At 46.6% G+C, this 406,439-nt stretch overlaps 11 protein-coding genes across 14 annotated transcripts; 6 read left to right on the top strand and 5 right to left on the bottom strand.

The window, feature by feature from the left end:
* Nucleotides 1-15,364: 15,364 nt before the first annotated feature.
* Nucleotides 15,365-17,887, top strand: LOC120840275 (endothelin-converting enzyme 1-like). Its single transcript, XM_040210709.1, has one exon. It carries the CDS (start codon nucleotides 15,365-15,367, stop codon nucleotides 17,885-17,887), a length of 2,523 nt encoding a protein of 840 aa, XP_040066643.1.
* A 12,487-nt stretch (nucleotides 17,888-30,374) lies between these two features.
* Nucleotides 30,375-51,069, bottom strand: LOC8032080 (DNA/RNA-binding protein KIN17). The gene is made up of 9 exons (XM_029986845.3): nucleotides 50,627-51,069; nucleotides 49,804-49,898; nucleotides 49,380-49,423; nucleotides 47,404-47,569; nucleotides 43,787-43,986; nucleotides 42,945-42,999; nucleotides 39,685-39,868; nucleotides 35,213-35,281; nucleotides 30,375-31,059 (listed from the first exon to the last, which is right to left on the bottom strand). The coding sequence occupies exons 1-9, from the start codon at nucleotides 50,738-50,740 to the stop codon at nucleotides 30,787-30,789; spliced, it is 1,200 nt and encodes a 399-aa protein (XP_029842705.2). The 5' UTR covers nucleotides 50,741-51,069; the 3' UTR covers nucleotides 30,375-30,786.
* Nucleotides 51,070-51,298: 229 nt separating this feature from the next.
* Nucleotides 51,299-54,223, top strand: LOC8032079 (DDB1- and CUL4-associated factor 12). The gene has a single exon (XM_002408558.4). It carries the CDS (start codon nucleotides 51,446-51,448, stop codon nucleotides 52,808-52,810), a length of 1,365 nt encoding a protein of 454 aa, XP_002408602.1. The 5' UTR covers nucleotides 51,299-51,445; the 3' UTR covers nucleotides 52,811-54,223.
* A 3,586-nt stretch (nucleotides 54,224-57,809) lies between these two features.
* Nucleotides 57,810-155,522, bottom strand: LOC8032085 (HEAT repeat-containing protein 1). The gene is made up of 42 exons (XM_029986846.4): nucleotides 155,407-155,522; nucleotides 155,048-155,246; nucleotides 150,999-151,215; nucleotides 148,734-148,875; nucleotides 146,034-146,135; nucleotides 140,715-140,966; nucleotides 139,415-139,500; nucleotides 137,793-138,017; nucleotides 137,137-137,253; nucleotides 131,894-132,116; nucleotides 130,578-130,670; nucleotides 130,371-130,456; nucleotides 129,692-129,885; nucleotides 127,860-127,966; nucleotides 123,776-124,061; nucleotides 120,922-121,070; nucleotides 114,424-114,622; nucleotides 111,605-111,773; nucleotides 111,017-111,155; nucleotides 105,647-105,892; nucleotides 104,526-104,651; nucleotides 101,639-101,736; nucleotides 100,857-101,000; nucleotides 97,718-97,910; nucleotides 95,337-95,465; nucleotides 94,790-95,017; nucleotides 90,824-90,944; nucleotides 86,810-86,946; nucleotides 84,566-84,742; nucleotides 80,812-80,952; nucleotides 79,073-79,261; nucleotides 75,645-75,814; nucleotides 71,474-71,573; nucleotides 70,813-70,968; nucleotides 68,940-69,074; nucleotides 68,315-68,419; nucleotides 67,104-67,180; nucleotides 64,993-65,090; nucleotides 63,805-63,950; nucleotides 61,783-61,938; nucleotides 59,883-59,991; nucleotides 57,810-57,935 (listed from the first exon to the last, which is right to left on the bottom strand). The coding sequence occupies exons 2-42, from the start codon at nucleotides 155,190-155,192 to the stop codon at nucleotides 57,847-57,849; spliced, it is 6,201 nt and encodes a 2,066-aa protein (XP_029842706.2). The 5' UTR covers nucleotides 155,193-155,246; nucleotides 155,407-155,522; the 3' UTR covers nucleotides 57,810-57,846.
* Nucleotides 155,523-155,975: 453 nt separating this feature from the next.
* LOC115326101 (zinc finger protein 678) lies at nucleotides 155,976-165,198 on the top strand. Its single transcript, XM_029986848.4, has 2 exons — nucleotides 155,976-156,306; nucleotides 162,945-165,198. Exons 1-2 carry the CDS (start codon nucleotides 156,264-156,266, stop codon nucleotides 164,369-164,371), a joined length of 1,470 nt encoding a protein of 489 aa, XP_029842708.2. The 5' UTR covers nucleotides 155,976-156,263; the 3' UTR covers nucleotides 164,372-165,198.
* A 3,951-nt stretch (nucleotides 165,199-169,149) lies between these two features.
* Nucleotides 169,150-184,767, bottom strand: LOC8032075 (COP9 signalosome complex subunit 5). Its single transcript, XM_029986849.4, has 5 exons — nucleotides 184,496-184,767; nucleotides 180,127-180,490; nucleotides 173,152-173,217; nucleotides 171,984-172,181; nucleotides 169,150-169,533 (listed from the first exon to the last, which is right to left on the bottom strand). The coding sequence occupies exons 1-5, from the start codon at nucleotides 184,627-184,629 to the stop codon at nucleotides 169,288-169,290; spliced, it is 1,008 nt and encodes a 335-aa protein (XP_029842709.1). The 5' UTR covers nucleotides 184,630-184,767; the 3' UTR covers nucleotides 169,150-169,287.
* A 144-nt stretch (nucleotides 184,768-184,911) lies between these two features.
* On the top strand, nucleotides 184,912-191,219 carry LOC8032083 (cytochrome c oxidase subunit 5B, mitochondrial). The gene is made up of 4 exons (XM_002408553.4): nucleotides 184,912-185,062; nucleotides 186,202-186,275; nucleotides 187,765-187,864; nucleotides 190,929-191,219. Exons 1-4 carry the CDS (start codon nucleotides 184,975-184,977, stop codon nucleotides 191,033-191,035), a joined length of 369 nt encoding a protein of 122 aa, XP_002408597.2. The 5' UTR covers nucleotides 184,912-184,974; the 3' UTR covers nucleotides 191,036-191,219.
* An 811-nt stretch (nucleotides 191,220-192,030) lies between these two features.
* On the top strand, nucleotides 192,031-265,210 carry LOC8032073 (brefeldin A-inhibited guanine nucleotide-exchange protein 1). Of its 2 annotated transcripts, none has more exons than XM_029981170.4 (27): nucleotides 192,031-192,338; nucleotides 195,745-195,781; nucleotides 197,136-197,379; nucleotides 199,714-200,054; nucleotides 203,631-204,029; nucleotides 209,464-209,776; nucleotides 214,164-214,499; nucleotides 215,079-215,321; nucleotides 218,113-218,147; nucleotides 223,100-223,270; nucleotides 225,501-225,585; nucleotides 226,739-226,898; nucleotides 228,152-228,303; nucleotides 229,116-229,244; nucleotides 230,653-230,980; nucleotides 233,555-233,721; nucleotides 237,106-237,459; nucleotides 241,628-241,789; nucleotides 243,985-244,205; nucleotides 244,620-244,773; nucleotides 247,808-247,940; nucleotides 250,358-250,496; nucleotides 252,921-253,000; nucleotides 253,517-253,650; nucleotides 256,418-256,717; nucleotides 259,250-259,468; nucleotides 264,325-265,210. In XM_029981170.4, the coding sequence occupies exons 1-27, from the start codon at nucleotides 192,215-192,217 to the stop codon at nucleotides 264,457-264,459; spliced, it is 5,295 nt and encodes a 1,764-aa protein (XP_029837030.2). In that variant the 5' UTR covers nucleotides 192,031-192,214; the 3' UTR covers nucleotides 264,460-265,210. The 2 variants fall into 2 exon arrangements, with proteins under 2 accessions (XP_029837030.2, XP_029837029.2); XM_029981169.4 differs by having other exon boundaries at nucleotides 247,805-247,940.
* A 1,306-nt stretch (nucleotides 265,211-266,516) lies between these two features.
* On the top strand, nucleotides 266,517-302,875 carry LOC8032086 (uridine-cytidine kinase-like 1). Of its 3 annotated transcripts, none has more exons than XM_042287091.1 (9): nucleotides 266,517-266,897; nucleotides 272,157-272,466; nucleotides 277,916-278,158; nucleotides 281,884-282,073; nucleotides 284,291-284,352; nucleotides 288,764-288,997; nucleotides 290,527-290,721; nucleotides 300,371-300,602; nucleotides 301,373-302,875. In XM_042287091.1, exons 1-9 carry the CDS (start codon nucleotides 266,752-266,754, stop codon nucleotides 301,420-301,422), a joined length of 1,662 nt encoding a protein of 553 aa, XP_042143025.1. In that variant the 5' UTR covers nucleotides 266,517-266,751; the 3' UTR covers nucleotides 301,423-302,875. The 3 variants fall into 3 exon arrangements, with proteins under 3 accessions (XP_042143025.1, XP_029837028.2, XP_029837027.2); XM_029981168.3 differs by lacking the exon at nucleotides 266,517-266,897 and adding an exon at nucleotides 267,417-267,870; XM_029981167.4 differs by lacking the exon at nucleotides 266,517-266,897 and adding an exon at nucleotides 267,579-268,188.
* Nucleotides 302,876-330,682: 27,807 nt separating this feature from the next.
* On the bottom strand, nucleotides 330,683-331,393 carry LOC120840274. Its single transcript, XM_040210708.1, has one exon. It carries the CDS (start codon nucleotides 331,391-331,393, stop codon nucleotides 330,683-330,685), a length of 711 nt encoding a protein of 236 aa, XP_040066642.1.
* Nucleotides 331,394-354,550: 23,157 nt separating this feature from the next.
* Nucleotides 354,551-390,014, bottom strand: LOC115328890 (thiopurine S-methyltransferase). The gene is made up of 8 exons (XM_040210733.3): nucleotides 389,914-390,014; nucleotides 380,998-381,090; nucleotides 377,919-378,048; nucleotides 371,051-371,103; nucleotides 359,086-359,160; nucleotides 358,309-358,394; nucleotides 357,773-357,817; nucleotides 354,551-354,658 (listed from the first exon to the last, which is right to left on the bottom strand). The coding sequence occupies exons 1-8, from the start codon at nucleotides 390,012-390,014 to the stop codon at nucleotides 354,552-354,554; spliced, it is 690 nt and encodes a 229-aa protein (XP_040066667.1). The 3' UTR covers nucleotide 354,551.
* Between the last annotated feature and the right edge of the window lie 16,425 nt (nucleotides 390,015-406,439).

Below are 406,439 nucleotides of genomic sequence, written 5' to 3'. Positions count from 1 at the left end.
ACCTCGCCCATTTCCGGAGCTGGGGTACCCTGCCGATTGTCTGAAGGGTGTCCCACCCCAAACGGAGCGGCCGTCGATGTTGAATGTAGGCCTAAGGTAGAAAGCCGGTAGACGGATGGGTGAACTGCCCTTTTGCGGGATATTTCTTGATATTGAAGTCATCATAGCTACTAAAGAGTAATAAAACGCTTCCGAGACATTGTGTAACACAAATTAAGAAGAATGGGTGTGATACATACATTTCTTTGCGTCTTAAGAGCCTGTTTATTAACGAATGTTTACACACGTCAACCTCTTTATTTTGGTAGCATTTGCATTTTATTTTAATATACGTCCTAAAAATATACGCCCTCACAATGCGCCAGGCAGACCACATATAAATTCTAGATGCAGTGTTATGTACTTTTATTCTAATAGCCCGGTAAAAACCCGTGATAATTTGCAGTGTGCCTTCTATTTACAAAATGAACGCCGCTCCATGTTAACATAATCCCTTAAGGTTGACCCCATGACGTCATCCTCCGCGAAGCCCCTCCCTCTCACATATCCTCGCCCAACTACAGCGCCATACCGTGCGTTGAAACGATGCTAAAATCCTTAAAAAACGGTGAAATCGATGAAAATTTAGCAAGCTTCAATGCGACTAATTTTTGCAAAAGTGGCCCGTATATTTATAAATGTAACGTTTGCTTTATAAGTGGTAACAGTTACAAAAGGCAATAAATACGCTTCCCGGCACTCTAAGAAGTCACATTTACAGCAAGGTGGCGCCATCTCTGTAGCAACGGGCAAACGATAATGCAGCTTACTGTTGCAGCCGTAGCATGGCGCCACCATCAACAAAACTAGATTGACGCGCATTTCCAATTTGCCCAAAAATGTTCTAAAGCTACGGTTGGTCAAAGCCGTCTTTGAGTACTGATCTCTTCGAACATTTTGTTCGTAGGCAGTTTGTCATGACTTTCCAGAGACAGGTCAGAAGAAATAAAAGTTGAGCGAGGGTGTTTTTCAATGCACGATGAGCCAGAAGTTTCTCCAAGTAACGACGACAGAAGTACCCTGCCAAACGAGCCTATTAGCTCGAATGCTTCATCGCCGCTTCCAAACCGTGGGTCGGTTGGGAAGTATAGATTTCTGACATCAACTTGAGCGATAAACTTTGGCCATACTTTGGCACTCGGCGTCAATGTGCATGGATAAAGTTAAATGTATCTTAATCCCACGGACCCAACGGGGAGACATTATGTGCGGCAGCGTGTTTAGAGCTGCACTTGGTGTTTATTCATAAGCTTTTCGACACACCACCGCCTCGCCTCCCTCCTTGGATGGAGGAAAGTATAACCCATGGCACACGTGTGTTGCGCGTCTCGGCCACTGGGGAGCAGGACCGCGGGCGCAGAGGTTCGCCCGGTAAGAAACCGAAACTTAGAAACGCGCCCGAATTGAGCGTTCTTACGGAATGCCGCAAGATGCTGTCCCTGCCTTGTATCTTTCTAAGAGAGGTTGATTTGGTGGTTTAAAATGATGCTTAGCAAGTTTCTCAGCGGAACCATATGTTTATGTTCACTAATAAAAATGGAAGACGTTTACAAATCTCCGTAATGTGAAATTAGAGCGCAGCTCTTGAGGTATTTTGATTTTGCGATATACCGTGCTACACAATTCGAGAAACAAATATATGGATGGTTTCATCTACTCAGGTACGGATTTGGGGTCGAATTTCTAATTTTGACGAAAAAAAATGTTTTGGGGGGAATATTTTTGTGACAGGGAGTGCAAACCGCAAGTTCGGGAGAATTTTAGTTCTCGAGTTACGGGATTTTAAGCAGCCGAGGCGCAAACTAACCTTTCTCTCACCTGTCGGAGGTGTGATGTTTCACGATCCTTTCTACTTGTTGGATATAGCATGTCGGAGTTCACGCGCGTAAGAAAAAGACGTCGAGGTTGTTCACGCGCGGTGAGACTCTCGCGGGCTTGTGCATGGCTTGGCATGGCGGACTGGTTGGTGTTCTTTTTGTACATACGTTGCTGATTTAAGTGTAAGATAAACCCTTTTGTCTTGCTAGTCCACAGCGACAATGTCTCTTTCATTCTGCAGCCCGCAGAATAAAACGTGGTGTCAGAAGTGAGCCAGCCTGGTGATGATGTATCCTCCCGGTAACCTGCGAACGTCCAAGGTCAGCAATGGCAACGTCTCAAGCTGGAGTTCCTGATTCGTCACATGCTGACAGCGCCGATACACCCGGCCACAGCCAAGCTTCAGGTCCGCAGCTGGAATACAAAACGCCCGTGACCATGACGTCGTTCCAGGTTACGCCGCCGGAGCCGTTTGCCTTCGCGAATCCCAATGATTGGCCTACGTGGAAGAAACGATTTCTTCGCTACCACACGGCATCGGGACTGAGCGACAGGCCAGAAGCCAGCCAAGTCGACACACTAGTTTACCTGATGGGTACACAGGCTGAAGAGGTGTTCAACACGTTCAAGCTCAGCGATGCTGAACAGAAGAAGTTCGATCTAGTCCTGAGCAAGTTCGACGCCTACTTCATTCCCCGTCGGAACATTATCTTTGAAAGGGCACGTTTCAACACACGAATTCAGCAGGACGGTGAGTCCGTCGAAGATTTCGTTACGGCTTTACATGCTCTGGCAGAGACCTGCAACTACGGAGTCCTTCGAGAGGAGCTAATCCGAGATAGGCTCGTTGTTGGCCTCAAAGACAGGAAAGTTTCCAAAAAACTGCAGCTCGATGCGGATCCAAGATATACGAAAGCATTGACTGTGGCGCGCCAACACGAGGCCGTCCATCTGCAACAAGCAGTAATGCACAAGGAGCCATTAAGCGAAGTCACAATAGACAACGTGCGGACCGGAAAACATCGACCGTCCTCACGGAAGACCCTCGCAAAAAGCCCCGCTGGTGCATTGAGCCCTCTACCGTCAACGACTGCAAAGGTCCCAAAAGGCAAGAACCAGACAAGCTCTTGCGGCTGGTGTGGTCTCGAACGACATTCAAAGAATGCATGTCCGGCAAAAGACGCTACTTGCAGACAGTGCTCAAAGAAAGGACATTTCGCCACAGTCTGTCGGTCTGCGCCAGCTGTACGCAGCGTTCAAGAGCAAGAACCAGGCTTCCTGGGTCTCACAAGCCACGGAAGGTCTTCAAACTGGGACGTCACCATAGGCGTGCGCACAGGGGGGGGGGGGGGGGGGGGGGGGGCAGGGGGGGGGGGGGGGGCGGCCGCCCCCTCTAATCATCAAGAGGGGGGGGGGGGGCGCAAAATTGGTCCGACTCGAGGCGCGACGCCGCCGGCGGTATTGGGCAGGAGATCGAACTATAGGGGGCGCTCTGACCCGTTTGTTTTCCCCACGCTTGGTGTTTACTCAACACAAGGCCTGTGCACATGCCGACAGGCCTTATGGGCATGGCCATGTCATCTTCTACAATAGAGCGCGGGGCACAGTTTAATAAAAAAAATACTAACAATCGACGAAGCGACGTTAAGTGCCGGATCTATCCTGAGAGAATGCGAGCTTGACCCACTTCGGCTTTTGTGCTGAGCTCGGACCGCGCTTGCTGCATTGTTCATGCAGGCCGAGTAGAAACAAAAGAGCCCCTCCTCTCCTTCGCCGGAGAACACGAACTCCAGCCGAACGCTTGCGCCACGTTCGGTTATGTCGGCCGAACGCTGCGTCATTGTATTTGTTGTCCCCATCCGTGTAGTTGTTAGGTTAACCGCTTGGGGCGTCACGGTCTGTCCTCCTCCCCAATAGGCCTCCTGCGCTGAAGCTTTGAACAAACTGTAGCCCCCTCATTTTTGGTAGTACAAGCTCACCTGATTGAGCATAGCACTACTTATGGCACGTTGGCCGAGCTTTTTCAATTCTACGTGGTGCTAAAGAACGAAAAAACACCTTTGGACGCCAGAAATCGGCCAAACTCAACGTTGCAAGAGAATCGAAAGTGCCAAATTCATGACACCACCGCTAAGGCACGCGTCTCTTATCTCTGGGTGGTGACGTCACAACACCTGTGCCACGACGCTTTAATTTTTTTTTTCTTCTTTTTGATGTCCACTTTGGAACGCGTGAAACGGCATCTCTTGGCTCACGCTCTCAACATCTTAGCTTTGACGGCGTTCGAATTTTTGTTCTGTCTTTGTATTTTCATCGTGATCTCGCGCTCCGCACCAGAGCAGGCACGCTTCTGCATGCGTGACAGTTTGAGACGCTAAAATTTGTACTACCCAAAACAAGTCCTAACAAGTCCCATACGCAACACCCTCTGGGTAGCGCAGGAGGCCACCGACGCCAAAGTTTCCTCCCTCTAGTGCGCGCAATAAAAAAAAAACAGCCATAAAAATACGCCGCGACGCAGTCAGTCATCGAACAGTTCGCGACAAAATCGCGTAGAATTTTGCTTTAGACTTTTCACGACTGGTGAAAAGTACTATATCGCCCACGTGCTACACATTTTTAGTAATCTAGTCATAAAATACTTTTACCACCACATAACATAACCATTAGTTTGTATAATGTTTGTTGAGCATGACATAACGCGTGCGTGTTATCTTGTTGTTTCTATTACATGTTTCTATCAAGCGCCAGAAAGTAAGATTATCAACTGTACATTTGGATGCTCAGAAGAAAAAAAAATGGCATGTAATGGCGTTTATCTTCAATAATTACTAAATATTGTAACTTGCTGTTTCTGGTATTTTTAATCTGCGGTATATTTTCGTGCTTTTAAGCGTTGCTATTACGTTGTGTATTGGGTGGCGTTTTTCGTCCTCTGTATGAACGTTGCAGATGGGTGCACCTACACATGGCTTTCGCCATGTGTAGGTGCACCCATGCGTTTGCCCTGTATGCATACTATATTTTACATAGCAGAGTCACGTTGAGGCAATATTTTTAAATACTCTGTGCTGTGTAAGATGGCATATGTGTCGTATCTTTCTCTGGTTTAGATAGAATGAAAACTCTTTGTATGCGCGTTGTGTCCCTGACGCCTCAGCTGCGCAGGGACTGCCTTTCTTTGCGGACGTTTCACAAGAAAGTGAAACCTACTGCTTAATAATATTTTGTATATGTTACAATTCAATATTGTTGAAATAAACATTTCATAACCATATCTCGTCTCAGCACTACAATATAAGCGTAAGGATACCAGTGGGAGTGCGTTGATAGAAAGGGGGGGGGGGGGGGGGGGGACGGGACGGCGGGGGCGCTTTGGGGAAACCTCGCCCCCCCCCCCCCCCCCTAATGAAAAATCCTGTGCACGCCTACGGACGTCACAGTGGTCGTCCATAACAAGGAAGTTGTATTCAAAGCCGACACAGGAGCGGATGAAACAGTGCTTCCAGAGGGCCTTTTCCGCCATCTGTTCGAAGGTGTACAGCTCCAGCCAGCAAAACGGCCCCTCGACGGCCCCAACGGTAAGCCACTTATCGTTGTCGGCACGGCCCAGATGCACATGACTTTCAACGGACGAACAAGCATTGAAGAAGTTTATGTACTTCAGAGCCTGAAGTCACCACTTCTAGGCAAGCCTGCCATCGAGAAGCTTGATGTTCTAACTGAACTCGCTGCACGCATCGGCGTTATCGGAAAAGGAAACGTCGAATCCGAGTACCCTGACCTCTTCCAAGGTCTAGGAACCTTGAAAGATGAATACGACGTCAAGCTACAGCCAGAAGCTAAGCCTTTTGCGCTGACGTCTCCTTGGAGGGTACCCCTGCCGTTGTACGAGAAAACAAAGCAGGAACTTCGACGCATGCAGAACGAAGGAGTGATATCACCAGTAACGGAGCCAACATCTTGGTGCGCGCCAGTGGTAGTTGTGCCAAAATCATCTGGGGCACTCCGCATTTGCGTGGACTTCACAGAACTAAACAGGTACATACTGCGAGAATGGCATCCAATACCGGCCGTGGAACACACTCTGGGTATGCTACAAGGTGCAAAAATGTTCTCCAAGATAGACGCAAATTCTGGGTTCTGGCAAATCCCAATCAGCGAAAACAGCAAGCTCCTGACTACGTTCATCACGCCATTCGGACGCTTCTGTTTTAACCGTTTGCCGTTTGGCATCTCTTCCGCCTCCGAACACTTCCAGCGACGCATGGCTCAGATCCTGGAAGGTCTGGATGGAGTCGTCTGCCATATGGATGATGTACTCATCTGGGGGTCGACAAGACAGCAGCACGACCAACGACTACGACAAGTGATGGATCGTCTCAGAGCAGCCGGAGTTACCCTGAACAAGGACAAATGCGAGTTCAGCAAGCGCAGCATATCGTTTTTGGGGCACATCCTTGAAAACGACGAGGTGCGGCCCGACAGGGAAAAACTTCGTGCTATTGCCGAGATGCCCCACCCTTCCTCTAAAAAGGGGCTGAGGCGCGTGATGGGGATGGCAACATATCTAGCAAGATTTGTGCCCAACATGGCCGAAGTGTTGCGGCCATTGTCGTCAATGATGTCGTCGAAGCAGAACTTCGTCTGGGAAAGTCCCCAAGAAGAAGCCTTCGAAAAGTGGAAGGCTCTCCTGTCATCGGATCCTGTACTCGGCATCTACGACCCCAACAAACAGACAGTTCTCACAGCTGACGCGTCGTCGTACGGAATTGGTGCCGTCCTGAGACAAAAGCAGGAAAACGGACTCTTCAAGGTCGTCGCGTATGCATCCAGAGTCCTTACCGACACCGAGCGCCGCTACGCGCAAATTGAAAAGGAAGGCCTCGCCCAAGTTTGGGCATGTGAAAAGTTCCGAGATTTCCTGATTGGGAGAAGTTTCCAACTCGAAACTGACCACAAACCCCTGGTTTCAATTTTCGGATCCAAAACACTCGACGACTTAACGCCACAACTCCAGAGGATACGAATGCGTCTCATGAGATACACCTATACCATTTCCTACGTTCCAGGAAAGGATCTCACCGCGGCTGACGCCCTGTCTATAGGTCTCTAGTTCAACGGCCTGGAACGACCGAGCTCGCCGAGGAGATCAAAGGCTTCGTAGACCACGTGACGTCATCTCTGCCGGTGACTCCGCCAAGCCTTAAGCAAATCTCTGCTGAGCAGAAAGTGGACAAGGAATGCCAACGTATCAGCAAATTTTGTGCGATTGGATGGCCAAGTCGCCGAGATATAGGAGCCGACCTTAAAGACTATTGGATTCACAGATCCGACATTGCTATGGGCGGAGACGTCCTGATGTGCGGAACCAGGATCCTCATTCCTCAAAGATTCCGAAAGTCAGTCCTCGTCCAACTTCATGAAGGACATTTTGGCATAGAAAAGTGCCGAGCAAAGAGCCAGAAGTTCTGTATGGTGGCCCAACATCGACGCAGACGTGGAAAATCTTGTAAAAAAGTGCCACATCTGCCTAAAACACAGCCGAAACAGACAAATTCCACTGAAGCCAATGGAGTTCCCTGAAAGACCATGGCAACAGGTAGGAATGGACCTCTTTTACCTCAGTGGTCAGTGGTGGCTGATAGTGGTTGACTACTACTCGCGTTACCCGGAGCTAGTCCGCCTGAGCAGCCTTACCGGAGCCGCGGTAGTCAACCACTGCAAGTCTCTTTTCGCCAGACATGGCATTCCGGAAGTGGTTATCTCAGATAACGGACCACAGTTTTCTAAGACATGCCATTCTGAATTTGCGAAGTTTGCGCAAGAGTATAACTTCCCATGTGACCTCGAGTCCGCACTACCCTCAGAGCAACGGGCTCGCCGAAGTGGCGGTAAAAATAATAAAAGGGTCCTTAGACAAATCAAAAGATCCCCACGAGACACTGCTTGCATATAGGACAAGCCCCCTCAAGAACGGGTACAGCCCCTCCGAACTCTTGATGGGGAGGAAGCTTCGTACGACTCTCCCAGTGGCCTCCGAGAGTCTTCGTCCTCATACTCTCGACGAGAAACAGCTGAGGCTATTCGAGAGAGAAAGTCGTCGAAAACAGAAGCAAGACTTCGATCGGCGTCACGGTGTCCGGGACCTGTCCCCACTAGACGATGGTACAGACGTCTGGCTGGTAGACCTCCAGCGCCAAGGCGTCGTCAGTGGTCAGGCCGATAAGCCCAGATCCTACTGGGTAGAAACTGAGAGAGAGTCCGTACGCCGTAACCGCACTCACTTAGTACCGCTTCCGGAGCTGTCTTCGCCTGCTATGGATGACAGTGGAGACACATCTACAAGCACTAAAGTCCCTACGTCGTGTTACGACCCAACACACGAGCACACTAGGAGTGGGAGGTGCATAATTCCTCCGAAACGTTTTCAGCCATCGTGAAGAGAGCTTTGGAGCAATTCTTGTGTGCAGAGCTGTGAACTCGCGGAACTCAAGAAAGACTTGTAGAACTGTATACAGTCCAGCTATGTTCCCTCTATTCTAAGAAAGGGGGATGTTGGATATAGCATGTCGGAGTTCACGCGCGTAAGAAAAAGACGTCGAGGTTGTTCACGCGCGGTGAGACTCTCGCGGGCTTGTGCATGGCTTGGCATCGCGGACTGGTTGGTGTTCTTTTTGTACATACGTTGCTGATTTAAGTGTAAGATAAACCCTTTTGTCTTGCTAGTCCACAGCGACTATGACTCTTTCATTCTGCGCCCCGCAGAATAAAACACTACTTCTTGCCTTTTTTTTTTTTTTTTTTTTTTTTTAGTAGCGCAATGTAAGTTTTTTTCGGCCACTCTCAGAATAAGGATTATTTATGGTCAATAATTTTATTGTGATTATTTATCTTCACTTTTGTTTTAAATATTGTCAAAGTGTGTCCCTTTAACAATATTTGTCAAAGTTTGACCAGCTCTTCCGTGCGACCTATTTGAGATATCGTAACATATTTAGTATTTTCGGAAAGCTAAGAGTATACTATTTCTATTGATAACAAATTTAATGTTGTGTGTAAAAAAAGAAAGGGCAGTGTATTCTCGTAAAGCAAGGACTATTTTAAAACATTTGCAAATTGGAGGTCGATTTTCTGAAACCATCCACCCTTTTATTTGGCTGGTTGTTTTTCTATAGCTAGCTATTGCAGCGCTTTATAAGGTAATATAAATATGTAATATTTTATTTCTATGGCAGCTATAACAGCTTGAAGTCTGATTTTGTTTGACTGTTTTGTCAGTAAATCAACTTATTCGCAAAAATACACGAATTAAAAATTGGCGCCTCTTATTTTTTTAGTAGATACCTGTGAATACACTTATTCTCTGATAAATAATTTTAACGCGATTATTTCTATAAAATATAGATTAGAAAATTCGCCAATATGACGTTTTTGTATGATATTTGTCAAAGTTTACCAGCTCTTCCGTGTGACCTATATGAGGTGTCTTAACATATTTAGTATTTTCAGAAAGCTTACATTATACTCCTCCTAATGAAAGCAAACCTGATATCATGTGTAAAAGAGAAAGGCGAGTATTTTTCGTAAAGCAAGGACTATTTTAGAAAGTTTGTGAATTGGAGGTCGATTTTTTAAAAAGCCTACCTTTCATTTGGCTAATTGTTTTTCTCTAGCTACATATTGCAGTGCTTTGTAAAGTAAAATAAACAGTATATGTAATATTTTGTTTGTATGGCGGCTATAGAAGCTTACATTTTGGTTTTTGTTCACTTGTCGCCCAGTAATACAAGTGATTCACAAGAATACCTAACTCATAATTAACGCCTCTCAAGTTTTTAGTAACTACCTTTAAATTCGTTTAATGAAAGAAGATGCAAACGGCGAGTTATGCTAATAAAGCGTCTAGGTCATAACATTCCTAATGTTTTTTTTTATTTGTCAAACCGCCTTTCTGCAACGATATTTGACGAAGTTCAGCAAGCTGTTCTGTGTGACCTAATTAACATATTTTTATGATCTTTATATCACCGTAAAGTTCCAATTAAGCTCTTCCTTTCAAGTATAATTTGAATATTTTGCGGTAAGTATATAATGCGCTACATTTGCCCGAAAAACGAATAGTTAGAAACACTTGCAAGTTTGAAGTCGATTTTCTATAAAAAGAACACCTTTTATTTCTTCCATTCTTTATTCACAGTTGGGAAATATAGTAGTCTGTCAGGACCTACCAACAGAAATTGTAATATATTGTTTGTATGGCCGTTATTAGGACTCGAATCTCGTGCTATGAGAGTTTTGAACGGGACTTCGCATAGACGCTCAGCTGAGCAGAATTTTGACCCATGTTAGGTTTTCTGTTTAATGTTAGTACTTACCTCAATATCTGAGTCTAAAAGCCAGTGAAGCAACAATATTTCTCATAACAATATTTATTTACTTGGCACTGGGGTGATTTGCAACGTGTGTGAGCTTCGCCCTATGTATTGGCGGAGAAGATAAGTAACATTTAGACGCTCGGACAAACTTAAGTCAATAGGAAAAAAAAGTTTACGCAACCCGGCATGAATCACTGAAAATAGAAATGAAACCTAAACATATGACACACACATTTGAATTGAAGCCTTACACGCTACGAAATGATCGCTATTTTACGAAAGAGTCCGTATGTGCCCAAAATAATCCGTGCTTCCTAAGCGTCAGATACTAAATTGTACATATGTATATGCACTGCATATCTGTTTGACATAAGAAAAGATGACAATTACATATCAAGTTCGGTATTTCAAACTCAAAGCCGAAAGCAAAAGGCCCCAGAGGAATTCTTTAACGATCTGCATTCTTCTGTATTGGGAGTAATTTACACCGACGCCGCGAGGAACGAGGACGGAACCACGGCCTCAGCACTCAGCTGGCACCGGCGAATCAAAAAGCAAATACCTGCTCAATAATAGCAGCACAAAAACTGTTGAACTATTGGCCGTACACTGGGCCCTCGTATAGTGCAATCCGGCCGCACACATGTACATCTACACAGACTCCAGCGAAGCAGTCAAGGCGTGCAGAGGGACAGACTGTAGGAATAAGATTGCAAAAGACATCAAACATACAGCTAAGATCCTTCGCCTAAATGGACGCAGTTTGCACATCGCATGGATCCCAGGACATCAGAGAATTTCGGGAAACAAGGAGGCCCACGAGACCGCGCAGATTGAGCTTAAAGCATCCCACGCCGCATCAGGTCACGAGGGCTCCCCCGTCACAACCCAACAAGAAGATCTGGACCTCGATTAAATGAAAGAGGCAAGAACAGCTCGGAAACAAGCATCACTGCTGCCCGAAGAGGCTTCCCTTTTCCATGCAATTACTCAAGGTGGGGGAGGGCATGCATTCGACGCATCGCCACCAACACAGCCCTAACACCTGTGCTGAGAAGGAAGTTTTATAGGTCACACGAAGAAGACGACCCTGGTCCCGACTTTAACTGCAAGACTTGCAAAACCCCGGCTACTTGTAAACATCTAATATGGGACTGCGAAGCAAACAAACAACTAAGACAAGACGCACTCCTCAGCATTCCGGAAGACGCACGACCTCAAACATACGAAGAGTGGGTAACCCCCCTGAAAGAAAACGCAAACAGGATCAAGATCCTGAACTCTTTACTCACCTACCTTAAAGGGATACTGAACCGAAATTTTGAGCTCACTAAACAAGGCCGGGCGGATAGGCGGGAAGCTGCAAGACCAAAAAATATCACTCATACGGCGATATATCTAACGCATCGCGGTATTTTTTTGGAAAAGAAGTGCGCGATTGAACCCGGCCGACGAGGCCGACGAGACAAGGCACGTCACGATTCCCATTCCCTCTCCTCCTCGCTACGTCCCGTCAAGCTGGTGAACCGAAGCGAGGAGGACAGAGGCGAGGCCGCTCCTCCTCATTCTCAAATTCTCCCGGAGGACAGTTACGTCAAAGAACTCGCTTGATCGCGCCCTTCTTTTCCAAAAGTACGGCCACCCGTTTGAGATATCGATGTACGAGTGATGTTTTGGGGTTCGTAACGTCCCGTTCAACACTTCTGCAGCCTTACTTTGCGAAATCCAAATTTCGGTTCAGTATCCCTTTAAGGCAGTGAACTTCACACACCTCATCTAACCCTCCCTTTCCTCCTCACACCCTTCGTCTCTTCCTAATCATCCCGTCACACCAGATGACTTCAGTCAAGAGGTGTGGCGGACCCCAATCATTTTAATAAACGTTTTCTGACCTGATCCGTATTGGGAGGGAGTAAGCGCTGGGTGCCCGCACTTGTGGATACAAACTTCTAAGTAACTTTTTTTAAGTGCACTACTCCAAATTTCATTAATGTTTATGGTTTGATATTGAGGTAATTTCTAACGATAAATAGAAAGCCTTACATAGGCAAAAATTCTACTTAGCTCGCCCATATATATGTACCCATATATATGTACAAATATACATCACTCTCCTCCCATACTGGTTCTGTACACTCCTCCTCTTCCTCCTCCGTACCATTATGGTGCCTGGAACGCGTCTCCGACTGGTGTGTTTACCGCGGCCAAAAAAGTGGTCCCTCGATTTCCGCCTGATGAGGTCATAAAAGTGTCATGCTGTCGCCGGTCGCGACCCTGGCGGCGTCTCAACAGTTGTGGTACATATGGCAGACGCCTGTTCTGCTGCAGGTCGCTCTCCACTGTGACAGTTCACGGAAGCTTCAGCAGCCGGAAGTTGGACGCCTGGGACGCCGTGACGACAGCGACACTCGCGTTCGCTCGTGCTTTTCGCCAGCATTTCTGCGGCCAACCGCCAGGATCGTGACATGCAACAGCATGACACTCCGGCTTCTTTGACGTCATTTGTTGCCACATTGGGACCACTTTTGATGTATGTGCGGGATAGGACGCTAAACACACCAGTCGAAGACGCGATCCAGGCACCATAGTACCATTCTCCTCCGTAGTCAACATCTCCGTTACCTGTGATATGTTCCTACCCTGACTGCTCCGTATATCTAGTCACATAAATTATTTTAGCAAATTAACCAGCCTCACCGAGCAGGCGCACGGATAATCCTGGAGGGTCTATCCCCGTCTCTTCCGACATCTTGGGACTACTGCCCCGCCATCTATGGGACGTTGGAGTTGCGAATAGGAGACGAGCGCGACCAAAAACGTCGCAGATGACCGGCCTTCCACGAGTGACCAAACGCTTTCTATGACGTAATCTTGGTCGTGACGTAACAAATAGGATTCTAGGAACCATTAGAGGGCGCCACCAAAGCATCTCGTCACCAAGACTCCGTTCACCCGTGAGCTGCGGTGGGAGCTACGTGCCTGTTCCATCACCTGACCCGACTCTGCCCTGCGCCTGGGTATGGGCGGGAGCGTGACCACATGGCGAAAGAGTAATGTATGACCGGTCCAACGAGGACGTAGCTTCCACCGCAGACTCGGGAACCAATTAAGTACAAATGACACGTATTTTTGAAAAGGGTCTATTCCTTTTCCACCATCTCGTTGCCGCCTTTCTTTTCTTCGTTGCACTGAAACAAAATCCCAACCCTTGAATATACAGATTCCCATTGCTTTAATATCATAAAATTCAAGTGAAACGCACGCGCTTCGACCACAGATGAAAGATGGCAAAAACCCTCCATTTTGCTGATTCGGAATGGCATCGATGCGTTTCCAACAGTGACCGTGGGTAGTCAAGTTTGCAAGATTTATAAAAAAAAAAAAAAAAAAAAAAAACCTAGGGTCGGGACTAGCACAAAGCGTCATCTCTTGTTGCTCTCGTCTATGGATGCTTAGAAGAAAGGAGGGGAAAACGTTACAACTGCAGGCCCCGCTCGCAGATGCGGGGAGTTCAGGGGCACTCCGTCCCTTCCTGTATATGGCACGTACGCCGAGTACCCAGCAGACTGTGATATTCCACGCCAGGCACATCGCCCGAGTCAAGGTCAGGGACAGCATTCCAAATTAAGGACGTAGACCCATAGCCTCCTCTATACTCACAAAGCCTAGCAGTTCGACGACGGAGCAATAGAGTGCCCCGTCGCAAATTTGGAGCGCGAGGATCTGATAGCATGCATTTCTGTTAATCAGCGCACAGCTTTTGCAGCGGCGAGGACCGAAGCATGATTTTCAAACCCGGCGAGAAACGAAGCCGTAGCGCGAGGAACGCGAGGAGCACGAGCGGACATTCCATCGCTTGGGAGAAGTGTGTTTCAGCGTCTCGCCGCAGCGGGGCGCCAGTTACATGACTCTCCTATCCGTTGTCTGTCGCTCTACCTTTTCACTTTCGGCGGCCGCGGTAGACCGTACTGACTGGCTCAGTCATGCATCATCTTTGTCGTCTTTTTTATTTACCATTGCGGTGGCGCCTTCGCGTGTATACTTCGTTTCAGCTTCGATCCAGACGCAGCCGATGCTACAAGCGCGAGCATGTGGCCCAGAACAGTGCTTGCACTGCACGAGCGCGCGTGCTTGGCAGGGATGCCGAAAGCCCGGAGCTCGCGCTTGTAGCTTTGGCTGCGTCTGGACCGAAGCTGAAACAAAGTATAGTTTACAGCGCCAGATATCAGACATGCTGATAGGTGGCAGGAATTTCGCTTATGGCCTCATGGACCTGTATTGACCCCAGGATCACGAGGCTCTGCAGAGCGAACTCCTTTTCCAAGCTTCACACTCGGATTCTGGTCCCTAAAAATTTCAGACAGTACTTTGGTACTTTCTAAAAAAATAGTCATACGTAGGATATGTTTTTGGGTCCATAAATATCAGTGCATTGGTTGACGTACCGCGAGACCCATACCGCAACTTACGGCGTCGATGCTTATTGCATATATATGATAACCGCATTCGGTATTTTTGTCCCCTTCTTGCCCCTCGTGTTTCCAGCGTTTCACGAAGTAGTTCGGTAGTGCCCTCTCCCACCTCTTGCCAATACCTTGCAAGCGCGACTGTGCAATAAAAACACGAAAAAGAAGACAACGAAAGTACAGCCGATGCCATGCGGCACGTGACACACGCGTTTTTATCAGCAGTTCCACCGGCCAGTACTTTCTAAGCTGCGACACACTGACCTTCATGGGCTCGAGAGGACCTTCGAATGCTGCATAAAAGAACTGGTACTCCACAATAAGCCAATCAGCTGCCATCACAGTGACATCTAGAAACCTCATCTGCTTCTCGAATCGACGCTGTTCCCCAGCACTCCCCCTCCCGACGTGAACGATCTGGCCGCGAACAACGATTTCTGGCGCAGCGTCTTTCCACGGACCAAGACGGCGTCCCAAAGCGTCAGCGATCACCAACAGGAAGCCCGAAAGCACAGCGACAGTTCACTAGAGCCAGGAAGGTTCTCCTACTTGGACTTACTAAGCAGAACGGGTTCGTATACGTCACGGAATCCAATGGGTCGGAAGCCGAAGCCAAAAGGCTTTTCCTACCAAGGACCTCCGGCAAACACTCCAGGGATCAATATGGAATGGACGCAAGGAGAAGAGAAAGCTTCCAAGGGGGCACCTGACCGCGAGATCACCAAAGTAGAAACTGGGAAGTACAAGGAAAACCCCGAAGACGTCGCAGACCATGAAGACGATAGAGAGGAAGAGGAAGAAGCACCACCCCGCCCACGACGTCGTCGACGCAGAGGTCGCGGCACTACCACTGCCGGGCAGTGGACGTGGGTTCAGGACAGCACGGCTGTCCCGACCTGCGTCGTTCTCTGCGTGACCGTGATCATAGCTTCCATCGTGGTCATAATGGTGACGCAAACCAACTCAACTCGCCAGACAAAACAAAAGACAATGCCCTCGACGGAGGCCCAGGCAGCCCAGTTTCAAACCGAGGTCACGTCGTCTGTGAAACCCCAGGCCAGGATGGAATGGGAGCCCGCTCCGCCATATGACGAAACAGGCCTCGGAATAACGGACTATCAGGAGCCGCAGTTGGATAACCCAACCCGAAGCGTCTTCCAGTGTAGCACGGAAGCTTGTCGCTGGCAACGCAGCCTCGTCGACGACAAGCTCAACCTGACGGTAGACCCCTGCAAGGACTTCTATGCTTACGTATGCTCCGCAGCTTGGGACTCCAACGGGGCCCTCCCCTACAAGGCTGCCGGGCAGACTTACATCATAGGGGAGGTTTTGAAGTTCATCGGGGAACACGGGCACAGTGTCCCGGCGGCTTGGACAAACCGGTCCAGTCTGAACTTCCTCGACCATTCCAGCATATTTCTGCTCAGATGCCTCGACAATAGCTCGAGTGTTCAAGGCCTCATGCAGTGGGACGGAATCCGAGGTCTCCTCCGCGAGGTCGGGCTGGACGGATGGCCGTACGTCGACCGACCAACACCGCCGTTTCACCTGGACGACGTCTTGAAGTTGGTGGACCGTCGGCTCGCTATTTTTGCCTTTATGCGGGTGTTCCTTCGAAAGACCATAGAGGACGGCGTCTACGTTCCTCACCTAGACTCCCCGAATAACTTCCTGCTCGTACGATATGAGCTCTTGAAAAATCCCCAAAGTTTACCCTACAAGGAGGTTATCAGGAAGGTTCTCACGCTGTGGAAATCGCTGCGAAAAGGCAATGCCCTCGCGCACGACGTGATTCGCCTGGAAGAAGAATTCTTTAACGCCTCCCAGCCCTTCAGAAAGCCAGTCTGGCGTAGGAACATGGTTGTCCCAATCCAGAAGCTGCCCAGGCTGCCTCGACTACACCTGGACGCTTACCTATTACACCTGAGACGAGACTCTAAGGAAGTGGTCATCCTCAACCCACCCTACATCGCCAAACTCTCTACACTACTTCAAAAATCTGATCCACGGACCTTACTAAACCTGCTGGGTGTATGGGTGGTGGTTTTGACATCTCCATTTTTACCACAGCCTTACCTTCCTCGTGAGTTGCTCAACATGAGTCATCCAAACCATAAATCTCATCTGGACCCTATGGCGCAGAGTTGTTTCCACCTGATAGGGAGACTGTTCCCGCACGGCGTCAGGTGGATGCTTCGGAGAATCCTGACAAGGACAGCCAATCCTGATCGCCAGTGGGAAACCATGACAACAGCTGTGGTCTCTGCGTTAGCCAACTCTTTAAAGGAAGGAACTTCTTGGATGGAGAAGTTCGAGGCAGCCGCCGTTGCTACTCGGCTAAGGTCACTGCGAGTAAGTTACCTTGCAGGCAGAGAGCCACTAGAACAGGTATCCTCTTACTATCCCGTAACAGACGTTACCTTCCAGACCTCCACTTCTCTGAAGTACTACACCGATCTTTTAGAACGCACTCTACAGAAATACTGGGAATCTGAAGAAGGCTCCGACTTGGACGCTCGCTATAGCGAATCTTTTCTAACTTCCGACCAGGACAGCGACTGGGAACGCTCTCCAGAATCCCCGAGCAATATATACCTCGCGTCGAGCAGTTTGGCCTCCGCTTCTCTCGTGACCCGGTCTGCAGTGCCTTCTGCGCTCATCCCACTCATAGCTGGTGATCTCGCAAGGGCGCTTTTTCTGTCTTCTCTGGAGGAGGCCAATTGGACGGCAGTGACTCAGGACCGATTTCGGGAACTCGAAGTCTGTCTTCTGGAGCGCTACAAGAAGGGACGTCATCATAACACAAGGGACTTCCTTATGGTCGCACTGTCGGACAACGCAGTGCTCAAGCCGCTCGCCATAGCGTTCAAAGACGTCGGTTATGGCGCGCAATTTGTTCCCGGTAATCGGGGAGCGAATCTGACGCTATGGAGGCTGTTCTTCGCCAACTTCGCGGCTGGGTTCTGCGTGCCTGGCGAGAGAGCGCACCATGAAGAAGACAGGCTGAAGTGGAGGATTAGTTTGCCTGCCAGGTCACGCGTTAATACGGCCCTGTTAAATTCGCCGGAGTTTCGGCACGCCTTCAAGTGTCCGGAACGAGTCATGGCGTCGCAGTGTTCCGTGTGGGGTAGCAGAGGTGCTGCGAAGGTCGCCGAGATCGGCGCCATCAAATTACGATCGCTGTGAATTAGTCTGGAACGTTTCACAATAAAATTAGTATGTATTCCTATCGGAATAAACGTTTCTTTCTAGGCTTCTAAAAGCTTTAGACAATTATGTGCACCTCGTCTCCATATGGTCTTGTTCGTCGTCGTTACGAATTACTGATCTCTACACTTCGTTTCAGCTTAAAGGCCGACCTACAGAATTGTCTTCTGCCGGGCAGAAAACCAGTTCCAAGTTTCTTTTTCTCCAATTCCCTCTTGCACTCTTCTCTCCTCTTTCAACAGAAGCGCGTCTCTGAGCTACTCCCCCCAGAAAGGAGGAGCGTCTCCCTCTTTCTTGAATGAGAAGGAGGAATTGAGGGAGAGTTTCCTCCTTTCTGCTGACACATCAAAATCATTTTTTTTATTATTATTATCAGAAACGATTGAAAACGATGCCGGGACATAACCCTCAAAATTTGAAACTTGGGAATTCAGTATTTGTGAAATAAAAAAACCATCCCAATGCCGAATTTGAAGTTCCCGCGCGATCCCCGCCAGTGGAGTGACGTCAAATTTTGCGGTCTCCTGAGAGTCGACATTCTCTCGGACCTCCGCTCCACGCTACAACAGTGTTGCCAACCGTAGGGTAATTACCCTACTTGTAGGGTATTTTAGGCATTTTGGTACATTGTAGGGTTGTAGGGCCGTCCGGCCATTTCCCTGCCAAAAGTAGGGTATTTTCAGACGTTGCTTCTTCAAGGGCAAGCATAATACAAAAAATTAAGAAAAAGCTGATGTGCAAGCTTTGCATAACTTTACAACGCGTGTGCTGCCACACCACGACATCATGCAAAACGAAAGTATCCAAGTTACAAGACGTGCTAACAGAGTGCACCACACGAAAAGCTGGAGTAAAGTCCCTCGATGTTTTTTCTGGAGAGTTTTGGAAAGCTGGAGCAAGTGGGAGGGGAGGCGGGAGGAGGAGTAGTTGCGCATATGGAGTTTGGAGCCAGAAGAGGTATCTTCCCAGTGGAAATGTTCCCGCCAATTTTTTTTCTGATGACTCTGGTCCATCCGGCGGCCTTCGTTACACCTGCGAAACACGTGGCACCGCGGGCGGAACCAGGCCGAGCCCACCAGAACCGGCAGCCACCTGTTCAACTGGACTTTTCTAGGCGCTGGCGTGCGGTGCGCATGCTGCAAATAACCATAGCGGGAACTACCACTCGTGCTGGGAGCTTTTTTTTTTTTGTTATGGCGCATTGCGATTAACTCTCCTTACCACGCCCATAGAGCGCTGATCACGGATGATCGACGAGTACGGAAACCGATTTCAAACTCCCGCGGAGCTTCCTGGCACGTTGTGCAGTCGGTAGGGAGTTTGAAGACTGTCAACCGACTGCGCAAGTAGTTGGGACTGGAGGCGTTCACTTGAGTGAACGACGTTTTAGCGAACAAAGTCGAAACCATCGCGTTTCATCGAATGACACTTTAGCGAATACGAAAGAGCCGCCGGTTTCCTATCCTCCCCCGGTGTAATAGCCTAGTTTGTCGAAATATTACCTTAGTTTGACGAATCCCTAGGCGGCTCACCCAAAGAATAAGCTAATATACCGTTCCGATTAGCTTCCTTGTGTAATGAGCCGCCTTGTCTGTCGCCGCGAATGCTGGTCCCACGCAGCCCAGTTTTAAATTTGATGTCAAATCAGCTAAACATGTTGGTTGGGGATGTCTGTGCGCTCGGAGCAACACTGTTGTGCTGATGCTACACAGCGCGCATGCAAGCATGGTGTTCTAAAATAACCCAGGTATGCGCGTGCATGCGTACCCTGTCGTTTTGTACCGTATTAATACTACCCTATATCAGCATAATCCATTCAACAGCATTATTTGAACACAGACTTGCCTCGTAGGGTAGAATGTAGGGTAATAAGAAATATTCGTAGGGTAACATAGGGTTTTCTGGACGCTGGCGTGGGGTATTTTCAAAAAATAGGTTGGCAACACTGCGCTACAAAGCAAAGCGCCATTGCCACCGCGACCCGAAGCGCCGGCCGGACCGGGGAAAAAACGATATCTTCCCCCGACTCACCGATTATCCTCTGCTCGAGCGCCGCCAAGTTTTCCGAGGGAGGATTCAAATAAAGGAAACGACATCACACCGAACTTTGATTTTTGGTATTTCAAAAAGAGAGGCGGGAATGCGTTCGCAATTGCGTTAAAAAACATGGTTTACGATTGCCGTTATGAAATGTTATAGAAGTCTCCTAAAATTTCTGATTCTTGACGTCACCCATCAAAAGAAGCAAGGAGGTGAGCAGTCTTGGGTTGCCAAAGGCATGGTAGCGCTTTTTTGGACGAGGACAAAAGAAAGAAAGACAAGACAGACACGAGCGCTGACTGCAACTATTTAATCAACATGGAAATGAGGCATATATACACGCTTCGATCCTATCAATCAACCAACCCCAGGCCTAGCCGCCACTTGCATGAACTGCACCTCCTTATCGAAAAGATCGATAGATGCAACGCTGACACACCCCAGCCCTGCCCTTTTTATCTCGTCCGCTTCAATAATCTCCCTAACAGTTCTATTTTTATGTTTACATACATACATACATACAAACATAAAAATAGAACTGTTAGGGAGATTATTGAAGCGGACGAGATAAAAAGGGCAGGGCTGGGGTGTGTCAGCGTTGCATCTATCGATCTTTTCGATAAGAAGGTGCAGTTCATGCAAGTGGCGGCTAGGCCTGGGGTTGGTTGATTGATAGGATCGAAGCGGGTATATATGCCTCATTTCCATGTTGATTAAATAGTTGCAGTCAGCGCTCGTGTCTGTCTTGTCTTTCTTTCTTTTGTCCTCGTCCAAAAAAGCGCTACCATGCCTTTGGCAACCCAAGACCAATACCAACTAGCCCAGCATACAGCATTGATGAGGTGAGCAGCGGGGGAGAAAAGCGCCGAAAATAAAAAGGCGCGCGCGGAAAATTTTTTTTTTTTTTCGCGATGCGTTTTTTCCTTTTTTTTTTGCGTGTCTATGACTACAAGTTGCATCGTTTTAGACAATAAAAAAATACGACCTTTGGGGTGTCAGTGTCCCTCTAAGCACAGACCACGGTGAAAGATACACCCTTTAGGAGAGGACACGGCGGGGCTGAAGCCGCTGAACGCGCGGCGCGAGAAATCAGATAGTGTTCGTTCGACGGGCATCCGAAAGGCTGCATTATTCTGCGGCCACCGTGCCCGCGGATGACAGTGGTCTTTCTGCACGAGCGACAACCTCGCTGGAGCTCTCGCGCGTGTGGAGCATGAGGCAGCACGAGCCGACTTTACCGTGCCCACGGGTCGACGAGTCATCTGCCGGCGCCGCTTGAAACCATAGTGAAAGAAAGAGAGATAGTGAAAACCGAACTTTATCTGCACTGCGCGAGGAGCGCGCTGTCCTCACGGGAAGAGTATTTATTATCTTACACCGTGGCTCAGACGCTGCCGATGTTACGCGCGATCATGTGGCCCTGAATAATGCTTGCATAGCACGAGAGCGCATGCTTGGCAGAAACTTTGAAAGACCGGAGCTCGCTCTTGTAACATCGGTTGTGGCTATAGTAGAGATCAGTGCTACAAATATAGTTCGCGAAAAAACCTCAATTATTTTGTGCTACGTTGTCAAGGCTAGCGTAGCACTATATATACCAGTAACCAGACTAGGGTGTCTCAACGTCCCTCTGTTTAGGGTAATGCCATTGTTTGTAGTACCCGATGCCGACAGAACGTGCTCTCGAGAGAAATAGAAATAACCGGTAACAGAATACCGCTGTAGAAATGTCGACATTTTTCGTTGAACTCACTCACAGCCAGCTCAAAGGGAACCGTTAAAAACTCACTCACCCTCACGGCCGCACTCACCTTCAAAGTCCTTATTCACGAACTCACGCCCCTCACCGAACTCACGCTCCTCATTGAACTCATCGGACTCGCTCACTCACCGAACTCACTCACTCGCTCGAAGTAGTTCTCGCCCTCACCGTAGTCGCGGCGCTGGCGCTCGTGTTGCGCGCGGGTTGCGCGGCTTTTACAACCCCGCCACGGTCGCCGCCGTCTTCCACCGCTCTCAGCTCTGGCGCCACCGCCACACCGCCAAGTCAGAGCCGTGTATTGTCGACGAGATGTTTTGGTGGCGCCGCCTCGTGGCGCTCTCCTCTGACGCAGTTGGTAGGATGCGAGCAGATGACGCGCTATGTCAAAGCACGGAGTAGCTGTGTTAGTTCGCATCTATGCCAATTAAAAACGGTTTATTTATTAAACAAACGCGTAAAACGTTTTTGTGAGTGATTTTTCTAACGAATATTAGCGCCTCGAAGTTGCTTTTTATATATATATATATATATAAACCTAAAATGTTGAAAAACAAGCCTGGAGCTTCACATTACAGCTTGCGCGGCGTGTGTCGGGGCTATTCACAGCACCCCTGGTTCTTGTTTTTTCGGATCTGTGGAGGCTGCGGTAGAAAAAAAGGTTTGCATTAGCCAGAGTAAATGACGTTCTGTCTTCTAGCTGTGCACGCGCGCACAATTGTGTTTCAAAGCGCCGCACACTTGCTTTAGTTACATTCAGCTTGCTTATATTGACACTTCTATCCAAGTGTGACTCGACAGTTGCTGCCGAGCAAATGCTCGTTAGCAACTGACGCTTTGCTCCTCCCGCATCGAATATGAGCAAAGTTCGTAACATCACAACATCGTAACATCACAAATATATAAAAAAGATTTTTTTATAAATTCCTAAATCGTCGGTCTTGGTCCGGCAAATTCAGGAGAGACATTAATTTGTTCTATCCTATATTTACTAAAAATTGTTTACAAATGAAAAAAAAGCTCGCTGAAAAGCGCCTTATGCATTATACGCATTAGGGTCCGCATAAATTAAACATATAAGCGGTAGTAATTCATAGCAGGTGTGTACCTCATTTTTCGGGACGCTAAAGTATCACCGACTTACTAGATCTAAGACTTCGATTGCGAGGGTGTCTCGCACGCTTCGCGTCGCCCGGTGAATAGCAGGGATTAAATTAAAATGACTCCGGAAGCCAGCACCGCTTCTTCCTACTATACTCGGCGACAACTTTTCTTGGCAATGCAGTGGAAGGTACGTCACGCGTTCCCTCTCCCATTTCTAGTGTACGCAGGCTCTCCTCCTCTCCCCGGAAATGGGGGAGGAGGAAAGCCTGCGTACTTTCAAAATGGGAGAGGGGACGCGGGACGTACCTTCCACTGCATTGCCAAGAAAAGTTGTCACCGAGTATAGTTATTTTGGGGAAATATTTGTTTACTGGAGTAAAGATCCCCTCCCTGAGGGTCGGGTTGTTTTGTCCCGGTCCTTACTAGAAGTTCGAGGTCATGGCCGGGCGATCGTAGACTGCCGCGCTGGGTTGTCGCTTCGCTGCTCGTTCGTAGTGGCGGAGCCTCGAGGAAAGACGCTCAAAGTCGAGAGCAACGATGGATAAAAAGTAATATATTAAAACGACGGCAGCCAAACTTGGTAACAACTTACAAGACTGTTCGCTCCCGGCAGTAGTAAGACGAAAAACGCGCCTCGGTACAAAGTGCCCACCGCGCACGGTGAGGCTCAAAGTAACTGCTTGTCACTCGGGATAAAGCTACACGGACCGGCGGAATGAAGCGTATCTCAAGTTTAGCCCGACCGCACAGGCACAGAAAAAGAACAAACTGCTTGACCTCACGCTCTTGACGCCGCTTCAATAGCGAGTTTTAGTAGACCGTGTTTCCCCCTCCGCTAAGCCCCTCCGCTACCCGGAACTCTACAGCCAAGGCCATGGGAGCGCAGGCGCAGTGGCGGTTTCGTCGTAGCGGAGGCTTAGCGGAGGGGGACACGGTCTACTAAAACTCCCTATAGGCTTCATCAGCCCGTAGCGTTGGCTGCGCTCGGAATTAAGGTAAATAAAGCAAAGCAAATATTCAGATCTTAGGGTTTTACAAGCTAAACCAACAAAACTCACCTAACACGCCCCAACAAAAAAGAAAAAAAAAGAAAAAAGAAAAGAAAGACGGGTTTATTTTGACAAACTATAGATCTTTTGACGTGCTACCGAGATCTCAGATTGGCCTCCGTCAGATTGCGGGCACCTTGGCCGGTATTTAAACCCAACAAATATGTATTTTTGGGGCAGCGTGTTAGCTCAGATACTGAGACATTTTAATGTTTTGTCCCTTAAGAGCCACCGAGGTGGTTTCTGAAACAAAGTATAGTCGAACCATTCCCACAAGCATAGTTTGATTGCGAAAATGATTTTATGGCGTCCATCAGGCGCATGTGTACCGACGCACAGTGAAACGCGCGCAAAATCAGCTGTGGTGAACCCGCAGCCTCGCACTTGTTGTTCTGAAATCTCTGGCTCGTTCACTGCGGGCATCTAAGCATCTGACACCCTGACATCTCGCGCTTTTTTCTGTCTTTCACGTGGCGTTCCAAGCCGCACACGACGGCAAATGCACATCAAGCTACTTTTGAACACCTGTCACTTTCTGCATTTTATATTAAATGGGTCATGAAACAAATTTCGGGCTGGGATAAATTATCTTAAATTGGGACTTCACTAATCGCACATCGTTTAGTTGGCCAAAAGAAAGAGGGCAGAAAGTCAAATCCAGCTTTTCGCTACGAAAATTTGAAAATATAGCGGATTATTTTGTACCTTCTTTCCTTCGAAAGCTCTCCGCCTTTTCACTATGATACATCCGCCGTTCCCAAAGCACGTCAGCGGTGCCAACCTGACGTCAGCTGAGCAGCTCACACATTAGACACGAGAACTGCGTCACCCGGACGTATGCGCTCGTCAACAACCAATCCGTCGACGAATATTTGGATTCGCATTCCTGGCCAATGAGTGCCCTGAAGGAACTTATCGTCACTGGCGAATGACAATAAGTTCTATGGTGTGCGTAAAAAGCACGGTGGAAGCTAGGAGTCATCGCACCGGTGTCGAAGAATGTCACGACGACGTGATTTCACAAATCGCATTTGAGTTGAGGAATAAACCTAAGGAGGAAGAAGTAGGAAAATCGTTTCATGACCCCTTTAACAAACTGCAATTTGCCGTTACTGAATGGGAAAACTTTGAGGTCTAATAACCTTCTTAACGTGTAATATATCAATATGAAAGTTCTGAAAATGTAATATCGAAGGATGCTTAGTAATTTAATGTCTCGTAATTTTGATTAGTTGACGTGATTCTGTTTTTATAGCACCGTAAAATAATACCATTTTAAACATTATTTTTATTTTAAAATAAGCCTTATCTGTACAGTTCCCTAATTACTTTTTATTTCATTATATACAACAGAACGCTCACGTAAAATATCGTGAACGATGGGACGTGATAATCCGAGAAATAATATATTTTTTATATTAGAAATTGTGCTCTATTAAAAACTGAATAACCAAATAAAAACAAAAAGTTATCGTAATATTGAGACATTAAATTATCGTTGAAGAACAGTTTTTTAATTTGACATTAACTTTATAATTGTAGGATACATAAAAAGAAGGTTAGAAACCGTAAAAAAAAAGCGCCAAAACGTCAAGCACGGTTGGGCTGCACCTTAAAGGGGTTCGGAAACAAAAATTCAAATATTCAAATTTCGTTCGGAAATGAGTCAAGCATGACGGATAATAACCGTGAATGATAATCACACGTTTGTATTTTGAAAGATTGGCTATATTTTTCGTTCCAAACGGTGCGCTCGAGCAAGCGCTCGAAGATAAGCGAACGGAGAGCGCGATGCGTCATGGGATATCCGGTGCAAAGAAAAACAGAAAGAAAAGATTTCCCGGGTTCGTGGAGTAGCAAGGCAGGCGTGGTTATGAGCTTTGCCCTTGGTGGCGTTGTCAGCGTTGTGGTGGTGTCAATAGCGTCAGCGCGTTACAACCGAGCCGTTCGAAGTACCCGTGGGGTGACGAGCGTGTGGCTGGCCCAAGGAGCACGTAGCTTCCACAACTCTCAGCTTAGGGCTGAACGGGGTGGGAAAAGCAACTTTTGTTGTTTTGAGAGACGGGCTAATCTTCTAGGGGGAGAATGGCCGTTCCGGTTGCACGAACGAGGGTCCGAGAAACAGGAAAGTCCTTCCTTTCCGTCTTCTTGGATCGATTGGTACAATGCGCGACTTGTGAGTTGAGGAGGAAAGCTAAGAGGGAAGATGTTGAAGTGCCAAAGAGCGGCGCTGCTCCGAGGAATCTGCTACGTCACGACTACGTAGCAAATTCCACAACGTTGCTAGACTACTTCTCAAATAGGCTCCGCAAGCATCCATTAGGTGCACATTGAAAGGTCGTTTATTTAGCTTTAAAATTAGTTTTCTTGTGCCTTTCAACGGAAAACTGGTGTTTTTGAGGTTAGGGTGCAACATGCAACACATTCAAGCTATAAAATGAGCGCTGAAATTTCGTTTCCCTACCCCTTTAAAGGGGCGATGCAACAATTTTTGTACATTGCGCAAATACTGCTTAGAACGGATCCCTGACGCCAATGACCTATGAACCACGCGTTCGTTTTTCACCCCACGCAATAGAAGTCCCGGAAAAAAATTATAGAAAAACGAGCATCGTTCACTTCCTCAACTCGCAGCCAGAACAAGCGGCCACGTGATCTGGAGCCGATTATATGCCGCCAATGTTGATCACAGCCACGCGCCGGGGTTGTCAAAGCACAGGACACGCGCTGAGTTCCAGACATTGTTATGGCTCGGCTATCGTCGTCGTTGCAGCGATTGGACACGGGCGACTACCCGAATGCTTCTCGAGCTAGTAATTATCACGAGCCCAAATCGAGTGTCCACGCAATGCTCGGGTCCAGTCTATGAACCGCATTCAAATATCGTCATATGGGTGTACTGCGATCCCCACGTTACGTCATCAAATTTTGCCAAAGAGATTGAATGAAAATGATCACTTTTGTCCTTGAAATTACAGCGCAACAAAAAGGAGTTTCTTGGTCAGTGGCGTTGCGTGCGAGTATCCTTGAGTCTCACAATTGCCAGTAAGCTCGTGTAAAGTGAAAAACATTCCAATTGAATATCGTTGCACCGCCCCTTTAAACTTTGCATGCATTGGCCCGATGTTTATGGACGAGAGGGCGCTGCGGTAAAATGCTCCAATGCGTACTATATATTAACGTTCCACACCACACATTTTCTTTCTGACATGGACCATTGACTTAAGCGGTGGAGATCTGTTCCCACGCTTCTAGCGGATCCAAGCTGATCCGCTAGAAGAACCACTGGCTCTGCATTTCGCCGATCATAAAGCAGTAATAATCAAGTCAAAACGCAACCCGGAACTGAGCACTACCTATGAGCAATAAAAAAAAAAATCAGCACCATCAGCACTACCTATGAAAAAAATCAGTATCATCAGCACCACCAGAGCTTCGCCCCAATCAACATCATTCACCACGTAGAGATGCAGTCATCTTTTTTTTTTTATTGTTTGAAAGGATTGAAAACCATGCATGGACATTACCCTCAAAATTCGAAACTTGGGAATTTAGTATTTGTGAAGTAAAAAAACAATTTCCAAATGCCGAATTTGAAGTTCCCGCGCAATCCTCGCCAGTGGAGTGCTTGTGCTGCTGTTAGTAGAGAGGGACGCCCTTCCGTTGTGTGCGACGTCAAACATCGCACCCCGTTTGTCGCCTGTGTAAGCGGGGTCGTGTACCAGATCCCCCTGTCCTGCGGCAGGGTGTATATTGGTCAAACCGGGCGTTGTGTAAACGTGAGGGCAAGGGAACATTCCCTTTCTTTGCGCTCCTCGCCCTCAGGAAACCTAGCGGTTCATTGTGACAGGTGTGGTTGCACGCCGTCGTTTCGTGACATAAAGATTTTGTCTCGTCACAAAAACAAAACTGCGAGGGAGATAGACGAAGCGTTTTTTATCGTGTCTATCGGAGCCGACACGTGTGTGAGCGCTCCTTCGGTTGCCCTTGCAAATGACAATGTGGATTTTGTAAGAAAGTGTGGCAGGTTCGTGTGGCGGAGCGTGGGCGTGGGTGATGCCGCATGTTATTGGTTTGATTTGTTTGTTCTCTCCCCTTCCTTCTTTCTGTGTTTATTTCTCTTTCTTCAGAGCAATAAACTTTCAGTTGTAAGTCAGCACCTTGTCTGTGTGTTTCTTCGACCTCGTCCTACGTCCTTTTTGCGCTGTTCCCTCCAAACAGTATGTACCACCAACTAGCCCAACTACATGCCTTGCTTAAAGGGATACTACAACGAAATTTCGGCACTCATTTTTTGGTCTATATGTGTTCGAAGGAGCAGTATCACATCGAACATACCAATATCTCGTTAAAAAAGTTTCGAAAAGGAATTTTAAAACGAATTAAACGATTAGCAAAGAGCACCTGGTTGATGTCGCTAACGCCTCGTTTGTAATGCTCATCTAGGAACCTTGACAGCTAGTGACGGAGGTTGTCTCGCCTCCGGCCACGACGAAAGAAAAGGGTAAGGAGGAACTCCCCTCTTCCCGAGAATGCCTTTTGTGTGTCACAGAAGATGCTATTGTCCCCCTACAAGATTATAGAAGATTGACCCGTCACTCAAAATTCGTACAAAAGCAGCCACTTCGGTGGCTGGAACGACTAGGCCATCCTCTCGACGTCAGCCTCGCCGTAGCTTTGCTCGTCCTGAGACGACCTACGTCACGATTCCGTTGGATGTCACGTGGTCTCCGCTGGGCCTTCTCCGAGCGCTTGCCAGAGTGGGCCGTTTATAACGAAAAATACAGCCACCAGGCTCAAATACAAACGTGCGATTGTCTTTTACGGATATTGTGGATCATATTCAACCTATTTTTGAACACGACGGGAATATTTCAAATTTTGTTGAAGTATCCCTTTAATGAACTTTCTTTTTTGTTGCTTCACTTTTCTATGCTTTTTTTTTTATGAATCTCATTTCTTGTTTTCTTATTATTTTTGCATTTTGTCGCTTATGCTGTGTGGAGGTCCCGGCCAAGTACACGTGTAAGCTAGGCGTTGTTTGCGGTCTTCGCCAACTATGCTCTACTGTATTTAGCGGCTCTTGGATGCTCCATTTCGTAAGCTCCCATTTGCCGCGATTTTCGGTATTAACAGAGACGCCAGGAAATTAAAACTAGAGCTTAATTTAACATATTTTTGTATATCAAATTATTGATATATCAAACTATTTTACAATCCCCTTTGAATTCAATATATCTGGGTTCGACTGTATTATGCACTTTGAACTGAATATTCTGTAACAACATTCTGTGGATTATTTTTTTTAGGGTTACTCTTTTGCCTCGAAGTGCACTTAGACATTGTTATGTGGCACGAAAGGGTGAGCCACCATAGAGGCCAATAAGGCCATAATGCGGTAGTAGACCCAGTGGCGTCACTAGGGTCAGCGGCCCCACCCAGGGCGGCCGCGGTCCCCTACCTTGCTTTTCACTTCCCAGCTGCACCCCTCCCCCCAGTAACACCACTGAGTAGACCAAACCTGATGTATTGAATATTCTATAGTAAGCAGGCTATCTTGTCTTGATGTTCTGATGGTAGTAGTAGCGTGCATGCCGATGTCCTTGACTTCTGTGGTTAAAATCTCCTTGGATGGAAGGCGCAATGAACAGATGAATGCCAAATCTTTTGTCATGCCCAGGCGGACACCACCCGGAAGATTAATCATCTCGCTCATTCAGACCACGTATGAAACGCGAGTTCACATGAGCTAGCTAGGTGCAAGTAGAAATGCGTTTACATTCGTAGCAAGAGTGTTGGCTTATGTATTACATCTGCATAGTAATTTTTTTGCCTTATTCTTTGTGCTGGATGTATAGAAATCTGTGTACCCAAAAAATGAAATGTGTGCACAGTTGAAGGGGAATACACACTTAAAAAAAAAAAACCTGAAAAAAATAATGTATTTTTTAAAGTCCAGTTGTGATACATGTGGCAAAAAAATTAATTTCAGGCAAAAAAAAAACATTTTAGAGCAATATTTACGGTGCGAGACGCGATTTAGTCGGCAGTTACCTCTTTTCCATTCATTTTCTTTCTTGGCATTTCGGGAGCGTGGAAGAGAGGTGGATCGGCTTTGCCTTCACGACCGAGATGGTCACTTCGGAATGGACCCCGACGTCGTGGACTTCGCGTGCAGAATTTCAAATAAATCCTTCGCCGTCAATATTGCTTTGAAATTTTTTTTTTTTTCGCGTAGCATTTATTTTTTGACACGCGTATCCCAACCAGACTAAACATTTTTTTTTTCTTTTCAGGGGCCTTTTAATGCTTTGTTTATTTTCTCCTTTTCAATACTCTATTCTTTTACCCTCCATCCCTTACTGTTTGATTTTTGACCTTTCAAAAATGAGAGGGAAAACGACTATCAGCCTTGCAGAATGTCCTGTTCGTACATCTGCCTTTAATGTCCCACCCCCCCCTCCCCCCCCCCCCCCCCCCAAAAAAAAAAAAGACGCTGAAAGACACTTTTTGAATGCCTTATCACAATGATATATATTTACATATTATGGCCAATTTCCAGGCAATCTGGTGAACCGTCCATAGAAGGTATTCACTGGATGGCATATCTGAGTGCACTGTTCACTAAACATGCTCATAACAAGCTCACACTCTTAGTTCCCAAGATCGGCAATCTCAATGGTGCGCAATGCACATTGCAAAAGCTTTGTGAACGCTCGCCATCGGAACTCAGCTATGGCCGCCAGTGAATACCCCCTGCAGATCCATTCATTTGCTTTTACAGCAGAGTCCAAGCTCTCAAACCAAATGAACCAGCGTCGGTGAACCGAAACTTCCACCGACAGCATCACTTGTCTCTTCCCCTATTCCGAGCGTCTAGAGGCGGTCAAATGTGCCGCACCAGCACCGGACAGCGGTTGTTCCTGTCACGAGGGCACGTGGAGCTTCGAGAAGTCTTCGTAGGCAACACGTTCCAGCACGCGTCCGCTGATGGGTCCCGCGTCCACCCTGAGCTTGGCGCAGAACCCTCGCTGGTCCACCTCCAGGAGCAGGGCCTCCTCGCCCCGGTAGGCACCGTTCACCACCTTCACCCGGCGACCCAGGTTGGGGATGACCGTCTCCAGGTGGGTCTGGTCCACCTTCAGGACGTCTCCGGAGTCCAGCATCCGTACCACTCCGACGTAGCGCTCCTGAACATCCTGCAAACGCAAAACGTCCGGTGACCGTCTTCCACACTGCCCGTCGTTTGCGAGTGAAGACTGGTTCTTGCATTTGCGTTTTATTGAGTGCGTCAAGGGCACTTCTAACCGCTTACAATGAAAGTGCACACTGCCACACTAGCGCCGTCTATTGGAACGCTCTGGATCATTACTAGGGCTCCGCGTTTTCGGTAAATACCGATAAAAACCAATAATTTACTCCCGAACCTGTTTGATCGGAATCAGAGAAAACCAAAAAACGCCAACTGGAGTTTTGCTTCACTAAAAAAAACGCAAGCTTTGCCGGAAAAAAATCTTCCAACTTCAATTTTATTTTGTGTTTACTTCGAACGCAGCCACATTGGACTGTCTGCAAGGCTACTTCCCACTTTGCAAGCCAGACCCCGTATCCCTCTCTTATTAATACCAGGACGTTTTCCAAGTATTATGGGCACGAGCATGTTTTCTGGAGATTGAATAATTCCATGCCCTTGTCTCCTTTTTCTTTATTGTAAGTTCAATAAGCACCCATATCTTGTCCGACGTCTGAAAATTGACACCGAAAAACGCAGAACCTGTTGAAAAGAGCAAACTGCCGTAAGAATGCACACGAATTCAAAGAAAAATAAACCCCGGAAACAGGGAACCTCTTTTTGACAACATCATAATCGCAAAAAATGTTCCAGAAGCCGGGACTCATCATAAAAAAAAAAAACTACACTGACTTGACATAACACAAAATAACAATCTATTTGAATGTTTCATCTCCCAGATGGTTGGAGCTACAAGCCGATGAATCACTCCGGATGCGCCATGATTCTAGGTACCTTCGTGGACCCAACCCTTGCTCGCGCACCAAGGTCGATGCATTCCCGAAGTAAAAACTGTGACCCGCTGTCCAACAATGGTCAACTAGGTCAGTCTTTGCCCTAGTGGTATGTCTGGCTTTCGCATACAAAACCGTTATTAGGCCGATCTATGAAAATGCATCCACGGTCTGGGATCCTCGGCACTGGCAGCATGTGTAATCTTTTCAGATTTTATGCGAACCATGTTGGTTACGGGAGTTAAATCAACAGTAAATTTACAGCCACTGGTAAACGAAAGGGAGTGTCAGCAGGTGGAGTTGTTTTTCCAGATTTATAATACTCTAACATCTCGAGAGATGCCCCACCCCTATTTTTAGCTCTGGCGGTATATAAGCGAACATTCCTAACTGGGAAGTACATGTTTTATTGCCCCTTGCCGCAATAATAAGTTTGACAAAAAAAAAAGAGAAAGATCTAAAAAGTGTTTTTTAAACTTTTTCTGATTGTACACCGAAAGTTAGCCCACTCCTTATTTTTTTGTCCGATTTGCTCTCTATTTCAGGGATATTATGGTAACCTCTTCAAAATAGATGGTTCAAAATATATAAAACCAAGAACATTCCACTTTCAGCGTTTGCACGATTCAAAGATAGTGCCACCTATTAATGCCAGAATAAATGCTTCGAAACAGTTTTCCTTTGTGCGTGCAATTGGATTGTGGGATACCGTATTTACTCGCATAATTAACACAAGTTTTTTCCTGAAAACTGAGGCTATTTCTGGGGCGGGATGCGACAATCACGCAGAGTAATTTCTATTGCTCACATAATTTTTTTTTGAATTTCTTTATGTTACGTTTTGTATTTTTGTCTTTTTGTGCCAGCTATGTATCTGTACTTTCATATTGTAAACCCATTTTGCTAAAATCCCTGCTAGGGGATTGCAGTATTGATAAATAAATAAATAATTAATACACTTATTTTCCAGAAAACTACATATGTATTTACTTGCATAATGAACACATTTTATCTTCCTGAAAATTTTACACATATTTGGTGGGTGGGTTCATTACGTGGGGTAGTATTTTTGCATGTACACACTTTGCATAAATGTCATTTTAGGCACCCATACGACACGGCAGGGTACTGTGGCACGTCTCCACTGACAGATGCGCACACATTGCCAGTCGTGGGCGCACCAAAGTAACCATGCTCCATAAATTGCGAACCTTCTTTAGGGCGCTTTTGGTGTGCCTTCTGCCGAAGGAAAAGCGCCCTACGAAGCTCTCAGCACGAAAAGCGATGAGACTGTTCTTGGGCCTAACCACTTTCACGATTTCTGTCCGAAAGCGGACCACAGACGATGGCGTGTTTGTTGACATCAATGCATCCTATGGCCGAAGCGTGTACGGGGCTGGGCAATTTCTCGACCTCAGCTTCGTTAGGTGTGCGCGACGCTCGGTTCCACAGTTGATCGCTTCCGAAACTATGGACTTGCAGCCATTATGAAAGCAACTTGGCTTGACTTGACTTGGCCTAGCTGCTTGGCGGCAAAAGAAAATTGGCTTGGTGGCTGGCTAAGTTGGACGCAGTTCGACTCACTGAGCCGAAGATTGAAGGTGTATTCATTACGCCAGGGAAAAAAAGTCTAAATATTGATGCCTGTTGCGGGGTGTGTGCTCATTATGCAAGTGCATTCAGTACGCGAGTAAATACGGTAAACTTCCAAGTGAAATTGTGAATATTGATTCCTTTTCCCTTTAAGCAAACACCTTAGACGTGGTTTTTGAGTGCTACAGTTGTGTACTTGCAGCGCTTTTGACGTTTTTATCTACTGTGTTCTACATTGAATTGTAAAAAGAGACTGTCTTTAGTATGAAGTGATATTGCCTTGTCTGAAGTTATGAACACTGTTTGGATGTGTGTGGTAAAAAAAGAGTGCGTGCCTTGTTCTAAATTTTAAGAGAAAACTTTTTTTGTATCAGCCACTTTTTTTTTAGCACTAAAAAGGCTGGCAGTATTGATCTATAAAAAAAATAAAACTAAAAGAAACCTTTAGTCTATAATTGGCATTGACTTATCTGCGCTACGTTGTTGAGGCTGGTGCAGCATCTGCAGTGCCGCAGCCCTGTGCTGCTGCGAGCATGTGGCTTCGTCTTGCGTCTCCTTCGCACGCGCTTGCACAAGAAGCATTGATGGCGTTCGACCATGGGGAAAGCTACGCTAGCCTCCACGACATAGCCCAAAATAGCCGACGCCGAGCGTAGGCAGAAGGCTTTGCAGTCTTTGCGAGATAAAATCGATGCGTTATCTATGAGAAATGATCACTTATTAACACTGCGAGAAGTATTCCATGCCCACGGTAAAAGGAAGATGCGTAACGAAATGCGGAAATGTACGAGGATTAGTAATGTTCCGGGGCTACTCTATAGATGGTGCCAGTGAATTCCAGTGTTGCGGAATGACCAACCCCGTTTCAATCCAGGTACATTCCAGGGAATTAAGAGCGTCCGATAATTCCGGTCCTTTTCACTCCTAGCTAAGGAGACATTGGGCCCGACACCACTTCTGGAATGGCTGAAGCGTTCCATTCCATTTCTGTAATTCCTAGACATAAAAAAATGGCTCTTGGCGGCTACGTCGTGTTGCCGACAAAAACAGCAAAACGCTGACATTATCAAATGCATACCCAACTGCAAAAAATATGCAGAACCCATCCCCAAATTGCCAAATATACTAAATCCGAGAGGCGGCCGCACCAAGCGTATCTCCTCCACTATGAACAGCGTGTTTGCCTGATTAGGATTTAAATATGTCTAGTTCGTGCGTAGCGCAAGAAGAAGCTATCTTGCTGCTAGCTTTAAATACCTGCAAAACGGCTAGTATGCTGTGGAAGCGAATTTCCATGCATTGCGGCAAGAACGCAGAACCACTGACAAAGCGCAATTGCTACAGTGCAATCGCAATGCAAATGCATGGTCTAAGAGACACTTTGACCAATCACGGGTGTTGCACCAGCATGCGGTATGCCCTAGCTGAAGATCGACATAGCACGACATAGACCATTCCATTCCCACTCCATTCGCCCTCGGTGCCGCTGCTGCTTAATTCCTATTCCATTCAGTGGTCGTAGATGCACAGGACAATTCCAAAATCATTCCAACTCCAGAGTGGCAACTCCATCCGCCACACTGAATTCCCTCGCAGTAAGCGGTCACGACGCACTAGGTCACAAGCAAACACAAATCTGTGAGCTAGCCTCGAGTGGAATGTTATGTGATCGAAGGAATCGGTGCCAACGGCGACTCCTTCGATCTCGAACGTTGGGGAAAGGCCTGAACTTACCTGGACCACTCCCTTCTTCTTGTAGTACTTGTCCCCCAGCTTTTTAGCCATCACCTTGACCACAATGCCCTGCGAACCGGAAAAAACAGCACAGAATCAGACTAACTAAGCTGCTCAATCCAGGTACTAAATGAGTTGGAGAGATTTTAACGAGCAAGCCCGAATCCACTGTTACGAAATCCTATTTAAATTTGGATAGTATAATATTCATTTTGTGTTGTCTTTTCTGCAACTTTAAAGCACGATGAGCTTACGTTCCGCTCGTAGTGGACAGTCGCAAGCATCGATTTCAACTGGTGCCCCTTGCGTGCAAGCGCATGCAGTATGCATGGGAGGGTAGCTTCAGAAAGCTTGCAATCACACATGCTTTCTTTGAGAAGCAAAATCATGAAAGGGGCCAATGACCTGCATGCAAAAGTGCATCATTGGTCAACCGTCTTTGGTTATGACCAGGATTTCATGTTTTTAGAGTTTATTTCTTGTGAAATTCGGAGGGTGTTTTTCCGAGTTTATTTTTTGCTGAAAGTTCGGGATTTATTGGACTTCATTTCTGTTAGATTTCCAATTGTTTGAAATTAAGAGTTTAATTTTACTTTGTTCCCAATTCTTTCAAAATTCAGTATAGTTCGATATTTTAAAGGAAACTAAAGCGGCCTTTTCTCAAGACCCTATGCTTTTATAAAATTCAGATATAAAGCACCATCATTTTAGCTTTCTGTTTTGCCACTGTGACCTCAATCTTCCGAGTTTTTTGGATAAATCAGATTTTAAGCAAATTTTACCACTGAGTGTTTGTCGGATTTATCCGAAAACATAGAACTCTGGTTACGACTGAAGGGTGAGTATCTTAAATTTAAAGGAAGTTCTAGAAAAATAAAACGACCATCTATATTCAAATAAATACAGCAAGTCCATTCATACTTCAAACCATATACATGGCACTCCCAATGAACAATGCTCTAAGTAAATGGCAATAAGGTACGAAAATGTTGCACAAAAAAAAACTGCCTGAGTGCGTATCGCTGGCTTCGTGTAAGCACTTCAGATCAACTGTCCATCAAGGTGAAACATCAAAACGTAAAGTCATAGAAATGACTTTGCGGTCATAAGTTGGCCGCGGGCCGAAACGTCTCTTCCACACTCGTTTAAATTTGCCCTTCTGCTTTTTCTTGCTGGACTGGAGGCACCATACAGCTTGAAAAACAACATATTGCAAAAAATGTGACTTTGAGTTTTACAATGTTTTATTATTTTTAAATATTTATATTTGATGTATGAAAATAATTAGAGCCAGTCATGATTGTGAAATTAGTCAAATACACCTTTGAAGACTTTAAGGCAACCCAGAACGGCGTGAATCTGAGCCATTTTTCTCTGCGTGGTTCTTCAAGTTGTGATGTCAACTGCCATCACATCTACCGTATGTTGACCAGTGGGCCTAGCCGTCTCCTCTCCATTGCAGTCCTTTGTAGCTTCGATTTCTCACGGAAATTTATTAACAGAATATTATTTTATGCACTGCGAAAGAGTATAGCTACACATCTATGGGAACATTCAAATGCATTTTTCTTTTTTGTAATTTTGAAGCATCTTCACACTTTGTGCACAAAACTTTCTCTCCTTAATATTGTCCTATCACAATCAAATTTGGCATGCATATACTTTAGAATATGTAGAATGCAACTATCTAAGTTTGGTTAGAACGTATATTTTCATATTTCTGAAAGTTTTAGCAATGTTTGTTAGCCCCTTGAAATGGCGTTTTTGCCATTAGTAGGCTTTTTTAAGTGTTGTCGCCATTATGTTACATTTTGAAGGGTTTATTGGACTGAGCCATCAGCAGTTACACACAAAACATGCGTTCAATCAGCCAGCTTGGCATTCAACAAGATAGAGATCATCTAAACATAGAAGAAGAAACTTAGCACGAGACCCAAAGTTGCCAGACCATATCAGCCATGGCTCACGTCTGTGCAAGAGCATGGTTTTTTCTGCATGAACATTGCATCAAGAACCGAAAAAAAACAAGCTATATCAAATCTAGTGCCATATTTGTGAAGAGAGAAATAAGCACCATAAACTGTGAAAATTTCATTTCGACATCGTAAATAAAAAGATTGAGGTACACCTAAGCACTTCTTACGAGTTGTGAATGCGAAAGCATGTACATCAATCTTGCTTACGCGTGTTGCTGCGCTGACTGACGCTGACTAGAGTTCCTGTATAGGCTCCCTACGGGAGCCAGAGTTGCGCGTTCATCCCCGTAGTGCTGGCTTCCCTGCACGGCATATTGATCTTGCTCCTCACATTACTGAATTCGGCAAATAGCGGTGCCGCGCATTCGCGGCTTGCGGCGAGCTCATAAGCAGGGGAACGTACGCTGGGGCGTGTGCAATGTCTGCTTTCCTGCACGGCACTTGATCCGGCTCCTCACATAATTGCACATCAGCGAATAGTGGCGCGGCGGCACGTAGAAAACAGAAGTGCAACTCTGGTTCCTGTAGGGAGCCTATACAGGAACTCTAGCGCTGAAGGACACGCAGCGCCATGAGGTGGCCGGTTGTTGAAACTGACGTGCAGCGTCAGTTTCAACGACCGGCCACCCTATGGTGCTGCGTGTCCGGCAAATGGAAGCCTGGTCGACGCGCGCTAGCCAATGGGATTGCAGTGGTCTCAAAGGTGCTGTTGGCTGTGGATGCATGCTAGCCAATGGGATCGAAGCCATGTAAAAGAGCCGTTTGGCGTGGTTTCAAAGCTGATGTTGTCGGCTCGCTCCATGAGACAGCTTACCCTGGTGCATGTCCCTTTAACATTTTATTTTTGTTTTTGTTTGAGTTTCTCCCATAGAAAGCAAAACCATTCGAGAGCGGTTGAGCACACTTTAAATTTTGCAGGCATGAGAAAGTGTGCCACATTTTACGGGCACTCATTGCGAGATTTCGTCAAAAGCAAAAAAGATGATCTTCGTGACGATGTCAATTATGTCCCTCCTTCTGATGACGAGGAGACATCCACCGTCGAGTGTAGTGATGCTAGCAACGAAGATGAAGTTAATGCACATGACAGTAGCCTCCACTCTGGAGAATGCTTTGGAAACTATTGCACACTGATGAAGTTTTGCTAGAAGACCGCAAAAAAGCAGGAGCACCGCAAAAATCAATCCTTTATGTTCTTTTCGTATGCAGGTGCAATTTTTCTTTCCACCAACACCAATTCCAGCAAAATAATTTCAGACCGGAACGGAATGCGAGGTCGACCCACCTCAAAACATGGCACCGCTGCTCTCTACCGTAAATAAACAAAATTCACAAGGTCTCTTATGTCATCCCCAAGACGACCTGAAGGCGAAAGCCCAAGTGCCGATCCCAGTGATAACGAACCACCGAAGACGGTGCACTCTTTGATGATGCACATTTGGCGCCGTTGATCTCACGGCGTGTCGCACGCCTGCTCTTCACTGCTGCCCAAGCGAGAGTGTCATTCGTCCTGCTGGGTTTGCGCCACGCTTGCACCTCCGCCGATTTTGTCACAAATAACGCCATCTCGTGGTCCCGTGGTGAACCATGGGTTTTGGTACCTTTCGCGTCGCCGACGTGTTTTCATACTTTTCGTGTTGTCAATGTGTTTTTGCTCAAGGACTTTGAAGGTCGACTGAACGATGACACATATAAGGCTTTCGCCTTAAGATGGCCAGTCGAGCACAACGTTTCACGTGGTGTGACGAACAAGCACCCTGCATGACAGATCGTACAGAGGCACGTATGCCGGCACAATGCTCGTCGTTCGTAAGAAAGAACTTTCGTTCGAAGCTGCAGGAATTCGCATACCGCCGCCGATTCGCCGTTTCTTACGTGGTCCACCAACAACCCGAGTCCAGCCTGGTTCTTTCACGGGAGCGGGATTCCGCCCCCCGTTTATTGGTACAATAAAACACAACACTACAAAACACTTAATCTAAACTATAAATACCCGCGACATTACACAAATATTCACAAACGCCCATAAAGTTAGAGTTAAACACAAAGAGAGCCCCCAGGCCTCGTGTCCCGCGATTACCCTAGATCCGGTCGCACACACTTGCCTGTTTTCGGTGCCTTCCTGGAGTACTAAGAGACTTTTGCCTCCCAGCCCCCGACTATATCGATCGATGGGCGAGGCGGTTTTTCCTTGCCCGGATTGGGGCGCCTGCAGCACCATCCAGTGTCTAGGAGAGAAAGCGGCACTTCGGGAGCCGAATTCGAAATCCCAATCAACCCCGAGGCGACACGACCATGTGATTGTGTCTGAGGTGAAGCAACTGCATAGCCGCCTTGCGGCCAAGATGGCAGAGTGGTTTGATGGGCGCCCTCATGAATGCACGGGACACCATAACGCCGAGTTCTACGCAAGCGCAAACAAGTAAACGCTCGTTCGAATAAAGATGCCAGCGAAGGAAAGCACGCATGGCAGCGGAGGTAAACGCGGCGCCTCACCTCCGTGACCCAGTAGGGTTTGCGGTTCAGCTTTTCCCGTTTCGTCTCCTGCTCCTGCATGATCTCGTCCAGGGCCGACTTCTTGGCCTGTTTCTTTGGCCGCACCTCGCACTCGCTCGGCGCCGCCTTGTGCTTGTCAGCCTTGGCGGTCATCTCCAGCGGATTCGACCTGGGCTGCCCCTCCCTACAACCAGAAGGGAATGTAAACCAATCTTCGACGAACACCAAACGACAATTTGCGTTGCATGTACATTTAGTCGGCCCACGAGGGTGTCTGGTGTCTACGCTTAGACGAGAAATTGAGCCAGTGCTGTCCCACCGCCAGCATGGGGTCTTTGAAGGGGCACCGACACGCCAGAGTCAAGTTTTTTACAGCGGAGCTGTTAAGGGCTAGGTTCCCCAGGATTGTGTCCGGTATGTCAACACAAACCTACCTGGACAGCTACCGCCATCTATAGGCGACGGCGGCAAGCACACAACCAGTCTGGTTTCCGCCGTCGCTCGTAGATAGCAGCAACCTTTCCAGCTATCACAGAAGAATTGATAGTTAGCGCGTTGGTGGGAATTCATCGTAGAAAACAGCGCAAAAAACAGACAACGAAGAAGAAGCACACAAAACGAGCGCAGCGCTCGTCATGTTTGTTTCTTCGTTCTCGTCTGTTTTGCACGCTGTTTCCTACGCTCTTATCAGTTTCGGTTTGGACTCACGATAGGTCGGCCGCGCGCGGCTGTGGAAGGAGTGGCAACGTACGCAGCAGCGCAAATGAGTCCGCAACAGTCACAAAGCCGCTGTCGCCTCGACTTCCACTGCGTCCAGCGCTTCAGATTCCCTTGCCAAAGAGCACATCGCTTGCCTGGAAAGCCACCGCCGAGAACAGAACCAGCGATGTAAAGAACGCCGGCGGGCCAATGCCACGGACGACGATCGTGCCACGGAGGCCAAGCGCAAGCGCGAGGCCCGGCGATGAATGCACTCCACGCTGGCTGAACAGTTCCCATGTGCAACGGTGAGGTTCCGGAGGGAGTTCATGAAGAAACCGTTTGGCGTCATATGCGCCGGACTCTGGTTCGCCGGAGACATATCCACGATCGGCGGCGTGTCAGACAAGAAGCAGCGGGAATCGGGCGCGTGCGCGTTGCGGCAGTGTGTCGAGTACAGCTCCGCTGGTCTTCCTTCTTCACGAGAGTGGAAAGGCTGAACGTTTTTTGTTGTCTAAAATGATGCAAGTTGTAGTCATAGACACAAAAAAAAAAAATACTGCAATGCGAAAAAAAAAATTAACTACATGCACGCGCACTTTTAATTTTAACCGCCTCCTCGCTTTTGATTTGTGACGTCAAATATCATGAAATTTAAAAGCTTTGTAAGCGACATTTCTATAACAATTAATAACGGCATTCATAAAACATGTTTTTTAACGAAATCGCGAACGCACTACGGCCCTCTTTTAAATACCAAAAATTGGAGTCTGAAGGGATGTTGCCTCCTGGCTTTTTATCCTCGCTCTGAAAACATGGCAGCGCTCTACGGATATAGCAGAGCATGGTCGGTGAGCTGGGGAATCGGACGAAATTGTGTTTTTCAGGTGCCCGACGACCTCTCAGACTTCGAAAAGGAAACTGTCAAACGGCCAAAACAACTGGGTTTCGTGTCTGTGTACCGTAGTTTCGGTTGTGACTCCGCCGGGGCAGCCTTTCACGCAGAACCAGCTTGAAGTGGCCCCTCAAAGCCGGTCAAAAAAGTCCACTGTACATTCTTTTCCATCTCACACCGTTTTAAAGAATTTGAGATCGCTGAAAGGGCCCTAAAAGAACTAAAAGAAAAGAAAGGCTGTTCGCGGGACGCTGGCGAACGTGACACTTAGGGCGGTTCGGAGGCGTTGGAAAACCTCGACTTACAGGACGCCTCAATATTTGACTTCACTGCACTGGCACGGATCGCGCGGGAACTTCAAATTCGGCATTCGAAATTGTTTTTTTACTTAAAAAAAAACTGAATTCCCAAGTTTCGAAGTTTGAGGATAATGTCCGGGAATAATTTTCAATCGTTTCGGATAATAATAAAAAAAATATGACTTTGACGTGTCAGTGCCCCTTTAACGTGCACCATGCCGTAGAGACATTTGCCCGCACGCTGGTAGGATGCTTGTCCAGGTTGAAACGGGTGGGGCTGGAGATCAAACCTGAAATTTCTGGGTTCTGCAGTGCGGGTTTTTGCTCCACGTAATCCGAGTCACGAATTTATATTGTCCATAGCAAAAGACAACAAACAATTGAGCAGTTCATCCGCACTATAGTTACAGCAAGAGCTGCGACACGTCACGGCAAAGTCGTTAGGCGTCGGCGTCGCGTTCATGCACACGCGTGAACCAAAGCGTTCAGAACAAAATAGAGATCTGGCCATTTTGTTCCGACCGCTTTTGTTAATTTTTTTTGTTCTGCAGCACGTGAAAGTGCCTCTCTCGGTACGAGCTCCAGGCATTGAGAATGCTACAATGGCATTTTGTAATCGGCTATATTTTTTTTTCCAGAGAGCGCGTGCAGGGGCCATTGGGTGCTACAAATTTTGTTCTTAACAATTTTGTTCCATTTTTGTCCCGGAGAGCACGAAAGCACATCTTCCGGCTCGAGCTGCTGGTGTTATCAGTGCTACAACAGCATTTTGTTATCGGCTATTCTTTTTTTTTTTTTCTTTTTTTGCAGAGAGCACATGCAGTGGGATATACTTTACTACAAATAAAGCAAGACATTAAGTTGTGGCGTAGCTCTGTGGTAATGCCTCTGCTTTGTATGCGGCGGACCTAGGTTTGATTCCTGTGAGCAGTGAGCAATCGCTTTTCAACGATTTGGCAACATCGATAACGGACACTCTACGCCAACTACGTCAACAACGGGCGTCGTTTCCAGTGGCGGGAAGAGCCCGTAACAACTATAGCTGTGAAAACTAAAACGCTGAAACCATTTCAAAGCTACTGAAAAGTGCAAGAAGACGGGGAGAAAAAAAAGACAAACAGTACGAACGGACACAGGTTTTCAGCTGATAAAGTCAACTGTAAGTTATCACATATCAGTGGCGTTTGAGTCTTTTCTTCATCCCGGTCGTTTTGCACTTTCTAATACCTTTGACATCATGAACCAACTAGCTGAATGAAAAGATTTAAGTCGAAACCATGTAGCTTCCTAATGTAACACGGTCGCTCGGGTCAAACAAAGACAGGCAAGAAAGGGTTGTCAAGCAGCGTACTGTCTGACATACTCACTTTTTTGTTGAGTCTTCTGGCTGCTTGGAAGACGACGGTGCAAGCTTGAACACGACTGGAAGAAGAGAACGAGCGATTAGAGCAACATAGCTGAGCACCTTGACCTAGCGAGTCGAGTTTTCTTCAAGACTGATCTGACCTCGGCGTAACGCCACATACAGGCATGTATCCAGCGGTCCCCCCCCCCCCCCCCCCCCCCCCAAATCAAAATCCTGGCTCCGTGCCTGGCTACGTAGTGACGATTCGAACGCATGAGACGATTTGTTTGGGGCTTCGAGGAGCAGTACGGTCATCACAGGGGCTAACAAGAAGTTTTGCAAGGAGGACTTTCAAATTTGCAAGACTTGCTGCTAGAAAAAAAGAGTACAAAATTTATATTTTGGATTTCTTTACTTTTATTACTTTGGAAGGCACATTGAACTAAAATAAAAGCTTTTGTGTTGGCTACACAACGTTTGACATTACATTTTGTTTCCTCGTGCTATTTAATAAATATCTTGTTTCATGACCGCGGCACTTGTATCTTTTCAAACATCAATAGCTAATAATTTCTATTACTGAACCCTCTGGCAGAGACCACTACGCATCAATCGTTTCTCTGTGCAATGCATATTTTTCGCAGGAACAATTTGGCTCAAGATTCGAGAAATGCCCCGTATAATAAAACTGTATTGCTGTTTTTTTTTATTTTTTAAGGTCGTCTTTGAGCGGTCAGCGCGTGGCGTCCCATCTGTGCCAGGCTCTGGCCCGCGTCAGGTGACACAGACCGTTCAGCACAATGGCCTCGATATCCAGGAGGTATTATAAGCCGGCTCGACAAAGGCAGGAAAGAGGAACCTCACCCTTCTCCTCTTCGTCTTCCCTCCTGAACTCCGCCAAGTTGGCGTCGGCGGTCGAGGGAGGCTCCGCTGTGCGCTGCCGGTCCCGCTCTATCTGCTTGTCGATGAACCGGGCCAAGCGGTCCTGATCGTCCAGGTCCAGCTTCTCCTTCTTGGCAAGGGCCTCCTGCTTCTTGATTGTCTCTGGGTCACGGTCTATGTACCTGTTGTTGCGAGGAAGACGTTACAACGGCATTAGGAATGTCGAGGGCACCCGAACGTGACTGTTTCGACTGGCGGCCCGACAGAGACGTGTCGACAAAGGGTGCCAGATGCGAGTCGTGTTCGCTTCGGTGCCGTAAGGTAGGCTTTAACATTACCCGCAATGTCTTGGCGTGACAGCATCATGTGATCATGTCACACTTGGTGGCACCATGGCACGATGTGACACTGTTGAGGCTTTATATGTCCGCGAGTCGAGAAGAATTCGCTTTTCGTAAGTCAGACGTTTCGACTGGTGGTTCCCCAAGTTGTTAACTGTTGGTTTTTCTTTTTAATCGAAATGTATTGGAACGAGTGTATTGATATGTGCATTTTGTGTGAAGCTTCCTTGTGTTGTGTAACCTCCACTTCTACCTTGGTCCTGTGTAGGACCGGTAGTATTTCTAATAAATAAATAAATAAATAAAACCCTATAATGTGCCCTTCAGTGGCATTCTTACCGAGTCTGAAAAAGAAAGAGCATGAAGTGGTTCTATCAATGCTATCTATAGGACTTCTTTTTTTGATTCGACATAGCCACAAGTTTTTTGTCTTTTTCTACTCATATTTGCACAATTTCCAGGTTCAGCGTTTAAATTTGGCAGAATTTTTAAAGATCATTAGTTTAAACCTCTTTTCTTCTAGAGAGCCGCTTATTGGCTATTTTGATGTTTCATAATCAGTGTTGGGTAAAGTACACCTCATAATACTTGAAGCAAAGTACTAAAGTAAATTAGGTTATGTACTTCAAGTAAAGTAGTGAGTACACCGGGTGCAATGTACTTGAAGTAAGGTAATATAAACACGATGTACTTTCAAAGTAAAGTACAAGTATATTTTAAGGGGGGACATAAGCCTAAATTAAAAAATTTTTAGAATATTTTTTTGCAGTTTTTGGTTTTAGAAATTAATTATATGCCCTTACACTAAATTTGATAACCATACGCCCAATAGTTACGTTGATATAAAATATTTTCAACAGATTGTGAGGCAGTAGCGAAGTAAAGGAGTTCAATGTTTGGATGCATTTTTCTCAGTTCCACTTTCTGCTGCAAATTTCATACGAAGGAATCTTTTGTTCGAAGGTGAAAGTATTCTGATACCACAAACAACATGTTTCTGAACTGAAATTTACTGGAGAATCGGGCTATCTACTTTATTTTGTTTTAAGTTAAAGTCCTCAGTGATAAAACAATAAGATTTTCAAAAATTGACGTAGGACAGATATGAATCTCATATTTTGAGGTAATCACTCTTCCTGAAATATTTACATTTGAGTTATTAAAACTAAATAGCCCAAAGTCCCATAACCCCCACTTCATATTCAAGCAGTCAAAATGGCGCTTAATAGCTTCATTTGCATATCAGATTTCTTAACGAAGAGTGACACACCAACTTATGCAGGTATGTAAATTTTCCCTAGAAAGCTGAAAGTTTCCACAGTACACCTACGTCTGAAGTTTAATCTCCATTGAAAATTTCATTGTGATCACTTGAGTAGTTCAGAAGTTCGACCTCTAGCCAGTGCCCCTCCTTAACACAATCTTTCACAAAAGAGAGAGAGCATGATGTCAGCCCTGTAGCTTCTGCAAGCAATCCTCTCATGGACGAGTGTCCTCACCTAATATTTTTAACCTCCTTAACTGCGCTGACCGAGCGAGAAGTAGCAAGAGTTAAAATGGCTGCGGAAAAGCCGCCCCCAGTACAAGCAGAACAATGCGTCGTCTGCTTGCGTTTCCGGCAAGTGCGAACGGTCGCTCCCAGGATTTCTTCAGAGTTGACAAAGCATCATTTAGTGATACAAATTTAACAAGGCCGAATTTGGGGAATGTGCTTTAAAGTCAGGTGTTGCACTTCCTTAAGAAGGTATTAGAAAAAATACTTTAAGTAAAGCAGAAGTACATACTCAAAGAATCTCAAGCATCTCAAGTAAAGTGCAAGTTATTCGAACCTCCTTGAAGTAGTACTTTAAAGGGCTACTCCACCGATTTTTTCATTGTCTCCGATTTGCTTGAAATTTTGCTAAACTAACCAACAAACATCGCAAAAATAGTATCCCAAATATTAGGTCAAAATATTGTTTTTTCGCGAAGTTATTGAATTTACAGTTTTGGTCCTCACCGTGTTTTTCAAGCTCGAAGTCTCTACTGGCAACAATGAAAAAGTGACGTCAGTGGAAGGCAGGGGTTCACTCTTTGGGCTGTAGATTTTGTTTTAAACTGATTCGAAGCAGTTTCATAGTGTCAAATGAATGCTTGGGAAGCTCGCTGTAGTACCCGCGCTCCAGCACGGAACAAATGATTGGCATATTCTATTTTTTGGCTGCTTGCTCGACTGGCAAGCCTGCCTGCCACTGACGTCACGGCCCTCAAAAGCGCGCATATATTTGAATGTTGGTTTTTGCATCATTTTCATTTGCCGATTTCGCAATAACTATTATGAATTTCGCGATTCTAAATAGCATACCGGAGAGAGTAAAGGCCGGGGAGTCAGAAAATATAGTTAGTTGAGGTAGCTCAAAAAATCGGTGGAGTACCCCTTTAAGTACAATGTACTAAAGCAGTGGTTCTCAACCATCGATGTTTCGCTGACCCCTTGTGGATCGGCGGAGATGGTGGAGGACCCCGTTCGTGGTGAGGGGAGGGGAAATGTATACGTTAAATACAATAAATATTGATTAAATGGATATAACTAAAAGCTAGTGTGAAGTAGATCTCTCTTATTGACATACACATGAGAAAACTCGCCCGAAAACAAACATTTCTTCTCGGCCTGAGAAAAGACAACTTTTATCGCCAGGTTCGGCTGATGATGCAGCGCTTTGCGGACCCCTAGAATGCCTTTGCGAACCACAAAGGGTTCGCGGAGCCCCATTTGAAAATCCCTGTACTTCCCGACACTGATCGTAATTAGCAGCATGATAACTAGTTCCTTAAATTAAAATATTTTCGTCCATTCCTACGAAATCATGTTTTCCTCGCGATACAGAAAGAGCTGAACGCATTTTGCGTTAATGTTGTCGTGGACAGAAATGAATCGACAAGCGTAAAACTACAAAAAAAGGTTGAATCGGCGATCTTGTGCCAGAAACAAAAGAAAGAATGAACGTCGAGAAAGCAGCAGAGAGCGTCGAAGACAGCAGCAGCAAGCGTCGGGATGTCGGCGTGATAGCTGGCGAGAGCAAGAGCGTGCCGTTGTTCTAGTGCCAGTGACTAAGCGAGGCCACGCTGGGCTCCTTATCTATTACACTCGGTGCAAGAGTAAACACAAATCTTCTAGAAGTATAGAGAAGCGTTCCTTCTCAGCCGTGCACGCAAAAACTAAGGGACGGCGCTCGTCACTTCCCCAACCCCAAGATCCCTCGCGGACGCGCGACTCACGTGATGAACCAGCCCTTCTCGGTCTCGTCCACGGTGCAGTGGCCCTCTCGGCCGAGCCACTTGACGAACGACGTCAGCGTCAGCCACCTGGTGGCGTTCATGTGCAGGTGAAGCTTGTCCGCAATGTACTCCTGGTACACCTGGTTAGCATGCACGCGCTTGGTACCTGCAATCGAAATCGGGACAACGGTCCGGTTGAGTCGAAAAACAAACCAGCGTCTTCAAACAGAGCATTTGCTGTTCTGTCCCGCTTGTGCGTCAAAAGCGGTTCCCAAGTGGATGCAAATTGGGCCGTGGGAACTAGCACGTCGTGCCGTTATATGTGCGATCCCAGCAGTCGGTCGTAGAAATACTGCCGAAAAAAGGCGAGCAAAGACGCGAGGGTCGCTGTCGTCGCGAACTCCCGTCTCACGTCTGCTTTCATTTCCGTCGACCGTCCGGCTGCAAAGCGACCTACGGCAGAATGGGCGTCTGACATTCTGAACTTTGCCGCCGCGCCACCACCGGGGTCTTGGGGAGGAACGGCGTAACACTTTTACGACGTCGTCAGGAGGAAATCGAAGAACCACTTTCGAGGGTGCGCCAAATGCACCAGTTGGAGACGCGCTCCACGCACCGTATCGCTACGGCGGAGTCCTTGCGATAGGGCTCTGGAGGGCTGGAAACACGTATCATTTACTGTTTTGTCCTTTGATTTGCGGAGTACCGTGATGCTGCCCCGAGTTGCTTATTAAAGACTGGTTCACACGTGCGCGACATACTACTTCCAAAAATTTCTGCGTGTAGAACTGCGCGCATTGCATCATGTGACCTGGTTAGCTGCAAGGAGGAGTGGCACGGTTTCGGTCTCGATCACCCTGTTGATGGGGTAGTATGACTCGGCACCACATAAAAATAAAGTCGGCGCTCGCTCACGTAGCACTCATTCGTCTTCGCGAGAGCCCCTCTAAAAACACAAACCTCTGGCGGCCTGAAGGGCCTGCCTAGGCTTCCTGAAGGGCCTGTCGAGGAGGAGTACGACCTGCCCCGTCAGATACCTTTTTGGTGCCCTCCAGTCTAGAGCGCAGCACAACCCTCCCGTCTCATGGATAATTTAAAAAGCCTAAGACAGCGAGAAGACGATAGAAAGGGACGACTGGCACGGTATACTTCTTGCTTCCCGTGCTGTCGTCGTCCCGTGTTTACTTGCGCACAAACTCTGGCACGTCAAGAGCCCAGAAAAAACGTGCCCTGCCATTCCACCCGCAATTAAGGAAGGGTAGCACATTCAGAAATGCTAGCACTGTATTCGGTCGTGATGGGGCGTCGTAAAGTGAGGTTGGCAGATCAAAACCGAAATTTAGTAGCCAACCGGTACCCAAGATGCTTCACATAGCATCTGGCCACTAGGATCGCTTTCATTCTGGATGAAATCCACAAAGCGTGATTGAATGCGCGGCGATCGCTTGTGATTACATATGACGAATGGACGCACTGGCTCAACCTATGGGGCAGCCCCGGAACTACCTCCCATCTGTGTATATTTTAAGCACCATTCTTTCACCAAGTGCTTGAAATGGCTCCGACAATGTTCTCAACAAATATTTCTTGTAGGTGGTGAGTAGATTTGATCTCCGAAATGCTGCAAAACCTTCTGCTTAGTTATACAGTTATACGCAGCCCATCACACTGAAACGCAAATGTATGAACGAGCTTTAATGGTCATCTGGTAGTAGGCTGACATGTGACGAAAATGGAAGAAATCAAGGAACCTGTGGCAAGATAAGAAAGAAAGCCGAACATAACTGCACAAAGTAACTCGTACCGCAATATTTAGTTGACGAGTGCGTTTAGTGGAAGGACAAGAGCAACTTTGTGTCAAAGGCTCCGACAAACGGGAACACTCAAATGGTAGGCGATTTTTCTACAAAGAAAGAGTGCGGAGATTATCGCAAAGAGATTCAGCGACATGCACCAGCAGACAAGAGAGCACTCACCGAATCTTCTCTTCAGCAGCTCGAGGAAGGTCTGAGCAAACTCACTGAAAAAAAAAAAGAGTAACGCATTACTTTGAGCTAGAAACACAAACAGTTGTATGGGGAGACCACAAACTTTCTGGCATCATCGAAAAAGGCCAATTAACATCCACTTCTAACCAAATTCGCAGAATCAAATTAAACCCAAAGGCAGCAGTATTTTTATACCTGCTACACAATGGGAAGGCAAAATATAGCCATTCTGAAGTTTGCATACAAATCCTGAGAACGCACACACCAGAAGGCATGCACCATGATAATTTTAAGGCACTCTTTTCATCCATACCACAAAACTAACAGGCACCCCATTTTAGAAATATTAACCATGCTTAAATAATTTAATGAACAAAAATAATTTCTAAACAACTGGAAGGGTATGACTCACTTTGAGAAGCTGCCAAGGTACCTCCCTGGGCACTCGGCAAACAGCAGCAGCTGACGCTGATGGGACTCCGACATGGTGTGACACTTGAAGCCATTCTGCACAGAAATCGAAGAAAAGAAAGTATTACATTTAACCCTAGCATTACGTTTGACCGTCAAGATTGGACGAAGAAGCACTCTGGTGTTCTGCATACGGAAAGCATGTCAGCTTTCTGTTAACATACGTTATTGGCGAGGTTCTACGGTAGATCCTGGCGTGTTTACGCTGTTTGGTGTAAATATAAAGTTTCCCACTGTATTTTTGTGGGGAATCGCAGTTTCTCTAGTAGAGTTTCGCCGCTCAATTTAGGGGGGAAATTTTGACGTCCTATGAGACGATGTCACTTGACACTGATATCGTGTAAAGCGTTTCCTCGCCAAATTCTGCGGGGGAATTGCGACGTCACATGACGTGACGTGGCAAACTATGACATCCCTAGCTGTGTCAGGTGAAATCATGTCACTTCAAATCCCAATTTCCCCCACAGAATTTGGCGGGGATATACTGTGACGTCACATGACAATGTAATCTTTTCGCGTTCACCAAATTTTTAACGGTAGTGGAGAATGATTTTGCGTATTCTGTGCGCAGCAGTGTGTGAAGTGCCTAGGCTGTCACCTCCGTTTATCCGTGAAACATGGCGGGGAACCGCACGCCGCACAAAAACCGCGAAACCTCGCCAAAATAAAAAAAAGGGCCTTTCTTCGGATTCTTTTATTCTAGCCTAATTAGGAAATGGCTATCATAACACCAGGAAATAAGGAGAAAAAACGGGAACCTTTACCTCATCTCTGCATTGCTTCTGACACATCTGGCAGTACCAGCGTAGTTTCTGGAGTCCCTTAGACTTGATCCGGTTTGCGATGCCCTTCGGGCTGAACGGGTCGTGTTTGGGCATACTGGAGCCTTTAATCTAATTGAAGATCAGTTGAAATTCATCGGGTAAAGGACGAATTTTGGCTCAGATGCGATGCTGGGGCGAATGCGACCAAGTTGGGCACTCACGCTAGGACCACTTTCACAGGGTGGTTGGTGGCACAGCTAACCGTTAGAGACGACGATCAACTGTTTCTACAGCTTGGTCAGAGCAGCACTGAGGTACGACGAATTGAAAGCTACGTAAATAAGAAAACTCGGAAAAAAAGAGCTGTTCTTAGCTCCGCCGCCGATAGAGAGAACCCGCTAGATCCATGGAGAATTGGCTGGATTGAATAGCATTGGCTAAGCTTCTGTCGATTTCGAAAACTACTTCGAGTCGGAAACGATAAAAGTAGTCAATCAAATTACACCCTCAAAATACAAATTGAGCCGACGTTATCAATTAATGACATACTATGATTAAGCATATATTTTCCCCATATACGGGTTGTTACGGAGTGAATAAAAGTCTAGATTTTTAAACATCAGTGAGCAACATTTCTAGGTACGTTCACTGGTGCCCCCTGGACTGCTTCAACAAAAGCCGACCATCGCCGTGCATCATCATGGCCGTCTCCTGTCCAGCTGCCTACCTCGGCAAGCTAAAAGTAGATTAAGCGTACTGTAGTCAACATCACCCCTCGCAAAACAGCTGCGCTGCAGCACAAGCGTCCCTACGAGCATTATGGCACACGTGAGGAAACTGTGTATCAGTGGCTTCCGGACGGACGACGAGGAATCGTCCCTAGACGCCGTGTGCAGTAGTAGGACGCCCTGGCCCGAACTCGTCGCCGAGTCTCGGACGCGCCTTCTGAACGACCCGAAGCGGCTCGAACACTTCATCAACCGAGAGTTCCGCTTCGCCAAGCGCACCTCCAAGAACTTCGCGGACTACACCAACAGCCGCGAGCTGGGCCTGGAGCACCTACAGCGACTACGCGTCAACCAGACCTACGGCATTCGTCACCTCCTCCAGAACGGACTGTACCGCCAGCACGAAATCGACCTGGGCCGCCTCAACAAGGTCTTCTGTTCGTCGTGGTTGTCCGACCGGCAGGTCGTGTTCGGCACCAAGTGCAACAAACTCATGGTGCTCGACGTGGGCAACGGCAAGCTTTATCAGATCCCGAGCCTCCACAGCTCAAAGGTCAGTCCGCCGCCCGAAAACCCGTGCGGCATCCACGCTCTCCAGATCAATCCGTCGAGGACGCTTCTCGCTACGGGTGCCCTGTACTCGAACGACACGGCCGTGTACCGCCTGCCCACGCTCGACCCCGTCTGCGTGGGTGAAGGAGCCCACAACGACTGGATCTTCGATCTAGCCTGGCTCGACGACGAGTTCTACGTGACCGGCTCTCGAGACACGACTCTAGCCCTCTGGAGGGCTCGCGAACCGCGCGGCCCGGCGTCCGATTCGGACGACCTCACCCCCAGCTACGGGCACACGAAACCCCTAGTCGTGCGCGGCTGCAAGAACGCAGACAAGGTGCGCGCCCTGCTCTACAGCCAGCGGTACTGCGAAGTGGTGGCGCTGTCGCTCAACGCCGTCGTGCACCAGTGGGACGTGAACACGTTCCGCTGGAAGGCGTCCCACAAGCTGCCCTACTGCCAGGAGAACGTCTGCCTGGCTCAGCAGCCCCAGCGCAATGTGTATGCGGTCGGATCCAAGTCGTACATCACGTTTCTGGACTCTGGCACCTTCCGACAGACGCAGAAGGTGCCGTCCAAGTTCATCGGCTGCAGCATCCGGTCGCTGAGCTTCTCCAACGACCTGCTGACCATCGGCACGGGCATCGGGGTGGTGTTGTTCTTCGACCTGAGGGCCTCCAAGTACCTCGAGGAGTCGGCGGGGCACCGCAAGTACAGCACGCTCAAGGCGAGCAACGGCTGGGTGCATGCGGACGACCTGTACCGCGAGGTCTTCTGGAACACCGAGTACCGTCCGGCCATCTACACGCACTGCTACGACTCGTCCGGACTGCAGTTGTTTGCAGCAGGTGGTCCGCTCCCCGCCAGCCTCCGCGGAAACTATGCTGGACTTTGGCACTGACCACAGTCCTTGCTGACTCTAGCAAACTTTAGTGATGCGTAAGTTAGCTGAGCCTAAGCTAAGCCAAGTTTAAGCTAATCTGTGCCTAAACTAAGCTGGACTTAGGCTGAGCTCAAGCTAAGCTAAACGGAGTCTAAGCCGAGTTTAAGTTAAGCCAAGCCTAAACTAAGCTGAACTTAAGCTAAGCTAAGCCTAAGCTAAGCCAAGTTTAAGCTAATCTATGCCTAAGCTAAGCTGGACTTAAGCTAAGCTGAATCAAATTAAACCCAGGCTGAACTAAACAGTCTAAGCTAAGCCGAGTTTAGGTTAAGCCAAGCCTAAACTAAGCTGAACTTAAGCTATGCTGAGCCTAAGTTAAGCCATGTTTAAGCTAATTTGTGCCTAACCTAAGCTGGACTTAAGCTGAGCCTAAGCTAAGCCCAGCCGAGTTTAAGCTAAGGGAGCTTCTCTTGGTCTTGCACCTAGAACAACTTGATGCAAATTCAGTGCTGCTGGGACTAGGCAACAGATGTGGCAGTGGTCATGTAACACCGAACTGCGACCACTGAGGCGACATTTGGAACGCGGGACAGACTGACTTCGGAAGGCCCTTCACTGAAGTTGGGAGCCTCCGTACACAGAACCGGCGGGCGACATTTTTGACCCATACCGTGTCTGGACAAAAAGACAGAAAGTTGCGTTTGCAAGCTTGGATGCAACCGTGCGTGCCGACAGTTGTGCTAGATTGTAGAAACCAGGTATGAAACTGTCCAGCGGACGTGCGCAGATCATAGGTGGTTTGCTTGGTTTTGCGACGTGTTTATTGGTGCTCCGTTTTTGCCGGACTCCAATCGTGGTTCAGAGCGGATGCGAAGATGAATAGTGCTTGATTGTCGTGAAAATCTGAATCGCATAGAAGCATCTCGATTATAGTATACCACATTTGAGGATCTTTATAGTGCTGCAGAGGTGAGGGGGGGGGGGGGGGAATGCAGCAGCGTCATGGGACGCAGCAGCCTTTTCTGTTCAGAAATTGCTAATGTACGGTCGTTGCCACAGTTGTGAAATTTTTTACCCTCGAAGAAATGCGATCCTGTTGCGCTTTGCCGACCTAACTTATTTGCCGAAATAACTGTGCTCTATCGAACGGTGTTGAACGTTACTTGCAGACCTTAAACTTCTAGCATCGTTACCATTAACCCCATAACCACCATTGACCCTTTAAAAGAAAAAAAAACGAGTTTGGTTGCATGTTTAGAAACACCATTTTTATGTTGCGATAGTTGCCTACCGCGACCGCTAGAATCTCATTTTAAAAGGCTAATTTTTTTCCTTCCATTTCTGCGCGTTGGACCGCTCGAGCGTGGCACCGGGACAGAAGTGTCTTGTGTGAGGTGACAATAGAATTAAAACTTTGCCGGTTCCCGGCTTGAACTTTGAGTCTTATCTGTGGGTGTAGACCATGGCTCCTCAAACCAGGTTCCCAGGAACTCGAGTTCCCCAAAGTACCTCAGAGTTACCAAATTTCATCTACAGTTGCTGTCCCAAAGTAAGCATCTTTCAAATTTAGGCATCATTTCAGCAGATCCAAGTTGCCCATTCAAGCATAACTACGAGCCAGACACTCCCCAGTGTGTGCATTATTGTTTACAACAGGGGTCTCAAACACGCGGCCCGCAAGCATCACGCACTTGCGAGCCCCATTCCCATGCCTTGCGCCCTACACTCGTTGTGAATAATACATTCATATCATTAATTCATATCTGCTTGGAGAGGTGCTCTGCTTCTACAATGTATTCACACATTTTGTTATTTTAGGGCCGACTATTGCGCTAAAAATTTGTCTCGCTTGGCACTTTCTCACAGATCAACTGGAATGACAATATTGCCACTAGGCTACAAGCGCGAGCTCTTTACTCAATTTCATTCAATTACCTTAAAGGGAAGCTCCGGTCAAAAACGAAACCAAAATAAATGACCGGAATTGCTTCAGTGGCACAAAATATGATGACAGCCAAAATGTTACGCCAAAATGAAGCCGTATATTCCACTAAAACCGATTCTGAAGATGCAACCTGCTGCTCTTTAGTAGGTGGCAAGCAGGTTAGCTTTTGATCAAGGAACACCGGTACACTAAGTCACATTGCGGTGGAACTGCGGTTGATTGGTTGCACCGCGTACCGCAGCACCCTTGCGATGTCACATTGCAGCCATACAGCTGATGATCAGTGTTACCATCCCTCTAGCAGATAGTTTTGTTTTGGCCATAGACACCCGAAACCAAACTTTTAGCCTTAATATTTATAAAACTACACACAAGTATAGAAAAAAAATCTTGTAATTCAGGGACACTGCTTTAGCTGAAAACAGTCGTAATCCCAAATTAAAAAAAAAATAGTTGCCCTTTAAAAGCATCTTGAGGGAAGTGCTACATAAGGACGCAGTTTGACTGCGAGAAAACTCTCAGCAGCAGGAATTGCCAAAACACAGAGCTATGAGCTCAGGCTTCTAGATATCTTTGAAATCAAAGTATTCTCTTATAATGATGCTATAAAAATTGCCAGGAAAGCAAAAACTGTTGTATGAAGAGACATCTTTTTCCATTCCTCGTGAGCCTAGTGAATTGTGCGACAGGACAACAGGGGACTTCCACGCATTCTATTGAAAAATGCCAGCACATTGGCATTTTAAATCTTGTCACATCAGGTGTGGGCAAAAGGTGGTTGTATAAGCAAATCAAAGGTAAAGATGTCACTGGCAAGACAAAGAGTTTGCAAAAAGCAGAGAGCATGAGGTCCCTTCTTTAGAAAACCTTTGAGGTGTTTCTGGGAGAGCCTGCTGCTTTTCAGTGGCTGTGTTCCAAAATTCAGCCATCTTACTTGAGGGTAAGGGTTTTGTACCTTGGCAATCTACAACCTACCCGCGTCCAGCATTTTTCAATCTGTGTTGTCCTGCGACATGACCCGCCGGAAAAACTCGCATCTATTTGGGCAAGATTTGTAACACGGTCAGTGTGAAACACCATTGCCATTTTTTTCCATGTTGGCCCTCGACCTTTGGGTGGATGGGCTATCTGGCCCCCACACTCAAATGAGTTTGAGACCCCTGGTTTACAAGGTCTGCAAGCTTCAGCAAAGCTTTAATGAATCAGCACCTAGGGTTCCTCAGTCGTCAATCAACAGAGATGGGGGCATTCCTTAGTTCCAGAAAGTTTGAGCACCCCTGGTTCCCAATAATTGCCTTGTGTGATTCCAATCTTTGTCCAATGGACTGTACAATACATTCTGAACATGTGCAGTAGCTCACTTCTGCAGAATCGGCATCTTGTGCCTGAGTGATGAGCGGTGGGAAAGTGCATAGGAGGCACGCAGTATTAAAGGCGACATCCACAAGCTACAGTAATCCCTCGTTATAACAAAGTCAACGGTAATTCAATAAAAGCGCTAGAGCCCCAAAAAAATAACAGTGCCAGCGAGGTGGACAGGAACACTGCGAAATATTCTGACTGTATGGTTAATCAAACAAGCCTGGTTATTAACATCTTGCGGCAGCTTCACAGAGTAAAGAAATAATTAGTTGGAGTTTGGCGATAATTTTATTCAGGCATCAGTTCTCCTCAAACTGCTTCAGGCATCGCAAGAACACCGTCACCGCCACTGCACTCCACTTTGTTTCGAAGCAGCCGTGGGGTGCTTCGCATCTCTACAGTGTTCGGCGTTTCCCGAGGTGCCTTTCCGACGTTGCTTCACGTTTCCCCTGGCCGCACGCAAGGTCGATCCCAGCATCCGTGGCAGGAGCAACAACGGGAAGGTCCGCATCGACAAGTGCGAACAAATTAAAGTTATCCTAGGTGGCTTTGTCAACATGTTTTCACACAATCCTTTAGTGACCGTTGCAGCTCTGGGAATCGTGCCCCAGCTCGGCAAGCATGCTCGCCAGAGAAAATCCGACGTACGCAAAGCAGTTTGCAATCTTTCACCTTCAGGTCGCGGAGGCGCTTTATCTTGCATGGAAGTTTTTCGAGCCCGTCCAATATGCCTTGCTTGTTCTGCAAAATGGTGGACAGTGTCGAACAGCCGATGCCAGAATGTCGAATTCTTCGGTGATTTCGGACTTGGGCCGGCCATTTTCCTCAACGTCGCAGATCTAAGCGACTTTCAGTAAACACTCCCGATCTCCCATAAGACGCACGTGTGCGTGTAGTATGCCGCAGGCACGCACGTCGGGGGCTCCCAAAGGGATAATCTCCTCCGGACTTCATCGCTCCGTTGACCCGATTCGAAGAGGAGTCGGGCAGCGTTGGCTGCGGGTGCCGTGAGTAGCGTCGGAACATAAACGCTGCTCCCTGCCCGCGTCCCCGTGTTGGCGCATCGGCATCGGAAGCGGCGCTCTGCGCACGCTGCCCTGCGTCACCCGTTTACTCCGTTCTCTTGTTTGCCGTTTGCCTCGGAGGAGACAAGGAGGGAACACAAGGGTCTCCGTGCACCTCCGTGTAGGCTTGCATGCTTCCGGCACCGCGGCCTTTGTAATAAGCGGAGTCGGCCGCCGATACACTTAAAATAATCTGGTTAAAAATGTGTGAATTTCAGTCGGGACCATGCTGAACTTCAATAAAAGCGACAATTCGAAGCAATTTCGCGATTTCATTGTAACGAGGGATTACCATATTTCCTCGAGTAATAGCCACACTGTTTATGAAGAAAACCTGAGGATTCACTTTTCCGCGGAGCATGCGGCTTACCAATCACCACGATCGGCAGCATGATTCCAGCGGTTTACAAGACAGAGATAACGTCTTCGCGCGAAAATACCATCTGTGAAGATTTCATTTGTATGGAGAATCGTGTTCTCGATCTGGTTATTTGCTATGTTATTTATGCGCAACGTGATGATTGGCTGTATATGTGCTCTGCGGGAAAGCAGACGCAAGGGCCTTGTTCATAAATGGTGCGGCTATTACTCGAGTAAATGTGGAACTGTAAAGTGCTCAGTTTCAATGTCTACAAAAAAAGGGCAGAAAAAACAGTCTCACTTCCACCATTTAATGGACCTCCAAATCAAAAGTACTTCATCAGGGGTTCCCCCAGGATTTGTTCCACTTCTAAGATGACCTCCTGGCACAACTGTTCCACCTCCGTGCTCTCGTCTGCAAGAAAAAAGAAAACGGGCGTTCCATCAGAGACGATCCGCTGCGTCAGCTGCTGTTCCTAGCATGCTGACATAAAGCTACGTAACATTCTACCGTAAAATACCGGGAGGGCAGCCACTCAAAACTGAGAGGTAATCGGGGAAAAATCCGGGATGGGCGCTTGTCCGGTAATCAATTTTACATGTAAAGTACTGTGCATATTTTCTCATATCTTACCCATTTGGGAATAGACACTTAGTGTGGAATAGGCATATGCACAGTATTCTACGATAGGCTCAAATAACTAAAAGAATGTGCAATTTGAAAAATTAGAAAAAAAAAAAAAACATTATTTGTCTAGACAACTGATGTATCCAATGTTAAGGAAGGACATAAAACTAAATTTCAAATTTGTTTTAAAAAACTAATTTTTCAAATTTGAGGTTTTCGGTTTTAGAAACTAATTATACACCTTTACACTAAATTTGGTAACCATAAGCCAAATAGTTACGTTGATAGAAAATATTTTCAACACATTGTGAGGCAGTAACAAACTAAAGGAGTTCAATGTATGAATGCATTTTTCTCAGTTCCACATTCATACAAAGGAATCTTGTCTTCAAAGGTAAAAGTATCCTATTACAACAATCAAGATGTTTCTGAACTGAAACTTACTGGGGAATTGGGCTATCTACTTCTTTTTTTTTTTAACTTTAACTCCTCACTGACAAAAAAATAAGTTTATTTGCGTCAATGGCAGGGTGCGCCCTCTCCTCGCAGCTCTGACCTTGAATGTCTCGTGTTATTGGCGCGCTGATGGACATGCAGCGCCATGAGGTGGCGGTCGTTGAAACTGGCGCGCAGCGGCCAATGGGAGCCTCATCGACGCGCGTCAGCCAATAAGTCAGGAGCCGAAATTTATCAGCTTTACTCCACTGCTTTGGGATCGGGGAAACTAAGTGTCGTTTGGTTAGGATGTTTGCATGGTTTCATAGCTGGGAGGTGGCTTCACTTGGAGAAAGGATTTAAGGTGCCGTCTGGCACGGCTTCAAAGCTGATGATGTTGGCTCGCTCCATGGGACAGTTAATGCTCTCGCATCAAAACTAGATAGCCCAAAGTCCCACATCCCCCACTTTATGTTCAAGCAGTCAAAATGGTGCTTCATAGCTTCATTTGCATACCATAGATTTCTTAATGACGTGCAGCACATCTTATGCAAGTATGTAAACTTGTCCTAGAGAGCTGAAAGTTTGCACAATACACCTGCGTCTGATGTTAAATCTCCCCTGCAAATTTAATTCTGATCACTCAAGTAGTTGAGAAGCTCACTAGCCAGTGTCCACCCTTTTAAGAAAAGATTATTTTAAAAAATGTTCAGCCTTTCCACTCTGTGAAGAAGGAAGAGCAGCGGAGCTGTAGCTTCTGTTCTTGGCAGTGGCTTTCCAGGCAAGTGATCTGCTCTTCTTTCGCAAGGGACTCTGAAGCACTCGATGCAGTGGAACTTTAGGCGATAGCGGCTTCGCGGCGGTTGCGGAAACATTCGCGCTGCTACGCACGCCACCGCTCGTTCCGCTTCCTCTCATCATCCTCCGAATAGAGTTCCTGTATAGGCTCCCTATGGGAGCCAGAGCTGCGCATCTGTTTTTCACGTGCCGCCGCGCCACTATTCGCCGAGATCCGATCACACGAGGAGCCAGATCAAATGCTGCGCAGGAAAGCAGACGTCGCACGCGCCCCGGCGTGCGACGTCTGCTTTCAAGGAGCGCGCCGCGCACCTCGAATGCGCGGCGCTGCTACTCGCCAAATTCAGTCATGTGAAGAGCTGGATCAGCATGCCGTGCAGGAAAGACGGCGCTACGGGGATGAACGCACAACTCTGGCCCTTAACAGCTCTGTAAAATTACAGGACGACGCTCAAGACTGCTTAAATGTAGGAAGACAAAAGCATTCCGAGGAATTCTCACCTTCCATGAGCTCGGCCAGGAAAGGGACGGCCTCCGGAAGCAACACCAGGTAGTCGTCTCCCAGTTTGCGGACGGCCTCGCGGAATGCCAGCAGCGTGACATGCCTCACCTGTAACCGCAGTCACACGCAACAACACGTCTTACGAGGTAACCTCAAGTTTCTCGCTGTTGTGGACCAAACCAACTACTGTAATATCCCGAGACAGCCCACCTAAAATCGAAAGCAAATCGACTAAAAAAAAAAAGAAGTAAGCTAACTTTCGACGTGCGATGAAAAAAGTTGAAAAGTGCTAGTTTTAGATTCTGTGAGCTGTGAAACTTGTGATCGCAGAGAGGAGCGATCAACCGAATTCGACCGTCGTTCCCAGTCGGCAATGTTCGCTTATCTGCCGCTGTGCCTAACTAACACCACTTCTGCCAAGGCTGCCATTGGCCATGGCCCTGCCATGGCTAGAAATAAGCTATCTTTCGGTGCTTCGAAGAAACTAGCAAATCATGCCAAAATTATGGGTGGGTTATCTTTTGGGGCGGGGCACCTCTTGGTATAAAACGACACTAGCCTGGTAGCTCAGTTCTTTGGGCCAAAATTTAATTTTAGTCTGGGATGTTTTATGCTCTCGCAAAGCCCGAAAAAGACTGCCAGGGTTGGGCTGTGCTCCTGGTTGTTCGGTCTTTGTGCGGCAACTTTGGACCTCAAGTTGCCGAACAAATGCCAGATCTAGCTTTCACTGCTTGTTCTTCGGTTTGTGCGTGGCATCTTTGGTTCGAGTCTGGCACTTCGGCAGTTTTTTTTGGCAAGCCAGAGAAAAGCCATAAACGCCAGACAAAGGCACTCCGGAACTAAATGACGCACTGGAACAAAAACATAATCACCAAGCTACGCATATAGGATAGCCAAGCTTGTGTCAAGTTAGGCTTTTTCTTTGGCGTGCCAGCTAAGTATACACTAGAAGTCGACGCCCGCGAGATGAGATTAACGCCGAACTCTCCGAAAAGACTGACGAGCACGATTGAATCCTCAAAACAGGTTCCCCGTCACTGGGGGCCTCTCGTTTTTGTCAGCGACTTTCAGCAAGCAAGTTTGACAAAATGCATTGAAACTTAGTATTTGACTCCAACAAAACTGGCATTTAAAGGCATCTATTTTACGTCAACAACATGTAAAACAATGTCAATAAAAAGGTGTAAAAAAGTAACCAGGGATTTGCAAAAAGAAATTGCGGGAAAGGCATTATACAGTAAGCATGAGATCAGGGTCTGCATTCATATCAACATCTGCGGTCATTTACGCGAGACATACGAAATAAGGCATAACACACGCCGAATAGTTGCCGACGCAACTTTCAATGTCGTTTCACAGCGGTAGATGAAAACACTATTCGACGTACATCCATTAGTGCATTTCTGTGGACTTCCCCAGAAGAAATGTCCCGGCAAATCTCTCGCGAGACTCGTATTTTCGGATATTGTACCAGTGAGGCTGGGATTCAAGGTGCTTCTTGTATCCCAGCCACAATCACGCCGCTCCTACATCATAAAAAGACACAGTACTCGCTTTAGACAGAACGACGGAAGTATCTGCAGACGTATCTCGAGCACATTCGGAGTGCATCTGCTTCATGCACATGTGCGCTTCAAACATGTCTACTTCGAGTGGTACACTCAGTGTCAGGAGATCGTTACGGTATCATTTCACTCAGTCGTGAGTCGCTCCGGCAAGTCCGACGCTGGAAAGCGCTTCTCGCACGTTTGGTCGGGCGCGTTGACCAAACCCAGCGTCGACCGTCAACGCTGGATTCTATGCGCACCGCCGTGGTCGAAGTGTCGTTGCCCTAAGTGCAGCTCGTTTAGCGACTGGGTACCCCAAAGCCGCGAGAGGAGTGCGCAGTACCAGTAGTACCTTCGTGGAAGAGTGCCTCATCTGGCAGAGCAGCTTCTGGTGCCACTCCTTGCGAGACGAGTCATCGCAGCCGGCCGCGAAATATGCCAAGCACGGCACCAGCGTCTCCTCGGCGCGCTCCCTGCAGACCTCCTCTCCGCCGAGGACGTTCTCGAGCTGCAAGGGTCGCGACAGATCAAATATTAACCCGCGATCGGAACACACTTAAAAGATGGACTACTCTCATTTGAGACAGCTGCTAGTGCATGCAAAAAGCAGTGTCAAACAGACCCTTAAAAAAATCTGAGCAATCTAGCGGCAGTCTTGAGAGCGGGCGGCGATGGGAGAACGAGACAACGTAACTTCGAGTGCCCTCGACCTTGTGAACCGAAGGCGACGTACGAGGACCGACTTGCTAAAATCAACTGGCCCCGTTTTTCGCCCCACACTTTTGAAGACGTTTGCTTTTCTTGGTGCGCAGAAGCTGCATAGTGCTGCCGTCAGAGCGTCGGACTTGGCTCTGAACAGGGTGTAGAGGCAGACTTTCAAAAGTGGTCTATTAAAGCGTGCAGTTTCTTGTCGAGAGGGCAAATGTAAAGGCTGGTTCACACATTCGCAGTTGAGTCTGGCCAACTGCATCGCACCTGCTTGCGACTGCTTACGACAGGATTAAAGCTCCGCAATAAAATTCTCGATGCACGTCCCTTATAAGCACCCAATGACCGCTGTTGCGCAAATGCACCATACAAGTGTCACGAGCGAGTGCTGCGTCGCCATTTCCTTCAGACGGTTGCACGGCGCTACTCGTGAGGCAAACGCGTCCGAGGGCTTTAGACGACACGACACGGTGGTGCCTTCTGTCGGGTGGCCTTGCCTACTTCTGGTTTGTAAATATTTTCTAATTCTTTTGCCATGTTGAAATAATTCTGAAAACGTTATAAATTGACACCTTCTCATAGACAGTGCATATATTTGATGTTGCAAATACTGCGTTGTGTTCCTGACTGCTCTCGTGTGCACGTTGGGGACGAACCAACACAGTCAAAGGACGTAACGATACACATTTACTTTAGAACGAAACCAACTAAAACGGGACAACGACCTTTCGCGAATGTCAGCTAGCAGGAGATCCTGAAACGTTTGTGCCGGTGTCGTATTGGTGGGTGCATCGAACAAGCTACAATGTGGTGTGTTCAATGTTGAAGACAGAAGAGATGGTGCAACCAAATTCGTTCTTAGCTGAAAATGTTCTCAACATCGAACACGCTACAACTGCAATACCTGCTGCCTGGTTTGGGAAATGTATGCAGACCGGAAGTAGGCCTGAGCTATCCAACAGTTGGAAGCAGAGTGTCATCCAGTTATGAGCAGTCACAAGCAACTGCCATGCAACGTGATTTGCAACATGGTCGCGTAATGCAAATATTAAGGGAATTTCCAACCTTGCGTCGTTGCTATCTTTGTATATTTTGCCGTGGTGCCGGCTTGGTACATTTTGTTTCGTTTAATCGTAAAAGAGAGCGCAAAAATGTCGGAGAACTTGAGTCATAGCTGCCCGATGACCTTGCACTGACGGTGATTGTGAAACACGGCCAGAACACTGTGCGGTTCCTACGGAACATTTCACGAAAGGGGCACAACATTGTTTTCCTTTCAGTAATTGCATTTACGTGTGCGGACACTGAACACATAGCATGCCTTCTGGCAAATAACATAGACAAACAAAACAAAGGCCTGCAATCATACATCTAAATAACAACTCGTATCTTCCCTGTTTATTCGAGCAAATGGTCTTTGCTCGAGGTCATTGCTGGAGTGGCTATACTGAAAAATAATAACATGTAAAAAAAAACAAAAACAACCAATATTTAAACAAAGAAAAAAAAAAAAAGCAAGAGTTGATTTTATTGGTTATGAACCAGGAAAATAAAAATTTCAATTATTTATGCGAGCAATATTAAGGTCATCTGCCAGCACGTACGCACCACCATTTCTGCCGGCGGATGTCACCCAGAGCCAATCCAAAGCCAAATGGCTTCGTACCTGGTCTATGAGGGGCTTGAGGAAGACGGCCGACCTCTCGCGGATCAGGAAGCCCTGTCCTCCATGCTTGAAGCAGTTGGTCAGCGTGCCCAAGAGGTGCTTGAGAAGCTGGCAGCACTTGGACTCATCCTCAAAGAACGTCTCCTCTGAAGAATGCAGCAAACGCGCAATTGTAGGTACGACCTCTAGGTGTCCCGCCGCTGGCGTGTGTAGATTGTTTGATAGTCCAGCCTTGCTAAGGCGTGTTCGAGGTTACCAGACTATCTTTTGAAGCGTGGCTGCTTGCAAACTTGTAAAGAAAGTAAAAAAAAAGAAGAAAAAAGAAAAAGCATTTCTGAGCTATTCTAGGCAATCCAGGGACTACTTATTTATCGATTTACACGTAACACAATACTAACATAGGTAAGGTGTTACACAATGGAAGTGCTTCCTATCGGGCTTCGTGAGGACAACAAAAAATGTCGTTACCGATGGCTGTCGTGTGGCCACTCGTTGGCACCAGGACCTTGTCAAACTAACTCGTTCTTAACTGTTCCAAGAAAGAGCTATCATCTGCCAAGACCTCATAAAATTTGGTTTGTACAAGTTGGTTTGTACAGGCGACACATTGCAGGGATTTCAACCTCTCGAGCCATCGTCGCCGCTACGGAAAAACCATTGTCTCCGCTATTGGGACGAGGCCATAGTCAAGTTTTCCAGTCGGCCGCGCAGCAAAGAGAGAGAAGAGAGGGGAGCCCCAGCATCCCGCCACTAAAGACGCGACAAAAGGAGTCTTTTGTGTTGTCTGCTTCAAACACTTGTTTTCAAACGTTACTCGCGTTATGCGAAATTCCACTTTGGCAGTAACCAGTTACTACGTGTAATGTTGGATGCTTTTAGAAACTTCCACTGCGCTTACCCACTTACTTCACGGAGCACTGGTGGCGGTCGTCGGCGGGATTCGCAATGCCAGCCACGATGGCTACGAGAATTACCCACGGCGCACCTCCATCCCTAGGTATGAGACGGCACTACTCCACCCGCACAGCGCGACCGTGCTACGGCTATTGCTTTCGTTTTGTTTTTTTAACCACGAAAAGACATACCCATTTGGCATCACTCTGCTACACAGCATCGGCAGTGGGGTGCCTTATCGCGGGCAGGCACTGCAAAGTCTACTGCACAGAAACGCATAAAAAGACAGCAAACCTGTCTTAGAGCTGTTGGTCTCGGCCAGGACATCGGCTGCGTGTTTTGTGAAGACGCTCGCAAACAGAACGAAGAGGCTCTTGAGGGTCTCCGACAGCCTGGAACCAAAACACATGTGTCATTCTCAACCCCAGTACTAATCACTCAGGATCTAAGCTGATTACGCGGAAACAGTGCGGCACTGCGAAAACAATGTTCGCCTATAAGTGGATAAGGGCAAGAGGGACCATCATCAAAAAGCAAAACGGCGTGCAAACGAACGAAGACAGAGAATAAGGAACTAAGCAAGGACAAGCGACGACTCTTTACTGAGGATTTAATAAAAAAAACTTTCAGCCTTTTCACTCTGGTGAAGAAGGAAGACCAGCGAAGCTGTACTATGGTGGGAATGAAGTAATGGCCGGCTGCAAGCTGGCAAGCCAAAGTGGAAAGGCTCGATAGGTTGTCGCTCATAGATGGCGGCAGCTGTCCAGAGTCCCGTGTCCTCATTTGTTCGCTGACGGACATGATCCCAGGGAAACTAGCCCTTAACAGCTCCGCAGTAAAATCATACAAGTAACAACAACCGTCGAGCCCGATTATGTCAAACCCGGGCATTTAGATATAGTGTCTATTTCAGACAATCAAAACATCCCCTTGAAAATGCCATCTCAAAATATAGGCACCTCGTGTGTCTGTATGGAACTTCACCAGCAGCGCAGTTCGATACATTGAACTGCGCACCCCACTCCTGGTAGGGAGGCTTTCCCCAAAAATTGTCGTCGCAGCACGGTTTGCGCGTGCCGAGGATAAATAACTGGCCATGTACAGCGAAAGGCGCAAAGAGGCAGAAGAGAAAAAATGATACACTGCCGCGACTCCTCAGCTGTCAAATGAAAAAACCGAGAAACGTCGCTGGCTAGTTGAACGTGGCGACAACGGTTGTGCATTCACACTTTGGATGCCTCGTTTGTCTTTGTATACCTTTTTCTTTAGCAGTTTTTGCTTTGCTGTTTTTTCTTTTGGCTGTCAATTTAGCCTTTTTTATTTTTACGGGCGAAGCTCCTTAGGGTCTAGCCTTGTCCGTCCGTCCGGCATTCGTGCTCACATAAAAAGAAAAAATGTTTGTGCAGTCGACAGGATTCGAACCTGTGCGGGGAGACCCCAATGGATTTCTAGTCTATCGCCTTAACCACTCGGCCACGACTGCGAGACGAGTAGGGAACTCTGAGATGTGGTATTAACTCAAGAGCTGGAGATGTCATGGATGAAACGTCGCATGTAGCCGCTCAACGTCTATACAGGAGAGGATGCTGCGGTCAAGTGCGTATATAATCGCATTAAACTTTGCATGCATTGGCTCAACGTTTATGGACGAGAAGGTGCTGCATGCTCAACTGCGTATATAACCACGATCCATACCACACATTCTCTTTCTGACGTGGACAGAACGGTAGAGATGCGTTCCCACGGCTTCTAGCGGATCCAAGCTGATCCGCTAGAAGAACCACTGGCCCTGCATTTCACAGACCATAAAGCAGTAATAATAAAGTCGAAACGCAACCCGGAACTCAGCACTACCTATGAGCAATAAAAAAAAAATCAGCACCATCAGCACTACCTATGAACAACAAAATCAGTATCATCAGCACCACCAGAGCTTCGCCCCAATCAACATCATTCACCACATGGAGATACGGTCATTTTTTGGTGTTGTTCACTAGACTTTTTCCTATAAATAAAGTTTTTTTTTCTTGCACATCCGCTCTTGCGTTTTTTTTTTTACTTTTTTTTTTATTTTCGCATTTTGTTGTTTGTGTAGCTAAGGTCACGGCCACGCGTGTGGCGGCGCCCGCGGTTCACACGCCTCGACACTCCATTTACCCCTAAGCTGAGAGTGTGGGGGAAGCTACGCGCTTGTCGGACCAATGACCCGTCTCCCTCTCGTCACCTGACTTGCACTCTGTGCATGGGTGTGGGCTGGGACATAATCGTGTGGCAAAAGACGGGCATGAGATTGGCCCAGCGAGCTTGGACCTTTCCACCTCGCCGCCGGGTTAGGGGCAAACGAAGTGTAGTAGCTCCCTCGCCATAATCGTGACTATGAGTGGAGTTGACTGCATTACTATTACCTTTCGGTGAGGTGGTAGAACGTCAGTACCCTGTCCTTGAGCCGATCGTCTTCTGGAACCGTGACCCAGTTGAAGATCTGCAAAGTCAGCGGAAGGGTCCTTCAGTCTGATTTCACGCACACTGGATCATCTTTGTCAGGTTTGCATTGTTAGTCAGCATTCCCATACAACACGAGTTCTCAAACTGCATACCTAGGATGGATGCTTGGGCGAGTTGGATATACATGTTGCAGGAGAAGCGCTAAAGTAGACTCGCTCACCCTCAGATTCACACTCACACTCACACCAGAAAAACGGTCACTCACGTCGCGCTGACTTTCAACTCAAATTGTATTTTCGTCTTCTTTCGTTTTTCTTTTACCCGTATCAAATGTCATCTCACTTCGTTCTCTTCTTTACAAAACCATTAGCAAATGTCTATCGCACATTACCTTCGAGAATCTAGATATAACAATTCTTTTTCCGTAAAAAGGAGTGACACCTGTGTTAGTAGTCCATCCATAACGCTTACGGAAAAAGAATTGTTATATCTAGATTCTCAAAGGTAATGTGCGATAGACATTGCTAATGGTTTTGTAAAGAAGAGAACGAAGTGAGATGACATTTGATACGGGTAAAAGAAAAACGAAAGAAGACGAAAATACAATTTGACTTGAAAGTCAGCGCGACGTGAGTGACCGTTTTTCTGGTGTGAGTGTGAATGTGAGGGTGAGCGAGTCTACTTTAGCGCTTCTCCTGCAACATGCATACCTGGGAATCCGGGGGTTTCCCAGAGTACCCTCAGGTGTTCCACGAGTTCCCAAATTTCCTCCAAAGTCACTCCCAAAAGCAAAGCACATCTTTCTTTTTCCAACTTGAACATTTTCTGAAGGTTTGAGAAACCCACTGATGCATAACTATGAGTAAATCACTCCACAGCATCTGAATCAGTTTTGAAAACCTGTAGGCTTCTGCACTGCTTTATTGCATCAGTGCCGAGATTGGGTTCCCCAGCCGTCAATCGAGAGCAATGGGGTTTCTCGAGATCAAAAGGCAAGGGAACCCAGGCCCTCTAAAGTAATGCCGTAGCTTTTCTTCCAAACGAAACTCAGACACCGCCTTCGCCAACAATAAATAAATTTGGCCGCCAAGGTTGCCAACTTCACTTCGCCTTCTAGTCTTCACGTGTTCATTATGAAACAAACAAATGAATAACTGGACGGAGCACTTACTCTGTAGAAGAATGGACGGAAGGTGACTTCAGAGAGCTTGAACGAAAGCGAGGTCACGACGCCCACGACATTGTCCTCAACCGCGTCCACGTCTTCCGCTGGCAACTGAAAACAAACGAAACAAAAGAACTTAACACCTTAAACGACAGACGCCGCACACTTGATAGTAAAAATTAACCCGAAGTAAACATTTATGTACTCTCTGTGAGCCAACTCGCTAACCAAAGGATCCTCGCGACGCGGAGAACACGTATGTGACACCTGTGCTTCTTCGTGTTGAAATTTCAACCGGTAGGCTCTCTAAAACTCCAGATGGTTACACCGCACATCTTTTCCTGTATGGTGAAAGTTTGTTGTAGTCACTTTATGTTACTATGAACCCCATTAACACAAATACTCAGCTATATGAACAAAATGTTACAAGGTGAACTGGATAATGTGCACATTTTTGTCTCATAATTACGAACGACTCACATCATGGATGTTTTTTTTTTGGTAGAATGGACGTGTTCAAATTAACCAGATGTGACTGTATGGCGAGTTGGTTAGTATGTATCCTCCAATGAGCAGAACACAATCTCCCGAGAGAGAAGGTACTCTCTCGCAAATGCCATTTTGATTTTACCTCTGTATGAGTCATCCTGTAGCTGAGGAGTTTGATCACCAATTCCTGCAGCTGCGGTAGGTGCCCCTTGAGGTCCGACTTCTCCACTGAAGAGATCAGATGGTTCAGGATGGTCATCAGGTGCCCCACTGCAACCTTGCAATAAAAAAAAAAACCGAAAACGTTAATACAGTCAAACCTCGACGTAACAAACTTCTACGTAACGAAACTCTCGATGTAACGAAGTACATAACCTTTTCTAACCGCAAGTGTATGCACGCCATGTATTTTTGACCTCTATGTAACGAAGTCCCGTTTGCTGAAATTTCTAGTTTTACGGACCATTCGGCACAGACTTCTGGGTCTCAAAGGAGATTTTGGGAAGCACATGCGCTGAAACGGGCCCCCAATAAAATGCAAAGGGTGAAATGGGCCGAATCTGACGAGTGGAGTGCACAGAACGGCCACTGAAGGACACTAGAGCCGCCGCCGTTTCTCTCGTCGGCTTCGTTCGCACTGCGTAGTTCTTTTCGAGGCCTAACTGAAAGCGTGCATTTCTCGTTGCCCTGGGCGATGGAGCCTTGAAGGCGATGAAGCCACCCCTCACAACGTCGACCTCGACGACTTTCTATACGCCGACTCTGCTGTCATATGCGACGGAGGAGCTGACCGACGAGGCAATAGCTAACGATGTTCGTGGGAACTCGCAAGACGGGGACGACATCAAGCCCGAGGAGCAAGACACCTGCGATGTGCCCAGTAACCGTGAAGTGGTGGACGCAATCAATGTCTTGAGGCGGTTCGCAAGCACGCAGCAAGACGAAGACGCGATGCAGGCCATCTGGCTATGCGAACATTGTGTGATGCCAATAATAATGCCAAGAGTGTTCCAGAAAAAGGTGACATACTACTTTCAACCGAAATAAAGACGTCCTCGGTGAGTTCTGTGCACCCGAGAAACATTTGTGAAAACCTTCTTTAGCATTAGCCCCGAATTTCTATGTAGCAAAATTTCAATGTAACGAAGTAAATTCCGAATTTTAGAGACTTCGTTACATCGAGATTTGACTGTAGTATTAAAAAAGTTAGGATATGTTTTCTGGAAATGCTGCTTCAAAAGGGAGAACTGTCGCTGAACGCTAGCGCAGTGTGCACATCTGTTGCCCATCATGCAGAGTGAAGATGTAGAGCTTGTCGGAAGCACGCATCATCTGCTTAGTGAGGCTCGAGGCAGCACGGTAACCAAACTATCCTAAAACACCCAACACGCGCTTGCGTTCCAATAGGCATTCATTCTTTACTTTTGAAACGTTTCGTGTCGAGCACTTGCCCCAGCACACTCCCGAGTCCCCCCGAGCAAAGCCGGACATTCTTTTGTAAGAGCCGCTTCCTCAAGATGACAGTGCAAAGCGGTGAAGCTTGATGCAAGGGCGCCGGTACAAAGTATGTTTGACAAGACCGTTGTGGCTGCTTTCAAGATGAGGTTCTGCCAGACCCCTATACTGCTCCTATACCGCTCATGGGACAAAAAAGACCTACACTAGCATGTAGCCTCCTGGTTTTCTGCTCTTGTGCCTAACAAATGCACATCCTAACTTTTTTTGTGAATATCTACAAATTTTGCACGAGCGCTGCTTGCTCAATATTTTGCGACAATTTGCTTAACAACAATGAGCTCAAAGAGTAAATAATCATTCTGAAACCTTTCTCAGTATTTGAAGTCTCGAACAACATGATAACCGCCCTACCTGGCTAAATTAATATTCAGCTCCCACCAAGTCCAGAGGCGGCTTCACACCACGGCACGCATGTAGCGCGGCGAAACTGCCTTCTCCTCGACCAAGCACGGACGTGCGAAGTAGCAAAGAGAATCTTGTGCTGCGGGAAAACTCACGGTGTTGTCCAAGGACGCAAATGAGTCCTCTATGGTGGGAACCAGGACGCGAAGTGGGACGTTTTGTCCCAGGTGCGCAGACACGGCGTCCAGACGCTGCCTGATGGCTGCCGCGTGAGTGCCGCCGTCGACGATGTTGGCGTACAACGAACAAACCTAAGAGAAAGAACACCGTCTTTCTTTGAACTGTTCTACGAAGAAACAGGACTCATTACAAATATTTGGACAAGATGAAATAAATACATGTGAGAATCTAAGGACTGGTGCACGGTACAGTCCTGAATAAATAACATTGCATACAACGTTCAAACACCGCCATGCTAAAGTTATGAAACTTACGATAGTGCCAAAGGGTAACCAATTAAGCTACTACTCACTTGCTCCGAATAAAGTCGGCAGTGAAGGTATGAAGGTAACGCAACTAAATTTTGGAAAGATTTACAGGTTAGGTCTCTAATGAATCAATTCGTCTTGCACTTGATTCTATCATACATAGTCCTTTCCAAGCACTCTATTGCTAAAAGTGTCCTTCAGTCATTGGTGAGCACAAACGTGCCGATCCAGAAAAACAAAATAAATTTCGTCGCTAGTCAAGAAAAAGCACATCTTAACCATCTAACAAGCTTTACGCAAACGGTAGTTGGCCATGCCATAGACAAACCTCGACAATGATGACCGTCAAGTAGGCACTCAGGAACGGTGACAGACTCTCAACAAGACGGTGAAGCGCAGTCACCACAGCCAGGGTCACAAGCTCTGGCCTGTTCACGGGTATCGAAGGACGAAAACACAAAAAACAGCATGTGAATGGCACCACCACAGGAACTGCATCCATACACCAGCAGTAAAGAACACCACTCAAAAATATCAACTAAACTGCAAGTTTTTTAAAAATTTGTTTCGCGGGCTTACACAGTAGGGGGAGAGATAATGGTGTGGCGCCCGACAAAGACTCTGCCCCCCTAAAGCTCAGCAGCTAAAGATAGTTACATAAGAAAAAGTCCACAAAACATGACACAATTTTTAAAAAAAGTCGAAGAACGGGAAACAAACAACAGAACATTCACTAGGTAAAAACACTATAAACTTCAGTAAATGTTAACCGTGCAAAAACTAAGAACCAAACAAAAAGAACTAGAACACAATCTTTGACTTGCAAGCAACAGCATATTCAGGTGACATAACAATGAAAATATATTTCTTTGAAATTGGCTAGGTATTTATACGGACCATGTTCTTGGTGCAATACACTATCCAGACGAAAATGCAATTTCACTGCCAACCAGGAACCTTCTGCAAGCCTTTTTAAAAGTAGGAAACTCTTTATCAAATTTAATGTTTAGATCTGTTCTACTATTCAGAGTTTTAGTTGTTTCAAAACTTCACGTTTGTCGGCCATAGTTGGTTCTTATTGCCGGCATCCTTCGCTTTGGGTTTTCAATCGAATATGCACTCGGGCTGTCTCTTGGTGTGGTGTGAAGTCTGTTTTTATGTATCCACTCTAAAAGTCTGAAGTAATCTACTTGGTCTGCCTTAAGTGTTTTACATTTGGTGAAGAGTAGCTGTGTCCTTGAATTTCTGGTATCTCCTTTATAATTTTAACATTTTCGTAGAAGTTTTTTTTTCTAAGGATAAGTTGATAGTCGAAAGCCTGTCTTGTCTGTTTGTCTTCAATGTCCCTCTTTCCTTGTCGTAAATAAGTTTATTATAGTTCACCATTGTCATTGTTCCCCAAAACATAATTAATTATGGAGTAAAATATGGGAGAATACGTTTGTTTTAACAAGGTAGGTATAAAATTTTATGTTTTATAAATGCTTCATCACCCAAGAAAAATCAGCTTTTAGTTTGTTTACATGACAACCAGGGGCTCCGGAAGTCAATTCTGATCAGGGGTGCGGGGGTCAAGGCTCAGATCCTTGCAGTGCAGATCCCCCCCAACTTTGAAGATCGTACGTGCGGAAAAACCGAAATGGAGGAAGCGACCTTTGTTTAGCCGAAATCTTTTCGGAGTAACAAAAAGAGGTCTTCAAAATCTCTAGCACGCAAGAGCGTTTCCGTGACCTCTTCTGTCACACCGAACAAAAGTACGAAAATGATTGACGGATGGCAGAAATGCTTTTCGCATCTACTATACCCGTTTTCACCTCAAGAACCATAGTAAAAAAAAGTTTGGCTTCTCGCAGAACATTACTAATTTTCCCCTTTATATAGTGAATCAAGATATGTGTAAGTGCATTTTAGATCAGATATATGTTATCTTATCAAGACGTACACGTTTCAAACCCCAAAAGTATCGCTTCTTCCTCTGACAAGCAAATATTGTATGAACTACAGTCGAGACCGGTTATAACGAAGTCGGTTATAACGAAATGGCGGCTACAGCGAAGCGATCACAATTTCCCATTCCCTTTTGCACTTCGTTATAAACGAAGTCGGTTATATCGATATAGCGGATATAGCGAAGTGATTTCCGATTCCCGTTGACTTCGTTATAGCCGGTCTCGACAGTACTTCGCGCGGCGAATGAACAATCCGCAAAACGTCCTTTTTTCCTGAGGTGAAAACGAGTATAGACGTCGTGCAGAAACTTCAAGGGGCGCCGCCCATGCTAGGCCAGCTCTGAACCCTCTCCGGCCATTATGGGATCAGTGCGCTTAATTGGCACGGTATTGGCATGGCCGAGCTTGAAAGAGCCAAAGTCAAAGTCAAATTTGGGGGTTTTACGTGCCAAACCTATGACGGGCATCTGGCACGCCCCAGCGGAGGACTGAGGATTAATTTCGACCACCTGGGGATCTTTTGACGTGCAACCGAAAGCTCGGTTACACGGCGCCTTCTCCGCAATAAGCCTCCGTCATATTGCGGGCACCTCAGTCGGGATTCGAACCCGCCACCTGGGGAACCGTAAGCCGGCGCTCTCGCCTCGGAGCCACCGAGGCGGCTCTTGAAAGAGCCGATCTCAAGCAAAACTCGTCAAAGAGAGTGTGCAGTCCCTCCAAGGACATATGCTCCGGACTGCTGTTTGTCGAAGCGCTCTGCCAGAGACCAATCTCTCGCGGGCAAGAGGTTTTGCGTTTGGGGAGGCTTATCCAGAGCCGGAGGGAGGCCTCCTTCCCGCCATCCTTTCCGATGACAAGGAATGGTAGAAAGGTGCCTTTCCTAAGCTGTCCCCGTCCTGCTGTGAGTGATTAAGATGTGACCAATACGCGCGCCTCAAGGCTGGCTCAGAAGAAACTTTACTCCAGCACTTAACAAGGGTATCAGCTTTACTACCAATTCTTGTTCAGACAAAACGTCGCTGTCCTTTCTTATTCCGCTTCAAGCTTGGAAGGCGCTGTAGCATGTTGCTCTGACTACATTAAGGGAGGGTTGTGGGTCAGCCTTCAGAGTCGGTGGGGGGCATGACCCCTACGAAAAAAACATGAGGGGGGCCGACGCCCCCCCTGCCTCCCCGGTTCCGGAGCCCCTGATGACAACTCCATAAAAGATCTTCAGTAAACCATAAACCCCAAAATTTGTTCTACCACTAACTCCAACAAAGTGCCTTCAAATATTAATTTAATAAAACTGTAGTCTTGCTTATTTACTGGTTTGCTAGTTATATACTTAGTTTCAATTGTAGTGTTTAAATGCATACACTTGTAACCATTTTGATAATTTTGAAAGGTACTCATCATCTAACTTTTTTCTATGCACTTTTTCGGCGCGTCAGCCCTCTGTCATCTGCATACACTATTAGTTCAGAAGAACCTGATATTGCCGCAATGTCATTAAAATATACGAGGAGTAATAGAGGCCCCCAAATTAAGCCTTGAGAAACGCCTTGTCACGTTTTCACTTTATTAAATGAATGGCCATTTACAGACACATATTGATAACGATACAAAATTATCTTTTCGTTAGTCTTAGTGTAACTCTTTATACACTCAAGCTTTTTTAACAGAATGTTGTGTTGCACAAAATCAGATGCTTTTCTTAAGTCCAAAAATAAACCAAGAGTGAACGATTCATTTTCAATATTTCCAACAATCTCATTCTTGCTGTCAATTAGTGCTTGTTCCGCAGGCTTGTCTTAAAATAGTGTACACAACCAAACCCACTTACAAAAGAACCGCACGCAAGTAAACTGCAAAGAGCCTAAGAAGTTCCCTCAACTTTGCTCCTACAATGAAACTTCACCACAGAAAAACTTCACTTCAAAGGAAATATCCTTTGATATTTGATATAGCGTTACGGTTTGCAATGCTCGGTCGGAGGAAGTTTCGGGCTGTTTCCGATGCACTGCAAGCACAACATGCTTGTGGGCTCCTTGGGTTAATCAGAACGACCGACACAATCCTGAATTTATTCGGGACCCGGGACATTGTGGCACCAGCTTTGTGGTGGCTCCCAAACCACAAAGCTGAGCTTCGTCGTTGGGGAGTCACCTGCGCGCACCTACTGTAACCTGCTGCAGTAGGCTACCCCTAGTCATTAGGCCAGCTGCTAACGCCATTGTTCTCTTTGCAGCAACGAGCAGACGTTGAGCTGTGTTCCCGCACGGTCCGGGCTCCGATTTCCGCTGTGCCACTAGTTTTATCTAGCTAATTACCATTAATTATGCAGAATTACAATTAAGCAGAATTAACTACGACTAAGCATGGCTTCTATCTGCTTTCTCGCGTTGTAATTTACACTTTATGCTGCCTCGGCTCTCGTGCGATGGCCTCGGCTCTCGTGGGATGCACAAAATATAGCCCTTGAACATATTCTACGTTAAACCACCGAACCAGCTCTACTGTGCAAAGGCTCGCCCGCACGTGACAGAACCGTCCCCGTGGTGAACTCACCTGTCCCTGTCTTGGAGCACGTCGAGGAAGAGCGGTATGAGACGGCCGAAATGGACGATGGTGGCAGTGGGCATGCTGTGGCACAGCTCGGCGAGGCAGAGGAGGGCGCTGCTCCGCAGCACCGAGTTCAGGTCCTCCGCTCCCAGGAGCTCCACCACAACGTCATACACCTGGACACCCCAAAACACGAGAGGGAATAAATGCCGACTGTACGGGGCGAGTCTCGAAAAAAAAAGTTATGGCGTTTGTTTCGACGCAAAAGCAAACTGCGCAACGCCGAACATTCAATCTCGGCCCCACAGATAGCGCCAGTGGTCTGGACCAGGGGTCAGAGTTCTACGGGTGGACATTACCCGACTAAAAAGTTACGAGCGATTTACGGAAATTTTCGACGAGAAAAAAGGTGGCTGACGGAGCTCGCGATGGGGACGAATGGCGTCATCCACTAATAAATGGGGCCCACTTTCTTGTAGGGAATTCGCGAAAATCGCTTGTAGCTTTTGGGCGAGATAATGACAAGCTTTGAAACATTGGCATCTGGTCCAGACTGGTGGCGCTACATTTGGGGTGTTGACCGAGCGTTTGGTGATGCACAGTTTATTTGTGCGCCCTGCGTAAAAAGAACTCGACTTCTTTCTAGGCGACGTATTTAGAGAGAGCAGTTTTCAGGGGTTAAACTTTTAAATTAAATTTGTAGAGGAGCAACAAACTTGCCACCCTGTCAACACGTTCCTGTAACTTTGGTCCTCAAGAAGTCGAGTCTCCTGCGAAACGTAGGCGGATACTTTTGAGGCTTCCTGGAGGCTCCTTCCCTGGTGTCTCTATCAGCCTAGACTACATTTGTGTTTTGTTTCGATTTCTGCATAACAGAATATCATAAATAACTTATCGGAGCACGTCTCTGCACCCGCGATCCTGCTCCCAAGTAACCGAGACGCGCAACACACATGTGCAATACTTCCCTCCATCCTGCGAGAGGCGCGAGGCAGTGGCTTTGCCCCACGACCGCCGGGTAGCGGGACCACGGGTGCAAAGATATAAGAAACCGAAACCTAGAAACGCAACCAAAATGAGCGTTTTTTCAGAGCGCCGTAAATTATACTGCTATAGCCTTATAACTTTCTAAAACGAGTTGATTTAGTGGTTTTGGTGATGCTCAGCAAGTTTCTAATTAAAACCATGTCTATTTTCACTAATTAGAAAGGTAATGAACAAATTATAGTTAATTAGCCAACTAAATTACGATTAGCCACCTATATTATGTCCCCCTTGCCGCATAACACACCTGCACAAACCGCATAAGTGTGGCTTCCACGGGTCTTTTGAAATAAATCTGTACAGCTTAAAACAAAAAACACCCTGCATACCAAGTCCACAAACACGCAATTTTTTACATTAAGATATTTGTAGCTGGTTTATGACAAATCTATGGGATTTGTCACATTCCAGAAACTATGCGAGGACAGTAACGTTTTGTTTCTGCTTCCAACACTCGGCGTACAAAACGGAAACAGTCTACATGGTACAACCTGAACTTTAAGCTACGCCAACATACCTTCCTCCTGTCAAAAGCTGCAGCGAACCTTTCAGTACACCGACTAAAAGGGCACAAGTAGTACAATCCACAGAGGTCAGGCACAAGCTCGGTCACGCACATTAATGACAACTTTTGAACCGCTCAATCAATCGGCATTATAGTTGCAGGTGGTGTTTGTAGCCATACAGAAGGTGGGCATGCAAAGTTTCAGCCCTGTGAACCAATTTTTTGAGGTACTATACCCTCAGAACGAAATAAAGCATAAATTAGCATGGAACCTGCTCAATGAACCTATGGTTAAAAAATGGTGTTGATAACCACATATTTTTCTGATGTAATGCATGCTAGAATACCCATGTTGGCGGTTCATATAAAAAAAAAATTTAAAAATATATGCGATTTTCAAATAAAAACAATTTTATGAAAAAAAAAATTTTTCTTCTCATGTACCAAGTTTTGCAAATTACAATTTTTCATAATAAAGGAACATGAAAATGCAAAATCTAAGTTCATAGTAACCGGCTCCATAAAATTTCGGCATATAAGCCGCAAATATTAAGTATCTCAATAGTTTCATACTGAAAATATTGTTTTATTAAACTTAAATTTATGCCAAAAAAAGGAACGGAGAAAAACGCGTTCAAAGTGCTCGGACCTCTACCTTTTTTTTAGCACTGCTGGACTGAAAATAATTTATAAAAAAATACCTATGCAGTGTAAACAAATGAATCTTTCTGGGAATGCTCTCTAGATGTCGGTGGATGTAAAGCTGGCATTTTTCAAAATCAACCTTTTTGCAGAAATTTCTTTTTTCTGGGTAGTGTCCCCACTTTAAGCGAGATTGGACCCGCCTCAAATGGTCAACATTTCAGAACTTCTTTTGCCTTTTGTTGCTTGTTCAGCCTAAAGCTCGACATTACTTCAATAAAACAGAAACTCCGCCATCAAATTCACACGTGCAACAAAGAGCGGCGTAAGCGAAGCATAAAAACCTGGCTGCATGTTTGGTAATTGTGCCAAATGTGGTTGAATGCGATGGCTTTATAGAGCGGGCGATGCTCTTAGTTCAGGTGGTGCCTATTGCAAGGTTTTGCATGGAAACTCATTACGTCACATCACAGACATTACTGCAACGTTACTGGATTACCTCAGTAGTAAATCTCTCGCGGAGGGGGGAACCCTCCCCCCCCCCCTACTCACTCTCTACAGTCCGCATTCTGTCATATGAAGCGCCAGCTAGATTTTCGTCTCGAAACTGTGTGTTCCATAAAGTATGGTGAAACGTAAGCTAGATGCTGTGCTTTGAAACATATATATTTAATAAATATGCTGCAGTTATCATAGCAGCCACCCCCTCCATAGCAGCCACCCCCTCAAAGAGCTGGCGTGTCGAACGACGGGATGCTAGCTTTGGGGGGAGAGGGGGAAGTGCCTGTGCAAGCAGCACCTAGGGGGGGTAGTGCTTGTGCAAGCAGCACCTATGGGCAGTTCCATAACTGAGCTAGTCTAGTAATGTTCTCTGCGTGGTGCTACGTGCGCTTCCTTTCAGCGCCACCTGGATACAGAGCCTTTACTCTGAATTTTCTGGGTCACCAGGAGAGGGGAGGACGCTTTCCTGCCCTTTTCCACTCCTCTCCGAGCGCTTCCTCACACCACCTGCTTCTGCTCCTCCCGTTCCTGTGTGCTCGGTATGCAGATCTGTCAGTGGTGCACTTGGCTTCTACGCTGCTGTTCGGTGTTCGATCCCTAGCACTGGTTGCCGTTTTTCCAAGATCATTTTGCGGTTATGAACCGACCGACCTACACATTTTGTGCTTGTGCGGCACCCGAGGTTGGTTAGCCCTATAAAGCTACCGCTTTAAAATCAGAATGACAGGCAATTTGCAGAGACCTTGGCAAACTCGGCGTGGTGGTCTGGGCCCAGCATCCGAATGAGCAGCTTCAGCGACAGCAGGGCCGTCTGCCGGTTCAGTGCCACATCTTCAGCACTGGGTCCTCCGTCCGACGACTCTTCGGGCTGAATCCCTTTGCCCAGGGCCACGCGGCAAAGTGGACGTATCAGCTCCAAAAGTGCTGCCGTCTGCGTGGCACAACAGCACCAGACAACCCATGATGCACAAACGAAACATAGAGAAATACTGGCGAGACCGGTTATAACAAAGTCAACGGGAATCGGAAATCACTTTGCTATATCCGCTATTTCGTTATAACCCAGTTCGGTTATAACGAAGTGCAAAAGGGAATGGGAAATCATGATCGCTTTGCTGTAGCCGCTATTTCGTTATAACCGACTTTGTTATAAGCGGTCTCGACAGTACTCAAATGACAGTGGAGGATTCATTGGACACACGTTTCACGAAGAGGTTTCCCTTCTTCAAGTTCCTACTTCAATGCACTTAATCTTTCACTAATTGTCACCGTAACTTGGAAACTAGCAAACGCTACGGCCCCCTCGAACCAATTAGAGCGAAGGGAGTTGAGCACGTAACAGCCCTTACCGACGGTACATGGCTGAGGGCGTCATCCAAGCAGTTGGTGAGAAGCTTGAAGCCTGTCACTCAAAATTCGTACAAAAGCAGCTTTCCTCTCTCTCAATCACCCGTGGCTTCAAGAGCACTGCGGAAACTAGTGAGACGGAGTCGTGTGTCTCCTTCCAACGCGCCAACTGGCTCACTGGGACAAGAGTCTTTGCTTTTGCCAAGTTACGGGGAAGCAGAGCGGAGCTGTACTCCTTTCATCCCGAAGTTGACAGAGTGGTAGAAGCTACGTTTTTGCTAGATTGGCTGTGCATACATCTGCACATCTTTTGTCCTGCGATGACACTGCCGTCCATACCCGTGTGCAGAGTGGGACAAGGTGATGAAAGGGAGGTATAGTTAATTGGTCCGTTGAGCACAGCTCTTACAACACTGTAATCCTGGGGTTTAATGGAGTATATAGCAATAAAAAAATAGGTGGAAAAAGTATGCATGTTCACAAAAAAGAAGGGCCAAAAGAAAATTTTAGACAATGAAGAAACAATCGGATATGTAAAAGACCGCTAGAAATATATAAAAAAAAAACTCACTTACACAAGAGAAACTGTACTACAAAGGCTTTTGTGACAATGTGAAATATAGCTACACAAATGTCACTTGACAGAAAAAAAAAAAAGAATCTTAGCTAGAGTCATACACTTTACCTACTGCCCCTCTCCAAAGCGAAAAAATGAAAATAGCAAAATAGAGTTCATTTACGCCATAAATTCTGATAGAGACAGTTAAGATTTTTCTTGCAGGAAAATTGGAGCTGTATTATGATTTATCCATCAAATCATTCCACACAAAATTATGTTTCCGTAATCAGAAAAGCAGTGGACACTACCTCCTGCCTCGGCTTTCCGGGCATGTGACGCCATGTCTAGCATCGCCACGTCCTTCTTTTGCTTTCTTTTAACGCGAAATGTGTTTTATCAGCCGATTTCCATGAGGTTCTATGACGTTTGCCTATAACGGCCGGCTATAACAAGCCTCGCGGCCACGCATTCACCCGGGCTTCACGAAATGCCAAACACCTAGACAAAGAACGTTTCACGTTAAATTGAGAACGAGAGAGTGTGCAGGCACCGAAACTCGGAAGGAATTGGCTCACGTCGTCGGGTGTGAAGTACCGCTTGGCCGAGAGCTTGGCGTTGAGCATTTCCATGGCACTCCTCCGGATGGACGCCAGGTCGTGCTTCATCAGGGACCGCACCATCGAGACAAACTGGCCGCTCGGGAGGAGGCCGTTCACCTGAGGTGAAGCGGCAAAGCCCACATTGTAAATGTATGCATGTTAACTTGTTTCCCTCTACTGCCTAACAACATTATAAATCTTATTTTAAGTTTTCATATTCGCTACTTCACTCCATAAGTTTGCTGGCCCAAAGAGCAAAATAAATCAATTAATCTCCGTCACTCCCATTCGAAAAGTAGAATCATAGAGAGCAGATGCTGCATAAGATGCCGCAACTAAACTCACCTTGTAAGATTGTGCGAATATTCGAAAAGTAGTTTCGAGTTATACGTTATTCGAGATGAACTGCGATATTCATATTTTTTTAAGTGTTGATTGCGGTGGGGTAGCCCCATTACGTGTGCTTCTTAACGAGCAGCAGTGAAGTGCGGGGAAGCAACACCTGCCGACTCAACACTTCGAAGAGTATAAACATTGCAGTCGCGTGCTTAGGAGGAAAGTGCACATTTAAAGCGAGGTGGTGCAAGTGCACTTGGTGTGTTTAAAAAAAAACATACATTTTGTGAGTGTTGATATCTACACTACCTTAAAAATATCAAAATTAAACCGTGGATATTATGCAGGGATGTCCCCGGGATGTCCTGACAGTAATCTACTTACGATTGTCTTTTTTCTCTTTTCTCAAATTCGAGATTTAAGAAAGGATATAGACCTTTTCATCCTTCTCCGCATAGGCGCTGCCATCTTGGAATCACGTGAAGCGGCAGCCATTAGGTTGTTCCAACTTGCTGTTCCGCTCTTCCCTCCGCGCCTTGGCGGATGCGTTGTATTCGTGTTCTTCGACTCGTTTCACCACGGTTTCTTGTCTTACTTCGGAAACTGTATGTCCGATACACCTACTCGACGATTATAAGACATTACGAGGGTTTAAAGGTCCTTATGGCAAGTGAGGTTTGTTTACTAATAGCAGAGGAACATTCTTAGTAAGAAGGGCGTATATTTATATCGCGCATTTTGGATCGGAAGGAGCGCAAGGAGCCTATCTGTACTTCCTGAAAGTACCGTTCTTTGTATTCATAATATATTGAAAACAGGTTCAGTTGGTTATGTAAGGAAACTCGAGAAGCAGGTAGACAACGAATGTTTAACTTGTATTTGTATTTTATCTGACACTAGGAATAATGGTACGTCAACATCAGGCGATTTGTTTGTTCATAATATCACACCGACATGTGTATGAGGTCCTCAATATTTTTTTGCGACGTAAACATTGGGTTGGTCGGTTTACTTATGAAGTTTAAGAAATAGTATATCATGCTCGCTCCCATTTCGACAGTCATTTAAGTGATTTATTGATTATATTTAGATAACCAGTGACATCCACTTAATTTATTTTAACACAAAGGTTGGGACTTCCCGCGTAAGAAACTGCCACAGACACTTAACAGTAGCGAGTTTTAGAATAGCGTGCACAAAGAAATAACATTGTTTCTATTTGCAAGTCCAAAACGCGATTTGCGTTCAACGCATGCGCAATAATGACAACATTTTTTTTTTTTTTTGCGTTCGTTGTTGTAATTTTTTTTATAGTATCTAAAATCCGCAATATTTGATGCAAAAAAAACACCGTCTGCATACAATTATTTGAGTCCAGGATTGTCTATGGCGAATAAAAGTTTACTTTTTGTAGCTGGCGAGGCCGAAATTTACAAAGCGAATCTGTTCAAACAAATAAATATTTGTTCACACAGGTCCGTGAAGTGGTGCCTAGCGCTAAAATTCAGGCAAACTTTCCGAGGTACTTCTCCGCCTGCGCCCTTTAATTTTATTTGGCCAATTTTACGGAAGACAAATGCCACATTTAGTTTGATGGGCCTCACTTACATCAAATCTTGAGTAAGCAAATGTTCATATAAAATAATTTATTTTCTAGGCCAATATCGTGAAATACAGCTTATCAGTACTTTAGCATGGTTGATAATTTAAGAAATTTCTTACTCGGTCTGTCAAAACGTGCTCAAGTACTGAATTAAAAAAAAAAAGAAAAGAGGCCGAGGCGATACTACTTGTTTATATAAATTATCTGCGTCATTACACAAAATGTTTTAAGTCTGCGAAGTTAACTAAAGGTAGGGTGCCCACGAAAACTAAACAGTGAGAAGTAAACTCGCGAGTTCATCTGTTCTGGCCGATTCAGCACATTGCTAACCAAGTTGTCGATATGCTTAGTTACATTCACGTGTTAGTCTCCTCATTAGTTGTTCTTTCTGGAAGCTAGTGTCATCGGGTCCGGTCATAGACGATGGTAAACTTCCCTCTACATCAAGTCAGGCGTTTCTCAACCGACCATAATCAGATCATCAAAGGAGTCGGTAAAAGAAAACCCGCAATTAAGGCTAAAATACCTCAAAGTGGCTCAGTACCACCGTTTCATCGGTTTTGTGCTACAAGAAAAATAATCGTATCACAAAATTAAGCAAAAGCAGCGTAAAACAGCAACATAGCCGCGGTCATGTTGAAACCGAAACCAACCAAATTTAAGCGACCTAATGGCACCGAGCGCGTCAGCGCCCTCTATCCGGTGGTGAGGCTACTATTAAAATGAAAAGGTCTATATGCATATAGCGAGAGGATTTTTAAATCCTCTCGATTAGGTATGGCTGGGCATCTCTATAGGTTTAGTTGTACGTCAGTTGTATGTAAACTTGGCTTAGAAATGGAAAAGTGGAAGTTTAGGAACAACCTTCCAAGTTGAGCTGGGTTTTCATTTAGGCGCGGTGCAGCGGTGAAAGGCTCGGAGAAACACATTTTGATTAGAAATAATACTGCTAGAATTACTATTCGCTTTGAATTTGTTTTGTGTATAAGTAGCTTTACATGCCGAGTACGAATTAGGTGCTGTTCGTAAACCTTGAATAGCAGAAAAACATAACACTTCTTTCCTTTTTTTTACATAAATTGGAAGGTAGTCGCGATTAAACACTTGTTATTCAATCTGATCGAGGAGGAGCGCATTATTTAGCAGAAACTTCCTCGAGGCCTTGCAGGTAATTTCTGCAAGGCAGCAGATGCTGCAAAGGAGCGCGGCACTAAGAAAGCCGTGCAGTAATTTGGACCATTTGTGAACAGCTTGCATCTGGCCTGCAGTCAGTTCATAGGTGTACAAATGCTTCCACATGCTTGACTGTGGATAAACCATTGTGCAGAAATCCTTAGAACTTACCACATTATTGCGACAGAACAGTACCACAATCACCAAAAAACGTCACTTAAAAACTGTGGTGCTGATTTTCGGCTGCCATTTCATCGAGGTACACGAATTAGAAACTAAAAAAGAAATTATATCGTTGAAAAATGTAGTGGCATCCAGGGCAGTGGCCCACCGCAACCCCCTCCCCCCCCTCCCCCCCCCCCCCTAGAGAAGCCACTGTGCTCGAAAATTTTAAGGGTTCTCTTTTATGCTTAACCTACTGAAAAAAAAAAAAAAAAAAAGAAAAGAAAAGAAAAAAAAAGGAAGAAGATTAATTTTTCCTAGGCTACAGATTGTTATATCTCTCAGTACACAAAGAGATCGCCCGCAGACCTAACCGATTGTGACGCATGGCAATCGCGATGCATCGCAATCACGACACGGGAAGGTGAAGGCGCCGTCTGCGGACTACTCCGTCACCTTGTGGACGATGTCGTGTAGCCTGGCGAGCAGAGTCTGCCACGAGCGCAGGCAGGGAGAGCGTGAGTGGACGCTGGTCCAGCGTGACGTCTGCTGCACCGACTGCAGGCACGTCGACAAGCAGTCTCCGTACAGGGGCTCTGCGCTGCCATCGCCCTTGCGCTGCAGTTCTGCCACCTGTGGGCAGTGAAGAAAAAAGATTCCTGGTTGTGTACTGCAAATGAGCAGCGGAGACAGTTGAGGCGCTGTGTACTCTGCTGACCACAGACTACACACAATAACACTGTGCATGAGCATTTTCCTGCTAAAATTAGTGAAGAGGTTTTCTCGCTGAACTTAGCGAAGAGATTTTCCCGCTAAATTTAACGGAGAAGGTTTCCCACTAAAGCATTGTGACAGGGAAATACACAAAGCATTTCATCAGAAAATATAGCGGGGAGATTTCTCCACTAAAGGCAGCGAGAAATTTTCTTCACTAATCGTCACGGTGTCACATGACGTCATGTGACACCATGATCTGGTCATGTGACGTCTTGTTTGATGACACCATGATATGGTCATGTGACGTCATTTCATGACACCATGCATCACCATCATCTGAGGCCTTGTTTCATGACACTATGATGTGGTCACGTGACGTTTCATTTCATGACATCATGATGTGATGTGATGTCTTGTTTCATGACAACAGGACATTATGTGAACCATGATGTGGTCATATGACGTCTTGTTTCATGACCCCATGACATCACATGCCGACGACCCTGCAGAAAACACAACTGGGAATTTGCTGTGGAACTTTGCCGATGAGAGCTTTCTGTTTGACGAGAATAACGAGGCGTCTTGCTGCACTCCGTCGTTGACCCGTCAAATGGCGTGAATCAGTTACTCAACTGCGCGCATAACAATCATCACAAAATACTGCCGTGCGCAGGGTCGAGCAAGCAATGCTTGGTCACGGACTTCTAGAAGATTCACGTTTATTCTTACTCGGGACGTAACTTTTATCATTTCGTCCTTCTTTCTTGTTCTCTAAAGTGCCTGTTCATTCTCACCTCGAACGCGTGGCACTAGAACCTCTGGGCCGAATTTTCGAGATGGTGATGCACACTAGATAAGGAGCTGTGCAGAACCTTGTTGAGCCAGTCTTTTCAAGGGCAGGGCGAACACCTTTGTTGCTCATAACGTGGCCTAAGAACTTCAGTTCGCCGTAGACGAACTGGCTCTTCGTTACGCTTGATGGGCTGCACAAGTTTAAGATGATGCCTTTCGGACTGTGCGTGGCATCGGCAAATTTCCAGTATGTGATGGACACCATACTGGCAGGCATCAAACGGGAGAGCTGTCTCGTTTACCTCGATGGTGTCATGGTATTCTCAACCAACCTCGACGAGCCCTCGCGATGCCTCCAGGCCGTTCTTCAAGCAATCAGGACCGCCGGACTCACCCTCAAGCTGACAAAGTGCCGGTTTGCCTATGGCAAACTGAAGTTCCTAGGCCAAGTTGTGAAAGTGTTCGCCCTGACCCTGAGAAGACTGCCTTGAACAGGTACCACACGGCTCCTTATCTAGTGTGCATCGTGACGTTCGCGTTCGATACAAAAATAAACATCCGTTTCGTTCCGAGCGCTTTTGTTTTGTTCCATTTTGTTCCCAACGCCTTTGTTTCTCTTTTGTTCTGGAGCGCGTGAAAGCGCGTCTCCCGGCACAATGACAGTGCTACAACAACATTTTGTTATAGGCTATTTTTCTTCTTTTTTTTTTTTCTATAGAGTCCATGCAGTGGGCATTGGGTACAACAAAAACCCAAAGTTTAGAGCAGGTTATTAAAACTGTGGCGAAGTTCAGTGGTAACGCCTCCGCTTTGCACGCAGCGGGCCCAGGTGAAAATCCCGCCGACGGCAGGCAATCTTTTCTGAGGATTTGGCAACATCGTTGACAGACACCCTACATCGTCAACAACAACAGCTACAACTACGTTGACAAAGAACGTCATTTTCAGTGGTGGAAAAAGCCTAAACAGCTGTCGCTGTAAAATTGCAAGGTCAGGAAACCAACTTACATAGTGCACTTAACTGACAGGACGACGAAACAACTTGCACACCGCCTTTTCATCTGGCGCTCCGTTGCATATTCGTTTGACGCTGATCTAGCTCTAGGTTTCATCAAGGTCGAGAGTTAGACGGCGGAAACAATGTTGGATGGAAGCATTGTGCGTTACGCGCGGCGAGAAAGTTTTGCTCACCTGTCCGAGAAAGTTTGGAGACCCGAGCAGGTTGGCAACAAAGGTGACCACGGCCAGACGAAACTTCTGCAGCTCCTTGTCCGTGCGCCTTCGGACGTCGAACACCTCGGTGTGGCTCGGGTGCAGGTTCGGCTCGTCTGTTGGCAACACGGGGGACCCGAAAATGAGTCTGCCTCCACTCCCACGGGCAGCTTTAGCCTGTTGTAGCTTTCGGCGAAAGATTTCGTGTGTCGCACTGATCACAACACAGAATGAACTATCACCAGCGTTTTTCTCCTAAAATCTAAAGGCTCTTGTCAAAATCACGACCATATTTTCCGGACTATAGTCCGCAGACTACACATGCATAAATGTTGAAACTTCACGCTGTGCAAACAATCTACAGGCACGGGCTATACCGTAATATCCCGAGTCATCGCCCATCCCCGAGCCGTCGCCCACCCCATTTTTTGGGCCAATATAGATTTCCGAAAAAACACCGAATCATCGCCCACCCCTTCAAATACCCCAGCGCGGACTCTGCGATCCGCGAACACTCATCCTACCCGAATGACGCGGCCGCGGACCTTACAGTTGGAGGACGTCCGTGACAAAGTAAAACGAAGGAGGGAAAGACACTTGTTCTTGTTTACGCATTTCCTCCGTGAGCGACCCCAAAGTGGTCGTGTATCCGTGCGAAAAGAAAACGATGGAGATAACAAAATAAGAGTTTGTTAATGTAACCGCGGAGTGTTAGGTCAAAGTCTGTCTCCGCCGAAGTAAGGTCACCGCGAACCCGCTCCTTCTTCCCGCCCGTCGCGACCGCGGTTGTGCAATATTTTAGGCAAAGCCAACGCGTAAATAAAGCTTTGCTGGAACACCCTACACAGACGTTCGCAGAGCGTCCCAACTGTGCATTGATAGCCCGCGGTGCACGAATGCACGTATGTACGCACCAAACAAGAAAGTTGCGCAAGAGCTTGCAATTGACAAGGCGCCCGACTTGGCCCCACGCCAAAGTATTTGCCAACGCGACCGCCGGCTTTCCCGCTTTCCCAGCATTGCTCTTGTTCGCTTCTTTGGTTGGTTCGCCCGCTCGCTCGCTCGTTGCGCCTGGTCGGTTTTTCTATTTTCTCGTAAACTTTTCTTTTTTTAATAACTAGGAGAACATAGTGGTGACATTCTTTCACGGAACAAACGTTTGCGCTATATGCAGATCGGCGGTGTTTCTAGCGCGTATGCAAGCAACGCACTTCGCTATAGTAAAATATTCTTTCGTGAGCATTTTTTTTTAAAGTTTTGAGTTTGATGTATCTCTTGTGCATCAGCGCTAGATATGCAGAGAAAAATAGGCGGTTTTTTCCGCTTTTTTTCAAGTGTTTGTGCTCACCCACCGAGACATGGCCCACCCCACTTTTTTAATGAATTTCAGGCGGTAGGGGGGTGGGCGATGACTCGGGATATTACGGTACAAGGATTTGTACTTCCAAGATCGTTCATTATTTTGAGATGTGACAAGTTTTGTAGATGAGATTATGTTAATTATGATTTCTGTATAATACAACCTTATTTTTGCATTAATTAAGCATGCTATTTTTCAAGGTGTGCTATGTATGCAAATATTTTTTGTGCAGAGAGTGCACAAGGTGCAGACTCCGCACCTGGTGCGTCGAAGCACAGTCAGAGGCTAGTATTTATACACAAATACAAGTACAGAGGTTAAATGCGTCACGGCATGCTTTTAAGGGGCACTGACAGGGTATTTATGCTTGCCGAGGTTTCTAGTTGTATGTGACATATGAGAGCCCAACTACCCACAACAGAATTTGCGGCTCGAAATTCGGTTTCTTTCCGCACGAAGGCAGCCGATCAAGAACTGGCCAGTCTGAGTTGCGTTGGTCACTGAAGGCACACACTTAATATTAAAAATAGAAAAAAATATGAAACCCATGTTTTGTGGCTTCTAAAAAGCTGCAAATATGTTGAATGAAAAAAAAACAAAAAAGTTGCACAGGGAATTGAAAGCATTCTGTGTGTTCATTGCGTAATTCTCAACATGGCATCGTTTCGCTTATCGTGGGACTCGCGGGGATGGCGATGGCAGCAGACGACAGGCACGGAACCTCTACTTTAGAGCTATCGTTCGTGGTACCAGCGCATTGTCCTCCTATGAAAGAGAAATTTTGGACCAATCAAAAGAATTGGTATTCATCCCGTACGACACGCCGACCACCAAGCCGATTTGCACGAAGACGCACCGACCCGTCGCCCCCTTCTCGTGGCTGAAGACATTGCTGGTTCCACCCGTAATGAAGACATTGCTCGCTTTACTAGGTGCGAATGTGGCCAATGCGTGGTGCTACCCGACTTCGACCCGGGAGCACTTTTGCTGGAGGAAAATCGGCAGCCAATTTTCCAACTTACAGCTGACCAGCTGCATTATTTCTGACGAAAGAGTTTCTCCAGTAGCTCAGTGGAAAGATGTCCACTTCACAAGTGGCAGAACCAGGTTCGATCCCAAGTGTGGGCGTGCGTTTTTTTAAAACATTTTGCGTCATTTACATTTCTTTGTTTACAACTATCACTGAAAAAAACAGATGTAGTGGACAAAACGTAGCTGAACTAAATGGTATGCGATTTCCTTTTTTGGCACCTGCGAACTCAATGTAATCACTTTCCAAAAATTGCAAGGAGCATATAAATCGGGCAGTGTCCGCTTTCCGAGGTGCCCATAAATGTTCTACAGGAAATGCAGCCAGCCATTGGTCGTGATCTCGTTGATCTTTCGGAAGCATGTGCAGACTGCCACACAATGCCACTTTTTTCGGACGCAGGACATGTGAGGCAGCTCTTCACGCAACATCTCGAGGGTATTCCTTTCGGAGCTGATTGCGGAACTTTACCAAGGGCACTCACTACTCATCTCCAACTCTTGAATGTACCAAACAACTCATCCTGAAGTGCAGAACAGCAAGTGAAACAAACATAACAGCATAGAAATCGCACGGCAGACGGTTCTTCGTCACACGTCGTCTGCTGCGCGCAGAAAAAAAAAAAAGAGCACGGTCGGGTGTAGCCACATGACTTCCGCCACTCACTCTCTCCCTCTCCACTTCTTCAACCTCCGTTTGGAGGCTGTGGTTTCGGTTTCGAGCAGTTCCATTTTTTGACTTTATTAAAAATACACGTGACTCTGTTGCAAAATATTCATTGGGTAGTCTTCCCACACCATAATAAATCGCCTAACAAAAACACACACAAAAAAAAAAAAAACAATTAGGGGGATGTCAGTGTTTTTTTAACGCCCGATTAAATTAGCCGTCGACGACACAGACAAAGGAAAATGAGAAACGCCATGACGTTGAACTTTTGATGCCGCTTGATTGATTCCATTGGCTCATAGTGCCGGCTGCGCTCCGACTTGCAGTAAAACAAACTCTAGTCTGCCAGATAATACTCATTTGAGGAACCGACGTAATCGGTAAAATTTGGTGCTTGCCAATGCCCTGCCCGAGACGAACGCGGAAAAGCGCCGTTGTCACGTTTGCCCCAAGAGTGCCGCGCATTGGCATCGAGCGGCGCAGACACACCGCATGAGTGGGCTGCTTTTAGCACATGTTGGCATGTCAGTGCTTCACAGAACTAACCTCATTATGAAGGCAAGAAAGCAGTGCAGAAACCTACGGGCCTTGTTGGCAATAATGCAAACACTGGGGAGTATTCTCCTCATAGTTCAGTATCGATTGGTGGCTCGGATCTGATAAAGTAGTGCCTACGCTGCAAATGCAACTATGGAGATATGAAAAGTGTATTTAGGCTGTATCATATTCCCCCCTGTAATGGGCCTGTGGCAGACGGCATCCAAACTAAGTCAATTAATCGATCAAACACTCTACTTGGGGACGAGAACAGTCAAAAAAGTTTGGGATGCTCTGGTATCCCCTGGGTTCCTCGGAATCGAGTTTGGGAACCCATGCTCCAAAGCAACAACTGCAATCAAACCTCAGACAAAAAAAACAACAAAAACAGTCAAACCTTTTGAGGAAGGCAGTCCAGCAGCAAACTGAAGCAGACGGGTGCACGTCGAGACCTCAATGGCGACGTCGAACTGGGTGCAGAGTGCGAGCCCAAAGTCTAGGATGTGGGCTGCGGCCGACTGCGGAAGCGAGGGAACAAGACGTCGTCGTTGTCAACGTGCACAATGCAAAACTAGAACAAGGCCCTCTAAAAATTGGTTATAAGATTGTTTCTAGTAATTCAGGATCAGATTGCGACGGAACGCAAGGTTCCTAGTTTTGAAAACTAAAATGTGAGCAGCCGCACTCAATAGAGTGGTCTTCTCAAGCCAAGCTCTGGTAGGATTGATCAGTGTGCAAACGCAAAGCCAGCTGCCTTCGTTTCCACAGCACTCGTCGAACGCGTTAAGATGCGGAACGCAGGTGCCAGGCGTTTGCCTTTCGCATTCGAACGCGTTTGACGAGGGCACTGGAGACAAAGGCAGACGAGGACGTCAGAACTCGGCGTTCTGATGTCCTTGTGCGCTCTCGTCTTGTCCTCTCCCTCAGTTTTTGCCCGCATAGCTCGCTCTGCAATACTGTCATAAATTTTAACTCAACAGCTACTAATAAAAACATACCAGAAAATTAGTTTTTTTTTCATCTTTTATTTTTCTAAACTGACAAAATTCTCCCCGACACCCTTCACCACTCAAGAAGTTAGCAAGACATAGACGAGATGAAAATATTTTAGCACAATAATAAGAGTTCCAAGTTTTACAGCCTCCTGAAGTTAGAATTTAACAAATTCTGATGCTGAAGGCCTTTCTGATAACTTGACATCTACAAAATTTTAACAGCGCAAACTTCCCAAGGGTATGCATTTGACAGGCTCGAAAATTTTCGACTTCCAAAATGAATGTTTTTCGACAAAATTCCACACAAGACATCTGATTTTTCAGATATTGTTAATTTAAGAGACTGCAGTCCCTAAGATTCAGTTTTCTGATGTTTGAACCCAACAATCCCTAGAGCTCTAAAAACTTTCAAAGAGCCTAAAATTTCAAAGGGTTCACGTTCGAGACTTTCACGCTCGATAAAGGGTGAACCCCTTTTCAAGATTCACGTTGGAGGTGCTCGGAAGATTACAACTTCCAAACTGGATGGTTGCTTTCTCATTTCTTTTAACAGCAAGCTGGTTTGGAAGTTTAGAACTTTCAAACCTAACAATAGCTTTCTCAACACCAAAACAAGCTTTCTAGCTTGTGCGAAAATGTGAATCCCTACTCACACCAAAAATCAGACTGCACAAAAAAACATAAAACCCATTTTATTCCTTGTACTGAAGGAATAGTTTATTTCATTCACCTCGCCTGCATCAAAAAATGCATAAATATAACACAAACAGCACCATTACTGGACCATTAGGAATACATTGCTAAGACTATGGATGCACAGCTGACTTAGAAAAATGTAAACTAATAGCCAGGAGGGGTCATCAGCTCACGAAAAAAATTTTTGAGGCAGAAAAAAATAGTGTTTCACGCACAGCACTGTGTCAGTACCCCTTCCCTAATGTTATCTGGGAAGAAGTATTTAGCGAGACATCTTTTAGCAAGGATTCTATTTGTATGTACCGTAAAATCCCGTAAGAATGCCCACCCATAATGAAAAAATAAATGGTGAGAAACAGGGGGTGGGCTATCTTTAGGAATGTGACAGAACAGCTTTACAAAAAATTGGTGACAAACATAGGGGCACCCGCTACAGACCGTGTGGCACGGGAACTGATACCGCTGACTCCAAACACGGCGAATTCGCGTTTCACAATGCAATAGACACGCGAGAATTCGCTATGAACTTTTGCATCACGGGAAAGGATATCACAAGTTGATGACACGGGAGATTCGCGTTTCACGGTGCGAAGGACCCGCGGGAGCCCCATTGCAAACTTTCATCTCGCGGGGACAGATACTGCAGATTGCGGTTGCCCCAGATTTAAGTTTCACGGAGCAATAAACACGCAGGAACCCACCACAAAGTTGCCTGTCACAAGAACCAATATCGCATGCGCCGGTAGCAGACAACAACGCAGGAATCCGCTACAAACTCGCATGTCACAAAAATGGATACCGCGGATGCAGCAGATTCGCATTTCACGATGCAATATACATGCAGGAACAACTCGCGTGTTACGGGAGCTGACGTCGAGCGCAAAGATCGCAGGGAGAAATGCGGGAACCCGCAACGAACCCGCTACGAACCCGCTTGTCAGACATACCGACACCGCAGATCGCACGGTTAAGGCAATTCTTGTGGGATGTCGCATTAAAGGACACATGCAAAGGAAAAAAAACCTTTTTTTTTTTAACAGCTTAGATGGAAAATGGATGTCATAAAACGATTTTACAATGAAGAAAATAAATTTTTATTTTAGAGTTATATTTACGGCGCTACACAAATTTGTAGCTGGCGCCCGCGGGCACTGCGGAAAAGTGGCCCTTATTTATCGCGCGACAGGTGTTTATTTATCACGTGGTGCTTGCGCTCTTTCGGAAGCTTCCTATGGCCTCTAAAAGTAACTTATTCATCTTTGTTTGAAGTATACTAACAAGAAACTAAGATTAATAAGTAACTTTTAGAGCCCAAAAGAAGCTCCTGAAAAAGCGCAAGCAGACGTGATAGACCTGTGCGCCGGTCAGATGACGGCGGCGGCGCCCCAAAGCAGACGAACTTGTGCGGGGGCGGCGTGGAGAAGTGCGTTGAAGCGGTGTCGCACAATGCTCGGTGTGCGGCGGCGGCGTGACTTTGCGGCAGCAGCAACGCAGCACGGCGGCACACAGGCCTACCACGTGACTAGCGGCGGCTCCCGCGGGCGCCGACTACAAATTCGTTTTGCGCCGTAAATATAGCTCTACATTTTTTTTCTTCGCTGTAAATTCGTTTCATAATAATCTTTTTCCATCTAGCCTGTTTAAAAAAAAAAAAGTTCTTTTTCCTTTGCATGTGTCCTTTAAAAAAAATGGGATGGGCGATTTCTCAGGAGAGGGCGTCCTTAGGGTATTTTACAGTATGTATCTGTATTTGTATGTATGGATCTATTTACTGAATGAATGGATATATTTACTGATCTAGCTCACGCACCAGTTCGAGCTAAGTAGATGTAAAGAAAAAAGAAGTAATGAATTATAATCCGAGTTGTAAATCAGCGCTCTAATCGACTATCGTGTCTCCCTTTCTGTCCCTCATCTTTTACACACTATTCTTATACGGCGTGAATCAGCAACTCGCCCAAGCCTCTATATTAACAAGTTCCAAACAGGACGTTTTTCAAAACAAAATTTTGCGCGACACGTTTGACTTGCCTGGAAATTCCAAGAAACCTGTCACAGCCAGTTGCCACATCCATAGCAGCAAAAACAATTGCCTCGCATGGACATTCTGTCAAATGCAACGCAGCACTGGCTATCGAAATTTAGAGGAGATATTCCCCGCTAAGTTTAGCATGGAAATTCTGGTGTCACGCCACGTGACACTGTGACGTCGTGTATCACAATGACGCCACATGACACTGTGGCACCACCGACACACAGTATCGCATGACAGTGCCGTGTCATGCGATACTGTGATGTCACATGACACTGTTACGTCACATGATACCGTGACATTGCACCACCTGGCGTTGGGGGACACAGTGACGTCGAGTGATATCATGACTTCACATACGCCGTGGCATTGCGTGACACTGTTGTCACATGGCACCATGACACCACACAAAGCTACGATGTCCCACCACACTGTGATGTTACGTGACAATGCGACGGCATGTGTCACCGTAAAATCGCGATGTCACGTGATAAGGTGATGTCCCCTGTATCATCAAATCACGATGTCACCCGACATGTGACTTTACGATGTTATGCGGTGCGACCAATACCAAGAGGAAGGAAGGCCTGTCGAGGGTTTTCATATAAAGTCTATCCCTTTAAAAATGACCGAGACTCACCTGAGAAGAGGCGTCTTCGGCGCCCGCAGTGAGCGGCGCCTTCTCCACGTGGTGTCCCGCCATCTGTGCCGCCAGGATCCACAGGTGGTCCGCGGCACCCAAGGTGGAGGCCAGCTTGGCGAACAGCGGCAAACGACGGTGCTCCGGGATGTCTCCAAAGGCGTCCACGAACACCCTCGTTACCGAGGCCACCGCCTCATCTGATGCCGTTGCCTCTCGCCCGCACGCCTGCACCGTCGATCGAAGCGTTTGTTTACGGCCGTATTCCCGTAGGCTCACCAATAGAGACCAACATTTCTACTACCAAAACATTGCAAAATTAAATTCAGTAGTTTTATGAGCCAAACCACATAAAATGTGGTTTGAGGGCCCCAGTGTGGCTCAGGGGATTGGAGGCCAAGCGTGTTTACGCTGGGCCACCAATCCCCAATAAAGGAGGAAAGATGGGAACAAAGAACAAAACGAGGAAAGAACTCCAGAAAAGCGCCAGCACTTTCACCGTGCCCTTGAAAACTCCGTCAAAGTGTGCAGCAAAGGCTTCCCTTACCTGAAGCAAAGCGGGTACCACGGTCTCTACGGTCTGCATCACCACTTGGAAGCTGTAGTTGTCGTCCTGACGAAGCAGGTTCATGCCCATGAAGGTGAACACCGACGTCACATGGTGAAGCACATCATCCTGTGCATTGAGAAGCACCGGCCCAAAATGTTAGATCGATAAAGGTGTGCACAGATACCGTATTTTTGCGCGTATTAACCGCATCAAAACTTTTAAAAAATCCTGGGCAAAGTAGGGGTGCGGGTAATACGCGAATCTGGACGAGAGTGTGGCTTCACGGCAGTATGCGCCAAGCCGCATGGTCGGTAGGGACGTAACTTCCCCAGAATCCCTCTTAGCCGTTGCTTCCTAGGTACTTTCCCCCATCTTTCCTTAGTTTATCTTCTTTTTTGGAGTTTCCATCTTTGCATTGTCTGCGCGCCAAAACGCTACGCTGGCCGCGCACCCACGAAGAGAGGACGAAGCTATTTGTAAGCGTCAAACGTCAATCTTGCCATCTTGGTCGTCCCGTTCCATTTGACATGAGCTGTGCTCGGCGGCAGTCCTTTACGGGAGAGCAGAAACTGAAAATAATCAGCGTTGCCGAAGAGATCGGGAACCGTGCAGCAAGCCGAAAGTATGATGTCGACAAATCCTGTACACGCGAGTGGAAAGCAAAGAAGCAGAATCTACAAAGTGCAAGCCGTGATTGCAGGTCCTTCCAAGGGTCCCAAGACTGGAGCCTACCCCCAGATCGAAGCCAAGCTGGCGGAGTTCATGGAGGAGAAAAGAGGCCGCAGCCACACCGTATCAAAAGAGATGGCCCAGATCGAATCTCTGAGGCTGGCAAGAGAAGACGGCATACCCCGCGACCAGATTTGTACTAGCCGCGGGTGGTTTCACCGATTCATGAAACGTCAAGGATTTTCCATCCGGAGGCGGCCGACCTTATGCCAACGACTCATTGCATTCCTACAAGGAGTGCTCTCTGGGACAATGAAGGTGCTTCAACTGATAGCTGCAGTGACTGCAGCGATGAGTGATGTTCCAATAAAGGTACTGTTTTTGGTGACTTTGACATTGCTTTCCGTGGGTAATTATGCGGGTAATACGCGGGGTCTTCTTTTTCTTTTTCTACCAGTTGTAAGTTGGCGGTGCGGGTTATATGCAGGGGCGGGTAATACGCGCGAAAATACGGTACATGTGCGTGCGGGAGAAAGAAAAACGGCTGTCAAAATTGGGTGCTTGTCAACTTTATGTCATTTCGTAAAAATATTTTCGAGAAAAACTCGCACTGACACGTTAGTCCGAGTAAAAGATCAGTAGCTGTAAGAATTGGAAGGATGAAATTTGTACCCTAGACTGTCTTTGACATCGCGTGATCTCGAAAATAACTCTCTTGACCCTAACCTAAATGTGACTGATGACCAGCTATACATTGCCAAGGTTCAACTCAAAAAGTGTGATCTTCTCGCGACCTTGGACGACTTATTTTGTTTCACCTTGAACTTGGCAAAAAGGACCCCAAGCCGATCGGAGCAATGGAGGCAAAGCATGAGACAACTTTTACTAAAGGTAGAGGGACAAGATCATAACTCAAACAGTTGGAGAAGTGGGGAAAAAAGAAACTCCCCTCTTATTCTCCCTTGTGTCCCAGGTGTCACTTTTGTCCCCCTCAAAGATTAGCTTGTTACTCAAAATTCATACAAAAGCAGCTTTCTTCTCTTTCCCACCAGTGGCTTCAACAGCACTGTGTGAATCTAGTGAGATAGAGTAAAGTAACATGCTTCCCTCCAATGCACTGACTGGCTCACTGGCACTGTAGCCTTCACTGTCTGCCAAGTTACGACGAGACGAAGTATAGAACACTGTGTGACCTGGACTGGTGCAACCCATTTGACCTACATTTGACCTTGAAGGACTCAATCAGTTTGACCTTGACTACCCAGTCCTTTTGAAACTGCCAAGATTGGACCAATGCGGTTACTCAAGCTTGATTGACTGACCAGCGTAGCAGACCACAATATGACCTTGACTGGCTCAACTGGCTTGAGCCAGTCTAGGTGACCTACACAAACTCAGTCAGTTTGATCTTTGCTTGACCCTAACCACCCAGTATTTTTGATACTACCAATATTGGGCCAATGCAGTTACCCCATCTTAATTGAGTTAACAGACCACAATATGACCTGAACTGGCTTGACCTACAGGTGACCTACACAAATTCAGTCAGCTTGACCTTTGCTTGACCTTGACCACCCAGTCCTTTTGGTACCACCAAGATTGAACTAACACAGTCATGGCATATTATCCCAGACAAAGAGGTGGAGAGTTGGCACCATCAGGCACAAGTGGACAACATGACAAGAGATCTCTGCCAAATGCGGACTCACAGGAAACTCCCTGGCAGAGAGATTGAGCAGGGACAGGACCAGCTGGTGCGTCTGCGCGTTCTGGGACACCCTGAGACACTTGACCAGAGACGCCAGCTCCTTGCGCGGAGCACTCAGCGAATGGGCGCGGAGGCTGGTAAGCACACACTGACGTAGGTACTCGGCGCTGGGCGAACTTCCCAGCTCGAGGCTCCTGTTTGTCATGGCAAAGGAAAAAAAAAAAAAAAAACACAGGTTGAAATTCATGTTTGAAGTTCTGGTTAAGGTATGTTTCAATAAATCAAAACGCAGTCGTCTCTTGTTAACATGGGTAACTCCACTGACCCCAAAAATCGTCTATAATGTGAGTTGTCCATAATAAAGGCCCATTCACACACTTGCAACCGAGTAAGACCGAGAGAAACCAGACCGGTTTTTAAGCCTCTGGCAATCTCTTAGGACCAGCTCCGCTGCAGCGCATCCGGTCCTAAGAAGTCGCAAAAGGCTTAAAAACTCGCCTTGTCTTTCAATCTTACTCGGTCGCAAGAATGTGAACGACGCTTAAAGGGGCCCTGCAATCATATTTAAGCGTCTACCTTTTATGCGGTTTCCACGTCTCTTGGGGTTCGGGCAAGCCAGCGGGCACGGAAAGAGTAGCTAAATATCAGTGCGCCATATTTTAACCGGATGACACGGAAACCTCCTCCACCGACGAGGGCGACCCACGGTACCGAAAGCGCGCAAAATGTGACGTCTTTGGTCCTGGGCTTACTACTGGTCAGAGCCACTAAAAACTTCTTTTTGGTCGAAATACAAAATATAAGTGGCGCGAACCGTTTCAATTATTTATAAAAGTAGTTTTTGTTCACTATTATAGATGAAAAAAGAAAGAAATGCATTTTATAAAGTACGGAAACAAGAAATGACCCGTCGACATACCCGCCGCCAAGCGGTGGAAAAGCCGGCGCATACTTGAAAGGAGTAGTGGAATACGGCGCCGACACGGAAAAATCCCGGATGTACGCGGTGGCGCTGCAGTCGTATGGACAGGAAGATCCGACCGGCTCCGAGCGTTCCGATTCGGCGAGAGGCTTTGTCTTGCGGTTTGGCCGTTTCGCAGTATGGCAGCGCGAAGTGGCTCCCATTCTGAACTGATCTTTACCCCGTGTTTGCTGTCGTTTGTGGCCAATGAAGTGTCATGCCGAATTAGTGTTTAGTCGCGCAGCAAACGCAATGAAAGCTGCTTTGGCTGCCTGCTGCATACAGCCTATCCAGAAAATGCTTTAGTGGCGCCCTCTGGCGCCGTCGACACAGAGTGCGGCCGCCGTGAGCGCTCGACGAGCTCACTATTCCTCCTCTAGTTCACGGCCACTCAAGCCAGGACCTATGATGTCATGAAGGAGGTTATTTTTTGCTTGTTTTTGTAATTCTAAATTGCCTATAACTATTGAAATAAAGCGAATTTCGCGAAAAGAAAAGTTTCACTAAGTGCGCTCAGGTTCGGTGCAAATTAAAAAGCAGTAAAAAGTCCTTGCAGGGCCCCTTTAAGACAATAATTATACAAGATTGGTCATGCTGACAAAGACTGGTAAACACAGAATGTGTAATAGGCCTTCCAAGAAAGATGAGAAGGGCATCTGAACAGCACCACCTGCCGAAGATTTGCTCTCAATTCTGACGCACGCCGCGAGATGGCACAGCATAACAGAAAAGGCTGCGAAGAACGTGACCGCGCCACTCCAATGGGTTCCCTTCTGCGTGCCAGCAGCCGCCAACCCTGGGTAGCTCAGTCGGCAAAGCGCTTGGCTTTGCCTTTGTGTGTGGTTCCCTATAGGTGTAATGCTTTACAGTGGCAGTCTTTCATTACAGCCGGCTGCTACAACCAAATGTTACAGCAATGCACGAAAATTGACAGATAAAACATATTCCATGTCAAAAGATCCGCAGCCTTTCACCACAGTGTGCGAACAAGTGACAGCAACAGCTGTAATTGCACATAGTAACACTCTTTTATGCATGTCCACTCTTTATTTACTCAATCACAAACAACACAATCTTGTGGTCACTGAAGTATGTAGGAAAGGGAACAAACTGCAAAGATAAGTCAGCATCCTTGCCTAAGACTAAAAAGACAGGTACTGCTACGAGTGGTGGGTTGCTTCCCATCTGACAGTATGTGAAAAACCCAGTTCTACAGTGGGGAATGAGTAGCAGCGTCCCCAACCATAGAAGAAAAAGCCACCTGGCAAGAGCCAAGTGCGTATGCTTTGCCCAATGTCAGGGGGCACTGTTACAGAGCTGAATGCGAAACTAAGTTTTCTGCCTGGAAAACGTCGACACCGCGAATGCAGGTGGGAAGTTACCATAACAGCTATACAGTCGCCGACAGATTTTTCGGACGCCGATGATTCGGACTTGTTCGATATTTCGGACTTAAAGGAGGAACCGTGACCTACCTGATAGAAACAGTGCATGTTTACGACCAATGTTTTGGACAGCTTGAGGTCCGAAAGTTTGATTTTTCAGACAAAATCGTCACGAGCAATCAGCGGGAAACACCACCGAGAAGCGGCCATTTTGAATTCTATGTTGGCTGAAAATGGATTGGCTTGGTTTGGCAGCACTACTTGAGTACTCCTGAGTCCCACCGCTAAATAACGATGTACGGCTTTTTTTTTTTCTTTAGCTGAAGGTTATTATCATCATTGTTGTTTCCATTTTGCTTTGTTCATTCGCCATTGCAGTCACGCACTTGCGCCTCACATCTGGATCTCATCTTAGTGTATCATGTTTTTGGACTACGCTGGCTTGGACGTCATTGCCCCACCTGTTCTTCCGCTGCTTTGATCTGTTGCTAAGAAGCACAAAAAGTACTCGACCATCATGCTAGAAAAGAGGGCAGCGATTCTCAAGCAAACAGAAAGTTGCTGAATGCAAACAAAGGCATAACCTAAAACAAGGCGCGCAGGCGTAACCTGAAGCAAGGCACTATTTACGGCTTTCTAAAGCTTGCTTAGACGTAATAAAGGCAAGTTTTTTAATCTGCTGATTTTTCGGACTGCTCTATTATTCAAACATATTTTCGATCCCTGCGAAGTCCGAAAAATCGGTCGGCGACTGTAGCTGTAAAACACCAATAGAATGGACAATCCAGGCTCACCTCTTGAGCAGTCCGTAGAGCGGTCCGACGAGAAGCTGGACTTCGTCGATGGACTTTCTGCTCTGAACCACTTCCAGGAGAATGAGGATGCGCCGCCACGAAGCGGACTGCGTCGGGTCGGATTCCTCCGGGGCTTCGGAGAGCCTACGCAAAAGGCACCCTTTTTAGAGAGACCGTGCAACAGTGCGAAAGAAGAAGTTGGTAACACACACTTCAAATGTTTTGTCTAGGGAACCCTAGACTTTACGACTTCCACTGAAGAAGACAAATTAAGTACCCCGCTGCGATGCCATCTTCGATTGGCATCGCCATTTGTGCAAAATAGGGGGTGCTCTGAATTGAGAAAACAAGGCATAAGCATCTAGGTCACTTCAATGAGATACAAAGTTCTACACATGATTACCAACATCAGTGAGGAAATCATAATACGGTTGCACCTAAATTAAAACATAAATATATATATAAAAAAGAAAAGCATTCTTGTTTATCATGATCTAGAATACCCGAGACTGTGGTAAAAGCTGGGAAACTTGGTCGAAGAAAAAAGGGGAAAAGAATGTCTCAATCATTGAGACATTCTTTTCCCTTGTCTTTTTTCTTTGACCAAGTTTCCCAGCTTTTACCACAGTCTTGGGTATTCTACATCATGATCAACATCCACCAGCTCACCTGCGCACTTACTGTTTTTTCATTCTTGTTTGCTTTTTCTCGGCAGAAATCGACCCTCTAGTAGGCAAATCATGCGCACATCAAAATTCTATTTGAGGAATGGAAGCAAATACCTCATTTTCTTTGCCTCGCGAACCGTCGTTGCGGTGCTCCGTCGTTCCGTCTGCGTCTGCTGCAGCGGACCGACAAGCAGGCCTCCGAGGGAACAGACCTGTCAAAGTTCAAGAACCCTTTAAATACAAGGGCGACTTGAACAAGACATATGATAGTGCCACTAGCTTAGCCACAACTCAGAGCTAGGACACTTGAGCTGTCTTGGTACTTAAAATCGATGTTGCCAGTTACCGGAAAATGCATGCAACCAGGCACGTAGCCAGGATTTTGTTTCGAGGGGGGAGCCCGCCCATGACAAAATGCTGTATAAGGGGGAGGGGAAGTCCCAGCAAAAAGGAAGATTTGGGGGGGGGGGGGGGCTACGTGCCTGCATTCGACGTTGCAGGTAATGCTTTTCCGTCATCCAAAAATGCTGAAATAGCCCGTGACAGAGCAAAATAATTTCAGTTTATATGTTCCATACTTGACTGTAAACGTTAAGGGGGGGACACTGGCTAGAGATTTAACTACTGAACTACTCAAGTGTTCGGAATGAAATTTGCGGGGAAGATTTACCATCAGATGTAGATGTATTGTGCAAACTTTCAGCTCTTTAGGACAATTTTACATACCTGCATAAGAAAATGTGTGACTCTTCGTTAAGAAATCTGTGATATACAAATGAATCAAAGGGACCCTGCAATCACATTCAAGCGTCTACCTTTTTTGCGGTTTCCACGTCTCTTGGGGTTCGGGCAAGCCAGCGGGCACGGAGAGAGCAACTAAATATCAGTGCGTCATATTTTAACCGAACGACGCGGAAACCTCCTCCACTGACGAGGGCGACCCGCAATATCAAAAGTGCGCAAAATGTGACGTCTTAGGTCCTGGGCTTACTACTGGTCAGAGCCGCTAAAAGCTTCTTCGTAGTCGAAATACAAAATATAAGTGGCGCGAACCGTTTCAATTATTTATAAAAGTAGTTTTTGTTCAGTATTTTAGATCAGAAAAGAAACGAATGTATTTTATAAAGTACGGAAACAAGAAATGACCCGTCGCATACCCGCCACCAAGTGGTGGAAAAGGCGGCGCATACTAGAAAGTAGTGGGGTCAGGTGCCGACACGGAAAGGTCCCGGACGTACGCGGCAACGCTGCGGTCGTATGGACAGGAGGATTCGACCGGCTCCGAGCGTTCCGAAGGCCTTCGGCGAGAAGCTTTGTCTTGCAGTTTGGCTGTTTCGCGGTGTGGCAGCGCGAAGTGTCTCCCATTCTGAACTGATCTTTACCCCGTGTTTGCTGTCGTTTGTGGCGAATGAAGTGTCATGCATAATTAGTGTTTAATTGCGCAGCAAATGCAATGAGAGCCGCTCTGGCTGCCTGCTGCATACAGCCTATCCAGAACACGCTTTAGTGGCGCCCTCTCGCACCGTCGACACACAGTACGACAGCCGTGAGCGCTCGATGAGCTCACAACTCCTCCTCTAGTTCACGGCCACTCAAGCAACCAAGGGTGTCATGAGGGAAGTTATTTTAGAGCGCAGCTCTTAGGGGCCCGTTCCCGGCTTGAGCGGCGTCGCCGTCGGCGTAACCAAGGTCATCCCAAGGTCACGTGACCCCTCTCAAGGTCACGTGACCCCACGTGACTCCCAAGGTCACGTGACCCCTCCCAAGGTCATCTTAAGGTCACGTGACCCCAAGACCCCACGTGACCCTTTGAAGGTCACGTGACCCCCAAGTCACGTGACCCCTCTGAGGTCACGTGACCCCCGAGGTCACGTGGTCTCCTCCCCAAGGTTACGTGACCCCAAGGTCACGTGACCCCTCCCAAGGTCATCTCAAGGTCACGTGACCCCAAGGTGACCCCCACGTGACCCCTCTGAGGTCACGTGACCCCTCTGAGGTCACGTGACCCCCCTCCCCGAAGTCACGTGACCCCCCCCCCCCCCCCCCCCCCCCGAGGTCACGTGACCGCCCCCCGGAGCATATTAAAGAATGAGGGGAGGAGGCAGGGTCTACCCTCCCCTCAGTACCCTTCACTCCTCCTCCTCCTCAAGAGCTGCGCTCCAATTCGGCGTTACAGGGATTTGTAAACGGCTTTCACTTTTTTGCTTGTTTTTGTAATTTTAATTTGCCTATAACTTTTAAAATAATACAAATTTCGAGAAAAGAAAAGTTTCACTAAGTTACTACATTCAGTTCGCTCAGGTTCGGTGCAATTTAAAAACCAGTAAAAAAGTCCTTGCAGGGCCCCTTTAAGCACCATATTGACTGCTTGAATATAAAGTAGGGAATGTGAAACTTCAGGCTATCTAGTTTTTATAACTCAAATGTAAATATTTCAGGCAGAGTTGATTGGGGTATCTTGATTGGGGTATCGCCATTTTGATTGGGATATCAAAATGCTTTCATTTGTAAAAAAAGGATTCCTTCGTATGAATTTTGCAGCAAAAAGTGGAACTCAGAAAAATGCATTCAAACATTGAACTCTTTTACTTTGTTACAGCCTCACAATCTGTTGAAAATATTTTATATCAACATAACTATTTGGAGTATGGTTATCAAATTTAGTATAAGGGTGTATAATTAAGTTTGTAAAACCGAAAAGCTCAAATAAAAAAAAAATAATTAAAAAATAAGTGAAATTTATTTCAAAGCATTTTTTTCTTCAAAAAATGCTTTGGCTTGTGACAAACTTCTGTGAACAGAAAATATGTCCAGTGAAACACCTGCCTGAGATGTATGCCCTACTTGTGACGTACCATCCCTTTGCAGAGTGCCAGCCAGAAAACAGATCCCCCATTAGAACTCTTTGCACGGACAGCGGTGCAACCTGGTGATGAAAATCCGGCAAAAACAAGCGTCCAGTTTCGAGCTCTACATAAGTGATGGCTGTCCAGCTCCAAACCTTGCGTAGAGCCTTGAGAACCGCCGCGTGCTGCACTTCTGACGCTTCCTGAGCGAAGTCCAGCAGAATTTCGAGCAGCGCCGACTGCTTCTCCTTGGACAGCTTCAGCACCAGCTCCTTGCTCACCTCCACAAGAGTATAAGGCCACAAATCAGTACCAAAACCACCAGACAGAATCTACAGCATATAAAGCAATATCTTTACAACACAACAGAATCTTATCTCGTAACGAGTCATTTAAGGGGTCGTCCAGCGCTTCTTTGAGGTGCCCAAACTAACAACATTTTTGGTCTTCCCTGCACACTATGAATGGCCATTGAGAAAACGACAAATGAAGGTGATGCCAAAAGAAATTATCAAATTTCCCTGCATTTTCCAGCTGGGTGATGTCACACGTCATAAAACTTGCAGGTCAAGCAGGTAATCCAAAAGACACAGCATAATGCTCATTCTTTTTTTCCTTTACTTTATTATGCTAGAGAGAGTTTTGTTAGCATTCGTTCACACTGTCGACCTCCTAACCATTTCAGTATTGGCAGTAAAGCATCTCAGTCTAAAAATCAAGGCAAAGACCAAATTTTTAAATTCAATAACGTATCGATAAAAATTTAGTCCCAACTAAAAACAATGCCGGACAGCAGAGTTTCAGCTGTTGCAAAGTCAATAGATGCTTTGCGTCAGTTGTGCGTGGGCACTGCCATAACTGACCTTCACTTTTCGATTCCCTTATTCTGTTCAATTCACTCCATCGCTATCACAGCAGGACAGGTTATCGGCATTTTGCATTCTGCCGCGCCCTTCTTTCCAGGAAAAACAATTCTGGAGGTTCGTCAACGCCCGCTTCAGTGGCTCAACGCAACGGTAAGACAAGAGGTCAGCAATGGTGGCGTAATCTGGCACGAGTGCAATGCGTCCATAAACCTTTCAAGCGCTTATCATCCGGGCAAAAAATGCCGAGTCGCTGAGCTGCAGACGCATGCGCAGCGTCTGACATACCGCACAACAGGGCTACGGTGCATGCTTAGAAGGCGTTTCACAACCCAGCAGACAAGGACGGCAGCGCGCAGGCAGCAGTTTTTGGAAAAGTTGCTTCGTGCAAGGTGGAGCAGACATACACTCACCACGCGCAGCGCAACGGTGGACACGGGCTCGCAGCCCTGGCACAGCCTGGGGCAGCGCAGGGCGCGCTCCAGGGTCTCCACGGCCCCCTCGACGTCCGCCAGACGGCCCACCTGGTCCGCCTCCGCATACTTGGACAGGCAGGCCCGCACCAGGTCCGACTTGGCCGCGCTCAGGGGCGGAGCCACGTCCCGGTCGTCCTCGTCCAGCACCTCGGAGACGGCACGCACCGCAGATTCCAGGGACTCCTGTGTTCGTGAGATGCAATCGGGATGAAATTTTTTTCTTGAAGAGAGAAAGGAGAAGTGTTCAAAACTGGACCAGTTGGTACTGATTCAATATAAAAAAGTGCGCGAAAGAAGACACAAAAGGAGTGCTCATCTGCTTGTGTTCCAGTTTTTTGTGCACTCAGTTTTATAATTACAAAAAAGATTGAGGTACACCTAAGCACTTCTTATGAGATGTGGATGTGAAAGCATGTACAGTAAAACCTCGTTATAACAAAGTTGAAGGAGCGGTCGTAATTATTTCGTTATAACCATTAGTTTGTTATAGACAATGTCCATTTCTTCCCACTATTAGCAAGCAAGGGGAGTTATGATTGCTTTGTTATATCCATTAGTTTGTTATATCCCGTTTTGTTATAACGAGGTTTTACTGTACATCATTCTTGCTGTACGCGTGTTGGCACGCTGACTGGCGCTGACCTGGCGCTGACTAGAGTTTCTGTATAGGACAGAGTTGCTCGCTCATCCCCGTAGCGCTGCCTTTCATGTTAATCCTGCTCCGCACGTAATTGAATTCGGCAAATGGCAGCGCCGTGTGTTCGAGGTGCGTGGTGTGCTCAAAAGCAGGGGAACGTATGTTCGGGCACGCGCAATGTCTACTCTCTTCGACAGCACTTGACCCGGCTCTTCATGTGATCGGATCTCGACAAATAGGGGGGCGGCAGCGCGTGCAAAACAGACGCGCAACTCTGGCTCCCGTAGGGAGCCTATACAGAAACTCTAGCGCTGACGGACACGCAGCACCATGAAGTGACCAGTCATTGAAACTGACGTGCACCGTCAGTTTCAACGACTGACCACCCCATGGCGCTGCGTGTCCAGCGAATGGGACCCTGATCGACGTGCGCTAGCCAATGGGATCGAAGCGATGTAAAAGGTGATGTAGCTAACCGGCGAATGGGAGCTGGCTTGACTTGGAGAAAAATTTAAGAGCCGTTTGGTGTGGTCTCAAAGCTGATGACGTCGGCTCGCTCCATGAGACAAGTTAGTGCTTTTGCATTAAAATTTGAATGCAATTACGCTAAAACGTAACGTGTGTCACAGCAACAGTGGCTCCGCGTTTGCATATTTTTCCATCGTTCGAGAGTTTTAGTAGACTGAACGCCATGAATTGTGGGCCTAGTGGGCGCGTTCTCGATCCATCCTTTAAAGCAGTAACGGCACGAGCACCCGCTAGCAACCCGAAGCTCTGGTGCATGATCTACTAAAAGTCCCCAATGTGGTGCCGCTGTCGTACCTGTGCCATAATGAAAAAAGCGTGAAACACAAGGCCACAGAGGAAAAAAATACATACAGGACAAGGTGCTGTCCTGCATACTAGCCCAACTGTCCATTCTCTGCGTCGCCCCCCGAGCACGATTTTGAGCATTTTACCATCATTTTGCTTTCCCTCCCATGCCTTATCCATACTTCGTTCACGACAAGCCTCCTCAGCCAACAACGCCTATTGTCGGCGACAGGTGAAGAGTGAAGTGGAAGCTAATGTTGCCATCGTTGAGAGATGCCTGCAAGACGCGCCGGCACTGATTTCGACACGAGGCAGGTGGCGCAGCGTGGATCCCCTAGTGATGACGTTCCGGGGAAAAAAGGTGCAGGTCTTGTCTTCAAAATGGCATGGCCTTGGCGTGCCATAACCGAAATTTGTGTTCATCGAACCTGCCTTGAACTTTCCAAGATCTGGCAATACGGCCTGCAAGTTCGTCTGCTTGGATGGTCATGCGCGTGCGCCGGCCTGACGGGGCGTCTGCTATGGCCAACACCTTCTATAATGGCTGGCAAGGTGAGAATGGCAGGACATCCTTTTCGAACATGTTCGTTGTCTTTTGTCATGCTTTGGCATTGTATGCATGCTTGCGGCTCGGGAGATGCCGAAGTGTTATAAATGGCAGAAAGAAATCGAGTGTACATCTTCTTTAATTCACAGAAAACTATCCCGTCGATAGCTCAGTCGATGGGGCAGACAACTGTTGAGGATACAGTTGCTGTCATTTGTAGGTTGCTGGCTCAAATCCGGCTGAGCAGATGGAAATTTGTTATAATTATAATACAATTAAATGCAAAGGTGCAAGCGAGCTGGACAAGAATGACGAAAATAATCAATGGAAAAGGGGAACAAGAGGGACAAAGGACAAACATAAATCTCCAAGCACAGCTAAGTGACTGGTGAGCGATTTTTTCTATAAACTCGGAGGCAGAAAGCGACTGTGTGTTTGATGACGTTGTGGGGGGGCTTTTGCGAAGGACGACTGTGCAATTTCCGGGCAGGTTCCCACTAACAGTTGCCGCCGGAAACTAGGAATTCTGTCCCAAGCAAGCTTGATTACGAGAGAAAGACCTTAAAGGGGCACCGACACCCAAAAGGTCTTATTTTTTTTATTGTCTAAAACGATGCACGTTGTAGTCCTAAACACGCAAAAAAAAAAAACGCATTGCAAAAAATGTGTGGTATGAAACGTGGTTATATATGCATTTGAGCATTTGACCGCAGCGCCCTCTCGTCTATAAACGTTGAGCCAATGCATGCAAAGTTTAACGCGATTATATACGCATTTGACCGCAGCGCTCTCTCTTGTATAGATGTTGAGCAGCTACATGCAACGTTTCATCCATGACATCCCCAGTTCTTGAGTTGCTACCACATCTCAAAGCCCCCTACTCGTCTCGCAGTCGTGGCCGAGTGGTTAGGGCGTTGGACTAGAAATCCATTGGGGTCTCCCCACACAGGTTCGAATCCTGTCGACTGCGCAAACATTTTTTCTTTTTTTAAGAAGACAGATGGGACGGCAATTGATGTGAGCAAGGCCGCCGGATGGACAAGGCTAGACCCTAAGGAGCTTCGCCTCTAAAATAATTTTGATGTGTCAGTTCCCCTTTAAATCGTGCGCTTCAGTAGTCGCCTAAAAGCGTTCGTGGGATTGCAGTCGATTCGGGAGGATGATATGGCATGCAGATGCCTCTCTACAGTGAAGTAAGATTTAGAGAGAAAACGCTACATCGGTACCTCCAGTCTCAGTAGCTCAAAGGCATGCACAGTAAAATACTACCACTCGAATAAACTCCAATTGAACAATCTATTCAGGTAAACAAGCATTTGTAATTGTCCAATGAGTTGAGTGACCTTTCCAGTGTTCAGACTTTTCCTCAGGGTCCCTTGAAGTTTGCTCAAGTGGTATTTCAATGTACATACGTAGCACGACGCCGATAGCGGAAGAGGCGGTCACCAATTTTTTGTCTTCTCTTTCTCTTAGAGTCTTAGGTGCTCACACTTTTTGCAAAGAGCGCGAGAATAGAACGAGCTCCCAGAAAATGTCGTGACCGCTGGAACTCGGAAAGAGTTTGGTTCCCTTGTTTCACAGATTTCTGCCAGCAGGCCCTGTAGTTGACATTTCATAGTTGTGTTGTGTACATGTTATTGATCCGTGAATTTTGAGCGCGTGTTTCTGTGTTGTGCAAATCCACTCCTATCTTGGTCCTGTGTAGGACCAATAGTATTTCAAATAAATAAATAATCAAATAATGGTAGGAAGTGCTCGTTTGAGGCGCTAACCTAAGCCATAAACTTTGGTGCCCTCAAACACTCCTTCAAATTAAAATGCAGAAAGGCGTGGATGTTCTGTTCATGCCGAGTAATGCATAGTATGCCAGTATTACAATGCATATCAACTTTGTTTCCCGTATGTCCAGAAGTTCGCTACACTGAGAGAGGTCATACTGTGCTTTCACAGCTTTATTCTATCACTCTTTTACTCTGGAGAGATTCTATGTACAGTGAAACACTACCCAAAATTCTGGGAAAGCTGAGAAGTAAAATCTCGAGAGAAATCTTCGAGTCATTTAATATTAGAATGCAGGGGGATGACAAGTGCATTAGTGCCCCGTCAGTGCATCTGAAAGACAAAGAATTTGAATTCTTACTTGAGAAGCCCGATTGGGTACATAAATAGTGTGTTTTCAATAAACATTCAGTTGAAAGTAGCGCTTCGTGTTGTGTCACTTACTCTGTCCTTGTCTTGCGGCGCATTTAGTTTGGTTACGGGGACGGGCGACAGGCGCCGCGCGCAAAGAGATAAGAAGTTACTTTTTTTCAGGATAAAAGGTCCGTTCATTATGCGAGTAAATACGGACACAAAAATTTTTCTTCGCGTAATGAACGCCCCCCCGAACTTTGCACTGATTTTTCGGAAAAAAAAAGTGTGTTCATTCTGCGAGTAAATACGGTATATATCGGCGTCAGTTATCCACGACGCTTCGAATCCAGATAACGTCAGTCGTGCTCCCGCCGAAAACACGCCAAAGAGCAGCAACATGCGAGTGCAAGGCAATAAACGTAACTGTCCACGGCCACCAAAAACACGCCGAAGAGCAGCAGCGCAGCAACGTCCCCGTGCAAGAGAGAAAACGACAACAGCCACTGCCAGCACCGCACCACTCATCGCAGCATTCAAGGTCACCACGTGATCGGTTGTCATGGTTACTTGGAACTGAAGTTGGAAGTAGCAGCTGGCGCATGGCGTAGCGCAGCCACACGGCCGGGTAGGAGGCGCTGCCGCGTGAGTTTGCGCGCTCCTGAGAGTATGGTCGGCAGCACGGTATGTTCGAATTAACCAGCGCCAACGCTTAAGCGTTCGAATTACCGAGCGTTTTTGCACATTGAAACACATATAGTGTAGAGCGGACCACAGCATCAGTTTGAATAAACCGAAAGTTTGAATTAAGCGTGTTCGAATTAACGAGATTCGACTGTACAAACCCCCAGCTAATTTCGGCACAATAGGTTTTTGGCTAGGTTACTCAAGCACCAAGGAGCGTGCTGGGAGTGTAGTTAGACATACTGCACAAGCTGGCATCTGCATCAGTAACTGTCGTACTGAAAAAATATAAAAGAAACGGCACTTTGAACGTGTGCTCAACTCCCCTTTTTGGTTATTTACATCGGATCTTTTATACGGAGAAACAAGTGCATGCAGCGTGTGTGTACCCAAGTTCCGGCATTTTCCTTGGGGTTTACGAAATTCGGCAGAAGGTGTATAAAACCCCATTTTATCAACCGGTGTTCCGGTACTTGCCCAGGGGGTCGAAACTCACCTTCGTTCCGACCTGCGCAACAAGCTGAAGGATTCCCAGCTTCAGTGACGTTGGCACTTCGCTGTGGTTCAGAAGGGCCAGCAGAGAATTGGGCTTCTTTAGGCCCTGCTGCCACTTTGCGACCAACAGCACGAGCTGCCTGCAACACAAAGGGGCAAACATTTGATTACACGTCACATGACCTATGCTCCAATTCAGTTAACCCACTAAATTTAGCGGAAATATTTACGTCACATGACCTGTGCACCAATTCAGTTTCCCCGCTAAATATGGCGGGAAAAGTAGTGTCACATGACCTCACGTCACGGGACTGACGGACAAATTGACATCCCGTGACTTATGCGCCAATTCAGTTTTTCTGCTAGATTTTAGCAGGAAAGCCCATCACGAACTTGCTGCCACTGTCTAAACTCATCATGTCGTAAAACTGCGCAATTAAAAAAAAAATTTTTGAATTTTTAAAATTTTAATTAATACACTTTGCAATTGAATCCTCCCTAATCCTTAGGATAGTGTAGCCTACTTCCGCATTGTGCTCCCATTATGATAACTAATTACGACAAAAAACGTGTTTCGAACGACACTCACTCGGAGTCTGTGGCGACCTCGGCGGATTGGTCGACAATGTTGCTGGCGAGCGAGTAGAGCCCGGACCGGGTTTTCGGCGACACCTCCAGGGCCTTTTCGATGAGAGACACGGCCAGGCGGCGAATCTCAAAAGTTGGCGACAGCAGGGAAAGCAGCATCGACAGAAACACTGCGGCGGGAGGAGACGGCGTCACGTCGGTGCAAACATCCCGCAACACCCCGAGACGAGATAGCCCACTTAAAACCGAGACCAAATTGGGTGAAAATAAAGAGCGAGAAAAGTTTCAAGCTATAACCAAAAAGGTATAAAAAAGAAACGGACAGACACTGCGGGGTTTTCGTCAAAACCAGCCTTTTCGTTTTCGTCAAAGTCACACGTCGTAGTTCTGAATAAGGATGCTGCAAATTTTTTTCAATGATTGAATGAAGCTCTTCAGAACGTCCCAAAGTTTTATAATTTTCGAACTTTCTATATCCCTAAATTTTCGAACTTGTTAAACTAAGAAGTTTGACGCTTTTCGAAATTCTGAACTTTGCACGTTCAGAAATGCAACGTTCTTCGAACCTTCGAACTTATTACGCTGCAAAATTCAATGCTTGGCGAACTTTCAAACTTGATAGACTAAACATTTTGATGATTTTCGAAATTTTGAATTTCTTTCACTAAAAGGATAGACACTTTTCGAACCTCCTACGCTAAGAGATTCAATACTTTTCGCACTTTTAAACTTATTTATCTAAAAAATTCAAAAATGTTCAAACCTTGGAATTTTGTAAAGTCAAAAGTTAGACAAACTTTGAACTTTTAGGGTAAAAGTTTGAAGTTCGTCGACCTCTGAAAGATCGGCGGGCCTGGATCATTTCGATTCCGACAATGAAATACATTCATTTTTTTTTTTTTAAATTTTTACATGCGGTGTTGCACTCCTTGCGAAAGACAATGCCGTTTATTTCAGTGTTCCGGCATACTTAGTTTTAAAGAAATTAATTTCCGAAGGAGCGAGGAAGGACGACGGGCTTTTGACGATTGTCGTTTGTGCCAGATTTGAAGCGCGCTATAGCCGAAGCTATTTATGGTAGAGATGTTAAACTTTTTAAGAATGATGTATGTATAGCCTCGGTAAGTGTCGTCTTAAGGTATGATTATTGTTATTCACAATGAGTTTCGAAGAAATGTCCAAACATGGTTCTACGAGCAATTATGCCCTAAACTTGGTAATTTTTTTCGTCTAGATTATTCGAGGTATCACATTTAAATTAACACCACAGACAGTAAATATCATTGCCATCTGTAGAATACAAAATAATGTATTTATTGTTTTTTTCACATTGAGGAATGAATTATCTCATGGAAAAAGATTTCAAATACTGTTCAAATTCAGCACAACATAAAAAAAAAAAAAAATTATTTTTTTTTGCTCATTTTACGTTTTTGGGATGCGTTTCTTTTAGCCTGTACACATTTTGGTAGGAGTAAACCTTGTTTCAAAGTTCTGGGCCTCTGAATATGCAAAAATACAACACTTCTGGGAGGTTCTTGATAGTTTTTTTTTTCTCTCCAGCTTTTCATTCTTGCATTTATTGTTATGTTTAATTTTTTTTACAGATGGCACAGTTATTTAGGTCGAAAAGACATAGCTTTCAACTTCCAAACCACTAATCATGTGACAAGTAGTGCCTTCTGACAAAGAGTTTCCGACAATGACCATCTATGCGATCTTTCATGCAGTGAAGAGCGACAGTAGGTACACATATGTATAAATAATTTCAGATTAAAATAAGCTTGACCACGCCTTCTTTCCTCGTACTGTTTTCTTTAACAGCCCGAAATTTCCGAAAAAAGGGGGGGGGGGCTAAAGCTCTTTCCCTCTCCCCTCGATTTTTTTTTTTTTTTTTTTTTTGTGATGTCACATTGCCACGGTGACGTCACATTGCAGCCGTATGGCTGATGATCAGTGTTGCTATCCCACTAGCAGATAGTTTCGGTTTTGTTGTAGACACCCGAAACACACAATATCAAAAGAAAAATTCTACGTTGTAATTCAGAGACACTGCTTTAGCTGAAGACAGTCGTAATCCCAAATTCGAAAATGATGACCGGTGGAGATGCTCTGTCCATGTTAAGCTCGCCTCGCGCCGGCACTCTCGCATAAAGTTTCACCACTTTGCTTCAGCAAGCATGCACGAACCTTCACTGCATTGTCGGAAAAGCTGTTGACGCAAAGAAACATGTCGCCGAATGCGGCAGGTTCGTAGGTCTGCCGGAGAGGGTGCTTGATATGCCCTTCGCTCATATTTATTTATTCTAGGTACCTTTCAGCACCCCAAGGCATTACAAAAAAGAAGGGGGGGGGGTGGGAATACATATTCAAAACCAATATAGTAGACACAGATAAATGAAGTTTAACCATGAAAGAGAACACATCTTGGAAACAATAAAACCAAAAAATAAAAGATTGTTATATAATACTACAAAAAAAAAGACATTCATTATTCTCAATCAACAAGAGTTCGATTGAATCACAACATCTGATTCAGGTAAGCGGGACTAAATCGCCCTGCGATTTAGCCAAGAGTGCTGTAAATAAAGGTTTGTTTCTTTCTTTTGCCCTAAGATTCAACTGTTCCAAAAAAAAAAAGGTCGACCCATATATTTGAATTTTTTAAATTCTCGGTGGGTTCAATAAAAAGGGGTCGACCTATTTTCGGGTAAATACGGTACTCTGACCTTTTTTTGGGAGTTTACAAAGCAGGGGGTGAGCGCTTATTGCGACGTCACTGTGTACAGGTGCAATAATAAGAACAAAAGCACCACTGACCAAGACTCTTTTCCGAGATCATCCAGTCGTGCTTCTCTTGCTTCTCGTCGGCCGAGCCTTGCACGAGCTGAACTGCGACTGCCAGTGCCAATGACTGAGCCCTCTCGTCTGGGGAATTCGGGGCGGTTGAAGCTGTGAGGTGCCTGTTCCACAGACCGCTCAGAAAGTTCATCTGGTGTCTCAAGCTCGGAAGGTGGGTCTGGAACAAAAGAATGACTCAGTGTCAAGACTCCAGTCAAAGGAACGCTACATACAATGTCAAGATATTTTTAATGTGAAACATTCTTTGGCTGGGTGTTCTTCGGCATTTCGTGAAGCCTAAAAGTGAAGCCTAGATAAAAGCGTGGCTGCGAGGCTTGACACTGATTGGTCGACAAGTGGGAGAGGAGTGAGGTGCTCGACGCTGATTGGTTAATGGGGGAGGTCATGTGAAAATATGGGCAGGCAAGGAGGAGCAAGACCACCTGTGCGCACCGAGGGAAAGGAGCTCCTGAGTATGGAAGACTCTGGAAAATCACTATTTTTATCAGCCCGATTAGCGGTGCTATTGCTTCATTCTAGAAACGACTCTCAAGTGTACAGATGGTACGCGTTAAACTATCTCATGAGGAGCGCCGTGGACGTCTGGTATCTAGAAACTCAAACTACCGCTAAATGTTTGCTATGCTAGAATGTGCCATGTATGCAACACAATTGCCCAGCAATTTGCCATAAATTTTTCATAAATTGTTTTTCCTTTTCCTGAAACCACAAATTGTTTCTTTAGACAAATTTTATTTGCAAGGAGTGCAAAAGGTAGTGGCAACTACAGAAATTAAAATTTCTGTTGAGAATCTGTAGGTCAGTGAGTGAGAGTTGGCGATTGAGTAAGTGTGAGTGAGTGAATGAGGGAGTCACAGATTGTATGAGTGAGCGGCGACTGTGAGATAGTGATTGAGTGAGTGTGATATTAGGTGGTTGAACAAGTACAGTCTACGCTCATTACAAGAGACCTAGTTACAACAGATATTTGGATATAGCATACTGACTTGTGAAGTTCGGTTCGTTTTCCTCTACATACTGTTGCCTCAACTTCATATCTGCATACAACATACTCTTCTTACAACAGACCGAAATCTTCATGAAAATCAAGGTCTGTTATAACGAGCTTAGACTGTATACACCAACTCATGTTTACAAACAAACCGGAGCGCCCCTAGCGGACGCCACCGGCGCCGCGCATGCGCGGTGGATGGTGGGCAAGAAGCCCGCCGTCGCCCATAAACAAACCATTGAATTGCGTTGTTGTCGGCGTCGGTGGGAGTCCCCGTGCTCTTTTTCGCGTTGGAATTGATTCTACGTCCTCCTAACAATGTCTGACTACTTGAGCGGCTTCAGCAAAACTATCGAGGCAAAACTTTGCGTGAATAATGTGACGTGCGGCGATTCATTTCAAGCGGACGCCGCAAAACGGGCGCTAAAGCCTGACTCCCACGATGAGGTTCTGCTCGCTATATTCAGTCGCGACGTCGCTCGGACTGCAAAAGCGTGGACCGTAGCTGAGATGGTGGACATCGGTACTGAAAACCGCAAGTAGAATCGGGCATTACAAGTCGGTGATGGCCACTGGTAACAATGATCAACAACTTCTTGTATCTGTTCACACTTAGCCGATTTACCCCGGCCAACCAACCTTCAAAAGTGTTTTGAGGCCTGCACTTACAGTAGAACCTCGTTGATACGTTCTTGGTTGATACGTTTTCCTGTCCGTTGCGTTCAAAAACGCCGGTCCCGTTTTACTTCCATAGAGATACATGTATTAGTTTCCTGCCTGTTACGTCTGCTTTCCCGGTTGTTGCGTCCAAAAGTGCCGGAATCGCGGCGCCTCGGCGCCTCGGCGCGCCGTGCGCCAAGGTGCCACGCCGGCTTGAAGCGAAGCGAAGCAGAGCCGAACAGCCGAACCACGCAGCGCGGATCGCGCGGCCGCGCGGCACGCGGGCGCCCCCCTTCCCTTTACTCCTTTCCCCCTCTTTCCCGGTCTCCTCACTGGGCCGACTGGGCTTTGCTGAGCTCTGCGAAAACGCTCGTTCTCTCTTGCTCTTTCTTTTCATCTGTCCTCTCTCTCCGGCGCGAGTTGTTTACGCGCCGCACGCACGCCGCGACGGCTGCACTGGCTGCACTTCCAGTTTCTGTTCCGCTCGACAGCTCGACTGCGTGAACAGTGCCGTTTCTGAGTGCGTGCGCGTTGACGACGGCCATGACATCCCGAAAAGAAAAGCACTCTCTTTTAAAGAGAAGTTTGACATACTTCGCACGGTGGATCGAAATCCCAGCCGGAAGAGGTCTGAGGTCGCAAGAGAGCTTGGACTCGCGCCGTCAACTTTAAACAGTATCGTCGCGAGACGAAAGGAGATCGAGGCGAAGGCTCCTTTCTACCAACCAGGCCAACCAGGCTTTAAACAGGCTCGGGGGGCAAAACACGCAAAGTTAGAGGAGGCCCTGTTGGTATGGTTCAAACAAGCCCGGGTATCTTGTGTCAACATCGACGGAGGGATTTTGCGAGAGAAGGCGCAAGAGATTGCTGATCGTTCGGATATCGAGCATAGCGGACATTGTGGCCGACCTCACTACTGCCGACAACGAAGAAAGTAATGAAGAAGACGAACAAAAAACCAACGATTACGCTGCACCCACGTTTGCGGACGCGATCGCTGCGTTGGACACCTTGCGCCGCTACGTAAACGTTCATGACTGCGCGGAGAGTGAGAGGGGACTGCGGCTTCTGGAGAAACGACTTTTACTGCATACCATTAATTCGAAGCGGCAGGTGGATATTACGCGTTTTTGTGAACGTGTCTGAGTCCAAAAGAAGTCGGTAAGTGCATAAAATAAACCATTGCATAAGAGCTGCTTTCTATCTTATATAGAGTGCCTTTAAGTGCGTTATCGGTTGCTGCGCTTTCCCGGTTGATACGCTTTTTTTCCGCGGTCCCCTGAAAAACGTATCAACGAGGTTCTACTGTAGTTCTTATCGCAATTGCCGGGTCAACGTTTGGTTTACGGGCCGCTGTCGTTTGAACGAGCTGACGACAAAAAGCAGCCAAGTTTGAAAGAGCAGACGACAGTTCGAACGCACGCGCAATGGAGTACGGGGAAGAAGCACCGCGTCCCGCGTCAACAAACCATTCGAATGTCACGTTGTCGGCGTCTGTGTGAGTCTGCATACTCTTTTGCGCGTTGGAGTTGTCGATTCTACGTCCTCATCGCAATGTCTTACCACTTGAATCGCCTGAGCGAAATTATCAAGGCTCGTTTCGCCGCTAAACTTTCCGTAAATAATTTGACGTGCGGCGATTCATTCGCATGAAGGCTGCGGAATGGACGCCAAAACCATGATGAGATTCTTGTAGCTATTCTCGGTCGCGACGTCGCTCGTGCTGCAAAAGTGTAAAAGGTAGCGGCGATGATCGACGTCGATACTGAAAATCGGAAGCGGGAACAGACCAAGCGTAACAAGTAGGTGATGGCCACCGGTACCAATAATTAACATCTTGTATCTACTGTTCACACCGAGCCTACTTAAGCCTTTTGAGGCCTGCAATTACTTCTTATCGCAATCACCGGGTCAAAGTTTGGTCAACGGGCCGCTTTTGTTTGAACGAGCAGACGACAAAAAGCAGACAACTTTGAAAGAGCAGACGAAAGTTCGAACGATCAGGCGGCCGTGTGAATTTGAAGACGCACTGAACCCGTGGGTGGCCCGGACGACTTGGGGGTTTTCTCTCGTTCATGTTGAAACAAAGCAAATACATCTGGCGACCACAAATTGTGGCCCGCACACGCAATCGTAGTTCGACAGCGTCTGGTTTGCCCTTTTCACGGCTACTATCCACGTTCTCGGACGAACGGAGGGTGCAAAAACACATGAAAACTGATCTTCAAACCTTTACAAACTCTCTTGGTAAAGCGACCGTCGCAGCATTTTGACGAGAAGGCAGGTTTTTTGTCTCGTTTCTTCCAAAGGGACACAGGAATGCATGTCTGGCACGGCGACTTCTGCCCACCGCCCCATACCGGAAGTGCGTCCGGCGCGCCACCACCGCGGCGTGACGTAGGAGAGTTGAGTTGGTGTATAACTTAGGGATTGAGTGAGTGGGAGTTAAGAGGTTGAGTATAAGTGCTAACTCAGTAGTGTGCGATCATGACTGAATAGGTGAGTGTGAGTCAGCAATTGAGTGAGTCTTAAATTAGGTGGTTGAACAAATGAGTTAGGAATTGAGTAAGCAAGTGAAACCAAGATTTGAAAGGTTGAACATTGATACTGAGTAAGTATGATTTAGCGGTAGTGACAGAGTGAGACTTAGCAATCGACTGATACAGTGAGAGTGAATTATTTAGTAAGCGAGACTCAATAACTTAGTGCAAATGGACAAGCGTAAGAGAGAAACAGAGAGAAAGAGTCCAATGACCAGGTCAAGCACAACTTTCTCGTAGAAAATCCGAGAAAGTTCTGGGCTCATTTGACAAAAAAAAGGGTGATGATTAAGGAGCTTATTAATAGCGGGCAGACATTTGCCGATGAAGCGAGCATAGCAAGTGAGCTTAATTATTTTTTCTCTTCCGTCTTAACCGTTGATAACTGCATGTTGCCTTCATTTAATCATGACAGTTGTGGAATCAGTGATTTGGTGGTTTCTACAGAAGGTTTTTTTAAGTCTTTTGCAATTAGACACTAGAAAGCCGAGTGGCCCAGATGGAATTCCTAACGCTTTCTTACGAAGGTACGCTGAATGGTGTTCCAAGTTTCTTTACGTGATTTACTCTTGCAGTTTAAAAACTTGCGACGTGCCTCAAGATTGGAAAGTAGCCAAAGTTGTTCCTATATATAAAAGTGGAGAGAAAAAAAGTGTTTGCAATTACAGACCAGTGTTATTGTTGAGTACATGTAGCAAGGTTCTCGAACACTTCATAGTTAAGCACATTGTAACTTTTCTAGAATCTGAAACTTTCTTAGTAGATTATCAACATGGGTTCCGAAGAGGCTTTTTGACAGTGACACAGCTGCTTCATACGGTCCACAATTTTGGTTCAGTGATTAATAATAATGGTCAAGCCGACACAGACTTCTTAAATTTTGCGAAGGCGTTCGACAGGGTTTCGCATCGCAAGTTACTGCACAAATTGAAGCAAGTGTTGGGCAATGATTGCCCACTGAGGTGGATAGACTCGTACCTGACAAATCGCAAACAGTTTGTGTGCGTAGGCAATGCTGAATCAATAGAGTTACCTGTTCTTTCTGGAGTGCCCCAGGGCTCAGTACTCGGACCATTGCTCTTTTTGGTTTTTATCAATGACCTGAGAGTTGATAAGCCCTCGGTACAGTGCCGTTTTTTTGCTGATGATTGTCTTTTGTTTTCAAATATATCTTGTGTATCTAACCAAAAATGCTTAGAGGAGAGTCTTCAAATGATTTCATTATGGTGTCAAAAATGGCAAATGAATTTGAATGTCAAGAAATGTGTGCAGATGTCAATTACACTGAAGAAGGTGCCTATCTTTTTTTTCTTATTCTATTCATTCAAATGCCTTAGAAGTAGTTAATAAATACAAGTATCTCGGTATTACTATCACGTCCAACTTAAGCTGGGCTAGTCATATTGAGCAGACTGTCGCAAAAGCATCAAGTAAATTGTGGTCGCTACGTAGGAAAATGTGTCACTGTACTCCTGCGACAAAGCTGACGGCCTATAAATCACTGATTCGTCCTTTGCTGGAATATGCTGACGTATGGGACCCGCACTCGCAATCGCTTATTGACCAATTGGAAGGCCTTAAAAAAAAAAAAAATTCGCTTAGGTTTATTTACAACTCATACGGCAAAGATTCACACGTGTCACCATTGTATACCGCCTCCGGAGTGTCTATATTATCATGTCGAAGGAAAGTAAAGCGTTTGACATTTTTGCATAACATAATTCATAATAACGCTGGTTTAAATTTTGATGATTATTTGCAGTATAATGCGAGTCGCGCTACAAGGCAGAAGCACGAGAATTTGCTCCTTGAGTTCCGCTGCAGAAAAGATGTTTATAAAAACTCATTTTTTCCTCGTTCTGTTAGTGAGTGGAATGAGTTGCCACCAAGTGTGACGGCGATTACTTCTACCGCTTTATTTGCGAGTGCAGTTGATGAATTGTTTTTTGTCACTAATGACTAAGCTACTTGTTTATTGTTGTTTGTTCATTCGACTCATTGATGGTTTCTGATGTTTGTCTATCATGCCTTGGCCCTCAAAAGTTGGCCGGCAGTATTCTCAAATAAATTAAAAAAAAAAAAAAAAAAAAAAAAAAAAAAAAAAAAAAAAACTCAGTGCAGGTGATTGAGTATGGGATACCGACATGCCAGAAGCACATTTCCATCCTTTCCTGCTACATGCACGGTAAATTCATCATCGTGCGATACCTGCCAATCAGAAAGTCACAAGCCGCACAAACAATAAATACTATGGTGGGGACGCACATTCAGAAAGTATCTCAAGAGTCCACGAATTGCGGTCCGTCGGCCACCCTTGCGAGTGGATTGGTCCGCGACCGTCTTGAACAAATCGGAGAGCAAGCCGATCCGCTCGGCAGAGCTCCCCTCGTACTTCAGGCTCCAAGCTGGGCTCTCTGTCAGTCGGGACAAACAAAACCCAAACTTAAAAATAAAAAAAGACAAAAATGAAGAGCTTTTCGCCACACCATGCGAAGAAGTGACAGCGATAGCCATTACAGCGCGTAGCAACACACCCTTTTACGTCTATTCACTCTTCATTTACCCGATCGCATGTAACACAGCCTTGCGGTTACTGAAGCATGTAGGAAAAGAAACACTGCACACATGAATCAACGTCCCTGCCTCATACTAAATCAAGACAGGTAACGTTACGAGAGATGAATTGCTTTATACCTAATAGTCTAAGCAAATCAAGTTCTATGGTGCGGAGCTTGTAGACACTGCCGCCTGGCAAAAGCCAAGTGCACATGATTTGACTCATGTCATGGGCTGGTGCACGCAAACGCAACAACGCAAACTCCGTGAATGCAGCTGGAAAGTCGTAATGGCTATCGTTGCAAGAGATACGTGTGCTAAAGCAGACAGAAATTGGAAACGGCGCTCCACAAAACTTTTCCACAAACGTTAGGCAGGTAGCATTAGCACTGTTCAGTATTGTTGGTTGAATGGTGTATGGTAGGAAACCCTAAACTGGCTGGATTTGAGCACTAAAAATGGTTATTATTGCATCTTATATATCTTTACAATTCACAAATTAATTTATTTCCAATTTTTTTTTAACACCATGAGAGTATCGTTTTAGCATCTGCTTTAGACGCCCCATACGGGTTTAACAAACACATAAATCTGTCCACTATCCGACGAGCTTGACATTAAACATTATTACCGTATTTACTCGCATAATGAACGCACTCGCATAATGAATGCACCCCCCCCAATGGGTACTAATATTTCAATTTTTTTTTCCCCCTCGTGTGATCAACGCATCTCCAAGTTCTGGCTCCGCGAGTCTTGAATTGCATCCAATTTAGCTAGCCACCAAGCCAATTTTCTTTTGCTGCCAGACGGTCGAGCCAAGTGAAGCCAAGCCAAGTTGCTCTCGTAATGGCAGCAAGTGCGTAGTTGCGGAAGTTGCAGAAATGATCAACCGTGAAATGGAGCGGCACGCACGGTCGCATTGCTTTTCGTGTTGAGTAAGCTTCGTAGGGCGCTTTTCCTTCGGCAAAGGGCACGCCGAAAGCGCCCTAAAATGGTTCACAATTTATAAAGCATGGTTACTGTGGCACGGCCCCTACTATCCGTGGGTGTGCCTCGATCAGTGGAGACGTGCCACAGTACCTTGCCGTGTCATATTAGCATCTAATATGACATTTGTACGAAGTATGTAAATGCTAAAAGTTTACCCCGCGCAATGACCTCCCCAAATATGTGTCAATTTTTCGAGGTAAAAAGTGTGTTTAATATGCGAGTAAATACGGTATCATAATTAGGAGTGAAAGTATACAGGCAAGCTGGTTAGAAAACATACCTCAGACAAAAAAAAAAAAAGAATTAAGTAACAGACAAGACATATCATTATTATTATGTAGACACCAGAGGTCATATTCGTGAAACCATCATACTTAAAAAAGACATGAATACAGCAAATCCTAAGAACGAATCCACATCCACAAAATGATATGACTAAGTTCCGCATAGCTTACAATGTGCACAACTTTTATTTTAGTATTTATCACTTATTTCATTCTCCCAGCCTAAGGCAGGGGTGAGTACGAATCGGAAAGAACACATAACCATAATACACAGCGAGATATTAAAAAAGAAAATTTGAAACAAGGATTTTTTTTTTACAAACAGAGATGTGTTAAGAACATCGACAACACTTTCAGACAGGCTATTCCAATCATGAAACAAACTACACCAACTTTACATAACAAATATAACAATTTAATCAGACGTTTCGTCTGCAATACAGGATATATCATCAGTGATGCCTAGTTGGCAGACATGAGAGGCACCACAATCAGGAGTCTTACTTAGGAAAGTTTGCGTACAATTCGAGAAGGGGACTGCGGTTGGAGATAATAGCCGATGAATTACTCCGAAAGCACCACGATTCCAAGCACCTTCGTGGACCACACTTTTGTCCGCGTGCCAAGGTCGACGCATCCTCAAAATCATGACCCATTGTCCAACAATGGTCCACCAGTTCCGTCTTTACCCCTGTGGCATTTGTGGCCTTCACCACAGCCTGCTTGTGTTCTTTCATACGGGCAAAATGTTTACGGCTGGTATCCCCAGTATATAATGCGTCACAATCTAAACAGTTCAATTTAGACACAACACCACACAGAGACTCGAAGAAACGAGGTCACATAGCTGGGGTTTTAAAGTTGTTTGAATGTTTAAAGGGACAAGGGGCCTGCGAATAGACTCAGAAATGCCTTTAATGCACGGAATTGCATTAGACCTGCTCTAAGGCAATTTTTATTTTGACTTTTTCCTTGTCCCATCTGCTAACGCATGTTTTCTGCTTACAGTTATATTTGTTATGTAAAGTCAGTGTAGTTTGTTTCATCACAATGAGTCTTGGCTCCTGGAACATTTTTTCATTGCAATCATTTATCGAACTTAAAAAAATGAACAATTTAAAAACATCTGAAGAGTATGTGCCAGGATAAATACGCCAGTTGTGTTTTTTTCTAATAATACAATGATTGACGACAGCTAAGAACTGGCCAACTTGCTAGCTAAGTTGTCATAGGGTAAGGAAGTCTTTGTGAATCCCGCCTTGAACCCCTTCCTACCCAAAACTCACCACTGAGCAACTCTACAGGTGGCAGCTTTGTCAAGATCAACTTCAGCCCCGCGCAGACGGTCTTCAGGGGCACCTTGCCTTCACGGATCGCGGCAGACATGGACTCGGCGTTCACAGCATCTCCCTTCTCTGCTAGCAGACGCTGGTAGAAGTGCAGTGCCGTGTGAAACTGGTCCGAGTCGTCACCCGAGCTGGCAGCAAGCAGCGCGTTGACGACATTTCCGCAGATGCAACGGAGTTGCGGAGCCGGGCTCGTCGAAAAGCAGGCGTCTTCCAGGGATTTAATCTAGAAGCACCAATGTTACTTTTACGACTCAGAAAGAGAGATCTATAGGGTGTCTGCAACGGATCTTGGCACTGTAGAACAAGCCGGAGAAATTTGCACCTGCACATAGAAAACTAACAATTGTAAATTGTGGCGCCATCTCCCGATAGGCACAGCAAACAAATGACACATTCTATCTAGTGCTTGCTAAGCCTACCAGGAGATGGCAGCACATGTTACAACCATCGCTTAGAGCCTGTATTGCGGAGTTTTCAACTGCTCAAGGGGGGTTGTGGTTTATGGGCAGCGTTTACTATACAAGCTCTGGAGAGATGATGAGGATTTGATCGTCTGCGAACGTCTCCGTCTTTTTGCCTGCTCTCCTCCTCGCCATGCGAAAATGTAAAGCACGTGCACTTGTGACGCAGGAGGCATCCACCATTCAATTGCAAATGCTCTCACATGGTTTGGGATGGACTCTCTTTAATCTGGACACTCTAGCTCAAACTTGTAACTTGTGGTACCACCTTCTGATAGGCACAGCGAGCAGGCGACGCACACTGTCGTGTGCTTGCTGAGCCTACCAGGAGATGGCAGCACATGTCAGAACCATCGCTTAGAGAGCCTACATTAAAAAAAGTTTTCAACTGCTCGATCGGAGTTGCGTGGTTTATGGGCCGCGTTTGTGAAAAGCTGAGGAACGCGTTAATCGTCTGCGAGCGTCTCCGCCTTTCCGCCTACTTTCCTCCTTGCCAGGTGAAACCGCAGTGCATGCGCACTTGCGATCAATCCCTGCCAGAGGCGTCTGCCATGAAATGGCAAATGCCCCCCATGGTTTCGGCTGGACCCTCTCTACTCCTAAACTCTCTACCATCGCTAAATCAGTTGTTTCCAAATAGGTCTGCTGCTGACCCTGGCACGTTTGTAGATCTTATTTTACACAGGATCAGAGGCATGCCTTGAAAGTTCGCAAAATGCCCCACCTAAATGCACGTGATTTTAAAGGTTTAGCCAAAAAATCCGAGGCTTTCAAGGGCCCTGCGAGCAAAATTTTCAAATTCAAGGGTTTTCAAGGTTTAGCAAAAAATCCAGGGTTTTCAAGGGCCTTGAAAACCCAATTTCTAAATTCAAGGGTTTTCAAAGGTTTCAAGGACCTGTGCGCACCCTGTATATGCGTGCGCCATTTTTCTGGCTAGTTTAACGGCGCCAAGTACTACTGTAGCCACGGTGGAAGAAGAGGGAGGTGTGTGAACGGCGCCGCCTCGACTTAAAGCAGGCATTGTCGAGGGTTCTCTCCCGTTTCTCGCAAAGGCTGCGAGATGCCGCAGCATGACGTGAGCTCGAGGAACCATCTTCATTCGCAAGCACATTTTCAAGGCGGCGAGGTGCGCAGCCGAACCTACGCGTGGAGCCCCAACCCGACAGTGCCCCTGCTGGGAGATACGTAAAGCCCGAACGGAATTTCAAACCCCTTTCTGGCCTCGCTCCAAAACCTCTTTCTTCCTCCATTGTGCTCCTAACCAAAGGCTTTGCAGGGGTAGCGTGCCTGAATTTGAGTGTTTCCAACCACTTGACCGGGGTCCCACAGTTTATGGGCCGCATTTGCTATACGAGCTGCGCCGAGGAAGCCACGGCATCAGTCACCTGCAAGCATCTTCAGGTTTGGCTCCACCTATTTGCTCACCTCCTCCTCGTCGTGCGACGATGCGTGCATGCGCATAAGAAACCGATATGCGCACGAGGTGGCTGCAATTAAATTGCAAATGCTTTCAATGGTTCTAGTTGCTCCGTCTATTAGACATAGGCTTAAACTTAAACTCTTCAGCAGGAGATAAATGAGCTAAAAAAATGGACGCCGCGCGGCAGCATCGTGTAACCGGCGCTGGTGCCCCTACATCAGTTCCACGCGGCATTGCGGTGCTCGGATCTGGTCAAAACAAATAAAGCTGCACCGTGCACCTGTGGAGCGCCTAGCGGCCAGTGGCGAACGCCAAGTGGCGCCCAGTTTTATTGCTTGTCTGTTGCATGCTTTAGGCCTAGGAGAAAAAAATTATAGAATAATGCGACCCAGTAACATTTGAAAGAGAAGGTGTAGCGCAATGCCAACAATGTGTCTCTCTACTCTAAGGGCTGCACTCCTTAAAGACCAAGACCCCTTTAGGGATTCAACCTATGAGAGCCCATATTGCTTTCACAATCAAAAATGACAGTATACAGTGTAGACCGCATATAACGTATGTCGCGGGAGTCGCGAAAATCCGCACTATAAGCGGTACCGCACTATAACCAAAACATCAATTTTTCAGGCCAAAATACATGCCATGAGACAACTTAATTAACACTTGTGAAAATAATTTGTTTTATGTTAGATGAAAAATAAAGCTTAGTTTGAGGAAAGTCTTTATTTCACCTGACTAGTACAGTTCTGTCTCAAGTGTGTTACACATTTTGAAAGAAATGAGCAGCTTTTGCCTGGCGCAGCCTTTTAACGGCGTCGCGGGTTGCGGACGGACGTTGAGAGCGTTCAGGATTGCTAACCCTAATCACTTTTCTCCGGAGATGAAAACGCGTGAAAATTCGCATCCTTCACACGGTACGCGCCGGTAATACCTTGAACTTGAGCGCACGCATGAAATACGCCAAATAAGAAATCCGGGCGATGTTCGAGGACACAAATGCTTAGAAATCACCACTGTAGTCGAAGTAAGCAAATTTGACGACACGGGCGTTTCTGCCGTCTTGAGAGCGCCGCCTTGACATCGCCGCACGAGTAGGTGGATACGTGCTGGGTTGTCATAGCGACACACAACGAAAATTCACAGTCAAGGATAGCGCTTTTACGCGGAACGATGAGATGAACGCCGTCTACGACGACGATCACAACCGACGCCGTGTTTGCGGATAGAAACAGCCGGCCCGCGACCGGCATGTAACGCGCGCAACACTTCTCCTCGACCTGCGATTGGTCTGTCGCTGCGGTTGTTTGTTTCCAACGCAGCGGAGGGACGCACGCACGTGAACGACACGTGCGTGCGTCCCTCCGTTGCTAGGGCAACTGAAGCCTCTCTCTTCGCTTCTCCCGCTTCTTCGAGCTTCGAGCACCCTCCTTGCCCCGCGAGTGCCGCTTGCGCAACGCTTGCGGCTCGCGCCGTCGCGCCGTCAGCGCGCTTGCTGCTCCGGTCGTCGGCGCGGCCGGCGGGCTGTGCCAGAAACCGCACTATAACCGGTATTTCCCTTCGCGCGCCTGCATTTTAAGCGGTATGTAATTACATGGAGTTCTATGGGAGACGAACCGGTGGTTTAAAAAAACCGCGTTATACCCGGTCCCGCACTATAAGCGGTTACGTTGTAAGTGGTCTATACTGTATCTACTTTTACCAAAAACTTTGTGGCAGAGTGAAAAAAGAAATATTAGAATGCAGCCTAATTACAGATTAAAAGGAAAGCAGGGCAATGCAAACAATTGTACATCTCTTTAGCATGATGCATGTTGAAAACCCCAAGCTGGCAGTCATACTGCACTGGGTAAATGTCTCACTTACCGTGTGAACCAGTGTCGCCATATCTTGAGGCACACAAACCTCTTTCTGTCTAAATATTCAGCATCTAACTTGATATTTCTTTTGTGATAATTTGTAAAAGGCAGAAGAAACCACCATATTTTTGTGCTTTCCCTGATGCTGCCCTGACAGTGCTAGTTTAAGGGAACCATCGATTGGCATTTCACTAGTGTGACCCTTATATTTAGCAATAAAGAAACTAAAGGCTTCAGTCGAGAGCAAGCTGACGCATTCCCCAAACTTGAAAAGTCTCACTTACGAGGCTAATGGGGTCATCGACCTGTTGAATAGCCTCACCCAGCTGGGAGAGCGCGAGATCAATAAACTCGGCGGCGTCCCCACGGTCCAATGCCTGCTTGACCTTACCTAAAAGTGGGAAAGAGAGGAAAAACCAACACTGAACACTTTGCCTTATTTTCTTAGAGTGCAACCAAGCAAATTACGAAGAAATTCTAGAAAAGACATTGGAAGTAGGGGTCTGCACGGGCCGATCTTTATGAGCCTGGCTTAGCCCAATCCGCACACTCTTGGGCCTGGACCCACCGGCGGGCCCGTTATACATTTCCGACAGCCGGCCCAGCCCGGCTAAGCCCACTGCTAATTTTCACGGGCCCATTGAGTATAAGTAGCTCTATTTTCGCCCAGTGTGAATAGCTACACATGTTGATTATGGTTGCAGTAAGCAGTAATTGCAGTAAGCATCCAATTTTCTTTTTTCATGGCTATCATTAGCCAGGCCAATCCAAGGCGTCCTTTCTTGAGACCAAACCCTCGCATCGGAAAGGATGGACAAATAAAAATGGCAAGCAGCAGTAAACAAAACGACTTTTCAAAGCTAAAAAGACAGGGAAACGTTGCGACGGGTTCGTACAAAAAACGGGCAGAGTTCCAACTTGCCCACTCCTGCAGAGTATGTTAGCCCCTTAGCCATTTTGGACGAGCCTAGCTCGTCGATGTGGAGCCATCCCCAAACCGTTTGGGACGAGTGTAGCACGTCCGCTTTCGCCAGTTCACACACTCGACCATTTTAGACGACCCAAGCTCGTTCATGGCTTAGTTTGCGGTTCTGCCAACAGGTGGCAGCACTGAATCTTTTTAAGAGTTTTCTCCCATGTCGTTTGTCGCTAGAAACCTGATCTTGAAGGTGACAAGATTGATTCTGAAGAAAACAATAAAGTATTTGAGGATGGGAAATTCCGCCAAAACAAAGAACAGTTAAGGGGTGAATATGAATACCCCGCTGTCTAGACGGAAGTTTCAGGGACGAACTGGTGAAAGATGCATTTCTGTCGCATTATATTGTGGTCAGTTTACGTTATACAGTGGAACACCTCAATAACGAAAGCCCTCAAGAACCAAATTCTCGCGGCAATGAAGAAATCTGGCGGCCCTGGCAAACGTCCATAGAGTTCAATGCATTTGCACCCTCTCAACAGTGAAGAGATTTAAAAAGCAGTCCCACATTAACGAAAGTTTGAGGTAATGATTTGCAACATTTTTTCACCACATGAGCCACTTGGGAACCCAGAAGTAAGAAAAGTGGAGCAGCACATTCATCCGACAAGTTGTCAAATAATAATAATAATAGCAACAATGTTTTTTTTTGGGGGGGGGGGGGGTCGCTGGAAGCAGCGTTTTGCTAGCCCATCTGTTGGCAACTACGTAAGTATGTAACGTCTCACGTGACGACACCGCCGGCCACCTGCTGCTCTTTCGCCGTCTGCTGCGTGCACGCCGAGATCACTCGCGCCTTGTTTATTATTTTTGTTTTTGACGCTTTGCGATTATCGCCGAAGCTGCGAAAGGCAGAAAGTAGTAGAATATTGTGGAGGAGTTCAGTCTCCTGTGCAGCTCACTTTCTAAGATTCTGAAATCCAAGGACAGCATCATGGAAAGTAATAGGCGTGCTGATTTGTCCATTTTCGCAACAACAAAAATCTCACGAGGACGAAAACAATTTTCTTACTCGGCGATTTCGTTATTGCGGGATTCGACTGTAAACATATTTTCGGGAGAACAGAGGCGTCTAGATTAAACGAGACACGATTGTACATGAAGAAACGAAAGAGCCAATGTCGGGTCTTCACTCACTGTTGGCAACCAGCGGCTTGAAGAGCGGAAACCTCTGGGCCAGCTTGGACGAAAGGACCACCGCGGCAAGGGGCACTTCCCCGTCTTCCCCGGGAGCCAGGTGGGGAAGCACCACCCTCAGTATCTGGGCCTCGTCAAGAAACTCCTGAAGGTCGTTGCAGGCAAATTGCAGCGCTTGGACTCGGAGAGACCTCCTTCCGGCGGAAAAAAAGAAAAGATAGAGGTGCGCAGCTAACAACAAAACATAGTAAAAAAAAAAAAAAAGACACTGCACTGCCAAGAAAAAACAGAAGTGGAACAATTTGAGAATTCTACTCTTTTCTTCCATGATCGCTAATGTCTTGCCCATTGCACATACTCAAAAAGGTGGTGCTGCTGCGATCGGCATGTAAATCTATATGAACTTCATGATACTTGCACGTGACACCAGGGTTGAAGCTATAAAAAGGCTAGCAGTCTGTTTGACGATGGGCACCTGCTTTTCTAAACACGTTCATCGAAAGAGCATATTCAAAGCATATTTTGAGTGACTCTCAAAGACCGGAGACCCACCACACTACTAAGGCAGCTGGGCAAACTGCATGTGCAATCGACCGACGAAAGAACAGACTGTCAAATTAATGAAGGCACCTAATGGGCTGGCTCGCAGTCCCGAGTAGAGACGAAGGAGAGCACCCACCACTTTTTGCTCCGTTCTGCGGTGTCGAAGAGGATGCGCTCGAGCACGTCCAGAACCCTGCCGTGGCCAACGAATGTGCACAACTCCTGATGTGAGAAGCAAAGCAAAATAATAATTTCAGTTGCGATCGAGGTTTACGCGTCGTAAAGATGGCCTTCCTCCGACAGCAAAGAGCTCGTAAGTATCTCGGGCTGAGGAGACACGGACCTTTCCCAGCTTGAGGGTTGCTTGGACGACTTCGGGTTCCGTGTCGCCGAGCCGGTTCCGCAGGGACTCCACGACGAATTTCCGGTCGAGATCCTGGAAGACAAAGATAGCCCTAGGAATGAACCCTGTGCGTCTCGGCGAGACAAAAAGAAAGAAGAAAAAAATGCTACACAAGTGGAAGGTCAACGGGCCTCTCCGATTGTTTCGCACTAATATCCCTTCCGCTCGGTGTTCTGTATTTGAAGATCGATTGGCTGGTATCACAAACGACACTTCCGAAGTGGTGTTGCAACGATGACTCATCGTGCGCCGCCATCTTGTCGTCCCGCCCGCAGTATGTCGCCATGTCGCCATGACGTGTACGTGTACTTACTGTGATCTGCGCAACACTTTTCTTCACACCAAGTATTTGAAGCTTTGAATGTGTGCCCTTAGATGATCCACGACTTTGAATATATTTGGTACGCTTAGTTTGAATGCCACGTCATTCGAGAAAAAAGAGAGAGCGCGACTGGAACCGGTCAACTCTCGACCGGCTGTTTTCGGGCGGAAAGGAAACGAATATCGAGCTGCAAATCGCGTTCTGTTTAGTTGGGCTCTAATGGGGCGTGTTCAGCTACAAACCTCCACAAACCCCTTAAAGCGCCCCTAAAAAGAAAAATATCTTTTTTTTTTTAAACAGTTTGGGTGAGACAAGCAATAAAAAATTAAATTTACGCGAAACAAAATTTTTTTAGAGCAATATTGACAGGGCGGGAAGGAATTTAATTGGTAGTCACCTCCTTTTCCACTTGTTTTCTCTCTCGGAATTTCGGGCGCGTGGAGGAGAGGTGGATCCGCTTGGCCATCATGTTGAGGTGGAGAGTGTGTACGGCCACGTCGCCGTCAATACTGCTATAAAAAGTTTTTTTTTTTTTTTTTTCATGTAAAATTAATTTTTTGAAATGCTGGTCCCATTAAGACTGTTTAAAAAGAACATTTTTTTTTTCTGAGCTGTTCTTTAAGATACGCTTTACCTAGCGTGGGCACTTGTTCTACGAAAGCCCGACGACGACAGAGCGAGACGACATTGTAGCGCAGCACGTAACCTAGCACTGGACGCAACGCGACTTGGTAATCACGAACTCGGATGCAGCAGTCATGAGACCACGAATAAGCAAGCGGTAAACGCACCGAACGGAGGTGAGCTTTGAGTGTACCGTGTGATTGGGGCGAGGCGAAAAATTAACGACAAAGTGCTTCAGTCCGCTCCCACGTTGGCATCGCAGACTTTATACAACGTCGCACCACAAAGAGAACTCAGCTGAGCGACCCACCTTTCCCTGCCGGATTAAGGCCACCAGCTCTTCCGTGGCCATGGCCCGCTGCCTCTTGCTGGGGTTGTTGAGTGCCAGGAAGAGGGCCTCCCCCGTGGTGCCCACCAGGGCGTGCTCGCTCCCAAACACGCTAGTCTTCATAAGCGCCTGCACCATTTGGCAGGCACCGTCCCTCTCGCTCGAGAGAAACCGCTCCAGGCACGAGTCCACTTGCTCCGGCGACCTGTGGCCAAAGGGTGCAATTAACCCCTTTGCGGTCCGAGTTTAATTTCTGGGGGCTAAAAAGACATGCTCAGCAATAAGATTGGCCTGAGTAATTTTGGAGCAGTTCTTGGAGCAGCCAGAAGTCAATTTGAAACCAGCAAAAAGTAAATTCGGAGCAGCAAAAAGAACTTTCCAAAGATGATGGCACACTTCTGGATAGGTGGGGATGCCTTCCAGGGTTGGAGGGCAGGCCTCCAACGTACGCTGCAAAAGTGCACAATCTGTCCTACCAGTGACGTGCAACACGATCATCAAACAATCGCGGAAGATGCAGTTGTTGCTGTCACTTGCGAAGTGCGAGATTTCGTTAGACGACGCCGATGACGTGCTTTGTGAAAAAGATAATGACCGCACATTTCTATGCTTAGTTTTCAACAATCAAGTTTGGTTTTGTTAAATTTTTTTTCTCTCGCAGAGTTTGTTGTTTTGTGTATGTGCGATTTTCAAAAACTTTAATGAACCAAAACTGTGGCACAAAAGTACTTTGCTAAATCAAGAGATAAAACAGCAAGATAGGGAGAGAGACGAAAAAAATATTGTCAAATCACGAATTTCGTTAGACCAGGGTTCGTTAGATTGAGGTTCAACTGTATTGCATATTTCTTTCCAGTTTTTGGTTTCGATTGTAAAGCGCATGTAGTTGCGGGCACCGATTTTAGCGAAAAAAAACTGTGCGTTAGAGTCGTGCAAACACGGTATGTATTAGCTTACGACAAAAGAGCAGTTTTCTTTTTTTATGATAACGAAAGAGGGACATGTAAGACAGACAGACAATACAGGCTTTTGACTAGCAACAAAACGTTTACTGGTTTCACCTTGCCTCCCGAAGCTCGACGGGGGAGTGTTGCGGAGATAGAGAGATGGGATGGTGGGTGAGAGAAGTGGGGGTCATGGGGCCCTGCCAGCAGCTATGCGTACACGACGGAAGGTGGGAGTCTGCTGTGTGTCATTCGACGCGTCACTGTTATACAGAGCCCCGAAAGCCGGCGGTGCCTGCTTGGGGAAGGAAGGAAGAGGGGGGGGGGAAGACACGGGAATTTTTGTCTTCTTTATGTGTTAGGCGGAACCCTCTCGCCCCGCAGGAAACGAATCTCTCGATCCGAAAAAGAAAGGGAAGTGCTGGACAGGTTCGAGACAGAAGATTCAACGTGTAGGCACTCGAGGATTTCCCTGTTGAAAGACTGTGTTGTCTGTTTGTATTCCATGTCCCTCTTTCGTTATTGTAAATTAAAAACCAACACGCTCAACCACCTACAGCAGTGTTCGTTTTCGTTTTGCCAAGACGCATTGTGAGTCACTTTACTAGCGACCTTATATTTTCTGAGGCGGCAGCAAGAAAATTTTCTGCTGCAGAGGCAGTTGTCAATGTGAAAAGGGAGTGCTTATGTACTGAACATGAGGAGCAATTAATTTTCTTGCATAATTTCTCTGTGGCTGCAATTCGGGCGTGCCGGCAGTGGGCTCGGGCATGAACGGAATGACAAGTCCACTTTTGTTCTTTACTCACATTGGTGATAATCAATTTTACAGCTGCATTTGTGATGATTGTCGCTGTTTGCTAGTGCTACCGAGCCCAGATGCCCTGTGTTTAGTTGTTTCTGAGTGTTGTGATACCATCGCACTGTTACTTTTGTGCTGTGGTGACATAGAAACAAACCCTGGCCCCGACACCGCAGCCAAGGTGCAGGCCATCCTTGACGGTCAAAATGAAATCAGGAAGGTCATACCGTATTTACTCGCAGAATGAACACACTTTATTTCCAGAAAAATCAATGCAAAGTTGGGTTCATTACGCGAAGTAATATTTTTGCGTCCGTATTTACTCGCATAATGAACGGACCTTTTATCCCGAAAAATCGACGTAACTTCTTATCTCTTTGCGCGCGACTAAAAAACCAAACTGTGATGCGCAAAAAAAAAAAGCACCCCTCCATAATTTTTTTTCTTGCTTCCGTTGGATATTTTTTAATTTTTTTAACGCCTTTTGCTAGGCGCTTTGTCTGCCCAGAGGGCTTCTCCACTTCTCTTTCTCATCGCCTTGCGCGCGGCGCGCAAACAAAGTCCTAACTGCACTGTGCAAAAAAAAAAAAAAAGAGCTCCTCTCAGTTTTTTTTTTTTGTTGCTTCTGTTGGATCTTTGTTTATTTTTTAACGCCTCTTGCAAGGCGTTTTGTTTGCCCAGAGGGCTTCTCCACTTCTTTCTTCCAGACTGCACTGTGCAAAATAAAGAAAAAAAAACCTCCTCTCCATGTTTTTTTTTTTCTTGCTTCCATTTGATCTTTTTTTATTTTTTTAACGCCTGTTGCGAGGCGTTTTGTCTGCCCAGAGAGCTTCTCCGCCTCTCTTTCTTATCTCCTTGCGCGCGGTGCACGACCCCAAAATTCAAGCTGTGCTGTTCAAAAAAAAAAAAAAAGGCTCCTCTCTATGTTTTTTTTTTTTTGCTTCCGTTGAATCTTTTTTTTTTTTTTTTTTTTTAACGCCTTGTTTGCCCACGCTGCCTATGCATTCGCGGCCTGGCTGAGCCAGGATAGAAAAGTGTGTTCATTTCGCGCGCGTGGAAGGAGGGGGTCAGAATTTTGAGTCCGAGTTATGGGTGAGTTGGGGGTGCGTTTAATACGCGAATGAAAAAAAAAAGTCAAAATTTTGAGAGCCAACTTGCGGGGTGCACTCATTACGCGAGTGCGTTCATCGTGCGAGTAAATACGGTAGTCGCAGAGGATATGCCAAGCAAAAGCATAGCTTGGAAAGGTTCCTACTGCCATCTACAAAAGAAAGCTGGGTAACCTTTGACGAAACTGAGTTACACTAGGCTCACAATAATTCAAACTCGGATATTTCATACTTCTGTCAAGCAAATTAAAAATTTTTGTTGTCTTGCTTTTTTTTATGTATTCATAAGCCACTTAATTCAAATGGCGTTTTCGTGTCATTCACACTTTGTTCCCGTGGCCCCGTTGAGCGTGCTTCTTTGCAAGCACCGGTGCACTGCAGAGAGGCAACAACCGCAGAGCTTGCTTCTGCGAATGTTGCTTCTCCACAGTGCACCACTGCTCGCTGAGAAGCGCACTCAACGGGGCTCAAACAGGGCACATATGAACTATGGGGAGTATTCACTGGACGCCATATTTGTGGGTGCTGTTTCGAGCGCATGCTCAGAACGAGCTCACATTAATAGGTTGCTAAGACCAGCAATCTTGATGGTGTGGAATGCACATTGCAAAAGAACTATGCAAGCTCGCCATCAGCACGTGCACAGCATTCGCGCACACAGCTGTGGCCGCCACTGAATACTCCCTATAAGAAAGGGCACGCGCGAACATGTCCACAGCAACTTGCGCGGACGTTGTGACGTGGCGGCATGACATAGGTCCATGTCACAGCGTCTGTGCAAGTTGATATCAAAACTGCCAAGTGGTGCCCGTTTCAATTGATTGTGTGTCCCCTGCTTAATAGTTAACTTTAGACAACTTTTTGGCCTGATGAACTAACTTAATTTTGTTTTGAGTTGTCGTGTGCTGCCTAAACAGTCCACGATAAAAAATGTTTGAAGGATAAACTTATTTTATACCTCACACAAATGTTTCATGCGTGGCATACCTGCTTATGATCAGTACGCCTACGAAGAGGGAATCATCAAATATGTACTTTGTATGTGTAGCCATTCATGTGACAAATCATAATTTTACTTTGCAGCATATTTAGATGAATTTCTGATAATTCAAACTTCTGATCATTCAAACAAAATTTGTGGCTTCATAGAGTTTAATTCAATGAAAGTCTACTGTACACATTAGTGACAGCTTAGCGGCTGTTCTTTTTTTGTCAGCACTTCCCACTCGAAGGGATAACTACTGCGAAGTTAACGCTGATTTTAAATGAAGTTTGTGGTGTTCTATGAAAGGTCAGAGCTAGCGAGGCTCATACGATCCAATCACCTAGTTGAGAATTCAGTATTCAAGCGTTCGGTGAGGTCATGCAATAATAACCGAGAATCACTTTTGATTGTTGCTTCACTGAGAGATATATTTGTTCCATCCCATGAATCATTCAATCATCCGAAATGTGCTCCTGTTGGTGCCGAAATTAGTGTTGACTCGGCAACAGACAGTTGGCCAAATGTCCAAGCAGGCGATGACGACAAGTATTGCACAGTCACTGAAATGCTACTTATAGACGCTTTACACACGCGCCAGAATACAGCCGCCATTGCTGACCTTCTCTTGCTTTACCGAGATACCGAGCCACTGAAATTGGTGTGGACGAGCCTCCACAAAAGGCCAATGCTGGGGAGAAAGACAGAATAAAATCTAGGATGGCAATAACCTGGCTTGCTATGGTAATAATGAAGTGAAGTAACCGTAATAAGGGGAAACAAAAGCTGAAGGTCAGTTATGGCGGCGCCCATGCACAGCTGCTGCAAAGCATCTATACTCACTGGAGCATTGTGATAGCCTGTCTTTTCTCAGTTTCTCTATAATTGGAGTTCAGACAAAACTTGTATTGGTGTCTTTTGCCCTTTTCTATTTATATTATATTGAGTCAAACCTGTTATACCTTCTGACGAAGTAAGTTAAAAGACAAAGTTTATTTCTTTTAATTTTTTTTGCTCACATAGAAATTGTTAGATAGTGCTGAAGGCCTTTGAAGCGAAGTGCTCACTTAGCCTTTGTTATATCTTCCATGACTAACACTGTGCAACACTGTTATTCCAAGCACGATATCTCCACTTTTACATGTTTCACTTCGAAAGGTTGTTGGCAAGCATCGAACTTCACCACCTAGGTTAGTGTCCCAAACGAGTACTTTCCATCACACTAGTATTTTTGATGACAACTTTTAAATTACCAATATATATATATAAAAAAAATGCAGTTGTTTGTTTGCATTTAGAGTGTCCTGCAATGTACATCATGAGACAAACAACAGAAGGCTTACTGACATAACATGCCGCATCAATTTAAAGCCACATGATACACTTACCGTTGTCGAAGTATTTTCAGCACATCCAGAACAGCGTCTTCATTGAAAGCAGCCTCTTTCCTGACCTCGCCTGTTTCACCGTCAACGCGAGCATTGACGTATGTCTCGAAAAAGCAGCTGGAAAACAGACAAATATATGCTGAGTATGAATTTAGGGCGAACTGATTAATGAGCTCTTTATTGCCAGTCGGTCATTCAGTTATTCTGTCTCCAGAACATCCTCCCCGAGCTAACCATCTTAACTGCCGTCCACAAAGAAACAGCATACAAAAAGCTCAGCATATCACAAATTGCTCAATCGATCCCAAACAGCTCACCTTATTCCTTACAGCTCAATCGATCATAAGCAGCTCATATGATCCCAAACAACTCTAACAGCTCACCCGATCACAAACAACTCATCCAATCATGATCACCCGATATTTAACAGCTCACCAATTACAAACAGACCGCCCAATTATAAACTCGCTCGATCACCAGCAGCTCTACCGATCAGAGATAGCTCGCCCAATCATAAAGAACTCAACCGATGAGAAACAGCTCACTGGTTAAAGACAGCTCAACCGATTACACACTCAAATAAATAACGAACGGCTAAACCGATCATGAACAGCTTACCCAATTGCAAATAGCTCAATTAATCGTGAACGGCTTACCCGATCACAAATTCGGCCAGTCCATCCAAAGATAGCGCCAGTTGGATGAGCTCTTTCAGGGTGGCCATCTTACGACGTCCGGAGCCGTCTTCCGCCGCTTCCAGAACCAGAGCCATCCGCTGCGCCAACAAGGCCTTGAGAAGCGGCACCACCGAGTGCTGACCTGCCAACTCTTCTAGTGAGGCCACCAGCCGGTGCTTGTGTTTCATCAAGGCCTGAATCGACCTGGCACGTCAGACGGGAGAAATGGAGGACACTGCAGAACGTACAGATCATGCCGTGCATGCCAGCTTCTAAAGTGGCACTAAAAGGGATTGTGTTTTTTTTTTTTTCTTATGGCTAGAACTAAACTCACATGCTCAATGTCCTAAAAAAAAAAATTGTACAACTTTTTTAGCTGAAAATGCGACCAAACATTGTGAGTGGTTCATTTTTCTAGAAAAGGAGGTGTTTTGCTTGCTATGTTTTGTCACTTCTATAATGGAAAAAAAATTATACAAGCTTGACCATGCTGAAAAAGACTGGTAAGCACAGAATAGGTGACAGGCCTTCCCCTTATCAGCATTTGTCTGCAGGGTGAAGGCTCTTCCTGATGCTTCTGCTGCAGGAAGCGTGCCCACACGGTTTTAAGGCCGCGAGGAGTGGAACTGCGCAGCCTTCGAACGCCGCACGAAAGGGGCACTTTTTGCGTCAAGAACAAACGCCATAGCTAGCTCAGTCAGTAAAACGCTTGGCTCACAATCTCCAGGAGGAAAGTCCAAATCCTGCCGGGGACTAAAGTCTTTTTATGTGGTTGGTTTTTATATATAAAAACCAACAACTTACGATGTTGGTTTTTCGTTACAGCCAAATGTTACAGATCTCCAAGAAAATCGGTTGATAAAACACATTCCGCACATTCCGCGTTACAAGGTTGCACACGATTGTAGCTTTGGTTTCCTAGGATGCTTAGGGTGCGTAAATCAAGTTTGCATCATAAAACAATTATTTTAACAATCCTTTCAGCGCCCTTTAAAGTTGGATAGATTTTTAATTCTAAGTACCGTGTCTGGCACATGATCGTTTTGAAATTAGTCTACGTCTTTAAAGGTGGGTCGACTCTTTTATGAAGAAAGCCTGCATGTACACTTCTTTGCAACACCTGCGAACAGCCAATCACTGCAATTTGTGGAATGAGCTTGACGTACGATTAGACTCTGATAACATCTGGGTACGGAAATGGGATCTGCACCAAGAAGACGAGCACCTTAACATTGTGCTCAACCGTCCCTGGCTCTCCTTTTGTTCAGTCCCAATGACTGGCTTTCATGAGGTCCACAGGAAAGCAGGCATGCAGGCTTTGCTTGTAACAAAATAAACTTATTTTCGAGTAAACATGGAAGGTCTTGGTTTCAAAATGGTCAAGTAAACCTTTGCAGTCTGTCAATCCAGTAAATGAAATGACTGTGGCCTTAAACAAAAATTAAGTAAAAAAAATATTTTTTCAGTAGAACTGAAGACATATCTCATGTCCAGAAACAGCCATACAGAATTTCAAAACAGCCTGAAAGAGCTGGCAGAAGGCCGCCCTCAGGTGAGACCGAGAAATTCTTAATGGCAGGGTCAAAAGCATCTCCACTCACGGTTCAGGGAGTACTTCAATGTTCTGGTGGCTCATGACGACCAGCAAGCACAGCACGCCGCAGGTCAAACTCTCAGCCTTCAGGGTCTAAGAGGAACAAAGAAGAAGACAGCGTTAAGACTTGACACCATTAATTTGACCGAATGCTCAATAACTCTGTTTGTTTGCTGCCATGACAAACGAGAGAACAAGAGCTGCATAATCTGAGGACGTCTGCTGTAACGTGCCTAGATATCTACCTTAATTTGTGCCCGGTAAGCATAGTTGCTAGAGCACTCCGGTGGACTTTAAGGGGTCGCGACATCAAAGCCAGGACCAAATAGATTTTTTTAAAGCTGCGCACCGGTCACCTAGAAGGAATGTGTCTCATGCCCCATCTCAGGTGAAAGCCCCATTCATTCTTTAAGCCTCCTCTACCATGGGGACACCTCCTAAGATGATTATCATTGAACCTTTACACTGACTGCTCATCCCTGCAGTGTTTTTGGTTTCAAGTTGGTGGAGGCTAATAACGTCTGTTTCCTCTGCCGATGCCTAATGCCTAGTTAGCGCAGATAAAAGAGCATTCTGCCATAGTTACTGGCAGGTGAAGAGCAGCAAGAAGGAAGTTTCAGTTGTCCCGCCAGAAGTTCCGAGCATCTCGTCGTCACTACGCAGTCAACGACATCAGCTGACGAGAACGCCGGGGAACGGGTCACAAAGCGGGCATGCAATGAGCCATGCCCCTCGTTGATACTGAACCGAAATTTGTATTTCGCATATTGAGGCAGCAGAAGCGTTGAACGGGACGCTACAAACTTCAAAATATCACTCCTACATCAATATCTCAAACTGATGGCCGTACTTTTGGAAAAGAAGGGCACAATCAAGTGAGGTGTTTGACGTAACTGTCCTCCAGGAGAATTTTAGAATGAGAAGCAGCAGCTTCGCTTCTCTCCTCCTCGCTTCGCCTCACCAGCTCGACGGGACGTAGCGAGGACAGGGAATGGGAATCGTGATGCGACTTGTCTTGTCGGCCTCATCGGCCGGTTTCAATCGCGCACTTCTTTTCCCAAAAATATGGCGATTGATTAGAGATATCGCTGTATGAGTGATGTTTTTGGGCTTTGCAGCGTCCACCTATCCATCCAACCTTGTATTGTGAACTCGAAATTTCGTTTCAGCATCTTTTTAAGCTGCCGGGGACCATAGACCTACAACACCTCGTAAAAGTTGAGGACATGAAGCAATAAAAGCGCTGCGGTAAGGCGAACCGCGCAAAACCGGCCAAAACGTTGCGGCAACGAAACGTTGCGTCTCACCTTGCAGACACGAACGAGCAGCTCGTCCGCAAACTCCCGCTGCAGGACGGCGCGACGAGCGAGTTGGGCGACGATCATGTAGGTTGCGGCGCGGTGGTCGGCCATCTCAGAGGCGAGGCCACCGAGGAGGAACGGGAGCAGGAGGCCGACCGTCTTGCCCGTCACCTTGTCCGCCGTCTCGAGCGTTCCCAGCACGGCCGCCGTGTAGAAGCCCACCGCGGGACGCAGCGGCACCGCGGATCCCTCGTGTGCCTGCGTTTCGGGAACAATCTCAGAGAGCTTCGTTGATGACTCGGGAGAATGCCTGTGCCTCGAACTCCTAGCCTACCGAGTTAAAGATTGCCTCGCTTAGATGTCCCGTCGAATGTAACGAAGGCACGACTGCGCTCAATGAGATATTTAACCCTCCAAGTGCCGTTTTTTTTTTCTTTTTAACGCAAGTCAAACGCAAATTTTAGTCCCGTGCAGAAAAACTGCAGCGTGCATAACGAAGTATCTTTATCTATCAAAGACCAGTTGACATCTAAGTTAATTGATGTCCGCGTGCCTCCAACCTAGAACATTTTTCTCTAAATGTACTTTTCGAGACGCAGTACCATGGCTAGTGGCACACTGGCCTCGCACCCTGGAATCACTTTTTTCGAGTGGAATTGGTTTTTACTCGTAACTGGAACTTTCTTGTTTAGTTCAATACTAAATTGGTTTATCGCTAATTTCTAGATTTCAGCATTCGCCACAAAACAAGAGGTTGAACGACATAGATTTGCCTTTCTGCAACAATTAAGGAGAAAACCGAGACAGAAATTCCCCAAACAAAAATTGCCACATGCCGTCAAAGGGTGTTTTTACGAGACAGAACATTGCTCTACACGTAAAAACAATATAATAGCCCAGATGGGAGAGATGGGGAGAAAATAAAAACTAAAACCCTGCATCAGCGTGTGCCCAATTATACCCTGGCATGGCACTCGGCACTTTCTATTGGAATGATATGCAATGTGACATAAGGAAAAGAGAAAACTATTTGGAAAGGACTTCTCTTTTTCCTTGTCTATGCACCACTTCTTTGGGGACATTGCATCGTTTTGCCCGCAACACCGTTGTGCATGCAATTTCAGCATGAAATACATCCGCATCATCGAGATTAGTCTACTAATATACAGTTCTTACCCTAAGTCATGGTAGAGTGGAAAAAGGAGATGTTGATGCACCGCTTGCACTTTGTGTTGTGCTACTCCATTGGTTGCACTTGCTAAGACGTCAAACCAACAGCTGCGCTTTGTTGTTGACACCCTCCCCCGTGGCCTTGCTATGGTACAACAATCATGAGCAAGTAAGGTCTGTGCAGGGTTCCTATACTATAGAGCTGTCGCTTTAAAGGGATGCTGAAGCGAAACTTGAAATACACCTATTATGGTCAGAAATAGGTTCAATATGATCAATGATATCCGTAAATCATAATCGCGCGTTTGTATTTCGAACAGATGGCTATATTTTTCGCCCTGAGGGGCCCGATTGGGCGCGCGCTCGAAAATCAGCCATCGGAGAGCACGATGCGTCTTGGGATATTGGGCGCATTCGTGACGTCACTTGTGCCAGAGGGGAAAGGCTACTGCGTGGCTGTTGTGGTACCGAGCATTGCCACTTGGTGGCGCGTCGACGATTTACGACCTGTGACAACGCGGCCGTTTGAGATGTGCCAGGGCTGCACGCACGCTGCACCACGGCAAGTCGGCAACCACGGCACCACTGACAAAACACAAAACTAGCTCTGAGGCCGGATTCTCAAAGCGAACTTACGACGAAAAAAGTGTGTACGATAAATTTGAGAGAAAACCCGTATTCTCGAAACGAAATTGTCGTAACTTTTGCGCAAGTTACGACAGCTCCGCAGCTGTCTTACGCACTTTTTACGATCAAATCAACACGGCCGACAGCGTCGCTCAGTTACTTGGTAGCAACGACCAACGGAAATTTATTTTTCTATGTGCTCTTCTCGTGCGTCCCGACTTCAACCAGCAAGAAAAAAGGAAGGAGTACCTGAAACAGACCACGACGATCAAGAACACAGGATCCACAAACACCCGAGAAGAGCTACAACGGCCACGATTCTACCGACCAAGCGAGCTCGGCAGAATATAGTAGGCCTAGCAGCAACACCAACTCGGCGCACCGTTGCTCCGGCGGTCCTTGGCCAAGACCGTCTGCCCATGACCGGCTGGCCTGCTGAATTGAATATGCCCGCGTGACCCTTGTAGACCCTTCTTGGATGAATAGTTTGATCCCTGAACTAAATTCCAGAGGTCAATCTTTTCCCCTTGTCATCTCGATCTCCTTGTTTTCCGAGACAGCGGTGACGAACGTTATCGTTGAAAAGGGACTCTCATTGATTCTGTCTCCTTGCTTTGTGTGATATAGAGCTGAAATAAACGTCATACGGATTACCTTCGCAACACGGTATGTACACTTTGTTATTAGTATGCCATTTTTATTTTGACACGGTGCTACGTCACTGTGGGAGCTACGCGATGTCTGCCCAACCGTGGTCCAACCTTTCTTTGCCGAGTGTCATGTCAGTATCGAGTTGCAATCGTAAAAGATCGGTCCAGAAGCGCTTACCGAAACGCGGTCTAGAGCGAATCCAGCACTTCGATCAAACGCGCGTGTCCGCTCAGAGTGTGAACAGGTATTTGCGTGACTTTTGCTGACACTCTTGTACTTCAAACATACCGTATTTATTCGAATATAGGTCGACCTTTTTCTTTTCGGAAATGTTGTCAAAAATTAAGGGTCGACCTATAATCGTGACCAAAAAATTTCGACCTAATTCGCGACCAAAATTTGAAACCCTACAGAGGGTATGGAGCTATCAATCACCTAGCCGGCGTCGCGGTAGAGCCGCGCCGCTTCTTGTTTCAAAAAGCTTTTGATGCACAAAAACAACCGAACAGCAGCAGCTGACAGCTTGTGGCCGCCAGTTACGGCTCTCGCGCACATTCCCTCGGCGTCGGGTTTCGCCATCATGCCTGTAGCGTTCCCCTCGCTGGGCAAGGAGAAGGGGAGGGAGAGGAACGCGATGCGCCATGCACTTTGCCCTCCTATGCGCTCCATTCCTCTCCCTCGCAAACGCGCACAAAAAAAAAAAAAAAAGAAAAGAAATAACTTGGAGGTACTTTAGTTTTTTTTTTTTCGGCGGGTCGCGTGTTGCTCACGGGGCTCGCAGCGTTGCTCATGTCTTTGTATTTGGTCTTTCGTTGCTCACACGTCTCTGCCGTCTCCACCTTCTTTCGTTTTTTCTTGTCGTCATTTTACAACGGTGTCAGTGAGGTATTGTTGCCAATTTGTGAGGATGTCTACCAAGCTGACGAAGCTTCGGACGATCATATGTCCGGAAGTTCTGACGATGAATAAGTTTTTGACATCGCCCGGTGATTTAGCTGAGAGTGCTGTAAATAAAGGTTTGTTTCTTTTGCCCTAACTTTCCCCTGTTCTTGAAAAAAGAAAAAAGGTTGACCTATATTTGAATAATTTTTTTTTTTTATTCTCGGTGGGCTCAATAAATAGGGGTCGACCTATTTTCGTGGTCGACCTATTTTCGGGTAAATACGGTATCTTTTTTAACGTCGGCTCGCAGCTCGCGACTCGCAGCAACTAATACCGGCTGTGCCAGAAGCATGCTCGGGTCGTGTCATGCAAAGAGCTGCAACGAGAACGACTTCACTGTGGCCAACTACGCTTTGGCTTTCTCCGCCAAAGCTTTGCAAACGCGTTCAGGCCTCGGCTAATTCTGCCGGCACGCCGTATTGCCGCAGAACGGCGCTGCTCCTATGCCACAAGTGATGTCACGAGAACTTCCCACCAGCCACCAGATGTGAATTTGAAATTGTTTAATTAGTTTTAAAATTAGTTCTCCTGTGTTTTACAGCGCGATATTGATATTTCCGAGTTGGTGCCCGTCCCTAGCCCATATTTATGCAGAAAGATCGACGCTAAAATTTCGTTTCTGTACCCCTTTAAAAAGGCACTTTATGCATGCCCTTTTGCACTGGGTGCTTGCAGATCAGGGAAACCTTTCTTGAGCGCAGCGGAACCGACCTGTCACCAAGTCTCGTATACACTAAATCAACTCCGTTATGTTACGCCATGGTAGTGGCGCTTCGGGCGCACTTCCGGTTTAAGGTGTGGGCAGGAGTCACCATGCAAGGACAAGCATTCTTTATTGTTTTGGAAGAAACCAGACTAGTACCTGCCTTCCCGTCAGGACGCCGCGACTGGGACAGTACCAAAAGAGTCGGAAAAGGTGTGAAGATCAGTTTTCGTGTGTCTTCTGTCAGCTCGGTTTGTTTGAGAACGTGGACGGGTGCCGCGAAAAGAGAGAACCAGAAACCGTCGGACCACAAACGCCTGTGTGGGAAGCACTTTGGGGTCGAATTTACGGATGCTTGTGCTCAACAGATTCATTACAGCGATAGGGGCCTGACGTGTCCCGTCAATAGCCCTCAATGTCACTATTGTCAACGTCTTACGTCACAATAGGTAGCAGTCAGTACATTCCTGAACGTATGAAGCTGGCCATATTGTGTCGGCGCAAGCGGTTCCTCGTGTCTGCCCATATTACTGTGGAGGGTCATTTTTCTGCCTTGCCAAAGGCTGGAATGCATACCTTGCCATGTAGAGGGTCCTCTAAACACATTCCTCCTTCGGATAAAACAAATCATTTAGAAAAATCAGAAGCCGAACCCGATTTACAAGAGCAGAAGCCTGGCACCCGACTACTTCCGCACGCGGTCTTGACAGTGACAGTGCTATATTGGAATTTCGTTATTGGATATTTGTTTCTCCCAGGGAGCACACACAGTGGGCATTGGGTACTACAAAAGCCCCAAGTATAAAGCCGGTTGTTAACGCCGTGGTATAGCTTTGTGGTAAAGCCTGCGCCTCGCACGCAGCAGACCCAGGTTGGACTCCCGCAGGTGGCGGGCGATCTCTTTCGAGGATTTGGCAACATTAACGGCAGACGCCCTACATTGCCAACTACAACATCAACGGCAACTACACTACTACATCAACAGATACAACATCAACAACGAACGTCATTTCCAGTAGTGGGAAAAGCTCATAACAAATACTGCTAGGGGTGTGCGAATAGTGGTTTGAATCGAATAGCGCAGCATAATTTCTAGCTTCTGCACTGCTGAAAAAACCTGTTGTTTTGGATTTCCCTTGCATTGTCAAGGCTATGAATGACCCAGCACTATTCGATTCGAACCACTATTCACACAACCCTAAATTATATTGCTGAAAAAACTGCCGACTCACCTTCACCATAGACACGAGGAGGTTGCAGATGAACTTCAAGAGGCCCGGGTCCTTGGTGCACTGGTTCACAAGCGCGGTCTTCGACAGCGGAATGCCCGGTTTCTGAAAGTTTGCGATGTGTCTGTAGATGCACAGTTCTGATTTTGTGCCCTAAACGGCTGCCTCTAAAAAAGTAATATGAGACCTTGTTATAGCTGTGCAAGTCTGTCTGCTCCTTGCGCACCTCGTGTGTTTGTTCACCTGCCAAACGTGAACATGCACTTTTCTTTCCCACCCAATCTCAACCAACCACAATATGTGCTTGGCTGCCTTGTCATTGCACATTTCCAGCGTGATTTCTATGTTGACCTTTGAGTGGTGTGTCCCTCCTTACGTTCCGATGCACCAAAGATGCTTTCTGAAACTTTCACTCACGGTATAAAGTGGTGGACATCAAATGGGAGTCTGCAAACCCCTTCGGGTCCCGAAGGTCTTCTTAGGGTCCCCGAAGTCCTCAACTGTTAGTCAAATTGAGCAAATAAATTTTTTAATGCGAAAGCATTAACTGTCCCATCGAGGGAAGCCGGCATTGCCTGTAGCCGTATGTAGCAGAAATACAAAAATGGCTGCATCTCCACGTGGTGAATGATGTTGATTGGGGCGAAGCTTTGGTGGTGCTTGTCTGCGTAGACGCTGAGCCGGAGCATGCCGAGCCTTCCGTTTGTTTTCATCCATGTCAGAAAGAGAATGTGTGGTATGGAACGTGGTTATATAGGCATTTGATCATTTGACCGCAGCGCCCTCTAGTCTAAACGTTGAGCCAATGAATGCAAAGTTTAACGCGATTATATACGCATTTGACCGCGGCACGCTCTCCTGTATAGACGTTGAGTGGCTACATGCAACGTTTCATCGATGACATCCCCAGCTCTTGAGTTACTACCGCATCTCAGAGCCCCCTATTCGTCCCGCAGTCGTGGCCGAGTGGTTATGGCGATGGACTAGAAATCCATTGGGGCCACCCCGCACAGGTTCAAATCCTGTCAACTGCGCAAACATTTTTTTTTTTTTTTTCCATTTTTTTGGTTTTTTTTTTTGTTCTACATGAGCATGTGAGCATGTGAGCTCACGAGCACGAGCACCAACAAGATCGATGTGAGCACGGACGCCGGACAGACAAGGCTAGACCCTAAGGAGCTTCGCCACCTAAAACGGCACCTAAATTTCCACTGGCTGTGACGCGTCATGTGGCTCCATAGCAACGGCGTCATCGTTGCTAAGGGGCTAGCCAAACTGCTAGCGGTGAAGCGGGATGGGGGGACGTGGGTATGCGCTGGCCTGACATTAGGCCTAATGTTGGGCCTATTGTTACGCTATGAGGTTTAACGTCATCAGCCGGTATGCGTAGCTGTTTGACGTGAAGGGGGGCCTAGTGTTACGCTTTGAGGTCTAACGTCGTTAATTGGTACTCGCAGCTAAGGCAATGATGATGATGAAAGGACATGTGATTTCAGCATGCGCAGCGCCAAGCTTCGCACTCCCGCTGCCGCCTCACCCAGCGGCGCAGCAGTCACCAGCGAGCCAAGGCGGTCTGTGTGGAGCACCACTGCACTCCCTGCTGGCGCTGCGGCCGCTTCTGCTCCTCTCGGCGCCGAGAATGCTTTTGCATTTACAACTCATAAGTGCTTAGGTGTCCTCAGAATTTTACCAATTTTTATTGATGCTGGTTATCCCACAAAGCTAAATAGACCAAACCAGAGCCGTATATTGGGAGAGTCTGGCCAGTGGGTGTGGTGACAAAGGTGCTGGAGAGGAGAAAAGTGAAGGAAAGGGAGGAGAGCGCCGAAAAATCAAGAGAGGCAGAAGAGAGCAAAGAGGAGACGACCGCCATTTTGACGCAACGCGCTGTAGGCGCAGAGCAGTGTTGAGGTTACACGTCGTCTGCTATGAGCTTACAATATTTCTTTTTTGCCTGAATAAAAGTTTGCAATCAAACGTGGAGAAACTTAATTCATTAGCTTTTCAAGTTACCGAGGAATAACACTATATCATTTTCTTGTCAGAGCCTGCCAATAAAAGGAAAGAACCGAAGTTTGGTTGTCAATCCCATGCATTTTACTGGGCAAATGAATGAAAATGGAGTCCCTCCCCACTCAACTGGGAGCAGCCAGGTGTTCACGTGCATGCGCTCACACCTCTCGCTCTGCGCCGCGGGCTGATTGGCTCACTAGGGAGGGGGGGTGTCACGGTGGCGAGATCATACACTGGCCAAACTCTCCACATATTCGGCTCTGGAGCAAACTATCTGCACCGAGTGATTAGGGTTGATTATTTCCTGTTTCAAAGCTTTGAAGCATGTGTGCATGAATTTAGTTTCCATTATTTTCCCTTTTGTCATTGTTATCATCCAACATTGCTCCTGTCTCCCCCAAGTGGATAGGATCCCCATTACGTCCGCCGATCCGGAAGGGGTCTCTGAATATCGGTGGTTGGGAACCACAGGTATATATAAAAGATGGTTGTTTATTCTATCAGGCAGGGCCATATAATATGTATCTGTTGTCAGGAACACGTACATGTGACACCTCTCCTTGTAAACAGCGCAAGTTTCACGGCCATTACGCTCTCTTCGATAGCATGAGCCGCAAGACACTACCACCTTGTGTTTGCAGCGAAACAAAAAAAGTATTCGGGCAACGATGAAGTGACAAACTTCCCCACCTGGAGTCCCTCCAGCCAGTGCCACCTAGAGGTCTTGTCCGACAGGTCGAGAAGCTGCACCGCACGCACAAAGTGACGGGTCTCGTGGTAGGGCAAGATGCAGCGCAGGAGAGCGTCCACATTGTACTGGTGGACGTGGAACCTGGCCGCAGAGGGAAGCAACTAAATGTGAAGCCACTTGATGCGACCGACACATAATGTGGCAGCCATAGCACATCTTGAGACTTTCCCACTTTTGGAGCGGAGATCCCCACTTTTGGAGCGCACAATTGTGAGCTTTCATATAAAAAAATTTTATACAATCGCCTTGAAAGTTAGCTTGTAGAAAAAACTGCAGTGGTTGTAGTGTAGGGAGACTACTTAATTAAAGTGTCATACCTACAGGGGATCTGGCCGCTAGATATATATTTATTTATTTAGTGAACAATCATGGGGCAGTAATTTTGCAGATGTCTCAATTAAGCTATTAGGAGTACCGACGGTGTCTTCAGTCTGTTTGTATCATGCTGCTTTCGCTTGTATTCCACCAGCTACTGTTCATAGAGCAGATAAGTGGAGCACATAGCTACTCTAACCGATCACAATGTATAGCGCTAGCTATTAATTGCAATTGATGTGAGCACAGTTTTCACAAAAACCGATTACTCTTCGTTAGGCATGTGCAAATATTGAATTTTGGGTTAAAAAAAATTCAAAGTGATTAGTGTTTTCGGATAAATATATTTTTAATTGAATAAAGAATAGTTGTTCCGCTTTTCTCCATGCCTTGACCTGCTGTAACACAATGCTTAAACAAAAATTCAGTTGAACTTGCGAAGGTTGGTCCCAAGATTCAAATTGCCCACTTATGAGCACTGCTAAATTTAATCTAGCTATATTTATAGACTGTGGCGTCAGAAAGTCTAATACCTACATTGGTATGGCAAATAAACAACAGATTCGACATAAAATTAAACCTAAAAAAGAGCCCAGTCATACTTAATTAAGGGGATTAATAAATCTTGCTATATGCAAATGTTTTCTCCAATTCTGAATTAAAAAAAAACAACATCAAGCACAATGAATGAACACAGGCTGTTAGAGCAGTCATACTTAACATATACCCTTGCATAATTGCCAAAGTTAATTTTGAAAGATTTCACTGGAATATAAATATTAACAGTCACAATGTTTGCTAATTCCTTTTTTTTTTTTTTTTTGTTTAATACATTAGGCGCGCCTGTGCACCAGTTCACATTGAAGGTGCATATTACGCCTAAGCGTGTGGCTCCGCTGCGACGAGGAGAGTAGTGAGATCGCATTGTCAGCTCCACGGGTATTGCTTCTCCGCAGTGCACCGGTGGTTGAGGAGAAGCGCACTCAAAGGGGCTAACCCGCCACAATCAACACTTTCAAAGGTATGAATATTGCAGTTGATTTTGAAGAGAATATAAAATAGTGTATTATTTGAAACTACTATTCGAAACTTAGAATATTTGTACGACCCTACTCTTTGCACATAGTCCTTAGGTATAAAAAAAAAACTACTATTTATTTTTAGTGGCATCGCAACAATGCCGAGACCAGACACTTTCAGTTACCTCGTTTTCGAGAACAGATCCCTTTTGGCGCAGACATGGCGCAAATTGTGCACAAATACAGCCTTTGGAGCAGCATGTAACAGGTTGTTCGTTCTGGTGCAGTTTGGCGCAAATGGCACAGCAGTTCTACCACTGCATGTGTGGGAGGAATAAGATGCTAAAAAGAACAGTTGGAGGCTCGTTTTAGGCACCGTGGCAACAGACGAGGCACCGCACACTTGCTTAACCATTTTCCTCGGACATTCAAAGTTTGGCAAAGGTGCCAACATCATGTTGCGACGTCATATCGCGACTTCCGCCAAAATTTAGCGGGGAAACACTTTGCAACTAATTTTTGCAAAGAATTCCACCGCGACGTCAGTGTTAAATGGAACTGTGACGTCCCATGTGGTAATGCAACATTCTGTGACTTTGCGTAATGTCATGATTTCCCACTAAATATAATGTGAAACGCTTTGCGTGGAGTTAAAGTGTCGGTCAACATCGCGTGACGTCGCACAAAGCACTTCGCCACTAAATCCGGCAGGAAGCGTTTTTTCGCCAAATACGAGGGGCCACACCGTGCGTCGTACGCGCTCCTGGATCTGTCGCGAAGCCTCACCGATGGCGGCTCTCGCCGTAAACAGAAAACTTTAGAGAATAGTATGGTCCAGCACAAGGGAAGGCAAAGGTGTCTCGGCCTTACCTGTACACCAGCCACTCGAGAGCTTTGTGGGCGGGTCGCAGCAGGAAGTACGGCGACAGGAGCAGAAGGAACTCCTCGATGCTCTCGTCCAGTTCCACGTTCTCCGCCTTGGTCTTCACCGAGCGCTCCACAAACTTGGAGCTCTCCGAGAAGAGGCTCCGCTCAAACTCCGCAAACTCTTCGTTGAGGAGCACGAGCTCTTCCAGGCCGGTGACTCCTGCAGCGCGGATATTTCGACGGTCCCCGGGTATTATTTTGTGCAGAAAGGTAAAATGGTGACCTCGAAAACCTCGCAATCGCACTGGGGCATACCCCAGTGCGATTGCCATCTGCACCATGCTTGGGACGCGTTCGAGGGAATAGTTCAGCTGATCTTTTGAAAAACTTTGTACATATGGTCTCTCGACTCTATATCGCCCAAGCACTGACAGGCCCCTTGTTTGGCAGCTAATTGCAGCGAGAACAAGCACATACGTGGTAGGCACACCCCAGTGCAATTGCCATCTGCATTATGCTAGGGATGCGCTAGAGGGAATAGCTCAGCTGGCAGTGCTCACGTTTGGATGTGCCCTCAGCGCACATGTTCATTTTTCTTAACCCCTTGCCTACTAATAACAAGTGCTGCTTGACAAAGATAGAACTCTCTGCTTAGCCAAGAAAAAAGACGCAGTCGCTTTGAGCCTTCACGCTAAATCAGCATGGCTCTGGCGCGGTGGTCCGCTTTAGCTGAGAAAAAGAGACAAAACCTTTTTGAAAGGAATTAATGCTCAGCCATATGTGATGACAAATCCTTCAGCCTTTCTGACTTTTAAGTGTGCTGCTAGGGGAACTCCCTAATATAGTCTATTATATCACAGTGTATGTTTTAAATAATCTCTAATAAGCGACGTCGGCTCAATGACATAGATAGAATGTCTGTTATAACTAGGGCTCTGCGTTTTCAGCGTTTCTTTTTTTTCTCGAAATTGGGGCTACTTTTTTTCGGAGTTTAATTTTCTTCTACAGATTCAGTGTTTTTGTATAAATTGGTTCAGTCATAACTAATTTACACAAAAAACATCAAATCTGCAGGAAAACATTAAACCCTGAAAAAGAATACCCGCAGTTTCGAGAAAAGAAATAAACACCAAATACGCAGAATCCTAGTCATAACCAAATGTCTACTGTACAGTCAGATCTGATGTAACGTGGTTGCACTGTATATGTGCAAGCGGGGGCAAGTTTCAATACCCTTGCCGATGGATCAAACGAGAAATATAACTGCGGGGAAAATATGCTTACTTAAAGGGATACTTCAACAAAATTTTAAATATACCTGTGGTGTTCAGAAATAGGCTGAATATGATCCACAATAATTGTAAATTACAATCACACGTTTGTATTTTGAGCCTGATGGCAGTATTTTTCGTTATAAACGGCCCACTCTGGCAAGCGGTCAGAGAGCAGCCAGTGGAGAGCGCCTGACATCCGGCGCAATCCTGAGCAAAGCTTCAGCGAGGCTGACGTCAACAGAATGTCCTAGTCACTCCAGCCACCGAAGCGTCTGAAGCACGCCAGTGATAGCGCCACCGCAACTAACCCCAAAGCTGTTTTTGTATGAATTTTGAGTAACGGGTTAATCTTCTATATTCTTGTAGAGGGAGAATAGCAACGCCTGGGAAACACAAAAGAGAGTGCCAGTGAGAGGGGAGGTGACGTCAGGTCTAAGGCATGTAGAGTTCGAGGCGAGACAGGCACCGTCACTACCTGTCAAGGTTCCTAGACGAGCATTACAAACGAGGCCTTAGCGACATCCACCAGGTAATCGTTTAATTTGTCTTAAAATTCCTTTTTGTGTCTTTTTCAACAAGATATTGGTGTGTTCGGCGTGATAGCTAATAACATAACCCTTTAACAAGCATAACTCGCTGAAAGCGTAACTCCACATACTTTGTTACATGTGGATCTTTTTTTAATTATGTACACAAAGAAAACTTTCCAATGCTGCAAAGCTTGCTCCCCAGTAGTGAAGCCATGATTTCACTCAACATACATCCAATTATTTTTTTATGACAATCTAACACCTGTGCCTGCGATGCAGAAAATTCAAGTTGAAGAAAAAGATAACAAAAAAAATGTATAAATCTTTTTTTTTCCCCTTGCTTCCTATATTAACCTGATGCTGACCTCACCAACCTCTTCACGGATAGACTCTTTGCAGACACAACCAAATCGACTCTGAATATCAAGACCTTGATAACGGTAGACGCATCCATCTAAAATGGGTCTCAAACACACGGCCTCCAAGCTTCCCACGGCTGCGAGCCCCCGTTCCCATGCCTCAAGCAGCACCCTATAATATAGTTTTGTATCCTCGATTTATTTCCTCTCGAAGAAAAGCTCTGCGTACATAATGTGTTCACACTTTTTTCACTGTTCTGTTTTCTTTTGGACAGAGTACCAGATCGTCCAAATATCTGTCTCTCTTTCTCACACAAGATCAACCGGAACAGCAATACCACCACCAGGCTACAAGTGCTAGCTCTTTGCTCAAGGAGGTACAACGGCTGCACAAACTCTCGCCCAGCAGGAGCAACTGCTAAGATAATGCTGGGAGCTCGGGCCTCTAGCTGTCAGAAAACACCTTCAAATAGAAGTATTTCCTTAAACTGCTGCCATGAGAATCGTCGGGAAAGCAAAAACAGCCACATGAAGATATATTTTTTTCGTGCCTGTTGAGCCTAGCAAACAAAACCTTCCAGAAATTCTCACAATGCGTTGCTTAGACCTCACATGACCCTGCACAGCACAGGGAATTGGGGTAAAAAAAAAAAAAAAAAAGTCAAATTTGGGGGTTTTACGTGCCAAACCAACAACGGGCATCTGGCACGCCCCAGCGGAGGACTGAGGATTAATTTGGACCACCTGGGAATCTTTTGACGTGCAACCGAAAGCTCGGTTACACGGCGTCTTCTCCGCAATAAGCCTCCGTCAGATTGCGGGCAGCTTGGCCGGGATTCGAACCCGCCACATGGGGATCCGTAGGCCGACGCTCTCGCCTCGGAGCCACCGAGGCGGCACCACAGGGAATTGGGGGGGGGGGGGGGGGGGGGGAAGGCATTCTGATATTTGACCGGTGCAGCAGCGTGTTAAGCCCGAGTAGATCAATATTTTTGCGTGTCCACGAGACAATAGCACTCAGCCTGAAGACTGAGATACGAAGCTAAGTCGGCATTTCTCCTATGTACTTGGAGCATTGCGAGTTGCCAATGCTTGGTTTGTAGTGTTTCATCAACGCACATTTCATCGAAACATTTCATCGACAACTACCATGGCACCCGATTGGGCGTCGGAGTCGTGGTCGTGCTACAATCGAGTTCTGGTCGGTTCGTTTTCTCTGCTTCGAGTAACTTGCAAGAGCAACTCGTCACTAACAGCACCGAACTGAGCTGCAAGCGTAGAGCGTCCTCGTGTGCAAACATCGGATATCCATAGATCCCAGAGGGGAGCATTTCTTTTTCCGGAAAGGCCTATTGTGTGGCAGGACAAGGACGCTGTGCGTGCTCTCGTTCTATTGAAAACTGCCAGACCGTGACATTTTAAATCTTATAACATCAGGTGATGGCTCGTAGTAGTCGTACATGCGAATGAAAGCTTACAAGCAGAGAACAGAAGGTTCCTTCCCTAAAAAATCTACGGTGTGTCGCTGAAACAGTCGACTGCTCTGCAATGTGAAACACCATTGCCGTTGTTTTTTTTCCCTTTGTCTCAAAATAGGAGCACATTCAATGTGCTGTCACGGGGAATGCAGTAGTAGTACAGAAACTACAAGTTTTCAAATTCGACATGCAACGTCTGTATTTGTGATTTCTATCTGTTTTTTTTGTTTTTGTTTTTGTTTCTTTTCATTTGCGTTACTCTGAATTTATGGAAGTGATTTATGGGCAGAGAACCACCCACAAAAAATACACTTCTAATCAATCAATCAATCATATTCACGCGAATCACTAGAACCCAGTGTCACCAGTACCTCTATAAAATATCATTTATACCTTCGTTGTTTGTCTTACCGATAGCGAAGGCTGTGTCGTTGTCGACAGCCGCTGCCTCACGGGGGTCAAAGAGAAAAGACGCTCGGATCTTGGAGTCCTTCAAGATCGATGTCTGCGGCGCCGCTAACTTGCGCAGCTGGCGTGCCAAGCTGGTTTCCTCCATGGCCACTTCTCTACGCGATGCTTAAATCCGTAAATTCACGCCTCTGGGAGTCTTCTGAAAAATAACGTTGTCCGGCGTTAGCCGTCGCGACATGAAGTGTGCGATCATCACAGGCTAGCCGGCACTGCAGACGCCGGTAAACTTGCAAAGCGTAACTCCAGAGAAGTTTAAGCACGGTAGCTGTGTGCTCTGAAAAGAAACGAGCGTTACTTACGGTTAAACACGACGAAGATCGATAACAGTCCGAGGCCCCAGTTTTTACTTGCCAGTTCTGCCGGGTAAACACCGCATTTCGGAACTTGCATCAAAAAACACGTGTGCGTGCGGCCATGTTTGAACATGGTTTGAGCAGTTTGAGTTCGCTCGTTTACGTCGTGCTTGTGCGCTAAATGACGTCACTAGGGTGACAAAGGTCATAAAGTTATTATAATAACCCTATGACATAGTGACTCAAAAGTAAAAGTTTCAGAACTTTGAAGTGTAGAAACATTTCTACTTCTAAGGCTCAAATAAAACGAAAACATAAACATAAAATCACAATAAAAAGTAAGAAATTTAGCTTGCGCTTCGATTGTTCGTTTGCACCGTTTGCACTTTTAACATCGAATGTTAAAAGTGCAGAACGACGCAAATTTTTATCAGAAGAGTTTTTTCTCAAATTATTTTACCCAAGTCTAAATTTTTTTGTAACGAAATCTTTTTCGTTTTTTTTTTTCCAACTTGTGATGACCACAACCACACTGACCACAAGACCATAGAGTTATGCACAACACTAACAACACTGACAACACCACAACAGTAATCCAGCAGTAATCACCACGATCCATGATCACACGATCACTACCACGTGATAACCGTTCAGTGTCAACATCAACAAATGCAAGCAAAAACGCGACAAGCCCTCAACTGCCTCAACCACGACCGCCTCGACACTGGCACACTGGCACGTCTTGTGCTTTTGCCTTTTGCTTCATTCGGTCGTGCTTTTGCTTCGCGTTGTGCCTCCTTCACAGTCTTGTGAACCATTTTATGAAGCTGACTTGAATCCTTGAGCTAACCATAGCCCTTCGTATGGAAGGTATGGAACCGCCTCCGACAGCGTCCCCGTGGGATGGTAAGTGTATTCAGCCGTGTAAACACATTCAATCAATCAATCATGTAACTAAACCGATGACCAGATTGCATTGAAACTTGTCACAAAGGTGTCTTTAGGTGGTACATTTATCACGACGACGATAACCGGATGACCTTGGCGGTACGTTTCAAGCCCACGAATGCCTTGTGGGCCGCAACCGTATACTTCGGTTGCTCGTCACCACCAGACTGCTTTAGCATCTGCGATCATCAAGCCGCACGCAAGGTCACCTCGGCTTGCCGGTTGACGCGCCTCAACCTTCCCCGATCTTTCGAAACTCTGGCAGCGGTTTTTAGCGGTGATCAGAACACGTCGTTCTCATCTTGTATAATATAGGGTGTCTAAAATACCGAGGCTTGATCTAAAATGGGCCATAAAAGTCAGCGCCTGCACGTAGCAATCTAAACTTTTCGTCAAAGGTGTATTTCACAGGTGGGTTTAACCTTTTAAAATGACAAAGCATAACTCCCTTTCTGTAGAAATATGGGCCAAAAAACTTGACAGGGTCAACGGCAAGTTTGAAAAAAGAATTAACCCTAGCCTCGCACACTGCCGAGTGAATACTAAAAAATATGATAATAATTTTTTTTTAATTTTTCGTCTAGCTCAAAAAAGCTTTCTGATGTTTGCTTTATATTGGGCCTTCTGTAAGTAGCTGTGGAAACCAGACGGTTTCTAACGTTTTCCTTCCTGTGCATAAAAAAGAAAAACGCAGTGTCTAGCATTACGTTCGAGGAACCTAGAATAAAGATTAGAGTTCTGTCCGCCCTTAGAATAAAGATTGGAGTTGCCCGTCCCTGCAGGTCCCACGTAACTTTACCCCAAGGTTTCGAGTTGTATCTGACATAACCTAATGTGAAGATTAAAGTTACGTCCCATGAAACTCAAAATAAAAACTAAAGTTATCTTTGTCGTAACTTTACCCCAAGCTTTCGAGTTACATCCAAGGGAACTTGAAATGAAAATGAAAGGTCGACGGAAATATTAGTTAAAGTTAGGTCCTGTGTAACCTACGCAACTTTTACGCTTCACGGCCGATACACAACGTAAACACAAACAACAAACACAGCATGAATTATTACTATGTTACATCCGATGCAGCATTCATTAATTGGTTAAAATTGCAGTTCCATCTGTACCTTCAGGTACAGACGACGCCCGTTACATTATTTCTTTTTTTTTCTTTCTCACATTTTCCCTTTCTTCAAGACAATTTTTTTTCCTTTAAGACAATTTTTTGCGAACCTTTCCGAGAATCGCGGATGTTTAAATCAATTATTAAGAGAGATAGAATGGTAATGTGATACAAACGTGCTGCTACAGCAGCAGAGTTTCCGGCAGACTTGTTGAAAACTGTCAGAATCTTCACGTGTCACTCAAGCCGCCACGCGCACTAGCTTCGTAAGTGTTTTCTTCCAGATTGTATTAATAAAGAGCTGTTTCGAGGGGGTTGCCCGGGTGTGGGAAGGAAAATAGGCCCTCGGCCTTTAGCCATATCAACTACGCTCTCGGCCTGAGCCAGCAGTTGCTACAAGCAGGTGTAGCAAAAACGGCAAAGATAGCAAGAAGTGTTTTCATGTAGAAAAAATGCAATAAATTGTCTTAATGGAGGGGCAAGCAAACAAAAAAAAAATGTATGTGCCGAGCATCGAACTCGCCCAGCTTCAGCAGCCTCGACGTGCGAGGAACACACTCCAGCCCTCCCAACAAAGCGGAAGGTACAGATAGAGTTGAGATTTTAACCAGTTCACGAGTGCTGCATCGGACGTAACGCAGTAGTGATTCACAATATTTCTGTATTTGCGTCGTGTATCGGCCGTAAAGCGAAACATATGCGTAGGTTGCATGGTTACAGGGACGTTACTTTAACTTTTATTTTGGGTTTTGTCGGACATAACTTTTAATTTTATTTTGAGTTCCGTCAGACGTACCTTTAATTTTCATATTGGGTTACGCCAGACGTAACTTTAATTTTCATATTGTGTTACGTCCGACGTAACTCGCAACCTTGGGGTAAAGTTTTGGAGGGACATAACTTTAATTTTTATTTCGGGTTCCATCGTACATAATGCTAGATACTCTGAAGGAAAAAAAGGGATTCTTTAAACGACATTCCCACCCCCCGGAACACGTACTCGTGAAATTTAAGCATTGCCAAAAGATACTTTTTGTGAAAGGTTAAATTGCACCAAGTTCTTTTTTTAATGGGAAAATAGTGTTTGTTCCTTTTGGCTGATGCCATTCCTCTCCATGCAGTCGTGGGCTTTGTCGGCTGCCTCTTTCCAGTTGAAAATTTCCTCAAATCTCTCGTAACTTCAGAATCGGAAGTTCATGAGCGAGCGCTTGCACATTTGGATACCAGAACCTTCTGAAGTGGCAATCTCTGAAAATGCTGAATTTCCTCCACGAGACGCTTTGTCTGATTTTTGTCAGAATATCAAAGGCAGCAAATGGGTTGCCGTGTTTTTGTTTCACCGTACGACGTGTCCCAGCGAACTCTACAGGCCGTCAAATCCAACGCTCGGAACGTAGCACGTAACTGCGTAACGTGACAAACGTAACGTGACACTCGCGCAGGACGGGAGTGGTTGGATGGCTCGCAGCGTCTTCCACAGTCCAATCGTAAGGTGAAATGGACAATATTGAGTTGACCTATAACTGTCCGGTTATGTCAGCATCCAGGGCAGTGAAATTTTTTCTTTCACACTGGGAATGAAGAGTGATGAAACGTGCAGTAGAGGTAAATTATGAATTTGCACCTGTTTCGTGTCCAACGAATAGTGTTTGTTCCAGCAAAAACGGTGATGGCTTCGATCCTTAAATGCCAAGCATTCAATGAACTTACACCGAAGTGCCATACATGTCAAATATATGACTGGACTAAAATACGTAACGCCCACCTGGCCGTACAACTCGCTCGTACAGATCGCATTTGTGTGGCTTTCGTTCCTTTTTTTTAGAAAAACATTTTATTCAATAAAAAGAAACGCTTTGTATACGTAGCTCAATACAAAATTTACTTAAAGATAAACCCTTTACGACCACTTAAAGCCTTGACGATGAAAGCCTTTTTTTTGACAACAAGAGCTCAAACACTTTTTATAAAAATCAATGTTGATTTTGACAAGGCGCGTTTACAATAATAACACAGTTACTCGAAACATTTTACGATTTTTCTGGTTTATCAAATGAAAAAAGACAAATAAACACATTTTGTTTAACCTCTCGAAAGCCTTCAATCGGGTGTTACGAAGGCGTAACAAGAAAGCTAAATAGTTACATATACTGACGTCAGTGAATGGATGAAGGCATACCTTAGGAACGGGACATAGTTTATAGTAATTTATGTTGATGCGTCACCTGTCTGTGACGAGTCCCCGAGGGTGAATTTTGGGACTCATGTTTATTCGGTGTTACGTCTATAATATTGCTAAAGAAGCGAGTCCCGATGTTACGGTTAGGGTATTCGCGGACGACTGCTTCTTGTACTCTAGGTTACACAGCCAGAAAGACCAGGAGAACCCAAAACTACTTGCCTCTTAATGGATAATTGGTGTCAGCGATGGGGAATGCAACTCAACCCTGCGAAAACTGTATTCGTCAGAATAACAAGCAAAAGAAGAAACATTCACATACGCTTTCTTAAGTGAGAGGAGAAAAGCGGCATTCTCGTATGGGAAAACAAGAACTTCCGGTGTCCCGCAAGCTCCCGATCACTACGAGGATGGCTGTTACTATGACGACGTCTTCGGCAAAATGATTGGCCAATCGGTGAGCTCAGCATGATCGGAGCACGTGGATTTTGAATCCCAACAAACGTAGGCGGCCTTTCCGGCAATGCTTGTTTGGGGATCGTGTCGTGCGGTGTAATGTCGACGTAAGCTATGAAATATTGATTTATGTAGGCCACAATGTTCACCCCTGCCAAGGACAAGACAACTGCCTTGGCCGACTGCTACGAATTCTATCGCTACAAAGCCAACACAACTATCATAGTTGCTAAAAGGACATGGCCCGCACGGCTCTGCAAAAGCGGCACACATGGAAACAAACTATCGCAACGTTTTTTTGTGGCCTCGGGGATGCAAAAGAGGGCTGACATCTAAGAAGATACGTTTGAACTACAAGAGTGTCAGCAAGAGGCACATAAATACCTGTTCACATTGGGTACTGAACTGCACTGTTGGCTTGCCTCTTGGTAATCGCTTCGGGAACAGTCTTTTACAACCGGTGATATGAATTGCTGAGCCACTAGACAATTACAACTCGATGCTGATGTAACGCTTGGCAGAGAAAGGTTGGACTGGCATTGCAGGGCTCGCAAAAATCTTTTTAAATTGACATGTGTTGGCATATTGTCAGGTCGGAATAAAAGGGACATAAAAAACAAAGTGTACGTACCTATGTTGTGGAGGCAATCCGTACAGCATTTATTGATCTTATAACACACAAAAAAAGCAATAGAATCAAAGAGATTGTTCCTTTTCGACGAAAGAGCTCTCCACCGCTTCCTCAAGGGGAAGAGACTGGCCCCCTTACCCAAAAATAGAGGTCAGGGTTTAAACTATTCATATGGGAAGGGTCCACAAAGATCGCCCGTGCATGTTCCACTCAGCAAGTCAGCCAATCGTGGGCAGATGGTTTGGCCAGTGACGTTGGAGCGACGTTGCATCGGAGTACCTTGTTATGCCTTGCATTTGATGAGATAGTTGTCGCTGTAACTTTTTCCGGGTATCCGTGGTTCCAGCGTTCGTCTCCGCGGCAATCAGTTTCGATTAATTTTTTTTGTCTTGCTGCTTAGTCAAGACGTTTGCGGAAATCAAGTAGAAAAATAAATGCTCGTTGGTCGTCGCGACAATGTAACCGAGCAATATTGTCGAACATGTGGATTTGATCGTAAATGTACGTAAGACACCTCTGGAACTGTCGTAGGATTTGTTCGTAACCTACGTGAAATTTACAATAATTTCGCTTTGTGAATACAGATTCATTCTTACTGTATTATCCCAAGAGATAGCCCACCTAAAATCTAGAGCAAATCGGTGTACAACCAAGGAAAGGTGAAAAAATGCTATTTTTATACGCCCCCCCCCGCCCCCCCCCCCCCCTTATGTAATGCCCTTAATGGGCCCGTAAGGTGTAATAAATGCAATGAAATGTTTGCTTGCCAAACTTATTACCGCGGCGAGAGGCAATGAAGCAAAGATGACTTCCCACCCAGCAATGTTCGCTTATGCTACCTCGCCATATTTATGCTGAGGTCATCATTGATCCCAACACTAAAAATTACTAAAAATAAGCTATCTTACAATGTCTAAAAAAAAAAAAAAAAATTATGAGGGTGGGTTATCTTTTAGGGGTGGGGCATCTCGGAATATTACTAAGTTTTGTCGTACCCAACTTCTTTGTTGGAAGATGGTTTCGTGAACCTGGCCTTTGATGAGAATGGCATTGCTGCTTTAAAGGGGCCTTGAAATGAATATTGGGCTGGGATAAATTTAGATTGGGGCTTAACTAGACGCATATCGTCTAGTGGGTCAAAAGAAGGAGGGTAGAAAGTGAAAAGCCTCTTTTTTGGTACAAACATTTAAAAACGGCGGACTATTCCACACCTCCTTTCCTTCCAAGGGTCTCTGCCTTTTCACTGTGAGACATCCGCGGTACCCAAAGCACATCAATTGGCCCCTGCTCACGCATTGGATACAAGCACTGCGTCACTACTCCAATCACCCCTAAGCTGACGGTGCGATGGAAGCTGCACCCTTCGGCCATCTCCCTTTCGTCACGTGACCTGCACACACCCACACGTGTGGGTGTGTGCAGGGGAGCGTGATCACGTGGCGAAAGACAGAAGTATGACTGACCCAACATGCCTATCGCTTCTTCAGCACTGTCAGCTTAGGGGTGAATGGAGGATTGTTGTGCACAGTACTGCAGAAGCCAGGGGCGGGAGAGGAGGGAAAACAACTTCTGTTCGAATTTTGAGGACTTACTAATCTTCTAGGGGGAGAATTGCGACGTGCGGGTACACAAAGGGGTACACAAAGGAGAGCCTAAGCAAGGGGGCAGTTCCTTCTTTCCCTCTTCCCCTCCTCTTAAACTGCTAGCGGTATGCCCTCGCCCCTGTACCTTTGGTAATAATAATAATAATAATCTTTATTTGGACTCCTGGAGTCTCAGGTGGAGGGGCAAAAGGTAAACAGATTTACCTGACTAGGCCCCACCACCCTGTACATTGCTCAGCAGGTAATGCTGCACAATTTGTGAGTTCAGCAGGAAAGCTAAGGAAGAAGTTAGAGTAATTTCATGGCTCCTTTAAGAACTAGGGGTTTCTTCACTTCACACTTCTACACTGCTTCTATACCATTCCATCAAAAAAAAAAAAGAAGGAAAGGGCCTACCCTACCATGTTCCCCTTCTGCATTTTTGGCTGTTGGACTTAGCGGGTTAAAACTAACAACCTGTTCAAAGTAATTATTAGTACTTCAAGAACCAAAATAAACGAAATATCACACCGCTGGACCTGTCAAATTGCAGTATCATGCAAAATATGACTACTAATTTCTAAACGAAGTGACTGTCTTGGGTGTCCTATACAGATGTGGTTCTTTTTGTAGGTGTTGGTGCTGCACTATTAGAGGAGACCAGCTGCCTACTGAAAGCCACCAATGAGATCTGGTTCAGATGCTATTCCTGCACCCATGCCACCAGAGACCAGCATGAAATTGTGAGCCACCTGGTTGCCCATGGTGATGAAGAACAATTCAAGTGCCAGCATACTCCCATGTTATCTGGCTGTAGGTCCAAAGTGCACAGCAACACTGAGAAGGACAAAGGAAATAAGTTAGAGTGCCCCACGTCTCCAAGAATGCACCTAGAAAAGCAGCTCTGTGGGATTTATGTACAGAGACCTCAGGAGTGTCCCAAAACCATTAAGAATTGCTCTACCGCAAAAGACCACATTCAAAAACACACAGGTGAAAAACCTTACAAGTGTGGGCAATGCCTCAGAGCCTTCACTCAGGTTTCAGATCTGGCTGTCCACATTTGTAAGCATACAGCTGAGAAATCTTATAAATGCAAGCTATGCCCCAATGCATACACTTGTCTTTCAAGCCTGACTGTCCACATTCGAGCACATACAGGTGAGAAACCTTACAAATGTAAGCAATGTTCCAAAGCGTTCCCTCGGCTGTCAACCTTAACTAACCACACTCGAACACACACAGGTGAAAAACCTCACAAATGTGAGCAATGCCTCAAAGCCTTCACTCAGTCTGCACACCTGACTCGCCACATTCAAATGCACAAAGGTGAAAAACCTTACAAATGTGAGCAATGTCTCAAAGCCCTTACTCGGCTTTCAGATCCGACTGTCCACATTTGTAAGTATACACCTGAGCAACCTTATAAGTGCAAGCTATGCACTAATGCATACACTTGTCTTTCAAGCCTTACTGTCCACATGCGAGCACATACAGGTGAGAAACCTTACAAATGTGAAGAATGCTCCAAAGCCTTCACTCGGCTCTCAACCTTAACCAACCACATTCGAACGCACACAGGTGAAAAACCTTACAAATGTGAACAGTGCCTCAAAGTCTTCACTCAGCCTGCACACCTCACTCGCCACGTTCAAATGCACATAAGCGAAAGACCTTACAAGTGCGAGCAATGCCCCAAAACTTTCACTCGGCTTTCAGATCTGACTGTCCACATTCGTAAGCATACAGCTGGGAAACCTTATAAATGCAAGCTATGCAACAATGCCTACACTTGTCTTTCAAACCTGACTGCCCACATTCGAGTGCATACAGGTGAGAAACCTTACAAATGCGAGCAATGCTCCAAAGCCTTCACTTGGCTCTCAGCCTTAACTGATCACATGCGGCTGCACACAGGTGCAAAACCTTACAAATGCAAGCAATGCCCCAAAGCCTTCATTCGGCTTGCACAACTCACTGACCACATTCGAATTCACACCGGTGAAAACCTTACAGGTGTGAGTGATGCCCTAAAGCCTTCACTCAGCCTGCAGACCTGACTTTCCACATTCAAATGCATACAGGCAAACAGCCTTACAAATGTGAGCAATATCCCAAAGCTTTTGATCATATAATAAAAGCCTAGTTTTCCACAATCGAAAGTACATACGGTAGGTCAGAAACCTTAAAAATGCAGCATCCGCAGCTGAACCATGGACAAAAAGCCTTACAAGTGCGAGCAGTGCTCCAAATCCTTCACTCGGTGTTCATCCTTGACTGTCCACATTCAAATGCATACAGGTGAGAGACCTTACAAGTGCAAGCAATGACCCAAAGCCTTTGTTAGAAATAGCAGTCTCGTTGGTCACTGAAACACACGTGGGTGAAAAACCAACAGATGAGGTTGACAAAAACAAAGGGCAAGCATGCAACGACACTGGCAGGGAATAGGCATTTCAAATGTCAGCAGTGTGCCAGAACATATTTGGACTGCCAATATGGTTGGTCACGTGCAACAAACCACGCCTGCAAAACATGAGTAGTGTTGGCATTGCACGTAAGCCTTTCGTTGGAACGCAACCGTTTTTGTGTACATAAAGGTATAGGGAAGTGGAGGATGATTTGAAGCCACTAGTGGTCAAGCAGCTGGTCAGCCCTGATGGCAAACATTCTGTTAAGCTTTTTAATGAGATGGGTCAGAGCAGCCATGTCTCAAGGAATCCAAACTCAGCCATGCTTCTGTTTGGATTAGAGTTCTTTGCATTGTTGCCTAAAGTATTTTCTTTTAGAATTGTGTAACACACTTGCAAACATACCTTCATTGTGATGATTTGTTTTACTTTCCTCACTTTTCTCAGTGTCTGCAGGCAATAAATGTGTGACCAGACTTCTGTTTCCTTCTTTCTCGGAAATGAAGTTGGGCGGTTCCAACTTCTACTGTGTTTTATTTCTTCTCATCCATTGCAGATTTTGGTCAACTGAAGCAAATGTACCAATGGCAGATATTGTGGGAAATCCAATTTACACTCGCCGGCAAGCCAGCTCTCATGTGGTTTGTGGTCAAGCAGACTGTACCGGGCCTGTTCATTGACTATGTGTTCGACACATAAAATAATAGAAAATATGCAGATGAATTAACCATACTTTGATCGAATGAATCAAAATTTTTCGAAACCACCAAAAGTAAAAATAAACGGCGGAGCCAGGATATGAACTCTGGGCCTCCCACTGTCCGGGCGGGTGTGCTAACCACTCCACCTTTTGACTTTCTGGTGTTTCCTACCTGTCTTATTAATCCACAAGGAACAAAATGTATCCGATCGGAGGTGTTCTGGAAACACACGCCGCTGTGTGGAACACGGTACGATGCATGCTGGCATGTGGTACATGCTCGTTGTGCACCAGAAATCCTCTCGCTGTCTGTCTCGTCACGTGTACATGTATTATTTTTGTTTATTAGCTTTAGAGACACAGTTTCATCATCATCTGCGAGAATAGTCTGCACACTTGCCGGGACAGTGGGAGACCTAGAGTTCAAATCCTGGCACCACCGTTTATTCTTGCTTTCGGCGGTTTCGTAAAACTTTGATTCACTCAATCAAGTATGGTTCATTCATCTGCATGTTTTCAATTATTGGGGACCACATACAACGACGAAAAGTGCCCTTGATATATTCAAGACATAAAAGAAACACATAAATGCATGGAGAAACCAAGGAGCAGAGTTACACTTGTTTATTGAATATTGAATAAATGCAAGGCCAGCTATGTTTATGCATGCTCTCTTAGCTGTGCATCCACGCACAGTTGTGTTGCAGAGCGCTGCTCACTTGTTTTAGTTACACTGAGCTTGCCGATACGGATGCTTCTAAGTGTGACTACAGTTGCTGACGAGCAAAAGCATGTCAGCAACCAACGCTTGGTTCCTCCCGCATCGAATACGTGGCAAAGTTCGTCACATTGCAACTTCTGCTCGAAAGAAAAGCAAAAATTTTCATAAAGTCTTAAACTGTCGAACATTGCCCAGCAAAGTCAGGCGATAGATTAATTTGTTCCATCCAATTTTTACCACGAATAGTTTACAAATATCAATTCGCTCGCTATGGAGTGCATCACACATTGTATGCATTTGGGTCCGCAAAAATTAAACATACAAACGGTAGCAATTCATAGGTGTATACCTCAATTTTTGGTGCACTGAAGTGTCACCGACTTGCTAGGTTTAAAACTTCCAATTGCGAGGGGGGTCTTGCACGTTTTGCGTTGACCGAGTGTATAACCTGGGATTTAATTGAAACAACTCCAGAAGCGTTAACGCTTCTTCCTACCAGTTATTTCAAGAAAATGTTTGTTTACTGGTTTACAAAACTCGAAAAGGAATAAACTCTGAACTAATAAGAGGTCAGCACTTACAAGACACATTGGAACCAACAGGATACACAGTCGCTTTCACTGAAGTGTTTACTGCATGCACGAGAGGTTCTCGAATTTTGCTTGCCTATTTTCAATTTGATGAGACAATCCTTAGATTTATCTTGTCCAGATCATTTTATAAAATACAAACTGTTTGGCGTGGTAGGTGTTGTAGTGGGGTAAAGCGCTGGATATTATATATTCATCATCCAGCTTTTTGTACTGGGGTAGAGAACAGCATGTTTCGACACCTCAGCGCCAAAAGTGTTTGTTAGCACGACTATGCGTGCCGCAGTTTCAAGCTTTGGTAAGATGTCCTACTACTACAAACATCTTTTCACCAAATAGACACGACTCGTGTAACAGGCTTTGCCCTGCGCTACCTGAACAACGCATGAAGTGAACCAAGCCGATGCACCCAAGATCTGCGTGGTCTGTCCTACCTGTGACATCATAAACAACGATGATAGCTATACTTCGCGACAAATTTTCTTGGCAATGCAGTGGAAGGTACAGGCCCGCGTCCCCTCTCCCATTTTAAGTGTGCGCGGGCTCTCCTCCTCTCCCCGGAAATGGGGAGAGGAGGAGAGCCTGCATACACTCAAAATGGGAGAGGGAACGCGGGCCTGTACCTTCCACTGCATCGCCAAGAAAAGTCGCGGAGTATAAAGAAGTGCCCCTTGTAGTTTGTGCACGCCGCCAATACAACTCTAAACTTGCCGCCGAAATCAAGCTATTTAAGACCGATAAATGTAAACAGGAGATCATTTTGGACCGCCAGAACAAACACAGACACGGCTTGGAGACTGCTAAAAAATCCCGCCAGCTGCAAATTCTACCGCTAGACAACTCGGAAAACCAATAAATTTAGCGGGAAAACCACAACAACAATGGATAGGATGATAATCACATTGGCAACACTGGACAGGATGGTAGACGGCATTGATTGCGTCGGTTGACTGAAGTACATGTTTGCGATTTGCAACGTGAGCCGGAACTCGAATGCTTCGTTGAACAGCTAAAAAGTAGTCAGTTAAATTAATTTTTCCTGTAATGCACAGCAGTGGTGAGAACGAAGGTTAGCTCACGCATTTGCACCAAGCGTGAGGGAGTGCGTTGGGCTCGCTTGTAACCACTCGCGATGAGAGAACATGCTGGGCTTCGCCTGTCGGGTCACTCAGAACTTTTTCCACCTCAATGCACATTTCCAATTTTTTTTTCGTCATTGTTTTAAAGTGTTTTAAATATTATAAAAATGTTACAAGCAACCCTTTCTTCTACCGTGCAGATTTGATCTCTCAAATACTGCAAAGCGTAGAGTTTAGTTAAACGACGATCAGAGGTATTTCACTGCTATCTGATAAAGGGCGCCAGCACGTCTTCCCATCGCCAGAGTTGTATATGTAGAGCATGGTCATTGGTAAGAATAGGGCAAAAATAAGGGCACGTCATTGGCCGAAAGTTTTAATGACCTTGAGCGCGATGATTGACAGCTCTTGTGAAAATCACTAGCCACAAATATTCCCCTAGCAAATGCTATAAGCTTTACAAATACCCTCTGATCACAATTTCTGGGTAAGGATGTATTAGAGTATTTCATTTCAGCACGCTAGAGTTGAAATTTGTGACTCTTCGTAACTGAAAGGGCGACGCACATGACATCGACGTCGCAGCGACATTCAGAATGCACTCCGTCTCTCTTGATTCCAGTCGCAGCCGCAGGAACGACACAGAGAGAACGTTTGAAATTGTGGACACAACTCCTTGGGAATTTTGACCCTAACCCAGAATGTGCACTCCATGTTGCAGTTTCGCTCCATGTTTCTGAACTTTTATCGTCATTGTCACCTTTTCTGGCTTAGTAGTTTGTCGGAACAGCAGAATGCGGCTTACCTGAAGTACGGTGCCTAAAACGCATCCCCGACAAGTGTGTTTACCGTATCCAAAAGAGTTGCGCGACGTCAAAAAAAAGCGTCGCGCCGGTCGCGATCCTGGCGGTGTCGCAGCAGCGGTGGTGGACGCAGAAAACGCCTATCCTGCTGCAACTTTTGCGACACCATCTGTTGCCATCTCAGGAACACTTTTGGGGCACGGGTGGAACGGGGCGCTAAACACACCGTTTGGAGATGCACTTCGAGTACCGTACCAGAAAGGAAGGAGCGTTCAGTAGTGTGGCTTGACAGGTAGATGAATGGATGGTTGGATGCTACACCCTTTGCATCTGTTAATAGCTTGCACCACCTAACCACCGGGGCTCCAGGTAGGTTTTCCACTGCAAGCTGCCATACCAAATGGACGGCAACAGCAGGGAGGTGTTTCAGATGCTCCACCTCCAGCACAAGCTTTCTAGCAAGCCTTGAGCACGCACGCGTGGCAGGGGGCAACAATCTACGCTATGGGTCAAGGCATTCTGAACACAGGATCCCAACAGCACGTCGTGGCTGTCGTACACGTCCGACTTTATTCGGAGAAGCTCTCCTCGAAGCAATTCGAATTACAGGTCTTGCGGAACCTGCGATTAGAAAAAACAAAAAGAACAGATGGCAGTCGAGGACGTAAGGTTTCACTGGAGGTCCTGGGTGCAGTTGACCTGGTTGAAGAGCCTGTCCTTGATGACCTGGGACATGAGTCCGTGGATGACCTCTATGGTGGACTTGCAGCTGTCCTTGGTGGCCTTGGCCAGCTTGTCCTCCGTCCGCTTCTCGTGGGGGTCCAGCCCCAGGACGAAGCCACCCCTGCCCAACTGGGACTCCGACTGCTCCAGCTTGTCCGAGAGGTCGAACACCTGTCCCGTGGTGTATTCTGCATTCTACGAGGAGGAAAACGGAGAGAAAGTGTAGGCATAGGGAGTCTACCGCAACGTCACATCTCTTTAGACATGTCATGCTCTCCGATAGCTGCTCTTCGAGCACTCGCCGGATTCGGCCGTTTGGAACGAAAACTATAGCCGTCGGTTCAAAATACAAATGAGCGGTTGTCAGTGACTGTGTTTAACTCATTTCTGAATATAAGGCATATATTTCACTTTTCTTTTCACTATCCCTTGAAAGATGGAGGCAGAAAACATGGCTAGCAAGTCTAGTGCATTCTACCCCTCCTGAATTTTCTGAAAATATTTTTGAGTGCTGGATTTTCAATACCACCTAGAGGAAGCTGTGCACGGTACAGAGCTGTATGTCTAGTTTTCGAACAGCAAGCTGATAGTGGAAGTAGCCCTCGCGTCCAGTCTTTGCCTTGCGCCGACCTTGGGGAGGTGACATAAAAAAAAACTTTCGGCCTTTCCACTCCGGTAAAGAAGGAAGACCAGCGAAGCTGTACTATGGTCAGACGAGCTCAAGGACGACTTCTTGGACGAGCTCAAGTACGACGCCTAAGGACGACGTCTAGGACGACCTCAAGGACGATGTCTAGAACGACCTCGAGGACAACGCCTAGAGGACGACCTCAAAAATGACTTCTAGGACGACCTCGAGGATAACCTCTCGGACGACATCAAGGACGACGTCTAGGGCATCCCCGGCCTTCCTCTCCCTCGCACTACCTTCTTGAATTGCAACGGACTATAGTTGCTGGTGCACCAGTGCTTGATGCGACACAGAAGACAATTCAAAATGTTTTACGAAAATTGTGTTTTGCTTTTCCTAGTTTTAGTCCTTCAGGAAACTTTCACATAAATACTTTGTGAGAGCATGTGTGTGTGTGTAAGAGGAAGAAAACACCACATCTGTTACCCTCGGCACACGTGACTAGGGATGGCAGGTGTACGACAAGCGCAGCACCACAAGTAACATTGTTAGTACGGTAGGTTCATTGACTGTCCAATTAATTTGATGGTCAAAGAATTGCTTATTTGGAGTGCGACTTGGTCAGTATTGCCTATTTGGAGTGCAACTTGGTCAGTATTGCCTGGTATACCTCCGCAACATGCTTAAACAAAACTTAAACTTCCACGTCTGCCTCGGTGGCCTTTTATGCTGACACGGAGTACAGTTTCTGTTCCTCACAGTAGCGCATCGTGTCGTTGATGCATGTCCCAAACACAGCCAAATGGTGGCATCAAGAAAGATGGTACATTAATTGAATTGGGCATATGCAAGTGGGAAGTTGGCCAGATTTTACGACACTGCACCCTGGGAAAGTAGCACTATTTCTTTCTCTGCCCGCTAACTGGACAAAAACAGACACCAACGTACAGACGACCAAAACCTCGTTAAGGCGATTGGCTGATCCGTCTCTGCTGCCATGACAATCGCCATTTTGGTCAAAGCTTCGAAAGGGTCGTCCTAAACCAGAAGCACCAAGATAGTGATGGAGCACTGTTGCAACGGACGCTATCAAATTATCAACCATGCTTATTCCCATAGATCTCTCTTGTGTGTGTCCCTTTGTTCAAGTCCTCCTTTTCCTTGCCCCTTTGGAACATACATTTGTCGCCTAGAAATATATATATATATATATACATTTTTTTTTTTTTGTGCGTGTCTGCGGTTTAAGTTTAAAAAAGAAAGTCTGTGTCCTTGGAAAACGGAGGCTATGCGTGCGGGGGCTGGCGACCTTGGGAGTGGAGGTATATAAGAGAGAGAACCGAATAAACCTTTTAGCTATGTTCGAGACGTTGTCTTCCTATCACTTTGCCTTTCTCTTCCATGTTTTAAGGCTTCATAGTTTTCTTGCCCCAGTCTCGGGTAATTTAAAGAAACAATCGTATAGTTCTCACACATACAGAGAAGGAAGATTGTTTTTCAATGTTGCCAAGCACTGACGCCGCATGTGGTGGCAGCTGCGAAGATGCGCGTTTCTTTCGCCGATGTACGGATAACAAAATCCAAGTACGGTAGAAATGTCTATGAAGCGGCCAGTTCGCTGCGAATTCGGATCGGCTTGCCGAGAAGAGGGAAACTGCTCATTTCGTGAACCAAAATAGCGATAGTAAGGGAAGCTTGGTGCCAATTTCCCGGGATCCGACAGCCGGCCCGCATCTCCGCCGTAGACGAGAAATTTTGACCGGCGCATTGCTGCCGCTAGTTTGTGGTCTATACTGCTCATCACACAGTAGTGATACACGACTGCACACCGGTGCAATTCTCATCCAGCTCGAAACGGGCAGGGGTGGGGATTGAACCCAGGATCCCCTGCAGTGCGAGCTTTTGCTCCACGTGGTCAGAGCTGCGGCGTGCCAATGCGCTTGACTGCTGATAACCACCCCCTCCGCCAACAAAGACAGTGCGAAGCACGGAGCCCATTGGCTGAGCACCGTACCGTCAGGAGGCTGGAGGAGCTGAGGGTGTTGACCCAGTACTTGTTCCACAGGGAGTCAAGGAGCCTGCGGTCCAACGACGACTTGAAGTAGGACACCTCCAGGGAGTAGTACTGCTTGCAATGCACCCCAAAGTCCTCAATCTTGTTCAGGGGGATCGTCTGGTACTCGGCGGGCCCTTCGTCCGGCGGCTTGTAGCCCTGGACAACCGGAAAGGTGCCCATAAGCATGGTGCCCGGAGACGCATTTCCGACTTGCGCCTTTGTTGTACCCCATACTTTGAGGTACACCCCAAAATGGCAACAGAGTTCCGGGTGTTTCGGAGAGAAGAAAACCACGTTCCTCCTCGATGCAAAAATAAACTGCATCGCCAAACACTCAGTAACTGTCCACACGTAACACCGGTGGTTTGGACTAGATGCCAAAGTTTCGGGACTTTACGTCACCGGGCATAAATGTAGGGAGCAATTTTCGCTTTTCACCTTCCAACTGTATATTGTTGGCAAAATAAAAAAAAATTATTATTATTATTAATTTATTGTGTGCATGCTTTAATAAAGCTGATTGCCTTCTCACTTGGCACATTGTATGTCCTTTTGCTGCGAAACACTTGATTTCCCCCGCCAAACAGCACCGTGCAATGGGCATTTCTCGAGAGTCGAAAAGTCAAAGTTGTTGCAAACGGTACGTGTAAACTGGCTGATTGTGCGAAACTCCAAATTTCGCAATACCAACGTGTTAAAAAGAAAAAATCATAGCGTGAAGTATGCAAAGAGGTGTAACTTGTACAACAATGCTACTTATATACCTACTTTTCAGCGAAAACGGCTCAATGCAAAGCACAAGTTTGTTTGCTTCTTGCGCAGGGGTTGTAATGATGTCAGGATGCCAAGCTCTTATTGGGTGATTGGAAAAATCGGTGCGTAGACCTCAAGGCATCTCACATTGAGGTCTGCCCACTATCCTTTCAATCAAAGCTGATCGCAGCTTGGCGTCATTCCGACGTCACTGCAACTCTCGCGCGAGAAGCAAACATGAGCTTCAAGTGTGACTTGTAGTCCGGAAAATATGGCACTAGATAAAAGAAAGCTAATGCAATAGACCAGACAAGGTTCAACGGAGGTATATTATACTACAACAGGTAAACAAAAACCAAAGCCATTCCCGTACCTTTGGGTAGGTTCTGAAGGCCCCCAGGTTCACCTTGCCCGCCGAGATGGTCCTGACGGGATCGATCTGGAACGGTGGAATAATGTCAGTCTTGCGGCGGCGGCGCGACTTTTCCTTTCCTCTTAATCGTCCTATCGAACAAAGGACTTTCTTGGTACAGATACTGGCAGATTTCAAAACTAGCAAAGAAAGTTTTCTTTTTCTAGTTTTACGTGGCGACAGGCGAGTACAGGGACGACACAACTTTTGTACCACACTTCGCCTTAAAGGGGCACTGACACCCCAAAGGTCGTTTTTTTTTTTTTATTGTCTAAAACGATGCAAGTTGCAGTCATAGACACGCAAAAAAAACCGCATCATGAAAAAAAAATTTTTCACGATGCGCCTTTTTATTTTTGTTGTTTGAATCTTCCGCCTCTCGCCTCCTCGCTTCTTTTGATTCGTGACGTCAAGAATCACGAAATTTAGAGGCTTTGCAGGCGACATCTCTATAACATTTAATAACGGCAATCCTAAACCATGTTTTTTAACGCAATTGCGAACGCACTACGGCCCTTCTTTTTGAAATGCCAAAAATCGGGAGTTTGTTGTGGTGCCGTCTCCTGGATTTGTATACTCTTACGGAAAACAGGCGACACCGCTCAAAACCGGTCCGCCAGCGCTGGCTCCTTTCCCCCTTGCTTTGGGTCGCCATGGCAAAAGCAGGGAGTCGTGAAAGAAAGTGGACTCTCAGGTCTCCGCAATATTTGACGTCAATGCACCGGCGCGGATCACGCGGGTGCTTCGAATTCAGCATTTGGAAATTGTTTTTTTACTTCACAAATACTGAATTCCCAAATTTCAAATTTTGAGGGTAATGTCTCGGCATCGTTTTCAATCGTTTCGGATAATAAAAAAAAATATGATTGTGATGTGTCAGTGCCCCTTTAAGGTGGAAGCTACGGCCCCTTCGGGCCAATGGGAGCAAAGAAACTACGCATGCGTCGGCTCTCCGCAGCAAGAGAGCACTTCGACACGCTCGCGTGCCTCAATCTGATGCCCTGCTCGGCACACTGGGGCTTCGCTGTTTGCCAAGTTACGGTAAAAGAGAGTTTATAGCGGCTTACTATCGTGTTTTCATGCTACTGCAGGGTCACTTAGGCGTAGGGGGCACCCTTTTTAATGTGCCGCCGAGTTCTATCAAAAGCATACTGCGTCAGAAAGGATGTGCCTGGAGGCCGGTCTATACATTTGTGTTTCACTTCGACCGAGTGCACGGTGATCTCTTGTGGTTGCGTACAGCTAAGGCGAGCGCCACAGGTCGGCAAAACGCACTGGTGACAGCTGTCGGTTAACCGTGGAACTGCGTACAACTAGACTAAAAGACAGATTCCTTCGATACGCTGATACTGTCGAGACCTGTTATAACGAAGTCAACGGGGGTTGGAAATTACTTCGCTATACCTGCGATTTCGTTATAACTGACTTCGGTTATAACTAAGTACAGAAGGGAATGGGAAATCGTGATCGCTTTGCTGTAGCCGCTGTTTCGTTATAACCGGTCTCGACAGTAGTTGCGAATCTTCTCCGTAACGCTACGAGAGAAAGCTTGGTACGTGACCACGCGTGGCGCTGGCGTCGACGAGAGGGTTAAGAGTCGTCGATCGAGCCCATGTTGTTAGGAGTGTGTTGGAATTTCCAACCTTCTCCTAGTGAGCCACCCTTAAGTTGCTGCGACGTATACACCGTTCCATTAGGGTCATAGCAGAGAGGGTAAAAGAGAAAAAAAATGCACTCCCCCTCTCCCCCGCAAGCCGACCGCTCCGCCGAGTGGGCTGTAGCTAGCGGCCGGCTGGCGTGCAAACTCTGTTTAAAATCGCGTAATTTTGGAACTCTCAAGCGCAGATGCGCAGATTTTGGTATGCCAGTTGTCGTGTAATATTATGCTAGATAAAGACCCACAGGGTCCAATTGCGTTGTTACCTGCGTGCAAATAAAAAACAAAAACAACAGGAAAACTGTTTCAGATTGGCCGGTCTCTTTGGCGAAGAGTAAATCCGGTTGCTGTACCTTTTTTACTATACAAAAGTTCGTACTGGTGTGGGCCTTTAGCGACCATGAGTGGAAGTCTGAAATAATAAATAAAACGTGCTCTCCTGCCGCAATACATGCAGTAGTTGAGGGTAGTACTGCCGGCTGACTCAACTGCTATTTAAGTAACGGAAAAAAGATATGCTAGTTGATCATTTAGCGAAATAGAACAACAGAGAGCTATAGGCTGATTTTGGAGTAGCCACAACTATTCTAAGAACGCAAACCACTTCACAACGGCAGCCACGAGCGAGAGTTCGATGTTCCGTACTGCCCGCCGATACAGCCCAAAGATGGAGAACGGCAACGTCCCGGTTTGTCGTCTGCTAGCGGAGTCGGCGCGTGCCCTCTCTCTCGTTTTACTCCGCCGAACCCTGCGGAACTTCCCGGATGTGTGGAGAGGGCGCTGCGGTCGAACAAAATGGTGCCGCCCAGAGAGCGCTAAATGGAATGGTCTATAAACTGCTCAAACTTCCACATCTGCAACAATCTCCAAGATAATATTATTTTTGTTCTTTCTTCTAACTGGTATTTCGATACCCCCGTTGCCGTCAAACTTCGGCCCCATGAACAGTGCCATAGAGAGAGGGTACTGCGAATCCTTACACTCCAGTGTCTAGGTCTTTTAGAGCGCAGCTCTTAGGCGCCCGTTTCCGGCTTGAACAGCGTCAGCGTCGCCGTCACCGCGAGGTCACGGGACCCCCCCCCCCCCCGAGGTCAGGTGAACCCCTCGGAGCATATTCAAGAATGAGGGGAGGGGGAGGAGAAGGAGGAGGAGTTTACTCTCCCCTCAGTACCCTTCCCTCTTCCTCCTCAAGAGCTGCACTCCAATTCGGCGTTACACGGAGTTGTAAACGGCTTTCACTTTTTTCGCTTGGAAAAGCGTTCCTCTGTTTGAAAACAAATGAAAAAAGCTTATTTGAAATCCTGTTCTCAGAAATCAATAAAGAATGACTGGAGCCTGTACACAGCGATCAACTATAAGCACCGCAAAATGTCCGTGTACGAGAGATCATTAAAACAAAAAAAAAGGAACTACTTGTAGTAATTACAAATTTGGATTGGCTTACTCGAAGCGGAACGGCCAAACAAAATTAAGGGCAGTGGCGCACCTTGTGACAACTCTTGACAGTTTTGTTACCAGTAGTATATTGAAGGACTTTGCCAAAGGATTGACAGTATACGAGATAAAATCTACACACATTATCAAGAGGTATATTTGAGGACCACGACGATAGAAGGCACCAGTGTGGTCTCCCGTCCTAGGTGGTCCTTCCAACGATGAACTTGGAGCACATGGCGCTCTAGTTCGAACAGTCCTAGAGTACACCTCATTTGTCTGGGATCCATATTTCACCAAAGACATTGCAGGAGTGGAGCGGAGCCAGTGTCTCGCTGTTAGGTTTATCATAGCAGCTCCTCGTCGCCAGTAACTTATACGTTAAAGCTGCTGGAACTGGAGCTGCTCTGCCTTTGCTGGCCAACTGCCAGGCCCGAGTTTCTCTACTCATTCTGTGATAACATATCTGTCCTGCCAAGTGGTTTAAAACACTGCAGAGATCGCCAGGATTAAATTGCTCCAAAGTTGTACGCCTATAGGTTGCCAGAACTAGTAAGCTATTGCAAAAATTGTTTCTCCCAAATACTTTTGAACGGCGGAACTGCTTACCATCATTGCTTGTTGAATACCTAAATGCTGACACATATGAAAACTTCATGTTATCACACGTGTTTAGGGTGACCATAATCCTCAGAGTAAAAAACAGAGAAAAATAAGTGGGAGCAAAACAGAAAAAAAAAAGCTTGACTAGAATTCACATGAACGTAAACATGGACATATTTTTAGAATTCTTCGTTGAAAACGCAAGTGCTTTTCCATTTTTAAACGATGGGGAAGAAACGCTGCCAACCGAAGGACATAAAATTCAGTAATATAGAAGTCTCCAGCACACACAAATATGTAAACAAAATATATCAGTAGATGCAACTAAACAGCATGCTTCATTATAACATTACATCTGTAATAAGTAAACATTTCTTCCATTCGCTTCAGCAGTGATGTGACTGCTGCGCCATTTGCGTCAAAACTTTTGCGTCAAACAAAACATCAGCTGCAACATTTCGACTAAACGTGTTGAATTTGTGCCAACGTTGTGCCAAAACATATTTTCGCTTTATTAATACTGAAAATATAACAGCTGAAGAACCGCTGAAGGAACAGATTGTTATAGTAGGCTTGTCCAAATTTTCAGAACTTTGATTTGAGTAGCATACTACTCGATTTGATCACTGCATCAAATGCTGACAGTACTCGGAGGTTGCACAATATTCTTTGTTTGTGGTCTGTTCTGGTGGTTTAGGCAGCTTCGATGAGTGTGCTTCTCACCGCGCACTGGTGCAATGCAGCGAAGCGGAAACTGCGGAGTAGGCATTGGAATTTTTTCTGTCACGCTTCGCCACAGCACAGCCAGATACTAAGGGGAAAACACAAAGGGTATATTAAAAAAAATAAGAAAAAAAAGGGAACCTTGTAAGTGTTGATGTAATTCTACCTTGCACCTTGCACTAAAATTCTGAAAAGGAAACGCAACAACAACTAGGAGGGTAGTATATATGATAGACTGCAATATTTTGATATTTTTGGTTCAAATTCAGATTTAGCAAGGATATTTGTGTATTGCGGCATGATTTATATAAACTTCTTTATAATCTTATTTTTTTTTTATGCCATCTCTCTGGTTTAGTTATTATTTTTACATAGGCTATATCTGTACAATGGCACAGTGAACGGAGTAAATTAAAGCTCTATTAGCTGGAGGAGTGAATGGAAACTTGGAATGGAAACCTGGGGCTTGGTGAGTTTGACTGAATTGTTTCTTAGGCATATGCATCGTTCAAAGTGTTGACTTTTGTTATCATAAAGTCCTACATATGAATTGTCATTGATGTTAATAATAAAATGACAAAAGCTTTGTTTTCCCCTGAATTAAAAATTCCAGTTCTATTAAAACCATTAGGACTTCAAGGAAACATCAACTTGGGTGCTCAATATTATACTGTTCTAACATGATTTCTGTGGAATATACTATTTGGTTTACCTTTAGCTGTGTAGCAAGAATAACCATTCTCAGCAGTTCATGCTGTCCTTCATCATTCAGCATAGTGCTGTTGTGCTTGGCACTTCTACATGCAGCAGCTAGCTCTGTGTTTGAGGGAATTAAGCATGCAATTGGTGATAACAAATAGTTGCACATAAGTGGAAAGGCAAAGCAGACAATGTCTCTCGATCAGTGATTTCCCTACACCCCCCTAGGGCACGTGTACACCCTCGCTTGTTTTTCTGAAGGCACCCCCTTAATTTGCAACGACTCCTCTCTTCTCAATGCCCCTTCCCCCCCCCCCCCCTAAAAATTTAGACCCCCCCTAATTTCAATTCCTGGGGAAACCCCTGCTCCTTATAGACAGGCCAACAGATTAACCTTAACGAATGACATTTGCAGTGGTATGAATTTAAATAAAGGGTAAACTTAGGCTCCAGAATAGACTTTTAGCTGCTCCAAAAGGTGCAAGACTCAAACCGATCCCATCACTGCTTCAGCACTGATTTTGCAACTATGCATGTTCCCGCGAAAATGGAACACGAGGCTTCGTTAAATGAAAAAGAAGGGACGGCAGAAGTTAATCTCTATAACGGGATTGTCCTGGCCGAAACGGGACGTCTCGTCACCCTACACCTGCTGTAATCCTGCCCTATATGGGCAGCAGTGAGTACTTGTAACTAAATAAATAAAGAATGCGGAAACCAGCCTTAAGTTACAGAAGGGACCCACTCGGGATGTTTCATCAGGGGCGGATTTATGGGCTGGGCTTGTGGGGTTGGGGGGAGGTCTGCAGAGAGATCAGATGTCATGGGCAAAGTGTTGCCCAGACCCATTTTGTTGAACTAATTGCCACTTTGCCAAAAACTAAACGTTTCTTCCATGAAAAAATGTTGCCCTTGGGAGCCTCGGGGAAGCCATTGCCTCACCCCCTCCCCCTCCCCCTAAAGGGGCATGCTTTTTGAGATTGCGTATCTCTCGAGTGGCTGACAGACACCGTCCATCGTTCGACCATATCCAGCAAGGTTCGGTAGTGCTATCCATCGTACTGCGCCGACGGTAGGTGTCGGGAACTTTGATCATCTTTTCAATGCACAAATTGGCTGCACTTAAATGTAATTCCAGGGTTTTCAAGGGACACTGAAAGGGTATTTATGCTCACCAGGGTTTTCATCTGTAGGTGATATGTGAGAGCCCAACTACCCAGAACTCAATTTCCGGATCGAAATTCGTTCTCTTTCCGCCTGAAAACCCCGGATCGAGAACTGGCAGGTTTGAGTTGCGCTCACTCTCTTTTTTTGTGGTCACATGCCATTTTTGATGGTTTAGACACAACCACCAAAGATAACCAAAGTTGTGAGTCATTGAAGGCACACACTCGATACTAGAAATGGACAAAAAATATTATACCCATTTTTTGTGGCTCCTAAAAAGCTTAAACTATGTTAAACCAAAAAAAAAAAAAAGTTCCGCAGCTACATCACGTAGCTGCGGAACTTTTTTTTTTTTTTCTTTTTTTTTGGTATTTTTCTCGTCTAAATCTCTTCTTCCTCCCCAGTTCAGTTTCGGTTTTGAACAGTTGCGTTTCTTGACTTTGTTATATATGTGACACTGTAACAAAATATTGATTGGGAAGTCTTCTGACACCATAATGAATTGCCTGGCAAAAAATAAAAACAATTTTTTGGGGGGTGTCAGTGTCCCCTTAAGGAAGCTTAGAGCTCGTAGATCGAGTTATGATTGGACAAAAATCTAAAGAAATCACTTTAGTGCCCCTCCAATTCCACCCGTCACATCGCCAGCTCACCACGATGGCCACAAACGGCTCCTGGAACTGCTGGTTGAGCATCTGGGTGCTGACGTCGATGCCAGACAGCCAGCAGCCGTAGCCCGGGTGCGAGTGGTACCAGCCAACAACGTTCTCCAGCCGCCCCACCGTCTTGGCACTCTCCGTGTAAGCTGCCATGTACTCGTATGCCTGCGCCTGGGCGTTCACCCGCGTCTCCGTGCCTTCCACGGGCAGCGCGAACGAGTCCATCACCAGCATGGTGTTAGCATCCACCTTGCCCAGCAGAAGGCCCATTACCTCCAGGGTGCCACCCGAACGGGCGTGCATCACCATCTTGAGCAGAGCGAGTGCCGACACCTTCATGTCCTTGAAGTAGTGCGGGCTGCGGAAAAGGGGGAGGCAGCGCGTCAGAGTTCTGCCACCGCGGGTGGCTCTATCGGAAGCGTGCAACGAGGCAGTGGCGCCACGGTACGGCTCCTAGCAGAAGCACTTCGCACGGCGTGTACCGGCTGACCTTAGTTTCTGATCAATGTCAGTTTGCCCGTACACGATGTTACACAGAACATTCGAATTCATAGTTGGTGCAAACTGTGGCTTTGAACACGGGCCTCTTCTATGTGTTTGCAAAAACAGATGTGATCTTGTCTTTCCAGTATGTCTATTCGATCCGCCGGTGAGCAAAGAGCAATTTAGCGATAAGAGGAGCAAAAAATACTTCTTGTGTAGACGTTATCAATTACCGACACTGGTGAAAGTCGTCCCGTATAACGCACAGGCGCTTCATAGGCGCGTATTCCGGTGCAGAAAAACTAAAAACAAGGGTGTGTGTTTCCGTTGCTGCCGCTTACAAGTGTGGGAGACATGACTGAATTTAAGCTATGAATAAGTATGCAGATAAAACAATGCGAGAACACAAACAGAGCAACACTGGATGCGGGTGGGTTTTCGGATGTCGAGGAGCAAAACCTTTACCCTGGAGCGATATCGAGAAATACGGCCGTAGGAAGGTGCAGGTGCGGCCAAGATGCTGCGGGCGCCATTAGAAGAGGTCGGAGAAGACAGTACTTCGCTGTGCGATGTAACGCGAATGCTGCTATTGGTGGCACTTTCAACCAGCTGCCGAGCGGCGTGTTCGAAAACTATGAAACGTAACGTCAGTAGACCGTCTGTGGTCCCGCCAATATCCGCTTTTGTGTACGAGAATTTCTGCATGATAATGTGAAAATTTGCCCCTTGTGCTGCCGGCGAGTGTTCAATGCCTCCGCGCTTTGTCGAACGTGTAGACAAAGTGCCTGTCAAAACCGGAGGAAGGTTCGTCAGTGACGCTTCTGTTTGTTCATTTGCTCTATGTCTCTGACAAGTTTTGTCGCCAACTCGCGTTGGTGTGAGCTTTCCCCACGGTGGTTTCTGCAAGGTGGCGTGAAAATGTGGTCACCACTATTGGTGCTATACGCTGAGCAAGATGCTCGAGTGACACCATCAGTGTGCTGCCTCACCAAACTCCGTCTACCCATCTGCTGGTTTTATTAAATGAAGGTTGCCTACTGAAATGATGCCTTCAGAACAGTAATAATACATCTGTGAAACAAAGTGTTCATTCCAAGTCTCGTAGTTTGCGATCAGACTCGTGGTAAATCAGGTAAGCAGTGACTGCCTCGTCCTACCATCGTCATACATAGAGGCTTCGTGAGACAAAGTTACTGTCGTGCCCTGCCGTCAACCTCGACAACACGAAGCAGGAAGTAGGAACCTTTCCGTCCCTCTGACTCGTATCATGCAAAGTACTGCAGGTACTTTTGCCACCTTGCGACGATGTCATTCTGATTGATCAGCACCGAGCTTCGTGCATGAAACCGATCAACGTTGCCGAGGTCGCCGTGTCGCAGAGCGGACGACACGCTATTTTCTTGACAACGGAGGCACCTATTAGCCCCGAGAGCGAACACAAGCGTCGCTGCGGTCGCCGCGCCCTGATTGGGTGAGGTGTACCGTGACGTCAGGCGGAGGACTCCGCTCCGCGAGCTCGCATCGGCTCGCATTCCAGCACCTGTTTCCTGGTTTGGCGTTGTGTGCCGCAAGCTCTTCGAAGAGCTGGACTTCGTTTAGCCGATGTACAAGACGTTGAGTTAGGCCGATATTGACGTGCTTCCGTACATTTTATAAGCCTGCTTGTCCCTTTTACCTTTAAAATTGGGTTACAAATCCTGAAAGCTATCGGCGGAGGCAATTCCGCCGATGAACCTCGATTCTGCGCTGCCACTCTGCATGCGCTGGTTCGCAGATGTATTAAAGGCCCTGCGTCTGATGATCTTTGAAGTGCTCGTGGAACAGGGTTGTTTTACATAAATGTAGCTTCTTCGTGAATTAATTATATAGTTTATACACGTATGCAAGCATATTTCTTAGAGGATGCACAACTACTGGAAATTGGTTTGTGTGGTAGCAGCAAAAACGGCTGAATTGCCCCCAGTTGCCCATATGATATGTATTTAACTGCCCAAAATATGCACAGCAATAGTGCCGCAATTTGGAATGTTTATACTTTTTCCTGACATTCTTTATTCCAGCCTTGGGTATTCGGAAAATACACCATTTAGTATGGAAAAATTGTCATTTCCAATTAAACGAGACACTGCTGCAGGTCCCCAAAAGCTTCCTCAGCCTCCAAACTCCCTACAGCTGGACTCTCTGACATCAAAAGAAAACAGGAGTAAACGGAAGCATTCGAACGTCTGTCTAGTGGTAGATGCAGCACTAGGGGCAGAAAATGTGAAATCTGTGAAGGGCGACAGTCTGCGTGAGAAAAGCTTATGATATTCTAGCTTCAGGACAATTCGATTTAAGTAAAATCTCAATTTTAGGGCTTAAGGGACTAATAACGAGCTAGACACCTTCGCTTACGTTTGTTATACATTACTTGAGGGTTGATATAAACAAGTCCACCGATACCGCCCGTGTAGTCCATTTAAATACTATTCGAATCCAGCAAAGGTTTAATGCGAGCAATGCATATAATAAATGTTCCTTGTTTTTCTACTTTGCCCCTGCACTTGGGCTGCCTTACTTATGGTTCTCTCCCCATGGCCCAGACTGTAATTTTCGTGTTGTTCGAGCAGCATGCAGCTTTTCTGTTTCGGCGATCTTGTTTAAAAACAGAGATACAAGAAATCATAGTATACATAACCTGCTAATTCATTGAGGCTCTCAGCAGCATTTATTGTGCGAGATGTAAATCTATAATGACGCTCCTGCAACCAGCTGTAATTCATGCGTTGCCTGCCCTGTCAACCATGCTTCAAATGTTGGTTGAAGTTTCGTCTGTAGCTACACGCCATACCTCAATAAAGGCACATATAAAAATTTACACTTCTTACGAAAAACATGCCAAAAAAAATTAAATAGAAACAAGCGCGCCGTCAGCTAGCGTCGTCACAGCCTCCACAGGGCGAGCGGAGTCGAGTCGGGGAAAACTTCTCTCCTCGCCGTGACGTCACCCCGGTTCGCCGTGAGGGGGCGCCACGCGAACTTCTCGGGGCTAATAGTGGCCGCATTACACCCATGGCAGAAGTACCGCCGTCAGCTTCCGCTGCGCTGCATATCCTTTACCTTTTGCACTCGTATTCTGAGTATGCTTATGATTTCACAATAGCCATCCGAAGTGTAAAATTTTACTCCGTGCACGTGCGCCAGAAGAGTAATTTCTTTACGTGTTTTGGCGCAAGTAAGCGAAATCTGTGTCCATTTGAACTGCGCTTTACTGTCATCAGTCAGGTGAGAGGAGCATCTTATCTGCCGACAAAGCCCGAGAAGGCTTCGTCGACGAGGAAGATTAGAAACTATCACGGTTTCAAGATAGGTTACTTTTGGAGCAGTTTCTTCTGCACCATCAAACCCTGGAATAACCATCATCAATGATTGGCTAGTTGCAGAAAGGTTGGCCTGTTGCCATAGGTTGATATTAACTTCTCCGATTCAAGACAAAATGCGCGACAAATTTAGTAAAAGTCTAATTGGTCGATTTTCACAAGTGACAAGAAAATCGGCCAATGAGCTCTTTTTATTGTATTTAAGGGTACTGCCCACATTGAACAAGGCGGTAAGAACAAACATAAACCAAGTTCAATGGCTATCCGCTATTGGACATGCATATGAATAAATAAACAAGTCAATCTAATAATCACTCCAGAACCGGATGGCACTGAGCATGCGCAATAGCGGCCGATCCCGGGAACACTGGCCTTCGGCAGCCGTTGAACCTGCAACTGCAACTAGAAACCGCCGGGCGAAGGTTTTCGTTTATATATACTAGGGCTGCAGGGTATAGGCGAGTTCTCGGAGTCGTAATTCATTTTTAGGACGGCCGTTGAGGCGCTATGGAAATGCTTACTCCTTTTCCCATGGTTTTGCCGTGAGAATATCCTGCTGCTGCTTCTTGTTGTATTTGTACAGATCGTCGACGCTCTGAATTGTCTCAACGTTGTTCGACAACTCCCACGTCTTTTGTGCCATGTGGTTGTCCATGGCTGCGTTCTTTGCTCTGCCCAAAACTAGTTTTGGAAAGCGAAGGTGGCTTTTTATTCGACTAGACCTGTTATGAACAACAACGCTGCTTGCATTAAGGCTTAATGGCGGCGCCCATCCGGCCGGAGGAGTAGCATCGCAGACAATCTGACAAAATGTAAATGAATAATTTTCTGAATAACACTATTATTGAAGAAAAAAAGTTGTAATAAAAGTGGATGTCAATTTAAAAGTATTTTTTTAAATATTTGTCTTTTTGATTGAACGTTTGCATTTACTCCGACGCTACTATCTCCTTCAGGATCCGACCGATCCGACACACGGGACACGGGCAAAGTGATCGGCATGGCTTCGGTACTAGGAAGGTCAATCGCCAAAAACGTGCGACCGGCATTGTTACTTACTGCTAGGCGGTTTAAATCCGAGGAAAAACGTAAGACCCATTCTTTTTTTATCCCTCACGCTTTAAAAAAATCGAGTTGCACAGTACGCACCTTTCGCTTCGCGGCAGTTCGTGGGACCTTGCTAAGCCTCACGGCTTTTCAGCAAGAGGCATTCCGGTTGTTGTAATAGCTCTCGCGAGCTATTTTACGTTCATTAAAAACTATTATTTGATTTAATTTACCATATTCAACGACACGTTGCTTCTCTGAGAAAGTATGTGCGTCGTTTGCAGATCGCAGAGCGTGACGAAGCTTCGAAGGAGACCGGTACCTCCCAATAACGCACGCGATGCAACGATGTTATGATGTTGGTTTGGTGACCTTGTTTGTACATGTTTAAAGAGAAACACCATCGTAGTGATCAGCAGCAGTACAAATTAGCGCTTATGTGTGCATTGACGGATCGGACCGTGTTATGAAACCTTTCACGCAGAAAATTATGTAACCATGCTGTGTTTGTTATACAAAACCTGCGTACGATGTTTAAAACTCGCGGCTCCACTACAAAATCCTCGGCGCACCGGCCTGCATTACAACGTGGGCCGTCTCTTTCGTCGGCAAAAACTTGTAAATATGTAACCTGGTCCCTACCAGTCCGGCAAACGCCCACTTCTCAAGTCTGCCGACGAACCGATACAAACTTTTCGTCGGCTCGAGCAAGCATTTTCCAGGGTACCGCTCTTTCGACATGAGGAGCGTCTGCTACCCGTGCCCAGTAGCAGACGCTACTCATCTGTTTGTGTTAGTGATTTCTGTTGGCCGCCGTTTTCTCATTGAAACATTTGCTAACATCGCGCGTTACATTCATTGCGCCTAACGTCCTCCCGTCAGCTGTCCGGACACCACCACAGAAGAGGGAAAGGATGAACTCCCCTCTCACTGAGACTCTTTTGAGTCCCAGACGTCGCTCGCTATTCTCCCTCTAGAAGACTACAGAAGATTAATTCTTCTCAAATTTGGTACAAAAGCAGCTTCCCTCTGTCTGTCTTCTGTGGCGGTGCGAAATAAATGATGTGACGTCAGTGCAAAGCATGTATAACTTTTGAATCGAAAAATGCAGAGTTCTGATACTTGTGTTATCGGACTGTTTGTGACCTCACTTTTTTTTTGTGTGTGTGTTTCTTTTCAGGGATTTATGATGCCATGGAGTATGCCACTGGGATAGAAAAGAAAGAGTTGCTTGCAAGGGCAGCAGGAAACGATGTGAGTCAATTAAAAAAAAAAAAAAAAAAGGTTACACAAGCCCATTTATAATTAAAAAAAACACGGGACACACACACAATGTTAAGTGCAAACTACCACCTCACAGAAATTGATGTCCTACGACCCAAGGTGGGCATGTCATGCCAATTTCTCAACAAAATTTAGCAAGAAAAAAATTTGCTTCCTTTCGTGTCAATTTCTTCCCCAAATTTATATTCGTCACCTCAAGATAAAAGCAAGTTTTGTGCATTGTTCCTATGTAGTCCTTAGAGGATTTGGTCGTTAGAGAAAGAAGGTCTTAGAAACAGGTATGTCTTGATAAGATAACATACTATATCTAATCTAAAATGCACCTACATATATCTTCATTCTCCACATAAAGGGGGAATCGGTAATGCTCGGCGAGTAGCCGGGCGTTTTTTTTTACTAAGGTTTTTGAGGTAAAAACAAGTAGAGGGTGAAAATTAATGTCGCGCGACATTGGTTTTCAGACTAAATTTAGCGGGGAAATTCATGCGATGATTTGTCGTGACATTTGGCTAATGAAATTTGGTCGATGAAATGCACTTTCTTTGCTAGAGGATTTGGAGAAGTCTGGGAGTCTTGGTCGGCCCGACAAAGTTCCGGAGATTCGTCTCGCACGTCACGGAAGTCGGGGGCAAAGTGCGCGGAGTTGTGCTGCTTGTTTGCCTAGATCTATCTATCGAAAGGCGCAAGCGCAAATTTTCACCGTACCACACATTGCATCGACAAGTTAAGCGTTAAGCCAATGCCAGTGGGTGCTCCAAAGCACAAGTTGCGTTCCTCTCAACCTTGTGCGAGGTCGCCCTTCGCAAAGCCTCCGTATTTTCGTTGTCGACGCGCATGGGGCAGATCTTTGCTTCAAGTCAAGTGATGAATTCGCGGTAAAAATGGAGCAACGTTTTAAGACAACTCAATTCATGCCGTTTACCGGTCGTTGCCGTTATATTCTATATTTGATTTCTCGTTTGTACACATTTCTTTTGGTCAGTTGCATATCGTAAGAAGTGGATTTCCAAAGAGATATGGTTATATGCAGTCGGTCACAGGTTAAGAATCCAGCGGTTACTCTGTCTCGAGCTTGAGTTAATATGCCTTTCGTGACACTTTGTCGTGCGCGTGCTGGAAGCTGGGCAGTTACCAGCTTCTTAACCCTGTTATTGGCTGTAGTTCTTGTGGTATTTTCTGCTTTGTTGAAATGTGATCAGTGTGTTAACAACCCTTCTTCACGCTTTGACTGCGCACGTGAGCTCGACGTGCCCGAGACGCTAAAGCGTAGTGAAAGGTCGGGAGCTCGATCTGTGGGGTGGGACGGCCGAAGCCCTTCCCTGCCGTCAGTCGTTTTATCCGTGACCATGGTGGAGCCGGCCTGGGCTTTTGTGGGGATTGCGATGCTGTTCAGTGCGTCTTTTTATTTTTCGCCTTCCCACCCTGGAGCTTGGAGAGTTTCCCTTTGTTTTTCATGCAGGATCCGTTCGACATGAGGGTGTTCAAGAGAGGCCCTGGCACCAAGGACAACCCCAACCTCATTCCGTCCCACTTAGAAAAGCGAATGATTGGCTGCATCTGTGAGTGCATTCACTGTTCTTGCCCGTAGTTGTCTTCGTTTATGGAGAAATAATTACGCTTGTTGGATTGGCTGCTGTAGCGAGTGCCGTCGTTCTTGCATACGACGGGCCACATTCGGGTTTTGCAGGAATTGTCCTTGCTTACGACTAGCTGCGTTTTTACAGGCATTACTTATCCCCAAACGTGATAAGCTGCATTTATGAGAGGTGTGGTTATTCTCGCATAAAATTGACTGCTTTTGTAAGTGTGAAAACTATCTTGAGAACGATAGGCTGCTTTGCAAGTACATTGTTATCTTCACGCACTACCTTTTAACACAAGGGTGGACGGGCAAACAGAATCACAAAACCATAAAAAAAAAATTTTAGGCAAAGCGTTGCAATAAAAAAAAGAATTGTCTTAGTTTGTGGTCACGTCGAATTCCACTTATAAAGCGATTGCTGAGTATGTTCCATTATTGTGAGTGCCCATTTCTTAAAATTTCTGATGCACGTGTGATGGCACAAAGCTGAAAAAAATGTGAGCTGTTTTTTTTTTTATGTTTACTTTTGGCTTTTATGGGGGGGGAGGGGGGGTGACAAGACGTGAGGTGGTTAGTTTGCCAGGGAGTTGCGAGCCGCATGAGGCTTGCGACCTGCGGTTTGGTCACCCTCACATTGCGCTAATTATGCTTATTTCACTTCACAACACGGTTCGTAAAGCTTTGACAGGAAATTGAAATCCGAAAATTGTTCACTGTTGCTGACTGGTGCTTTCAGGCTCCGAAATCATAGCACAAGTGTTGAATCTTCCTCACATGCTATAGATTTGAAATGCCCTGCTCCTGGACCTAATTTTCACTCTGGGAGCAAACTGTCACGTGTATGCCGCATTACCGAAATGTTAAAATAACAATGGTTTGTTGGGAGGGGTCATCCAGCCTCCCTTCGCAGATTGTTTGATGTTCTTTCTCGAACCATTGTAGGCGGGGATCCGATTGCATGTTCTTACTTGCTTAAACAAGGTAAACATGCTCATATAGTTATGGTGGTCTAAGAATTTGTGATGTGTCACCGTCGGGACTGAAAGCAACTGCCGAAGGTCAAGGTGCTTCAAACTGCGGTGCAGCGAAAATCCGTATTGTATGCTAGCACACTAACATACAGTCGAATTTCGTTAATTCAAACTCGAGGGGGACCGAACATTTGTTTGAATAAAGCAGAGTTTGAATTAGCGGGAGTTTCCTCCCATAGACACGCATAGGATGGGACCTGCATGTTAGTTTGAATTATCCACAAGTTCGAATTAAGAGTTTGAATTAACGAGATTCGACGGTACCACTATTGCGTGGCTAGGTGACGCATTCACCAGTAGCTAAGAAAGTGTCAAGCTAACCAATGTGACGAAGCTACTTCGTACGTGTTCCTATACAGGGCTTTTTTAAATTATAGGCAGTTTTTGTTGGCTTTGATTTTTACTGAAAACCAAACACTGCTTGCGAAAAATAATGTGTAACTGAAAAAGCTTTATTGTTACCCAAGCACAAAGTAGCTTGCCTAGTTGATTTTCCTGTGCTTTGATTAAATGCATAGATTCAATATTCAACGTCTTCCTGAAAAGTGTACACACTTCAATTTTTTTCTTTTCTTGCTTTCTTTTTGTACAGAAAGTTACCAGGCTCTTCAAATTGTTTCGAGCCATGTTAGGTGCCTTTATCTTATAGATGTTCTGTTTCATACGGAGTTTTGGGCTCATGTTCTGTTTTGACAATGGACTTGGTTTTGAAAAACCGAAGTACACGTTTATTCCTCTTTCATCATTCCGAGCCAAACCTCACATTGTTTCCCCGACATCAATGTGGTGGTAGAGTTTTTTGCCTTTTCAAACTTTTCAAGTTATTCTTTAGTATTCTGTAACCACTATTATTTTTATGTTTCTGGTTTGAAAATCATACACCATAACCCTAAGGGAGCCAATAAAGCGATTGACAACACTTCTGCCATTTTGTTGGTTAGCCCCTTAACCATTTTTAGTGTTTGAGAATTTCTGACCTTCAACTGGGCTTAATTGTAAACTTCAAAATTAGATTTGTTTTCTTCAAAGTCAAATTTCTAGCCACAAACAGAATTAGAGTGAAATTTAAAGAAAAAAGATTCAGTGCTGCCAACTGTTGGCACAACCGCAAACTAAGCCACGAACCAAGCCTGGTTCGTCCAAAACAGTTGAGTGCGTGAACCGGGGGAAGCAGACGAGCTATACTTGTTCCGAACGGTTAGGGGACGGCTCCACCTTGACAAGCTAGGCTCGGCCAAAACGTTTAGTGGCCAACATACACTCGGCACTTTACACTTTTGGCCGCCTCCTCCTTTCCCATATACTCTCCACCTTTTACCTTGCCCCAACTTGGCTCCCCTTGCAGCTCAGGAGAAAAGAGTGCTAAGAGAATTATCTTCCCTCCAGAAAACCGAGGTTGTATGTCGGCCTCTAAGGAACTCATTGTTTGCCAGTTGTCTAAAACTTCACCCGAAATGTTAGAAAACTCTTTTCCGTCCCTCGAAAATCTTAAAACTATCCACGACGGAACGAAACAATATTGTCCTAGCTTCCCGACACCATTTCTAAAGTTTAGAAGTAATGTTTTCGAAATGTAAGTGTACTTGCAAACAACTTCCTATGGCATTTTAGTCATGAAGGGTGCTCGTGCACAGCTTTGATCGGCACTCACTGTGTGCAAGAGCCTGTGCGCCCATAGCTTTGATTGCATAGCTACAGAGAGTTGTCAGCGTGTGTACTGCCAGTTGCGCCCGTTTTGCACTACACTCCGTTTCAGGTCAAGTCCAGATGCAGCCGACGCTACGAGGTGATGGGACTGCTCAAGCATCATCAAAAGCGCGAGTCACTAGGCTTTTCTCTTTATGATTGAACATGTAATACAGAAACATGGGAACACCATGATGGTGCGCCTTCGACGCCGTCTGCTTGGTCCCATCAGCTCGCAGCATCGGCTGCATCTGGGAGTGTAGATAGGCTAAACTAAAGTGTAGCGGCTTTAAGAGCGCATGACTAAACGAAAGACGTGCGCAGGCGAAGAGGACGCGACAACCATCAACTGGATGTGGCTGCACAGAGGGGACCCCAAGCGCTGCGAATGCGGCCACTGGTTCAAGATCGTGGATGCCAAGCCGCTCTAGGGAGGAGGCCACCATAACACCCTAGTCCTGCAGCGCAGTAGTCTTCACAGTTGTTTACGGAAGAGACCTTACGCGAGAGTAGGGTGACCCGGTCGCTCGCACCATTTGCAGCCATTCTTGTTGATTTCTCGATGTCGAAGCAATTTTTCTTTGGACACGCAATAAAAAAAAGGAAATGCCTCAACTGTGTTTTGTTGTCAGTGAATGTGTGCACGCAAAGGGTCGGAACATGTGTCGGCAGGCAGAGTCTGCTTTCTTGTGGCGTTTCAAGATTCTGGCTCACTCCTCGCCTTATTTTTGATTTGTAGCCCTTGCCACCACACCTTCGTCTGCACTGATGACAATGTACTAATTTTATTATTAATGCAGATGGTTTTACAATAGGTGCACTGCCAAGTCTTGGAAGCTTTTCTTTTGGCTTAGGATCAGAGTGTTTTCACTGTAGTTTAGTTGCACAGCTTGTTATCTTTTTTTTCCTTTAGCTGATGCAATGACGAGTGGTATGGATATAGATACCAAGGAATGTCCCAGAGCCGTGGGAATGTCCCAGAGGGAGGAGACCTAGAAGAAAAGGTTGGTCGGGGTAAAGCAACTTGTGCTGCAAAGGCAAAGCCGAGCAAGCCACTCGGGGTAAAGCTTTTCTTTGAAAAAGGTTATTATTATGCAGAAATAAACATGTTATTAATGAATCAATCGTTAGGCAGCGTCTTGTCGGTGGCCCCATTCAACGTTAGTTGTCTTCCATTACCAAATAACGTAGGTAGCGCGAGCTACAGCCCAAATATTACTTTCTGTGTTCGGTTTGTTATTTGGTTAGGAATCATGTTTAAACCTTGTAAATTTTTTCTAATTGTTTAAGTTTGTAATTATTAATGTGTTTTGTAATGTTGTTTTGTTAGTTTGGCTGAGTTTGTAAAATTGTTTTGATGAACAGGAGCGCCCTCACGCATCACGGTCGAAGAAACGCAGATGGCGGTTCTGTTTTGACGTCACCGACGTCACCACGCACTTCAATATGGCGTCGCTCCGGTGGTGTTTCGGTCCGTGCTAGGCCAACTTTAGAACTCCCCCCATCACCGGACCACCGCACAGTCGGCAAACAAAAGAAGAAAAGGGAGCGGACTACCTTCGAACGACGTTGTCAGTGTGCGAGCCATGTCAGTCAGGTAACCGGGAAGAATGCGCACGGGTTCAAACACGGGCGAAATGTTCATCACTCGTGCTCTGGAGAAGATACTGAACGATCGCGAGATCCGGCGGTCGTATCACTCCCAGCTGCGGAAAGCCTGCGAGGTTGCTTTAGGTGAGTCTGTGTAGTGCACTCTTTCGATTCACGCGTATGCGGTACTTTGTTTTATTCGGTCTACCATAAACCCGCCACCACCACTCCCTTCTTGCCGAAAACGAACTCCAATGTGGCACAGAGACAAACAGAGCGCCCTTCGGGGATTGAATGCGATAATCCAGTTGGAACAGGTGTTCGGATCGAGGTCGGTACGGCACCGTAACTTCCTCTCGCTTTCGTAACGGCCCGACAATGGCTTCCCAGATGGCTTGTTTTTGCGGCATAGTTGTCATCGTTCAAACGAGCGATTTTAATCGCTGGCGGTCGCTCCCCATCACCTTTCCTGTCCCAAAACGTTTCGTTTAAATGACGCAATGCTGTCCGAATTGTCCTTCTGAAACCGCGGGAAGCGGTGGCCCGTCCATTTAAAGGGCACGCTCTTTAAATGGCAAAATAATATTCTGCCCGCGGCTTGTCGTTTTGAAGGTCTGAAAGGCTCGCCTGTCGTACTCGCGAGGTACGTCGCGGTCGTTAAAGCGCCTGCCGAGAGTGTAAATACGAGTGTAATATTTCGAGGACATGTCATGTTTCATCGCGGAACCGCTGGTTGTTATGACGCCTTGCAGAAACGAAAGCAATTTCTTTTTTTCCCCGCTTTCCCGGAAAGATGTTTTGTCGTGCGATCTAATTAGAGCTTGTAATCTTTCTCGCCAGTAAGCTGCGGTCCGAAAGTGACTTTCAGTTCTAACGAGTGTTGTCGTTAGTGGTCCGGAATGCAGAACCCGACCCAAGGTTACTCAAAGTAAACCATTCTCTACCCTCACCAGAGTACCGTAACTACGGATATCCGTAATTTTCCTACTGGAGTTCTGCCTTCTGGTAAAATGGGAAAATCGGTAGGAAAATCCCGTAGCAGTTTGCTTCGTCACCATTCAGTGTTTTTGTGTTGTCGGATCCTCGTCACATTCTTGGGTCATGGTGTGAAATGAAGCCCTTGAAATGCCTGGTCTGTTGACTCGGTCAGCCGGTTGACTTTGGCCTCGGCTGATTGCGTGCCTGCCGGTGTCCAGCGGTCCATCGCCGAAGAGCTCTGTCAACACGTTGAGTGAGCCTGCCAGACGACTTTGGTCAAGCGTAAGAGCCAGGGATAAAATGTCTACACCCTCTTGTGTGGTTTTCCATTGGCTCTTGGAGAGGGTGACATGTCTGGGCCACTCATATCTGACAACATAGGGTTCCATTCAAAAACAAAAAAGGGGCACTGCACGTAAAAGCGGTTGTGACGTCTGGGGTTTCCCACTGAGCTTGTTATTGGTGATGGGTTAGGACTGTAGGGGGTAGAAGCGTATGCACTTGGGCTTGTTGGTAGGGGGTGCTCTGTCCAGGTTATGTTCAATGAAGCTCGCTATTTAAACTACACAAGGCCTGTTGATTAAATCCTTTGCATCATCTACCTTGATCAACTATGGCGCCCGGGTCGGGCAGAAGCGCTGCGTTGAGCTTTAATGCAAGCTTTAGCCGGAAGATGATGCGGCGTATGGCTATGTCGGCCAACCGCCCTGCCAAAAACACATACACACACACAAAAAATTTTTTTTGGCAAGTTAGGTGGATTTAGTTTTGAACTTGACCTCTATAGGTGCAGTGCGATGGTTGGAACTCTTTGCCAATACATGTTCTCTGCTCTTTCGAGCCAAGATATAAATAAACATTTTACAATGTAGTGGCCAAACACCACCTAAAAAAGAACGAATCCACATGCACTAGGCCGTCTTTGCCTGCTTGGTACAGTGAAAGGAATGTTAACAGTTATGTGGAGGAAAGAAGGGAAAACTTTTTTAATTGACAGGGTTGTCTGATGTACTGCCATAATAATTGCTACAAGCAGCATTTCTACACCGAGATATGGTATTGTTTTACTTCAGTTTTCAGTGCAAGTTGTCTTCACAGTTTTCCGTTTAATAATTCTGATAGCTTGGAGATAACAGCAAAAAGAAAAGAAATAAAAACAGAAAAACAATTGGGCAATCCCGTTACCTCCATCTTGCCATTTGTAGCTTTGTTTGCATTCTTTTGTCGTCGTCATTTCTTTTCGTCTACTATTAGTATCAACCTACACCACCTTGTGTTCTTTTTGTATTCTTGGTCTAAAATGTTACTGGCAACTTGTCTTCAAACAAGAAAAGTCTTGCAGACTCGAGAAGGTGCTTTGTTAATTGCTTAAATATTAAGCAATGGTGCAAGGTCATTACAAAGATGCAGCTAAAATATATAGTTCAAGCTGATGGCGATTATTGTCAGCAAGTAGTTGAAATTTAAGTTGTGTTGAGACTGACAGCATATAAATCAACCGATACAGTGCACCCAGTTCAAAGGGACGTGCAACATGTGCCCTAAAAAAACAAAAAAACAAAATTTTTGTCGTAGTTTGACAACTCGATTGGGAGCAGACTTGAATCACTCTACTTGCTTTTCTGAAACGTAGCTGACAAAGAGAAAAACCTTCCTTTAAGGAAGGATGCCACTGGTTTATGCCGGAGACGAGAAATTTAGCTAGTCGAGTACGATTGCTAGCCTTGGGTCTTTAACGTGCGTCAGGCAATAGCGATACGCGACCACACGCCAGTACGAAGCTCATCCGGATCGAAACGGACGGGGGCAGTCGAGTGCGCCAACACGCTCAACAGCGGTCCCTCCGAACGTAGTTGATGGCGGGAGTGGCGAGCACTGTCACTTTGCAGTAGCCTGTCTCTGTGCCAGCTGCGGGAACTTTTTTTTTGCCTTGTGTAAACCTAGGCGGGCGTAACATAGAGACGTAACAGCATGTGGCTTGCTGCCAAGGTTCACAGAGTTCGTCTGCCCCGCGGCATTCGTTATACCTACCACAACCGCTAGATGCCTTTCCCTTGAGAGTCGCGGTGCTTCGGCCATCTTGTAGCCTCAAACCATTGTTGCCAGTTATCCGAAGCTTGACTTGAAATTGCGGAAAATGTTCAAACATTTTGCGACAGAGCAAGACAACATGCTTCCTGACAGCATGCCTGAAGCTAGGGAAGTCACACTCTCTAACCGTGACAACCGCCAGCTGTGCCCATTCTGCACTAAGCACCGAAATGGCGGCGTCCATGTGTGGAGGCTAATGGCTGTACTCTTTATTACGGGCGGTAGCTTGCGCCACCTAGCCTGGAAACTAAAAACTAAAAGTATGATTCCTCCCGTAGCCCTTCTAAGCCAAATTGCTTCCCCCCCGCAATTTTGTTACTATCGCCATTGCGAAAGTCGAGGAACAGGTTGTCGGCACCCCAAGCATAGCTTGTGTGGGAATTCCAGTACCTGCGACACAGGGACAAGAAGTTGAGTGCCGTTTCAGTGCTGCCTGAGAGACTTCCTTACCTTGTCTTTTTTTTGTTTTGTTTACTTGCAGAGGAGATAAAAAATGAAACAAAGGATCAAGCACCGAGGTAGGTCAGCCTGTTGGGCTCATTTTCCTTTATCGGTTTCCCGGTACACACTCTGGGAAAGGGGCCCAGAGTGGTGTGGGAAGTGTCGGAGGATGCGGCGCAGTCTTGTCGGCACCGTGCTCAAAACGTTACCACTGTCAACGAGTTGGGGTGGCATTATCTTAGAGTAGCAGTGCTCTTGAGGTGGAGTGGGGAGTTTCCTTGTCTCGTTGTACCTTATCATGTCAGCGACTTGCAGCGGACTCCTGAAAGGCCAGTTGGGTGGAGATATCTTTCTAAAAAGATAGCTGTGAAATTTAAAATGTTGAAACATTTTTTTTTTAAAGGTTGGCTTTTTTTTTTTGTAGGTTTTGTTGTTCAGTTGATAAAAAAACTGGCGTGTCTGCTTCCGACACGCTCTGAATAAAAGTGTTGAAATGCTCTGAACAAGATTTTAAACTCTAGGAAAGTAAGAAAAAGTAACACTCCCAGCACTGCCACCTTGGGATTTGCTTCAGTTTAGAAAATCTTTTATATTACTAGGAGAATATCTGAAATTCTCTAGTACTCCTTAGATATGAACTTCATTCGAAGTTCATATCGAGCACGAAAATATATTTGAGGCAAATGTTTTGGGAAGGTTAAAACAATCAAAAATAGGTGCATACAAGTGGGCTCTTGGACCGAGAAAAGTTCCTTCTCTCATTACCAGATGGCATCGGCGAGTGGGCCAAGTGCATTGGCACATTTTAGTTTCTCTTTCCCAATGCTGTATGATCTATTTCCATTGCAGCACATAATTACATAATAGCCGAACAAGCTGATTTGCATGCAAATCGCAATAGACATTATCAGTCCTAAGGATTTTCTGTGGATGCTGGCAGCCAAATAATTGAGGTTTCATGTCCACGGAACCACCAAATAACGAGCTTTTTTGTCCACAGGAGCATAAAAAAATGACCAAATAGAGAGTACACTAAAAAGACTCTACTGTACTCTCTAACAGTAGAGAGGCCAAATAAAGTATACAGTAAAGTAGCCAAAGGAGTGCTATAAGTGACCAAATAGAGAGTGCAGTAAGTGGCCAAATAGAGAGTGGAGTAAGTAGCCAAATAGGAGTACAGTAAAGTGTCCAAAGGGAGTACACCCATAAGTGACCCAATGGAAAGCAAAGCAACATGACCAGATGGAGAGTATGTGAGACATGCCAAAGAAAGTACAGTAAAGTGGCCAAAAGGGAAGAGTATTGCTGATGACCCGACTGAAGTTACGCACATCAGGACGTGAGACGAGGGTAAGCCGAGGACAAGGTACCGACGAGACGCCGTCCAACGTCCTCTTCGAGCGCCGCTTCCGTTTTTTGCATCTGTCTCAGCGTGCAGGAGACCTCGTCTGCGCTCCCGCTTCCCAAGGGCCAGGCGGGGCTGGAGGCCGAGCGTTACCTGATGCCCTTCGAGCTGGCCTGCCAGTCCAAGTCGCCCCGCATCGTGGTGACTGCTCTGGACTGCATCCAGAAGCTGATTGCCTATGGGCACCTGACGGGCCACCTGCCGGACCCCACCAACCCCAGCAAGCTGCTCATCGACCGCATTGTGGAGACCGTCTGCGGATGCTTTCAGGTGGGCCGGCCGGGGGATCGGGGTGTGCGGCGTCCCGGTGCGGTACAACGATGCAGTCGCGGTAGCTCAGAGGTCGGGCAACGGACGACACATTGGTCTTCGCACGTTTGGATGGTGCGAGCTTAGTTCGCTAGAGCATGGCAACATTATGCGCCGTAGATGAGAAGCTTAGTAAGTGTGATACCGCCGCGGTGCCTGGAACGCGCTTTCGACCGGCACGTTTGCTGCGTCTTGAAAAGCAGTTCCTCGATTTCCACCTGACGACATCGAAGCGTGGCGTCGTCGCCATCCGCAATCCTTGCGGTGGCACGGCTGTGATGGTAGACGTGGCAAATGGCTTTTCAGCTGCAGGTTGCTCTCCGGCTTGACAGCAACGAGTTGGGACGCCGTGACGGCAGCGACGCTCGCATACTCTTGTGCTTTTCTTTCCGGAACTTCTACACCCGACCGCCGGGACTGTGACATCTGACAACACGACACTCCGGCTTTTGTGACGTCATGTGTTGCCACTTTGAGACTGCTTTCGATGCATGGGTGGGATAGGACGCTAAACACATTAGTCAGAGATGCATTCTAGGAGCCGTAATATCACTCACGAGGGCTGTTTTGTTTTCTTCAACTTCCAATGAAGCGGGTTAAAAGAAAAATATTCATTGCACTGATTTGAACAGCATACCTACCAACTCTTCTGAATTTTTTTGTAAAATGTATGAATTGGAACTAATTTTACGATTTTACGAATCTTGGTTCAAATTATACGAAAAAAATATAAAAAACAAATTACGGAAAAATGCTAAAAAAGATTGGTTCTGGCGGTACCTGGCACCGCCATAGGAGGGCAATAGGTACCGTTTGCGGCAGCTTCGTGGTTTTTACTATCCGTCCATCTGATGACCACAGATCCGAAACTAATTCAAAGCCTAAAGCCTTTGTTTGTGTGTTCGGCGGCGCATGTTGGTTCGGCCAGTTTCGTGGCGAGCAGTGCAGTGTCTGTGTTAGTTGCAAATGTAATCGTAGCCTTCCCCTGGTCGTGGTAGCTTCGCGGCGAAATGGCGAACTCCAAACCTCAAAAGAGGTACTTTCAGGTGCTCCTGAAGTCCTACACGTCGGACTTCCCGTGCTTCATGCCGTCCCAGAAGGGAGAGAAGTTTTGATTCTGTAGCACGTGCACGTGATGTAAGCCTTTCGCACGTTGGCAAAGCTGACATTAAGCTGCACATCGCTTTGCGTAAACACCAGGAATATGTGTGAACTGCCCACCCCTCCCCCCTCTTTCCTCTCCCCGCTTTTCCCTCTTTTGGGACAAAAATAAACAAACACCAGTGGTGTTTTACTTTGCAAAGCAGCCGACCGTCTCCGCGACACCCGAGAGGTTTTCTAGACAAGGAACCTTGTGCTTTCTGCTTTTTGTAAGGTCATCATTTTGCCCGCTTTGGTTCTTGTTTGCATATACAACTACTTTGGACCCACACCTGATGGTATCGGAAGATTTAAAAACACCACCACACAACAGCACTGGCAGTTTTCAATAGATTGAGGACAAGCACATTGTCGTGGCCCTGTCGCAAAATTATGTAGGCCCAACAGGCATAGAAAAAATCTTTCCTATGGCAGTTATTGCTTTCCTGATGATTTTTATTCAAGCATTACAAGAAAATACTTTAATTATAAACTTATTATCTGACAGCTAGAAGCCTGACCTCATAATTTCATCTTTGGCAGTTTTAGCTCCCGCTGAGCAAGATTTCATGCAGTCAAGGTCCCTCCTTGAGCAAAGAGCTTGCACTTGTAGCGGGGCAGAGGTATTGCCATTCTGGTTGATTTACACAAGAAATGGCTGAGAGACAAATATTTAGTCAAAGCAATACTCCGTCCCAAAGAAGACAGAATAGTGGAAAATGTGTGAACACGTTATATGACCAGAGCTCCTTTTTGAGCAGAAACAAATCAACGATATAAAACTATTCTGGCGCAGGTGGCTTTCGAGGCGAGGGAATAGGTGCTTGCAGCCGCGGAATGCTTGCAGGCTGTACCCCAAAGAGTTGCGGGCCGCGTGTTTGACACTGTCATTTTAAAAGTATGGAGCGGCGTTTCCTCTTTGCCCAGCACGTGGCAATATGTTCCAGCAACCCTCGTAACGTCCCCTCCACTATGCCCGCAATTCCAGGAACGCGAGGAGGCTCTCTAAACGTTGTGCATGTAGAATGCCAGAGTGACGGCCAATTTTTTCGTAATTCTGGAATCATTCGGCGTTCTTGTGTAGCAAAGAGTCCGAGGCATGTACGTCTTCCCCGACCCCACTCTTCTCTGGTTTCTTTTCTCCCGACCAACCAGGGCCCCACGACGGACGACGGGGTGCAGCTGCAGATCATCAAGGCGCTGCTGACGGTGGTGACGAGCCAGTCGTGCGAGGTGCACGAGGGGAGCGTGCTGCAGCCTGTGCGCACCTGCTACAACATCTACCTGGCCTCCCGCAACCTGGTGAACCAGACCACCGCCATCGCCACCCTCACCCAGATGCTCAACGTCATCTTCGCCCGCATGGAGGCCTGCTGCGGCCCCGAGGCCGCTGATGGGGCGCTGCCGCAGACGGCGATGCAGGACACGGCCGTGGGGCGCACGGAGCAGAGGGGAAGCGTTTCGCTGGACGCCTCGGAGCAACTCGACAACTCGAGGTGGGGCGGGACGCAGCCACCCATCTGTGCGTTTGAAGGCTTGGAATGCTTTATAGCAGAAGCCTCTACTCCCAAAAATTTGTCTGTTTGTTTGTTTACAGTCCCCGACCGATTTTTCGAACGCTGAAATTTGGGACTTGCTCGTTATTTCAGACATCTACGAGGAACTGTGATGCACCCAATTGAAATAGTACATATTAAAGGGACGCTGACAGGGTATTTATTCTCACCGAGGTTTTTAGCTGTACGTGACATGTGAGAGCCCAACTACTCAGAACAAAATTTGCGGCTTGAAATTCGGCTTCTTTCCACCCGAAAACCGCCAATCGAGAACTGGCCGGTTTGTGTCGCACTCACTCTTTTCTTCGTGTTCACGGGCCCTTTTCTAACGTTGAGCCAGAATCGCCAAATTTAATCGAAGTTGTGGGTCATTGAAAGCACACCACCATATAAAAAAAAAAAAATAAATAAATATGGAACCCATTTTTTGTAAATTCCAAAAAGCTGCAAATATGTTGATTGAAAAGAAAGTTGCACAGAGAACCGGGAGCATTCTGTGCGTTCACTGTGTAATTCTCAACATGGCGTCGTATCACGTATTGTGGGTCTTGCGGGCTGGACGGCGATGGCAGTGGACGATGGATATGAGACCTCTACTTCAGAACTGTCGTCCGCGGTAGCGGCGACCCTGTCTTTCTTCGAAACAGAAATTTTGGACCGATCAAAAGAATTGGTATTCATCTCATACAACGCGCTTGACCACCAAGCCGATTTGCGCGAAGACATCGCTGAGCCGTTGCCACTTCTCGTGGCTGACGACATCGCTCGTGCAAACGTCAAGCACGAAGTGCATACTTCGAGTTGAATATGCACACGTACGATTTCTTTACTAGGTGCAAATGTGGCCAATGCGTAGTGCTGCCCGACTTCGAGCCGGGAGTTCCTTTGCTGGAGGAAAATCAGCTGCAAACCTTTCGACCTATAGTAGACTGGCGGCATTACCACAAAGAGTTCCCCCAGTAGCTCAGTGGAAAGATGTCCGCCTCACATGCCACAGCCCAGGTTCAATCCCTAATGTAAGCATATCTTTTTTAAAATTTTTTTTTGTCAAATATTTTGCAATATATACATTTCTTTTTTTACAATTATCGCTGGAAAAAAAACAAATGTTGTGGATGATACGTCGCTGAATTAAATGGTATGGGATTCCCTTTTTGACGCCTGCGAACTCAATGTAACCACCACTTTCCACAAAATGCAAGGAGCATATGAATTGGGTAGCATCCGCTTTCAGAGATTCCCGTAACTGTTCTAAAGGAATTGCAGCCAGACATGTGAGGCAGCTCTTCTTGCAACATCTTGGGGGTATTCTTTTCAAACCGATCACGGGAATTCACCACGGTCACTCACTACTCATCTCCATCTCTTCAATGTACAAAACAACTCATCTTGAAGTACAGAACAGCGAGCGGAACAAACATAACTGCAAAGGAAGTGCACGGAAAACAATTCCTGCAACGGATTTCATCTGCTGCACGCGAAAAACAAAAACAAAAAAAAACGCACAATTGGGTGTTGTTACGTGACTCGTGGCTCTCTCTCATTCTTTATATTTCTCCGACCTCTGTGCGGAGGTTTCGGTTTCGAGCAGTTGCATTTTTTGGCTTTATTAAAATTATATGTGACTCTGTAGCAAAATATTAATTGGGCAGTCTTCCAACACCATAATGGATCGCCTGGCAAAAAATTAAAAAAACATTTTTGGGGGGTGTCAGTGCCAATTTTTCAGACAGATTGCAGTCCGAAAGTTAGATTTTTCACAGAAAAATACGGTAATCCCTCGTTGTAAGGAAATCACAATTTCCGAATCTTTGCTTTTATTGTAGCTCAACAAGTTCCCAACCGAAATTCACGCATTTCTTACCGGATTATTTGAAGTGCATTGGCAGCAGACCACGCTTATTACGAAGGCTGTGGTGCCAAGAACACGCAAGCCTACACGGAGGTGCACGGAGACCATTGAGTTTCCTCCCCTTTCTCCACCGAAGCAAACGGCAAACTGGGAAAACGGAGTAAACGGGTGACGGAGGGCAGAGCGTGCAGAGCTGGCAGAGCGCTGCTTCCGATGTTAAAGTGCGGATGCGAGCAAGGGTCAGTGTCAACGTTCTGACATTACCCACGGTGCCCGCAGCCGACGCTGCCCGACTCCTGTCGGAACCGGGTCAAGGGAGCGATGGAGCCCTGAGGGGATTATTCCTTTGAAATCCCCCGACTCACACGCCTGCACAGGCACACCTGTGGCCTACTACACGCACACGTGCATCGTGTCGATGATTGGGAGTGTTTACCGAAAATTGCTTAGATCTGCGAGGTTGAGGAAAGTGGCCGGCCCAAGTTCGAAATTGCCAAAGAATGCGACATTTCAACATTGGCTGTTCGACACTGTTCACCGTTTTGCAGAACAAGCAAGGCATGTTGGACGGGTTCGAGAAGTTTCTTACGTAGGAGAATGCGCGCCCGTGACCCGAAGATGAAAGATCGCCTACCGCTTCACGCTCGTCAGATTTTCTCTCGCGAGCATGCTTGCCGAGCGAGCGCACGATTTCACACACTCTTCACAAGTATGTGAAAGCATGTTGGCAAAGCTCCTGAGGATAACTTTGATTCCTTCTCACTTGTCGATGCGAATGTTCCTGTTGTTGCTCCTGCCACGGATGCTGTGATCGTAGGGAGAGGCACCTCGGAAAATGCTCACGACTGTGGAGACGCGAAGCACCCTACGTCTGCCTCGAAACAAAGTGGGGTGCGGTGGCGGTGACAGTGTTATTGCGATGCCCGGAGCAGTTGAGGAGACCTGACGCCTAGATGAAAGTATCGGCAGACTCCATTTAATTATTTTTTTTCTTGGTAAAGCTGCCGTGAGATGTCCATAACCAAGGTTTGTTTGATTAGTATACGGTCAGTGCTCTGCAATGTTCCGTCCACCTTGAAGGCTGCTGACATTGTTTTTTGGCTCTATTGCTTTTGTCGAATTACTGCATATGTCAAACGTTTTTGCTGTCCCATTGACTTCGTTATAATGAGGGATCACTGTAATAACTATTTTTATTTGAAAAATCCAAGTGGCTGCCGAAAGGCCGCAATTATGGATTTTTCGCCGCCTTGACCGTGGGCTTGGTTTGGTGTTTCAGATGGATTGGATAGGTTTGGCAGCACTATTGTAGCACTGCCAAACCAGCCGCTAGGCGTGCCGGGAGCGGCGTGCCCTGGCTCGCCAGTCGGGTAATGTTATACGATGGAAAGGACACTAACTACTTGTGTGGCAGGTGTATGACCTCGACACTTGTCCTAAGGCCAACTTACGCAGAATGCGTTGCGCGTTTGCGTCTGCATCTCTAACAGATTGCCCCAAAGGCCTAACGAGCAAACTTGGCTACTCAAAGAGATATATGCAATCGCACAACGCATTCTTTGCATCGGTTGGCTTTACGCGTAACATCGAGGCAAGCAATGTTTTTACCAGCCGGGGTTCGATTCTGTTTTGAGTTGCGGCAAACGACCGCATACCGCTTGCAGCTCTGCTCCGGAGCCGTCCCCGACGCCCCCTCCTTCCTCCGAGACGGCCAACCCCGCCGAAGACGCCGTCTCTCGGGAGGCCGACGCCGATTCTGTCGGCGGCGGCAGCGCCACGTTGGACGACCGGGGCGAGTCCTCCCAGGAGGTGGTGGCAACGGTCCTCCAGGAGATCCTGAATCGGGTAGTCTCCGGTTCGGGCGATGGTCCGTCGCCGGCGACGCCGGCCGGCCCGACGCTGGCCCGGGCCAGCTCACAGGAGAGCATGGCGGCCAGCTGCGAGGGGGGCTCGGCGGTGCAGGCTCACTTTGCCCACGTGGTGCAGAAAGACGCCTTCCTGGTCTTCAGATCGCTCTGCAAGCTGTCCATGAAGCCCCTGCCCGAGGGACAGCCGGACCCCAGGTGAGCCACTTTAACGACGTTTCTGGCCGAACTCTTCACACTTTCGCGTCTGTCGCTCGGTTTGTAAAGGGGTGTTCACACGGGGGGATGTACCACCCTTTGGTCCCCAAGATGCGCATTACGTGTTAACAGCATAAAATTTTCCAAGGAGCTGCGCTGACATAGACATTCCAGGGGGATGGGGGAGCTTTTGCTCAGGCTGCACATACGCTCCCCACCTTGGTGTGGGTTCTCTCTACAGTTGATGGTATTTTGTTTGCGTGTCTGGCAACTTTACAAGTTTTGCTCCGTGGAATACCGGCGGTGGCATCTGGACCTCCTAATATGTTGTGGCTTGCAATGTCATGCATGCAGAGGTGGAACGGCTGCGCCATTTGCGCCATTTTGCGCCAGACGCATTTGTCTGCGCCATCCTGCGCCATGTAGCGGAAACTGCGCCACAGCCAATACCTTGCGCCATTATGCACCAAATCGCAAAACGTGCGCCCAAAAAAATGTATTTTGTCTTCGTTTCGGTTTCTATCGACTCGATTGGCAAGAATGAGCGCGTTTAGCTTGGTCGGCATTGCAATCTTTTGCTCTATTTATTCTCCCTGTGTATCTCGAATCGGAAGCGTGCAAAAAATTTGGGAGTCGGATTCCTAGCGCTACAGCACCTGCGACTGGATTGTTATTCTTCAAACATCAGTGGTTCAGCAAGTCGGCAGAGGTGAGGTTGAGTGTCGTTCAGGCGTCAGATCGCCTGAGGCTCTGCGGCCGGGGATCCGGACGTCAGCCAGTTGAAAACAAATGAGTAAAAGATTCCTTTTAGTACTTCATCGTTAGAAGTTGGAACCGCATTCCCGGAAGATATATCGTCATTTGATAGAACTGAAACGCGGTCCGATCCGAAACCTTGCCGGCCAGCAGCTCTCACGCGAGGGGTAGATCTGCTCGGCGTACTTTAACCTTGCTCCTGCTTATCGCTTCGAATATGATAACTCCGTTAATCGTAGTCTGCTGTTTCAATATTGAGTTGCACAATAAGATAAACTCGAAATTTGTTACCCTGTTCCTCCACGCAACTGCACGTCCGTTGCTTGCGCACGTCACGTGGCTCGCGCATATAATTAGTATGTTGAGCATGTGTGGGTTGTGCGATATGCAGTGTTTTTTTTGTTTTTTTTTAATTTCGAGCAGCTGTAAGCCACTCACATTAAAGGGACACTGACAGGGTATTTATGCTCGCCGAGGTTTTTAGTTGTACGTGACATATGAGAGCTCAACTACCCAGAACAGAATTTGCGGCTCGAAATTCGGTTTCTTTCCGCCCGAAAACCGCCGATCAAGAATTGGCCGGTTCGAGTCTCGCTCACTCTCTTTTCCGCGGTCACGGGCCGTTTTCTAAGGTATCGATGCGACCACCAAATTTAATCAAAGTCGTGGGTCACTGAAGGCACACACTCAATATTAAAAATAGAAAAAAAATATGAAACCCATTTTTTGTGGCTTTTAAAAAGCTGTAAATACGTTGATTGAAAAAAAAAGTTCCACAGACAACCGGAAGCATTCTGTGCGTGCGTCGTTTCGCGTATCGTGGGACTCGCAGGGACGCGATGGCAGCGGTCGACGGGCGTGGGACCTCTATTTCAGAACTGTCGTTCGCGGTACCGGAGAATTTTGTCTGCCTTTAAAAGAGAAATTTGGGACTGATCAAAAGAATTGGTATTCATCCCGTACGACACGCCCGACCACCAAGCCGATTTGCACGAAGACGTCGCCGAGCCGTCGCTCCCTTCTCGTGGCTGAAGACATCGCTCGCGCAAACGTCAAGCACGACGTGTCTACTTCGAGTTGAATATGCACGCGTACGATTTCTTTACAAGGTAAGAATGTCGCCAATGCGGGGTGCATCCCGACTTCGACCCGGGAGTGCTTTTGCTAAAGGAAAATCGGTAGCAAACTTTCCAACTTACAATTTATCGGCTGAATTATTACTAAGGAAAGAGATCCCCTAGTTTCGATATGCCCCAGTAGCTTAGTGGGAAAGACGTCCGCTTTACACGCCGTCGGATCGGGTTCGATCCCCCGTGAAACGTTTTTTGTTTTTTTCATATGTTTTTCGATGTTTACATTTCTTTTCTTTTTTTTACAATTATCATTGAAGAAACAAAAAAAAAAAATAAGAAACAAATGTTGTGGACGAAACGTCGCTGAATTAAATGGTATGGGATTTCCCTTTTGACACCTGCGAACTCAATGTAATCACTTTCCACAAAATGCAAGGAGCATATAAATCAGGTAGCGTCCGCTTTCCGAGGTGCCCGTAAATGGTCTACAGGAATTGCAGCCAGCCACTGGTCCCGATCCCGTTGATCTTTCGGAAACTCTGTCGCACAATGCCACTTCTGTTTCGGACGCAGGACATGTGAGCCAGCTCTTCACGCAACATCTTGGGTGTATTCTTTTCGGAGCCGATCAAAATTCACCACGGGCACTCACTACTCATCTCCAACTCCTCAATATACAAAACAACTTATCTTGGAGTACAGAACAACGAGCGGAACATACATAACTGCAAAAGAATCCCACGGCGAACAGCTCCCGTACGCCGCATGTCGTCTGCTACCAGGAAAAAAAAAAAAAAAAAAAAAAAAAAAAAACACGGTCGGGTGTAGCCACGTGACTTCCGCCACTCGCTCTCTTCTCTCCACTTCTCCGACCTCCGTCGGGTTTCGGTTTCGGTTTCGAGCAGTTGCGTCTTTTGGCTTTATTAAAAAAATACGGTACTTTGTTGCAAAATATTAATTGGGTAGTCCTCCGACATCATAATGAAGTGCCTGGCAAAAAAGTAAAAAAAAATTTTGGGGGGTGTCAGTGTCCCTGCTCGCAAAGTTTCAAGTTTTCGCATCTGTTACACTGTTATCCCATTTACCTAGGTCCCTAAACACTCATGTTCATCTGTGCTGCTAAGCACAATTGAAATTGCTCCCGTGCTTGTCTAAGACACAAGCTGAGGTGCAGTGAAAACTTATCTGAGCTGCTCCTAGCCTGCTCCAGGTTTTAGCTGCTCCCAAGCTGCTCCAAAACAGCTGTTTCAGCTGCTCCCGTGGCTGCTCCCAAGTACATTTTATGAGTTCCACCCCTGTGCATGTCGTCCTAGACAGCAGAAGGAGCATTCGACATTCATCAGTGCCGTCCTCAAGCCGCTCCTACATACAACTGGTTTTTGATTCCACATTCTTTGTGTTGCATTCACCGATTCAAGAAGCATCTTTTTTTCAGTAGGAAGCAGTTTGTCGTCTCCTGCATCTAAGAGCTCTGGTGCCATCATTGCGTATTGCTGGTTCATGTACACCTCTATTTTTCTACTCGTCGGCGCACATTGAGCCCTGTCGTCGAGTGTGAGGCCACTAAATGCGTCTGCTAACACTGACATTCATCTCGGCTCCCCGCCGTTCATGTGAATGCCGGAGTCGAGGAATGATTCCCGCTGGTTCTGCCGATCACTGGCCTCACGCACATGCCAGCATTTTGCGTGAATACCCTTAACCACCGAAGCAGGTGGCACACACCTGTTATATACACACAGTAATCCCACATTATAACGAAATAGCTTTTTTCGAATGATCGTTTTCGTCGAAGTTCAATGTGGTCTTGACTGAAATGCATGCATTTTGAACCGAATCATTCTAAGTGTATCGAAGGCCGACCACACTTATTACGAAGGCCGAGGTGCAAAAGCACGCAAGCCTACACTGAGGTGCATGGAGACCCCTGCGTTTCCTCCCCCCTCCTCCACCGAGGCAAACGGCAAACTGGGAAAACGCCATACAAGAAAACGGAGCAAACGGGTGACGGAGGGCAGAGCGCCGCTTCCGATGCTGATGCACCGACGCGGCCAGGGAGTAGCGGGAGCAGCATCCACATTTGGATGCTACTAACGGCCCCTGCAACCTACGCCGCCCGATTCCTCTCGGAATCGGGTCAAAGGAGCGATGGAGCTCGGAGAGCCCAGACGAGATCATCTCTTCAAGAGCATCCTATGCGCGTGCCTGCGCAAGTGCGTCGGCGCGAGTGCGCTTGCGGCATACATTTGTAGGGGAGAGTGAAATTGTTTACCGAAAGTCGCCTAGATGTGCAAGATTGTGAAAAGCGGCTGGGCCAAGTCCGAAACCGCCAAAGAATTCGGCATTCTGGCCTGGGCTGTTCGACACTGTCCACCGCTTTGCAGAACAAGCAAGGCATACTGGACGGGTCCGAGAATTTTTTTATGCAAGAGAAAGCACGCCCGCAACCTGAAAATGAAAAATCGCCAACCGCTTTGCGCACGTCGGATTTTCTCTGGCGAGCATGCGTGCCAAACCGAAGCAAGATTCCCTGAGCTGCAACAGTCTCTACAGGAGTGTTTGAAAACATGTTGACGAAGATACCGAGGATAACTTTGATTCGTTTGCGCTTGTCGATGCGGATGCTCCAGTTGTTGCTCTTGCCACAAATGCTACGATCATAGTCCTTGCGTGTGATCAGGGTTAGCTTGAAGCACCGTCAGAGAGGCACCTCAGGAAACGCCAATGGCTCCGGAGACTCAGAACATCCTATAACTGCTTTGAAACAAAGTGGAGTGCTTGGTGGTAACAGTGTTCTTGCGATGCCTAAGGCAGTTTGAGGAGAACTGATGCCTGAATGAATTTATTGGCAAACTCCACCTAATTATTTTTTTTACTCATTAAAGCTGCTGCAAGATGTTCCCAGGTTTGTTTTTAGAATATGCGGTCAGTGTGTTCCCCAGTGTTCCCACCCAACATCAATGCTGCTGGCACTCAGTATGCATAAGAGCGGTAATGTGGGCAACGAATTGGGTATGATATGTTAGCTTCTAAATGGAAAATCGAGTTAACAAGGGTCTTGTTATGTTTGTACCCCTATTGTGTGAAAAACATTAGAATTGCACTAATGCCACAGCTAAAGTTGTCGGTTGGTTGCGGGAGGGTGCATCTGCGGGAAGTAGACAGTTGAGTCGGACAGTTGTGCGAATTGGTTTTAAATGCGATAGAAGACTTTGCGGACGTCGACGAAAAATACTCCTAGAATTTATGCAGAAGTTCGTAAGCACTTTAATAAAGAAAAGTTGGGCGGTACAAGACAATGCAAAGTTTCCGTTGCGTCTTAACAACGACCTGCGTGGAAGTTTCATAAAGTTTTTTTTTCCGTCATCTAACGTAAAGCCCCTTGATGAAATTTATGGTTCACGTTTCTTACAAGTTCCGACAACCATTGTTACGCGGAGGCGCAAGACACGTGCCACGAGAGAGTGCCGCATCGCCACTTGCTCCCAAGGACCGCATGAGGCAGGAGCCTCGTGCTTTGGCAGATTTGGCGCCACTCGCAAGTCAAACACCAGCGCATAAGGGGGCGTTACTCTAACGCCGTGCACGTCGCCCTCTCCCGGCAGATCTCACGAGCTGCGGTCTAAGGTGCTGTCGCTGCAGCTGCTGCTGCTGATCCTGCAGAATGCGGGGCCCGTGTTCCGCACCAACGACATGTTTGTGAATGCCATCAAGCAGTACCTGTGTGTGGCCCTGTCCAAGAACGGCGTCTCGTCAGTGCCCGAGGTTTTCGAGATCTCGGTGACCATTTTCCTGGCGCTGCTGCAGAACTTCAAGACCCACCTGAAGATGCAGATCGAGGTCTTCTTCAAGGAGATCTTCCTCAACATCCTGGAGACGTCCAGCTCCTCCTTTGGCCACAAGTGGAAGGTTATCCAGGTGGGCAGGGTGCTATGATACTCCACCAATCTTAATTTGAATTTTCGCCGAGTAACCCGACGAAATTTGCCCGACATAACCCCGACGGTCCATATTATTTGTTGATCTGACAGCCTGTGCAGGAGCTTTTAGAGGAACCTTAGTCTGCGTTGCTCTTTATCGTTGCGCGTTTAGTTGCCGTTTCATGTCGTTTATTTATTAAAGCAGTGTTTCTCAGCCAACGATGTTTCGCAGACCCCTTGTGGATCCGCGGAAATGATGGAGGTCCCCATTCGGGGTGAGCAGGGAAATGAAAATATTAATGATGATAATGATTTAATAAATGGATACAGCTGAGGGTTAGTGTGAAGTAGACTTCTCTGATTCAGATAGTACGGACCCCTAGAATGCCTTTGCGGACCCCAAAGAATTCGCGGACCCCCTTTTGGTAACCACTGTATTAAACCATTAAAGGCTTTTGAACGCTACCCTCCAATCCCAAAATTATTTCCGTCCGTCCGTCCGTCCATCCTTGAATTTCCCGCTAAATTTAGTGGGGAAATTGGCGTCACGTGACGTGTACACGGATTCAATTTCCCCGCTAAATTTAGCGGGAAATTTGATGTTGCGTGACCTCACGTCACGGAACCTGCAGACCAATTCATTTTCCCCTCTAAATTTAGCAAAAAAATTCATGTCGCATGACCTGTACGGCAATTCAGTTTCCCTGCCAAATTTAGCGTGGAAATCAATGTCGCATAACCTGACGTCTCATGGGCTCTACACCCATGTAGTTCTAGGCCGAATTTAGCGGGAAAAATGATGTCACGTGACACAACGTGACGCAACCTATACTATGCAAGATTGTAAATAGTCTTCTGAACAAATTAAAATGATTACTTCTTAAACACTGCATTTCATGCACCATTGGACTTTGAAGGTAAAGGTCACTACAGTATAGACCACTTACAACGTAACCGTTTATAGTGCAGGACCGGGTATAACGCGTTTTTTTTAAACCACCGGTTCGCCTCCCATAGAACTCCATGTAATTACATACCGCTTAAAACGCAGGTGCGCGAAGGGAAATACCGGTTATAGTGCGGTTTCTGGCACAGCCCGCCGACCGCGCCGACGATTGGAGCAGCGAGCACGCTTCCCTGTGCGACACTAGATAACGGCGCTGACGGCGCGAGCCGCAAGCGTTGCGCAAGCGGCACTCGCGGGGCAAGGAGGTTGCTCGAAGAAGCGGGAGAAGCGAAGAGAGAGGCTTCAGTTGCCCTAGCGACAGAGGGACGCACGCACGTGTCGTTCACGTGCGTGCGTCCCTCCGCTTCCTTGAAAACATCCGAAACAACCGCAACGACAGACCAATCGCAGGTCGAGAAGTGTTCGCGCGCGTCGCATGCCGGTCGCGGGCCGGCTGCTTGTCCGCAAACATGGCATCGGTTGTGATCAACGTTGTGATCGTCGTCTTAGATGGCGTTCATCTCATCGTTCCGCGTAAAAGCGCTATCCTTTACTGTGAATTTTCGCTGTGTGTCGCTATGATAACCCAGCACGTGCTAGAAGGGAAGATCCACCTACTCGAGCGGCGATGTCGTGGCGGCACTCTCAAGACGGCAGAAACGCCCGTGTCGTTGTGTTTGTTTACTTCGACTACAGTGGTGATTATTTCTAAGCATTTGTGTGCTCAAACATCGCCCGGATTTCTTATTTGGCGCATTTCATGCGTGTGCTCAAGTTCAAGGTATTACTGGCGTATACCGTATGAAGGATGCGAATTTTCGCGCGTTTTCATCTCCGGAGAAAAGTGGTTAGGGTTAGCAATCCTGAACGCTCGCAACGTCCGTCCGCAACCCGCGACGCCGCTATAAGGCTGCGCCAGGCAAAAGCCGCTCATTTCTTTCAAAATGTGTGACACACTTGAGAGAGAAGTGTACTAGTCTGGTGAAATAAAGCCTTTCCTCAAACTAAGCTTTATTTTTCATCTCACATAAAATAAATTGTTTTACAAAGGTAAGTTGTCTCATGGCATGTATTTTGGCCTGAAAAATTGATGTTTTGGTTATAACGCGGTACCGCTTATAGTGCGGATTTTCGCGACTCCCGCGACATACGTTATATGCGGTCTACACTGTACCAATTTTTCTTAGGGTACCCTGTTAAAGGCATCCAGAAAGGAAAATCAAAATATACGAGGACCTTTCCAAAATGGGTGAAATATGACACGCTATCGTCAATGACGATCGCACGTTATATTCTGAGTGGATGGAAATATTTTTTGTTCCAAGCGTCAGACCCTAGTGAGCGCTTCGAAATCTGCCATCTAGGTGTGCGATGCGTCATGGGAACTCCGTCGCAGTCGTGACGTCGGGCTCCTCAGCATAGCCAAAGGCCGACGTGATTATGAGCGCTGCCACAAGGTAGCTTTTGCGTGTTACAACCTTGCGTTCCGGAGTGGCGGACGCCCGCACAGCTGCACGACGACCGTCGTGACGCATTCGTTTCGGCCCTCGTAATTCACGGTGCCTTCCGCCATGATCTTTGAGCTCGAGAGGACGAGGATTTCGACCACCAAGGGGACTTGGGAAGATGTCAGGGAGGACGAGTAGTCACTCTCGCATATAGTGATGGACAGGCGATTCGGGCTAGAACCTTGCGAACCGTCTCGACAGACCAACCGTCTGTCCGACAATCTGAAGGGGGTCGGGGTAGTCAAGAAAGGCCTCACATTTTATAGCGATTGGCCAGCTTGGAGTTATGGGCTATTAGGCGTTTTATTAACAGCGTGCTCGCTTACCAGTTAGCTTTGCTTTTCGTGTGGTTCACCGAGCTCTTCTGCATTTCTTTTCTTGGAAATGAATACCGTAAAATCCCGGAAGGACACCCACTCAAAATGAAGAGGTAAATGGTGAAAAACATGGAATGGGCTATCTTTGGGGATGCCACAGCAAAACTTTATCAAAAATTAATGATAAGCGCTGGGGCACCCGCTACAAACCACGTGACGTGGGAACTGATACAGCAAACCGCGAACACGGCAAATTCGCGTTTCACGATGCGATAAACACGCGGGAATTCGCAACAGACGCCTGTGTCACGGGAAAGGATACCGCAAGTGGCCGATGCAGCAGATTCGCGTTTCACGGTGCGAAGGATTCGCGGAAACTTGCCGAGAACTCGCATCTCACGGGAACGGATACCGCAGGTCACGGACGCAGCAGATTCAAGTTTAACGGTGCAATAAAGACGCGGGAACCCGCTGCAATCTTGCCTGTCACGGAAACCGACGTCGCGTGTGCAGATCGCGGACAAAAGCACGGGAATCCGCTACGAACTTGCAAACTCATACCGCAAATCGCGAATGCAGCAGATTCGCAATTCACTACGCATTATACACGCGGGAACAACTAGCGTGTTACGCGAGCCGATATCACGTGCAGATCGCAGACAAAAAAGCAGGAACCCGCTATGAACTCGCTTCTCAGACACACCGGTACCGCCGATCGCGCCGTTGATGTGCAATTCCCGTCGGACATTGCTTGACGTCCAACGGAAACCGGGGGGTGGGCGACGTTTCGGAATTTATATGTTACCAATATTTAGCGAGAAAAACGGGATGGGCAATCTCTCGGGGGAGGGCGCCCTCACGGGATTTTATGGTAGTCGGCAAAACCCTCGGTATTAACTGAATATTTTTGGTAGAAAGACCCAGACTCCTGAGGACAGTGGGTCACCTTTCATAGTCATCATCACGGAAATGGTCACCGTATACAGGTGATCAGTATTTATTGGCGCGTGAGAGACGAGAAACGTGCGAGACGGATCCACACGCTTCGGAATTTGTCATCGTTTGGAAACTTGTGGGTCAGCGTCTCGCACTGTTGCCACAGCCCTCTGCCGCGCAATAGTGTAGCATCTTGCCTGTTCTTTGTATTGCGAATGTGCCGGATTTGCAGTACAAGGCTTTTGGAAGGGGAGGAAATGTGGAGCGTCTCCGCCGCCATTCCTTCCACTTTCACTCTTGCTGCATTGCAGTGCATCTTAAAGGGCCACTAACAAACCCAGCATCAAAATTCTTTTTATTGTTTCGATCGACTAGAAGGAAACAGTGTTTTCAAAGAGCCTGATTCAAAACTCCCTCCCGAGTCAATGATGTAGATCATGCGCCTCTCGCGCTTTTGGACAAGTTCAAACCGGAAGTGCCGTTAACCTTCTCCCTTTCCTTTGAATCGATCGCGATCACGGGTGCTCGCGTCTATTAACCGACAGATTATGCACTTAACCAATCTGTGCAGGAGGTGTCCGCCATTAGATTGCAGACGTTCTCCGTGGTTGCTTCTCTGTCTAAAATCTAGGCTCTCCACTTTCCTGCCACCGACAACGTCTGGCAAATTGCATGCAGGTGCTGACGCGCATCTGCGCAGACGCCCAGAGCGTGGTGGACATCTACGTGAACTACGACTGCGACCTGAATGCGGCGAACATCTTCGAGCGGCTGGTGAATGACCTGTCCAAGATTGCCCAGGGGCGGCAGGCCCTGGAGCTGGGGGCAACGGCCCATCAAGAGAAGTCCATGAGGGTCAAAGGCCTCGAGTGCCTCGTGTCGGTGCTCAAGTGCATGCTTGAGTGGAGCAAGGACCTGTACGCCAACCCCGGGAGTGCCGCCGCGGCCGGCGCCGGCAGTGGCGGCGGCAGCGTCGGCGTCTCGGGCAGTGTGGGCAACGTCGATGCAACGGAGGTGAGTCGCTTCTAAGTTAGCGGGTAGGTGGCGCGAGCTACTGCCAGTTATAAAACCACGACGTTGGAACTATGCAGAGTAAGGACTGAGGGGTTGTTATGGTTACGTCATATATATATAATATTTTCCACTGAATCTAGTATACTCGGCGCACATGCTGTCATTACCTTGATGGTGGTCCCGTGATGTCGTCAGCATGACAATGGTCATGTAATGCCATCAGCATGACTGTGGTTACGGGATGTCATCAGCATGATGGTAGTCTCGTGATTTTATCAGCTTCACGGTGGTCACGCGGCATCATCAGCATGACGGTGGTGCATCTTCAACATGACGGTGGTCACATGACATCTTCAGCATGAAAGCAGTCGCATGACATTGTCGATGTGACTGTGGTCTCATGTCATCATTGGCATGACAGTGGTCACATGACGTTGTTAGCATGATGGTGGTCACAAGACGACATTAGTGTGACGGTGGCCACGTGATGACCATCAAGCGCCAAAACGGCAAGTGTGCCGTGTCGGAGCACGCCGATGTCAGACCGGCCGTGACAGTGCATTTTCCCTTTCACCTTAGGAGGAAGACCGGAGCCTGGTGAGCCACGGGGGCTCATCCAACTCCCTCAACTCGGTGAGCAGCTCCAACATCCCGGAGCAGCTGGAGGTGCTCAAGCAGCAGAAGGAGATCATGGAGCAGGGCATCGACCTGTTCAACCGCAAGCCCAAGAGGGGCCTCCAGTTCCTTCAGGAGCACGGCCTGGTGGGCCCACAGCCCTGGGACGTCGCAGAGTTCTTCCACATTGATGAGCGGCTCGACAAGGTGGGTCTTCGGCATGGTTACGAGTTTTTTTCGTAGACCTCTAGCTCTCAAGTTTCAAGCAGCACTCCCTGGCGACTGAATTTGGGTATTTTAGGTCGCGTTTCCGTCATGCATCGCACGGCAATCCTTTCAATCGCTGTGTAAAGGCCCGTTCACACTCTTGCAACCGAGTACGATTGAGAGAGACGAGACTTGTTAAAACCTCTTAAAATTTCTTAGGACGAGAGAACACACTGGCACGTTGGCGCCATCTTTGCGGTGACCCTGGAACTGCATTTCACAAGAGCGAAGGTTTTGCGGGATTTCTGAGGTCAGATGTGCGTAATACCTATAAGAAAGGCTCGTTTATAACGTTGACAAAAGTTTTTCGAGTCAAGAAAGAAAGGATAATGCGCCAGGAAAATTGAAAATATGCCGGACCGTCAAGTTTACACCGCTCCCCAATAGATGGCACCAGTGTGTCCTCTCGTTGTAAAAGGTTTCAAAGAACCCAGTTTTAAGAGGTCGTAAGAGTGTGCTTGTGGCCAGATGCTGAGAAATGCTAGTTTACGCCTGTGGATCAAGCACGATGGTATGCTAGGACACCGCTTCATAGCATTAAATGGATGCCTCCCGCGGATGCTAGCGGAGGCACCTTTTTCGTGGTTGCCTCTTTCGGATGTTGTGCGCCGCCTGGCCGAGAGAAACGGGCCTGTTCCAGAGCACCTGCGGAACTTGGAGCGTAAGGACAGAAAAAGGTCGAAATGAAAAGAAGGGCTAGTTCATATACAGTATGGACCACTTACAACGTAACCACTTATAGTGCAGGACCGGGTATAACGCGGCTTTTTTAAACTACCGGTTCGCCTCCCATAGAACTCTATGTAATTACATACCGCTTAAAATGCAGGCGCTTGAAGGGAAATACCGGTTATAGTGCGGTTTCTGGAACAGCCCGCCGACCGTGCCGACTGACCGGCAGAGTTAGCACGCTTCCTTGTGCGACACTAGATAACGGCGCTAGCCGCAAGCGGCACTCGCGGGGCAAGGAGGTTGCTCGAAGAAGCGGGGAGAAGCGAAGAGGGAGGCCTCGGTTGCCATAGCGACGGAGGGACACATGCACGCGTTGTTCACGTGCATAGAGATCGTACATACTGTGTGCGTTTCTCTGCTGTGTTGGAAACAACTGCAACGACAGACCAATCGCAGGTCGAGGAGAAGTGTTTGTGCACGTTGCATGCCGGTCGCGGGCCGGCTGCTGCTATCCGCAAACATGGCGTCGGTTGTGATCGTCGACGTAGACGACATGGTGGAAGCTCATCGTTCCGCGTAAAAGCGCTATCCTTGACCGTGAAGTTTCGTTGTGTGTCGCTATGATAACCCAGCGCGTACTAGAAGGGAAGATCCACCTACTCGTGCGGCGATGTTGTGGCGGCACTCTCAAGACGGCAGAAACGCCCATGTCGTTGTGTTTGTTAAAGGGGCGGTGCAACAATTTTCGGACTTCGGTCAAAGATTTCTGGCAATTGCCCCCTGACACTTCTGAAGTAAAGAACAGAAAACCGATTTTGCCTGCGTGTCCTAGTTTTTGCGTAAAAAAAAAGATAAATATTGGTATTTCGGGCACCCCTCAACTCACTCCCAGCCTTCAGGGTCACACCTGGTCGCACTCCCAGTGACGTCATTCGGAGTGCCGTGTAGCTTCCCGTGTGCTATCGCGGAGGACGCTTCCCCTCCCTCTCTCTGCGTACATTAGTGGGCGCTATGCTGCAGCTTAGAGCCGAGCGAGGTCACGTAATCGTTCCGCCGTAGTTCCTTCGGCTGCCACTTGGGGTTGCAGGTGGGGGAAAAAGCTCGACATATGCTTTGCGATTATGCAGCGGAATCGCGACATTTTTAATGAAGGAAGTGTTTTCTCTATCCTCTGGGACACGATAAACAACGTAAAAATGACGAGATGCAAATTCTTTTAATCATAAAATCGTTGCACCGCCCCTTTAACTTCGACTACAGTGGTGCTTTCTAAGCATTTGTGTTTTCAAACATTGCCCGGATTTCTTATTTGGAGCATTTCGTGCCTGTGCTCAAGTTGAAGGTATTACTGGCGCGTACCGTATAAAGGATGCGAATTTTCACGCATTTTCATTGCCGGAGAAAAGTGATTAAGGTTAGCAATCTTGAACGCTCGCAACGTCCGTCCGCAACCCGCGATGCCGTTAAAAGGAAGCGCCAGGCAAAAGTCGATCATTTCTATCAAAATGTGTGGCACGCTTGAGAGGGAAGTGTACTAGTCTGGTGAAATAAAGACTTTCCTCAAACTAAGCTTTATTTTTCATCTAACATAAAATAAAGGTAAGTTGTCTGATGGCATGTATTTTGGCCTGAAAAATTGATGTTTTGGTTATAGCGCGGTACCGCTTATAGTGCGGATTTTCGCGACTCCCGCGACATACGTTTTATGCGGTCTACACTGTATCATGCTAAGAGCTGTGGATCTAGTTTCGTCCTTTCTCTTGTCCTGCGGACATCCGTGCACTAATACATTGAATATGCCAATGCAATATGTCTGCACCTCTATCATTGAGCTCTTCCTTGACCCCAGGATTCTTGTATTACTTCATTCAAGGAAGTCTTGAGATCTAAATCTTAGATCTATTTTGATGTGTTCTACAGGGTCATTGAGTTGCAATTGGAGCTATAGTTGGGCAGTTAGTTTCGTAGAGCAATGAAATGCTCGCAAGTGGCTACAAATGCTGTTTGTTCTTCTTGGGAAAGCAGACATGCTGATGTTTTGTGTTCTTTTTCTTTGCAGAACCAGATTGGTGACTTCCTGGGAGAAAACGAGAAGTGAGTTTATTTGTTTCATGAGATGCTTACAATATTTTCTTCTTAAAGGGGTACTCCACCGGTTTTTTCATTGTCTCCGATTTGCTTGAAATTTTGCTAAACTAACCAACAAACATTGCTAAAATAGTATTCCAAATATTAGGTCAAAATATTGTTTTTTCACGAAGTTATTGAATTTACAGTTTTGGTCTTCACCATGTTTTTCAAACTGAAAGTCTCTAGTGGCAACAACAACAAAGTGACGTCAGTGGAAGGCAGGGGTTAACTTTTTGGACTACAGAAGTTGTTCCCAACGGATTTGAAGCAGTTTCTTGGTGTCAAATGAGTGCTTTGGAAGCTCGTTCCCGTATCCGCGCTCCAGCACGGAACAAATGATTGGCATATTCTATTTTTAGACTACTTGCTCGACTGGCAAGCCTGCCTGCCACTGACGTCACGGCACTGAAAAGTGCGCGAATATTTGAATATTGGTTTTTGCACCATTTTCATTTGCTGATTTCACAATACCTATTATGAATTTCGCGATGCTAAATAGCATACCGGAAAGGCTAAAGGCCGGGGAGTCAGAAACTATAGTTAGTTGAGGTAGCTCAAAAAATCGGTGGAGTACCCCTTTAAAGGGGCCCTGCAATCCCATTTAAGCGTCTACCTTTTTCGCGGTTTCCACGTCTCGTGGTTTGGGCAACCCAGCGGGCACGGAGAGAGTAACTAAATATCAGTGTGTCATATTTTAACTGGACGATGTGGAAACCTCCTCCTCCTATGGGGGCGCCCCGTGGTGTCGAACGCGCGCGGCATGTGACAAAATCGTGACGTTGTTGCTCCTGGTCAGCCGAGGAGAGAGAGCTGCCACGTTTCCGGGCAGCTCTCTCCCCTCGGCCTCACCTCCTTTCCCCGTCTTTCCCTCCCTCCCCACATTCCTCAGTCACCACGGCAAGGGGAATCCTCCGGCGCGGGAAAAGGGGGGGACAGAGGACCAAGAACGTCATGAAGGAGGCTATTTTTTGCTTGTTTTTATAATTTTAATGTGTCAATATCTTTTAAAATAAAGCCAATTTTGAGAAAAGAAAAGTTTCACTAAGTTACTACGTTCAGTGCGCTCAGGTTCGGTACAAATTTAAAAACAGTAAAAAAAAGTTGTTGCAGGGCCCCTTTAACCTTCGTGCTTAACCCCTTTAAAGGGGTTAAGGCACGAAAATTAAATGTGTAGATTATTTGTGAAATGGGATGCTCACAGGCTACATAGTACCTATATTCATCATGTTTTCCGATTTCTAGAGCTCTAGTAATTGCAACAATTAATTTATAAATTTTGATCATTTTCATCTGGCGACCAGGCAGCACTGCCTAAGTTGGTTGCTCTGTGGTGCCCATAAACCGCGTGATCATCAACGCTCGCTCATTTTAGGCGCTCCCATGATTGCCCAAGCTCGCCTTGCCCATGGTACGATCAAAATCTCTCGCGCAACCCGGCTACTCCAACGCTACTATCGCTCTTGCCCCCATCCCTTAGAACTTTCACCCTGCATGCACCCGCGAGATCGTCACGGACGACGGCGACCACGGCAAGTTCGTCCGTGACTTGTCGCTGGAGCGGGTCGCAGTCAAAATGACCAGCTTCCAACATCTCTCGATAACAATCACCCTCATCGCTGCTGTGATCAGTGTCGAAGACTTCGACGAAGCGAGCGATGCAGTAGACGTAATCGTCACGAACCGCATGCTCGAAACCCAGGAGGTAAGCGAGGATGCTGGAGCTCGAGATGCCTAGAGAGCCAAGTCTCTGAGGGCGTGCAGAGGGACGCTGCGCGTCGGGTTGATGACGTCACCAACCCAGCAACCGCGGCATCATTTTTGAATGGGACAAATCTGAGGGTCCCGTGTATATATTGATTTATCCACGAAATTGCAATATTTTCATAACAAATCTAGCAGAAATGTAGAAACATACCATGCGTCCTAGCTGTACAGTTATCGCATATTTTATTTTTGGTGTTTAAGGGGGGACATGGGCCTTGAAAACCAAAAAGTTGTGCAAAAAGTCAATTTTAGAAAACTACTTTTTTTGGGTTGTATATTTCATAAACTACCTCCTTTGTAATTATCAGCACCTAATTCACTGAGAAAATATTCTTAAAATGTATTTACAAGGTTTCGGTAGCTTCTAAATCACGCTGAAGTTGCAAAATCAATCCGGATTTTGAACAATTGCCGCTCCCGTTCAACTTGGCAGACGGCGGCCTCTTTGCCCTATTTTGAAGTGGAGTTTTAGGGGCGAAGCTCCTTAGGGTCTAGCTTTGTCCGGCGTCCGTGCTCACATCGATTGCCATCCCATCTGTCTTCTTAAAAAAAAAAGGAAAAAATTTTGCGCAGTCGGCAGGATTCGAACCTGTGCGGGGAGACCCCAATGGATTTCTAGTCTATCGCCTTAACCACTCGGCCACGACTGCGGGACGAGTAGGGGGCTCTGAGATGTGGTAGTAACTCAAGAGCTGGGGATGTCATGGATGAAACGTTGCATGTAGCCGCTCACGTCTATACAGGATAGGGCGCTGCGGTCAGATGAGTATGTGATCGTGTTAAACTTTGCATGCTCAACGTTTATAGACGAGAGGGCGCTGCGGTCAAATGCTCAAATGCGTATATAACCTATGAGCAATAAAAAAAAAATCAGCACTACCTATGAACAAAATCATCAGCACCACCATCATCAGCACCACCAGAGCTTCGCCCGAATCAACATCATTCATCACGTAAAAAGGCGGCCTCTTTTTTTTTTTTTTTTAAGAATGGTTTATTTGTTGTTTTTATTTCAGGCTGGAGAATTCATATAACGTAGTGTGAATGTTAAATATGTTATAACCATTCCTGAATAGGCACTCCAGGGCATGACAAAGCCTTTATTAATTTATTTGCAAAAATCTTTTAGCACTACATTATATTTTATGTTGTTGGTCAAATTCTCATCCATCTAATTTAATTTGTGCATTATAAATTTTCAACACAATTTTTAAGAAAAGAAAGACTGTCATGCCCTCACAGTTATTTAGGAAGGGGACAAACAAAACTCCATGCAAATCCATTACACATTTTTTTATTGCTCATAGGTAGTGCTGAGTTCTGGGTTGCGTTTCGACTTCATTATTACTGCTTTATGGTCGGTGAAATGCAGAGGCAGTGGTTCTTCGAGCGGATCAGCTTGGATCCGGTAGAGGCCGTGGGAACGTATCTCCACCGCTTAAGTCAACGGTCCATGTCAGAAGGAGAATGTGTGGTATGGAACATGGTTATATACGCATTTGAGCATTTGTCCGCAGCGCCCTCTGGTCTATAAATGTTGAGCCAATGCATGCAAAGTTTAACGCGATTATATATGCATTTGACCGCAGCGCCCTCTCCTGTATAGACGTTGAGCGTCTACATGCAACGTTGGAGTGTAGTGTAGTGGTTAAGGCATCTTCCTCATAAGCAAGCGGTCCTGAGTTCAAACCCTCGTGCGGGCATATGTTTTTTTTTTAAAAGTGGGCCAATCCTGGAGGCAGTGCAATCGATGTGAGCACGGACGCCGGACGGACAAGGCTAGACCCTAAAGAGCTTTGACCCTAAAAACATTTTGATAATTAGTAGGCACAGCCTTATAAAAATTAACAGTTGTTTTTAGTATGTTGTCACCGACCAATTCTTTGGACTTTGCAGGGACCAAAAGTATGTCCGAATATAGAGCTGTACAAAAAATGAGCAGATTAAAAAACTTGCCTATATTACATCTAAGCATGGTTAAAAAAGCCGTAAGTAGTGTCCTGCCTCAGGTCACGCCTGCACGCCTTGTTTCAGGTTACACCTCCGTTTGCATTCAGCAACTTTCTATTCGCTTGAGAATCGCTGCCTTTCCTAGCGATATGAATGAGTACTTTTTGCACTTCTTAGGGACACATCGCAGCGGTGGATCAACAGATAGGGCATTGACATCCAAGCCAGTGTAGTCCGAAAACACGATTCATCGAGACGAGATTTAAATGAGACGCGCAAGTCCATGACCGCAATGGCGAATGAACAAAGCAAAATTGTAACAACAATGATGATGATAGTGACACACAGCTAGAGAAAAAAAGTCAAAACAGCGTCACCTAGCGGTAGGACTGAGCAATACTAAGTAGTGCTGCCAAACCAAGCCAATCCATGTGCAACTAACATTGAATCCGAAATGGCCGCTTCTCGGCGGTGTCTCCCGCTGATCGCTCCCAACGATTTTGTCCGAAAAATCGAACTTTCGGACTTTGAGCTGACCGAAACATTAATCATGAATATGCACTATTTCTATGGGGTACCTAGGTCACGGTTCCTCCTTTAGGCCCGAAATATCAAACAAGTCAGAATTATCGGCGTCCAAAAAATCGGTCGGCGACTGTATATGTGCTGTGAATGTACCCTGAAAATTTCATGCCAGATAGCTCTAAAAATAAAAAAAAGATTAACTTCAATGCCCTACTCCTTCCTTAACCACTCTTCCAGTGATTCTACACTGCGACAATACAATCTGGTGATTGTTGTCGAATGTTCTCTGGCAGCAAAATGCATGTGACAGCACTCGTTTTCAGAGTGGCTCTATGTAGTGGTCGAAGTACTTTACAAAACCGCATGCTCGTGCCCGTGCGTCTGACAGTATTGTGCTCTGACAATCTTTTCCCCCATCTTTGTATTTCAACTAGGTCGTCACAACCATTTCTTCCCACTTTCTATTATTGAGGAGCATCGCGACCAGCGTTATATTCACTGTTTCACTTATTTTCGACCCTGTAAAGCCGGCTTACCATCGGGAAATGTCCATTACTGACCTCAAACCCAAAAATCACTTAATTGTATGTTGTGAAAACCGTTTGTTGCTCCAACTGCTGCTGAGCTGTGAATGATTTCATGTTGTGCTGAGTCTCCTTCTTTCCTTCCTTCTGCAGGCTGAACAAGGAGGTGATGTGTGCATACGTGGACCAGATGGACTTTGCCGAGAAGGACTTTGTTTCGGCACTCCGCGGCTTCCTCGAGGGCTTCCGTCTGCCGGGGGAGGCCCAGAAGATCGACAGGCTCATGGAGAAGTTTGCCGCCCGCTATTGTGAGACCAATCCGAAGTGAGCAGGTCTTTCGTCGTTCTTTTCTCACGAATCTCCAATGCACCATAAAATACCGAGCAGGCGTCCACGCAAAAGTTGGATATGATCGTAAAAAAAGGGTACCTCTTCCGCTTACAGTTTGCAAAGAAGTGAAAGCGGTAGCTATAGCACGTTCGTGCAATGCGGGCAAAATGGTGTCGTCTCGTACCTGAAGACGACATGTGACAACTCCATTTTGCTCACATTGCACGAACGTGCTACAACTTCCGCTTTCATCCCTTCACACATTGACGGAAAACGTGCGCAGACGCGAGCAAAGGTGCAGGTTTTCCCGGCGTTGTTGAGGGGTGAAGGGAGGAGTTAATGTTGACGGTCGCCGATGAGCAGAGAGGGGGACGCACGCAGAGAAATGACTCGGGTGCAAGGTGAGGGGTTTTGGCAGAACATATTTTACGTTCTGAGCCGAGTTCAAGGGGTTGCGGCGTCATGGGGAAATTGAATGCTGTAGAAGTTTCTAAAACCCTCCCGCATTACGCGTAGAAACTGGACACTGGGGAAGTGCGATTTCGTACGATGAGAGCAGTGTTCGAAAACGGCCGTTTTGAAGTTATCGTTGGCAGACGACCGGGAAAGACGCTCCGCCGATGTTTCCTCATCATCGCACCGTTGTCAGCGGGTTGTCGGGGCTCTTCTTTCTCCCCTCTTCGTGCATTGTGGCTAATGGGAACGCCCGACTTCTCTCTCACTGGCCACAAGGAAAGAGAATGGGATTTTTCTGTCTCCGCCGCGATGACAGAAAACTACCAATGTTGGACACTGAGATCCCGTTAAGCTATTGCTTTAAAAACGTGAGCGGTCGCTTGGTAGGTTTAAGAGCAGAAATGTGTAAGGTGGATACGGTAAGGTAAGACCTTGTTTGATCCGTTGGAACGGTATGCGCCGAGAAATTGAGCAAGGGGGGGGTTGGGGGGGGGGGGGGGGGGGTGCGGAGACGTCGGAATGCCAATCTCTGGTCGGAGGGATTAGTGGGTAGATCTAAAGCCAGCTGCCTCCGTTTCTACTGCACTCCTCGAAAGCGTTAAACTGCAGGACGCCTGCATCCAGCGCTTGGTTCTCACGTTCAAATGCTCTCAGGGAAGCAGCTGATGCGTAGGAGCACCTCAGTGAGCCCGGTGGGCTCAGAAATTAGCCGGGGAGGGCATATCATAGGCTGTGTTTCCCGGACTATAGTTTGCGGATTATACACGTTAAAAGTAGAAATTTTATGTGGTGCGGACTATATCTACGAAGGCAGACTATACAATGATTGGTCTTTTCTAGATCATTTGTTACGACGAGAAGCGACATTTTACGAATGATAGGGTGTATGATTGATGATTTTTGTACGTACAATCTTCTTTGTGAGCTAAGAAAGTGGGCATTTGTCAAGGTGCGTTGTGTACGAGAATTTTTACGCACGAATTAGGCATTAAGTGCAGACTACGAACAAGCTGCGGACTATCTAAGGACAAACTTTATAGTCAAGAAAATTGGCATCTTTTGCTTATATTTAGAATGTATTGAAGGTAAGACGTGAGCACTTATAGCAACATGGGCGTGTGCTCAGCATTTTATGGTAATTTTGGTGCAGGGCATACAGTATTTGCTCAGTTTTGATTCATACTTTTAAGAACAAGGTCCCTGCATCTTTTTGCTTTGTGTGGACAGAGCGTGGAGTAGTCCAGGGGTTATTCCTCCCTGGGATTTAAGAAATTGCTAGCCAGGAGAGCAATTTTTTGTTAATTTTGCTTCCGCTAGGTTTCAGAGTGTAAGATGTATTCTTATATGAAAACATTAAAGCAGCCTCTTCTTTGTTGCAAAGTGAACCTGGGGCTTTGTTTGTAAAGGGGCTGTTCATTTTAAATTAAGACAACGCATTCTTTGAGCAGAAAGCTTACAGATTGCTTAACAAACATGCTAAATTTGTCAGGTACAAAAACAAATTAAAAAAAAAAAAGCTTTCCAATTTTATGATGTGCAACTTCCCATGCAGTTAATTTTTCGCCAAAATTTGTACATACGTTGTGTACACCTGGTACATGAACTGGATTTGCATGCATGTAAGCTTTAATAATTTGGTCCTTGAGATTAGTTTTTAAAAGGATAGAGTTTCAAGTGATATTGCATGCAAGATGCGGGGGGTTTGTGTATGTATTGACTTTTTTGTTTTATGTGTGTATTGACTTCTTGCCTGTTTTCTCTTTTCCAGCAACGGCCTGTTTGCCAGCGCAGACACTGCTTATGTCCTGGCGTACTCCATCATCATGCTCACTACAGATCTTCACAGTCCCCAGGTAGGGGTCGGAATTTTCTCTGCTTCATACGCCACACTCGTTTTATGTTTGTAGCCCGAGTATCAATCGCAAGGGACTTCTAATTCTATAAAAGTTGTTTGACACTCTACGTGCTCGTTTACAGTCGGGCTACGTGGCACATTTGAGAAGGGCTAAAATGTCCGCACGATTTTCAGGCTCCACGGATGTGGAGTTTGTTGCATTAACGTCTAGAAATGTTTAGGATGGGACGTCGTGGATTAGTAGATGACTCGACCCCTAAATGTCTTTGGTCGGACACATTCCCGTCGCAGTATGGGAGAGCCTGCCCTAGGGACGGTCCGAACCATCAAAAGCGTTGGTCGAGAACCTCACCAGGAAAACCAGATGCCACACTTAAATCAGAATCTAGCTGAGCGTTCACAAAGGCTTTGCGACTGTTCTGGTTCAAGAGAGACGCCATCGATGGCCAACACCCAAAATGTGTCCGAGGTCGTCGATGCGCGCAAGGTGCCGCCATCTGTTGCAGCATCGCGTAGCAGACGAGGTCAAACAATCCGAGCAAGAAGACGCCGAGAACAAGAATCGGCGAGAATGGGGGGATTGGTAATGTCCCGTGTAGCACCTCCTGAATGCACAATTGGTGTTTGTTATAACTAAATCTTAAAAATAAAATGAAAGATTTTACCTCAGAAAGCTTTCTTTCCCCGTTTTGACGGTCAGCTGTTGCGGAAAGAGGTTGCTATGGTCACTGCTTAAGTACAGACATACAAGGACTGTGGTACGTGATAATGCAGCATTGCAAGTCGCTACACCCTGCAGTCCTTTAGCTCTCGGCAACTGTAGCGCAGATATCGGCGGTGTTTCCACACTGGAGGCATCTAAGGACCGCAGCGCGTGGACATTACGACCGGCCGCGCCGTGCATTTCTTGAGTCGTCGGTGTACCCAAACTGGAGGCATCTTAGATCCATGGTACGCGATAAGTTAGTGTTACGGAGTCTGCCGGAGTAACCTGCTGGTGAGAGTGGGGTATGCCACGCCGCAGTGGCACCACCCCCGTCGGCGTCGGAAGGCGGTCGTCGGGCGGTCCGCGTTGCGCCGTCTCTGGCCGCCGCTCTCACGCCCTGCCTGCCCCGGGCATGCCCTCCCCGTCCCCCCCCCTCCCCTCCAAGGTGAAGACCAAGATGACCAAAGAGCAGTACATCCGCATGAACCGGGGCATCAACGACAGCAAGGACCTCCCGGAGGACTACCTGTCCCAGATCTACGACGAGATCGCCGGCAACGAGATCAAGATGAAGACCACCTCCAGCAAGCTGGCTGGCAAGCAGAGTGAGAGCCCTTTCGCTCATTCTTAGTAAAATGTAGAATGTAGAAATAGAAGCCGATTGTAGACGTAGAATGTAAAATGTACAAGTAGAAAGTAGCACTAGAACATAGAATGCGTTTGAACAGAAGTGGAGCTTGGATTTGTGTGCCCGTCGCACAGATGTCACCGTAGCTGTATCGGGTTGTCATCAGCTAAACTTGGGGGGCTGACGTCCTGCGAGATTTGGGGAGACGCCACTATGGGTCACGTGTCAGGAGCTCACGTCGTTGTGCACCGTCGTGGTGTCACGTGACTTGCGGCGGGAAGTCATGGTGTTGTCTGTGTCACGGTGTAAACGAGGTTATTACGTCTAGTGATGTTCGGTGTAAAGTTGCGGCGTAGGATGGCGTCCTGCGACACTGTCGCACGACGTGACGTCACGCACCGCCACAATTCGATGCTGCGATGACACAGGGCGGGCTTTCCCAGATTTAAGTATGTAACACTAGTGCATTCTGCGTATGGGACGTCTGGGCTGTGGATCAAAGGAGCGCCCTTCTTTTAACGCAGAAAGTGTTTTTACAGTGGAGCTGTTATGGGTTAGTTTCTCCAGTTTCGGGTCCGTCACCAAATAAATGTCGACACAAACCTCTGGACAGCTACCGCCATCTAGGAGCGACGGCGGCAACCTTTCCAGCCTGGTTTTCCACTCTGCTTTTCACCAGAGTGGAAAGGCTGAATTTTACGGGCGTAGCTCCTTAGGGTCTAGCCTTGTCCGTGTCCGTGCTCACATCGACTGCCTGTCTTCTTAAAAAAAGAAAAAATGTTTGCTCAGTCGACAGGATTCGAACCTGTGCGGGAAGACCCGGATGGATTTCTAGTCCATCGCCTTAACCACTCGGCCACAACTGCGGGACAAGTAGGGGGCTCTGAGATGTGGTAGCAATTCAAGAGCTGAGGATGTCATGGATGAAACGTTGCATGTAGCCGCTCAACGTCTATACAGGAGAGAGCGCTGCGGTCAAATGCGTATATAATCGCGTTAAACTTTGCATGCATTGGCTCAACGTTTATAGACGAGAGGGCGCTGCGGTCAAATGCTCAAATGCGTATGTAACCATGTCCCATACCACACATTCTCTTGCTCAAGTTTTTATTCAAATCGACGTACAAAAATGCCAGTTGCACCAGCGTTGCGACCTCTGGTGTGGAGGTTGGTAAAGAGCGACCGTTTCGAGAGGTCGACTACAAACGCCCCGTGTCGGCATCGTTGCAGACGTGTCGAGCGAGAAGAAGCGGCGGCTGCTCTACAACATGGAAATGGAGCAGATGGCAAGGACGGCCAAGGCACTCATGGAGAGTGTGAGCCACGTGCAGGCTTCGTTCACGTGCGCCAAGCACCTGGAGCACGTGCGGCCTATGTTCAAGGTGGGTGCGAGATCCTGCACGTGACGCACTGCCGGTTTGCCGCCAGCGAGATGCGGTCGGTTGTGATGTACGGTGACGCGTCTGGAATGGGTTCCGGACGGTCGGTGAACATCAGTGATCGGAGCACGACTTGTTCGGCATCGTGAACGTCCTTTGTCGGTTTAAATGTCTCTGTGCCTCTGTCTAGGTTTTACGAGTGCCCAACGGTTCATCTCTGTCATCTCTGAACACACCATTGCGCAAACACATTCACAAAAGTTCATAAAAGAATTTGCACGTTGCCCTTTTAAAGGACGGAGCATGGGCTGTTCCACTTCTCGTGACTTGACACATGCTATAAATCGAGAATAGAGTCAAAGTTGACAGGAAGAACTCAACCTCCTGGAAGCCTCAAAGTAGTGATTACCATCTTGCTAAGAAACTTAACGTATTTATTCAAATATAAGTCAACATTTTTCTTTTTTTGGAAATGTTGTTAAAAATTAAGGGTCGACCTACAATTGTGACCAGAGAATTTCTACCTACATTTCTGACCAAATTTTGCGACCCTACCGACGTACGGAGGGGAGGGGGCGACGCACTCTGCACTTTGCCCCCTCCTCTCCCCTCCATCCCTCTCTACCGTGCGGACGCGCATAGTGTAGCTCAGTGCCGAAGTCACAAAAAATCTGAATCCCTCGATAAAACCATCACTGCCCCTGTGAGGCTTCCGGGAAATTCCTTTTCGAGTAACAGAACAGAGGTAGCCACAACTGTCCAAGTCGAGCCAATCTCGAGGTTTACTCGGCCCCTTTTGCCGAACTCTCGCGCAGCTGGCTTGGACCCCATTCTTGGCCGCCTTCAGCGTGGGTCTCCAAGACTGCGACGACCCAGAGATAGCCGCTCTGTGCTTGGACGGCATCCGCTGCGCCATCCGTATTGCCTGCATCTTCCACATGACGGTGAGGACCCCGCGAGATGGCGCTCACACGTGGTTTGTCATCGTGGTTATCTTCGTGATTGCCGCATGCGGTCATCTTAGCGGTTAGCCCGAAATCTGCTACACGGGTGATGTGATTGGGACAAACTCTTGATACGGCCGAACTGCTCAGTACGATCGGCGACAGGTTTTTGGCACGGTTGAACTCCATAAGCTGAAGGGCCGAGACTTTCGGAATCCAGTGTACACGCCTTGCGCAGTCTTTGTCAAAAGTTGAGACCCCACTGCGTGCATGGTTGGTGCTCGCTGGCTACAGAAGTTTTCAGAGTGAGAAGGAACATCACTCTTGTACCCGCTGTGTTCGCCTTGATAACAGAGTCACGACGGAACAGTAAAGTACCTCCTCACTGTCAAAGCCCCCGCAACCGGCAAGCGTCGATGATAGCAGTGCCGCCGTACAGAACCCAGCCCGCTCTGACCACGTGCGCGGTGGTCTCTGAGCTTTGACACGTGTGATGTGAATGTGGCATGCATGGGATGAGAATTCAATGTACACGTGATATGAATGTGATATACATGTGATGTGTTGTTTCGACTGTGACATGGGCGTCTAAGTACGCCCCAACAACAGTCGGCTTCCCAACCCCCCTACCCAAAACGCATACTACTACTACTATGTGTTGTTTCGCACCACTTTGTTATCAAGGTGTGCGGGACGCGAAAGTGAAGTTCTTCCACAATCTCAAAGATCTCGCAGCCAGCTAGCGCCGACAATGAGAGCATTTGCTACACGGGAGCGAGCCAGCTTCGGCCACGCATGCAGTGGGCTCTAAACTTTTGAAGGAGACGGTACATGTTATGTGAATGCAGTGCACACATGATGTGAATGTGATGTACATGTGATGTGAATGCAAGCAACACGTAAAGTAAGTGCCATGAACACACGATGTGAATGTGATGTACATTTGGTGTGAATGTGAAGTACATACTATGTATATGTGATGTGGATGCACTATATGCATAATGTGATTGCAATATACATGTGATGTGAATAGTATGATGTACTCCTGCAGACAGTACGAGCCAAAACAGCCCTTCATGCTTCTTTGATTTTCCTGTCAGCTATTAAAGACCCTTTCGTGCAAACGTGTCTTGGAATGCAAAGCTTAGGCCCCAACCTTTGAACTCTTTCACATTTTGTGAGATAACAGAGCCTGTGGGAACAGTAAGCATTGGAAGAGTCCAGATTGAATGTTTTAACTCGTATCACCCGGCAGTGTACACGCGATGTGCCTGGGACGTTAATGCGACATACCTGCGATGCGGGTGTGGATGAATTCGATGGACCTCGGACTTGGTAATGAGACGGCGAGTAGACTTAGTACCAAAACGCGTCCTTCTGCCCTTCCATCGCCCCCCCCGTCACACAGCTGGAGCGCAACGCGTACGTGCAAGCCCTGGCGCGCTTCACTCTGCTGACGGCCAACTCGCCCATCACGGAGATGAAGAGCAAGAACATAGACACGATCAAGACGCTGATCACGGTGGCCCACCTGGACGGCAACTACCTGGGCAAGTCCTGGCTGGACATCCTGCGCTGCATCTCCCAGCTCGAGCTGGCCCAGCTCATCGGCACGGGGGTCAAGCCCCGCTACCTGGGCTCCGGGGGGGCCGGACAGGGGTCCTCCGTCTTCGGGGGGGGCTCCGGAGGGCACGGCGGAGGCGCCTCGCAGGACAGCATGCTGGACCCCATGGAACGTGAGTGCGGTCCTAGTCTGCCGGTGTCTCCGAAGTGCAGGTGCTCAAACTTGGTTCGCTGGAACTCAAGTTGGGGGGGGGGGGGTCTGTTTGTTCGTTTTAGAGTTTTATTCCATACACGGTGTCGATTTTTTAACATAAAATGTGTTTTAGGAGTTCTTTCCTACGTGAAAATCATCATGAACGACCGTCTTGAACGAACATCGGGAACGACCGATGCGCTGGGTGACTTACACAACGTTAACGTTACATATAGAGCTTGCAAATGCCTGTGTAAAGTTAACATAAGAAAGACGCCTTAGCGAGGCTCTACCTGGGTAGGTGCTCTGGTGGTCGGACACCGAAGCCACTGAGCTGCAAAGCACAGCTGCTGTTCAAGAGTAATTAGCTGCGTTTACTTGAATACGACTTCAGCGCATCGACTACAACCGTCGTTCTTCGAATGAAGCTGACACGGCAACGTCTACATGGATGCGCACTATGCCCTACACGAATGTGGCGCCAGCTACATTTCCAGCACCAGCCGCACCACGTGACCACGTTTTCTGGTGCATCGCACGTGAAGGCCTTTTGACGCTTCCTGCGAACGTAAAGGTAATGTCCGCTGTCTTCAGTGCTGTGCAAGAAGTTGGGAGCCTGAAGAAACACCAAAACACAAGAGTTTTGGGCTTTAGGCCGGGCCGCGCAGCCACTCTGGATGTGTGTGCCCACGCCCTGGCGAGCGAGATTGTTTCCAAACACTCTGAGGACGCCACCCTGCTTTGCCTCTCCAAACCTTGCCAACTGCAACCAGACAAAATGGACCCGTGGTCGAAAGGCTCCGACGCAGATAGGAACGACACCGTGGTGGGAGCTGCTCGTTCTGCGCTACCATGCAGTGCTCGGAGCTCTCGGCGTCGTTTATGCTTGCACCGAAGCCTCTAGGGACTCCCCTCGGACGCGGAAGCTGTATTTCGCGAGGCTTAGATGGGGGCCGCCCTCACCGAGCAGCTCAGTGATATTTCGCTCATTTAGTTAGGCAATAAAAGCTCTCGTTTCTTCTCAGTAAAATACTGGGGGCGACCAGACTGACCGCTATCCGCCGCCGCTGACGAGGTTGGCTGCTGCCACGTTCTCAGCTATAAGCGACGGCGGCAAGCACACAACCAGTCTGGTTGCCGCCGTCGCTGGTAGATGGCGCCAACCTTTCCCGAAAAGGCGGCGCGTTGGTGGGAATTCATCGTAGGAAACAGTGCGAAAACAGACGACGACAAAGAAGAAGCACATGTAACGAGTGCAGCGCTCGTCACGTGTGTTTCTTCGTCCTTGTCTGTTTTGCGCGCTGTTTCCTAGGCTCTTGTCAGTTTCGGTTTGGACTTAGGATGGGTCAGCCGCGTGCCCTTTCGGGGAAAGAAGATTGGCTGCGGAAGGAGCGGCGACGTACACAGCAGCGCGAATGGCTCCGTAACCGCTGCAAAGCCGCTGTCGCCTCAACTTCCACTGCGTCGAACGCTTCAGATTTCCTTGCCAAAGAAGAGCACATCGCTCGCCTGGAAAGCCACCACCTAGAATGGAACCAGCAATGTAAAGGGCGCCGGCGGGCCAGAGCCACGGACGACGATCGTGCCACGGAGGCCAAGCGCAAGCGCGAGGCCCGGCGACGACTGCACTCCACGCCGGCTAAATAGTTCCCGGGCGCGACGGCGATGTACCGGAAGGAGTTTGTGGATTTCCCGTTTGGCGTCACGTGTGCCGTGTGCGACCGACTCTGGGTCGCCAGAGACGTATCCATGATCGGTGGCGTGTCGGACGAGAAAAAGCGGGAAACGGGCGCGTACGCGTTGCGGCAGTGTATTGAGTACAGCTCCGCTGGGTCTTCCTTCTTCACGAGAGTAAAAAGGCTGAACGTTTTTTAGTCACTTCACACAAAAAATCCACAGAACCCTGGCCATAAACAGCTTTGCTGTAAAATTATACTGGCTTGATTATGCCGAAAAAGACCATGCAGCACAGAATATGTCCCACACAAACCAGACACCATACATCGGATCTGCAAGATTTTTTTAATCCTTTTATCATCTAGTTTTTTCCTAATTTATTTGTAATTTATTATGCAATTTTTAATGTTTTATTTTGAATTCTTATTTTTATTTATCTGCTTATTTTATTTTTATTTATTTTATTTTTATTTTATAAATTATTTTCATCCAAAACCTGAACTTGCCGTTGTCTCCAACTTTATAAACTTTATATATAAGCTTAACATGTCACTCGCTCATGACGCTCAATTATGACAATTTTCTCGTAGAAATCGCCACATAAAACACATTCTTCGCTAACATTAGGGGTCTTGTTCCTACTCTCTGCTGAACAATACTAATGCAGATTGTAGTGATGGGCTCTATCTTTATTTTTCTTGGCATCATTATCTCTTCTAGCCCTGGAGTGCAAGGTTGCACTGCTTCCAGGTCGTGTAGGCTTGCACTCCGTAGGCATGAATCCCAAGACCGCTGCACCTTCGTGATCGTCGCACCTTCCCTCATAGTCCGTACCCTGAAATCCAGTCATGAACGACTGTCCCGCTTTCCGGTGCAGTGACCCGTCCGGGACTTCCGATGGACCAGAAGCGCATGGCGTTGCTCCAGGAGTCCATGGGGGAGACGAGCTCCCAGAGTGTGGTGGTGGCCGTGGACCGCATCTTCACGGGCTCCACCCGGCTCGACGGCAACGCCATCGTGGACTTCGTGCGGGCGCTGTGCCAGGTTGGTGCCCGTCCTCCCCCAGAAACGAGTTCAGACTCCTTGAGCTTGAAGACAGGGGAAGGAGGTTTCCTCTTGCAAACCCCTAAGAGCCGCGAGGTCATTACTAATAGCAGAGTCCTTCAATACGCTACTGGTCACGAAACTTCAGCCAAAGTTTGGCACAGAGTCAGCTGCCATTGCCAAGGGCGCTACTGTTCCGGAGGTCTCAATTTTCGTTGGTCACCTCACTCTCGGCAATCCTCCCGAAAATCGTGACAAATAGTTTTCGATAAGCAATTTCTCGTACACCGACATTTTGTTACGCCTGTGACTGACCACTGTATGCAAGCACCAATCATGCTTTATTGATCTCTAATAAAAAAACTTACAAATAAACACTTTTCCTTTCGTTTAAAAAAAAAAAAAAAATTATGAGCCATTTCATTTTGTGACGGTGGATGACCAGCGAAGCTGTTTAGCACACGACACAGACCCGCTCCGAGAAGCCGGAGGTAACTAGACACGCTCGATGGGACTGCCACCACGGGAGAGAGGAAGGAAGGGAAACCAGGCGTGCAAGCGGCTTGGAACGACGACAAAGAGAGGGCGGTGCGAGTGTAGACATGGCCGACGCGGGTCCCACAGCAGCAAGTCTTTGAGAAACCTTTATTATCTACCTGGGAGTCTACTGATCTTGAAAATGGTGCCTATTGATTACTAATCTACTGAATAGATGTATTGCTAAACTACCCAAGCATCAAGGAGAATGCAGGGAATGGTGTTCCACGCGCCGCACGTGCCGGCGTCTGCCGCAGTAACTGTTCTAAAGTAAAAGCCTAAAACAAACGCCATCTTGCACGTATGTTTGTCAACGCTTTATTTTGGTTTACTTTTTATTTTTTTATGCGAGGGAGGTGTGCGCATGCGGTAGTGCGAGCTTAGAGTTTTTAGTCGGGGCACACAGAAAATCCATGGAACTCTAGCCATAAACAGCTTCGCTGTAACAATGTTCTGCAAGCGAGAAAGAGTCGGACAGTCGAGTGTACGGGCTCTTCCTCTACCTGATGATCCTATTCGCGGTGCTGAATTTTGACAGCGATAGCTGTATTAAGAATTCATTTTGGGGCAAGAAGAAGGAATGAAGAATAATATTGGCTTGGAGAATCTTGCAGGAAAGGAATTTTGAACAGTTGACAGAGCGCACAGAGCTGAAGCTGCAGGAATGAGGCCAGTGCAATGACGCATCACCGCGATCTATTGGTGGCTCATTTAGAGTGGGTTCGAAAGTCCAGTCCAATTTTCTGGTTGCCAGGCTTCCAGCAGTACTGGCTAGATTGGTGGCTCTTAGCCCCCTTTTCAACACTAGTGCCGCACATGGTTGCGTACCAAGCTCTCCCATAGTGTTGCGGTGGAGTTTTGTGTCCAGTAGCGTGTTCAGGGACTCTGGTAAAAGTAATTGTGTTGTGTTTAGACATCAGGGAGCTAGCTCAAGAAGTCTCCACTGTAGATAAAGCATTCGGCCAGTGCAGTATGACTGCTAGCCTGGGGCTTTAATATGCATCACACAGTAGTGATACACGACTGCATGCCGGTATGATGCTCATCTAGATCAAGGTAAGCAGGGCTGGAACCCAGGATACCTGGGGTCTGCATCACGAGCTTTTGCCATACATGCACCGAGCTGTCAACACACTTGACCACCGATCCCCCAACAAAACGGAGGGCCTAACAAGTTTTCTTTAAACACAAAATGTGTTTTATCAGCAGATTCAATGAAGTTCTGTAACATTTGGATGTAACGGCTGGCTCTAGCAGATGTAGAGGCTGACCGTAGCAGCTGGCTGTAGTGGCCGGTTTGTTGCTGTAGCAGACGGCTTCCTAGGGATACAGTATAGACCACTTACAACGTAACCGCTTATAGTGCAGGACCGGGTATAACGCAGTTTTTCTAAACCACCGGTTCGCCTCCCATAGAACTCCATGTAATTGCATACCGCTTAAAATGCAGGCGCGCGAAGGGAAATACCGGTTATAGTGCGGTTTCTGGAACAGCCCGCCGACCGCGCCGACGACCGGAGCAGCGAGCACGCTTCCCTGTGCGACACTAGATAACGGCGCTGACGGCGCTAGCCGCAAGCAGCACTCGCGGGAGCAGAAGAGAGACGCACGCACGTGTCGTTCACGTGCGTGCGTCCCTCCACTGCGTTGGAAAACAACTGCAACGACAGACCAATCGCAGGTCAAGGAGAAGTGTTCGCACGCGTTGCATGCCGGTCGCGGGCCGGCTGCTTCTAACCGCAAACATGGCGTCGGTTGTGATCTTCGTCGTGTTCGTCATCGGTACGCGTAAAAGCGCTAACCTTGACTGAATTTTCGTTGTGTGTCGCTATGATAACCCAGCACTTACTAGAAGGGAAGATCCACCTACTCGTGCGGCGATGTCATGGCGGCACGCTCAAGACGGCAGAAACGCCCGTGTCGTCGTGTTCGTTTACTTCGACTACAGTGGTGATTTCTAAGCATTTGTGTCCTTGAACATCGCCCGGATTTCTTATTTGGCGCATTTCATGCGTGTGCTCAAGTTGAAGGTATTACTGGCGCGTATTGTATGAAGGATGCGAATTTTCACCCGTTTTCATCACCGGAGAAAAGTGATTAGGGTTAGCAATCCTGAACGCTCGCAACGTCCGTCCGCAACCCGTGACGCCATTAAAAGGCTGCGCCAGGCAAAAGCCGCTCATTTCTTTCAAAATGTGTGACACACTTGAGAGAGAAGTGTACTAGTTTGGTGAAATAAAGACTTTCCTCAAACTAAGCTTTATTTTTCATCTAACATATAATAAATTCTTTTACAAAGGTAAGTTATCTCATTGCATGTATTTTGGGCTGAAAAAAAATGATGTTTTGGTTATAGTGCGGATTTTCGCGACTCCCGCGACATACGTTATATGCGGTCCACGCTGTACAAGGGTTTTTCAGATGGTTTCCCAAACTCACATTTTTGATCCTACCCCTTAGTAAAGGTGTTTCCCCCAAGTAAAGGTTTTTCCCTCTAGTAAAGGTTTTTTTTTATAAGTAAAGGTTTTTCGAATTTAATCACTATTTTAGAAGATCTCAGCCATCCGCTGATGCAGGACTCTGTTATCCACTGATGCATGACTCTAAATCATCCACTGATGTGTAACTCTAAACCAAATGGTTCCGACTGTGTACATTATTGATAACAATGTTTGTAGGCTTGTTTACTGCTTTATTGTATCAATGTCGAGTGTGGGATAGGTTTGTGGGCTGTCAATCAAGGTTTTCTCAAGGCAGAAAAATTAAAACTCCTGGTCTAGACAAACAAAATGCGAAGAATATGATATGACCTGCATGCTCAAGCTTCTTTCTTTGCTCCCGGCACAGGTCTCCCTGGAGGAGCTGGCGAACCCCTCGCACCCGCGAATGTTCAGCCTGCAGAAAATTGTGGAGATCTCGTACTACAACATGGGCCGCATCCGACTCCAGTGGTCTCGCATCTGGGAGGTGCTGGGCGAGCACTTCAACCGGGTGGGCTGCTCCCCGTCGGAGGACGTGGCCTTCTTCGCCCTCGACTCCCTGCGCCAGCTGTCCATGAAGTTCATTGAGAAGGGCGAGTTTGCCAACTTCCGATTCCAGAAGGACTTCCTGCGGCCCTTCGAGCACATTGTCAAGCGCAACCGGTCCCCCACCATCCGGGACATGGTGGTGCGCTGCGTGGCACAGATGGTCAACTCCCAGGTGAGCAGATTCTTTTTCTAGTTCACTATCTTTGGTGACGTATCTCGACCTAGCATCTATCTGCACCTGCCCTATGGTTTGTGGAAACAAATTTGGGCTGAAAAAAAAACTTTTTTTTTTCTCCGATAATCGGCGCCTGATGCATAATTCACTTAGGCATTCACTCTATCTTACTCCCATTGAGAATGACGAGTCGTTAGCTTCTTGATGGATGCTGACTAATAAAACAACACAGATATATATTCGTCATTTTGCAGGTTTTATTGTTTTTTTTTTTTAATTGTTATTGTCTTAAAGAAGCAAGAAGGGGTCTGAACGCACTTTTTTATTTCATGAACATTGCGACTTTGGATCCTTGACAACTCAAGAAGGGATCTGAACGTACTTCTTTATTTCATGAGCATTGTTACTTTAGATCCTGGACGACTACGCAATCACTTACGGTCATGTCTCGTTAATATGGACACCGTTAATATGGATACCTCCGCAGTATGGACACCATTTTCGGGGGCAATTTGGGAAAATACATGCATTTTTGTCTCGTTAATCTGGACAACTCACACTATGGACGATTTTTGGAGGGAACGGAGTCGTCCATATTAAGGGGGGACACTGGCTAGAGGTTGAACTTCTGAACTACTTAAGGGATCGGAATGAAATTTGCAGGGGAGATTTATAAACGTAGGTGTACTGTGCAAACTTTCAGCTCTCTAGGACAACTTTACATACCTGCATAAGAAGACACGTCACTCTTCGTTAAGAAATCTATGATATGCAAATGAAGCTATTAAGCACCATTTTAACTGCTTGAATATAAAGTGGGGGATGTGGGATTTGGGGCTATCTAGTTTTTATAACTCAAATGTAAGTATTTCAGGAAGAGTGATTACCTCAAAATAGGAGATGCGTATCTGTCCTATGTCAATTTGCATATCTGTCCTATGTCAATTTTTGAAAACATAGTTTTTTCTCAATGAGGACTTTAATGTAAAACAAAATAAAGTAGATAGCCCGATTCCCCAGTAAATTTCAGTTCAGAAACATCTTGATTGTGGTATTGGGATACTTTTACCTTCAAAGAAAAGATTCCTTCATATGAAATTTGCAGCAAAAAGTGGAACTGAGAAAAATGCATTCAAACATTGAACTCCTTTACTTTGCTACTGCCTCACAATGTGTTGAAAATATTTTATATCAACGTAACTATTTGGCACATGGTTATGAAATTTAGTCTAAGGGTGTATAATTAGTTTCTAAAACCGAAAACCTCAAAATTTAAAACTGACTTTTTTTCAAAAAATTTTGAAACTCGGGCCCATGTCCCCCCTTAACGAGACATCACTGTATTCACCTGTAGTAAGGATTTACGAAAGCAAGCAGTGAGTATCAGGGTTGATTCATGTTGTCCATTTTTGTGCACCTGCCTCACATGCCATTTGGGGGGGGGGGCTTAGGCTTATATTTTAGGTAAAATGTAGCGCTCTGACAGTTTCAGCCCTTTTCTAAGTAGTGCCGAGCGGGAAACAGCCAGACAGCTTGATCTTGACAACTGCTCTGGACGACAATCGCGGTGATAATGAGTGATCTTGAAAAACAAATCTGTGTATACACCTTTCCAAGCATCACTCATCCCCAGGTACAAGAGAACCCTTTTTAATCCCGTTCACTGGGCTTAAGGCTAGTGTCTCACCGGTGTCCCTGCTAACGGCTAAATTCTTGCCTTTTCCTGCTGTTTTTTTTTTTTTTTCTCTCATTTTATGGTATATATATTTTTCCCAGGAACATTGAGAAAGCATTGTACCACATTTGAAAAACTAACTGTGAACTGTTTTTCTTGGGTACGCGCACGACAGAACAAATGCGACTGGGATGTTTGTTTTATTTTACGATGAGTTTTGATGGTGCTGCCCTTAGCTGTCGAAAATAATTATAAACAAGATAGCCGAAAGTCATGCATATTCTGCAGAGGCACTTGAGCCTGCTTATGTGTAAAAATGCAAAAGCATTTTTACATGCAGTGCATTCCTACAAGCAGTGCGCCACGTCCTCCTATCGCACACGGCGCTGCGGCGGTGACATCGCGCTCGCCCACTGTGCAGGCGCGGCGAACCCCGCCGGCTTTACGACAGCTTCTGTGACGAAGCATTGCGTTGCTGTGCTTTTCTTTTTGTTTTATTTCCAAAGTGGATCCGCTTTGACCTTGAGCACACCCCCGGCTTGTGTGACAAGGCATCTTCCTTGCTGTGTTTTTTTTTGTGTGTTCTATTGGGAATGGAAATTTAGGTACCGTTTTTCTGCTACAGACGGTTACAGACAACGCCGGCTTCGCTCCATGGGACAATGAATGCTTTTGCATTAATAACACAGCACAGCAGTGTTGACGACAGTCACATCTCGACGATTGGACAAAATCCAAGAGGACCTCGTTTCGGCTCATGTTTTGGGACGAGTTTCCTTTTTTCCCAACACCAGCACCAAGGCAAAGAAACGAGTGCGACTGGTTTATTTCCCTTCCAATCCAAACAGCTATTTTTGGTGATGACTAAGGAGGACTCTACACGGAATATCTCTGGGAATGGGGAGAACAGTTGTCATTGTTTGCAAAATCGTTTCAAAGGCCATTTGACATTCTTTCCTTTCCTTGTTTCCTGTGAATGTCAAGCAGAAAGGTATAAATGGCATGCACTTACCAGCCTTAGTTCTTACAAGAAGGACAACACAAAAAGGGAATCCAGCATGGACAAAAAAAAATCAAATGAAAGCTTTGAAGAGAGGCCAGAAAGCTTTCAATGCAAAACCTCAAAACATTGGTGGAGAATTGCGCTGAGCAGGTTTAAAGGCCCGTTCACACTCTTGCAACCGAGAACGACCGAGAGAGACCAGACCGGTTTTTAAGCCTCTTGCAATCTCTTAGGACAGCTCCGCTGCAGAGCACCCGGTCCTAAGAAGTCGCAAAAGGCTTAAAAACCGGTCTCGTCTCTCTCGGTCGTACTCGGTTGCAAGAGTGTGAACGAGCCTTAACAGTCCAAGAGAGTGGCAGAAAATTCTTAGCTGATAGGGGGGGCAGCCTAGGAGCGTTTTATGGAAAGGTGTATGTCGTTAAATACTGAGCATCTGCCTATTCCACAACAAATTTGTAACATTAGGAAGGACACAAAGGACATATCTGTACATATTGTTGACCTAGGGAGTGCCCATCCCAACGTTTTACATGATTACCTCAAAATTTAGAGTGGTTGCTCGCTCAAGATTTCACGGTATCTCGCACCTTTATGTAGTTTGCACAGCATAGAATATAATCTTTTAAACATGTATAGTTCCTAGCCTGTAGTTTGCAAAATACGGTAGTTTTGCTTCGCGAAATAATGGTTAAAGTGCAAGGAGCTGGCGTAAGCTTACCATGGTGGGAATTGGTCCGAGATTGCGCAAAGAAAAATGAAGGATTCAAAATCGGAAGGGGCTGTAAAAGAGAGACTGACTACACCCTAAAGTCGGCAACCGCATTGATTTGGTCTCCGTATATATGTATGTCCTCCTTTAGAATGTTGTCAACAACCTATACAACGACATCGTAGTACTTGCATACGTCCCAGTTGGGTGTGCAAGGGTTTCATACGAGTGTTGCAAGTGGTTCGTACGAGTGTATTAGAGTATGATGTTCCTTTGTATTGGTTTTGGCGACATTGAGAAAGAGGATGTAGCGTTAGGTGGGTAACTAAATAAATGCAGTTGCCAAGTTTGAAGTGTCATATGTCCCCTTTCTTTTCATTCTTTCCACTCCTGAATATTTTGTTTTTCTTACTCCTGGCTTTGGGCTATTTTATATTGTAGTATGTTTTGCTTGCCTTGTTTTTAATGCTGTATGAAGTTTAGGCCGGCATTTCTGCTGGTTCAGGCTCTTCAGAGTCTGCGAGGCCCGTGGTGCGGACGACGCATAGCAAACCAGGCTGGAGTGCACTGACTTAGGCCGACGTCGAGCCGACGTTGAAGTGCATGAGCACAGATCGATCGGCACGTTCTCTGTTGCAGGCAGAAGTTTGATTTCAGGTGCTTTTAATCTGAGACCACTCGGTTTCGGGCGGCTTACCTCGGAGCAAGTTTTGCGAGACAGAAGCCAAGCCGAAGGCGAAGCGCCAGCCCAAAGTGGTCAGCACGTCTTGTGTTTCAGGCGGCCAACATCAAGTCTGGCTGGAAGAACATCTTCAGCGTGTTCCACCTGGCGGCCTCGGACCGGGACGAGGGCATTGTGGAGCTCGCTTTCCAGACAACGGGGCGCATCGTCACCCAGACCTACGGACGGCACTTCCTTGCCCTCGTGGACTCCTTTCAGGTGAGGGTTTGGGTCCATCTCTGGCTGCAGCATTGGTACTTCCAGTGCTAGAGCAGTACCCAGCTGCTACTAGAGCGGTACCTTGAGTGCTAGAGCAGTACACCGATGGTACCTCAGGATTACTAGAGAGCAGCTCGAGTACTAGAGTGGTACAGCAGTAGTACGTAAGGATTACTACAGAGTGCCTAGATACTAAGTAACCACCAAAGGCTAGAGCAACGGACCAGTACTGCTAGAACAGTACCACGATACTACTAGAGTACAGTCGCCGACCGATTTTTCGGACTTCGCACTACGAAATAGTGTCCGAGTAATGAAACAGTCTAAAAAATTGGCCGAATAAAAAAACTTGCCTTTATTAGTCGTCAATAGTGCCTTGCTTCAGGTTATGCCTCCGCTTGCAGTCGGACACTTTCTATTAGCTTAAGAATCGTTGTCTTCTTTTCTAGTGTTATGGTTGACTACTTTCCGCGCTTCTTAGCCACACTTTGCGGCGGCGGAAGAACAGATGGGGCATGACGTCTAAGCCAGGGTACTCCGAAACCTCAATTCACTGAGACGAGATGAAAGGCGCAAGTCCACGACTGCAGAATGGCGAATCAACAAAGCAAGATGGTAACAATGATGATGCCAATGACATGCAGCTAGAGAAAGGAAAAAGTCATAGCATGCCGTCACCTAGCGGTTGGACTTAGCAGTGCTAAGTAGCACTGCCAAACCAAGCCAATCCACGTGCACCCAGCATAGAACCTAAAATGGCGACCTCTCGGTGGTGTTTTCCGCTGATCGCTCGCAATGATTTTGTCAGAAAAAATCAAACTTTTGGACTTCGAGCTGTCCGAAACATTGGTCGTGAACATGCACTAATTTATCGGGTAGGTCACGGTTCCTCTTTTAGGACCGAAATATCGAGCAAGTCCGAATTATCGGCTTTCAAAAAATCGGTCAGCGACTGTAGTACTTCTGGTACCAGAGTGTACTCGAAGTGCTAGAGTAGTACCCCATGATTGTTAGAGAGTAACTGAGGTAGTCGAGCAGTACACCAGTGGTACTCCAGGATTACCAGAGAGTAGCTCGAGTACTAGAGCTGTGTACCAGTAGTGCCTTAGGATTACTCCAGTGTACCTAGAGTACTGAGTGTACCCCAAGGGCCAGAGCAGCAGACCAGTATTGGTAGAATAGTACCACAGTACTACCAGAGTACTACTAATACTTTTACTACTAGAGTGTATTTGAAGTGCTAGAGTAGTACTCCAGTACTACTACAGAATACTTTAAGTACTAGAGCTATCCTGGAGTACCAGTGGTACTCCAGGATTATTAGAGAGTACCTTGAGTACTGTACTAGAGCAATACACCAGTAGTATCCCAGGATTACTAGAGAGTATGTCGAGTACTGGAGCAGCACGCCAGTACTTCCTCAGGATTACTAGAGAGTACCTCAGGTACTGAGTGTACTCCAAGTGCTAGAGTAGTACTCCAGTACTACTAGAGAGTAGCTCACATACTAGTGATTACTCCCAAGTGCTGTAGTAATATCCTAGTACTACTAAAGTGATTTTTTTAGTACTAGAGTACACTGCAAACGCTAAAGAGTACTCCAAGTGTTAGGGTAGTAGGAGTGCCCCGAGTATTAGAGTAAATTAAAAAAATAATTCTCTAACCACAAATCCGTAAAAAGTAGTCCCGACGTTTCGAAGCTTACTTGACTCCTTTTTCAGGGGTGGCTATTTTCACCCAACCAGGCAGAGTTCTGTCGAAGATCTTTACCTTCGAGTATTAGAGTGTACTTCAGGCACACAGTTATAGTTAAAGTATATTTTGGGTAATTCTATCCTACTTCAAGTGCGTTCCAGGAATGTGTGCACTTGCTTTACTCAAGGGGAGGAGCTACTGTGCACTCTACTTTCACACATCCACTTCTCATGTTTGATCTATGAGATTCAGTTCATTTCAGTGAGCTTGTTCCATGTGACATAGCAACATATATGTACTTAAATTTTAGAAAGTACAAATCGATTAATTATTTAAAGAAAAAATGTCTTATATTTGAAGTGCGAGAGTTCCCGCGAGTGTTTTGTGAATTTTTTTATCGCTGTTCCTTGCCAAAGAGTGATGAATCTCGCTGTACGTTTAGCGTGATAAAATTCGAGAGCCGTGTGATATTGCCTGCGACCGCCCTTCTGTTGTTGCAGGACGCGGTCAAGTGCCTGTCAGAGTTTGCGTGCAACGCCTGCTTCCCGGACACGTCGATGGAGTCGATCCGGCTGATCCGGCATTGCGCCAAGTATGTGGCGGAGCAGCCCCAGACGTTCCGGGACCACAACATGGAGGATCAGACGGTGCCCGAGGAGGACCGGGTCTGGGTGCGCGGCTGGTTCCCCATCCTTTTCGAGCTCTCCTGCATTGTCAACAGGTAAGCGCACACCGCGACCACCTTGACCGCTGGAGGGAGTCGAGGTGTCGGGGTGGGTGTGGGAACAGTTGTGATTGGATAAATTGTAGCCAGGCTACGAAGAACTAACTATCTCTTTGGTACATCTCAAAGGTGCTCTAAATACGTAGCATTTATAGGCCCTCTGACGTCACTGTCGCGTGTCATCGTGGTGTCTCGTGACAATGTGATGTCGTGGGATAAGCTGACACCACAATGTCATGCCATAATGTCATCCAACAACTTGATGTCAGGTCATGTGACATCATGATGTCGCAGTGTCACGTGACATTGCGTCATGTGTCACGTAACAGTGTCATGTGACTTGACTTAGCCAAAGCCAACGGGAAGGAGTCTAGCCGAGCAGCCGGCCGTAGCCCTCCCGCCGTCCCACAGGTGCAAGCTGGACATCCGGACACGTGCCCTGACGGTGATGTTCGAGGTGGTGAAGACATACGGGGCCTCGTTCCGGCCCCACTGGTGGCAGGACCTGTTCCAGATCATCTTCCGCATCTTCGACAACATGAAGCTACCCGAGCGGCACAACGAGGTGGGTCGCCCTGCCTTCCGCACTGCCCCCGAGGGTGGGGGGGCGTGGGGCCAGGACCTTTTGGGTGAATGACTCGAGGAAAGGTGGGGATCTTGGGTGAAAATCGGTCCACCTATGAAACTGGATCCTGGAACTGGTTCCAGCTGGCCCTCGATTGAGCAGTTTCCAGCTGCTCAATCGGGGTCACATGTTTTGGGCCGCGTTTACAATACGAGCGGCGAGGAGGTGACGAAAGCAAAGATCGTCTGCAAACTATCTGCCCGCTTTCCTCCTTGCCGCGCGACAATGCGACGCATGTGCACTTGCGACCGATCGGTGTGGGAGGCACCCGCCACTAAGTTGCAAACAATATCATTGGTTTAAGCTGTTCCCTCTCTTAAATCTAGACTCTCGAGCTAAGACCGGTTTTGTGGTCCAGCTGCGAGTGGACCGATATTCACCTGGGACGGAGGTGTATTGCCTGATGTCGTCGTTGTCCGCACGAACAGTCGCGCGACATGGACGGGAAAATGGCTGCCGTGGTGAAGTTAGATGGGAGGAAGAGGATCCCGGCCCTCTGCGCTAGTGGTCAAAAAGTACTCGTTTTATGTTTCAGCTTGCACTTCAAGTACCGTAATATCCCGAGTCATCGCCCACCCCCCTACCGCCTGAAATTCATAAAAAAGTGGGGTGGGCCATGTCTCGGTGGGTGAGCACAAACAATTGAAAAAAAGCGGAAAAAAACGCCTATTTTTCTCTGCGTATCTAGCGCTGATGCACAAGAGATACATCAAACTCAAAACTCGATTTAGTTTCATTGTTTTATAGAAAAAAATGCTCAATAAAGAATATTTTACTATAGCGAAGTCCGTTGCTTGCATACGCGCTAGAAACACCGCCGATCTGCATATAGCGCGAACGTTTGTTCCGCGAAAGAATGTCACCACTATGTTCCCCTAGTTAGTAAAAAAAAAAAAAAGAAAGAAAAGTCTACAAGAAAATGGAAAAACCAACCAGGCTCAACGAGCGAGCGAGCGAGCGAGCGAGCAGACCAAAGAAGCGACCAAGAGCAATGCTGGGAAAGCGGGAAAGCCGGCGGTCGTGTTGGCAAATACTTTGGCGTCGGGCCAAGTCGGGCGCCTTGTCAATTACAAGCTCTTGCGCAACTTTCTTGTTTGGTGCGTACATACGTGCGTCGGTGCACGGCGGGCTATCAATGCACGGTTGGGACGCTCTGCAAACGTCTACGTTCCAGCAAAGCTTTATTTACGCGTTGGCTTTGCCTAAAATATTGCACAACCGCGGTCGCGACGGGCGGGAAGAAGGAGCGGGTTCGCGGTGACCTTACTTCGGCGGAGACAGACTGACCTAACACTCCGCGGTTACATTAACAAACTCTTATTTTGTTATCTCCATCGTTTTCTTTTCGCACGGATACACAACCACTTCGGGGTCGCTCACGGAGGAAATGCGTAAACAAAAAGAAGTGTCTTTCCCTCCTTCGTTTTACTTTGTCACGGACGTCCTCCAACTGTAAGGTCCGCGGCCGCGTCATTCGGGTGGCATGAGTGTTCACGGATCGCTGAGTCCGCGCTGGGGTATTTGAAGGGGTGGGCGATGACTCGGTGTTTTTTCGGAAATCGATATTGGCCCAAAAAATGGGGTGGGCGATGGCTCGGGGATGGGCGATGACTCGGGATATTACGGTAGTATATTTAGAGTATAGCTCATTGCAATTATGTTTCTGGAGTATTCAAGATGTGACGCATTGCTTGGCAGTACCTTTCCGTGGTCCCTCGCGAGCAAAGTACCAGTCGATTCAGTTTCTTGAATTTGGTTTGTGGTTTTAAGTTTTTGCCTTAGTCCCGTAACCTTTTTGCAGTCGCAAGTTACGTGACAGCAGGAGGTCGCATTACTTTGTGACGGCAAGTTATGTAACCTTTTTTTTTTGGTCGCAAGTTATGAGAAGCGTTGTGGAAGGACAGACGGGCTGTCATTCCTGCGGTAAGTCGGGAAAGCGAATTGTTGCTATTGAAAGGAAGATGTTACTGGTGACAAAGCATAGATGACAGCTAAGACTGAAGATGCAATAGGTGCCACTATACTTCATTCACCCTTAAACTGAGTAGAAGCTCCGCCTTCAGCACGAGCTTTCTGCCCTGGCTAACACAAGTGTGAATGCGCCGGCACGCGCAACCAAAGCACTATGGAAGCCAGCAAGCTTGTGCTGAAGGCAGAACTTCTAGTCTCGGTTTAATTGTGACCGGAGTATAACTCTGCAGTGGCGTGAGCTTATCTGCGCTTGAACCATGGTGTGGGTGGTGATCAGCTTTTTCAGTCCACTGTCCAGGTTGCCTTGTGATCAGACATCCTCTACTTGCAAGTCCATGTCATTTGCGAAGGGTCAGTTCTTTAAAGGGAGACTGAACTTCCAGATAACTATTTCTTTAAGTGCCTTAGCACAGATGTTACAAAACAAACTTCCCCCGAAAATAAAAGAAATAAAATTTCGCAATAGTATGTTGTGAGACACTTTGACAGCATCACATGCCGCCGTGGTGTCACGTGACATCGCTGTATGACGTTATGGTGCCATGGTTTGTCACAGAGTCACACGACCTCGTGACGTTACACGACACTGTGACGTCTCGAGACAGGGTGTCATGATGACGATATGACGATGATATCAGGGTGACATGATGTCATGTAACATCAAGACAATGTTGTGTGAGTCATGACACAATGTCATGTAACATCATAATGACATGACATAATGACATCCCAGGGACTCCCATGGTTATGTCATAATGTCATGGTGATGTCACAGTCCTTTGGGATGGTCTTCCATGGCAGTGTTCTCATGAAATTCGGCCGATAAAACCGTTTTGTGTTAAAAATGTTTTCTCGGCATTCAGCGTCAACCTAAGGAATTGGAATGCACGGGGTATGTCTCCGCCACGTCCCTTCTCTGCCGCCTGAGAAGGAAGTGTCTCGAGGACTGTGGTCTTGCCCCTCCCCCTCCCACCCCCTCCTCCCTGTCTGTTGCTCCCAGAAGGCGGAGTGGATGACCACCACCTGCAACCACGCCCTGTACGCCATCGTGGACGTCTTCACCCAGTACTACGACGTGCTGGGAAACCTGCTGCTCGACGACCTCTTCGTCCAGCTTCACTGGTGCGTCCAGCAAGGTGAGCGTCTGAACTCCACGTGTGCGCTGAGGAGGCCCCATTGCTGGGCGTTTTCATTCTAGGTGGATTCGAGTGTTTTGGGAAAGCAGTGACTTTATGGACCCTTTTTTTATAAAGAAGGGGGCGATGTTGCATTTTACGGCCCCTTTCGATCGAATGAGTGTGGAAACAATCCCCACCGTAACACCGCTCTTTGCAGTGTCCGTGAAAATATTTCACCACCAAATCTACTGTCTTGCCTTTTAGGCGAGGCCCACATTTCTCTTGGCATCCCCTTTCTCTATGCCTCAAGACTTCATCTCAATTCAACTCAACTCTATTCGTGCTAAGCTAGAGGATCGGTTGGCAAGAGATTTGATGGACAGTTTTGGATACTCCTACGAGACAACCGATCACCTTAAATACGTTTAAGAATGCAGCAGAAGGACCTTGCCGAATCTCTAACTTCGGCATTTCTGTAGCGGTGGAATGTCCTGGAAATTGTGGCATAAACAAGCTTGGAACGCTCAACGCAAGCGGAGGGACTGGAAGGGGCTTAGGGCACAAGAGAAGGCCCACGCTTCTTAAACACAAAAAGGGTCCATATGGGAACCTTGCATTGCTCGTGTTGGTGTTGGTCGCACCCTAGCAAGGCCACAGGGGAGAGAGTTGGCAACGGAGTGCAGCTGTCGATCAGACATCGACGCATGTGTGATTAATGGCGTTATGCCGCGTGGAGGTGGGGAAGGGTAGGCGGTGCGCTAGCCATTCCCTCTGGCCTCTGTCCCCTTTGCTGCGTAAGAACAACAGCTGCGCAGTGGGGTAGTTGTCCGAGCAGGTCACATTCTTTCCCCTTTAGTGCTACGTTTGTATTGAGTTTGTGCAGTAGGGCCTCTTTACGAGGAGGTCAATTTCTTGGTAAAAAAGTCTTCGCTAGGTCAGTGTCACTACTGCTCGAGTATTACGAGCATGTGGCAACTTTGCTTAACTATGTTCATGTGAAATGTGCTTCGTCTCATTGAAGGGGTCTAGAAATTTGCGAAGTCGAAAAGCGAAGCTGCCGGTTAACTCGATGCTGATTGGCTGAGCCAGGTAATGATGTCACACCCCTTAGCTCGACGCCGATTGGCTTGTGTTTGCGCAACCACTCGTGTGCCGCCGCCCGCCCGCCAGACGGCGGTTGGATGTCGTCGGAGAAACGTCTGCAGCTTTGGAGGGCTCTGGAAGAGTGAAAGGGGTTTAAAACACAGGTTGGCGCCAGTAGCTCGATTCCGGGAATTGTCTTTGAGCGTACGTGCCATGCGTTAAGCCGGTCGCCAAACTAACCGACAAAGAACGCCGAGAGCGTAGACGTCAATCCCAGAGGAATCATATGGAAACCACCCGTTTCAGGTGCAACACAATTGCCCAGCAATTTGCTGCGCATTTTTTCTGTTTTTGCTTACATCGGTCTTTACTACAAATAGATTTTACCGAACTTCATGATTAGCATAACTTTTTTGTTTCTTTGCCAAAACCACAGCTATGAGGCATTACTGCATAGCTGTGCCAAGGCGTTAAAAAACCGCTGCGTACATAGATATTTAGTAGTATACGATGATCACTGTACGTGTTGTTTGGAAAAATACGAAGAAATAACTGGTAACAAAATTTCGTTGTAGCACTGTCAGTGCCAAGAACTCTGTTGCCGGGAGGCGCGCTTTCATGCGCTCCGAAACAAAAGCTAAGAAACAAAAGTGTTTGGAACGAAATGGCCAGATGTCTATTTTGTTTTTGAGTGCTTTTGTTCACGCACCCCACAGTGCATGAACACGACACCGATTCCGAACGACTTTGCTGTCGCCTGTCACAGCTGTCGCCCTGACTGTACTGCGAACTAACATAGGACTGCTCAATTTTTAATGTGAAAGCATTAACCGTCACATGGAGTGAGCCATTGTCATCAGCTGCGCCAAACGGCAGATAAATTACCGAAGCTGCGATCTGAGGCACCCCACCTTTGAAACCATGCAAAAAGCACGCAAAACGGCAATGATATGAAACCGACGTGCGTTGGTTTCAGTTAGCGCCACCCCATGGCACTGCGTGCCCGTGCCGGAGCAGAACCGAGGGGTTCAAAAGCGGCCTTGGTGCCAAGGGGATCAGAAGCGGCCGCGGCGCGAAGAACGACATTCTTGCTTTCGCATTCACAACTCATGAGAAATGCTTAGGTGTACCTCGAGCCTTTTTTCTTCACTTTTATCGGCAAATGTGTGACTGCAGCAATAAAGTGTGTGGGTGGAGTCTTGATACCGCATTGTAAAGTTTTGCACTAAAAAAAATGTATTAATTGATTGCGGGTGCCTGGTGCTATTTAATGCAACTCGAAATGCACGATGCGGAAGAAGGAAGGGAAGTTTGCTTGACATTGGGGTCGGCGTGTGCGCATCTGGTCGCAGACAACAAGCAGCTGGCGCGTTCGGGCACCAACTGCCTGGAGAACCTGGTGATCTCCAACGGGACCAAGTTCAGCACCGAGACGTGGGACAAGACCTGCCAGTGCATGCTGGACATCTTTAAGACCACCCTGCCCGAGATGTGAGTGTCGGCCTCTGGAACGCGGGCGGTTCATGTGCGACGGTTGGTCTTCATTTAAGGGGGGAGGCTGGTCTTTAACTTTTGTTTTTTTATTTTTCATTTATGGTGCTGAAATTTAGTATACTGATGTATTTCTCAGTGGTGATTTCAAATATGCAATTTGTTTTCAGATAGCTCTACTAGATCTTGAGTTATTAATAAATTTGGAATTTTAATTAGGTCCTCCTTACGGGTCGTTACCATAAAATTGGTCAAAATATATCAGAAATTTTTATAGAATTTCATTCACCAAGGCATGTTTTGTGCGGTGATGCTATTTTAAGACTGATTTAATGATATTACATCGGTAAAAAACATTTGCAATCAAGTTGCATAAAACGGGAAGCTATATCTTTTTGAGACTAATTAATTAAAATTATTGTATGATATATAAAGCAACAAAAATAGCATCACCGCACAAAACATGTCTTGATGAATGCAATTTTATAAACATTTTTGATATATTCTGAAAACACTTACGCTAACGACCCGTAAAGAGGACCTAATTAAAATGACAAATTTATTGGTAACTCAAGATCTGGTAAAGCTATCTGAAAACTAATTGCATATTTGAAATCGCCACCGAGAAATACATCAGTATACTAAATTTCAGCACGATAAATGAAAAATAAAAAACAAAAAGTTAAAGACCAGCCTCCCCCCTTAAGGGAGTTACATTCATTCTTAGTAAGACCTCTCTCTACCACTGGATGGCATCGCTGAATTAACGAGAAACAAAACGTTTTAAAGCTGTCTTCTGGTTGGGGGGGGGGGGGGGAGGAGAGTTGTCACCTTTCTAGCGAAAAAATGCTCCGTTGTGCTCCCCGGCGCCTCGTGGCCGGGAGGTGCCCACGCAAACGGTTTATGACCCCGCTTTGGGAACCTAGCCTCTCCCGATTTCTGAGGATGCGACCAAATTCGGTAGAATTGGAGAAATTGAACTGCTGCTTTGTAGAAGAGAGTGGCGAATGAGTTATTGAATATGGGCCAGGCTTACTGGGAAGCTAAGCCCAGCAGCACTGTGCTCTGGTAACAGTGGTGTTAACTTCTTGCTTGACATTGACAGTACATTTACAGGTAGTGAACCCTAAGAAATGGAGTTTTGTATTTTCCAGTGTATAAGTCACATTTTTTTTTCAAGAATATCCATCGGTGCGTCTTCGCTAAGGTGTGACTTATATTTTTTTTTTTCTAGAGGTATGCAGCATTGGGGGTTATATTTCTGTTTTAATTTGTTGATGAAAACATTGAAACTTGCTTTCTCATGCACATCTACTGCAATCGTAATGCATGTATGCAGACTTTTCAATGCAGTTGGGCTGTGCCGATCGTATAGCTACCATGTTTGCACGATTCTAACGTTCAGGCAGATTTAGCTCCCAGATAGTACTCAAAAAGTAAATTGCCGCCTATTCTACCGTGCAGGGAAAGCAATGAAGGTTGAACACAATATCTCATAGAACAGATTTTATGGAACATACGCCATTGCAAAAATAAATGCCCTGCACTAGTCGCCGTTGTCGGAGTCCGACGATGGTTCCTCGCTGTCCACAGAGGTGATCCATGCTTTCGTCTAAACCGTTTCAGGTGCCACGCTTCTTGCACTTGTTCGAGTGTGCGGCCGTTGCCTCTGAAAGGTTGTCTTCCAAGCAACTTTGCGAGTTTGTTAGGTCTCTGGGATTGCGAGACCATGCAGCGCTGCTCCGTTATCTTTTCCCGCCAGCGTGATGGTCTTTTGTTTAAGTAAAGCCTCCTAGTGTAATTTTCTTTGTTTTTCCATCTTAAAATTGCAGACACCAGTTCGTAGACGCGAGAGAATGCGCATGATACGGCTACCAAAAGGGCGAATGCAAACAAACAGTCACGATGGAGATGGGGCTAGCCACCTTATACTGAGTATTGCGTTTTTCTTTTTGAGTTTCGGTTTTTGGTTTTGATTTTAACGCGCATGTACTTTTGGGCACCGATTTCGGCGAAAAAAGGTGCGCGTTAAAATCGTGGAAACACGGTATATTGGTGGGACTTATATACCAACTTTTTTCTGATAGCAGCCATTCATAGTTGGGTATGACTTATGTAAAAGTGCCACTTGTAGAACCGGAAAATAGAATACTGAATACGAATTATTCTAGTGGGTGCTCAAGACAAGTAAAGTTTGCCCAGAAATGTTTTAGAGGAATCAGAGACATTGGGTTTGTTTATCTTGTAGTACTCAAGATATATCCGAGTTAATAGAGTTGCATTTAATGACAGCTATTTTTGTGGACAAGGTGGGAGCAGTATTCTTCGATTGTGTACCCAATTGATTCTAAGTTGTTTTATTTGAAGTGCCTATCCTTGTACTTGCATTTTTTCGTTCAATTGCTCGCATCATTTCTCCTTTAGGCTCCTCACATGGACACCGAGCAAAGAGGGCGGCAACCACGAAAACGTCCAAGCCTCTGACGATCCCGAACATCGTTCGAGTGAGTTGCTTCGTGTGGCGAACACTCGGCAACCATTTCATTCTTCGTTGCTGCAGTCTCTGTCGTTTATTTCTCCAGTTTTAGTCTTTTCCGCTGGGGTTATTTGTTGCCATTGTTTTCTTTTCATACATCTCAGGGTGTAAATACTGAACCGACGTTCGGTGTCGGCAATCTGCGCAGTTCTACAACAACAAAATGTGCACTGTGCGACACGGTTAGTGCGAACGTAACACCGGTGCTTTTTCGCATTTTACGCATACAGGCTATTGAGGGGCAGGAAGTTGTGTTGGTTAGGTTAGTTTCCCGAACAAGTTCTTTGTGTTACACTAGAAGATTTGATGACAGCTTTTCAGTTACCTGGGAAAAAGCTGGAAAAACCGGCGATCACTTGTTTGCGCCAACAGTGTCGTCCTCTCCATCCACCAGTGAGGAAGTTCCGCAAAAAAATCACTGTTGCCCTGCTCCCCACGGTACCTTATGGGTGTTAACGGACGTTTCACTCCCATTGATGTGCAGAGGACGAGGTGCAGTTCAACTCTCTCAAGGTGAAGTGTGTGGTGCAGCTGGAGCTGATCCAGACCATCGACAACATTGTCTTCTTTCCGGCCACAAGCCGCAAGGAGGACGCCGAAAATCTTGCTGCTGCACAGGTAGGATTGCCACTGTTTCTTCTACAACTGCCTTTGCTGTAACATTTCTCTAAAATTATTATAAGTGACAATATCGAGGAATTCTTTTAGTTTGGTTTCTTCCAAAGCAGCGTTTCTTCTAACTTTTTTTTTAAACTTAAAATATGCGACTATTTGGCACTTTTTTAATTCTTTTAGGTAACCAACTTCTTTACATTTGGTTCGGTTAGGTCGAGCTTGGGATAGGTTTAGGAAGATTTTGGTTACACGGAGCTTGAGTAATTTTAGGTTGGGCCACATTTAGGTTACTGTATATTTTGGTTAGCATACACAAATATAACGCAAGTTTTTTTTTTTTTTTTTTTTAAATTGCAGATTTTAAAACACACTTTGCGTCATACTGTGTAGACTACATATAACGTATATCACGGGAGTAGCGAAAATTCACACTATAAGCAGTACCGTGCTATAACCAAAACATCAATTTTTCAGGCCAAAATACATGCCATAAGATAACTTACCTTTGTAAAACAATTTATTTTATGTTAGATGAAAAATAAAGCTTAGTCTGAGGAAAGTCCTTATTTCACCAGACTAGTACACTTCTCTCTCAAGTGTGTCACACATTTTAAAAGAAATGAGTGACTTTTGCCTGGCACAGCCTTTTAACGGCGTTGTGGACGACCTGGTCTTCGGCAACGCTAAGGCATTTGAACACCTCATCACTGAAGGGGTTCAGGCTGGTTCAGACATCTGCAACGAGCGCTTTATCTCTGCGTCCGTTGCCACCGGAACGACCGCTCTGCGCCGCGCGTACACACACCTGCAACCACAGCAACAAGCGCAGCGGGTCGTCAGCACGGCGACCGCTTCTATGCTGCCTTCAGCTGTTTCAGCGGTGCCTCTAAAAAGGGGACGCACTGCCACTCAATGCCGTAACAGAATACAGACAGACAGTTTTCTATAGCCTAAAGCTTTATTATTATTATTATTTTTTTCATGATAGGCTTGCAGGGTACAATGGATGAAAAAGAAAAGAAAAAGATGCAGTGCGTCGTTTTGGACGATCACGACTCTAATCCACGACTTTGCCAATAGTACAAATCTTGCTACACGCCTTTTCTATGATTATAAAAGACAATGTAACCTTAGCAGCGATATAGCAACATAGAAATATGATTTCGTGATCAGATAGACGTTGAGAGCGTTCAAGATTGCTAACACTAATCAGTTTTATCCGGCGATGAAAATGCGTGAAAATTCGCATCCTTTATACGGTATGCGCCAGTAATACCTTGAACTTTAGCACACGCATGAAATGCGCCAAATAAGAAACCCGGGCGATGTTCGAGGACACAAATGCTTCGAAAGCACCACTGTAGTCAAAGTAAACAAACACGACGACAAGGGCGTTCTGCTGTCTTGAGAGTGCCGCCATGACATCGCCGCACGAGTAGGAGGATCTTCCCTTCTAGTACGTGCTGGGTTATCATAGCGACACACGACGAAAATTCACAGTCAAGGATAGTGCTTCTACGCGGAACGATGAGCTTCCACTACGCCGTCCACGTCGATGGTCGCTACCGACTCCATGTTTGCAGATAGAAGAAGCCACCCCACGATCGGCATGCAACGTGCGCGACCACTTCTCCCCGACCTGTGATTGGTCTGTCATTGCGGTTGTTTCGGTTGTTTCCAATGCAGTGGGAGAAAGTTGGGCTCGCTCCAACTCCTTGCGTCGTGAACGACACGTGTGTGCGTCGCTCCGTTGCTATGGCAACTGATGGTTGCAGACCCTTTGAACGGTTGTTTCGGTTGTTCCAGTCATTGCGGTTGCGACGGATGCATGTGTGGGAACGGGCCGCCCTCTCTTTGCCTTTCCTTGCTTCTTCGAGCAACCTCCTTGCCATCCTTGCCCCCGCGAGTGGCGAGTGCCGCTTGCGGCTAGTGCCGTTATCTAGTGATCTAGTATCGCACAGGGAAGCGTGCTCGCTGCGCCGGTCGGCCGGCGGGGTTGGCGGGCTGTTCCAGAAACCACACTATAACCGGTATTTCCCTTCACGCGCCTGCATTTTAAGTGATATGTAATTACAGGGAGTTGTGTGGGGGGGCAAACCGGTAATTGAAAAAAGCCGCGTTATACCTGGTCCTGCACTATAAGTGGTTACGTTGTAGGTGGTCTATACTGTATTTGGAATTAATCTCAGCCGCGAGGTGCCTGCGCGAGGGGAAATCCCATCCCTTCGGCAGAATGGAGGGAGCTGGTTGTCGGGAGGAGGGAAGGGACATCAAAGGAGGAACAGAGAATTTAGAAAGGATTCCCTCTCTCTCCTGCTTTTTACTGCTCAAACTCTACACATGCTCAAAAACATGGCGCACCTTCGAGGTGCGGGACCGGACACGACAAGACAAATCCCGGGCACCGTTTGCGATAAACTGGTCTGTCGCCAAACGTTTGCTTCGCCTGTGCAGCTTCTCTGGCCTTTCTGCTCGAGCGGTCGTGCCTGTGCGCTTTGTGACAACCTTCGTGATATCAACCGACTTCAAATGGAGAAGCGAACGCGACGCCGACACCCATAGACTTTGCCGTGACGTGTCGCAGCTGTCGCCTTGACTGCACCATGGATTAATCCGGGACTAATCAGTTTTATAAAATAAGAAGTAGCGCACGCACGAAAATACGGTTTTCCGTTCTTCGTCGTCTAGACACGGAACCGATTCCTTGGATTAATTGGCCCCGAAATCCGAAAACGGTTGCACCTCCCGTTTCGACGCGTGCCCTTTGCAGGCGGAGGTGGCCCCGGCCCCGCACGCCTCTCAGCAGCAGCCGTCCCAGCAGGGCTCTCGCCAGCAGCAGCGGGAGGAGCAGCTGCTGCTGCACCAGCTGGGCCGCTCCCTGTCCCTGGACCAGCAGCAGGAGGAGCAGGGCATGTACGGCTTCCTCAGCTCGGGCCAGCTGCTCCTGCTGGTGGACTGCCTGCTGGAGTCGCACCGCTTCGCCAAGGCCTTCAACGCCCACGGGGAGCAGCGCAACCTGCTCTGGAGGGCGGGCTTCCGGGGCAACGTCAAGCCCAACCTACTCACACAGGTAAGCCCCATCCCCCCCTCCCCCCGACTGATCTCGAGGGATAGCGGGGCGTTCCTTAGAGGTTCTCGAATTTCTCGACCTCGAGGTACCCAGTCATTGATGCCATAAAGTGGGTCGAAACCGAACAGGCCTTGTAAACAATTATGTGCATGCTTGGGAGTGCTTGGTTCATTGGTACGTGTCAGTAAGGGGCTCGGATGTGTTTGAATAGCACTTCAATTGGAAGAACACTTTGCTCAGGGGTAGGACATGCCGCACTCTCCTATTGGCTGTTCCTGTTGCGAAGACGCTGTCGCCATAGCAACGGCCCACTCTCGCGGTGATTGGGAACCTGCGGGACACACGAGAAGTTGAAGTTTTTCCGGTGTTTTCCTCCTCTCACTTGCGAATGCGTTTGGGAAGGCCGATTTTAGAACTGCTTACGATGTGCGTAACTTACAAACTTAGCAAAAATGATTAAAATAAGAACACCGACTTCACATAACAAGAAAAACAACTTCATTAAACGTTTTGCCTCCCATGCGGGAGGCATCATCAGTACATACACAGGAATGAGAGAGCTTCGGTCAACGCAGTCTTATTTATCGGGAAGGTCCATATAAGCTTCCAGGAGGGGGCCACGGTTCTACGCCGTCTTATCTCCGCGGATGAACCATGACTCAAGTAGTTTGCGTGGGCCCCACCTATCCTCCTTCGCCAAGGTCGTCGCGGCTGTGAAGTCGAAGGTGTGTCCTGTGGTCCACGCGTGGTCGACCAGCTCCGTCTTGAGACGGGTGGCGTTCATGGAATACTTGACGTCACGTTGGTGTTCTTTCATCCTGGTTATCTTCTTGCGTCCGGTCTCCCCAATGTACGAAGAGCCGCAGTCCTGGCAGGGGATCTTGTACACAATGCCTTTCTCCGTATCCTCTGGGGTGGGGTCCTTTGGCTTAGACACAATAGACACAATGCTTGCTATAGTTCGGTACGGTTTATACACAGTTCGAATACCTACAGGTTTTAGGGCGCGGCTTAGAACCTGTAGGTATTCGAACTGTGTATAAACCGTACCGAACTATAGCAAGCATTGTGTCTATTGTGTCTAAGCCAAAGGACCCCACCCCTGCGGATACGGAGAAAGGCATTGTGTACAAGATCCCCTGCCAGGACTGCGGCTCTTAACATGGTAACGGTAAGTTACCATGTTAAGTGCACTTCTTACAAAGCACCTGTGCACTGCAAAGAAGCAACGCCCGCAGAGCTCATTTCCTCGGCTGTTGCTTCGCCGCAGTGCGCCCATGAAGTAAGAAGCGCACTAGAAGGGGAAACCCGCCGCGATCAACACTTAGAAACATATGAATATCGCAGTTCATCTTGAAGTGAATATCGAATAGTGTGTTATTCAAAACTATCATTCAAAATTTGAAAATTTTGCACAACAGTAGTAATAAGATTAAGAATTAGCACATTAAGCCATAATTATTAATACATACTAATGATAATTAAGCATAAATAGTCCTAATTAGGAAGGTTTAGCGAGTGGGGTAGCGGGGATTGAACCCCGGATGTTGCGATCTCAGCCCGATACCTTTGCTCGGCACCACGAGGAGGCCCCAAACCACGAGCAGCTGGACCAAGTGGGATTTGTGGGAGCTTTCTGTAGCGGGTGACTGTCGGTGCGCACAGCCGACTCTTGAACGACGAAGCGCACCTTCCCTCGCGACTTCACGGGGTGGATCGTAACGCACCAACGGATAGCGCAGCAAGTGTACGACATCACAACTTTTCAGAGTGGCCAATAGATAGTGTAGCAGGCACGACTAACCTCCTCCCCTCGTGATAAGACATCTCGTGACGTAACCGATGTCATCGCCCGCAGCACGAGACACCTCCTGCGTCAGGTGAAGCATTGTGCCATCTCATGGACTAGTAGTATGTACGTGGAAGTTATGCTTCTGATCGTGAACATGCCAAGCTAATTTCACACGACGAGCTCAAATCGCTCGTACACAAACTCCCAGAACCGCAAGACCGCCATATTCCCGTGCAGCGACTCGAGTGTGGACGTTTGAGACTTCAAGAACTCGTGCTCTCGTCGGCATCTTCGACGATCTGTCAGAGATGCCATTGAGTCCTAGATTCATACGCTGAGAGTGGACCATCGGATATGCCAACGGCCCAGTTTCTTTCAAGGGAAAGCTCTCTTATAGGGCGATTTCGCGTGGCATACTTCCGGCTTGAAATTTTGGCAGGCACCGTAACGAAAAACTTCTGCCTCGTGCTTTTCTACACGCCGTGGGCCTTTACGGAACAGGGCGCCGTGTCACGACCGTTTGCGCGTGCATCGGTTGTTTCGGAATGATCGTAACCCCGGCCCAAAAAGCGCCCATCGCACGGATGGCCACGGAGAAGGACAACAGAGGCGGTCGACGCGTTTGCGAGTCGGGAGGTGCCCATAATTTTGTGCGCATTCCTGTTCTTGTCTTTCTTTCACCGCCTGCAATTCAGCAACCTCCTTTCTCCCCCGCGTCCCCACCCGTCGCCCCCCCGCAGGAGGCCCAGAGCCTGGCGTGCGTGCTGCGCATCCTGTTTCGGATGTACCGGGACGAGGGGCGCCAGGACGCCTGGCACACGGTGCAGGACCGGCTCATCGGGGTGTGCAGGGAGGCACTCCAGTACTACCTGTCCCTGGCCACCGAGAGCCACCGGGAGTCCTGGGACAGCCTGCTGCTGCTCTTCCTCACCCGGGTCCAGAGGCTCGACGACGAGCGGGCAAGTCCCTCCTCCTCTCCCGTCCCGGCGTTGACGCGGAACGCATTCCAGGCGCGGCCTTCTAGAGGCCGATTTGGACGCGTGCATCTGATTGCAACCTAGCAGGTTGCGCATTCTCGCAATCTTTGGGTCGGTAGATGTCTCGTTAGTGGGTGAGATCGTGGCTGCTCGACAGATGTCGTCTAGCCTCGTGGTCTCTTACGACGAGCAAAACACGCTGGCACCGTCTGTGCGTAGCCGTGGAACACAAGCAATTTCTGTATTATTCCCTATTTTTTTTGCGCTTCATTCTTTTACTGGGGGTGGCGGGGTCGCCAGGTACTCGTGGATTAGACAACTAAACTTTTGCGAGATATACCCCAAAACTAGCCAAATGTCGAGGTGTAAAAATAGCCCAAAACAGCCCCAAACGTAAAACTTCCTATGAGGTATTTGAAACGATTCTTTTGAACACCGATGACATAATACATGTGCTGTTTCAGATGAATGCAAAAAGAGGACCAAACATTACTAGTTTCCAGAACCAACGGTGGAGCATGGATACATCACTACAATTCAAAAACTCTCTCTCAAAAAAAAAAAAAAAAAAACTTGGCAGGGTACAGTAGGCTTGCAATAATTCAAGCTTGGATATTTCATACTTCTGGCTAATTCAAACATATTTCAAAACTTTGGTTGTCCCGCTATGTTTTTAATGTATTCATAAGCCGCCTAATTCAAGCTGCGTTTTCGTGTAATTCATACTTTTTGTTCTCGCGGCCGCGTTGAGTGAGCTTCTTTCCGAGCACAGGTGCACTGCACACAGTCAACACCCGCAGAGCTTGCTTCCGCGGCTGTTGCTTCTCTGCGGTGCACTGGTGTTTGGGGAGAAGCTCACTCAACGGGGCTCAATCAGGGCACTATGAGCTTTGAGAACGGGCACCACACGGAAATTTTCATAGCAACTTGCATGGACGTCGTAACAGGGCGGCATGCAGTGATGTGATTGCTGCACCAATTGTGCCAAATTGTGCCGAGGGGCTAACCCTGCTACATCCTGCTACATTTTGCCAAGTTAAGGGTAATCTGCGCCAAGCCTGCGCTAAGAAAACAATTTCGGACGCCTTTCCAAACCGGAACTATGCTAAGTACCGTAATTGAGCATGCGTGTGTTATGTGGCGCAAGCGGCTGCCCGACACAAAGTACCCTGCATCAATTGCCCATCCGGTCTTGCATAATTTTCCTGCCTGCCGTCTCGCGTTTTAAGCTTTCGTTGTCTCGCGTCTTTTATTTTTTTATTTTTTTTTTATTTTCAACGATAGACGCGGGTGTGTGCGGGCGCTCCGACGCTAGCTTGCCGGGTACCAGCCATGCTGTGAAACGAAACCACGTTTTTGCGCGGCGGGTGTTACTTTGTCAGGGTGTCTAGCGACCGGGAAAACCGGGAATTGTCAGGTAAATTTTGATTACCAGGAAAAAGCAGGGAAATTGTCAAAAAGCGAGCCCAGTCAGGGAAAATGAACTGGAACGCCATTGAGTGCCCTGAGCAAAGACTCGAGGACTTGGGGGCAGAAATATAGTCAGTAAATTCTGCTTAGAGGGAAACGCGGGCTCTGCTCACCCGATGTAGAGTGTGCTATCCCGATGCAAAAGTAACAGCCGACAAATCCAGTCCCAGCATTAGATTGGATTGAGGGCATGACACTAGGCTAGATCCAGTTAGAGCTACTAGATGTAACAAATGAAAAGGCCGCAGGCCCCAGTCTAATCCAAGCCTTAAAGGGACACTGACAGGGTATTTATGCTCGCCGAGGTTTTTAGTTGTACGTGACATACGAGAGCTCAACTACCCAGAACAGAATTTGCGGCTCGAAATTCGGTTTCTTTCCGCCCGAAAACCGCCGATCAGGAACTGGCCGGTTCGAGTCTCGCTCACTCTCTTTTCCGCGGTCACGGGCCGTTTTCTAAGGTATCGATGCGACCACCAAATTTAATCAAAGTCGTGGGTCACTGAAAGCACACACTCAATATTAAAAATAGAAAAAAATATAAAACCCATTTTTTGTGGCTTCTAAAAAGCTGCAAATACGTTGATTGAAATAAAAGTTCCACAGACAACCGGAAGCATTCTGTGCGTGCGTCGTTTCGCATATCGTGGGACTCGCAGGGACGGCGATGGCAGCAGACGACGGGCGTGGGACCTCTATTTCAGAACTGTCGTTCGCGGTACCGGCGAATTTCGTCTGCCTTTAAAAGAGAAATTTGGGACTGGTCAAAAGAATTGGTATTCATCCCGTACGACACGCCCGACCACCAAGCCGATTTGCACGAAGACGTCGCCGAGCCGTCGCTCCCTTCTTGTGGCTGAAGACATCGCTCGCGCAAACGTCAAGCGCGACGTGTCTACTTCGAGTGGAATATGCACGCGTATGATTTCTTTACTAGGTGAGAATGTCGCCAATGCATGGTGCATCCCGACTTCGACCCGGGAGTGCTTTTGCTAGAGGAAAATCGGCAGCAAACTTTCCAACTTACAGTTTATTGGCTGAATTATTACTAAGGAAAAAGATACCCCACTTTCGATATGCCCCAGTAGCTCAGTGGGAAAGACGTCCCCTTCACACCCGGTAGAGCCGGGTTCAATCCCCCGTGAAACTTTTTTTTTTTTTTCTAAATATTTTTTGATGTCTACATTTCTTTTTTTTACAATTATTACTGAAGACACAAAAAAAAATAAGAAACAAATGTTGTGGACGACACGTCGCTGAATTAGATGGTATGGGATATCCTTTTTGACACCTGCGAACTCAATGTAATCACTTTCCACAAAATGCAAGGAGCATATAAATCAGGTAGCGTCCGCTTTCCGAGGTGCCCGTAAATGGTCTACAGGAATTGCAGCCAGCCATTGGTCCCGATCCCGTTGATCTTTGGAAACTCTCGCACAATGCCACTTCTGTTTCGGACGTGGGACATGTGAGCCAGCTCTTAACGCAACATCTTGGGTGTATTCTTTTTGGAGCCCATCAAAATTCACCACGGGCACTCACTACTCATCTCCAACTCCTCAATGTACAAAACAACTCATCTTGGAGTAGAGAACAACGAGCGGAACATACATAACTGCAAAAGAATCCCACGGCGAGCAGTTCCCATACGCCGCATGTCGTCTGCTACCGGGAAGGAGAAAAAAAAAACAAAAAAAAACACACGGTCGGGTGTAGCCACGTGACTTCCGCCACTCACTCTCTTCTCTCCTCTTCTCCGACCTCCGTCGGGTTTCGGTTTCGGTTTCGAGCAGTTGCGTCTTTTGATTTTATTAAAAAAATACGCTACTCTGTTGCAAAATATTAATTGGGTAGTCCTCCGACACCATAATGAAGCGCCTGGCAAAAAATTAAAAAAACATTTTGGGGGGTGTCAGTGTCAGTGTCAGTGTCAGCCGAAAGTATCCGAAAGTGTGCATCTGGCAGCCATACTGCCATTCGGTTATTGAAGCGTGTGGTTGAGCGGCGTGTTTTCATCGGGTTTCCGGAAATGGCCTCCTCACTGACGATGTTAACGGCAAGAAAGCGCTTGTTTATTCCGAACTGGATGAACCCAAATATGTCGGAATGCGTAAGTTGGATTAAGCCCGTGTAAAATGATCCTCACAGTACTCAATGCTCAATGCCTTGTGTAGGAATATATTTAATCGCCTCTACAGTAATCAAGGAATTTCACCTGAAATTGTCAGTGAAAACGGGGAAAAGTCAGGGAATTTCACAATAATAATTTGCTAGACACCCTGTTTGTGAGCTGAAGCTTTCGCTCCTGAAAGCAACGGCCGTGGGAAAACTATATTTGGTCCCTGCCTTCCAGTCATCGTGGCCGCACGACGTCGGGCGTTGACGTCCCCACGTCGCGGCAGATATGGCGCTTTCTAAAATGAAACTAAGTACCGCCGCATGTTCGTCAACATTCCTATTCTTGTTAAAATCATATGTTACTACAAAAATCCCTTCTCGGTGGGCTTCCTTTCGAGAGAAACCCCGGTACGGGAAAAATCTTCTGCGAAAGAAAGTTGGTGAAGAGAAGTGAAGTTGGTGTGTAGCGTAGTGGTTAAGACGTCTGGCTCTTAAGCAAGTGATACTAAGTTCAAACCCCCGTGCGGGCGTACATTTTTTTTTTTTTTTTTAAAGTGGGCCGATCCCAGAGGCATTGCAATCGATGTGAGCACGGACGCCGGACGGATGGACAAGGGCTAAGGAGCTTCGCCCATAAAATTGCGCGCAAAATTCATGAAGCCTTCCTTATCAAATCGCATGTCAACAATATCTGTATTGGCACCCCTTGGCTGGCACTCTGATAAGGATTTTCAGTATATTTGCAGTGAGCAAGTCATGCAATAGGGGGCGTAGCCTTTATATCCTTAGTGTATTTAGCGCATCTATGTTTTATTGTTTCACCTGTATTTTCAAAATCAAAATTCAGTTGGAAGTATGCCGTGTGCTGTTAGCATCTGTTTAATTCTGTCCGTCTTTAGACATTTTACTTCAACAACATATTCAGCACCTATGTGCATATTACTATTTTTTTACGATTTTTTTTCTTAGTATCAGCTGTACAAAGCATGAAAAAAAACAAAAAAACGGCACAACGGCGCAATGTTGATGTGTTTTGAAAGGCACACACACGTTGGGCTGCCCTTTGTTTGTAATTCCCAGACAACTCCCCTGGCGTCACTTGTTACTCAAAAAAGGTCCATCCCTCCACCACGTGTCACACTGCACATCAGTCTGATAGCAAGTGACGTTCATTTAAAAAAATTGTCAGGTGCTATTGCCCCTTCGTTCCATTTGGCAGACTGTCTGATCCAGGCGATTTTTTGTTGCAGTTTCGAGCTCACGCTTCGGTCTACTACCCCTACTTGTGCGAGCTGACCTGCATGGACGAAAAGCCGGCCATTCGAGCCGTGCTGCGGAAGTTCTTCCTCCGTGTGGGCACGGCGTTCAACGTCTCTCACCATTAGTCGACACCGCACCGTACAGCCCCGAACGTCAAACACCGGTCGCGCGTCTTGTGGGGTGCTTGTCACCCCCGCCGCTTTCCACGGGCACGAGGAAGAACGAAGGAATGACGCAACATGCCTAAACCTCACCAGACGCTTGTTCCGTCGTGCGTCGCCGCTGGCTCTTCGAATAATTTTTTGTTTGCTCTTTCTGTTTTCCGGGAACTGGGGTCGAGTTTATAGTCAGTTCGTTTCGGTGGTTCTTGTCATTCCGGTGCCCGCTAGAAGTCGGCTAGAGGTCAGCTAAGGGTCGGCCAGAGATCGGCTAGAGGTCGATGAGTTGCGGAAGTAGCGGCGTGCGAGGCGTTGTTGTGCGGAAAAGCCTGAGCGTTAGCACCACCAGAGAACCGTGGCCGACCGGTACGCTTGCTGCCGTACGGCCAATGTACGGCCGGCGTATGTCCAAGGTACGGCCGACAGACTGCAGGGTTCTATGCAAAGAGCTGCGGCGTGCCCGCGACCATCTGCCAGCGTAAAGTATGCCGTCCCCTCCCCGAGGTGGGACACCCGTTGTAAAAGAGGCGCATTGAGTGCAACCGTTATTTTTCTCGGAGTCTAATTTATTTTGTGCCCGGAGAAACATTCCAGTGTGTGATGCTGAAGCGTTTTGAGTGCTGAAGATGGAGGTGGTTGAAAACTGTCCTGTTTCTTCGAGGAGCATGCGTGTAAATGCGAGATTGTAGAGGGAATAAAATATACAGTATAACTTGGAGTTCTGTTTGTTGTTGTGGTTATCTTGTAGCACTACAGTACCTGCAATGTGTCTCCGACTGATCTGTTAATCGCGTCCTCAAATGCGATTCCTAGATTTCCGCCTGATCATGTCTCAGGAAGTGTCCTGCTGTTGCCTGCTGCGATGCAGACACTTCTTTGCTGCAGATAGTGCTCCAGCTTGACGCTTAATGGAGGCTCCAGCAGCGACACTTGTGTTCCCGCATTCTCTTTGTTGGAACTTCTACGACCAACCGCTTCAGGGCCAGTTTTGATGCATGGGCGGAATAGCATGCTAGGCACTCAAACAGCACCGAAGACTCATTCCAAGGACTGCGGCAGCAGATTTTGTTAACCATCATCCCAGGTTGACTTGTTCGTGGGGTTTTGATGGCATCCCATACTCGCTGTATGGCTTCCCGAACTTTAAACCGACATTTGAAGTCTGGAGGTGCACAAGATCTAAGCTGGATCTAAATTCTCATTTTGTAGATGTCTTATGTGGAAAAATGTCATGTGTGTTCGGGTGTTCGTATTTCACACACGAAGAGATCTTGCCTCTCCGAATATTTGTTTTCTTCAGATTACTTAAAAAACAGTCTTTGTTTATTTCAGATCACTTAAATATACCAGCTCCCTGAGCAACTAGGTAAAGCAACACATAAAATGTTAAAATTGTTCTGCTTTTGAGTAAATTTAAAATTTACCCCCTCACCACCACCCTCCGTTGCGCGCTCTGCGCTCGCGTCGCGTCGCATTACAAAAATGTTAACCCACCCGTAAACACCGCTCATCTTTCGATGAAAAGTTGGCGGTCGCTAAAACGTCGTTCGACCAATTGAGTGCCACCCCTAGTTGCTCGTAAACCCCGCAGTTGTTTACGTAATTTTCTACACGTCAGTTTCGATTTGGCTGGAAAAGACACCACAAGGTGGTCTGCCAGCAACATGTCGTCTGCTATCTGGACGGTGCTTTTTTCCGTTCCGATTAATTTAATCGCCCGCATCCGTGTTTACCACTCGGGTATCTTTGGGGCCATACCCTCTTCACAATCTTCTCGAGATGCCGAATTCGACCCGTGGGGAGACAAAACAGTCGGCAAGACGTTTCTGACGCAAAACTCGGAGAGCAGGCGACGTTTTTGTGCCTCTTTCTTTGCGCTCCTTCCGTCTCCACACGTACGCTCCTAGGGAGGAAGCCAAGGAGAAACACAGAAATAAAATATAAAAAAAAAAAAAATAGAAAAGTTCCTAGCGAAAATGTGTCGCCGTCAGCGCGTCGCATTACGATCAGCCAAGGGTCGCATATCGTTCCGGTTCATGCGACGTACGCGACCGTTTGCCAGCGCCGCCGCGACGCGTCCGTCAACCGAATCTGGCACTTTTCCCAAACATTCGCGTGTCGCGCTTTGTGGCTTTTTCCGCGAAGCCGGCGTCCCGACTTGCTGCAACACGTGGGTTTCTGCTCTCGCTTAGCTAACCGGACTGTAAATGTCAAGTTGGTGGTCGGGTTCAGATCTCGTACTGCTACGAGCGCGACATCATGCCTCCCGTGCAGCATCAGAGTGGTAGTAATCATCAGTCGGAGAATGACGCCGGCGGAGTACGTCGAAGTGCCGGCGGCGACAAGAACCAGCGGTCTGCTGCTCCATCCGCGGCTTCGAAATCTCCCAGTCCGGACTGCGTCAAGTATGTCTTTCCTGTACGCGTGGACGTCTGTGTTTTCAATGATTGAAATGTCGAGTTGGTGGCATTTGCTTCGTTAGGGTGAGGACAGCGTGTCGACACGTTCGATCTTTTTTACGTATCCTAGAATAATCCAGCTATGTTAGCTAGCGAGCGTAGTTTGTCGTAATTTTTCTCGAATTTTCCTCTAGGAGACTACACCCTCGATTATGTCAGTGAACTTTGTTTTATAATTAGAAACGGGGTGCTGTCGATGCTGTTGACAACGGAGGGTCGACAACCCACACGAGATGGCGGCACTAGGTGTCATGCCTGGATTATGTCTGGATACTTAAATTGTTTCATAATTTAAGAAAAGCAAAACACGCGAATCAAGGGCGTTTCCTCGGAAGAGCGAGCATAAATATATTTATTACTTAGTATTTTATCGCTAGAAATGATTTGCAGGGACTTGGCTTGACGCAAAACGATTGAATCAAAATTTCGGGCTTTGCAGTTGCGACGGGTGGCGCCCTCCTGGCTAGGCATCGAGAACTTTTGATTCCATTCCGAAACCTGTTCCGTCCGCAATAGATGGGCGACTTTGTTTTCTTTTTCTAGCAACGTCAAAGCAGAGTTCGAGCTTTTAAGATTTACGACGTCGCCCAGGGTACACAAATACGCGCTCTAGAAATATACCGGTCTCCTTTATTCGGCTGCCGATTTTTCCGGTTGCCGCAAAACCCGCAGAAGGACTAACGTTTGCTGTGCGACGCTGCCAACTTGTAGGGGAGTTGGTCTCGGAGGGTAGGGATGGTAGGGAACTCAAGTTCACGCGTTATCACGGTCGGAGCAGCAGGCAGCAAAAAATAACAAACATTTTAAGGGAAAAAAATGGGAGAGAAGTTGACAAAGAAAAGGGATTTGAATCATTTAGTGATATCCGAGGTCGATGTGTGTTCGCTTTTCGCGCTCACTCACCATTACGTATGACGAGGTAGGCTGTTTTGCACATCTTTTTTTTTTTTTTTTTTCCTCAGTATCTCGCGATTGTGTTATCGCCGCTGGAACAGACCTTGAATACCTTGAAGGTGGAACTCCACACTCACTCGGGGAGTGATTGGAGTGTATTCCACGGGCCACGTGCGGTGTTTTAAAGGGTTTATATTTTTAGCCCCCCGAAAAAGAAACGGACGAAAAGAACAGGAAGAAAACAGTAGGAGCGAAGCGGCATAGTCACGTTGTCGAAAGGCGCCCTGCGGATCAGTATGCTCGGAAACGCCGGCAATCCGCCGAGTTCGGCGAGCTCAGATAGGTGAGCGTCGATCCTGCATGTTTTTTTCCTCGCAGAAACTCAAAGTGTCCGTTTAAAATCGACCAGAAATCAGCGAGAAAAAACAACAAAACGCCGTGGTTGGGGACGGCATATTGCATGGCCATCCGCCGAAAAAATGGCTTGCAAGAGAATGAGTAGTGAGGAAAGCGCAGATTAGGTTCTCGTTGACACGCGTGGCACAGCGTTTGTGTGTGTGTATGCGTGGTTTGAGAGATTCGTCATCTACCCGGCCTTTACATCGGTGAATGATGAGAGGGACACACGTGCTTAGTAACATTGGCTGTAGAAAATATGCAGCGACTGCTGTATTTAGTTATTTACGTGTGAATGGCGAAAAAAAAGAAAATGCAGTGGCACGTTAGTAGGAAATTAGCTGAAGTGTACTCAGTGAGTAGCCCGATAACACGATAGGTCACTGCAGTGACAATGTGATTTGTTAATTTGCACAATACACAGTTACGGGTTGGGGTAAACATATAATGATTTCATTGACACTTTTTGTTGCTCAAATGTGGTTTATGGACTCGCAGGCCCCTCTTTGGAGAGATTCGCCTTGACACTGAAAGGTAGTACTCACAAATGGTAACGCAACAGTCGGCTGACAACCTGATTATTTTCTTTTTTTGTTTTTCAGTTTTTTCGTGTAAGTATTTTAGTGAATGTAGGTACATTTCTTGGTCCTTTTATGTTTCATCTAAAATGCTGGTTTGATGTACACGCTGACTCCCGCGATTCTGTCTTGCTTCGGTTGTGTTGTAACATTTTAGTAGCACGGATGTTTGTATCTCGTTTCGCGCCGGTGGACGGCACTGATATGTGTAGTTGTCGTGGCTAAGTGCTACTTTTACACACGCAAAAGCTTTCTGAAATGTTGTGATATTCATGTGGACGGACCTCCCGCTGTGAAAGGATTCGGAAAAATTGGCGCCTGCACATAGGAAGCTCAAACTTTCACCAAATGTGCACCGAGTAGGTCAGCTTTACTGTGTGAAATCTCAAGGCACAGTTCTCTTTCTGGAAAAAATGAGAGAAAAAAACTTGCTCAGGTTCACATTATGTGCGTTCGCAGACGACAGAGTTGCCAATGCTTTTAACTTGAGGGGCCATCTCCCGATGGGCGCAGCAAACAGGCAACACAGTAAGTCGTCTGCTTGGTGCACTTATCGGGAGGTGGTGCCACAAGTTAAAAGCGTCAATAACTCTGTCGTCTGCAAATGCGCATAACATGATTTTTGCTCTCATTTTTCATGGGAAGAGAACTGCGCCTTGAAAGTTCACACAGTAAAACTGACCTACCTAGTTCACATTAGGTGAAATTGCTAAACTTCCTATGTGCAGGTACCGATTTTCTCGGCTCGTTTTACAGCGGAACGTAGGGTTGGGACACCTTAGACATTAGAAAACTACAGCAAAGAAGGATTACGAGAAAATTGGCCAAAGTAAAGTGTCACTCGCCCTAGAAAAGAAATAAAGAAAAGTATCATACAGATTCTGTTATTGCAATCGCATTGCTGGACATAGAACAGCTGTCAGTCCCTGACAGCTGTTCTATGGCTTCTTTCATAGGAGTTTGAGGGCGGGGTTGATGTGGTGCTACCTGGGAATGCACCAACACAGTATGCAAGACAGAACTGTTTCTCCTTGTTCGAGAATTCGGCTACCTTGAAAAAGATAGGGGCATAATGCGGACACAACGAGGAAGTCCTAAGGTCACTTGGAAGGATGCCATGTTGATGGGTGTTGTAAACACAATGCCTCGATTTAGAAAGCCTCTTTCACCTTGTGAGCGTTCTCTCTTTCTCTTCTGTTGGGGTTGCGTAATTCATTGGTCCGTAAACATTGTAGTGACAATATTTCTAGGTGGGATTGAGCCGTTTGCCAGCCCAATATCTTCGCCTGACGATCTCCACTTTGTGCAAATGCAGCTTTCGAGGTGGTGCAAAGTTTCATTGCGCTTTGGTGACTTTGCGAATGTGCGAGGGTAAGTTTCTGAGCATACATTTAAGAAGCCGTTACCAGAGAAGTCTTTGAGGTAGAAAACTAATCTGGAAAAACTATCTATATTTTGGCATAAACCCTTGCGGCCCTATGCGCTTGCCTCATATTACAGATTCCTTGCATTTTTATCAGAGTTTGATTTACTTTGTCTGTTGTCACGGTTGCCACTGCACTCCACCGTGCCTTACCGTGAACCGCCCTTGTGGGAATTTATGAGCGCAATTTAGGAACCACTTCAAACACTTCCTGCCTAAATGCAGCATTTTGAAACTGTCTAAATCTGGCGAAGCACCCTCATAGGCTTACATAGGAATTTGTTCAAATGCATGGGAAATTTGCAACTAAATCAAAATTCACCGATTGATTTAAAAAAAATATATATATAGGTTGCACTTTGTTATATATATGTAACCAACAATTAGCTTATGTTGTTTTGATTTTATAATCGCAAATGGGTACAGCTGCCAGTGCGTAGGCTTAGCAAGTAGTTGTATTAGTCTCGGATCGTGCGTGACGTGATCGTTCATACCAATTTACTCCACCTTTGATATGTTATTGAACTCCAAGCTGAATCTGCCGGCACCCCGTACAGGTGCTTCCGGCTTATTGCTACCAGAAAGTTTCTCCAGGAGGCCCGTCTTTGGAGAGCTGTCCATGCGCACAGTTGCTCAAATGAGCACATAGACGTTGGGACGCGCACTCACCGACAATTGGCACACCAGCGTGGAAATGATAACAAACGTGAGCCGCAAGAACATATGACTAATGCCAAGAACGGGAGGTAGAAATTCGCCTCCTCTTGTTTTTGCGCGCACACAGCAAAGTTGGCCGAAGTGCGACCGAATTCAATTGGTGATGTCACGTGAACGTACTCCCTGTACTAATTGCGACCTATCTTGTTGGCCAACGATAACAAAGGAGTCAAAGGCGCTCACCCAGACGAACGACTGACGGGATGCTGGCACAAATTGCGGTGCACTAACTGGGTTAGTGCTTTGAAGGCTTTCGTCTTCGACTTCGGTCCAATCGGGTTGACACGCTTTTGGACCATGGACTTGTACTGAACGATTGTTTGTTGGTCACCGTCGAAACCGAAACGAATCGAGCTGGACAAAATCGTCGGATGCCTGCCCCTGACACGCGAAGGGGACTGTGCTACAACATACTTCAATACTTTCACTTGGCAAAAGCTAGACTGCACCAAATTTTGGTAAAGACCTACTACGTTTTAAATCCGTAGCATATATTGGGCCATCTCTTAGAGATTGCGTATCTCAATTTTTCCTAATTAGGGGTTTTTACGCCCCAATCGTTTCGCAGCGTCGGGTGACAGCGCGTCGTCCCAAGGGTGCTCTAAATGCGCGTGTTTATAGGCCTCTGGCGACGTCACGTAACATTTCTGCGTTGCGCTGCAATGTGACACTGTGTTGTTGGGTCACGTGGCTTGATCCGATGTCGCCGTGTCTCGTGACACTGACGGCTTTATACATTCACAAAACCTTCTGAACGTGCCCTTTAGTGGCCTTCTTACCGTGCCCGCAAAAGGAGGAGTGCAAAGAGGCCTTATAAATGCTAGGCATTTAGAACGGACAGTTGGTCTTTATCAAAGACAGTGACAAAACATGGCGCATAGCTCTCACAGCTGTTGCGTTTTGTTTCGGCCGCTCCGACGCCAAGACGGCAATACGGAGAGCAAGTCGTCTGCTTCTTGCGAAGGGGTTGCGGTAATGTCAGAACGACACTGAGCTCCGATTGACTTTTAATGAAAGGATAGCGGGTAGACCTCAATGTTAGATGCCTTGGTGCCTATTCACTATTTTGTCCAATCAGCCAATAAGAGCTCGGCGTTCTGACATCATCGCAACCCCTGTGCAAGAAACAGAAGAACTCGCGCTCTGCATAGAAGTTGCTCCGTGTGAGGTCGCCCCAACGACTTTCTCGTCTTCCAGTGGCACGAGCATCGATGAGTCAAGCGAGCTCGACCTGGAGCCGGAGTCCGTGTCCCCCCGGCGCCACCGGCGGGAGCGAACCTACTCGGCGTCAGCGTCCAAGGCAGACCCCCTCTTCCACACCCGCCAGCGGACCATCTACACTGCGGGGCGTCCCCCGTGGTACGACGCCCACGGCCAGTCAGTGGAGCCCTTTGTGATCGGCATCTGCGGGGGCAGTGCCTCGGGCAAGACCACGGTGGCCCGGCGTATCATTGAGGCCCTCAACGTGCCCTGGGTCACCCTGCTGAGCATGGACTCCTTCTACAAGGTGCCCGTTGCGGCATTTGCGGAATTAATCTCTCTCGACTCGGCGATACAGCGGAACGCCGCCGTTTAATCGAATTGCGACACATTTACGATTATACGGGAGGTTTGACGGTGTCCTCGCAATCTAGCCATCCGACGATATTTAGTCTCCTTCTAAAGACGCATACCAGCGAGGACTATTTCGTTTCGCAACGGTTCCTCCTACGCACGTCTTGCTTTAGAATTAGTGTTCCGCGTTTTAAATGCGTACCATTCATTGGGCGCGGCTCATAGTGCTTTTGAGCCGGAGTTTGGAATATTACCTCGAGCGAGCATGTGGCGTCGATCGAAAGGGCTCAGAGCATGCGGTCGGCAACCATTCTCGGAGTGGGGGTTTTCCTTGGCATGTGCTCCGCCGCAGCAAAGCGGACAACACACATACTGTGAAGGCTCTTGCTTGCGGGCTTTGCGTACTGCTAGAGTGGCGCAGGAGCAACAGGGCCGGGCGCAGCAGGGGGAAGAAAGAGGAGCAAAGGACATGGCTGCCGGTAGAGAACTCTTGCCCATTTTTATTTTTTTGACGTTTTAGTCTAGCATGTCAGATTCAACGGCTGCCTTCCATCTTTCTTTTCCTTGTCTGTTTTTCTTCTTCTCCCCTTGCACGCACACTCTTCCCAAACTGGCCTATATCAAGAAAAAGGAAGAATGTGCTGGCATTCTTGTGCAGTTTAAAAATCCCCATATCCCAAGAAATGGGAGAAAATCGCAATGAAAATTGTAAAGTGTGTATCGGGTCAGAGCACCGGTCGAGGAATTTTGAAACAAAGGCCCGGTGTGTTGACAGGGCAAACAAACTGCCATTCTCATTTTATGCATCAAAAGCATTAGTGAAAACCGACATATCACTTCGTGACAAGCCACAATTCACCGGCTGTCCAGAGCTCCCACCTAAATGTCTTTTTTTGCGTCCAAAAAGGGCTGACATTATATAGCGAGTTGGAGAGCTTAATTGGCCCAATATAGTTTGTTTTTGCTTCATGCGAGAATGAAACTGAGGCTACGAGCTTGAGCATGTTGCCCTGAAAGCTAGTACTTGCACTGCACAGGCGCACATGCTTGGCAAGGACGTGAAAAGCCTGGAACTCGCTCTTATTCGTGACTCCAGTTCACTATAGGTGGCACCACTCATTTTCCAAAGTGGCGGTTATAGCAATATCATACCAGTTGCTAAGCCAGTCAAGTGTGCTGACTTCACTGAACGACACAAATTATACCTGCTTATATGAGGAAGCTAGGGTGTTATGAGTGCAGGTCACCTCTGTGTCCTGAAAGCAAAAATCCTGTTTAGCATAATATTTATGCCAGGAGGCACGTTTTAATTCTGGAACGAAACCGCAATTAACCTCTATTTTGAATTTAAGTTCTTGGTATAGGTGTTGATTTCAGAGTCTTACATAACTCAAGATGTGTCTCACAGCATAATTATTGAGTTAAAGGAGTTGTTCGTAGAGACTTTATTTTGTTACATGCGTGTCCGATCCAGCCATTTCAAAATATTTTAGTTCAGTGTCACTTTAAAGACACCTTACAGGTAACATACAGTATGAAAAAATAATATGTGGAAAGATCACTGCTGAGACTCTAAACTCGTCAAACACAAATTCGGGGCCAAAGTTGGCAGAGCGCACCGATTGGCCTATCACGATGATGACTTCGCGCTTTTTTCGCCGACATCCAATAGGCGCGCTCCGCAAACTTTTAGCTCCAACTCTGCGTTTCACGAGTTTAGGGCCCCTGATATTTGTATGTTGCTGCCTTTTCTTACTCTCGCAATTGTCATGTTAAATAATGAACTGTGGGCCTTTCAATGGTTTTTGAGGTATTTAGATGATTAATTGCTTTAACATTATTCTCAGCACAAGAATAACTAAATCAATCCAATTTTTACAAAGCATCACCATGGGTGATGAGTTTAGAATATGTCCACAAAACTTATAAATTAAGAAACGCTGCTCTCACTGCAAAAACCCAAAGATGGAATTGGAGTCAGACTTCAGAAGTGTGTAAGCATTTTTTAAAGCAACGTGTGATGCATAGGACTTCATATTACATCAAGTGTTTGACTGTTTGTCTATTTTGACAACAATATCAGAGTTGTTCATACGCTAAAAGGAAAACGAAATGAAACCTCTCTGGCAAGACTATTATAGTTAAATGGCATAGTTTTGTGATCGTGGTATTTATCGGGGGCCTACATTGCTGCAATTCGTGTTAATAAAAATAATAATAATACAACTAAGATATTTAATACAGTTTTTTAGCTCTAATATAATTTGTTGCTTATGATCTAATTTTTGTATGCACAAACATGTATCGCAATCAAAAGTGTGCAAATTATCATCACTGGTGGCAATTGCAGCATTTTTAATTAACAAGTTCTAAAATAAAATTAGTCTAAAAGCAAGAAAACACTCTAGCTAATCTGAGAAATACATGTAAAATTACCATAATTGTGGGTAAAGCATGCAGGGGCGAAAGAGCTGCGCCAATTGCGCCATTGTGCGCCAATCCACTTTTGCTGCGCCATCCTGCTCCCAAGAGCACATGTTGCACCAAAACTAACCAAACAAGTTATTTTTTTAAGGCTTTATTTATTGGAGTACTGTTTTTATTGGCCACAGTGGTTTACCCTGTTGTGTTTGTTTAGGTAATTCTGAAAAAAATAGGGAATTTTAGCAAACCATTGCCACATACCGCACACTACCGGAGCCTTTGAAGCACGCTTTTAAGCGCCCGCCCGAGTGATACCGTGACCGCGGGGCGCGTGCTTAGAAGCATGCTTCAAGGATCCAGTAGTGCACGGTGTGCGGTAACGGTTTGCTAGAAGGCAGTATTGCTACGAAACCACCATACCGATGCGGTCGTGTCAACGGCGTGTAAGCCTGATCTCCGAGAATGGCACATGCACAGGTCGCTTTGTCAGAGTATTCATCAGAACTCTGACAAACAACGAGACGATGCTTCGATGCATTGTTTCGTCATTCACTTAATCTTTTTTTTTTTTTTCTCAGTGGCTTTGAGCTTGTTCAAGTGTATTCGAAATACGACACACATGGCACTAAATCGCCGTATAGTCTCGTACAAATGCCCGCTCCCCAAAAATTGCACATCCCGTTTTTTTTTTTAAATTTTATCTATTGCATGATTTGCGGTATCGGTACGTGACAAGCATGCTCGCCGCGGGTTCCCTCGTGCTTATCGCACCGTGACACGCAAATCTGCAGCATTCATACTATGCGGGGTATCCCTTCCCATGACATGCGAATTCCAAATTCGTTCCTGCATTTTATTTTTTATTGCCTGTGAATTCTTCACGTGATATCGGTTCTCGTGACACCCGAGTTTGAGGGGGCCGTGTTCTTGCGTCTAGTATATCGCACTGTGAAGCGCGAATGTGCTGCGTCCGCGTTCTGCTGCCGTACCCGTGACAGGGGAGTTTCTAGCGAATTCCCACATACTTATTGCACACGCGAGTTCACCGTGTCTGCGATATGTGTCAGTAATGAAAAGAGAGTGAGTGCGCAGGTGAGCTGGTGATAGTTAATCATGATGTTTAGAACCTGAGACTGTGGTGAGGGAAAAGTTAAGAAACTGAAGTTGAAGAGTTTCCGTTTCACGTAGCTTGTAGTGCCCCCTCCCATTATTCACCATTGCTCAGGCTGTCCAGTTCGAAGGAACACCTACCCGCTTGCACGTCTGCTCACTGCAGCATGTTTCGTTGGCGTTGGAAAACCAGTGAAACAGTAATGCGTTTTAGTATTGCATATCGGAGTGAGCGCATGCACTGTGTTTGCATTAGTGTTGTGTGCTGCATACTGTGCAGCATGCGCGGAGTCCAACATTGCAGCCTTAAATTGGCCTATGGCGACGATGCACATGCGCAGCGTGGAGCATGCAACTTTAATGCAAACACACAGCACTTGTGTTTGCTTCTGTACGCAATACTAAAACTCTCTAATAAGGTGCAATCCTATACCGCCTGCAGTACTGCGTAGGAACAGTGAAGAGTGTTGTTTTCATTAGGAAATGACATTTTGCCAGCCATGATCGCCAGCAGTTTCGCAGTGCCTGCTGAGGAGGAGAACCAATGGACCCTTACTAGAGCGCTTCCCGTTTCCGCCGCGACAGGGCGAGCAACGAGGTGGCAATGTGAATAGCTTCTGCTATGCTCACGCTTAAAGTTAAGCAAAGTATAGTGCTTCTTTAGCTGCATTTTTGTGCTGTGTTGAAGACTAGTGTTGATGCTTTTGTCCTCGTGTTTCCTCGATCACCGTGTCGTACCACTCCCTGTTGTAATTCTTGCCTGGTGCAGGTTCTTGTGGTGTTGGTGTAAAATCACTGGCAGTGTGGCACTGGCCCAACTTTGATGTCCTCAAATCCCGGTCGAGCTTGCAATCTATTTGGTAGAGTTTGAGAAATGTATTTAGAAAGGGAAACTTTGTCAGATCGTGGTCCATCGCGTCTGTTTGAGCTGACATATTGCTATGGCACAGCGAGCTTAAAGGAAGCCCAGCATACTGAAATCTCGAGAGTTTAGATTGTGAAACAAAATGTCACTACATCTGAAATAGGTCTGCATCTCAAGCATTTTTTTTTTCCAGTAGTAATTGGCAGTTAAGAAAGAATTGTTATAACTGTTGCGATCAGAAGCAGATTCCACTGCATTGCCACATGCCTCGAAGCAACGACTAAGGCATTTCATGTGCCTAGGATCTAGTACATGTGGCATAAATACATTGCAATGATTGGCGCTTTGAGGGTAAATGGATTTGAGGGCTTCATTAGCGAATGGCGCCACCGCTAGCGAAGGAAACACCGTCACGGTTTTTCCGACGGTTTACGTCGTAATGGCGGATTGCCATCAACAGACTAAAGGTTGTGCAACCTGTCCATTACAAACTCTAAAGGTTCCGCAAATTGTGCTCACTTTATTAGGAGTTTGTAATAAGTGGACTATGGTCACTGCCAAGGTGAGAACGGTAGAGAGAAGGCTCAGCGTCTTAGCTTAGATCTTGTGAAAGAAAGCCTGCCACGCCCGGGGAGTGCACTCTGCTAGTGTGCTAGCTTCGGCAGTGCTTCCTTTGGCACGGTTTGAGCTAAGCTGCAGATTTGAGTAAGCCGGCCCAGTAGTCCCACCTCCGGCAACGCTTCAGCATCTCGTGTACCTTGAGCACGCACGTGCAGACAAAGCACGGCGGAAGGCAGCGAGCCTGTGCTGGAGGTTGGTTGTTCGAAGGACGCATCCTGCCGTTCTCTGTCGGCGACAAAGTATTTGCACCTGATAAGCCCTGCTCGAAGTTAGTCGCCTCCTCCACACGCGTGTGTTCTACCGGCCGTTTATTATAACCGAAACTGTTGGATGTGGGCCGAGCACCAAGTGGCTCTGACGGTGCGCCCTCTGCCGTGCCCAGGTGCTGAACGAGGAGGAGCACAAGCTGGCCCACAACAACCAGTACAACTTCGACCACCCGGACGCGTTTGACTTCAAGCTGCTGGCCGAGACGCTCAAGAAGCTCAAGGAGGGCAAGCGGGTCGAGGTGCCCATCTACAACTTTGTCACTCACTCCCGCGAGAAGCACCTCAAGTTCATGTACGGGGCCAACGTCATCATCTTCGAGGGCATCCTCTCATTCTCCAACGCGGAGTTGCTCGAGGTAATGTGGTTGTGTCCCTTTTTCTTTCGAGGCAGACGTACAAACATCCTATAGGAGGTATTCACTGGACGCCATATATGTGGGCGATGTTTAGAGCGCATGCTCAGAACGAGCTCACATTAATAGCCTGCTAAGACCGACAACCTTGATGGTGCTAAATGCACGCTCCAAAAGGACTGCGAAAGCTCGCTGTTAGCACGCGCTCAGCAGCAGCGCACACGGATATGGCCGCCAGTGAATACTCCCTATAGATAGCTAAAGTGGGCTCGCGATGATTCAGATTCGGATATTTCGTACTTCTGGTTAATTCAAACAAATTGTAGAATTTTGGTTATCCCGTTATGTTTTTAATGCATTATAAGCCGCTTCATTCGAATGGTGTTTTCGTGTAATTCATACTTTTTGTTCTCGTGGCCCCCGTGCAGTGCGCTTTTTCCAATCTCCGGTGCACTCCAGAAAGGCAACAGCTGCGGAGCTTGCTTCTGCGAGTGTTGCTTCTCTGCAGTGCTTTGGTGCTCGGTGAGAAGCGCACTCAACGAGCCTCAAGCAAGGCAGCATGAGCTATAAAAATGGGCACCACGCGAAAATGTTCATAGCAACTTGCGCGGAGGCTGCGATGTGGCGGCGTGCCATAGGTCTAAGTTGCAGCATCTGCGCAAATTGGTATGAAAACTTTCGTGCAGTGCCAGTTTTCCTCTATCATATGTTAATAGTTCACATTAGACAACTTCTTGGCCCAATGAACAGACTTAATTTTGTTTTGAGTTGTCATGCGCTGTCTCACAGTCCATGATAAGCAACCTTTTTAAGAGGTAATTAAACTTGTGTCATACATTTTTCACAAATGTTTCATGTGTGGCATACCTGGGGGGCTAAGCTCGGCACGAAAAAATCAACGGGAGTTCTCCGCCGAACTTGCAGCATGCCGCAAGTTCGCAGTTGCAGTATTCCCAAGCGCCCCGGCCCGCACTCAAGAAATCATAGGAACGGTGTTCCTTCAGCTCTCTAGTGATCGCTAATTTTCGACCAACTCCATGGTTACACAGTTTTTGAGCATAATTCGAGGTCACCCTGAACAAACACCTGATATACCCCGAGGACCTGTCATATTACTTTTAAATTTTCTCGTCAACGTCAGCATTTTTGATACTGCGCATGTGGTCCACCTTTCAAGCTGGCTGAGCTGCAGAAATCTCTTACAATATTATCATTCTCATGATTGTTGTTTGAGCAGGAATTGCTTAAAAAGCCGATAATTCACAACAACAAAAACCAGGATTTAGCTCAGAATCTGCGGAGCTGTTTATAGCATTTTTAGCGTTTCTGACTTAATATCAGCATGATAATAATGTAAGAGATTTCTGCAGCCCATCCACGTTGAAGGGTGGACAACATGCACAGTATCAAAAACACTGACATTAAGGAGAAATTTTAAAAGCGATATGACGGGTCATTGAAGTATATCAGGCGCTTGTTCAGGGTGACTCCGAATTATGCTCAAAACCTGTGTAACTATGAATATGGTTGAAATTAGCGATCACTAAGGGGCTGAAGGAACACCGTTTCCATGATTCTTTTAGCGCGGGCCGGGGCACTTGGGGGATATCGCAAATGGTCTATTGGTCAGTGCCGTGCGTGACGACACGCGCCGTCACTCCCTAGGTCGTGACGTCACAACGGAGAGTTTGAGGCGGTCAGAGGGCGGTTTCTCAAAACTCACGGCGAATTGCGGTGACGTCATTGTGAGGTGGCAGAAGCCGCCGAGAATAGGAAAAGCTTGCCGTCTCCGACCTACGCGAGTTGGCGCAAGATAAGGGAGAAGCGTTCATAATGGCAGCGCTTTTGTTTGTGTTTCGCCGTCGGCATAGGTATTTAAGCCACGCGAACCCATTTGACATGGACGGCAATGATCTTCAACAACACTATTGCCTCTTCAAAGACGTGGTCAGGTGGCTGTGCGATGAACTGCTTGGTGATCCGGCCTTGAAACGATGGAGCCGTGCACAGACCGTCGTCTACGTTGTGAATCCTACAAACAAATGTGTTTTTACGGCAATCTGCAGCCAGGAACACAATTTATCATTACCTACAGGCTTTTATAATTATTGTGATGGTTTTCTGTGCTGCGTAGATGCAAGAAAACGCACATGATAGAGTTTAAACTAAAACACAGTATAAAAAAAAGCAAATTGGTGTGTGTATGTTTATACAGCTGGAAGCTAGTCTGCCTTTAACGAGCGACTTGTCTCTCAGCTGTAGACGAGCAGTTTAGATGGTGCAATACAACCATTAGCTTGTGGTCTTTAACGTGCACCACGCAGTAGTGATAGACGACCACATGCCGGTACGATGCTCATCCAGATTGAAACAGGCAGGGGTGGGGATTGAGCCCAGGATCCTGGGTTCTGCAGTGTGAGCTTTCGCTCCATGTACTCCGACTTGTTGGTGTGCGCTAGTCTACTCGGCCACCGATACCCCTAAAGGATAAAACAAAAACAACATACATGAATGGCACAGACTAACAACTGCGTAATTTCTTTCTCATCTTTCTGCTGCCCCCCCCCCCCACCGTATTTTGAAAAATTATTGTGGCTTTGTGGCAGTGTGGGGGGAGAAAGATGAGAAAGAAATTACACAGTTGTTAGTCTCTGCCATTCATGTATGCTGTTTTTCTTCTAGCCTCTATTTTAGATTAAATTTCATCAAGTGCGTTTTTCTTGCATCTACGCAGCACAGCAAACCATCACATTGTCTAACCAACTAGCCCATATCCAAGTTTTATTTTTATAATTAGTATCCATGCTGTTACCGATTTTTATCTGTCATTTACGGTTTAAATCTAATTAAACCCTTCACTGTGGAGCGTAGGGGCAAATCGGAGCTACGCTGGGGAACTCGCCGCCGCCGCCGGGGAGGTGTCAGAAAAGTAAAAGGAGTTTGGGGCGGAGTCAAAAGAAGCTCCTCCCCTCCCCCGTTAAGTCACTTCGGAGGGATTCTCGCCGAAGTCGAGCTTAACCCTCCTGCTTATGGTCAGTATGCTTGCAGAGGGAATCATAAAATATCTGCTTTTTATGTGCAGCTATTCCTGTGGCAAATTATTATTTTATCTCGCATCATATTTAGATGAATTTCTGATAATTAAAACTTCCGATAATTCAAACTAAATTCGGGGCTTTGTGGAGTTTGAATTAACGAGGGTCTATTGTAGACCGTAGTTGCGGGTTTTCTGCGTCGCCTAGCGGAGGCCGTGCTTTTGATCGGCGAGGACACGAGGCCACGAATTGCAGCCGAATGCTGACGCGCACTCTCGTTCAAGCTGTGCCCTGGTCTGGCTTCAGGTAGTTGACGTCCAAAAATCCGTCAACGTGGCCTCATCATCGAGAAGGTGTTGGACGTCGGACTTTCCATTTGTTTCTTCTCGGCATTTTGGGTGCGTGGAGGAGAGGTGCATTGGCTTGGCCATCACGTTAAGGTGGAAAGAGTGTACGACAATTCCGTGACGTCATGGACTTATGTGTGCAGAATTTTGAAATAAATCTCGTGCCGTCAATATTGCTCTAAAAAAAAATTTTTTTCGACATAAAATTAATTTATTAATTTGCATGTCCCAACCAAAAAGTTTGAAAAAAAAAAAAAAATTTTCTTTTCCTTTTTAGTAGCTTTTTAGGGGCTGTGTCGCCTTATTTCAGCAGCATACGTAAGCGCCTGTTTCCCGTTCTTCGCAGATGATGGACATGAAGGTGTTCATCGACACGGACAGTGACATCCGCCTGGCACGCCGTCTCAAGAGGGACATCACGGACCGAGGCCGGGACCTGGAGGGCTGCCTCCAGCAGTACGAGCGCTTCGTGAAACCCGCATTCGACCACTACATTGCACCCACCATGGTGCACGCAGACCTCATTGTGCCCCGGGGTACGCAAACCATCCTTGTGTGTCTCCTTGCTGTTGCTTTGTCTTGTGAATGATGGCCCTGGTGTGTCTTTTATGGGCATTTTTGTCTTCTCATTGCATCTTTGTCTTGTCATGGTTGTCCTCTGTGTCTCCTTGTTGCTTTGTATCGTAATAATTGTCCTTGTGTGTCTTCAATGCTCTTCTTTGTCTAGTTCCGGTTGTCCTTCTTTGCACCTTTGTCTTGTTATGGTTGCATTTGTGTGTCTCTTTATTGCTTCCTTGTTTTGCGGTAAGTGTCCTTGTATGCTCTCTCTCTTCTTTGTCTTGTCATGGTTCTTCTCGTGTATATTTGCTGCTGCTTTGTCTTCTTCTCATTGCTTCTTTATCTTATCATAGTATTCCTTGTGTCCCTTCACTGCATGTTTGCCTTTCTCTAATTGTCTCCATGCTGCTTCCTTGTCTTCTCGCTGCATAATTGTCCTTTTGTCTCTTTGCTGCTGCTTTTGTATGTTTTCTCGCTCCAGATCCTTGTCTTGTCGAAGCATTGTAAGCCTCGGCGTAAGATAAAATCCAAAAGCTTGCTATCATGTAACTTTTTTTAGCTCGCACGCACGAGGAATGAGCTTGAAAAGAATGGTTTTGACGTCACGAATTTAAACTTTACCCTTGTGGCAATGCAGCAACGAGTTTAAGAAATTAGCCGCACCCTTCGAAGTGCATCCCATAGTGGAGAGGCCAAATGGCACTGTAGTTGTTTTTCCCCATTTGTATTTTGGGAGGTTTCTCGTTTCGAGCCCTTCCCACTTTTTTTGGAGAGTCTGCCCCACAAATTTTGTTGTGAAGTCTCCAGTTTTGGAGCATCTGGGCCGATCTAGTTTAGTTCGATTCAGGCAGGGCTCGGTGCATAGTTCAACCCACTGATAGTTTAAACTGTGTGGCATTGTGATCGGTTGAGAGACATGAATTAGTAGAACCGAGCAGGCCTGTTCTACGAATCAATGTCGTCACGCACCTAGGCAATGTTTCTCGCGTGTGTACATGAAGAGTGCATGTCTCTGCTTCGGTGAGTCTTGACAGTGTGAAGCTGCTCGTCGTCTTTCTTTGCATCTATAACATAGTCTACTGCAGGTTAAGAATAGCAGGACAGATCCCTCCTACAAAGCTTTCTGCTCGCTACAATTGGTGGTTTCCTCCTCTCCACTCCTCTCCAGCATTTGCTCTGCTAAAGTGGAGAGAGTAGTGGGCTTTGTGGGGGAACAGCTTGTCCTACTTTTCTTAACCTGCAACAGGCTATGGCACCTTTAGGCTCTAACGTTGCAATTGTGACACTAAACCAACATAATTTTTGCATAGGTCTAATTATCGTGAACTTCATAAGTAAAAAAACAAACAAACAAAAACATTGTCAATAATGGATTACTCGGATTCATTGCTCGACTGCAATGAATACGTAGCGCACCACTTTTGCCTGCGAAATTCCCAGCCCACAGAAAGAAAAGTTGTTTACTCAACATTTCTTTTTGTTTTACCGTGCTCGCACAATATTTACGCACACTTTTTTCCAGCGAAATTAGTGCCTAAAACTACAAGCGTGTTACAATCAAAACTAAAAACCGAAACTCAAAAGTGAAACGTGATACTCGGTATGAGGTGACTAGCCGAATCACCATTGTTACCGTTTGTTTACATTCAGCATTTTTGTATTCGTATCACATGCATTCTGTTTTGTCTATGGACTCGTGTCTGCCGTTTTAAGATGTAAAAACAAAAGAAAATACACTAGGAGGATTAATTAAACTGAAAGGCCATCACGCTGGCAAGAAAAGATATCAACGGAGCAGCACTGCGTGGCCTCGCAGTCCCAGTGACCCGACGAGCTCGCAAAGTGTTATTTGGAAGACGACCCTCCCAGAGGCAATGGCCTCGCACTCATACAAGCACAAGAAGCATGGCACCTACAACGCTTTAGACAAAAGCATGGATTACCTCTGTGGACAGCAAAGAACCGTCGTCGGACTCTGACGACGACTAGTGCGCGGTATTTATTTTTGTGTTGGTGCGCGTTTCAAAAAATCAGTTCTATGAGGTATGTCTTCAGCCTTCATTGTTTTACCTGCTCGGCAGAATCGGCAGCAATTTACTTTTTGCATATTTAGAAGCTAAATCTGCCTGCGCGTTAGAATTGGGGGCGTGTTAGAATCCTGCAAACACGTTATGTGCTTCTTTTTTTTTTTTTAGGTGGTGAAAACCAGATTGCCATTAACCTGATAGTGCAGCACGTCCACACTCAACTCGTGTCGGTGAGTGCGGGGTTTTTATAAAAAGCTCGCGGGGTGTGGGCACTTGCTAGTCGGAAGGGCCGGTGTCGTTCGAGGTGGCCAGATTGGTACAACAGCCGCCAGAATGCTGTCCTGGCATAGTTGGTGCCGACTGTACGATCGTGCTCGACGTGCCGTCCTTGACGCGCTAAACTGCGGTTTCTGGGCTCTCAATTCATAGGGTAGTTTCACACAATGTGCATTTGGTTTGAAATCTCGCGGAAATCCGTAGCGGTAAACCTTTGCACCATTTTTTTTTTTTTTTCATTGACAGGCATTGCTCTTTTGGCTAGCTCGTGTTCCTGTGTGCGAGCTGTAGTAGTCAACGACAGAAAGGAGCATCGGCTGGTACCCGACGTTTGCGCTTGCTGGCTTTCGTGCGGAGATGAGACGAGCTTGTATTTGAGTAGCCACCTTGTCTGTGGCCAAAATAACCTCAGTCGGAGCGTGGGGACTACTTAGACAAGATCAAAATGGTGTGAGCGAAGGCTTTTGTGACTTGAGTACGTTCACGATCGTGCTTTTTGAGGTTTTTTTTGTAGGCAGAGCCACCTACAGTGCTTCCAAGGTGTATCAGCACCAAGAACGATGCTAACCAAAAATTGCTCGTGTGCGGACGAATGGGGAAAACGGCAGAAAAGGTTAATCACTGTGGTTGCAGACGGTTTGAGGGGGCAGAACGGCGTTTCATGACACCAAGGAGTTGCGTGACATTGTGATGTTGCGTGATATGACAGCGTGACTTCACGTGACAATGTGACGTCGTGGGACGTGTTCTTGTGGCACCACATGTCATGCCACAACTTACATGAACCAATACCTTGGGATCTGCTGCAAAATCTTGCCAATAACAACTGTTGCAAATTTTTTTTTCCTGGTATCACTTGGTTATAGTGTTTGAGTGTTTACCTTGAATTTTAGGTTCGAAGTTTCCTTAGGCTTAAGATAATATGGTGTGCTCTATAGCACCAGTGAGAAGATTTTATGTATGATAAACTCTCGTTATAACGACGTCAACGGGACAAAATCCGAACAAAATCCTCGCAAGCGATCAGCGGAAAACACCATCGAGAAGCGACCATTTTGAATTCTATGTTGGCTGCAAATGGATTGGCTTGGTTTGGTAGTGCTACTTGATTACTCCCGCTAGGTGACACTATGCTAGCCCTTTTTTCCATTTAGCTGCACGTCATCATCATCATCATTATTATCATTTTGCTTTTTTCCGTTCCTTCGCGTCGCCAGTCGTCATTTTGCGCTCGTGGATTTGCGCCTCTTATCTGGTTCGGACAGCGCTGGCTTGGACGTCATGGCCCCATCTGTTGTTCTGCCGCCGCGATGTGTCGTTAAGAAGAGCAGAAAGTACTCGACCATAACGCTAGAAAAGAAGGCAGTGATTCTCAAGCTAACAGAAAGTTGTAACCTGAAACAAGGCACTATTTAGGGCTTTTTTAAACCCACTGGAAGTAATAAAGGCAAGTTTTTCAATTTGCTGATTTTTTGGACTGCTCTATTATTCGAACGTTTTTTCGGTCCCTGCGAAGTCCGAATAATGGTCGGCGACTGTACTCCTGAGTCCTACCGCAAGGTGATTTCATCATCATCATCATCATTATCATTTTGCTTTGTTTCCTTCCATCCCTTCGCGCCTCCGCCCCACACTTTAGCCCCACTTTTGCGTCGCCAGCCGCCATTTTGTGCTCGTGGATTTGCGCCTCTCATCTCATTCCTCGCATCAGCAGACAATGAGACTCTGACGACTGCGACGACTACCGCCCGCAGCCATTGACAGCGGACATTATGAATGCATTAAAGGGACACTGACACGCCCCCAAAATTTTTTTTCATTTTTTGCCAGGTGCTTTATTATGGTGTCAGAGGACTACCCAATTAATATTTTGCAACAGAGTAGCGTATATTTTTAATAAAGCCAGAAGATGCAGCTGCTCGAAACCGAAACCCGCGCAAGGAGGTCGAAGAAGTGGAGAGGAGAGAGAGTGAGTGGCGGAAGTCACAAAACTACACCCGAACGTGTGTTTTTTTTTTGTTTTTTTTTATCCTTTGCCTAGCAGACGATATGCGTGGCAGCGTAGCGGGAACTGTTTGCTGTGCGATTCTTTTGCAGTTACGTTTGTTCCGCTCGCTGTTCTGTACTTCAAGATGAGTTGTTTTGTACATTGAGGAGTTGGAGATGAGTAGTGAGTGCCTGTGGTGAATTTCCACGATCGGCTCCGAAATGAATACACCGAAAATGTTGCGTGAAGAGCTGGCTCACCTGCATCCGAAAAAAAGTGGCATTGTGCGACAGAGTTTTCGAAAGATCAACGGGATCGGGACCAATGGCTGGCTGGAATTCTTGGAGAATGTTTACAGGCACCTCGGAAAGCGGACGCTACCTGATTTATATGCTCCTTGCATTTTGTGGAAAGTGGTGGTTACATTGAGTTCGCAGGTGTCAAAGAGGAAATCCCATACCATTTAGTTCAGCGACGTTTCGTCCACAACATTTGTTTATTTTTTTGTTTGTTTCTTCAGTGATAATTGGTAAAAAAAAAATGTAAACATTGCAAAATGTCTGAAAAAGAAAAAAAAAGTCTGGTTTCACTGGGGTTTGAACCCGGTCCTGCTGCGTGTGAAGCGGTTGTCGTTCCATTGAGCTACTGGGGGAACTCCCTCCTCAGTAAAAATAGAGCCGGTAAACTGTAATATGAAAAGTTTGCTTCGCATTTTCCTCCAGCAAAAGCACTCCCGGGTCGAAGTCGAAGCACCACGCTTTGGCGACATTCGCACCTAGTAAAGAAATCATATGCGTGCATACTCAACTCGAAGTACACACTTCGTGCGGTGCTTGACGTTTGCGCGAGCGATGTCTTTAGCCACGAGAAGGGAGCGACGGCTCGGCGACATCTTCGTCCAAATCGGCTCGGTGGTCGGGCGTGTCGTACAAGATGAATACCAATTCTTTTGATCAGCCCCAAATTTCTCTTTTAAAGGCAGACAGAACTTGCCAGTACTGCGAACGACAGTTCTGTAGTAGAGGTCCCACGCCCGTTGTCCGCTGTCATCGCCGTCCCCACGATACGCGAAACGACGCATGCACAGAATGCTTCCGGTTCTCTGTGCTACTTCTTTTTTTTCAATCAACGTATTTGCAGCTTTTTAGAAGCCACAAAAAATTGTTTTCATATTTTTTTTATTTTTAATATTCAGTGTGTGCCTTCAGTGACCAACGACTTTGATTAAATATGGTGGTTGCGTTGAAACCTTAGAAAAAGGCCCGTGACAACGGAAAAGAGTGTGAGCTAGACTCGAACCGGCCAGTTCTTGATCAGCGGTTTTTGGGCGGAAAGAAACTGAATTGCAAGCCGCAAATTGTGTTCTGGGTAGTTGGGCTCCCATATGTCATGTGCACCTAAAAACCTTGGCGAGCATAAATACCCTGTCAGTGCCCCTTTAACATTGCTGTTGAATATATACAATGAGAATGCGACGCTTGCGCAAATGCAAGCAGACATCATCGCGAGCAGGCGTACCATGACGCAAGCCACTATTGATGGCTTTTTAAAGCCTGCTTAGGCGTAATAAAGGGAAGTTTTTTCATCTACCGAATTTTCGGACTGCTCGATTATTCGGACCATTTCGGGGGACCCCTCAGAGTCCAAATAATCGGTCGGCGATTGTAGTGGCCGACCGATCTCGCACGTTTTCTCTGTTTGCTGTGGTGGGGGAGTCTCTGGCACGCCTCTGCGTAGGCTTGCATTCTCTCTTGGCCTTCGTATGAAGTGTGGTGGGCAACGTAAAAAAAAACATGATTAAAAAAAATTAAGTAAATCAGATTAGTTACGTTACTGTAGCTAGAAAAAAGGGAATTCTTTATCACTTTGTGTGTTATTAATTGAGAAATCTCTTTGATCACTGAAAAGAGCATGGATAAAAGGATTTTTGTACAATTAAACTTCTTAAGTAAATTTTAACAACTTTTTATTGATGTAAACTTGCCATACTAGAGCAAACGTAGCTTCTTTTTTGTTATTGAAAAGCTGTTTTTGCTTTTATTTTCGTATTCTGATTTGCTTGCAAGAGGGCAGTACTTTTCTTGTTTTGGTTTATTTATTTTGCATTTTGATTTGCATGCAGTAGCTACCTTACGTGGCTGGTGGAAAAAAATCTACACTTCGATTTGCTCAGAAGAGTTGTTTGTGTTCAACCTGATATAAATTTTGTTTGTTCAATCATTCTTTGATATAAATCCCAGACAAATGCACATAGAAATCATAGAGTGATAGACAAGGAGTAAATAAAAATTATTTTACAGATAATTTCTGCAGGAAAGGTTTTATATTTATATCATAAAAAAACCGTTGTATATCTCGATGCCTCTTCTCTCCGACAGAGAGGGGTGAAGCTGCGCTCGAAGCTGGCCGAGTCGCACGGGGGCCAGCCCCTGCCGAACACACTGGAGCTGCTGCCGCAGACGCCGCAGCTGCGGGGCATCCACACGTTCATCCGCAACCGGGAGACCCAGCGGGACGAGTTCATCTTCTACTCGAAGCGCCTGATGCGCCTCCTCATGGAGCACACCCTGTCCCTGTTGCCCTTCAGCGAGGTGGTCGTCGAGACCCCGCAGGTACGAGTGCCGCCACTGCAGTCGCCAGAACTACACCTCTGGCACCTCCTCGGCTTCCTTCGGAGGTCACGTGATGTCGTGCCAACTAGAGCCGGCAAATGTTGCCAAAGTACCGAGACCCCTCAGAAAACATTACTTTTGAATTATCGGTTACTTGTTTAGCATTTTCCAAGAGGAGCAGAGAAAATAGACCTCTAAAAATTTGCTTCAACACGGCTGCTCTGGGACACTTCATTTCACCTTGTGATGATGCTACCAGCCGTCTAGGCCAGTCCAATGCCGCTCGAGAGTTGCTTGGCCTTCGGGAGGGTCGCGGCAATGTGAATGCCGTGTGAATGCTGTGGTCCGTCATATGATGAAGCAATAAAGATCACTTCGTTTGTGGAACTTCCCGTAGATGCCGACGTCGTACAACAGAAAGGGTTTAAGGTCAGTGTCCGACGTTCCTTGTAGTGGTGGCGCTGCCAGCTCGTTTGCCATGTGTCTTCTGCTTGCCGCAAGTTTTGGACCGAAATCATGTGTCGTCGGCACCGTAAGTGCATCGTGCAGAGACTTTTCTTTCTGTAGCTTTGGCAGGTGAGGATTTTTAAACATGTTCAGACATCCAGGTGGTCTAACTTGCACTCCTCGATCCTTTGTTGGCAAATGCCAGGTGCCCCTCTTAACGCACAGGCCACCAAAATTTGCCTCTCGTTTTATATGTGGCATTTATAGGGCCACCTCACTTCTCTTTCATCTCCACACCTGGGATGTAGCCTCGCTGACGCATGGTGTCACGTTATACTGATATCACGAGAAATTGACGTCGTGTTGCCGTGTGTCGTGACCCGACGTCATGTCACTGACGTCATTTGACATCATCAAGACATTGTGATGTCGCGTAACAATGGCATCAAGTGACACCATGATGTCATGTGACACCGTGACCTCATGTGCCACCGTGATGTCTTGACACCGTGACATGTGCCACCGTGATGTCATGTGATACCATGACATCATGTGCCACCGTGATGTCATGTGACACTGATACCTTGTGACACCGTGACCTCATCTGCCACTGATGTGTTGACACCGTGACTTCATATGCCACTGTGATGTCATGTGGTACCGTGACATGTGCCATAGTGATGTAATGTTGCACCGTGACGTCATGCGACATTGTGACACCATGTTCCACTGTAATGTCATGTAACACTGGCATCATTTGCTATTGTTGTCATGTGACACCGTGATGTGATGCCATGTGCCACCACAATGTCATGTGACACCACGACATCATGCAACACTGACCTCATGTGACACCGGGATGTCACGTACCTCCCAGACGTCATGTGACACCGTGGCGTCGTGGAACGAAAGGTCACATGACCATATCCTTTACTGATCGCCAAGCGACACCTTGATGTTGCACTACCTGACATTGTGCCACAGTTTCGGTCAATGCCGGTTTGCACCACGACGTCACCGAGGAGCGCCAAAAGCAGCGCACACATTTACGGGTGCCCTTGATGCACGGCGGTGCCGCGCAGGGGATCAGCTACCAGGGCAAGCGCAGCGCAGCAGGGCGGATCTGCGGCGTGTCGATTCTGCGGGCAGGCGAGACGATGGAGCAGGCCCTGTGCGACGTGCTGAAGGACGTGCGACTGGGCAAGATCCTCATCCAGACCAACCAGCACACGGGCGAGCCCGAGCTGTACTACCTGCGCCTGCCCAAGGACATCAAGGTGAGACGCCGCAACCAGGCTGCGCGGTACGCGCCTCCCTCTACCCAGCGCGTTGGACATTCCATGCCGCCCAGTCGTCGAAAGTGGTCCCTAAGTGGTAACGAATGACGTCGCGCCATGTTGATGGATGTCGCGGTCCCGGCGGTTGGCCATAGCAGTTTGGGCAAAAAGTTATGCTTGATCACGCAGACACTTCCCAGGGGGCTTAGAATGTGCCCCGCACACTCCGTGTGTGGTTTGTGCTAGATTTTTCCATCTTAAAGGCCTATTTGTTTATTTATTCGTCTTATTTTAATTTTATTTAATTATAACTTATTTGTTTTTATTTAATCATTTTGATGGGTTTATATTTATTTATCATTTTATTTTATTTCTTTTACTCAAACATTTTCATGCAAATAAAATACTCTTTCAGAGAAGCTTCGCTTCGCTGCTTGGTGGCTATGGCATCCGACTGCCACTGCGCCGAACCCGGTTCAGGCCCCGCTTCCTTCTTCTTTTGATTTCACATGGGCCTTCATAAACTACAGTGGAATTTCATTGACATGTTCCCAGTTTTCGTGTTTTCCCGGCTTTTATGTTCAGAAGCATCGTTCCCACTGAGCTTTCGCAGGAACGCAGATTTTAATTCCTAGCGCGTTTGCTTTTTTAGTTCTTACATCCAGAATGCCGCCGACATGGCACCGACGACGTTGGCCGACCGCCGGTTCACACAATGATTCACACAATGAACCAATTCACAGATGGATTGATCATGTGACGACGCGTTTGCGGATCGTTCACCTTTTGAGCACATTTTCACGGAGGGGTGGATGAGGGACAGCGAGGATCAACCTAGCCACTTGATGACTGCGCGTAGGCACCGTCGTCCAGGTGCAACGTTCGTTGCTACAGCCGCGGCGCTACTGCTTTAATACGAGAAAGAACCATTGTGTGCTGACGTGCCGCGCGAGACTGAACACCGTGAGAGGCTTAGTGCGAAGCGAAACTATCTTTACTAACCCAAGGCGTAACACAAGTGTTCTCTCGCTTGAGGAGGGTCAGAGTAGATGCAACAGTCCTGGGCTCGCCGAAAGGGTGTTCTCATTCCCACGCACGCTCTCACAACGCTTCAATACACGACAGTGCAAAAAAGTCTTGCCCAAGCTTGTTGGGTCTTGGTCTCGCCGGATAAGAGGCTGGATGGTTGTGTGTGACACAGCGCGGCGTGCTAGACGAGTTCTGACAGATGCTTTTTGACTCGGACCTGGACGAGTGCTGGAACCTGCAGTGCGTTAGCCGGGGACGGTTCCTCCAGCTTTCTTCATGTGTGGAAACAAAAATCGCGCGACAAAACGAACCAGTTACCAGACGGAACGGACAAAAGAAAACAATGCACCATCTTTGTTTTGCTTGTCAAAAGAAAAAAAAGCTGTGACTATTTCGACGTCCACCTTCAAAATAATTTGCAATATTATTTTGACATCACTGACGCCACTTCCTGAAGACGTGAAAATGGTTATAAAATCATTTTGACGTCCGCAGTCAAAGTATTTCTCTCCCCTTGTTTCTGACATCTCGGCATTCTTTGGAGCTTCGACCACTTCAGCATTTATATCGGAATAGAAATTAATAGAAAGTGGCAGTCAAACAAATACCATCTTGCCCGTAGACAGCATCGCGGTTCAACACGCATTTTCCGAGAACATATGTACCATCGACTGAAGCTTTTATGACCCTCTAAGTGATGTGGAATGAAAAAAAAAACAACTTCTCAAAGTATGTTAGCTATTAGGCCACATGTAACATTTGCTTGGTTGTGCTCAATATTGCAGAATGCGGCACCGCTGCTTTTTATGATTTATTTCACCTGCTTTATATAGACAAAGGAGCTGAATGTCGTGTCATAAAATCTGCAGTTCATTAGAAAATGCGCGTATCTCGTACAACCGCGCCAGAACCTTTGTCCGTTCGCACAAGTCAAGAAATGTCAAGGAGGCAATGTTTACATTCACTACCTTTTATTTATCATCCTGATTGTTTCGTAGTTAACCCGCTCGTTGTAAACGAACCAAAAAGAAAATCTATACTAAACAACTAACTCATGAAATCCGGTTAAAAACAAGGCGGGAGCCAGATGCAAAGCAAGACTGCAACCATATGAATACGCGCCCGCACGATATGAAGGCACAAAAGCGTGCCAAAGTTCTCAGTGTTACATAGGGTATATACTTACATTTGTTACGTGCAGGCAAGACGGAGAGATATCCTGCTCGCCTTTGTTGTACATCAAAAAGGTTAGGTGAAACGGGTACCTAAATGACGTGCAACCTCAGAACATAGCCGCCGGCCGTGTCATGTCCGAAAGGGTCAACTGTCGAGCCAGTGCTGCATACACGCTGACCTCCACTGCACTAGGACCGAAACTTCTTAGGCACGCTACACACGACTCCGTCAACACGTCACACAACACCGACAACATCATCAGAAACTAGGGTTGTGCGAATATTCAAAATTTCGAATAGTAGTTCCGAATAATACACAATTCGATATTCGCTTCGAGAAGAACTTCACTATTCAATTTTTGCGAAGTGCTGATTGCGGCGGGTTAGCTTCGTTGAGTGCACTTCTCACCAAGCACCGGTGTGCTGCGGAGAAGCAATACCCGCGGAAGCGAGCTCCGCGGGTGTTGCTTCTCTGCAGTGCACCGGTGTGTGGTAAGAAGCGCACTCAAAGGGTAACCTGCCGCAACAAACACTTGAAAAAGTATGAATATCGTAATTGTGTGCTTGGAAGTAAAGCATACATTCAAAGCGGGATGGAGCACCTGTGCCGACTGTGAGATATCTACATTGTAGTAAAAGTTTCAAAATTGAACTGTTATGCAAGAGTATACTATGTTAGGCAGAGTTGCCCTTACAACCTGCGTTCATCATGCACGATTCATTCTTTTTTAACTCGAGATTAAAGAAAGTATATTTTATATAGCAAGATTTGTAAATTCACTCCTTTGGGTATAGTTGGCCATCTCTCAGGAATCCTTTTATGTCAAATCCGTCGTTTACTTGCCATCCCAAGACACCAGACCTTCTGAGGTCACAGTTCATAAATATAGATAGATCAAACTTAGTTTATAAATAAACAAGTGGAACAACCTTCACAACTTTAGCTGGGTTTTCGTCTAAGTATTATGCAATGGTAGTGAAAGGCGTGAAAAAACTATTCGATATTCGAATCGAAAAAATTCGGACAAAACCACTATTCGCTTCGTATTCGCTTCGAACTCAAAATTCACTATTCGCACCAGACTATCAGAAACTAAACGAAACGAAACTGATGAAATCACAAAACGAACAAAATGGCTACCACCACTACCAGTGATAACTGCATCGCTGCATTGAGGGAGGACGTTGAAATAATGGTCACTACTTCGACGTTTTACAGCAGTGGCGTTGCAGACGTCGAAATAGACTGCCAAAAAGGAAAGTGCGGTGTTTCCAGAAAATAAGCTTTTTGAGTCAACTCCTGTGACAAGTCCAAGAAGAGCACCTTCTCATTTATGCATTATTTTTTTACTAAGCAACACAAAGATGGTGCATTATTGTGATTTGTTCCGTTTTGTTAGTTGTTGTGTTGTCGCACAGTTCTTGGTTCCAGACGTACCACATGTGAGAGAACCTGCGAAATCTTCGCCCGGCTGACATGCTGCAGGTTCTGGCACTTATCCGGGTCCGTGTAAAGAAGCTTCAGTCAAAACTCGTCTAGCATGCTGCAATCTCTCCTGCACGTGTTCTACGACACGTCATCCGGCAAGACCTCTTTTGCAGCTTTAGTGTACCGAAGTGTTGCGCACGATTGCGTGGGGACAAATGGAAGAGGACATCAGCAAACGCCCCTCCGCAAGTCCGGTACTTAGTCGCTTGCCCGCTCTTCAGTCACCCAAAGTGCCAGGTGGAAATTGTGAGCTTTTTCTGAAGGTGTCAGAGTTCACTCCAACAAATGTTTACAAAATTTTTTCAAACATATTTAAGGTCGTGCCTACAAACGTTTACTGTGCGTTTATTTACGTTTACACATACAAATGTTTACGAATTTTTTCTGAGCCAATCTGAGTTCATATCTACAGATGTTTGCATAAAAATTGGAAGCCATTCCACTCAGTGAAGCTGGGTGACCAGCGAAGCTGTTTAGCACACGACACAGACGTGGCACACAATTTTGAACAAAGGTACGAGCAGATTTATTGTCTTGATCGGTCGTCATTGTGACAAAAGGTACGCACACCCACGTGCCGCCCCGCCACCGCTGCCGACATTGTCGTTGCCGTTTTCGCCATTGCTCTTCGTAGGCTCATTGCACTTCGGGAGTCCGGACTGTATGCGGCCTTCCCATTACGTTGAGAGAAGGGAAATTTAAAAATGAGAATGGCATCTTGTCTTTCTGGTTTTTTTTTATAGGAGAATGCAGATAATGGTGTTCCACGCACCACACCGGCATGCCTTCTAAGTAAATAACCAAAATAAAGCATTGATGAAAGTGCATGCAAGATGTCATTTGTTTTAGGTTTTTGTTTAGAACAGTTACTGCTGCAGACGCCAGCACTTGCGGCATGTGGGTTCGGTGTGTCGCGTAGGTGCGGTGTGTCGCGTGGGTGCGGTGTGTCGCGTGGGTGCGGTGTGACGCGTGGGTGCGGTGTGACGCGTGGGTGCGGTGCAAGCGTAGAATTTTTGGTCATTTGCACGAAAAATCCTCAGAACTCTAGCCATAAACAGCTTTGCTGTAAAATAAATTGTTTTGTGACAGTTGCTAATTTTCTCATCTATGCGCACCCAAAGTGGTGTCCTTATTCCTTACGTTTTCTCGGATTGAAAGTTCTGTTTTTCTGGTCCCCTGAAAAACATACCGATGATGTTCTGCTGTAAATACACTATTAACCTTTATGTCGTGCAACCTTCCCAGCGTGCCTTCGTTCGTGACGCTCGTCCACGACGATTGTCCATGCGCTCATCCGTGACGATTTTGTCATAGAAATAGACCCGTAAAACAGATTTTGTGTTAAAAGACGAGCGAACGCAAGCGTCACTGTCGTCGCAGCGTCCCATCACCTGGCTGCTAAAGCTTCTGTGAACTATCAAGCTGTAGAGTGGTCTTTAGCGTTTCTTTTGCAAATGTCAAGCGAGACACTCTCTTTTCTTTTTTTCACACCCCGCAGCACCGTTTTGAGCATTTTTTGAGCAAATAAAAAGTTAAGGAATAAACACAAAAAAAAAAGCGCATAGAATCCATAATAAACTTGATATAGTAATGCTGTCGCATGCAACTAATCCCCAAAAAAACAAAAAAAGTTGGTATGCTTACTTTGTATTTTTTATTTTGAACAGTCCAATAAGGCTCTTTGTGTATTATCATATATTGTTAGACCAACCGCCCGTAAAATAATGGGAAGAAAAAAAATATATAGACCTCCCGGAATTTTAAATATGCTTCCTTTTACCAATATATTTACTGAGAACTCGGTGCCCTACTGAAATTGTTGCGGTAAGTCTGCATCGAGAAACACTTTATTTCCTCCGCCGTCTTCAATTATGCTCTGGCTTAGAGTCTAGCTACGCCATGCGTTACAATGCAATAGGATACCACCGGCTTAACCTTCGGTTCATGCCGCGCCCATTATCAGTCGGGCCAAAGGCTTCCGCAACATCGCTCGGTCCTAGCGGTGTTTAAAAGGACGAATCTTTGTCAGAAAAGTACTTCTGAAAAGGTAGCACTATGAGCATCTAACCAGCCAAGTATAACACCCTAAAAAGTATTTGACGTGCCGTAAAGTTCAGAATTCATTGGCGGTATAAGCCACATCAGCGATGAAAACAAGTTCACGTGTTATTTCTAGAGTTCTTCATGGCGCCTGGGCATTAATATGACCAAGTATGGATACTGTGGCATGCGTCGCTCGTGTACCACCAGTCGTTAAGACAGAAACGCCCCAGCGGTATTTGATGCAACCATGACCTGGTTACACATTTCTTTTTATGTTTTTGCAAATTTATAAATACCAATCAATAGAAGCCCATCGGATAAAATTAAAAAAAAAATTGAAAATGATTGTTTTTTTTAATTGCGGCACAAATATTGCAGCATTTTGACGAAATTTCAGGGCACAATGCAGAAAATACTTTCAACAGTAGAACGCTAATTAATTTGCTAAAAAATCACAAACCATTAAACACTCGACACAAAAAGTTTCAGCTTTAGAATAGAAATTTTAAGCGACTTAAAAATTTGCAGAAAAATGGCCTCATTATGTAATTTTTGCTTAAGAAGCCAAGTTTGGCATTTTATTTCTCTTGAAATATATGCTCATACAAGTGAACTTTAACTAATTCTGGCAGTAAATTATGCTTGCATTAAGCGTATAAAATTTGGTGGTGTAGAAAGCTGCATTATTTGTTCCTCCGGCCTTCAAAGTTGCATCATTGTGCAGTTAAGAAAATCGTTGTTTCAACCTTCCCCTGAATGCAATTTTTCTCACAAATACAAGGAAGTATCTTGAAAAAGTAAGGTTTTTCCCATTGTGTGGACATGTTTCGCTATCTAAAAAAATAATTGAAAACAAAAAATAGACATGACACCACTATAACCATCCTTATCTGAACACACCCTACATTCACTTTATGTTGAAATGTGCCCCAGGCCCACGGTGTAAAATATAAATAGATGGGGACACTGCGCGCGTTGCATCTGCCAGATAAAGTCCTCTCTTTACCTCGTTTGCAAGCAGCGCCACCTGGTGGCTCCTCTATGTGCGGCGAATGGCAGTCTGTTGCGGGTCGGGTTCCCCACACTTCTTTATGGGAGGCACGCTTGTTTTTTAAGTTTTCTGGATGCGCCGGTTTATGTAGAACTTGGCACTTATGCCACGCATGTTGTTTACACAATGCTTTGCCATTGACCCTAGTTTCGTTCCTCGACGGCGGCAATAGTGGTTCAGTAACAGCTTTGCGAACGTGTTGAGGTGGAGAAATCTCCGGTGCGGTGTTCGAGCCAGCGTCCGTCAAGGTGAGAGCAGACGCTCCGAGCGGAAAGAGCACACGGCGGGTGCCTTGTGAATGAGGCACTTTTTTGCTTTTGTTTGTTTTTTTCCTCAGTTACACCGCCTGAACGGTGGAGACGCCGTCAGCTAAGGCTACTCGGGAGCTCGCCGGTAGGACCTCATCTGGCTGACAGCGTTGCGGCATTAGCCGTGCTGTATTCTTGACCTACCGTAATCTCGCGAGACATCACCCACCTCACTTTTTCGGCGAATATTGATTTCCAAAATAAAATGGCGTGATCGCCCACGCCTACAAGTACCCCAACGTGGACTCTGGATCTGCAAACATTCATCCTACCCGAACGACGCGGCCGCGAACCTTACGGTTGCAGGACATCTGTGACAAAGTAAAACTAAGGAGGGAAATACTTTACTTTGTTCGCACATTTCTTCCCTGATTTCCGCGACCCCCAAGTTGGTGTACATGCGTGCGAAAGGAAAACGATGGAGATAACAAACTAAAACCGTTTTGCTTAAAACAACCAAAAAACTCATTCAGACAAAAAAAAAAAAAAAAAAATTGGGAATGTAACGCAAGCATTAACCTATTCAGGGATCACAAGGTCAGCGGGTACCCCAAATCCTGGAGTGTAATTGCGGAGTGTAAGGTCAAAGTCCGTCTCCACCGAAATCGCTGCAAACCTGCCTCTTCTTCCAAAACATTGCGACCGCAGTTGGCGAGGTTGTGCAACGTTTGAGACAAAGCCAATGGCTAAATCAAGGTTTGCTGGAACACTGCACGCAGACGTTTGTAGAGCGTCCCATTTCGAGCTCAGTTTTCGTGATGCCGTCCACGCCACGCAGTAACGCTGCCTCAACCCGCATTGATAGCACATCGTGCACGGATACACGCATGTATGCACGAAGCAAGAAAGTTGCACCAGAGCCTGCCTGCTCCTTGTGATTGTCAAAGTGCCCAACTTGGCCCGACACCGAAGTATTTGCCAATCCAATCGCCGGCCTTCCTGCTTCCCCAGCATCGCTCTTCGTCGATTCTTTTGCCCACTCGTTTATTCTGCCTGGTTGGTTTATCTATTTTCTTTTTACTTTTTTTTTTTCTAACAAAGAGAACATAGTGTAGTAAGAAACGTGCTTTCACGGAACAAGCATTCGTGCTGTGTGCTGATTGGCAATGTTCATCGCACGTATAGAAGCAACAAACCTTGCTGTCATTGCTTCTAAGTCAAACATTCTTTTGTGAGTGTTTCTTGCATAAAACAATGAAACTAATTAAGTTTTGAGTTTCGTATACCTCTTGTGCAGCCGTTCTAGACATATACAAATAAAAATCGTGCGGCATTCTACTCTGTGAAGGTGGACAACCAGCGAAGCTGTTTAGCACACGACACAGATGTGACAGAATTTCGAACAAAGCTACAAACACATTTATGCATGATTTTCATCGCTGGTGTTTTCCACCCGCCGCTGCTGAGATTCTCGTTGCCGTTCCCGCCTTTGTTCTTCGTAGGCGCGTTGCTTTTAGGAAGTCCGGACTATACGTGGCCTCCCCACTACGACGACAGAAGAAAAGTGAAAGGCATCATGTCTTTCTAGTTTTTTACAGCGGAGCTGTTAAGGGCTAGGTTCCCGGGGATCGTGTCCGGTGCCAAACAAATGTCGACACAGAACGCTGGACAGCTACCGCCATCTATGAGCGTGGGCAGCAACCAGACAACGGGCTTGCCAGCCTCGCTTATAGATGGCCGCAACTTTTCCAGCCTTTCCACTCTGGTGAAAACCAGAGTGGAAAGGCTGAATTTCTCTAGGCGTCGTCTTCGAGGTCGTCCTAGAAGTCGTCCTGGAGGTCGTCCTAGATGTCATCCTCTAAGCGTCGTCCTTGAGGTCGTCCCACCATAGTGCAGCTTCAGTGGTCTTCCTTTTTCACCAGAGTGGAAAAGCTCAAAGATTTTATATACATTCGCATGGACGACTATGACCACCCTGAGGAGCCAAAGAAAATTAGACACGTGCAACGGGACCGCCACCCGGAGGAGCGGGAGGAAACTAGGCATGCAAGCGCTTGGAACAACAACAAAAAGAGGGTGCTGCGAGTTTTTGTTGATGCAGATGAAAAATCCATGGAACCCTAGCCATATACAGCTTCGCTGTAAAAAATTAGCGTTATGTTTAGCTTTCTCAATTTTTTGTACCTACCCACTGAGACATTGCGCACCCCTTTTTTTTTTTTTTTTTTATAAATCTCTGGCGGCAGGGGGGTGGGCGATCACTCGGGCTGTCGCGGTATATATTGCCTCATGCATAGCCAAGAGCGAATGCTTCTCCGTATTTCGAGAAGATTGGTGTTTACTCTTACCTCAAACGCTTGAACATTCTAGGCTGAATGTTTGATGTATCGAGTGTCGTAGATAGGGAGCCCAGCGTGGCCTTGCCAACTCACTCTCCCGACGACGACAGACACTTGCGCTAGCCAGCTCGCTGCTGTTGCCTTTGACGCTCGCCGGTGCTTTCTCGATGCCCGTTCTCCCTTTTTGTTTCTGGCACAAGTTTGCCGATCAAAACTAAATCTTTGGTTTTACACTCGCCTATCCTTTTCTGTCTGCGACAACGTATCTCACACAGGACTACCGCATCCTGCTGCTGGACGCCACGGTGGCCACGGGGGCGGCGTCCATCATGGCGGTGCGGGTGCTGCTGGACCACGACGTGCCCGAGGAGAACATCATGCTCTGCTCGCTGCTCATGGCAGAGTCCGGCGTCCACTCGGTGGCCTACGCCTTCCCCAAGGTCCGCATCGTGACCACGGCCGTCGACCCGGTCATCAACGAGAAGTTCTACATCAAGCCTGGCGTCGGTGAGCTCGGCCACATGCGCGCGGTCTTCAAAGTTCTTTTCGGTCAAACGTGCGTTACCGTCACAAAACGTGTAACATGTGCCTCGGGGGACAACCTGTGCAAAAGAACGCATCATTGAGAATAAATGGTAATTATTGGAAAAGAAGGGACGAAATTTGAAACGCGTCCCGACGTGACTAGAGCCCACAACCCCACGGTTACAAGCCAGTCACGTTGTTACACTTAGAGACGCGTCTGCCTCAGCCCAGTGACTCGGCATTTTAGGCTTATCATAGGGAATTTGAAATTCTCTGTTTCACCTTTTGACAGACGTTGCGAGCCGCAGGAGTCAGTCCATAACTTAAAAAGCATCACGTGACCTTGCGATTGGGCAGAGCGATGCGCGCAGCATGAAATCACTTGAGAAACGTTCATCATCCAATCACCTTCCTAGCACTCATCACGCAGGCAGAAAATGCTGAGCGGCGGGCAGGGGCGGATGCAGGAATTTCCTGAGGGGGGGATCAGGTGTTGGTCAGCATACCATATGTTTAGGAACCCCCTCCCCCTTTTCCTCGTTTCAGCCCTAAATATTACACATGAATAAATCAAGAGGGGGTTCAGGACATCCGGACGCCCCCTCTAGATCCGCCCCTGGCGGCGGGGTCGTGGACGCACGTGCGGTGCCCGCCATCCGGCGAAAGTATGCTGAAGGGCAGTACGCAAAGGGCGGCAGCACACGCGTTGGTGGGCACGGCCTTGAACCGTGGTTGGCGTCCCCTTTCTCCAGGAAACTTCGGGGACCGGTACTTCGGCACGGAGGCGTTCGAGTACTCGTGACCCAATGGGTGGCGGCACGCCGCTGAACGGAACCCCTTCCTCCGCGCTCGACCATGGACCTGGGGCGCACTCCGCGGGACGGAGAGCGTGTGGGACCCGCTCTGGGGAGTGCGTCAACGGCTTGCCCAGCGGCCGACAGTCAAGACGCTGAGTCGCGCGACGACACGGGCCGACGTGCCTTCGAATCTCAGCCCGGACTGAAGGACCCGCCCTAGAGCCGCCGCAGTGATCTACACTTAGAGCGCCGACACTCTGTTCCCTGGTTTTCCTGCGGGTGCCGCCAGTTTGGTGCATGGTGCAGAGTGGGAGCAACAGACTGTATGCAAGAAAAAAGCGCCATCTTACGATCATTAAGTTTCTGCCGTATTGGAGGTCTCTCGTACCGATAGTTTCGCCCGAGGGACATCGGTCCCTGCAAAGTTGGAGTCTTAGATCTACAATGCGATTGTGCACTGCCAGTCTGGTACGAACCTTTCGCGCAATCTCTTTGATAAATATTGTTCACTTACCTGGACGTCCCAGCTCCTTGCTTCGGCAACGAGCATTGTGATGTGTTTGCCAACCATTCTTTTTCCGCAGTCTCGCGGCAACTGCTTTTTTTTTTTGTTACACTGAAAGGAAACTGCGTCAATTAAATGTACAAATTCATTGTCATAATATTGGAAGATCAGAGCTTAAATGAAGTTTTGCCTGATTTATAGATGGAAGATAGAGAAACCCTAAAATATGGTGGCTCTTAATGGCCTGGTAATGCTAGCTGGCATGAATTTTTGCAAAGTTACTGGATTTTCACATTTGGTTTTCACCATTTTTTTTTAGACTGTGAGGCTGTCATGTGTGGCTAATTCCTCTTTTGAAATCGGTATCGAAGGTCGATCAGCTCGGAACTATTGCGGACACCAGAGGGCACCGTCTGATGAGGAAAAACTCTCGTCTGCGATATTTCTGAAGTAGTCCATCTTCAATACCAATTGTAAAAGACATCAGCCGCGCATGCATATAATGTTTGGTTTTTAGAACGCTTAGAGCCCATGGATTGAGTCATGGCCATAAATAGACAATTGCAGAAAGTGGTTTAGTGCATAGCTGGCGACGACGATTTGGAGCACCTGGTTGAAGTGTTGCCGCTCCGAGGCGTGGCATATTCAGTGGCTCTATAGTCGGCCCTTTTCCGACGACCGTTCTTGACGCGAAGAAACTTGTGACAAAGTCACCTTCAGTGTTCCGCAAGACCATGGCTGCATCTTCAGCTTGTCCTCGTCGTTTTCGTCCATGACACACCTACCTGGAGTAATAACGGCAACGTGTTTATGTACGGGAATGAACTGTGTAGTTTTTTTTTGTTGGTCTCGTGCCCTTTTGAATGGGCTTCTGTTGTAAGTGTATTGGAATTTGGGATACATATACCATCTTCCTTATTATTTACGGAGGAAATAAAGCTTTTTCACACATATTTTGCTGAACGTGTGGAGGCGCCTAATTTTCTAGACTTTCTTAAATTTCTTACCGCATTTGGAATGAATATTGACGATAGTCCTGTCTGTCCTAAACAGAGCAAGGCAGGGTATGAACGCGACTTTGCTAGCCGGTTGGACTTACGCAGAGCATAATCCCGATTAATGTTTTGTTTGCGTAGCTAAATCGGGCTGTACGTTAGCTGACAAAACCTTGATCGGCGAGCGCGACCGAACTTCATTTTATAGGAAGTTCGTAACGAAGGGCAGAAGAAACGTATGGCGAAATAAAAGTATCGCTACCGGCGGCGGAGATGATGTTCTTGTCGGTTTTTATAACAGAAGCAGCCTTTGCACCACCCTGCGAAGGGCTCGATCACGTTGGATCGCTTCAAACAGCGTGCTGATTACCGCATTTGGAATGAATATTGACGATAGTCCTGTCTGTCCTAAACAGAGCAAGGCAGGGTATGAACGCGACTTTGCTAGCCGGTTGGACTTACGCAGAGCATGATCCCGATTAATGTTTTGTTTGCGTAGCTAAATCGGGCTGTACGTTAGCTGACAAAACCTTGATCGGCGAGCGCGACCGAACTTCATTTTATAGGAAGTTCGTAACGAAGGGCAGAAGAAACGTATGGCGAAATAAAAGTATCGCAACCGGCGGCGGAGATGATGTTCTTGTCGGTTTTTATAACAGAAGCAGCCTTTGCACCGCCCTGCGAAGGGCTCGATCACGTTGGATCGCTTCAAACAGCGTGCTGATGTATACAGTCACTTGGAGTTCCTGAATAGGGTGTTTTCACTGACGTAATTTCGTCCTTCATTTTGTTGTTGTGAGCTGTTTGGCGTGTGACTTACATGACCCTTAAATGTGCAAAGCACAGAAGTCCTACCATGCTGACATCTCCTTAAAGGGGCATATTTAAGCGTCTACCTTTTTTGCGGTTTCCACGTCTCTTGGGGTTTGGGCAAGCCAGCGGACACGGAGAGAGTAACTAAATATCAGTGCATCATATTTTAACCGGACGACGCGGAAACCTCCTCCACCGACGAGGGCGACCCGCGGTATCGAAAGCGCGCAAAATGTGACGTTTTTGGTCCTGAGCTTACTACTGGTCAGAGCCGCTAAAGACTTCTTTTTGGTCGAAATACAAAATATAAGTGGCGCGAACCGTTTCAATTATTTATAAAAAGTAGTTTTTGTTCAGTATTTTAGATAAAAAAATAAGAGACGAATGCAGTTCATAAAGTACGGAAACAAGAAATGACCCATCGACATACCCGCCACCAAGCGGTGGAAAAGGCGGCGCATATTAGAAAGGAGTAGTGGGATCAGGCGCCGACACGAAAAAGTTCCGGATGTACGCGGCGGTGCTGCGGTCGTATGGGCAGGAGGATCCGAGCGTTCCGAAGGCCTTCGGCGAGAAGCTTTGTGTTGCGGTTTGGCCGTTTCGCGGTATGGCAGTGCAAAGTAGCTCCCATTGTGAACTGATCTTTACCCCGTGTTTGCTGTCGTTTGTGGCCGATGAAGTGTCATGCCGAATTAGTATTTAATCGCGCAGCAAATGCAATGAGAGCCGCTCTGGCTGCCCGCTGCATACAGCCTATCCAGAACATCAGAGCCGTTTATACTGAGAGAGTTTGGCCTTCTTAAGGAGATTTTGACAGTCTGACAACCACAGCAGCGTAGTCTGACAACCGGGGGATGACTACTTCCGTCCGCCATATTGTGGCTCTGACTCATAGGAACTCTACGCGATTTCTCAGAAATGAACAAGACAAAGAAGTAACGCCATATTGTGTTATCGCGAAATCCGCTTGTTCTAGCGGCCAACAAGCTCCGCCCATCGGCCAAACTCTCTCAGTATAAACGGCTCTGCAGAACATGCTTTAATTGCGCCCTCTCGCGCCGTTGGCACGGAGTGCGGCAGCCGAGAGCGCTCGATGAGCTCACTACTTCTCCTCTAGTTCACGGCCACTCTCAAGCAACCAAGGACGTCATGAGGAAGGTTATTTTTTGCTTGTTTTTGTAATTTTAATTTGCCTATAACTTTTAAAATAATGGGAATTTCGAGAAAAAAAGTTTCACAAAGTTACTACGTTCAGTGCGCTCAGGTTCGGTGCAAATTAAAAATTAGTAAAAAAGTCATTGCAGGGCCCCTTTAACAGGTTGCGATGTAATCCTTCATATTAATAAATTTGTTTGAAAAAAAAAAAAAAAACTAACAACAAAATGGTCGCGACTCCAGCGAAACGGACGCCGCCAAGCGGAGAAACCGGGAACCAGCCGGTCCAGGTCGCTCTGCGCCCCGCCGCGTCTCTGGTGGCTTTCGCGGACACGTGCTGTCGGCGCGACGGCGAGCAATGTTTTTGGTGAAGGTCCGAAAATTTCTTAAGTTTGCCTGAGTGTTCATTAGTGTGGTGAAGCCTCAGTAGATTGTTTCTTTCCATCACGTGTTTGAGAGCCCGTTTATTCCACAACACACGATCTCGTGCTTTCAATTTTTTGGATGGGGAGGAATCACGGAAAAACGTTTTGATTTCTCGTCTGTCTCTAATTACAATCAAAGTGATGACTGCTTGGTAACTGATAAGCGGTTTCTTTATAAGGATGTAGAACAGTAGACTGAGGCCGACAGACGAAGTGTTTTAGTGGAGAGGACACCAATGTTGCAGTCAAGTGAATGGGAAGGTTCGACAGCTGCTTTCCTTGAGTTTGGTGGTGCTGGATTAGCTTCAGGTTAATTTGAGCCACTAACGCCGGCCGGTGTGTTGGCTATTCATCTTGGCGGCTTTTCGCCGAAAAAGACCACATTGAAGGAGTTGGGCTAATTTCGCAATTACTTGATTCAGAAAACCTGCTCGCTGCACATGATTAATGAGGGAAATTATCTGCTTTCAAAAGGTGGGGGACGCATCTCGCAAAGATAGAAGCTGTCACGTCATTAGGATCTATCGCGCCTCCAATACTTATAACCCCTGTCGAATCCAGCAGCAATATACGTCTACATTGCTCAAATTAACCGGCCACAAAAAAAAAAAAAAAAAAAATTTTTTTATTCGTTTAGGATTTGAAGTCAAGTTTAATGCAGAGAGGTCTGAGTGAATCTCCGATGAAGACTCCCCTCAGCTTGTCCGCGTTCGTCCCGTTCTACCGGCTAGAACCATTTGGCTAAGTTTAAGTAGTATCTCTCTGTCTGTCAAATATACTTTTATTCAGCAGTTCACCCTAATAGTTAGTCAACTATGTTCATATTTCAACCCGAAGAACATACTAATATCGCTTTAGTGGGACCATAGTACGTAATATAATACATAACCGCATATTTATCAAAATGACTTATCGATTGCTACTAAAACCTGAATTGAAATACGAGTATCAGCTGCTTAGTGAAGTGCCAGCGAGTTGACATGCTCCTTGGCTCAAGAAGCGCTTGCTTAATTTTCGTAATTTTCCTGCAGCCTGTGTTCTTGACCGAGCACACGACTGCAGCTGTTTCTTGAAACGCGGACAGGCACAAAAGCTCAATTTCGCGGACAGGTAAGTCGCATGATCGAGGCATGCGAGTTAGCTAAACATTACTCTTGCTGGAACAATTTTGTAGCCCTCGCCGCTTTCCTTAGATGATGAAAACTAATTAGAGTCTATTACCGTTTCTCCGGAGCCCATAGTTTCGGTTTTGATCGAAGTCTCCGCAGCGAAAGTTTGACATGACAAGAACAAAAAAACACCGGCAAAACAAAACTATGCTCGGCAAGTTTATGCGCACCAGCTAAACTTAACTGTCTCAGTTCAAATACCCATAAAATTGGGCATTCAACAAAAGAATAATTGTTAAATTGAATGCGCCACCCATTCAGGTGGCCCGGCCGAGCCGACGCGACCTGGACTCAACCGCCATGTTTGTTTGGTGGTGGCGCCCCCTATAGGTCGCTGGAGTCGCGAATAGGCTCCCTACGGGAGCCTGAATTGAGCGTTCACCCCCGGAGTGCCGGCTTTCCTGCACGGCATGCGGAGTCCGCTCCTCACGTGACTGAATTCGGCAAATAGCGGCGCCGCGCGTTCGAGGCGCGCGTCGCAGGGGAACGTACGCCGAAACGCGCGCAACGTCTTTTTTTTTTTTTTTTTTGCACGACACTTCATCCAGCTCTTCACATGATGGGATCTCGGCGAATAGCGGAGCGGCGGCACGTACAATGACCGTGCCTCGTCACAAGGAATGGCATCCACAACATTAACCACCACGATGGCTCCACAAAGAGAAACGGAACAAATGGTCCCGGAATTAATGGTCCCAAGTACAAACTAGGAAAAAATGGTCCCAGAAAAATATTGCCAATGTGGCTTCTGCGTTTTCGGATAAATCCGATAAAATCCCATAACACTCGCAGGTAAACATTTTACGGTTTCCAATTTATAAGAAAAGCTCAAAATTTCTAAGCTGACGGGCGCACGAGCTCGACCGTTTTTTTTCTATATTTTTCTGGGAAGCTCAGAAATGATTTGCAGTATGTAAACCTAATGCACCTAAAAAGGCATCGAGCTCCGCTTGGTATGTGTGCTACCACCACGCGTCATGACGAAATGGAAGTAATTCGAGTTTCATGGCTTCAACAGGGGAGGCACTCACTTGATCGAGTGACGTTTTAGCGAACGCCCACTTTTTACTTTTTACTTTTACTTTTTACCATGTGTTCCGGCACCATGTGTTCCGGGACCATGTGTTCCGGGACCATCTGTTCCTCACCCTTCTACAAACGGCAGCTCAGCAACCAACGGTTCAGCCGCCGCAAAGGACAACACGACAGAAGGGGCCACCGGAGCGATTGAGTTACGACCAGTGTTTCCAGCAAACGAGCCAGCGGTATTGAGCTCGACGGTGAACAACCGTTTTGAAGGAGAATATCATATCAGATCAAGGCGGACAAGCTATCTGTGTACGCCCTATTGCCATGTGCCTTTTTCTTGGGCCCTACTTGCACTAACCCCTTTCCCAGGTACTAAACCAAGGCAGTGTTATCCTGACACCCGAGATGCCCATTCTTGCCAACCCACACAAGGCTGATACAAGAAGAGCTTACTGCCACGTGTCTAAAATAAACCAAGACAATCAGAGAGCCGGAGTTGGACTTGCTCCACAAGGGCTTTCAAATTCAACGACCGGAACGCTCCGGCCGTGAGACAGCGTCAATCCGATCGTGCATTCCCTACTTCCCACATTTGGAGTTGACCAATTTCCTCGCACTCGTTGGAATTATTGCAGTACACGTGATTGCTTGGAGGAATTCGTCTGTCTGGTTTGAAGAGGGGCAGAAGACTGACTTCTCAAGACACTCTCCTGCCAACGCCAGCAACTATTCGGGACTCCAGCAAAACGGACGCCACCAAGCGGGAAAACCGGGAACCGGCCGGACCAGGTCGCTCCGCGCCCCTCCGCGTCTCTGGTGGCTTTCGCGGACACGTGTTGTCGGCGCGGTGGCGAACAATAGACAGTTTTCGTAGACCGCGCTGGTCCCCTCCGCTAAGCGTTCCGCAACGAAGAAGTTGCTAGTGCGCCTGCGCGTCGATAGCCTTGACTGTGGAGTTCCCGCTATCGTAGCGGGTTGCGGAGGGCCTTGCGGGACGGCGAAAACGATCTACGAAAACTCCCTAATGTAATTTGACAAAGGTCCGAATATTTCTTAAGTTTGCCCGAGCGATCATTAGTGTGGTGAAGCCTCAGTAGATTGTCTTCTATCACGTGTTTGAAAGCCCGTTTACTCCACAGCACACGGTCGCGTGCTTTCGATTTCTTGAAGGAGGAGGAATCACGGAAAAACGTTTTGATTTGTTGTGTGTCTCGAATCACATTCAAAGTGACGAATACTTTGTAACTGATAAGTAATTTCCTTATAAGCATGTAGAACGGTGGACTGAGGACGACAGACGAAGCATTTCACTGGAGGGAACATTGCAGTCAGGTGAATGGGAAGGTTCGATAGCTGCTTTTCTTGGGTTTGGTTGTGTTCGGTTAGCTTCAAGTTTGAGCCAGCCACGTCGGTCAGTGCGTTGGCCTTTTCGCCGAAAAAGCCTCTGGACCGCACTGAAGGAGTTGGGCTGATCACTTGATTCAGGAAAATCTGCTCGCTGCAAATGATGAACGAGGGAAATTATCTGTTTTCAAAATGTGGGGGACGAGTCTCGCAACGTAAGAAGCTGTCATGGCATTTTTTTATCTATCGCGCCTCCAATATTTATATTATACCCCCGTCGAAGCCAGCAGCAATATACGTCTAGATTGGTCAGGTTGACCGGCCACAAAAAATGCTCATTTTCTCCGTTCAGGATTCGAAGCAGAGTTCAATGCAGAGAGGTTCTGCGTGAATCTCCAATGAAGACTCTCTTCAGTTTGTCTCCGTGCTGCCGGCTATAGAACCATTTGGCTAAGTTTAAGTAGTATCTCTGTCTGCCAAATATGCTTTTATTCAGCAGTTCAAATAATAGCTAGTCAACGAAGCTCATATTTCAACCCGAAGAGTATGCTAATATCGCTTTAGTGGGACATAGTACGTAATATAATACATAACCCGCCCGTCAAAATGACTTCTCGATTGCTACTAAAACCTAAATGAAATACGAGTATCAGCTGTTTAGTGGGGCGCCAGCGGATTAACGTGGTCCTTGGCTCAAGAAGCGCTTGTTTAATTTTCGTAATTTTCCTGCAGTCTGTGTTGTTGACCGAGCAGACGACTGGAGGTGTTTCTTAAACGCGGATAGGCACAAAAGCTCGATTTCGCGGACAGATAAGTCACATGGTTGAGGCATGCGAGTTAGCTGAAAATTACTCTCGGTGGAACAATTCTGTAGTCATCGCCGCTTTCCTTAGATGATCAAAACTGATTAAAGTCTATTACCGTCTCTCCGGAGCCCATAGTTTCGGTTTTGAACAAAATCTCGGAAACAAAAGTTTGACATAAAAAAAAAAAGAAACACCCGGAAAACAAAACTATGCTCTGCAAGTTTATGTGCACCGGTTACGCTTAACCGTCTCAGTTCAAATACCTATAAAATTGGGCATTAAACAAAGTAAAATCTGTTAAATTGAATGTGCCACACGTTCAGGCGGCCCGGCCGAGCCGACGCGACCTGGACTCAGCCGCCATGTTTGTTTGGTGGTGGCGCCCCCTATAGGTCGCTGGAGTCGCGAATAGTCCGTTGCAACTCAAGAAGTTAGGGCGAGGGAAAGGAAGGCCGGGGAGGAGGAAGCAGGCAGAATGCTGGAGAAACAAGGAGGTTTTCCCTTCTTGTTTCTCGATGCGATGCGTTTCGAGGGCGGCTCGAAACGCATCGCGTTTCGAACCGCCCTCGGATACAAAGGGCTCAACGGGCCTGCTATTGCTACGCGCTGGCGGCACCTCCGATTATTATACGATGCCCGCCGTTTCTTCCCTTGCAGCCGGAAAGACGGACAAGGGGAAGCGGCAGAAAACTCCGTTCCTTCTTTGGACCTAATCGTGTCAGCTATCGTCGCAGGTGGCGTGCTGTGCGGCGAAGCGGCGTTAAAGGGGTACTCCGCCGATTTTTGAGCTACCTCAACTAACTACATTTTCTGACTCCCCGGACTTTCTGGTATGCTATTTAGTATCGTGAAATTCATAATAGTTATTGCCAAATCGGCAAATGAAAATGATGCAAAAACAAACATTCAAATATACCCGCCCTTTTTAGGGCCGTGACGTCAGTGGAAGGTCAGCTTGCCAGTCGGGCGAGCAGTCTAAACAATAGAATATGCCAATCATTTGTTCCGTGCTGGAGTGCGGGGACTAGAGCGAGCTTCCAAAGCATTCATTTGACACCATGAAACTGCTTCGAATCAGTTGGGAGCAAATTCTGCAGTCCAAAGAGTGAACCCCTGCACTTCCACTGACGTCACTTTTTCATTGTTGTCAGTAGAGACTTTCAGTTTGAAAAACACGGTGAGGACCAAAATTGTAAATTCAATAACTTCGTAAAAAAGATTATTTTGACCTAATATTTGGGATACTATTTTGGCGATGTTGTTTGGCGAGTTTAGCAAAATTTCAAGCAAATCGGGGACCGTGAAGAAATCGGCGGCGTACCCTTTTAAGAAGCGACGCCGGATTGTGGTGCGAGAGGTCAACTTCAAAAATTGTTTTCTCGCTTTAAACAATAATTACTTTGATTAAACATTCAGAATCAAAAGATTATAAATTTTCTTCCAAACCCACCATATTTTTTATTTTTACTTGGACCACCCCAGGGTGAAATAAACGGCTGTTTATGAGTCAAAACACACTTTTTTGCTAGCTCAGAATTTCTGTTAACTGCGAGATATTTAATTGAGGGGTTTTAAAGGGGGCAGCCTGTAAAAAGTTCTATTAAGTCCTGGGAGCAATTAAATAAAAATAAGAAAAATGCTAAAATTTTCAATGTTTTTTAGTTTAAAAAAATTAAGTTAAACAGAACTTTACAAGCCCAACCACATTGTAAGCCGAAAGCCGTGCAGATTTAAGAAAAAAATATTGTTGGGTGTTTCACTAAAAAGCAGATTTTTCACCAATAATTGAGTGATGCCTAGTTTCACGCTGTTTTTAAAAGTTAAAACTGCCCTCACGTCATCAAAAAAAAAAAAAAAAAAAATTCACCACAAATATTTTAGGGCATGGCTACGGACATTGCGGCAAAAGGCCATGAATTTTTTTTTAGAAATCGGAAGGGGTCGAGTGGCAACGTCTGGGACGTTTTACATGGAATGACTCCGAGGCTTTTCTCGTGGTTTCACAGCTGGGAGCTGGCTTCACTTGGAGAAAGGATTTAAGGTGCCGTTTGGTGCTGCTTCAAAGCTGATGACGTCGGCTCACTCCATGGGACCAGTTTACGCTTTCGCATTAAAATACGTCTGGACTCGCGTGCGGGGCGTTTTCTGAACAAAGCCTAGGGTCGCGTATTGTAGAGTTGTTGATGCCACCTCAGAGGAAAAACAACGACCTACGGATCCGTGGCAGGTTCGAATTCCAGCCGAGAAACCCGCAATCTGACGGAGGTTTATTGCTGAGAAGGCACCGTGTAACCGGGCCTTCGGTTGGACCTCAAAAGATTCTCAGGTGGTCGAAATTAATCCTCAGTCCTCCGCTGGGGCTTGCCAGATTCCCTTCGTTGGTTTTGGCACGTAAAACCCTCGAATTTTACTTTTGTGGAGTCGTCGGCAGGCCTCCTGCGCTGAAGCTCTGAACTAGCTGTGGCACGTTCTCTTTCGGTAGTACGCAGATATGACGAAATTACTGTTAAAAAGTAGATATATCACATTGCTAATTAATTTTTTGGAAACGAATAATGCAATTAATATTTATAAATACAATTACTCTAAACATGGAATATAATAGGTGTGACACAATAATGAAGCACTAGATGCAAGAGAACCTTACAATTCAAGTCTAGACCATTAATTTAACAATACAGGGGGCGGATTGACAGGGGCGGATTCAGAGGCGGTGGTCCCAGATGTCCTGATCCCCCTCTTGAATTCTGCATGTGCAAAAAATTTAGGACATGAAAACGGGGGGGGGGGGGGGGGGGGGGGGGAGGGGGGGGGGGCTCAAACATATGATACGCTGACCAAAAGCCTGACCCCCACTTCTAAAAATACCTGCGTCCGCCCCTGGTTGTAGACGAGTCGTCCGACTCTCCCGCCCAGGACATTTTATCCTCGTCGTCGTCCATCCCTTTCGATGACGTGACTGGCGTAACCGTAAGACCCCGACGCGGTTCGTTTCTGCCGGGTACTGTTTAGCTACTTCAGTGAGAACTTGGCGAAAAACTGGAGCTGCTAAACAGAAAAAAGTCGCCCACCGCCCGATAGAAACTCGTAAACACAGATGATTTAGGGCCAGTGTGCCCACACAGGTCGAACGTTTTAAAGCAAGACTCATTTATGTTCACCTTTAGATATAGGTAAAAAAAAAAAAAAATAAAGTGCCGCAAAAGCAAACATGAGTCATATTTAGGTTTTAAATGTGTTATTTCGCACACAATAATCAAAAACTGTGCGTCAAACCGACTTCGAGGAATAATTGTTTATCACGTGCTCCTCTCGCGGGTTAGCAAGAAAGCAGTCAACATCAAGTTAAAGTGCTCCGTTAATGTACCGTGTGATCGACAACGCCGTTTACTACAGGTACCTTCAGCTAAGGGACCTAAGCTAAAGGTACCTTTACGCTTTCGTGTGCATTGGGTATAACCCTCTTCTTGGGTATAACCTTCTTCTAGTTGACGCATTCCCTGGCATTCCTCTAGAGGAGTATTCGAAAACATCCAGAGATCCAAAGTTATTGCGCGTCGCCACATAAGGGAGTTGGATGTCTGCTGGGCAGAAGCGCCGCCTTGGATAAAGGAATGACGCGAGTTTCCTAAGATGCGTACTTCCCCAACAAACGGATGGCGATATCTGCTCGTTTCCTTGCTCCCGAATGAACTTCCCGAGGAAAGGCAAAAAGATATATATATATATATATATATCAGTGTGTCGAACCGAAAAAATACGGATTCGGTTACGGTTTAGATTCAGGTAAATTTATTTTGTTCCGGTTCAGTTCCGGTTCGATTAATTCGATCCGCGAACCGGTTCGCGAACCGGTTCGGAAATTATAAATGACAAATTGCAACATCAAAATAAATTACAAATAAAACATCTGAAATCAGCCCATACGAAACGGGATACATCGTAGTGTAAGGCTCAGGGATTTCTACCAGGAATGGTTTCTTTATGTGCACTCAAAGGTTACCTCACCGACGTTTACGCATTCGGACTTCATCTAATTGGGTTCGACGCAGTAGCTGTAAAATCCGCGACCTCCTTACAAAACCACTTACAAGTAGAACTCGCTAACTATCCCGCCACCTCGGCGTGTAAGCCATTGAAGGAACAGAGGGGAGAAAATACAGCTTTCTTTATTTGAACTAGCCTTCGGTGACTCAAATTAGACCCTTAAAGAAGTTTTCATTAAACAAGATACGGAATATGAAAAACACTTAACCGAACGCAAGGCCAGAAGGACGTAATGGGATAAATATTAAAATAGAAGAGTTCGCTGCCTCACAAATATGTTAGCTTCTAAGTGCCTATACGAAACCGGATGCATTATTATCAAACTCCACAGCCTTTTCTTTTCTCATTCCGATGGAAGCAAGCTTCAAGAACTCGCGCGTTCTAGAAACGTGTTATGAAATGAGCACACAGCAGCATTTAGGATTTACGAGATTGTTGGAAAATAAAATCCCGTGACGCGATTTTTTTTTTTTTTTTTTTGCACAGCTTTTCAATTTTTTTTCTCCGTGCAAGCCGCGACCAGCGCAATACTGGTTCCTATGTCAAGATTCATGGATGCAGCGTTTGTCAAGATGCATGGATGCAGCGTTTATATTCCTAAGACTGAGTGGAGAAGAAAAATATGTAAGCGAGGTGTGTGTCAGTTGACGGCACTTAAAAAAGAAATGGCATTGATAGCGCATTCATTGTCAACAGCGCGTGGCCGAACCGTTTTGACATGAGCCGGTAACCGTTATCTTTTTCCGGTTCAGTTCCGGTTCGGGTTCATCGCGATAACAATATAACGGTTCGGGTTCAGTTCCGGAAAAAATACCGGTTCGGTTCCGGTTTTCGGTTCGGTTCGGTTCCGGTTCGACACCCTGATATATATATATATATATATATATATACCACCTGCTTTGCTCTCCTCCCGTCTTTTCCTACTACAAAAAGCATCTTTACTTGCTGAAGCCACGCACGAAACGTTCTGGGGCCTTGACAGGGCATTAGGAATTAACTATTCATTCCGGTCGTTTGTTGTTCACGATGGTAGAAGCTTAAGGCCCGTTCACACTCTTGCAACCGAGTACGACCGAGAAAGACCAGACCGGTTTTTAAGCCTCTTGCGACCTTTTAGGACCGGATGCACTGCAGCGGAGCTGGCCCTAAGAGGTCGCAAGAGGCTTAAAAACCGGTATGGTCTTTCTCGGTCGTACTCGGTTGCAAGAGTGTGAACGGGCCTTTACTGTTTAACCTTACTTGACGAAAGAGCATCAAGACTGGGGATCTGCGTCTCTAGTCGTCTCGCGATTTAATAGTTCCGGTGAGCTCGTTGTTTGCCTTGGGGGTGAACGTAGGCCGTCGTGATAACGTGGAGCCGTGAATTGTCTCTTCTGGAGCTCGTTTCCTATGACCTTCCAGCGATGTCTTCGCACGAAAGCTCTTCTCGTTCGCCTCTCTAGCCCGCCTTTCGTGTGTCTGTCGGGTTCCTCGTACGAGGCTTTGCGCTCAGATGGCCTTCGTTTACTTGCCCTGATGTCCCTCTCACGATATTTCAACATGAAAAATAATTCTTTCTTCTTAAAGTCGCAAACATATGGTCTCGTTTAGTACAAAAGAAATTAAAAAAAAAAAAAATAATGAAAACTATCTTTTGAAATTTCGGCCTGAAAGTGATTAATTACATTACTAAATACCAGCCCAGAACAGTAATTAATTACATTACTCATTTCCACGAAAAGTAGTTTAATTGCTGTAATTTTATTACACTAATGACATTGGTGCCATCTCCGGTAGTACGAGCTCTCTGGATTGGGCTTCGCCACCGATCTTTTCTGGGGGGGGGGGGGGGGGGGGGGGGATGGCACATTTAGCGTGCAAATACGGAGCGCCACCGGAAGTAAGCAGCTTGTCCCGGAAGTGAATGTTTGACACACTTTCCAGCTGCCCCAAGCATAGGTACAAATGAAATCAAACGTCCCATGAATTTATAACGCAACGTGTTTAGCAACCGAACTACGTGAAAATGTCACAAAGAGCTTTGTCGGGAAGTTTCAAGTAATTTGTTAAGTTTACAAGTCGAAAGCGCTCGTCGTGCTGTAGCGCGTTGCACAACCACGTGACGTAACGACGTTTGTCACATGACATTCCGACGTCACGCGATATCATCACCTCACGTGACGTGATGTCACGTTGGACGTCACGTTTGTCAAGTTTAGAGGCCACCGCGCTCACGGCCGAAGCGGGCTCGCTCTTTTGCCGGGGTTGTGGTGACGTCAGAGAAACGCCGAGCTCTGATTGGTTCTGGTTGAAGGATAGTAGGTAGACCTCAAGGCACCTTTTCTCAGGTCTACCCACTATCCCTCAATCAGGACCAATCAGAGCCCTGCTTTCTGACGTTGCCACAACCCCAGCAAAGGAAGCAGACGAACTTGCGGTCCGCATAGCTGAAAGCTCTGAAACCCCGCCATACTGCGGGGTCGTTACGGTATGCGCCTACGGGAATTTTCGCAAATTTCGATTATCGCTTACAGTAACGCAATATCCTATTTTATTTTCGTATCAAATGCTGACAATACTCAGGGTTTCCGTCGTATACTTCTCGTTGTCCGTGGTCTGTAGGGGCGGGTACTAACCCGCCCCTACAGACCCCCTACAACGGCATCGTTGAGTGCACCTGTCGCCGTACTTTAGTGCACTGCGGAGAACCGACAGCCGTGATGGAGGGATTGCGCTTTTGCTTATCTTCCTCCGCCACGGCGCAGCCGCGTACTAAAAAAAAGCACACTTCTAAAAAAAAAAAAAAAAAAAAAAAACATTTAGGGGTTGTTGTTGTTACAGCTTGCCAGTATTGGACAGATAAATATAAAGAAAGTACTTTAAGAAAAGTACAAACTAAATGAGAAGGTATGTACTTCACGTAAAGTAGTAAGTACACCCAAAGCAATGTACTTTATACAAAGTACTATTAATGCAATGTACTCTCAAAGTGAAGTACAAGTACTTTTTAACAGTATCTTTCTCGATGCCGTTTTATTGCCCTATACATTTTTTTTTGTGGTAAACGTGGGTCCATTCTTTACTTTCAGAAATGGCGGCAAATATTGGATGAAGTCAAGTGGCTTCAGAGTTGCCAAAGCGTCATTTCGTGATACAAATTTAACAAGACCAAATTTGGAGAATGTCGGGAGTTATACTTTCCTCGGAAAGTACCAGAAAACAAAATCTTTAAGTAAAGTACATACTCATAGAATGTACTTCAAGTAAAGTACAAGAATTCTAAAGCTCCTTGAACTAGTCCTTTAAGCACAATGTGCTTAAAGTACCTTCCAACACTGCAACTCGCTTTGAAGTTAAATTGTCAAAATGAAACGGCGACCAGTCTATATTGACTGCAATACCTTGACCAGTTGCGTGTATCATTGACCTTAAGTTTGTTTTTCGTGGGTGGCATCATAGCATTGATTTCCTTTTTTTTTGTGATATCTCGAATTATAGCTACCACCTTTATTTAGGCCTCCAATTGTTTTGAAAGTACAGTCAATAAAACTTAAAAACAAATCAGCTTCAGCAGTCGACAAATGGTAGGTAGTGAATAATCTTAACGAGTTCAGGTTGACTTTTTTCGCTTTTATATTTAGCGCCTACATGCTCACTTCGCATTGTCACAAAATTCACGAGAAGTGCCATTGACGTTCGTCATTAAAAGATTTCTTTGACCGAAATACTGTCACGGGTAGTGACCAAAAAACAATAAATACACAGAAAGAAATAAACGTTCAATGTGGCGAACTTGTGCCAAAAATAAAAGGGGTACAAAGAATAATAACAGAGCGTCGCGGGCGTCGAAGTCGGCGAAACCGCAGGAGCGCTGGGGCGAGACTGACTCCGCTCGCCTGGCGGATTCCCTTATGTGCCTCGTGGGTTTCTGGATCGTTCGGCGTAGAAGGTTCGGCGCGTAGAACATTCTAACCTCGAATCAGCCAAGACGGTTCTCGAATTCACCAGAACATCACATTATAGTGTCAACAAATATGTGTAGCCGCAGCCAGGATTCGAACCCTGGCCTTCTGCGTGGAAGGCAAGCGCGATAACCGTTAGGCCACGCGCGCGTTTTTTTTTTATTGTATAAAACGTGTTTATTTACAGAATAAAAGCCGCTATCTTGGCAGCAGCAGAAGGAAGAAGCATATATATGCACAACACTTTTCTAACATGCCACTAGCATGACGCAGCACGCTTGATTAAGGGGTAATGATCATTCACAAATTGTAGTGTCTATTTATATTTTTGGCTCTTTTTGCCATGTACATTTCTAAACAGGATTTCATAGCGGGCCACTGCTCAAAGTCAGACATTTCAGTGTGCTACAGCACGCTGCTGGTGTAAGCAAAGCCGTCCACGAAGTGGTTCCAAGCGGGTTTGCCCTTCTCAGCCACCATTCAATGGTCCAGTTCGCGTGCAGCCCGAGTAGAAAAAGCACTTCGACACATTTTTGGTTATCGCCAGCTTGGATTTCAAGAAACTTCATAGTATTCCAGTCCGGCCGTGTGTCTATGCTGAACGCGTGACCGAGCTCAGACCAAAATATCTCAGCGTTTGTACAGTACATGAACACTTGTTGTAAAGTTTCCGGGAAGGGACACAATGCGGAATTAGTGGTCCACGGCACAGAGAACCCTTTGCCTTCGAGCCATGTCTTCACGGGTAGAACTTCCATATGGAATTTAACAAAAAAATCCTTGGTGCTGGTTTTTGCGGGATATTTCCGCAAACGTTTGAATACAGGCGATACTCCTGGGGATCCGTGTGGGGGGCGATACAACGGAGGCGGTATTGCCAGATCGATGGTATCCCAGTAGAGTTTTCCTTTTCACCTGCATGAGGTAGTCCCAGGAAAAACGGCTTTGGAAGAAATCGATCGCGTCTTTGATCTCCTTGTAAAATCTAAGTACAGGAGCTCTCGGAGAAGCCTCCACCGTACTCGCTTGCCAGGCTGCCAGGTACCGCCCTCCTAAACATTTAAAAGACCGTACCGTCCCCGGATTCACTTGGTCCCGGCTAAACAAAAACCGTTGGACTTTCAATTTCAACTCTAAATTAACGAGTTCCAGCCCTCCCTTGAAAAGACTCAAAAACAAATTAGTTCTGCGCGTACGTTCAAACAATGATTGCCAAATGAAGGTGGCACAAAGTCTATGGAATTTGTGGATGTCTGATGAACGAGAAGGCACGATTTGTGCGGCGTACCATACGCTAGAAAAAAGACAGAATTGCAAACAAAGGATCTACTGAACAAAGAGAGGTATCGTCCGTACCATTGGTTCATTTTCCCCTGTACGCTTTTTAAATGAATTCCATCCCGGCCCGTACTTATCTGTTCAGTTTCAAGCCCAACCCCGAGGTAATTAGTGACTGAGCAAGACCAGTTCATGCCCATATAGCACTTGGGTGTAGTCGCCCATGGGCCTAGCCAAGACCCAGTTGATTTTGAGGTGTTCATTTTTGCCCCTGATATGCTACAGAACTCATTTATGTGCTTCACAGCGAACTCCAACTCTCGTTTAGAAGTGCATACAATGGCGACGTCGTCTGCATACGCAAGTATCTTAGTTGGAAGCTCGCCTAGATTCGCGCCCTGGATATACGTATCGGCTGTTATTGTTTTACACAGGGGCTCTAAGTATAAGGCAAACAATAGCGGTGACATTGGACACCCTTGTCTGACTGAGGATTTTACCCGGATAGAGGCAGTCTTGCGCCCTTTAACTAATAATCGAGTGCTTATGTCTTTATACCATATTTTAATGTATCTAGTTAGTCGATCTCCCAGGCGGTAGCGTTTGAGCAGAGCGAAGAGATAAGAGTGTGACACCCTGTCAAAAGCTTTGCTTAGGTCTACTTGGAGGACTGCTATGGGGTGTTGCTGCGCCTCCGCTGTCACACAGATAATTCTCATTGTATGCGCGTTCGATGTAATGGATCTGTTTTTGAACCCACAAGACTGATGGTCTCCTAAAATAATACCTAAACCATAATCCAGGCGCTTAGTCAGAATTTTCGCAAGAATCTTATAATCCGTCGTGAGTAAGCTGATTGGCCTGAGGTTGTCCGCATTTGTAACGCTGGAGGCCGCGTGTTTTTTCGGAATAAGAACGGTCAGTGCCTGACGCATCGATGGAGGAAGCAAGTTTCTTTTTAGAATGTCTTCGTAAACGTTGCGAAGCATTGGAGTTAAGAGGCTTGAAAACTTCTTATAAAAAGTCGACCCTAGTCCGTCCACTCCCGGAGATTTTCCAGCGTTCAGTTCTTTAATCGCGGCCTCTATTTCCGCGTATGTAATTTCCCCGTTTATTTTTTCCGAGATGTCACGAGGAATTTCAGGCATTACTTGAAGAAACTTCACTAAAGTTGTTTCGTCGGCATGTTCACGCTCACTTAGCAGCTCTGAGAAGGTGTCCACAAGTTCCTTTTCAATATCGCTCTGCTCTGAAACGATCTTGTCCTCGGTTTGTAGTGATGCTATTTTATTGTTACGAATGTGGTGACGTTCTTTAGTTTTGAAAATTTTTACTAGCTCTTCCTCTTGATGCAAGGAATGCAGCCGACATCGGACCATTGCACCTTGATATTCCTTCTCCAGAATCGTAAACAGTTTCGCCTTGCACTCACGAATATCACTGGTGAACTGGCCAGGACTTAAGTTTTCTTCGCGAATCAAAATGGAAAGTGTCTCTTCTAATGCGCGCTTCTCTGCTCGCGTGCGTGCAGCTTTATCTTGGCTGTACCTAAAGATAATTAATTTTGCTTCTTTAAAAACTTCCCAACTAACTGCGTCGACTACGCAAGTTTTGTTTGTTTCACGAACAACTTCCTTAATTTTTTTAACAAGTGGCTCATATTCAAGCACACTCTCATTCATTTTTCATGTACTCCACCCGGAGTCTTTTTTTGCTTTGGGTCTAGTTCTACCCAACCTAACCGATACCAATGCGTGATCAGAGAATGCAACGGGGGGTGACCGCGTATGCTTCGGCACTTGTCAGGCATTCACTTGTCGCGTACACTCGATCCAGACGCGAATGACAATTTCCCTGCCAATGGGTATAGCCGGGGGTCGGTGCCGTCACCACCTCTGTTACGTCCTGTAGGTCAAAGTCCCGTAAGAGTTTCCTTAGCTCTCCAAAGCTGGAGTCGGTTTTATACCCGTTTGAACACTCTCCTGCGTTTAAGACACAGTTAAAATCACCCGCTAGTGTTGGCCGGTGTGTCTAAGTATTGCCGCAGACTAATAAAAAAGATTTACGGTCGACTGGCGAATTGGGGGCGTGAACACAGACTACTTTGTACAGTTCGCGATGAAACAACAGTTCGACTGCGCAGATCCGGCCGTTCTTATCACTTTCCCACTCTGGTAGGATACTGAAAGCACTTTTTTTACGGATAAGAATAGCCGCCCCTTCGCTATGAGCGATAGCGTTTGAATGAAATAAGCTGAAGTGTCGCTCCAGAAAGCAAACTATTTCTTGCACCTGTGAGCTGCTGGCAAGCTTCGTTTCTTGCAAAAACACAATATCTGCATTTAGCTTCAGCAGCTCATTTAAGACCCACTGTTTTCGTTTACGATCTATCAGACTAACACAATTAAATGTTACAAATTTTAACTGTCCCATCGTGAGCATATAAGTGACACGATTCTAAAACCCGCCCACACGAAACTACGAGCCAGAGAGGGGAACGAGAAAACCGCGCATACCGTAACATTTGTGTTGCGACCCTTTTTGACGCTGAAGAAAGTTCGGCCAGTTGACCTGCTAAGAGGCCTTTTCATCTCGGTTGTCCAAAGGGGTCCGTAACTTTGGCGGCCTTAGCCGTCCGGGCTTCGTCGAGTTGGCTTTCCAGCGTTGTTGGACCGGTTCACCGACAAGCTCTTCCTCGGCACTGTTCTCTTGTTCGAGGTGTCGCTTGCTTGATGTAGTTGCCACCTCCATCGCTTCAGCGTCCTGGGCCGAGTCGACCGGCGTCACAAAGTTCTGTACCGCCCTGTGCTGCATTGCCACGTCAAGGGTCGGCTCGTCCGCGGCCTCGGTCTCGGTTGCGGGCCCCGCCTTGTCGCTGTGCCGGGACGTCTCCGAAGGAGCGTCTAAAGGGCGCTCGACCTAAGGAGACGGGGTCCCGGCGGCGGCTTCAGGCAGTCCACCGGCCCTCGAAGTCCCGGGTACTATGCTCTCATGGGTGTCTGCGCTGGCAGCTTGTTCCGCCTCTCCTTCATCCATCACCGGGTCAAAGTTCTCGACGAAACGCGGGCCGGCCGTGGCCGCTGCGTACGACCTGACGCAGTCGGCCTTGGTGTGGCCGAACCGGTGGCAGTCCTCACAGCGAGGAATGCGGCAGTCCCTCCTGATATGCCCGGTCTGCTCGCATCGGAGGCATAGCGGGGCGCGACCGGGCACCGAGACGAGGGCAGTGCCGCCGAAGAAGCGGAGCTGGTGAGGGATGCGCTCTTTGTTGACGCCCTCCTTCAGCGTTATCCGGACTAGCCTAGTCGTAGACTGCACGCCCTGGAATCCTTGGGCCCGCCACATATCGCAAACTACCTCGTGCACTTTGCCGTACTTCTCCAGGGCTCGGCGAACCGTGTCGTCGGATATATGGTAAGGGACCCAGTGAATCTTCAGGCGAATCTCCGAATTTTTCGGGTCAATCAAGATGCACCGCTTGCCTTTGATGAGCATTTGCTGCGACGCGAGGAGCCGGTCCTTTGCTGTCGTTGAATGGAAGGTGGCTAGCCACACATGATTCATCTGGCAGGCGCCGAAAGACGCCACGTCGCCCAGAAGTTCCAGTCGTTCGAAGGCTTCTCGGAAATCGTCAATCCGATATGGTCTGCCGGTAACGTCGCAATGCAGTAATAAAGAGTTGAGTGTGACTGCTTCAGAAGGCAGAGGGGGCAGAATTACCTTATAGTCATTACTTGCAGAAAAACCGCGGCCAGCGGGGGCCGTTATCCCTGTCCATCAGAGCCTGCCATCCTACCGTCCGCACACTGCGAGCGCCGGCGATAGAATGGTTAGGCCACGCGCGCGCTGCCTACTTGGCCAGCTGCGCGCGCGGCATTACTGCCCCCCCCCCCCCCCCCCCCTTTAAAAAGTGCATCGTCCCGATGCAACCCAAAAACAAAACAAAGCAAATAAAAAGAACGGTAAACTAAAGTGTAATTTGGAACACATGAGGTCTACAGTCCTATCGAGCGTAGTACGGCTTCAGTCGCATGACGTAGACGACTTCCGGTCGTGGAGGGCGGCGTGACGAAGTCCGTGTTCCGTCGGGCATCACCTCGTAGTTCAGCTCGCCGAGGCGACGAAGTACCTTGTATGGTTCAAAGTACCGCTTCAGCAGTTTCTCATTGAGGCCGCGGCGACGGATGGGCGTCCAAACCCACACCCTGTCTCCAGGCTGGAAGTGGACGTCCCTGCGACGAAGGTTGTAGCGGCCGGCGTCGACGCGTTGCTGGTCTTGAATCATGAGTCGGGCGAGCTGGCGGACTTCTTCGGAGCGTTGAGCAACCACCTGGGCGTCGTCGCTCTCGTTGTCAGATGGCTCATGAGGCAGCATTGCGTCCAGCATGGTCGTTACCTTCAGACCATGTACCAGCTGGAAAGGGGTGAATCCAGTGGTTTCCTGAACCGCCGTATTGTAGGCAAACGTGACGTACGGCAACACCTCGTCCCATGTCTTGTGCTCCATGTCGACGCACATGGAGATCATGTCGGCGATGGTTTCGTTGAGTCTCTCCGTCAGCCCGTTGGTCTGCGGGTGGTATGCCGTGGTGCGACGATAACTGGTGTGGCTGAGACGAAGGACTTCTTGCGTCAGCTGGGCCATGAATGATGATCCACGGTCTGAGATCAGGACTTCGGGAGCGCCATGCCGGAGGACGATGGACTCGATGAAAAACTTGGCGATTTCAACAGCCGTTCCTGATGGAAGGGCTTTTGTCTCGGCGTACCGCGTGAGATAATCGGTTGCGACGATTATCCATCGGTTTCCTTGCGTCGACGGTGGGAAAAGTCCGAGTAAATCCATACCGATTTGCTGGAATGGGGCAGATGGCGGCGCAATAGGTTGAAGAAGTCCTGCCGGTCTCGTCGGTGGCTTCTTCCGTCGTTGACACTCGTGGCAAGATCGGGTGTAGTGGTGTACTGTATTCGCAAGCTTGGGCCAGTAGTACTTTTCGCGTATTCTTGCAAGAGTCCTGCTGTAACCAAGGAGTCCCGCCGTCGGGTCATCGTGGCATGCTTGAAAAATTTCTTCTCGAAGACTGGAAGGGATCACCAACAGCCACGCCGTGTTGTTGTCGCTGAAGTTCGCCTTGTACAGCACGCCTTGTCGGATGGCGAACGTTGGCAGTGTTTGTACAAAACCGCGGGGAACGGCGCTTCCTTGTCCCTCTAGGTGCGCGATGAGTGCTCGCAGCTCAGGGTCGTCTCTTGGAGTGCTGCCATGTCGCTGACATCCAGAGTGCCGAGGAAACACTCATCGTCGTCCTCTTTCGTGCAGGCAGGACCGGCCTCGACTGGGGCCCTTGACAGGCAGTCGGCGTCATTGTGCTTTCGGCCGGATTTGTACACCACGGTCATGTCGAACTCCTGCAGTCGTAGGCTCCACCGAGCGAGGCGTCCGGAGGGGTCCTTCAGATTCGCCAGCCAGCAGAGCGAGTGGTGGTCTGTGACCACGCGAAAAGGACTTCCATACAAATATGGACGAAACTTTGTTGTTGCCCATACGACAGCGAGGCACTCCTTTTCTGTCGTTGAATAGTTCCTCTCCGCGTTAGGCAGCGTCCGACTTGCGTATGCGATAACTCGCTCTGCTCCGTCCTGCACTTGGACTAGTACCGTACCCAGTCCGGTGTTACTGGCGTCGGTGTGGATCTCGGTTTCAGCTAACTGGTCGAAATGGCCAAGAATCGGGGGCGTCTGGAGTCTTCGCTTCAGCTCGTCGAATGACCTCTGCTGTTCTTCTGTCCACTCGAACTTTACGGCGTCCTTCGTGAGGTGTGTCAGCGGTGCGGATAGCTTGGCGAAGTCTCGAACAAAGCGCCTGTAGTAGGCACAGAGTCCGAGAAATCTTTTCACGGCCTTCTTGTCAGACGGCGGCGTAAATGTAGCTACGGCGCGGGTCTTCTCGGGGTCAGGTAGAACACCCTTGTTGTTCACGACGTGGCCAAGGAACTTTAGTTCCCCATAGGCGAACCGACACTTTGTTGGCTTGAGTGACAGGCCGGAGGTCTTGATGGCTTGAAGCACGGCTCGAAGTCGTCTGAGGTGTTCGTCGAAATCTTGTGTGAATACCACGACATCGTCCAGGTAGACGAGGCAGCTCTGCCATTTCAGACCTGCCAGCACGGAGTCCATGACGCGCTGGAAGGTGGCTGGTGCTGTACAAAGTCCGAACGGCATCACTTTGAATTTGTACAGTCCGTCGGGAGTGACGATGGCAGTTTTTTCCCGGTCACGGTCGTCGACTTCAATCTGCCAGTAACCACTCTTTAGGTCCATCGACGAAAAATATTTGGAGTGGCGCAGTCGGTCTAACGTATCGTCGATGCGGGGGAGCGGATAGACGTCCTTCTTCGTCATAGCGTTCAGTCGGCGATAGTCTACGCAGAACCGCAGGGTTCCGTCCTTCTTCTTTACAAGGACGACTGGGGACGACCATGGGCTTCTTGAGGGTTGAATGATGTCGTCGTCGAGCATCTCCTGGACTTGATCTTGAATCACTTTCCTTTCCTTTAAGGAGACTCGATACGGCGACTGGTGGACAGGAAATGCGTCGTCGTCGGTAACAATGCGATGTTTCGCCATTGGTGTCTGGCGAATCTTCGATGTCGTGGCAAAACAGTCACGGTATTCGGCAAGGAGATCAACCAGTTGCCGGCGCTTCGTAGCTGGGAGCTCGGGGTCGATGTCGAGCGGCGGTGGCGTCGTGCTCTTCTGCTGTGGCGACGAGGTTTCCTCGGAGCCTGCGGTGACCACCGCAATCTCCGAGGCAGTGACGGCTGACGGTGGTGGTGGCACCTGAAGCTCCTCGACGTGGCCCACGGTGGTACCTTTCGTTAGGTGCTGCGGCTCCTCTCGAAAGTTCGTCTCAAGAACAGTTGTACGTCTTTCTTGGAGATCCGTTACGCCTCTTGCGACACCAATTCCTTTTTCGAGGAGCAGTTGGAAGCTGCCTTCCAGAAGAGCTTCACCGTGCATGGCTGCGTCGGTGATAACGGTGACGAAAACACTCGACTGCGGCGGTAGGTTCACATGGTCGGCGATAACTCGGATCGCGGTTGACGTTGTGTTGGTCTCCACCGGCGGTAAAACAGGTTTTCGCAGCGTCAACTGGTTTGCCCCGAGGTTGAGGACGGCGCCATACTCGCAGAGAAAGTCCATTCCGAGGATAACGTCCCTCGAACAGTCTTGCAGAACGACGAACTTCACAGGGCACGTTTCACCGTGGATCTCGACGCGAGCAGTGCATCTCCCGACTGGCGTGATGAGATGTCCTCCGGCGGTTCGTATTTGGGGTCCATCCCACGGCGTCATGACTTTTCGCAGGCGGCGAGAGAGCCTCCCACTCAAGACTGAGTAGTCTGCTGCGGTGTCCACAAGTACCGATGAGTCGTGGCCGTCGATTATAACGTTTAGGTTGTTGGACACCGATGCAGGGATGTCGTTGTGATCCGTAGCGTCGAAAGAGTGGGAGCGCTCAGTCGTTCTTATGGAGGCTCTTTACTATGGTCGTCTTCGGCAACGCCACCTCCAGGCGTTGCCGCACTTAGTTTTCCCGGCGACGCAGGGGAGACACGCTTTTTCGGCGGGGTCGTGACAATGGGGACGCTGAACGTCGTGGCGATGGGGAGCGGGCTTCACGGCGGAGAGACGACACTGGGGAGGGCGAGCGTTGGAGGCACTCCTCGATGTCGCGAGGGCGTTCGCCGTACCTCGGGCGTGGGTCGTTCGGGTGGAACGCACGCAGGCCTATTTGCCGGTAAGGGCAACGGCAGCAGATATGGTCGGACTCCCCGCAGTGGTAGCAGATGGGTCGTCGATCCGCTGTCCTCCACACGTCGGTTTTCCTTGGCGCCGGCTGCTCTCGGCGGTCGTAATGACGTACTTCGTCGTTGAGTCGGGGGTACGCCTGCATTGGTGGGTCTCGTTGTGGCGCCACCGGGTAATGTTGAACAGTTGGCGGCGGTCGTCGGGCCACTGTGGCGTAGGTCACTGTCGGCTCATCGGCTGCGGCCACGCTGGCGGGAGTCTCCGGTTGAAATTCCCGCGGAACTTCTTCGCGTACCACTCGGCTATCGATAGCGAAGCCGGCTGGTTGGCAGTAGGCAGCAGCTTCCTGAGCTCTTCCCGGACTAGGTCGCGGACAATTACACGAAGATTGTCAGCGCTGCTCAATCAATCAATCATTCAATCTATCATTTTATTTTTCAAGTCAAATACAAATTCGACTTGAACGGTCCGCTGGCACAAAAGGCAAACAGGTTGCCTGACGAGGTGCCAGCGGCCGGTAAGGACGGCAAAATCCAGCGGCAAATACAAAAAAAGCAAAAAAAAAACATAAAAAAAAAGAATCCGCGCATGCAGAAACCCACAGTAACACAACATCGTGATAACACCCAGACATCATACAAGGCAAAAAAAAAAAAAAATACATATGCGTACAAACAACACCAGGAAGCACAATAAATCGCACCGCCCGCCATTAGACATTGTTAGGGAGTGATAGAGAAGAAACACAATATGGAAATAAGACAGCAAAAAAAAAAAAATGGCCTATAAAGTATACTATGTAAAAATGAGTATACGCATGAATTACATAGTACAAAGTACATAGTGTAAAAAAATAAGTATAATGCTTGTGTATGGAAAGCATTCCACGATTAAAAAGTACCATATATTTTACGGTCGTCAGTCAAAAAGACAATCTAAAACAGTGACAAATAAAAAATGGTCAGGAAAAAAACTCCTTGCCCATAATTCACCTTTAAAACAATAAAAACATGCAGGCAAAAGTAAAAACTATTAGTATATTTATATTTACACAATACGTATCTCATGTTCGACCAAGAAGAAGCGAAGCTGTTTTTTAAAAGCCCCTGTGGTGCCGGCAAGCAATACGTTGTTGCCTAGAGCGTTTAAGAGCTGGGGTATTTGGAAGTTGATCTTTTAATTGCCGTAATTCGTTCTAGTTCGTGGTAGTTTGTAAGCTGACTTTGCCCTTAGGTTGTAGTCCGTTAGATTTGAGGGAATTAAATCAAAGGTATTTATTCCTTTTGCATGAACTAGCTGTCCAAGTTTATAGTGGTATAGCCTATTGAGCGGTAAGATGTTAAGTTTTTCAAGTAATTCATTAGCATTGCTATCGTATTTTGCGCTGGCTACAATTCGTATTATGCGTTGTTGTAAACGAATGAGCCCATTATAGTTTGTTTTGCAAGTGGTACCCCATAATAGGAAGCAATAATACAGTTTTTGATGAAACAAAGTATAATATAGTTGTACTTTTCGCCAGGTAGGCAAGATATCCCTTGTTTTATAAATGGCTCCTATAGCTCTAGATAACTCTTTCTTGATGTTCATGGTCTGTGTAGTCCAAGATAATTGGTCATTGAACCATACACCTAAAAACTTGCAGTCAGATATTTGTTCTATAGTGCAGTCATTTATTTTCAAGCATGGTTGTCTGGCAATCTTTTTATTCTTTGCCCTGAATAGCATATATTTTGTCTTCTTAGTGTTTAGTTGCATTTTATTTGCCTCCAGCCAGCTGTTTAAAGTTTGTAAATAATTATTTGCATCGCGTTCAATGACGTCAATAGTAGTGCCAGAAAAAAAGAGACTGGTATCATCTGCGTACATAATTAAACTTGGAGAGTTTGCGATGTTGACTATGTCGTTAAGGTAGATAATAAAAAGTAACGGTCCTGAAATGGAACCCTGCGGAACCCCATACTTAAGTGTCATGTGGTCGGAGCAAATACCATTGATTTGTACATATTGTTCGCGATTTTGCAGAAAGCTACTTATTAAATCTAGGGCCTTTCCCCTAATGCCATAGTGAGGCAGTTTGTGTAATAAGACGTCATGATTGATGCTATCGAACGCTTTTCGGAAATCCAAGTATACTCCAAGTGTAAGCAACTTGTTTTCAAAATTATTTAGAATCTTATCTTTGATGTGCAATAGTGCATGCTCAGTTGATTTGCCTTTTTGAAACCCGTACTGTGCTGGCGAGAGTGCCGAGAAAGATGTTAGAAAATTTCGTATTCTGTTATTTATTAGATTTTCAAAAACCTTGGATAGAATTGGGAGTATAGAAATCGGACGATAGTTACTGATGTTATCTTTGTCGCCACTTTTATGTATTACAGTTACTCTCGCAGTTCTTAACGGACTTGGGAAAGTACCACTTTCAAACATAAGGTTTGCTATGTGTTCTAGTGGCTCACTTATCAAGGAAGACACGTGTTTAATTGGTGCAACTTTGATATTATCATCTCCACAGGAGCCCTTATTTTTCAAAGTCCTTATTATCGCTTCAACTTCAGTGGAAGTAACAGGATATCGCATAATTGTATGCTTCAGGTGCGTTTGCGCGAGGGTCTCAGGTCCGGTAGTATTTTGACCATTGTGGGCACCAACGTTTATAAAATATTAATTTATTGCATTAGCCATGTCACGTCCTCTGTAGACATCGGACCCCATTCGCAGTTCATTTATAGTGGCAGACTTAGAATTTGGCATTATAATAGATTTTAGGGCACTCCAGGTACGTTTTGGATCATTTCGAAGATTGTCGAATTTACTAATATGATACTGCGCTTTCGCCTTCTTAATGTCCCGGTTCAGTGCATTCCTGTACTGCTTATATTCTTTAAATATGCTGTTATCGCGAGTCTTCTGAAATTTTTGAAAGATCCTATTTTTTTTATTTATACGTTTTACCAAGTCATTCGACAACCATGGTTTTCTGCATTTTTTGCGTCTCACTCTAAATTTGTGTAAAAGAAATGCTGCGTCATAGCACTTTTGCAGTTCTGCAAGGAAAACAGCATAAGATTCTTCGACATTTTGACAAGACATCACGTCTTCCCAGTTTGCTTCAGATATTAGATTATAAATGTTTCTAAACTGTGGTGATCAATTTTTTGAAAAAAATTAATACTTGATTGCGGTAAACTGCGGGAGGGTTTAAGGTGCGAAAGGAAGCAGAACAAAGGGAAATGGTCACTCATATCCGCCAAGAACACCCCAGGAACGGCGTCCAGTGGGTTTACATTTGTAATGCAGACATCGATAAGGGTGCTACTCCGTGACGTCACTCTTGTTGGAATACTTATCAAGTTCGCACAGCCGTAGGACTGTATTAGGTCGTGGAATTGCTGCTGATTAGTTGTATCACAAAGTAGATCGATGTTGATGTCTCCCATTATTACAATATTTTCGTTTTTATACAAGAGGTTTGTTAGTAGATTCAAGGTAGGAGCAAAACTTTCCGAAATTTCCGGATGGGGGCGGTATAACACTACAAAAAAAGTGTCACGGTATGGGCAACAAGGCATTCAACATCAGTAGTTATTACCGAGCAACTCTCGATTACAGTCATTGAAAGTGCATATTTGTGATAGATAGCTACGCCACCTCCAGATTTGCTAGTTCTATCAATATGCAAGCACGTATATTCTGGAAATTGTATTGGTGATGCCTTGGCTGAATACCATGTTTCTGTGAACATCAACACATCAGAATTTGTGTTTAAAGGTGTAAGAAATATTTCTATGTCATCTATTTTATTTTGCAGGCTCCTTGCGTTCATATGAAAAACCGAAAAGCCAGGTTTGGCAACCACATCAAGTTTGTTAAAGGTATCAGCGGTATAATAGTTGCAGGAAACCTCCGGTTCAGGAATGGTGAATTGTGTTTCTGCCATGATAGTTTACACGATTTTTTCTATGTCTGACATGTTTTGTATGTTTACGACCCTAGAGTTTTCGGTTTTCCTGGCGTACACTTTTCCATTCTTCGTCCACACAAACTTCCTACTTTTGCCTTTCTTTGCCTTGATTGTTTCACTTAGGAGCAGCTTGTTCGACAGGGTGAGATGCTCATTAACAAATATAAGAGACGTTTGTCCGGGGATGCCGATCATTCCAGTGGTTAGTCGCTTCTTCTTGGCCGCGTACAAGACCGCGTCTCTCTTTTGGCGTGTTGTAAACTGCACAACTATGTGCTGTTGACTGGGCTGTTTAGTCGGTACCCTATGACAAACGTCTACGTCTTGCATCTCGAGAGGAACCGACAGTGTTTCGGTTATCTGTTTTATGACATCCTGCACGTTTTCGTTGGTGTTGACAGGGACGCCCTTTATTTCCAAGTTCTTTAGCCTGCTGTATTGTTCCAATTCAGCAATTCGGTTCACTGAATCTTCTAGGCTGCTGCGCTGTTCTTTATTCTCACTCCTCAACTGCTCATTTGCAGCATTCAGTTGGCCTAGTTGTGCCTTGAAACTTTTTAACTCGTTCAGGGCAGTCTTGAACTCGTCGACTGACTTCGAACAGAAATCTGTGCTCTCTTTTAGCTCAGCAATTTCAGATTTTAGTTCCTTCTTTAGTTCTTCAATAGCGGACAGTACCGGGAGCGTGTCCATTTTTAGGTTTCGCCTATAATGCCCTCTCCGACTATGAATTACAACAAATATGCATAAACAAGTAATGAAAAGAAAACAACAATAGTAAAACAGTTTGCTGTAGTTGTGCAGTCCAACGGTTACATAAATAAGGCCATAGAAACATTCATGCCACTTCTACATACCTGACAAAAAAGTGCAGTGTTAGCCCTGCTGCGCGGGCCGCTGGACTGCGCCGTTCCGTCGCTGGGTAGCCGCTTATATGCCTTGAATGTCAGCAGATGTCGTTGCGGTGGGTCACATGGGTGTTGGCCGTGCCCTCCATAATCGGCGAGTCACGCTGTGTTGGCAGAGATGGGCCACGTCAGCACTTGCCTGTGACGATCAGACAGGAACGGGCCGTGCGTTGTGTCCTGACAAAAAAGTGCAGTGTTAGCCCTGCTGCGCGGGCCGCTGGACTGCGCCGTTCCGTCGCTGGATAGCCGCTTATATGCCTTGAATGTCTGCAGATGTCGTTGCGGTGGGTCACATGGGTGTTGGCCGTGCCCTCCATAATCGGCGAGTCACGCTGTGTTGGCAGAGATGGGCCACGTCAGCACTTGCCTGTGACGATCAGACAGGAACGGGCCGTGCGTTGTGTCCTGACAAAAAAGTGCAGTGTTAGCCCTGCTGCGCGGGCCGCTGGACTGCCCGCGCAGCAGGCAGTCCAGCGGCCCGCGCAGACCGCCTTCGTCGAATAGGGAAGACGTCAGCGTCGAAGCAGGAGGCGTGCCGGCGAGTCGGTTGTAGTGGGTGGCACGGATTGACAGGGCCTGCTCGATGTTAGTTGCCTCGGCGATGAATTCATCCATAGTAGTTGGTGGGTTACGAACAAGGCCACCGAAGATGTCACTCCTCACTCCTCTCATCAGGACGCGCAGCTTCTTCTCCTCGGTGGACTGAGGGTCGGCGCGGCTGCTCAGGCGGAGGACGTCTTCAACGAAGCTGGTGACCGTTTCGTTGGGCCCTTGAGTTCGTACTTGAAGGAGGTCTTCCGCTCGCTGTCGTCGTGTCTGGTTCGTGAATGTCTCCTTCAGGCCGGCGATACAGGTGTCCCACGACGTAAGCGACGCCTCGTGGTTCTCGAACCACTGCCTTGCGGTGCCCTCCAAGGAGAAGTAGAGGTTTTGGAGGCGCTGCTCAGTGGTCCATTCATTATGGTGTCCTACACGTTCGTAGTGCAGAAGCCAGTCCTCTACGTCTTCGTGGGTCTCGCCATGGAAGGTCGTCGGGGTTCGCTGGGCAACAGGCAGGTAGATGACGGCGGCGGCGGTCGGGGACTGCGATTGCTGGCCGTCCATCGTCGGCTTCGTTGGCTGCTTGGTCCTGGGTGGCAGAAGACCCTATTCCGGGTGTAGACCTTGGGTGCGGCGACTGGTCCGAGTTTCAGGTTCCGCGTCGAGTGGTCTTCTCACCGGGTCGGAATCGGGCTTGCACTGCGGTCCCTGGGAGGGGAACGCTGCACGGGCATGCGGTACCCCACGCCTGCACCAAAATGTCACGGGTAGTGACCAAAAAACAATAAATAAACAGAAAGAAATAAACGTTTAATGTGGCGAACTTGTGCCAAACATAAAAGGGGTACAAAGAATAATAACTGAGCGTCGCGGACGTCGAAGTCGGCGAAACCGCAGGATCGAGCGCTGGGGCGAGACTGACTCCGCTCGCCTGGCGGATTCCCTTATGTACCCTCGTGGGTTTCTGGATCGTTCGGCGTAGAAGGTTCGGCGCGTAGAACATTCTAACCTCGAATCAGCAAGACGGTTCTCGAATTCACCAGAACATCACATTACAGTGTCAACAAAAATGTGTAGCCGCAGCCAGTATTCGAACCCTGGCCTTCTGCGTGGAAGGCAAGCGCGATAAACGTTAGGCCACGCGCGCGCTGCCTACTTGGCCAGCTGCGCGCGCGGCAATACTAATTGTAGCTTTTCTGTAACCTTCGAAATTCGGGCAAAAAGTTTAAATTTCGTGCTCGAACTAATATATTCTAGCATTATTTCAACTAGTGTAACATCATTTGATTTGCCTTTGATTTTATACCCAAAGTTGCGACTCGCAGATGTTCGTGCTCTGTCCTTCACCGATTAGCATGCGTTTCAAAAGCGGCTGCTCCAGCGGAGCATTGTTCAACGAACAGGATAACTCTCGTCGGAACATCCTTGCTGCCCTGTCTGGCGTTTTTAGGCACACGCAACAGCTAGTATACAGTTGAGTGTTTGATTGAATCAAACGCCGCTCTGAAACGAATGCTAACCTCACCAAAAGAAGGCATTGTATTTTAGTCAGGCAGGTCGTCACTTGAGTCGTAGCATATACTTATTCGGAGTCCAATGAAGCAGAGTTAAGCATATGTTCGTCCTCACAAAAAGGTAATTTTTTCTGCTTCAAGAGGGACTTTTGAGGCTCCAAAAGAGTGCTACAAAATTACTCGGGCCTATCACATCATTGCCAGTGGCAAACACTCTGAAGATCGACGATAGACGCCGCTCAGCGGAAAATGCGTCCGTCTCCTTCACCGCCTCACACCAGCGCGCCTGTGCGTCGAGCTTCACCGCTTTGCACCCAAGCGCTAGGAGCAGCAGCCGGCAGGGGGTGGCGCCTGAGTTGGCGCGGTTGACTCGAACAACATTACGCTCAGCGCTATTACAGGTTGGCCTTCTTTAATGTTGTCTTTAGGTTGACCTCTAATTTTAGAAAACAGTGCCGAAAGAGGAGAAAGAAACGCGGGTCTGTCTTTTGTGTCATTACGGTAGTCAAGGTTTCCCGCGCAGCAGTCAATCGAAGGAGCAGCGAGCTTTGACTCGACTGTGGTTTCAGCGCCGCCAAAGCGGAGTGCCACTCTTTAATTTACGACTGTATGTAGGTTTTCGTAATATTTGTGGGAGGTCGTTTTTGCAGTGTATGATATCAGAATTTTTAGTTTGGTAGGTTCAGAAAGCTTGGAGGGGACATATTTTTATTAGTTGACGTTTTAGCGGATATGCTGGTTTTGGGTGGCATTTTGGAGCAATGAATAATACCTACAGGCTAAATAAGCTACGGAGTAAAAAAGAGAGAAAAAAAAGGAGCTACGGAGTGTAACAAAGAAGAAAAGCAGAGAGGATTTATCTTAGTGAAAGTGTAGCACTATGCTTCATTTTTGTTCATTATTTTTCTTTTGTAATACCCATTGTAAATGAAACTTTGTCTGACCTAAACCTTATTTCTAAAAAAAAAAAAGTCTGTGTTCCATTTAGGGATGCAATCGCTTTTTAATTTTCAAGTGATTAGCGAACAGAGCTGCTCCAAAAGCGTAAGCATGGCTGCTGCAACCCAATAGTTTGCTTGCTGCAAAAAGTAAAATGCCGCTTCCATCACTGGTACCAGCAACCATTGTGCGAACTCGCGAAACACGTGCCTACAACGTACTGTGCATGTGCTACAAATGAGTGCTCTATTTTTGCTTCCAAGAGCTGCAGAAGGCGTAGTCAGTGGCGCAGTATCTTTTTTCGGGAAGGGGGAGGGGGGGGGGGGGGGGGGAGGAGTTAGCTGGGCCTTGAAACTCCATAAGCCCCCTCCTCCCTGGCTTCGGTGGTGGGCGTCGTTGCTTGGCGCAATTGATGGTAAGCAAAATCACTGCCAAGGAAGTTTAACGTCCCTCCAAATCTTTCCTTCTTTTTTTTTCGCACGGGCGATGTTGGAGCCGAAATTCACAAGCAGGATTGCGTATCGCACCATGTGAAACGAATGCACCTTGTTGTATTCGTGTTTGTCTTACAAGTAGCGTCAAATGTGCCAGTGCACGAGACCCGTGCGGGCTTTGGAAGCAAATGGCGGCTTGGCGAGTGGCGGCCGAGTACTTGCTCGGGGAACGTGTCTCGCGCGTTCCCGGAAAAATGGTTGACTTGAAAGAAAAGTGAAGCGTGAGTTTTATAAGAGCTCGTTGTGTGAAACGGGATTGGGCTGCGCTCAAGTTACTTGATCCTGGAAGGGAAGGTAGCGCCATGCAGCCTTTATGGTCGCCATTTTGATTCACGGAATGAGTAGTTTCTCCTTGACTTCTCCGTTCTTGGTGAGTCGATCCGAAGAGACCATTTGCTATAAGGAGTATTCACTGGGCGCCATATTTGTGGGTGATGTCTAGAGCGCATGCTCTGCCAACGAGCCCATATTAATAGGCTGCTGAGACCGGCAATCTTGAGGGTGCGGAATGCACGTTCCAAAAGAAATGTGGAAGCTCGCCATCAGCACGCGCTCAGCAGTCGTGCACACAGCTATGGCCGCCAGTGAATACTTCCTATATTACCCAAGCATCAAGGAGAATGCAGGAATCGGCGTTCCACGCGCCACACGCGCACGCCTTCCCCGTATAAAAGATTCGAAGTAAATAACTGAAATAAAGCGTTGACGAACGCGCGTGCAAGATGCCATTTGTTTTAGGTATTTGCTTTGGAAAGGTTACTACTGCTGAGGCCAGCACGTGCGACGCGTGGAACACCAATCCCTGCATTCTCTTTGATGCTGGGGTAATACAGCAATATGTCTATTACTGGTGACAGGCATGTTTGTAAAGGCATATCTTGAATACCGAGATTTTGTTAACGTCTCACCGGCGAAAGAAGCGCTCATCTTTGCACCGCCACCACACGCGGCGTCGGTGCTTGGCGGCATTAAAAATAATCTTCTTGTCTGGAAATACGAGGAACTCTTTCAGTAAAATGACTCTTTATGGCGACCTTCGGGCGACTGGTTCCGAGCGACCCTTTCGAAGCTTCCAAGACTTGAATGGACCGAAATGATGGCTGGCCATGACAAATGAGGTTGATCAGCCAACCGAGGTCGATCAGCCAATCACCTGACAAGGTTTGGTCGTCTGTTTGTATCTGTTTATATCCGCGGCTAGAGGGCGATCGGTGAATGCTTGGATTTGGGCTAGCAGTATACCTCAGAAGAGGATCGGTGGCCGAGTGGGCTAGCACACACCAGCTCGGAGCATGTGGCGCGAAAGCTCGCGCTGCAGAGCCCAGGGATCCTGGGCTCAATCCCCACCCCTGCCCGTTTCGATCTGGATGAGCATCGTACCGGCGTGCGGTCGTGTATCACTACTGCCTGATGCAGTCTGAAGACCCCAGGCTAGCGGTTGCACTGCACTGGCTAAATTGCTCATCTAGAGCGAGTGACTCGTCGCAACTTTGAAATGGCTGATCAACTACACGCTGTATAAATATCCACACAATCCCCAATTGTTATTCCACGGCTAGCAGTCAGAGAAGGCAATGGCGCTACTTTAACCCCCCGTCGCATGGGCGCTGCCATCTTGGAATCACGCGACGCGGCCGCCATAAGGTGGCTTCAACCCGTCGCTTATCTCTCCCCTTGTGAATGTCTATTTATTGGTATGCTCCAATCAATAAAACTTCAGCTGCGTTTGAGATTTTGTTGTGTTCGTCCGTTTTTTTATCGTTCCCCATCTCAGGGTTTACAAGATGTCGATTGATTACCAGCTCGCCTGCACTCTCTCACTGCTGGCGAAGGCGTTGTATCAAAGCCACCTGTAGCGGAAGGCCGTGGGTCTCCGCGCGTGACGTCACGCTAGTCGGCCTAGGCGAAGCCGAAGGGCGCTGGGAAGCAGCGCCCTTCGGCTTCGCCTTACAAAGGTTGTCATTACTCGAGTTTTTCAGCACAAACGCGTGTTTATTGACTCGCGCGTTAGATATCTCACACAAAGCGGTAGTCACTGTGCATGCTAGGACATCCACATCATTTTTTTTGTTAACGTGGCCAGTTTTCGTTGCTTAGATTGTTGCTTGTTTCCACAACTTTGTCATTGAGCTTGCGGCAAAAGTTTTTTAGTAGAATGTTTGGAGAGCACCCCAACACATGCTTCAGCAAAACCTCACTCGTGTGTCCTTGTTCACACAAGGAGCAATCCTCGTCGACCTGCAGGTCCAGTGTGAGGTCCACGACCAGCTGGCGTTGGTTACTTATCGTTAAGAAGTCCACCCGCTTTGACATTTCCTCCACAACAACGTAGATGTGTGCGACGGCATTGACTGCGTTCATTTCTGGGTAGAGAAGGCCTCCTCTGTCAATGTCTTTGATGAGATGGTAGTACTCATGGCCGGTGCCAGCTGTGATCGTGCGGTCTGTTGTCAGAGAATTTTCGCAGTTCTCGCACTCTAGCTTCTTCACCGTCGCGTACACCGCATATCCGGCCAAATAGGCTAGAACGGGGACGATGTCTTTTACTTTTGAAAGGGCATCTTCTGTTGCTACTGTGTTGTAGCTAGGGCGCGGCGCGTCTCGTTGTTTTTGCATTTCCTCCCATTTCTCATCTCTCTCGGTTCCAGAAGCTTTGCCAATCGGTGCAAGTGTGTTTTGCAGCCGCAGCTTGTTTTCCCCCTCATAAAGCTGTCTTATTGACACATTGTATTGGGAACCTGCCAGCCGCCGGCACCTTCCGAAGCGGTCCTCTAAACAGTCCGTCTGAAATTTACTGAGGATAACGTAGGACAGGCTGAGCTCTTCGAAGCAGTACGTGCATATTTCGAGAAGCGCGTAAGTTGACAGGTGTAGTGCGGTATGAGTATTGTCGGTAAAATTTGCAGTTGTTTACATTTTTCCGCCATTCATCCAACCAGTCTAAAATGTTGCAGAGAAAATCCACCTTCTCGTCGTCTGGAGCCGGGGGCACAGGTTCTTAAAACCGATATTTCAGCCTGCTTCATTTGCCGGGTGTCTTGACATTTACGATTTTCCACCAGGTTAATATAATCTCAATGAAAGTGGCAGTTTCCTTAAAAAACTTCAGGTTGTGTTTCTTTCCAATGGCACGAAGGGCACTGGGAAGAGAGCTGTCAAATATCTGAAGACCGTAGAGCAAGTTTCACGTTCTGCTTCTCAGTGCTCGATAGGCAAGGGGCTTTCCTTGACACTTTGTATCCATAGCGCAGCAGTTGGTCGCTTTCCAAGTGGTACTCGGTATTGATGGTTTTCAACGACGCACACAGCATGCGCCGCTGCGGCCTTCCGTGTCACTATGAAGCTCGGGGAACCAGAAGCATTGATCGTCTTGCTTCAGCCAGCTATTGCGTACGCGCTTGATTATGTGTACAGTGTCGATCCCCAAAAAACAGCGGCCTGTTGGGATCAGACGGATGTGGGTAGCGAAACTCGTTTGAACGACGTATTGTTGTACCAGGCGTGTCGTGGACTCGTGGCTGTCCATCGAGTTCTTAAAGAGAGCCATAGCCTTTCGATTCACTGCATTGTTATCCGTTACGACGCACATCACCCGGTAGCTGATTTTCTCGAGCCCGCACAAATCACGTCTCTAAGCAACTTGTGCGGAAACTCTGCATTGGCTCCGTGCACGGGTGCAATGTGAGCGACTTCCTTAAATTGGCACTTGATGCTTTGCACGATAAACACGAACGCGCTATTCGCTACTTCTGTGGAATTAAGTGCGACACCCACAATGTTACCTACTTTATAATCGAAAAAGCTCGAGGTACACCTAAGCATTTCTTATGAGTTGTGAATGCGAAAGCATGCAAGCCGCCTGTCCGCTACCTTTGTCGTCTGCTCGTGCGCTCTTTTTGTCGTCTGCTACGTACTAGCGCGTGCACGCGTTCAGGACCTCGAAAACCATTGGCTCGCGAGCGTGCACGCGCGCCAGCCAATGGAACCGAAGGCGAAATCGCGGAAGCTAGGAGCCGTTTTCGCGCTTCAAACTGATGACGTCAGCTCGCGCCATGAGACAGTTAATGCTTTCGCATTAAAAACGGTTTAATGTTGACCTCGTCCACCATCAAGGTCACATAACGTTGGTCATCGTTCAAGTCAGAGATCCTCTTTGCCATGTAGCTGAGGAACCCTGAACTTTGCTGCTCTTGTTGAGGGTTCATTCCAAACGAGGGGCATATTGATCGGATGGTCCTAGGGTATGACAGAACAATGCACAGCCACGAATGTACTGCTATGCATGAGGCGATATTGTGAAAATAATGCATGCGATCACCATAAAATAAAATCCACTAATAACGCCTTCGCTCTTTCTTGGAAGAAATCAGCTTTATTTGCTCGGCGAGCAGTTGGATGACCGCTGCTTGATCTTTACATTGCGTTACGAGCAGCTTGTCAAGCAGAAACCGAATAGTGGCACAGATTTCGTTGTGCGAGTTTTCAGACCTTGAGTCGATATCGTTGTCCCAATTTTCAACCTGTTCGAGGAGTTTTACAACTCCCCTTTTGCTGCTTGCGATGCTTGGTATGAGCAAGTTGGAGCACAACCTTGGGACACTAGTCTTCGCAAAATGTGAAGTTAGTGTAAGGTCAGGCTTCACGACGATCGAGTATTTTATCAAAGAGGCCTCAGTCTCAACAATGTGCACCAGAGTGACGTGTCCATCGCCCTCAATGGCATTCCGAAATGCCAATATCACGTTTTTCAAGTGGTCGTACAAGTCGTTTATGGTCAATATTCGGTCCGCTTCTTCCTCATTGCGAAATGAATCAGTCGACTCTGCAAGCGCTCTCTCCATTGAAGAAGCCTTTTAGCGCAATCGCTTGCTGTCCGGGTCTTCTCTTCTCGCATGATGTTTTGATAAATAATCTGGACAGTCACGGAACTTTGATGGAACTGCGCCTGGGCGAAGGCGCACCCTAGACAGCGGCGCAGTCACCGTCCTCCCGGTGACTTCGTCGACGTGAGACACCTCCCGAAGAACGTCGTCGTCGTCGAAGTGACGATCGCAAACCTATAAAGATATATACCCTTCGTATAAATAATATCGACTTCCCATTAAATGCTACAAGTCGCCGTTATCGCCTATTTTAATAACCCCTGTATTGCTTTTGTGTAGTGGCATAGCGCCATTTGGACGGGACGTCCAAATGGCGCTCTGCCACTACAAATGTGAGATAAACAATTGGAAATGGGAATTCCTCACCTTCATTTTCTGGGAAACGATGAGGTTTTCTCGGGGGATGGCGTTTATCCAGGCATTCCGCAGCGCTTCATCTTTAGGAAGGCCGAACACGTGCACTTTGGGCCCCGTCTTGTAAGTACCGTTACACCGAGGCACATCATTTGTCAGGCATGACGGAAACAGCACTTGATCACTGAGCACAATGCGCAGAACACTCACAAGTTGCGCGATGTTTGAAACAAGACGAAAAAAGAAAACAACCGAAACGAAACTAAGCTCTCTGACCACGCCGAAACAAGCTGCAATTGCATCAGTTCTTCACCGTGAAACGTTCTGGACACGCGCCGAAGCAAGCCGGCTCCATCTGCCGAGCCGGAACGGAACTACACTGCGGCCGCACCAAATCCAAGTAGCTGTAACGTAGACACACGTGATCGCGGGAGCCACCAGGCTTTCCTCCTCTAGGTGGCGTTGGTTGTATTCGTGTTTTTCGTCGTGTTTTACTGCGATTTTTTGCCTTGCTCTGTGATGTGTCGTTTGATACTTATTTTTACTATACGTCTTGGCTATTTGCACCGTTGGCGCAACAGATTCGTGTGAGGAATCCGCGTTAGCACTGACACACACTTAGTATCAAAATGACTCTGAGACACACGAGGATTGAGGCGCCAATTATTTATGGCAGCGCAAATTCACTTACATGATAGTAGCGCAATAAGAAGCGCAAGGTAAACTTATGATCCCACATTTTTGTCTTAAGGAAGACAAATATAGTCAACGCAAGGATTCACTGTGTGTGTTTCATGAAAGCATCGTGCTCTGCCTTCACAACCAATCCAAAACTGTTGCTTTTGACTATATGGGGGAATCATTTTTTGCCGTAAAAACATTCGCTTGATTGTTTATTTATAAATTTAAAGAAAACTATACATTGTGCTCGGTCTCATGTCTTCAGTCATTCAATTTTATTAAGATATCTAATTGGTTTAATTTATTTAGACAGAAGGGTTGGGCTTGCCGGGTGAAAAACATGTCACAGACAGCTTGTGAGTCTCTAACTTCACTAAAAAATAGCGCAAAGACCACGGAAGGAAGACAAAAGCGCTCGAGGCACGCAATATGTGGCGCTGAAAACAACTCGTCTGCATACAAATCACTCGAATGCAACGTTGTCAATGCCTAATCAACTCTCGACGCCGCTCAAAGTAAAAAAGCGTATCTATTCAAACGAATAAATATCTGTTTACCCAAATCTATGAAGTGGTGCCTGGCATACTGGAGCCTGCCAAGCTTGCTAAAGGTCAATTCTCCTGCGCCTTTTAATTTTATTTCGTAAATTATACGGAAGACATACGTCAGACTTCAATTGACGGTTTTGTACTTATCTCATATTCTCAATACGTTATAAAGGCATTTCCGTATAAAAAATTATTTCCTAAGTTCAACATTGTGAAACATTGCTAATGAATACTTTAGCAGGGCTGATAGTTGGAAACAATTCCTACTCGGCCTAGAATGGATCATCAAAACATCTTTCCAGTACGTAATTTCTTTAAAGAAACCGATGGAGACCGCATCGCCTTTTTTGCATTCAATGAAGTGGTGCCTGGCAACACTACATGGAATGCGCATGAGCAGAAAAACTTGCGAGTTCATCTGTTCTCTGCGAATCAGCACAGTGTTAGTGAAAAAGCAGGTACAGTGAAAATGCAGATCGCCGATTTGCCGTTTCACTGTACTTTTATGCGTTACCGTAAAATACTGTGGAAGCGCCCACTTGATTTAAGCGCCGACTATTAAAGTGTTCCAAACTTGGGCATTCTGCAAATTATACGCTAAGCGCCCGATTTGACCGGGCAAGCGCCCATGACTAGATTAAAAAGCCACTGACACGCCAAAGGTCCTTTTTTGTGTGTGTGTGTCTAAAACGATGCACGTTGTTGTCAAAGACACGCGAAAATACCACAACATAAAAAAATAAAAAAAAATAAAAAACTTTCCCCACGCGCGCGCGAGCCTTTTTATTTTTGCTGTTTTTCTCTCTGTTTCCACGTCGTCGCTTCTTTTTATTTTTGACGTAAACGAATGTGAAATTTAGAGGCTTTGTAAGTAGCATTTTTTAAATACCGTAAACAACCTCATTTTCGCGAATCTCGGAAATCGCCTATAATTCGCGAAAAATAGGTCCTTCGAACAATTCTGGTAAAATATATGAACAAGTTGGAATCTATATTGAAATCCCACCGCGTCGCAAAATTGAGAACCCGCGAATTACTGCAAAACTTCAGCTTTGACCTCAATCGCGAAATATAGAGCCATCTTGAAAAATTCGTTGTTTACATTATTTAGTAACCGCATTCGTATAAAACATGTTTTTAACTCAATTGCAAACGTACCACGGCCTTACTTTTTGAAATATCAAAATCTGAGTCAGAAGTGATGTCGCCTCCTGTCTTTTTATCCCTCCTCGGAAAACATGGCGGCCCTTGGCACATGTAGCACTGAGGGGGATCGTCGAGCCAAGGAATCGGACGAAGTACTTTTTTTTTTCTTTAGGGGCGAAGCTCCTTATGGGCTAGCCATACGTATGTCCGTCCGCCGTCCAGCGTGCCCCTGCTCGTAAGTTCAGCAGAGAAAGCAAAAAAAAAAAAAAAAAAAAGAAATAGAAAAGGAAGAAAAAATAGGGGGCTCTGAGATGCCATCCCACCTATCCCACCTGTCTTCTTAAAAAAAGAAAAAAAAAAGAAAACCACACATTCTTCTACTGACATGAATGAAAACGGCACCATCAGCACTACCTATGACCAAAATGAGTATCATGAAAAAGAAGAAAAAATAAAGAGTAGGGGGTCCTGAGTTGCCATCCCATCAGTCTTCTTAAAAAAAGAAAAAGAAGAAAATGTGGGAAGTAAAATCAAACTTTTTGTCAACGGCACACAAATTCGTCAACAACCGACCATCAAGATTCTTGGTATCCCGATCGATGAGAACGGGAAAGCGGGAAGTTGATATAAGCAAGTCAGAAGCCAATGGAAAGAGGCTCTCAACCTATTCAAACGCACCACCGGAAAAGCTTGGAGAGCCCAAGATCAGACTTTCAAGACCATGGTCAAGGCCCTCCTTTTGCCTAAAGCAACATACGGGATCAATTACTTTAATCTCACCCAAGCACAGAAGAACGGACTAGAGACACTAAACAGGGAAGCCTTAAGAGTTATCACCGGACTTCCCAAGTGTACCAAAATCGAAACACTTTACCAAATAGCAGGTCTCAACACCATCGAGGAGATCGCGAAAGAAAACAAAACAGGCCAAGTGCTTAGGCTCCAGAAAACCAAACCGGGACGGGAGATCCTCAAAGATCTCGGGTACTGTAAAGAAACCTACCCGGTGTTTACAGAACCTCCCCCACCCTGGGAAGACGAAATAGTGGTTGACACTAGACCCACTCCACAAAATTTAGGAAAGAATGAAGTGAACAGAAGAAAGCACGCTGCAAGTAGACACCTAGACGAGGTGTTAGCACTTCTCGAAGACGACGAGAACGCTATTATATACACGGACGCAACAAAAGACGAAAGCGGCGCAGCCATCGCGTACTACTGTGCTAACACCCACAAATGCTTCGCCGCTACACTACGCAGCGAAACCAACGTCAAGGAAGCTGAACTTCAAGCTATTGAGAAGGCCATCATAGAATTCAAAAACGTCAAACTAAAACGTAGACTTTATATCTACACAGACTGCAAAGAAGCAGTTCAAGAATGCAGCAAACACGACAGTCGCAGCAAGACCGTCCGAACAATCAAGACGACGGCCAAACAACTTCGAATTGAAGGATATAATATTAAAATTCGATGGATTCCTGGTCACCAAAGTATCCAAGGGAACGACGAAGCGCATGGAGCCGCACGGGAACAGCTACAGGCATCTCTGCCCGGCCAAGGCTCAAATCGCCCCGTCGACAGAAATGACACAATCGAAGAGACCGATCCGGCTGAACTTAAAGCCCAAGAACGCGAAGAGAGAAGACGTCTCAACGAACAACTCCAACAAGACGAACACCCGCTCCCCTCGACGTCGTACAGCCGATGGGAAAGGGTGTGCCTGCGAAGACTCCGCACAGGAACAGCCATGACCCCAGCCAGAATAAACAAGTTTAAATGGAAAGACAACGAAGAAGACCCACAAGCCGGATTATGCGAAGAATGCCTTGTGCCCGCGGATACACAGCATATATTCTGGGATTGTCCAAGTAGTGCAGAAGAAAGAAAGAATGCTTTGAAGTCGCTCTCCCAGCCTGTGAGACCAAGCTGCCTGCAAGAATGGATCCTTCCTGTCGGCTGCCCCGAACACCGGAAGGCAATATTAGATTCCCTGATCGACTACATAAAGTCGGCAGGGCTTGTTCATTGTATATAACTCCCTTCACCTTCCTCCCCTTCCTCCTGTCACCAATGTCTAGTTTCAAGGGCGACAGGCATCCCCCACCCTCGGTTCCACAAATAAAACATTTTTTCTCTCTCTCCTACTGACAACAATGAAAACGGCACCATCAGCACTACCTATGACCAAAATCAGTATCATCAGCACCACCCGAGCTTCGCCCCAATCAACATCATTCACCATGTGGAGGTGCGGTAATTTTTAGTTTCCCGACGATCTCTCAAACTTAAGAAAACAAAACAAACAATAATCGTCAAACGAATAAAAAACAACAACAGGGTTTGGTGCTTGTGTACCGTAGATTCGGTTGTGCAACAGCCAACTGGCGCGATGTTGCCCCTTACGTCACTCACAAAAGTCCACTGCGCGTTCTCGTCTACCTTACACCTTTTCAAAGAATTTCAAACCGGGTGAAGGGGCCCTAAATAACTACAAACTGGAACGTCAGGCGTCGTCTGCTCACAGCCATAGGCGGCACGCAAAAAGAAAAGAGATTGATCGCGGGACGCGGGCAAACACGACACTTAGAATCGGGACGGTTGGGAGGCGTGAGAAAAACTCAACTTGCAGGACGACTCAATCTTTGACGTCACTGCACTGGTGCGGATCTCGCGGGAACTTCAAATTTGACCTTTGGAAATTGTTTTTTTACTTCATTAATACTGGGTTTCCAAGTTTAAGATTTTGAGGGTAATGTCCAGGCATCGTTTTCAATCGTGTCGGATATTAAAAATAATATATATATATATATATATATTTTTTTTTGGGGGGGGGGGGGGGGGGAGGGGGCTTGTCAGTGTTCCTTTAATCGATTTTTCTCCGGTGTTTTACGGTAGTCTCTTCATTAGTTTATTTTCACATAAGCTAGTATCCGTGTGTACGCCCAGTACGGCCGTAGTCATCCGCATTCCTCCTCCGGCATCATTTCAGTCGTTTCGCCGGCGAACCTGGCCGAACGAAGAACATGATCAGATGAAGGTGTTCGTAAAAAAGTCCAGAATTGAGGCTCGTAACCACGTCGTAGTTCTGGTAATGGCCCATTACCACCGTAACATCGGTCCTGTACCCCAAGGAATGCATTTATATCAGAAAACTGAGCGAGAACGACATAACACACCAACACAGCCGCGACCTTGCTGAAACCGAAACCAACCAAATCGAAGCCACCTTGTAGAGCCGCGTGCGTCAGCGCCCTCTGCCCACCGGTCATCAACTACTGAGATGAAAAGGTCTATATGGGACTCGCGCGCCTCGTGGATCGATACACCAACCAAATCTATACGCGTGTACTTTTACGCATTACAACAGGCCACGTGTGCATGCGCTGTCTGCGCGTGGCACGACAGGACGTGGCGTGACACCCGGAGCGTCTAACAGCTGCACACTACGGAGCATCCTCGAACATGGCAAATGCACAGCCCTTTCCTGGACCAAGGCGCCACCCTGAAGCTGAAGCGGGGCAGCCTCCTCATCTGTACCGTGACCTCACGACGGAACAAGATGTCGTGAGCTCACCGCCGCAGGGCGTGAGCAAAAAGCGACCTAGACGTCAGTCGGCGCTCGGTGGAGTCCGATTTTCACCGATGGAAGAATGGTCCACGGCGTCGTTCCTGCCGGATCGCGCCACCAGTGAGAGCATCGTCCTACTTCCCGAAGCCCCTCAACGTGGCCTTTCCCCAGAGTCAGACAAAGGCGTCGCATCATGCATCGCTTTCGGGCTCTTCCTGGCCTTGGTAGTTCCGCTACTGCTCCTTCTCGGATTTATGGACAGTTCGATGGAAGACGACGAAGACGACGACGGGAGCACGACAGGGCTGTTCGGGGGAGAGGACGACGTCCACGCACATCCGAGTCGACCAAGTCCCACCGCGGCGTTTATCTCAACCACTACGACGATGACGACGTGGGGTAGTCTCAACAACAGTCTGCCAACGGACGCTTCGACGAAGTGAAACGGAGCCCTCTTGGGAGCCTGGGAAGGCGGCGTCAATTTCTGCGGTTCGTTTAGCCAGATGGTTTGGCGCACCAGAAAATAGTGTAAGAGAAAATATAATTTTCAACGCCCATGATATATATTTGCATTAGCAATGAAGAAGACATAGGGACTTGATAATAACGGCTGATTGCAGTTTTTCAGTAGAACTTGGCCATTTAAAATAATACTATTTGAAGCTAAATGTATGGTGCAATGTGCTTGCGGAGGCAAAAATGGTGAAAAGTGTCTATGTTAGAAGAGAACACAAATGCCTGTGGCTCAAGTTCTGAGCAGCGTCCCTGGTGAAGAAAATGAAAAATTTTCGGTCGTGTTTCGGCTGTGCGCCACCACGTACGCTAGCTTACGCTAATATAAATTAAAAAAAAAAAATGAGCGACACATTTATAGGGAAATTTTTATGTCGTTGTGATAGGACGCCGAAGGCCCGAGATATAGACTGTTATTTCTTTAATTTGAAAACTTCTCGAGCTTTTCTTTTTTTCTTTTTCAAACGCTGTGCTAGTGCTCATGGTTCGACGCTCACAAACACTGAAAGACGTATTTCGGCATTTGCGCAATTTGCTCCTTTCTTTTAGCAGTGCCCACTCAAAGCTCGTAAAACGAGGGATTGCATCCACCTGCCTTCACGCAGCCATTACAAAAATCTGCCAGCATAAACTGCCGGTCAGCTTTGATCAGCAGGTTGCACGCTTGACGAGGGCCGGTTACCCGAAGAGCTGAGTGACAAGTGTGTGTGAAAGGCTGTTACAGAAATTTAAACGAGAGGGTGTTGACAAAAGTCATGAAAAACAGACAAGATGCCAGTGCAGGTGATATCATATTTGCACCAAAGTGTCCCACAATTTAAAAAGATGGTTGTTAGACACAGGGTTAACGTCGTCTTCTCAGCCCCGTGCAATTATCAAAGATATGCTCCGCGATGACAAAACGAAAGTGTGTAGTGTGCTCAAAGAAACATGTAACAAGATACACCGAATGCGTGACTAAGGTGGTTTATGAGATTCCTTTTAGTTGCGGTCAAGTTTACATCGGTCAGACCGGCCGATGCTGTAATGAAAGAGCGCGCGAACATAAGCTTGCCGTACGCAATAATTCGGGTCGGCATCTTGCGGAGCACTGCAAACGAAGTAGGTGCGAACCTTTGTTTGAGCCCACAAGGTTTATCAAGAAAGGGAAAGAAAAAAATTGAAAGAGAACTATAGTCGGATGCAACCTGAGAACAATCTTTTAGCTCCACCCACAAGCGCATTGCGCCCATCTGAAGTGCCTCCGCCGTCGAGAAAGTAGTTCGCTAGCAACGTTGCTTTTTCTTCCTCCAGGAAGCGTGTCTTAAACTATTACAATATTTATTTAATTCATTTAGGACATTTAAATAAGTTAGAATACGTTTTTGTCAACGAAATAGCTGTTTAGTAAAGAAAGAAAGTCATGTCCAATGTACCGTCTTCCCAATTAATTTTCTGTCCAAGATACTGTCTAACATACCGTCTTCTAGCGCCTTCGATTGAGGGAAAGCGAAGCACTTATAGTTCCTGCAAAACGGCAGGCTTGTCATATAAATGAATACCGCTGACAAACCCATTTTCGCAATGTTTATTTGTTTACTGTAGTACCACCAATAGTGCGGACGACGTCCGGCGTAGCTTCTTACCTCTCAGCAGTGCTAAGCCTCGCGCCCGCTTCGAAAGTTTCGTTGTCGATAGCGTCGCTGGATTCTCACGTTGTCGCGCAAAAACTGCTGCAAACGCAAGCCGATACCATTAAGATTTCGTGGCGTAACCTCGGGCACGTAAATCACGGTGCAAAAAAGCAGAATAATTTTCACGAGAAACTAGCGTCGCGTTGCTAAGGCCAGCACCATGTTGAGCTTTTTTTTTTTTTTTTTTTTTTTTTAAAAATCGCGATTGGTTTACGGAATGTTGACGTCATGAAAACGATTGGCTGGCGTTTCTCGGCGTAGGATTACATTTTCCTCTGAGAGGCATTTCCGGGTTTTTCTTAGCTTGCAACCGACTATAATCGAGGCTTGCGGCTGACAGATGCGTAAGCATGCCATCTCTTTATCTGTTAACCAAAGAAATTGTGTTTCTTGAAGGATGTGAGTAATGAGCGATAGGAATTTTTATCAGTTGCATGTGTTTAGGCGATCGGGATCGAGTATGACGATGATTCTTGTTCCAATAAATCAGTTGGAAGTTGGCGCCTGTCCGTGTCGTACGTGTGTTTTTTTTTCGTCCTGTTTGTTCGCGCCTTTTAACCTTTTAATCGATATGAACCAACTAGCCCCAACCAAAGTTTTATTGTCTTCAGCTCTTAGTGTTCGAAAGCAAAAATCTAAAACAAATGACACTCGCACGTGCGTGCCACGAACGCTTTATTTTGGGTTTTTACTCCACGACTGAGAAAGAATGCCTTGCGGTCGTCTGGGCAATCACGAAATTTCGTCCATACCTATACGGGAGCCCGTTCTGTGTAGTCACGGACCACCACTTGCTCTGCTGGCTTGCGAACCTCAAGGACCCATCAGGACGCCTCGCTCGATGGAGTCTCCGACTACAAGAGTTCAACGTGACCGTGGTCTACAAATCAGGCCGGGAGCACAGCGACGCCGACTGCCTGTCCAGAGCTCCCGTCGAAACGACGACAATGACGACGAGTGTTTCCTGGGTGCAGTGAACACCGACGACATGGCCCGACGTCAACGAGACGATCCTGAGCTGCGTGCACTAATAGAGCACCTGGAAGGGCGCGGAGGTGCCATACCACTTGTTTTGTCACGCGCCCTGCCGACCTTTGCCATTCGACAAGGTGTGCTCTACAAAGAGAACTTCGGGAACAACAACTCGCCCTGGCTGCTGGTAATCCCGACCGACCTTCGGGAGGAGATCTTCCAAGCCTGCCACGACGACCCAACGTCCGGACACCTTGGTTACAGCCGGACACTGGCCCGCATCCGTGAAAAGTATTACTGGCCCAAGCTCCCCAAGACCGTCCACCTATACACACGATCATGCCACGAGTGCCAGCGACGCAAGAAAACTCCGATGAAGCCGGCCGGACTACTACAGCCAATTCCTCGGCCAACAGCACCTTTCCAGCAGATCGGAATGGATCTACTTGGCCCCTATCCACCGTCGACGTCGGGAAATCGCTGGATCATCGTCGCCACAGATTATCTCACGCGGTACGCCGAAACGAAAGCCCTTCCTTCCGGGACTGCTGTAGAAGTTGCCAAGTTTTTCATTGAATCCATCGTCCTCCGGCACGGCGCTCCCGAAGTCCTGATCTCAGACCGTGGATCCTCGTTCATGGCCCAGCTGACACAAGAAGTCCTTCGTCTCAGCCACACCAGCCATCGTCGCACCATGGCGTACCACCCGCAGACCAACGGGCTGACGGGAAGACTCAACAAGACCATGACCGACATGATCTCCATGTACGTCGACGTGGAGCACAAGACATGGGACGAGGTGTTGCCGTATGCTACAACACGGCCGTGCAAGAGACCACCGGGGTTACACCCTTTCAACTGGTTCATGGTCGCAAAGTGACGACAATGCTGGACGCGATGTTACCCCACGTACCGGCTGTCGACAGAAGCGACGATGGCCAGGTGGTTGCCCAACGGGCAGAAGAAGTCCGTCAGCTCGCCAGACTCCGGATTCAAGCCCAACAACGTATCGACACTGGCCGTTACAACCTTTGTCGTCGGGACTTCCACTTCCAGCCTGGAGACAGGGTGTGGGTGTAGACACCGATCTGCCACCGTGGTCTCAGCGAAAAACTCTTGAAGCGCTACTTCGGACCCTACAGAGTACTTCGTCGACTCGGGGATCTGAACTACGAGGTGATGTTCGACGGTACACGGACTTCATCACGCCGCCCACCGCGACCTGAAGTCGTCCACGTCGTGCGCCTGAAGCCGCACTACGCTCGATAGGACTGCGGACCTTATGTGTTCCGAATGACGCTTTAGTTTGCCGTTCTTCTTATCTGCTTTGTTTAGTTTTGTGTTGCATCGGGGCGATGCACTTTTTGAAGGGGGGGGGGGGGTTAATGTCGCGCGCTCAGCTGCCAAGTAGGCAGCGCGGCTGTGGCCTAACGGTTATCGTGTTTGCTTCCTACGCGATGAGCCAGGGTTCGATTCCTGGGAGAGAAGTGTCTTTTATTTATTCTGTCTACCACAGGTCGGCATTTTAGAGCCCCTTCATTCACCATCACATCACAAACAAAATCACGTCTCCAAATTCATTCACATTCACGTCACAAGGTACTCTGACCTCCCAAATTCGTAGCCCTTCACATCGCGGCGTTGAACCGCGCCAAAACTTCATCCCCTACTATCACGGCTTTCAAACTCCGCCGAGAATTCATTCCCTTCACATCATGTCGTTCAACCGCGCCAAGAATTCATCCCCATCACATCACCGCCGCCTCCAAGTTCACTCAATCATTCACCATCACATCACCAATTCACGAAGTCATTCACCATCACCCTGAATTCATCAGAATTCACAATCGTAAATTCACCATCACATCATGAATTAGTCCGAATTCACCATCACTTCACGAAGTTATTCACCATCACGGTCAACACGAATTCACCGGAATTCACCATCACATCATGAATTCCGCATGACTCATGAAGTCATTCAGGTTCATCCTGACTAAATTTGACTTCACGGCTGATAGCCGTTCACGAGTTCGCAGTTCTCGTGGAATAGGACTGTGGCGCCATTTTGTGTCAGCCACCTAAAACCAGGACCTGACTCGACAAAAGGCCACCGCGCTGAGGCGCGCATGGCTACGCAGCGAGGCTGATGCCCAAACCGCTAGAGTCAAATGGGTCCCTGTCGTTTGCGGTGAAGGATGAAAACAACCAGCAAGCAAGCAAGCGCCTGCGTAACATGTTTTCCGCCTATTCTGAATTCATAACCGTACTCACTATCACGTCGAGAATTAAGTTTACGGTATTACTTCCCATCACGAACTTGTAGAGTTCAAGAGCCACTCACATCACAGATTCATCGTGTTCACCAGCCATTCACCATCACGTCACGAATTCATTGAGTCATTCACATCACAATGAATTCTTCACTTCACGAAGTCATTCACAATCACAACTCATCATGAGTTCATTCAAATTCACGAAGTCATTCACCATCACATCACGACTTCATTCAACACCACATCAGGAATTCATACAAATTCACGAAGTCATTCACCATCATATCACGACTTCATTCACCATCACATCACGAATTCATTCAAATTCACGAAGTCATTCACCATCACATCACGACTTCACGACTTCATTCACCATCACATCACGAATTCATTAAAATTCACGAAGTCATTCACCATCACATCACGAATTCATTCAAATTCACAGTCATTCACCATCACATCATGATTTTTTTCAATTTCAAGAATTCATTCAGGGCCATTCAGATTCACGCCGTGAATGTGAATGAAGGTGAATGAGCGAGTTCATGAATGAATTTGCCGAGGTATGCTTTCTACTCGTCATTTTCGCAAGTTCGAGAACTTTCTCGTTTCACCCAGTTAAGAATGTTCTACGCCCCGAACGTTCTAGGCCGGATCTTCCAGAAACCCACGCCGGTACAAAAGGCGCTCCGCGTGGCGAGCCGGGATCAGTTTCGCCCCAGCGCTCTACTCTGCTGTCTCGCCGACTTCGATGCTCGCGACGCTTTGTTATTATTTTCTATTCCCTTTTTGTTTTGGCCACAAGTTCGCCACAAGTTCGCCACAATAAACGTTTATTTCTTCCTGTTTATTTATTGTTATTCTGGTCACCACCCGTGACAATACTGCCTCGCTGGGAGGCAATAGTTGGTGCCAAAATGCTTTTGTCTAGTGTTTCCATACTTTTTTTTTTGTGTCGCCACATGATTACCCAAATGCCAGACTTGAGCCAAATATGCCACGTATGAACCGCAGAATAAGCAGGGAAGCCTGAATACGAAACTTGTTTGGCAATTAGGCCCAAAGTTGCCACATAAAAACTGAACAACCGGAAGTGAAGCCTAACTTCGGCTCTTATTTGGGGAGTTAGGGTCAATCTAGATACCCATACATCTAGACCAAGAATGTCCAGTTTTGTTCCTACTCTAACTTCTTTGAGCTTTACAATAACCTAAATGTGCAGACAAAAAAAAAAAAAAAACGGTCTTATAGATTTGTGTTACCTCGATGGCGAATGACGAGGCACGTGTATTCGTTGCCACGAAGAAAGCAGTGCTGGACGGAACGCATTACAAGTAACGACGTTACTGGTAACGCGTCAGGTTTTTCAGCACTTAAAAACATACTCGCTAGAATCGGGAATTACTAAAGGGTAAAGTGATTTGGATATATTTTACGGTATTGTTCATCAAATTGTGTAACTTGTTACCCCGTTCTTTCGATATACTTAGTCACGTAATCGGTCCATTACAGGTGCGATATTAGGAGTTCACTGTATTCTTCAAAAAAGACCCCAGGCTAGCGGTTGTACTGCACTGGCTAAATTGCTCATCTACAGTGTAAACCAGTGTCGCCCCTACTGGCAGACCAACCTTACGCTGTATAAATCACTCAAACGTCCAATTTGACTTTTGATTTTTGTATTCTTCAAATACAATAAACAAAAAACAAAGATATTGAAAAATTGTTCTTTAAAATGTTTACTTGCTGTCGAAGTTGATAACCGCGTCTTTTCGCAGCCAAGTATTGAAGTGTAAAGTAACGGAAAAGTAACGCTCGATGCTTTTTCAACTATAGTGAACGGCAGGTGATTACATTCGTAGGTCGGTGAAGTATCTCAATAACGCTTTAATTTTTGATGAAGGAACGAGTAACGTAATATTGTTACTCAATTTGGGTAATGCACACAACCCCAAAAAAGGCAATTTCACCACCCCTTCTCTTTACGTACCATGAATGAACCATCGCAGGTCTTCGCGAATGCAGGATTAAAATAAAAATGAACGAATGAATAAAAATAAATTTTTAGGTAGTTCTGGCGGCTATACTTCGCGAACGGCTGAGACCTGCACAGTCTTCGACAGTTGCGATATTAACCTGGTACAGTTTCCAACAGTATAGAAGAACCAATATTAATTTTTTAAGGCTGTCTCAGGCGGTTGTGCTGGATCCACTTTGGCCAAGCACACATACTTGGCGAGATAAAATAAAGGAACGTTATGTTATTACTCATGATGTTTAAAACCCGAGACTGGGAAGAAAACTTGAAGATAAACTAGAAGGGACGGAAGAGAGGCGACAGACAAAAGTCTTAAGAGACGTTTAAGACGTTCGTCTGTCACCTTTCTTCTCTACCCCCTAATTTATCGCCACGTTTTCTTCCCAGTCTCAGGGCTGAAACATCATGATTAATATTTTCCAACTCGCCTGCATTTTGGCCATTTTTTGTAGTGTTATATTTTCTTTCTAAAAATAAAGTGCCTCCGGCCCGAGCGTGCTTACCCATGTAAGAGGCTACGACTTACCACTGCCGCATTAACTGCCTGGGTGAATGGGTCGTTCATATTGTTTGAAACTGTACCTTGCACACTTCCAACAATATCATTCTTTTCTATTGAAATCTAGAAACAAATATTGTGTAATTATTTATTTATTTTTATTTCTTTGGTCGTGTTTCCGAAAGATGGTGAGTGGCGGGCGAGATTGACAGAGTGACAGACAGAGGAATACTATAGTATGTGGAAACATTTGCGAGGCATCCGGTTGTGGCATAATGGGCCGCCGCCGAAGACTCTCCCCTTCACTCCTCCGTCAAGTGCCAGAGGTAGTACATGACTGGAGACTTGATTAAACCAAGCATAGTCGGACCTTCCTTGTCGATGAAACGCAAATGTATGCCTTTCCCTGCTAAAAAAAAAGAAGAAAAAAAAAGAAGATATGAGTATAATATAATCGCTAAAAAACGGCATACGGAAAGCGACAGGGATAAAAGGAAAACGGCATGAAGGACAAAAACAGGACATCGCGTTTTGTTTAATTCCAACAGATCTGAGCCGCGCGCACACTCCCAATACACCTTACAAAGGACAGTGTGCAGTGGTTCAATCACATTTTTCGCGCAAAACCTGCCTGCAGACGTGTTCCAAGCACACATTTGTAGAAAGAAAACGTGTTTCGAACGTGCCCGAGGCGTGGCGGCAGATAATTCTTTCTTATTAGGGAATTTTAGGGAACCGTTTTTGCACATCGGATATACGATACGATGGGCCCTTCGGTACAAACTGCGCATGCGCCGCCACTGAAGGCTCGCACACCCGCACAGTTTCGTAGCAGAGGGCCCATCGCATACCGCATCGGATGTGCAAAAACGGTTCCCTAAAACTCCCTATTATGCCCGCAGCGGACGCCATGCCTCTCGTACGGTGTATGAGCCGTGTGACTGTGGCTTGAGGTCTGCTACGAGGCGTGACCACGCAACTTTCTTCTTCTTTTTTTTTTTACCTACGGCTTTTTTCTGGCTGTTGCTGCCAAAGTAAGGAGACATAATGCGATTACATTCGGGTTTTTTTGCTCGCCGCACTGCAGAAGTGCGTCTTCTACACCCACACGTCATGTGCGACCAGAACACGCGACATCAAACTTATGTGTGTCACGTGACGTTGCGTCACATTACGCGACACTGCCTCAGTCATATAGGCCGATTCAGGTCTTTCCCGCGAAGTCTGGCGGGAAAACGCTTCGCGCTAAAGGGAGTGGAGAAATTTCCCGCTACATTTTTACCACGGAGGAGATATACGGACGGTCGAGCACGAGCCCGCAATTCGGAGGCCCCAGGGAGGCTATTGCAATGAAAAGTGCCTGCCTCGCATGCGATCTCTTGCAGAACAAGGCATCTTCCAGAGCCACTGTTTTTTGCCGACACCAACTAGAATAGTCGAAGCGTGTGCACGAGGATTTTAACGTCATCAGATGGAGATCGAGCGAAGACGCACATGGGACACGAGTGACGACAGCGTTCGAAATGGCCTCGTGTCCAATGAGCGCGTCGAAGGACGCTCGTCGTGGGACTCAATTGCTGAGTTGGCGCCATGCGACTGTGACGACGTTCGTCGACGGAAACTGAGAATTTTTCCGGGCCTCGAGTATTGTAGGTGGTGTCGGTGTTGCACTGCCGCTCGATTTTCTGGTCTCCCACATGGTAGAAAAAGAGCCTGACGTGCAGCTCTTTTTTCCACAGTAAAAACAAGGTATCAAAACAGCCTGGTGCAGCTACTAATCGTGAACGTAAACGGGCAAAGAACGAGCGCGGTTCGCACGAGACATCAGCTCAGGCTAAAAATCCTATAGACCGCATTCTTTCCACAGTCCAGTTATGAGTTTACCTGCATCCTTACTTTTGGGGGTTGCTACGGCATGACTGCTGAAAAACGATGGTGGTAAGCGTCCACAATTGTAAGCGTCCAGAAAGATCTTGAGTAAGAATTTGCACAGTAGTTCCTCATACACCTTGTCGAACTCGGCTGGCAGTGCATCTGGTCGTGGCGCTGGTAAGTTCTGTCGCACACCGAACGTCTTCCAGCTTTATTGTTCCACTAAGTATTTCGCGTTGAATTTCCCTTACTTTAGGCAACATGACTGCGTCTCTGCCTATGGACTCTTAAGATATGGCGTTTTCTGGAGTAGGTTTCTGCAGTGGGATTCGAATGTGCGCATCATATCAGCATCCTTAGTTGAGAGGGTTTCGTTGCAATTCAAAAATTTGATTTACTTGGAAAGCTCACGATGCCTTTCATCATCAATGGCACGCAGCGAAGGGTGTTTCAAATGACAAGAAACGCCTACACCTAGAGCGTATCAGTGCCCCATTGTAGCGATTTTACTCATAACGCTGCAGCTGTCATTTGACAAGAATGACCTCTTCATGGAATTCACCATGTTTTTCACATTCTAGTTTGTGTAGACTAATAAGTTTCGTAGGATACGTTGTTGGGCTAGTTGGTTCATCTTATTCAAACACATGAAATAGCGCAAAAAAAGACAAGGACAAGAAGTATACAGGAGAAGCGCTAATTTTCAACTGTTGAAAATTAGCGCTTGTCCTGTATACTTCTTGTTCTTGTCTTTTTTTGCGCTATTTTATATGCTTAACAAAGACCACTGAGGTTTCGCAGAAGGGCGGGAATTGGTATTTCTTTGCGTGGAAGCACGCAATAATATCAAATGCAATCGCTTTATTTTTGACATTCTGTTTAAATAAATCTCAGTGGTCGAAAATACCAAATTTTTTTTGATTGATATATTGTTAAAACATTCACAAACACGTTCTTAAAAAAAAGCAAAAAAAGTCTTAACTACGTTAAAATAACCGCGATTTTAGCTGCGTTATACAGGGTGTTCCCAACAACAAAGCAAGTTTTTTTTTTTTTTTTTTTTCACTGTTAAAATATATTTTGCCATTCCGACTGCTCGGACCCTGCTCAAGTGTTGCGGTAGCAATCCTTACCAGTTGCAAAAGTTTCAAAGCTCGCCGCTGTCTGGCCCAAATGTTATTAGTGACTTTGAGAAATTTACAATGGGAAAATGGCGGCCGAAGAAGACCAAAAATGCATAAAGCTGAACCTTCATAAAGCTGAACCATAGAACAGACCCTCTTTACTCATTAGAAGTTTCAGAAAATTACTTATAATTTTACTTGTACGACATCCATTCGTTTTGAAATTCCGGCATCTAGTCTGAACTAGTAACGCTACATTTGGGCTGACACTGAGCGCTCAATAATGACTAATTTGTTTCTGAAAAAAAGCGAAAAAAAAAAAGCAGTGTAAATATTTTTTGGAGGTACGCTGTAGTTTCACATCTAACAAATCAAGGAGAATGAAATTGTTTCTTTGGGCCATCTGAACGTTCTCATTAAGCATTCCTGTACTGACGAAAAAAATTAATGAAAAAGGCGCACTTTGTTTAAGTATAATGACTCATTTTCCCCGCATTAGTTCGGAGCAATCATGCAAATGCACTCACCAAACAGATTCCGAAGAAGTGCTTCGGGCATACTTCTGAGAAGACCTGTAATATCGACCGGACGGAAGGAGCAATCATCTTGACAAGACGGTAACAATAAAGTAAAACGACTCCGTGAAGTGCGCACCATTAGTTTCCACCGATTGAAGTGATATATGATAAAATAAACATACATACTAAGACAATAGTTAAAAAAAGATTGAGTTATCGTAAATTTCATAACCCCTGCACTATCATCGTCATCAGTTTTCTTCACGGCAACTGTATAAAAGAAACAAACTTTGCCACAGACGATATGCACGTTTTTAAATGGCATTTTAGTTCTTTCTGGTCTCGAATCGCTGACGTGATGGGTAAAAAAAGTAACGCAAGTAAATAAAAAAGAACAGAAACAAAAAAAGAAACAACGAGATAAGAAATTGATGTGGACAAACGCACCGACCGCACGCTGAAATAAGTCAATATGCCCATGCTACACCATTTTATAAAGTTCTAGTCCCGTCGCGGAAAACAAAATTGAAAACTGAAAGCCTCACCCGTGAACGTGTCGTCGTCATAGACGGCTAACCACAAACCGTAGGAAAAGTTGGGCGACAACAACGACTTCATTACGGTGATGTACCTGTAAAAGTAGAGAGCCGCTGTCAAACTATATACACCACGTAGAAAGAGGTGGCTTTCACTGCAGTCGTGCTTCAGAAAACCCTGACGCATCTCCTAAACAGCTCTGGTGGGCTTTATTTCAAAGGTGAGTGGATATACCTCAATGCTAGATGCCTTAAGGTCTACCCACTATTTGTTTCGATCAGCCAATAAGAGCTCGGCGTTCTGTGATAGTCGCAACCCCTGTGCAAGAAGCAGACGAATTTGTGCTCCACAAGTTCGTCTGCTTGTTATACAGGGGTTGCGACTATGACAGAACGCCGAGCTCTTATTGGCTGATTGAAACAAATAGTGGGTAAACCTCAAGGCATCTAGCATTGAGGTATATCCACTCACCTTTGAAATAAAGCCCACCAGAGCTCGACATCAGTCTGACGTCACCACAACTCCGGCATAAAAAGCAGACGAGTTGCTCTCCGTATAAGCTTCAAGCATATCTGCAGCCACTTTGTGCATAATACTGTGCGGCAAAGAAAGAGTGCCACTTCTGTACATCTACCGCGTTGACGTAGAAACCGCCAATACCACACGAAAAGCTAGACTATAGGCGGCGCGCACTTTCGGAAAGAGTATATTGATGCTAACCGTTTGAAGGGCGACTGTTTCGCGCTTTTTTTTTTCAATCTGCAACTAACACAGCGCCGACTTGCCTGTCTCGGAGTTCCACGTTGATTGAGCTCAACGCTCCTCTGTCCCACACAATGTCCATTTCTCCGGCGCAGGATCTGCGAGATAATGCGCAATCGGCGCAAAAGTGACGTCAGACGCTAGAAGAGTTTGAACACCTGTCACGAGAGTCCCGGTACGCACATCAGAACACTGAAACGAACTATCGGATGTGGATATTGAGGAGGCTCCAGAAATCAGTTTTGACAAACGGTATACCAGTCTTGGTACACAATACAAAACCGGTCAATGGTAAACGTGAATAAATGATTTCATGAGCGTTACGCACAAAAGGAAACAACGACAACGAAACCGCTGCTTTCTTTGTACATTCTAAGTACTCATTTTTTTTTATCTTACAATACGCATCAATAGAACAATTTATTTGAATCACAAGTAATGATTCAATCGAACTCTTTGTCGTTCTGAAATTATTGAAGACGGGTTGTATCTTGTTGATCGAGAATATTAAATGCGTCGTTTGATTTTCGCACAATATAACGATTCTTTTTTGTTTTATTATTCCCAGAGTGGTGTTCTATTTCATGCTTAAAGTTTGATTTATGTGCGTGTATAGTGAGGCTAATGCGATTTTATTTGGATGATGGTATTTATGTTAAAAAATGCCTTATTAACTGACGCGTCACAATGTTTTTAGAGTTCTTTTTTGAAAGAAGCAAGACCATAATTTAGTTTTATTTATAAGAATCTGCAATCTCCTCTTGTGGAAAAATAAGGATTCAATGATCCTAGGTGAGTTCAGGTCCCCAGAGGGAAGCCTTTAGGTGGGCTGCCCAAGGCGAACCCCTTGGTACAGACCTGCAAAATCCACAGATGCCCTAACGCGGACTGTTCATATGTGACCCACTTGAGCCCCTCCCCCCTCCCCCCCCCCCCTTCCCTTTAGCGCCACTTTGTGTTATAATCAGTTTCACATTAGGGGGTCTTTGTGAGTTGTTTCGACACGAACCTTTCGTCCTCGAACGCTTCACCGACGCCTCCATGCCTGAGCGCGAGCGAATCGTTCTGCACTATTGAGATGCGTTTCTAGTTGGTTATTTCCACTCTGAATGCTGCAGTCGTCATCGCAACGCAGCCAGCATTTATTTATTTATTTATTTATTTATCTACAACCTACATTTCGCCCGGAGGGGGGCGGGGAGGGGGGCATTCTCGTTGGGGGTGAATTCCATAAAGCATTTTCAAAATACACAAATGCGAATACACGAAATAGACATACATACAAACGGCTTCTAAAAGTAAAACAATGCACCAAAAGAACGCAACATGCTCATATATACAAACAGCTTCCAAAAGTAAAACAAACGCAAGCCATGCAAGTAAGTTGGAAAACCAAAAAAGAAAATACTGACTTATCATGATTTTCTTGCACGCAAGTGTATCTTCAGTGAATAATCAGAAAGTTTCGTCAGACGCCGAAATCACAAGGTATGGGAGTCGTTTTCACTGATGTAGGGTTCGGGAAGAAAGACAGGATTTGAAAACAAATGTTCTGCATGCTGTGTAACGTATTTGCTTTGAGTGGCCTAATATTTGAGAAATATAAGTATGGGTCTTAAGCAAATGTTCTTATCAATGTCAACACATTCACGCACAACTTGGTTTAGGAACGAGTACCTTGATAATTCGAGGAAAATTTCAAGCGAGTACGTTGACAAGGTTTTTTTTAATGCTGTGACACCGATATCAAAGTGATATGAGTTAGTAACAAAATGGACTGATCGATTTTGAATCTCAAGTTTATTAATCAAGCTCTTACTGTCAGTATCCCCTACTAAAACGGCATATTTTATGACGGAACGCACATTACAAGCGTATAAACTTCTTTGACGTCACGAGATGCATATACAGTTCTTAATAAACTTAAGTACACGTCCTGCTTTCATAGTTATAGATTCTACAGGACTGTACTCCACCACAGATTAGATGAAAAAATATTACCCAAATATTTTACACCCACCACCAGGGCAATTTCATTTCCATCTAGACAGAAATCAGTCTGGATAATCAGTGGCTTCCTTCAAAAGCGGATGCAATTACACTTTGGAAAATTCAGTTTAATTTCTTATTTGTTGTTTCATGAGATTATTTGATCAAGGTAAGCTTGTAAAGCAGCAATCATAGCCCTGCTAATTTATACCCCTGTATAACAAACGCTAATCTGCATATAACTTTATTTTGAAGGTAATTTTGTAGCCTATATCAAATATGTAGATCAAAAACAGCAGCGGACCGAGCATGTATTCCCGAGGAACGCCCGATGTTAATAGAGCAAAGTATGATTCTGAGTCCTTAATGACTACTCCTCCGGAGCGACTGGTTAGATAGTCTTGTACTCAACTAAAGACCAAATCAGGTAAGCCTAAAGATGAGAGTTTAAGAATCAGTGGAATGTGTGGCACAGCATCAAGAGCTTTCTTAACCTGTCTTCCTGTTTCCCAGAATTTATTGAAAAAACGCAACATTCGAAAAATTCGACCAACAGAGTGACGCAAGTGAAGTCTGCCCTAAAGTAACGTTGAAATTGGACAAAATATGTTTTGTTTCCAAGCGATAAATAGTTTGAATAAATTATATGTTCAAGAGTTTTAGAGTATACACTGGTTAGCGAAATGGGCCTGTAGTTTAAAACCAAAGAACAAGGACAACTCCCCTGTGGAGCGCAGCATTCGCAGATTTTAATCGAAGAGGGAGTTTCTTCAATGGTAGAAGTTAATTGAACAAGACAACAAGAACCTTGGCAATAATAAGTGCATACGATTTTAACACAAAACAAGGTCTGAACCGGTAGCAGAGTTAGCTTTTAGTTCAGAAAGAAGTTTCAGCACGCCATTTGAATATATCATGATATCTAACTTAGCCTCAGGATTTAATCTGCAAACGACCACAGAATGTGTGTTGCGGGATGTTATTTTGGAGGACACTGGGCGGCGGCTGTGGCGAGGCGAGGGTGCGTGCCTACACACAGCGACCATGCAGGTATTTCGCAACGGCGGCTACCGGAGCGGTCGTGGTAGGGAAATGAAGGGAAAGCGCTTTTCCCGCGATCACGTGTATTTTACGGAACGGCGGCGGCCTACAGGGGAAAGGGGGGGGGGGGGGAAGCAAAAGAGAGCCTTGCTTGTGTGAGCAACGACGGGGTGAGGGAGAGCAGTGCCTCTGTTGTAGAATGGAGTTTTCTGTTCTTACATGAACTTTTTTTTTTCTCCCTGCAAATCACAGCTATCACTGTAATTTGCCGGAAAGGGGCGCAACCAGCTGCCGCTGTAAAAGGTACCTGGTTCTGAAACTATGTTTTCTAGTGACCAAAAAAAAAAAAAAAGAAAAAAAAAGAAAAATGTATTGAAATGAGTAATTAAAATATTTTGCTTCCTCAACGTCATTAATGGCGTACCCTTGTTCAGTTAAGATAGGTGGGATAGTACTATCTTCTTTGCCCTGGGATATAACGAACTTCCGTATCTCTTTCGGACTACGTCTAAGCTCTTCACCAAGGGAGGAGTAAAAGTTATATTTGGCGCATTTTACTTTCAACTTAATTTATTTCTCCAGCATATTTAATCTGTTAAAAAAATGAATCACTCCTGTAGCGTAGGTACCTTCCGAAAAAGGAGGTATCTCCGATTCAGTAATCGCTTGATCTCGTTAGTAAACCATGGCTTGCTGTGTCTTTGTTTACACAAAAGGATTTTTGATGGTATATGGCAGGAGTGGCCAAACTGCTGCTCGCGAGCCGCACGCGGCTCCTCACAAGTTTAAGCGCGGTTCGCGGCTCCCTGGTAAGCGTTCCCCCTTCCCCTCCTCTGCCACAAGACAAAATGAATTCTAGAATTGAATAATTAAAACCCAAAGTCTTGGCAGCCTTGTACTAAGCTACGTACAGTACATACAACTAGACTGCTTTTTGACAAATAGATGTGCTCAGGGACCCTGTTTTTTTTATTGTTATTGAAATAAGGTCGAAACGTATACGCATAACGGTCGTGAGGGGCAGCGGCTGGCAAGCGAACCATGCATTCATTTTGTTTAACAGTTGAAGAAACATTCTGCTGCCTGGTGTTATTTGTTGTAGTCGAAATTTATATTTGTCCCCGTTGGAAAGGACTGTTCCTTTCATACAGTTTCGCATTAAAAGCAGCCCCTCCCCCCTTTTTGTTTTCTTTCCTGCGGCTTTTTGGAGTTTTTGTAACTTATTCTGCGGCTCTATTCTCACGTCACCGTGGCCAACCCTGGTATATGGCTATCAATAAACGAGACTAGGTTATTTTTAATTAAGTGCCAAATATCGTCAGCACTATACTCCGGGAAAATTTTTCTTGGCAATGCAATAGAAGGTACAGGCCCGCGTCCCCTCTCCCATTTTGAGTGTACGCGGGCTCTCCTCCTCTCCCCGGAAATGGGGAGAGAAAGAGAGCCTGCGTACACTCAAATTGGGAGAGGGGACGAGGGCCTGTGCCTTCCACTGTATTGCCAAGAAAAGTTTCGAGGCGAGACGCCTCGAAACTTTTCGAGGCGATAAACGGAGGGAGGAAACGAAAAAGAGACGAGGTACTGATCGCTACAAGCTCAGCAAAAGTTTCTTCGAGATTATGCGTAATGAAAAGTACTTCTATACGAAAAATTGAACCTTTCGAGGAGAAAAAGCCATGACCACTAATAGTCTAAAAAAAAAAAAAAAAAACCTGCTAAGATGCCGTCATGGTTACTTATCCCAGGAATCAGAAAGACAGATTGAACTAAGCTGGTAGCGTATGAAAAAAGTCAAGAATAAAAGCACAATCGACGTGTCGGAAAATCTACAAACTGATGAAGACCGTCAATGGCGACCATGCTACTTAATTCTAGAGAAAGTGCCGTTTGCAAACACATTACGGATGAATTGTTTTAGAGAGCGATTATAAGGGTGAGAGGCTAACCCCACTGGGAGGACTGCGGTAAATGGCACCGAATGAAATCTGTGCTCTATCGGGAAACACAAATGCGCAACCCACAGTCTCAAAATTGTGATTAGTCCCTACAGGTGCACTTGGGAAGGATTTATCAACGAGCAGGGAAACGCCACCACCATGGGAGTCCCGGCCACGTCTCTAACCTTGAAACGTGGATGGGGAACATTAGGCAATATTGATACCATCTATTCGATAATTTAGATCAATCCGGTTTACAAAAGAGATTTATACAACGTATTTACAGTCTAGACATATGGAGGGCGCTTGAAGGTTGATGTTGCATCGATCAACGGTTCCAACTGGCTCTGCTCGCGCCTGTAGCCTCTCTTCATCTTCTTCTTAGCACGTGCTCATTGGTCTTCTTTTCCTGTGAGATGTGCAGTCGGGTGTGTATCCAGATTTAGCAAGAAATGTCCTCAATATTTAATACCATCATCCATCCAGGACTCAGTGCCTACGGTAATGTGTGCTTGCGCAGAGATGATAAGAAGAGCGATCACGTCAGCCTTATTTTTTATGCATCGGTAGTGTTTTGATCGAGCGGGGTCCGTGGTGGTGGAGGGGCGACTCGAGCCAGGCACTGGGCTGGAGCTCAGCGGGAACAACGATGAGCCGCGATCTCTCTCGAAATGTACACTGTTTATTTACATGATGTACAGTTGGTTCAAGACCAGAGAAGATATTTGCTTGTCAAAGTTCGCTCATTTTAAACACTTGGTTCTCCCTAGGTCCCTAGGTAGGGACCCCTACATCGGCGGATAGTTGGCCAATCACAGAAAGGTGTCCCGTTCAAACACCGCCCTACATTCCATTATTACGCACACTGAGCCGCCGTAAACACTTCACCGTCGGTCTAGACGGCGCCGAGAGTCTCACCAAAACACCGACTCGTTCGAATTCACGCAGCTGGTCAAAACATCGTCCGGGGCCGAGACGTGACGTGCCGACATTCGACTCTTCGTGTCTACGCGTTGAATGAACGCGTCTTGATGATTTCATCGCCCCGGATCATGCCCTGGTGTGAAACCTGAGACGTTGTTTTCCCCCTTCGGAGGCTATATCCAGACTTGTACACGGTAAAGTCTGGCTATATCACGGCGCCCGTCTGGTGCGTCCGCGGGGCAGGCGTGCTTCCGAAGCGATGCTTGCGCCAGGCTCGCTGAGTCAGATGACCTTGAACCCGCAGGAGGCGCTCGACGAAAACAAACGGCCAGATGTAGACATTGTGAACATGGTCCGGAGGCCATTCATAACAGCAGCTGATGAGTAAAACATTTATTTCACTAGGCCGAGCGACACAGGGCATTGCAATGGGAGGCAAAACTGTGTTTTCCGCAGCTCGTCTCGAGATGCACTATAACTATATTTTTGATTAAATGACGGTGTCAGAGGTGGCATCATGGATGTACCAGCAACGGCCCGGCAGCATCTTTTCATACCGCAGCTCACGTAGTTTCGCAAAATCGAGTGGTTTCCCATGAGCATTACGAATCGGAGCAGTGAAATCCCCCTGAAAAGCATACTGAGTTGACTTTAGCTTCTGCCCCAGGGAAAAAACCCTTTTCTATACTTAAATCGACCACATTTTACAACAATGGGACGGTTTTTGTTGGTTTGAAAGCGGCCGATTTGGTAAGCACTTTTAACGGTGAGTTTCTGAATTGCGACGCCTATATTTTTAGAAGACGTGACAACACTGCGGCCTCCGATTGATCCCAGGTTTGGTATCGGTTATCTGGTAAGCCGAAGAAAAGGTTATTTCTGCGAGGTCTTTTGTCAGCATTGTCTGCAGCTGATTTTAATGTAGCGATATCCTGAGATATACTAATGACCTTGTTCGCACACGGCGGACAACAGTGTTCAAGGCACGTTGCCCTTTCTTCTAGTCCCGTCATCTTAGTTTCAAGTTCCAGAGATTGGCATTTTCGGCTAAACTCACTCATTCACAACTAGCTCAAAATAATTAAAAACAAATTGACAACTCATTCGCCCTCACCCTCATGACCACACTCACCTTCAAGTCGTCACTCTTAAACTCATGAATTCACTGAACTCATGAACCCATTGAACTCACGAACTCACGCGCCTCACCGAACTTCATGAACTCACGGCCATCAGCGAACTCATGAACTCACTCACTCACAAGTAGTTCTCGCACTCACCGCGTATACTCGCGGCGCTGGCGCTCGTGTTGCGCGCAGATTGCGAGGCTTTTACAACTCCGCCATGGCCGCTGATGTCTTCCAACGCTCCGGCACCAGCCGTCACGTTGCCAAGAGAATAAATGTTTTTTTTTTGTTTGTTTTGCTCTGACTCCTTCAGCGCGCCGGCTGCGCGCCGGCCGAGCGCCGGCCGAGCGCTTGAGGAAGGCGCGCTTTGTTGGGATACAACAACGCATCACCAGGAGTCTCGTGATGAAGTATTCTTTACGGTGTGCACTGTTTTGTTTCAAGCATTCGCGACAACTTCGTGCAAGTATAGAGTGAGCGTCTGCATCGTTGTTTATTTACGTGCAAATTATTAATATTGCAACACGCACCACCGTGGGTGTGTATTTTGTTTCTGCATCGCACATTGCGAAAATGGTAGGACGGTTTGCCCGACAATACGTTGTCGAGTAGAACTATATCGTACGGTCTATCTTTATGTTTATCGTCGTTCACACAAATTATTTACCATAAAATACCTGCCTGGTGGATATTTTAGTTTTTTTGGAAGAAGAAACGATTAAGAACTTTGTGCGTACCATATCATTTTTTTAATGCGAAAGCACTACTGTACCGTGGAGCGTGTTGACATAATCAGTTTGAAGCGCGAAAACGGCACCTAGCTTCCGCGAACGGCTTCGGTTCCATTGGCTGGCGCGCGTCGACGGGGCTCCCATTGGCCGCTGCGCTCGTCAGTTTCCACGACCGCTCACCCCATGGCGCTGTGTGTCTATCAGCGCAGAGTGTCCAAGGCCACCAGGGGAGCACACGTGCCGACCGGCGACGAAAAGTACACAGCAGACGAAAAAGGGAGCGGACGAGCGGCTTGAGTACTTTCGCATTCACAATTCATAAGAAGTGCTTAGATGTACCTCGAGCTTTTTGTTGCGCCTCTCGTTTTTCTGTTGCACCGCACATACCAATTAAAACCGGGACGTTCTAGTCTGCGAACTCTTTGCCTCGCAAAATGCTATATACATATATATATCGATCCTGACATGAAAATGCGATAGGTGTCAGATGCCTTAGGTATTTTTGTTGCTCAGACACTGTGTGCGCGTATTCAAAATTGTCAATATGTTGACACAAATAGTTACATACTACATGTACAAAGTTGTATTTTCTATTAAATGTTTTCATTAGTTATTGAAAAATGGTAATTTTAATTTGTCTCCCCTTACTTTTATAAATAACCTACTGGTGTAAGCGCAAGTTTTGTACCTTCGATATTTAAATTACTTCACCTGTAACTATTGACAGTTTAATTCGGATATCCTCGTTATATTTGAGTAAGGGAAAGGGCACGGTCATGCAACTTAATTCAACCGTCTACAACTCTTCAAAGTTTGTTTTGTTAGATACAAAAAAAATTGAAGCGCGTAATTTTTTTTTTTTTGGGGGGGGGGGGGGGAATGTTGTTTTTATGCACGCACGCGCATGTACGCCTATCAAATATTGTTTTAATTAGTTTGGTTTGGATTCGTATAAATATAAATCATGTTGCTAAAAAGAAAAAGAGCGCTCCTCGTAAACGACTGACACGCGCACAAACGCGAGCTCTACCTGTTGATAAATATTACTATATGGGAATCATAACTATAATATCTAAATACTATCGAAGCTAGTAAGAAAACCCTTTCTCCGGCATGTGAAACGTTTTCTGGTGCAGCCAGTACTTCGACCATGCTCAATGACGCCCTTTTGAGCGACTAGCGGAATGTCGGACAGCAGGTTACAAACGTCACTTAGTTATCACCAATATCAAGTAAAAGTAAAAAGATCGTTTCATATTTTTGAATGTAATCAAGAAACTGATTGTCTGCAATTGTTTTCTGACAATCCAAAGTCTAATTGCCTTCTATATGCTACCAAATAACTGTAGCAGCCTTTGCGCCATTAGGTTGCGTTGTAGCAACCTAATCGCGAGCATGTGCGGCGTTACGGATGTACTCAAGCACGAAGTCATGTATGCGTGTTGTTTTTATAGAACTCCAGGCTACAACTTGAACAAACAAGTCAACAGGCCAATCACAACAGTTCCCAGCCGGCATTTATTTGAATATTGGCTTCAGGGTTAGCGACCGTGCATAAGACGAGCGCACTCGAAATAGCAACGTCTCCCTTCAGGCGTACCGGCGTAGCGCCAGTTTGCCTACTTCACGTAACAACAAACCATTGTGAGTACATCGGAGTCTCGAAGTCTACACGAGAGTGGCCTAGGCGAGCAGGACAGCCCAGCCCTATCTCTAGTCACTCCACCACGAAGCAGCGATCAGCGGCAAAAGACTACGCCAAGCCGCCGCGAAGCGAGCCGAAGCCAAAGGGCGCAGATAAATCAATAGGCACCTTTTCTCCTTACCCATCACTCGTAGAGAACAAGCTGTACGAGCTAAAAGCGCCATTGCGAAGTGAGCTTCGACTTATCCCCGGAAACGTACGGAGAAGTCACTTGACCCGCCCTTCCTCGACGTCACCCCGTAAACCCTCACCAAACCCATGGCCCAATAGGGACCTGATGTTTTGCCAAACTCATGAACTCACGGACCTCATGAACTCACCCCCCCCCCCCACCGAACTCATGAATTCGCCGAACTCATGAACTCATGAAGTGACTGAACTCATGAACTCACCGATCTTATGAACTCAGGAACTCACCGGACCCACGCCCCTCACCCAACCTCAAGCTCATGAGTTTTCAAGGGTTATGAACTCACCCTCACCTTACTCCTGATTGATGTTGGTGAGTGAGGAGAGTGAGTCAGTCATGAGTGAGTTTTGCTGAGGTACGGATTCAACAGTCTGGTGCCGTTGCTGCATAAATGAAGTGCTCTCAACAGTTCCAAATGACCCTGCTTAGTTCGCATTACTGTCAAAAGAACGGATGAGCATTCGCAAGGCTCGGTCTGAGTTCGCGATTGACAATGTCCTTTCGGGCCAGGGTTCTGTTCAACGTTTCCAACAAAAGCAAACGCACACGCAAAAACGCGATACGGAAAATGAGCAGGAAACATCTGTAAATGAGACTGCGCAAGATTTTGCCAATATCAACAGTAAAGCGAACACTCGAGGAAAATACAAGATGGCGGTCGCTTCGGCGACTGACTGCCGACTCAGACGAGCATTAGGCTTAAGAAATCGAGAGGCTATCTGCCATCCACCTAATTTTTGCTTCATTTGGGAGGTCACACCAAATCGTTTCAAGGGCTGCTCACAACTGTAAGATGTGATGATTGGTGGGTAATGTTTCGGTGATCGGGGTTAACTAGTCGTGGCATTGACAATGAGCAGACAAAATGGCTTCGTTCGACTATGGTGCCCGGAGCGCGCCTCCGACTGGTGTGCTTTTAGCGCCTACTCTGGTCATACGTCAAAAGTGGTCCCGAAGTGGCAGCAAGTGACGTCACAGAAACCGGAGGATTCTGCTGTCAGATGTCGCGAACCTGGCGGTCTGTCGCGAAAAGCACGAGCGAACGCGAGTGTCGCTGTCGTCACGGCGTCCCAGACGTCCCAACTTCCGGCTGCTGTAGCTACCGTGGACTGTCGAAGTGAAGAGCGACCTGCAGCAGAACAGGGGTTTGCCACAATCGCCACCACTGCTGAAACGCCGCCAGGATAGCGACCGGCGGCAGCGTAACACGTCTATAACGTCATCAGGCGGAAATCGAGGGGCCGCTTTTTTTGGGTGCGGTAAACACATCAGTCGGAGACGCGTTCCAGGCACCATAGTTTGACAACGCGCTACGTGAACGGTCGTTCAAGTTTTAAAGAATAGAGACACATCACCGAGCTTTATGGTCGCTTCGACGCTCTTCACACTATCTGTCTCTAGCGATTTGAAATTCCGACAGGCAAAAGTTACCTTGGCCGTCTCGCGCACGTCAGTAGCACGCCGTAAACCTCAAGACACGGCCCGCGGGTTTGCACGCGGAACGTTTAAGACGTTGACTACAAGATGGCTCTGCCGGTCAAACGTTAATCACCATCATCGTTTACACGGTTTTACGATTCACCAAACGCGTTAAATATCACGTACGGCTTTACGGAACGAAGCTGCTGCACCCCATCCAAAATTTCGGAAGCGTGAGCTCTAAAATAAGATAATAAAAAAATAAAAAACGATTGCCTCAAACTGCCTAATATTGTCCACCCACAGTCGACGCTAGGATCCAACGGAGCCAATCAGGGTACGCGAAAAGTGCATCGTCATGGCACTCGTCGTTTAGGCGTGTCTCCTGTCATTGGTTGAACCAATGACGCAAAGGAAAAAATGAAAGACGTTTACAAATCTCTGTTATGCGAGATTAGAGCGCAGCTTTTGAGGTATTTTGATTTTGCGATATACGTTGCTAAACAATTTGAGAAAGAAAAAATATATGTACAAATGTGGCTGCCGGTGACGTTTCTAGGAGGAGCAGGGGAAGAGGAGGGCCCTTACTGTACCCTTCTCCGTATTCTAACCCTCCTTCTTCCCCCGTACCCTCTCCTCCTCCTCCGTACCCTTCCCCCTACCCTCAATAACCTGGCCTTTTCCTCTATATTCTCTCCTCCTTCCTCCGTACCCTCCCCTCGCCTCCATACCCCCACCCCTCTCCGTCCCCTCCCCTCCTCCCTTTCCATACGCTCCCCTCCTCCTTCGGTTACGCCGACGCCGCAAAACACGGGAACGAGCTCTAAGTGCTGCGCTCTAAAAAAGCGCAAGGTCACGAGGAGTTTTCTGTGCGTAATTAATTGAGCTTTTATAAAGTTATGTGTAATAGCAGTAGAACACTCACTTGTTAAAGTCGAACACACTGCAGACAAATATTTGCAACCTCTTATCAGGACTCTGTGAAGAAAAAGAGGTGACAAGACGCAAATAGTTAAACCAAGAACTACACTTTTTTTTTTTTTTGGGGGGGGGGGGGATCGGTTGCTTAGTGGGCTAGCGCACACCAGCTCGGAGCACGTGGAGCGAAAGCTCGCGCTGCAGAACCCAGGGAATGAATGAATAAACTTTATTGCAGAACCCAGGGATCTTGGGTTCAATCCCCACCCCCTGCCCGTTTTGATCTGGATGAGCATCGTACCGGCGTGCGGTCGTGTACCACTATACTGCGTGGGTCACGTTTAAGACCACAGGCTAGCGGTTGTACTGCACTGTCTAAATTTCTCATCTACAGCGTGTGACTCGTCGCAACTTTGAAATGGCTGACCAACTACACGCTGTCTAGAAATCCACACAATCCAGATTATTATTTAATTGCACGTTTTTCGAAGAGATCTTTGCGTAAGTGCCAGCTCTCCTCCAAACCTATCTGGGCAGTCAACCATTTCGTCGTTTACCCTGAGACTGGGTTTTTTTTTGAAGAGCAGAAGTAGCAGAAAACAGACAGGTCTCAATGAAGAGCAGAAGTAGCAGAAAACAGACAGGTCTCAACTTCTGCTCTTCAAAAAACCCCCCAGTCTCAGGGTAAACGACGAAATGGTTGACTTCCACCAGCTAGCCTGTACTTTGACTCTTTTCTCGTCTATCTGGGCAGGCTCGTAATTGTGCTTCGGGAGGAACAGGGACTGGCAAAATAGCTTGAGCGCAGCCATTTTTGATCTGCGTTTCACTCAGAAGTGACAAGTTAATCCAGCGTGTCACAACATTTTTCAAGCTTTTCCTAAATGTCCCCTTCTTCCCATGCTACAAAACGGCTTTTTGCATTACGCAGGGCGGTGCCCGAATATGGCAAATAGCATATAGTCGGTTACAGGTTAAGAGTTCAGGGGAAGTTCCTCCCGTCCGTCTATCTCCTCTCCAATGGTCACTCTGCTAAAGTGTAAAAAGGTGGGAGGAGTTTCCCCTGAACTCTTAAGTTGTCACCGGCAAGGCTAATAACAGGCAACACTTCTGTCGTCTGATATTGGCCACCAGTTTACGTAGGAGGCTACCGCCTTACTACGGAGGCTAGAATACTGACTAGTCTTCGGAGTGGAGGCGTTTCCTATGGGCGCCAGGGAAATGCGCTGCGACAACGCCGCTAGGTGGCGGTCGAGCGAGCAGTTCGGTTACCGGCTGCTTCCCTTCGTACGATTAAAGGCTACGAGATCCGCGTAAAGCGCGGCCGGTTCCTTGTTCTTTGTGACCGATTGGCATGCAATGGCACCAAATGGGGTAAAACTTGTTTGTACAAAATTGTGACAGCGGGTACAACATTTGACCATTTGACTAAGAAACCTCGAGACTTGGACAAGTAGGGACGGACAAACACAAAGTTTTTTTGGGGGGCTTTGTGGTTGTTCGTCCCTTTTCGTTCCAGTCTCGGGGTTTTTAGCCAAAGGTTTTGCCACCACCAACTCGTTGGCGCCCTAACCTTTTGTTCATTAGCGGATACAGGTTGTGCAAAGAGAAAATTACACTGTTCCGTGCTCCGAAGGACGTCGAGCATTTGGAGGCATGGGCCCGCAACATCAATTGGGCTGACAAGAAGCTCGACAGCACCTGCGCTGTTTTTGCAAGACACTTCAAATAATAGTACGTGGAAAAGACGTTCAAGCACCTTGCAAACGGTGAGCTTCCTGAGATTGATCTCGAAAGACCTTTTTTGAAGAAAAATGCCATTCGTACCATTTTGTCTGTCGCGCCAAGTTATTTTACCCGAAATCTCCCCACAAAATGAAAGCAAAAAACCTGTGCCGCAAACTCTCGCCGCCTCGGAGATAAAACAAAAGGACGAGGAAGAAAGTTTCTGGGAAGCTGCAGATGACCAAGACGAGGGGACAAGCTCAACATCAGCGCAGCAGTCGGGCACATCTCGGTTTTACAACAACCTGCAGCCGCCAACCACGTCCTGGTAGAAGATCGTGCTCAAGGATGACCCGGTCTCTTTACCTTACGGATAGTGTGAGCCAGGAAGCGACATCCATGTGCTGACTAAAAAGCGAATGACATAATCTTCCCTGAGTCGTGAGAGTGCAGCGCGATGCTGCCTGTATCTCCGCGGTTTGGGGACTAGATATAGAGGTGTATACCACAGTGGAAGCTTAAACTGAGCTGATAAAAGTGGAAAACACAGCTATGTGTTATGGAACAACGTTTAAGCCACTTGAGGGAGAGAGCTTTGTAGCCTTTGGTAACACATACTTCTCAAAGCAGTGCACTGGTCAAACAGAAAATGAGCAGCCGTTCTTGTCACTGGTCTTGACAACACAGAAGCAATCATCCACGTAACGTAAACATAGAGTGGGTATGGCGAAAGCGTGCTTAAATATTTTTGCTCGATTGCTTGCATTGTGAGGTTGGCTACCGTAAACGCCTTCCTTGAACACGGAGCCGAGCCTGCTTCGAAACGTAAGGCACATTGAAAGGATACTAAAATACTTTCTTACAAGAAAGGATACTAAATATCCTTTCTTATTGCTTACCTAACCATGCGGAGTTCCGTCGAAGTGTTTACATTTAAGACATTAGATGTACGACATCTTTTTTTGTGATTTCTAGTCATTTTGCAATGCATTGACAATAATTTGTGTTATATATAGAACATTTGTTGTGAATTAAAGACATTTTGCGAGTTTGCATCTTTCTTGTAATATTTAATGGACATTTATTGTGCATGCGTCATTTTGTAATAATTAAAGTTCACTGTTTTTTTTTTCTCTGGAACATTTTTCATATCTATGTTTTGTAACTATATGCAACACTAGTTTTTAAGTGCTATCGTCGCCGAGAGACTCGAAATCAAATTGGAGAGCCAGTACGTCATGGTAACTAGTACCATTATTCCCAAAAAGCACCGTCGCAATCATGGGCGTACCAACCGGTTGGGGGGGGGGGGGGGGGCAATAAAACTTTGGTTGGGGCTAGTTGGTTCGTATCGATTAAAAGGTTAAAAGACGCGAACAAACAGGACGAAAAAAGAGACACTTCTACTCTGGGCTCTTTCCTATATCATCACGTCAAGCAAGATCCAGCCATCAGCTGTGTTAACCTCATTGTCATTTCTACATGCCAGTCCCGTTTCCTAACGCATTGCATCAAAACAAAGTTTGTGCCTCCGGAGGTGCGCGCCCTTTTCGGACTGCTGGAGACATCATGGGGTCATGCCAGAAGAGTGTGCAAGATTGTGAAGTCGGAGCATTGGCGACAGGTGCGAATGTATCAAGACTGGTTGCAGGTTTTGGTTTACGAAGGGAGTGAACCTTGCTCCGCAGACCGTCGGCTTCCTGGTTACAGGAGGTTGGCGGCCCAGTTGACAGACTTTTTGTGGCAGCGCATACGCATGAACCTTCCGCCCAAGATGAAAAGTGCGGCCACTTGTGCGAACAACGTCACTGTACTGGGCGATGTCCCCTTGCCAGGAGACGTACGGATGACTCTGGAAAAGGGTCCGAAGTACAGCTATGAACCTTCTTCAAAGCAGCATGAGCTACCGGGCATGGTGCGTCGGGTTGCCAACCGCGTCCGTGAACAGGACAGAGAGCGAGCCATCAGTGAAGGAGTGGACTGTCTCAAGCACACAGTGAGTCGAGAACCGAGGAAACAACCTCGAGTTAGAAAAATCGTTGACTTTATCAAGGACAGTGGGCTTACAGTGGTTGAAGCCGACAAAGAGGGTGGTTCTGTTGTGATGAGGGAAGATCTTTTCCAGGACAAGGCTTTAGCGGCTATTGAAAAGAATTTCAAGCCTGCCCAATTTCTCCCGAAGAAGCAAAGGACGGCTGCCCTGAGGTTGCTCAAAGACGTGAACCTTGAAGGATTAAAGGCGGTCAACAAGGCAGCTAAATATGGTTTTTTGGAGGTCTTATTAAGGGGCGGCAAGACTCATAAGACTAGCTGTCCCTTGCAAGTCATTGTCTCGAAAAAGAGTGCCTGGCAGGTCCAGGTCAGCGGGTACTTACAGCGTCACCTAAGTGCCTTAGTCATTGACGATCCCTTTCTGGTTCGAAGCTCCGGGGAACTAGTTCAAGATTTGAAAACAGGGTTGCAGAATGCGGCCACAGCCTTTTCTGTGGATGTAGAAGAGTTGTTTTACTCGGTTCCCCATGATGGACTTTACGTCGCTGTTCGTGAGAGCATAACGCAGTCAGGTGAAGTGGGGTTCCAGAATTCTGCGGTGTCAACTGCGACCATTTTATAGCGCTGTTAGAATTTTACTTTCAGTCCACGGCCGCTGTTTTTAATGAACAGTTCTACGTACAGAAGAGTGGTATTTGTATTGGTTCTTCAGTGGCACCTGTTTTGTGTGACATTTATCTTTCTGCCATGGACAAGCGCATATCGAGGAATCTTGACGGGATGAATGTGGTCAAGATCTTCCGCTATGTGGATGATGTTTTGGTTATTTTGGGGGAATTTACAGCGAATTGTATGGAAAATGACGTGGCAGAAATTATTAATCTGTTTAAGTCATTGTCCGGCGGACTGAACTTCACTTGGGAAATGCCTAATGAAGGCAGTATTCAGTTTCTAGATTTACAGCTCTTTTTTACTAAGGATCATTTGTGCTGGAGTTATAATCCACGAACTAAGAAAGGCCTCCTTTCTTTTAGCAGTGCCCACTCTAAGCTCGTAAAACGGGGGATTGCATTCACCTGCCTTCACGCAGCCATTACAAAAAGCTGCCCGCATAGACTGCCGGTCAGCTTTGATCAGCAGGTTGCACGCTTGACGAGGGCCGGTTACCCGAAGAGCTTAGTGACAAGTGTGTGTGAAAGGCTCTTAAAGAAAATTAAACGAGAGGGTGTTGACAAAAGTCGTGAAAAGACAGACAAGATGCCAGTGCGGGTGATACCATATTTGCACAAAGTGTCCCACAATTTAAAAAAGATGTCTGTTAGACACAGGGTTAACGTCGTCTTCTAAGCCCCGTGCAAACTTTCAAAGTTATGCTCCGCGATGACAAAACGGAAGTATGTAGTGTGCTCAAAGAAACATGTAACAAGATACACCGAATGCGTGACTAAGGTTGTTTATGAGATTCTTTTTAGTTGCGGCCAAGTTTACATCGGTCAGACAGGCCGATGCTTTAATGAAAGAGCACGCGAACATAAGCTTGCCGTACGCAATATTTCGGGTGGGCATCTTGCGGAGCACTGCAAACGATGTGGGTGCGAACCTTTGTTTGAGCGCACAAGGTTTATAAAAAAAGGGAATGAAAAAATGCAAAGAGAACTAATCGAAGCTTTCTGTATACACAAAGCGGCTGAAAGATGCGTAAGCATGCCATCTCTTTATCTGTTAACCAAAGAAATTGTGTTTCTTGAAGGATGTGTGTAATGAATGATAGGAATTTTTATCAGTTTCATGTGTTTAGGCGATTGGGATCGAGTTTGACGATGATTCGTGTTTCAATAAATCAGTTGGAAGTTGGCGCCTCTCCGTGTCGTACGTGCCTCTTTTTTCGTCCTGTTTGTTTGCGCCTTTTAACCTTTTAATTTGGGGGGGGGGGGGGGGGGGGCGCCACTGGGCAGAGAAAACGCTGGCCGGCGGCGCCCCACGGATACCAAGGGCACCACCCCCCGGCACTGAAGGGGGCGGGGGGTCTGGTTTCCCCCCCCCCCCCCCTTCCCTAAAAAAACAAAATCTCGACGTCCACGACCGCACAGTCGTACGTTCGTGCGGTTCCCTTTTTGCGGTAGGAATTTTAATCATGCGTCAGTTTATGGTCAGCTCAACCTCCCTGCTTTCTTCATATATATCGACCTAATTCTTCTTCTAAAAGCGCCTGGACACGCTTTCCGGCTCTTCGATCGCAGCCTCTGTGCTAATCGCACGACACCCTCCACGTTTCTCGGGGCCTCCCGAGGTGTACGACTGCAGAGAAGCCGCTGCTGTCATCGCAAAAAAAAATATTATCCTTTCTGCCGGCGCTGAACACACTAGTAAGTCTAGTATGTATTCCAGCCTCTGTAGTTTTTCTACCATATATCTATCGTCGTTATTATCATCATAATTCCACATTTCCAGCGCCAGTGAAGGTGATGATATTTGTGCGGTGTCGCACACTGGTTAGTGTAATATTAAAATAATTTAAGCCTTTGCATATTCTACAAATATTTATAGTAAGGGGCAAGATTAAACAGTGGTTATAGTCGGTGAGAGTTTAGGAGGGGGATCGGTGGCCGAGTGGTCTAGCGCACACCAGCTCGGAGCACGTGGAGCGAAAGCTCGCGCTGCAGAACCTAGGGATCCTGGGTTCGAGCCCCACCCCTGCCCGTTTCGATCTGGATGAGCATCGTACCGGCGTGCGGTCGTGTATCACTACTGCGTGATGCACGTTAAAGACCCCAGGCTAGCGGCTGTACCGCACTGGCTAAATTTCTCATCTACAGCTGGGAGACTCGTCGCCCCTGTGAGGCAGACCAAGTTCTAGGCTGTATAAACACACACACAACCCAATTTTTTTTTTGAGAGTTTAGGAACCCGGTGGGCGCTCCACCGCGAGTGCGGGCTTTCTGCCTTTGATAATACTTCGTCACACCTACGGAAGGCAATGAGAAAGTACCGGAGCTGGAACTTCTACTGAGATCTTAACCTGTCATCGATTATAGATGGCGCAAGCCGCAGCTCAATTCGAAGTGTTTGTCGGTAATAATATATTCATCAAATGATCGTGGCTAGCGTGCCTGGGGTTGGAAAACGTTCTTAAATTGTCAATACTTAAAATTCTCTACCTGAAAGATCTTGCAGTCGAGTACAGGACACTTGGCTTCGTGGAAAGTAAGACCATTGTCGAGGAAAAAGCCCCGGGCAATCGATTCGATGAACTCCACGCCGACGACACGATGGCCCATGCTGTAAAACCTGCTCACGACGGTCAATAAATTATATGTGAGTATTGTTTTCTTTTCCCTTCATTTTACGGTTGAACAAATAACAAGCGAAGTCAGCCTACAGCTTCACTTGAATCTAAAGTAGGTTTATTTCGGTGTAAAAAATAAGGTGACAGGTCAACATATTCTGCTGTTATTGGGTATTATCTTTAACAAAAAAAAAAAAAAAGAAAAAAAACTGCACTGGGAGATTTTTTTAACCCCCCCCCCTTTCCCTCCCCTTCCCCCAATTCTGAAAAAGTAGTGACGGAACCATATGTGAAGTGCCGTCTACCCCAAACTTCGGTTAGGAACACGTGCCGGAGCTCCCCGTTAGCACGTGAAATCCCGAAGCACGTGCCACCAGCTGCAAGCAGATTTGTACGTAATGCGTTACTTATATCTATACTCGTTGTCACATCAAGAAAAGAGGAAGTTTTGCGCGTTATTCATGGGCTGCGAATACTTGAAAGAATAAAACATCGAGGACGAGGACGGAAACAAGATTTCTTTCATCCTCCTGTTTTTGAGAGGAGTCCTGTTCCCTCATCAAATAAAAACATGTCTCTCTCTCTCCGTCCACGTCGTCGATGTTTTATTCTTTCAAGCATTCGTATCAATTCAACAACACGCTCGTTTTCAATTATTCATGAGCTACGCGAAGTACTTACATAATTTCGTTGTTGAAGAAAAAAACGATGCTTCTGGCGTTGGAAACGTCTACGCCTTGATGAAATAACATAAAGGTAATGTATGATATACCTACATACAATATATCTGTTCAACGCATGAAAAGGAAACTTAGTAACATACCACGGGGGGTCGGACTTTTTGAACCATAAAATGCTTTTTAACGCTTCCCCCCCTCCTCCCACACTTTTGTCCTACCGTCTGCCCGTCCATCTGTCCGTGCATTTCCGATAAATTTAGCGGGAAAAGTAGCGTCACGTGACATGACGTGACCTATACACCTTGGGGAAAATTGAAGGCACGTGACCTATATGTCAACTCAGTTTCTCCTTTAAATTTAGCGGGAAATTGACGTCACGTCTCCCATTCACCAATTCAGTTACCCGCTAAATTTAGCGTGAAATTTAACGTCTTGTGACCGAGACACAAGTCCACGTTTCCCACTGTTTAGCGCAGAAAATGGAGGTCACGTGTCCTGACGTCACGTGATCTATATAACCATTCCGAGTCTCCGCTAAATTTAGCGGGAAAACATATACACCAATTTCCTCTAGTGCATTTGATGCGTTATAGGACTTTGAAGGTAAAGGTCAAAGTAGGGAGTTGGTCACGCTTCAAGAAACGAAACGATAAGCGCACTTTTGTTACCTTTTACTTTAGTAACATGTCCGGCTGTACAGCCCCCTTCCCGGATACATAACGCACTACGCAAAATGCTTTTATTAGGGCTGGGCGTCGATTAAAAATTTTAACCCGATTAATCGCCACCCTTTAATCGATTGATTAATCGATTAATCGGTCTCGTTCATTTCCATGCTTAATAATACTGCTTAAAAATAAAAATTCCATCTTTTTTTTTTCTTTTTTTTGCTGAACATGTGTTAAACGACGCAATAATTTTGATTATGAATCAACCTTCATGCTTAGTTAAGAACAGTGCAAAGACACTCACACTCACAGATTACTACTTCAACTCCATGAGACAAAAATGTTCGTTGATATTCTCCACGATGGGCGGCTTCTTTTGATTGCTCACAGTAGCCTCTGCTGCACTAAACGGACACTCGCACGGCGTTGAAATCGCTGGGACATGTGAAAACCTTCTGCACGTGTATGAAGTTACAAATCTGCCCCTTACAGTTTACCTTAAGGTAATATCTTGCCTAAAGTTTTCACTTCATACATGTGTGCTCGTCCGTGTCTGCTTGGTGAAAGCATTTAATTTTTATTTAATTTTTGTTCTTCAAATTTTTACCGATTAACCGGTTAAACAAATTAATCGCGATTAAAGCATTAATCGATTAATCGGTAGGTTAATTGATCAATTGCCCAGCCCTAGTTTCTAAGGTGGGGGAAAAGGCGACACTCCCTCGTTTCACAATAAAAACGCCCATAAAAAAAAGAGAAAAAAACAAACAAACAACAGAAGTTGTGTCTAATACTTGTCGCGCCTCGTCGCACCGGGCAAGACGGCCTGCATCTGCCGGCTGTGGCTCCCACAAACCTGGGCCCCGCAACTTATTCGCAACTTAAAAAAAAAAAAAAAAAAAAAAAATCTGAAGGAGAGCGGGGCATATACCGGCAACCAAGGTGTGCCTTAGAAAGCTAAAACCAAAAGAAACATAGGAAAAGGGCTACGAATGTCACGGGTTGCAGTTGGTAATATCTCTTGACTTCCGGTGGGACCCTATAACAGGGGGGGCAGAGACAGTATGGTTCCCTTGTCGCCCGTTCCGCGAAGGCGCTTTACAAAGGGGTCGATGTGTCGTGTTGCTGGGTTTGGCAGCCGCCTTATTATGAGTACACGCGGTGAGTAAAGCGGCAGTCGCACTGAAAATACATCGTACATGCGACAGTCTGTATGCGACACTGTCTAAGGTATTCCTTGGTCGCGTTGGTCATAGCAAAACGGTTTGCAGACATGTTTGCAAACATACATATTGTGGGCTCTTCGAACATGCTTCAGAGCTCGAGCATGTTTAAAGCACGCATTCTTGGAATACGCTTCAGGCTTGTCCGCTGATAAGGTTCTCATCATGTCTGCAGCAAAAAAACCCGTTTTTTTGCATGGTGTAGAAGCAGTGTAGCTGCAGCTTAAAGCAACTTACAGTCTGCTTAAACAACGTTTCTGACCTTGCTAAATAAAAAGAAGATTGGCAAAAAATTGCTGTCAGCACGTACTTTAACTGATCCTCCTTAGCCGTATACGGCCTCGGGTGAAATAGAAAACGAAAATGATAACCGTCCTCACCATTTCAACTCGGGTGCCTTTCCACACATCGGGATGTAGACGCGGGCATCTTGTTTTCCGGCCAGAATGAGGTCTTTGTGCTTCTCCAGGAGCCTGCGCGAATGGACGCGGACGCTACGTAAAAAAAGCGATTGTGCTGCCTGTATGTTTAGACATAGCCTCCTCTATACTCACAAAGCCCGACAGTTCGACAACTGAGCCATAAAGTGCTCGGTCGCAGACTTGGAGCGCGAGGATCTGGTAGCACAGAGCATTAGAGAGCCATTTCTCGGGGAAGCTGGACGTCAGCGCACAAATTTTTCAAAGGCGAGGACCCAAAACACAATAGTTCGCTCGAGCGAAGTGTGTTTCGACGTCTCGCCGCAACGGGGCGCCAGTCACGTGGCTCTCCTCATATCCGTTGTCTGCCGCTCCACCTTTTCTATTTCGGCGGTCGCTTCTCGGGACGATCTGCTAGGCTTTGTCAGTATATAGGAGGATATGGTTTAGAGCGCGTCATTTTAGTCAACCCCGGTGGGCGTCTCTCGTGTCGTCGCTCTAGAATTTAAATCTAGCCAGTGGGGTAAACCTGCTATAGCCTGGAGTCTGTAACGTGCATCGCGCCATATAGTGCTACCGGTGAATGATGGACTGAGGTGCTTGAGGATGGAAGCAGTTTGCTTTCCGCTGAGCCTTATATACAATTACGCATTCGAATACAACGTCTCTGCCCAGCTTCACGCTCCGGTCGAGAACTCGGAGCTAAAGCTCCGGTAGGCAACCGCGGAGGACGTCTGAATCAAGCATGCTTAGCGACGGACCCGCGTTGCGCATCCGGCTTCGAGAGGCGGCCACGAAGCGAACCCGAATCCGACCAGGCGTTTCGCTCCTACTCGAGCCACCGAGTAAACTACGCTCCAGAGTAACGACATTTGGCCATATTCTGACTTTAAATAATGGCTGCCAGTTATCTGAAGCTTCATTTGTAATCGCAGGAAACGTTTTACCGTCCTCCAGAAATGTTAGAACATTTCGAGAGAGAGCAAAACAATATCACCTGTGCTTCCTACTACCGTGTATAAAGTTCAGGAAGTCACATCTTTGAATTTTGACGATCGACAGTCGTGTCTGCTGTGCTCTAAGCACCAAGATGGCGGCTCCCACTAGCTGATCGGGGAACGGAGTGCCGATACTCTAAGCGCGGCTCATGTAGTGGCTCTGGCTCCTTTCATTGGCCTATACCAACGATTCGGACATTTATTGCTTGTTTTCGTAACCCCTAAAATAATGCGAATGTTCTAAACCTAGCCTATTTAGGCTAGGTTTTCAGATTAAGTGCAGTCACAAAAAGCGTATCCGCAAGTTAATGGAACTAGCGCAATGAAATACACTCACTCTAACTCTAACTCTAACAAACTCTAACTCACTAACTCTAACTCTAACTGTAACATTAACCACAAGCTCCACTAACTCCATTAAACACTTGGTTTAACGCTAGTGGTTTAGCACCAATAGCGGTAAACCAAGAATCTTTTAGTAGCAATACAATAGCAAGACAATCTTCTAAGCAGAATTTTTCCAAGGTGATACTTCCCATGAGATCAGTTTTAGAGCAAACTTCTTACCCGTTAAAAATTCATTTTAAGTGAAACGCAGAGTAGATGTGCCCCCCAGCGTGCGGAGGCGGTAAGGGACTAATTAGCGGTCGCGGTCGCCGGTCATGAAGATGCGACACCGGAATGGGCCACTAATGACCCGCTACACACCAATTAAACCAGCCCTGCCCCTTGACCAGAGGTGGCAGTAATAAAAATTGCTCTAATCAAATTACGGTAATTAAATTACGTTTTGCAACAACGAAAAATGAAATGCACTACTTTTGGTGTAGATAATTTAGTAATGTTATGAATTAGCCTAGAACGCTGATGGCGATGAATATACTGAACAACTTGCCTTTTTAGGTATATTTCTGAGTGCATACAAAAACCATAAGGGAATTTTTTTTTTTTTTTTAAATTTCAGCACGCACATGACTAGTGAAAGCACTTAGCTGTGCTGAAATAAGGGTGATTGCGCAGGCGAGTTCATTGGAAGCGTACAAAATTTAATGGAACAAAAACAATGCTATTAAACAAAAATGAAATAAAGAAGAGCTTGATGCTGGAACGAGACTTTGTAGGGATTGGGGTGGGGTCTAATCTTCGTGCCCGAAACAGCTATGACCCCTGTATTGTGAGGCTGGTTTAACGAAAATGACGAATAAGCTGCATATTTTGTAGCAGAACAGCTAGGATCTGTAGTTCAAGAGGAGATAAGTAAAGTACGGGTATAGCGATTGCAGATAAAATGTTTCAGAATAGAGCAACCACCAAGAAGACAGATGTTCGATTGCCACAATAAAAGGTTAACAATTTTATCACTTGGAAACACCACAACGGGGGAGCTCCTGCTAATTTATTTTTTGTTTTCTTTGAATGTCGCGGGGAATCATCCATCCATATCAGACACATTGAAGAAGGGAGGCACAAAGACTTGTGAAATAACCCCAAATATTATCCGCCATACCTCTCCCCTCTAAAACATGTCTCCCTTTACTTACGGTGAGCATCGCCATGCTTTGAGCCTGGCGGACCAGGTTTCAAGCTGCGTCTTACATAGGTTACCTATTTATAATGTAAATAAAATTATCGGTACCAAAATAAATATTTTTTATGAGGATGCAAAAAGAAATATTTAAGCAATAATATTACTTTTCATAACTAATTTGAATTTGTAATTAATTAATCTCCTGTGGTGTTCGTAATAGAATTTAGTTACATTTTAGTAGTTTCAGGCAAAGTAATTATTAGTGTAATTTAATTACAAAATGAAAGTCAATTGTCCTCTCTGCCCTCGGCGAATGTTTGCCAGCCTACAGTTCAAGAAAGGTGGGGAACGCTATCCCATTTAAAAGTCCCCCCTCATCCTTGGAATTAAGACGCGACACATGTCAGTGGCTTTGCGTGTGAGCATGCATGAATCCCACTTGTGCCAGCCATTAAGGTCAGAAATATTACACTACAATATGGTAATATTTTTGCTTAACCCTTTTAAACACAAGCAACTTGTCAAACTATATGTCCTATACCTACAAGAAATAATTGTTTCTGATCGCTGGCAACATGAGTAAAAGTTCTAAATAGTAGAGTGTGGCCCTCCTCCTCCCCCCCCCCCAAAAAAAAAGAAAAAAAGAAAGTATGTTTTATTTTCAGCAAAAAGAAACTATGCAACCCCGAACGCCTATTTTTCACCCAAATGTAGCGCTAGAGGTCTTAACCAGATGCCAGAGCTTCAGAACTAGCCGTTATCCTATTAACAAAAAGTCAACCGGCTGACGCCACGCCCTCTCCATGTCTTCTAACTCCTTGGCTGGCTTCCACAACGTGCTGAACGGAGGCTGCGGTCGTTGTAAAGTGAGCTTCAACCCTTAAACATGCCCCCTCCAGCAATATTTGATCCTACGACTGCATATGGATACATCCCTCTGCGTTCCGAAACAGTATACGTGCGTCGCTAACGCTGGCCATCAGCGATGCAGCAGACGCCACCATCTTGTCTGCGCCTTTGGGGTAGTAAATAGCTAGTAAAAAGGTAGTGACGGTAAGAAAACAGTTGTAACTGCTGCATTTACCAGCTTTTTACTACCTTTTTTATAAGAATGTAAAGTGCCTTTGGGATTGCGTCACAGCGTCCCGTTACACTTTGACGTCACCGAGGTTACTTGTCACGAACAAAAAATCCGTAGGGCCGGCCCTATAAATGCTATGTACCCTAGCCTCCTCTATACTCACAAAGCCTGGCAGTTTGACGATGGAGCCATAGAGTGCCCGGTCGCAGATTCGGAGCGCGAGGATCTGGTAGCAGAAAGCATTTCTCAAGGAGTCTGTACTCAGCGCACAGCTTTTGCAGCGGCGAGAACCCGAAACTTGGTTTTCCAACTTGACAAGAAAAGAAGTGGTAGCGCAAGGAACGCGAGGAACACGAGCGAACATCGCATCGCTCGGAAGAGGCGTGTTTCGGCGCCTTGTCGCAGCGAGGCGCCCGTTACGTGGCTCTCCCCTCATTCGTTGTCTGCCGCTCTACCTTTTCAATTTCGTTGGCCGCTTTTCGTGGCGATCTGCCTGGCTTTGTCAGTATAGAGGAGGCTATCTATGTACTTAAGACTAAAAACTAATGGCGCTTTGCAACTACGCTCGTGAACGACTCATTCTTATTATTTAAATTAAAGTACAGCGTGTAACCCCCTAAAAGAAATGAGCGACTTTTGCTCTGCAAAAATTAAACTATGCATGGGGGAACGCTCATTTTCCGGCTAAATGTAATGGCTCAAATAAGATGCCAAAGATTGAGAACTCACCGTTTCTCAGTCAAAAGTTATGTCAATTTTTCGTGAAAATGTCAATCAGAAATGAGGCCCGTTTTCGCCGGTATCGGTAACTCCATTCATTTCCAAGTATTTGAGAGGACGGTCGGCCGCCATTTTTCATTAAAAATTAAAAAAAAACGGCTTAGTATAACTTTGAAATAAGTTAACGGTCAGTTTAGAAACTTTGGTGCATGGTTCGGAGCACTAGCACTACATTCGGGCGCGGTATGAGCGTTCGGCGATGCAAAGAAACCATGCAGTTTTTTTTTTTCGGAGGGGGGGGGGGGGGGGCAGTTTGTAGGTACATTCACAGGGAAACCACGTGCAGCGCGCGTACCTCCGTTCCCACTAGTCTCCTTGATGTCTAGGTAATCTGGTAAATAAGTCTATTCCCAGTAAAGATGAAAATAAGAACAAAAACGAATATCGTGAATCAGGTTTAAAATGAAATATATCTGTTGCTAAATTAATCAAGCATCAAGAAGCGCGCAGGGAACGTAGTTACACGCGCTGCGCGTGTTGGCGTTGGCAGTAACATTTTTTACAGCAAAAGTCTAAAACAAGTGGCAGTTTACACGTGCGTCCGCAAACGCCTTTCTGTTAAGATTTCTTTAAAATCTTTAATGCAGGCAATACCCCTGTCAGAAGGGCTGGTTTAGTGTCACTACAAGCGAGTGCACTTTAACCCGTCGAAACACACTCCAAGTGCGTTGGTGCTACACCGAAAAATTTAGTGTTACTCCAAAATGATGGCAATGACGATGCGTAAAGTAATGTGCACGGAAAATATTAAAGTGGATACGCATATTTTCATAAATAACTTCGTCGTGTCATTAAAAACGCGTTACCACACATTGTTGCACTGGGTCACGAGCTTTAATCTAAATTTAAATCCAATTTGATAATTATGATCAGCGATTAAAAGCCAGTGATACACGTCCACACGCCGGTACGATGCCCATCCAGATTGAAACGGGCAGGGTGGGGATTGAACCCAGGATCCCTGGGTTCTGCAGCGCGAGCTTTTTCTCCGCGTGCTCCGAGCTGGTGTGCGCGAGCCCACTCGGCCACTCGCAACTCACCAGAATGCAACATCATGGAGTGTGTGGAGGACGAGTTGGAGAGCGATATCCGCGATCTGGACAGTGGAAGCGCGTGGTTGGGGCACTTTTCTCCGTGAGAGCCCAACGCCTTTCAGATGAGAGGCAGCTGGAGCTGGATGCTGACGCGGCACGGTCAAGAATTTCGAGTGACATCGATCAGCAGCTGCAGGCCAATGCCTTCACCATAGCCGCTTTCATGACCGACAGCCTCCCCGTGATCAGTCAAGAACGGTGGACTTTTCAGAGGAACGAACGGTGGTTCGAAGACACCTTGCCCCATTTGGGCGAGTTTCATTTCAAGCGAGCCCTTCGCGTCTCTCCTGCCACCTTCAGATTCCTGGTGGGGTCTTGCAGGTGCTTCTGGCCGTCGTTGGCCGTTGCGAAGGGGCCAGGACTGGAAACTTGATTCGCCGCTTGTTTTTCTACATTGCACTACTTTGTTGCCAACAGAAAACAAGTTTGCATTTAATATTACACCTATGAAAATAATAGTAATTCTACGCACCGATAGTTTCTTCTAATATTTTTACTCCTTGAACTCTACTATCCAGATTACACTCGATCTACCGGAGCGAGCGTAGTTTCCTCCCCGAACTCACTTCATCGGAAGTGTGTTCTTCGGGCAGGGCTGGGGATTGAGCTCAGGATCACTGGGATCTGCAGCGCGAGCTTTCTCTTTATGTGCACCCGCCGCCAATATGAAGGTGAACACCTTACCTGGTTTCTTGCCTGTTTTACGGCTTCCTAAAGTTATATTAACTCTCAACGTCTCAAATGGTACTTGGCTTGGGGGTCTAAACATTGCGTTCTAGCCTTCTTCTGGAACAGAGCTTGTTCCAAAACTTGCAGGAGCGTCAAAAACAAGAAGGGGGCTGTTCACCTTTATATCGCTCACGGGTGTACTTCGATCTGGTGTGCGCTAGTCCACTCGACCACCGATACCCCTTAATAAAGACACGTTAAAAAAATGAGACGTTTACAATTCTCTCTAATGCCGAATTGGAGCGCAGCTCTTGAGGAGTAGGAGGGAAGGGTGCGAAGGGGAGGGTATGCAGCTGCTTTCCCTTCGTACCCTCCCATCCTCCCCTGTTGCTCCCATCCCACTTAGCGGAACATTTTCGCTAAATTTCCGGCTAAATTTAGCGGAGAAATTTTCCCGCTGAATTGACGCATGACGTCACATGACACCTCACGTGAAATTTGAAGTGTGACGTCACGTGACGTCCACGGGTAAAAGTGTCCCGATAAATTTAGCCGAAAATTTTACCGCCAAATTTGGCGGGAAGATTTTACCCTCGTGACGTCACACGTGCGTCATTTTGGGAAACATCCCATAATGCAACGCGCGGTTACGCCGACGCCGACCAACCCGAAAACGGGTGCCCAGGAGCTGCGGTGTACAACAACGTTACATTGAAGAACGATTTTTACTCCAATTGGATGATTCTGATCGATCATTGTAAGCCAAGATAAGGAAAGAAGCCTATCCAACTTTGGCGTTCCGCTTCGTCCCACATAAGTCTACGAGGAGGCACTGACACTGCCTAATTTGATCCTAATTATCTTATTGTCTCAAATAGTTACATGCTAAAACAAATGTAGGCTATCTATCCTTCTCTGCTAACCAAGATAGCCTTGAAACGACTGACTTTGTCGTCGTCTTTTTTTTTTTTTTTTTCAGTTCACGCCGGCGCTAATTTTGGTTCAGATCAACCTAAACTCCAAATCCAACACCACTATATATATATTTTTTTTTTGCGATGCAATGCATATCCTCTCTTTCACAAATTTCATATTCATTATAAAATAAAATTTACGCCACGTTTTTGATTTCTGTGTTGCTATGTTTTAGTGTTGGAACCACCGTGGTTGGAACACTTCTATCGATGCCCCGCACTTGAACGAGTGAATTGAGTTCGTCAAACTCACTCGAAGCCAAGTAAGTTCCTCAGAAATAAACCGTGTGGCACACTACTGAAATGTCACTAAAGGCGAAGTGCACTTGGTTGAAATGCACATAATTAACCCGTCTGATAGGGGTATAAGGCGAGCAAGTGCTGCGCGTGTAACTACTAGCGAGTTCGTTTTACGGCACTCGTGTACACGCGTGCCCATTCGCAGCGTGGAGCGGGTCCACGAGTGGTTGCACTCTCCGAGTTCGTTTCAGCGCCGACAGCCCACGCGTGCATGCACCCGCTGCACCGAGAAAATCGAGCGTGCGCCAAAATGCAATTCCGTCAAGCCTCGCTCCGGCGAGGAGCGGGAGCAGACGACGAGGGTTCGTCTGCTACGATGTGTCATTGGTACAGCGGAACCGAAAGGAAAAAAAAGTAAGACTTTCTGGCAGAAATGTCGTCCCGCGGGCAGCGGAATCAAACGCGACCTTGAATTGTGAGCGTCTGCTATTTTATGAAGGAAGCAATGGACAACCTGTGCTTTATTTGCAACTTTTTAGACGCTGTTTTGTCGCACAGACCCTAAACGACACCTGTCTCATAGGCATTGCCAGTGTGTAAAGAAATGCTCAAAACAAACGCATGCCAGCGGCCCCCGAGATCTTTATCGCCATCCGTGAGCGGGTGCAAAATTCAACATCTGTCGACAAAGCTCCCGCAGCATAAAGCTTAACATAGTGACTTTACTCGAGGCTTTGGCAACATCATCATGTTTAACATTTACCTACGTGAGCTATCTCGCCCCGTCGTATTATGTTTGAGAAAGCGTCCTCGTTCTCGATGCCCTCACCAAAGCTAAAATCTGACCCACCTGTAATGACGGTCGAAATCAAAAGTCTCACGAAACGTTTTGCTGGATATTCTAACAAACTAGTTTTAAGCCGTACCATTTCAGTGGTTCGCGCATAACATCATGCTCAAAGGGATCAAACTTTTGCGCGGACAGCATCATCAGTTTTCTCTAGTGTGAACGGTTATAAGAAATCAAAGATTGCAACCCGCTGCTTTGTAGTCAGCTGGTTGCGGAAATTTACGCCGTCTGTAAATATCTCTATGACAGCCGAGTTGCTTGAAGTCATCGCAAATAAAAACTACAGGTTGCAGCGCGACCAACGTTTATAGATAAACGCGGGTAGCGACTGCACTCTTGCATTCCCACCCATCACACCGAAGAGAATCGCACTCTGTAGCGCTACTTTCGGTTCGAGGTGGGTACTCTTTCTACAACATAGATGCGACAGCATCACTCTGCACTCGGTGCATTTAGCGAGTTCGTTTGAGGCCAGTTCTGCGTGCGACACTCCGCGAGCGCTATGCATTGTGGGAGAGAACTCTAACGGCGCCAGTGCGTGTGAAACGAACTCGCTATACGTTCCCTGCATGCTTCTTGGTGCTTGGGTAATTTAGCAATAGGTCTATTCATACACCACGCTGATCGGCACCATGTCGTCATCTTGTACTTTGTCATGCTTACGGATACACGTGGTCAAGGTGCCACAACGCTTTGCCGGTGTCCCAAAGGTTTGTCCATTGGTCGCGTCCCAGGACGTCGGGCTTGCTTGCAGTTCCCACCATGTCGGCTTTCAAGGAAGAAGTGCTGCAGAGAAAAACACGGTAGGGTTGGTCTGTATAGATTGGCCAATATCCTGCTATGGTGGGCTAGAAAAGGAGATGTGGCGATGGCTCGCTTCTCCCATGCTCTATGCCTCAGCCTCACTTTGTCACCATGGCACAATTTTGTTGGTGGTAGCGTCACAATAGCAAACAGCTATTAATTCTCCAGAAAATGGGTTTTAAATAAAAGTAGCCAACAAAAAATATATGAACAAATAAATAACGGGCTGTGCAGAGCCGCTGCAATTTCTAGAATTGACCTTCGCAAGAAGATTGCGAGGGCATTGAATGGTGTTCTTTGTTGAGGTGGAAATCGGCAGGCCACGCGCGATGTGCCATAATCGTGCCAAAGGAGCACAAGGATCGAAAGAAGCACAAACGCCTCTCCACTTTTTTCGATTTAGCTTGTCCAAGTGACGGCGGATATGTTTTTGAGTTCGTCTACCAACCCGAATATCTTCAGGTGCTTAGTATGCCTTGCTCGCCCTTCTGCACGCCGCCGGATTGCACGGAGACGTTCATACTCTGCATCCATGAATGTGCGCGAAGAAGGAAGATGGACGGCCCGTTCGGACTCAGTTACTGACTGCTGAATGGTGGAAATGGATGACTCATACGTCCCATTGGTTTGTAACTTAGACTACACGTTATTCTTAAAGAACGTTCAGTCAACGTACGAAACACAGTTTCGGTTGACTCCGCGGGCTGTATAACGGGTACTGTGATTTAGGTAGGTGTCTGGTCGATACCGTGAGTCACAACGTCCGTAAACCAGGACGTCCGGGACACGAGTTCACATGGTCTAGACAGCTACTGGAACGTGTGCCACGAACAAATGTCGGTGTCCCGTCATTCAGTACGCAAAGTTCGTAATCATCCACTAAATCTAGCAGTTCCCTTCCACGGCATGTTGTTCTTGCACTACTCCAAACTGCATTATAAGCATTGAAGTCACCCGCCACTTAAATTGGGGGAGGACATTGTCTGGTGATAGTACTCAATTTGTCAACATCAAAAGAACATGTCGGAGCAACGTATGTGGCGATTACAGTGAGTGAAAGTTTCCCTTTACTAACAGTGACGCTGACATACTCCATACTCGGATGTGATGAAATGTTACGTGACACGTATGTTAAATTTTTTTCGTAGAGCAATAAATACCCGACTAGTGCCAGAGCCTCGATTTGATTGAAACGAATGATATCCAGAAAGTATAAAATCTGGCGGAACACGTGACTTGCTAACTGCTAAAATGGGGAACTAATATTTGAAAATAAACTGCCTAAAGTCAGAAACACGAGAACGTAGCCCTCTAGCATTCCACTGGAAGACTGTCGCTTGTTTTACATAATCTTTGAAAGAGAGAACATCAGTCATTAGACTGACGCGAGCGCCCAATAAGTGCTACGATTGCAGGCTCAAAAACCAAAACTCCTTCAACTATGTTCTTAAAAGTGCACGATGGCAGTTGTGAAACGAAGTTTCGCACGACAGGAAAAACTAGACCTATTATGACACTGACCGTTATTGTGCCGAAGGCAGGCAATGGCGAATCCTGAACGGGGGAAGCACGAGTGGCTGCGTCGCTATATGTGCGCTTGCCAGATTTGGATCGAGGTGTCTCAGAACTACTTTGCGTCTGTGAGGCAGGCGGTGGCTCACTAGAAGGCGTGTTTTACGTCGCCATGTGCTTGTTCGAAGAAGTGTGATTTGTCTTGTTCTTTCTCATCCGCAGCTGCTACTGGAGAGGCGTCGGGTTTGCTTGATCTCGAGGTGGAAGAGGTGGATAGGATTTTTGGGAGGGAGGGCCATTTCTGATCGGAGGGGCGGTGGTGGTCCTCGTACAAAGGTCTTGGTCTTTTTCAGAGCCGCCAGGCGGACTTTGCAGTTTGAATAGTCTGCTGGGTGCTCTCCACTGCAATTTGCGCACTTTACTGGTGCCTCGCCCTTGCAGTCCTTTGTTGAATGGGGTTCACCGCATTTTTTGCATTTTGTGCTTCCCTTGCGAAATTTCGCGATGTGCCCGAGTGCCTGACAATTGAAGCACCTGGGTGGTGCCTCAATGTACTCGGCGACGTCATGCCGGGGGAACCCGAGGTTGACTTTCGACGGACGTTCTGTGTTTCGACGAAACGTCAGGATCACTCAGTCTGACGCTTTTGCGGCGTCACTAGGTCTTCCACGCCGGTGGTAGAGGCGGCGGGCCGCGATGACACCTTCCGGCTGCAGGAATTCTGCTAATTCAGTGTCCGTATGCCACAGGGGGACACCCTTAATCATTTTGAAATTCTGGAGGTATGCACCTGGTATGGTGACTTGTACTGGAATATTGCCAAAGGTACGGACTTGCAAAAGGTTATTCACCGAAGCGACTTCTGCAACCTCAAGCAGGAGACAGCCCCTAGCTGTAAAGCGACGGCGTATAATTGGGCCACCCGCTGCGGTGTTGACCTCGGCGCTTAACCTCCACGGGTTTTGCTGCTGGAGACACTGTCTCTCGCTGGTAGTGTCAAAAGCACCGGGACTCCCGTTGTTCGATGTCGACGGTGTCCTACAAGACTGAAACCTTCCAGGTCTCCTTCTGTGAACCCCTCCTCCATTTTGTCATTTTCCGCTGCCAGTATCTTGGCAGGTGTCGAAAACGATTCAGCGAAATCGCCGCCCATGTCGTTCGGTCATTTTCCCAGACCGGAGCGGTCAGACTGGGTACCTTGAGTGACATGATAGTTGTGGTCTTTGTCAGCAGGTCTCTGCTGCGAGCATGAAGGTTCTGTCATTGATGCCAGTACAGGCGTACCGGGTTGAGATGTCATGCGGTGTCTTGGATTACCACCACCGGAAGTAACCCGTACCGCGATGAGCTGCGGCCGATTCCAACGGGTGATTCCTCAGATGCCAGTCGCTTATGCATGTATACAGGACCAAACCAAAAAATATTTTTATTTTGTCTTTTCTTCTATTAAAATATATAGCTGCGAGTCAGCGCTCTGTTCTATCCGGTGTGTCTCTTCCCTTTCTGTCCTTTTGCGCTGTGTATTTTTCCTGACGTAGAATCTGACCAAAACATGGTGATTTGTTATCCCATAATGCTGTGCAAATCGAAACTCACGAAAAGCCCATCGTCGAGGGGCGCATTTGTAAAAGGGGTCTGCGGCGCGTGCTACGTGCTTTGAACGGAGCTCGCTTTAGCGCATTTCTCCGAGTTCGCCGATGTGCGGTGCACCGACACACTCAGTCACCGATCTCCCACTGCACTTAGTTTTTCCCGTTTAGCCGACGATCGCACGAGCACAGGAAGAGAACGAACTGCATGGGGAGATCGGTGGCCGAGAGGACTAGCGCACACCAGCTCGGAGCACGTGGAGCGAAACTCGCGCTGCAGAACCCAGGGATACTGGGCTCGAGCCCCACCCCTGCCCGTTTCGATCTAGATGAGCATCGTACCGGCGTGCGGTCGTGTACCACTACTGCGTGGTGCACGTTAAAGACCTCAGGCTAGCGGTTGTACTGCACTGGCTAGATTTTTCATCTAGAACGAGTGACTCGTCGCATCTTTGAAATGGCTGACCAACTACACGCTTTCTAAACATCTCCACAACCCCATTTATTACCGAACTGCATGACCTTGCGCTCTTCGCGCAGCTTCATTAGGGAGTTTTCGTAGATCGTTTTCGCCGTCCCGCAACACTCTCCGCAGCTTACTACGATACCCGAAACTCTACAATCAAGGCAATGGGCGCGCAGGCGCAGTAGCGGCTTCTTCGTTGCGGACGGCTTAGTGGAGGGGGAAACGGGGTCTACGAAAACTCCCTAGTGACTTCATCAGCCCGTAGTGTTGGCTGTGCTTTAAATAAAGGTGAAGCGGAGCAAACATTCAGATCTTAGGGTTTTACAAGCCAAACCCACATAGGTCATCTGGCACGTCCCACTGAAAGAAACCGAGGGTTCATTTCGACCAACCGGAAACCTAAGCCGTCTAACCAAATTCTCAAATTGGCAACCACCTGTGTGCGGGCACCTCGGCCGGTATTCGTACCCGCCAAATATAGATTTGTAGGCCTTTGCTCAGAGCCACTGAGGCGTTTTAACGTACAAGGTGCCTCCTCCCCCTCCCCCCCCCCCCCCCCCAAAAAAAAAAAAAAAGTTTTTTTTTTTTTTTTTTAAACCACAAAAATTAAATATGCATTGCCGAACACCAAAAGTTAGGTGATGTTTTGAAGAATTCATCGGGGAAATGGTGGCCCATTTTTGCCCGTTTTCGGTTTCTGGTGCAATAGAGCTTCATCGGCCGTCATAATACCAATGAAATTTTCGAAAAATTGCTTCTAACCTTTTGATAAAATAAGGGTTAGTGCTGAAATTTTGGCATCTGGTTCGGATCTGGAGCGCTACAAATGAATTAAGAATAAGCGTTTGACAATACGTAGTTTTATTTTTGTGGCAAAAAAGAGGTAGATATTTGGGAGACACACCCCGTATTTTATATCGTTTAATTATTATTGCCAGTTAAACGCCAGCCAGATTGTTGTGAAACAAAATATAGTGGAAAAATCCCGTCAAGCCATGTTCCGAATCGGAAAGTGATTTCTGCAAATGTTAAAAAAAACATTGAATCATTCTGGCGCACGTGGATGAATCGCAGCTGGCGGAATAGCTTTCATGGCGGCCGTTCTATTTGGGTCGCCCTGCAGCATATCTATATTGAGGCACAGTAAAGCGCGCGTAAAAGCAGCTGTGGTGCTGCCGCAACTTCGCGCTTGTTATTCTCACATCTTTCTATCTCACCGCGCACATCCGGGCATCTGACATCCAAGCATCCGGCAGCGCTTCTGTTTTCCACGTGGCGTTTCAACCGGTACAGAACGGCATATGCACATGAAGCTATTTTTTATTCTTTGTTCCAATCGGTGCTTGATATTGGGGACTTTTAGCGAACCGCTACCTTGTTCCGCGTACCGCATTACCGGAGTCTTTGAAGCATGCTTTTAAGTAGGGATGCCGCGAACCACCCTAGGTTCGAATTCGAAAGGTTTCGATATTTTCGAACCGAAGTGATGTTGGAATTTGAAAAGTTTCGATACTTCCGACCGTACGGAGGTTCGAATTTAAAAAAAAAATATTCGCAACTTTCAAAAACTGTGTAGTTTCGAATTCGAAAAGTTGGAAGCTTTCACGGTTTATAAAAGTTCGGGTTTGATTATTTCGAATATTTTTTTTCTTGAGGTTCGAGAAAATTGAAGATTTCGTACTTTCCGAACTTGAAATGCGAAAGATTTGAAAGTTTCGAATTTCGTTGAATTTGAACTTTCGAAAAATTCGAACGTTTCGAATTCTTATAGACATAAAGTTCGATAAATTCGAAGATTTCGAATTTATTTCTACTTAAAGGTCGAAAAGGTCGAAGGTTTCGATTCTCTTTTAGGGCTAAATCAGAAAAAAAATCGAGAGTTTCAAATTTCTTTCAAGTCCAAGTGCGCAAAGTTCCAAGTCCAGTTTTAACGTTCCTCAACCAGTTTCAGTTTCAAATAACGTTTTCACGCTTCATTAGTTTTCACGAAACCAGGTGTAGAAAAGTTCGGGTGTGATATTTAGACGGCGCGAAGTTTGTCTGGCAATTAAATGAGACGACGAGTGTTCCGGATGTCCTGAAATATTTGCCAGTGCAGAGTGACGTGTGACCATAGATCAGTAATTGTGACCGCCAGCCCGGGGGGGGGGGGGGGGGGGGGTTAACGTGCGTCACGCAGTAGTGATCGCACGTACGCACTTTTTAACGATACTCATCCAGTTCGAAACGGCCAGGTTCAAGCAAGTGGTTAAGGCTCAGAAAGACCTTGCAGCGATCAGCCAAACTGCCTCCCTGCCACCTTGCACGCTGGTAGTAACCCGATCGAACGCCGCCCGAGTGACGCTGGCATATAGTAAGTTTAGTTTGTACACGAAGCAAAATCCTGAGACTGGGAATAAAAATTGAAAGAGAAAGTGTAAGAAGACAGAAAAAAAGGGACAGGACAACGCCTCAAACTCATCTCTGGGAACGAAATTTGAAAGAAAAAGTGCAAGATAAAATAAAGGGCACGGGACAACGTCTCAAACTCAGCTCAGGACAACGTCTGAAACTCAACTCAGCTGAAAACTCAGCTCAGGACAACGTCTAAAACTCAACTCAGCTGAGTTTGAGACGTCCTGTCTCCTTTTTTCTTTCTTCTTACACTATTTCTTGCGAATTTCATTCCCAGTCTCGGGATTTTGCATCATGATCACTATACACAAGCTCGCCCGCACCTTGACAATTTTTTAGTTTGTAATTGCTCCGGGGCGGAAGAAACGCCGAGCAAAAAGCACAGAAGCCGACACAACTTGAGGTCGAGGAGTGTTCTACCATACCAGTGGCGTCGGAAGCGGAAATACGGGGAAGAAAAAGGGGGGGGGGGAGCTCTAGTCTCCCCCCCCCCCCCCAGATATTGTGGACAGTTAAAGAAAACAATACGGGGAAAGAGGGCATGGTCGAGCTTATTTTAATCTGAAACTATTTATGCATATGTATAGCTACTGTCGCCCTTCACTGCATAAAAGATCGCGTAGATGGTCATTGTTAGAAACTCGTTGTCAGAAAGCACTACTTGTCCCATGCTCGGTGGTTCGGAAGCTCAAAAATATGTCTTTTCGACCTAAATAACTGTGCCATTGGTAAAAAATAATAAATAGATAAACATAACAATAAATGCAAAAAAATAAAAGCTGATAAAAAACTATTAAGAGCCTACCGGAAGTGCTGTATTCTCGCATATTCAGAGGCCCAGAACTACGACACATGTTTCTCCTACGAAAATGTGTACAGGCTAAAAGAAACACGACCCAAAAACGTCAAATAATAAAAAAAAATATTTTGACGTGCTGAATTTGGACAATTTTAGAAATCTTCCCTCATGGGTTAATTTATTTTTTAACGTGAAAAAAAAACACATTATGTTGTATTCTGTAGATGGTAATGATATGTACTGTCTCTGGTGCTATTTTAAATGCGATACCACAGACAATTTAGACGAAAAAAATTACCAAGTTTAGGGCATGATTGCCCACAGATGCATCTTTGGATATTTCTTCGAAACTCGTCTTGAACAACAATAATCATATCTTAAGACGACACTTACCTAGGCTATACATAAATCATTCATAAAAAAAGTTTAACATCTCTACCATAAATATCTTCGGCAATAGCGCGCTTCAAATATGGCACAAACGACAATTGTCAAAAACCCGTCGTCCTTCCTCGCTCTTTCGGGAATCTATTTCTTTAAAACGAAGCATGCCAGATGATTGAAATAAACGGCATTGTCTTTCGCAAGGAATGCGACACCATATGTAAAAATGCGAAAAAAAATTACGAATGTACCTTACTGCTTGAATCCAAATGAAACCGCCCGCCGGTCTTTCGAAGTACGACGAACGTCGATCTTTTACCCTAAAAGTTCGGAGTTCGTCGAACTTTTGACTTTTCAGGAATCGAAAGTTCGACAATTTTCGAATTCTTTAGATTTATAAGCTCGAAATTTTGAAAATGATCGGATTTCTTAGTGTAGGAAGTTTGAAAGTTCGAAAAGCTTCACACCTTTTAGTGCAAGAAGTTCGAAAGTTCGAAAATCATCGATTTCTTTTGTCTGTCAAGTTCGAAAGTTCGAAGAGCATCGAGTTTTGCAGCGTTATAAGTTCAAAATTTCGAAAATCGTCGAACTTCTTTGTTTAACAAGTTCGAAGATTCGACTTCTGTCGAGTTTCTCGATATGGAAAGTTCAAAAATTCAAAATCTTTCGAACCTTTCGAACCGCTTGATTCGATCATCGAACCTTCGGCTCGAAAAAAGTTCACGGCATCCCTACTTTTAAGCGTGCTAGCGAATGATACCGCGACCGCGGGGTGAGCGCTTAAAAGCATGCTTCAAAGGCGGTACACGTAGCGATTTGTTAAAAGTCCCCATTATTACCCTAGCTACACTAGCACTTTTAACTGTCATTAAGCTAACAATCGCTGGCATCTCCCAACTGTCGTTGAGCTGAACTAGGTTGTCCGGTTTTACACAGTACGTAGGCCTAACAACCCCAGTTGAGGTGCGTGTAAAGGGACAGAGTTGAAACCGAAACAAAACCAAAAACGATGTCCCATTATCTTTTTTCAAATAACGATGCTAGTGAACGATAAGCACACTTTTAATTCGGTATAAACGCTTAAAATACAAGAAGATAAATTTATTTTTTGTTTGTAGAATGAAGAAACGACAATCAGAACGTTTCGCACGATTTCAAGCAAGAGAGACACAACGAAAGTCGTATCGGCACCGACACTCCAATGGCTACCCTCGCCGAGCTCTCGCTTCCGCGACGTGCCGTGATCATTGAAGCGGCCAGCTCTGGCCCCGAATCATACCTCTTCCGACAATATTTGTTACAGCAGTACTTTCTAGATACCTCCCCTAAACACCCGCAAGAGTAAGTGCTTCGCTAGAGCTTTTGGGGCGCAAGACAGTTAGTTTGCACACGCGCCAGATTACAACCTATGTTCTGACCATCTTCTCTTACCAAGATACTGAGCCACAAGAAAGGGCGGTGAAGAGCCTCCACAAAAATCTATGGCTGAGGAGAAGGATAGGCTATAGTATCTAAAATGACAATAACCCGTCCTGCTGCAGTATTGATGAAGTGATGTAAACAGAATAATAGGAAACAAAAACTGATGTTCGGTTACGGCGGCGCCCATGTACAGCTGCTGCAAAGCGTCTATACTCCGTTTCACCTTAGCTTGTACCGCAGCGGAGAAATGCGTGCTCGTAACGTTGGCAGCTGTGTTTAATGCACGAGAGCTTCTGCCGCCGAGATGTGTCTTAGAGCAAGGAGCACGCTCTCGTAGCCTTTCCTGCGGTACATCATAAGGTGAAATCGAGTATACCTGAGGTAGGCCAGCTCAGTTGAACTAAATGATCGTTAGCGGCTCAATGGCAGTTGGCGTTGCACTGCATCTCCAGTCGATCGCGATTAAGTCGACTGTCGTTGGCTTAATGACAATTTAGAGCGCTAGTGTAAATAGGTTATAAGGAACTGCAACGTGCCGTAATTGAATGAGGATGGTTTAAGGTCTAATACTAAACTTCACGTGCAATATATCCACGTGGAAGTTCTGGAAAGTGTAATATCGAGCAATGCTTCAAATTGCATATCTATCCTTAGTACGTAAAAAAAAAAAAAACACACACACACACACAAAAAAACTAGAAAATGTTGCATTCATTTGTTTCCGTGGCAGAATTATTTTAGAGGCGAATTAGAAAATGTCCAACAAAGAGCCGTTACGATTTATTCATTCTGATTATGTTTTTTACACAAGCGTGTTTGAATTGCGTAAACGAACGAACCTTCCTGAACTCATTTTAACTCTTTCCTGAACACGGGAAAAGTAGCAATTTTCAAAGGATATATGCAACCGCTTATATTGTCCTAATTGGCGTATGGAGGAGTATGACACATCAAAATGTGGCCAAGTGGTTGTTCTAAAAAAAAAAAAAAAAAAAAAAACCAGGAAACAAACAGAGGGTAGTATAATGCGGAAAACTATTTTTAATTTTATTTTTGTTGGAAGTACGATGTACGTGTGGAAGGTGTATAAACGCGAAAACGTCTACAGGTATGTCAAACTAAACCACAAGTGAAAACAAAACAATTCATAATAAATAAAACGTGCCCCAAATTCCCTACCACCCCGCTTCCAAACACCCAACTCAAACATCTTAAAACACAGTTGCGAAAACCCTCCCGTCTCGCCCTCCGCGTCCCGCAGTACGCTCCCCTCGAGCAACTACAACGCATGAACCCTTTCAACACGTTCGAAGAGCGAGTCGACTAGCAGCGACTGGAACAACAACAGCGCCTGACCACGTCCATTCAAGGTCGCTACAATCTCTGGACTTCCGGTTACAACGTTTCGCAACTGCCTCCAATCGAGAACAAGACTTCTCCCTGTCGACACCATCCCCCAAATCATCATCCTCCTCATACCAAAGCACATGAATCTCGAAAGAAACCCCGCGCGCCACCAGCACAAAGCCAGACTCATAACCCATAAAATAAACACTCTTCAGGCCAACCATTACCTGATGTACTACACGAACGGCAGCTACGATAAGAGCAACAAACTGGCCACACAGCGTTTCACTGCCCGCAGACCGACGCCTCGCTTATTTAAAAATTTACCCTAGCTCCCTCAGCAGACCACCTGGATGCACAGGCAATCTTCTGTGCCATCCACCATGCCATCGACAACTCCGACGAAGGACAAACTTCCATCGCAATTCTGAGTGACTTCCAAAAGGCACTCCGCGCCTTTCAATACAATCAGCTCCCCAACCACATGTCACGGGAGCTCCGCGCCGCTCTCGACACCTATCTCACCCTTCACTTCTACATCCACTGGATTCCTGGTCACGTTCTGATCCTAGGCAATGAACCAGCGCATTTGCGCTGCCGAGTCAGGTTCATTCCGCGAGCTTTGTTCGAGAGGCCTAAGTTATACGAGCCCCAAATTCAACATAACGATAACCCTCTACAACGCGCCGATATATTCCTACAATTCCGCGAAACCGGACTCACCCTCGTAACACGGCCACTCACCCTCTCCCGACAACAGCCCACAACCCTACGTTGTGCTGAGACCTACACTCCACCCTCCCCGCTTTGTACTCATCTCTTCTGAGGCGCTCAAGGAACAGCCAAATGCCCCTTCTGTCCTAGCTACCCTAACAGCGAGCACACCTATTGGCACTGCCTCCGTGCAGTGTCATCCATCCGCTCTACACTTTCCACAACCCACCACGTGGCAAGGGTGGCTGTCTCCAACGGATAATCAACATGCACCCGCCATCTTTGAATTCCTTCTTCATTACATTGCCACGATGGAAGAGGACCTGAAAACATTGGATGATACTGCCAGTGCTCTGTGCTCCCCTTCTCCTCAACCCTTCCTTAGTGGCCTCCTCCTGGATGCCCCATTGACACCCTGAACTAAGGGTCAATAAAGATGTTTTCTGTCTCCCCGTCTTGATGCGATCATTAAATGTGCGCGCCGGCTCAGGACAACATATAAAATTATGACGATGCTTACCGACAACCATCTGTAAGGCCACGCCTTTACCATAATTTAAAGTGTCCCCAGAGCTCCTGAGGTCTTAAACATATGCCAGGATATAGTTAAACTATTTAAATATGTCCATCTATGTTACGAAGACTGAGGCATGAAGTTAGTCATGTTAGACAAATGCAACCACTGTTGCCAGGGCTATTTTTGACAGCCTACCAGGTTGTCATAAAGCTCAAACCTGCGTGGAAACCGAAACTGTTGTTCTTCGGCTATCCACGAGATTGTGGAATATAAATATCTGCACTAAATTTAATTTCTTGACGGCGCTTGGAAACCATCGATCGCCGTTGATCGATGCCCTATGAGCGCTGTCAAGAAAGAGTTAAAAATATTTCGTTTGCCACTGTTTTAAAGGATTTACCGCCATAACCCAACTATGAGAAATAAACTATTTCCCCCTCCCACTTAATGTTTTCCGAGAGTCGATAACAGTTGTAAAATAAAACCCATTTATGCATCCACCACTCCTTGCGCTAACTCTTCCATACCTTCACAATAATTGAATGGAACGCTTTACCCGACAACATAGTGGCAGCTTACAATGCACACGTATTAAAAACAGTTCTAAGCAAATTTTTGGAATCCACAACAGACTAGTATATTTGAATATAGTGTGTTTGAACTTTATGCAATTTTTTATTTTTCATGTTTTGTAGATGCTTTTTTGTCTTGTTGTTAATGAGTGTAGGAGTTGCCCATCCCTTGTATAATGGCCTGGTCGAGAGCCTTTAAGGGACTAATAAATAAATACCTAAACAAATTTTGTCTCGCCATTTTGATTAGTCGACAAAATTTAGTCTTGACAGAAATAAAAAAAAAATACAATTCTAAGCTTTATACATTATGTGATACCTTCTCTGTAAACAGTGGCGTCACTACGGTCTGCAAAACCCTGGGCGGTTGCCCGCCGCGACCGCCAAGGCGTGACATCATTTTCCCCGCTAAATTTAGCGGGGAAACTAAATTGATGTTTAAGTCACGTGACGTCAATATTCCCGCTAAATTTAGCGTGGTTACGCTGACGCCACGAAACACGGAAACGGTGACTCCTAAGAGCTGCGCACTAAAACAGGTTATCGTTTACAAGGTAAAGTGCCAGCTGAAACACGGACGAAACCAGAATCATGTACGACAAGGACAGGCCTTGTCGTAAGTGTTTCTTGTTTCGTCCGTGTATCAGTTCGCGTCTTTAACCTTTTGAATTCCATGAACCAAACACAAACAATCAAAGTTCTATTGCAGTTTATGTTCAAGCAAACAGAAAAAAAGTTCCCTACAATTTTCTCCGCGGAACCTCTCTTCGCGGGCGACGACTTGGCACCTTTGGGTGATTCATGTCCAGCCCATAAAACATGTACGCAGAACGCACGGAGAGAGCGATGGGGCCGCGTTAGCGGAGTTCACGACTAGATAGGGAAGGGGGAACGTCTCCCCAATTTGCAAGACTCGTTCCGGCAGCCTGATACAAATTGGCCAAGGGGCTCCTCAAACAGTAATTTAGCCAGGAATTTTTTTTTTTTTTTGGGGGGGGGGGGGGGGGGGAGGGTTGAAGTGGCTGGGTTGTCCATCACTTGAGGTGCGGAAGGGGGCAAAGGTAGGTAAAAATGCATGTGTAGATTATAGGTTCGGCTAGGTTTTGAAGGGGGGGGGGGGGGAGGTGAAGCCATGTCAGCTACCTCCTGGGTACGCCACTGTTCCCGACGGATATGCCGTGAAGGGTAACGTGATCTTGCGCAGAGACCCATTAAAACGATTTTGATGAGTGCTGTGATTCCACGAAAAAGGATTCGGACAGACTCTACAGGCCTTTGAAGAAAAAAACTATGACGGGTCTCTTACACCCTTTAGGAACTTCTTGACGGGTACGTCATGCTCCTTAACGAACATCTTAAACTCCGTGTTTTCTGTCGACAAAAGCGACAGAAAACACGGGGAAAGATCTGAACGGGAACCAGCTTGTGAAACCCTAAGATATGAATATTTGCTTTGCTTTACCTTAGTTCGGAGCGCAACCAACGCTACGGGCTGATGAAGCCACTGAAGCAGCGCCAAGAGCGCGGAGTTAAGCTGTTCGTTCTCTTTCTGTGCCTATGCGGTCGGGCTAAACTAGACCCAATAAATAAGCTACGCTTCATACAGATATGGATGCTTAAAATTATGGTTGTCAGTTATGTGAAGCTTTATCTGAAATCACAGGAAACGCGTTTCCAAAGTCAAAAGTCAAATTGGACGTTTAGTGATTTATACAGCGTAAGGTTGGTCTGCCAGTAGGGGCGACACTGGTTTACACTGTAGATGAGCAATTTAGCCAGTGCAGTACAACCGCTAGCCTGGGGTCTTTAACGTGCACCACGCAGTAGTGATACACGACCGCACGCCGGTACGATGCTCATCCAGATCGAAACGGGCAGGGGTGGGGCTCGAACCCAGGATCCCTGGGTTCTGCAGCGCGAGCTTTCGCTCCACGCGCGTCGAGCTGGGTGTGCGCTTCAGCCCACTCGGCCACCGATCCCCAAACGCGTTTCCGTCCTCCACAAATGTATAAACAGTTGGCGACAAAGCAAAGCAATATAACGTGAGTTTCCTGACACCGAAACTATTGCTGAGGAAGTCGCACTTTTAAATCATGACGACCGGAAGTTGCATTTGATTTGTTACTAACCACCAACATGGCGGCGCCCAAAACAATATCGGGGGAAAAATTGCCGATACTCTAAGTGTAGCTCATTTGGTCTACCTCACAGGATAAATCAAGTGTGGTGGGAGATCGTTGGCCGAGTGTGTTGTGGCACCGCAGATCAGAGCACGTGGAGAATGCTCGGGCGCGAGCTCCGTTCAAAGCACGGAGCTCCCGCTGCAGAGCGTGCAGGGACTAAATGCCCTCGATGTATTTGCGTTGGTCTTTCAAATAACCTCAAAGGTGCCAGTGCACGAGGCCCGTGTCTTGACCGGCCCTTGGACACAAATGCCGACGCAGCACTAATACATTCGAGTTGCCCGTGTGGCACGCGTGCCACACGGGCAACTCGAATGTCGTTTACAACGAATGACATTCATGTGATCAACGGATCGGCTCGTGATCTGTCGCGCGTGGAACGCCCCACGCTCGGAGTGTCGCGCGCTGATTGTCCGATCCTTCAAATGTCATTCGTTGTAAATGAAATTTGAGTTGCCCGTGTGGCACGGGTATAGACGCTTTACACACGCGCCAAATTACAGCCGCCATTGCTGACCTTCTCTTGTCTTACCGAGATGTCGATCAACTGAAACGGTAGTTGACGATCCTCTACAAAGGCCGATGGTTTAGAAAAGGACACAGTTGAATCTAATATAGCAATAACCTGGCCTGCTATGGTAATGATGAAGTGAAATAAACGAAATAAGAGGAAACAAAAACTGAAGGTCCGTTATGGCGGCGTCCATGCACAGCTGCTGCAAAGCGTCTATATAATGACTGGCCCTTGAAAGCGAATGGCGGCGGAGCGCCCGCTCGTGGCACGTGTCTTGCTCGTTTTCACAATAATGGTTGGCGGTACTTCTAAAAAACGCCTTTATCAAGGGGCTTTAGCAGGGATCCTGGGTTCAGTCGACCATCTGCATCCTACGGTCGTGCGATCGTGTATCACATATAGTGCGTAATGCACGTTAAAGACCCCGAGCTAACAGTTGCACTGCACTTTTTATAACCTTCATCGGGTAACAATGTCGTCCTACGAAATTGCTGCTCTCTAAAAAACTAACGACTAATTTTGAATGCGCCGTTACATCGCATTTTTAATGCGGGTTCGCGTTCTTTTTTTTTTCTTTTTTGTCTACATCTTTGATTATGTGGCTCTTACTTATAATGAAACAGACTATAGTTGTCAGACTTCTGGAAAAATATTATATAACTAAGAAAATAACACATGAACGTAAAAGCAAAAAAAAAAAAAAAAAAAAAAAAGCAAGAAAGAAAAAAAAAACCGCATAGGCGCACTTACTAAAAATAATTGAAATAATAGAATTGATTATAATTGTGTTTTCAAAGGTTTGAGCGCCCCAAACGCTATAAAAGCGAGCTCGGTGCTTTGGATGGTGCGCTTGTTCCAGTGGGGGATCGTTGAGCGCACCAAACGCTATAAAAGCGAGCTCGGTGCTTTGGATGGTGCGCTTGTTCCAGTGGGGGATCGTTGAGCGCACCAAACGCTATAAAAGCGAGCTCGGTGCTTTGGATGGTGCGCTTGTTCACTGGAAGTGTGGTTCAGGACAGTATGCTCGCACTTGTATGTTCCGCTTCGCTCGCAGGATAAAACCAAATACTTTATTGGTAATGTATTTAGTGGGACAAAGCTTACCTTCTGTATATGTGCAATGCCCTCAGTTTTGGCGTGATTACACGCTTGTTTAGCATTATTGTTTTCGTTTCCCACAGCGATTCAGTTCGTGCTCTTTTTTGTGCTACATGAATTATTAGAGACCAAGGTAACCCGAGAGCATTCTTTTTCGCGAAATCTAAAAAAAAAAAAAAAAAAGAACTGCAACTTGCCACGTGTGCCACAACCAATAGAAAATATTCTAAACTTCACATATGAACGCTTGCCTGACTCAACATTGTTGTTTGTCAAGAAGAAATGCGATCGTATGAAATCACGTGGGAAAAGCTCGTTCTAAGCACACGACCATTGGCATGCAGTGAATACTCATAATCGGCGCCGAGATGATTGGTGGCCGTCAGCAGGTGGAGTTTTTCTACCAACCCAGAGTTAGAATGTTTCCTTCTTTCTGTTGTAAGCAATCAGGAGACAACTTACACCAAATCTGAGGGTAATAAATTACTATGAGCATTCAGACACAATGGCCTGAGCAGTATATGTGTACAAGCTTTAGCTTTTGATGCACCCTTAACTTTCGACACGCTCAACGCTAGTGTAAAACGTAGGGCTGTTTCATGCTTAATCAGCGTACCATGTGCGTGCTTACACTATATTTTATACAACGTCAAAGCCTACCCGTTTGCATCGTTTTCATTTTTGCACAGCACTACTTGCGCACATGAATCACCAAATTAAGACTGGCACAGGATGTCACAAAAACAATTTACAGGGTTTTTTTTACCGAAAAAATAAACTACGCATTGCCTAACGCTCATTCTCCACCCAAAGGTAACGCTAGGCCACAACCAGACGCCAAAGTTTCATCCCGAACGGACACCTTATTCAAAAG

Source organism: Ixodes scapularis, unplaced genomic scaffold (genome assembly GCF_016920785.2).
Source record: "Ixodes scapularis isolate PalLabHiFi unplaced genomic scaffold, ASM1692078v2 PGA_scaffold8__174_contigs__length_109621045, whole genome shotgun sequence".
Taxonomy (NCBI): domain Eukaryota; kingdom Metazoa; phylum Arthropoda; class Arachnida; order Ixodida; family Ixodidae; genus Ixodes; species Ixodes scapularis.
This window is presented reverse-complemented; position numbering and strand designations above follow the sequence as displayed.

Excerpts from the sequence above, each read along its gene's own strand:
- LOC120840275 (XM_040210709.1), top strand. The coding sequence starts at position 15,365 with ATGGAATGGACGCAAGGAGAAGAGAAAGCTTCCAAGGGGGCACCTGAC.
- LOC8032080 (XM_029986845.3), bottom strand. The coding sequence starts at position 50,740 with ATGCCCAAACACGACCCGTTCAGCCCGAAGGGCATCGCAAACCGGATC. Across the intron at positions 35,282-39,684 it reads AACCCTACTGGGTCACGGAG|GGCATTGTGGTCAAGGTGAT; the intron begins GTGAGGCGCCGC and ends TCCGGTTCGCAG. Across the intron at positions 31,060-35,212 it reads AGAAGAAGGGAGTGGTCCAG|GATGTTCAGGAGCGCTACGT; the intron begins GTAAGTTCAGGC and ends TTGCGTTTGCAG.
- LOC8032079 (XM_002408558.4), top strand. The coding sequence starts at position 51,446 with ATGGCACACGTGAGGAAACTGTGTATCAGTGGCTTCCGGACGGACGAC.
- LOC8032085 (XM_029986846.4), bottom strand. The coding sequence starts at position 155,192 with ATGGAGGAAACCAGCTTGGCACGCCAGCTGCGCAAGTTAGCGGCGCCG. Across the intron at positions 67,181-68,314 it reads TCCGTCCATTCTTCTACAGA|ATCTTCAACTGGGTCACGGT; the intron begins GTAAGTGCTCCG and ends CTGACTTTGCAG. Across the intron at positions 59,992-61,782 it reads TGAGGCACTCTTCCACGAAG|GTGAGGCATGTCACGCTGCT; the intron begins GTACTACTGGTA and ends CTGCGGTTACAG.
- LOC115326101 (XM_029986848.4), top strand. The coding sequence starts at position 156,264 with ATGGAAGGTATGGAACCGCCTCCGACAGCGTCCCCGTGGGATG. Across the intron at positions 156,307-162,944 it reads GACAGCGTCCCCGTGGGATG|GTGTTGGTGCTGCACTATTA; the intron begins GTAAGTGTATTC and ends TTCTTTTTGTAG.
- LOC8032075 (XM_029986849.4), bottom strand. The coding sequence starts at position 184,629 with ATGGACAACCACATGGCACAAAAGACGTGGGAGTTGTCGAACAACGTT. Across the intron at positions 172,182-173,151 it reads CCTTCAGAACCTACCCAAAG|GGCTACAAGCCGCCGGACGA; the intron begins GTACGGGAATGG and ends CCGGTTGTCCAG. Across the intron at positions 169,534-171,983 it reads GCTCCTCCAGCCTCCTGACG|AATGCAGAATACACCACGGG; the intron begins GTACGGTGCTCA and ends TCCTCCTCGTAG.
- LOC8032083 (XM_002408553.4), top strand. The coding sequence starts at position 184,975 with ATGGCTTCGGTACTAGGAAGGTCAATCGCCAAAAACGTGCGACCGGCA. Across the intron at positions 186,276-187,764 it reads CAAGGGCAGCAGGAAACGAT|GATCCGTTCGACATGAGGGT; the intron begins GTGAGTCAATTA and ends TTTTTCATGCAG. Across the intron at positions 187,865-190,928 it reads GCGAATGATTGGCTGCATCT|GCGAAGAGGACGCGACAACC; the intron begins GTGAGTGCATTC and ends AGACGTGCGCAG.
- LOC8032073 (XM_029981169.4), top strand. The coding sequence starts at position 192,215 with ATGCGCACGGGTTCAAACACGGGCGAAATGTTCATCACTCGTGCTCTG. Across the intron at positions 229,245-230,652 it reads CCTGCATCTTCCACATGACG|CTGGAGCGCAACGCGTACGT; the intron begins GTGAGGACCCCG and ends CCCGTCACACAG. Across the intron at positions 237,460-241,627 it reads CACAGATGGTCAACTCCCAG|GCGGCCAACATCAAGTCTGG; the intron begins GTGAGCAGATTC and ends CTTGTGTTTCAG.
- LOC8032086 (XM_042287091.1), top strand. The coding sequence starts at position 266,752 with ATGCCTCCCGTGCAGCATCAGAGTGGTAGTAATCATCAGTCGGAGAAT. Across the intron at positions 266,898-272,156 it reads CCCAGTCCGGACTGCGTCAA|TGGCACGAGCATCGATGAGT; the intron begins GTATGTCTTTCC and ends CTCGTCTTCCAG. Across the intron at positions 284,353-288,763 it reads TCCACACTCAACTCGTGTCG|AGAGGGGTGAAGCTGCGCTC; the intron begins GTGAGTGCGGGG and ends TCTCTCCGACAG.
- LOC120840274 (XM_040210708.1), bottom strand. The coding sequence starts at position 331,393 with ATGGACACGCTCCCGGTACTGTCCGCTATTGAAGAACTAAAGAAGGAA.
- LOC115328890 (XM_040210733.3), bottom strand. The coding sequence starts at position 390,014 with ATGGTGGGAACTGCAAGCAAGCCCGACGTCCTGGGACGCGACCAATGG. Across the intron at positions 371,104-377,918 it reads TCGACTGCAAGATCTTTCAG|AGTCCTGATAAGAGGTTGCA; the intron begins GTAGAGAATTTT and ends TTTTCTTCACAG. Across the intron at positions 357,818-358,308 it reads TGACGACGACACGTTCACGG|GTCTTCTCAGAAGTATGCCC; the intron begins GTGAGGCTTTCA and ends TCGATATTACAG.